At 40.2% G+C, this 567,885-nt stretch overlaps 13 protein-coding genes, 1 long non-coding RNA gene and 1 pseudogene across 16 annotated transcripts; 10 read left to right on the top strand and 5 right to left on the bottom strand.

Moving 5' to 3' along the window:
• Positions 1-10,074: 10,074 nt before the first annotated feature.
• On the top strand, positions 10,075-13,191 carry LOC137259624 (uncharacterized). Its single transcript, XM_067797239.1, has one exon. The coding sequence runs from the start codon at positions 10,075-10,077 to the stop codon at positions 13,189-13,191; it is 3,117 nt and encodes a 1,038-aa protein (XP_067653340.1).
• A 15,469-nt stretch (positions 13,192-28,660) lies between these two features.
• On the top strand, positions 28,661-43,686 carry LOC137260263 (uncharacterized). 2 transcript variants are annotated; one of them, XM_067797958.1, is made up of 5 exons: positions 28,661-28,732; positions 33,867-34,115; positions 34,623-34,662; positions 35,864-35,978; positions 43,644-43,686. In XM_067797958.1, exons 2-4 carry the CDS (start codon positions 33,875-33,877, stop codon positions 35,934-35,936), a joined length of 354 nt encoding a protein of 117 aa, XP_067654059.1. In that variant the 5' UTR covers positions 28,661-28,732; positions 33,867-33,874; the 3' UTR covers positions 35,937-35,978; positions 43,644-43,686. The 2 variants fall into 2 exon arrangements, with proteins under 2 accessions (XP_067654059.1, XP_067654060.1); XM_067797959.1 differs by lacking the exon at positions 43,644-43,686 and having other exon boundaries at positions 28,717-28,732; positions 35,864-36,009.
• An 18,260-nt stretch (positions 43,687-61,946) lies between these two features.
• LOC137259280 (uncharacterized) lies at positions 61,947-63,448 on the top strand. The gene is made up of 4 exons (XM_067796914.1): positions 61,947-62,038; positions 62,077-62,289; positions 62,883-62,904; positions 63,386-63,448. The coding sequence occupies exons 1-4, from the start codon at positions 61,947-61,949 to the stop codon at positions 63,446-63,448; spliced, it is 390 nt and encodes a 129-aa protein (XP_067653015.1).
• A 4,063-nt stretch (positions 63,449-67,511) lies between these two features.
• On the top strand, positions 67,512-72,181 carry LOC137260262 (uncharacterized). Of its 2 annotated transcripts, none has more exons than XM_067797956.1 (5): positions 67,512-67,740; positions 68,764-69,060; positions 69,474-69,524; positions 71,052-71,166; positions 72,139-72,181. In XM_067797956.1, the coding sequence occupies exons 2-4, from the start codon at positions 68,772-68,774 to the stop codon at positions 71,153-71,155; spliced, it is 444 nt and encodes a 147-aa protein (XP_067654057.1). In that variant the 5' UTR covers positions 67,512-67,740; positions 68,764-68,771; the 3' UTR covers positions 71,156-71,166; positions 72,139-72,181. The 2 variants fall into 2 exon arrangements, 1 of the variants encoding a protein (XP_067654057.1); XR_010954744.1 differs by having other exon boundaries at positions 67,663-67,740; positions 71,052-71,207.
• Positions 72,182-90,346: 18,165 nt separating this feature from the next.
• Positions 90,347-98,966, top strand: LOC137260248 (uncharacterized). The gene is made up of 5 exons (XM_067797943.1): positions 90,347-90,399; positions 94,604-94,900; positions 95,419-95,469; positions 98,089-98,191; positions 98,929-98,966. Exons 2-4 carry the CDS (start codon positions 94,612-94,614, stop codon positions 98,178-98,180), a joined length of 432 nt encoding a protein of 143 aa, XP_067654044.1. The 5' UTR covers positions 90,347-90,399; positions 94,604-94,611; the 3' UTR covers positions 98,181-98,191; positions 98,929-98,966.
• Positions 98,967-103,410: 4,444 nt separating this feature from the next.
• LOC137260081 (uncharacterized) lies at positions 103,411-106,470 on the bottom strand. Its single transcript, XM_067797773.1, has 3 exons — positions 106,360-106,470; positions 105,085-105,347; positions 103,411-103,537 (listed from the first exon to the last, which is right to left on the bottom strand). The coding sequence occupies exons 1-3, from the start codon at positions 106,408-106,410 to the stop codon at positions 103,534-103,536; spliced, it is 318 nt and encodes a 105-aa protein (XP_067653874.1). The 5' UTR covers positions 106,411-106,470; the 3' UTR covers positions 103,411-103,533.
• An 8,213-nt stretch (positions 106,471-114,683) lies between these two features.
• LOC137259281 (neuronal acetylcholine receptor subunit alpha-3-like) lies at positions 114,684-124,902 on the bottom strand. Its single transcript, XM_067796915.1, has 6 exons — positions 124,851-124,902; positions 122,360-122,493; positions 120,733-120,777; positions 119,844-119,953; positions 115,544-116,076; positions 114,684-115,102 (listed from the first exon to the last, which is right to left on the bottom strand). Exons 1-6 carry the CDS (start codon positions 124,900-124,902, stop codon positions 114,684-114,686), a joined length of 1,293 nt encoding a protein of 430 aa, XP_067653016.1.
• A 10,137-nt stretch (positions 124,903-135,039) lies between these two features.
• LOC137260175 (uncharacterized) lies at positions 135,040-137,254 on the top strand. Its single transcript, XM_067797868.1, has 3 exons — positions 135,040-135,542; positions 136,222-136,385; positions 136,701-137,254. Exons 1-3 carry the CDS (start codon positions 135,040-135,042, stop codon positions 137,252-137,254), a joined length of 1,221 nt encoding a protein of 406 aa, XP_067653969.1.
• A 6,600-nt stretch (positions 137,255-143,854) lies between these two features.
• Positions 143,855-149,499, top strand: LOC137259623 (scavenger receptor class F member 1-like). The gene is made up of 4 exons (XM_067797238.1): positions 143,855-143,906; positions 144,221-144,703; positions 146,767-146,878; positions 149,379-149,499. The coding sequence occupies exons 1-4, from the start codon at positions 143,855-143,857 to the stop codon at positions 149,497-149,499; spliced, it is 768 nt and encodes a 255-aa protein (XP_067653339.1).
• A 2,070-nt stretch (positions 149,500-151,569) lies between these two features.
• Positions 151,570-173,542, top strand: LOC137259747 (guanosine-3',5'-bis(diphosphate) 3'-pyrophosphohydrolase MESH1-like). Its single transcript, XM_067797347.1, has 5 exons — positions 151,570-151,843; positions 163,529-164,059; positions 166,448-166,500; positions 167,072-167,153; positions 172,664-173,542. Exons 2-5 carry the CDS (start codon positions 163,912-163,914, stop codon positions 172,951-172,953), a joined length of 573 nt encoding a protein of 190 aa, XP_067653448.1. The 5' UTR covers positions 151,570-151,843; positions 163,529-163,911; the 3' UTR covers positions 172,954-173,542.
• A 1,487-nt stretch (positions 173,543-175,029) lies between these two features.
• Positions 175,030-194,531, bottom strand: LOC137259622 (NAD(P)H-hydrate epimerase-like). Its single transcript, XM_067797236.1, has 5 exons — positions 194,518-194,531; positions 178,192-178,300; positions 177,527-177,637; positions 176,423-176,597; positions 175,030-175,265 (listed from the first exon to the last, which is right to left on the bottom strand). Exons 1-5 carry the CDS (start codon positions 194,529-194,531, stop codon positions 175,030-175,032), a joined length of 645 nt encoding a protein of 214 aa, XP_067653337.1.
• A 41,694-nt stretch (positions 194,532-236,225) lies between these two features.
• Positions 236,226-503,028, bottom strand: LOC137259722 (NAD(P)H-hydrate epimerase-like; annotated as a pseudogene).
• LOC137259721 (NAD(P)H-hydrate epimerase-like) lies at positions 299,809-469,961 on the bottom strand. The gene is made up of 6 exons (XM_067797323.1): positions 469,535-469,961; positions 432,844-433,812; positions 309,306-309,414; positions 308,676-308,786; positions 307,454-307,721; positions 299,809-305,637 (listed from the first exon to the last, which is right to left on the bottom strand). The coding sequence occupies exons 2-6, from the start codon at positions 432,957-432,959 to the stop codon at positions 305,402-305,404; spliced, it is 840 nt and encodes a 279-aa protein (XP_067653424.1). The 5' UTR covers positions 432,960-433,812; positions 469,535-469,961; the 3' UTR covers positions 299,809-305,401.
• Positions 314,573-320,888, top strand: LOC137259723 (uncharacterized). The gene is made up of 3 exons (XR_010954708.1): positions 314,573-315,133; positions 316,061-318,846; positions 320,744-320,888. It is a non-coding gene; the product is annotated as an uncharacterized lncRNA (long non-coding RNA).
• A 30,141-nt stretch (positions 503,029-533,169) lies between the features above and the next one.
• Positions 533,170-545,451, top strand: LOC137259621 (integrin alpha-X-like). The gene is made up of 6 exons (XM_067797235.1): positions 533,170-533,184; positions 534,091-534,199; positions 540,971-541,090; positions 542,583-542,768; positions 544,101-544,247; positions 544,859-545,451. The coding sequence occupies exons 1-6, from the start codon at positions 533,170-533,172 to the stop codon at positions 545,449-545,451; spliced, it is 1,170 nt and encodes a 389-aa protein (XP_067653336.1).
• Positions 545,452-567,885: the final 22,434 nt, after the last annotated feature.

Below are 567,885 nucleotides of genomic sequence, written 5' to 3'. Positions count from 1 at the left end.
TCGGCAAATTATGTCCCTGAATTTCAGAGTTACCAAGAACAACAGGAAAAGACAAAAGTTAATTTCAATTCCACTAATGGTGAGGACTATAATGAAGTGTTTTCGTTACATGAGCTACATACTGCTCTTGATCAAGCCCGTGACACTGCAGCGGGTGATGACAATATTCATTACCAACTATTAAAACACTTACCTGAACCATGTCTGGTCACACTTTTAGATATATTTGACAAAATATGGATGTCTGGAATTTTTCCTCCTTCGTGGCGTAATGCCATTGTTGTGCCAATACCAAAACCTGGCCGGGATCACACGGATCCATCAAATTACAGACCGATATCTTTAACCAGCTGCGTCTGTAAAACCATGGAGCGAATGGTAAATAACAGATTAATTTGGTATCTGGAAACCAATAACCTCATTACCAATATTCAATGTGGTTTTCGGAAGAATCGAAGTACTATTGATCATTTAGTGCGTTTAGAATCCTTCGTCAAAAATGCTTTTATCACCAAACAACACGCAGTATCTATATTTTTTGATCTTGAGAAAGCCTACGATACTACGTGGAAGCATGGCATTTTACAGGATTTACATGATTTTGGTTTGAGAGGTCGTTTGCCTCTCTTTGTATCTCAATTTTTAACCGACAGGCAATTTCAAGTCCGCGTAGGTTCAACCCTGTCTGCTCATTATAATCAGGATCAGGGTGTTCCACAAGGCAGTATTTTGTCGGTCACTCTATTTAGTATTAAAATAAATAGTCTTTCAAAGGTTTTAAGTGATTCAATTGACGGATCATTATTTGTGGATGATTTTAATATTTCTTGCCGTGGTAAAAATATGCGAACTATTGAGAGACAGTTACAACTGTGTCTAAACAAAATTCATAAATGGTGTCTGGAAAACGGGTTCAAATTTTCTAAAACTAAAACTAATTGTATCCATTTTTGTAGGAAATACAAACCCCATAAAGACCCCGAATTATCATTAAATGGCACACCCATCAAAGTTGTGAAGGAGGCTAAATTTCTTGGTCTCATCTTTGACTCACATCTGACCTTTCTGCCTCATATTAAGTACCTCAAAGCCAAATGCCTGAAGGCGCTCGATTTGTTAAAAGTTGTTTCTAATTCAAAGTGGGGAGGAGACCAAAGTACCCTCCTTCACTTATATAGATCTCTGGTTCGATCAAAACTTGATTACGGTTCCATTGTGTATGGTGGAGCCTGCAAAAGCAACCTAAAGCTATTAGATTCTGTACATCACCAAGGTCTGAGGCTATGTATTGGATCTTTCAGAACATCTCCCATTGACAGTCTTTACGTTGAGGCCGATGAGCCGTCTTTGAAACTTCGCCGTATCAAATTGTCTTTACAATATATTACAAAGTTATATTCAAATGAATCCAATCCTGCTCACAACTGCGTTTTTAATCCTCTGTATGAGGATTTGTATAATAAACAAACTTCACTTGTTCCTCCTCTTGGGATAAGAATCCAACAATACATTTCTGCTGCTGGGATTGAGATGGAGAATATATCTCATTCCCGTCTTCTTTCTTCTCCTCCCTGGCAATTAGTGAGGCCGCAAGTTGACCTAACACTGACAAAGTTTAAAAAATCAGAAACAAATGAATTACAATATAAACAAGAATATCATCAATTACAAAGTAACTATAACACATACAAATCTTTATTTACAGATGGATCCAAGGATGGTGGCGCTGTGGCTTGTGCCACTGTCATTGGATCCAGAACAATATCTTTCAGATTACCAGGTAACATTTCTATTTACACAGCAGAAGCAAACGCTATATTAACGGCTCTTAAATATATTGAAAAACATCCTACACATAAACAGTATATTATCTATTCCGACTCTCTTTCTTGCCTTCAGGCAATTAAGAACCTGTCATGTAAACATCCACTTTTAATAGAAATAATTGAATTGTATAATAATCTTGCAACTGGCCAATACGACATCGTCTTCTGTTGGTTGCCAAGCCATGTAGGCATTTCTGGCAACGCAATGGCTGATCTTGCTGCCAGGGCAGCACTCAACAAATCTGTGACTCCACTTCTTATTCCATACTCTGATTATAAAGCTACAATTCGATCCTATATTCGTGATCTGATGCAAAAGAAGTGGGACACCCAGGTGGGTATAAATAAATTACATGCAATAAAGCCTTATATTGGTTATACCCACTTGGGTTGTCAGTCCAGATTTGAGGAGGTCATTTTACGGCGATGTCGTATTGGCCATACGAGATATACTCATGAATATCTTTTGAAAGGTGAGGATCCTCCGTTCTGCATCCCTTGTGATGAAAGAATCACAGTCAAGCATATCTTGCTTAACTGTGTTGAGTATTCCATCACAAGGGGGCACCCGTGGCGAGCCACCTCCTCGTGGTGGGTGCTGGGTAACGCCAAGAGCTCGCCGACACCCCCGTTGTGGACCCGGGGGGATATTTGGTCCACCAACCCGTTTGCCGTGGGTTGCGGCCCGTGTCGGTGGAGGAAGGGATCCTGGTGGTTGAGGGCAATAGGTCCCTGCAACTGTGTTCCTGTTGCCTAATACACCACTTTGGCCCTGACTTCACCTAGACGGGAGGTTGAATAGGCCCGGTTCAACCAATCGGCTGGTCATGCCAAGCCCTGAGCATTGTCATTGTTTTTGCTCAAATTTGACTTTTTCAAATCTTTGTAAATGGGCCTTTGTCATATAGCTTGTAGACCAGTAATATCTATTGATATATTGATGCCACATTAACCAAACCGTTATTACCTAGAGTCTAATGCCCAGAAGGCGATGGCTCATGGGTCAATCTGGTGGATTTATTGATCTTGAATTGATACTTCTGCTGGAGTATATCATCCCAGTATCCTTGGTGCTGTCAGTAGGAAACCCACTGGCATATAGCATTGTCTTTATGATACTCCGTGGTGGGTGGGGAGCTGGGATGATGAAGTTCTATGACTTTACCATGATACCCCCAAAACAACTCAAACGTACTTTAGAGGATAGTTCATCTTCTGATGATGACACAGTCTCCAAAGGCAAATCTGACCATTGGTCTCGTTATTTAGTGATTTCTTCTTCAGATGATGGTCCGTTGAAACTGAATCCGTTTGCCCTGTCAAAAGCGATTTATGGCATTGCTGGTGACGTTGTGTCAATGAAAAAGATGCGATCTGGTCTTATATTACTTGAATGCAAATCAGCGTTTCAGTCATCTACACTCTTAGCTGTTAAGCATCTCGTGTCCGTACCTGTTACTGTGTCTCCACACAAAACTCTCAACAGTTCTAAAGGCATTGTCAGAGACCGAGAACGTTGTCTGCTAGACATGTCTGAAGATGAGATAGCGTTTGAACTAAAAGTCCAGGGTGTAACAGGTGTAAAACGTTTTACAAGTCGGCAAAATGGTCAGATTGTAAACTTAAACACGTATCTGCTCAACTTTTCTGTTCCTGTTCCACCGTCATCCATCAAAGCAGGGTACTGCAATATCAATGTTGATAAGTACATACCGAACCCGCTTCGGTGTTACTCATGTCAAAAGTTTGGTCATGGTGCTAAATCTTGTACCAACAGCAAGAAATGTCATCGCTGTGGAGAACTTGCTCATGACACGTTAGATTGTCCAAACAACCCTAAATGCGTTAATTGCTCTGGCGATCATGCTGCCTCATCAAAATCTTGCCCTGTCTGGCAACAACAACATCAGATAGTGAAACTTAAACATGAAAGAAACATTACTTTCGCAGAGGCTAAACGTTTGTTTGCACAAGACAACACTCCAGTTGCAACTGTGTCATACTCTGCAGCTGTTACCCGTCAACGTACTAAGACTGTTAAATCAGTTGAATGCCAGACTGAAATCACTTGGGTGAATACAGAGACGTATTCTACGTGTGAAATGCAAACTGTTGCTTCCACGCAAACAGCATCACAATCCCGTCCACAATCTCGTTCACCATCACCTGTTATCGTGAATGCTAGCAAGACAGTGAACTATTCAAAAAAGTCAGATCGGGTTCCAAAGAGTCAACGGAATCCGGTACAAATATTTAATAGATATCAACTTCTGGAAGATATGGATGTCACTCCTCATCACCGTGTGCGCCAAAAAAGTCATTCGCCACGGTCCAGGAACAGATCGCCTGTGTTACCACCTAATGTAACATGAATAATACACTTATCCAGTGGAACTGCAGAGGCCTTAGGACCAACTTAAATGAAATACAATTATTAGTACAAGATGTTCAACCATCAGTTTTCTGTCTCCAGGAAACATATCTTAAGCAGACTGATAAATTTGACTTACGTCAGTACAGCTCTCACCATTCCTTTTCTCCTCCGGGTGACAAAGCCACTGGAGGCTCCTCTATCTTGGTGAGGCAGGGTATAATACACAGCCCTGTTGATCTCACTACTAACCTTCAAGCTGTTGCAGTTCGGATTTCGTTACACATTGCGTTTACTTTATGCTCTTTGTATATCCCTCCATCTTCAAACCTCCAGAAATCTGACCTTCAAGCTCTGTATGATCAGCTTCCTCATCCCTGCATACTCATGGGTGATTTGAATGGACATAATCCTTTATGGGGGAGTAATGTTATCAATACCAAGGGGAAAATAATAGAAGATTTTATTTCTGACAACAGTCTCTGCATATTTAATGATGGTACACACACATATTTACACCCTGCTACAGGTAGCTACTCTGCCTTGGACGTTACACTCACAGATGCAGATCTTCTGAATGAATTTTCATGGTCAGTTCATGATGATTTATGTGGAAGTGACCATTTCCCAACACTTCTCTCAGTCAATAACCCGTCTGATGTTCCACCCTCATCAAGGTGGAATTTTTCAAAGGCTAACTGGTCTAAATTCACATCATTGTGTACTGAGAAACTCAAACATGAAACGTTCCAAAATATTGCTGACCCCATTCAATTGTTTTCAGAGACACTGCATAATATAGCTACCGAAACAATTCGTAAGTCCTCTGTGCATCCACATATTCGTAAGCCATAGTTTGATGGCGATTGCAAACAGGTTAGGAAAAACAGGAAGAAGGCGGAAAAATATTTTCGCAAACATCCAACTGTACATAATTTGAACAATGTTAAAGTAACCAGAGCTAAAGCTCGACGTACATTCAAGCAAAATAAACGGAAGTCATGGAGAGCCTATGTCTCCAAGATTAACTCCCGCACACCTATATCAAAGGTGTGGAATATGGTACAAAGGATCAAGGGCAAGGGTTCCAAAACAAGCGTTAAACACCTTAAAGACGGAGATCACATTTTGGAAGATGCTTCAGATATTGCAAACAAACTTGGTGAAACATTAGCTACACATTCGTCTTCATCAAACTATCTTCCTGAATTCCAGAGGTACCAGAAGTTAGAAGAAAAGAAAATCATTAATTTCACCTCTGACAATGGTGAAGACTACAACGAAGTATTTTCCTTACATGAACTACAAACTGCTCTAGTGCAAGCTCATGATACAGCAACAGGGGCTGATAATATTCACTATCAGCTCTTGAAGCATTTGCCTGATTCATGTCTTGAGGTACTTTTAGACATATTTGATGAAATTTGGACTTCAGGAACATTCCCTCCCTCTTGGCGGAATGCTATTGTGGTTCCTATACCTAAGCCTGGTAAAGACCATTCAGATGCATCTAATTATCGACCTATATCATTAACTAGCTGCGTTTGCAAGACTATGGAACGAATGGTAAATAATCGTTTAGTGTGGTATTTGGAGACCAATAATCTGATTTCTAACATTCAGTGTGGTTTCCGTAAAAACAGAAGCACTATTGACCATTTGGTTCGATTGGAATCTTTCATTAAGAATTCTATTGTTAATAACCAGCATGCTGTATCTATTTTTTTCGACCTTGAAAAGGCTTATGATACTACATGGAAACATGGTATTTTAAAAGATTTACATGAATTTGGTTTACGAGGTCGTTTGCCTCATTTCATATCACAGTTTTTAACGGGCAGACAGTTTCAAGTCCGAGTGGGGTCTACCCTCTCTGATCATTACCAACAGGACCAGGGTGTTCCACAAGGCAGTATTTTGTCTGTGACTTTATTTAGTATTAAAATAAATAGTCTTTCAAAGGTTTTAACAGATTCAATCAATGGTTCTCTTTTCGTGGATGACTTTAATATTTCTTGTCGTGGCAAAAACATGCGAACCATTGAGAGACAGTTACAAATCTGTCTCAACAAAATTCATAAATGGTGCCTTGAGAACGGGTTTAAATTTTCTCAATCTAAAACAAACTGCATTCACTTCTGCAGAAAATACAAACCTCATAAAGACCCTGACTTATTTTTAAATGGTGCACCCATCAAAGTTGTCAAGGAAGCTAAGTTCCTTGGTCTCATCTTTGACTCACACTTAACCTTTCTGCCACATATTAAATACCTAAAAAACAAATGCCTGAAGGCGCTCGATTTGTTGAAAGTCGTTTCAAATACAAAGTGGGGAGGAGACCTGACATTGTTGAATTGTATAATGAACTTGCCACTGGCCAATATGACATCGTCTTCTGTTGGTTACCCAGCCATGTTGGAATCTCTGGTAACACAATGGCCGATCGTGCTGCCAAGGTAGCACTCAACAAATCTGTGACACCACTTCTCATACCCTATTCTGATTATACGGCTGTCATAAGATCATATATCCGTGATCTAATGCAAAAGAAGTGGGACACCCAAGTAGGTATCAATAAATTACATGGAATAAAGCCCTATATCGGTTATACCCACTTGGGTTGTCAGTCCAGATTTGAAGAGGTTGTTATACGACGATGTCGCATTGACCATACGCGATATACTCACGAACACTTGTTAAAAGGTGAGGATCCTCCGTTTTGTATCCCTTGTGATGAGAGAATCACTGTTAAGCATATCCTGCTTGATTGTGTTGATTTTGCCATCACAAGGGATAAATATTTCAATGAGAAAACTGTAAAGGATCTTTTTTATAACGTTAATCATCATTTAATACTTGAATTTTTAAAGGAAATAGAATTGCTACATAAATTCTGAATATGTTTTGTACATAGATAATATATCTTTTATGCATGGTATTGTAAATTAGCAACTGCGATCGTTAGGTGCTGTGCCCTCGAGGGAGGTTGAAGTAGCGTAAAATTATTGTCCTCCCAAGAGGGTACGTAAGTCCCCAAAACTTTCAAAGTCGATTTTGCTCAACCATACTTTTTAGTCGTAGTGTGTTTGTTGTTTTAATTTCTGGCTAAATCGTCCTATCATCGCCAGTGTCTGAAGCGATGGTGTAAATCCAGCCAGGGTCCATGCAGGTAGCAAAGGTACTGTAAGTCCCCATGGACCCTCGCATGGTGATCTACCTTCAGCTGCTGGTGATGTGTATAGCCCGTGTTTTATCTTGTCTTGTCCAAGTAGTTCTATCAGTTTTACCGTTCCACACTAGTTTTATCCGTAGCTGTGATATTCTAGTTGTTTTACTGTCCTTTGACGACAGTTTTTTTTATAGTATGCACATTTCCCATTTCAATTTCCAATCTGTTCTCGTCACGATATGGCTGAAATATTGCCGATGTGACGTTAAATATTAACTCACTCACTCACTCCATCACAAGGGATCAGTATTTTAATTCACAAACTATGAAGGATCTTTTTAACAATAACAGTGGTCATTTAATTATTGCTTTTTTAAAAGAATTAGATTTGTTAAATGAATTGTAAATATATAAATATTTTAAAATTGGAAGATTAAATTTGTAACTCAAATCGTTAGTGGCTGTACCCTCAAAGGGGGTTGAAGTACCGTAAAACAATTGTCCCCTTGAGAGGGTACATTAGTCCTCAAACATTTGGAGTAAATTTCAGTTTTCCAGCTTTTTAATCGTAGAATAAGTGTGTTTTTACTTTATGGCTAGATTTGTCTCAATTGCTAACATCTGAAGGGATGATGTAAACCCAACTAGGGTCCTTGCAGGAAGCAAATGTACTGTAAGTCCCCATGGTCCTTAGTATGGTGATCTACCTTCAGTTGTTAGCAACCTATAGCTCATTTTTATATTGTACTGTCCTGTATAGATGCATTGTTTTAGGTCTATTCACTAGTTTTAGATTCTACTCTGTGATATTCTAGTTAGTTTTACTGTCCTTCGTTGACAGGGTTTTACAATGTATGTGCTATTAATGTATTTGTAGTGTTATAATTACTTGTTCTCGTCACGATATGGCTGTAATATTGCCGATGTGACGTTAAATCTTAACTCACTCACTCACTCCTCCTACTTTTAGTAGTTTGCCTTCCATGAAACATGATCTTTGGGAGGACATGTGGAGGCAATTGAAAAGAGTCACAATACCAGTGTTCACGGGTGATGTCAGATTGTATGAAGGATGGAAAGCAGCCTTTATGGCATGTGTGGATCGTGCCCCAGCTACGAATGAATATAAATTATTGCAATTAAAGCAGTATCTTGGTGGTTCTGCTGCTCAACTTGTTGCCAAATTAGGTCATTCTGCAACTGCATATGACGTCGCTCTCGAACGACTTGATCGTAAATATGGGGGTACACGCAGGCAAATTGCTCTCAAACTTGAGGAGATTCGAAATTTTAGGCCCTTGCGACCGGAAAATTCTAAAGATTTAGACAAATTTTCAGATATGCTTGATCTCGCTGTTATCAACTTGCGTGAGGCTGATAAAGTTGAGGAACTTGGTGATGGTTGCCTCTATGCATTGTTGTTAGGCAAAATGACTGAAGGTATGATTACCCATTACAAGAGATGGGTGTATGAGCATGAACGGCAAGAATCAGTAGAATGCTTGAGAGATTGGGTATTGAAAGAAGCTGAATTTCTGACAATGGCTTCTGAAGCTAAACATGGTGTTTCAGTTAACAGTGGTTCTGAAAATCGCCGCTCTAAATCCGAAATGTATTTTGGCATGCAGAGTGGAAGTACATCTAAAGGTTGTGCCTTCTGTCATGAACTAGGACATGGTATTTGGAAATGCCACAAATTTATATCACTTGAAGTTGAAAAGAGATGGCAAAGGGCAAAAGAGTTAAGACTCTGTTTTAGATGTCTTTGTTTTGGCCACCAAGGTAAGTCATGTAAAAGGTTCAGTAAATGTGACATTAATGGGTGTAATGCAAATCATCACCAATTACTGCATGTACACAAACCTGATGCAACATTGAAAGTTCAGGTGCCAAATAGAACATCAGTCAATAGAACATCACAAACTACGATGTCCACCTCCAGGAAATCTTTCTATTCTGCTCTTAGAACCATTCCAGTTATACTCAAAAATGGAGAGCGTAGAATTATGGTAAATGCTCTTCTTGATGATGCGAGCACTTGCTCATACATAAATGAAGATGTTGCATTTGAACTTGGTTTAGAGGGCCAGTCTGAAAGGATATCTGTCAATGTTCTAAACAACATGACCAGAACATTTGACACAAAGTTTGTGACAATGGGTTTGGAGAGCACTGATGGATCAGTAGATACAACAATGGAGGCTTTGACCACTACGAAGGTTACAGGTAAAATGTCAGTCATTGATTGGCAGTTATACAGACACAAATGGTCTCATCTAAAAGGAGTGCCATTTCCAAAAGTAAGTCGTCGTCCTATAGTTGATTTACTGATTGGCATGGATTATATAGAGCTCCATTCATCTATCCATGAAATTGTTGGTCTTCCTGGAGAGCCAGTTGCCAGAAAAACGCCTTTGGGTTGGACTTGTGTGGGAAACGTGTCAGGTGTTTGCAATGACATCCAGTGTAGTCAATCTTTCTTTGCTAGCTCAATTTCAGGATACTCCAGTTCAGATGATAACCTGGATAATCTGTTGCAGAAATTTTGGGATTTTGAAAACATTCCTTCCCAAACAGTGTTACCAATGTCTGCTGATGATAGGTGTGCACTTGATAAAGTTCAAGCATCACTGACGTACACAAATTCCAGATATGAAGTCCAAGTACCTTGGAAAGGTGATAAAAGTAGTTTGCCAAACAGTCGTGATATGGCGTTAAATAGACTGAAAAATGTAGAAAAGAAACTCTTAAAGAATGATGCTCTTGGAAAAGGTTATGATGAAGTCATACAACAGTACTTGAAGAAAGGTTACATATCTAAGGTGACAGATGATGAAACCATTGCTGGTACATGGTACCTACCCCATTTCCCAGTTGTCAAACTCGATCGACAAACAACAAAGATTAGGATAGTGTTTGATGCTTCAGCTAAGAGCTGTGGTGTCTCGTTGAATGATCTCGTCTTCCAAGGCCCCAAACTCCAAAATGATGTCTTTGATATATTACTTCGGTTCAGAAAATACCCTGTGACGATCATCTGTGATATTGCAGAGATGTACCTGCAAATTGGTATTGCTCCAGAAGATCGAAGTTGCTTGAGGTTTTTATGGCAATCGTTGGATCAATCAAAAGAACCAGAGGTGTTTGAGTTCAACAGGGTTGTATTTGGTATGAACTGTTCTCCTTTTCTTGCACAATATGTCACCCAAGAACATGCAAGACGTTCAACTGATGAACATCCTTTAGCTTCTGAAACCATTTTGAAATCTACATACATGGATGACACCATTGACTCTGTACAAACTGTACAAGAGGGCATTGAATTATACAAAGATCTAAGGGCAGTTTGGAATTCAGCGGGCATGCATGCCCGCAAATGGCTGTCAAATTCTGCTGAACTGCTGAAATTCATTCCTCCTGATGATAGATCTTCCAAGATTGATGTTAGTCTACAAGACCTCCCTTCGGTTAAGGCTCTTGGTCTAATGTGGAATGCAGAGTTGGATGAATTTCGTTTTTGGAAAGGAGAAAATACACCTTTCAACACTATTACCAAACGTACATTTCTCAGTGAGATTGCCAAGATCTTTGATCCCCTTGGGTTTTTAGCGCCTTTCACCATTAGGGGAAAGATGATCATGCAAAAGATGTGGCTATCTGGAGTAGCCTGGGATGAGAGGTTGAGTCCTGAAATTGAAAGCAGTTGTTTTGAATGGCTATCCGAACTTAAAGTGTTGGAATTGTTGCGCTTCCAGAGATGCATCAATGTTCCCAGTCTGCCCTCTGATGCAAAACTGCATGTTTTTGTTGATGCTTCTGAAGGAGCGTATGGGGCCGTCATATACCTTAGTACTACCCAGAATGATGAAAAATCAGTATCTCTCGTTGCAGCAAAAAGCATGGTTGCACCACTGAAATCGGTGAGCATCCCAAGATTAGAGCTGATGGCAGCAGTGCTAGGTGTGAAACTGGTGGCGGCAGTTCTGAATGCCTTAGGTGCATCGATTCAGTGCACAACATTTTGGTCAGACAGCCAAAATGTCTTGTGGTGGATTCGGAACCAAAGTCGTGTGTTTAAGCCATTTGTGGCGAATCGTGTGGGATACATACATCAGCATTCATGTCCAGGTCAATGGCTGTACATACCATCTGCTATGAATTCTGCAGACATGCTTACAAGAGGAGTTTCTGCACACAAGCTGAAAGAAAAATGCTGGTTGCACGCTCCTGAGTTTTTAACTCATGATGAAAATGAATGGCCACCTCAGCCCGAGGTGTGTTCATCAAAACCAAAGTTAGAGTTGAAACAGACCTCATTGTGGGCCAATGCCATGCAACTTGCCGATTTCAAGTTAGATCCATCTCGGTTTTCTGATTGGTCAAAGTTATGCCGAATCATGGCATGGGTCTATCGGTTCATCAATAACGCCCGGAAACCACATTCACTACAGAAAAAAGGTGAGCTTGAGGTTGAGGAGATGGATGATGTTGTAACACATCTCATTGTTGATACCCAGAGGAAAGGCTTTCCTGATGACTATGCTGCTTTGGCATCGAAAAGGAAGCTTGCAAGCTCTAGTAAAATTGCAGCACTACAGCCTTTCTTAGATGAGGATGGGCTAATGAGATCAGCTGGACGTTTAGCTTATGCTGACCTCCCATATGATGCCAGATGTCCTGTAATACTTCCTCGAAAGTACATGGTAACAAGGCTCTTAGTCAAATGGTTTCATGAGAAGTGTCATCACATGGGCACAAACAGTACATTAGCAGCTCTGTCTTCTAAATACTGGATTCCTTCTGCCCGAGAGGAAATTAGAAGTTGGGAGAGAGAGTGCGCCGTATGTGTCCGTCGCAAAGCCAAACCATCTTCTCAAATCATGGCACCATTACCTGCTGTCCGTGTGAAATATTCGTTGAGGGCCTTTGATCAATCTGCTGTTGATTATGCAGGACCATTTGTGACAGTACAAGGTCGGTCGAAAAAGCGTCAAAAACGCTATCTGTGTCTGTTCAAGTGCATGTCAACACGTGCCGTACACTTGGAAATGGCGTATGGTCTTGATACCAATTCATTCCTAAATGCATTCTTTCGGATGGCATCCAGACGAGGTATGCCAAGTGAAATGGTGTCAGACAATGGCACAAATTTTGTGGCAGCATCCAAAGAACTGAAAGACGTTCTTGGTCAAATAGATCAAGATAAAGTTCAAACTTCGTTGGCAAAATCTGGAGTGGTTTGGAGATTTAATCCTCCTCATGCACCCCATTTTGGAGGAGTGTTTGAGTCACTCATCAAATCAGCTAAACGGGCAATGTTTGCTATTTTGACAAAGAGTGACGTTACAGATGAGGAACTGGTAACAACTTTTGTGGGAGTTGAATCTCTTTTAAATTCCAGACCACTCACTTATCAGTCTGCACACCCTGCTGATGAGATACCCCTGACACCCAATCATTTCTTGATTGGACAAGTTGGAGGTGTTTTTGCACCATCTCTGGATGATGAGTCATTCAATCCCAAGAAGAGATGGAGACGGGTTCAGGAACTCATCCGCCATTTTTGGAAACGGTGGATGAGGGAATGGCTTCCATCTCTTGGAGTCAGAAAGAAATGGGTGTCATCCAGCAAGGATATTGCAGTGAATGATATTGTCCTCGTTGTTTCAGCAGATACTCCACGTGGTTCATGGCCGTTAGGAAAAGTTCTTCAGGTGTTTCCTGGTAAAGATGGTCATGTGAGAGTTGTGGTCCTACAAGTTGGGAAATCCCGATTGACAAGACCTGTAACAAAGATTTGTCCATTGGAATGGACTGTGGATTAGTTCTCAGACTTTGCTTCCCAGGATAGTTACATGTGTAAATAGTCGTCTGTAAATAATCTGCTTTTTGTGTGAAACATTGTTGTTGTTTTTGTTTTGTTTAAATGATAGACAGTTCTATCATGGAAGGGGGTATGTTCTGAAGATTACGTTTTTTGTTCCTTGACATGCAAAATTTGGCTTGAAAACGCAACACAGTAAGTGTTCATAGACAAGAAACACCACATCAAAACACATCATCATGAAAAAAAGCAGGATTCACGTGCTGCTTGCTTGGCTGGGGTGAGCGGACCACGTGGGTTGTTCGGGATTGGTTGGGCTAGCTTGTGTGGCTCAGAGTTAGGTTTTGCCGTTAGTGATTAGATTTGTTATACACTCTGTGGAGTTTAGCAGATATAATTCAAATCTGCATAGCCTGAAATATTCGTTCAGGCCATTAGATTAACAGAAGTCATTTAGCATATAGGAAATTCTCATATTTAGTTTGAAAAGTAAGAGTCATTCACATTTAGTTTGTTGAGTTCAAGTTATATCATTTTTTATCGTCTTAGGTTATAAATGTTATCATCCTGAGTTGTTTTTGGAGAAAAAGTTAGTAGTTCGTTTCAACACAAATACCTTGGCCCACTGTTTAAAAATGCCGCTAAAATTAGACATCCAACCAAATTACACGATTCCTTGCTGCGTAAATGGTGGCTTATTTTTGTTTTGTTTGTTTTTGTTTTTGTTTTGTTTCCATAAAGCGTTAGTAACCACCGAGCTCCGTGTAAATTAGACATCCGAACGAGTTACTCGGTATCTTGCTGTGTAAACGATCTTCTAATTCTTGTTTAAATGGTGGCTCCCTCATGCAAGCCATCGATTCTGGAATTTAGTTCGCGTTCAAAAAGGCGATTCTGCCTGGTTGTTACACGTGTCAAATTCTGTTAACCATTCTATTTGAATTTATTTGAAGTTGATTCTTCCTCCTTTGGACATAAAAAAATATTTAATTTAAATAATTCCTGCTGTATTCAGGTGACGGTCTCGTTGGCCCGGACAAGTTGTTGACAGCGGTAGAGCGTGCAGGTAGGTACCCACTGTCAGATGGTGGACCTACGGCAAACCATTAGCGCCAATGTACGTTTTGGAAGAAACGTTGTTCAAAAAGTTTAAAAAGTCATCCGAAACTGCACGGTATTATGATGGCATTTCATTACATCTGTTAGAATCTTTAATAAAGAGTTTGCTGTTGAAAAGTCAAATTGTTAGCTTTTATAATAATATTCAGAAATTTCAACACACCTTCAATGTTTAATACTCGTCACGATATGGCTGAAACATTGCCGATGTGATGTTAAATATTAACTCACTTACTGAATGTAATTCTGTATTCAAGAAATATGTTTAGAGTGACATGGCCAAAATGTATTGTCGTAGATACTGCATACACAAGATACATAATACTTGTATATATTTTTAATATCTTCTATTTTTTCACGAAATATCTTCTTAAAAATAAACCGTTTTAATATTATCTTGCAGCTAATATTGTCTGATTGATCATTGATTCAGCAGGTATATCTTGTCATAGCGAAGACCACCAGAGTCAGAAAATAATCTTCAAAAACATCGTTCAATAGTTTTTCAAGCTTGACCAAATGATGGTTCCATATTTGGTTGCCGTGGAAACTACTTACTCTGGATTTAGTTGAGAGAATACGGTGATCACATATGCCACATATGTCGTATTCCAATGCACTACTACTACTACTCCTACTCCTACTCCTACTCCTGCTACTGCTGCTGCTGCTGCTGCTGCTGCTGCTGCTGCTGCTACTACTACTACTACTACTACTGCTAATACTACTACTACTGCTAATACTACTACTACTGCTAATACTACTACTACTGCTAATACTACTACTACTGCTGCTACTACTACTGCTGCTGCTACCACCACCACTACTACTACTACTACTACTAATACTGCTACTACTACTACTACTACTGCTACTAATACTACTACTGCTACTAATACTACTACTACTGCTACTACTACTACTACTGCTGCTGCTGCTGCTGCTACTACTACTACTACTGATAAAACTACTGCTACTACTAATACTAATACTACTACTACTGCTATTACTAATACTATCACTACTAACGATAATAATACTAATACTACTGCTACTACTACTACCACTAATACTACTGCTACTACTACTACTACTGCTACTACTACTACTACTACGTCTTTGTTTCAAGCACAAGCGCCTCACAAGAGGAACAGGAACCACTGCCAGTGTGGGAGGATGGTGTTGGAGGAAGCTATTCGCAGCAACTGAGGACATGACGGACAGTGGTAAGTACTGGAGAAGGTTTTGAGTTGTTCTTAGCAATATCCAAACAATGCCACGACTGGTTACATCAGAAGAGGGCTCCACTCATTGAGCCCATGGGGAATTGAACCCGGTTCATTGGCGGAGAGCGAGAGAGAGATCGAGGCAGAGAGAGAGCGAGCCAGTGAGAGAGAGGCAGAGAGAGACAGACATGTACAGAGGATAGTCTGTCTTGCATAGCCAAACCGACAAATACATGTGTGTGAAAGAGAGAGAGAGAGAGAGAGAGAGAGAGAGAGAGAGAGAGAGAGAGAGAGAGAGAGAGAGAGAGAGAGAGAGGGAGGGAGGATGGTAATTTTTGCATAACAATTCACATGAGTTTCACGGGAATGTGTTTTATTTCAGATGCTACCCATCCAGACTGACAAATAAATTTAGCAAGACTGACTCGTTTTCTGTTATATTTACATCAATGGGCAATGCTACATCGTTTCCCACTGTAAAAAATGTGTATACATTTTCTTTTATGTAAGGATTTGGGATTGCACGTGAATGTTGTTTATCACAATGCTCTCGGTATTTACATCTCCAAAGAAAGTCAATCTAGATATATGAAAAACAAAAACAACGAGCTGTGACTAACACCATCTACTCACTCCTCGAGGCCCACAGAGTGGTCCGTTAGGACACATTCATCTGTGCCATTAGGGCACGCTATCCCACGCTATTAGGGCACAATGGATCACACCGTCAGGGCATACTGATCAGCATAAAGGTCCCACACCACCACAGCACAGTGACCTACACCATCCGGGCACAATGGCCTGCACCAACAGGACAGAATGATGCCACAGTACACTATCAGGGCACAACGGTCCCACATAATCAGAGTATAATGATCTGCACCCTCATGGCAGAAAGGTCCTACACCATCAGAACACAATGAGGTACACTACCATTTCAGAATGGTTCCCTAGCATTATGTATCCGCAATACCATGTACTCAGATGTACAGAATAACAGGTCACAAACGTTTCATGAGCGTCTACATGTATTTTATTTCAACCATTTCAGTCAGACTGACAAATAAATTTAGCAAGACTGACTTGTTTTCTGTTATATTTAAAGCAAAAGCTATTGCTAAATGGTTTTCCATTGTGTGTACAATTTTCTTTGATGTAAGGAATTGGAATGTAGTTGTTGTTTTATCTCATCACTCTGCAGCATTCACGGTGTCCAAGTGAGCGAGACCAGGTACATGACAAAACAACGAGCAGTGACTGACACCATCAGATGACTCTGTGAGGTCCACACGCTTTCCCACGCCACCATGACATAATGATCCACCAAATCAGGTCACACTGAACTACGCCACCATGACACAATATTCCATGCCATCAGGGCACAATGATACACACCATCAGGGCACAATATTCCATGCCATCAGGGCACAATGATCCACGCCATCAGGGCACAAAGATCTACGTAATCATTGCTCCAAACCATCACACACATGGTTCCAAGGCACGGAGTAAATTCACCAACCGCCATCATAGCATTATGGCCCACTTCGTCATGGCACAAAGACCCATGCCATCAGGACACAAAGCTCCACAGCCTTGTTACAAAACATTCCCAACACTAGGGCGAATTGTCCCACACCAAAGGGCAAATTGAAACCCACAATAAGGGGACATTGGCCATCAGGATAATTTGAACCTACCGTTAGGAAACATTGACATCGTCAGGGCATTATGACCCATGCTGCTAGGGCACAATGATTCGCTCCTACGGGATACATCCTCGCATATCGATCCATACCAGCAGTGCACAGTTAATGACCCACGGCATCAGGGCACAATGGACCACAGTGACCCACGCCTTCAGGGCACAATGACCTATGCTACCAGGGCACAATGACCCATACGATCAGGGCATAATTACTCGTGTTACCGGGCACAATAATTTATGCCACCAGGGCACAATGACCAACGTCGTTAGTGTACAATGACCCACTTCTTCAGGATACAGTGATCCATGCTATCAAGGGATAATGATCCATTACGGTACAATGCACACCCCCCCCCCCCCCCCCCCGAACAAGGTACAGTGACCAATACCAATGACCTATGTTACCAGGGCACAGTGACCCACGCCATGATAGAATAATGGAATAAGAGGAACCGCAGTCAGGGCGCAATGATGACCCACACCACAAATGTAGAAAGACCCATGCCATCAACCATGCTTTTTACGTCAGGGTACAGTGGCTCATGACCAGGGCACAATGACTCACTCCGTTTGGGCACAACGACCCACACTACCAGAATACAATAATCCACACTATCAAGGCACAATGAACCACACTATCAAGGCACAATGACCCACACTATCAGGGCACACTGACACACAATGCCAGGGCACAAAAAACCCACACTATCAGGGTACATTGTCAGGGCACAAAAAAACCTACACTATCAGGGTACATTGACCCACACTATCAGGGTACATTGACCCACACTATCAGAGTACAATGACCCACAATATCAGGGCACACTGACCCACACTCTTAGGACATAATAACCCAAAATATCAGGGCACAATGTCAGACTACAGACGACCCCTTCATCCATTTGCGATGCACTGTACCAACTGTAGCTCAAGGCGTCTGCAACGCTGACCGCTCGGTCAATAGTGACACACCTAGAACCAAACAAGCAGACTTGGGACTTCAATTGCTTGTGATCAAGGACTGTATTGAAATCCTAAGTCCCGACGACATCACTCCCGTGTTTTAAGGTCCAAACTTCATTCTGCTGCAATTTGAAATCTATACGACCTCATACCTATATTCCAGGGACACATCCGTAAAACACTGTATGCTGGGGGTTAGCTTCCCACTGGACATGTACCTCAATTACGGATTCGTGACATGACTTTGTCTGCAGTTGTTTGTGAGAGAGAGAGGGAGACTTTGCCATCAGTCTTTTTCATCGACCGGGATTGCCCATCACGTTTGACAAACAGGTCCCATTCCTTGTCAGTCACCTGTCGTCATCTGGGGATAATTCTGGATGAACCTCGTACTTCCCGGAGAGAACCCTCACACCTACCAATACTGATCCAGCATGGCCGTTACACCTTCTCACTTTGAGAGGTGGCACCGACCGACGTTCAGACGACTTCAGAGGTTTCTGACAGTGGGTTGGTGTCAAGAGACGGTCATATCCGGATCCCTTGTCTCAGCTGTCTCTACCAGTACCTAGAAAGAAGGCTCCAACCATTGAATCTCCTAAGCGGCATCTCCCTGAAGCCATTCGAGTTTACCCACAATCTTTTCGTGGACATGTCCTTCCAAGGATGGGGCGTTCATTTGGACACAACAACATCAGCTGAGTTGCTTATGTTAAGGACATTTTAGTGAAGAGAGGATCTATCAAGACGCAGCCTCAGCCATTTAATTTGAAGACAGTACTCTTGTTCATCTTATTATGAAGTCGGTGCACCTGATGGCCTGAATAGTGGCTGTTCGATCATGTGATACATTACAGGCCTCTAGGAAATTCTTCATTTCTCCCTGTATGCCTGTAAGGAGTCTTCAAGATGGAAGATCTTTTCCTGTGCCTATTTATGGAATCAGGTCTCAAAGTTGGAAACCATTCCTTCCAACAAGCCAGACGCTGGATAAGAAAAATCGATTGGATCCGATCCTGTGTTTTGATGTCTCATAAGATTCTGGACATCTGTCGATATCTCGGTCCAACCTTTATGAGGTTCGAGCTAACATCTCTATTCAAATCCCCTTCACAATAATAGACCCAACGCTGTCCTCTCGTAAGCAAGACATTTAGCAAGACATTTTAAAACAACAGTGTCACAGCTGGGTGCACTCATTAAAGAAGTAATTAACCCCTCTCCTGAAAATGGACCTGTCTTACTATGAACCCATCCAGAAGAAAGGAAATAGAACAAGGACACAAATATATTTGACCAATCCTTTATAATAATAATTGATAATGATTTGACACATATTCAGTTACAGTTCATAATTCAGTCCATTTATCACACAGCAGCAGACTTTAGCCCATCTTTAGGACTGGAATGGAGAGTCTTGGCACCCTGGGAAAGCTGATCCTTGATTCTGGAGAGCCGGTTATCAATGTCCTTGTGCACTCGTCGCCTTTGCTGGTGGAGCTGCACCTAGGTCTAACTGTGACAGCTTGCTCTTCTCAGATTTCTCTATCTTCGTGATGGTTTCGATAAACCGGTAGTGATTTTGATGGCGATGGCTCAAGGAAGCGTTAGGGCGATTGTGGAAACCCTCCAAGTTGTTATTTGTTCTTTGGTCTGATGTCTGGTGATGGTTCCACAGCGAAAGAGGGAATCTGGCATCAAAATCTACCCAATGTTTGACTATGTAGTCGTTGAAGTCGTCAGCACTAAGGATTCAATCCAAGCATCCTGCACTTGCTGGAGAGGTAGCAGAGGCAAGGCAGCAGCTCTTCTGATCCACTGTTCACCAAAAATGTCATCGCTGTATCTTACTGCAAGTCCTAGCTCCTGTGTTTTCCGACAAACTGCCCGCGTAAACACCCCTTGATGTCTGAACCTGGGAACTCTGTACAGAGGGCTCTGATAGCAGCAACTTCAAAGTCCACCTGGAATGTCTCTGGATTGAATGGCTAGTTCAGCAGTCGTTGAATCTGGAACTTCAGCTGGACAAACATGCGGTGGTACGTTGTAGTCCGGCGATCAGGAAGCAAGGCATAGACAAGAGGGTAGGTAATGTTCCCTTTCCGTGCATGAAGGATGTAAAGCTGATTCCAGAGATTAGGACATACGGAGAAAGTGCCATCCATGTACACAGTGGAAGCTGACTGAAGGACTCTGAGTTGTTTATCAGTGGAAAATACGACCATCTTGTCTTCGCCATCTTCAAATAGCAAAAACCTCTCACCACCGTGGGTCTCTCTCCATTGTGCTGAGATAAGAACGTCAGCTCTTGTTTCTGGGAGTCTTGGAATGGTGTGATTACGATGTCTGTTCATGACAACAGAGCTAAATGACGGGAATGCAGCTGTGGTAGTACATTACATTAGCAATCCCTTGGCCAGGTCAATCTGTACAACCTTTATACTGACAGTACACTTGGTAGAACTGTAACGATACTGTCAATGTATTGCAATTGTTTAGTCTCCAATGGTAGAAACAAAAAACTATTGTATTTTTGTTGTGATTTACGTGGATTTTGGATGAAAAAATCACCTCACCTCTTCATGAAATACTTGGGATATATTTGTCTGTGACTCAGTGTAACTCGTGTGTAACAGAACACCTGCAGCGTTATCAGGCAGTCAGTGGGGCACACCTTGTACAAGGATGCACACCCCAGGTATCATCAGCATTGTCATTCATTCATTCATTCATTCATTCATTCATTCATTCATTCATTCATTCATTCATTCATTCATTCATTCATTCAGTTTTCATTTTTCGTTTTCCTTGCTTCTTCTTTTGTTTTGTGTCAGGCAACAGGATGAGATCCCTCGTCGTTATATCGCAGGAATATTGATAAAAAGTAGCGTAAAAATATATGCACTCTCTCACTATTAGAGGGATGTTCCGCCATATTGTCGACGAACTATCCGTAATCAGTTCATTGAGGTCCCCAACGGGATTCTTAGTAATGGTACTAGCCCCTACAACCGGTGTTTGGCGTTCCAGACTATTTATTAGATCGGGTGGTCAGGCGTTGTCACATGTTATCGCAATCGGCACTCATTATGTTAACCACTGGATTTGTCTGGTCCAGACTCCATTATTTACAGACCGTATAGCTTGATTACTGCTGAATGCGGCATAGAGTAGAACACATTTTCAATCAAAAGGATAATAAATTTTAAAAACTAGACATAATTACAAGTGTAAGCCATACTTGGAAACACATCCAATAATCCTGAATGGCATGTCACATTCTTCTTCAGGACATTTGAACTGACATATTCTCACTGCTTTGTCCTCGGCTGGTTCAATACATAAATGATATTCTGGATCCATCAGGGCAGGGGATCGATGTTCATGATGTTGATCACTGGACAGGTCTCATGCAGCCATATAGCTGGAATATTGCTCAAAGCGACACCAGCACCCTCAGCTCCCATCCCCAACCCACACCTTTCCAGGAGAAAAGCGAGTGGGTATTGTTTTGAAACTATATAACAAAATGGCCGAAGAAACATAGAAGCCAGACATAAACTTCACACGTTGTTTCCATGCGTTCGATGTTCATGCTGTTGATCACTGGACGGTATGGTCCAAACTCGACTGTACAGGTCTCAACCGTAGAGCTGGAATATTGCTGAGTCTAGCGTTAAACATCAACCACCCAACTCACCGACCAGGAAGCGATATGACGAGTTGTGAAGATAAGAATTTCAGTAAAGTAATACCATAAATCTGAAGAGAACGTATCACGACAACACCTGTTGTTTTCTCACCTGCACACACGACAGTGGTACACCTATCACCAATAAATAACATCGAAAGACCGTCGACGGACACAGCATCCAAGAGGACCTCACTATTTTTTTCTTCAAAATGTTTTGGGTTTTTATTTTGTCGTTTAACTCTAGAGCAGATTGAAATTCAAAGTGATTGAGTATCACTGGACGCCGCTTTCAGCAATATTCAAAGATTGTCCCGGCTAATATCACGCCAAGCAGTATCACGGCAGGGAGCACCGGAATTGGGCTTCACACATTGATCCTATGGGGGAAATCGAACCCGTGTATTGGATGTGGCGAGCGAACACTTTAACCACCAGACTACCTAACGTCCCTTTAAAATTACAGGTAATCTTGCCCTGGGTTGAAACTTGTAGATTTTCCCGTGCTGTGCTGACTAAAGACTACGCAAACATTTTTTTCCATATTGTTTTGAGACAAGCCCATCAGCCATCATACTTCCCTCTCTATAAAGCATAATACTGTAAATCAAAGAGCCCATACCAAACTGCTTAAAGGCTATCTGTCTGAATAATTGCTATCAAATATTAAACGATTATTGACCGATCATTAGTTTTATTATTATCATAATCATTTCTAAATTATATTAACATGACAGCTATTTCATTTTGTTTTGCAAACTCAATCAGAGTATGAGTTGGTTTTACGCCGCATTTAGCAATATTCCAGCAGTATCACGGCGGGGGACGCCAGAATAGGGCTTCACACATTGTACCCAGATGGAGTATGAGTTTGGTTTTACGCCGCATGTAGCAATATTCCAGCGGGGGACACAAGAAATGGGCTTCACACATTGTACCCATATGGAGAATCGAAACAGGGTACTCGTCGTGACGAGCGAACGGTTTAACCGTTAGGCTATCCATCGCCCCTCAAACCGATTCAGACACTTAATGTGACAATAGTCAGACACTTATGTGACAATAGTCAGACACTTAATGTGACAACAGTTTGTGTGCGATAAGTATACACATGGATCAGTATGTAGACATGGAGACTGGGGAACTAGCTCATAATTAGGACGTGCAATATGTTGAAAAAAGCGGAGGAATAGTTGAATTCAAACTTCTTTAGTTGGTTTCACAAGGCATGATATATTCAAGTATACACTGAAGAGGTGAGCGGAGCTCCAGCTCAGCCCCAGGGCCTAGATTTTCGAAGCTCTCTTGGCGCTATGAGTCGTTAGTGCCAAACGTCAACATTAACTTACTACTCTTTAAGCGCTAGGAGGGCTTCGAATATCTAGGCCCAGGGCACTACCTACGAGCGGCTTAGTCCTGTTTGTGGTGGTCCCTACACAGACAGTCTGAATACCGGACTCTACTTTTGCAAAATAGACGTGAGCATTTATATGAGAACAATGAACAGGCAACGCCTCAACAATGATCAGATAAAGCTAACAGTGCTTATGGATCAACTTCTTTATTATACAAGGTCACAACGTTTCGAGACAGATTCTAGTCTCTTCTTCAGGTGAGGTGAGGGTAAAACTATAGGGTTGTAGTATACACACACATAACAGTAGACTGATAACAATGGGTAACAAGATATACAGGTTTCTAATAATTGATGTACAGGCTTCGATTGATTGATGTACAGGCTTCAACTTATGTACAGGCTTCAACTGATAGGTGTGCCGGCTTGTGTTCATTAGGTAACAACCAAAACAACGCGATGAAACAACCAATGATCAGATCGATAGATACTTCCTTGTACAGTTTTATGTGATCATCGATACAGCCAAGGGGCATGACCAATAAAGCTCATGAATGTCATATACCTTAAAGGTTACGTGCACCGTAAAAGACAAAAGACAACTTTGCAGATTCTGATACCTTTCGGTGTGCACGTACCGAAACAAATTATAAAAAGTGCCATTTCAACCTATGCAGTTGAAAAAAAAACTCGATGAAAAAAATCCCGCGAAATGGGAGTTAAGACGATTCACTCATTTTCCCCCAGTGCTGAGGGGAAACGTGGTTTCAACAGCTTTGCTGCGCTCTACTCATAACGCATGCGCAGTGAATAGGTTGAGTATGTAGAGTACAGAATAACTACATTTGGGGTTTTAGACATTCGTAACCACTCGTGTCATTCCGGCAAGCTGGCCAAAATGCGCATGGAGATGTAAAGAGTACCATTTTAATGGACAGATAACTCTGAATTTCCAAAACACAGCTCTAAGAATATCTAAGTCCCGTGAGCAAAACAACACTACGGTCATTCCCTTTGCAGATATGTTTCAGTGCTGACAGTTGTTCATCCTTTAGCTCAAAGTTTATGTTTAAATTGTGCTTTGTATAATTTAGCGAAGTTTCTTAGTTCAACGGTTCTGCCATTTTCGTGTTTTGAAATGCGTTTTCCTACGCTCGATTTGTTTGTTTTTTCATGATTCTTGGCAATAATGCATATGGCGTGGAAGAGGGGTACGAGTCTTCTTGTAGGTCACGGAAAGAGACGAGTAGTTACGAATAGGTTTTTAGAAATATTTGGACGATGGCTGTCCTGAATAGATACTATAACATGTACGATTCCGTGACAGTAGTGAGCTGACACGAAATATCAACGTACATGTTGTTGAAAGTGGTGTGTGTGTGTGCGTGTGTGATTCTTTACATTTTGCCCATGTAAAGACGGGTTTCATGTCTCGAAGGGAAACATGGGCCTTGTGACGTATACAAATATATTTGCTTTGCAACATGGGAAACATGCAAATATGTTTTCATACAAAAAAGAAAACCTGCTTAAAAGTATATTTTGAAAAATGCTTCGTATCGTTTCTTTTGGACATTAGTATCTTACTATCATTATTATTATTATTCACATTTACCACTGTATAAAAGTACAAGGGACGAACAAAACACTCTGGCACGCAAATAAATAAATAAATAAATAAATAAATAAATAAATAAATAAATAAATAAATAAATAAATAAATAAATAAATAAATAAATAAATAAATAAATAAATAAATAAATAAATAAATAAATAAAATAAATAAATAAATAAATAAATGTAATTTAATCAAAATGTATTGATTAACGAATAAAAAATATGGTCAATCTACAGTTTATTGGATGATGATGTTCCGGTCGGCACTGGTCCTGCTGCTGGTGGGGTTGATGCTCATCCCGGAGGAAGGCGAAGGACACTGGTTTCCTTATCACCCGACCAGGCCAGTGCGCCGGCGGGTCCAAGCCAGAACAACCCACCACAACATCAACAACTGCCACTGTAACACAGCTATCGATGGTATCATGAAATTGCTGAAAGAAATTCTGAAACACGTACGTTTGGGCAAACTGGGCAAACGTGAAGTTTCTAACCTGCTTGATGTTGACGAGGATGACCCACTTCTGGAGGAGTTCATTCAAAACTGTATGGACAAACGTAAATATGTTGTGGAGACGCAGACAATTCAGCTCGATTCGCCTTTGTAATTTTTATTCCGATGTTGCACATTTTAACGAAACCTAAATGGCAACTGGTAATGTGATTCGTGTGATAGTGTGATATGGGTTTTTTTGTGGGTTTCTGTGGGGTGTTTTGTTTGTTTGTTTGTTTGTTTTTGTTTTGGGATTTTTTTCGGGGGGAGGGGGTGTTTGCTTTGTTTTGTTTCGTTTGTTTGGTTTTGCTTTTTCTTTGTGTATGCCTTTTGTTTAGTTCTGTTTCGATAAAGGATCAGTAACCCTCCCCTTTTCGAGCTATACCTCCTTGTCGATTTTATGTCATACTGTGTCCTCGTATGTTTCAACAAATACCCTAAGCTGGGCATCGGTTCTCGAATTTAGTTTCTTCTGAGTTCATGTTCAAAATGGTTATTCTACCTGGTTGTTGAGCGTGTCAAATTCTGTGCCAACCATTCTACCTGAGTCTCTTTAAATGTTGAATCCTTCCTCTTTGGCCATACAAAATTAAAAAGCAAACATTTCATTTAAATATTTTAAATGGCTCGGAAATAAATAATGGTCTCCCTCATAAAAGCTATCGATTCTGTAATGTAATCTCTTATGAGTTCACGTTCAGAATGGGGATTCTACCTGGTGTTGATTTTAATGTCACAAACGAGAAAATTCTGGGCTAATCACAATAATCCTTCCACAAAAACAAACAAACAAACAAAAACAACAAAAAGAAAACAAACATTTCATTTAAATAATTCCTGCTGTATTCAGGTGACGGTCTCGTTGGCGCGGAGACGTTGTTGACTGCGGTAGAGCGTGCAGGTAGGTACCCATTGTCAGATGGTGGACCTACGGCAAGCCATCAGGGCCATAAAATGTACGTTTTGGAAGAACTGTTATTCAAAATGTTTAAAAAGTCATCCGAAACAGCGCGGTATTATGGTGGCATTTCAGTATTGTATGTTACATGCCTTAATATACACTTTGCGGTTGAAATGTCAAATTATTAGCGTTCATAATAATATTCAGAAATTTCAACACAGCTCCAATGTTTAATGTCTTCTGTACTCAAGAGATATGTTTCGAGTGACATGGCAAAAGTGTGTTGTAGATACTGCATACACAAGAAACTATGGGATCGAATTATTTTTGAATATAGTCTGTCTTCTCACGAAATATCTTCTTGAAAATAAATGAAACCATGTTAACATTATCTTGAGTCAGAAAACTTGACGGAATGAAGGTTCCAATGCCATGAAACTTCATGTTCTATTTTTTAGTTGAGCGAATACGGTGACCGCATATGTCACTGACTACACGACGGAATGATGGTTCCAGTGTCATGTTGAAATTTTCAGCTAATGTGATTCTGATATAACAAATTAGTACAATCAATGGAAACGAAAAGCATGTCCCCTCCAAAACATATAAAATGATGGTGCCATATTTGGTTGCCGTGAAAACTACATGCTCTGGGTTTAGTTGAGCGAATGCTGCTGATGATGATGTTGACTCGGTTGGCACATGTCATCGTATCGCAATGACATAGATCGATGCTCATGCTGTTGGCCATTGGATTGTCACGTCCAGACTCGATCTTTACTACTACTACTACTACTACTACTGCTGCTGCTGCTGCTGCTGCTACTACTACTATCATTACTACTACTACTACTACTACTACTAATGATGATGATAAAACTACTGCTACTACTACTACTAATACTGCTGCTAATGATAATAATACTAATACTAGATATCGGCTGGAAAATAATACAAACAGTTCTTTTCTTATGGATGCTTGTTATTTTTAACTTAAGAGCCTCTCCCTCTGACATATGTATCTATCAACTGATTGATCCATCAGGTGTACTACCACTCTTGATCTCGATGAAACACAAGGTCGTCCGCCGCTGACTTGTCGAGGCGTCTCCCATTCTCGCGACATAACGAGGGAGTAACGTTATTAAGTTATGTAACGTAAGATCATTTTGATTCACAGATTGTCATTATTTCGAGAGTTTTGTTCATACTATCTTCCCCCATTATCGTGTGATGCGTGAAGTATGTGGATTGTACGATTTAATCAGAATGGGTAGAGATGGAGAGAGACAGAGCGAAGGACAGAGAAGACATAGAAAAGCCGCAGGAGATAAAGAAAAGCACACGACAGAGAGAGTTTGGAGAAAGGAGAGAGATATTATGAGATATGATTTTTACGAGGTAACAATGATAGATGTTCGTTTTGAACTCAATTTTGTATGCTTTGACACTCAGAGGAAAATCTGTAACTCCACATGTTCACGGTTGAATTGTGTGTCCATACTCAGATGCAGGGCATAATTGGTTAAATACGTTTCATGGTTTCTAATTCTATTTCAGCCCGTCCACAGCCAGACTGACAAATAAATTTAGCAAGACGGACCCGTTTTCTGTTATATTTGCAGCCAACGTCATTGCTAAATAGTTTTCCATTCCAAATGATGTAAGGATTTCGGATTGCGTGGGAATGTTATTTCTCGCCGCACTCTGCAGTATTCACAGCCCCCAAGGGCGTCTGACTAGGTATATGACTAGCACCATCAGGTCAATGCGTGAGGCCCACACATAGCACACTGACACACTCCGTCAGTTCACAATGACCCATGCCATCAGGGCACAATGTCTCACACCATCAGGGCACAATACCTACACCACCAGGGCACAATACCTACACCACCAGGGCACAATACCTACACCACCAGGGCACAATGGCCCCACACCATCAGTGTCAATGAAGTATTTGAACCTATTCTTTTAAATATACACCGGAAGTCAAGTTTGAGGGAAACATGAACCGTGGTCGTATTGCCTCTTTGGCCCCAATAAAGTATTGTTGGAAATTGAGTTTAGAAATGTTTTTGTCCGCGAAAATGGAAGAGGTCGCACAAACACAACAATGAAATTGAGATAAACGTACAACATGCATGCATTTAGGTATACATTGACGGCTAATGTGGCATTCGTTTTCTTGTACACCTGGATGTGGATTTACAGCAACAATTCATATTGATCATTTATGTTGCCACAGTTCAGCAGGATGTGGTTTGAACAAAATTACCAGATGTGATTCAACCTTGAGAGCTACCTCGCCCTGATGTGGAAATTCACACATTCGGATTTTTTTTATTCTGAAAATGATTTACCGAAACACATGCTGTTCTTTCACCTACGCAACGACAATGTGACACCTAATAGGGTATGAATAAGCAGGGGGACCATTAGTGGCAACAGGGTCGAAGGGAAACCACTGGTAAGTATTGTCATTGGCATTGTTGTCTTAAATTTTGACAAAATGTTTCGACTTTATTTATCCTGCAACACGTTTCATAATTTTAACATTGGCATGCATACATCACTTCGACAAAACACATGATGATGCATGTGTACTAATGTTAAAATTATGAAACGTACGTACGTGTGTATGTATGTATGTATGTATGTATGTATGTATGTATGTATGTATGTATGTATGTATGTATGTGTGTATGTATGTATGCATGTATGTATGTGTGTTTGAGTGTTTGTGTGTTTGTGTGTGTGTGTGTATGTATGCGAGCAAATATTGACACTCTGCGGACAATGATGTGTGAGTACTGATGTTGATATGAAACATGCTGCACTGACAGTACTATGTGCGAGCAAACATGGAAACTCTAAGCTAGTGAGTGAATCAGTCAGTCCGTGTTAGTTAGTCAGTCAATCAGTTAGATGTAGTTAGTCAGTCAATCACCCCGAGTTAGCAAGTCAGTGAGTGAGTGAATGAGTCAGTCTAAGTTAGTCAGTAAGTCCGAATTAGTAAGTCAATCAGTAAGTCCGTGTTAGTAAGTCAGTGAGTCAGCTTAAAGGTCACATGCAACGTAAAATACAACTTTGCAGATTCTGATACCTTTCGGTATGCACTCACCGAAACAAATCATCAAAAATGCCAATTCAACCTATATAGTTGAAAAAAAACGCGATGAAACAAAAGTCCGTGAAATCGGAGTCAGTCCGAGTTTGTGAGTCCGAGTTAGTAAGTAAATCAGTCAGTCCGAGTTAGTAAATCAGTCAGTCAGTCCGAGTTAGTGTATTTTGCTTTCTGAAGTACATTGCGGGAATATTTCCAACATCTACTAATCACCTCTAATAATGACGAATCACTTAAGAATATAATACATTTCGTGCAACTGCATTAATCAAATCAATTAATGCAGCATGTGATATATTATTATTATTATTTTACAGATTAAGATTAAAATGCAGCAGAGAGAGTTTGGGTGAACCCACCAAGAACTTTCCGGAGAATATGGAGGCTCCCCAACACTGCAGCCTTCTGCATTACCCAGATTGTCAGAAGGGCTGTGCTCCTGGTGGAGAACCCGGGCACTCTCCTGATCTGTGCCAAGAGATCAGGAGGTACCAAACCAAGGGCACCGAGAACAATGGGGAGCCTGACGACAGTGCACTTGGGATGCAAGCGAGACATTTCAAAGGCGAGGTCCGCATATTTATCATGCTTTTCCTGAATCTTGCCAATCACATTGCTGTCAAAAGGGACAGAAAATTCAATGATATAAATAATTTCATTGGTTTTATAAAAAAGGACAAGATCAGGTTTGTTGGCTGGAATTCGTCCCAGACTGTATATTGGCCCATTCCAGAGAAGTTTGAAAGCATCATTTTCCAGGACGCCCTGGACATGTTCAGGGTCATACCATGGATGGACCTCGGGGTCAAAGCCACAGGCATGGCGGAGACGATAATAAAAGCAGCGAACCATGCCATCATGTCTTTTAAGTTATGCTGTTTGTGCCAAGGAAGGACATCCACTGACAAGGTGTCTCTGTGAATTCATTGCAAAAATGACATTTCAAATTGATATTTTCTTTAAGAATCACATTCTGGCGATTGCGAGTGGGAAGTGACAGTTCCTGAGCAGCAAAAAAGGAAGCCCTCAGTTTCACATTTGAAACCAGCCGTCTTCATCCAGGCGAAGGAGTCGGTTGGATTGCTGTTCTGTTCCACACACTGCATATAACACGATGCAATGGCTTCTCAGAAAACTTCTCCACACAGGACCGACTCTGGGCAGACGTGGTGAAAGACTTCACCTGGTTTACACCCATCCAGCAGTACATCGCCATCAACAAAATCAACTTCAAATTTCAAATTGTGTCCAACAACCTTGGCACGCTTAAAGTAGCTGTGGAATACCTTGCCTTCATTATGAATCTTGACGTGCATCACCAGAGGATCATCTGACAGATAAACATGTGCAAAAGCACACTATAAAATTCTGTCATGAAGAGCTTCCACATTAATCAAACCCAGTCCTCCTGAATCGATTGGCATATATAAACGATTAAGAGAAGAACGAGGGTGGTGTGCTCTGTTATCAGACATGATCCTTCTGGTCAGGCGGTCAAGACTCTGGATGTCTTGTTTTGTCCAATCAACTACTCCAAAGGAATAGGAGAGGACTGGCACAGCAAAAGTATTGGTGGCTTTGAATTTGTTTCGAACATTTATCTCTGAACTCCAGATTCTCTTTAAACGAGAGTTATACTCGGCCCGAAGTTTATCGTGAATTTGGCCATTCTGGAGCTTGTCTCGAACTTGCATTCCAAGACAGGTGTATGCCTGATCTTCCACAAGATGCTCAATAACTCCTCCCCCTTGTAACTTGACCGATCCATCAATATTTACCTTGCCTCGTTTCAAATGAAGAGTATTACATTTGTCGAGTCCAAATGTCATGCCAATATCATTAGAGAAGGACTCGACAAGGAGAACCTGTTCTTTCAAATTGGTCTCTCCTTTGGCAAGGAGCTCGATGTCATCCATGTAGAGGAGATGAGTAAGAGGTGTTGGGGATCTGTGGTGAGGAGGTCCGGGATGGTACCCTTCCTCCCTGTTGAGTAGAAAACTCAAAGGATTTAGAGACAGACAAAAAAGCAAAGGACTGAAGGAGTCCCCCTGGAACATTCCCCTTCTGATTGGAATAGATTCCGAAGTCTGCACCTGCCCTTGCGAACACATCTCAAGTTGAGTCGACCAGCAACTCATTAAAGACTTGAGTAAATCAGGTAGTCGCTCAAGGAGGTCAATACACTGAAGAGACTTCAGAATCCATTCGTGAGGGACAGTCATATTTTTGTAGTCAATCCAGCACATGGAGAGGTTGCGATGATACGTTTTAGCCTCTTCCAAAATCATTTTCTGTACAAGAAGTTGATCCTTGCACCCCCAACATCCCTTTCTCGCCCCCTTCTGCTCTCTGTAAATTATGTCATTGGAAGAGCAGTAAGATGACACGAGGTTTGCCAAACACCCGGTGAATAATTTGTATTGAGTATTTAGACATGTGATAGTGCGGAACTTTTTCGGATCAGTCAAGTCTCCTTTTTTGGGAAGGAGTATTGTGCGACCTTTGCAGAACCATGGAGGAACATCACCTGTGTCCATAAGAGAATTGAAACAGTGAAATAATGGTGCTTGGACACAGGGAAACAGTTTCCAATACCGGTTTCAAGTGCCATCAGGCCCTGGAGCTGTATTAGATTTGGACTTCTTTATAACAGTCTTCAGGCAACCTGGTGAGATGTAACAGACAAACGACCTGGTTAATTTCTCATGCATTGCATTGTCATAATCACTGACCCATGGTGCCTCCAGGTTACAGTTGCCGGGTACAGACAACTGTTTCCAGAACCTTTCATTGGCAGCCATGGGAGGCCGTTTATCATGCTCACCATCACCACTTGTTTTAAGTTGCCTATAGAATTGCTTTTCAATATTTTTAAAAAGTTTATTTTCTTTGATAAATTTGTTTTTTTTCCCCATTTTTTCTTTCTTTCAGTCCAAACTTTTATTTTCCCTTAAGGGAATCGACAATTAGGAGAAGTACCTTTTCTTTTGTTGTCTTGTACTATTATGTTTTACAGATTGAGATAGAAATGCAGCAGGGAGGGTTTGGGTGATCCTGGCACTTGTACTGTAATTTTAATTTTCTCCAAATTGCCTTTTGTCGTTTAGACATGGGATTCACTAATGATCTTAATTTCAGGCACATCTCTATCCGGGAAATATGTTTTCTTGTTTCTGTTAGTTTTACTTGAAACCGGTTTTTCTTTGGTTTATTGTTCTTAGTATTGGGAGATTGTTCTTTGGAAGCTGTGAAGTTCCTCCAAAGTTCGAGCGGCAGCATAGACACAACAATTTATTTCATGCAATGAACAATCCGCAGGAAGTTTTAAAGAGATAATTTCATTAAGTAAATCAATTTCATTTTTGGGAAAAGACACGTTTAATTGTTTAATTGGCCTCCGTTTCTCTAAAGGTAAATCACAAATTTCCTCATAAATAGAAGTAAACAAAATATAAACAGGATTTTCGGTAAGGTCTACAACTGAAGAAGAGGAACAGTGAGGGTCCAAAATTTCGGGGCCAATTGGCTCTTTCTCGGAAGAGTTTCCACCAGGAAGAGGAAAGAGGTTGACGCGGACGTCCATCAGAAGTTTTGGGTCTGCTGCCACATGGGCATGGCATTGTACCAATGCAGCTTCAGCGACTTGCCGTTAATTCGTAGATTTTCAGGCCATCCTGTCGCTTTCGCACACTCAAGTGGTGTGGATTTTATGGCAAGTCCCATCTCCAGTGTGATTTGTGTCACTACCGGAGGAAGGCTGACTGAAAGATAGAGTTCTTCTTGGCTATCTGTAACCCAGTAAGATACCAGCTTCGGGGGTCAGCCCTAACTGGGTGATGTACGTTTTGTTTAGGGAATAAAATTCCCCTATCTAGGCCCACTACGAAGAGGCGTACATTATTATGTTTATTATTATTATTATAAATATTACTCATCAACTTCTGTTATGTCCTAAAAGCAAAGAAACTATTGGTTGAATGAGGTAGTGAGTCAGTGTGTCAGTTAATGGCAGTCTGTCAGTCAGTCTTAGGAGTCATTCTGTCAGTCAGTAAGTTAGTCAAGGTTAGTGAGTCAGCCTTTGAAGCCAGTTAGTGATATTCTGTCAGTCAGGCAGCCAGGTGTTGTCAGTCAATCAGAGTTTGTGAGTCAAACTATAACTCAGAGTCACCCAGAGTCACCCAGAGTCTGTGAGTCAGTCTATTACACAGAGTCAGTCAAAGTCTGTGAGTCAATGTACGAGTCAGAGTCAGTCATATTTAATCCGCGAGTGATTCAGTGTGAGTCTGTTAATCAGTCAGGGTGAGTCAGTCAGTATGTCAGAGCTACTCAGCCAGAGTTCGTCCTTCCTTCAGTTCTTCAGTCACTCGGGGTTAGTCTGTCAGTTGGAGTCAGATGGAATAAACTGTCAGTCAGACTGAGTGTCAGAATTAGTCCGTCAGTTAGAGTCAATCAGTTCATCCATAATCAATGAATACAGGATATTGCATGGTGATGCTGCGCCCGGCACTGGTGCTGCTACTGGTGGTGCTGATGCTCACCCCGCAGGAAGGCGAAGGACTTCCGAGACGCAGACGTAGCCGACGCAACACCAACAACATCATCAAACTGCTGAGGGATTTGGTGATAATATACAGAAGTGTGGGCAAACGTGAAGTTTCTACTTTGTTTGACGTTGATGAAGATGACCAGCTTCTGGAGGAATTCATGCAAACCTCAATGAACAAACGTAAATATGACGGGCTGAAAACTTGAGCCCATTGTTTAAAATTTTGTTTCCACTCCCTAGGTACATTGTAAATGTACTCCATGATGTCGACAATCATGAGAATCTTGGCTTTATCCGACAAAGAGAAACAGCAGCAGGCTCTAGTAACCGTAAATGGAAAATCCCAGGGTTGATATCTTCAGTTTATTTTGGAAAATATCTATGACCTATTTAAGAGATAAACGTTCTGTGTTTGAAAATTAGACGAATATTAGACCGAACTGGTAGTCTCTAAATTTCACATGAAACCGAATGCGGAGGGATATTTGGTATATAGCCTCGTTTTGAGCCGTCTCCTCACGCTAAAAATAGATATCCAATCCAGTTTCACCATTCTCTCACAACAAGCAATCTAATTGTGTGATTCGAAACAACAGTTCAACTTAGACATTAACATTTGAACCTGAAACTGTGTGAGTCCCTCTTTAACAAAAAAATATATGAGCCCCCTCAATCTGCTGTTTTCAGGTGACGGTCTTGTTGACAGGGATGAGTTGTTGGCAACTGCGTACGTACCGATTAACATACGGTTAACCATCAGGGCCATATCTTTTTGTGTGTAGAAACCAAGGTTGCGACGGGTAACCCGGCTACCCTGGACGGGTGTGTAATAGGTTGCACTCGGGTACCTGTCTTAATACCCGGACCATTTATGATCACGTGACTAAAAGATTAAACAGTGTAATGTATATGTGTTATTCTTTAATGATTAAAAGGTTTTATTGGCTAAGATATAGACATTTTGAACATAATACATGATTAAGAAATTGAAAAACCAAGAAATTAGCCTCCGAGATGAAAAATATATTACTATTTCTTACAAGCTTGATGTCAAGACTTAACATAACGGGTATCCCGGTAGTGTAGGGTAGGATAATAGGTAGTGGATCCAATGCATATATGTACTTTAGCAAGGTAGATGCCAGAAATATATTTTTAGAACAAAAGTGAAATCATTCTCCTCCCCTGTGAATGTGTCATGTCTTCCTGCGAACCTCTGTTCTAATACAGCCCTTCATGGCGCGAGCGTTCAGGATTCGTGATTCATTCCAACAGATTTAGTGCAATCAGCGAGGTTGTTTCAAAAGTGATCATTCGTAATTCTTCGGTAATTTCCGTATATTTCTTCTAGACAGAACTCATTCATGTAATGGCGGATCAACGGCGTCTCCACTGCCCTTGTTGAATACAGACAAGTTGGCCATTAAATTTTTTTTGGTGTCACGTCGGCACTACTACCACTACCACTACAACTGCCACTACCACTAACACTATCACTACCAGAGCTACCACTACCACCACTACCACAACCACTTATACCACTACTACTGCCACTACCACTACTACCACCAATACCACTATTACTACTACCACTACCAAACTACCACTAAAACACCACCACTGCCACTACTATCACCAATACCACTACCACTATCACTACCACTACTACTACACTACCACCATTACTGCTACCACTACAACTGCCAATGCCACTACCAGTACTACTACAATTGCCACTACCACTACCACTACTACTACCACAACCACTGCCACCACCACTACCATTACTACCACTACTACCACCACTACTACTGTAACTGTCACTGCCACTGCCACTGCCACTGCCACTGCCACTGCCACTACTACTACTGCCACTACTACTAATAATGCTACTACTATTACTATAACAACAAGCATTCTATTTCAAGCACAAACGCCGCACAAGAGGAACAGCAACCACTGTCTGTGTGGGCGGATGCTGATGGAGGAAGCTATTCGTAGCCACAACGACAAGAGCAAAAGCAACAGCTGAACACTACAGCGGTAGGCACTGGAGAGATGAGTGTGGAAGAAGGACGGGACGAGAGTGAGGAAAAGATTGGCAGAGGGAGGAGAGAGGGGGAGGGAGAGAGAGAATGAGGGAGAGGGGCGGAGAAAGAGGAAGAGAGGGGAGAAAGGGTGAGAGAAAGAGAGGGAGAGAAAGAATTCAATTCACAGAAAAATTCAAAATTCAATTCATTGTTTTATTGTTTTCAAGGTCATATGACCCATAATGCATCGTTACATGTTTTATACATTAATTGCTAACATGCCTCTCAAAGATATTCTCTTTTTATGCGAAACACATTGTACAGATATTTTCCCAACATAAACGGGTGGTTGCAATCAGTAGAAATCAATAATGATTTTAAATTATCAAATATTTTTGCTATGAGTGGAAAAATATGGAACATCCGAAATTCTTTGTACGAATATGACATTCATCTTCGGTAACTTTACAGTGAGTGAATGAGTTAAAATTTAACGTCACATCGGCAATATTTTAGCCATATCGTGACGGGAACAAAACACTGAAAAGGAATATATGTGTGTTATAAAACCTGTCGACAAAGGACAGTAAAACAACTACAGTATCACAATTTGAATTAAACTAGCATGGAAAGTTAAAACTAATAGCAATATGTAGACAATACAATATAAAAAACAGGCAATAGATCGCCAGCAACAAAAGGTAGATCACCATACTAGGGACCATGGGGACTTACAGTACTTTTGCTACCTGCATGGACCCTAGTTGGATTTACACCATCCCTTCAGCTGTTGGCGAGTGTACAATATGCCAGCCAAAATTAAAACAACAGAAATACTAAGATTAAAAGCCTGGTAGACTTAAATTTACTGTGAATGTTTTTGGACTTACGTATCCTCTCAGGAGGACAATAATTTTACAATACTTCAACCCCCTTTGAGGGTACAGCCACCAACAATTCTAGTTACCAATCCAAACTACCAATTATTAAAACACATCTTTTTACACAAACATATTGCTCAAAATTCAATCAAAAAATCAATTTCCTTTTAAAAAAAACAATAATTAAATGAAAACTAACGCTGGTAAAAAGATCCTGTATTCTTTTAACTGTAAAATACTTATCCCTTGTGATGGAGAATTCAACACAGTCAAGCAGAATATGCTTGACCGTGACTCTCTCATCACAAGAGATACAAAATGGAGGATCATCACCTTTTAACAGGTATGCATGAGTATATCTAGTGTGACCAATACGACATCGTCGTAAAATAACCTCTTCAAATCTGGACTGACAACCCAAGTGGGTATAACCAATGTAAGGTTTTATTTCATGTAATTTATTGATACCCACATGGGTGTCCCACTTCCTCTGCATCATATCACGGATATAAGATCTAATGTTAGCTTTATAATCAGTGTATGGAATAAGAAGTGGTGTCACAGATTTGTTGAGTGCTGCCTTGGCAGCAAGATCGGCCATTGCGTTACCAGAAATGCCTACGTGGCTCGGTAACCAACAAAAGACGATGTCGTATTGGCCAGTAGCAAGATCATTATACAATTCAATAATTTCTATCAAAAGTGGATGTTTACAAGAAAGATTTTTAATAGCCTGAAGGCAAGAAAGAGAGTCTGAATAGATTACATACTGTTTACGTTTAGGGTGTCTGTGAATATATTTAAGAGCTGTTAATATGGCGTTAGCTTCAGCTGTAAAAATAGAACTATTATCTGGTAATCTAGAAGATATTGTTCTGGATCCAATGACAGTGGCACAAGCCACTGCGCCACAGTCCTTGGATCCATCTGTAAATAAGGGTTTATAATTGCTATATTGATGTTTTAATTGATGATATTCTTGTTTATATTGTAAGTCGTTTGTTTCTGATTTTTTAAATGATGTTAATGTTAGGTCAACTTGTGGCCTAACCAATTGCCAAGGAGGAGAAGAAAGAAGACGGGAAGGAGATATACTTTCCAGCTCAATGCCGGCAGAAGAAATAAATGGTTCAATTCTGTGCCCAAGAGGTGGAACAAGAGAAGACTTTTTGTTATACAAATCCTCATAAAGCGGATTGAAGACACAGTTATAGGCAGGGTTAGATTCGTTAGAATATAGTTTAGTAATGTATTGTAAAGACAATTTCATACGACGTTGAGTAAGAGATGGTTCATCGGCCTCAACGTAAAGACTATCAATAGGTGAAGTTCTGAAAGACCCAAGACAAAGTCTTAAGCCTTGATCGTGGACAGAATCAAGAAGTTTAAGGTTGCTTTTGCAGGCTCCACCATATACGATGGAGCCATAATCGAGTTTCGAACGGACCAGTGATCGATATAGGTGTAAGAGGGTAGCTTGATCACCTCCCCACTTTGAGTTGGAAACAACTTTCAACAAGTCAAGAGCCTTCAGGCATTTAGTTTCAAGGGACTTGATATGAGGCAGAAATGTTAACTGGGAGTCAAAGATTAGGCCCAAGAACTTGGCCTCCTTTACAACTTTGATGGGAGTGCCATCTAGTGATAGTTCAGGGTCCTTATGTGGCTTATATTTTCTGCAAAAATGCATACAATTAGTTTTGGATTTAGAAAATTTAAAGCCGTTTTCAAGACACCATTTATTTATTTTGTTTAAACACAACTGCAACTGCCGCTCTATGGTATGCATATTTTTACCACGACAAGAAATATTAAAATCATCCACAAAAAAGGATCCATCAATGGAATCGTTTAAAACTTTAGATAAACTGTTGATCTTTATACTAAAAAGTGTGACTGACAAAATACTGCCTTGTGGAACACCCTGATCCTGATTGTAATGACCAGACAGGGTAGAACCCACTCGAACTTGAAACTGTCTGTCATTTAAAAAGTTGGCTATAAATTGAGGTAAACGAGCTCGCAAGCCGAAGTCATGTAAGTCTCTTAAAATACCATATTTCCAGGTTGTGTCATATACTTTTTCTAGATCGAAAAAGATAGACACTGCATGTTGTTTATTAATTAGTGCGTTTTTAACAAGTGATTCTAAACGCACTAAGTGATCGACAGTACTTCTGTTTTTGCGGAAACCACACTGTATATCAGTTATAAGGTTATTTGTTTCCAAGTACCAAACTAGTCGATTAGTCATCATGCGTTCCATGGCCTTACAAACACAGCTAGTTAATGAAATCGGACAATAATTGGATGGATCCGTATGATCACGTCCAGGTTTAGGTATTGTTACTACTATGGCGTCACGCCATGAAGAAGGAAATTTCCCAGAAGTCCAAATATCATCAAAAATGTATAAGAGCGTCTCTAAAGAGGACTCTGGTAAGTGCTTCAGGAGTTGATAATGTATGTTATCAGCTCCTGTAGCAGTGTCATGAGCTTGATCAAGAGCAGTATGGAGTTCATGAATAGAAAATATTTCATTATAATCTTCCCCATTATCAGAATTGAAATTAATAGTTTTCTTTTCTTGTTGTTTTTGATACTGCTGGAATTTAGGTACATAATTAGAAGAGGAAGAATCTTTAGCGAGGGTTTCACCCATTTTAATAGCAATATCTGATTTATCAGCAAGTAATTGATCTCCATGTTTAAGATGATGGACAGTAGATTTAGTACCCTTACCTTTAATTTTCTGGACCATGTTCCATACCTTGGACATGGGTGTTCGAGAATTTATTTTGGATACATAATTTTGCCAAGATTGTCGTTTGTTCTGTTTAAAAGTACGTCGTGCTTTAGCATTTAAAATTTTAAATTTATTTAAATCATGCACCATAGGATGGCGACGGAAATAATGTTCTGCTTTTTTCCTTGCCTTCCTAGCTTGTTTGCATTCATCGCTGAACCATGGTTTTCGAATATGTGGAACTGCAGAGGATTTTGGTATACACTCATCAGCTATGGAATTCAGTTCCTCAGAAAAACATTTAATAGCATCAGGAACGTCAATAAAACGTTCGGCTTTAAGTTTTTCAGCACACAGTCTTTCATATAAAGTCCAGTTAGCCTTTTCAAAATTCCTCCTTGATGATGGAGGAACATTAGATGGAGTTACAGCTTTTAATATAGTAGGAAAATGGTCACTTCCACAGAGGTCATCGTGGACTGACCATTCAAATTCATTTAGTAGTTCTGAATTTGTCAGTGACAAATCGAGAGCAGAATAGGTCCCTGTACCAGGGTGTAAATATGCGTTGGAACCATCATTATAAATACATAAATCATTGTCAGAACAAAAGTCCTCAAACAACTTACCTTTAGTGTTTGTAGTTACACTACCCCAGAGTGGGTTGTGTCCATTTAGATCTCCCATTATAATACAGGGCTTCGGGAGTTGGTCATATAGAGCTTGAAGATCAGTTTTGGCAAAAGTTGAAGACGGCGAAATATAGAGAGAGCATAGCGTAAACGCTACATGTAAAGTAATTCTCACAGCAACAGCCTGCATACTAGTAATAAGTGGAACAGGGCTTTGAATAACGTTTTTTCTGACTAGAATGGATGATCCTCCAGTGGCCCTATCACCCGGAGGTGAAAAACAATGATATGCATTAAAATGACGAAGGTCAAATGTATCTGTTTGTTTTAAATATGTCTCTTGGAGACATATCGCTCAAGGTGTAAAATCTTGGACTAATAGCTGTAATTCATGTAAATTAGTCCTCAGTCCTCTGCAGTTCCACTGTACAATATTATTGGAATAAACTATCTTTTGGGGGATTTATTGGAGATCTACCCCTTGCCTTTCTAGAGGGCGACAAGCTGTGTGTGCTGTGGGGAATAGTTTCGGACACATCCATGTCCTCCAACGATCCAAATTTGTTAAACAGATGGATTTTGTTTGTTGAACTTTTCGAGGCTCTGCCACTTTGACATTTTTGTGATGAAGATGCATTTCTTGATTTCACCGGGTGTTTTGCAATGCCTTTCACATTTGTTTGAGAATCAGATTTAGATTGTGAGTGGGATTTAGATGCCTTAGATACAGATGCATCCTGAATACGGGATGAATCGGGAAGTACTTCCGCAGTCTGAGTGGATATTTCAGGTGACAGAATCTGAGGGGAATCAGTATTTATCCATGTCCAGTTGGTTTGACAGCTCATAGACATTTTGGTTATTTTGGCTGTATCAGACGGTGATCGAGATACGGAAGCATACGTTTCAGACTTTTGCACTTGTTTTTTGGCTTCAGCAAAACTAATGTCTTGTGTAAATTTTATTTTGTTGATTTCCATTTGCTGTTTCCAAATGGGTCACTCCTTTGAGAAGGATGAGTGATTTCCTTCACAATTAGTACATTTTTTGAAAGTGCTGTTGCAGTCATCCGTCGTGTGAGTTTTTTCGCTACAGTGAGCACATGTAACAGGTGATTTACATGTATTGACATCTTGGCCGTATCTTTGGCATTTAAAGCATCTTAAAGGATTAGGAATGTAAGTATCCACATTGATGTTACAGTAGCCAGCCTTTATTGATTTTGGAGCAATTGGACACGAAAAGCAAAACAGGTACGTGTTTGTCTCAAGGGTTCTATTATTTCAACGAGTTTTGAATCGCTTAACAAAAGTGACTCCTTGATCCTTCATCTCTGACACGATATCAAATTCTGTCATATCAGCAAACAAGTGATCACGGTCTCGCACTATTCCTTTACTGGTCTTCAAGGTTCTGTGTGCTGAGACCAACACAGGAATGTTCACAAACGATTCAATCGCCATCAGGTTCGTGGCTTGCTGTCGCTTACTACATTCAACAAGTAAAGCACCTGAACGGAAGCGTCTGATGTTTTTGACTTCACCCGCAATTCCTTGTATTCCCTTGGATACGGCAAAAGGGTTCAATTTCAATGGTGTTTTATGCAGCGTCTCAATTACGATAAAGCGTGGCCAGTAGTCAAATGCTTTAGTGGATCTGTGTTCAGTATCATCAAGATCAATGTCAAGTGGACGTTTTGGTAGGGGTTTGGTATTCCATGGTTAGTATTTACTGGTTCATCATCCGAGCTCCCCACCCACCACGGAGTATCACAAGGACAATGCTAAAAACAAGCGGATCTCCAGCTTGCAGCACCAAGGATACCCGGATGATATACTTCAGCAGAAAAATTGAAGTTTAATCATTCCACCAGATTGGCCCATGAGCCACCGCCTTCTGGGCACACGACTCTAGGCAAAAACATGAAAGTGTATATTTGAAATTATGAGGGTCCAAAAATTTGCCAACACTTACAAGGATAAAATTTTCAAATGTTTACATTACAAAACGTAACACTCAGGGCTTGGCGTGACCAGCCGATTGGTTGAACCGGGCTCATTCAACCACCCGTCTAGGTGAAGTAAGGGTCGAAGGGGTGTGTTGAGCAAAGGGAACACGGTCACGGGTCCTCAGTGCTCTCAACCCCCAGACTCCCGTCCTCCACCGACACAAGGCCGCAACCCACGGCAAACCGGTTGGTGGACCAAAAATCCCTCCGGGTCCACAACGGGGGTGTTGGCGAGCTCTTGGCGTTACCCAGCACCCACCACGAGGAGATGGCTCGCCACGGGTGCCGGTAACTTTACAAAGAGAACACATATAATCATTATCTTGATAATCGCTTGAGCCTTTTCTAATACACTGTATGCCTAATCGATTAAAACAGCATCTAAACAAGAGAAGCGCTTTTCTATATTTAATATATTTAACATTGTATGTGTACAATTCTGGAGAAAGTGAATGTTTTATTAAGGAATAAAATTGTAATGACGCTTTATCAGATAGCTCAGAATATCAGTCTTCCCAGTCAATCACTCTTTCTTTAAAAGCATTTAAGAACATATCAATATCCCCTACCCTTTTTGTATCCATACATGGCCATACCCGTAAGTAAATAATAGTTTCATTATATTAGTTGCCCAATTAGACCGTTTGTTACAGGATTGTTTCATCATAAGATACGATTGGTGAGGATATCTATATGACGGCATGATGATTAATTTCAACCAATATCCAACCAACCAATTCGTATATAAGGGAGAGAGAGAAAGAGAGGAAGATAGAGTAAGGGGAGAGGGGGAGAGAGAGTGAGGGAGAGAAAGTGAGGGAGGGAGCGTAGGGGAGAGAGAGAGATGGAGGGAGGGAGAGTGAGGGATATATGGAGAGGGAGCGAGAGAGAAGCAGAGAGAAGAAACAGAGGGGAAGAGAGAAAATGAGCTAGAGAGGAGGGAGAGACAGTGAGAGAGGAGAGAGATAGGGAGTGAGAGAGCCAGAAAAAAAGTAAGTGGTGGAGAGAGAAAGGGGGAGGGGGAAGAAAGAGTAAAGGTGGGAGAGGAAGTGAGGAGGAGTGAGAGAGAGAGCATGGGAAGAAGGGAGAGAGTGATGGAGGAAGGGAGAGAGAGAGAAGCAGATAGAAGAGTGAGACCGAGAGAAGCAGAGACAGAGAGACAGAGTGAGGGAGAGTAGGGGGGAAGAGAGAGAGTGATGGGTAAAGGGAGAGTTAGGGATACTTGGGGAGGGAGAAAGAGATAACGGAGATATAGATAGGGAAAGGGAGTATTTATTACAAATTACACATAACTATTCTGTACTAGACTTTGCAAACTTTGCATCCCGTTCATGTAACTCTGCATTTAAGCATTTAAACACATAGTCAAGATACAATGTATAGCATTTCACGGGTATTTCTTTGGTTTCAGATGGTGACCAACCAGACTGACAAATAAATTTAGCAAGCATGAATCGTCTTCTGTCTTATTTAATTACGATTTGGATTGTGTGCATATGCTTTACTGCCGCACTCCGCTATCTTCACACTAGCGAGAAGTAAGTCCAATCAAGAATACCACCAAACCAACAGCAGTGTACAGTACCTTCAGGGCACGCCGTGTGCCTTCACTGACCCATGAACACGGTCATACACTGTCAGGGCACAACGACCCACGCTATCACGACATAATGACCCACGCTATCACGACATAATGACTCATGCAATCACGACACCATGAAACACGATAACACGACACAATGACCCACGCTATCACGACACAATGACCCACGCTATCACGACACAATGACTCAAGCAATCACGACACAATGACCCACGATATCAGGACACACGGTCATACACTATCAGGTGGAACAATGACCCACGCATTCACGACATACTGATCCACGCCATCAGGACAAATAATCAAACACAATCTGGGAACAATACTGACCTACGCAATCACGACACAGTGACATCCTATCAGGACACACGGTCATACACTATCAGGGCACAATGATCCACGCCATCAGCGTACAATCACCAACGCCATCAGTCACAACGTCACACGCCATCAGTGCATGCTATCAGGGCACAATGACCTAGAGCACAGTTACCCCCGCCATCAGGGCAGTATCACCCACGCCCTTAGGACACTATGACCTAGGGCACAATTACCCACGCCCTCAGGGCACAATGTGCGTCATTTTCAGTATTCATTCAAAAATTAATAATTCAAAGACTGCATGGCATTGCTAACTGAAGCAGTTTTCCTGAATGGCTTAATGACTGATTCATGAAATATTAGTGAAACATTTTTCAGGAAGTACAATAACTATTCTCTCACTCTCTCAGAAATAAATGCATAGTTGTATTTTCGCGAATTCAGTTAACTGTAAAGTAAGAAAACATTGTAAATATGTATACTGGACAAAATAAGTTTGGTATTTTTTTTACTGATCTTTTGTCAATCTGTCAGTGAATACATACATCATTATTCATAATTTCAAAACTTACAGATATCCTTAACTATTTTTGCCCAGTATCTAACGTCTGCTAAGTGAGGACAACCGTTCCTAGTTGGGTGTCGTCCTCAGTGTCTGTGGTGACCTCCACGAGCCCCCAAAACTGTCCTGCATTGTCTCGGCATAGAGTCACTAAGTCCTTGAATTCTGTCCCATTCCTCTTGCAATGCGTGTGCGAGATGATTTAACATCTAAGACGTTCCCATAAGCGTCGGTCGAGGTCATCACACAAATGCACGATGGGTTTGAGATCGGGCGATGTAGAAGGCCATGAAAGCGTTGTAATGCTCTGATTCTAAAGACAGTGAATAGTGCCATGTGCTGTGTGAGGTCTGCAATTGTCTTGTTGGAACAGATCCCTCTGGCGGTCAATGATGGAAACCATGCGAATACTTAAGATTTCGTCTCTGTACCGAATAACAGTTAAATTGCTCTGAAGTTACATAAAGATTTAACTCTGCGTGTAGGAAATGGATCCCCACATCGTGACCCTACCCTCTTGACACTCGTCGACGTAGACGTCGCAACACTATTAAAACAGTGTCTTCTGACTTGAAGTCTAGCTTCTCGTGAATAACGATGCGTTTTTGCGCTGTGCATTCGTCCCATGTACACAAACCAGCATTTTAATGGTGAATTTTATCAGTCAAACACTAATTTCGAAACATATTTGCCATTTCACATAGCCAGGTGTGCGAGAAGCACATGTGCCGAAAAGTGATTTTTCATCAACCCATGAAACTTCCGTCTCTCATTATCTCAAGTGGAGGGCTAAGTCAGTTATTAATTATCAGATCATCGACACACCTGAAGATTAAGCCACATTAATTTGATTTTATTTTGCCGACCCTAGAGCAAATCCTTATCAATATGCATGACAGATCAGATATACAGTTTGGATGTGGAACACTGAAAATTCAAATGTTTTGACAAAACTGAACTCAGTCAATTAATCGATATCGACATGATATTGATTATGCTTGTCTCAAACACTCTGGGTTTGTTGTTGGTTGACTCCGCACTTAGCAGTAGTCCAGCTATCTAAATATTGTAAATAATCAAATCTGGACCAGACAAGCCAGTGATCAACAGCCTGGGCTCTAATCTACGCAAGTGATGACATGTATCAACCAGGTGAGCGAGCCTTACAACCTGATCCCGTTAGTCCCCCACGACAAGCATGGGGGTATCTTCCCATTATGACTACTCCCAGTGTGACTACTCCCAAGTTGACTACATATGAATATAAACATACAAACGAACTCCACTACACGTAATAATGTACTGTATCTGTACAGTTGATTACTCCAAGTCTAGTCCATTCTGTTAACGCTGAATCAATATAAACCACGATAAAGCCGCAGAAACTCACAATTACTTTGATTGAAATTAAATTTTGGGACAAGATTTGACAAATCATCCATTGCTGAACCACGCTCGGCTGTAGTGAATCTAAACGCAGACAGACATAATCGACATATATCAAAAACATATACTGAATGTCAGTGTACGCATGCATGTAGGCTCCGGGACGTAATATTTTCAGCAGGACAAGCCCCTGCGGTTATGATTGTTTGTAAGTGTTGGTGGGGGAACAGTCTTTCTCTAATAATTAAAAAACACTCGACTAGAACAGGTTGTGTACTGGACGGGTAGTGAGTGAGTGAGTTTAGTTTTACGCCGCACTCAGCAATATTCCAGCTATATGGTGGCGGTCTGTAAATAATCGAGTCTATAACAAATAAGACAGTGACCAACAACATGAGCATCGATCTGTGCAATTGGGAACTGATGACATGTGGCACCAAGTCAGCGATGCTGACTACCCGATCCCGTTAGTCACCTCTTACGTCAAGCATATTTGCCTTTTATGGCAAGCATGGGTTGTTGGAGGCCTCTTCTACCCCGGTCAAGCTTCACGGGTCTAGGCGGGTAGTCAAACCGGGAGAAGGCATAATGGGAATGAGCTTCCATGGGTTGCTGAAGACCAATTCTAACCCGAATCTTCACGGGTCAACACATTAGACGATAGTACACAACCACCCACTCCACATTTCCAGACGGTGACCACAAGATGTAGTGACCACCACAAAGCACTGACTAGTCCTACATGGTTGATAAAGTCTTGTTTTCAAGTGTAGTGGCCAAGTGGTTTAAGCTCCCGCTCCTCACGTCGACGGCCCGGGTTCGATTCCCCTCGTTTGGATTCCCCGCCGCGAAATCCCGTTTGGTTTCTCGGCCGTGTTATTGCTAGACTATTGCTTTAAGGGATGTAAAACTAAAATTCACTCAGTCATAAAGATGTGAGTGACTCATTTTAAGTGAAGAACAAGCACAATGCTGCTTTCACGAAAGAATTCTCACTGTTCCAGCTCAATCTGTTCCTGAGTGTTGTTTTGCGTCCTTTCGATTGTTGTTCTTGTTGTTGAGTAAACAATTAGTACACATCAAACATCCAAAAACGTGATTCATCTTAATTTCATTTCAATAGCATATCAACCTCTTAGAAACATTAGGCGGCGGGGTACATTAGTCTAATGGTGAAAGCTTCACCTCGTCACGCCGAAGGCCCGGGTTCTATTCCCCACATGGGTACAATGTGTGAACCCGATTTCTGGTGTCCCTTGCCGTGATATTGCTCAAAGGTTGCTAAAAAGCGTAAAATCTTATTCACTCTATGTCCAAATGTCCGACATTTTGAGATGTGATTATTATATTTTACTACCGCTTCTTAAAATATCTAAAAGCGGCACCGTGCGCGTCAGAATTTCTGCTAAAATCGATCGTAGCCACTAGGCGCTATTGACATGCTGACATATTTTCTGCTTTCGGTATCGTAATAAAAAAGTCAAGGACTGCTGATTCAATTTTTATTATGTCTACGACTTTAGCAGTTACGTTTAGAAATATATCATATATCTACTGTCGCAGACGATAGAGATATGAAAATTAATAATGCGCACTGGTGATGTTACAAGTGCATACTTATAATAACTACATGTTCACGCTCGCAAGCATGCAAGGCTCTAACACATTATTACTCCAGTTAATGCCTACTGCCTCTGAGGCGTTGGAAGGTTATAACCACATGACTTATCCCACCAGGTACCCATTTTCTGCTGACTGAACAGAGACTTTTGAACAAACTCTCTTTCATAAATGAGACCACATGTATTTCGTTGTGGAGCAGGACTAAAATAATAAAAAAAACTCTCAGAAGTTAAGTTATCACACACAGACACCCACTCAAGGACTCTCCACGTGCAACAACTTGTTCATAACCTGAGCTCTATCCACAGAACCATACACCGCCACGGGTAGAAGAATGATTTATACGGTAAAGTGCCCTACACAGAGTAGACTCCTTGTTTTGTTTACATGCGTCCTTGTTCCTGTTTTGTTCCTGTTGTTGAAAGACCGATTTTGACTTGCAACTTCAAATTAGAAATTAGTTCCATTTCAGACTTTGTTACTGGTGCTTACAGTTTGAATCGTCACTTCAGGTATCTTGCTTTGTTGGGAAAGAGACGGAAGCAATCTATAAGACATTTTCATGCATACAATAGTCACCCTTATTTCAAAGAGGGAACAAAGTTTGTAACGTAAAATGCTTCACTGGATATATATATTGAAGCGGGTTTATTCATAGCTATGATGACGTAAGAGTATATGTTGGAACGTTTGAACGCATCTATCACGTGACTAGATATGTGCACGTGCGCATCATTCGACAAGACACCGCAGTATATGAAACAGGTTTAGTCGAATAGTGAATTATTTACAGCCCACGGGCCTTCTACACTACATTGAATGTTTTTCGCTTTCAATGTTATTGCTTATTACCTATGATCACAACACTTTCCTAGAGTCATGGCAACAAGCAGTACAGAATCATCTCACGGGTGGTCAAAGCAAGCAGTGGGTACATCAGAAGAACACAGAGACAGTATGTTTCATAATGCTGTAGTCGTTACATCAAGACTACCCGTTGGAATGGAGATTGGAAAATAGACCTTCGTCAGTACGAATGTAGTGCTGATGGCATAGTCTGTCCCACCAAGACAGGTATTTGGTCATCTCTCCAACAGTGGGCGCAGCTGGGGGTTATTGAAAAGACTGTGTCAGACTCGTTAAGTCGAATCCTAAATAAGGAAGATTGCTCTACCTGTCTAGCGTTAGGTAGTAACGTTTTCCTAACCATGAATTCACTCAACAAAGTCGTAGATATATGGCAGTGGTGGCTACCAGACGGCGAACAGGAATTAAAACAAAAGCACAAGGGAATGGCTCTTAAACCTGATGAATGGCGTCAGCTCATGGAAATCTGGGTTATTGAGCATGTCTAGATTGGTTCGTGAATATATGGATGAAAACATGGTTTATCCATGCAACGTCTAATATACACAGTCTAATCCGACTATTGCCTATAGTCCACGTTCTGTTTTGCTTTACAGAACCAAACAATGATTAATTAATCCTAACAGTAAATGTAAATGCTAGAGCAAGTGTAACCAATTACAAGAAGAAGGAAACCGATAGCGTAGCTTCTAAGCGAGAAAGTCATGTTTTAGCTATGATCAAGCAGTGGATTGAACTCGACTTTGTTGTGATGCTGTAATATAAGAGAGGAAACATCAACAATCACTTCACTTTTGGTAGGAAATGAAATGCATGTTGGGTCTGCTCTGTCTTTTCTCAAAATATCCATTGTGCACTTAAGACCTCTCTGTGCATTTCATTAAAACATTGGAAATCAATTTTGGAAAGAGTGTCTCAATTACTTCAAAGAGTTTGGCATCAACATTTCTGTAGAATCGTGTAAGTTACTAGTTTGATGGGCATTCTAGAAGTTGGTGAGTCAAAAAAGAAACATACGGCTTCATGGATTACGTCTTGTTTCAATGTAGATTCTTCCATCATTTTCAAGCTAAGTGTGAATTCAACCAAACAGTGAGAAGCTTATATACATGATATGTTGTGACAAACAGCGGATTGTCACTACAGCAGCGTGTGATAGAGTAAACATGTGGTAGATAATTGGAGGAGGCCAGTCGGGAACAAAGACAACAAAGAGCACGAGTGATGACACCAATGACGAGTGGGACTAACTAGTAATAACAAACAGACACAATGCTTAGATAGTCTTAGATGGTTTGATTAACTCTTCATAGGCTCTTGGTATGTAGTATCCTTGGTCACTGTTGGTAATAGGTTTGTGGTGGCGGATTTCGATGGTCCTGGTTTTTGGTTGACAGAACTCTGAATTCGATGAGTGGGGAATTTGTGTTGATAGTCTGAGATGGCTGATTTGCTGTCTGCAAATGCTGTCTGCAAAACATAGACTATCTAAGCATTGGCAAAATGGCAAAACCCGATGTTGAATGGGTAAAAAGCTATGAAAATAAAAGTTTCAGGCCACAGAAGAAACAAAACTCAGGTGGTTTCAGTACAGACTGTATCATAATTTTCTTTCCTCCAATTCCTCCTATAAAATAATACGAACAGACAATAATCTGTACACTTTCTGTTCTTCATGTGAAGAAACTATAATTCATTTGTTTTGTCTGTTTTTAGATATATAACTTCCATGGATGGTTGTCACAGAAATGTGACCATATATTCAATCTGTAGCTCTGCTGAAGTTATCTCAAATACTGTTACAGATATTTTTGTTTTTGAGCTCTTACTATAATTGGCTGAATTTGTATGTTTGGGGGTAAAACCACACATTGATCGTTTTAAAAAGGTGGGTGAACTGATGAAATCTATTGAGAAAATTAGTTATTAAGAATGTTTGATCGGTCTGTCTGTCTGTCTGCCTCTACGTCTGTCTGCCATTCATTCATTCATTTTAAATTGTTATCCCACAGCATGAAATGCGGGTGGATATAGTCGTCACCTCGTCTGTCTGTCTGTCTGTCCGTAATCATTTGTTTTTTTTAGAGCATAAACTCGAAAACTGTTTAATAGCTGCCACTAGATGCACAAAATTTTACTTTGACTCTCCCATCCTGACTGGGTACCCATTCACAGCTGGCAAGACTTGGACACATAGTCACTTTGTTTCATGTGGCCACCATCTGGTCATATGCCAACAGATTCATGGGTTCATTTAAGTGCACAGGGTTGTACACTGTCATCTTCTGATGACCCGTGTTTCATTGTACTTGTGACAGTCACACATGTTGGCTGAAATGGAAGAGAGAGTGGATGAAATATTCTGTCAAGATGGGGTTGTACATGGTCAAAGGGATGAGGTGAGGTCACTGCACCAGCCAGAAACAGCCAACAGGTTGGAGGGAGGGGCCAAGACATCACTGTGCATTTAAGGCTTTTCTGTGCACTTAAGAACTCCTACACATGACCTTAAATGCAGAGAAAGGTCTTAGGTGCACAATGGATATTTTGAGAAAAGACAGAGCAAATACAAGATGCATTTCATTTCCTACCAGTCCCCGGGGGTGCTTGGTGCTGGGTGAAGCTCTAGTGGGTGGCTGGCAGCACCTCTATGATTGTTCTCCTGACGTGGTAAGAGAACGATTTATGCTGGCTGAAATGGAAGAGAGAGTGAATGCAATATTCAGTCTAGGAGAGTTTGTACATGGTCACAGGAATGAGGTGGGACCTCTGCATCAGCCAGAAATAGCCAAAAGGGTGGAGCGAGGGGCCAAGACATCATTGTGCATTGAAGGTTTTCTGAGCACTTTTAACACAGCTACACTGACCTTAATAAATGCTTGTTCACAACGAAGTCTACCCTGGTGATATAAATATCAAATGGTAAGACTTCTGGCCTTACCGCCCCATAAATTTCATTGTAGTGAAACGATATCACTTGAATATGTATATTTCTTGTTTCATGTTTCATGTTTAAACGTGTTTCTTTAATTGTATCATAACATACTGAAACATGTGCTCATATTAACTCATAAAAATGACACTCTAAGAACTTTTTCCTCAAAGTTAAATTTTAGTGGGGATAAGGGCAGAAGTCTTTCGTGTCAAATATTCTCGTCAAAGTTTGCAGTACCCTGACAGCCATGGAAGGGTATCATTACAATGGCATACATAGCTAACTTGCATTAACCCTATCAGAGTTGATGCTTTTCAGTCTTTCGATTACGTGGAGATCTGGCAATATGTGTGTATATATACACTGTATAATTATTTAGTTGGTTGTTTGTCAAGAGTTGTAACTGTGTTTAATCGGACTGTTAAGTCAGAACTGAGCAAAGACATGTCAATGTTCTGACAGCAATGCTACTGCAGTACGGGGTGGCTGATCTGGAGGTGACTTGAAAAAAATCTCGCTTGAACTCCGTCACCTCCGGAAGCTTTAATAAAGGACATTATACTGAATACACGGCACACATACTTGGATATTGTAGCTGTCGCACTGTATAAGGCGATGTTCTGTTCCTGAGTGTTGTTTTGCGTCCTTTCGATTGTTGTTCTTGTTGTTGAGTAAACAATTAGTACACATCAAACATCCAAAAACGTGATTCATCTTAATTTCATTTCAATAGCATATCAACCTCTTAGAAACATTAGGCGGCGGGGTACATTAGTCTGATGGTGAAAGCTTCACCTCGTCACGCCGAAGGCCCGGGTTCTATTCCCCACATGGGTACAATGTGTGAACCCGATTTCTGGTGTCCCTTGCCGTGATATTGCTCAAAGGTTGCTAAAAAGCGTAAAATCTTATTCACTCTATGTCCAAATGTCCGACATTTTGAGATGTGATTATTATATTTTACTACCGCTTCTTAAAATATCTAAAAGCGGCACCGTGCGCGTCAGAATTTCTGCTAAAATCGATCGTAGCCACTAGGCGCTATTGACATGCTGACATATTTTCTGCTTTCGGTATCGTAATAAAAAAGTCAAGGACTGCTGATTCAATTTTTATTATGTCTACGACTTTAGCAGTTACGTTTAGAAATATATCATATATCTACTGTCGCAGACGATAGAGATATGAAAATTAATAATGCGCACTGGTGATGTTACAAGTGCATACTTATAATAACTACATGTTCACGCTCGCAAGCATGCAAGGCTCTAACACATTATTACTCCAGTTAATGCCTACTGCCTCTGAGGCGTTGGAAGGTTATAACCACATGACTTATCCCACCAGGTACCCATTTTCTGCTGACTGAACAGAGACTTTTGAACAAACTCTTTCATAAATGAGACCACATGTATTTCGTTGTGGAGCAGGACTAAAATAATAAAAAAAACTCTCAGAAGTTAAGTTATCACACACAGACACCCACTCAAGGACTCTCCACGTGCAACAACTTGTTCATAACCTGAGCTCTATCCACAGAACCATACACCGCCACGGGTAGAAGAATGATCTTTACGGTAAAGTGCCCTACACAGAGTAGACTCCTTGTTTTGTTTACATGCGTCCTTGTTCCTGTTTTGTTCCTGTTGTTGAAAGACCGATTTTGACTTGCAACTTCAAATTAGAAATTAGTTCCATTTCAGACTTTGTTACTGGTGCTTACAGTTTGAATCGTCACTTCAGGTATCTTGCTTTGTTGGGAAAGAGACGGAAGCAATCTATAAGACATTTTCATGCATACAATAGTCACCCTTATTTCAAAGAGGGAACAAAGTTTATAACGTAAAATGCTTCACTGGATATATATATTGAAGCGGGTTTATTCATAGCTATGATGACGTAAGAGTATATGTTGGAACGTTTGAACGCATCTATCACGTGACTAGATATGTGCACGTGCGCATCATTCGACAAGACACCGCAGTATATGAAACAGGTTTAGTCGAATAGTGAATTATTTACAGCCCACGGGCCTTCTACACTACATTGAATGTTTTTCGCTTTCAATGTTATTGCTTATTACCTATGATCACAACACTTTCCTAGAGTCATGGCAACAAGCAGTACAGAATCATCTCACGGGTGGTCAAAGCAAGCAGTGCGTACATCAGAAGAACACAGAGACAGTATGTTTCATAATGCTGTAGTCGTTACATCAAGACTACCCGTTGGAATGGAGATTGGAAAATAGACCTTCGTCAGTACGAATGTAGTGCTGATGGCATAGTCTGTCCCACCAAGACAGGTATTTGGTCATCTCTCCAACAGTGGGCGCAGCTGGGGGTTATTGAAAAGACTGTGTCAGACTCGTTAAGTCGAATCCTAAATAAGGAAGATTGCTCTACCTGTCTAGCGTTAGGTAGTAACGTTTTCCTAACCATGAATTCACTCAACAAAGTCGTAGATATATGGCAGTGGTGGCTACCAGACGGCGAACAGGAATTAAAACAAAAGCACAAGGGAATGGCTCTTAAACCTGATGAATGGCGTCAGCTCATGGAAATCTGGGTTATTGAGCATGTCTAGATTGGTTCGTGAATATATGGATGAAAACATGGTTTATCCATGCAACGTCTAATATACACAGTCTAATCCGACTATTGCCTATAGTCCACGTTCTGTTTTGCTTTACAGAACCAAACAATGATTAATTAATCCTAACAGTAAATGTAAATGCTAGAGCAAGTGTAACCAATTACAAGAAGAAGGAAACCGATAGCGTAGCTTCTAAGCGAGAAAGTCATGTTTTAGCTATGATCAAGCAGTGGATTGAACTCGACTTTGTTGTGATGCTGTAATATAAGAGAGGAAACATCAACAATCACTTCACTTTTGGTAGGAAATGAAATGCATGTTGGGTCTGCTCTGTCTTTTCTCAAAATATCCATTGTGCACTTAAGACCTCTCTGTGCATTTCATTAAAACATTGGAAATCAATTTTGGAAAGAGTGTCTCAATTACTTCAAAGAGTTTGGCATCAACATTTCTGTAGAATCGTGTAAGTTACTTGTTTGATGGGCATTCTAGAAGTTGGTGAGTCAAAAAAGAAACATACGGCTTCATGGATTACGTCTTGGTTATTACGTTGAGCGATGTTTCGATGTAGATTCTTCCATCATTTTCAAGCTAAGTGTGAATTCAACCAAACAGTGAGAAGCTTATATACATGATATGTTGTGACAAACAGCGGATTGTCACTACAGCAGCGTGTGATAGAGTAAACATGTGGTAGATAATTGGAGGAGGCCAGTCGGGAACAAAGACAACAAAGAGCACGAGTGATGACACCAATGACGAGTGGGACTAACTAGTAATAACAAACAGACACAATGCTTAGATAGTCTTAGATGGTTTGATTAACTCTTCATAGGCTCTTGGTATGTAGTATCCTTGGTCACTGTTGGTAATAGGTTTGTGGTGGCGGATTTCGATGGTCCTGGTTTTTGGTTGACAGAACTCTGAATTCGATGAGTGGGGAATTTGTGTTGATAGTCTGAGATGGCTGATTTGCTGTCTGCAAATGCTGTCTGCAAAACATAGACTATCTAAGCATTGGCAAAATGGCAAAACCCGATGTTGAATGGGTAAAAAGCTATGAAAATAAAAGTTTCAGGCCACAGAAGAAACAAAACTCAGGTGGTTTCAGTACAGACTGTATCATAATTTTCTTTCCTCCAATTCCTCCTATAAAATAATACGAACAGACAATAATCTGTACACTTTCTGTTCTTCATGTGAAGAAACTATAATTCATTTGTTTTGTCTGTTTTTAGATATATAACTTCCATGGATGGTTGTCACAGAAATGTGACCATATATTCAATCTGTAGCTCTGCTGAAGTTATCTCAAATACTGTTACAGATATTTTTGTTTTTGAGCTCTTACTATAATTGGCTGAATTTGTATGTTTCGGGGTAAAACCACACATTGATCGTTTTAAAAAGGTGGGTGAACTGATGAAATCTATTGAGAAAATTAGTTATTAAGAATGTTTGATCGGTCTGTCTGTCTGTCTGCCTCTACGTCTGTCTGCCATTCATTCTTTCATTTTAAATTGTTATCCCACAGCATGAAATGCGGGTGGATATAGTCGTCACCTCGTCTGTCTGTCTGTCTGTCCGTAATCATTTGTTTTTTTTAGAGCATAAACTCGAAAACTGTGTAATAGCTGCCACTAGATGCACAAAATTTTACTTTGACTCTCCCATCCTGACTGGGTACCCATTCACAGCTGGCTAGACTTGGACACATAGTCACTTTGTTTCATGTGGCCACCATCTGGTCATATGCCAACAGATTCATGGGTTCATTTAAGTGCACAGGGTTGTACACTGTCATCTTCTGATGACCCGTGTTTCATTGTACTTGTGACAGTCACACATGTTGGCTGAAATGGAAGAGAGAGTGGATGAAATATTCTGTCAAGATGGGGTTGTACATGGTCAAAGGGATGAGGTGAGGTCACTGCACCAGCCAGAAACAGCCAACAGGTTGGAGGGAGGGGCCAAGACATCACTGTGCATTTAAGGCTTTTCTGTGCACTTACGAACTCCTACACATGACCTTAAATGCAGAGAAAGGTCTTAGGTGCACAATGGATATTTTGAGAAAAGACAGAGCAAATACAAGATGCATTTCATTTCCTACCAGTCCTCGGGGGTGCTTGGTGCTGGGTGAAGCTCTAGTGGGTGGCTGGCAGCACCTCTATGATTGTTCTCCTGACGTGGTAAGAGAACGATTTATGCTGGCTGAAATGGAAGAGAGAGTGAATGCAATATTCAGTCTAGGAGAGTTTGTACATGGTCACAGGAATGAGGTGGGACCTCTGCATCAGCCAGAAATAGCCAAAAGGGTGGAGCGAGGGGCCAAGACATCATTGTGCATTGAAGGTTTTCTGAGCACTTTTAACACAGCTACACTGACCTTAATAAATGCTTGTTCACAACGAAGTCTACCCTGGTGATATAAATATCAAATGGTAAGACTTCTGGCCTTACCGCCCCATAAATTTCATTGTAGTGAAACGATATCACTTGAATATGTATATTTCTTGTTTCATGTTTCATGTTTAAACGTGTTTCTTTAATTGTATCATAACATACTGAAACATGTGCTCATATTAACTCATAAAAATGACACTCTAAGAACTTTTTCCTCAAAGTTAAATTTTAGTGGGGATAAGGGCAGAAGTCTTTCGTGTCAAATATTCTCGTCAAAGTTTGCAGTACCCTGACAGCCATGGAAGGGTATCATTACAATGGCATACATAGCTAACTTGCATTAACCCTATCAGAGTTGATGCTTTTCAGTCTTTCGATTACGTGGAGATCTGGCAATATGTGTGTATATATACACTGTATAATTATTTAGTTGGTTGTTTGTCAAGAGTTGTAACTGTGTTTAATCGGACTGTTAAGTCAGAACTGAGCAAAGACATGTCAATGTTCTGACAGCAATGCTACTGCAGTACGGGGTGGCTGATCTGGAGGTGACTTGAAAAAAATCTCGCTTGAACTCCGTCACCTCCGGAAGCTTTAATAAAGGACATTATACTGAATACACGGCACACATACTTGGATATTGTAGCTGTCGCACTGTATAAGGCGATGGCAGACGATGACTCGTGTTCGTTCACTTCTTCCTTTAGTTCGGCGGAAGATACTGTGCTGTGAATGTGACGCAGTCACACAAGCGCCGCCTACTGATGAATATTAATACTTTCTGTGCACTTAAGACCATTGTGCACTTAAGGGCACCACATACGTTCCGATAACACTCTACTATACCCTGGATGCATCTAAGGCTCAGCCCGATGATTTTATTACCCTTTTTTGACTCCGCATTCTCACAGATTGAAAATGAGGAAAATGCCGCGGATATTTGTTACTTTATCAACTTCTGTTGATATATTTGATATCAGTATTGCGGTACTACACTGCATTAAAATACAGTGTGCTTTTTTCTTTTTTTGTGTGTGTTTGTTTGTTATTTTTTGGGTTTTTTTGTTGTTCTTGTTTGAAGATATTTTTCATACAGCGGCAACGGAGTGATTAAGGTTTGGTTGTTTTATTACGAGTTGTGTGTTACATTCCTGTTTGACAACAGCACTGGAATCTGTATCGAAACGTCTCGCCACTCAAGCAATTATACAAAGTATTTAAACTTATTTTCACATTTCACGTTGTCGTAGTATAATTGCTGACTGCCAAGTGAATAACCAACTGCAATATCTCTTATTTTTTGGAGGTGGATTGCACAAAGTAATAATTCACTTCGCTTCCCTGAAACCGCTACTGTGAGTTACTAGCAATGTGTAGCCAGGTGTGAAAACCCACAGTGCTCAAGGAAATGACACCTGAAATACTGTCATCATTATTACCATTGCATCATCAAACCCAGTATCGTGCAGACTAGGTGTGATGACGGATGGATTTGATATACCAGCTGGTGAACAGTTGGTAGTGGTGTCAGTTCACTGTCACTTAGCCAGAGTCTAACCAAAAAGGTCTTGTTACAACAACATTGCACTATGGCAAGGTGAGAGATGCGAGCCAAGTAATTAGCATTAGCCGCTGAAGCTACATACAAAAACATACACAAGTGTAGACAACGGTAGCGATGTCAGGTAACCAGCTTTACATCTCCGACTGATTCAGGACAGCCAACTTTACACCACAAAATAGTACAGACAAAATTCACAATAATAAAAAGAATAAAACTGAAGCGATATCACAACACTGGGCCCTTTTCCGAGAAAGAGAGAGAGAGAGAGAGGGGGGTGAAGGTGGGGTGGTTGGTGGTGGTAGGGAGAGTGATGAGGGAGAAGAAGGGAGAGAGAGGGGTACAAATATTTCCAGATGAGAGATGCAAGCCAGGTAATTAGCGTTAGCCACTGAAGTGCTATATTACATTTGTTTGTTAACAGACCATTTTTCAGGATTTTCTTGATGTATCTGCTGTAACAGCTGTAACAGCTGCACCACTGCGTGAAACTGCATACAAAACATGCACACGTGTAGACAGTGAGATGCAGTATCTGCATAATGCTCCATGGTTAACTGGCAGTTCATTTTCACATGTTGTAGTCTCTTCTCTAAATCCCGGTATTTTTTTCTTGTATTTCAGTCATTCAGCCGAATGACTGGAGCTAAATGATCTTCATTTCAGTCTCAGCTTGCAATCTCTGCAGAGTTGCTAACAGTTTCTAAATGTTTGGATGTCTTTATTATCCTGTTTAACTTGTGATGCCATCTTTCAACGTGGTTAGTCCTAGGCCCAACTGTGTCGAAATGGTTCCAGGATGACCGATTGTCTCGGTTTGTTTATCCACTGGTCTGAGACATAACCTGCCAATATGTCAACACCTGGCACCTCTGATGGTCTCTCTTCAAGTGCAAAGAACCAAAAGACTTCAACTCTTTTCATGGGTAGAAGGGGAAGCACTGCAGCACGTCTAAGAAATGAATGAACAACAGGTTTGTCCTTGTACGGAATGGCCAGACCACATATCTCCTAGAAATGCCTCCATATACACTGAGTATAGTGGAAAAACATCCTGCAGTTGTGAAAACACTGACGTCACTGCATTCCATGCTGCCGTCTCGAAATCCACGACCACTGTGGTCGGCGACAAAGGAAATGGAGAACGGGCACTCAGTGTGGAGAACAGGTGTTCATACGTCGTCTGCTGCCTGTCGGATAGAAGGGTGTATGTCAGAGGGAACATCTCTCCATCTACCTGGGCATGTACTGTGGACCCGTGAAGGTCCCGGGGTAGAATAGGCCTTCAGCAACCCATGCTTTCCACAAAAGGCGACTATGCTGGTCGTAAGAGGTGACTAACGGGATCAGGTGGTCAGGCTCGCTGACTTGGTTGGCACATGTCATCGGTTCCCAGTTGCGCAGATCGATGCTCATGTTGCTGATCACTGGATTGTCTGGTCCAGACTCGATTATTTACAGACCGCCGCCATATAGCTGGAATATTGCTGAGTGCGGCGTAAAACTAAACTCACTCACTCACTCACTCACTCATGTACTGTGTAGATCTGCTTGAAGAGTTTAGGGCAGGACTTGAATGTTCCATCGCAGAACCAGGTGTCGGCGTTGCTGAGGTGTTGGAGGTTGGCGCCAATCTGTGGAAAAAGGGACATGTTGTCCTCACTGATGATGAAATTCTCCCCGGTTGTCGTCTCTCTCCAATGGACCTTTGACGTTGACTTCTTCGCGGGTATCTGGTATCATCTTGGATCGCTGTTGGTACACGGTAGCATCACATGCGTCATAGTCAGGAGGTCGTGCAATGCATGTCGTCGGTCCAGTCACGATCTCTGAGGCCTGACACCTCTTTTCTGCTTTTCTTCTTCAGATTGTTGACAAACTCTGACACTTCAACCGACTTTCTATCACTTTGATGGTTATGTGGCTGGCCACGTTTTGTCAGAACGTTGTTCTTTGTATTAAGTGTCGCAAGGCATCCTAAAACGTGGTGTCGACAACTCCAGTAGACAGTGTCATTTCTCCATCTAGCTTTCACACTGAATTTGTAGTTGTTGTGAACAAGATACTGGCCGCCTCTGTTGTTATCTATGAACCTGATCTCTACACATGCATAAGCCATTGTGATGAAATTATTTGACTAAAGTTTGCCATATATACTGGTAATACCTCCTCAGTGGCTGATCAAGTTAAACATCAAGTTAATCTCACCCTTGAGCACTTCCTTGAATCCTCAAAAGAAATCCACATAATACCATATGAATGCATCTCACTTTAATGCAAATGTCATTAGTCTCACTAACTGAGCATTTTGGAGCAGCATTTTGTTCATACAGACTACGGTTCATCTGGAATAAGTGCTATCAATACACTAACCCTAGTCAGCCAAATCTCACTATGGCTATGTGAGAGACCTATTTTCACAGAAAAGCCAAGTGTGAGGACACCCTCCGTATGGAGTTATACGGGACGGTGTATTTACAGGTATTTACAGGTGACAACACTAAATGTTTTACCTGAAAAGGTTGATTCTGGTGCAGCGTGTCATTGCAACCAAACAGGTACAACAAATGACCGTCCCCGTACGGAAAGACCTCGAGTTACCACTGCAGCCGAAGATGGACACATCCGGGTACTGCATTTACATGATCGTACTTCCACGGGTGACCGCAAAGCAGCCAAAAGTTCATTCACTGAAGTCTGTTTGGGGACGAGTTATACATGTTTCAAAATACAACACTTTAGCAACAGACTTCTCGTCTATGCGTTTCCTTTTTGGGATAGTATAGTATACATAAGAACGGTATGATAGGTGATATTCTAATTCCTATGGCGAAAGGAGCACCCGTCTCGATGAGTTTTGTTTTTAGTTCCTGCTATTACATTTTTATACTTATCCATCTTTGACCACCCGTGTTGAATGCGTTTAGGTATGAGGTGTTGTCGGGACAAAAGCTTATGTTTTTAGAAAAAGATTGTCACTGCAGAAGAGTGTCACAAGTCATGCCCCTGGAGGTTGTTTACACCTGAACATCGAAGTCGTGCCGATGATTACGAACATCATGAACGTGCGCCATCAAGAAGTTTATGAGCCATAATTTTTCTTCATATGAAGTGCAGCTGACAAATTTAAATGCACGACTTAACCACTCGTGTCATTCCTGGATGGCGTCTTGTACTCCTCGCGCGGCCATGTTTACGATTGGGTCCCGCCTAAGCGCAAACGGGCATGAAGATGAAAACAGACTACTACAGTTATCAAGGAAGGGTAATTCTGAATTTCCGAACATGGCTCTAAGAACATCTACATCCCGTGAGCAAAACAAAAATACGGTCATTGCCTTTGGAAGTATGTTTCAGTGTTGAAAGTTGTTCATCCTTTAGCTCAAAGTTTATGTTTAAATTGTGCTTTGTATAGTTCACCGAACTGACACGAAATATCAACGCACATGCTGTTGAAAATGGTGTCTGTGTGTGTGTGCGTGTGCGTGTGCGTGTGCGTGTGTGATTGTTTACATTTTGCCCATGTAACGACGGCTTTCATGTCTCGAAGGGAAATATGGGCCTTGTGACGTATACAAAGTATGTTTGCTGTCCATCATGTGCAGCATGCAAATATGTTTTCATACAAAAAAGAAAACCTACTCAAAAGTATATTTTGAAAAATGCTTCGTATCGTTTCGTTTGGACATTAGTATCTTACTGTCAATATTATTATTATTCACTTTTATCAAAGGCACTCTCCTAGGGGACATACAAACACTCCCGCACGCAAGTAAGTAAGTAAGTAAGTAATATTATTTAATTAATATTTATTTATTAATAAATAAAAAGTATGGTCGATATACGGTTTATTGCATGACAATATTGCGGCCGGCACTGGTCCTGCTGCTGGTGGGGTTGATGCTCACCCCGGAGGAATGCGAAGGATACTGGTCTTATCATCACTCGCTCATGCTTGCGGCCTGCGGGTCGAAACCAGAACAAGCCACCACAACATCAACAACTGCCACTGTAACACAGTTATCACTGATATCATCAAATTGCTGAAGGAAATCCCGAAACACGTACGTTTGGGCAAACGTGAAGTTTCTACCCTGCTTGATGTTGACGAGGATGGCCCACTTCTGGAGGAATTCGTGCAAAACTCTATGGACAAACGTAAATATGTTGTGGAGACGCTGACAATTCAGCTCGATTCGTCTTTTTAACCTTTTCTCCATTTTTGCTCCGATTTTAACGAAACCGTAATGGCGACTTGTAATAGGATTCACGGTGTTATATTTGTTTTGTTTGTTTTTGTTTTTGTTTCCATAAAGAGTCAGTAACCATCACCTCTTCGAGCTTCAACTCTTTGTCGATTTTACGGCATACTGTGTCCTCGTATGGTTTAACAAATGTCCTAGGCTGGGCCACAGATTTATAACCTCGTATTGAAAATGCCGCTAAATATAATAATGGACTCCGAGGTCCATCCATGGTACGACCCTGAACATGTCCAGGGCGTCCTGGAAAATGATGCTTTCAAACTTCTCTGGAATGGGCCAGTATACAGCCTGAGACGAATTCCAGCTAGCAAACCTGATCTTGTCCTTCTTGATAAAACCAAGGAAATTATTTATATCATTGAATTTTCTGTCCCTTTTGACAGCAATGTGATTGGCAAGATTCAGGAAAAGCATGATAAATATGCGGACCTCGCCTTTGAAATGTCTCGATTGCATCCCAAGTACACAGTCGTCAGGCTCCCCATTGTTCTCGGTGCCCTTGGTTTGGTACCTCCTGATCTGTTAGCGCAGCTCAAGAGAGTGCTCGGGTTCTCCACCGGGAGCACAGCCCTTCTGACAATGTGGGTAATGCAGAAGGCTGCAGTTTTGGGGAGCCTTCATATTCTCCGGAAAGTTCTTGGTGGGTTCAACTAGGCAGTGTTTCCTGGGAGAAGTCCCATTCGCTGTCTGGGCTGCGTGTAGAGGGGACGAGGGCCCTGAGCTGATGGTGAGCCTTACTGGCCTGACTGTGCCAGGATCACCTGAACCCTCTCTGCTACATTTCAATCTTACTCTGTAAAACATAATAATAATAATAACAATACTGTTACTACTACTACTACTGCTACTACTACTACTACTACAACTAATACCGCTGCTACTACTACTACTAATACTGCTACTACTACTATTACTACTACTAATAATAATAATATTGCTACTACTAATACTAATACTAATAATACTACTGCTATTACTACTACTACTACTACTACTACGTCTTTGTTTCAAGCACAAGCGCCTCACAAGAGGAACAGGAACCACTGCCAGTGTGGGAGGATGGTGTTGGAGGAAGCTACTCGCAGCATCTGAGGATAGCGGACACTGGTAGGTACTGGTGACGGTTTGAGGTGGATTTTACGCTGTTCTTAGCAACATACCAACACACTCAGGGCGGTTGTCCCAGAACTGAGTATCGCTCATTATACTCATGAAGGGAATCGAACCCGGGTATTGGGTGTGGAGAGCAATTGCATTGACCACTTGGCTACCCCGCCGACAGAGGAAGAGAGAGAGAGAGAGAGAGAGTAAGTTAGTGAGAAAGTTGGTGAATGAGAGAGTAAGTGAGTGAAAGACAGAGTGGCAAAGAAAGCGAGAGCGTTAAAGTTAGTGAGTGACAGAGTTATTGAAGAGAGACAGAGTGAGAGAGTGACAGAGACAGAGATAGTGACCGAGAGAGAGTGAGTGAGTGTTAGTGAATAGGAGAGTAACAGATCGAGTGACAGAGAGAGAATGTCAGAGTGACAGATAGAGTGAGTGAGAGTTAGTGAATGAGAGAGTGAATGAGAGTGGGAATGACAGAGACAGAGTGAGTGATTGAGAGAAAGATATTTGAGATATTAGAGATATTAGATCTTGCTTGTAAGTATAACTTAACTTTCATTTTGATTGACAGATTCTCATGATTTCGAGAGTTTTGTTCATACTATCTTTCCCCATTATGTGATGCGTGAAGTATGTGGATTATACGATTTAATCAGAATGGGTAGAGATAGAGAGAGACAGAGCGAAGACAGTGACGAATTGTAGAAAAGAAATAGGAGATACAGAAAAGCACATAGACAGTTTGGAAAAAGAGAGAGAGAGAGATCATGAGATATGATTCTCTACGAGGTAACAATGAGAGATGCTCGATGACACCCGCCCATCTTCAGCATGAACAAGCATTGGATTCAGAGGACCATCTGTTCACGTTTACGGTTGAATTATATGTCCATAATTCTCGTACTCAGATGGTCACATATGTTTCATGGGTTCTAATTCTATTTCAGCCACAGTCAGACTGACAAATAAATTTTGCAAGACTGGTCCGTTTATAGAGGATACTAAACGACCTTCCGTGTAATACCATTTCGCTCGTTTGATACTAAATCTTTAACGAGTTTAATAAAAATGATATTTTACGGAAGCGAGTTTAGTATTCTGTTTATTACTCGCCAACATAAATTGACAGAAACCGCCGTGAAATTCCCTGTGAAGACTCTCAGCTTTCCGCGAGTCAAACAAGGGCTAGTAAAATTGGGACATCTGTATTAGGATTGTGACGTCACAACTTTGAACCAATTTGACGCCATACGTCAAGCAGTATGACACTGCAGTATCTTCAACGGGCGAATAAGAATCTGTTTTATTATATTTTTAAGAGTGAAATACTGTAAATACTGATGAAAATAAAAATGATATTTTCACGGAATAGGATAACATGTTATTTCACTGAGTAGAATATCCCTATTGCTTGAAACAGTACGTGTTAGGCTAGAGGCCGTTCATCCAGTGAGAACAATATGACATCAGACAAAAGTGACATGCTTCAATAAACATGATGAACATACATAGGTAGATAATTGCCTGAATTCCATACGCTACGTTCACTGTTTGTTGCTTCAAAGTTGTTATTTTGATGCTTTTGTCGGACTGATTCCTCGCTTCCTTGCTCTGCAAGTTTGTGTATATTAATATTAATTAATATATTAATACGCGTACTAATTGCATCTCCAGACAAATACTGATGTGTATTTTTTATTAAAGTTATACATTAACTGTTTATGTGACTTTGTTTTTCACAAAATATGACTACAAAAAGGAGAAACATGGCATTAATTATTCTATAATAATTGTTTTGCATAATATCATAATTGTTTTTGTGTGGTCTGACAAAGCTGCGCCACTCGTGAACATATTAGCTTTGTCAGGTCACTCGATGTTATTTGACAACATTAACAAAATATCCTCTATACATTTACAGCCAAGGTCTAGGCTAAATAGTTTTCCATAGTGGAAAATGTGTATACATTTTTTTTTGATGTAAGGATTTGGGATTGCGTGGGAATGTTGTTTATCGCCGCACTCTACATTATTCACAGCGCCCAAGTGAGTCTGACTGGGTATATGACTAACACCATCAGGTCATTGCGTGAGGCCCACACATAGCACACTGACACACTCCATCAGGGCACAATGCCCTATACCACCAGGGCACAATACCTACACCATCAGGGCACAATGACCCACACTACCAGTGCACAATGGCCCCACGCCATCAGCGCTCAATGACCTCCTCCACCCATTCCAAAATGGTCCAACACATCAGTTCACAATGGTCCTACACCACCAGGGCACAATGGTCACCCGCCCTGAAGGCACAATGACCTACACAACCAGGGCACACAATCTCTTGCCGTGAGAACGCCATGTTCATGTCCTGTCTTGCACTACCTGTTAATATTTTAACGTACATTTTTTGTAAATACCATCATTTGATTTAAGTATAGTGAAAGCCAAAAATACACGTAGTGATATTGCAAATGACATTTAAGTGTCAAAGAAGTGCTTGAACCTATTCCTTTAAATATATACTGGAAGTCAAGTTTGAGGGAAACATGAACCGTGGTCGTATTGCCTCTTTTGCCCAAAAATGTATTGTTTGAGATTGAGGTTAGAAATGTTTTTGTGTCAGGAAATGGGAGATGTCGCACAAACACAATATTGAAATTGAGGTATACGTACAACATGCAAGCATTTAGGTATACGTTGCCGGCTAAAGTGGCGTTCGTTTTCTTCTACACCTGGATGTGGATTTACCCCAACAATTCATATAGATCATGTATGTTGCCAGAGTTCAGCAGGATGTATGTTGGTCAAAATCACCTGATGTGGATGTGGCTATATTTTGTATTTCAACTCTGTGATTCAGTGTAACTCGTGTGTAACACCAGCAGCGTTATCAGGCAATCAGTAACGCACACCTTTTACAAGGAAGCACACACTCAACATCATCATCAGCTTTACCAGGTCGTCAACAACGCACTTGGGGTTCTGTGAAATGGATATGCATGTTTTTTTTCTTTATTATTACTTTGTTATACATTTTTAACTTATTAAATGGTTTTAGTTTTTTGGGAGTTTTTTTAATTTGTGTTTGTTTTGGTTTTTTGGCTGTTCTTTTGTTTTTGGAGGAGGGGTCTTTATTTTCGGGGGGTGGGGGTGGGGGTTTGTGCTTGTTTTTAAGTGGGAGCTTGCCTTTTAATAGATCGTTGTTAGATTTATTGTTGCTGTTTTGTTGTTTTTGCTGTTGTGCATATTTTCTTTACCTTATTTACTGGTTTTAGGTTTTGGGCTTTTTTTTTATTTGTGTTTGTTTTGGTTTTTGGCTGTTCTTTTGTTTTTGTAGGAGGAGTCTTTTTTTAACGGGGGTGGGGGGTGGGGTGCTTGCTTTTAAGACGGAGCTTGTTTTTTAATAAATCGTTGTTAGATTTATTGTTGGAGTTTTGTTGTTTTTGCTGTTTTGCATATTTTCTTCAATTTTTGTTTCTATTAGGACCTGCCTGGTCTTCATGACGTTGCTGGAATATTGCTGAAAGCTAAACTCCCTCGCTCACTATCAGACGGTTCGGGTTCTGACTATACTGACCATGACACTGTTACCGTGTCCGGTATCGAATCCGGTCTTCAAGTAACGAGCGAACACTTTAACCACTAGGCTAGCCAACCGTTCACAGTATATAAGGGAGTCGCGCGAAAAGTAAAATATTATATTATTATAAAAATATTGCTTTATTATGGCATGGTTTCAAAGTTACTCTTTCATTTTTTAGAATTATATTTCTATTTTTAATGAGTATTTTTTTGCGATATTATAATTCTTTTACCAAATTGCTACAGATGCATGTATGTCTATCTTCCACTTTCCCGAGACCACCCGAGACTGTGAAGATCTGGGTTAGAACTGATCTTCAGTAACCCGAGCTTGTTGTAAGAAGCGATTAACGGGATTGGGTGGTTAGATTCGCCCACTTGGCTAACACACGTCATTGTATCCCAATTGAGCAGATCGATGCTCATGCTGTTGAATACTGAATTGTCTGGCTCAGACTTGATTATTTACAGACTGCCGCCATATAGCTGGAGTGAGGCGAGTGAGGTGTTAAAGAGCTATCTCCAGCTGATATTCCTGACGTGTGAAAATATTGATTTCCCTTCATACATGCGGGTATTTTTAGTCACATGTTGTTCTTTCACCTACGCAACGACAGTGTGACACCTAATAAGGTATAAATAAGCAGGGCGGGGGCATTAGTGGTAACAGTGTCCAAGGGAAACCACTGGTAAGTATGGCATTGTTGTCTAAAATTTGGTGAGTTAGTGAGTTTATCACTCATTTGGAGTGAATCAGTCAGTCCGAGTAAGTCAGTCAGTCAGTACGTCCGTGCTAGTAAGTCAGTGAGTCAGCTTAAGTTCGTAAGTTAATCAGTCTGTATGAGTAAGTAAATCAGTAAGTCCGTGTTAGTGTGTTTTGCTTTCTCACTTACATACCAGGAATATTTCCAACACATAATTTTACATTTTACTTCTAATAATGATGAATCACTTAAGAATGTAATAAATTTCGTGCAACTGTGTTAATGAAATCTTTATTATGTTAAGCCTTACGTGCATCATGTGATATATTATCTGTTTAAATAATTAACTCATTAACGTTTATTATGTCCTAAAAGCAAATAGACTATTGATTGATTGAGGTAGTGAGGTAGTGAGTCATTGTGTCAGTTAGTGGCAGACTGTCAATCTGTCTTTGGAGTCATTTTTTCAGTCAGTAAGTTAGTCAGAGTTAGTGAGTCAGTCTATGAGTCAGAGTTCATTCAGAGCTTCTGGGTCAGTCTATCCGTCTGAGACAGTCAGTCAATCAGTGTTTGCGAGTCTATGAGTCACAGTCAGTCAGTCAGTCAGAGTTTCTGAGTCAGTCAATCGGGGATTTTGAGTCAGTCTATGAGTCAGAATCAATCAGTCAGTTTGTGAATCAGTCTATCCGACAGAGTCAGTAAATCATTGCTTGTGAGTCAGTCAAAGTTTGTGAGTCAGTCACTCACTCAGAGTCAGTCCGTCATATTTTAATCGAGTGAGTCAATTTGAGTCAATTAATCAGTTAGAGTCAGTCAGTCAGTCAGTATGTCAGTTAGAGCTGGTCGGCCAGAGTTCGTCCTTCCGTCAATCCCTCAGTCACTCAGAGTTAGTGAGTTAGTCTGTCAGCTGGAGTAGGAGTAAACCATCAGTCAGACTGTGTGTCAGATTTAATCCGTCGGTTCGAATCAAACCGTTCATCCATAATCAATGAAATGGTCGATATACAGTTTATTGCATGGTGATGTTGCGTCCGACACTTGTCCTGCTGCTGATGGTGCTGATTCTTATCCCGGATGAAGGCGAAGGATGGCGGAGACGTAGACGTAGACGTCGCTACGTCGTGCGAACGACCCATATCAACACCAACAACTGTCATTGCAACATGATTCAGAAGGACATCATCAAACTTCTGATGGACCTCTTGAAATCCAGACGAGTGGGCAAACGTGAAGTTTCTACTTTGTTTGACGTTGATGAAGATGACCCACTTCTGGAGGAATTCATGCAAAATTCAGTGAACAAACGTAAATATGACGGACTGAAAACTTGAGCCCATTGTTTAAAATGTTGTTTCCACTCTATAGCTACATTGTTAATGTACCACATGATGTCGACATTCATGAGAATCGAGTTTTTTTCCGACAAAGAGAAACAGCAGCAGGCTCTATTAATCTTAATTTCTGCATTCTCGATAACCCCAGGGTTGATATATTCGCTTTATTTTGACAAATAACCATGACCTGTTTAAGAGGTAAACGTGCCGTGTTTGAAAACTAGACGAATGTTAGACCGAACTGGTAGTCTCTAAATTTCACATGGCACCGAATGCACAGTTATTTTGGTATAACCTTGTTTCAAGACGTCTCCAGTGGCCTGACGCTAAAAATAGATATCCAAATTTCACCATTCTCTCACAACAAGCAGTTGCTGTTTTCAGGTGATGGTCTTGTTGACAGGGAGGAGTTGTTGGCAACTGTAGAACGCGCAGGTACGTACCGATCGTCAAATGATTGACCTACGTTTAACCATTTACGGTTAACAATCAGGGCCATAAAATTATTTTTCTGTAGAAACTAGGGCTGCGACTTGTACCACGGATACCCTAGACGGGTGTGTAATGAGTTGGATCCGGGTACCTGTCTTAATACCGGGACCAGTTATGATCACGTGATTAAAAGGTTAAACAATATAATGAATATATGTTATTCTTTAATGATTAAAAGGTTTTATTGGCTAAGATATAGACATTTCTTACAGTCACCTGTTTTGAACATAATACATGATTATGAAATTGAAAAACCAAGAAATTAGCCTCCGAGATGAAAAATATATTACTACTTCTTACAAGCTTGATGTCAAGACTTAACATAACGGGTATCCGGGTAGTGTAGGGTAGGGTAATAGGTAGTGGATTCAATGCATATATGTACTTTAGCAAGGTAGATGCCAGAAATATATTTCTAGAACAAAAGTGAAATCATTCTCTTCCCCTGTGAATGTGTCATGTCTTCCTCCGAACCTCTGTTCTAATATGGCCCTTCATGGCGCGAGCGTTCAGAATTCGTGATTCGTTCCAAGTAGATTTAGTTGTGCGTTCAGCGAGGTTGTTTCAAAAGTGATCATTCGCAAGACTTCTGTAATTTCCGTATGTTTCTTCTAGACAGAACTCATTCATGTAATGGCGGATCAATGGCGTCTCCAGCGCCTGTGTTGAATCCGGACAAGTTGGTCCATTTGTGCCACATCGGCACTACTACCACTAACACTACAACTGCCACTACCACTAACACTATGAGTACCAGTGCGACCACTATCACTAACGCTGCCACTACCACTACCACTACCACCATCACCACCACCTTTACCATTACTACCACTATCACTACCACTACCGTAACTACCACTACCAGTACGACTACCACTACCACTGCCACTACTACCACTACTGCAGCTACCATGAACACCAACACCACTACCACTACTACTACCATTATCCCTACGATTGCCACTACCACTACCACCACCTTTACCATTACTACCGCTACCAATACTACCACCACCACTCACTACCACTAGTACTACCACCACCACTACCAGTAACACTACCACTACTATCACACTACCACTACCACTACTACAATTACCACTACCACAAATATAACTACAACTACCGCTACTACCACTGCAACTGTTATTACCACACTACAATTGCCACTACCATTACCACTACTACCACCAATTTTACCATTACTACCACTACCACCACTACCACTACAGCTACCACTACCACTACCAGTATCACTACCACTACAACTACCACTACCACTACCACTACCAGTATCACTACCACTATCACCAGTATCACTACCACAACTACCGCTACCACTACCACCGCTGCCAGTGCTCCCACTACCACTACCACTACTATTTCTACTACTGTTATTACTGCTACCGCTACGGCTATTACCACAACAAAAGCAAACTATTACTACAACAGCAAACGCTCTATTTCAAGCACAAGCGCCGCACAAGAGGAACAGCAACCACTGTCTGTGTGGGCGGATGCTGATGGAGGAAGCTATTCGCAGCAGCAATGACAACAGCAAAAGCAACAGCTGAACACTACAGCGGTAGGCACTGGAGATGAGTGTGGAAGAAAGACAGGACAAGAGTAAGGAAAAGATTGGCAGAGGGAGAAGAGAGAGGAACAGAGGGGAGAAAGGGAGAGAGAAAGGAAGGGAGAGAAAGAATGAGTAAGCGAGAGAGAGAGAAAAAAGAGAGGGAGAGAGTAAGAGGAGAGGGGAGAGAGTGAGGGGGAGAAAGAGAGGGAGAGAAAGGGAGGGAGAGAGGGGGAAGGAGAGTAGGGGAGACAGAGATTGAGGGATGGAGAGTGGGGGATAGATGGGAGGGAGAGAGAGAAGCAGAGAGGGAGAGAGAGAATGGGCTAGAGAAGAGGGAGAGACAGGATTAGAGGAGGGAGAAAGGGAGAGAGAGAAAAAAGTGAGTGGCGGAGGGAGTAAGGGGGAGGGGGGAAGAGAGGAAATGAGGGAGAGGAAGTGAGGGAGCGTGAGAGAAAAGAGATAGTGATGGAGGAAGGGAGAGAGAGGGAAGCAGAGAGAGGAAGCAGAGAGGGAGAGAAGCAGAGAGAGACAGGGAGACAGGGTGAGAGAGAGTAGGGGAAGAGAGGGGGTGATGGATAAAGGGAGAGTTAGGGATAACTGGAGAGAGAGAGAGAGAGAGAGAGAGAGAGAGAGAGAGAGAGAGAGATAACGGACAGTTAGATTGGGAAAGAGTATTTATCACAAATTACACATAACTTTTCTGCACTAGACTTTGCAAACTTTCCATCACAACTTTCAAACTTCTGCATTTAAGCATTTAAACACGTAGTCAAGATACATTGTATCACGGGTATTTCTTTACAAATAGGACAAATTATCATGGATAACAACTTCTTTATTGCGTGATTGCGACGTTTCGATACAGATTCTTGTACCGTTGTCACGCATTCCTGCTTAACAACGGTACAAGAATCTGTATCGAAACGCAGGCGCAGAGCTTCTAAAATGTCACTCAAACCAAGGGTATTTCTTTGATTTCAGATGGTAACCAATCAGACTGACAAATAAATTTAGCAAGCATCAATCGTCTTCTGTCTTATTTAATTAGGATTTGGATAGTGTAAGATTGTGTGAATGTTGTTTGTTGCCGCACTCCGCTATCTTCACACGAGCGTGAAGTAATTCGAACCAAGAATACCACCAAACCAACGGCAGTGTACAGTGCCTCACTGACCAACGTCATCTGGACACACAGTCATACACTATCAGGGGACAATCACCCACGCCATAAGGACACAATGATCCATGCCATCAGCGTACAATCACCCACGCCATCAGGGCATAATGCCCCGTACTATCAGTGCACAATAATGTAGAGCACAATTATCCCCAGCACTATGAGCTACGGCCCATTGTCCCACGCCATCAGAGCAAAATGTTTCAGTATTCATTCAAATGTTAATCATTCAACGACTGAATCATTTAAAGGTCACATGCAACCAAAATATCAAACACAATCAAAACACAATTATCACTTATTCATGACATATAATATACATTGCCGCTTGTAAAAAAACAAATAAACAAAATTATAAGCGTACAATCGCGATTCAAAAGTGCAGTATTTTGTACTTGGGCTTACTTCCCTCGAAACGAAGCCATCGAGAGACCGAACCCAGTCACAGCTGGTGGATGTGCACTCAAGTGTAACGACGACTTCCGATTGGCTGGTTCATTTGCTGATACGCCGAGGGCTCAAAGTGTGTTCGGTAAGATGATCTGTTTGATGGACATTTTAGAAGTATGGCGAGTCACTTTTTTATTGTACTCGATGCGTTGTTTTAGTACGGATTCATATACCGTTGTCAAGCAAAATCATATACACTAGTAGAAGTTGTTATCCATAAAGAATGTATGTAGAGACGTTGGGTTTAGTAAATACATGTTCTCTGAATTTGCGTTCGATCCCATCAAAAAGCATCTCAGCAGAGATGGTGAATTACTGGAAACTGTCATTCGTCCAAGTACAAAGTAGGACTTGAAACTGACAGGAGTTTGCACCAGTTTCCGTTAGATCCAGTCATCCGAGAAAAATTGATGTACATGTAGTTTCTTTGCAACCCACAGACATAAAAACATGTCGTGTACAAGTATCACACCTGCCTAATTACATCATGTGACAGGGACAGGACTCGAATGCACGAGTCATAAATCAATTTATTTTTTCATCGCGTTTTTTTTTCAACTTTATAGGTTGAAATGGCATTTTTGATGATTTGTTTCGGTAACTGCATGCCGAAAGGTATCAGAATCTGCAAAGTTGTATATGTGACCTTTAAAAACTGATTCATGAAATATTATCCGTGAAATATTACTGCAAAATCATGAAATACAATAGCTATACTCTCTCTAAAAATAAACGCATAGTTGTATTTTCGCGAATTCAGTTAACTGTAAAGTAAGCAAACATAAATCTGGATCATTTCACACCATAAAAGATAAGTTTTCCGTATATTTGTATACTGGACAAAATAAGTTAGGGATATTGGTATTTTTATGAATGATCTTTTATCAGTGTGTCAATGAATAAATAATTCATTATTCATAATTTCAAAACTTACAAATATTCCTAACTATTTTTGCCCAGTATATAAATGTCTGCTAAGTGAGGACAACCGTTCCTAGTTGGATGTCGTCCTCAATGTCTGTGGTGGCCTCCACGAGCCCAAAACTGCCAAGCACTGTCTCGGCATGGAGTCAGTAAGTCTTTGAATTCTGTCCCATTCCTCTTGTAACGCCTGTGCGAGTTGATTTAACATCTAAGACGTCGGTTCCCGTAAGCATCGGGCGAGGTCATCCCACAAATGATCGATGGGATTGAGATAGGGCGATGTGGAAGGTCATGAAAGCGCTGTAATGTTCTCATTCTGAAGACAGTGAATAGTGCCATGTGCTGTGTGAGGTCTGCAATTGTCTTCTTCATCCATGAGATTTCGTCTCTGTACCGAATAACAGTTAAATTGCCCTGAAGTTACATAAATTTTTAATTCTGCGTGTAGGACATGGATCCCCACATCGTGACCCTACACTCTTGACACTCCTATACGTAATCGTCGCAACACTGGGCCAAAACAGTGTATTCTGACTTGAAGACTAGCTTCTCGTGAATAGAGATGCGTTTTTCCGCTGTGCATTTGTCCCATGTACACAAACCAGCATTTTAATGCCGAATTTTAACAGTCAAACACTAATTTCGAAACATATTTCACATTTCATATTGACAGGTGTTCGGGAAGCACAATTGCGGACAAAGTGATTTTTCATTAACCCGTGCTGTGCCGTCTCCATCCTTTACCGTACACCTGGCTCTCTCTCTATCTGTACCCCTTCCTCGTAACAAATAGTGAACTGTGTCAATATTTTAATGATAGTTTCTTGAACAACTTTTTTATTTGGAAGACAAAAATTCTGCAACAACCTCGCAGAGTTGATATGATGTTTTGATTATGATATATTTTTATTTCTTTTTACCTTTGCGTGCATGCATGTATGCGCGTGTGTGTGTGCGTGCGTGTGTGAGGGTGGGTGGGTGGGGCTGGTGGGTATGCGTAAGTCAACCGTGTGATTTTGTACAGAGATAAGTTCAACTTTCCGTTGAGTTTAACAAGCTGAAATCACCCCCTGAGTTTTGGGGGTTTTCCTATTTTCTATCACCATGAATCTTCCGTGTCTCCTTAATTATAAGTGAAGGGCTAATTTGGTTATTATCAGATCTTCAACACACCTGAAGATTAAGTCACATTAACTTGATTTATTTTGCCAACCCTAGAGCAAATTCTTATCAATATGCATGACAGATCAGATGCACAAGGAAGGGAGAACAATTTGGATGTGGAACATTGAAAATTCAAATATTTTGACACAACTGATCTCGGTCAATGAGGGTTTTTAATCGATATCGACATGGTATTGATTATGCTTGTCTCAAACACTCTGGGTTTGTTGTTGGTTGACTCCGCACTCAGCAAACGTCCACCTATATAAATATTGTGTACAATCAAATCTGGATCAGACAAACCAGTGATCAACAGCCTGGACTCTAATCTACGAAAGTGATGACATGTGTCAACCAGGTCAGCGAACCTGACCACCCGATCCCGGTAGTCCCCCACGACAATCATGGGGGTATCTTTCCATTATGACTACTCCCATTATGACTACTCCCATTATGACCACTCCCATTATGACCACTCCCATTATCACTACTCCCAAGTTGACTACACATGAACATAAACATATAAAGGAGCTCCCCTACACGTAATAATGTACTGTACCTGTACTCCTGATTACTCCAAGTCTAGTCTACTCTGTTAACACTGAGTCAATATAAACCACGATAAACCCACAGAAACTGACAATTACTTTTATTATAAGTGTTGGTAGGAACAGTCTACCTGATGGAGGAAGGGAAGCTAATAATTTAAAAAAAAACACTCGACTGGAACAGGTTGTGTATTGAGTGAGTGAGTGAGTTTAGTTTTACGCTGCAGTCAACAATACTCCAGATATATTGTGACAGTCTGTAAATAATCGAGTCTGGACCAGACAATCCAGTGATCAACAGCATGAACTTCGATCTGCGTAATTTGGAACCGATGACATGTGTCAACTGAGTCAGCGACTCTGACCAGCCGGTCCCGTTAGTAACCAGTCACGACAAGCACAGTCGCCTTTTTTGGCAAGCATGGGTTGCTGAAGGCCTATATTCTACCACGGAACTTCACGGGTCTAGGCGGGTAGTCTAACCGGGAGTAGTCATAATGGGAATGAGCTTCCATGGGTTGCTGAAGACCAATTCTAGCCCGGATCTTCACGGGTCAATACATTAGATGATAGTACACAACCACCCACTCCACTTTTCAAGACGGTGACCACAAGATCTACGAGGGGATATCAAAACGTTTTGAGCCTTGCCCTGAAACAGCAAGATTTTGGAATTCATACTGCTTTATTTTTCAACATAGTCCCCTTCCAACTTCACACACTTTTCCCATCTGGTTTGCCAATTGCTGATTCCGAATCTGAAGAACTCCACATCTTGGTCCCCTAAAAACCCTCCACAGCAGCGATATGCTCATCATCCTGGAATTTCTGGTCCCGGGTGTGTTTTTTTTTCAGTCGAGAAAAGAGATGGGGCTAGGTCTGGTGAATAGGGAGGGTGAGGTAAAATTTCGTACCCGCACTTGCGCGCAGTTTCCATTGCAGCTCGACTGGTGTGGACTGGCGCATTGTCCTGGTGAAGAAGAATCCCTCGCCGGATCTTTCCTCACGGCTTCTCTTTAATGGACTGGCATACCTGCTTCAGAAGGTAAGCATAGTACTCTCCATTCATTGTCGTACCATGAGTCAAGTAGTCGATGTGGATAACACCTTTACTGTCCCCAAAAATAGTTGCCATAACCTTCTTTGGGGACCTGGTCGATTTGAACTTCTTTGTCCTTGGAGAGGTGACATGTTTCCATTCCATTGACTCCTGCTTGCTGTCAGGGTCATAATGATGAAGCCAGGTTTCATCACAGGTTACATTTCTATAGTGAAAATCTTCTGGGTTGGCATGGTAACGAGTCAGCATCGCGCCACTGATGTTGACCCGAGAAAGCTTCATGTCATCAGAAAGGATTCTTGGGACCCATCTTGCACACACCTTGGACATGTGGAGATTGTCATTGAGTATGCTGTGAATGGATCCATATGAGAGCCTGGTTGGATCTCCTAACTGGTGCAGGGTGATACGACGATTTCCCATCACTAGTTGATGCACAGTGTCAATGTGTGCTTGGGTGGTACTGGTTGGGGGTCGTCCTGGACTGGGGTCATCATCTAAGCTCTCTCTTCCTCGCTGAAACCCTTTCACTCAACGTTTGACAGTTGCAGCAGGAGGAGAAGACTCCTTGTAAACAGCAGTGAGTCGCTCTTCAACCTGCTTGGCCGTGTTACTCTCCAGCACAAGAAACTTTATTACTGTTCTATATTCAACCTTGTCCATTTTCACATTCACCAGGGGGTATGTCTCTTCTACAAGGCACTTCCATTGAAGAAATGCATCCAGCTTTGTGATCCTACCGGGAATATGTAGCTAGGACACTAATATACCTTAGGTGCCCTGCCCATTACTATTTGTCAAATATAAATATGCAAGGCTCAAAACGTTTTGATATCTCCTCGTGGTGACCACCACAAAGCACTGACTAGTTGTCCTCCACGTTTGGTCAAGTCCTGTTTGCAAGGGTAGTGGCCAAGTGGTTAAAGCGTCCGATCCTCATGCCAAAGGCCCGGGTTTGATTCCCCTCATGGGTACAACGCGCGAAGCCCTGTTTGGTTCCCCGCCGTGCTATTGGTAGACTATTGCCTTAGGGGTGTAAAGATGTGAGTGACTCATTTTAAGTGAAGAACAAGCACAATGTTGCTTTAACTAACTCAAAACAATACTCACTATTCCACCTCAGTCTGTTCCTGAGTGTTGTTTTGTGTCCTTTCGATTGCTGTTCGTGTTGCTGAGTAAACAATTTGTACACACCAAACATCCAAAAACGTGATTCATTTTAATTTCATTTGAATAGCATATCAACCTCTCAAAACCATTAGGGGGCGTCACGCGGAAGTCCGTGTTCTATTCCCCACATGGTTCTGGTGTACCTCGCCGTGATATTGCTGTGATGTTGAAAGTAGAGCAACTTTATTCACTCCATGTCCAACTGTCCGACATTTTGATGTGTAGTTATTATATTTTACTACCGCTTCTTTAAATATCTAAACGCAGCACCGTGCGCGTCGTAATTTCTGCTAAAATCGATTGTAGCCACTAGGCGATATTGACATGATGACATATTTTTCTGCTTTCGGTATCGTAATTGAAAAAGTCAATAACTGCTGATTCAATGTTTAATATGTCTAAAAGATTTTAGCAGTGACGTTTAGACAGTCATATATCTACTGCCGCAGACGATAGAGGTATGAAGGTTAATAATGCATATTAGTGATATTAATAGTGCATATTTATATGAGTACATGTCCACGCCCATAAACGTGCTAAGACACTAACACATTATTACTCCGGATAATGCAAGCTGCCTCTGAAGAGTTGGAAGGTTGTAACCACATGACTTATCCCACCTGGTACCCATTTTCTGCTGACTGAACAGAGAATCTTTTGAACAAACTCTTTCTTTCATAAATGAGACCACATGTATTTCGTTGTGGAGCAGGACTTAAATAATAAAAAAACTCTCTGAAGTCAAGATCTCAAAAACTGACACCAATCCAAGAACCCTCTGTGTAAAGTGTTGTTCCTGGTCCTGTTTTGTTCCTGTTGTTGAAAGACCGATTTTGACTTACAACTTCAAATTAGAAAGTACAATGGCTGTAGATCCATTTCAGACTTCGTTACTGGTGCTTACAGTTTGCATCGTCACTTCAGGTACCTTGCTTTGTTGGGAAAGAGACGGAAGCAATCTATACATATGGAAATTAATTAAGCAACACCAAATTCAAAGACACATAAAAACTTAACAAAGTTTAACGAAGTAATTTTGATGATTGATTATTCAATTTTGATGTATTGACATACAGCATGAGCTTTTCATGGGTTGATATGACGCGCGTGAAGCTTGCACAGCGCACGTGCATTGCTTTAACCTCAACTTTCGAAAAATGCACTTTTTCCCTGGGGTGTTTACAAGCGCAGGTTGTCGATTGCATTCGGTTTTTCATTCATTTCAATGTCATGGCACGTAGGAAATTATCAGAGGCCACTCGTTGGCAAATAATCGGCATGAGGAATGCTGGTATGTCTCTAAGACAAATCGGGACTCAAATCGGACGACATCATTCCATAATTTCAAAACTTTTGAAAAAATACCGGGCCACTAATGAAGTTAAAGACCTGCCTAGACCAGGAAGACCCAGGAAGACCACAGTCCGGGAGGACAGAGCTTTACTGAGACTTGTACGGCGCAGGTCCTTCGACTCGAGCTCTCGGTTGAGACAGGAGTGGCTTCCAGGGAGACCCATCTCGAACAGGACTGTTCGGAATCGTCTGAAAGCTGCAGGATACCGGGCAAGGAGGCCAATCAAGCGACCCAGACTGTCTCCAGCCCATAAGGCAGCCCGACTGGCCTGGTGTAATGACCGTTTGCACTGGAACATTGCCTCTTGGAGGAAGGTCCATTTCTCAGATGAGAGCCGGTTCTTGCTGCACATGGTGGACGGTCGTACTCGGGTCTGGAGGCAGAGGAACACAGCAATGGCTCCACGGAACATCCAGGAGACTGTGGCCTTTGGGGGAGGTTCCGTTATGGTATGGGGGTGCATTTCCATGAACTGCAAGTTGGATATCATTACCATCCGTGGCAACCTTAACGGTGTTCGTTACCAACAGGAGGTTCTTGACAGGGCTGTGGTACCTCATTTTGAGAACCATCCTCTGGCAACGAGACCCATATTTATGGACGACAATGCTAGACCTCACAGGGCGCATGCTGTAAATGATTTTTTGCGGCAAAATGCAATTGACAGAATTCCATGGCCTGCCATGAGCCCTGACCTCAACCCCATTGAACATTTGTGGGACTTTATTGGCCGTCGTGTGAGGCAGAGAGACCCACCAGTCCATAATCTCAACGAATTGACGGCTGCCCTGCATGAGGAGTGGAACAGGATCCCCCAGAATCAGATCCGGAGACTCATCCAAGGAATGAGGAGGCGTCTGGAATCGGTGGTGCGTGCGCAGGGAGGACACACTAGATATTGATGAAAGTCGGTGTGCAGACTCTCAGATGACTGTTCTTTCTTTCCATGTGACATTTGTGTTAATACACCTGACAACAACGTCTGTGGATGAATAGTAAATTGTGTCCATTTTTTCATGAATTTAAGACAGTTTTAAGAATTTGGATTTCGTTGCAATAAAGCAAAGTCTTGATACTTTTTCCCTTTAAGTTGTTTGTCAGAGATCGTCTGTTGAATAAAAAAGTGTCAAACTATATCAACCCGGCATATTTTGATTGTCAGAACACTTCAAAGTTGCTCCAATAGAAAAAATTGGGGTGTTGCTTGATTAATTTCCAGGTGTATATAAGAATTTTCATGCATACAATAGTCACCCTTAATTCGAAGAGGGAATGTTTCACTGGATATATATGTTGAAGCGGGTTTGTTCATAGCTATGATGTCACATGAGTATGTGTTGGAACGTTTGAACGCATCTATCACGTGACTAGATATGTGCGCATCATTCGACTAGACCCGCAGTATATGAAACAGGTTTAGTCGAACAGTGAATCATTTACAGCGCCGAGGCCTTCTATACTGCATTGAATGTTTTTCGCTTTATTCAATGTTATCGCTTATTACCTATAATTGTAATAGCTCTAATCGCCGGGAAATGACGATGAAGACTGTATGGGGTTCAAGCCTTTTTTGTGCGTTCTAGTGATCCAGAATAAGCCGATAGTATTCAATGCCCTGGAACATTTAGGGAATTCTTACATTTCAACATGTCACATTTACGTTCAAGATCAACTCAGAACAGTCATTACAGATTCATGCAGATCATGCAGATTTAGGTTACAATGTACTTCATTTAATTTCTAAACATACAAATGCCCATTTAAAATATTACATGACATATAGCCTCACAATACATACAAAGAATAAAAGAAAAGTAACACAGCCTAGTATCAAGTACCGAAATTGATGCACAAGCATCCACTCACGTATATATGGTACACAGCCTAGCGAGCACATGGCGACGCCCTTCCCTTCCATGACCACATGGCATACACGCTACCGTCTGCAGTACACAAACAGCACAACAGTTCATTCAGTCACAAATCACCCTTGGGACCGGTAATGTGCAGAAAACTATACAATAAAGTAACATTATTTCATTTAAACAGTAACTACGTTTATAAGTACCTAACTACGTAAATACCTGCTCTACCCGTACCAACAAGCACTTTGAACATGTCATGCCAACACAAAAAATGGCTCACCTGTCTATCTCAATGTGTCCCAATGTGACGTGAAGGTCAAGTGTTCAGGTGCAACATGCAGAACCAACTATTGGCCCATCAACCAATCAGAAATGAGCATAGCTGACCACGTGATAAACATGACAACCCATTGAACTATGATCCTTGACTGACAGCCTTAAATATATACAGTGATCTTAAAATAAACGCATTTCTCTTGAAATGCTACCTTTTCCATCAAGATAATTGATGAATTCCTTCGCCACAAATGAACTGAATAATTTAAAAGAATACTGCCACCTAAAACCTTTTTTATGACCCATTTTCTTTATATATTTTTTTATTTGCATTTTATAACATATATTACAACCACAACATAATGACATTCCTAAAAATACAATTTAGACAGTAATAAAACATAAATAAGCTCATGATATATCAAGGGTTCAAAGGGTTCAAAGCCAGATTTCATCACTGCTACATAATCACAGCACTTTCCTAGAGTAATGGCAACGAGCAGTACAGATCATCTTCCTGGTACATCAGAAGAACACAGAGACAGTATGTTTCATAATGCTGTAGTCGTTACATCAAGACTACCCATCGAAGTGGAGATTGGAAAATAGACCTTCGTCAGTACGAATGTAGTGCTGATGGCATAGTCTATCCGACCAAGACAGGTATTTGGTCATCTCTCGAACAATGGGCGCAGATGGGGGTTATTGAAAAGACTTTGTCAGACTCGTTGAGTCGAATCCTATATAAGGAAGATTGCTCTTTCTGTCTAGCGTTAGGTAGTAACGTTTTGTTAACCATGAATTCACCCAACAAAGTCGTATATGTACATAATCGAGTCTGGACCAGACAATCCAGTGACCAACAACATGAGCATCGATCTGCGCAATTCCGTTTGTCCCCTCTTACGACAAGCATAGTCACCTTTTCTTGCAAGCATGGGTTGCTGAATACCTATTCTACCTCGGGTCCTTCAGGAGTGAACATTTTAGCTGATGGCAACAGTAACCATGCGGGAAAACAACTGCTCAAAGGTTGACCCAGGTCGGGTGTCATTCCAATCGCACTCTTAACCAAAGTACCACCCAGCCGCGACTCTAACCCGTCACCCAATCAGAACGTGGTCCAGAGAGCTTGGGCAGCTCAGAAGCGGACTAAGGCTATAAAAGGCAAAGCAGGAGACAAGATTGTCACTTCGGAGAAAGTACGTCGAGAGGGTAACAGCTCCAAACGATCCTTCATCGAGTATAAAGATTCTCCTGCTATCGACCCCAAAGACATCTTCAACCAATAACCATGTCGGTACTGGCAAAGAACGAGTTTACTGAAGCCTTGCCAAATAGCTTACATTTACTCAAACTGTCTCCCTATCAAACCAGCATCCTGCAACATTACTACGAGAATGTAAGATCCCTGTCTGCAATCAGATTCCAGGCAGGTGGAATTTCCCATTCTGAATGGTGGGAAAGACTATATCAACTTGTGCAAAACCCGACTTATTATTTATCATTCCGCCGTATTTTGTTCCACGCCCACAAAAGGCACCAGTGGACTGAATCGCTGGCAAAAATTCAATGAGGTGTCAACAGTGCTGAATTTGTTTTTGCAAAAATCTTAAGGTTCTAGGACCCATAGGAAAGGGCAGGTAGTTCACAATTAATTAACAAATCTCAATTTCAACAGCAATAATCTCCAAAACTATGTGCCCAAAGACTACCAAAGTTCTGGGGCAGCTCCGAAACCTGATTACCTTCACTTTTAACTGCAGCACCCATGGGGCTAAAGCCAACGTTTGACCGCTGCATAGCATTCAAGGAAACTTCAGGCTTTTCCGAAATCCATATCTAGGAATGTTTGACATCTAGAACTTTGCAAATTGGAACATATAGAGCACATACCTTAAATATGAATTACCCTGAGCTATGATGCCAAATCTATATAAGTTATGGATATCTAGCTTTTTGCTTCTGTTGCTGTTTTCAAAACTCAAAAGTACCTTTGAAAAATCGCAGCGCCATGACTATTTCAACTATGCTGTTAGAATCTAGCAACATGCAGTAAGTTGGTGTGCCAAACATTTTTCTGTTCCTTGATGCATGTCAAATTGTAAATTGTTTGACGACCATATTGGATTTCGGTAGATTCTGATGATACAAGTTTAAAATCACCGTAGCTGCTCAGGTTTTGCACAGAAACACGTGAAAATTGACAATATGCATAAGCTGAAGATGCTTGAAGGTCACATACAAACAAAAAAATCAAACATAATTAAAACACAATTATCACTGCTCATGACATATAATATACATTGCTGCTCGTAAAAAGGCAAACAAACAAAATTATAAGCGTACAATCGCGATTCAAAAGTGGAATATTTTGTACTTGAACTTACTTCCCTCGAAACGAAGCCCACGGCAGACCGAACCCAGTCATTACTGGTGGGTGTGCTCTCAAGTGTAACGATGGCTTTCGATTGGCTGGTTCATTTGTTGATACGGTGACGGCTTATTGTGTGTACAGAAAGATGATCTGTTTGATGGGCATTTTAAAAGTATGGCGAGTCACAAGAAAGTAAGATTTTTTATGGATAACAACTTGATGCGTTTGGATTCATATACCGTTGTCAAACAAAATCATGTACACTAGAAGACCTTGTTATCCATAAAGAATGTATATAGAGATGTTGGGTTTTGTAAATACATTTTCTCTGAATTTGCGTTCGATCCAATCAAAATCAGCTCAGTAGAGATGGTGAACTATTTCGTGGCTGGAAAGTCTCATTCGTCCAAGTAAAAAGCAGGACTTCAAACAGACAAGAGTTTGCGCCTGTTTACGTCAGATCCAGTCATCTGAGAAAAATGGATGTATTTTCTTTGCACCCCACGAACATAAAATCATGTCATGTGTACAAGTATCACACCTGCCTAATTACATAATCTGTACACAGGTACACAGGTACACAGCTTCAATCACTGCCACATGCAATTTGAACTTAACACCTATCAGACTATACACCATAAACAAAATAAATTGATTTATGACTCGTGCACTCGAGTCCTCTCTCTGCAAATTATGTAATATAGGCAGGTGTGATACTTGTACACATCACATGTTATTTTTATGGTTCAGCTGTAACAGCTGTAAAACTGCGTGAAGGTGCATACAAAACATTCACAGGTGCATAAGGCGCCATGGTTAACTGGCAGTTCATTTTCACATGCTGTAGTCTCTTCCCTACATCCCGGTACTCCTTGTTCTTGTATTTCAGTCTCCCGGATGGCTGGAGTTGAATGATCTTTGTTTCAGCCTCAGCTTGCAGTCTCTGCAGAGTTGCTGACAGTTTGTAAAGGTTTGGATGTGGAGTCTTTATTATCCTGTTTAACGTGTGATGCCATCCTTCAACGTGGTTAGTTGTCCTGGGCCCAACGGTGCGATCATCTTGGATCGCAGTCGGTACATGGCAGCATCACATGCGTCATAGTGGGGAAGTCGTCTCACCAAATCGGCAGGGTTGTCTGTCCAATCACGATCTCTGAGGCCTGACGCTTCTTTCTGGTAGATAGTGGGGTAACCTCTTCTCTGCTTCTCTTCTTCAGATTGTTGACAAACTCTCTCACTTCAGCCAACATTCTATCACTTTGATGGTTATGTGGCTGGCCAAGTTTTGTCAGAACGTTGTTCTTTGTATTAAGAGTCACAGGGCATCCCAAATCGTGGTGTCGACAACTCCAGTAGACAGTGTCATTCCTTCATCTAGCTTACACAGTGAACTGGTAGTTGTTGGGAACAAGATACTGGCCTCCCCTGTTGTTATCTATGAGCCTGATCTCTACACATGCATAAGCCATTGTGATGAAATTATTTGACCAAAGTTTGCCATATATACTGGTAATACCTCCTCAGTGGCAGATCACGTTAAAGATAGAGTTAATCTCACCAAATGAGTACTTCATCCAAAATATGGATGCATCCCACTTTAATACAAATGCCATTAGTCTCACTAACTGAGCACTTTGTTGATACAGACTATGGCTCATCTGGACTAAGTGCTATCAATACACTAACTCTAGTCAGCCAAATCCCACTCTAGCTATGTGAGAGACCTGTTTTTACAGAATCTAGCTAAGTGTGAGAGACCTGTTTTTACAGAATCTAGCTAAGTGTGAGAGAGCTGTTTTTACAGAATCTAGCTAAGTGAGAGACCTGTTTTTATGTCTTCCGGTTACAAACAAACCAAATCAATTTTTCTCAGATGACTGGATCTGACAGAAGCAGGTGCAAACTTAAATTTTCACCATCTCTACTGAGATGATTTTGGATTGGATCGAATGCAAATTCATACATGTTTTTACGAAACCCAACATCTCAATATACATTCTTTGTGGATTGCATCCAGATCCACGTCTGTAACATTTATAGAAAGTAATAAAAATTACAGGACGCAAAGTACTCCAGTTCAAACATTTTCAGCTAAGTGCAACCCACTACTAAAGGTAATGTCATTGTTTGCATCATTCTTTTAAAACAAATGCATTGTTTGCATCATTTGCATCGTGTGCATCTTTTGCAACTGAATGTACAACCATTGTTTCTTCCTTTGATGTTGTAAAACGAATGAGACAGTTCCCATTACTGACAGTCCTGTGTTCCATGTTATGTACAGCCATTACTAATATTATAGCTCAGTGACAGATGCAAATTGCTGAATTGTAATAAAGTTAGGAAGCCCTCATCACTGTTCGCCGATATATATGAGTTCATAGTCTCATGTTGCCACTGGAAATTGTGTATTGAAATGGCTACTCTCTACGGTAACACCGATACGGGTAATTTAAAAACTGAATAGACAGAATGGTAGTCACATGTTGTTTGTGTGAATGCAGTGCTGTATGCAGAGAAGCTGTTCGCTGATATCGCACCCTGAGGGTCTGTGTTCATGGTGCCTACAATGAGCATCCTGCCTACACCCATATTTCCCAACAAAAATTTACATAAGCTCCGCTCCCGAGTCTGGATACAGAACGGCTCTCACGAAACTTTGTTATAGCCTCGTTTCCCTGAAGACTTCATTCAAGTAATGGCTTGCATATTTTTTCAAGGTTCTGTTTCAAAGCCAGTCCAGTTTCTCACCCTGGGGCATAGCTTCGTGCGGCGACTTGATCAAGACTGTCCCCCTCCATATGGCATCCTCACTTCCGAACGTGTGGGATCGGATGAAAGCAGAGGTGGATGCTCTTAATGCAGCTCTCCAGGGCATTGTTTTCTTTCAAGTGGGAGAGAACGACGTTTCGACCTCAACTGATCCTCAGAACGTGGTCGAGGACCTGCTGGATCTTCTAGACTACCTTAGGTGGAAACGTCCAGGCTCCAGGGCAGTGATAGGGAGTCTGTTTCCTAGGGTAAAACCGAGGAATATGATGGTCTCTGCCTACAAGCGGAAGGTGGAGGCGGCCAACTGGAGCTTGAAGATGTTACAACGCCATCTGGATGGGACCACATCCAGCACATGAGGATGGGACCTGCACTACTAGCGAAGGATGGTGCCCACTTGACTTCAAAAGCCAGTGCCCAGTTCTGGCTTTCAGTCCTAAGTCTATGTGTAGGTATGTTTAAACACTCCTGTGCCTTCCCGTCTCCAAACTTCCTCGAGGTCGGCATAATTCTCCTCAATCGATTTCTCACCATCGTGTGAAAGAGGACGGACTTATGTTTGAGACTGGAATATCGTGCCTCGCCCAGCGGGGGAAGTTGAGTCTCGTTGAGCTTTTCTGGAGTCTCGAGATACTCATATCTCTTGCACTCAGAATGCTTTCAGAATCAGCATAACTCGTTGAGAAACACTGCGTGACGTCAAGAAACTTGAAAGTTTGATTACTTTGAGACAAGTAAGCATTGTTTTTCTTGACGGTGAAAGCTTGAGATTCCTCGTCGTCGAGAGAGTGATGTTTGGGGAGTTTTTCATCATCATCATCGTCATCATCAACAGTCGTCTGCTCCTGGTAGGCAACACTTGCACCCAGTCATGCAGACTTTCTAACACCTCTTTATACATATTTTTTTCTGTTAGCTTCGTTACGGCTTTGCCTATGTCCGCCATGTAGCCAACATGGTTGCAATCAGTCGACGGTGCAGTGTGGTGAAGTAAGCCCTTCAGCATTGGAACACACCCTGACTGAGATCAGGTGGTATTCTTGTGTCTAGTGTTTCCTCCAGACCACAAAAAGGGCAGGGTGAAGTTTCTACAGAAAAGGGCACCCTAGTTTAAAAAGACCACAAACCACAATAAAGACCAAAACAAAATTATCAGATTGAGCCTCATGTATCATTAACCTACAGTCTCCTTTGCGTTTTTCTCCGGAAGTCTTTCACAACAGTCGGTGTCATTGTGGCTGTCAATGTTTAGGCTGATCATAAGATGCCTGTTACAGTTGCGGACTTTCAGTCTGTTCCTGTGCTCCATCACAACTAGCAAGTACCGGACAGAGCGCATTAAAAGGGGGCAGGGCGCCAGACAAAAGGGCAGGGCGCCAGAAGAAAAGGACAGGGCGCCAGAAGAAAAGGGCAGGCCGCAGCGCCCTTCTAAAACGCTCTGGAGGAAACACTACGTGTCCATCACAGTTTCGTAGTTCCGGTTTCATGGGTTTAAAAAAATACTCAAAATCGAATATCACGAACCACGGAAAATATCTGTCTGTAGGTTCGACGACGAAGTCGAACATCACTGGAAAAAAATTCACATTTACAAGCTTGTAAATCTTTTGTAAAGATGAGGTTTACAAGGCATTTACAATTTTGGAAAGATCATGTTTACAAGACATTTACAATTTGTAAAGATCCACAAGGGGAGATAACTGGTGGGTGATGGTAAAACGGTCCGCAAGGCCACAAACTCACACCTAATAAATCCCAAGGGTTAATTACAGTTTGACCCCTCGACATAATTAATGAGGTAATTGGGGCGTGAAATAGGTGTGGGACAGACCACTGTTCAGTGGACAGAGGTCACTCTAGTACAGTGAGATGGAAAGCACACGGAAACCGCAAAGTCGTTTGACCCGTGCAACGACGTTGGTTTTACGTTGCAGTTGTTATGATGTTTGCACGTGGGACACTGGTAGCGTTTACAATAGATGTACATATTGGTAATGAGGGATAGGTGATTTTCGAATTGTTGATGATACAACCCTCCAGATTTATACACGAGTTGAGCTACGCCTGCCACGTCTAGAGTGAAGACGCTCACATTCACACCGAAACAGGTTTCAAAGTGAGGTAAGAGAGTTAGATCGAGACCCGCGTACCCTTCGGGGCGAACTTTATACAAAGTTTGGACATGGTGGTCCCGACAGTACGCGACCCACTGATAGTGAAAAAGAAGTAAGAAAGATCTCGATGCAGAGTCGCCAGACACCGGAAAGCACATACGTGATCATCATAAAAGCGTTTCGTGAACTTGTTATAATCCAATGCAATAATAGCATTGTCGGTTTTCAGATAATCGGGGAGAGTTGTATAACAATATCATTCACTGATGACGAGACCTTATGCTTCAAATAAAACTCGTGACTATACGTTAACACATGTATTAATTATATATTATATTATAATATTATATTAATACATAATTCAGGGCTAGCTAACACCCATCGTAAATGGTTGAATATCGTGTCAGATAGATATAACGCACTCCTACTAACCTGCACTCCTCTCGAGGTAGACGGCTGTGCGTCATCACGGGGTGTCTGTGTAGCGCCTGTGGAGAGAGGACGTGTTCAATCTATTACCTATATGAGCATGTTGTATTCAGGTGAATTAATAAACACGAAGTGCAGAATGTGTTCCAATACAATAACACATGCCTTTCACACTTTTACAGCAGATGGCATTATGAATATTCAACTTACCACGAAAATGAAAATGCACGGCCAAGCCACGTGGAGAGGGGAACACCTCGGGGCATTTCTGTATGTTGAAATAAAGCAGTGTTCTTAAAGGGACTGTTCGAGTTTAGTGTCGATACACCTACTAACACAGCGTGATGTCCATTTCAACATAGAATGAATCACTTGTGTTAACATGAAATGTCATGAAATTACCTTTTAAAAAGCACAGGATGATAAACATCCTACACGAATTCATGTAAATATAATGAATTCAAACTGACATTCACGAAAATAAAACTTACACTATAATGGTATTCCGAAAGTGGTGTTGTGCGCAGGCAGTGCACTTGTGCCGGTTTCGTTTTTGATTGAAGCAAAACCTTTGGAGCATTTTTTCACAAAGTGCTACCCTTCGTGAGCAGACCTGTGGCGGTTCCCACTCCAGTGAGAGGAATATAATTTTCCACACTCAGGACATATGAATGGTTTGAAAGAAGTATGCTGTCTATCAATTCACGCTAGAAATACAACTTTGTTTTTTCCATAAAGTTGGCAATGAGAGATACACACAATTACTTTTACTAAAACATGCCGTTTCGCTCAACCTGAAATATTTGTAAGCTATGTGGTATTCTCATTTAATGTAAACGAAAGTAAGAAACACACTTAAACGTTTGATGAATCCATGTTCAGTGTGGAGATACAACGATGATGTTTTCTTGCTGAAACTGAAATGACACTCTGATATTCGGGGTGGTGTTTATATGGGACGTTTTGTCTTCTCTGACAAATAACTGACAGTAACTGACCATTCCAAGCAACTGTGTTTCCTGCTGACGAAGCTTCACTGACGGCCTGGGATAGGGACCACCGCTGCGGTGCTCGTTCATGCGTGTCTTCATTCAGAATTCTACGTGGACCCGTGAAGGTCCCGGGGTAGAACAGGCCTTTATCAACCCAAGCTTGCCATGAAGGGCGACTGTGCTTGTCGTAAGAGGCGTCTAACGGGATCGGGTGGTTGCTGACTTAGTTGAGGGATCGTCATCGGTTCCCTCTTGCGCAGATCGATGCTCATGTTGTTGATCACTGGATTGTCTGGTCCCGACTCGATTATTTACATACCGCCACCATACAGCTGGAATATTGCTGAGTAAGGCGTTAAGCCACAAACTAACCCAGGGACTATTTCGCACTGATAGTTCTGATGTGTGTTAATATTGATTTCTGTTTATACATTCGCACGTAATTATATTTTGAAAAGGATGTACCAAAACACCTGTTGTTCTTTCACCTTCTCGACGACAATGTGACACCTAATAGAGCATACATAAGGAGGGACCGTTAGTGACAACGGCGTCCAAGGGAAACCACTGGTAAGTACTGCACTGTTTTCCTAAAGTTTGTAAAAATGTTTAGGTTTGTTATATACTGGATGGTTGCAACAAGTTTCATAATTTTACTATGTATTCATCATTGGTGTATACAGTTTCGACAACTCACACTAGATGTGTGAGTGAACGTGACTGTATGGTGAGTGAATGCTTGTGAGTGAGCCAGTTTCAGTTAATCAGTTAACCAGATGGAGTCTGTAAAAGTTAGTGAGTCGAGTCAGAGATAGTGAGTCAATTGGAGTAAATCAAACATAATTAATATGCCATTTTCAGTCTGTAAGTGAATGAGAGCCAATCCGGGTTAGTAAGTCAGTCCCAGTTAGTAAATCTGCGAGTCAATCGGAGTTAGTGATTCAATGAGTCAGTCCAAGTTAGAAGGTGAACGAGTCAGTCCGAGTTAGAAAGTCTGTCGTAAATCAGTCCAGTCCGAGTTAGTAAGTCTGAGTCCGTTAGTAACTTAGTAAGACAGTCGTAAGTCAGTTACTTCGATTTAGTATGTCAGGTAGTCCCAGTTACTAAGTTAATCAGTCAGTCCCAGTTACTAAGTCAATCAGTCAGTCCCAGTTTGTAAGGTAGTCAGTCCAAGTTAGTCAGTCAGTCGGAAGTCAATTAGTTCGTGTAAGTTAGTCAGCCGGCCCCACATAGTAAGTCAGTTAGTCAGTTCTCATTAGTAAGTCAGTCGTAAGTTAAATCAGTTCGAGTTAGTAAGTCACCCCCAGTTAGTAAGTCAATCGGTTTCTACCACGTAGTAATTCAATGAGTCAGTCCGAGTTTGTAAGTCTATCAGTTAATGTCAATCAGTAACTCTCAGTTGAATCGGTCTCAGTCGGTCAGTCAGTCCCATTTGGTAAGTCAGTCAGTCCGGATAAGTAAGTCAATCAGCAGTCCCAGTTAGTAACTCAGTTAGTCCTAGGTAGTAAGTCAATCAGACAGTCCCAGTCAGTCAGTCAGTCAGTCAGTCAGTCAGTCAGTCAGTCAGTCAGTCAGTCAGTCAGTCAGTCAGTCAGTCAGTCAGTCAGTCAGTTAGTTCGAGTTAGTCATTCAGTCAGTCATTCAGTACCACTTTGTAAGTCTGTTAGTCAGCCAGTAAGTCAATCAGTCAGTAAGTTCGAGTTCGTAAGTACGTCAGTCCCACTTAGTAAGTCAGTCAGTTCGAGTTAGTAGATCAATCAGTCAATCCAACTTAATAAGTTGGTCAGTCAGCCCGAGTTAGTACGTCAATCAGTCAGTCGCAGTGAGTACGTCAGTCAGTCAATCAGTCCAAGTTACTAAGTCAGACAGTCAGTCCCAGAGACCAGTGCGCCAGTTCGTTAGCCATTCCGTCAGTCCCAGTTAGTAAGTCACTCAGTCAGTCCCAGTTAGTAAGTCAGTGAGTCTGTCAGTTCGAGATAGTAAGTCAGTCCCAGTTTGTATGCCAGTTGTTACGAGAGGTCCCGGGTTCGAATTTTATCCTGCCGCAGGCTATTACGGACAGTTTTGTCAAAACTTCTCAGATGCTGTATCATCACTTAGAAACCTTTTGGGGAAAAAGTACAATTTCAGAGGGACAGCAATTGTCAGTCTGCATTTGAAAAAGTCAATGTCATACTCATGAATTCTTCAGTATTGCAGGCACCAAATTTTGAGAACGCATTTAGATTGCAAATTGATGCAAGCGAGTTAGGTGCAGGTGCTGTCCAGATTCAAGAGGATAGTTCTGAAATTGAACATCTAGTTTGTTGTTTTTCCAAGACGTTTGACAGGCACCAAAGAAATTATTCTACCATTGAGAAAGAGGCTTTTGGTCTTTTGTTAGCTTTACAGCATTTTGAAGTGAACCTAGGTATCACTACTTCTAACCAATTTAAGTGTTTACTGATCACAATCCCTTTGACTTTTATAAAATGAAGAACAAGAACCAAAGACTTGTGAGGTGGAGTTTGACCTTGCAAGGGTTTAATCTTGTGATGAAGCACATTAAAGGCAAAGACAATGTTTGTGCTGATGCACTTTCCAGGTTGTAAATGCATGATGACGTAATGATGCTGTATATCATTGTAATTCTGCAAGGTGTTTATCATGTTATTCATGTTATCACATGTCATGTTCTTATGTTAGTTATCTTGGTATGCTTGGAGCAGAAGGTTTGTGCGGAACTTTCTTTTCCTTGGGGACTTAGAGCGTTACGAGAGTGTATTTTCTATAAATTGTATTATTAATTAAGTAAAAATTATTATATGGGTCACATTGTTTAGAGGTCTGAGTGGTAGTTATCATGGTCACATGTCGTATCATAAATGTTCAGTGCTATTAGTATTTAAGCGGCAGGCGTTTAAGGTAGCACTTTAGAGTTACCTTCCTTTGGTTTGTTTGACTTGTCGATCGCGAAACATGGTGAAGGTTTCATACTTCGTTGGAACGTTCAGGAATCAGTGACTTTGTATATAAAGGCTGGTTATTGTGTTGACAACGGACACACGTAGGTTAACTTGAGTACATATAACTGCCTGTCTTTGTCAACGTTCGACCTACATAACCACGCATGACCGCCTGCTGTTTTACATTTAGTAAAACTGTTTCTCACTCTCACACCAAGACTTCGGCGAGTTTATCATTATATTTGTGATCCATTACCTTAGATTTGACTTAGTTGTATTGTACATGAAAGCTCTATTGTCAATCTTTTGTATCTTGCCTTTGTTTTTTGCTCTGTACAAAATTATTGAAAATTTAAGACTTCTCAGTGTTATATTTTGCTGGTTCTGAGGGGATTTCTTACATCTGTTGTCCCGGCAGTCAGTCCGAGTTAGTAAGTCAGACAGTCAGTCTCTGTTACTGAGTCAGTGAGTCAGTCCGATTTAGCATGTAACTCAATCAGTCAGTCAATCCAAGTAAGGAAGCCAATACATCAGTCCAACTTAGTATGTGAATCGGTGAGTCCCTGCTAGTAAGTCAGTCTGTCACTTAGTCCGAGTTAGTAAGACAATCAGTCAGTTCCAGTTAGATAGTAATCCCAGTTAGTAAGTCAACAAGTCCCAATTAGTAAGTCAATCAATAAATCCAAGTTGGTAAGTCTATCAGTCAGTCCCAGTTAATGTCAATCAGTCAGTTTCAGTCAGTAAGTCAATCAATCAGTCTCAGTCAGTAAGTCAGTCAGTCCGACTTAGCAAGGCAATCAGTCAGTCATTTCGAGTTAGTAAGTCAGTCAGTCAGTTCCAGTTTGTATGTCAGTCAGTCAGTCCGAGTCTGACAGTCAGTCGAAGTCAGCAAGTCACTTGTAAGTCAGTTCAAGTTAGTAAGTCAGTCGGTCCCACTTAGTAATTCAGGGAGTCACTTCGCGTTAGTAAGTCAGTCCGAGTTAGTGAGTTTATCAGTCACTTTCACTTAGTAAGTCAATCCGTCAGTCCCATTTGGTAAGTCAGTCTGTTTGGGTTTGTAAGTCTATTGGTCAGGCCCAGTTAGTAAGTCAGACCCTGTTCGTACGTCAATCAGTCAGTCCCATTTAGTCAATCAATCAGTCCCATTCAGTACGTCAATCAGAGAGTCCGAATTAGTAAGTCGATGAGTCAGTCCCAGTTAATACGTCACTTAGTTAGTGAGTCACCCAGTTTGTTCCAGTGTGTAAGTCAGTCAAGCAGTCCGAGTTCGAGCTAGTAAGTCAATCGGTCCCAGTAAGTAAGTCCATGAGCCAGTTCACGTTTGTAAGGCAGTCGTTAGTCACTCAGTTCGATTAGTAAGTCAATCTGATTTAGTAAGTCTGTCCGTCTCTGCCACGTAGTAAGGCAATCTCTCAGTTAGTTATTAAGTTTGACAGTTTATCCGTCAGAGCCAGTCAGTCATAGATTGTGAGTCAGTCTATCCGTCAGTCAGTCAGTCAGTCATAGTTTGTGAGTCAGTTTATGAGTCGAGTCAGTCAGTCAGAGTCTGTGAGTCAGCCTAGGAGTCAGAGTCTATCAATGAGAGTTTGTGAATCAATCTGTCCACCAGAGTCAGTCAATCAGAGTTTGTGAGTCAGCCAAGAAGTCAGTCAGCATGCCAGTTAGAGCTAACCAGCCAGAGTTCGTCCTTCCGTCAGTTCATAGTTACTGGGTTAGTCTGTCAGCTGAGGTCAGTCAGAATATACCGTCAGTCAGACTGTGTGTCAGAATTAGTCAGTCAGTTAGAGCCAATCAGTTCATCCGTAATCTATGAAATGGTCGATATACAGGATATTGCATGATGATGTTGCGTCCGACACTGGTCCTGCTACTGGTGGTGCTGATGCTCACCCCGCAAGAAGGCGAAGGATGGCGGAGACGCAGACGTCGCAGACGCATTAGGGTGCAAACGACCCATATCAACACCAACCACTGTCATTGCAGCTTGATTCAGCAGGACATCATCAAATTGCTGAAGGATGCCCTGAATTACAGCCGATTTGGCAAACGTGAAGTTTCTACTTTGTTTGACGTGGATGAAGATGACCCACTTATGGAGGAATTCATGCAAACCTCAGTGGACAAACGTAAATATGACGGACTGAAAACTTGAGCCCATTGTTTAAAATGTTGTTTCCACTCCTTAGCTACATTGATGTCGACAATCATGAGAATCGAGTTTTTTTCCGACAAAGAGAAAACAGCAGCAGGCTCTAATAATCTTAATTTCTGCATTCTCGATAACCCCAGGTATATTTTGACAAACAACCATGACCTGCTTAAGAGATAAACCTACTGTGTTTGAAAATTAGACGAATGTAAGACCGAACTGGTAGTCTCTAAATTTCACATGAAACCGAACGTGGGGGGTGGGGGGTGGGGGGTGGTGGGTGGGGGGATGGGGATATTTGGTATAATCTCGTTTTGAGCCGTCTCCTGGCGCTAAAATAGATATCCAATCTAACTTCACCATTCTTCCACAACAAGCAGTTCAATCATGTGATTTGAAACAACAGTTCAGCTCAGATATTAGCATTTGAACCTGAAACTATGTGAGTGCCCCTTTGACTAAAATATATAAGCCCCAGCAATCTGCTGTTTTCAGGTGATGGTCTTTTTGACAGGGAGGAGTTGCTGGCAACTGTAGAACGCGCAGGTACGTACCGATCGTCAAATGATTGACCTACGGTTAACCATCTACGGTTAACAATCAGGGCCATACAATTATTTTTCTGTAGAAACTGGGGCTGCAACTTGTACCGGGATACCCTAGATGGGTGTGTAATGAGTTGGACAAGGGTACCCGTCTTAATACCCGGACCAGTTATGATCACGTGATTAAACAATGTAATCTATGTATGTTATTCTTCAATGATTAAAAAGTTGTATTGTCTCAGATATAGACAATGTTTACAGTCCCTTGTTTTGAACATGATACAGGGTGAAGACACTGAAAACCCAAGAAATTAGCCTCCGTGCTGAAAAATATATTGCCATTTCTTACAAGCTTGATGTCAAGACTTAAAGGTCACATGCAACGTAAAACACAACTTTGCAGATTCTGGTACCTTTCGGTATGCACTTACCGAAACAAATCATAAAAAATGCCAATTCAACCTATAAAGTTGAAAAAAACACGAAGAAAAAAAAGCCCGCGAAATCGGAGTTCAAACGTTTCACTAAATTCCCCCCAGCGCTGGGGGGAAAACTGGTTTCAACAGTTGTGCTGCGCTGCGTCCATAACGCATGCGCAGTGAATAGGTTAGCGGAGCTTGAAACAGTATGCATGCCCAGAGTCTGAGGTCGTGAGCAGAAGTCTATTCTTGGTTGTGTACACAAACAAGTACATAATCTACTCGTTACGTAAAACAACTTGTTGATTGTGGTAAGCAGCCTCTGTCACAGAGAAAGCTCAGTGTCTGGTTTATTCACACCTATATGTCTGCCTGCCTGCCTGTCTGCTAAAGACAACATGCAATACACAGCTTAAATCATTGACCACATGCAATTTGAACTTAGCACCTATCAGACTATACGACATAAAGAAAATAAGTTGATTTATGACTCGTGCACCCGAGTCCCGTGTCTGCCACATTATGTAATTAGGCACGTGTGATACACATGGCATGTTTTTATGTCTGTGGGTTGCAAACAAACTACATTCACCTTTTTCGGATGACTGGATCTGACGGAAACTTGTGCAAACTCTTGTCAGTTTCAAGTCCTGTTTTGTACTTGGACGAATGACAGATTCCAGTCACGCAGTAGTTTACCATCTCTACATGATTTTTTATTGGATCGAGCGCAAATTCAGAGAACATGTATTTTCTAAACCCAACATCTCTATATACATTCTTTATGGATAACGACTTCTTTTCGTGTATATGATTTTGTTTGACAACAGTGTATGAATCCATACTGAAACGGCGCATCAAGTACACAAAAAGAAGTTGTTATCCATAAAGAATCTTACTTTTTTGTGACTGGCTATACTTCTAAAATGCCCATCAGACAGATCATCTTTCTGTACACACAATGAGCCCTCAGCATATCAGCAAATGAAACAGCCAATCGGAAGCCGTCGTTACACTTGAGTGCATATCCACCCGCTATGACTGGGTTCAGTCTCCCGAGGGCTTCGTTTCGGGGGAAGTAAGCCCAAGTACAAAATATTGCACTTTTGAATCGCGATTGTACGCTTATAATTGTGTTTATTTGTTTTTTCAAAAGCAGCAATGTATATTGTATGTCATGAATAAGTGATAAATGCGTTTTAATTATGTTTGATTTTTTGGTTGCATGTGACCTTTAACATAACGGGTATCAGGGTAGGGTAGGGTAGGGTAGGGTAGGGTAGGGTAGGGTAGGGTAGGGTAGGGTAGGGTAGGGTAGGGTAGGGTAGGGTAGGGTAGGGTAGGGTAGGGTAGGGTAATAGACAGTGGTTCAAATGCATGCATGTACTTTAGCAAGGTAGATGCCAGAAATACATTTTAGAACATGAATGAAACGTTAACCCTTCCCACAGAGGTTATCGGTCCTTCGGACTCTGCCCTAATACAACCCTTTCATTGCGCGAGTGTTCAGGATTTGTGATTGGTTACTACTACTGCTGCTGCTGCTACTACTACCACCACGGCCACCACAACCACTGCTACTGCTACTGCTACTGTCACACTATTACTACTACCACATCACACCCATACTGCTACCACCACCACTACCACTGCCACTACCACCACCACCACCACCACTACTGCTACCACTACCACCACTACCACTACCACTACCACTACCACTACCACTACCACTACTACTACCACTACCACCACCACTACCACTACCACTACCACCACCACCACCACCACCACCGCTACCACTACCACCACCACCACTACCACTACCACCACTACCACTACCACTACCACTACCACTACCACTACCACTACTACTACCACTACCACCACTACTACTACTACCACTACCACTACCACTACCACCACCACCACTACTACTACCACTACCACTACCACTACCACCACCACTACCACTACCACTGCCACTGCCACCACCACCACCACCACCACTACCACTGCCACTACCACCACCACTGCCACCACCACCACCAATACCACCACTACCACCACTACCAGTATCACTACCAGTATCACTACCACTACCACCACTACCACTACCACTATTACTGTTACTACTACTACTGCTGCCACGACTACTACTGCTATTACTCTTACTACAACAACAAACGTTCTATTTCAAGCACAAGCGCCGCACAAGAGGAGCAGCAACCACTGTCTGTGTGGGCGGATGCTGATGGAGGAAGCTATTGACAACAGCAACAACAACAGCTGAACACTACAGCGGTAGGCACTGGAGATGAGTGTGGAAGAAAGACGGGATGGGTAGAGGGAGGAGAAAGCTGGGGAAGAGGGAGGTAGAGGTAGAGAAGAGGGGAGAGAGAAGAGAGGAAAGGGGAAGAAAAGGAGAGAGGAAGAGAGGGAGTGAGAAAGAGTGGGTTGAGGGAGAAAAAGGAGGGGGAAGGGAGAGGTAGAGGAGGGAGAGAGAGGAGATGAAGGGAGGGAGGGGAGAAAAAGAGAGAGAAAGAGAGAGTAAGGGGCAGAGGGGAGAGAGAGAGAGACAGAGAGGGTGAGAGAGGGAGAGAAAGTGAGAGAGAAAGAGAGCGGGGAGAATGGGGGAAGAGAGATTGATGGTTAGTGAGGAGTAAATGGGGAAGAGAGAGAGAGAAGTAGAGAGAAAAGACAGCCAGAGAGAGGAGAGAGAGAATGAGCTAGAGAGACAGAGTGAAGAAGAATAGGGAAAGAGATGGAGTGATGGAGGAAGGAAGAGTGAGGGATAGATGGAGAGGGAGAGAGTGGGTAAAGAGAGACAGAGAGAGACAGAGGGTAAGGGAGAGTGGGGAAAAGAGAGGGTGATGGAGGAAGGGAGAGTGAGGGATAGATGGGTGGAGAGAGAGAGAGAGACAGATAACGGAGAGTTAGATAGGGAAAGGGAGTATTTATCACAAACATCTGCATTTAAGCATTTAAACACGTAGTACACATACAGTGTATAAGTTTCACGGGTATTTCTTTGGTTTCAGATGGTGACCAATCAGACTGACAAATAAATTTAGCAAGCCTGAATTGTCTTCTGTCTTATTTAATTAGGAATTGGATAGTGTAAGATTGAGTGAATGTTGTTTGCTGCCGCACTCCGCTATCTTCACACTTGCGAGAAGTAAGTCCAACCAAGAATACCACCAAACCAACGGCACTGTACAGTGCGTCACTTACCCACGCCATCAGGGCACACGGTCATACACTATCAGGGGAAAATCACCCACGCCATCAGGGCACACGGTCATACACTATCAGGGGACAATCACCCACGCCATCAGGGCAAAATCACCCACACCATCAAGGGACAATCACCCACGCAATCACGACACAGTGGCCCATGTCATCAGGGTACAATCACCCACGCCATCAGGGCATAATGACCCATGCTATCAGGGCACAATGACCTTGAGCACAGTTATCCCCGCCATCAGGACACAATCATCCACGCCTTTAGGACACTGTGACCTAGAGCACAATGACTCACACCATCACGGCACAATTCCCACCCTTCCTTTTGTACGTCATTTTCAGAATTCACCCAAATACTAACAATTCAAAGAGTGCATGATATTGCTCACAGAAGCGGTTTTCCTGAATGACTTAATAACTGATTTGTGAAATATTACTCTTGAAATAATCTTGCAAAATGATTCATGATTCTCTCTCAAAAAGAAACTCACAGTTGTGTTTTCACGAATTCAGTTTGTTAACTGTAAAGTAAAAAAACATATAAATCTGAATCAGTTCACACCACAAAGGATCAAATGTCTGTGAAAAAGAAACTCAAAACCAAAATATCATGCCTGTCATGTCCTGTTGGAAGAGCTGCCGTTGACGGTCAACAAGGTGAAGGACGTGCGGACGGAGAATGTGGTCGGTGTATCGATTGGCAGTCAGATAGCCTTGGACGAGCGTAAGTTCCGATTTCGGGTGTATGAGATTTCCCCTCACACCATAACACTGTCTCTCCACCGAATCTGTCCTCCTGTTTGATGCAGTTAGGAGCAAAACGTTCATGACGTCGTCTGTAGACACGGTCTCTACCATCAAGTCGCCTGAGGAGATAACGGTATTTATCGCTAAACCATATGCGCCTCCAGTTTGTCAGGTACCATGGCAGCACCGTGTTACAACATCTCACTCGTAGATGTCAACGTAGTCGTGTCAATGAGGCGGCAACTTTTGGACGTTTGGCACGTGTTTCTACTTCTCGGAGACGGTTCCGGATTGTCTGATCGGACACTCTTCGGGCTCCAAACTGTTCTTGTGCTGTGTTCCGGGTCGTACGTTGGCAGTCACGTAGGTAGGTTACCGTGATGTACCGATCTTGGGCAGGTGTGGTGATTCTAGGTCTTCCTGATCTTGGACATTTGTCTAGTTTGTTTGACGAAATCGATCCCGCAATCGAGTTATTGTGCTGGAATGAACGTTGCTTCCCAACTTGCAGTCGTCCAGTTCCATGATTTCCATCGGCACCGTCCTGACGTCCCTTTTTCTAGTACAGTACTTGCAAAGATCGTGGATGAAATTGTGAGATTCATTTGGGTCTTTTATAGTCACATGCTATACTCATGCTTTGCATGTGAGAAACAGTCGTTGTGCCCGATATTCGTGCTGCTTGACATCCACGCACATTGTGACATCCCTGATTGATAAAACCGAGCAAAATCATTTTTGGTTCCTTTTTGTCAAGCATGATCTTCTAAAACATTCCAGAAACAATGTGCAACCCTAAAAATGTACATATGTGTACAACATTGTAAGTGTCATTTTTTAATTTGATTTTGCGTTTCTTTTTTAAAAGAGCGTATGTATACTGGACAAAATAAGTTAGGGATATTGGTATATTCATGACTGATCTTTTGTCAGTACGTCAGTTAATACATACATCATTATTCATAATTTCAAAACTTACAGATATCCTTAACTATTTTTGTCCAGTATATAAAAACGTTTTTTGAAGTAAAGACAACCGTTCCTAGTTGGAAGTCGTCGTCAGTGTCTGTGGTGGCCTCCACGAGCCCCCAAAACTGCCATGCACAGGCTCGGCATGCAGTCAGTAAGTCTTTGAATTCTGCCCCATTACTTTTGTCTGTGCGAGTTGATTTAACGTCTAAGACGTCGGTTGACGTTCCCGTAAACGTCGGTCAAGGCCATCCCGCAAATGCTCAATGGGTTTGAGATCGGGCGATATGGAAGGCCATGAAAGCGCTGTAATGTTCTCATTCTGAAGACAGTGAATAGTGCCATGTGTTGTGTGAGGTCTGCAATTGTCTTGTTGGAAGAGATCCCTCTGGCGGTCAATGATGGGAAACATGCGAATACTTAAGATTTCGTCTCTATACCGAAAAACAGTTAAATGGCCCTGAAGCCCTGAATTAAAGATTTAATTCATGTACAACATGGATCCCCACATCGTGACTCAACCCTTTTTACACTCGTCGACGTAGTCGTCGCAACACAGGGCCAAAACAGTGTCTTCAATAAATAGTCAATAAAGATGCGCTGTGCATTCGTCCCATATAACACAAACCAACATTTTAATGGCGAATTTTAACAGTCAAACACTAATTTCGGAACATTTGACATTTCATATAGCCAGGCTAGCTACTAATTAAAACACACTCGACTGGAACGGGTTCTTTATTACACGGGTAGTGAGTGAGTTTAGTTTTACTCCACACTCAACAATACTCTAGCTATATGGTGGCAGTCTATAAATAATCAAGTCTGGACCAAACAATCCAGTGATCAACAGCATGAACTTCGATCTGCGCAAATGGGAACCGATGACATGTCAACTAGGTCAGCCAATCTGACCATCCGGTTCCGTTAGTGACCTCTTACGACAAACATAGTCGCCTTTTATGACAAGCATGGGTTGCTGAAGGCCTATTCTACCCCGGACCTTCACGGGTCTAGGCGGGTAGTCAAACCGGGAGTAGTCATAATGGGAATGAGCTTCCATGGGTTGCTGAAGACCAATTCTAACCCGGATCTTCACGGGTCAACACATTAGACGATAGTACACAACCACAAACTCCACTTTTCCAGACGGTGACCACAAGATGTAGTGACCACCACAAAGCACTGATTAGTTGTCCTCCACGGTCAAGTCTTGTTTTCAAGGGTATATAGTGGCCAAGTGGTTAAAGCGGCCGCTCCTCACGCCGAAGGCCCGGGTTCGATTCCCCTCGTAGTTTCCTCGTCGTGGTCTTGGTAGACTATTGTCAAAAGGAATGTAAAACTAAAATTCACTCAATCATAAAGATGTGAGTAACTCATTGTAAGTGAGGAACAAGCACAATGCTGCTTTAACTAACTCAAAAGAATTCTCACTGTTTCAGCTCAGTGTGTTCCTAAGAGTTATTTTGTGTCCTTTTGATTGTTCTTCTTGTTGATGAGTAACCAATTTGTACACACCAAATACCCAAAAACATGATTCCTTCTAATTCCATATGAATAGCATATCAACCTCTTGGAAACATTAGGCGGCGAAGTATGCAGTCTAATGGTGAAAGCTTCCACTCGTCACGCCGAAGGCCCGGGTTCTATTCCTCACATGGGTACAATGTGTGAAGCCCATTTCTGGTGTACCTCGCTGTGATATTGCTGAAATGTTGCTAAAAGGAGAACAACCTTATTCACTCGATGTCCAAATGTCCGACATTTTGATGTGTGATTATTATATTTTACTACCGCTTCTTTAAATATCTAAACGCCGCACCGTGCGCGTCAGATATTCTGCTAAATTCGATTGTGGCCTCTAGGCGCTATTGACATGCTGAACAAACATATTTTTCTGCTTTCGGTATCGTAATTGAAAAAGTCAAGGATTTATGATTCAATTTTTGATATGTCTAAGATTTTAGGAGTTACGTTTAGAAAGTCATATATCTACTGCCGCAGACGATAGAGGTATGAAGGTTAATAATGCATATTAGTGATATTAATGGTTCATATTTATATGAGTACATGTCCACGCTCATAAACATGCTAAGGTACTAACCCATTATGACTCCGGATAATGCAAACTGCCTCTGAGGCGTTGAAAGGTTACAACCACATGACTTATCCCACCAGGTACCCATGTCGTAAGAGGCAACTAACGGGATCGGGTGGTCGGGCTCGCTGACTTGGTTGACACATGTCATCGGTTCCCAATTGCTCAGATCGATGTTTATGTTGTTGGTCACTGGATTGTCTGGTCCAGACTCGATTATTCACAGACCGCCGCCATACAGCTGGAATATTGATGAGTGCGGCGTAAAACTGAACTCACTCACTCACTGTGGTTGTAATAGTAACGGTAACTCACAGCTTCAGAAATTTATCTTTCAATGGAACCCACTCCTCAACGAAAGTCATCAACTTTGAACATTCAGTGGTTCTAATGTTTAGTATTTAGCAAAATACAATAATATATGAAAAAGGGAACAGGTATATAACACAGAAAAAAGGTGTTACACGAATTTATGATTTATTATTATGTATCTAAAATCCGTCTTTTTCATTACTTCAAATATGACAAATGCTTATATTGAGATCTCGTTCAGGTGTATTTTCTCTCTATGGAATCCATCGCGTCACCTGAAAAAAATCACATCTAATAAAACCACAAATGACATGTTTGCCATGATTAAATATACTCATGGGAAAAATAAAGGAACATACGAATGTACCAGTGTTCCTCTACTCACTTCATCTTTGCACAGTGGGTGAAAATTTGGAAATATATAAATGAACAGTACTTTTCTGCCTTCCCTTATTCGTTTTCGTGAAGGCGTGACACTCTATTGTGATAATTTGGCTGAAAGAGACAAAATGCCCCTGATATAGGACCACAGTTTTCGATGATCCTATATGCTTAAATCTATTGGACACCGTATTATCTGTTTGTTAATTTTCGAAACAAACAAACAAACAAACAAAAGCTTCACAAACTTCATCAACAATCCCCACACATTTTCCACGAACCTTAGACATTGACAACAATATCTTTTGGTGGGCATTTGCTTGAACTATACGAATTCTTGATATATTATAGGACATATAGCGGCCACTGACGGACTTACACAGGCATTTAAACGAGATGTAGTTCTCAAAGTCAAAGTGTCCCATGTGTGTCTTCTCGAGGAACCCTTGACGATCCGTGTTTGAACTGATCTCCAGTAACCTATGCTTGCTGTAAGACACACCCGTGAACATCGGGGATAGTACTGATCTCCAGTAACCTATACTTGCCGTAAGAGGCACCCGTGAAGATCCGGGTGGGAACTGATCAGTAACCCATACTTGCCGTAAGAGGCACCCGTGAAGATCCGGGTTAGTACTGATCTCCAGTAACCCATTCTTGCCGTAAGAACCGATCACCATCATCACTTTCACCTACATCACCTACATATTGCTGTAATGGGCTTCACACATCGTTCCTATGTTGAAGTTGGACCTGAGTCTTTAACCACTTGAATGCCTTCATCACTAACCTACCCTACCAGGCTTCAAATACGTGCACAATTCATAATCGTTCAAAATATATTCATGGGAAAATATTCAACGGTCTTTATCAGGACCAAACCTCAGCTCATTTCTCAGCTTTCATTTACAATTCTTAATATCAGTCATTGTGGCCACCCAATCTCCTGTGTCCTCTTTGGCGCTCTCGCGGAACGTTTCTCTTGCTATGATTACACGATGCCATTTAGAAAGTGGTCAAATGCAACAGGCTCCTTCCACAATGCGGGCTAGGTGGCTGACTTTGTTTGCTGGCGATTAGGTGCCTAACTCTGAGGGCGTGGGTTCGAATCCCGGATGGGACTCAACCAAAAAAGTACTAGAATTTGTACTTTACTAAGAAAGTGAAATCCAAACTATGGCATATGTCATATGTTGGAAAACGTTATTGTAGTAGTAGTAGTAGTAGTAGTAGTAGTAGTAGTAGTAGTAGTAGTAGCCTTGTGGTTAAAGCGGTAGCCCGTCACGTCAAAGGTACGAGTTCTACTCCCACATGGGTTCTATGTGTGAAACCCATTCCTGGTGTTCGCTGCCTTGATATCGCTTCCACATAGTAAAAAGTGGCGTAAAATTCACTCTCACTCACTCAGAGCCTTGATTCAAGGTCAAGGCTGCCTACTTACTTGAGTGGGATCTGCTTGTATTGTTTGACGACTGGGTCGTCTTCGTCAACGTCCAGAATTAAGGACACATCTCTTTGGGTAAGACGAGTCTTCCTCAATAGATCCCTCAACGCCTGGCATTTGTTAGTTGCTGGCTTGGCGATGGTGTTGCTGAGTCGGCGATGTCGTGCCACCAGCTTCAGACGGCCCCTGTTCCACCACGCGTCACCCCCGTCTGGCAACAGCAACAACAGCAGCAGCAGGACCAGGGCGTGCCTCATCATCTTTGAAAACAGCAACAAATCTTTTTTGCTTATTTAATGGTCAACACTACAGCCATATTCCAGACCTGACGACAGCCGGCAAGCAGTCTCGTCTGGACCAGGGGCGGCGGGGTAGCCTTGTGGTTAAAGCGTTCGCTCGTCACACCGAGGACCGGTTCCATTCCCCATATCAATACAATGTTTTAAGTTTGTATGTGGCAGGGTGGAACCATATATACTCAATATTTTAAACATGGTGGCGTAAAGCTATACACATTCAAAATTCATTCCACTGAATGATGTAATGAGCATCAGTCTACACATTATATACGCGATCCAATGAGAAACCTACCGTTTTTAATTATTTGTAGAAACTTTGGAATCCAAGGGTACCTTCCACGATATACTAATGTATGACAACGATACCGTATTTGATACGGACGGTTCGCTTGTTATGCCGAAGATCTGAGTTTGATTCCGTGCTTGTATACAATATGTTAAAGAATGGTGTCGGGATATTAATGGAATATTGCTAAAAGCGGCGTAAAACGCTATTTAACCATTCCACCACACGTCGTACGAGTCATTTTCTTGCAGTCTCGCCTCATCTCAAACCGATCGACAACGTTTGTTGGGTGATGAAACTCAAAAGGACATATGTTGTTGGGTGATGAAACTCAAAAGGACATATGTTGTTGGGTGATGAAACTCAAAAGGACATATGTTGTTGGGTGATGAAACTCAAAAGGACATATGTTGTTGGGTGATGAAACTCAAAAGGACATATGAATGGTGGACAGCCCGCAAACGAGGGATTCATAATACACCCAGCTAGAATTGGTCACAGACAACCCATATTAATAACAGGCAACTTACTGGTCGGATTGTTAGGTGTCGATCACTGGATTGACTGGTCCACTCTCAGTAATTTACATACAACTGCCACATAGCTGGAATATTGCTGAGTGCGGTGTGACACTATACTCACTCCCTCACGTTTCTGTAAAAGAATTAATATACGCTAAATACTTACTTTGATTCTTGTTATCCTGCAAGACTGACTGGTGTGGCTTTCACAGTTCATGTGTAACTCGGTAAATACCCTACAGTCATGGCACAGCGTGGAAATAATTATTGGTTCAGGAGGTGTGATCATGCCTGTTGTTTACGTCAGTTCACTTGGTGCGCGATATGAAGCGTTTATACAACACTTCCTGGAGATGCAACAGCTCGCGTCAAACATGTTACATTATCTTACCCCACACATGAATGTCGCTTTATGATTGGCTAAGCGCTACATGAGTCTATGGCCCCCGAGGGACCAGTAAACAACGTGTTTATCTTACCGAACACCTGAATTTTAATTTTGAACTGTTTGAAGCACTTCTGTTGAATGCATGTGCGCTTGACTCAGATATATATTTGGACGTATGACCTAAATATATAAGATAAAGAAAGGTGTGACACTACCTATGTAAAGTGCCTTGTGTATCACTTATCTGCTGACGTATTTCCATTTAAAGCTTTTAATAGTTTTACCGTCCATTATCGGACGAAGTCAGGACATATGCCCGGAAGTAAACAAATCTCAGGTTACAAACCAGCACCGAGTAACAGACCGAGTCTCTGATTGGATTGCGTTTTTCATTATTCCCACCTCTTTTAACGTGCATCTATAAAATCCAATCAGGGACTCGCGTCACTATTTGGTGTGGGTCTGTAGCATGAGATTTGTTTTCTTCTTGCTGCATATTTACCCACTTATGGAAATCTTTTGACGAAGCTTGTTTGCACTTTTTCTATAACTTCGTGGTATATTACACCCCAGATTTCAGACCCATATGTGAGAATAGGAGATATTTTGGAATCAAATATTTTACAGGCAAGTTTGAAAATCAGTATGTTTGTTGCTTGTTAACAGTGATAAAACTGGTTCCATTGCTTTCCGTCCTGCATTGTTTGCTGCATATTTCCCCACTCCTAGAAATCTTTTGAAGAAGCTTGTTTGCACTTTTTCTATAACTTCGTGGTATTTTACACCCCGGATTTCAGACCCATATGTGACAATAGGAGATAATTTTGAATCAAATATTTTACAGGCAGTTTGAAAAGCAGTATGCTTGTTGCTAGTCAACAATGATAAAACTGGTTCCATTGCTTTCCGTCCTTGCATTGCCAAAGTTTCACATGCTTTTGTCCATATCAGTCTTGAGGAAAACACAATACCCAGGTACTTGTAATAAGTCACAGTTTCAAGATTTATATCATCATAAGTCCATTTGTCATGCTTGGAAAGTATACCTCCATTTCTGAAGACAATGATTTTATATTTGTCTATGTTTACACTTAGTCCCCATTTCGAACAATACTCATATAAAACATCTAATTGCCTTTGCAGACCAACAGTGGAGAAAGAAAATATAACAACGTCATCTGCAAATAACAACAACATTAGGTTAACTCTCTGGTTAACAAATATACCATAATTGCAGGCTTCATACATTTCGTGCACAAGTTCATTGATAAAGAATATAGATAATGCATGACTTAGAATACAACCTTGTTTAACTCCAGCTGATGTACTGAACGATGGTGTCTTATGATTACCGACTTTAACTGAAGAATAACGGAAGAATACATGTTTCTTAAGACATTATAGATTTTACCATGACATCCATTTTTCATAAGGAGATATGACAATTTTCTTCGGTCAACGAGGCCAAAGGCCTTTTTAAAATCTATAAATGCACAATAAAATCTACCTTTGTGCTTACTCAGATATTTAGTACATAAGGCCTGTAAATATTTGGTCTGCATTGGAATACTCTGGGCGAAACCCCGCTTGAGATTCAGCAATTAGACTATTAATATCTAACCAAATTCTTTAACGTTTTTCTAAGATTAATGTAAAAACCTTTCCACAGCAGTTCAAGAGGAATATGCCTCTGTAGCTGTTTGGGCTATTTCTTGGCCCTGATTTAAATAACGGGATTATCTTACCAGTATTCCAGCTATCTGGAAATACGCCACTATCCATGACTTTATTGAACAATAAGAGTAGAAAAGGTAAGAAATATGAAGTACTCAGTTTTAAAAATTCAGGCGGTATACCATCATCACCAGGGGCTTTACCTGGTTTTAAATCCCGAATACTGTTACGTAACGCCTTTTCTGTGATTACACTATTCAGTATGTCATTAGTAAGATCTATTGGGAAATTATCACAGGATTCACAAAGTTCACAAGTGTGGTTATCAACAAAACTATACACTGCATCATCGAACCAGTTACTTTTGGGACCCGTGAAGGTCCCGGGGTAGAATAGGCCTTCAGCAACCCATGCTTGCCATAAAAGGTAACTGTGCTTGTCGTAAGAGGCGACTAACGGGATCGGGTGGTCAGACTCGCTGACTTGGTTGACATATGTCATCGGTTCCCAATTGCTCATGTTGTTGATCATTTGGATTTTCTGGTCCAAACTCGATTATTTACAGACGCCGCCATATAGCTGGAATATTGCTGAGTGCGGCGTAAAACTAAACTCACTCACCCACTCAGTTACTTTTGGGTTTTTTTGTGTGTGTGCATTCAGTAGATCAGAAAAGTAGGAGAACCTTGCGTCTGGTGTGATGCTACTCGTTCCTTTATCTGATAACAATCGATGTTTCACTGTTCTCCAGAAGAGTCTACAATCACTTTGAAAGGCGGCATTTGAGATCTCATTTGCAAGCATTTTATCGTAGTGGGCTTTCCTCAACTTGCAGTAACGTTTAAAGTTTGCTTATCTTGCAAATAATTTGTTACGGGTTTTTTTTGCAATGATACTTTCTAAGTTTAGTGAGATATTTATATTTCTCTGATTTCAGAAAGTTGCACTCATTGTCAAACCATGGTGGTTGGTTACTACTTTTTTCCTTAAAATTGTTTGCATTATAGCCCACATTGGAGCAGAGTAGTTGGAAAATATTTGTTAATCTGGAAACAGCGACATTAACATTAACATCAGTGTCAAGGGATGAAACAAATTCCTCCATACATGTATCTATAATATTATCAGAGACCACCGCCTGAAGGTGTTCATAGCTAGTACCATTCATTCTAAAGCGAGGTACTCGTACCATCAGTATGTCATTATGGACATTTTAACATTGCTGTATAGAGAAAATATTAGTAAAGGTACATACAAGTTGTAGGTGATCTGATTCTGTCCTTGTGAGGACTGACATATCCTCCATATTAGGAAATAAGCAAGTACTGATGACAAAATAGTCTACAATGCTGGTTCCAGTGTTAGAAATAAATGTCCAATTAGCAGGGGTATCACTGGTGATACGTCCATTAACGATATGCATGTTCATTGTTTTACATAGAGTGAGCATCTCAAGGCCATGCTTATTCCCCACTGTGTCACAGGAAAGTCTCGGTTTTACGTAGGGGTCTTCAGTATACAAGTCATTATCTACAGGTATGTAATTAGCATTATCGTCAAAAATGAAATCATCGTCAGCTGCAGTTCTCGCATTAAAGTCTCCACATATAATGAAAGTTGAATTCACACCAAATTCTGTTTTCAGTTGGTGAAGCTTGTTCTCCAGCAAGTTGATCCCACTGTCGTCTAGACCATGGTACTCCGTCGCCCCAGCCGGGTGTACGTATATACATATATTGAAGACAGGATAAGGGAAAAGCAGAAATAATTATGCAATGTAGTGTTAAGTAAAGCTTGTGTATCTTTACACACAGTTTCTGTAAAGCCTATTACGTCAAACAGGTTAACAAAGGATAGACAATCTTGAAAGATTAAAGCTGATCGCAACCCATATACGTTCCAAGGAAAGAGTACAGAAGGAAACAGTTTCATCAGGTTGGACGGGTCATCACAAGTGCGAGTATCACTGGGGCCACAGCCATGCTCCTATGCAGTATCCGGTCGCCCTAGACTGGACGTCAATGACGTCACGCTGTAGGAGTTATCGCCCGTCGGATTGTCGGCCTTGTCCTTACGTTGTGTAGATGAGGGTCTCTCAATCCAGTTACGTCGCTGACCGATCTGCTTTAGATCGTGTTTACGTTCATCAAAAATATGGACACTGCCGTTGATAACAAGCTTGTCATAGCTCAAGAAGGCAGTACAACCCTCACTTCGTGCATGGTCCATGAATGGGAAGAGTAGTGATCCAAGCCATCTCACCCTCTCCGTGAAATCTTGTGTGATGCGAAAATTTGTATCACCATTCAGGAGCGATTTTCCAGCTTTAAGGATGTCACTTTTATCCTTGTAGGAGGCAAACTTTACAATGACAGGGCAATTTGCTGTTTTGGCTTTCAGTCGATGTGCCCGCTCTATCGGTACAGTATCAGCGTTTTCTAGTTTAAGGGTATCGCGAAGGAAGTTTCTCACTTTGGCTTCACTATCCTCCCACGATTCCCCCTTACGGTTAGTGAGTCCATGAAATATCAGATTTGATCTACGTGACTGTGCCTCGATTATTGTCAGTTTTGATTTCTAAATCAAACAGTTTCTGTTTCAAATCATCATTTTCTGCCTTTAGGTCAACTAATTCATTTCCAAAGTCTTTAGAAAATTTATCAAACTTTGAGTCCATAGCTGATATCTCATCCTGAATTGTTTTCAACGTCTTTGCAATGGCAGCCATATTAGTCAGGTCGGACTGAGCCTGTTCACTCCCACCCGGTAAACATTCGCCCGCCATTCAACATTTGTTGACAATCATGTATGTACTCCGTTCTTACTGGAGTCACTATTATAGTACCTACCACCAGTTCTGGGTCCAGGATTGCTTTCAACGTCACCCGACAAGACAACAAGCATACACAAGTACACAAACACTCTTGCACCCATCTTGATACCCGGCGTTAGCGTAATAACGGGGGTCGTTGAGCCACGTTTTTTCAATCTTTAACAAACGTTCCAATGGTGGCCCTCCAAACATCAGTTGAAACTCCTATGGTACTCACTCATATATTTGGCACGTCCTAGCGCCAAATATGTGGCAGTATGTTCCCTATTTCTTGACTTGTACCAGTTTTATCTCGAACACAACACACCCAGCTGTCAACACTGCTGGTCACGTGACTCGTCGGATGGTCAGACTCGCCGACTTGGTTGACCCATGTCTTCGTATCTCACTTGCGATGCTCATGCTATCAATCACAAGAGTGTGTAGTCCAGACTTTATTATTTACAAGCCGTTGCCTTTCACAGATGCAATATTGCTCACTATGACGGTAAACAACAAGCAGTCTTTTAACAAGAACATATTCAACTAGTGTATGAAATTATACCGTGAATAAAAAGTTAAGCGCCACCCAGTACATTTTGCACAAATATAGGCTGGCACATAGGAAATCTTCCAGAAAAAAAACGAGCTATCATAATTTGGTTTAGGACTTTTAGTTTAAGAACAAAGAACATATTATTGAATTTCTCTTTTACTTTCAACAGGATGCATGTGCTTTTGGAAAACGTGGATTTTGTTTTCCTCGAAAAGGTTACCTTCGTTTGAAAAGTGTAAATCGGAAATGACTGTTATATGGTCACATGATTGTCACTTTTAACAAGTGAAACGTAAATTTAATAGTATTGTATAACCACAACATTAATATTTATTTTGATTTTAAAATCAGTGTCATCATATCTGTAACAATATTTCCTGTAATTGTAAATACAAATGATTATGACATCTGTAAAACAGTTACCAGATGAACCTTCTCTAAATATGGATTGGTCTGCCCAACTTCTTCAGCCTAATTATTTTCGTTATATGTGGATATATATCATTGGCAAACTGCAAGCAAGACCATGGACTCCTTTCACGAATCACAAAGGTGATCGCAAGTCACTAAGGTAACCTTAGTGCAGTGTGCCATTGGATCAAGAGCTATATCCTCTAGATTACAGAATGACATTTACAGCAGAGGTCAATTTTGTGTAAAATTGTGAATACTCAGTCAAAACATTTCCAGTTCCAAACTCTCTCTCGATTCACGATTCAAAGTCAATATCGAGTGTAACCTCCGTGTGTGCCAGCCAGCACACTCCTCATACCCCTGTCAACCTCCTGATCCTCTGAAGGGACGGCCAACGCAATTACGCCATTCCACGCGTAAAGTAGCTTCCAACAGGGTTAGGTCCTGTACCCCCCCCTCTCTCTCTCTCTCTTTCTCTCTCTTCTCTCTCTCTCTCTCCCCCCCCCCCCCCCCCCCCCTCTCTCTCTCTCTCTCTCTCTAGCTCTCCCCACCTCCCACCTCCCAAACTCTATCTCTCGTAGTTTCAAGCTTTGAAAAGACATCCGCATTTACGGGGATATCAGAAACGGGATTCACACATTGTACCCATATGCGGAACCGAACCCGCCTCTTCGGCGTGACGAGTGGACGCCTCAACCACAAGGCTATCCCACCACCCTTACTAGAAGAAGGGCGAGGGGAAGACCCGGGTTCGATTCCCCACATGGATAGAATATGCGAAGCCCTTTTTGCCGTTCATCACCGTAGTATTGCTGGAATATATGGCTACGCCTTCACGTTCTCTTCAACCGCTATAATATGGATGAATGACAATCCGGATCTATAAACAAGCTGACGGTGACGGTGTCGTTCTTGATGGTGTGTAACGCAATCAGCTGACACCATCGCTGTACACATGGACGGCTCCGTCACGATGTGCTGTAACCAGTTCCAGGTGTCCCCTGGTGCATTATCTCGGAATCCCTGCTGAATAGCTTGTTTGTTTACTTGTTACCTTGCTGGCTGGTTTGTTTCCTTGTTAGCTTGCTGGTTGGTTTGTTTGCTTGTTACCTTGCTGGCTGGTTTGTTTGCTTGTTAGTTTGCTGGCTGGTTTGTTTGCTTGTTACCTTGATGGCTGGTTTGTTTGCTTGTTAGTTTGCTGGCTGGTTTGTTTGCTTGTTACCTTGATGGCTGGTTTGTTTCTTTGTTAGCTTGTTGGCTGGTTTGTTTGCTTGTTAGCTTGAAGGGGTGGGGGGTGCGCGCGCGTATGTGTATTCGTGTGCTTAACGCCAGGTGACACAATGTCTTATTAAAACGACGTCTGAGGATAGCCTTGTAGTCGAGGCGTTCGCTCGTCCCGTCGAAGTCCCGGGTTTGATTCCACTCATGGGTACAATGTATAAAGCCCATTTCTGGTGTCTCAAATCATGACATTGTTGGAATATTACTAAAAAGTCGCGTAAAACAATGCTCATTCAAATCGCAGAAACACATAACACCATTACATGTTTTAAACATAATTACTTTTAAAAAAGCCAAATTCTTATCTCAATGTGTCTGCAGCACACTCATATAAAAACATATTGCATGGCACACAAAGTGGAGAAAACTGTATTTCAAAATACTTTCTAACATAAGATTCTGATTCAACACTACCAGTCAAGTCATATTAAAATGGTTTGATAGTGTGTAAACGAAAAGCATATAATTAAATCTACTCTAACAGAAAAAAAATATGTATTTATGTATAGATGGAATATTTTCAATATTTCCCTGTACAGAGTTTATCGTGCACAAATGTATTAATATTTATCATATTGTTTGTGCAATAATACATTATAAAACAGTATTATTTAATTTGAACACCAATCAATTACAAGATATAAATATAGCACCGGTGCATTGCATGACATACATACATAATATATACTACCCATCAAAAGTTTAAGTCACTAGTGTAAATATAGCCACTTACTTCATTCAACTGTTCTAAACTAAATCTAAACTGTTCTAAACTCTATCTCTATCTATCTGGTTACTGAACTATTGAGTCTAAACTTTTGAAAGGAAGTATATTTTAAACTGCAAAGTCTCACTGCAAACACTTTTCAACTTAACATGTTCCTGAGCTTTGTTCTGGCAGTGGTCATATGTAGTCTATTCAGCACTGGACGTCGAGAATCGCCGGCAGCAGACTGGAGAGGCCGTGACGATTAAAAACGCCTAGAAGGAGACCGAGTCAGTTGTTAGACCTCATACGATCCCATGTCAAGTGAGGTGTGTTGGACATTCTAATAGTGGGCGCCGGGGATCGCCAGCAGCAGGATGGCGAGGAAGACCGATGGCGATCAGAAAAAAAAACGGAAGGAGAGCGAATTAGTTATCATTTGTGCAGGATCTTGAACGAATCATTTGTCAACTGTCCGCGATAGCTCATTCCAAGTCATGAGTACGATTTTGGTCATTCTACCACAGGGCGCCGAGAATCGCCAGGAGCAGGATGGAGCACAAAACCGATGGCGATCAGAGACAACAAGACGGACAACCAATCAATTATTAGTAGTCACCGATAGCTGTTCCCGAGTCAAGTGTACGATCTTTTTCCTTCTAATATTGAGCGCCGAGGATCGACAGCACACATATAGAGAGAAGGGTTATGGCGATGAGGAAAACCCAGAAGAAGAACGCGTCAATAATCAGGGACAGGTCCTCCCAAGTCATGTCGTTAGGGTCGGGGGACTCCTGAGTGGAGACGGAAGACGGAGACTCCCACCCCACGGGTGTGCTGGTGCCTTTCAAGCGAGTGCTTTCCGGGGGCTGGGATACCACTATGTTATCTTTGGATGGTCTCTTGAGGGATTTTTGTCTGTCCGCCTCCCAGAACACAACTCGTGCCATGCATTTGGCGCAGTTTACGGCCCATGGGGGGATAGGACAGGTAGCAGGGCGGAAGTAGATCACCTGGGAGTACACGGACAAGACTGTGGCGACTGTACTCATCAACAGCACTGCAGATACATACACCTCTGAAACAGACAAAACGTGCGGTTGATTTTCACGGAAAACACGTTTTAATAAATAAAATATTAGGTACACCGTTTAACAAATTAAGAATCGCGAGGCTCGGGGTTAGCTCTGATCTTCAGAAACACATGCTTGTAAGAGCGATCGAATGGTCAGACTTTGTTAACGCATGTATCACAAAAACGTAGCCCGATGCTCATGATATTGACCACTGGATCAGATGTATTATGTGACACGCAGACATAGACCACTCACCCAGTACAGACGTATAAACTGAAGTAGTCCGATACTCAAGATAGTGATCACTGGATCAGATGTGTTATGTGACATGTAGACATAAACCGCTTACCCAGTACAGACGTATAAACTGAAGTAGTCCGATGCTCATGATATTGATCACTGGATCAGATGTGTTATGTGACATGTAGACATAAACCACTCACCCAGTACAGAGGTATAAACTGAAGTAGAAGGCACAGCGTCTGCAAGGATTGTCAGGATAACAGTGTAGGCCAAAAGGACAGTTAAGGTAAACCCCATCTTCTCTCCAGACTGAGGCGACAGTCTGAAAACAAAGGCTACAAGGATACTGTTGATAAGTACGGGTAGTATCAGATTGATGCCGTGATAACTGGGAAGCCGCTTCATTGTCACTTGAAGCTGAATACGTGCGTAGGAATCGCCATCATGAACGAACACTGAGCGGGAGTTTGTGTGGTCAATCATTTTCCACAGCCCATCCTTCTGGTAGAAGTCCGTCACCATCCCATGACCCAGCACAGTCAGGTTGACCTCCGAAAGGGTGTAGCCGAAACTGGTGATTTCTATGGAGCAGGTGTGTGTGTCAAAGGGGAAGTAGGTCGGGTCCATGTCACAGGCAGCCGTGACGATCCGGGGAGGAGTCCAGCGGACTTGTCCATGTTCCGTCACCCTCATGGGCACGGCGTCGTCCTCGATAGGGGACAAGTTGTCCACGCTGGCAGGACAGAGGCAAAAATAGAAAAAGAATTGTTGGCACCCAATACATTCCATGACCATATATTGTTGTGTGTAAACAAAAACAAAAGCAAAAACATTTTACCATGACATTAAGTGAGTGAGTGAGTTTAGTTTTATGCCGCATCCATCATTATTTCAGCTACATGGCGGCGGTCTGTAAATTATCGAGTCTGGAAAAGACACTCCAGTGATCAATAGCATGGGCATCGATCAACGCAATGGGGATTCGATGACGTGTGTTGGCCAAGTCACAGAACCTGACCCCTCGATCCAGATAGACGCCACTTACGACAAGCATTGCTTACTGAAGATCACTTATAGCCAGAATCTTCACGGGTTTATGAACTTAAGGAAAGATAACACGAAATGGATATACAGCTTATTTATTACAGTGAGAGCGACGTTTTGGTGTAGGTTCTGACAAGTTAAAACCTACACTGAAACGTCACTCTCTCTGATATGATGAAGTTATTCATCCATATACAGTCGAACGTTTTGGTTTTATCCGGACATTTTGGTTTTATCCGGACGTTTTGCTTTTATCCGGACGTTTTGCTTTCATACGGACGTTTCGGTTTTACTCGAAACTCGTCCGGATAGCGAGACATCCGGTGACCTGGGTCAAACAAGTAAAAGCGTGAAAATTAAGTCACAGCAAAAAAATTATATACAATCAATAAATGAACAGTTATTAGTAATATCAGTAGTCATTGTAACATATAACTAATAAGTAATACATAATAATACATAGATAATACAGGGAAGCCGGAACGCCGGTCACCATTTATCAGATTGTCTCGGACATAATCGTGTAGCGTGTGGAGCTTCAGGTGGTAAATTAGATGAAAAACGTAAATCGATGACAAAAAGTTTCTATTTTGCCAATTGCGTATCCTTTTTTAATTTTATATGCCCTAAGAACATATGACATCGAGACGAACTTATGCTGTCTGCAGAGAGTAAACTCCGTTGCAGCGCCGACATCTGTATGCCTCTCAAATATTAAATTTGGACACCAGTAAGTACATTGGATATGTAAATTAGATATTTGTGCGACATGTTTTCTGTGACAACGCAATTTGAATCGAAAGCTAAATTACAGTGAAATTACACCAAAAATATAATACAATGAAGCAGAGGAGTTCTACAAACGTTTCAATTAATCTGCAAAACCCATATTTTCAAGGAACCCGATGAAATTCTTTTCTTAGCGAATGCATATGGCGGAAAGGGGTAAACAGGTTACGTAATTTGGTCCACACGGCAACAGAAAACATGGGAAAAAACTTGAAAATTTCGACAAGTTTCCGATGATGGCAGTTTGTAATTGTTTCCGATGATTACAGTTTCTGATTATTTCCGACGAGGGCAGTTAGTGATTGTTCCCGATGATGGCAGTTAGTGATTGTTCCCGATGATGGCAGTTAGTGATTGTTTCCGATGATGGCAGTTAGTGATTGTTTCCGACGAGGGCAGTTAGTGATTGTTTCCGATGATGGCAGTTAGTGATTGGTTCCGATGATGGCAGTTAGTGATTGTTCCCGATGATGGCAGTTAGTGATTGTTTCCGACGATGGCAGTTAGTGATTGTTTCCGATGATGGCAGTTAGTGATTGTTTCCGATGATGGGAGTTAGTGATTGTTCCCGATGATGGCAGTTAGTGATTGTTTCCGATGATGACAGTTAGTGATTGTTCCCGATGATGGCAGTTAGTGATTGTTCCCGATGATGGCAGTTAGTGATTGTTCCCGATGATGGCAGTTAGTGATTGTTTCCGACGAGGGCAGTTAGTGATTCTTTCCGATGATGGCAGTTAGTGATTGTTTCCGATGATGGCAGTTAGTGATTGTTTCCGATGATGGCAGTTAGTGATTGTTTCCGATGATGGCAGTTAGTGATTGTTCCCGATGATGGCAGTTAGTGATTGTTCCCGATGATGGCAGTTAGTGATTGTTCCCGATGATGGCAGTTAGTGATTGTTCCCGACGATGGCAGTTAGTGATTGTTTCCGACGATGGCAGTTAGTGATTGTTTCCGACGATGGCAGTTAGTGATTGTTCCCGATGATGGCAGTTAGTGATTGTTCCCGATGATGGCAGTTAGTGATTGTTTCCGATGATGACAGTTAGTGATTGTTCCCGATGATGGCAGTTAGTGATTGTTTCCGATGATGGCAGTTTATGATTGTTCCCGATGATGGCAGTTAGTGATTGTTCCCGATGATGGCAGTTAGTGATTGTTCCCGATGATGGCAGTTAGTGATTGTTTCCGATGATGGCAGTTAGTGATTGTTTCCGATGATGGCAGTTAGTGATTGTTCCCGATGATGGCAGTTAGTGATTGTTCCCGATGATGGCAGTTAGTGATTGTTCCCGATGATGGCAGTTAGTGATTGTTTCCGATGATGGCAGTTAGTGATTGTTCCCGATGATGGCAGTTAGTGATTGTTTCCGACGAGGGCAGTTAGTGATTGTTCCCGATGATGGCAGTTAGTGATTGTTCCCGATGATGGCAGTTAGTGATTGTTTCCGACGAGGACAGTTAGTGATTCTTTCCGATGATGGCAGTTAGTGATTGTTCCCGATGATGGCAGTTAGTGATTGTTCCCGATGATGGCAGTTAGTGATTCTTTCCGATGATGGCAGTTAGTGATTGTTTCCGATGATGGCAGTTAGTGATTGTTCCCGATGATGGCAGTTAGTGATTGTTTCCGATGATGGCAGTTAGTGATTGTTCCCGATGATGGCAGTTAGTGATTGTTTCCGACGAGGGCAGTTAGTGATTGTTTCCGATGATGGCAGTTAGTGATTGTTTCCGACGAGGGCAGTTAGTGATTGTTCCCGATGATGGCAGTTAGTGATTGTTTCCGACGAGGGCAGTTAGTGATTGTTCCCGATGATGGCAGTTAGTGATTGTTCCCGATGATGGCAGTTAGTGATTGTTTCCGACGAGGACAGTTAGTGATTCTTTCCGATGATGGCAGTTAGTGATTGTTCCCGATGATGGCAGTTAGTGATTGTTCCCGATGATGGCAGTTAGTGATTCTTTCCGATGATGGCAGTTAGTGATTCTTTCCGATGATGGCAGTTAGTGATTGTTTCCGATGATGGCAGTTAGTGATTGTTCCCGATGATGGCAGTTAGTGATTGTTTCCGATGATGGCAGTTAGTGATTGTTTCCGATGATGGCAGTTAGTGAGTGAAGGAATAATTGCCTGCGTTATGCCGACGAGTCTGTGTATAGGATAAAGGCCAGTCAGTTGGGTGACTGATGCAGATCTGTAAATGCAGTAATTGATGCAGAACAGTAAAAATAGTTATTGATGCCGATTACTAAAATATGGTGACTGGTGCAGATCACTGAGCTATTGATTAGAGTAGATCATTTAGTAAAGTGTTATGTTTTTGGATTTCAGTTTATGCAACAATTGGTCCTTTTTAAATGGTGCTGGAAATCGATCGGGGACGTTGGTGATTACAGTTGAATGTTAATGATTATGAAAATCAGTGAATATAATGGTTAAGCACATCAATAAATGCAATGGTTAAGCACATCAATAAATGCAATGGTTAAGCACATCAATAAATGCAATGGTTAAGAACATCAATGAATGTGATAATTAAGCAGATCAGTGAATATGATAATTAAGCAGATCGATGAATAAGATGATTCAGAAGAAAAGTAAAGTGATAACTAAATATCACTGAGCATGTGATTGATGAAGGTCAATGAACGATCATTACGCGTTATCGATGACGAGGACGGGGAACCAGATGTGGTCGTGGTCGGTGTGTATGTCGCTGACGTTCTGGTAGGAGTCTGGCGACCACGCCAGTCTTGGATCATCCCACACCTGCAACAAGACGAGATCAAAGGTCAAACTGTATGTTTCATTCGTAAAAACTCGTCTCTTTCCTTGACCTACAAGAAGACTTGTACCCTTGTCATCATTGCCAAGAATCGTGTCAAACCAATCAAACTACTCGTAGTCAAACAATGAAAAATGAAAATGGCGGAACCGTTGAACTTTGAAACTTCGCTAAACTACGCAAAGCACAATTTAAACATAAACTTAGAGCTAAAGGGTCAACTTTCACCACTGTAATGTATCTACAAAAGGAATGTGACCGTATTCTGTTGTACCCACAGGACGTAGCATATTCCAAGAGCCATGTTTAGAAATTCAGAGTTATCTTTCAAACTTGTTTTACAATACAGGAGTTCATCTGAAAACGGTACCTTTACACAGTAAGGATTTTTTTAAAAAATCTAGTACGGAACAGGTGAGTGAAAAGATACGTACATTTACACTAGTGAGCCTAAACTCTTGATGGGTAGTATAAATAAAGAACACTTCTACTTGCATGTTTTCCTTTAGTCGCTTTTCTGAGTATTTTATTCACGGACGTTTAACTGGGCAATACTAGAAGAAGGATCTCGTGAAGGCAGCGTCTATTTTATTGAGAGTGGCAGGGACTGGTTTCCCTGGCATTTTCGATAAGTGACAAGTAGGGTTATGAGACCTGCAACTCTCAGTGAACTTGGCGTTGCCATGCAAGAGGAGTGGAATAAAATAGACCATGTTGACAGCCACTTTATCTTGTGTTCTGCAGATAAAACTGTGAAACTTACCAAAGTGAACCAACCGGCAAGCGCCATCTGCTGTTCTTGAATATTCTGCGGATTGAAGAGAACATAGGTAATGATACAACACAATGACACTCCCACATCACTCATCCCAAACACACATATACGCTCATCACACACCGTCACATCACACCTCACACACTTCACATCACACCTCACACACTTCACATCACACCTCACACACTTCACATCACACCTCACACACTTCACATCACACCTCACACACTTCACATCACATCCAGCCATCTATACATCACACCTCACACACTTCACATCACATCCAGCCATCTACACATCACACCTCACACACTTCACATCACATCCAGCCATCTACACATCACACCTCACACACTTCACATCACATCCAGCCATCTACACATCACACCTCACACACTTCACATCACATCCAGCCATCTACACATCACACCTCACACACTTCACATCACATCCAGCCATCTACACATCACACTGAACACAGTTCACATCACATCCAGCCATCTACACATCACGCTGAACACACTTCACATCACATCCAGCCATCTACACACAGTCACTGAACACGCTTCACATCACATCCAGCCATCTACACACAGTCACTGAACACACTTCACATCACATCCAGCCATCTACACACAGTCACTGAACACACTTCACATCACATCTCGCCATATACACAGTCACTGAACACACTTCACATCACATCCAGCCATCTACACACAGTCACTGAACACGCTTCACATCACATCCAGCCATCTACACACAGTCACTGAACACACTTCACATCACATCCAGCCATCTACACACAGTCACTGAACACACTTCACATCACATCTCGCCATATACACAGTCACTGAACACACTTCACATGCCCCACATACTCACTAAACACACACATTCACATGCCACACACAATTACTATACACACACACGTACCATAAATAATCACTAAACACACACGCACACGCACACGCACACGCACACGCACACACATACCACACATAATCACTAAACACACACATACACATGCCGCACACATTTACCATACACACACATACCACACACAATCACTAAACACTCACACAGGGAACAGGTCAAAATGACCTAACAAAATATGTCCATACTGACTTCAGTCAAAAGTCACAATAGCCAAAACTTCGAGTCAAAATGGCCACACCTAAAAGTCAAAATGGGCGCACGTTATTGTTTTTTCATATTCATGTACATCTTTTCAGCACAGACACAACCAGTTTTGAGTTAGTGAGTTAGTAATGCAGCTGATTTAATTTTACGCCCCCTTCAGCAATATTCCAGCTGTGTGGCGGCTGTCTGTAGATAATCGACTCCGGACCAGACAATCCTGTGATGAACATCATGAGCTTGGCTCTACACATCTGAGATACGATGACACGTGCCAACCACGGCAGCAAGACTGACCCCCCGATCCTGTTAGTCGCTTTTTGCTACAAGCATGATCGTCTTTCATGGCAAGCATAAGATCTTTTCTAACCCAGATCTTCACGGGCCTCATCGCATCATCGCAGGTCATAGATGAGGATACGGGTGAAGTGCGTGAACGTAAAACAGCGATTGAAAAAAAAACATTTTCACTTACCATTTTTAGTATTGAGAGCAGGTTGTACGCGATCTGGACCTGTGTGATAGGTGACGGACGGACATGAATGCTATAGTTGCTGAGGAGATCCTTCCGCAGCTGGGTCTCGCCTTCGATGCTGAACGAATATGAACCTTACAAATGTAAAGTAATTTTAAGTATTTTCAATCCCGCGTAGCGTCGTATGCATAGTATAGTGAGTGAGTTTACTTTTACGTCGCATTCAGCATTATCCCAGCTTATGACTGAGGGTCTGTAAATAAGTCTGGACCAGACAACCCAATGATCAACAGATCGATCTGCGCAACTGGAAACCAATGACATGTGTCAATTAAGTCAGGGAGCCTGACCACCCGACCCCGTTAGTTCCCTCCTACGACAAACATAGTCGCATATATATATATATATATATATATATATATATATATATATATATATATATATATATATATATATATATATATATATATATATATATATATATATATATATATATATATATATATATATATATATATATATATATATATATATATATATATATATATATATATATATATCTCATTTTCATAAATCAGCCGATAGTGACTGCACTATACCTAAACAAAATTAAAACAGCTATTGTCTATTCATAGACATGTGACAATCACACAGTATCACTGGATACTCTTCAACACATGTCGGAATCTAAGCTTGATGCTGTCCCATTCGATAGTTATCTTGCTGAATGTTGAACAACTATTAGTGCTGTTATCAAAGAAATAAAGCTAGGAATTATCAGTATAAAGTGACGTAAAGAATAAGCTCAGCGAAGTCATTTCTTTGTCAAAAAGGTATAAATTAGGACGACCTTTGTGACGAGAAATAGAAACGCTCAAGCACAAATGTCTTATTCTTTGTGTGTGAGAAATCTAACAGCTAATCTCTCAGTTTGCTAACTGGCAAAATTTGATGACCAGCCCTCGCTTCAATCTTGATATCACGAAGGGTCTAATGGGGTATCCCGAGGCAAGTGTATTCGTAAACCACATCAATAAAACAGTATGCTGGCAGAAAGAAATAAGGTAACACTTATACGCCGCGAGTATTTCATTTTTTATTTCACGTTTCTTTGCAAGATTTGTTACTAATTTGAAATCCCATTTTAGCAGGAGATGCTAGTTTTATTTCTTGACTCTGATATTCTAGTTGGTTTTGCTGCTCTTTTGTTATAATTTATGGTTAAATTAAAACTTGTTCTAGTCACGATATGGTTAAAATATTGCCGATGTGACTGTAAGTTTCAGCTACCTAACTCACTCGCAAGATTTGAATGGCATAAGCATTTCACAACATGCATTTATCTCTCATATATAAGCAATCACTGGTATCCTAGGGATCCATGAATTCAGAACTTCAGTTTGACTCATGATTGATGAACTGATCTACGTAGATGTCTTGCTGATATGTGGATGCTTTCTTGTAGTTGCTGTTGTTGACCACTGTACTCAGCAGGTACAGTTAGTACAGTACAGTTTATCCGCTGTGGCACTGGAAACCAGTTTAGATGTTGGAGAAATGGCGTGGTGTGATCATGTCCTGTCCTTGCTGTGTCTTGGGTACAACTTGAAACTTTCTGATCAGACAAGATGGCAAACGCTGCAGGAGACGTCTTCATCCTCATCATACCAACTTCTAAAATAAGTTTGCGGGAGTGTGTTACAGTAGTCAATGCGTGACAACACACAGGTATGGACCAATGGCATTTGCCCACGTTCTAAACCGCATTGTGTCACCACGTACAGAGAAGATGGCGGTTGTTTTGTTCATATACTTTTGTACCGAGGCAATGTTGCGAAATGAAAACAAGATGTCCCGATGACAGAATTTATGTGAGGCACAAGTGTCATGATTGCATCAAACATGGCACCGAAATTTCGGTTCTGTTGGTTCTGGTTTGTCGAAATGAAAGTCTGTAAAATACAATGTCATTATGTACGCCAATGTCACGGATATTTGGGCATGATAAGAAACCCTGGTTTGTCTCCGTCAAGCTTTAGATAATGGGATGTCATCCCTTCTATTATCACACCAGCGCGTTTAGGCACTGTGAAGGTGACAGAAATGAATAATTTCAAAAACGGTTTGAATGTTACTCTCACCCTTTTTTCTACGCCCCGGCCCCCAAAGCCCCACCCCCGTTCCCTCGTTCCACTGTCATAACAAAAGAAGCATAAATACGATATGTTACAACAATCGGTGGTCAGTTTTTCAAGTCCTATTCCCTTTCTCGAAGTCTGAGTGAGTGAGTTTAGTTTTACGCCGCACTCGGCAATATTCCAGCCATATGACGGCTTTCTCGAAGTATTTGTATGACGTGTTTAGAATTACAGTGGATTCTCTTATTGTATCTGCGATGTAGCAAGATTGTACAATATACATGTACACAATATGTCCACATAACCTTGAAATCAATACCCTGAACCAATCGGATCTGATATCATCTACTTACAAGTATTCAACGCAGACAAGATGATCAGGAGGCTGATCTTCGGCGTAGCCATTGTGTTCTCCTCGCTCTCACGTCCCGGGAGGGGAACGATGTTTTACCGATCAGTTCTCTGACAAATTATTTGCACTTTCCACAAACACGCAGGTATATGGCACTGTTAGTGCAACGCGGTTTTCTCGCAGCCAACCTTCACATCTTACTATGACTGGACGCTTAGTTGTTCGCGCAGCTGTGCGCTCGACTGTGCGCTCTGTAATCTGAGTAGCATTAGTGAAATCGACGAATCGGATTTAAATGTTTTAACCATCAGCAATCAAACACAATCACGAAACAAAACAGGTACAATCCGTGTTAATCCGAAAGGTTGTGTACGTGTTTCCATACGATAATCCGTCTTTGTGTAATGATCGTTACGAAATTTGCCTCAGTGTCGTTAGCATGGACCAGGAATCCTGATTGTATTTTTTCATCATGTAAACAAAGGAATTAAATGTGTCCCAAGAGAAGGAAAAAATGAGAGAAACCTCGATGAACCGTGAAAAAACCATCAGTCAAATCCCATATATCCACTTACGTTTTTTGCCCAGGTCAGATTTGTCTAGAATTGCCAACGGCTATGTAGATCCAGCTTAAGGTTCATGCAGGAAGGAAAGGTACTGTAAGTCCCCACGGTCCCTAGTATGGTGATCTACCTTCCCTTGCTACAGATCTACATACCGTTTTTATAGTTTAATGCTCTAAATAGGATATAACCTTAAAGGCGCTGTAAATATTTTGATGAAGATATTTTTGTAGACATTAGTAGCAAAAGTAACGTTACTCGTGTGAAGGAAAGAAAAGAGAATTATTTAACTTAGCTGAAGAGGCGTCGACGAAAAACTCAATATAGCGTGCTGACAAGAGACTATACATCGGTACACGTCTCTGATTTAGGAGAAACGTGGAGTTAGTCATCGTTTCACCAGACAGTAACAGCAGCAAAAACGCTGCATTCTCGCACAATGACCAAACACAAAATTTTTCTATTTCGAACTATATTTAAACTACGAGAGGTTATATATGTGGTTCATTGTGTGTCAAAGGCTTCGGAAAGCGAATGCAAGAAATGAGTAATGATTCCATCAATGAACCAAGTAAAAGCATACGAACATCTGCTCAAGCATATCAATCCTATGAGAAAATGACTCGTGACACGAAATAAATGACAGCCTCTAGCTGCAACAAATGCTTGTAATCAGAAGCGAATCGCATTGCCCGCCTCACCCCTTGCCTCCCCTTCAACATGGCCCAAATAGATAGATAGATAAATAGATAGATAGATAGATAGATAGATAGATAGGTAGGTAGGTTGGTGGATGGATGGATGGATGAATGGATGGATGGATGGGTGGGTGGGTAGGTAGGTAGATAGACAGAAAACAAGGTAGGTAGAAAGACAAAGGAAATCATATTGTGTGCAGTGGTTCATGGGTGTCATTTAGGGTCGGGTTTGAGCAAATGTATGAAACCATATTTCTCGCCTTGGGCTGTGGATATCAACTTAGTGGGTCGTATGTGAAAAAAAGTCTTGTTGTTTTATCGTTGTAGCTTTCTAGTGGGGAACTGTTGTGTTTTGATAGTGTGGTAGCTTGTGTCCTAATGGTTTGGGTAATTATACCCCGATGACGTGCCCGAATAGACTGGTACCTTGTGTGCTGGTGGCGTGGGATATTGTGCCCTGGTGGCGTGGGTCATTGTGTCCTTGTGGGGTGGGATATTGTGCCCTGGTGTGGTGGGATATTGTGCCCTGGTGGCGTGGGATATTGTGTCCTTGTGGGGTGGGGCATTGTGTCCTTGCGGGGTGGGACATTGTGCCATGATGGTGTGGGTCATTGTGTTCTGATGTGAGATCACTGTGTCTTTGTGGTGTAGGTCATTTTGCTCTGGTGGCGTGGTTCAGTATGCCCTGGTGGTGTGGGTGGTTGTGTTCTGGTGGCGTGGGTCATTGTGCATTGTATCCTGGTCGTGTGACCTTGTGCCCTGATGGCGTGGGTCATTGTGCCTTGGCGGTGTGTGACCGTTTGCCCTGATGGCGTGTGGCCTTTAGCCCTGGTCAGTGTGACCTGATTGTGTTTCAACTTGTGCCCTGGAGGCGTGGGTCACACGAGCCCGGCCGTCATAACCGTAAGACAAAACCTACTCCCGAGGTTGAATATCACGTCACCAATCACGCATCTGTCAGCGTCATACTGGCGTGGCCCATGTCAGTCGACCACGTCGATTCTAAAGGGTTAGATACTTCTGTGGTAGTGTCGACGTGTTCGAATACCATGTACTCTTCGTCGCCGGTATAAATATATTGACTGATACGGCGTCCTGATGCCGTTGACGTCGCCGTTACAGAACGATTTCTGAAAGGAATTGTCCGGATGTGGCGATCATCACCGGGTCTAGTCACACATGGGCTTCACACATTGTACCCATGCTTGGAATCTCGCCTCATCACGACTTGAAGCAGCTAGCGATCTGTTGCGAACATTAGAACATGCCCTATATCTCACGACGGTTCGCTTGCTACAAGTCCTTTACTGCAGATAGTTAATTTTTATTTATCTTATTATTTATTTTTGTATCTTTACAGTGGTATTTGTTATTTCATGGCTTTCAATATCACCGTAACACCTTCAACGCAATGCTGCAATGGTTAGCAGGCAAACTGAAGCGCAAATGGGGTTGCGCAGCATAGACAATATGACCAGACTTCTTCTAGCGAAGGCTGGTCACGTGCTTCCCTCGCTTCAAATATCGCCACCTTTAAACGTACACACCCATTTCCTCACTTGGTTGTGCTCTTAGATCTCCAGCCCCACATTTAATAATTACTCACCTGAAATACATTTTATTAAACATTTTAAGCGCCACTTGTGGTATTGATCGTTCTTCGCCTTCATTATCCCTGCCAGCTTCCGGTTGAACGGAGTGAAGAAACAAGAGTAAGCAGAAATTAATAAGAAATACGATATTGCCTAATTTTATCATGAACCTGTTATACTTTATTTGTCGTATCTGTCGTCGTTATTGTTAGAATTTTCATAACATTTATTCTACATAAAAACACTTGTGGCGCAGTGGGCAAATGAGGCAGGAGAGGTAACTCTGTAAGTATTCCATATGGAATAATACCCTCCGGTTCCCTCACTCCGTTGAAACGGAAGTTGGAAGGGGGAATGGAGGCGAAGACTGGTCTAATATACCACAAGTTGCCGTTAAAATGTTGAATAATATATATTTCATGTGAGTAAATATTCAGCATGGGGTTGGACATCTGAGAGCACAACCCAGTAAAAAATAGGTGTTTACCTTTAAAGGTGGCGATACTTTATTTTGATAAGAAAAATATTTTTCGAACCGAACGTTTGTTTGCTTCGCGCGTATACAAGAAAACTGGTCGCAACCTGTAAGATTGGCAGCCATGAAACTAAAAGTAGCACTGTCAAAGACAATAATAAATCTGAGAGTGGATAAGGCATTTGTCTTCTACCCCAAATACCCGGGTTTGATTCCTAGTGAGATACCCCGGCTTTAACATTTGCGTGGTCCCAGTCCACCCATCCAAATGGATGTACTGACAATGTGAGCCAGTAGCTCTCTATGATGTATGATCCCCAGGGAGTATAGTAATGTTGTCAAATAACAGGGATATTATTGTACGTAGCGCCTTGAGCATGCATGAAGTACAGACATATAAGCCTCTCTTACTTACTGAGGTACGATATATTCTGCATGAAACGTGATCTAAAAGCCTATTTTTGCATCATAACTTTCTATGGCACAGGTCGAAATCAGATTACTGGTCTCCAAATACCACACTAAACGATTATTTACCATTCGTTCCATAGTTTTGCAGGTAATGATATAGTTCGATAATTAAATGCATCTGAATGGTCTTTACCAGGCTTAGGTATAGGAACCACAATAAAATTCCGCCAGGAGGGATTGAATGTTAGTGAAGTCCAAATTTCATCACAAAATTTCTAAAAGCACCCCAAGACATGAATCAGGCAAATGCTTCAGGAGCTGATAGTGAATATTATCAGCCCCTGTTGCTGTATCATGAGCTTGCACTAGAGCAGTTTGTAGTTCATGTAGGGAAAATACTTCGTTGTAGCCTCCACTATTGTCAGAGTTGAAATGAATGTTTTTCATTTACTCTAACTTCTGGTACCTCTGTAATTCGGAAAGACAGTGTGATGAAGATGAATGTTCAGCTAATGTTTCACCATGTTTGTTTGTAATATCTGAAGCATCTTCCAAAATGTGATCTCCGACTCTAAGTGTTTAACGCTTGTTTTGGAACCCTTGCCCCTGATCCCTTGTACCATATTCGACACTTTTGACATAGGTGTGCGACAGTTAATCTTGGAGACACAGGCTCTCTAAGCCTTACGCTTATTTTGATTAAATGTACGTCGAGCTTTAGCTCTGGTTACTTTAACATTATTCAGATTATGTACAGTTGGATGTTTACAAAAAATATTTTTCCGCCTTCTTCCTGTTTTTCCTTACATGTTTGCAATCACCATCAAACCATGGCTTACGAATGTGTGGATTTACAGAGGACTTAGGAATTGTTTCTGTAGCTATAGTATGCAGTGTATCTGAAAACAATTGAATGGGGTCAGCAATATTCTGGAACGTTTCATGTTTGAGTTTCTCTGTACACAATGATGTGAATTTAGACCAGTGAGCCTTTGGTAAATTCCACCTTGATGAGGGTGGAACATCAGACGGATTATTGACTGAGAGAAGTGTTGGGAAATGGTCACTTCCACATAAATCATGATGAACTGACCATGAAAATTCATTCAGAAGATCTGCATCTGTGAGTGTAACGTCCAAGGCAGAATAGCTACCTGTAGCAGGGTGTGAATATGTGTGTGTACCCGCATTAAATACGCAGAGACTGTTGTCAGAAATAAATTCTTCTATTACGTTTCCTATGGTATTGATAACACTACTTTCCCATAAAGGATTATGTCCATTCAAATCCCCCATGAATATACAGGGATGGGGTAGCAGATCATATAGAGCTTGAAGGTCAGATTTCTGGAAGTTTGAAGATGGAGGTATATACAAAGAGCATAAAGTAAATACAATGTGTAACGAAATCCGAACTGCAACACGAAGCTTGAAGGTTAGCAGTGAGATCAACAGGGCTGTGTATTATACACTGCCTCACCAAGATAGAGGAGCTTCCAGTGGCTTTGTCACCCGGAGGAGAAAAGGAATGGTGAGAGCTGTACTGACGTAAGTCAAATTTATCCGTCTGCTTAAGGTATGTTTCCTGGAGACAGAAAAACTGAAGGTTGAAAAGCTTGTGCACCTATTAGTCTGTGAGAGACATTGACATTTATGTGCATGTGTTGTGGAAAACCTTGTCCGGCACGATGTTCCTTACAGTTTAGCAAGCAAAATATTGATTGTGATTAATACTTCACCAGTTCTATACAATATTACAGAATACACAAACCTGGATACACAAAAACGACAAATTATATCATTGGGGTGAGGGTTATACGGGGTTATAGGAGTCCCGTTTTATCCACCGAGCCAAATTGTCGCTGATACGGCCCTACAATCCCACACGCCCTGGTGGGATGGATTCGGGGGAGTGGGTAACGAGATGGCCAAGCCAAGGAAGACACAAGTACTCCATACTCAATCATGACCTTCCTTACGGCTTGAAGATGGATCTTTTCTCACTGTGGACTAAGACGCCGTCGGTGAACGGACAAATGTTTCACTGTGAAAACCAGAAAATAGTTGAATCCGTCCACGATTTTATCACCAAAACACATAGCGTCATTTTTTAAACAGATATCTAATTTAGTTGTCAATAACCTTCTCACAGCTGGTGTGTGTTTCTACAAAGAGCTAGTCAGACACAACAAACTAGAACTCTCTTTTTATGTTTACTTAGAGGATAACTGCATTTTATGTAATAATATGTATACATACATATGTTATTTATATGATATACTCTTCAAGAAAGTAGGGGATCTTCATTTTATTTAATTTACGATTAAAAATATTTAGGAGATTTATCGGAGTCAGTCAGTGTTGATATGATATTATTGAATGTTTTGAGAGTGCATGACCAGTTGCGCTTCCTTACAACCGACTAGTTATTTGGAATTTAGTCGCTTCGGAAAGATGACTGGTGTGTGGCATGTAATTTGCATGTATACGATTATGAAACGACTAGAAACAAACACTAAAAAATGCGTGATGCAAGATGAGTTTCAAAATTAATGTTCTAAGTGATTTCTCGACCTTCTTGAGAAAAACGTCAAAATCAAGAATGGGACCCCATGCACGTGTATGGGACTACTTGCATTGTGCACGTGTATATCATGCGTTGTGTCTAGGGGTGGTAATAGAGGGAAATGGTAGTGCGTTCATAAGATGTCTGTTCTTGAAACGTTTGTTAACGTTTACACTTCCTATCCAAATTGAAAGTTCATTATCCCTTTCTTTTCTCGAAGAGTATATATCAGACCTGTGTATACCTTGTCAATATTTCCAAGCCGAGAGACCTTAAGCTGAGTGAAACTAGATAATCCTAACAGTCTCGACTGCTCAAATACCAGTATTAGTCCATTTCTACGCGCAAGGTGGGTGTATGTGTGCGTGTGTGTGTGTGTGTTGGGGGGGGGGGGGGGTCTGTGTGAGACTTACTTAGGGGGGATGATATAATAGAGTTGCACATACAATGTGAATGACACGCCTCCCCTTTAATTAATGTTCAAAGTAAGTGCTTGCCCCTAAAAACCAATGACACACATCCCCACCCCCTAGAGAAAGTGTACAAAATGGATGACCCCACACCTCACACCCACCAACACTCACCCACAAACCCCACTCCTAAAATCATCATCACCCCACTAGCCATAAATAAGGAATGGTCCATGAACCATGTCCAACTTATAATCTTACAAGTTAACAATGAATCTTGTCACTCAAGATCTGCAGTACCCACGCGTCACGACATGAACTGAGGCATCACCTTACTTTGGACATTTCGACGTTTCAGACGGGAAGGTCAGGACTGGGACCCTGCTGCGTATTGTGTGTCCAGGAGACGCAGCCAGTGTTGATGCAGCTGTGAGTATGGTTAGCCGTTTCAAAATTCGCGTGTGCTGTTTTGGATTTTTTCTGCTTTTTCTTCATTTCCCCATTTTTGTGGGCGATTTTTCTGTATTTATTTTGTTGTTGTGTACGGGCAGGGTGAGATAGGTGTTATCTACAAAATTCCACGCAGTCAACAAATTATTCGTAATGAGATATGGTCATGTGTCAGGAGTCAACCGACTTTGGCCTTGAGTTGGGAATGGATTAAAATTTAAAATTTCACATTTGATGACTGGATTATTACCAACGAGCAATCATTGAAAACATTAGTTAACATTATTTTTCAGATTTTCCTGTTTTGATTTTATTACGACATTGTTCTCCGATGCTTTCCCTTTTATTAAGAAACTTACAAACTGCATTTCTGAATCAAACTGCTAGTCATTTAACATGTTTACTTATAAACTTTTAAAGTTTGAACATGTTCAAAAGTCAAACAAATCATCAGAATTCGTTTCTTACCAGGTTGTCCTTGACTCACGGCGCAATATGTATTTGATTCTTTCAATGTGAAAATACATCCACGAATATGACTTTTCCTCGGCCTGGCAACATCGTAATTTTGGGTTCCTCTTCGTTTCAGCGTCCAAGTGAATCGGTAATGTTTCTTCATTTGAGGGGCAGTAAAGAATCCTATTACTTAAAGCGTACGTCGTAGACCCAGGTTCGATTCCCCACATGGGTACAATGTATGAAACCCATTTGTCGTGCCGTGTCGTGTCGTGTCGTGTCGTGATATTGCTGGAATATTGCTAAATGCGGCGTAAAACTAAACTCGCTAGTCATTCGTCATTTGAACGCGTGCTCCTGTCATCATTTCTTTTTCATTGCCATCACTTCTGCCTGCTCTCTGCCATGTTTGACGACCTCTTCTGAACAAACTATGCGCTAGATAAGCAGGTGAGTGTACGGTTACACGTGAACACGCCATGAGCGGGGGTTATCAAGGTAGGGGGAGGGGTGATTGACATTGTATTCCCCTCAGTCAAATATCCCCGTGTCACGCAGCCGCTTGTCATTATCCTCGATCCAGAACGGTTTTTGGTCAAGGGTCACTTGTTATTGATCTATCTACACAACATATTTATCAAAACACGTCTTTCTTACAGTTTTAACTTGACCTGATATTACTGATAGTGAATCTACGGTTGATTTGGGCCTGTAAGATATCCTTCAAAAAATTTTAACTTACAGGGTGTGTATGATATTCCTATGTACAAAATTGCTGATCCCAACCCTCACCACCACCCCAACGTTGATCAGCAGATCTGACTAAACAGTAACGGTTAAGCACGCACTGGTCATTACTCGTCCTTAAACGCGCTCGAGTCTCGATAATTTTTGGTATTTTAATGTAAGGTTAAACTGATGTAAGAATCTCCAGCAGGCAGCACTGGCACTGTAAAAACCAGTAGTCCTAGTAATCTGCCTTCAGTTGCTGGTGATCTGTAGCCCATATTTTCACACTCTTCAAAAAGAGAAAAAAAGAGGAAGAATTATAGCGTTAGTTTAACAGCAAATGTGTCATGTAATGCCAATGGTAAAAAGGTGGAAATTCACACGTCTGTAGACAAAGCGTTTTGCCAACATAAAAAACAGCTTTTATTGCCGTGTTTCTGTATACTGGAGTGAACAAGATGGCGTCAAAGTAAGTAAGTGCTCGGGTATGTCTCAGCACAACCTGATAAAGTCGACGCAGTCACTCTTGCTGAAGTCTTCCCCACTGTTCCTTCAATGCAATGGTCAAATGTGGAAGTGTCTGAGGCGTGTTTTGACGTTGACGTTGACGTTGACGTCGATCTAGTTCAGCCCATGGGTGTTCTTTCGTGTTTTGATGTAGTCATCGGGAAGGCCATGGCAATACACTGACGTTAAAATTTGAACGGTAGTGACGCGTGCTGTATGTGAAATAGCGTCGTCCATAACTGGAAACGTGAGAATCTAGGCGTTGCTGTACCAATTTGCTGTCAGATTTTTGTACTGGATATCCCATCCCATCCACCACCGAATATGTCGACCTGTCGAATGCGTTTCAGGGCAAAACGTTTATTCCCTCGATTGTGCAGATGGGACTTTCTCAAAACAGGTACGACAACTGACCTTTTTGGACAAATGTCCAGTTCACGCAATCGATTCCTGACAGTTTGGTCGGAAATCCTTCTCAAACCAGGGATGCCTTATGCAATCTCGACGGCTGTTGCAAGATGGTGACGAAAGTCAGCAGCCTGGATGTAGCGATCCTGGGCACAGATTTTCGAAGCTTTGCTAGCGCTAAGATATTCGTAAGTGAAGTACATTGACGTTAACTTACGACCATCTTAGCAGTACGAGAGCTACGAAAATCTTTTCCCTGATGAGCTTGGGTGATAACTCTTGGACAGCCGCCTCTTGGTTGATCTAGTGCAGTATGGGTCTGCAAGAAACGGTTTCAAAGGCGAGATATGGTGCTCTGATGAACGTTGAAATGTCAGACAACTGTAGACTCATCCTCAATATCTCAATGGTATACATTCCGATAAGTCTCCACTAGGCCCTGGACGCATCGACGGCCCGGCCTGATAATTCTATTACCTCCATAGTAACAAATCGCCTATGCGTTTCTTTTTTGGGATAGTATATTATTAATTCAGTTTCTTTCACTTGTGAAGATCTGGATTAGAAATGATCTTCAGTAGTAACCTATGCGTCTCACAAGAGACGACTAACGGGATCGAGTGTTCAGGAACACTGACTTTGACACACGTCATCGTCTCAGAAATACATTTCTGATGCTCATGCTTGTAAGAGGCGACTAACGGGATCGGGTGGTCCGGCTCGCTGGACTTGGTGGACACATGTCATCGGTTCCCAATTGTGCAGATCGATGCTCATGCTGTTGGTCACTGGATTGTCTGATCCAGTCTCGATTCCTTACGGACTGCAGGCATATTGGCAGAATACTGCAGACTAAACTCACTCTCTTGTAATCCCAAACATCACATATGTTTCACTCGGTCGTTTTCTTTCAGAATTCATCAATATGAAGGAAGATTCGGGCATCACGTGTAAACCTAAACTCATCTTACTGTTCTCTGTTGGAGCAGTAACCTTATTTGTGATGTACAGGACTTACCAACCAAGGTCAGGTCAACTGCTGAAGGCAGAGCCGCATTCCGTTTCCAAAGCATGTCCAGATGTTCTAAAATATATGGTGGTTGGCTCGTGGGCAACACGGAATATCACACAGAAAGAGGAAGACGAGATTGAAACATTTTTACTACAAGGTCTTTACGCTGTAAATGGAAGCGATGATTTCGAACTGACAGATAAAAGATGCGGGAACCTGAGCTACTATCAGTGGAAGTCACGTGACAAAATGGCAGACTGGACTCGAGCATTGTGTAACCCAAGGGGAAGTAACCCTTGTTGCTATAACAACAAGTGTCAGATGAAAACGATTCAAGAATGCGTTTGTGAGAACTGCTATGACCTTCGACCTCAGATACATGCAGAATATTCACAATGGACTCCCGACGATTCCAGGTAAATTGCTTCGAAAGATACAAATGAAAAGTAAAATAAGAAATGTCTGTTTCCCTTACAACTGACAACCATTATTCTTTATTACTAAGTCATATTTTGATAACATGACCAAAACAGTATATCGCAATCGGTATTCAGACATTCACCTTCACAATCTAAACCAGTTTCACGTGTATACATCTCATTCTGTAGCTAAATCTATAGGCTTTAACGGGCATATACAATGAATGAGTGAGTTTAGTTTTACGCCGCACTCAACAATATTTGAGCTATATGGCGACTGTCTGTAAGTAGTCGAGTCTGGACCAGACAATCCAGTGATCAACAGGATGACCTTCGATCTACGCAATTAGGAACCGATGACATGTGTCAACCAAGTCCAGTGAGCCGGACTACCCGATCCCGTTAGTCGCCTCTTACGACCAGCACAGTCGCATTCATTGGCAGGCATGGGTTGCTGAAGGCCTATTCTACCCTGGACCTTCACGGGTCTGTTGAATTCGCGACGAGAACTGATGTGTTGACCTCGTTACACCTTTTCTTGTGATAAGACTGTGAAAGTTTTTATATGTTGTGCTCATGACACGTAATAGTTGTATATCACGAACTTCATGCGGTCCAATGTCCCCGAGCTATGGGTCCCTCGGTGAAATAAACATATGGTTTAACATTCTTCTAGATGTCAAGTGGAATCCTTCACCCTCAAAGCTGCCTGTGACTTACTCCGGGGAGGCACATATCATTTCTATGGAGACTCCCTTGTCAGAATGGTGTTCTTAGCTCTTGTCATCATACTTAAGGGAGATAATCAATATGGCGGACTTCGACCAGATGCACCCGAGGGTATGTATCAAGTTCATCGTTAATAGAGATTGTACATAAGGACAAACGAATATCGTTTTTTGTCCACGATCGGGGCGGCGGAGTAGCGCGATGGTTGAAGCGACCCGTGTTCGATTCCGAAGATGGGTACGATATGTGAAGCGCATTTCTGGTGTCCACAGATCGCCAACAACTGATCCCCTGTCGTGATATTGCAGGAATATTGCTAAAAGCGGCGTTACACCAAAGTCCTTCATTCACTCACTTGTTCCCATTTCACAGTGACACAATCGGTGAATTACAATTTAATTTAAAATACACACGTTTTGTTTTCAGATGTTAAGAAGCAGTGTTCTGGAATGTACGTCTTTCCAACACGCAACTGTCGGAAATTTCTCGATTATACCCCGGCACTCTGTAATGGGACTGTAACTCTGCTGTTCCGCCATTATCCACAATGTGACGATGTTCCAAAGATGAGGAGAGACGTCAAGAAGATTCTGGGAAAACCAAAATCTGTAATATTCTTCGGTGCCGGTAATTGGAATGAGTTTGACAGATTGGATATGAAGATATACGCCTTGGCTGTGATATCTTTATTTAAAGACAAGAATCATGCTTGGCCCAAACTGATATGGTCAGGAGTTCATTATTTTGGCCTCTTCCATAGACGAGTTGTTCCAACGTCTGATAATGAACATGCAGACAACTTCAACATGTACATGAAGGACCTCATGGAAGCGTCCAACGTTCCTGTATTTGACACCTTCAGTATGACGAAAGGAGTGAGGAGCGTGGATGGCGTGCACTATGGACCTGGGGTGAACTTTGTTAAAGCTCGGATATTCGTGCACTACGTGCAGGAGCTACAGCGTCACGGAAAGTGGTAAACACACGTGTTAGAATACGGTCAGACTCGCTTAATATGAGGGACTCTCAGTGCATACTTTGAGCCCGGAACCTACATGTGTGAACTGGGTGACTGTATCTGTATCACACAGATTGGATTTTATTGAACTGTACAAACTGGAGCTGCAACGTCAAGGAATGTGTTAAAGATATGCTAGCATTGAGATATAAAAGTCTCTTCAGTATCAGCTTGATTGATTGTGTTACACAGTTGCATTCAGAGAGGAACACAACATTGGTTTTACGTCGTTATTTATGATAAAGGCAAAGACTTATTTCGAACTGACAGGAATCGAGGAGGATCAGCCAGAAAAAATAACACCATAATTTGAACCGCATTTCGGAGAGAATGTCAAAATAAACAATATTTTCGGGCTTTGTAAGGAGGCGACTCCGAAATGATATCTGACAGGTGATATCTGACACCTGATATCTGGCAGGTGATATCTGACGGGTGATATCTGACAGGTGGCCACGTTTTCATGCGGTGTTCTGGTTATGTCAGTGCTCATATGAAGAAAATCCGAGACCTCCTGAGTGTATACGAGGTATATTCGAGGTATATTCGAGGTATATTCGAGTTGTGTTCCAAGTTCAATCGAAATATTCCTATACGTTTGAAAAATATTCCAACTGAATTCCGCCAGCAATCGAGATATACTCATTCAGGTCCGATGCGAGACATTCTGACCGGATTTGATGTGGCATGTCGTTTCTATATTCTCCCTCGAATATGTTCATAAGACTTAGAATACAGTTAGAATGCAGTACGAATAGATAATATACAGTTAGAATGCAGTAAGAGTACTTCGAATACAGTTCCAATGGCCGTTAGATATTTTTGTTCTTCAAATGTACCTCGAAAGTTCGGGTATGTTACAAGAATTGACCCAAATATATAGTTGGTATGCCTTCAGATTGCAATAAGAAGTTTTAGACTTCAGTTACAATTTCCCAAATCTCTAGAAATTGTCATTCCGAAAGCATTCCTACCCCCTTCGTCTCAAGGGTGAAGGGGGTATAGACACATGCGTTCTGAAGACGGTTTGGTTTTTCATTTAAAACTGCTCCCTCAAACACACCCAGTGGACACTGGTCGTATCGCAAGAATACACCGGGAGATGGGTATGAGCGCATGGAAAATAAGAAGTGGTATGGCGGTATATAAGACGGTGGTCAGCGGTACAACGTCCCATTAGTGTTTATCCGGCCTATTTCGTTGGATTCGTTCCCATTATTTGACTTGAAGGTTTAGTTCACAGGGACTCGTATCGCTTAGAAACGGCGTTCGGAAGACATAGACGTATATAGGCCCTACCCTAGTAGCGTTTTCACATTATGTACGGATGACCGGGGATGCCTGTCAGGTGCTAGAAGGTTAACAGATTAATCCCACCGGGTACCCATTCACTGATGGGTGAACAAAGTCAGTTTTGAACAACCTCACTTAACTACGGTGAGACCACATGTGTCACGTGTGCCTCAATGTGGGAACAGTACTGAATTCCTAGAAACAAGCATGGTCACCCACCTATGGCTTAACTTCAGCTGATTGACCTGGGTTCTATGCACAGGACCACACACCACCAATAGAAAATAATGTAACATAAACCAGGAACAATTTGTATACACTCACAGAACGTAATTAAGCTCACCCTCCATGGAATGTTGAATTTGTCGGTGAATGTGAACTTTTAGAATGTAATTTTGCACGTACAATACGAATCAAGGTCAATATCGAGTGTAACCTCTATGTGACAGTGTGACATCCATCACTCTCCTCCTCATACCCCTGTCAGTCTCCTGATCCTCTAAATCGACTTGCTACGCCATTCCACGTGTAAAGTAGTTTCCAGCTGAGTCAGGTTCTGTACGTCTCTCTCTCTCTCTCTCCTCTCTCTCTCTCTCTAAGTGGGTGATGACTCTCTCTAACATTCATCTAAAGGAGTTGAGCGAATTGGTTCAGCAAATGAAGAAGTTGACATCCAAAACTCTTTGCCTCGTGCTCATCACATCTACATGCCAGTCACGGAACTCAGTTATTACTGGAAGAACCGAACTTGTGGACTTGAGGTCTGTATATGGATAACTCGAACAGTGCGGTTATCTAATATTGAAGTCTGTTGATGATAGTATAACAGTTGCAAAAATGTGCATATTCTTACCTAAAATTATTCAGATATTTCTCACCAAAGTCAATGTTATATTTCATACATTTTGTTAAAGTATTCACGTTGTAGCAGGCTTGTCATCGGTAACTTGCGTAACTGACAGCTGTCTATGCTACTGGCATCGCCCCATGCCGCTAAAAGCCTGATGGAGTATACACTCCAGTGTTTGTACTGACCGCTCCGACCACAACTTAATGGTCAAATATTCACGCCTGTACACGCTGTCAAATTAGACAGATGTAGATGTGGAGACTTAACCACGTACATTACTGGTTATTACTCAACTTTTCCGACAACACACGACCAAAGCAATTAGAATCTCGAAAGCTATCTGCCAAAATTGAGTAATATCTCGGTGCCATAACTTTTCAAAAGATAGACAAAGCGTCGTCTCCATTTTAGGGAAACTGGTTATACCGTACAAGCAGAGGGTTCAGCTATATAAGCACCAGGGTCTGAAACTTACATCAGTCTGACCCTGGAACCCTTCTGTTTGTGTCAAGGTAAGCCATAGTTACTTTATGCTTTGCTCTTTTCATATTTTTGCTTAAAATGCGCCTTACTTGAACAATGAACTAGTGCTGTACTTTATCAAAGTCATGTTCTAATCTTGTACCTTGGCCGCGTGGTTATGATTAATGTAATTTGGTATCATTACTACGGTAGTTCTGTATGCCGTCACTTTGTAGTTCTGTATGCCGACACTTTGTAAGATCTGTATGCCGACACTTTGTAAGACTAACATAGTTATAACTTAAACACACAATTCGGCTGTATGACAGATATGGTTTACAAGTTAGGCTTCTATTATTTTTTTAAAACTATCGCAATATGTGTCCTGGAAGTTTTTCGTTAACAATGTATATACGTGCGTTCTGTAATTTAGAATATGTGCAGGTTGCACACTGTGAGAATGTGTTTAAGTCGCCACTCTGGCACTGATTGTAATCTTCATATGTGTAGAATTCGTCTTTTCAAATATAATGGAAAATGTTGAATAACATGAAGCGCTAGTTCTACCCATACTTTCCGGCGTCAATTCACTGTTCAGTTTCATGTACAATTCCTGCCTGACAGACAGAGTTATTAGTTCACTTCAGTTGAGATGTTTTACCATCGCATATTGTCGAAACCAAAAACCAAGTCAGCGCAAGTATATGTTTTATATTGTGACTAGTTGCTTTCGTAGATATTGTAATTTTAGGTAACTAAGTTAACGTTGTGACTGCATATATGTTCAGAAGAAATAATAATTGAACGTTAAGTTATTCTGACTAAATGCGTACAGCATTAGCAAAGCCTAAGTGAATATATATTTTCCATTTGATATACGCTATTGTCCCTCACTATCGTGACTTGTTAATTCGGAAAATCTCCGGTAAATAGCAATCATTTGGAAGCTACGAAATTTAGTCTATGTGTATTGTAGATCAGTTCGTAAAGAACCAGGGTTTTTCAGATTTCCAAACTTACAGATATATTCTTCATAACTTTCTATATTTATCCTGCTAACAGTTTAGTGGTATAATATTTTAGTGAGTTGTTTACTTTGTCAGTTTAAAGCACTTCAGTGGATTTAATCAGGGAGCCTATATAGAGATATAGAGTATCCCTGATTTAATGAATAAAGGCTAACGCTGTAGAATCTGTGCAGCACCGCAACGGTCACGGTTCATTAGCATGCCGCCACACTGGTCTGCACAGCTACTACGCGGATAGATTGTTTACGTGTGACGTAACGTACCGTAGTCAGTCTCAGTGCGCTCTAATTATCAGTCACATAGGCCTTCATTTATATAGCTGTGTGTCAGTCAATATTCTGAACTGGTCCAGAGATATTTATTTGTCAAATATATCACGGCTCATCTATAATTATTATGTTAAATTTACCGTACAGCGGATTATAACAGTACACGTTCAACACTGTACGGGCGTACCGTATTTAAGGTAAAGGACGCCTCTATATTGAAAAAATGGTCGCTGTTCAAGAATGGCACAATGTTTATGAGTAAAATGTACATGATAAATGATTGCAGATTATGTTATGTCAGATATTGTTAGTACAGACATGCAGTTGTTAATTATAACTTTAAATTTGTTTGTATTACACCGTCGTAACGGTAATGAACATTGTATTGAGTTTAACTTAAATTGATAATGATTTATTATATAAAGTAAGGTTTAGATGTTATTCTACTCTTCTCAAGTGCATCGGTGACATTTTATATCATTGTGGTTGAATGATTTTGTATGACATTGAATCCATGTATTGAATAAAGAGTCTGACCCTGGAACCCTTCTGTTTGTGTCAAGGTGTGGAGATCCCCCCGGCTAATTCCCCAATTCTAGGTACGAAGTAGCTTGGTGACAAACCAAGACCCGACTTCAACAGTGTTAAATCACACAGGACACGGAGAGCCAGCATATTCTGTTTGTCTGTTGGTTTGGTTTCATAAGGATAAACCTGGAGTTCATGCGTGATCAGCGACACATCATACGAACGTGATCTTTTTCCGTCTACATTTCTCAGAAACTATTTACTTCCACGAATAGTCTAATGAGGGATCACCTTCCTCGAATTGTATCAAATGCGTACTTCTCGACCCCTGACGAGAGAATTACGGAATTATATATCATGCCCATACACGAGTTACTGTTTCTATTACCCATATTTAGTGTTATTATTTTTAAGACCCGATTTTCTATCTAATAACGCTCAAGTGAAATCTGAGGAAATCCGGTATAAGGGGAATCCCCATATCTCTAGACATGATGCGGCTGCATTTCCAAGAATTCCATCGCATAACTACTATCTTAAATGGGTGTGTTACCCGAGATTAAATTGCGTTTAGAAAATGTGTTTTCCTCAACTAGTGAGTGACTGAGTTTAGTTTTACGCCGCACTCAGCAATACCCCAGCTATATGGCGGCGGTCTGTAAATAATCCAGTCTGGACCCGACAATCCAGTGACCAACAACATGAGCATCGAACTGCGCAACTGAGAACCGATGACATGTGTCAACCTAGTCAACGAGCCTGACCACCCGATCCCGTTAGTCGCCCCTTACGACATGCGTCGCCTTCTATGGCAAGCATGGGTTGCTGAAGGCCTGTTCTACCCCGGGTCCTTCACGGGTTCACGAGAACTATTGGGAGACTCAGTGATGAACATGTGAACATTTATGCCAACTCACAGAAACTGAGCAAAATGTTTCTGACGACATTCCCTGATGTTATGCTATGTGTACACAATGTTTGCACGTCCTGTAAACACGGAATAAAAAACACAGATTAACAATATCTAAACATAACTATACATTAAAGAAGGATGTTGAACTGTCCGAGGCCCTGGAAGACGCCCCGAAGAGAACCTTATTGCTGTAGTAAATTATACGGGTATGTGTGCATGCATTTGTTTTGCTCCACAACAGTTCTGCTTCTAAATATTACTTTTCTTCGTCCATTCTACGATGTTTCGTTAAAGTTCTAATGCTCAGTGATTGTTTTTGATGTGTTCATGTTTGTAGTCGAGAATACAGTAATGTGTGCACATATGGATCTATTCTATTCTGTGTCGTCTGCTCCTATCTTGTTTCTTTGCCGCTCTATTAATTAGATCTAGAGCATCATAAATGACGAAGGAGTTGCACGAATAAACATAATTTATAGCTGTTACCATCTACTGGTGCGATCCTGATCTGCGTGTAATTTGTGTACATTTCAGAAACTGTATCACCTCTCTCCCTTGATTACATTTCAGAAACCATATCACCCCTGTCCTTTGATTACATTTCAGAAACCGTATCGCCTGTCCTTTCATTACATTTCAGAATGCATATCACCTGCCCTTTGATAACATTTCAGATTGCGTATAACCTGTCCTTTGATAACATTTCATAATCCGTATCGCCTGCCCTTTGATTACATTATCAGAAACCGTATCGCCTTTGCGATTTGATTACATTTCACAATCCGTATCGCCTATGTCCTTTGCGTACATTTCAGAATGCGTATTATCTGTTTTTTGACTACATTTCAGAATCCGTATCACCTGCCCTTTGATAACATTTCAGACAAAGCATGGCCTAACGTGTCTTGATCAGACACAGTATGATACCCTCTGTCTTTTGTCTACATTTCAGACACGGTATGACCTTCTATGTCTTTTGGTTACATGTATTTTGCATTTTTCAGACACGGTATCACCTTCTCTGTCTTATGTCTCTATTTCAGAAACTGTGTGACCTTTTCTGTCTTTTGTCTACATTTCAGACACAGTATGACCTTCTACGTCTTTTGGTTACATGTATTTTGCATTTTTCAGACACGGTATCACCTTCTCTGTCTTATGTCTCTATTGCAGAAACTGTGAGACCTTTTCTGTCGTGTCTCTATATTTCAGACACAGTATGACCTTCTCTGCTTCCATGAGTATTGTGTTCATGGTAATTGCAACAAAAGGTGAGCTGAATATTTGTGTTTATCGCAGATCAGTCAATGTCTGATCTTTTTTGTTTGTTATTGATTTATATTATCACCGCCCTGATGACGAAAGGTGAAGTTCATTTATGTCAAATGTGTCAACTTTTAAATGTTTTTCATTTGTTATCACCGATCTGTTAACGAAAGCATGTGTCAAAGTCAATATAGTAGTAAGTTTCTAGTTCTCCCAGTCACTTCAACGAAATAATGAGAATATTATCATTTTACAATTCCGCCACATTTTGTAACTATTGGTGTATGCCGTTAAGTTAAAACAAACCCATCGTTTCCAGCTTCTCCTTGTCAAGATAACCAGCACTGTTCAGACTGTGACTTCACGACGGGACATTGTCTCACTGAGTGTTACACTGGGTACTTTGACCTAAAATGTTTCTCGGAGTGCGACGGTCATTGTATAAATAATCTGTGTAATCAATCTGCTGACGGCAGTGGACGCTGCACCAAGGGTTGTGAGCCAGGATATCATGGCCAGAGATGCAACATACCCTGTGACAGTCCAGGAGATAACTGTACAGTGTGTCCAGGTGGTTGTGATGGAGGATATTGTCAGCTGGGCTCATCCTGTGTGTCTGGATGTGTAGACTTCTACTACGGGACGGGGTGCTACAATACGTGCAGCATTAACTGTCGTAGGAATCCTTTCGCCCTGGAGCATAGGTCTTCAGTGATCATACAGAGTGACTGCAACAGGACAAGTGGTGACTGTATCTTCGGATGTACACATGGCTGGCATGGTCCCCGCTGTTCATCTAAGTGTAAGTCTTCACTGCTAAGTGCACATCTTCACTGCTAAGCGAAAGTCTTCACAGCTAAGTGCAAATCTTCACTGCTAAGTGTAAGTCTTCACTGCTAAGTGCAAATCTTCAATGCTAAGTGTAAATCTTCATTGTTAAGTGCAAATCTTCACTGCTAAGCGCAAGTATTCACTACTAAGCGTAAGTTTTCACTGCAAGCGTAAGTCTTTACTGCTAAGTGTAAGCCTTCACTGCTAAGTGTAAATCTTCACTGCTAAGTGTAAACCTTCACTGCTAAGTGTAAGTCTTCACTTGGCAGCTGTGTGAGGGGTAAATTCATGAATCATTTCAGACGTCAATGTCCGATGATGACCTTTTGCTTTCAAACACGATGTAAACTAAATCCCGTTGAGGCCATGGAATTAGAAATATAACATCAGTGGTATCATAACTTATATAAGTGATATCGTATCTTGTGTAAGAGATATCATCAGTGACATCACAAGTTATTTAAGTGATGTCATCAGTGATATGTACGCATATAAGTGATAATATCAGTGCTATCATGCCTTATCTGAGCTGTTATATAGGTGATATGCATTACATAAGTTATATCATCAGTGATATCATACCTTATTTCGCTGATATTATCAGTTATACCAGCTACGTAAGTGGTATCACCAAAAACTGATTATGTAATTGATATCACACGGTATGGACGCAGTATCATCATATATGTCTCAGGTAAAAAAGAGTATCCTTCCGTGATATCATACCCTACGTAAGTGATATTGTACCTTATATGAGTGATATCATTAATGACATACATTATGGAAGTCATCAATGATATATAATACCTTATGTAAGTATTATCTTCAGTGATATCATGATATTATATCTTGTGTAAATTATACCATATCTTATATGAGTAATGATTATCATCAGTGATCATGCCTGATGAAAGTGATATCAGTGAGTTCATGCGTTATCTAGGTGGCATCACCCGTGATATTATAAAGGTAGGTGATATCACAGTGATATTATAAGTTATCTTAGTGATATCATTCGTGATACCATACGTTATGTGATATCATCAACTTTCCTACTGGTATTATCAGTAAGTGATTATATAACTGATATCGCACGATATATAAGTGACATCATTAGTTCTTTCTCAAGTCATATGTGATGTATCATCAGTGATGTAATATCTTAAGTGATTTCATAACTCATATCATATCATATGTAAGTAATATCATAATTGATATATCTGATGGAGGTGATATCATCTTATGTAAGTGATAATCATCAGTGACCATACCTTATGTAAGTGATATCATCAGGGATATTATGTCTTATCCAAGTGATATCGTCAGTGATATAATGTCATATGTAAGTGATACCATTAGGAGATAAACATCATGTGTTGGCCAATTTCCGGGTGTTATTGAGTATTTGAAGCACGGGAATGCATTTGGAACCGACGGCGTGAGCCGGAGGTTTCAAATGAAATATTCCCGTGCTTCAAATACTCAATAACACCCGGAAATTGGCCAACACATGATGTTTATCGACATTGTAAACACAAAAGTAAACCAAAGGGGTTTTAGTGTCTGCACTCGTTTACATCGAATACGGACACAGCAGTGAAGTGTCATCAGCTGGCCGTTTCAGCTGGTTCCCATGGTAGCGTCAGGAGTTGCTCATTTGTGACGTCATTCTAACTTTACGTCACAATATGATTTGAATGACGTCGCCACTGTTGATGACACAACAAAACAATTGTTTACGTGTCAATACGCAGTGAATAGTCTTTCAGTTTCCGGGAATCTAATACCATTTAATCATGTTTTTCAACCAATCAGATTACAGAACACAGTAACTTTTGGTTTACAATATGTGATATCATATGTTATGTGTAAGTGATATCATCTGTAATATACGGTATGTAGGTTATGATCAGAGGTATGGGTCATATATAGTGATATCATCAGTGATATGTCCAGTCGTATATACTTTGTAATTAAGCATATGTTGACTGTTCCATATTATTTTCGAATGTTTTGCATATTTATATTTGCCAGATGATCGTACCGAAACTACCCTCGCCATGACAGTGGGAGTGCCGACAGCAGCGGCACTTACTATCTTACTGGCTGTTTGCTGCCGGTTCTGCAAATGCAGGTGCTGTCGACGGTAAGATTGGGACTTTAAGTAACCCGGAAATTTATACCGAAAAGCATCTAGCGTAAAACCAACAGATAATCGAAAATAAAATTATGATCAGTGCTCAACATTATGAGCATCGACCTGCACAATTAGGATGTGATGACATGTGTTAATCAGGTCAGTGAGCGTCACCACCCAATCCATTTAGTTGCCTCTTCTGACAAACATGGGTTAGATGGGTAGCGCCGGTCTGTAAATAATCGAGTCCGGACCAGACAATCCAGTGATCAACAGCATGAGCATAGTTCAGCACAAATGGAAACCGATGGCATGTGTCAACCAAGTCAATGAGCATCACCACCCAATCCATTTAGTTGCCTCTCCTGACAAGCATGGACTACTGAAGACAAGTATTCTAAACAGGGTTAGATGGGTGACATAGACAATAATAAACGTGCAATACCATATTCTTGAAACGAGTGAATGGTTTGGTATTTAACGAGCGAAAGCGAGTGTGGTACTAATACCATTCACGAGTTCCATAAATATGGTATTACACGGGCCATACTTTAGTATTTTATTTATTACTCACCCAATATTAGCAAAATAATATCGAGCAAAGCGATTCTTTCTTAGGAATTCAAGGAGTGTTATAGTTCTTAGCTTTTCGCGGGTCAGATAAGATCTAAAACGTTTTAGACAGAGGTATTAGCATTTGACGTCATAACTGTAAATCACTTTGACGTCATACATACGGCGTCACGCGATGTTATTACACAATGTTTAATAACGATGTAACATTATTAAATAGTGATATCTTCAACGAGTGAGTAATAAAAATATATATTGCCCATATAAATGTTGCATAAAATTCACTTTCCCTTTTCACAAAGGCGGATTGTCATCAGTTTTCAATATTCTATCCTTTCTTTTGCTACTTGGATTACTCCCCAGCAGCAAGAGTGATCAAGCGCCCAGATTAGCTCTAAGGGTGGATGTGCGTCATGAAATATGATCACCAGACAGTGGTAGGGGCGGTGGGGTAGCCTAAAGGTAAAAGTGTTCGCCCTTCACGACGAAGATCCGGGTTCTATTCCCCAATATTTGAGGCTCGTTTCTGGTGTCCCCCGTCGTGATATTGCTGGAAAGCGGCGTAAAACAGTACTCTCTCACTCGTACAGTGATATCTTCTAGAGACATGCGCTTGCCCCCTTCTTCCAGAAATGTCCATTTAGGAAATGTTCCGGATTGCACTTGAATCCAAATATTTTACAACGCATTACATAACAGGAATAAGATCACAAGAACTCCATAAAACTGGAAAACCTAAATTCTGGCCTATGATTTTGTATAAAAAATCATAAACAATTTTCCCTAACATCTCAGAGTCAACCAAGCAGAAACTGCCAGGGAAGACAGCATGGACAACCAGGACCCAGAGTGGTCGTTTGAAGCTGACTAATATCACTCAGAAATGGACCAAGAACAGCATAGGAACCAAGGTGGAGGATGTGACATGTATGATGCAGTGTCTAGCTCTCCTGATGACGGAATCGTCTCAGACAGATGTCATATGCATGGAGGTTACAGCTTAATTGAAGAAGGGCTCGTCTCAGACAGACGTGATGTAGGGTACAGTTCACCTGTATATACTGGTCAGACAGTTGTCAGATATATATGTCCAGTTCAGAGCCGACACTAGTGTCTACAGGGTCAGACAGACGTGATGTAGCGTACAGTTCACCTGTACATACTGGTGCGACAGTTGTCATATATATATGTCCAGTTCAGGACAGACACTAGCGACAACATTGTCAGACAGGCGTGGTGGAGCTTGCAGTTCACCTGTACATACTGGTGAGACAGTTGTCAGATATATATGTCCAGTTCATGACAGATACCAGCGACAACAGGGTCAGACAGACGTGGTGGAGCTTGTAGTTCACCTGTACATACTGGTGAGACAGTTGTCAGATATATATGTCCAGTTCAGGACAGATACTAGCGACAACAGGGTCAGACAGACGTGGTGGAGCGTACAGTTCACCTGTACATACTGGTGAGACAGTTGTCAGATAGTTGTGAGTTGAGTTGAGTTTTACGCCGCACTCAGCAATATTCCAGCTATATGACAGCGGTCTGTAAATAATCGAATCTGAACCAGACAATCCAGTGATCAACAACATGAGCATCGATCTGCGCAATTGGGAACCGATGACATGTGCCAACCAAGTCAGCAAGCCTGACCACCTGATCCCGTTAGTCCCCTCTTACGGCAAGCACAGCAGTTGTCAGGTATACATGTCCAGTTCAGGACTGACACTGCTGTCCACTGAGTCTACGTAAATGGTGACATTCAGCTCGACGAGAGGTGCTTTCTTTTACGCAAACAGATCACATTCGATTTTTGTTTCTGTAATTATAAACATTGTTGATTCTTAACTTACATATGTCCCATTTTTTAATTTTCCCAACGACAAATAAAGTGCTTCCTTCAATGTGTAAAGACTGGCATGTATCTTTCTAGCTGGCTGGTAAGCTGTGAGGACTGGAGAGAAGTGGGGCAGAGTAGAGAGGAGCGGAGTGGCTTAGTGAGCGGAGCGGAGCGGCGCGGAGAGGAGAGGAGAGGAGCGGAGCGGAGTGAGTGAGTGAGTGAGTGAGTGGGTGAGTGAGTGAGTGAGCCAGCCAATCCCAGATATACTTGGTGCTCCAATATGCGATTGTGACGTTATCTTGTGACGTTATTGATGACATATTTTGATGGTGAATGGGTGAGTCGGGATGGGAGGGGGGGTTGGGGCTGGGGGAGGAGTAGACACCGACAGGATCCATGCTGGTGAATATTATCAGTCCCCTACAAATTCATATATTTCTCAAGACGGCACCACAGCTGTAGCGCTACGACTGTCGTACCTCCTAACCTGTAACACAGACTTGCCACAGCTGTAACTCTACGACTGTCGTGCCTCCTAACCTGTAACACAGATTTACCACAGCTGTAGCGCTACGACAGTCGTACCGTCTACATTAAACATACATGCGACCCATGCTTGCCTTAAAAGGCGACCATGCTCGTCGTAAGAGGCTACTAACGGGGTCGGGTTCCCAAATGCGCAGACAGATGCTCATGTTGTTGGTCATTGGATTGTCGTGACCCAAATCGATTACTTACAGACCGACGCATATAGCTGGAATATTGCTGAGTGCGGCGTAAAACTAAACTCACTCACTCACCATACACCAAATGAAAACCTACCCAATGAAACAAAAAACAGCTTCAAGGCGCTGTTCCTGAGAGCGACCGTAGCGTTAACTAGATTATCGTAACTCCCTTACGTTAACATAGACTTGCGACTGTCGCAGCAATACGACCTCGTTGAGGAATTTACGGTGACCTGGACATAAGAAGTGGAGGCCATCCCGGAGGGGAAGTCATCAACGGAGAAGGTCTTCTCTGAGCTCGAGGTTGCTCGGTACTTGCCATGTACCATCCCCAGGCAAAGTAAGGTAAAATCACCTATATATAGCTCCTCAACAAATTTGATGTAGACTGGTGATAAGCTGGACTTAAATTATCTGAAATACTCGACAAAATAGATACACGGAATATATTTCTTTTACAGAGTGGTGGGTTTGTTTTGTTTTGCTTTGTTCTTTCATTTAAAAAAAAAAATTTTGTGTTGTTTGTTTTGTTTTGTTTTGGTTTTTTTTGTTTTGTTTTTTATGTCATGTTGTGACAATGTTACAGGTCATTGGCTCCCTCCCTACTATGCAAGCAGTCTTGGTTCTGCTGTTTATTTTGTTGACAGTTACATAGGCAGATTCTTTCATACAAATGATGCATAAAATCGTTGAGTTACAATTAATGTGATTAGGTTGTATGACAAAACATCCACTTGCAAAGTTTGAGAAGGATTGGATCACTGGATGAAGAGTTATTTGCTAAAAACACCGGGTCCACATGCATTTCATGCCAAACTATTAGAACAGCGTTCTTTTTGTGTTGAATTGTTGTTGGGCCATCGTGAGAAATTCGACGACGGCATTGCAGATACGCGGAAAATATATCCAACACAGAAATATATTTTACAGTTATATTTGTTGATGAAGCATTGATAAAGCAGTAGAAGGTTTTCTAAATTTTAGAACTCAGTTACAGAGATGAAATTTCAAAACTTTTAAAATGGTGTAAATATATTTTTTATTGTGCCTAAAAGCAAAAACATAGATTTTAGAAACGCTAAATCGACAATAAATGCTAGTACTGACGATTATGAGATAGAAAGAATAACCGCGAATACAAATATTTGGGTATTCTGCCTTAGACTAAACTCTCTTGGAATGAAATTTATAAGAACGGACAATAACTGTTGCAGTTTTTGTGGAGCTAAAGCATTTTGGAAGCATCATGTTATTTTACAAACAGGGTTCGCCAGTCACTTGTTCCGGGTAGTTATCGATGTATCGATGACAAATTCAGTGAAAGTCTATTTTCAGTTTAGAATTTCTAGTCGATATAGAAGTTCTGGTCAATACCAATACTGAATTGGCGTGTTTATATCTTGATTATTGATGCCATTATATCCTGATCTTTTCATACAAAACAATTTAGTATGACTTAATTGGGATGATAAAAAATGTTCTTACCTTATCTTATCTTATCCGGTCGGTTTGTGTTGACCTTATTTTATCTTATCTTGTGGATTGTTGCGGTTTGTGTAGATTACTGAGGTGATTAAAACTGCCTCGATGGCACGAGTGCGCCCATGTCGTGAAAATTCTGTCAAAGAGCCTAGTCAAGGCTAGGAGGTGTTCAGGATCCCGTCTGTTCGCTGTTGGGGATTTTTCAACCGACGTGAAGATAGACTGGGGCCCGTCTCTTCATATCGCAGATTCATGACGCGCATACAGAGCCCGTAACCAGTTCAACACGTGGATGTCATCAAAGGGAGACCGAGAAGGGGTACGACTGTCTTCTCAAGTAATCTAAAGGTACGCATCTGGGTGAATGTAACTTTAACCAGAGATGCCTGTGTCAGTGTATTTCCATTTGTGTATGTCGAGACTGAAATTCCAGCTGTCACCATTCGCATGATCAGTGCAAAGGGAAATGCTTACCACGCACAACATAGTGATACAGTTTTCGCGCAGCTCCCAGCGATTTTGTTCCTTCACCCGTCGTACAACGCGGAGAGAGGAATCGTTGCAAAGCAGGGATACTCTACAACAGGGATAGGTCACTCGCTTGCTTTCTTTACCATTTGTACTAATTAACGTGTGCCTCGTCATGCTCCAACGCACACAGTGACTTGGCTCGTTCCCAGCGCTACTTCAGTTGTGTTTAACCAGGGAGACTGTATAGAGAATACACGTTGTAGATTATCCCTGGTTTAACTCATTAAGGCCGAGAGCCGCATATATGCGGCAAATTAATTAGCTTCTCACAGCGAGAGCCACATATTGGGGGTAATAAAAAGCACCTCTTATTCAGCGAGAGCCGCATATTGGGGGTTTTACATTTTAAATTCGTACATTACCTATAATTTCAATCAATTTAGCAGTAATGATCAAAGATTAGCCTTTCTTACGAGAGAGGTTACTTTCTGTGTTAATCAGAAGAACTATTAATGTGTTTTGATAACAATTGCTTGCAATGTCGGGGGCTTAAACAGGCAAATGAACACATGTCTGCGAGAAAAGGGATTATGAGATGTTGTTACAGGAGGTACGTGTTTGTTATTCGTCATTGGGAGTGAATACTAAGATACTATGTTTGCTCACTGATGGAATTAACGGTGACAAGGTTAGGAAACCTTCTTCTAAATTAAATCATTCATTCATTCATTGTAATAGTTCATATAATGAATCGTCGACATAAATAGCACTACTGTATTACACTCATGTTCGTGTAGATTTGAAATAAAGCAAGTTACTAATTTAGACCTAATTCATTTGCGACTATTGATTTTTAAAGTTGACAATAATACATAATCGAATATGAAGTGATAAATCTTTCATCTACTCATAATATACATATATAGTACACATAAACCATACAAAGGTAACCGGGGTATTTTGTTCAAGCTGTTTCATGCTTATTTGAAATGTGATTTTTCAATGCAATTTACATAAGCATTGTGTAAGAAACGTTTGTATTTGATCTCTGTAATTATCTTATCCTGTGTAATGATCACGTGTATCAGATCCATCGCGAATAAAAGGAGGAGAATATCTCAGTTACAGAATTGATGCGTGTAATCATTCAATCAGACAACACTAAATATATGAACACCTCTTTCAACCTCAAAATAACAGCTTCTGGTGGAATGCATGTCCAGATAAACTTTTGTCCTGTGACAAGTGTAAAACAAACTTATGCGCTGTTACATCATTGGACAACCTGCTTTGTGGAGTCACGCCCACTGCTAATCTTCTGAACCTCGTTTGCTTTCAAAACAAATATAGGTATGCCCATCTTCTTAAATATTTGGGGAGATTCAACTACAAGTGTATACATCACAATAAATCAGCATCGTATTACTTTTTTGAAATCTATAATACATGTACTTGAATTATGATATTTATTCATAACAATGTACAGAGTATATTGAAATGTTCAGCAAGCCATTATGTTTGATGTACAAGTAGTGTGCGCAAAAAGTATACGCAAATAAATACTATCTCTACTCAATGATTGGATTGGGTTATCCGGGGTAAAAATAATCGGATTGTAGCGCTTTGAGCGCTTAGAAAAAAAAATAAACTCGTCAAAGTGCTTGTTAGTCCTACGTGTACATTTCAGGCATCCTTACGATTATGTATGTTCACGATACACAAAGTTTTTCATGATATCTAGAGTTGATAAAGCCGAAATCTAGCATATCGATTGGTCAACGATCTAACCAATAGTCAATCTGTATCCAAGCTGTCTAGTAACCGAACGTACTCTTCAGAAATTTAGCCCACGCCCCATCACCTGTCATTTCCAACGTGACAGGTATCACATGATACGATTGGTCATAGATAACAAATCAGGGACTATATTGAACAGTTAAGTTACAAAACGTCCTATTCGGGAACTTTGATGACGCCCATCCCATGACCCTTTGTCTTATGTATGTGCAAGGAATAGCATTATACAATATATATGTATGCATGTATGTTCGTATATTTTCTGCGTTAAATCTAGATGAACCAAAGCGACAAACTGAATCTGTTATATGTAAGTCACAGTCTAGCTTATTAGTACTTACCTTAAAATATTCAGTATACACTAGCAATGTATCAGCGAAAACGCTTCTTTCATCGATTATTATGCATGTGCGTAAATTTGTTTTTTCTGCCATTGACATAGAGGTTTTGAACAATTTAATCTCTCTCAATAATATGAGAGGGACATCATTTGGTTTAAGTATGTCTTACATACAATGAAACGGACTGGCAAACGTCGAGACATCAAATGCAGATGTTCAAGCTGTGATGTGTTTTTGTGCGTTGACTGTTTTGAGGCCTACCATAAAGACTTGTTCCAAGGACAATAACGCTTTATGCACTAGTTGTGTTGCACAAATGGTACGGTATACCATTCTTGTCAGTTGTTGGGCACAATGTGTGAAGCCCGCGCGATACTGCTGGAATATAGCTAAAATCGCTGTAAAACTAAATTCACTCATTCTTTTCAATTCTTGCTTTTCAGTGGTTATTCTTTTACATGTCCAAAATACTAAGACATGTGTGTTCACCATCTGAGTACGAATACGCTCATCATAGTGTCAGTCTACTCCCATATGTCTTATGTGTTTCTTTCATACATCATTACAGTAACTGATGTTATGTTTACAATACACAAATTGTTGCATGATAGTTGATACAGCCGTAACACAACATAGCCATTGGTCAACGATAAAGCCAATAATCAGTCTCTACCCTATCACTTGAGTGTCCAAACGTGCTCTTCAGAAATTTAGGCCACGCCCCATCACCTTGCCCTTCCTATGTGACAGGTTCTCACAATACGATTGGTCAAAGTATCAGCCAATATAATGAGTAACTGAGATATAATGCGTTACATTCGGGATATTTTATCCCATCACATGACGGGAAGCTTTGTTTAGCATCAAGTAATGATAAATGTATCATGCAGTATGTATGTGTATGAATGCTGATGTATGTTTGCAGCATTAAGTTAAGATGAATAAAGTGACAAACTATAAATCTGTATATGTTCCATGTTACTTACACACCTATTGATACTTTCCTTGAAATAGTCAGTAAGCACGAGCAATGTATTGGCAAAAAATCTAGACGATTATAATGCAAGCCCCGCCCCCCTCTTTTTAAACTCTATTATAAATAATATATTATAATTCAGTCCATACAATGAGAGAGGCAGGAGGAATTTGTATATTTGTTCACCTCCTACGTACAAAGACCACGTAGGTGTTGATAAAAATACAGCACACACTGGCAAAGGGGTATGAGAGAGACAGGTAATAAATTACATGAAATGCTGTAATATATGTATTCACATCGGCCTCTTTCCCATTTACATCTTTACGACACAATTAAATAATCAGTACTTGTTTGTGAGACTAGACAGTTTCCTGTCATATCCGAGACCTGCCAGGGAAATCAGGCATGATTAGCACCAATTAGCCTCATCGCAGCAATCAGGCGGTCAGCGAGGGGTGCCAGGTGTTGGGCAGTGGAGCGGCTCCAGGGCGTAATGAGTTAACAGAACTTCAGCCAGTTTATTGTATCAGTCGGAATTTCACAATGAATGAATGAATGAATGAATGTATCACAGTAAGAATTAAGAGAAATAATTATGTGAATGAATGAAAGAAATAAAGAAAAAGAATAGAAGAAAGAAGTACATATGTGAATGAATGAAAGAATAAATGATACACCGCAGCCTTCCCTTCCAAAACATGTTAAAGAATGCAAAAGTATCATGAGAACACATGTTAACAACAGCTGTGGTTTTAAAAAATCTACTTTGAGACATTTTTGTGTACATTAATAATTAATTCAGATACCTTATTGCATGTGGGGAGTGGAATTGACATTAACAAAATGTTAACTGACACTGTCACACTGCCATCAAAAATAAGGTGTAAAACTGCCACAAAGCGTTTTAAAACACCTTTCCATTTTTGTCAAATAGTAAGGTCAACAAGAAAGAAAGGAGTTATGGAACTATAACCCTCAAGCATCAATAGCGAATCAGATCAGATCAGCAATATGTCATATTTTTCACACAACTCAAATACACCCTAACATTTTGTTTTAGATTATGAAACTGTCACTATTACTTGCAAACACATTTCACCTGATAGTATATTCCCCTCATAAGAATTAAAGGTGTATGTGAAAGATGTTTTTGAAGTAGTAACTAGAAACACTCAAACAACGGTGTGTAGTATTTCAATGGCGGATCAGAACAGATCGGCGATATATGATATTTTTCACACACCTCAAATACACCTAACATTCTTTCTTAGATTATGAAACTATCACTGTTACTTGCAAACACATTTCACCTGATAGTATATCCCCCTCATGAGAATTACAGGTGTATGTGAAAGATGTTTTTGAAGAAATAACTAGAAACACTCAAACAAAGGCGTGTAGCATTTCAATGGCAGATCGGTGAAATGTCATATTTTTCACACAACTCAGTTACACCATAACAATTTTTTAAGTCATAAAACTGTCACTATTATTTGCAAATACCTTTCAACTAAAGGTATGTTTTCCTTCTAAAAATTAAACGAATGTGTAAAAGAAGTTTTTAAAGGCACAATTTAGTCTATCTTCGCTGTGAATCGAAAATAGAAGCCAGTGACCTATAAAATACCGACTTGAAACTTTGCTACAAATCTGCTGTCCTAATATGGCCACTAATACCAACTATTTAACTTAAACTGAAGTGACAAAATAGTTAACCTATCTTCTACATGTTGGATTTCAGTTGTTACAACACTCAGCGAACTTAATCAGCTGTTGAAAATAAAAGGGGCTGAATCTTAAGGTGTCACCCCGGGAAAGCCACATTTTAAAAATGACATATACCGCGAGAGCCACATTTACGGTTGATTGCATTTCACCTACTCTGGACCTTAATTACCTAATCCGATTACCATTACCTGTAAAAGAGCGTCCCATCTCTTTTTTTTAGAGCGTCTCGGTATGGGTGATTTCAAATGAAAATATCCTGTTGGGAGTAAGTAATGAGTTAGAGATCAAACATTTTCTTAATTGACATTGAGTCATGGGTGATTTCAAATGAAAACATCCTACTGAAAGTAAGTAACGAGTTCGAGATCAAACGTGTTCTTAATTGACATTGAGAATATCAGGGTTAGAAATAAGATATACAGTATGGTTCAAAATTATTGAGAATAGCTAAAGCATTTCATATTATTAAACAAGAACAAATCAGATAAAATTGAATGTATTGTGAAAGTGAACTGACCTTTTCATGTTGTGTAGGTAACAATTTAATATTTTATCAAGTCTCCTTGAGCTTCACGGCACAGTCTAAGACGGGTAGGCATACTTCCTATCAGAGAGGTTAGTGTCTCGTGAGTTATGCTGTCCCAGTATCGGACCACTTCTCTCTTCATGTCTTCAATTTTTGTCAACCCCTTTTGATTCACACATTCCTTCATCATCCCCCAAATGTTCTCAATGGGATTTAAGTCAGGACTATATGCAGGAAATGGTAATGCAGTCACATTTTTCTCCTGAAACCACTGCTTGGCATGTTTTGCGGTGTGTTTAGGATCATTATCTTGCTGCAAAATCCAGTCATTTCCATAAAACACATGTGCACTTGGAAGGAGAAAATTATCTAATATGTTAGTGTAGCGTTGACTTGTCAGATTTCCCTCAAACACACACAGCGGGGTCGTTCCTAATAAAGATATCCCTCCCCATACATGAAACTTTGGGCTGTATTTAGGTCGTCGATACAACGGTGCTGACGCAGACTTTGTCCATATTTTCACATTATTGGGATATACCCATATTGAGCTTTCATCAGTAAAAATCACATTTTCCCAGTCAAAGTTTTCATGTGCCAAACACCACTCAACACACCTGTCTTTATGTTCTTGTTTCATGAGAGGAGAAGGAATTCCAGTCTTTTTCTTCCATCCAAGATCAATCAAATTTCTTCTAACTGTAGATTTTGATACAACTGTTGATCCCCTTTCTATCATTTCATACCTGATGTTGGAGATGCTTGCCCTTTGCTTTTTAGACGCTAAAATTCCCAGCCGGACGCGATCTGAGAAGTCCAATTTTCTGGGTCTCCCTGCTCCTTTCTGGTGCCCAAAATCCTTTCCCTCTTTAAAATTCTTCCCAATCCTATACACAGTAGAAAGAGGAGTTCCTGTTCTCTCTGCCAATGTATTTACATCATCAATTCCTTGATTACACAACTCAAAAATCAACCTTCTTTTATCTTCAGCAGACATTGTTGACAGTGCTGAGGAAAATGACGTCTGCTACAAATTCAGGGGAGGTAACTCTAATTGTACTATACTCAGTAGGCCAAGATGAGTTACCTCCCTTATACCATTACTTAGTTTTAAGTATCAGTGAATCAGTTGAGGTGTTAGGATAGCTCAAAGTAAGAAGAAAAATTCTCAATAATTATGAACCAGACTATATAAGTGACATTGCGCTCACTAAGTGTCACAATCATGGCAAATGCACAAGTTGAGATCAAATTCATCGAGAGTGTTAGAGGTGGTGTACATTTGTACTATGACGGCTTCAAGTTTCGGTGCAGAAGTAGTCGCCAGGGGAAAAGGTACTGGTCTTGCGTTGTGAGGGAATGTACTGCCAGACTCACAACTGAGGGCGAGATACTCTATGCCATAGAGATTTTTGGACTCTCCCACGACCCACTTCCCTTCGAGTTTCAAGTCGATGCCTTCAAAGCAAGACTGATGGAGAGAGCAAGAACAGAGACGACTCCCATACCTACTATTTACGGCGAGGAGATCTCAAGACTGCGTCAGAACCACGACATCATCTCAGATGACATGCTGAAGCAGATCCCATCATTCAAGTCACTGAACACCATTCTGTATCGTCAGAGACACAAGACCTTGCCCCGCCTTCCTGAGAGTCGACCCGAAATCAACCTTGAAGACAAGTGCGCAAAGACGGAAGGGGGCGATCAGTTCCTTCATCGTGTCAACGCTGACATTCTGATCTTCACTACAGACAAGAACATCGAACATCTGTGCACTGCAAGCACTGTATTTTGTGATGGTACGTTCTATACATGTCCTAAATTGTTTGATCAGATATATTGTGTACATGCTGAGGTGTTTTGTCACATGGTTCCACTAGTGTACTGTTTACTGTCCAACAGAAGCGCAGAATGCTACACTCAGATGTTTGAGTATCTGTGTGATCTTGCTGGAAGACAAGGCTTGCAGTTTGCCCCGCATACTGTACAACTGGACTTTGAACGTGCAGCTCACAATGCAGTGAGAGGTGTATTTCCAGCTGCTTCTGTGAGAGGGTGCTTCTTTCACTATACGCAATGCATATGGAGGAGGGTACAGAAAGAAGGCCTGGTTAGTGACTACAAAGAAGATGGGGAAGTCAAGAAGTTGGTGCGACGAGCTGCTGCCTTGCCCCTGGTGCCCTGTGACAAGATAGAAGACGTGTGGCTCGATGCCGTTGCGGAATCTCCTGCCAGTCCTAAGGTCACTGCCTTCATGGACTACGTAACCACAAGCTGGGTTGAAGGCCAGACTTTCATTCCAGAAATCTGGAATCACTTTGAAAATCAAGGGCACCGAACGAATAATCATTTGGAAGGATGGCACAACAAAATCAAGAAACATTTGAAAAAGTCCCATCCGAACATTTTCGAAGTAATCCAGCTCTTCCAACGGGAACAGTCCCTCACAGAGGTCACCATACTCAGACTTTCACATCAGCCCAAAGAACCTTCACGTCGAAGGAGATATCGTGCAATAGATGCACGTAGAGCATCTTTGAAGCAGCAGCTATTAAACCAGAGTCTCAATGAGATAACATATGCAGACCATGTGGGAGACCTTCTGCATCTGCAATGAAGTGATTTCAGTGAAGTGAAGTGACAATTACAGTGGCTATAAGCACACAGCTGATCAAATCATAATTATTTGTTTATTTATTAGTATTTATTTTATTATTTCATTATTATTTCATTATTATTTCAAATGACCCCAAACACTGTAATCTAAATAAAGAAAGAGAATGAGACCATGATATTTGTTGTGTTTACTACGGTAGTTATAAGCACCGTCCGGTTTGTTTTGACAACATACCCCGCGAAAGCCAAATTCTGTAATCACTTGACCGTAACTATTACCGCGAGAGCCACACCAAAATCAGCTACTAATTCTCGAAATGTGGCTTTCCCGGGCTGTAACTGAATCTTAAATACTATGCTGCCTCCATATTGGCTACACTGGTTACTTAACGACCCGAGACATACGTTCAGCGAGTTTTCGAGGAGTTTCTTCTCCCCCTCTATATAGGCTCCCTGTGCAAATGGAACAATTTCGATAAAAGCTTTTTTCTGAGAATTGCTAGTGCCACGTAATCAGGCCTACTTGTTCATATGTGAGTTGCATTTTTTATGGCATATTTTATTCATGATTTTGAATAAAACATTTGTATTAAAGGGACTCTGATGCAGAGCAATTTCCGTGACTGGTTGTTCCTTTTGTTATTGTTTTTCTCCCGTGAGTACCAGGATGATATCCCAGAATTCATGACTGGTTCGTGACTTCTGCTGCGCAGTCCGTATGCGCAATTGAGAGTTTAATTATAGACAGATCAACTAAGGTGAAGTCATTTTTACTTCAAATGTAACATGAAAACAAATGAAAAACTTTCAAGGTTAATCATATGCCAGTAGTAGAAATGGTAAAAAACTATTAGAATGGAAAAATAACGAAGTCAATACACGCCTTTAAATTTTGTCTCATAACCCTGATTAGTTTATTGTCATATTTGTGTGATTTTGAAAATTAATGAAAGAGCACACGGTCTGCTTATACTTATAGTAAATTTCTAACATGACTGTAACTTAAGACAGTATATAGACTGCCAGTGTGGATCCTATTATATAGTCACACACACCCTATGCGCGATCTAGTGTGTGTTTTCTGTCATATCGATTCTTCTGAATGCTGCAACAAATAAATTGTTGTAGCATTCAGCAGAATGCTGATGCAAATAATGAATTTAATGAATTTAAAACAGACTAATGTTGTAGCAACTATGTCAGGCTTCTACCTTGTTCAGGAACATATCCATCAATATCCACATAAAAGAACGATATTCCATTCATCTGCAGCTGGTAGATAATCCTGCTCTGTGTCGTGTGTCTTACAACAGTCTAATTTGCGAAAAAGTGACACATCGTTTCAGGTCTTTCACATTGGTGAAAACCTGATAAACCTGTCATTGGTCACCCAAGATAGCACACCTGGCAACTAATTGTATAATGTCCGCCATTCTAAGAAATTTAGTTAACCAATAATGAGCAATCAATCAATCAACGTAATGGTGGTTAATTCTTTGAAGGGAGGATGTTTTCACACTCGCACTTTACGACAGGGTGTAGTCAGTACAGATTAGTACATCTACACACACTGCCTTTTGACAAATCCGCTGTAGAGGATAAAAGTAATTAATCAGTCAGTGTGTTATCAGTTAATCCTTTGATCGATGTTTGTTTTTGTAACTCATCTGATAGACCTCATGCGCACATATTACATAACTTGTAATACATTTGCCACATCAGATCTTAATTTAAAATGTTGATTATTTACTCCAGACAGGAGAAATGCCTTTGTTGAGTAATCTGAGTGGTGTTACCACTAATTTAATTATTATTATACCTGTTATAAATTCATTAACTGACCATCAAGTGAATGGTGACAGGTGTAGGTTTATACCATCAAATGTGGGTTACAGCAAGGACGATGTAATCTCTGTGTCGCATGCAGCCTGAAAATACTTATGGGCTGAAACTGTTTTGAGGATACAACAGAACTTCGTTGTTACATAAGAAATACTTACAGGCATTTGCTGTGTACTTGGGTAAATAGGTGTAATTAGTTTTTTCTGATTTCTCTACCAATGGCAAAGTCGTTTCAAAGGCATTTAGAAGTTGGTGGAATCAGACTAAATACGCTTTACGGTTCAACTTCTTTATTATACAAGGTCACAACGTTTCGAGACAGTTCCTAGTCTCTTCTTCAGGTGAGGTGAGGGTAAAACTAAAGGGTTGTAGTATATATACACATAACAGTAGACCGATAACAATGGGTAACAAGATATACAGGTCTCTATTAATTAATGTACAGGCTTCGATTGATTGATGTACAGCTTCAACGTATGTACAGGCTTCAGCTGATTGGCGTGCAGGCTCGTATTGATTAGGTTAATGAGTTACAGGTAAAGATGTTATCTGTCTACTGCTATGTGTATATATACAACATCCCTTTAGTTCTTCCCTCACTTCACCTGAAGAAGAGACTAGGAACTGTCTCGAGACGTTGTGACCTTGTATAATAAAGAAGTTGAACGATAAAGCATTTTTAGTTTAATGGCAAAGTCGTTGTTTTCAGTTTACGAGTTCAAATAAATCACCTGTGTGTTTTTATTATCAGCTACCATAGCGACCAAAATTTTTTTGCTATGATAGCTGGGCCAACTCTCAAAACTATCTAAATGTAAAGCTTTGCAATCTTTCAAACTTATATGAAACATATAGACATCATATTTTCACATGACATGATTAAATATCTAGGCAAAGAAACACAGAAATGGGATCAAATTGGATCAGTCACTGTACCATCCAGTCATCAGAATAAAACTACACTCCTGGGATATTTTGTTACGATCAGACAAGGAATACCATGGATATTTTTAAATAATGGCATATGATGGGCATCCGGCCTCCTGACTGTTTAGGGTGAAGAAATTCTGATGTTTACAGGAGCCCAGTCCCTTTGTCCATCACGGTTGAGGGAGCGGGCTCTGAACAATTTGCAACTTGGTTTCATAATTAGACCATTGGTGAGAAACATTTGCTCCACATCAGTGCCCCTTTTAGCTGGTTCAGGGACTGGGTCTCATTGTTATTGAAGAAAAGGATCACTCTCAATGTTTGTATATTATTTCAAGCCACACTCACCAATATTCCAGCTATATGGTGATGGTGTGTAAATAATCAGGTCTGGACCAGACAATCCAGTGATAGCATGGGTGTCGATCTACACAATTGGGGTATGATACACGTGTTGACCGACCAACCAAGTCCACGAGGCTGACTTGATCCCGTTAATTAGTCTACCTTTAATTTAGTTTTTATGTTATATTATTCTGTTAAGAATCAATTATGTGGTCTCTTGTTTTTACATTCTGGTTTTGTGATGTTCTGTTTATTTTTACTATTCTTTGTTGACAGCTTTTCATAATTTAGATGTATTCATTTTGCATTTAAACCTTCTTTTTGTCTTGGTATGGCTGAACTACTGCCAATGTGACTTTAAATTTTAATGCACTTAAATTTACTGGTACAGAAATGACCCCAGAACTCCATTTAAGCTGTGACTAAAATAATGTTTTGTTGTTTTGTTAAAACAGGAAGATCATCTGCAGGTCATTCAGGAATTCAGGAGTCACAGTCTGCCTGAAAATGTGTCTCCTGCCCTGAGCAAGTCGTGGTCACCAGGTGCCAGCTACTCATAGTGTTAAACAACAAGTCCAGGTTCAAGTTACACCCTGTGTTATTTGCCAAGTCCACGTGCCAGTTACTCTCAGTGTTACGTAGCAAGTCCAGGTGCCTGTTACTCTGTGCTACTCTCCAAGTCAAGGTGCCTGTTACTCTCAGTGTTACTTGCCAAGTACAGGTGCCACTTACTCTCAGTCTCACTGTTACTCGCCAAGTCCACGTGCCTGTTACTTTCAGTGTTACTTACAAAGTCTAGGTAGACCATCCCAGTGTTGCTAGACAGTATCCAACGCTGATGTCCACGTCGGCTCAAGCCATGCAGTCTACAGAAACTTGCAACATCACCAGAGAAATCATCAGATGTGCCAACTTCTCAGCCATTAAACACAAAGATCAACGGAGGAAGGACCCCGAGATGACACCCTACATCAATCACCCAATAGGTGAGTACAGTGACCCCAGATACCCAGACCCCGAATATCTCGAAAAAATGGCCTTATGATCAATTCTCATAAAAATACAATTTCATATGTTATAAAAGTGACTGTCAGTAAAGGATATTTGGTTTCCGTTGATGGACAATAAAGTTTACAAACCAAATTAACACAAAATTCACTCACTTAACCGAACCAAACCATGATCTTCCACTTACTGCATGTGACGTGAAGCATGTGTGTCCCATGTGTCTTGACCAGAGAAAAGATCTGTTAATCCGGATTAATGACCGATCAGCAGGATATTGGTGGTGATAAGTAGGTCTATCTGACACTTACTGAATTGTAATGGCAAATCAAAATGATCCTACTGTTTTGGAAGTGGTTTTGAAGCAGAAGTGTATGCTCACTACAGTTTCAAAACCAAAGCCTGGATGACATAAATCACGATGTCTGAATATTCAGATGATTAATGCAAAAACGAGTATGTCCGGATATCTAAGGACTCACCATATACCTACCGGACATACTGGGTTGTCAGTTCAGATTTAAAGAAGCCATTATGCAGTCATGACGTATTGGTCATTCTATCATCTGTTTGCGATAAAAACGTACCAATAAATTTCACTTTATATAAAAAAGTAAATCAAATAAAGTGAAATTAAGAATGCGAATCCTCATAATTCTGCCTGGCCATTTGAAAATTTAAATCTCAGAATTTTATTCAACTTGGATAAGAGTTGGTTAATCCATCATATTTTCAAATCGGTATGATTATTTTGTATGACCAGGAGTTGTGCACATTATATGAAACAAAGAGAACAAGTAGGGTTGGACTAAGGAAAAGCTCACTGTTTCTATAGCTTCCTACCAGTTCTTTATTGTTATTTCTACAAGTTGATTGAAAGCCGATTTTGACCTTCAGCTTAGCATTAAGGCCGCATAAAGGTGTGGTCAAAGCAAGCCCTCTCACTGGTCGACACTTGCTATAGTCTGCCATTTGTGTCAAGATCATTTAGTTGAGGGTCAAAATCGGCTTTCAGGCAGCTTGTAGAAATAGCAATGAAGAACTGGTAGGTACCATGGACGGTGTTTGATAGGCAAAACACCCACGTTTGTTTTGATGAAGTAAATCGATTGCATGTGATGGTAGCGTAGTGATCGGCAAAGCAGATAGGTGGGGTACACCAAAGTGTCTGGCCTTGTCTAGATATATTGTTCTGTGAAGAGTTTCAAGTCGGCAGTCATCTCAAAATGTTCATATTTTCAAAAAACATCTTTAATCCTCGCAATGACACAAAGGCCTGTGACTCAGACCCCCTATTCAATCAACAAGGTGACTGAGCTTATGGCTTGTGTAATGAACTTTGACTGACTGGATAATTCCAGCATCTTGGGACTACAGGGGACTTGTTCTTGTAGGTGGCAGAAATATTGTCACGCGTTGTCCTATCTGGGATCACATGACTATTTAAGGCAATAATATAAGTTGTCACATCATGTTGAGAGAAATACAGAGTTTTATCAGTCCTGATTCAATACAACCTTACTCGGGACTGATAAAACCCTGTATTTTCCTCGACACCATGTGATAGCGCATTTATCTAGCTGAATGTTTTCACTAAATCAAAACAAAACAACACACATCAAATCGACTTGCTGCCATGTTGACTCCGGCTGATCGTTTGACCTCAGTGCACCGCACGTTACTAAAGGCTTGTCGATGCACGCTTTTCTCACTTCGCGTCGTCACCGAGGCGTAGCAGGGTGATATGACTTTCGCAGCGGGAGTATACGACAGTTATACTCCCGCTGGTGGATTGTGATGGATGTACATGGTATTTTATCAGAATCACGTCGACCAATCAAAACTCGACATTCTTACATGAGGCTAGATAATGAATATTGTCAATCAATCTGAGTCATGTCATTTAACCAAGTAAGATATGTATACTACATGCAGCTATTGTAATTGTCGTTGTATTCTGGGGAAAATGACGTTTTGTTCCTCAAACCATTGGAATATGGCATAATATCCAGTTTGGCATTATATCAAGGGGCATTACATCTAGTGTGGTTTGTACTCTAAATACAGAACCTGGTTTACAGAAGGATGTTGGTAGTGGGTCAGTCAGTGAGTGTAGTTTCATGCCAAACTGAGCAATATTCCAGCTATATATCTGTAAATAATTGAGTCTAGACCAAATAATTCAGTGGTCAACAGCATGAGCATCATACTACACAATTGGGATATAATGACGTGTCAACCATGTCAGCGAGCTTGAGCACCCAATTCTGCTAGTCGCCTCTTACGACAATCATGGGTTGCTGGAGAAATTATTACTCAGAACTTCCTTGGTAGGATGCTGCATCTCACGTTTGTTCTGTTTTTGACAGGTGTGGCGTATATATTGACAGAGGCTGGCATCACAGACCTTAGTGTCATCCAGGTGATAATACACACAGATGTGTGACTGGGTGTGGATTGGTTGGTCAGGAAGTTGATGGTGTTTGGTTGAGTTGCTGATGTTTGTGGTTTGGTTGGTCAGTGAGATGATGATGTATTTGAATTGGTTGGTGAATGAATTGATGGTGGATTGGTTGGTCAGTGAGTTGACTATGTTTGTGAATTGGTTGGTGATTGGGTTGATAGCGTTTGTGGATTGGTTGGTGATTGGGTTGATACTGTTTGTGGATTGGTTGGTCAGTGAGTTGATGGTGTTCGGTGTAATGTTAGTGAATGAGTGCAGGGTATTGGTGGATGGTTGAGTGACTTGATCTTGAGATGACAGAATGTTGGATGAGTTTTCAGTGGCTGATCCACTTAACCGAGAGGCATGACGGCTCAGTGATGTGTTGATGTACAGGTGGGAGTGAAGGGAGAGATTAATAAGTCTTGGGATCTTGTCAGGAATGGAGTGATTCTTGTTGGTTGTTGAGTGGATCCAAATCATGAGAAACCAATTTTTTGTCCCACAGGTTCTAGAACATATAATTCATCAGCTTCTCTGTGTGTTTCAGACAGCTCTGCTGCATGATACTGTGGAAGATACCAGCACAACCTTTGATGAAATTGAGGCTGAGTTTGGGAAGGAGGTTCGGGGTGAGTAGATAGATCCACTGTGAAAATAAGCAAATATTTCGCTTACACAGAGTAGAAACAACTTGCTACATGGCATTTTTTAGTGAAAGGGCTTATGTTCATCAAATAGCTGTCATTTTCAAGGGAAAGATCTTCACTTCACCTTCACTCATAAACTTACAAATACTGGTATTTTAGCTACCAAATCGTAGCTTTTGCTGATGACAATAGTGGCATAATTGCAACAGAAGGGATATCAGCTAAGTACATATGTGCCGAAGTATATCATTACTGTTGCATGTGTTTGATAATGGACGTTCATCATTTCCTGAAGCTCAATGGTGATAAAACATCGTCTGCTAATACAAGTAAAGGTAATTTGCACAACTTGATAAACACCAGTGTGCAGAGGTACTAGACACACGATGAACTGATTATATGGTGTATTTTATGCAATCAAAAGAATGCTGCTACTAGGTAATGGACTTTTAATGCTACTGCAGCTGCAGCTGCAGCTACTACTACTACTACTACTACTACTATATATGCTTGTTGTAAGAGGCGAATAACAGGATCATGGACTTTTAGAATAGGCCTTCAGCAACCCATGCTTGCCATAAAGGTGACTATATATATGCTTGTCGTAAGAGGCGAGTAACGTGATTGAGTGGTCAGGCTCGCTGACTTGGTTTTACGCAATCAGGTATTTTTACACTTGCACTCACCATCTGTATTGGAAAACATATTTCTTAAATATTTTTACTTAGGAAATAGGAAAAACAGTGTTCGAAATTTGTTAAAAGCTAAGTATTTTAGATATTTAAATACTTACCTTACCATAGGTCTATAGCATATTACCTCAAGCTTTGCTTAGTAGAACATCTGACAGAGTTGAATTGCTATTCAGTCTTGAATGGCTACCTCAAATTCGGCGACTGTCATGATACGGAAGTATCTGGATCTCCCCACTGCGCTTGCACGCAGACTCCACGAGAACTTCACTTTTTCTTCAAGCGTCGTCTTGTCTGGACATGTTTGAGTTGCTACCTTTTTTTAGCTAATAAAGTTTGATTTACTACGCTTTTGCACTGATTCTTTTTACAGGTTCTTGGTGTTAGGGTAGATAATATGTTTCAATCATTGTGTCGATTATGGCATATAAATTCGCTATCGTACACCTGTCGGCTACGTCATACGAGACACAGGCATGTGTCTCCTATTTTCGATGTTGCCTACGTAACTTTACGCGGATCAGTTTTGTTTGTCAGCGGATTGGTTTCTGTTGATAATTCTTTCGCCATATCTCAGCTTTTGTGTTTCATTTTTTGTCACATGTTGCTGTGTCTAGTGTAATTTTGCTGTCCCTATCAGAGGGGCAGACATTTTGCTTGTCATTTGCAAAGCAGCTGCTGCAGTGAGAGTGGAGCAGTCCATTATGTGGTAAGGGGTGTTTTTCATTTATCCTTATTGTCACGTATATATTTCGTTTTATTACAGTAGTTGTGTATGACACAACACTTGGCATCCTTGAGCAGCGTTGTGCGGTGTGTGCGAATTTGACAGGTGCAGAGTTTATAGTTTTCCTGGTTAAGAAGAAGAAAGACAGATAGGAAGTATGAAGACAGATATTACCGATTGTCTTCTCTGAAGGAAGTTCTCGTCTCAGACGGATCAGTAGTTTACCTCCGAACACCTCGTCTCAACTACTGCGGGACTGAATCTGCTTCCTCGACAAAATTGAAGAGATAGTAAGGATGATCGCCCAAGACTTCAGGGAAGTCATGATGTCAGATCCATTGCCACCTTGAAACGACTGGAGTTTTCCACCCTCAGCCTTATCCATACAATTGTCTCCAGCGGGTGGATTTTTTCAACTCTACTGGAAGAATTGGGGAATTCTCAACGATGAGTACGTCACAAATTCTTCGAGATGACTACAACATACCACTGCAAACTACACCTTCGATCACCAGAGATGACAGTGTTATATTCGGGAAAAAATTCTGACATATCTACCTGGAAGACAATTTGTCTACATCAGCTTCAAGCGGCGGAAGTTTTTTCGCGCGCTTTACTCATCGAGACACGTGATCGCCAAACAGCATGGTGGGGACAAACCTAATGCTAGCAAGGGTATCATCGTTTGAATAGATTTCATGATGATCAGTTGTCTGTTGCACCGGTGACGTCACTTCTACAATCTGATTGGTCCCTGAGAGACAATGCCCTGCAAAGAAAGCCGGTGATGTTACATCCACTATCCGATTGGTCTTTGAGAGACAGCGCCCTGCAAAGAAAGCCGGTGATGTTACATCTACAATCCGATTGGTCTTTGAGAGACAACGCCCTGTACAGAATGTGGTGTTATTGTTCCAGTATCAGGAAGTTGTTGTGACTTTCAACACTGGAAAGATGTCGATTACACTCTAGATTAACAGTTTACAGCGTCATTTGATTCGGCAGGCAGCATGGAGTTCTTCTAACAGCAGACACAACGTTGCCTATCACAAAGATTGCAGCAATGACTGACAGCTCCTGATCGGACAGGCAGCCAGCTATAAATAGACTTCCTGCAAATGTCAACACACTCATAATGAATAGTATTGACGATCTGGAAATGAAGAATGACGAATCTTCATGGCATACAAGTTCTTCATGAGAGAAGTCCGCTCAGTCTACGGTTGGACGTCACTATCAGGCTACTAACTCAGCTTGGATGGAATGTGAATCTAAATTCCTTGGGATTTGATTCATCACTACTTGGAAATACACCGCTGTCCCAGAGAATCGGTTGGTCAAATTTCAAGTTGATGTTAGAGCAAGTTCGACTCTCTCCGCTACCATTACGACAGTGTCGATGTCTACTCGGAATGCTCACGTCTTCTCGGGATATGACCAGACGAAGACGCCTACTATGTCTATGACAGCGATTCCTGAGTCACGGTTTCACGTCCTGACCGGCTTATGATGTTGGACAACTTGAAACCACACCCGCTATGGGGAACTCGTCTGCGCATGAACTTATATGTTACAGTTGGCATTCAACAACCATCTCTATGTAGTCATGTCTTTCCAAGGATGGGGTGCCCATCTAAACAACGACGTTGCAGCAGGAATCTGGAAGAAGGAAAATCAAACTCTTCCCATTAACCAGTTGGAGATGAAAGTGGTGATTCATGCTATCCATCACTGGTCAACAACACTGAGAGACAAGCTACTGATGATCCAACTCAACAGTGGCTTTCTGCTTAAACAAGCAAAGGTCAATGAGATCGCCATCTCTACTACACCTGTTGTTTTAACTTTTCCACATGGTTGACAGTCTGAATCTCTAAATAGAAGCATGTCACATACTAGGAGTCTGCAACATGATGACATACGCCTTATCTCGTCCTCTTCGTCCATCACCAACAGAGTGGATGCTGTATCGAGAGGCGTTTCAACTTATCAGCCAGACATTTGGATCACCGCAAATAGACTTATTTGCAACAAGGTTCCACAAACTGACTACAACCTTTGTAACACCGGTACCAGATCTGTTAGCCTGGGCAACAGACGCTCTCAGCATCCATTGGGAAGGACTAAACACAATATATCATGGGATCGCTGACAGACTCCCAGATTGCCCTTCCCCGTTGTCGGGTGTGGACAGCGCCAGGGCTATCAGAGTTGATCTGGAGTTGATGATTCTGCCACATCCTATGGTGGTCGGCACCATATGCTGCCTGAACGAGGACTTTGCAAGTTGTCGTTCTGGCTTCCAGAGTGGGACCAGTTGCTACGCCATCCCCACAGTTGGACACTGTACCCGGATCCAGCGCAGTTTCATCTATGTGCCTGGATCATCTGCAAAGAACTTTGAGGACCAAGGCTACTCATCTCAAGTGGCGAAGATCATTGTCCGGGCGCACAGAGCTTCCACTCAGTCACTCTATGATGGCAAGTGGGCTACATTTGAGAAGTTCTGTGACGAGAAGTCGCAGGACCCATTGTTAGCATCACCCCAGTTCCTGGCGGAGTTTTTACTTTTTTTACGGTGCTCGAGGAAACTCAAGGGCAGTACCATTAGGACTTACCTGTCAGCATTAAACTCAGTGTTGGTGGTCAGAGGAGATGGTCTTGAAGATCCAGGAACTGGTTGCGATGTTGAAGGCATTTAAGCTGGAGGACCAAAAGGTTAAGTTCCAGCTGTCTGCGTGGGACCTGAAAGTTGTACTACAGCACTTGAGAGGTCACCCCTATGAGCCGCTGGACAGGGGATCGTTTGACAACTTAACGTGGAAGATGATGTTTCTGATGGCGCTAGCTACAGAGGAAATGAAATTCACTCGCTGGATGTGACTAGGGTCCGGTTTGAACAGACCAGACATGGTGCTGTACACTTGGGCCTTCTCTTCTTGGTCTATGGGGGTCTTGTACTTGCGTGAGATAATGTACCGAACCCCTCTGGTGGTTAGTATGTGACTTACTACTCTGATTCTGGTCCCAGTTGACCTTCCTGAGAGATTGTGTTTGTGAATCAGTAGCGGTCCAGCTGCCCGGGGCATATATGGGATGATAGACATTTGACTGTCGTCTTGAGTCCTGCACCACCATCCTGTCTGTTGCATCCATGTGCTGTAGACCTATGGTAAGTAAAAAAATTGTTAAAATCTGAATATTTTAGATATTTAAATACTTACCTTACCATAGGGTGGTTACTCCCTCCCAACACTGGATGCTCCTCCCCACTAGGGACTCTTCAGACCAGGAAGTAAAAGTGAAGTTCTCGTGGAGTCTGCGTGCGTGCATGCGCAGTGGGGAGATCCAGATACTTCCGTATCAGTACAGTCGTCGAATTTGAGGTAGCATTCAAGATTGAATAGCAATTCAACTCTGTCAGATCTCCTACTAAACGAAGCTTGAGGTAATATGCTATAGACCTATGGTAAGGTAAGTATTTAAATATCTAAAATATTTAGATTTTAACAAATTTCGAACACTGTTTTTCCTATTTCCTAAGTAAAAATATTTAAGAAATATGTTTTCCAATACAGATAGTGAGTATGCCAAGATAATGTGTAATTTGCATGTCTCAGAGGTACAGATAAACTGTGTGTGCATAAATTAAGCAAATATTTCTGTAAAAACTGAATTCCTGTTAAGTCTATTGCAAGTACACTTGATGTTATGTATATACTCAATAAATTTTATCTTACATGTGTACACACAAAATACATAAAATAACTGAGGTATATTTTCTTCTTTTGCACATTAACTTGAAATCTTTCTGATTGTTTCTCATATTACATATCACATGTACATATACTAAACTTGTAAGACCTATATTTAAACTATAATATATCTTTACTATTGATGGAAAATGGCAAAATAGCCACGGTGCAATTTACTTTTTACTCAAAGGTAAATTGAGATACCCATTTGTGATGAATACGAGTGAATACATAACTCAATGACTCAAAAATTGATCTATAGCTCTGATATCAACTCATTGGAAATGGACTTATTAAGTCACTAACTTTCTGTTTCAGATCTTGTGGCAGAGCTATCTGATGACAAGACGCTAATGAAAGAAGACCGGAAACGTCTTCAAATTGAACACGCTCCCCATGCTAGCCCCAAGGCCAAGCTAGTGAAGCTGGCAGACAAACTGCACAACTTGCGTGATCTCCAGCGGACAGTACCGCGTGGATGGTCCCAACAGCGGGTACGCAGGTATTTTATTTGGGCAGCTAAAGTTGTAGCAGGACTACGTGGAACAAATAAAATAATGGAAGACGCCCTTGATGAAATTTTCAAAGAGAGAAATGTTTATGTATGATGGCAGTTTTCAGTTTGGCGCTGATGCAGTTGTGTCCCTTAGTTGTATAAGGATTATGTGATCATGGTGGCTGAGAGAAATGTATGAAATTGGTACCAGTTTGATGAAAGAGCAGTTGTCTCCCTTATGTGTATAAAGATCCTATGGTCATAGTGGATAGAAAATGTATGACAGCAGCAGTGAGCTTGACGATTGTGCAGTTGTCTGCCTTAGGTGTATCAGGAGCTTATGGTCACGTTTTGTCTTCACCATGCAGAGCTCAAATTTTATCCAAGACTTGTATTACTTGGGTTTGCCTGCATTACTTTGTGCTGACTTGCTGTGATTTCACAAAATTATTGTTCCAAGTTGCGTTCAGCCATAGGGCATCCTCACATCCACATATGACTAGGTATGTCACTATACATGAGATTCATGAATCGATACATATTGCTATACCCATGTCACGATTCGATGTGTATCATGATGCAAATTTTCACAGCATTATTGCAACAGTTTAGTTACATTGTGAACATTAATGTTTCTTGTTTCATAACTGTCCATGAAAGATCAATGTTTTTGATTCTCAGTGATTAAAAAGTTCTAATTACATGTACTTATATTTGTGCATAAAATATAATAATTCATAACTCTCATAACATCAAAAAAAAAACATGATACAGTTGCAAAGTGTAAACAATGAACTGAGCAGATCAGCGCAAACAGATTCGGGCCATCCGATTGGTGGGAAATAAAATATAGAGTGGCAGTGTCCAATCGGATGGCCCGAGTCTGAGTGGATCTGCTCAGTTCATTGAATGTCAAGGTCACTTATGGCCGACAAGTGAGTAGGTTTGCCAGCGATTTTGGTGAAAATGTTTGCTTACTGTCGAGAAAATGACATGTAGATGTTGCAATAAGTTTTCCGACCCACGGAATGCCGCAGCCGATCGAATCCAGCCCAGCGCTTTCGAGCGCTGTTTCTAAGCGATACAAGTCCCTGTGTTAGAGAGTGTTGCAAAGTTACTAAGAGTCCATAATTTCTCTCACCCTAACAAATATATGACTATTGAAAAAAGTTCATACCAAAAAGTACTGGACTTTCCATTTTTGATGACTACCTCCAGGCAGTGTGCGAAATAGTTTCCAAATTTTGCTTGTCGGGCAAGCTATGCCTGAAGGTTTCTATCCCCGCAATAATTCACTAGACTGACATCTGAATGTAGAAACTAATGATTACAGAAAGGTAAAATAACATCATTTACCAGGCAAAAATCCTGAATGATTTGCAAGTGTATTGTAGACAGTGTTTGCAATACTTTATTTTGCAAGTTGGCCATCAGGGTCTGCAGGCTTTAAAATCTACAGGTTCTGAATGAAATGCAGGTCCATTTTGTCCAAACCAGTAAAATCAAAATAGACTACACTGTGCACAGTTTCACAATGTTTCTACAAGATCAATTAGTGCGGCACAAAGAGATGTTTGTTATACTTGTTTGATTGATGTTGACATTGCTTTGTGCTGGAAAACACAAAGGGAAAGTGTAAGTTATGGTAACATGATGGATCATGGGTAATTCCCGAATGTTAATAAAAAGAGACAAGAAAAAAAACTGGGGAAAGATTCCAGCTGAAAAATGATGGATACTTTACTGAAGGCCACAGGGGCCTCCATATATGAAAAATTGCTGGCCTAATACAAAAGCAACTGTTGCTGGGCCTCCGGGCTGGTGATTATTTCGAAAGTTGATAGTAACTTAACAAGTTGAAGGGGTGAGATTTATTTTGAAAATGACACCATGAAAATCAGTCTGGATAGTGACTGACAGATTTAATGGCCTGACTGGATTTTTAGAAGCCACAGTCTAGTGACTATTTCACTTACTGCCTCCAAGCTGACAAGCAATGATATAACTACAGCTAAAAGCAGTTTAACCCAACTATACCAGTTATTAATATATTCTCAACACGTTCACAACAAATCTGCCCCAAACATTTCTTCTATACATTGTTGGGAAGAGTTTGGATATAAGCCACACATTTATCAAGCTATTTACAAACAGCAGGAGGTTGAATGATGGCAAATGTTGGAGAGAATCACTTGGAACTTTCTGCCATTTCTGTGGCCTGTGTTTTCAGTTCTATTACACACTCAGTGCCTGGGTAGGCAGGAAGATTGAGACTGTAGCGCTGTTCCAGCATCTTGGGGACGAAGCAACCGCCCAGGTAGTGGTACTTCCCCTTGAAGTGACGGGCACACAGTTTGGGAGCAGTCAGTGAGATCACCAGCTCAGGCTGGATGCCATCAGGGTCGCCATTTTCCACATCCCATCCTGAAACGAGTGAGTGAGTGAATGAGTGGATAAGTGATTGAGTGAGTGAGTAGGTGGGTAGGTGAGTGAATGGGTGGGTGAGTGAGTTGGTGAGTGAGTGAGACAGTTAGTGAATGGGTGAGTCAAAGGGTGAGTGTGTGGGTGAATGTGAGTGAGCGAGTGACTGACTTGAGGCGTATCAAAAAATCTTTTACACTGTGCAGAAAAACGCAGAAAAGTCCACATTAATCATGGAAATAGCAACAAAAACATATTACCTAGTTAAAGAAACAGTAGAAACGGCAAAGAAAGACCATGAAACTGCAGCATTTTTACATCAGCGAACTTTGACCTCTACTGCACATGCACATTACAATCTGTGCTTATGTGAAATTTCCAAGCAGCCATGTCTTCCCTCACGTAGAAAATGTATTGAATATGTCGAGATAATTACTGTCAATCATTTCATACAAATGGAGAGTAAACTAAACAAGTGTGCAATTGCCAAATAACACAACAGAAATACTTTGAAAAGGGAATGTTACTTTTGTTTAAATTGGAAATTTCCTCTTTCATATGTGCATGTGAAAAATTAAAGTTGCAGGGTTGTTACTTTTTGCACGCACGCACGCAGGCATTAGATCCTGGAGCATGTAAGAACATCACTTCGAACACCCTACATGAATCCATTAGCACCTGTGTGAGTCTATCAAACACGCCATATTAAAACAATCAAGAAAAAATCTGAAAACTATGTTGAACCTCACTAAATTGTTTAACAATGTACTACTCAAGGCATGTAACACCAGCTTGCAAATAATTAAGTCTAGACCACACAAACATGTGATTGATATTGTGAGGAACATCCAACAGTGTCAGTAGGATGACAAACCTTGTCATAGAGCCTGACATTAGACAGACTCATATGACATCGCATGGCTTCTGGCCACACATCCTGACCCAAATTAACTGAAGGGACATCAGTACTGCAGATTTGGACACCCCATGTGACATGTATATTTCTAACCCAATCAGACACAACACATATATTTCCCAGGAACCACTTCTAACCCGGAAACCAAACACGTTCCATGACAGGACATCTGTGCTGCAGATTTGGATGCCCGATGCAACATGCAAAAAATATCCTGGAACAAAAACCCAAACAGACTCTATACCTGAAGGGACGTCAATGCTGCAGATGTGCACATCGTCTTGTATCGCCTTTAACTTCTCAAAGGTGGAGGCAAACTCAGGCCGAGCTGGTGGCTTGAAGCTGAAGCCAAAGAGAGCGTCCACGATGAGGTTATACGAGTCTTTGATGAGCGGGTAGTAGATGGAGGGCTTGAAACCCTAAAAGTCAGTGCAAGGAGTTAGTGAGTGTTTTATATAGGGTTCCAACGATTCAGTTCGATGCATCGCAGATTGAATGTGACACCTTAGTTTCGACTTTTGATAACCATTATCACTGTTTCAATTCATTATTTAAATGCCTATTTAATTATTTCCACGTAACTAGATCATAATTTTGACTCAAACTTGAACAGTCTTGAGGGCTGAAATACAAAGAAACGTGATAGGTTAATTATTGAACGACAATTGTTATTAGCTGACATCACCAAGCTGATGATGAATTTCACGCTAAAAAAGATGAATCTGAAATTTAATGAAATCTGATGTTGTTACTTGCATGAAGAATTGAATAAAAAATGATCAAATTGAGGGCCCAGTATTGAAAACTGAATCAATTCAAGGTCTGGCTGAATGACTGCAGCCCCAGTAACACAGAGTACAGGTTTTTATGCCACGCTCAGCAGTCCTTACTGCTGCCTGTGGATAATTCTGAATCCCAAATTCAAACCCGTTTTACATGGGTAAGAACAACTAGACTGGGAGTTCTTCTAACACCTTTAATGTAGAGGTGTAATGTAATGTAAGATACAGACAAAAACGCATATTAACAGGAAACTGACTGACATAAATCTGTTATAAGTCAAGATACAACTGCAAAATAGTTTTGCCTTGAAATAACTTAATCTCTTCAAGGGAAGTAACTCTTAAGGCCATAATGATTACTCACTCCATACACAAAGTGAGCAAAGCACCAGTAGTGTATCTCACATATAAACACCTGACAGATTAAAAAACCTGCACAGAATGCCCAAATTGTAAACCAAAACATTTAATTACACAATATAATTCCTGACTGAAGGAATCAGTCTTGTAAATCCAATATCCCCTATATTTTTCATGGTATGTATAAGTGAAAACGTGTGACTCACGAAGAGTTTGAGATGTCTGGCGCAGACGAGGCCGTCCCCGCCGTTGTTGCCTGGTCCACAACACACCAGCACTGCACCATTGTCCTTTGACACGTTGTCAATTGGGAAACACTGGAACGAAATACACACTGGAGTGAGTGAGTGAGTGAGTGAGTGAGTGAGTGTGAGTGAGTGAGTGAGTGGGCTAAGGTGTGTGTAGGGTGTGTGTGGTGAATGAGTGAGTATCTGAATGGGTGGGTGGGTGAGTGAGTCGGTGGGTGTGTGAGTGAGGTTTACGCTTACGCCACCTTCAGCAATATTCCAGCAAACATCACACAGAGTAAATCGGGAACAGCCTTCACACATTGTACTCATGTGTGTGTGTGTGTGTGGGGGGGGGGGGGGGGGGGTGGGAATCAAACCCAGGCCTTTGACATGACGAGCAAGCACATTAACCGCTGGGCTACTCTGGGCTCGAGAAAAGAAATTCAAATAATAATTTTGCACTTTTCAACTCTACCTTTAATTTTGTATACTAAATTAAACACAGTTTGAACACTTGAAATTAACCCTGTTATAAGACAGTTAGTTTGTAAGTAACAATACACAAACAATCATATTCCAGTTTTCTGCGGTCGTGCTTTTTTGTAAATGATTGCAGATGGTGACATTGATGCTGGACTGACCCTGGCGATGGCGACAGCGCAGCTGGATCCAGCTAGCTCCATCAGGTGCTCAAGACTGAAGGAGTAGTCCTCGAACAGCTCCTGGTCAATCTTCTGGGCCTCGTCCTGACTGAAACACACAACAGCAAAATCTCAATTTATTACCTACAAGTGCGAACATATTTGAGTTCATATTTTTCGTACGATGCTCTAGGGCAAAATATCAATTTGTCGTGGTAATGTGACATCAAGAACAATACAATGACGTCAGGGTTCTTCGGTGATGTTGTGTTCTACATGTGGCAATGGCAGGTAGCCAGCCCATGCATGTTTGAAAGTAGATTGGGGTTTATATTCCCCAGTTTAACACTTCAGTAACAAACAGTCATATTCGTTCCCATAACACACTCGACACTCGTGCCTAAATATCGTTATAGCCTTCACTCTCGCTCTAGAAATACAAACATTTAGGCACTTATGTCATAAACACAGTATGACATAGGCACTCATGTCATAAACACAGTATGACATAGGCACTCATGTCATAAACACAGTATGACATAGGCACTCATGTCATAAACATAGTATGACACAGGCACTCATGTAATATCCTCTATATACAGACACCAGAGTTTTACACGATGCACAAATCAGCATCCAGTACTCACAAATGTTGAGAGTGAGTTAAGTTTTACACCACACACTAATGACATTGTCAACCATGTCAGCAAGTCTAGCCACCTGATTTTATTAGTCATTATGACGATGGTTGCTGAAGATCAACTCTAACTCAGATCTTCATGGCTTCAAAACAGTGTTTGCATTATGTTAATTTGCCACTTAGCCATCCAGGGCCTGCTGCCGACCACCTGCAGGCTTTAAAATCTGCAGACCAGACCAACGTTTTTTCAGTAAAATATTTTCATTTCAGAGACTAGCTGTTAGTCTATATATCTTATAAAGCATTCCCCCTCGGCTATGGTTGGGGCAAGTAAGCCCTCAAACATCTAGTAAAGAGAAGTAAGACATCAAGCACTATGCATGTCACACCCTCCAGTGTTTGGTCTTACTTTACCAGCCATAACCTTGGCGTTGTGCTTTGCCCAACACATAGTGCACATAAAGATAAGGTATGAAAGCTGATACCACGATAACGTTGCAGAAGAAGTCGCGTGACACACTACAGCTCAGTGATTACAGACAGTCGGTGATCTAGGGCTGCTATTGTTGGGAGAGGGTTCAGCAGTATAATTAGATAACCTTTGCATGTTCGCTTTGAATGTTATAACATTACTACAAGTGTACAATTTGGATGAATACATTAGCAAAAGGAAATTCAAGAGAAGTACAAGTACCATGTATAATTACCCTTCCTGGTTACAGTCACTGATAAAATGCATGCACAATGCACTGTATTCTAATGATAAACCCATTCAAATAGTGGAGGGCGATTATTCGGCCAGGCAGCAGTCAAGTCAGAATGATGCTTATAAACCAACAGTGACATTACATTTTAACAGATCACATAATATTGACAAATTTGAAATCATAAACTAGTTTTTGCCGTATCATTGAAAATGAATATTGACACATACTTTGGCAGTCTGGGTCCACATCTAAGTTGTGATGGAAATCATTATATGACTTGAATAACTAAGGGATACAAATCAAGAAAAGCTCAAATTTTCCTTGATAAACATTTGTCTTCATCTACGACCTCAGAGTTTCTCGGAACTCAATAAAAACTTGATTGCATTGAAAGGGTTAATGGTCAAATGGATACACATTTCTCACTGAAACTAGGGCATCCATGTTGCATGAGCTGATGCAGTAGACTTCAGGTAACTCAAACTGGTCTAAAATTTCCAACAGGAGGCACACCAGTAAAGACCATTTCTTTCGATAGCCTGTAAAATAAATAAATAAATAAATAAATAAATAAATAAATAAATAAATAAACAAAACGCCAAAATAACAAAAAAACAATCCTAACATGTGACTGGCTGAGTAATCAGCTGATCTGGAAAATTCTAAATGACTTCATGTCACATGACTGGAAACGTGACTTATGACAAGACTGCACATGTGTCTGACACCGAACACAATGGCTGACACCGGATTACCACATATTCTCTGGCCGTCTAACAGTAGCAGAGAAAAGAGTCAGTCAGAAATGTTTCTCTCAGGTTAGCTATTCTTTGGTTTTGGACCTTGCGTTGTGTATTTGTTTTATCCAGTGATAAATTAGCCAACTTCAAGTAGGCTCTATGAATCAGGCCTTATTGCTGGCAAAAACATAACAAATAGACAACTGAAACTCAATAATCTATTTACAACAAAATCCCTAAACCTATCCTTACCCACCAACCTAACCTATTCTACACCACCTAACTTAACCACCTTACCTAACCTATTCTACACCACCTAACTTAACCACCTTACCTAACCTATTCTACACCACCTAACTTAACCACCTTACCTAACCTATTCTACACCACCTAACTTAACCACCTTACCTAACCTATTCTACACCACCTAACCCAACCACCTTACATAATCACCAACCTAACCACCAACCTAACCTATTCTACACCACCTAAATTAACCACCTTACCTAACCTATACCTAACCTAACCACCAACCTAACCACCTAGCCTAACCACCAACCTAACCTATTCTACACCACCTAACTTAACCACCTAACCTAACCACCTAACTTAACCTATACCTAACCAAACCACCAACCTAACCACCTAGCCTAACCACCAACCTAACCTATTCTACACCACCCAACCTAACCACCAACCCAACCTATACCTAACCTAACCACCAACCTAACCACCTAACCTAACCACCTTACCTAACCTATACCTAACCTAACCATTAACCTAACCACCTAACCTAACAACCTTACGTAACCTATACCTAACCTAACCACCTTACCTAACCTATACCTAACCTAACCACCAACCTAACCACCTAACCTAACCACCTTACCTAACCTATACCTAACCTAACCACCAACCTAACCACCTAGCCTAACCACCAACCTAACCATCTAATCTAACCACCAACCTAACCACCTAACCTAACCACCAACCTAACCTATTCTACACCACCGAACTTAACCACCTTACCTAACCTATACCTAACCTAACCACCAACCTAACCACCTAGCCTAACCACCAACTTAACCTATTCTACACCACCTAACTTAACCACCTAACCTAACCACCTAACTTAACCACCTTACCTAACCTACACCTAACCAAACCACCAACCTAACCACCTAGCCTAACCACCAACCTAACCTATTCTACACCACCTAACCAAACCACCAACCTAACCTATACCTAAACTAACCACCAACCTAACCACCTAACCTAACAACCTTACCTAACCTATACCTAACCTAACCACCTTACCTAACCTATACCTAACCTAACCACCAACCTAACCACCTAACCTAACCACCTAACCTAACCTATACCTAACCTAACCACCAACCTAACCTAACCTAACCACCAACCTAACCATCTAATCTAACCACCAACCTAACCACCTAACCTAACCTATACCTAACCACCTAACCTAACCACCTAACCTAACCACCAACCTAACCACCTAACCTAACCTATACCTAACCACCTAACCTAACCACCTAACCTAACCTATACCTAACCACCTAACCTAACCACCAACCTAACCACCTAACCTAACCACCAACCTAACCACCTAACCTTACCACCAACCTAACCACTTAACCTAACCACCAACCTAACCACCTAACCTAACCTATACCTAACCACCAACCTAACCACCTAACCTAACCACCAACCTAACCACCTAACCTTACCACCAACCTAACCACCTAACCTAACCACCAACCTAACCACCTAACCTAACCTATACCTAACCACCTAACCTAACCACCTAAGCTAATCACCAACCTAACCACCAACCTAACCACCAACCTAACCACCTAACCTAACCACCAACCTAACCACCTAACCTAACCACCAACCTAACCACCTAACCTAACCACCAACCTAACCACCTAACCTAACCTATACCTAACCACCTAACCTTACCACCTAACCTAACCTATACCTAACCACCAACCTAACCACCTAGCCTAACCACCAACCTAGCCACCTAACCTAACCTATACCTAACCACCTAACCTAACCTATACCTAACCACCTACCCTAACCACCTAACCTAACCTATACCTAACCACCAACCTAACCACCTAACCTAACCACCAACCTAACCACCAACCTAACCACCTAACCTATACCTAACCACCTATACCTAACCACCAACCTAACCACCTAACCTAACCACCAACCTAACCACCTAACCTAACCTATACCTAACCACCTAACCTAACCACCTAACCTAACCTATACCTAACCACCAACCTAACCACCTAACCTAACCACCAACCTAACCACCAACCTAACCTATACCTAACCACCTAACCTAACCACCTAACCTAACCTATACCTAACCACCAACCTAACCACCTAACCTAACCACCAACCTAACCACCAACCTAACCACCAACCTAACCTATACCTAACAACCTAGACTAACAGCTAGTCTCTGAAATGAACATATTTTACTGAAAAAACGTTCATAGTGAAAAACAATAATATATACTGAAATGGAGCCCTGAGACTTTCTTCATTTTCAGAGACTGAACAAATCTGCAGAGCGATAATTTCTTGGAATTTCTCAACACATGCAAAGATTCTTATCACCCATTACTGACACGCTACTGAAGGTGTATGTGACAGGACTTTTTATTGCCCCCAACATAACCCTACCCAGCCCGACCCCTACTCCCTCTCAGTGTGGTGTGGGCAGCTCAGGGGAAGTATCAAGTGTCGCAACCACATAACTCATGGTTAGCATATCTTGAGACTAATGCTATGGCTGCAAAACTAGATATATCCAAAACTCCGACAAAGATATCAAATATATCTTTTCTGTCAAATCAAAATACTATGTCTGCATTATATACGGCAGTTTGATTGAAATCACATGGAACAGGAGAAAACTGTTTATTGGAAGCAGTAAGACAGAGCCATGTCTTTGATTGAAATGTTTTACAAGTAAGTTAACAGGAAATGTTCAACACACACAGTGTGTAGAAAATATTCACATGACGTCGCTCATATGGACAATACTTTGTGCCGTCTTGTAGAACCCTTTGAAAAGACTGCCATCTATTTGTACCAGTCCTGTTGAACTGAAGTCACAAAACAACTGATCAATGATATGCGATGTTGTACAGATCCTGAAGCAAATATATCCAAGAAAGTCCATGCAAGTCTAGAAAATGTGGCAAGTCTAGATTCCCTTAGCTTCTGAAAGTGAAGAAAGTCTCAGTCTCCATTTTATTATGTTATTCTTATTTCTTTTACTATGACCTTTTCCCGGTAAAATATGTTCATTTCAGATAGTAGTTGTTAGTCTGTCGAAGACATTGTGAGTCGAGGGACCCGCTCAGAAGTTGGTATTCCAGGAAGGAAGATCAGAAACTTGGATAAAACCCGACACACGTTGCCTCCCGGTGAGAAGACAGGGCAGGAGGTCTTAGCATAGTGTGAGGCTATGGGGGAGCAGTGGGGGAGCCTCCCCACGAATTTCTACTAAACACCCGTGACAGCTAGAGATCAACTGATAATTACTAGTCATATACTGGCTATGGATTCAGCAGATTGGTACAGACCCTGAAGCTAAGGAAATCTAGACTTGCCACATTTTCTAGACTTACGTGGGCTTTCTTGGATATATATACATCAGGGTCTGTACTACAGACTACTAACAACCTAACCTAACCTGTACCTAACAACCTAAGCTGACCCCAAATCCCACCAAAACATGGCTCTGATTTCAAAGCCTATGCCCCAAACAAATAAATATATTCATTTCTTGTGGTAAACAAAAAGCCTATCTGCTTGGTCTGGATTACCAAGACTCAAGCAGAAGATGACATATCCCCCAGGCCCCGACATATTTGAAAGGACAAATCATCTGACAGTTACGTTCCATGGAAACACAAAAAAATAGTCAGGCACAGTCATTGGTTGAGATTATTATATCTTTTAATTTTGGTACAAAAATATTGAACGGTTTTTGAGTTATCCCCGGATACAAAATGATTACGGGACTGACAGACTGACGGACAGACTGACGGGGCGTCGACTATATTCCCCCGCAATACATGCCGGGGAGATAATAAATGTCCTCACCTCTGGCGGACCAGTGGACTAAAGACAAGGAGTGCTATGAAGCTACTCCTTTTATAGGGCTAGAGAGAGGACTAGAGACAGGTAGTGCATGGGCTGTACGAGCTTTGAGTTATCCCCGGAAACAAAATGATTACGGGACTGACAGACTGACGGACAGACAGACGGGGTGTCGACTATATTCCCCACCGTATTACATGCTGGGGGGATAATAAACGTCCTCACCTCTGGCGGACCAGTGGACTGAAGTCAAGGAGTGCTATGAAGCTACCCCTTTTATAGGGCTAGAGACAGGCCGTGCATGGGCGGTACATTCCAGGCAGACCACACTAACCTGCCAGGCTGGTTGTGGCTATGCATATCAGCATAGCCGGGAACACACTAATAGCCCACATTAAAGTAACCCAACCCTAAATATCCTAAACTACCACACAAGTAAGAATGAAGTCAATTCCCTATTATAACTTGCAGTGAAAACTGTATGCCTTGGTTGTAGATGATTCCATTAATAGGGAGAGGTAGAAATCCTCAGCAGAGACTGTAAGTAAATACATAAACATAGTATGTCAGAATGACCTTGGACAGGATTGCGAAGACAATCAGTGACTGTCAAACATTAAGTAAACTGTGACCTAATATTTGATACTAGCGATAAATCATTCGTGACTTGCAGTAGCTGTGACTGTGAGTGTATCTGTATCTGTAACCTGTACACTTGAGTGAGTGAGTGAGTTAATATTTAACGTTACATTGGCAGTATTGCAGCCATATCGTGAAGAGAGCATTTTTGAAAAAAGGAATCGATGTATATGATAAAAAACCTGTCGACGAAGGACAGTAAAACAACTAGAATATCACAATAAGAAATAAAACTAGCGTGAAAAGTTAAAACTAATATCCCTATTCAGACAATACAATATAAAAACAGGCTATATAGATCTCCAACAACCGAAGGTAGATCACCATATTAGGGGCCATGGGGACTTACAGTACCTCTGCTACCTGCATGGACGCTAGCTGGTTTTACATCATCCCTTCAGTCGCTGGAGAGTGTATGAAATGCAATATGCTAGCCAAAATTAAAATAACATGAATACTACGATTAAAAACGTGGTAGACTTAAATTTACATCAAATGTTTTTGGACCTATGTACCCTCTCAGAGTATTAATTATTTTACAGTACTTTAAGCCCCTTTGAGGGCACAGCAACTAACAATTCTAGTTACGAATCCAAACTACCAATTATTAAAATACATCTTTTTACAGAAACATATTGCTCAAAATTCAATCAAAAAATCAATTTGAGTTACCTATTTACAATTCATTTAACAAATCTAATTCCGTTAAAAATGCAATGATTAAATGAGCACTAACATTACCAAAAAGATCCTTCATAGTTCTTGATTTAAAAAGGTTATCCCTTGTGATGGAATATTCAGCACAGCCAAGCAAGACATGCTTCACTGTGATTCATCACAAGGGGTACGGAACGGAGGATCTTCACCTTAAAGCAAATATTCATGTGCCAATACCACATCGTCGCATGATAACCTCTTCAAATCTGGACTGACAACCCAAGTAGGTATAACCAATGTGGGGTTTTATTTCATGTAATTTGTTGATACCTACTTGAGTGTCCCATCTCTTCTACATGAGATCACGGATGTAAGACATTAGCTTTGTAATCGGTGTACGGAATAAGAAGTGGCGTCACAGATTTGTTGAGTGCTGCTTCAGCAGCAAGGTCAGCCAGTGTGTTACCAGAAATGCCAACGTGGCTGGGTAACCAACAAAAGACAATGTCATATTGGCAAGTAGCAAGATCATTATACAATTCAATAATTTCTATTAAAAGTGGATGTTTACAAGAAATATTTTTAATCGCCTGAAGGCAAGAAAGTGAGTGAGTGAGTGAGTGAGTGAGTGAGTGAGTGAGTGAGTTAATATTTAACGTCACATCGGCAATATTTCAGCCATATCGTGACGAGAACATTTCTATATTAAAATGAAATATGTATACATTATAAACACCTGTCGTCAAAGGACAGTAAAACAACTAGAATATCACAGTTACAATTAAAACTAGTGTGGGGAGTTAAAACAAATACAACTATTTGGACAATACAATATAAAATACGGGCTGTAGATCGCCAACAACTGAAGGTAGATCACCATACTAGGGACCATGGGGACTTACATTACTTTTGCTACCTGCATGGACCCTAGCTGGATATACACCATCCCCTCAGCCGTTGGTGATTGTAGGAAAATGTAGCCGAAATTTAAAATGACAAAAATACTACGATTAAAAAATTGGTCAGTTTAGATTTCACTTTGAAAGTTTTGGGACTTACGTATCCTCTCAGGGGGACAATAATTTTACGCTACTTTAACCCCTTTTGAGGGTACAGCCACTAACAATGGCAGTTGAAAATTCTTACCACCATGGTTAAAATATCAGCTTTCTATTTACAAAACATATTATTCAAAATTTATGTAATAATTCTATTTCCTTTAAAAATTCAATGATTAAATGATAATTAACATTAAAAAGATCTTTCATTGTTTTGACATTAAAATATTTATCCCTTGTGATGGCAAAATCAATACAGTCAAGCAAGATATGCTTGACCGTGATTCCTTCATCACAAGGGATACAAAACGGAGGATCCTCACCTTGAAGTATATATTCGTGAGTGTATCTAGTATGGCTAATACGACATCGTCGCATAACAACCTCCTCAAATCTGGACTGACAACCCAAGTGGGTGTAACCAATATACGGTTTTATTTCATGTAATTTATTAACACCCACTTGGGTGTCCCACTTCTTCTGCATTAGATCACGGATATGAGATCTAATTGTAGCTTTATAGTCTGAGTATGGAATCAGAAGTGGTGTCACAGATTTGTTGAGTGCTGCCTTAGCAGCAAGATCGGCCATTGTGTTGCCAGAAATGCCAACGTGGCTTGGTAACCAACAAAATACGATGTCGCATTGACCAGTAGCAAGATCATTATATAACTCCATAATTTCTATTAAAAGTGGATGTTTACATGAAAGGTTTTTAATAGCCTGAAGGCAAGAAGTAAAAGGCAAGAAAGAGAGTCTGAATAAATTATATATTGTTTACGTTCAGGGTATCTTTGAATATATTTAAGAGCTGTTAATATGGCGTTTGTTTCTGCAGTAAAAATAGAGCTGTTATCTGGAATTCTAGAAGATATTGTTCTGTATCCATTGATAGTGGCACAAGCTACTGCACCACTGTCCTTGGAACCATCTGTAAATAAGGGTTTCTGATTCCTATATTTAGTTTTAAATTGATTATATTCTTGTTTGTATTGTAATTCATTAGTTTCTGATTTTTTAAATGAAGTTAATGTTAGGCCGACTTGTGGCCTAACCAGTTGCCAAGGAGGAGAAGAAAGAAGACGGGAAGGCGATATACTTTCCAGCTCAATGCTGGCAGAAGAAACAATGGGTTTCATTCTGTGCCCTTGAGGCGGGACAAGAGAAGGATTTTTGTTATACAAATCCTCATAAAGCGGATTGAAAACACGGTTATGGGCAGGGTTAGATTCATTAGAATATAATTTAGTAATGTATTGTAAAGACAGTTTTATACGACGTTGTGTAAGAGATGGTTCATCGGCCTCAACGTAGAGACTGTCAACAGGGGAAGTTCTAAAGGACCCAAGACAAAGTCTTAGACCTTGGTGGTGGACAGAATCAAGAAGTTTAAGGTTGCTTTTGCAGGCTCCACTATCTATGATGGAGCCGTAATTAAGTTTGGAACGGACGAGTGATCGATATAAGTGTAAGAGGGTAGTTTGGTTTCCCCACTTTGAGTTGGAAACAACTTTCAACAAATCGAGTGCCTTCAGGCATTTAGCTTTAATGGATTTAATGTGCGGTAAGAAGGTTAAATGAGAATCGCAAATAAGTCCCAAGAACTTGGCCTCCTTTACAACTTTGATGGCAGTGCCATTTGGAAATAGCTCAGGGTCCTTATGTGGCTTATATTTTCTACAAAAGTGTATACAATTAGTTTCAGACTTAGAAAATTTAAAGCCGTTTTCAAGACACGATTTATTTATTTTGTTTAAACACAACTGCAATTGTCTTTCAATAGTATGCATATTTTTCCCGCGACAAGAAATATTAAAATCATCCACAAAAAGTGATCCATCAATGGAATCGTTTAAAACCTTGGATAAACTGTTTATCTTAATACTAAATAATGTGACAGACAAAATACTGCCTTGTAGAACACCCTGATCCTGATTATAATGGTCAGACAGGATTGAACCCACTTGGACTTGAAACTGTCTTTCTTTTAAAAACTGTGATGTAAAATGAGGTAAACGACCTCTCAACCCAAAATCATGTAAATCCTTTAAAATGCCATGCTTCCAGGTGGTATCATACGCTTTCTCGAGATCAAAGAATATCGACACTGCGTGTCGTTTATTTACTTTAGCATTTTGACAAAGGATTCTAAACGTACCAAATGATCAATGGTATTTCTATTCTTCCGAAAACCCCATTGAATATTGAGGTAATGAGGTTATTGTTTTCCAGATACCAAATTAATCTGTTATTTACCATTCGTTCCATGGTTTTGCAGACACAGCTGGTTAAAGAGATCGGTCTGTAATTGGAAGGATTAGTATGTTCCTTACCAGGTTTGGGTATAGGGATTACAATGGCATTACGCCAAGAAGGAGGAAAGTTTCCAGATGTCCATATTTTGTCAAATATATCTAAAAGTGTGACCAGACATGGTTAAGGCCAATGTTTCAGCAGCTGATAGTGAATATTGTCATCACCCGCAGCTGTGTCATGAGCTTGTTCAAGAGCAGTACATAGCTCATGTAATGAAAACATTTCATTATAGTCTTCACCGTTATCTGATTCAAAATGAATGCTTAAGCGCTTGTCTTCTCCTGTTGTTTCTGATATCTCTGAATCTCAGGGACATAATTTGAAGAATTTTTGGCAAGAGTTTCGCCAATTTTATTTGCAATTTGACATTTGTCAGTAATTAAATTATCACCATCTTTGAGATGGTGTACGTCAGATTTGGAACCTTTGCCTTTAATTCTTTGAACCATGTTCCATACTTTGGACACTGGCGTGTGTGAATTAAGTTTGGAGACATAATTTCTCCACGTTTGACGTTTGTTTTGTTTAAAGGTACGACGCACCTTTGCATTCAGTATTTTGAATTTATCTAGGTTATGGACAGTTGGATGACGGCGAAAATAATGTTCTGCATTTTTCCTCGCTTTTCTGGCTTATCTACAATCTGCTTTGAACCACAGTTTTCGTACGTGTGGAGTCGTAGAGGACTTTGGTATACACTCATCAGCTATTTTATTTAGAATGTCTGCAAAAGTTTGAATTGGATCAGTTATATCACTGAAACATTCAGGTCGCAGTTTTGATTCACACATAGTTTGATATAAAGACCAGTTAGCTTTCGAAAAGTTCCATCTTGTAAACGATGGAGAATCGGATAGAGTAATAGTTGGGAAGTGGTCACTTCCACAAAGGTTATTATGAACAGACCAATCAAATTCATTGAGCAGGTTAGAGTCGGCAAGAGATAAATCCAGAGAAGAATAAGTGCCAGTTGCAGGATGCAGATAGGTGCTTGAATCATTATTAAATATGCACAGGTCATTATTTTAAATGAAATCTTCAATTATTTTGCCTTTAGTATTTGTGTTAGTACTGCCCCAGAGTGGCTTGTGACTGTTTAGGTCACCCATAATAACACATGGTTTTGGGAGTTGGTCATAGAGTGATTGAAGGTCAGTATGTTGAAGTGTTGAAGAAGGCGGAATATACAGAGAACACAGTGTAAATGCTACACCCAGAGTCAGTTGCACTGCAACAGCTTGGAGATTAATGTTTAGTATAACAGGGCTATGAATAACATCTTGCCGCATAAGAATGGTAGAACCTCCAGTGGCCCTATCACCCGGAGGGGAAAGAGAATGATAGACGTTAAACTGGCGTAAGTTAAAATTATCTGTCTGTTTCAGATGTGTTTCATTCAAACAGAATGCGGATGGTGTGAGATCCTGGACCAAAAGCTGTAGTTCATTGAAATTAGTTCTTAGACCTCTACAATTCCACAGTACGATATTAGTTAAACGACCTATCTTTTAGGTGGATGGATAGGATCTACCCCTTGCTTTTTTTTAGGGCGACAAGCTATGTGCCCTGGCATGGATGTTTTCTGACACATCCATGTCCTCCAATGAACTATATTTGTTAAATAATTGAAGATGCTTCTCCGAACCCTTAGAAGCTCTGACACCTTTTTTCACTGTTTCTGCCCTAGTCTTGACTGTATTTTTGACTTGTTTCTGGACGAGTCTTCTGGGTGGACTGAGGCAATAACTGTGCTTCATCCTGAACTTGGATCGGACTGTTTATGCATGGTTCCGAAGTCTGAGTAGACTGTTCTTTAGGTATAAGAAGGTGAGGGGTGTCGGCTGTTACCCAAGTCAAATCTGTTTGACACTCTATGGAAAAGCTAGTGACTGCTGAATTTACCCCTGACAAACTTTCAGACGGTGTCTTAATGACTGATGCATATGAAACATTGGGTACTGTTGATTCAACAATTTGTTTAGCATCAGCGAAGCTAATGTTTTGTGTAAATCTAACTTTTTTTAAAAGTGTTTTCCATACTGTACAGTCTTTGGAAAAGGATGAATGATTACCGGAACAGTTTGTGCACTTTTTAACGTATTTTCACAATCTTCAGTTACGTGTGAAGTCTGGCTACAGTGAGCCCATGTTATTGGCTTTGTGCATGTGTTGACACCAGGACCACATTTTTGGCTTCTGAAACATAGTAAAGGATTTGGAACGTAAACATCAACTGACTGAGTGCAGTAACCAACCTTGACACATTTAAATTAGGAGGATTTGGTGAAGAGAAAGAAAAGAGGTACGTGTTTGTTGGAATGACATCATTATTTTTGCGGGTGGTGAATCGCTTGACATCTGTGACTCCCTGATCCTTCATTCAGAAACGATGTCCAGTTCTGACATTTCGGCCAACAAACGATCTCTGTGTCTAATGATACCTTTGCTGCCGTTCAGTGTTCTGTGTTCAGTAACTGAAACCTGGATTCCAGCAAACGTTTCTGTATTCATCAAGTTAGTGACTTGTTGTTTCCTGCTGCATTCAATCATAAAAGATCCTGAACGCAAGCGTTCTATGTTCTTCACCTCACCTGCAATGCCATATATGCCCTTAGAGATTACAAAAGGGTTTAGTTTCAGTGGTGTCTTGTCTACAGTATTGAGAACCAGGAAACGTGGCCAATAGTCTGTTGGATGACCTCTGTTCATTATCACTGTCGAGCTGACGTTTGTTTTTTTTTGTGGGGGTTTGGTAGTCCATGGTAAGATTATTTTGATTCATCATCCGGGCTCCCCACCCACCTTGGAGTATCACATGGACAATGCTAATTGCAAGTGGGTTTCCTACTTGCAGCACCAAGGACACCTGGATGATATACTCCAGCAGAAAAATTAATAATCAATAATTCTACCAGATTGGCCCATGAGCCCCCGCCTTCTGACACTGGCGTCTAGGCAAATTTTCTCAAATTAAAAAAAAACACATGTGTCATAGCATATGTATATATGTACATTTACATATTGTGTTGAAAGTAATACCAAGCCAAACAATGATCGAGCAATGGAACTTAGTGCTCAGGGCTCGGCAGGACCAGCCGGTTGGTTGAACCGGGCCCATTCAACCACCTGTCTAGGCGAAGTCAGGGCCAAAGTGGTGTATTGAGCAACAGGAACACGGTTACAGGCCCTTATTGCCCTCAACCACCAGGATCCCTTTCTCCGCCGACACAGGGCCGCAACCCACGGCAAACAGGTTGGTGGACCAAATATCCCCCCGGGTCCACGAGGAGGTGGCCGTTCATGGGTACTCCTGTACACTTGAATCATGTGATAAGGGATATTCCATCGGAACGAATCCGTCGGGATGCACCCGTCGAAATGAATCAACAAAGTTAAAATAAACCCCTAAAGGTTACTCATCCACATCTACATACTCAAAGACAAAATATGATAAAAATGCCTTATAATGCGAAAGTTATGATTTAGCTATGACATAGCCCTGGAACCTATTACTCCTCCTGCCATCCTATTGAAGTCAAGAGATATATAATCTCCTCCCTGACTAGATGTGCCAAGAATATCTGCTCCACAACAGCATCCCTTGACATGAAGTTGGACCACCTGAGACATGTCTTCATCACCTACAACAGAGATCCTGCATCTCTTGTCAACCAGACCATAAACAACACCCTCACCCCGACAGCAAACCTCCCACATTACCGTCAAGTTCCCCTACATCGGTCAAACTAGCCATGACATCCAGCAACTCCTGAAGCAGCAAGCCAACACTGATGTCATTTTCCAAAAAGTCATCACCTTACTGGACCTCTAGACAGATCCATCCCTACACATGAGCCAGATCCAGCAGGTGTCGTCTACCAGTTAGAATGTGATTGTGGTGAATCCTACATTGGTGAAACCTCAAGATCACTCACCGCTAGGATTAAGGAACACAAGGACTCTGTAAGGAAGAAAAGAAAGAGAAACTCTAAATCAGCGATAGCTGACCACCTTAACGCCAACCCAAGCCACAACATCAAATGGAACAACAGAAAGGAACCAGTCTCAATCCAAAATCCTAAAACTAAATTTATCTGAAGCTATCCACATCCATAGGAAAAACCTGCTCTAAACAAAAGTAAATGTGAGTGAGTGAGTTTAGTTTTATGCCACTTTTTAGCAATATTCCAACAATATAACGGCGGGGGACACCAGAAAATGAGTTTCACACATAGTACCCAAGTGGGAAATCAAACCTTGGTCTTCGGAGTGACGAACGTAAACGTAAAGGAAATCACATCACCATGTGATTATGCTTAATGAATTAATTTCATCATCAACATACAAAGCTCTACAGCCTGTCAACAGTATCACTACACCCCAGTCTATAGACTTTCAACAGTATCACTACACCAGGCTGTACAGACTGTCAACACCATCACAACACTAGACCCTACGGACTGTCAACAGTAATCACTTCACCTCATTCTACAGACTGTCAACAGTATCACTAAACCTCAATCTACAGACTGACAACAGTATCACTACACCAGGCTCTACAGACTGTCAAATGTATCACTATACCTCAATCTACAGACTGTCAACATCATCACTGCACCTAGGTATATAGACTGTCAACACCATCACTACACCAGGCTCTATAGACTGTCAACACCATCACTACACCAGGCTCTATAGACTGTCAACACCATCACTACACCAGGCTCTACAGACTGTCAAATGTATCACTATACCTCAGTCTACAGACTGTCAACAAGATCACTACACCAGGCTCTACAAACAGTCAACACCATCACTACACCAGGCTGTACAGACTGTCAACACCATCACTACACTAGGTTCTACAGACTGTCAACACCATCACTAAACCAGGCTCTACAGACTGTCAACACTATCACTCAGGTTCTGTAGACTGTCGTCAGGATCATTCAAGAGAACGAGAGCAAGAAAAAAATTGAATCTAAATAAATGTAAAAATGTAAAGTACTAAATCGTTTTCCCAGCATAATCTGCACCAAGAAATCTTATACCCCTCAACTAAGAAGATGACAAAGATGTAATTGCATGATGACTCAATGGAAGTATACTATTAATACTCATTACGTCAAATTGAATGAGCGGCTGGTGTTGAAACTTGTTTCTCTTAGTGACATCTCCACAGCCAACATGTGATATTAAATATGAGTAACAGGACTTGGAATACACAAACTGAGACTATAAAAGGATATTGTGTTACGTATTGATCCCTTCTGGATCACAGCCAGGTTTGTTGTAACTCTCATATGGGTCAGTGATTACTTACTGGCAGGTAACATGTGACTAAAGACGATCTAAAATTTCGACACAACATCATTGTCACATGATTTGCACGAACAGTATAAGAGGTGAACACCCACCTTGCACCAGTCATTTTAAATATCATGAGCAGTACAGCATATTTACTATGTATCTGTCTTACAATAACGGCAAAAAATGTCAGTCATGAGACATTGCATTTGTTCTCTCACTCAGAGTCCACTTAGTACATGGTCTCAAAGAGCATTTAAGTTCAATTTAAGATCAATGTGCCTGAAGAAAATGTTTCGAAATGGCCGATTTTCATACTCACAATGGGTCCCTGGAACATTATTCGAATCTTATGAATTGATATGAAACAAAGACATGCAAATACGCATGTAGATGTTTAAATAATTATATAAACCTACAATGTGCTTCTCACTATATATTAGGTATTCTCTTGTTTTCCGAGAGTAACTGCATTTGAGGTTTTTGTTTTGAAGGGACAGGTTTTACTTTTCGCGAGAAAGATAGGTTTTACTTTTGGCTAGTAAGACCCCTTCCCAGGTTTTACTTTTGGTTAGTAAGTCCACTTCCCAGGATTTCCTTTTCCTAACATTCTATAAACATCAACATTCAAATGATACATGAGTGTTTGAACTCAACTGAAAAATTTCGTTAAGATCAAACTCACTACACAAATGTTTTTCCTGGCGGGATGGGAACCGCTAATATCAGTTCACTCAAAGTCAGACACTCTTCCACACTCTTCTTCCACTTCTCAGTTTGGGTAGACAATGTAAACCCATCGGGGTCGGGGAATCCCTCCCCTCCGGTTTTACATTGTCTACCAAAACTTTGGAGGCGTGTTTTCTCGTATACATAACAATTGGAAACCGATGTCAACCAAGTCAGCGAGCCTGACCACCCGATCCCGTTAGTCGCCTCTTACGACAAGCACAGTTGCCTTTTATGGCAAGCACGGTGTTGATTTGAGGGAGCAGACGCGATGGGTAGCATTATTCCACTGCAAGGACCAGTCTCAGTAAACTTATCCTCAGTACTTTTCGTTACACTCAACTACTGAGTCTAACAAACCCTCATGGGAGGTCGCGTCAGTTAACCTTTGTGATTGACCACAGCTTACCAAATCACGAAAGTGGGCATACCTTTTGAACTTTTTACCTCGAAAAGGTTCGTACCCCGTTGACTCCGAATGCTATTTAGCATACGCTCACTTCTGGGTGATGCACACGGAAGTATGTACAATCATGACAACGGTGAGTGAACAGTCGCTGAAAATGGTGTTTTTGGCAATATTCAAGGATGTCACCTTGCGGAAATATTAGCTAATGGTAACCATGTCAACAGAAACCCCAAAGCCTATATACTGCAGGTCAAATAGTTGTGTTATATGCAGATTTTTGTTTGTGGAAAGATCGGTGCCAGTGACCTGAGTTTTTTAAAGTCCCTCCGATCCCTAAATAGTAGGCGGTGTCTGACTGGTTACATTTTTTAACCGTCTCACGTTTGATTGGACGGTCATTGGTCGCTCAAAGATTACCTGACACGACCTTCTACTAGGTTTTGTTAGACTCAGTGGTGTAACGAAATACACTGAGACAAAGTTTACGTAGACTGCTGCAAGGAGAGGTATTCGTTCGAGGAGTGTTTGAGAGAGAATGATGTGTTGAATAAATTAGAACGTGAACATGTGAAGAGACAGCTCGCTGAAACTAAATATACTAAGCTTGTGTTGAAAACCAACCAACCAGTTGTTTGTAGGGTGTTTTAGCTAAGCAAATGCTTAGCAAATGTTTGGCAATGTTTAGCAAATGCTGAGTAATGCTTAGCAATTAAATATTATAGTATAGGGATGACTGTTTTTGAAGTGCTCATCGTGTGCAACTTAACCTCGCTATGTTTCGCCTGCGTTGGGAATTTTATTATTAGACCTAAAACTTTGTTACATTATAAGATGGAGTGTGATGAACTACTCGAACAACTGTTAGTGGAGAGTCCTTTCCAGACATGAAATTCTTAAGGCAGCCGCAGGCCACCGGCAGGTCAACGACAAGCGAGATGAACTGGTAGCACTGGCAGTGGGTGGTAAAGCCAAACAATGCTTTAGAGGTGACTACACTCCCGATAAAATTTTAAAAATGCCAGCCGAAGAAATCAATAAGCTGCATGCGAGATACGAAGCTAGGCTAGGTGCCGATATGACTAAAACTATTTGTATCACAAATACAGTATTCGTTGGTTTCACAATAATTTTAGACTCGCTGTGCGCATGCGCAGAGTGAGTAAAAATATTGACTGGTCAAGTTCCGGTTTGGTCGCATGCTTACCGATACTGTAAATACACTCAAAACAAATTGATTAAATAATAATTATTTACGAGTGGCAACTGTTCATAGCTGACTAAATATATTGATTTACATATGCTTGTAAGGTATTGATGTCCTATTTTGGTTGCAGCTGCATCAGAAATGTGTGTTTTGATAGTAGTGAGAAGGGGATGTGTGGGAACAACGGTGGTTGTCAGATGTGTTTATACACGGACTTATTGACATAAATCAAGCTATTTATTTCACTATTCCCGGTCTTTTGTACATACCGGTATAAAAATAAGTTGTAATAGACATAAAACTATGTATTTGGTTTGATTTTTCGTTTTCTTTAGAATGTGTTTACACTATCGGCAAACGTACGACCAAAGCGGAACTTGACCAGTTGATATTTTTACACACTCTGCGCATGCGCATAGCGAGTCTGAAATTAATGTGAAACCAACTAATGTTTTTTGCCCTGGTGACGATGGTGATTATCACAGCAAAGCATTGCCAGTTTAATAACAAGAGTCATCAGTAGATGACATATCCCCCCGGCCCCCACATGTTTGAAAGGACAAATCATCTCACAGTTACTCATTGTTTTTTTAGACTAAATTTGAATTGTTTCCACGGAATTCATGAAAATTATAAATGCAATATATCTGTAACCAGCAAAGTCACAATGTCATATATATGCCTAAGATCTGTTGAAAGATATGAAATGGTTTTCGAGTTGTGCTCTGGGAACGAAGCCCACCCCTACACTTTGAGACTAAGTCCGAAACGTTTCCATGGAAACCAAGAAAATAATAAATCACAAAAACCTGTACATAGCACAAGGCACCACTTCAGCTTCTGACTGATATATCTACCAAGTTTTGCAGAAAAATATTGAATGGTTTTTGAGTTCTGCTCCGGAAACGAAGCCCATCCCTCACTTTTCAGACTACGTCCGAAACGTTTCCATGGAAACCGAGAATATAAAAAATCACAAAAACCTGTAAATAGCAAAAGGCACCACTTTAGGTTCAGATTGATATATCTACCAAGTTATGTAGGAAAATATTGAACGGTTTTTGAGTTCTGCTCCGGAAACGAAGCCCACCCTACCATAAGACTAACACCAAAATGTTCCATCGAAAAACAAAAAAAAATATAAATGGCAAAAATCTGTAAATAGCAAAAGGCACAACCATAGGCTCAGATTACTATATCTATCACGTTTGGTCTAAAAATATTGAACGGTTTCTGAGTTATGCTCCATAAACAAAATGATTACGGATGGACAGACGGACGGGGGACGGACTGACGATGGACAGGTGAGGCGTCGACTATATCCCCTCGCATTACATGCCGGGTGGATAAATAAAATAATAGTATACAAGATGGATGCTCCACAAGAAACCCGAACCCCAATATGGTGGAGGAGAAGTACCATAAAGCATTCAGCTTCATGGATGGTGCCGATACTGCCCTTATGACTACCAGCATGGACCTCGGACAACTATCATAGCCACATAGGCAGTACTTGGCTTTGAAATATCAGCTGGAGTGATAAGGTTGGCGGGGCTGATTTGTAGATTTGCAGCCAATAGATTGCACCGTAAAGCGTTGAAACACGACGAGATTGGGGTTCTGGCTGAAGCAAAGCTGAACACGATAAGTGAACATATTTCTACTGAACTCACTGACAGTAAGATCTCGGAAGAGGAGTTTCGTTTGATCCTGTCTGAACTCGACAAGTACCGTAAGATGAAACATGTTATATGGCCCAAGTCCCGTAAAAGCACCTCCATTGGTGAAGAAGATAAAAAAAGTACATAGAACAAGGGATACAACTAGCTCAGCAATCATTCATCACGAAAACCAACGAAATCATACGAGATACGCGTTAAACTGTTTTGCTAAGATCAATATATATTAAATTCCTGTTCCCTGGTCATAGTGATCGGGAAAGAGCATTTTCCTGGTCTCTGTGACTGGGAAAGAGCATTTTCCTGGTCTCTTTGACTGGGAAACAGCATTTTCCTGGTCTCTATGACCAGGTGTTGAATTGCAATTCAAAAGTGGTCAATAATGCATGTTTTGGGTGAAAGAATTCAGGTAATCTTCTGGAATATTCTAAATGATGTCATGAGACCCGAGTAGCTAGAAACACCTGACTCAGACACGGAACACTGTGAAAAATGGCCGACGTAGAGGCTGAGTACTACATACTGTCTCACAGTAACATCGAAATGTCAGTCTGGAGGTATCATTTTCACACTTTCACTCTATGGTTTCATTTTTGTTTCAATAGACGTTTAAGATAATACACCTGAACAATGGAGAACATGCCGCGACTGGCTTGAAGTACACTCATAATGTTGGATACCTGAAGTCTCCAAATCCTCCTTTCAGCTGCAACCGAACTGTTAAGAAATGAAGACATGTAAATGCACATGCAGATGATTAATTATGTGTAACACCTAGACGTGAACAGCTGGATATAAAGAATTTAATGCTTGGTACAGTTTGTTGGTGCCAAAAAGAATATGTTGAGAAATATTAGAAAATATGACTTTTAACGAGTGAAACTGTTAAGCAATGTTATTTCTTGCTTTACAAATCCACCTGTCATTTTTCTCAAGAATAAGAAAAAAAACAATGATTGCTTCCAGAAAATGAGGAGCTATCCCCCAAAAGCAGTGGGGAAAATACCATCAGGTCAAGATTCTGAAAGTAAGTTATTCATTATAGTACCATGTGGTTTGGAGACTGAAAACATGGTGCCTGACTTGACAATTTATAACTTATTCTTACATGAACAGAAAAGCAATTGTCTGCATACAGTTGGCAGGCAGAGAGAATCAGTTCCACCCTCCAGGCTGAGGGATAGACCTAAACTTAGAGCATCTTTTATCCGTGTTTGAATAATTGGTTGGCTGGTTGGTTGGTTGATTGGTTGGTTGGTTGGTTAACGCCGAACTCAGCAATATTCCAGCTATGTGGCGGTGGTTGGTAAATAATAAAGTCTGGAGCAGATCATCCACTGATCAACAACATGGTGGCATGTCTACAGAGTCAGTGAGCCTGACCACACAATCCCCTTAGTCACTTCTAACAACAAGCATGGGTTACTGAAGACCAAATGTAACCCAGACCTTGACAGGTAGCTTTGAATAGTGTGTTCAAGAGATGGGTTGTGTGCCTTTGGCTCTGTGAGGGTCTCGGGAAGTGGACTTCACACATTGTACCCTGTGGAGAATGACTCAACTAACATGCTACCCACTGCCCTGCAAATGATTTTGTAAAAAGAAGCAAAAAGCTACACAACCAAAGCAAGGCACAGTTTTTCTCTATTTAAGATCAGGTCAAAACACCAAAGGTATATGATACTTCTCTATTCTTCTCTAACTGTCATGCATTACCATTTTCAGTATCACCACCTGAAAGAGATGAACTGGTTCAAAATCCTTCCACTGGTATGTGATAGTTTGCTTAGTATTTTACAAGGAAGATTTTCCATATCTTCCCTACATGATGAAATGGATCAAAGCAGCCCCGGAATGTCTTCGTGAAGAAGTTCCATTATATTTCCACAAGATCTTTCGCCGCTGAACAGCTCTTCAGATGCTTAATGAAAACTAGGCGTCATCATAGCCGATGCACAACTGTAATAGAAATATCGTCATCATGAGTATGACGTTACAGTTAGTGACAATAGTGGGAGACATATAAAACAATAACAATTAAGGACGGAGGAAGAACAATTGTTCATAAGGCTGTTTAAACCTAAACTCAATTCAAAAGTATAATTTTATATCCTTCCTAACGTAACTCGTAACGTATCTATTAATGCGCTGGAACCATATTGGATACATGTCCACCTTGTCATACTCAAGATGACAACATATCTATTACAGTTGTGCATCGCCTATGACGACGCTAAGTTTTCTTTAACCACCCGAAGAGCCATTGAACGGCGAAAGATCTTCTGGAAATATGACAGAGTTTTTGCAAGAAGAAATTTCTGGACTGAAATGTTCATATCATTTATACACCTGCTGAAATCACCTATTTACGAGGGGACATCAAACAAAAAGTTTTGAGCGTTGCATATTTATACTTGACAAATAGTAATGGGTAGGGCACCTAAGGTATATTAGTGTCCCAGCTACATATTCCCGGTAGGACCACAGAGCTGGATGCATTTCTTCAATGGAAGTGCCTTGTAGAAGAGATATAAACCCTAGTGAATGTGAAAATGGACAAGGTTGAATATAGAACAGTAATAAAGTTTCTTGTCCTGGAGGGTAACACGGCCAGGCAGGTTGAAGAGCGAGTCACTGCTGTTTATAAGGAGTCTTCCCCTTCTGCTGTAACCATCAAACGTTGGGTGAAAGAGCTTCAGCGAGGAAGAGAGAGCTTAGATGATGACCCCCAGTCCAGGACGACCCTCAACCAGTACCACCCAAGCAAACACTGACATTGTGCATCAACTAGTGATGGGAAATCATCGTATCACCCTGCATGAGTTAGAAGATGCAACCGGGCTCTCATATGGATCCATTCACAGCACACTCCTTGACAATCTCCACATGTCCGTGGTGTGTGCAAGATGGGTCCCATGAATGCTTTCTGATGACATGAGGCTTTCTCGATTCAACATCAGTGGCACTATGCTGACTCGTTACCATGCCAACCCAGAAGATTTTCACTTTAGAATTGTAACCTGTGATGAAACCTGGCTTCATCATTATGACCCTGACAGCAAGCAGGAGTCAGTGGAATGGAAACATGTCACCTCTCCAAGGACAAAATATTTCAAATCGACCAGCTTCCCAAAGAAGCTTGTGGCAACTACTTTTGGGTGCAGTAAAGGTGTTATCCACATCGACTACTTGCCTCATGGTACGACAATGAATGGAGAGTACTATGCTAACCTTTAGAAGCAGGTATGCCAGTCCATTAAAGAGAAGCGGTGAGGAAAGATCCGGCGAGGGATTCTTCTTCACCAGGACAATGCGCCAGTCCACACCAGTCGAGCTGCAATGGACACTGCGCGCGAGTACGGCTACGAAATTTTACCTCATCCTCTCTATTCACCAGAACTAGCCCCTAGCGACTTCCATCTCTTTCCTTGACTGACAAAACACATCCGGGGCCAGAAATGTCAGGATGATGATGAGTTTATAGCAGCTGTGGAGGGTTGTTTAGGGGACCAAGATGTGGAGTTCTTCAGATCAGGAATCAGCAATTGGCAAACCAGATGGGAGAAGTTGGAACGGGACTATGTTGAAAACATAAAGCAGTATGAATTCCAAAATCTTGCTTTTTCAGGGCGAGGCTCAAAACTTTTTGATATCCCCTCGTACACATAAATATATAATCAAGAGTTTTGTTATTCATAACATTTGTCTTGCATTACAGTTGAGTTATTTTTGAGTCTTCTGTTGCTTAATAGATGCTGATGGTGCTGCTGCTGGTGGTGGTGGTGGTGGTGGTGATGGAGGTGGAGATGATGGACATGATGGTGGTGATGGTATTGCTGATGCTGTTGCTGCTGCTGCTGCTGCTGAAGGTTGCATACTAAAGTTTACTAGCTTGAATGTGTGTGGCTTAAACATCGCTTGCAAAATAGAGAATTTCAAGATCTTATAAATCAAAATGACATGATATTTTCCCAAGACACCAACACTGGCACTGATGATGATGCAATGACAATTAATGGTTTTAAGTTACACCTACAACACAGAGTTACAGATACAAGGAAATCAGGGGGTCTGGGTATGGCAGTAAGAGACAAATACTCTGAACTTGTTATTCCTGAAACTGAGGAGGAAAATGATTATGTAGCATGGTATAAAATCTCCAAGTCACTGCTACATTTGGACAATGATATGTATATTGGGAATGTTTACATTCCACCTGAGAGTTCTAAATATGCATCTAAAGACATGTTTGACAGTTTAGAAGACTCAACGTCAAGTTATGTATCAGGGAGCAGGTATGTTATTCTTGTGGGTGACTTTAATGCTAGAACTAGCAACATGAGTGACTACACAAAGCCTGACAAGACTGAAGAGTCACCACATAAGACAGTTTCAAGCCTGCAGACTAACCTGGTATCTTTCCATATTCCTACTGGAAGGGTTTCTCAGGATCAAACAATAAATGCATTTGGATCTAAGTTGATTAAATTAATCCAAAAACTTAAAATGATTATATGTAATGGTAGGATGGGTCAAGATACAGTTGGCAACTTTACATTTCACAATGTATCAGTTTTAGATTATGTTATATCATCACCACTGATACTCCCCCTTATCAAGGAATTCAAAATTCAAGAATTCTCAAACAAATTCTCTGATTTCCACTGCCCTGTACATTTCACTATCCGTAAATTGTCTCCTGTCTTCACAGATACTGCAGAAAGTCAGTCACCTCCACTGAGCAATGACTCCTCCTCCCAAACTGAATGAAAACTATTCAGAGAATGATGTTCCTACTGCAGGGAGAAAATCTGCATTAGAAAATCTAATTTTTTTAGACCAAGTCTGAATTGTTTCCATGGAATTCATGGAAAATATGAACGCCATATATCTGTAATCGGCAAAGTCACAATTTCGAGATCTGTCTCATATATCTGTCAAGATCTGTTGAAAGATATGAAACGTTTTTCGAGTTGTGCTCTGGGAACGAAGCCCACACTTCCATTTTGCGACTCATTCCAGACGTTTCCTTGGAAACTGAGAAAAGAATACATCACAAGAAGCTGTACATAGCAAAAGGCACCACTTTGGGGTCTGCCACACATATCTACCAAGTTACACTGACAGATATTAAGAAGTTTTTGACTTCTGCTCCGGAAACGAAACACACCTCACTTTTGAGACTAAGTCTCAATCGTTTCGATGAAAATTGACAAACTAGAAAATCAAAAAATCTGTAACTAGCAAAAGGCACCACTTTAGGTTCCGATTGATACATCTACCAAGTTTTGCAGAAAAATATTGAACGTTTTTCTGCTCCGGAAACGAAGCCCATCTCTCAAAGTCTGGACTAAGTCCGAAATGTTTCCATGGAAACCGAGAAAATTATAAATCATAAAAACCTGTACATAGCAAAAGGCACCACTTCGGGTTCTGACTGATATATCAGTTATAAGTTATATAAGCTTTGCAGAAAAGTGAGTGAGTGAGTGAGTTTAGTTTTACGCCGCACCCAGCAATATTCCAGCTATATGGCAGCGGTCTGTAAATAATCGAGTCTGGACCAGACGATCCAGTGATCAACAACATGAGCATCGATCTGCAAAACTGGGAACCGATGACATGTGTCAACCAAATCAGCGAGCCTGACCACCCGACCCTGTCAGTGGCCTCTTACGACAAGCATAATCGCCTTTTATGGCACGCATGGGTTGCTGAAGGCCTATTCTACCACGGGAACTTCATGGGTCTTTTGCAGAAAAATACTGAAAGATGTTTTGAGTTATGCTACGGAAACGAACCCACCCCACCATTTGACTAAGACCAAAACGTTCCATGGAAAAAAACAAAACAAAAAATAATAATAATGTCACAAATCTGTAAGCAAAAGGTTGTTATGACTGTATATATCAATTTTGGTCTAAACATTCTGAATGGGTTTTGAGTTATGCTCCGGAAACAAAATGATGACGGATGCACAGAGTAACAGAAGATGCGTCGACTATATCCCCCGCATTACATGTTTGGGGGATAAAAATGGATGCTGTCACCAGTCACAAAGTGTGTTAAATGAATTAAGTGTACAATAAATTTCAAAACTTCAAAGTGTAGAAAATGGATTCAGAAAATGTAAACAAAATGTTCCGGAAGTCACGTGATCCGGAATAAATACTAAGGGTGACCCGGAATAAATACTAAGGGTGACCCGGAATAAATACTAAGGAGGCCGTACCTCCGACATCTGTGAAAATGTGATTAAAGTAAGAATGAAGTTAAATCCCAACAGTGAAAACTGCACGTCTCAGCTGTAGACGATTCCAATAATCCCCAGTGGTAGAAATCCTCAATAAAGACTGTAAGTTGATAATGTATATCGGAATGACCTTGGACGGGATCACAAAGACAAATAGCAACCCTCAAACATTAAATAAACTGTGAACAAATATTTGATACTGGCGTTAAATCATTTGTGACTTGCAATTGATATCTGAAACTGTGAGTGTATCTGCATCTGTAACCCATACACTTAAATCATGTGATAAGGGATATTCCATCGGAACAAATCTGACGGGATGAATCCATCGAAATGAATGCGGATATCAACAAAGTTAAAATAAAACCCTATAAGTTACTCATCCACAACTAGATACTCAAAGAGCAGACCAAGGGTTAATAGTACCTATTTCAATTAAAAGTTACACAATAAAATGCTTTATCATGCAAAAATTACAAGTTAGCTGTGACGCACGCCCTGGAACCGTACCTTGCTTGTCAAAGTCAAAATTGCTGCACCGATGCTAACCTTGAATGCACCGTTTATAGGTGACCTACAGTCATGTGACACACAAACATGACATCAGGGAATTCAAAATGGTGACTGTAAACATGACTGACGTTACTCGTGCCGACATTTACTGTTATACGTAATACTGTAGCTCGGAAGCTGACTGCACAAACTGTATGTCACCTTATTGCAATGCAGCACAAGACTGGTATCTTGGCTAGAATCACTTTGATGGCTGTGGGTTTCATCATATCTTTACTTGAAGCCAAGAATAGACACAAATTATTGTTACCATATCAAATGTAACTTTTGTTCAACATAAAGTTAGGATGCTTTACATCTCAGAGGCAAGGATGGAGATTTTAAGCTGTTTTAAGCGATATCAAGGAAGAGGTCACCAGATATTGGCTTTACACATTGTATCCATGTGGAGAATCGACCCCAGGTCTTCGGCATCATGGGTTACCCTTAACCACTTGGCTACCTACCCCTCCACCACACACCAAAGTAGGGGGGATCTGCAAAGTGACATCTTCTAACATTAAACTGACATTTTGACAGAACTTTTTAAAAGTGATGTTAAATTGACGGCTATCACTTGATCAATGTTGGTACTATAAGTTTAATGAACCAATTTTCTACTTTTTTACAGATTGGAACCCTTCTGTTCGGTAAGTACAGTATTTTCATGTCATAAGCAGACCCATCCCTTCTAAATGGTGCTGTTTTTAGAAATGGTCTTTAAAACACCAATTACATAATCATTTGTTAAACAACTCTTCCTCATCTTCACGTCAATGTCAGAAAATATAGCACGCCATTTAAGATGATTTGTTGCTTCCAAGTTTACATTTATTTGGTTTCTCACCAGTAAGATTTTGCAGCAAATGGACTGTGGTACTTGGTGCTGCTTGAGCTTGCAGCTCCATTTGGTAGCAAGCATTAAAATTAAATTGTACTCATTTTCAAAACAGGCTTCCAATCAACCTACTTGATCCAAGTAAAAATTGTCCTCATTCCTCAAGACATTTTTATTTAGTTGTATTCATTACCAAAATACCTAGGACAGGAGGGAAAAGATCATATTTTAGAATAAACTGCATCATGCAAAACATAGTTTCAGTTTAGGGTTAATGGATTAGCTAGTTCGAGCAGCACCAATCACTATAGTCCGTATATACTGTAAATCAATAAAAAAAGTGTTCTTTATGTTCTCAAACACCAGAAACAGTAACAGATGAATACACCAAGAGGACCGTTATCAACCGCAGCAGTAGACCTCTCGAAAGTGAAGAACACGATGTCCTTTCTAAAAGGCTTAACTTCGTACCAACTGGGACCCAAAACATGTTCATTGCCCAAGTGGAGAAAGGTCTTAAAGAAGTAAAAGCAAGAGGTGATATACAAAGAGGTGATATTGACTACTTGAGACACCAGATTGTGAACATTCTGAAAGGGGGAGATGCCAATAATCCAACAAATGATAACCTTAGCAATGCTGAAAGGGAGATCCTGAAACGGCTAAGAGATGACCCTGACATCACTCTCTTCCCAGCTGACAAAGGCAAAGCAATCGTCATAATGGACACATTCCACTTCCAGACCATCAATGACAACATTCTGAGTGACAACAATACCCTCAACCCTCACACTAGGACTCACGGACAGCAAACCTCCCACATCACCATCAGCCTCCCCTACATCGGTCAAACTAGCGATGACATCCAACAACTCCTTCAGCAGAAAGCCAACATCGATGTCATTTTTCAAGAAGGCATCACCTTAGAGGATCTCTTGCAGGCCATAGACAAACCCCCAACACAGCAGCCTGATCCAAGAGGTGTCGTCTACCAGATAGAATGTGATTGTGGTGAATCCTACATTGGTCAAACCTCAAGATCACTCGCCACTAGGATTAATGAACACAAGGCCTCCGTTGAAAAGGAAAAGAATATATCTGTTCAAACCTCAACATCACGCCCCACTCCGACTGAGGAACACAAGGCCTCTGATGAAAAGGAAAGGAATATACCGGTTCGAACCTCAACATCACCCCCCAATCCGACTGAGGAACACAAAGCCTCTGATGAAAAGGAAAGGAATATACCTGCTCGAAAATCAACATCACCCCCCACTCCGACTGAGGAACACAAGGCCTCTGATGAAAAGGAAAGGAATATACCGGTTCGAACCTCAACATCAACCCCCACTCCGAATGAGGAACACAAGGCCTCTGTTGAAAAGGAAAAGAATATACCTGTTCAAACCTCAACATCATCCCCCACTCCGACTGAGGAACACAAGGCCTCTGTTGAAAAGGAAAGGAATATATCTGCTCAAAAATCAACACCATCCCCCACTCCGACTGAGGAACACAAGGCCTCTGATGAAAAGGAAAGGAATATACCTGTTCGAACCTCAACATCACCCCCCACTCCGACTGAGGAACACAAGGCCTTCGTTGAAAAGGAAAGGAATATATCTGCTCAAAAATCAACATCATCCCCCACTCCGACTGAGAAACACAAGGCCTCTGATGAAAAGGAAAGGAATATACCTGTTCGAACCTCAACATCACCCCCCACTCCGACTGAGGAACACAAGGCCTCTGTTGAAAAGGAAAGGAATATATCTGCTCAAAAATCAACATCATCCCCCACTCCGACTGAGGAACACAAGGCCTCTGATGAAAAGGAAAGGAATATACCTGTTCGAACCTCAACATCACCCCCCACTCCGACTGTAACAAAGGAAAGAACGAAAACCTCTAGTCCAGCCATTGCTGACCACATAAACAAAAATCCAAACCACAACATCAAATGGGGCGACATAAAGGTCCTCGAGAGGAACCAGTCTGATCCCGAAATCCTAAAACAACTGGAAGCTCTCCACATCATGAGGAAAAAACCTGCTCTTAACAGAAAGGCAGGGTGTTCCATCCCCATAGCGTATGAACGTTTAATGAATTAATTCCCTGATATTTTTATAATTGTTATTGTCATGTGTATCAATAGTATCTGTACTATCATTCTTTTCATTATCATTCATAATACACCTATCTGGCTCCTGATACCATAACCTTATATGAACTCTGTAAAATTCATAATGGCTAACCACCTGTATTTGTATGTATTATTAAAAAATAATTGTGGTCAATCAGATCTATTGTCCACATAAAATTGAACAAAGATGAAAATACCCCAACTACAATGAACTCATGAATATCCAGGCTGAGCTATGGATGCTTAGAGAGCGGTGAGGTGGCCTAATGGTTAAAGCGTTCGCTTGTCACGCCAAAGCTGGGTTCGATTCCCGACAGGTGTACAATGTGTGATGCCCATTTCTGGCATTGCCCGCCATGATGTTGCTGGAATATTGCTAAAAGCGACAAAAAATGTTACTCACTGACTCTGGTCCCTTCATCTCTTCAGAGAGTGTTTTGGACAAATTCTTCGCTTGTCGTACTGGCATGAAACTATGATACGTATTTAGATTATTGATATATAATTGATATGAAGATTAGAAAGTGGAAAACATATTGTGTTACCAAGGTTACATCTGCGTCACGCAACTTCATGTCAAAGGTTGCAGCAGTTCTAGGAATCATGGAAAACAAGACAAAGTAATACTTGTGTTCCTGGAATTCATGCACAAAAAAGGGGCGAAGGAAGAGGGAGCAGTGTGCAGCAAGGGGGAAGGGTACTATCCAAAAGAAGCAATGGAAATGTTTGGGACTGTGACATAGTAACCCAGTCTGAAGGTGCGGCAGAGCTCAGGATAGTCAGTCAGCTGCACACCCAATGTTGCTGTTGGATTTACTAAAAACTTTGATAACAATTATTCAATCGCACCCACAGTTTTGGCATGATTGAAGGTCAGTGCAGCTGAAGTCTGATAAAATAACATAGAGGGGGTTGTCCAGCAATTACAAGACGAATCCCGAATCTGAATATTTTTCAGATTCGGGATTCGAATCCCGAATCTGAATATTTTGTTCACATTCGGGATTCGAATCCCGAATCTGAATTTGTTGTTCACATTTGGGATTTAAATCCTGAATTTGAATTTCTGTATGTATGTATGTATGTATGTATGTATGTATGTATGTATGTATGTATGTATGTATGTATGTATGTATGTATGTATGTATGTATGTATGTATGTATGTATGTACGTACGTATGTATGTATGTATCTATGTATGTATGTATCTATGTATGTATGTATCCATGTAGCTCTGTATCTATGTAGCTCTGTATCTATGTATCTATGTATCTATGTACCTATGTATCTATGTATCTGTGTATCATGTATGTATATATCACGTATCATGTATGTGTCTATGCATCTATGTGTTCATCTATTTATGTATCTATGTATCTATGCATGTATATATTTATGTATCTATGTTTGTATCTCTGTATGTATCCATTTATCTATATATCTGTCTATGGATCAATGCATCTATGTATGTATGTATGTGTGTGCGTGCGTGCGTGCGTATGTATGTATTTATGTATCTATGTACGTATGTATCTATGTATGCACCTATGTATCTATGCATGCATGTATGTATCTATATCTCTATGTATGTATCTATGTCTCTATGTATCTATGTATCTGTGTATCATGTATGTATGTATCATGTATCACGTATGTATTCTATGTGTGCATCTATGCATGCATCTATGTATCTCTGTATGTATCTATGCATGTATATATGTATCTATTTATGTATCTATGTATCTATTTATCTATATATCTGTCTATGTATCAATGCAACTATGTATGTATGTGTGTGCATGCGTACGTGCGTGTGTGTGTGTGTACGTATATATGCATGTATGTATGTATCTATCTATCTATGTATCTATGTATGTATCTATGTATGTATCTATGCATCTCTCTGTGTATCCATGTATCTATGTATCTATGTATGTATATGTATATCCATGAATGTTGTATTTTTAGATTCGGGATTAAAATCTTAAAAACACGAACACCCAAACCTACATATTTCCATATTTCAGCCTCAACATTGACTTTTCTTCATATTCGGGTTTCGGTATTCGAATCCCGAATCTGAATATTTTATTCAGATTCGGAGTTATGAACATCAGTGTCAATATACATTATCTCACCCCTTCTAAGGTAATAGGGACCGCTAGTAAACCTGGGTATCGTAAACACATGAACACCCAAACCTACATTTTACCATATTTCAGCCTCAACATTGACTTTTCTTCATATTCGGGTTTCGGTATTTGAATCCCGAATCTGAATATTTTGTTCAGATTCGGAGTTATGAACATCAGTGTCAATATACATTATCTCACCCCTTCTAAGGTAATAGGGACCGCTAGTAAACCTGGGTATCGTAAAAACATGAACACCCAAACCTACATTTTACCATATTTCAGCCTCAACATTGACTTTTCTTCATATTCGGGTTTCGGTATTTGAATCCCGAATCTGAATATTTTGTTCAGATTCGGAGTTATGAACATCAGTGTCAATATACATTACCTCACCCCTTCTAAGGTAATAGGGACCGCTAGTAAACCTGGGTATCGTAAAAACATGAACACCCAAACCTACATTTTTCCATACTTCAGCCTCAATTTTGATTTTTCTTCATATCCGATTTAAGGCATTTGAAACCGAATCTGAATATGTTTTTTTCAATTTTGTATTTGAAGCCGGAAACAGAATGTTTCATTTTTAGGTTCGTCAAACGCATTTGACATTGAGCTTTCGAAATCAGAACTCTTATTATGCATTTATTTTACACATTGTGGAATTCAGGACTTCGGCTGATACATAACTGTAGTGTCCCTCACTATTATCTACCCGTCGCGCCACATTCTTCCCTTGGGAAATAGCCGAGAAGTCCTGAAGCTCTCCCGTGCTTGTATGCATGAGGACTGGTTAAAGACCAATGAAAGTCCAACAAAGTCAACAATATGTAGATAAACATAGCTTTATTGAAGGAAATGGTGTATTAATGACTATCTGCGATCCAAGGGGAAGTAAGCAGCGAGGAAATTTGTTTTGTAATTTAGAAAATTGTATTAAACATTCCTCCTTCCTGATCATGGAGCACTTTCAAAGAAGGAAATATATGTGAAATTATAGACTGCAAACACAATGCAGTAAGATGAAAGGTTAAGTTCAGTGTAGTCACAGCATAATTATACTGGATCCTTGGAGAAAACACGGTCCTGGCGCTATTCATTATATAATTACCTGAGGACATTAGAATGGAAGATATGGAACATGCCAATAACCTTCAAACAATAAAGTGATTCAAACATTTCTTGTGAATGTACACGGTACATGTTAAATATTCATTAGAAACACGGTCTGCAAATACAGTATATCAGGATCAAAGGTGAAGTTCAGTTCAGTCTCGGCATAATTATACTTGATCACTGGAATAACACGGTCCTGATGGTCTAAGGGTCTAAGGGTCTTCTGTCAGTACAAGATGCTCCATCTGACCACCGCCTGGTCTGCATACTGGTACTATTTCTGGGTTGCTGAGACCATCGTAGAGATACCATCCATCACCTCTCGTAAAATAGGCCTTGAAGTGATCTCTCTCTCCCACAGTGTAAGCGAAAATCTTGTACCTGAGAACTGAATTGTTGAAGTCAGTTTTGAAATCACATTGCCAGCACTGAACATCTTCATTTTATGATTCATGTTATGAAGATCAAACATAGGGGCATCTTGCAACTGCTGTTTACTGGGTTTAGAAGTTACACGTTTGGACATCTAGGTCTCCAATCACCCTTTAATCCTGAATATTCAGCAAACTTGAATGCTACTGTCTATATTTCACAGGTATAAAGATATATTACCACGACGGATATACTTAATGCAGTGATCAAAGCTATTATTTCGTCATCTGTGGCACGGTCACATGATCGGGCGAACAACATCTATTTGTATGACAGGTACGTCCATACCGTTTTCCCAAGATGGTCACTGAATCAGGTCGAGAGGATGATGTAAGTCCCTTTGATCGGTGCAAAAAGTTAACACTTGCGATCAGTATTGGTGGGCTGTCATGAGTGAAACGTCGCTTAGAACAGGTGCGCACTCCATTGCACTGTTTTCCTGTTGGACCTGAAAGTAGATGGTTAGGTTGCATTTTATAGAATAAGAATCAACATCTACCTTGTTACAGTTAAGCAGTGGAGATAGCACAAGTTATTGGGAATAAGGTGTACAAATTTACGGTAACATATAATTATTTCTTGCTCAGTTAGTTTGGAACTGATACCTGGGTGATAACATGTTTCATGATTACAGTTGAATGTTCCTTGGTTTGAGAACAGTAACCAACATGCAGTTACCAATGAGAGATAATACATCGTACAGTGCTACTGTAATATGGTTGATTACCTTAATCAAATTAGATCTTGAAGCAGACTTATCAACCTTACCATTTATTAGTATGCAATGCATTTGTAGGAATTACCTAGACGACAGTTTGAAATGATATCTTCTTCCCACTGGTTGAAGCTGTCTTGTAGGGATAAATAGCTCCTGGCTGGACATCTATCCCTACAATGAAAACAACAGTTCTGTAAGAAATATCAGATTATTTTGCTGCTGGTGTGTTAATACAAAAAGTAGTTAAATCATTTGGGTTATTTAATTAAATGAATCTTTTCTGTTTATGTAAGTGTGTGTACTTTAATGTGATAGTGAGTGCGTATGCCTGTGTGTGTCCTTTGCTTATGTTTATCTTCATGTTTTCATGTTTTTGTTTATTTAATATCATACAATTGCTCACCCCAAAAGTATCTTGCTGCTCTTCAAGATACGCTCTTTCCTTGGACATCTCCTTTTTGAGCATTCTGTTGAGACAACTGTTTCCTGTACAATGCCAAAGTGCTGGACGAAGTGTTCACGTTCACTTCCGTACACATTCCAGGTATCTTCTGGTGGTGGGAAACAGTATTGACTGAGCCATAAGGCCCTACCTTCAGACCACTTTCCAGCTGTGAAAAGGCTGTAAATGTCCAGTAGCACTTGGCAAACCTGGATATCTTGTGAGTGTTGATGAAACCAACTTTGAATATCTGGTCCTTTTAGCAGATCAAACGTCAACATTAACAAATTATCTACTGGACATGTATTTGACATAATTATCGTCCTCTCTCCAATTTGTACCTCGTTCTGAAAGGGATCTGTTTTGACCAGAGTTTGTTCCTCGCTTGCTCTTAGGAAATTTCAAAGGAGCCTTGAAATACTTGCTTTTGACTTCTTTCCTCCCCATTTTTCTTCAGCACCAGAAAATGTTTTATCATTTTTCTTCTTTCTTTTTATTTTCGTGGAGAGTTTTGACGATTCTTTTTCACTACTCTTCTTGTAGTCTTGAAACTCTCTGAGTCTACCTTTTAGAACACCTCTCATTTCAATGATAAATTCACTTGGAGATAAGCGGGTTTTCCCCTGCAGCACATCTTTCTTTACGATCTTCATCCAGTTCTATGCAGGAGAATTGGTGTCGTGGTAATGTCTGGGCACAACAACAGGCCACTCCATAATGGAGCTAAAGGCATGTATGTTCCGATAATATAATTCAAAGCATCGGGATTGTAATATAAATTTCTCTCGCCGTTGGCTAGCAAAGACCTTACATCATCAACAACATCTCGGAAGAATACCCCAAAGGCTGTTGTGCTTGGTTTGTCTGCTGATGATTCCTGGACAGGATCTTCTTGTTCGTCTTCCACGTCATCAGTGTTGTCACTGTTTTCACTGACTAACTCAGGTGACGAAATGGCTCTGTCAGCATTTCTGACAGCCTGATGATATTCTGCATGGGAACTAGTATATTCACATTCCAAAAGGATGCACAGAGACCTGAAGAGTTGACGTAGGTCATCAAGTGTACAAGAATCGACCATCCTTGCAATAAGGAACATAATGTACTGTCTAGCATGCTTATTCTTCACCCACCCCTGCAATCGACCACTGATTTTGTGCAGGACATGTGCTGAGCAAATATGAATCTTAGTTTTGTTGCCCCACTCTGCAACTCCGTGAAGGCTGTCCCATGAACGCTGGAGATAGGAACAGATATTTTCCCTATTAAATGCTAGCAATATTACGTGAATAAAAGCCCAGCTAAAGTCAATTTCCATTCTTTGTGGTAGCATTGAAGATGGGCGGCTCAGTTTTACATCCCGACAAAACTTCAAAAAGAAGTTAGTGATATCAATTGCACTGTGACTGTTTGTGATAAGCTCTGCTACTGGGACAGGGGGATCTCCTGGAATGTTCCCTTTTAGGAGCAGTGGGTAGTAGAGTACTTTCTTTGGCTGCGATGGAATGTTGGAAATAATCTTCCCGGTAGCACCAAAATATAAAGTTGCATTTCCACTTGCAATTTCATGCACCAGTATAGAGGTCTGCAAATCTGAGTACAAGGTAACAGCAAAAGGGTCCTTTCACAACACCTGCTGAATCGTACTCCTTTTGGTAGACTTTTTGCAACAACGCAACTTCCATCACAACATCTTTGTGCAAACGTTGCAGCACATTCCACTCTGATGATATTTTTTGCATAACTGCTTTCTTTGCAAAGCCGGAAGTATTGCCAGCCTCTATGGCCTCTTCTTCAGCCTCACCAAGTCGCTCATAGAATACGTTTGATGGTCCTTTGTCTTTGATCAATTTAGCAACATCTGCTCTCTCCCTGCCCATAATTGGCCGACCTTTTCTTACACCTTCTTCATGCTTTAGGGTAAGATATGGCTTTATAGGTTTTACAGAGACTTTTGCACTTTTTTCCTTTTGTGGCTCTTTTCTCATCTTTATTCGATAGGATACACAACCTGAAAACTTGCATTTCACAAAGGCGGTAAAGAAGGGAGTATTTTTCTTTCGTGAGTTTGATTTTTTCAAGTGATTGCTCCCAAATTGCAAAGGGCACGTGGGGTTCTCCTTCCTCATCTTCGTTGCAAAAAGGTCTGTCCACCCCTTGGACAGTCGCCGTTCACCTCTGTGATTTGTTGAAATGTTCAATGTGTCCCATTCATCATAAGACATTCCAAAAGAAAACCTGGAAAAAGTCTTAATTTCACTCTTTTCAGACGATTCCACATGTTCAGATTTTCCAGAAAATAGGACATCCTGATCCTGATTAAGTTCGTTTTCTGTTTCAGGATTATGAACTTTGGTGCTGTCAGGGTTTTGAGAACAATCGGAGGTACCTTGGTTATCTCCTGCTGCAGTTTCCATTGTCCTTTACATGCGTACTGCTTGTGAAATGAAAGTTCTGATCTGAAAAAGAACCATGATATGTGCACTTTTAATGAATGTTGTCACATGTATATGTGTGTATGGTAACATGTCAATACATTTCTGGGAATAATAAACTTTAACCAACCTTATCATTAGTGTAACAACCACAGTTGAAGAAAGTATTTTATGCTGATAAAAGCGGGAAAGGGACATTTGTTCAATAACAAATAGCAAACAATAGATTCCTAACACCGTTAGCAAGAAAACTTCGATGCATTATACCCTTCTATAGCAGAGGGGAATAATGAAATTTCAAGGTCATCAAGAAAATGATGGTTGCATTTTGGATTAAGAAAACTGCACTTAAAAACATATTCACTGCCCTGAAACGTAGCATCAACATATAACCGATGATGGGCATGTGCAGCACGTGGCGGTTCCGATCATCTGGACGGGTGTATATTCATATTCCACACTTCACAGAAAGTTTGGCTTCTCCTCTTTCATCGAGGCTTCCCTCATTCTGCAATCTTTTGTTCATTTTGATTATCTGAAACTTCTTATGATTGTTTATTTGCAGTGCAACTACTCTACAGCGGTCAGTCTGAGGAAACCAATTACTTCAATGTTCTACAGTCTGTGATTAACCGAATGTGTAGCAAGTATCTGCAAACCGGGATTGTTGACAATTAACGTCTTTTGGGTCTTTCCATTTTCAGCGACACAACAGGATACCTTCGCCAGCGATGAACACTGCCCCACCCCCACCAAATTTTCTTCGTGTACATACGAATACGCATTTGTTTGCATTTCTAGCCAGGTGAAATCTTGATTATGAGTGGATGCTTCTTAGCATGGCATAGCATAGATAGCATACATGATAATAGCTTGCATGTCACATGTGCAGCGTATCTCATAAGTACTATGGGTGTGTAGTAGGTGGCATATGTGTGATAACATAGCACACAGTCATCATGAGCTATGGATGTAAAATATCAAAGATCAATATATATAATATGTGGAGCATGTGTGCAGCATACATTCTTGTAACGTGTGGAGTGAGTGAGTGAGTGAGTTAATATTTAACGTCACATCGGCAATATTTCAGCCATATCGTGACGAGAACATTCTTGGAAAATAGAAATTTATGCATATGATAAAAACCTGTCAACGAAGGACAGTAAAACAGCTAAAGTACCACAATAAGAATTAAAACTAGCGTGAAAAGTTAAAACCAATATCACTATTCGGACAGTACAATGTAAAAACAGGCTATAGATCACCAACAACTGAAGTTAGGTCATCATACTAGAGGCCATGGGGACTTAGAGTGCTTCTGCTACCTGCATGGTCCCTAACTGGATTTACACCATCCCCTCAGCCGCTGGTGATTGTATGCAAGATTAGCCACAAATTAAAATGACAGATATACTACGGCTAAAAAGATGGAAGACTAAATTTGACTTCAAATGTTTTGGGACTTACGTATCCTCTCAGGAGGACAATAATTTTACGGTACTTCAACCCCCTTCGAGGATACATCCACTAACAATCTTAGCTGGTAATTCAACTTCCAATCATAAAATACTTATTTATTTACATGTCAGTCAATAAATTCAATTCTTTTAAAAATGCAATAATTAAATGAGAACGTACGTTACTAAAAGGTGCTTCATAGTTCTTGATTTAAAATAATTGTCCCTTGTGATGGAATATTCAACACAGTCAAGCAAGACATGCTTGACCGTGATGATTTCATCACAAGGGATGCAGAACGGAGGATCCTCACCTTTCAAAAGATATTCATGCGTATACCTAGTGTGGCCAATACGACATCGTCGTATAACGACCTCTTCAAATCTGGACCGACAATCCAAGTAGGTGTAACCAACAAATGGTTTTATTGCATGTAATTTATTAATACCTACTTGGGTGTCCCATTTCTTCTGCATCAGATCACGGATGTAAGATTTAATGGTAGCTTTATAATCAGTATAGGGAATATGAAGTGGTGTCACAGATTTGTTTAGCGCTGCCTTAGCAGCAAGGTCAGCCAGTGTATTACCAGAGATTCCAACATGGCTGGGTAACCAACAGAAGACGATATCGTATTGGCCAGTCGTAAGATAGTTGTAAAGTTCAAATATTTCTATTAAAAGTGGATGTTTACATGCTAGGTTTTTAATAGCCTGAAGGCAAGAAAGAGAGTCTGAATAGATTATGTACTGTTTATGTTTAGGATGTCTTTGAATATATTTAAGAGCAGTTAATATGGCGTTTGCTTCTGCAGTAAAAATAGAGCTGTTATCTGGAATTCTAGAAGATATTATTCTCGATCCAATGACAGTGGCACAAGCTACTGCACCACCGTCCTTGGAACCATCTGTAAATAAGGATTTATAATTGCTATATTTAGTTTTTAATTGATTATATTCTTGTTTATATTGTAGTTCATTAGTTTCTGATTTTTTAAATGAAGTTAATGTTAGGTCAACTTGTGGTCTAACCAACCAGGAGAAGAAAGAAGACGGGAGGGAGCTATGTTTTCCAGCTCAATGCCGGCCGAAGAAAGAAAGGGTTTAATTCGGTGTCCTAGAGGTGGAACAAGAGAAGACGTATAAATTTTCATAAAGCGGATTGAACACACAGTTATAGGCAGGGTTAGATTTATTGGAATATAATTTAGTAATGTATTGTAAAGACAATGTTATACGGCGCTCTGTAAGAGATGGTTCATCAGCCTCAACATAGAGACTGGCAACAGGTGAGGTTCTAGAAGATCCAAGACAAAGTCTTAGACCTTGATGATGGACAGAATCTAATAGTTTAAGGTTGCTTTTACAGGCTCCACCATATACAATGGAGCCATAATCAAGTTTAGATCGTACCAATGATCTGTATAAGTGAAGGAGGGTAACGTGATCCCCTCCCCACTTGGAATTTGAAACAACCTTTAACAAATCTAGTGCCTTCAGACATTTAGCTTTAAGGGATTTAATGTGTGGCAAGAAGGTTAGATGAGAATCGAAAATTAAACCCAAGAACTTGGCCTCCTTCACAACTTTAATTGGAGTGCCATTTAAAGATAGTTCCGGATCCTTATGTGGCTTATATTTTCTACAAAAATGTATACAATTAGTTTTGGATTTAGAAAATGTAAAGCCGTTTGCAAGGCACCATGTATTTATTTTATTTAAACAAAGCTGTAGTTGTCGTACAATAGTACGCATATTTTTACCACGACAAGAAATGTTAAAATCATCCACAAAAAGTGATCCATCAATTGAATCATTTAAAACCTTGGATAAACTGTTGATTTTAATACTAAATAAAGTGACGGACAAAATACTGCCTTGAGAGACACCCTGATCCTGATTGTAATGATCAGACAGGGTTGAACCCACTCGTACTTGAAATTGCCTGTCTTTTAAAAACTCTGATATAAAAAGAGGCAAACGGCCTCTCAACCCAAAATCATGTAAATTCTTCAAAATGCCATGCTTCCAGGTTGTATCATAAGCTTTGTAACGTGTGGACTATATGTCTAGCATATATTCTTGTACTATGTGTAGCATACATTTTCTTATAATGTGTGGGTTGTATGTGCAGCATTCATTGTTGTCATGTATGGATTATGTGTGTAGACGACACCTGTATCTTCAATACATATGACTATTTCATATGACCCTTACATAACTCAGTGTATGAAAATGAGAACTTGGAAATATGTCTGAGTACATGTGTGACTGTGTGCATGTTTTTGTGCGTGTAACCCACCGATTGTGTATGGCTTGATGAACGCATTCAGGGTGTGTGTGTGTGTGTGTGTGTGTGTGTGTGTGTGTGTGTGTGTGTGTGTGTGTGTGTGTGTGTATTGAGTACATATTTCTTGAAATTGCTAAATTCAAAATTCGCCCTTATGTCTAGCTTTTGGGTTCTTCCTTCATTAAAGATGCAGTTTGTATTTTTGTTCCTCTTTCTTAAGTCATATCATATGTATGGTTTACTTCTCCGTTCTCGCTTCTTTTCTTTGTTTTCGTTGTTTCATTAAAAATCATTCTATACAGTGTCATTTGAATATACCAACATCAAACAACAACACACGCATTTACGTGTATTACTTACTTCAGTTCAGTTCTCTACCTCTACGAGTACTTATCACCTGCTTCAACACGTTGTCCTACAGTGTTCGAAATAATCTCCGGCCTGGAGGTCCAGCGTCCGATATTACCCCTTTGTATTTTACCTAAATCCACGATCCAACATGAAACGATATTTCAGTTTCACATCTTGGTATTTCAGCACTTTGACGTAGGAATGTCAGCACCAGTCTAACAAATATGACATAGGCTTCGCTTGAAGTTGTAGAAACAGCGTGAAACTGTGTATAATGTAGTCTTTTTTGTTTTTATGGTTTGACTTTTTCCAAATGGACCTGCAGATGCCAATCAGGGCTTGTAGATGATGCTTGATTAAAGTATTGCAAACACTGCTGTCCTACCTCTTAGGATATTTAAGTAACTATGAATAAATAGGACAACTTGGTATGGATAACAACTTCTTTACTGCGTGATTGCAACGTTTCGATACAGATTCTTGTACCGTTGTCAAGCAGGAATCCAGAACATGTACATATATGCTAATTTAAACAAAGGGATAACATAATATACAAAGAAAACACAATGGACAAAGAGAGCAACACGGTACCATGATTGATGAAGCAGAAAGCTGAAGAAGCCGGTTAGTACACAAAGGATAGTGAATGGAAGCCAGACATGTTCAAGTAAAGGAGTACAATGAAGGATGAGATGTTTGGTGACATCACAATCCTATCCAACAACCAAACGGACTTCACCAAACGCAAACTCACCGAAGCCATTCACATCAAACGCCACAAGCCCACCATCAACCGTGACCAAGGATGTTTCATTCCATCTGCTTATGATGCACTCCTCTAACAAGACCAATCTATTTTATAAACATCTCATCCTGCATTGTACTCCTTTATATGTATATGTACTGTAAACTCCCCAGTAAGGAGCTGTTGCATACGTTGGGAGAACACGGTTCCAGACCTTTTTTCTCATAGAGTTTTAATCTCTGGTTTTACGTGTCGGGCACAGTTCTAATGTGTAATTGTGGTTTGTTATTGGAATGTCATGTAATGTAATGGTACTGCTATGTTATGCAAATACAGGTAGTCCAAGTATTTATGCTGTTATGTTGTTTGTATACCTGTGAAAGAGGTGATAAGAGAACACACTATTCAAAGCTTCTCACAAAGATCTGGGTTAGAACTGATCCTCAGCAACCCATGCTTATCGTAAGAGGCAACGGACAGGATTGACTGGTCAGACTTGATGACTTGGTTCACATATGTCATTGCCTCCCAGTTGCATAGATCGATGGTCACGCTGTTGATCACTGGATTGTCTGGTCCAGACTTGATTATTTACAGACCACTGCCATATAGCTGGAATACTGCTGAGAGTGAGAGTGGTGTTAAACAACAAACCAACCAATTATTCAAAGTTATGTTTCCATGGTTAATAAATGCTCTAAGGTTAGGTCTATCCCTCAGCCTGGAAGGTTGTACCAATTCTCTCTCGCCTGCCAAATGTATGCAGAAAACTGGGTTTTTTTTAAGTTAAAACCTGTCAAGTCTGGCAGAAAAATGGTGTTTTTTTAAGTTATAACCTGTCAAGTCTGGCACCATGTTCACTATCTCCACACACAGGGATGTACAGACACAAATACCTGCGTCCTATTCGTACACACATAAAAATTAATACTGGATGCAAAAATACATAACAGCTATTATATATAGTATTAAGAATGCAGAAAGGAGTAAAAATTTTGAACTAGGAACAATAGCTTGCCGGGTTATGGTAACCTGGTAACCATAAGTTGCTGTGTTATGGTATCATAGAAACAATAAGTTGCCGGGTTATGGTATCATAGTAACAATAAGTTACCGGATTATGGTAACCTAGTAACAATAAGTTGCTGTGTTATGGTAACCTGGTAACCACAAGTTTCAGGGTTATGGTAACCTAGTAACAATAAGTTACTGTGTTATGGTATATTAGTAACAATAAGTTGCCGGGTTATGGTATAATAGTAACAATATGTTGCCGGGTTATGGTAGCCTGGTAACCATAAGTTGCTGTGTTATGGTATCATAGAAACAATAAGTTGCTGTGTTATGGTATCATAGAAACAATAAGTTGCCGGGTTATGGTATAATAGTAACAATATGTTGCCGGGTTATGGTAACCTGGTAACCATAAGTTGCTGTGTTATGGTATCATAGAAACAATAAGTTGCCGGGTTATGGTATAATAGTAACAGTAAGTTGTTGGGTTATGGTATCCTAGTAACACTAAGTTGCCGGGTTATGGCATCGTTTGTAATTACAGTAAGAATGTGATAATGCACAATACAATAAAAATAACTAAATTGACAACATTCCATAGTTCGTATTCCACATCGTATTAATAACCAAGTATAAGTGTATGGGAGCCCTAGTTTGCAGTCCAGGGCCCCCTGAATATTAGCAGCATAAGTCCCAGGGACCCTCAAATATAAGACTAAAGGTAAATCCCTGTCCCCACAACAAGGAGCAAGTTGTCTGGAAGTCTCATAACTACATGGCACAATAATGAAGAACTTACCTTTAGTACCTCAAACTGCCTGTCTTTTTTCTCAGCATATGTCATAGAGCATAAACACCAAAGGGCATGTACCCAGTTGAAGACCAGTCACTGTCACTGAATTAAGGTGATTTAAATACACAATCTTTTTCACAAGTTTTTTTAGTGGCTATTGTGCTCACCACGTCAAATACAGTATTCCCCCTTTCCTAGGTTTGTTTCGATGGAACGCACCTCCTCTGACCACTTGACCGATACAGTGGGAAATTCAGTCTTCATTCTAAATAGAAGACATATGTTTTCAAAATATATGGTTGATAGTCTTCATGCATCCGAAATGTAGGCTGTGAGTGAATACTGTAATGATCATAGGGCCTTTTGCTGCTGAAAGTTGTCAAACATCCCTTCTCGTTTATGGGCAAATTCTCGGTGGGAAATTGTGGAGCCTTCAGTTGCGATCTTACTGATACACAAATTCCCTTTCGATATAAATCCAAAATCATTAAAATTAGTAGATCACTGAGTAACTTTGCTTGGAACTCGGGAAAAGACTTTTTCAGTTGTACACCAGAAATCTGTCCACAAAATAAATGAAAAGATTCAATAGGCTAAAAAAAACATAACATGTTCGTAGTTGCTAGATATTCCACTTTCGTTCTACCTCTCAAAAGAAATGTTAGTCAATTCACCTGCCATACATGACTTTATCGGACAATTAGTGGTATGGAGTGATCAAGCCCACAATGTTTGTCCTTCATCAGTAGGCTCGAACCAATGATGAGCTGCTCTCTGATTGGCTGAGTAAGGCCGGAAATTCTGTTCCATTGATGGCTTCTCAGTTCTCAATGGCTCAACAACAACTAGCCGATAAACATAAAGAGGCGTTGCATATTGCAAAAGCCGGAGACACAATCTTGTGATCTTCAGATAGGCCGGCATGGGTAAACCCTGCCTCGTCAATTTCATAAGGAATGAGATGCTTCATGATGGTTTATGAATGGTAGTGATTTGTGTTAACCCCTTGGATACCTGGATACTTCCTCGTCATCCATCACTTTGAAGGGCAATAAAATTCCATATATATCACTCTCAGAAATATACTGCACAGGTTTGAATTCTTCGGGAAATTTTCTGTTTCTCGATACCTATCCATTATTATCCCAGGCAAAGTGAAAGTGCTTCAAATAATCTTTCATAATATGCTTCATCGTAAATGTCGCCATTTTTTCATTCTTTGCATTTGCACTACCCTCATTCTTTGAACAAACGTCTGGCCTCTCTTCAGCAAACATCGACAGTGTCTATAATCTCTGAATGACTCGGAAACACAAGACCGCTCTCATTGGTCAATTTCCAATGAGAGTGATGCAGCCCCAGAACATAGCCAAGATCACTTTCCGGTTGTCAGGTTCGGTGTGAACACCCAAACATTCAGAGAGTAATCTCTCATTTTTCTTCCTCCAAACGAAAACTTTCAAATCCCTTCCGATTTGTATTTGAGTCTCGTCACTGAAAATATTTTGTTTCCAGTTATCTCTTCTACTGCAGTTTAGTGTGGTAAACTCTGAGACGGCATTCTCTGTTCAAGGGATATGGTGATTTTCTTGGAAACAAGATGTCGGGCAAACAATCGTCTCCAAACAGTTCTAGTAGAAACTGTTGGAGGAATCTGAGCAAGGGTAAACTGCATTTTACCGGTCCCCAGAAGTGTACTTGACAGACATGCGCAGAAGCCATATTTACATCGAAGCGAGCACTAACGCTGAGGCCATTTTTTGTGTAATTCCGTGAATAACTATCGCTGTTTTGTGGTCTTGTTTTACCCAAAAATAATTAGAAAGGGGGGTTTTAGGGGGGCAAGTGCCCCCCACCCCCTACATTATTTTTACATACTATTTATCATGTATTTTCCATTCCTATTAAACAAAGAAGGTAAGTTTATCTCATTCATAATATCAAAATGCTTCACTGACCTTACAAGAACAAATCTCCGCTTGCATTAAAAGAAGGTAAGTTTGTCTCATTCATAATATCAAAATGCTTCACTGACCTTACAAGAACAAATCTCCGCTTGCATTAAATTCATCTTGATCATCATTTTCTTTATTTTCAATTTCAATAATTTTGAAGTATTCATGTTTTTTGGGGGGGTCAAACACACGGCGGATAAAAGTAAGAAATATAAGAAAAGGATCATCAGAACAACGTAAATATTTCTTTCTCACGATGTACTCCACAAAATAGCTGTCATACAATCCTTTCGCTGTTCCATACCTGGGCAGGGACGCTTTCGCCGCTCTCCATGTACTCTCAATTTTATTAGTGCACGCGCCATTCTCTGCATTCACAAATCCCTTACTGTGATTCACCGTCACATGCTCATAACCCATTTCATTCAGTCTTGAATACGCCTTTCAACAATCGAAATGAATTACTGATCCCGGTCGCACCCACTTTCTAAGCACACTCAAAAGGGTATCCGCATCACGCTTCTCCACAACTTCCAAAAACATCCTATTACTTTCTTTCTCGATACTCCCAAACACCCACACACCATCCACTCGCCTTCCTCGGTGAAACTTGCGTTTCCCAAACTTACTCTCATCAATCTCCACTTCAATCCCTCGCCCACCTATCATCTCATTCTCCTCTTCTATCACAAACAAACACAATAAGCAATAATTATACCAATCAACCAAAGTGTGATCAGAACCCAAACGCAAATGAACTTTAACAAAATTCTCTCGCACTTGATAAACCCAATAAAATGTCAATTTCATGATTTCACTAACGGACAAATGAGACTTAAAAAACCAAGAATCACGCCTGGCTACAATTTTCTGGTAACATTTCTTATTAGAACAACGCCACACATAACCCTCACTCCGACTCGAATCCTTGCGTTTTCCCATACTCCCACTTTCACACTTCACACACTTCCCACTAAAATCTCCAATCAAACCAAACGCTTCCAACCAATCCATCAACTTTCTCTCATCCCTACACAACTCATACAAATCATCATACACCATTCTCCTAACAGCCATTTCTAAGCAAGTGAAATGAACAAAGTTTAAATCAAGTGACAAGCAAAAATACAACTCACCAACCGTGCGCGTTTAAGTTGTGGCATTCGTAGTAACCCACTACCGTATTTGGAACATTCGACACGTGCGTCCAGATTTGATCAATCAGAGAAAAGGAACGTCATGGGGATTTCCCTTCCATTACTAACGATTGCATTCATGTTCTGGAGCTTCACTAAAATTCTTGTTTAAACCTCTCGTCTTTTAAAGGTGCGAGCATGCACTATAGAATGCATTTGTACTTCCGGGTGCCTGCCAAAGGCAGGTGTCCCTCTGAGAATTTAAACTGTTAGTAATGTCACTCAACTTACTTAACCGATTCCGTTTGAGAAGATGAAATAACTTCCTATCACTACGTACTGACGATTTTCTGGGCCGACAGCTTCTCAGTCTGTTTTCGGTGTTGCGAAAATGTTTCAGAAAAAAATCTGAAATGTTCTAGAGTTAATTCTGACCATTTCTGCAATTTTATAACTTGATTTACCTTGCGTGGACAAGAAACAATTACTTGTTTCTAATCAGGAGTCACCTGACGCCCGTGAGCAGGTATCGTGAAGCAGACGACAATAATTGTAAACAAAGGGGAGTAACTGTTGCTACCGCTGTTAGACTGAATTTGAACCCAATAAAATAATACCAGACTGCATTTTACGATTCAGTGACGCAAAACGATTATTCTTCACCTGACGTCCACGCCATATTCAGCGCAGTCAGTTTTTTAAAATCACTTCTGGCCACTCACTGCATAGTCAGAAAGAGGGGTTCTGGGATCTCGGAGGTCGCCTCTCGCGCGACGAAAACCGAGCACCTTTCAGGCTTTCTCGGCTGGCATGGAGTTTCATCACTATCATTCTTACCGACAATGGCGCCGTCCACAGTGGCAGTGTAAGGCTGGCATTGGCATCAGGGTCGCTGGACCATGAAACATCTATCATGGCATTTATCAGTCAACTGGTTATCAGGTTTTAAACTTCAAGCGCAAATTCAAAACCACACACTACCCCATTTCGAAAAATGCAGAGATTAACAGTCCTCAATTAACCGGGCGAGTCGCAGATAAATTGAAATCCGGACAGGAGGACGCTTCGCAACACATGTATGAACAGGTTTTTAAGCAGCGATTTAATTCAACCTTATATGTAGAAGTAATAATTCCAATTTGTTTGTACATTTTATGAAATGTACAGGCACACATCTGTAAAGGAATTGTTTTTTGCATTGAATCTGTGTCGTGTAACAGAAAAAATATATATGAACATTGATTGGCCAGGCGCGCGTTTGTCAGAAACATTTTATGATTCATTATCATTGCTTTCGATAATATAATCAAATTCTATCAAAACATATTGTGATGGCAGGATATAAATATTATACGAAAACTGTGTAAAAATATATCAACCAGGTCACGTCTTAATTTGGACAATCCTTACATCCATAGTTTAATAGTTCCATAGAAAACAAGCGATCTTTCTGCAACTTTAATTGCACACTTATGAAGAGAAACAATCACATCATCATAAACAGATAGAACTATATCCTGTCTGGATAATCAGGTGCTGTTTAATTGTTTAAAGCTGCTCCAGTTTCTGTTTCAAGTCTTTCAGTGCAAATGGGTATATGCAGGGATACTCTACAACACTATATAGGCTCCCTTGTTTATGTACCTATTAAACAAATTCACAACTTAACTTGAACTTTGGCACAACACATTTACACTGAAATTTACAAGTCAAACCTTTTTGGTGATCTAGACTTCTGCCTGATGTAGTCATGACCACTGGAGGTGTCAGAACCTGCATGCTCACGGTGCTTCCTTGGCCACTGAATGTCAGGAGACTCTTGATTCTGCCGGGGTTGGGTGTTTTGTTAAAATGTTTGATTCAGGACAATAATATCGTCATCGTCCAAATATACTACTAAAAAAAGAAACGCATAGGTGAAATTGTTATCAATTTATACACTTAAGATTCAGTAATACAGGGCAGTCATGAAAAAAACACCTGAATGAACATTAACGGTCCAATGCTGCAAGAAACTGTACGTCACAAATGACAAGCGTTCCAAGGTCAAGGTCGCAGAGCAGTCAGTATCTTATGTGGCCACTATTAGAATCAATGGTTGCTTGGCATCGGCGTCCCATAGATTGGACCAGATTACGGACTAAGTGCCTGGGAATGAGTTGGTACTCTTCCCTCTTGAGACAACAATCAGAGCAAGTAACATCTGTGGCTGAGGGTCACGCTGTCGCACACCATGATCCAATTCGTCCCACAAATGTTCAGTGGGATTAACATCCATTGATCGTGAGGGCCAATCAAGAATCTGAACGTTGTTCTGGGCAAGGAAATCCCTGGTTATTCTTGCTGTATGCGGACGATGCTGAAAAATGATGTTCTGGCGGCTCATGAAAGGGAGGACATGAGGCCTGATGATTTCATCACGGTAACGTGGAGCTGTCAAACTGACGTGGCCAGCCCAAACCATGACACTCTCACCAACAAATCTTCCCACTTCCTATATAAACTTTGCAGCGAAGCGTTCGTTACAACGTCGATATACAGGTGTTCTGCCGTTGGGACGTCGCGGCATGCAACGTGACTCATCACTGAAGCTAACAGTTCTCCACCTTTGCAATGGCCATGGGAGATGTTGTCGACACCACTGGCTGCGCCGTTGGGGATCGGTGACCTGGCTTCAGAGCACCGCGCCTCCATACAGGGAACGACTCTTGACCTCGGAACCAAGCATGTCTGCCGTCCTATGAGTCATGTGTTTGCCGCATTTTGAGTTAAGGGGCCAAAGAAATCAATTTGCTTCTTTAAGCTCCAGATTTCTTCGTTACGAAACTCAAAATATGCTAGGATTGCCGCATGGACGATTGAATTTTCGTCTTGAAGGAAGACAATGGCTCCGTAGATAGCTGACAAATCGACCTGGCTAGCTGAAGAATTAGATCTAGATTTTGATTTAGGCTCCGATTTTACTGATGAAGTAGATGGTTGAAAGGCTGACTTCTTACTTGTTGAAGAATCTGAATTTGAATCTGTAATTTCCCTGTTCTTGGCCTGATTACGTTCTCAATCCATGTTAATCCATTTCTCCGTCGATACATCAGAATGTAGCAAACATCGGGCTTCAATTGTGGATCCCACAAAACATGATACACATAGAGAATGCGGATCTAGGTCAGCGTTGATTTTTTTTACATTGTACGCACTTAATTTGTGACATGGTGAAGAAGTTAATTTGTGGTGGGAAAAACTCAAAAGGGCAGGAAAACTTCCTAATACAACAAGTAAATATAAATACCACAATAAAACTAATCTAGTCACAATGCGATGGTCCTAACGAGATGTCTGCTGACCGTACTTAAATATGTCTGATCAAATAAATCTCTTCCACTCTGACACATCTGTGCGTGACCATACAGAAAAATTATGAGGGTGTTTAGCGATCACAGGTAAGGGAGATAACCTTGTAGTAATTCATAATTAGGCATACCACTAGGTTGGTTATGACTTAGAAGAAAAGAACTGGCAGCCATAACGACATTTACGTTTATGACATAATTATATATTTTCATTTCATTACCATTTAAAAACAGAAAATTTCATAGGACTAAATACAAATACAAGCAATACGCTGTCCTCTTTACAAACCTACAGTTTATAAGGAGTTGTGCAGGTGAGAGACTGACATCTTCACGTGTAGTACTTCAGTAATCAGACAGAGTTAAGTATTTATCTTCCGCTTTACCCTGTAATTTCTGATTGTCTGTGTTGCTGTCTCTCTGCTTCACCTTTGGTGCTCTAGAAGGTCTTGGTCTGGAGGTACCAAGAATGCGTGATGTCTTATGACTTGCAGAATTTTTGTAATTTTGTAACGTGAACTGTGGTCTGTTGTCGGAGCGTAACTTTTGCGGTATTCCATGGCAACTAAAGACTAATTTCAACGTTCTGAACGTATCAAGAGCAGAGACAAGAATGAGATGTTGCTTTTCAAACAAATCACACCCGACTTCACAATATGAGGTTTCCATGGCAAAAAGTTTGACTTTGACTCAAATTGGTGCTAATGGTCTTTTCCGGAACACAACTTAAAGACCGTTTTCTATTCAACAGCAAACTTGGCACATAGATAGATCTGGTAGTGTACTGGGCCCACTTGCACAAAGCAATCTTACGATACAACGATTGTAACGCCCGTTTTCCAAGATAGGTTAAAGATAGTTGTAGCGCTAAGATCGCTTTGTGCAATTGGGCCCTGGACCCTGTTGGTAGTTTTGGAATTCTGAATGAAGTAGTTTGGGCGTTTCCATGGCAACAAGTTTGACTTCGACTCAAATTGGTGGTGGCATTCTTTAAAGCTTGACAACCGCTCTCCATTTCTTTACCACATATAACTTGGCTCATATAATCCGAACTAGTAAACATAGATTGCCTTATTCAGGTCAGATGCGTTGATGCAGATTCATATCTTGAACTCACCCACTATGTAGGGTCTTCAACAGGAGTAATGTAGCCACTGGCTTTCACGTCTTTCAACTTCTCTGTTATTTAATTTTTTTGTGGTTTGAATATGACTGCAGAATTCTTTGGGATGTGGTAAGACTGCCTTTGGCTAGTAGCTTGTCATAGTCAGATTTCACAGGGACGTTGGGGAATTACAAATATTCTTGCCACTTGTCCCTCAGCTTGTCAGGAATTGTTGACGTGCACTCTTAAACTGGCTATACTCTGGACCATGAACACCTCTGGACGACAAGCATGCACTGTGGTATCATTTTTTAAAATAGTTAGGTTACTGTTCTTTCATCTATCCTTACTGACACGTGGAATCCTTGCCCTGCCATGAGTAGCACATGCTTAAAAGAACACAATAAAGGCCTGGCTAGCTATTCTCGAAACGTTCTTAGCCATACGAACTTCTTAAGCCCATTCTTGACACATTGGCTACGATCAAAGTTAAGAATTCTTAGGGCTACGAACGTTTCGAGAATAAGGGCCCTGTGCTAGAACTGATCTTCAGCAACACTTGTCACAAAAGGTGATCACATGGTCATGTTCACAAATATGGTTGATGCTCATGATGTCTTGACAAGTGTCATATTGCTGGAAAACTACTGAGTGAGGCGTTAAACACCATACTAAGAACACTGATTTTTCAACAAAACTGATTTTTGAAGCTGATGGTTGTATTGTAGCATTACCCCCCTTCTTCCATCAGAGTTCACTCGTCTTCAGCAACCCATGCTTGCCACAACAAGCAACTATGCTCATTGCATGAGGCAACCAACAGGATCAGGTGGTCAGGCTCGCTGACTTGATTGACACGCCATCAGTTCCCAGAGGCACAGATCAATGCTCATGATGTTGATCACTGGATTGTGTGATCCAGACTTGATTATTTACAGACGACTTCCATATAGCTGGGATATCACTGAGTGTGGCGTAAAAATAAACTCATTCACTCACTCTAAGGCCTGTACGACTAGGCATGCTGGTTGTCACTTGGAACTGTTATCATATCCTACGCGACAACTTGGCGATCCAGCAACCTGCTGCCTCAGGAGCTCATGTCTTCGTTTGAATCATCTCCTGATAACTGCAACTCCTGATCACTGCTCATGATATCGATCACAGGATCATCTGGTCAAGGCTCCATTATTTTCAGGACACCATTATGAAACAAATTACTCCAAAGCTGCCAAATATATTTATTGAAGGGGGCTTACAAAAGACTGTGACATAGAAATTCAAGGAATCATAGTTTAAGAAAAACCATGCATGTCTTAATTTTGTTTCACAGATCCTATTAACACCTGAATTAATTTTGTGATATTTAAACAATGTCATACTTTATCAAACGTAGGTAATCATGGATCTGTAAATCAAAGTGTCTCTCCTGCTTTTCAGAAGACTCAAGTATCTATTGACAAACACAAAAAACAGAGGGAAACCTGTGAACTAGTATATTGAATTAGCTGTGATGATATCACAAGAACTCTGCAGTTGCAGGAGCTACAAGAATGGAACCAGGGTTTGGCACCGATTTACCAAAAGCCAGCGCTGGAGAAAGAGGATATATGTTACACGCTATGATATATGATTATCACAATCAATATTATTGTCATCATAATATGGAAGTAAACGGTTACTTGAAAATGATACACGCACTGTTGAATTTGTCATGACTGTTTCTCCTGCCATGTTAGAGAGTGTTGCAAAGTTACTAAGAGTCCACAATTTCTCTCACCCTACTGAAACAAATACATGATTATTTCAAAACCGTTCATACCAAAAAGTACTGGACTTTCCATTTCTGAAGATATCACCTGACCAAAGAAACACTAAAGAAAATGGCTGCTGTCAAACTCAATCACAGTGACATCTCAATATTATACGGATTTACATCTCGTTACCCCGGTAACAGACCGCAGTATGCACTCAGATGGCAGTTCCATGTCCAGTCATGTCGTCTGCTGTTGAAAGGCAGCCATTTTGAACTGAGTGTGTCCAGTGTCATGATAAAGAACAGATTCAGAACAAGGATAGCTGGATGATGAACACTGCCACTGACAAATTATTTACTGGTAACATCAACTTTCAGAGATAAATATGCAGAACAACAGCTAAAACCACTGTACAGAAGCAATTCAAAAGGACAGATGTCTGTCTTTCATTACTTGGTTTGCAGACTTTTGTTGATTATTCTGATCATCCAAAAGATATGGAAAAGAAACAAGTGTTTGCCACAACCATGGTAATGTCCCCCGCCTCCAAAGAACAATGAAATATTGAAAACACTGACCTTGAAAATAAGGTCAAGGTCACCAATACTGACTGGTGTCTGCATAATCCCCCAGTGTAGACTGTCACCAAATTTTAAGATGTTGGTTAGAATAGTTTATGGCATATCGCGTTAACAAGAATCTGAAAAGTGGCCAAAGTATCATGGTGACCTAATGAGGTATGTATTGACGCCTCTCAATACATAGTTCCCCGCTCAGGGGGACATTAAGATCCTTAAAATAAAGTGAATGTGCACAGTCTTGTCACTATATGACTGAAATAATGCCAATGCGACATAAAATTTCAACTTGTGTTGAATATTTTGGCATGTCACATAACTACCTGGCACAAGGCTACCCTTAAGATCCATTCATTTACTGATATTTGAGACTGCATCATGTCAAAGTCTGGTGACGACAACACTAAAACAGTCTTTGTCAAATTCTCGAGATGCCAAATCTTTTACATTCCTTATGATTAAGCTTGAAGGTCTGCAAACCAAAAAATGAAAAATGTAATATAAAAAATGCAAATGCTTGGCTGTAACCATGGCAACACAGAGCTGAGAAGTACAAATACAATCAAATGTCAAAATACAACAGTAAACTGTAACAGTACAAAATGAATATAAAAGGTTATTTGAAACATCAACTATAGCACAATGTTGTCAGGAAAATGACTTGATCAGGTTAATATGATATATTATACTTCACTTTTAATTGTATTTTCTTACAATACATAAAATCTTATGATCCTTATCAAAATCTGAGTAACATACAACACTACTAATGTTTCCCTTAATGTGCTTTGCAAGACTTGTTTTAGGGAAAGGTTTTACCTAAATTTAGCAACCTCTTTAATAATTTGTTCCGATGTGAATGTCAGTTGCAATCTTACTGGTGGAAACAAATTTAAATTAGATGAGAAAGGTAAGAACTGTGAACAGCTATTCACTGTTTATGTCAACTTTATCAAAGGGTTTTCAAGGATTTCAAGCTCTCCAACTGGCAAAGACCTTGAAAAAAGATTAGTTTATTCATGGACAAAAATTGTCAGTACAAAAATGTGACATGCAGAATATTAGATTAATCCAGAAAAAATGGTGTATGCCCAATTTGGAACATATGTCACAAGGCAATAAGAAAACTGGATAAATTACACAGTGTACTTAAAGAAATCCCCATATTATGTTCTCACATCCTGTCAACAATCAGATTTGGTTGCCCTGGAAACACCTGCAGTTCATATGGAAGAAAAGTCTAATATGGTGTCTACTTTCTAGACTCCATCCTACAAAATTTGGTCAAAATAATTGCCCTTGATTTGGCTACTTGACATTCTTATCACAATTTCCCCCTTGTCATCTCGCCTTATATGAATGTTGATGATGATGATGGCATTTTAATTGTCTACTATCATCCAGACCCACATCAAATATATTCTTATCAAAAACATTATTCTGAATGCTGTACGTTTTGTAAATATGTATTTTATTCTTAAATAAATCATCAAATCCCCCAAAACTGCTCTCTGAACCTGAATTTCAGTTGGAGGTTAAATCTATCTCTCTCACAAAAGTTGAATAAAGCCATCAAATTACCTGTTTCCATCTTAGGTTATTATTGTGATTTGAAACCTGTCAGTTCTCTCAGTCAGAATCTAGTATTTTCTAAATTCAGGGTGTAATCAGTTGTTACCCCAACAGAATGTAGAGTTCGTTTGCATGATAACAATCCATCCAAGTGTTTTGTTTCAATCAGAGGTGACCAATGTCATTTGAAACCTCTCACTGATAAATCAGAATATAGTATTTCAATAATTCAGTATGTCCACTAGGGATGTCCATCTTGGATGTCCACCCTCGACTTCCACCTAGTATGTCCACCCAGGGTGTCCACCTAGTATGTCCACCCAGGGTGTCCACCTAGTATGTCCACCCAGGGTGTCCACCTAGTATGTCCTCCCAGGGTGTCCACCTAGTATGTCCTCCCAGGGTGTCCACCTAGTATGTCCTCCCAGGGTGTCCACTTAGTAAGTCCACCCATGATGTTCACCCAGTATGTCCACCTAGTATGTCCACCTAGGATGTCCACCCTTATTCTCATTCAGTATGTCCACTTGGAGCGTCCACCCTGGATGTCCACCCTGAATGTCCATATATCTATCCTGGATGTCCACTCAGTATGTCCATCCTGTTTGTCCACTCAGTATATCCACATCACAATTATCAGTTTTATTGTTAGTTCCCTGCAAAATTCTTTCACATACAGTTTTTAGGATTTATGTGGAATTTCAGTTTATAATTTGATATCATTAGTAACAGATTTTTAGTGATATCATTGCTTGTCAGCTAAATGTTGAAGAAAATCCTGAGTTGATTCAAGTTGTAGGTTTTTTAAATGTTTGTGCGTTTAATTGTTTAATTTTGTGCGTTGGTTGTTTTATGTCGCACTTGGCAATATTTTAGCTGTATGAAAACACTTTGTAAATAATCCAGTCTTGACCAAACCATCTAGTCATAGATGTAATGACCTAAGATCTTAGAACATGTGCACAGTGTACTGTGTGAGTCAAGTCACTGAGTTATGACCAGCCAATACACTTTTGCTAAGTTTCTGCAGCAAGTATGGGTTGGCGGCAACAACCAGAATTCCAAGGAATTTCACCTTTAAGTGGATTTTACACAGACAGGTAAAGGGACAAATCAAAATAAGCTGTGGATTGGCACAGGAAAATAAAATATCATTATGACATTTAGTCACATGTTACAGTACGTCTTCCAGTCCTTTACTGTGACTTGATGACTAGTTCTAGACAGTGTGCGAAATAGTTTCCAAATTTTGCTAGTGGGGCTAGCTATACCTGAAGGATTCCAACCCAGCAAAAATTCACTAGCCTGAAATCTGAATGTAGAAACAAATAATTCCAAAATGGTAAAATAACATCATTTATCTCGCAATAATCCTGAATGATTTACAAGTGTATTGTAACCGGTGTTTGCAATACTGTGTTTTGCAAGTTGGCCATCAGGGCCTACAGGCTTTAAAATCTACAGGCGATGAATGAAATCTGCAGGTCCAATGTTTTAAAGTCAAACCAATAAATTCAAAATAGACTACACTGTTCATAGTTTCACACTGTTTCTACAAAATCAATTAGTGAAGCTTACGACGCAAAGAGGTGTTTGTTATAGTTGTTTGACTGATGTTGACATTGCTTTGTGGAAGTGAAAGTGTAAGTTATCGTACCATGAAGGATCATGGGTGATTCCCGACTGTTAATACAGTTGAAAAATAATAATTCACTGAAGGCCACAGGGGCCTCCATATATTAAAAATTGCCGGCCTAATCGAAGAGCAACTGTTGCTGGGCCTTCGGGCTGGTGATTATTTCGAACGTTGACTGTACCTTAACAAGTTGGAGCGGTGAGATATATTTTGAAAATGACACTATGGAAATCACTCGGGCTAGTGACTGATAGATTTACTGGCCTGACTGGATTTTTACTAGACACAGGCTAGTGACTATTTCACTCACTGTCTCCAAGCTGACGAGCAATGATATAACTACAGTGGAAGCTGTCTTACTCGGACCCTAAGTAACTCAGTTTTCTATATAATTTGGACCGAATTGTTGGTCCCGGCAGAAATTACCTAAGTTACCATACTAACTAATTCGGACTTCATGTAACTCGGATTTCGGACTGAAACCTCCGCCCTTGAAGGTAATTTACTATGAAAACATCGCTAATTAACTCGGACTAACGGGACTGCCTGAGGCAGAAGTGCTTTGTAGTTAGCCGATTACCAGGTATGATGGAGTTTAACAAAGAAGTTCAGCAAGCTGACACGACTCACTCAGTGTCATTTTGATGGTATGCAGTTTTGTTATAAAAAGATGATACTCCAGTAATTTCTCATCAGTGACAAAATGCCTGAACCAATGATACATTGTATTTGTTGATTTCTGTGGAGAAGATTGAATCACATGCGCTTCCTTACAAGGGCGTTACCCCGCGAAGTAGCGAGTAACACGAAAACATGGTACGTCACTTATAGCACTCATGCTTACGGACAAGACACGAAATGTAGGTTGCATTTGAAACCACCAGACGACAGAACATTCTAACAATATATTATTTATAAAAGATGAAACATGACGTGATATTTACTGACGGAATCACAGTTTTGATACTCTATCCAAAAATGTCTTTTGCGCTATTACCCCGAAAACATGTTCCACCATGGTAAAAGTACCGTGCATGAGTATCTCCTGTTCAAGGGAGCTAACTCTTGACTCACCAGTCCAATTCGGACACCTCGTAATTCGGACACAAAAGTCGGTCCCAGTCGAGTCCGAATTAGACAGCTTCCACTGTACAGCTAAAAGCAGTTTATCCCAACTATACCAGTTATTAATACATTCTCAATCTGTTCACAACAAATCTGCCCCAAACATTTCATCTATACATTGTTGGGTAAAGTTTGGATATAAGTGACACATTTGTCAAGCTATTAACAAACAGCAGGAGGTTGAATGATGGCAAATGTTGGAGAGGATCACTTGGAACTTTCTGCCGGTTCTGTGGCCTGTGTTTTCAGTTCTATTACACACTCAGTGCCTGGATAGGCAGGAAGATTGAGACTGTAGCGCTGTTCCAGCGTCTTGGGGACGAAGCGGCCGCCCAGGTAGTGGTACTTCCCCTTGAAGTGACGGGCACACAGTTTGGGAGCGGTCAGTGAGATGAGCAACTCAGGCTGGATGCCATCAGGGTCACCATTTTCCACATCCCATCCTGAAATGAGTGAGTGAGTGAATGAGTGAGTGAGTCAATGCCTGGGTGGGTGAGTGGATGGGTGAGTGAGTGAGTGAGTGAGTGAGTAGGTGGGTAGGTGAGTGAATGGGTGGGTGAGTGAGTGAGTGAGTAGGTGGGTGGGTGAGTGAGTAGGTGGATTAGGTGAGTGAATGGGTGGGTGAGTGAGTGAGTGAGTAGGTGGGTGGGTGAGTGAGTAGGTGGATTAGGTGAGTGAATGGGTGGGTGAGTGAGTGAGTGAGTAGGTGGGTAGGTGAGTGAATGGTTGGGTGTGTGAGTGGGTGAGACAGTTGGTAAGTGAGTTAGTGAGTGGGTGAGTGAAAGGGTGGGTAGGTGAATGTAAGTGAGTGAGTGACTTGAGGCCTATCAAAAAATCTTTTCCACTGCGCAGAAAAACACAGAAAAGCCCACATTAAAATAACAACAAAAACATATTACCTTGTTAGTAGAAACGGTAAAGACAGACAGACCATGAAATTGCAACATTTTTACATTGGTGAACTTTGACCTCTACAATCAAATTTTCAAGCAGCCATGTCTTCCCTCATGTAGAAAATGTACAGAATATTTTGAAATAATTACTGTCAATCATTTCATACAAATGGAAAGCAAATTAAACAAGTGTGAAAAGTCTGAAAAGGAAATGTAACTTTTGTTTAAATTGGAAATTTCCTCTTTCATGTGTGCATCTGTAAAGTTGAAGGTGCAGGGTTTTCGTTTTTTGCGCACATACGCACACACATGCTGTCACATATGACATGTATATTTACCAGGAATTAGTTCTACCGACAGGACGTCAGTGTTGCAGATTTGGAGGTCACATGCGACATGTATATTTACCAGGAATTAGTTCTACTGACAGGACGTCAGTGTTGCAGATTTGGAGGTCACATACGACATGTATATTTACCAGGAATTAGTTCTACCGACAGGACGTCAGTGTTGCAGATTTGGAGGTCACATGCGACATGTATATTTACCAGGAATTAGTTCTACCGACAGGACGTCAGTGTTGCAGATTTGGAGGTCACATGCGACATGTATATTTACCAGGAATTAGTTCTACCGACAGGACGTCAGTGTTGCAGATTTGGAGGTCACATACGACATGTATATTTACCAGGAATTAGTTCTACCGACAGGACGTCAGTGTTGCAGATTTGGAGGTCACATACGACATGTATATTTACCAGGAATTAGTTCTACCGACAGGACGTCACTGTTGCAGATTTGGAGGTCACATACGACATGTATATTTACCAGGAATTAGTTCTACTGACAGGACGTCAGTGTTGCAGATTTGGAGGTCACATGCGACATGTATATTTACCAGGAATTAGTTCTACTGACAGGACGTCAGTGCTGCAGATTTGGAGGTCACATACAACATGTATATTTACCAGGAATTAGTTCTACTGACAGGACGTCAGTGTTGCAGATTTGGAGGTCACATGCGACATGTATATTTACCAGGAATTAGTTCTACTGACAGGACGTCAGTGCTGCAGATTTGGAGGTCACATACCACATGTATATTTACCTGGAATTAGTTCTACTGACAGGACGTCAGTGTTGCAGATTTGGAGGTCACATATGACATGTGTATATTTACCAGGAACCAGTTCTTAACAAGAAACCACACAGACTCTACAATCTGAAAGGACATCAGATTTGGATGCCCAATGCAACATGCAAAAAATAACCTGGAACAAGAACCCAACCCAAAACTCAATACCTGAAGGGACGTCAATGCTGCAGATGTGCACATCGTCTTGTATCGTCTTTAACTTCTCCAAGGTGGAGGCAAACTCGGGCCGAGCAGGTGGCTTGAAGCTGAAGCCAAAGAGAGCGTCCACGATGAGGTTTTATGAGTCTTTGATGAGCTGGGGGTCGGAGGGGAAGAAGGAGAGAAAAGGCATGTCCATCCCCTCACACTGGCGGCGCAAGCTCTCAAACAGGGCTTTGTTGTTCTGCTTCGGGTAGTAGATGGAGGGCTTGAAACCCTGAAAGTCAGTGCAAGTAGTCAGTGAGTTTTATATATAGGGTTCCAGCAATTCAGTTTGATGCATTGCTGATGGAATGTGACACCTTAGTTTTGATTTTCGATATCCATTATCACTATTTTGATTCAATATTTGAATGCCTATTTAAATTATTCCACATAGATCAAAATTTTGACTCAAGCTTTAATAGTCTTGAGTGATGAAATACAAAGGAACGTGATTGGTTAATTATAAATGACAATGGTTGATTATAAATGACAATTGTTATTAGCTGACATCACCAAGCTGATGAAGACTTTCACGATAATAATGATGAATCTCAAATTTAAGTGAAATCTGATGTTGTTACTTGCATGAAGAATTGAATCACAAATGATCAAATTGTGGGTCCAGTATCGAAAACTGAATCAATTCAAGGTCTGGCTGAATGACTGCAGCCCTAGTGATATAGAGTACAAGTTTTTATGCCACACTCTACACAACTGCTGCCTGTAGATAATCAATTCTGAATCCTATATTCAAATGGGTTTGAAATGGGTAAGAGCAACTAGGCTGGGAGTTCTTCTAACACCTTTAATGTACAGGTGTAATGTAATGTAAGATACAGAAGTAAAACATTACACAAACAGGAAACATACTGACATAAATCTTTTATAGGTCGATATACAATTGTAAAATAGTTTTGCCTTGAAATAATGTTTATCTGTTCAAGGGAAGTAACTCTTGCAGGCCCTAGTGCTTACTGACTCCATACACAAAGTGAGCAAAGCGCCAGTAGTGTATCTCACATATAAACACCTGACAGATTAAAAAAACCTTCGCTCTGCAAAAATTGTCCAAATTGCAAACCAAACATTTAATTACACAATATAATTCCTGACTGAAGGAATCAGTCTTGTAAATCCAATATCCCCTATTTTTTTCATGGTATGTATACGTGAAAACGTGTGACTCACGAAGAGTTTGAGATGTCTGGCGCAGACGAGGCCGTCCCCGCCGTTGTTGCCTGGTCCACAACACACCAACACTGCACCGTTATCCTTTGACATGTTGTCTATTGGGAAACACTGAAACGAAATACACACTGCAGTGAGTGAGTGGGTGGGTGGGTGAGCGAGTGTGTGTGTGCGTGTGTGTGTGTTATTGGGTATCTGAATGGGTGGGTGTGTGAGTGAGTAGGTGGGTGTGTGAGTGAGGTTTGCGCCACCTTTAGCAATATTCCATCAATTATCACAGCAGTGTAAACCAGGAACAGCCTTCACACATTGTACTCATGTGGGGGGGAATAAAAGCCAGGCTTTTGACATGACGAGCAAGCATATTAACTACTGGGCTAATTAACCCACCACCCAAAGCACACTCTGGGAATGTCCACAACACAACAGCCTTGAGAACACAAATTCAAATAATAATTTTATATCTCTACCTTTCATTTTGCATACTAAATTAAACACAATTTGAACACTTGGACTTAACGCTATTGCAAGACATTTAATTTGGCAGTAACAATACACGAACAATCATATTCCAGTTTTCTGCAGTCGTGCTTTTTTGTAAATGATTGCAGATGGTGATGCTGGACTGACCCTGGCGATGGCGACAGCGCAGCTGTATCCAGCCAGCTCCATCAGTTGCTCAAGACTGAAGGAGTAGTCCTCGAACAGCTCCTGGTCAATCTTCTGGGCCTCATCCTGACTGAAACACACAACAGCAAAATCTCAATATACAGACAGAGTTTTATATGCTGCACAAATGAGCATCCAGTACTCACGAACGACTGAGTGAGTGAGTTTATTTTTACACCACACCACACCACACAAGGCACCTCAGTGATCAACAGCATGAGCATCAATCTGTGCAACTGGAAATCGATGACATGTGTCAACCAAGTCTGACCTGACCCCCCATTCCCGTTAGTCCCCCTTTATGACAAGCATGGGTTACTGAAGATCAATTCTAACCCAAATCTTCACGGGCAACAAATGTTGAGAATGGAGGCACAATAAACAAAGTTAACTGCATCCAGAATTATTCTTTGTGCACACAACACATCTATGACTTTACTAAGTGTTTGGCTGTTTCTTTCAGAGCACTTACATACAGTGTGCGAAATAGCCACTGGTCCATAAAAATCCAGTAGGGGCAATAAATCTCTGTAGTCAGTGGGCCCATTGGCTAATGAATTTTAAGTTTCTAATATATGCACCTGAGTATTAATTAAGCACCACCCATTTTCATGTTACAAGATTGTGTTTAACACAACACACTGGTCACTCATGATGTGGAAACCAAACATATGGTTATAATTTCGTTAATAAAGTGTCAATCCGTCACTACCAACACTGCTGCTACTTTCGGCTTTAATTTATTGACGGTCACATTGGGGCACTAAAACGTTATCAATAATCATGTCCAAAACTATGGTCACACAGACAATGTCTGTGGTCCAACGTACACAAAGTTCTCATAAAACGTTCACTGTTCAATCCTAAGCCAGCAGTAATGGCGACATTAGCATTTGGTGTATCCTCCCCTCGTACGGATAACTGCTGCAACCCTGCAAAAGGGTTCAATTTCAGCACAGTTCACTTATTGATGCATTGAGTAGAAAGCAATGAGAATACTTCATTTCACCTTTATATACCCCTCAGTTGCTTGTACCATGAAAGAACTTTAGCATGAAAAGCATACATTTGAGTCAGCACGTGAATTTCATGCTAACTGCATGTGTATTTAGATATAACTGATAGATATTAGACTTCTCTGTTTTGATCCCTTTTTGTTACATTCAACAATTATTTTAGTGGTGCTTAATTAATGCTCATGTGTGTATATATATGACTATATATATACTATACTTTATGACTATACTTTATATATACTTATATATATCTCAAACTTGTTAGTTAACAATACATTTCCAACTCATGCAAGATATATCACTTAACAAAAATGTTTTGGATATAACAGCTTAATCATGAGTTATTTTCATTATTTGAGCATAAACAAAATATTTCAGACAATCTGATGTTTTCATATTTGTTTATGAAGGTATTTTACCTTTTTGTAATCTTTTCCTCAGTTTACAACCAATAACATGTGTCAGCAAGTAAGCAAGACTATCAACCTGATCCCGCTAGTCACCTTTTGTGACTGAATCTGAAAATCAGTTCTAACCCGGACCTTGACGGGTTCAAGACAAATTCACTTGCCAACATGCTCCCTGTGTGGGCATGCATTCAAGCGTTTAGGGAAACAGTGTTGAAAAGGTATATGCACAAATGCACAATACATGTTGCATGAGGTCATGCAATATGTGAATTAGTCTTCTGGTAAATATTGTTTAGCCAAGGAGGCGTCACATTACGTCACCTGAGCATGCACAGTACATTCTTTCAAATGGCCGGAGTAGACGCAGAGTTAGAGAGCGGTAAGTGTTGTATATTTGTCTAACCATAACAAAGCAAAATAGTTTTTGGGGAGATGGTGTTATTTCACTCAGAATCAAAGCACATCTACATATGATCTCTGTTTTGTTTCAATGTAATAAAATAATACACCTGAACAGAGATGAATGAATGTGCCATGTCATGGGACATTCAACATGGCGGATTCTCAAAGTCTCGCAAACTATATTTCAATTTTAAGAATTGTTCTGAAATGAAGACAAGCAAATACACATGCAGGTGTAATACCCAAATGTGAGCAGCTGGATATAAAGTATTCATTGACTGTTGGTGACAAAAAGAATATTTAACATACCACTTAAGATATACACCGGAACAGAAAATTTGTCATATGGCATGAAGGACTTTCGAAACGACTGCCTTCCATGCAAGGTCTTGAAACTTGATTTCAGTCATAAGTATTTTTATGTCATACAGACATGCAAACACACATGCAGACGATTAAATAATTGTAATCCAGATGTGACCACCTGGATGTAAAGTATTTACAGTTTTGTGGGAAACCATTAGAGGCTTCATGTTTGTTTGCTACTTTCGATCACAAAAAGAATATGCTGACACATATCAGTCGAGCTGTAACGAATATGATTTTACAGAGTGAAACTGTTAAACTGTAAACAGTAATGAATTAAATTTTCAGTAAAATTAAATATCGGGGTTCTACCTTACACACATAGGAATGGCCCCATTATCTTGTCAACGCAGTCTTTCAACACAAAGTACAGTAGTGTTACGTTCTTTGAATATCACAATATTGAGTAACTGATCATGATAATATTAAGCCATGGTTACTGTCATGAAGACTCACAGAAATGTGGTAACCAGCCTGGGTACAATAAAACTTGACAAGAAAGGGCGCTTATTAAATTATTTGTCATTCACTAGAACACATAAAAAACATGCTACACTGATAAAACATGAAGCTTGTTCAGAATGTGGACAATTACAACATCTAGACAGTACTCATGAAATAGAAACTGCTTAAACACTAACTTTTGAAAGAATTTGTATTTTGTCTTTGTGGTTTCTGACATATGCCTCATAACTAACACTTTGATGATTTCGTGTTTCCAGGTAATGAAGATATATCACTTCAACATGGAAATAAACGGCGGAGGTCTCATCAGGTCTCTGAAGGTAAGTTATTTGTTATGGCGGTTATTTTTTATACTTTTTCCCACAAATAAAATATACCGCATACTTGACAAGAAAGGGCGCTTATTAAATTATTTGTCATTCACTAGAACACATAAAAAACATGCTACACTGATAAAACATGAAGCTTGTTCAGAATGTGGACAATTACAACATCTAGACAGTACTCATGAAATAGAAACTGCTTAAACACTAACTTTTGAAAGAATTTGTATTTTGTCTTTGTGGTTTCTGACATATGCCTCATAACTAACACTTTGATGATTTCGTGTTTCCAGGTAATGAAGATATATCACTTCAACATGGAAATAAACGGCAGAGGTCTCATCAGGTCTCTGAAGGTAAGTTATTTGTTATGGCGGTTATTTTTTATACTTTTTCCCACAAATAAAATATACCGCATACTTGACAAGAAAGGGCGCTTATTAAATTATTTGTCATTCACTAGAACACATAAAAAACATGCTACACTGATAAAACATGAAGCTTGTTCAGAATGTGGACAATTACAACATCTAGACAGTACTCATGAAATAGAAACTGCTTAAACACTAACTTTTGAAAGAATTTGTATTTTGTCTTTGTGGTTTCTGACATATGCCTCATAACTAACACTTTGATGATTTCGTGTTTCCAGGTAATGAAGATATATCACTTCAACATGGAAATAAACGGCAGAGGTCTCATCAGGTCTCTGAAGGTAAGTTATTTGTTATGGCGGTTATTTTTTATACTTTTTCCCACAAATAAAATATACCGCATACTTGACAAGAAAGGGCGCTTATTAAATTATTTGTCATTCACTAGAACACATAAAAAACATGCTACACTGATAAAACATGAAGCTTGTTCAGAATGTGGACAATTACAACATCTAGACAGTACTCATGAAATAGAAACTGCTTAAACACTAACTTTTGAAAGAATTTGTATTTTGTCTTTGTGGTTTCTGACATATGCCTCATAACTAACACTTTGATGATTTCGTGTTTCCAGGTAATGAAGATATATCACTTCAACATGGAAATAAACGGCAGAGGTCTCATCAGGTCTCTGAAGGTAAGTTATTTGTTATGGCGGTTATTTTTTATACTTTTTCCCACAAATAAAATATACCGCATACTTGACAAGAAAGGGCGCTTATTAAATTATTTGTCATTCACTAGAACACATAAAAAACATGCTACACTGATAAAACATGAAGCTTGTTCAGAATGTGGACAATTACAACATCTAGACAGTACTCATGAAATAGAAACTGCTTAAACACTAACTTTTGAAAGAATTTGTATTTTGTCTTTGTGGTTTCTGACATATGCCTCATAACTAACACTTTGATGATTTCGTGTTTCCAGGTAATGAAGATATATCACTTCAACATGGAAATAAACGGCAGAGGTCTCATCAGGTCTCTGAAGGTAAGTTATTTGTTATGGCGGTTATTTTTTATACTTTTTCCCACAAATAAAATATACCGCATACTTGACAAGAAAGGGCGCTTATTAAATTATTTGTCATTCACTAGAACACATAAAAAACATGCTACACTGATAAAACATGAAGCTTGTTCAGAATGTGGACAATTACAACATCTAGACAGTACTCATGAAATAGAAACTGCTTAAACACTAACTTTTGAAAGAATTTGTATTTTGTCTTTGTGGTTTCTGACATATGCCTCATAACTAACACTTTGATGATTTCGTGTTTCCAGGTAATGAAGATATATCACTTCAACATGGAAATAAACGGCGGAGGTCTCATCAGGTCTCTGAAGGTAAGTTATTTGTTATGGCGGTTATTTTTTATACTTTTTCCCACAAATAAAATATACCGCATGTGGGGAGATAGTGAACATGGTGCCACAGTTGACAGATTCTGTCTTACTTTTACAGGAACAGAAAAACAGTTTTCTACATATAGTTGGCAGGCCACAGAGAATTGGTACAACTCTCTAAGCTGAGGTCTTGACCTAACCTTAGAGAATCTTTTAACAGTGCAGACATAGCTTTGAAAAGTTGCTTACCTTGGCTGGTTGGTATTTTGTGTAACACTGTTTTAAGCAATATTTCAGCTATATGCTGGTGGTCTATAAATAATCCAGTATAGTGATCAACAACATGAGCATCGATATACACACTTGGGAACTGATGATATATGTCAACCAAGTACGCAAACCTGACCACCCGATCCTGTTAGTCACCTCTTACGCCTTTTATGGCAAGCATGGGTTGCTGAAGGCTTATTCTACCCTGGACCTTCACGGGTTGCATAATACAGTGAAAACCGCCTAAGTATAAAACGCTTAACTAAACATATCGGATAAGTAAACACTATTCTTTGGTTCCGGCAAATTTCTTCATTAATCATCACTACACACATCACATTAATCATCAGTCCTGTTAACTAAGATTGGATAAGTAAACAATACCGCTTAAAGGACAACTAAACTCAACTTTTTGGTACTCTTTTTATCACTGCATATGAAAGACTTTTGGTTAGTCATAAACGAAACACCATTTTTTTTTAAAAAAACAACAACAAACTTGTGGTTAATTAATACCAAGCCCTTAAAAGTTGCTAAAAAGCCGTCTGCTTCTCTCTCGCCCGCAAACGAAACCGCAGACAGATTACGTAACTCTATCGCCAGAGCCCTACAGTGACGTCATAGAAGGAACGATTTCTCCTTAAATGTATAGAAGCTTGTCATTTTGTTGATTTCTCGACGTCACCAAAGACATGCCGAATTGTTGTGTTGTCGTCAGTTGTTCCTTGGGGTCAGGTGATGGTGTCACTATGCACAGATTTCCACCAGACTCCGTAGTTTGTGCTTAAATTGGTTGTTAGTGTGTGCAAAGTGAGCTTTGTGGAAGCCTGTGGTATATACTAAATCGGATGGTTCGCCCCCAACCACGCTTCCAGGATAGAAAATGGAGTTCAAGTTTCCACGAGTTTGTAAAATCAAGACTGCTTACTACACATTGCTGACCAAAAGGATTTTGTATGGATATATCGCTTTCTTTCTCGGAAACGAGGTTGTGGTCGAACTGACAATATTATCGTAAGTAATATTATATTGACCCCATACATTGACCGATTCCAAGAGTGAAATTGTTATGTTATAAGCAATGTCATGTAAAATCCTAATGTCCATCAATAAAATACATATTTTACTACCAGTAGCAAGTAATTTTGATTTTGTAAGTCGGTGAAAACAAACTTAAATAGCATTCATCCTCAGACAGGGCGCTGCCATTTTTGAAAATCGTGAAGTCACGGGCTAAAGTCCCGTAGAATTATTGAGATTATGATTTGTTCTCATCAAGTTAGAAAATCAAAACTTCTTTTTACTGGTAGTTAAATATGCATTTGAATCATGGCCAAAAGGATTTTGAATGACACAACTTTTAACATAAGGACTTCTTCCAAGGAAGCAAGGTGGGGGTCGAAGTGACATTTATATTGCAAGCAATGTTATATTGACCTCCACCTCACTTCCAAGAGTGAAATTGATATTTTATAAGCAATGTCTTGCAAAATCCTATTGTCTATCAATAAAATACACATTTTAATACCAGTAGAAAGTAATTGTCCCTTTGTAAGTCAGCGAAAACAAACTTAAATAGCATTCATCCCAAGACAGGGCGCCGCCATTTTTGAAAATCGTGAAGTCAAATCCATATGAATTAATGAGATTATGTATGGTTTGTTCTCATCAAGTTAGAAAATCAAAACTACATACATATGTATTTGAATCATTACCAAAAGGAGTTTGCATGACACAACCTGTAACATAACCTAAGCGAGGTCGGGGTCGAAGTGAAAATACTGCACGATAAATTTCTTCACTTGCTAAATTTACTTGGTTTGTAATGTTCACTCACCTGTATGTAGACACTTGTCAATATACGTCTTTATACTTAGTCTCATAATCCTAATTACTTTATAATCATACTTGCATGCATTTTGAAACTTAATAAAAAGACGCGATCTGCGAATGTATAACAGGAATGTAATATGTAGACATTTCATAGTTTTCCTATATGTATCACAATTCACACGCACGCACACCCTAGTGTATGTCGTCTGCATCATTACACTTAACGACGAAAACAATGATTCTGTTGAAAGCTACGACAACTTATTAAAAACAAAAATGCAAATATTAAAATTAAAGTTATAGGAGCAATGTCAGGCTATTACCTTCTTCGAGGAATGTATCCATCAATAACCACAAAAACAAGTGATATATAATTCATTTGCAGATTTCCCAAGTGATGTGTCTTTTAACAGTCTAATATACAAAAACGTGATGTATCGTTTCAGGTTTTTCACATTGATGTACAGTTTCATTGGTTACCCAAGATAGCACACCTGGCAACTAATTACATAATGTGCGTCATTCTTTTTAAAAAGTTATTTAGTTAGCCAATAACAAGCAATAAATCAATGTATTGGCGCTTAATCCTTTGAAAGAAGGGTGTTGTTTTACTTAGACACAGACACGACAGAGTGTATTTAGTATAGATGAGTAAATGTACATACATAAACACTACCTTTTGACAAATCCCCCATTTAAATCCCCATAAAACTAATTAATCAATCAGTGTGTTATTGGTTAATCCTTTGATTGATCCAGACAAAAGAAATGCCAAATGGGGGCCTTTGTCGGGTAATCTAAGTGGCGTTACCACTAATTATATCTGTTATAAATTCATTAACTGAGCATCAAGTGAACAATGACAAATAACGTGTAGGTTTATACCACCTAACATGGATTACAACCTAGCGACACCAAGTGATTTTGACAGAATCGTCTATGAAAACAAGGGTTGTAACTCAAAAACTAGGCACAGCATAAGACAAAACTAAATGATAGTAGATTGTGAGAACATATAGCTTTCATTTTTCTGAACAGCTTTCGCGATTTCAGGTTTGTACAAGCCTGTAAACGAAATAGTTTAACCCCTGAAATGTAGATGAATACTGCAAAGATCCTCATTTCTATACCCACTATTACGTCACGGAGACGCGCCGCTCTGATTGGTTGAAATTTCATTTGCAGTTGAGAATTGAGCACTGTTGACAAAAAGGTCGATTTAAGGTAATTAAAGATCGAAATGAGCAGCTTTAATGACAGGGTTTCATTTAAAACGATGTCAGCAACTGATTTTGCATTGATACCCTATTAGGGTATATGTGACCTTTAAGTAAACGTTTTTACATGGTCCCTGGAAGTAAATTACTGACCAAATGAGACCTAAGAATGAAGATTTTTATGGATATCAACTTCTTTATATGAGAACACAACGTTTCGGAGTATTAACTCCGAAACGTTGTGTTCTCATATAAAGAAGTTGATATCCATAAAAATCTTCATTCTTATGTATTTCACTTCTAAATGCCCTTCAAAGACTCAAATGAGACCCGATAACTGAATTAGCCATCACTTCATAATTAGCGATCTTCAGATAAATAAACATCCCACTTACAGCTTGCTCTGGCGTAAGCAGTTTACAATACACTGACAACTGGAGGCCAGCCCTGATGAGTTGTTCAGTGTTATATGTAGCTTGGGAGTATCAGTGAGTAGACCGGTGCACTAAAACATGTTATATTACTTACAAATCTTGTCCGTTTCTCTGTCATTTGCAGATATTGATAAGTTTGGATAACTAAAAAACCTGATAAGTAAACAATTTTGACGAGTCCCTTGAAAGTTTACAGGTTTCCACTGTATGTAATGCTCAGTCATGTTGTTTTGTAAATCAACAGAAAGCAGCTGATGAGGCCTAGAGGGCAGTGTTGGACAGTTGGTTGAATTTGTGCCTCCTTAATCTCACACAAATGAGCTTCCTCAGGGTGGGGGACACTAGAGAGATTTCGTGTGTGATTTTACTTTTACACCGCTTTTTTGGCAATATTCCAGCATTATCAGGTTGGGATACACTAGAAGTGGGCTTCACACATTGTACCCTGTGGAGAATGCCTCAGCTAACATGCTGTCCACTGTCCTGCAAATGATATTGTCCCAAAAAAGTCAAAAGCAAAACAACAAAAAAGGCACAGTTTTTCTCCATTTAAGGTCATATCAAAGCACCAAAGGTGTTTAACAGTCATGCATTACTATTTTCAGAATCACCACCTGGAAGAGATGAAATGGTCCCTAGTCCTTCCAATGGTATGTAATAGTTCACTTAGCCTTTACAACAAAGATTTTCAGTATTTACCCTACATGATGAAAAGGATTAAAGCTGTACAGGAATTTTGTGGGATTCCTCAACATTAATTGTATCCAGAGTATCCTGACTAGACATGAATACCAAGGACTAGTCGAAAAGATACCAGTAGACAAAGTTCAAATATGAAATGGATGCTGCCACCAATCACAAAGTGTGGCAAAATAAATACCAGAGTTCAGAGAATTAGTGAAAATATATCACCAGGACCTAACCAATAGTGAATGTCGAAACTGGCAAAATCCAGAAGGATCACACAACAAGTAGATAAAATTCCAACAAGAGTCATCAGAAGATGACATATCCCCCCGGCGTCCACATATTTGAAAGGACAAATCATCTGACAGTTACTTAATGTCTTTTTAGAAGTGAAACCCATCCGTCCATTGCGACTAAGTCTGAATTCTTTCCATGGAAACCAGGAAAAATGAATATGCCAAAACTTTATAAATTGCAAAAGATGTGACTTTGTAGTCTGCCTCAAATAACTGCCAAGTTTTGCAGAAAAATATTGAACAGTGTTTGATTTCTGCACCGGAAACGAAGACTATCCCTACATTTTGAGACTAAGTCCGAAACGTTTCCATGGAAACCAAGTAAATAATAAATCATAAAAACCTGTAAATACCAAAAGGCACTACTTTGGGGACTGCAACATATATCTACCATGTTTTAATGACAGATATTTAGAAGTTTTTGAGTTCTGCCCTGGAAATGAAACACACCTCTCACTTTTGAGACTAAGTCTGAAACGTTTCAATGGAAACCGAGAAAGCTAATAAATCACAAAAACCTGTTCATAGCAAAAGGCACCACTTTAGGTTCTGATTGATATATCTACCAAGTTTTCAAGAAAAATACTGAACTGGAAAGAAAGCCCATCTCTCCATTTTGAAACAATCATCAAAATGTTCTATGGAAAAACAAAAAAATAAAAATGCCCAGAATCTGTAAATAGCAAAAGGCACAACAACAATTTCAGATTACTATATCTATCAAGTTTGGTCTAAAAATATCAAACGTTTTTTTAGTTATGCTCCAGAAACAAAATGATTACGGACCAGGCGTCGACACTATATCCTCCCCCTCCCCTGGCATGTAATGTATATAATGATTTTATTTATTAACCAAAAAAACTGAAAAAACATGGTCTTGACATGATACAGACAGTCATCTGGACTGGTTACCTTGCTTGTCAACCTGTGTCCTCATGGCTGTAGCAAAGTTGCAATACTGTATGCCAGTCTTGGTTGAGGCCCATGCGCTGTTCAATGAACATACTGTACAATAAACTTCGAAATTTGAAAGTGTGGGAACTTGCAGCAGCCAGACCTGGATTCAGAAAATGTAAACAACATATTCTGGAAGTCACGTGACCCGGAATAAATACTCAGGAGGCCATACAAGTAAGAATGAAGTCGATTGATTCCCTATTATAACTTGCAGTGAGAAATGTAGGTCTCGGCTCTAGGTCTCGGCTGTAGATGATTCCAATAATCCCCAGTGGTAGAAATCCTCAGCAAAGACTGTAAGTTCATAATGTAAACATAATAGTACATCAGAATGACCTTGGACATAATTGCGAAGACAATCAGTGACTGTCAAACACTAAATAAACTGTGAACTACTATTTCATACTGGCGACGAATCATTCGAGACTTGCAATTGGTAGCTGTGACTGTGAGTGTATCTATATCTGTACACTTAAATTATGTAATACATGGATATTTCCTAAGAATGAATTCGTCGAAATGAATGCTGATATCATCAAAGTTAAAATAAACCCCTAAAAGTTACTTAAACACAACTAGATAGGTTAGACGGTAAAAATGCCTTACGATGTGAAAATTGTAATTTAGCTATGACATAGCCCTGGAACCCTACCTTGCTTGTCAAAGTCAAAATAACTCACGATGCTAACCTTGACAGCTCCATTTATAGAAGTCATGTGACACACAAACATGACATCAGGGAATTCACGATGGTGACTGTAAACATGGCTGACGTTACTTATGCCGAAATTTACTGTTATACTTAATACTGTAGCTCGGAAGCTGACAGCACAAACTGTATGTCACCTGAATGCATTGCAGCACAAGACTGGTATCTTGGCTAGAATCACTTTGGTGGCTGTGAGCTTGATCATATCTTTACTTGAAGCCAAGAACAGACACAAATTATTGTTACCATATCAAATGTAACTTTTGTTCAACATAAAGTTTGGATGCTTTACATGTCAGAGGCAAGGATGGAGATTTTAAGCTGTTTTAAGCAATATCAAGGGAGAGGTCACCAGATATTTGCTTTACACATTGTACCCATGTGGAGAATCGACCCCTGGTCTTTGGCATCATGGGTTACCCTTAACCACTTAACCACCCCAAAGTAGTGGGGATCTGCAAAATGACATCTTCTCACATTAAACTGACGTTTTGACAGAACGTTTTAAAAGTGATGTTAAATTAACGGCTATCACTTGATCAATGTTGGTATTATAAGTTTAATGAACCATTTTTCTACTGTTTTACAGTTTGGAACCCTTCCGTTAGGTAAGTACAGTATTTTCATATCATAAGGAGTTCTTCTGAATGGTGCTGTTTTTTTTCATTAAAGCACCAATTACATAATCATTAGTTAAACAACTCTTCCTCTTCTTCCTGTCAGTGTCAGTAAATACAGCAGTGATTATCCTTCATGTCATTTGAGATGATTTGTTGTTCTGAGTTTACTCTAAATCAATAAAAATTGTCCTCATTCTTTATCTTCTCAAACACCAGAAACATAGATGAATACACCAAGAGAACCGTTATCAACTGCAGCAGTATACATCTCAACCCTGAAGAAGAAGCAGTCCTTTCCAAAAAGCTTAATTTCGTACCAACTATGGCCCAAAACATGATCATTGTCCATGTGGAGAAAGGCCTTAATCAAGTAAAGACAACTGGTGATATTGACTACCTGAGACACCAGATTGTGAACATTCTGAAAGGCGGAGATGCCAATGATCCAACAAAAGACAACCTGAGCAATGCTGAAAGGGAGATCCTGAAACAGCTTAAAGATAATCCTGAGGTCACTCTCATCCCAGCTGACAAAGGCAAAGCGATCGTCATAATGGACACATCCCGTTTCCAGACCATCAATGACAACATTCTGAGTGACAACACCACCCTCAACCCTAACACTAGGACTCACGGACAGCAAACCTCCCACATCACCATCAGCCTCCCCTACATCGGTCAAACTAGCGATGACATCCAACAACTCCTTCAGCAGAAAGCCAACATCGATGTCATTTTTCAAGAAGGCATCACCTTAGAGGATCTCTTGCAGGCCATAGACAAACCCCCAACACAGCAGTCTGATCCAATAGGTGTCGTCTACCAGATAGAATGTGATTGTGGTGAATCCTACATTGGTCAAACCTCAAGATCACTCGCCACTAGGATTAATGAACACAAGGCCTCCGTTGAAAAGGACAAGAATATATCTGTTCAAACCTCAACATCACGCCCCACTCCGACTGAGGAACACAAGGCCTCTGATGAAAAGGAAAGGAATATACCTGTTCGAACCTCAACATCACCCCCCACTCTGACTGTAACAAAGGGAACAACGAAAAAGTTTAGTTCAGCCATTGCTCACCACATAAACAAAAATCCAAGCCACAACATCGAATGGGACGACATAAAGGTCCTCGAGAGGAACCAGTCTGATCCCGAAATCCTAACACAACTTGAAGCTCTCCACATCATGAGGAAAAAACCTGCTCTTAACAGAAAGGCAGGGTGTTTCATCCCCATAGCCTATGAACGTTTAATGAATAATTCCCTGATATCTTTATAATTGTTATTGGAGTCTGGGAATACAAATGAATCGTAGGCAAATTTTTAAAATTTCTCCAGAAAATTTAAGTGAATTCTGCATCACATTTTTCAAAATTCTGCAAAAAATTCTGCAGATAAATACTTTCCAAGAATTTCAAATTTTAATTCTTAAACACAAAGCTGTAACTGTTTTTGAGTTTCAAGATACAATCAGCAATTGGTTTTTAATAAAGTGTTTTGAAAGTTTAAAAAAAAATTGTACAAAAGTCTATTTATAGTTTACTTGCCAAATTAAGGCCCATAATTCATACCTGTCAACTCTTACGCATCTTGAATGAGTTTCACGCATTGAAGCCTCATGTCACGCACTTACGCGCAGGTACCAAAAGCTCACGCACTGAGAAATTATTAAAAATATTGCTATGAAAAGCCTTGAAAATGCATTTCAAAATGCCTAAAAGTCATTTTCGGAGAGGGAGGCGCGTCCAGGCCCCCCCCCCCCTCCCCCTCAACCATGCCTTCGCCCTGGACCTGGACTTCGACTATCCAAAAATCTCCAGCATTGGGAGCTCTGAGCTCTGAGGGTTGACAGCTATGATAATGGCCGGTGTTACAGAGAGTTCAGTTTTAGGACCACTATTTTCAATTATCTGTCGTAGGGGTGGGGGTGGCAGTAGTGACTGGTGGCAGTGGAAAGATTATAGTATTAGGCTCCATCCATCTGTGGGTATGAATTAGAATATATTATGAACTTTTGACTAGATTATTATCATATTTAGTATGATAAAATGGTAAGAGACGGTAAGAGCTCAAATTCACATAAATTTCACAATTTCAAAGATAATGCTGGGAATCAAAGGAAGAAATAACATTAACGCTGTTGTCTTACTTGTTAAAGACAATATATTCATAAAATAGTCAAAAATAGTCACATCCCAAATTTTGGGTATGTATACGTAGTAAGTCAAAATAAGCAGTACTATGACATTACGAAATATACTTACTGCTATTTAGTTTTTGGGGAAAATGATATTTTTGTTAAATTCTGGTCATCATTACATAGTATATTGAAAAGTTGATTTATTTAACTTTACTTCACTGACTGTCCATTGTAAAGATCACTGCATTATATACACCTAACATGTTGTGTGTATATACTGTTGTAAATGATCAAATGAACTATAAATCTGTAAACATGAAAAATATGAAAATGAAAAAAAAAACAGGGATTCTTTTTACATTTGGTACATCACAGTATAAAGAAAGTCTATAAAAGAATGTTATCTTTCTGGCACAAGTTTGCATCATGTAACAAGCTTTCTTAGGTCCTGAATACTCTTAAATCAGGCAGAGATAATTGTGGCCTTTTGTTTCAAATAACCCATCACTTTGCTTGATATCATGGCCTGTTTCTTTGGTAACTTCAATATTTAAAGACCAGTTCAGCCAGTCATGAAAAGCAGAGATAAAGGCTCCAAAGACTTTTATTATATTATATTTACATCATTATGTTTAATGAGGAGACTACCTTTGTTTCTCTAAATCTATACACATGCCACTTTCAAAATTTGGATCAAATAATCATAAATTGCCAATTGAAACAGGCCGATTGCGAGCAATACCTGGAGAATAATGTGTTTGTCATCTTTGGACCTCACTGGCACTATTTTCCAAACTCCTGTTTTGCACTTGCTTACACGATAATTGATTGTCACTGTATGTATCTCGTACTTTCTTTAAGACAATTTTTTTTATTATGATGTGTTTCTGTATTGCAATGTGTCTTTTTTTGTAATTATCGTAAACTATTTTGACTTTGTCCACCTTGTACTTACTGTTTTTATGATTTAATAGGTTTACACTGAGTTTTACCGTGTGCATACAAGGCTCGATTTAGGGACTTTCTTACTTGTACTGGTGCAGTGCACTATTACAAAGTGCAACCTAGTTAAGAATCTTAACTTGCACAAGGTGTACATCAATTTTCTCTGAGAGAAAAATTCAACAATAAATCAAACTCAATAAGTATAAAAATGTCAGCTCATTTTTCTTCTAAAATTTGAATAGCTGTGGACCGAAATGTTACACATGTCTAGACTAAGACAGCTGTTGTAAACAGGAGTAGTATAGGTAATGAGAGTTCTGGACCACTTTTCAAAAACCCCCTCTAAAAAGCCTCATTTACTAAATGAGGCTTTGGTGGGACCATTAGCTCTTGCTATTATTGCCCCTACTACAAAACCACGCCATCACGTTTACCGTGACTTGGCAGGCGGTAACACTGTGCCGTACGGTACGATCAATAATTCTTCTCTTACAAACCCCCTACCTGGCCCACCCCTCAAGTAGTATAAGTTAGGTTCGTCGGCTTTCATATCCACTTTATCTATGTTGTAAGTTTTGACTGACCATATAGGATCGGTGGCCCGCTTACGGCTATGTTATGTTTATATCGATGAAACAGTTTAATGTGAACCGCCTACGATCTCTTTGGTGTTCATAATAAAGGCTTGCTGGGCTTTTTGTATTCCCTGTGCTATGTACTTTTTTTTCTCGTCCTCGCTGATAGCAGACTTACGAGACTTGGATCGAATATCTTGTTTCATTCCGTTATATTTTTTGAGTTCAGAGAGGATTGAACTAAACTCCTCTTCTGATATCTTACTGTCAGAGAGTGCCGTGGAAATTCGCTCACTCACTGTGTTCAGCTTTGCTTCAGCCAGAACCCTGATCTCGTCGTGTTTCAATGCCTTACGATTAAGTCTGCGTGATACTAACTTAAGAGCCAACCCTACCAACCCTGTCACCCCAGCCGTTATTTCAATACCTAGCACTATAGGTGCAGCCACGATGGTGGTTAATAATCCAACGCCTGCCGCCCCTAGTCCCATACTGGTTGCCATAAGGGTAGTGTCAGCCCCATCCACGATATTGAAAGCTCTATTGTACTTTTTACATAGAGCTTTCCGCGTGTCACGGTCTTGTTCTAGTTGACGTTTTACATCACATAACTGCCTCAAGCGGAACCCATCTACGGTTTCTAACGTCTTAGCTACTTCCTCTACGACTGGGTACAGACCCATCCTATAATATATATTTTGAAAGATATTTTAATTGGGGTTCAGTTAAAAATCTATCAATGTATTTGAAGCCTATAAGTTCTAGATTATTAGTCAGGGTAATAGGTGAGAGGCTAATAGAATTTCCTGTTGCAATAAAAACCCTACTGAGGCTTGTTAAGTGGTTTATAGGACCCGTGGTATCCTGTTGTATAACAATACGGCAATATTTATCTTGGTGTTCTCTAATCCAGCTTATATACACCTCGGGTAAAATTTGGTGTATTATTGGGTCTCCATCGGATAAACTCGTAAAGAAGACTTCTATGATGAGGGTGAAAGGGGAGGATATTCTATCAAGATTACTGCTAAATGTTAATTTATTGTTTGGATAAGCACTTAACCCCTTTTTGCCGTAACCAGTAGATGGTATGTGTAATAATACCCTCTCCGGGATGAAATCCCCTGCCCAGATACCATTGTTCTTAATCTTAGAGACAACCCCATTATTTAATGTGATATAAGGTGAGGTGAATGTTAAGTTGATCAGCCATTTAGGCTCTTTTAAATCTGGTAATGGCACCCGTCTGTACACGTTGTTTTTGAAGTGCAGGATGTATAATTCATCTTCCTCACCAGGCTGATCGAATCCCTCTGTATCTCCCAGGTCGTTAAGCGTAGTGTTGGGATGATGACTGGTCATTATTATAATATTATTATATAATTTCCAACTGGTTTTCTGTTAATAATTCAGGGATTAAATTCATACTAATAAAGTGTATGTTGTTAGGTAGGAAGATCTTGGTTAGTGATATCTTGTTTTCCACGATCACGTTGACACCCTGCAGACTGGTGTTGGAGCCGACACCCACCCGCACGTAAACGTGGCAAACTTGATCCTTGTGTCGTTTCTCCCACCCTAGTTTGACCCCCTTCACGATCTCGACGTTATCCCCGATGATTCCCCTAGGTAGACTTTGATGGCCAGTGTTGTGTTTGATGGTATACCATCTAGTATTTTGTCCACGCCTTCGAATTCAGACACCAACTGTAATGTCACGTTTTGTATGCCTGTTTTACTCGATAGCATGTGGAGTGGTGAATTACCGATTGGGCTGACGACTACGCTGCGTCTCTGAGTTGGAACGTAAGCCACGAGCAGGAATCCATCGTTCACGACTTTGTTTAGGTAGTGGTCTTTGTTATCAGTGAACACGTAGGGGGAGAAGAGTTTAATATTGAGAAACCAGTAGTTGTTGTAATCGGTTAATAACACCCACTTGTCATCTTCGGTGAAGACGAGCTTATATGGCCGGTTCTTTTTGATGGCAGTTCTCTCAACATCGTCTAAGTCGAACAGTTTACCTCCGAATGATGGGTATATTCTCCAGTTGTCATCACCGGTGTTGACGAGGGCGTACTTAGTGTTGGCTGTTGCCCCTGTGGTATCTATCATATCACTTAGGGTTCCACCGGAGGAGACTTCAACGCGTTTGTAAATGTTGTTTTTCAGTTGCAAGGCGTACGTTTTACCATCTACTCCGGGAGCGTCGAAACCGCGTGTGTCTCCGAGGTCGGAGATCCCGATATTGACGCATTTTTTCACTCCGGGCCCTTGTGCGCTGGTCATGTTACGTGAAGTGTTAAGCTGAGGTATCCTATATTTACAGGATTATGATTTATATCTAACACCGATATTGTCAGCTCAGGTATGTTGCCCTGGGTTAATCTCTTATACTGCCGTGGTGAAAATGACTCGGTTCTACCGTCGTTGAATTTCTCAGTTTTCACCGGCACTGCTCTCAATATAGTGGAAGGGTGACCTCCTTGAATGTTATACGTTGTGCTCACCTGACCTAGATGAATGTACAGCTCTCGGTACGGTACTAGGTCGGGTAACTTCGTACCTGTGACGGTTGTTGTTGGTTTTATCTCGTCAGGAGACATACCGAGTATCCTCGCTAATGGTCGGCCTAGCCTCAAGGAGGTTCTTCCGTTGTTGATTAACACCACTGTGCCGTTTGAGTCGTTCATCTTGAGTTCGGCTCCCAGGGGTTTGAAGACCTCGTCGTTTAGAGAGCACACGCTGTAGTAGCCGTCAGTTATCTGACTGCGAGTTCCACTGACGAACAGCTTATTGTTGCTGATATTAATGTTAGTCCATTGCGGTAGGTAGGTGATATCGCAGAGTGCGACTTCGAGTTGACCTGACGTGTTATCGATCGCGTGCGTCAGCTGAACGGCCTCACCGCTAGTTATTCCTGGAAGTGTTATGTACATATTACATATATATTTATTATATAATAGTTTTAAAATGTATTCCCCTGGTGTGTTGTACCCTAAACTGGATGTAGATTTCTCCACCATGAAGATTGTGGTTGCTCCTGGGTTGTCTTTCAATACCAAGTTTATAGATATGCCTGATAAGTATAAGCTTTCGGTGACTAACGTCAAGGCAGTCCACGCTTGGTTCAACAACCCTATGCAGTTCTGGCAGAATCAATTCAACTTTGCCGTGTGGTGCGCTACAACGGGGTGTGGTGTGACATTAACCGACACTCGGCGTGGACCGCTGAGTCAATCTGTGTTCAAGTTCCACGTGTACTACCAGGTCAGACGTATCCTTAAAGAGATCAGCGCCCCCCTCCCACAGGACAAAGCGTGGGACGCAACAAACAACCCGTACGATAGACGGGCCTACGAACGTATTTGCAATGAATTTGAAATAAACCCGAAGACGGATTGGCGTTTGCCGGGGCAGAACCACGGGTTGGGTATTCCTTACAGTGATGGGTTCGCGGCAAAAGCATTTAATAAATATTTACTAACAAACTTTATGAAACGAAAAATTGGTAGTACGGAAAATTTTTTCCATGTATTAAAGGAGCTTGTTCCTAAACCTGCTAAATATGGACCACAACCAGTGAAAGATGCCAGTGATGATTTAGTGAGACGAGGTATACTTCGGCAGGACTTGGCTTTGTCGAGTAATGAATGGAGGGATGATCGTATGGACTTTAAAGGTGATGTTGCTTTTATAATACAAAAAGTGGAGCAGGATCAGTCAAACGCAGACGGGTGGAAAATGTTCATGCTGGACACGTCGAAAGGATTCACTCGTGCCGGGGTAGTCAGGTTGAACGACTCGATTCGAACGTACGTGTGGGCGCTGTTGGGTGCGCAGTCGATGACGCGTTCCAACATCATCGGTAAGGGAACTGCTTACGACGCTCAGACACAATTCGTTTCCAACGTTGAGGATGCTATCAATTCTCCAGTTGATCTCCCGCGGGCTATCGAACGCTACCAAAACGTGTTAGAATACGCCAGGTCGAAAGTCGACTACGTGTTCGGCGTGGGGTTGTACATGGCTCCGAGTGATATGCAACTGAGAGTAAAAAAAGTGGTGGGTTATAACAACGAAATAGTCATAGCCACGAAGGATCAAAAGTTGGGTATCAACCCTGATATTAACACCACCTATATCCAACACATCCCACCACGTGAAAAGGGTATAGTTGCGTCGCCCCCGGAGCCTAAAGTTCATGTGGAGGTACCACCCACACACTCTCATATTCAGGCTCAGCAGCATATTGATAATAAAACAGCCTTAGTGGTTGGTGGGGTAACTTTGGGACTTATTTGGTTAAAGATTTCTTAGCCGCTACGTACACCAGACCCACCACGGCGACGATGGCTGCCCACAGGTTTTGACTGAGCCACATGGCAGTTTTAGATAGAGCGCTCAACAACCACGAGACGATGCTACCCAGGATGCCGGGAAGGGCTTCGGCGGCTTTACCAGCCAGTTTAGCTAGGCCTTCCCCGAGTTTTTTAATCCAGTCTTTAACACCCCCACCGCCACTTGGAGTTCCCCCACCGCCACTTGGAGTTCCCCCACCGGCACTTGGGGGTGTGGGGGCACCCCCCACCAGTGACACCACCAAGGTTGATATAATGAAACCCAATGCAGTCAGAATGCTGGCGATGGTGACCCCTTGCTCCCGGAACAATATCCGAATCCTGTTGGCTAAAGTTGTATCCTCGTTCAGTATTCTATCGATTGTTTCCCGAATACGACTGATCTGGGATCGAAGCTGTTCACGATTCGAGGAAGCGGATTCCAATCGTGTACGTCTCTCGTCTTCTAAATCACGTATTCGTTCATTGATGCGACGCTTCATATCATCGTTTTCAGTTTCGTTGAGTTTGGTTTTTTCCCTAGCGATGTGCTCGTCGATTTCGTTCAGTTTACCCATGTTGTTCACGAGTTCTCCACGCACGCGTTTCACGGCTTCGTCTAAGCCGTACAGTTCCCTTACCAGAAAATCAAACCCCGGTAACGGTTTGTCCCAGTAGGTGCTCAACAGTTTTTCTATGCTGTCCGAGGCTTCTGTAGCACGCTCTGGCGTCATTTCATCTATAGTGGTGAGGTGGGATCTGGTAGCTTGCAGATCTTCTTTAACGGTCTTAGGTATTGCACCACCGTAATCATTCATGTTTAGATTTTTACGGATAAATTCAACACCATAGCGGCTGGCTAGAGTTGACAAGGCCAGTGGTTTTTTATTGCTCTTGTTAAAGAGGTCAACCCCTGGGTCAGACTTAAGGCGTAGAACACCCTTTGTATCAATAAAAAAATCCTTATGGTATCGACCCTGTGGTTCAACGTAGTTTTTATCTCTTCTTAAACTTTCGAAATAATCATCTACCGTTGTTTCCAAGAGTTCTTGGTTCAATGGTGAACTAGTAAATGAGGTCTCCTGCTCATCATATGCCTGGGCACTAGCGCCCGGCATCTCCGTCATATCTATATCTTCATCCATTAGTATTAAAAATATATTTTATTTATATAACAATGTACGGTAGAAAATTAGATCCTTTCAGAAGATTGAGAGAGCCATTAGGTGCCAGAGCCGTGCGACAGTCGGTGACCATCACCAATAATCCCAGCAAGATAGACCAGAATCAAACTCTGTTGGTTAGATTTCCAAACCTTGGTGAGAATGACCTCATTGTACCAGGCACTGTTCGACTGGCGTTCAATATCACGTTGACCTCCGACAACGACAAACGCGAGCTAGTGCGGAACGTGGGTCGAGCTATCATCAAGAAAACGACCGTCAAGATCAGCGGTAACGAGGTACTGAGCATCGACGACAGCGACGTGTTTCACTGCTACAAGGATCTCTGGAAAAGCGAGAGAGAACGAGTCAATGATGTGTACCAGGGTATCAGCAAATCAACCCGGGCGCGCATAGGATACGTCTTCACGACAGACCAGCAAGACAAGCTATCGGACGGTGAAAAGGCCATCGCTCTAGCATACGGGAATCGATTCTGCGTGCCGCTCGACTTCGAGTTGCTCACGGGACACGCGCCGTTTTACCAGGCCGCGCTGGGTGATAGGCTAGAATACGAGCTCACGTTTAACGACTATAGCAAAGTAGTGCGTACGCCGAACGGTGATGAGGCCAGTTATGCCATAGACAACATCTCTCTTGAGTTCGACATGGTCACTAGCCCGGAGCTGGCCAGGCAGGTTCGAAGCCAGTACTCTGGGAAGATGGCTATCCTGTACGATCGCGTACTGAGGCATAGATCAGTCGTGCGAGATAAGAGCGACACTGTGTGGAATATCAACCTGAACGTGCCGGCGAGATCGATGAAAGGTATCCTGGTCGTCCCCGTGGAGGATTACGAGCCATTCCGGAGGGACAGCGAGAAGTTTTTCAACCCCGAGATTGAAAAGGTGGAAGTTACCATCGAGGGCGTGCCCAACCAGCTGTTCAGTCATGGTATGAGACCACACCAGCAGTGGGATGAGATAAAAAAGCTACCAGTGGGGGATTACATAACAAAGGACCTGGACCTCGGCTCCGTGCAGATCGGTGAATACCTGACCACCAAGTACGCCCTATGGTTGGACATGCGATCCACGGATGATGATAAACTGCACGGTAGCGGGCGCCGTATAGATAACGGTAGCGAAGGGATAACCATCCAGATTACTAAGAAGGCTCAAACCGCTGGTAAGTTGAAATTATATCTGTACGTTATTATGGACGCGCAACTTAATATAGACAATGGGAGATTTGTGCAAGCCATCTACTGATGGGGGGTATCCCCCCAATAAACTACCAACCTCTGGGGGGTGTGGGGGTCTCCCCCTCCCCACTGACCCACACTGCGCTATCATATGCGGGCAGACTGGCTGTGGTAAGACCGTTTTCGTGTTGGATATGTTGGAGGGTTACTACAAGGATGTGTTCGATAACATCGTTATCATGTGCCCTACTCTGGGCATGAATAAAACGTACGCGCGACCTTGGGTGATGACGGACCCGGACGTACACAAAATCGACCCTGGAACACGCCTGCAGGACTGGTTGAAAGCTCTTCACGAGAAATTTAAAGGGGAACCGACGCTGTTTATACTGGACGACTGCAGCGCTAATCGCGAGATAACAAAAAAGAGAGACATGCTATCGTACCTGGCCTTCTCCGGCCGGCATGCAAATCACAGCGTCTGGGTGCTAACGCAGAAGTTCAACTCGGTGTTGAAAGACCTCAGGGAGCAGACGCGATGGGTGGCCTTATTTCACTGCAAGGATAGGGATTCGTTCGAGGAGTGTTTGAGAGAGAACGATGTGATGAGTAAATTAGAACGGGAACGGGTGAAGAAACAGCTCGCTGAAACTAAACACGCTAAGCTCGTTCTAAAAACCGACCAACCAGTAGCATATAGAGTATACTAAAGCTAAGCAAAGCTAAGCAAAGCTAAGCAAAGCTAAGCAAATGCTAAGCATAGCTATGATATTTGAAGTATTTATCGTGTGCAACTTAACATTCATTTCTCTGTGTTTTGCCTGTATCGGGTATTATATAGTTAAAACTAAATCTTACTTGTTATATTATAAGATGGAGTGTGAGGAATTGCTCGAACAATTGTCTGTGGAGGGTTCCCCAACTGGGGATTCCCCCAAGCGAGAGAAACTGGTGGCGTTGGCTGTTGGCGGCAAAGCCAAACATTACTTTGGAGACTACACCCCGGATAAAATTCACAAAATGTCAGCCGAAGAAATCGATAAGCTGTACGCTAAATACGAGTCCCGGCTCGGAGCAGAAATGACAAAAACAATAGGATCGGCTATGACCCAGATATACACCGGTATTGTGTCACATTTCCTTCCCATTCCACCAGAGCGCCGACTTTACCTGTGGGAGGACCTCGAGAAAGACCCTTTTATCGAACACGCCGTGAGCTCTATCAGCTGCGGGCTGTACCACAAATATGGTATGTTGTTGGCTCCAGTGACGGCGGCGATTATCACGGCAAAACATTGCCAATTTGAGAGAAAGAATAATAATAATAGTATAGATGGATGCTGCACAGGAAACCCCAGTGAGTCCCGAGGTGACGGAACCAGTGAGTCCCGAGGTGACGGTGGAGACCACTTCAACAGTAACCAGACAGAAGAATCCTAAGAGAGTAGCTGCCGGTAAAAAACGGTGGTGTAACCAACATAAAGTGACCAACCCAACCCGACTGTTGTTGGCTGTAGGTGTAACTGCTGCCTTGGCTATCTCGTGGTTATATACACGTGAGGGAAACCCTCACCGTGAGGTGGTACCTGAGGTGGTAACCCCCACTGTTGGGGGTGTGGGGGGTACCCCCACCGTCGACCCGCATATCATGTTATAATTTAAAATATTTTATATCATATACATAATGTCTGAGGGGAAAACGTTCGTCAACGACGCATACCACGCCACAGTGGTAGCCAGTTTAGCAGTAGGGTACGCTCGGTTGACTAAAATGGTGCTTAAACAACCAACTATCAAGCTAGATTTCAACCTGCAGGATATGGGTATGCTCATAATGAACCTTGGTATGGCGATGGCCACAAAAGACATCCTAGTAAAACAAGGGATCATACCTGATAATATAATGAAATAAATATAGGGATGGCCACGATAGCTATGATGGTCGGTGGGGCGTTAGTGAATGCCCTGGCATTTTCCGGGAGTAATTTCCTCTTCTCTAAACTACGAGATGGGGCTGAAATACAGGAAGAAAGGAAGCGACACGATCTCGCTATTGAGAACTTACAAAAGGCACAGGCCGATTACGCTAAAAAACGCCTCCAGAGGCTCGATTTCATTAACGAACAACTCCAGCGTGAAAACCATGCCGTTCAAACATTCAACGATGTCGATGAAGCAATGAAAGAATACTATATACGAACTGGTAAACGATTGGAAGCGCTCAATGAACCCACACTCGCTCAGTACTACACACCATCCAAGGGACAAATGAATCGTGAACTGGGCTTCATAGTGTTGGGTATAGCAGCTACTGCGTTGGTTGCAAAGCAATTAAACTAAAATACCTATATAAGTAAACATGAGACCCGCTCCATACCGATGCGAATACATACTTATGGGGAAGACCGAGGCCTGTGGTAGGAAATGCAGGAATCAGGGGTTCTGTTGTTTCCATATGGGAAGTCCTAACTACACGTGTTCTGTGTGTGGTATCGGGGTTAAAGGACACTACTGTTTATGTAAAGCTCACGGAGCGAACGTAGTCAGACATCAACTCATATACGAGAATAAAAAAGGCTACATAAAAGAACGTAGGCGACTGCTTAAGATAGCCACTTAAGAGTTACTGTGAACCAATTAAAGATTATACACACCTACGTATAGCTATGTCTGTGGAAAACATATTCAAATATGAACTGGCTTTATGGGGAAGCTTCAGATTTAAGATAATAGTGGACGTGGTATGGATTAAAGAGGGTGTTAAGTATACTCACCCATTCGAATGGGAGCGGGATATCGCGTCTCAATACCATATAGAACGTTTTTCGAGTATAAGTGAATACAAGGAATACTATACCCAAGGCGAGTACTGGATTGAAACAGCCACACTATATATTTTACCAGGTACGTGGGACGATTTGACAGAATGTCTAGAATTGTACCCGGCCACCAGAAAATATTTTTTAAGAGTTACTGTCGACCAATTAGACATTGATTCTCTTAGGTGTAAACACTATGGCTACTGTGCGCGAGCTCAAGAGGGTCGCAAAACAGAGAGGTGTTATCGGGTATTCTAGAATGCGGAAGCCAGCATTGTTGAGATTACTAGGTTTAGAAGTCCCTCCTACGGTAAAACAATTAAAAGCTCAAGCGAAACAGCTTGGGCACACGGGTTATTCAAACCTGGGGAGAGCCGGGTTAACCGCATTGTTATCACATGCCCCCGTACCCACTGTAAAACAACTGAAAGCCGAGGCACACGATTTGGGTTTAGGTGGGTATTCCCGTATGAGAAAACCACAGCTTGTAGAATTATTACGACAGAATAGAGCTATTGACCTACAGTTCGTGCGCACTAAGCACGCCGTAGGCAACTATTTGGGAAGTTGGCGCATGCACGTTGATAGAAATATAGACATTACAGATATCAAGCCTCTGATAGCTGATAAGGTCAACCAGGAACTAAATAACCTAGGAAGTATCAAGTTTCAGATCACAGTGAAAATGTCGCTCGATAAGGAGGGCACCACAGGGGTCACTGAGTATTTTCAACCTTACTTCCGAGGCAAACAAGAGGTCGTCACACATACAGAGACCATTGACGCATCAATCGATACCAGTTTTCAGCAGATACGAGAATACCTAGAACGCTACACGCACATGGGGTCCGGGTGGGCTGTAGATAAAATCGATAACGTCTATCTAGACATAGCTAAATACGTGCCGTTCAGAGGCGGGTCATACCTAGCCTTACCCCCCTACTATAGGAACAAACATGCCATAGTAAACGTTAAGAATAGAGGAAACGATTGCCTGAGGATATCTATCAGGTCAGCCTTATTTCCAGCTGCCACTCATTCAGATAGGCTTTCTAGCTATCCCCAAGATGATGGGCTTAATTGGGATGGTATAGATGAACCCACCCCCATATCCCAGATCACTAAAGTAGAAAAACAGAATAATCTGGCTATAAATGTCTTTGGACACGAAGGTAATACAATAATAGTACACAGGGTCAGCACGGTGAAGGATTGCCAAGTTATCAATATATTCATGATCCAGCGAGGTGACAAGTTTCACTACACATGGATAAAACATCTCAGCCGGTTGTTGCACGACCAGTCGAAACACAATGGGGAAAAACATTTTTGTGTACGATGTCTACACGGTTTCAGTCGAGCTGATTTATTAGAATCCCACCGGGATGATTGCCAAGGTGTGGGGCAGACGGCCATACGAGTTGACATGCCTAAGGAAGGTGAAAATATCCTAAAATTCAGTAACCACAAGAATCAAATGTCTGTGCCTTATATTATATACGCCGACTTCGAAGCCTTAGTTGTGGGTGGGGATTCCCCCACACCCCCTAGTGGGGGTAGCTTCACCCACAAGACACAAGAGCATATAGCCTGTTCGTTTGGATACATTGTCGTCCGTTGTGACGGGGAAACGAAAGCTCCGGTAGTGTATAGGGGCCCTGACGCGGCTGAAAGGTTTCTAAAGTGTTTGCAGGAGGAAGAAAAAATTATTAGGAATACATTGTATAGAATCGCTCCCATGCGTATGACCCGAGTTGACAAGCTAGCTCACGCTAGTAGCACTAACTGTCACGTGTGTGACTCACCGCTTAACGGTGATTCGGTGAGAGATCACTGTCACATAACTGGTAAGTATAGAGGCGCCGCTCACAACGCGTGCAACCTCAAGCTTAAAATCAATCCTAAGACAATAAACATTCCCGTTGTCTTTCACAACTTGAGAGGATACGACTCTCACTTGATCATGCAGGCCATCGCGAAAATCGATGGTAATATAACGTGCATCCCCAACAACATGGAGAGATACATCTCCTTCAGCTTAAACGGACTTAGGTTCATTGACTCGTTTCAATTCCTCCTGTCGTCACTCGACAGTCTGGTCAAGGCCAACAATACCTTCCCTATCACCGATCGATACACAGACGCCAAGACTAGACCCCTGCTTATGAGGAAGGGTGTGTACCCCTATGAGTACATGGATAGTTGGGCCAAGTTCACCGAGACCAGACTACCTCCTATTGACTGCTTTTATAGCAAGCTGAATGAGGCGTCCGTCTCACGAGATGATTACTCGCACGCGACTAACGTATGGAATAAACTGGGTTGTAAAAACCTGGGTGATTATCACGACCTGTACTTGAGGACAGATGTACTGCTGTTAGCCGACGTGTTTGAAACGTTCAGGCGGACCTGTTTAAAGCAGTATAAACTCGACCCCGCATGGTATTACACCAGCCCAGGTCTGTCGTGGGACGCCTTGCTTAGAAAGACCGGAGTTAATTTGGAATTGCTCACAGATTACGACATGCACCTATTCATTGAGAAAGGCTTGCGAGGTGGGATTTCCATGGCATCCAAACGATACGCTAAAGCAAATAATCAATACGTGAAAGGTTACGATCCTAACAAACCAACCAATCACATTCTATACCTCGACGCAAACAACCTGTACGGCTGGGCCATGAGCCAGTATCTACCTACAGGGGGATTCGAATGGGTACCCCACGTTGATGTTATGAGCATTGCACCAGATTCGAACAAAGGTTATATCCTCGAGGTTGACTTAGAGTATCCCAAGGCATTACACGCATCGCACAACAGCTATCCCCTTGCACCCGAACGTATGAGGGTTAACCCAGACTGGATGTCTGAGTATCAACATAACTTGTCAGGTGGTCGTGTGACAGACGTTGAAAAACTCGTGCCTAACTTAATGAATAAGACCAAGTATATCGTTCACTATCGCAACCTACAGCTGTACCTGTCGTTGGGTATGAGGCTGACCAAAATACACAGGGTGCTCATGTTCGACCAGAGCCCATGGATGGAGCCCTACATCAGAATGAACACAGACCTACGAAAAAAAGCCACCAGTGATTTCGAGAAAAATCTCTACAAGCTCATGAACAACTCGGTGTTTGGTAAGACTATGGAGAACCTGAGGAAACGCGTGACCGTGAAGCTGGTTAGATCTAGTGAGGAAGACAAGCTCAGGAAATTGATAGCCAGTCCGGCATTCAACCGTAGCAAGATATTCACAGACGACCTGGCTGCCCTACACATGAAGAAAAGCCACATAAAATTCAACCGACCTGTTTACGTGGGGATGAGCATCCTCGATTTATCCAAACACCTGATGTACGACTTTTACTACAACGAGCTCAAGAAACAGTACGGCGACAGGTGCGAAGTGCTGTACACTGACACGGATTCCCTGCTGATGGAGATTCGAACTGAGGACGTGTACGAGGACATGAAAAAACACATCGATTTATACGACACCAGCGACTACCCTAAGACCCATGCCATGCACAGTACGGTAAATAAAAAGGTCCTAGGTAAGATGAAGGACGAGTGTGCTGGCACGCCCATAGCTGAGTACATAGGTTTGAGGCCTAAGATGTACTCCATACTGAAAGCCGACAATAGCGAGATCCGGAAGGCTAAGGGGGTTAAGAAGTATGTGGTGAAACAACACATCAAACACGCCAGATTCAAGGAAGCCCTGTTCAAGACCCGTACCTTTAGACATAAAATGAACACACTTAGAAGTGATGGGCACAAGATATACGGACTGACTATAAACAAGACGTCTCTATCGCCTATGGACACGAAACGTTGGATAGCTATTGATGGGATAAACACATACGCGTATGGACATGAAAAAATTTGAGTCTATTTACTACAGCCCGCGTGGGTACTGGAAAGGAGCTAGCGCAGTAGATAAGCTAGCTAAACTAGCGCGAGTACCCCCGGAGGAAGCCAAAGCGTGGCTTGAAAAACAAGCCCTGTGGCAGATCTATTTACCGGCACCACGCTACGTGCCTAGAAGGAGGTTCGGTATTAACATACCTAATAGCATTCACCAGGCAGACCTACTGTTCCTACCCCACGATAAGAGGTACAAGTATGCCTTAACCGTAGTGGACGTAGCCAGTCGTTACAAGGAAGCCGAACCCTTGACCACGAAAGATTCGGCCCAGGTAGCCAGAGGATTTGAACGTATATACAAACGCAGCCCGCTGACGTGGCCAACAGAGCTGCAAGTTGACCCCGGACGGGAGTTCATGGGTGCCGTGTCACAACTGCTAGCCAAACACGATACGAAGGTCAGGCGTGGCACGGCTGGAGCCCATCGCAGCCAAGCTATAGTTGAGAGATTTAATAGGACTTTGGCTGAGCGCTTGTTCGGCCATCAGTATGCTAGGGAGATGACCACCCCTGGAAAACGATCGACCGAATGGGTCACGAGGTTACCCGAGGTGGTGTCGGCAATCAACCATGAAGTCACCCGTCTCACCGGTAAGAAACCGGCAGACGCTATCAAACTAAAATCAATAGTTGCAGAGTCGGCCGCTCCATTGCGTGGGAAGGAGAAACAGATACCAGATAGGGCCCTAGTGAGGTATCTATACCAGCCGGGGGAACACGAGGGCGATAGCCGTAAGCGAGCCACCGATCCTATATGGTCAGTCAAAACTTACAACATAGATAAAGTGGATATGAAAGCCGACGAACCTAACTTGTACTACTTGAGGGGTGGGCCGGGTAGGGGTTTTGTAAGAGAAGAATTATTGATCGTACCGTACGGCACAGTGTTACCGCCTGCCAAGTCACGGTAAACGTGATGGCGTGGCTTTGTAGTAGGGGTAATAATAGCAAGAGCTAATGGTCCCACCAAAGCCTCATTTAGTAAATGAGGCTTTTTAGAGGGGGTTTTTGAAAAGTGGTCCAGAACTCTCATTACCTATACTACTACAGGGATCAACCAAGTCTCCGAGTTGCTATGGTTTCATGTGTACTACATCACAGAAATATGTTTATGTGCCCGAAATCTCTGATGTTTTTTAAACCTTACGTTGCAACTGGAATTTGGCTGGTGCATCAAGATTTTTAACTTAAGCTGCACCTAGTGCAAGTAGGATCTTAAATCGAGCCCTGGCATATAGATTTGGGTTGTATGTTGAATTTTGATCAGCATTGTTGATCACATGACAACAAGCATGGTACCAGTATTGGTAGCATTCTTGATGCACTTAAAGGACTTGCAGAAGAGACGCATTGGTAGGATCTCGAATTTTACAGTTCATATCAATGATTTAGAAATGATGGCAGTTTGGGCTGCTTTAATTTGCTGGAGTGAACAATTGAAAAATGTAAACACTGAAAATCAGACTGTTGAGACATTTTGGAAGAGGGTTTATCAGGGATATTCAGAATCAAATATTCCTCAGTCATGTAAACTGAATATTTCTCTAAATAATGACCTTGCTGTCAGTAGTAATGGCCAACATCACAGCATCATTAGCTGCATATAATCTGACGCCAGTTATACTGACATCAATGCAGAACACAGGGATTGGGAAAGAGAACTTTGACAATGGGCCATTTTCAGGATTATTAGCCATTTTCTGAATTTAGAATGGGTCGCTGCCCTTGTATCAATAGTAAACTTGAAATTTTTAATGGGTCATTTTTCATTCCAATGTGCAAAATGGCCAATGCCCCCGATTTTCCCAATCCCTGATAACAGTGACAAAAAAATTGGTACAAACGGCAACATAAGTTTTCTGCAAAAGATGACAATTTTGTGGTCGGAAGGGCAATAGTATTATGTGACTTTTAAAAAGGCTTTTTAATATCCACATGTCGACTTTTGATGGTGTTTTAACAGTCTGGTATATCAATGATTCTGAAAATAGCAAAGCCGTCTATATACAGAAATATTACACAGCAGTAATTATCAATGACTGAATTACATGTCTCAATGTCATGACAACTGAACAGGACATGATGAACTCGTCATGAATAAACAATGACCACAGTTTCAGAAGGACTATTCAGTGCTCAGTGTCACAGCAGAATATTTAAGAACATGACGAGTTGCTGTTGGGAACATTTCAAACATGACAAGACCTAAGTGTGTTGTTTCTAGAAGGACAGTTGGAGACATTCATGATACAGTCAGTTGTGACACATGCAAAGACAGGACTCATCGAGAATGTGTAACCAGTATTTGGGAAGATTACACTTCACGTGCAACAAAACAAGTGCAGACGGGCACCATGGATGTTGTCGTGGGCCAGTTCAAGATCAGTTTAAATAGTAGTGTCCCCACAGAGACAAGTCTTCATGATGTTGACCTCCTGACGGAGCCAGAGCCATCATGAAATGGCGAAGACAGCAACACAGAAGAGTGAGTTATTTTACTTACTTTTAGATTAATATCTATTTTCAAGGGATATTTTGACAATGGTAATTGATAGATGAATTTATTTCAGGGCCCCGTTTCACAAAGCTCTTGTAGTGTTACAATTTCCTTCATCATTTTTACAGTACAGGAGGTAGGAATGCTAGGGGAGGGGGAAGTTATCAGATCTTAAGTTTACAAGAAATTGGGCCCAAGAACATCCATGCTACTAACAGCACCCCACTGGCCATCCTTGAATAGACGTACATGTTAGTGGAGACTGATTACTAGAAATCGATGTTCATTTGGTAAGTGATGAATTTGGTAAAGCATGAATATAGTACTGTATGATATTGGAAAAAATAACAACTTTGCACGTTTATCTTTACAATTTATGTGGTTGATGTGCGAAAGGTTTGTAATACGGTATTATACCTATTAAAAGTTCAGCTTAACTACGGTTTCAGAGGTAGGGAGAGAGTTATCATGAAAAAAGGACACTACTACGGAGAGATTAGTGCAGAAATGAGCAGTGCAGATTTTTTCATCCAAACCGACTTACTTGAAAGAGGCCAGTTGGCGTAGGGGGAATATAGATACACTGTATCAACTAAGGTAGGACAATCCCATAGGGTAATTAAAACAGGGAAGTACATATATACTAAATATATAACATCCAGTCCTGTGGATATCTTAACATAAACGTCATGAAAGGAAGATCCGTAAGATATCAATCAATACATGTAACATAGTCAACACACATGAAAAAGCACAAAATATCTTAGAGATGACCCTTGTGCCAGTTGGTAGCACATGCATTTCATGCCAGGTGAGTCGATGATCCATCATCATACCTGGATGAGCGACCTAATTGCCATCTATAGTCTGATCTAATGCTTTCAGCAGCTGTCAGTATTTTTTCTAAATTTTGCACAACTTTACAAGTAAATATGCTTCTCAGAATATCATCTCATGCATCCCACTGAATGCCAAGTTAGGTCGAAGCGAGTTATTTCAACATATCCTATTTGCAGTTATGTAAAGTTGACAGTCTAAGTAAACTTGTCCTCAGTACCTTTCGTTACATTCCACTACTGAGTCTAACAAAACCTTATGGGAGGTCGCGTCAGGTAACCTTTGAGATTGGCCAATCAGAACACAGCTTACCAAAGCCCGAAAGTGCACATTCGGACATGCGTTTCGAACCTTTTATCTCAAAAAGGTTCGTACCTGAACGATTCCAAATGCTATTTAGCGTACGATCTCTTCCGGGTGATGCACACGACATACGTTCAACCATGACAACGGTGAGTAAACAGTCGCTGAAAATAGTGTTTTTGGCAATATTCAAGAATGTTATCTTGCGGAAATATTAGGTAAGGGTAACAATGTCAAAAGAAACCCCAAAGCGTATATACTGCAGGTCAGATAACTGTGTTATATGCGGATTTCTGTTTGTGGCGAGATCTGTGTCTGATTGGTTAAATCTTTTTAACCATCTCACATTTGATTGGACGGTCATTGGCCACTCAAAGGTTACCTGACGCGACCTTCTACTAGCTATAGGTTTTGTTAGACTCAGTAGTGGAGTGCAAATTTGAGGCATACAGAGTAACAGCCTAAAAATAGTTGTTTTCTATTTCCGACAGTATCAATTAAGTGAATCCGCTTGGACACAAGTATTACTACCCTGTCGTTACTAATGAGAGGAAAGATCGTGTATTGGCAGCAGACCACACCCTACTGAACATCTTTGAACACGTTAGTGGAGACTTGTTCTCAGAAATTTATGAAAAAGCTCATAGATTTTCTATCTTCATTCAGTAAGTGATAAAAGCATGATTAGTATCAATAGGTAATCTGCTTACACACAAGTACTACAACCCCATCGGCTCTAATGGTTTGTGATTCACGCTAATTAGCATAATCCTGATGCTAAGAAGGTGTTAACTTTTGTGGTCATTCTCACAGAGAACCTGAAGAATGAATTTTCTGTTAATTCTCGCCTGCTTGACTGGTCTAGCCATCTTGACACAGTGAGCGACTGCCAAATTGGGAGGCGCCAATAAATTCAATTTGCCAAGTGACGTGCCGCTCACCAGTTTACCTCACCTACTTATGCTTAACCACTGCACTTAACTAATCCTGGTGACTGTTGTTGATACACCTTCAGCCAAGAGAGTGGATACCGGTTTTGTGAGTGTTAACTACTGTACAAACAGTCAATTGGGCTGTCTTTATTGATCCGAAGTACACACTTGGCTGACGCTAGATAAGAGCGCATGCAAATGATCATAAAGGAACTACCTTCAGCCAGAACCACATTCTAGTGCTGATATTGAGAGCAAGACAGAGAGGAGGGATGCCGGTTTTGAGGGCTTCCACTGTACCGGTGAAGCTACTAAATACATTATATACGTAAACAAATCTTAGTTATTATTTTCAAGACATGTGTTGCCGTTGTAGCCAAAATTATTGTCGCTGCTACAGCCAAATTTGTCACAGTTACTACCAATTCCTCTGTTGCCATTTCACATTCTCTCATGATGCCGTTTCAGCTGGTCCCCATATAATCACACTTAGACTAAGGCTACCATAGCTACTGAAGCATGACACTGTGGATGAGCACACGTCTGTCTAAATGCAATGTGATCTGGATTCAATTGTTAGGCCAGACCAATTCTATTTCTTGTTTTACAGATTATTGTCCTCAGAAAACCTAAAAGTAGGTGTGGAAAAAATATAAACAATCGCCTGTCAAAGCCAAAACCCACATCAGTTTTTCAAAGGCATTGTTAACACTTGCTGATGCGCTTTAAGCTCTGACTTCAAACACAAATATTGTTAGATACTACAGTTTGAAGTCTCTGAAAACACATACCTGAGTTTTATATGTGCCCAACAAACTGCCTTGTCAAAGTCCCTCTATTCTGTATAGATTAACATTAGAATTTTATTTTTCTTGTGGGGAAAATTTGGTTTGGTCTTGTTTTCCTTAGTTTTGATAAAATATGTCCCATGGATCCACAAAGCAAGATATAAAATTGATCTGGCTTTAGGGATAAATTGAGAATGCTTAGTGTTAGTCAAGATTTGACCCTTTAATGTACATATGTGTTATATTAATTCAATATGCAACTGATGATTATTTGTTTGAAACTATATGTATGGTTTAGAAAAGAAACGAATAAAGAAACGAAAAATTTACTGTAAACTCCCCAGTAAGGAGCTGTTGTATACGTTGGGAGAACACAGTTCCAGAGCCTTTTTCTCATAGAGTTTTTATCTCTGGTTTTACGTGTCGGGCACAGTTCTAATGTGTAATTGTGGCTTGTTGTCAGAATGCAATGTAATGTAATGGTACTGCTATGTTATGCAAATACAGCCAGTCCAAGTATTTACGGTGTTGTGTTGTTTGTATACTTGTGAAAGGGGTGTAGGAGAACACACTATTCAAAGCTGCTCATAAAGATCTGGGTTAGAACTGATCCCCAGCAACCCATGCTTATTGTAAGAGGTGACAGACATGATTGGCTTGTCAGACTTGATGACTTGGTTCACACATGTCATTGTCTCCCAGTTGCATAGATCGATGGTCATGCTGTTGATCACTGGATTGTCTGGACCAGACTTGATTATTTGCAGACCACTGCCATATAGCTGGAATATTGCTGAGAACAGTGTTAAACAAAAAACCAACCAATTATTCAACGCTATGTATACACAATACATTAAAAATGACTAAATTACAACATTACACAAGTCACAACATAGTATCAATAACCAAGTATAAGTGTATGGGAGCCCTATTTTGCAGTCCAGGACCCCTTGAAAATTAAGAGCATAAGTCCCAGGGACCCTCAAATATAAGACTAAAGGTAAATCCCTGTCCCTACAACAAGGAGCAGGTTGTTTGGAAGTCTCATAACTACATGGCACTATAATGAAGAACTTACCTTTAGTACCTCAAACTGCCTGTCTTTTTTCACTGCTTTCGGGGGATAGCTCTTCATTCTCTGAAAACCAGAAATGAAGTGTTTGTTATGAAAGCATATGTCAGAGACCATATATACCAAAGGATGGGCATGTACCCAGCTGAAGACCAGTCACTATCACTCTGTCAGACTTTCGCGGAAGACTGCAAGATTTGTGGAGTTACATGTGAGATTTGACTCTCATATGTAGTTATGAGCATAAATTAACCTGCATCCTCCCCCTGTAGTATGAAGTTCTGAGGTTATATGTATATGGATTTAATGCTTTCCCCAATATACAATCAATGATACATATTCAGTTTCCACATCATAGGATTTTTTATGGATTTGATAATATGTTTTCCCAGAAAATTACTTGAAAGGAGATATTAGTACAACAGATTGGTACAATGTTTCACTGTAGGAAAGTTATTAGTATTTCTTATTAACAGACATATTCATAAGAAATTATCCTGGTTATGAAATTTATATTACATACATGTTATATGACGTATATATTATTATGGACAAAGGCGTTTAATGACTCCTGGTGTGCGTTCGTTACTAACTTTTAATCGTTTTTGTGTTTTTTTCTGTTTTTGTTTGTTTTTGGGGGGGGGGGGGGGTTGTTTATAATATATACGGCGTAATCACTTTCAATTGCCAAAGGCATGATATTAAGCTGGTTATGAAACTTTACTTCTGCAAAAACTGTACCAAAAATTGAAAAGAAAAGAAAAGAAAACAAAACGACCCAACAACACAAAACCGCGTAATTTACGTTTAGACATTGAAACACATGGTAAATTATTCCGTTGTTTATCTGTCAGGACATTCAAATGGTGAGTGATTGATAACTACACTGGCAATATTTCAGCCATATGGTGACTAAAACAATTCATTTATTAAACCCGTGGAAGTGATTTGAAGTTGTCAATCAACAATCAAGCTTCATTGTAATCTCAGATTTGTTCTTTTATATGTCAGAAGTGAGGGCCGGTGGGATATGTCATCTTCTAATGAGTGAGTTAATATTTAACGTCACATCGGCAATATTGCAGCCATATCGTGACGAGAACATACGTGATATAAAACCGAAATATATATGCATAGTATGAAGAACCTGTCGACCAAAGGACAGTAAAACCACTAGACTATCACACTTAGTATTTAAAACTAGCGCGTCTTCCAAGCGTCTTCTACTGACTCATAAAAACAGATAAAGTTATATTATAGAAAGGACAGGAATACAACTAGATTATCACTGATAGAGAATTAAATTAAAATAAAGAAAAGAAATTAAGAAAAGGACTGGGGATACGCGCCAACTAAAGGTAGATCACCGGGTATCTCGGTGACTTACAGTAATTTGTCTACCTGCATGGACCTGATTTGGATTTACATGATCTCTTGTACCGCTGGCGATAGTAGTCAAATCTAGCCATATTTGGAAACCACAAAAATCACACGTTTATAAAATCTGGTAAGTTTGCATTTACTTAAGTTCGTGAGGTAGGAACTGTCTCAGGACAATACTTCTACACTTCTTCAACATCCTTTGAGGACAGAGCCGCAAACAATCTCAGTTGCTAATTTAAACTACCAATTACAAAAGAAAAAATATATCTAACAACAACAACCCTCTCTGCAAAGAAAAGCTATGAATCATGGCACAAAAACAGATAAATACGTTATACATAAGAGTGATTGTAACTGAAGTACGAGCGCGCGAAACAGGAGACGAGAGTGAGTTTTGCGTACCACTAATGCAGAACATCTTCCGATGCAGACTATAGAAATTTGGCGCATGCGCATAGTATGTCAACATGTCAGCTCGCTATCGTTGAAACACGAAGTTTACGGGTAACATGCCCATTAATATATAAACGTACGGTCATAAAAACATGACAGTTACGTGTATGTGTAGGGAAATTATCTGGGAGTAGATCGGTATCGACTTTTCAGTCAAAAACCCACGGGAAGTATATTTAAAAAATCTCAAGAAAATACGAGGGGTAATCGGCCGCTAGAATCTGAATAGGATTTATGAAGGTGGTGTTCTCGGCCGCGATGCAGGGTCATGTCTAGACTGTATAGGACCGCATCGCGGCTCTCGGCTACTGACAGCCGTGAGCAGGTATCGTGAAGCAGACGACAATAATGTAAACAAAGGGGAGTAACTGCTGCTACCGCTGTTAGACTAAATTTGAACCCAACAAAATAATACCAGACTACGTTTTACCATTCATGGTCATATACAGTGACGCAAAACGATTATTCTTCACCTGACGTCCACGCGACGAAAACCGAGCACCTTTCAGGCTTTCTCGGCTGGCATGGAGTTTCATCACGGTCATTCTTACCGAATGGGTAAACCCTGCCTCGTCAATTTCATAAGGAATGAGATGCTTCATGATGGTTTATGAATGGTAGTGATTTGTGTTAACCCCCTGGATACCTGGATACTTCCTCGTCATCCATCACTTTGAAGGGCAATAAAATTCCATATATATCACTCTCAGAAATATACTGCACAGGTTTGAATTCTTCGGGAAATTTCCTGGTTCTCGATACCTATCCATTATTATCCCAGGCAAAGTGAAAGTGCTTCAAATAATCTTTCATAATATGCTTCATCGTAAATGTTACCATTTTTTCATTCTTTGCATTTGCACTACCCTCATTCTTTGAACAAACGTCTGGCCTCTCTTCAGCAAACATCGACAGTGTCCATAATCTCTGAATGACTTGGAAACCGCTCTCATTAGTCAATTTCCAATGAGAGTGATGCAGCCACTCTCACTTTCCGGTTGTCAGGTTCGGTGTGAACACCCAAACATTCAGAGAGTAGTCTCTCATTTTTCGGCCTACCTTTAGAATACAGTACCACAAACTTTAGAAACACATCATAATACTATTTTACGTAATTGCAGGTGATTTTGTTCAAAAACAATGCCCTATGACGCTGGCATAGCAAAAAGGTCGTCAAGCTCAGCGAGTGCGTGTAAGCTCTGCTCACTGATGTTTCATCTCTACCAGCCATGTCATTACAGAAACCCAACGATGTTGTGAGTTTCCAGTAGTAGTTCCAGGTGGATGCGCAATTTTTCGCAAGCACCAGTTTTAAATATTTTTTCTTTTTTGACTAATGTGCTCATATTTCTTTGTATTAAGAGGTGCTGATGTGTTATATTTTGTGTATTTATATATTTTGCATTTTTAAATTTAGTAAGAATGACTTACATTGGTCACATTGCGCCATGTTTTATTATTCGCAGTTTTGGTCAATTAAAATAATCTAAACATATTATATATTTTGGCTTCAAACGTAACTATTTAGATCAAAGGAATTATAACTGTAAACTAATATACATACATATCTTTGTCATTCAGTAATTTGCACCATTACCAGGAAATATTTATTTTTCGAAGCGGTAAGAATTCATTACACTGAATAGGTCACCCATTTTCGTGTCGGTTCGGTGAGCGTATTCTATTTATTAGAATTATTCCAAGGGTTAGGGTTAGGGTTAGGGTTAGGGTAAGGGTTAGGGTTAGGGTTAGGGTAAGGGTTAGGGTAAGGGTAAGGGTAAGGGTTAGGGTTAGGGTTAGGGTTAGGGTAAGGGTAAGGGTTAGGGTTAGGGTACCTAATCCAATATAGTAGGTAAATGCCAATTGTTTTCCTTTCCCATGTTTAATACTTTGTTCACAAAGAAAAACGGGAGACCAAAAACGTCAAAAGTTAAATAAACGATGAAATGGTTTATTGTCGAAATTAAGGGCTGATGGAAATTGGCCTCCAGCAACTTTCACCTCTAGATCTACATATTTTCAATAATGATTCGAAGTCTTACTCACCCTCGTGCCGTCACCAAACACGCCCATGTCTCTCACATTCCTTAGCGCGATCCAAATTATCCTTACTGGGTTCCCTACAATGTTTTTCTGTCACGAAAGCACACAATGATTTCCTGCAAGCACGCCATTCATGCATGCACCGTGAAATCAACGTCGGACGCCTGACGTCAACAACCGTTTTCAGTTCGAACCATATCGGCTCATTCAACACAGCATTGTATCTTGTAGATTACGAAATGGGACGATCGTGCCAAATCATATCGGGACCATTCGGCAACCGGTTGATTGAAAGCACGAGGCACCAAGTCTACACTAACCTTCGTAATTGTCCGCAACATATTCGACACTTTCCGTTCATTTCCGCGACGTCACAGGAATGACGAGCTAAATTTGTACATTGTGCTACAATGTGGACGTAGCTCAGTCGGTTAGCTGTCGGGTTAACACTCCGGAGGTCGTTTGTTCTGGTTGCCTGCCTCACTGACATGTGACCTATGGCTGGGAACGTCCTCACGAGACATTGTGCTGCTGAATTCTAAAGGTGCTCCCATTTTTCTTCCTCCAAACGAAAACTTTCTAATCACTTTCGATTTGTATTTGAGTCTCGTCACTGAAAATGATTTGTTTCCAGTTATCTCTTCTACTGCAGTTTAGTGTGGCAAACTCTGAGTCGGCATTCTCTAGTCAAGGGATATGGTGATTTTCTTGGAAGCAAGATGTCGTGCAAACAATCATCTCCAAACAGTTCTAGTAGAAACTGTTGGAGGAATCTGACATTTAAACTGTCAAACTACTTAACCGATTCCGTTTGAGAAGATGAAATAACTTCCTGTCACTATGTACTGACGATTTTCTGGGCTGACAGCTTCTCAGTCTGTTTTCGGTGTTACGAAAACGTTTCAGAAAAAATTCTGAAATGTTCTAGAGTTAATTCTGACCATTTCTGCAATTTTATAACTTGATTTACCTTGCGTGGACAAAGAAACAATTACTTGTTTCTAATCAGGTGTCACCTGACAGCCGTGAGCAGGTATCGTGAAGCAGACGACAATAATGTCAACAAAGGGGAGTAACTGCTGCTACCGCTGTTAGACTGAATTTGAACCCAACAAAATAATACCAGACTGCGTTTTACCATTCATGGTCATATACAGTGACGCAAAACGATTATTCTTCACCTGACGTCCACGCAATATTCAGCGCAGTCAGTTTTTTAAAATCACTTTTGGCCACTCACTGCATAGTCAGAAAGAGGGGTTCTGGGATCTCGGAGGTCGCCTCTCGCGCGACGAAAACCGAGCACCTTTCAGGCTTTCTCGGCTGGCATGGAGTTTCATCACGGTCATTCTTACCGACAATGCCGTCGTCCACATTGGCAGTGTAATGCTGGCATTGGCATCAGGGTCGCTGGACCATGAAACATCTATCATGGCATTTATCAGTCAACTGGTTATCAGGTTTTAAACTTCAAGCGCAAATTCAAAAACACACACTACCCCATTTCGAAAAAAGCGGAGAGTAACAGTCCTCAATTAACCGGGCGAGTCGCAGATAAATTGAAATCCGAACAGGAGGACGCTTCGCAACACATGTATGAACAGGTTTTTAAACAGCGATTTAATTCAACCTTATATGTAGAAGTAATAATTCCAGTCTGTTTGTACATTTTATGAAATGTACAGGCACACATCTGTAAAGGAATTGTTTTTTACATTGAATCTGTGTCGTGCAATAGAAAAAATATATATGAACATTGATCGGCCAGGTGCGCGTTTGTCAGAAACATTTTATGATTCATTATCATTGTTTTCGATAATATAATCAAATTCGATCGAAACATATTGTGATGGCAGGATATAAATATACGAAAATTGTGTAAAAATATGTAAACCAGGTCACGTCTTAATTTGGACAATCCTTACATCCATAGTTTAATAGTTCCATACAAAACAAGCGATCTTTCTGCAAATTTCATTGCACAGTTATGAAGAGAAACAGTCACATAATCATAAACAGATAGAACTATATCCTGTCTGAATAACCAGGTGTGTTTAATTGTTTAAAGTTACTCCAATTTCTGTTTAAAGTCTTTCAGTGCAAATGGGTATATGCAGGGGTACTCTACAACACTATATAGGCTCCCTTGTTTATGTACCTATTAAACAAATTCACAACTTAACGTGAACTTTGGCACAACACATTTACACTGAAATTTACAAGTCAAACTTTTTTGGTGATCTAGACTTCTGCCTGATGTAGTCATGACCACTGGAGGTGTCAGAACCTGCATGCTCACGGTGCTTCCTTGGCCACTGAATGTCAGGAGACTGTTGTTGTTTTGTTAAAATGTTTGATTCAGGACAATAATATCGTCATCGTCCAAATATGCTACTAAAAAAAGAAACGCATAGGTGAAATTGTTATCAATTTATACACTTAAGATTCAGTAATACAGAGCAGTCATGAAAAAGAAACACCTGAATGAACATTAACGGTCCAATGCTGCAAGAAACTGTGCGTCACAAATGACAAGTGTTCCAAGGTCAAGGTCGCAGAGCAGTCAGTATCTTGTGTGGCCACTATTAGAATCAATGGTTGCTTGGCATCGGCGTCAGTGGTGTACAATGTCTCCCTGGGGTCTTTCGATTTTTCTCGGTCACGTGACCCCGCATTGTGACGTCATTCGATTGTTCAAGGATGACGTCATCACTTGGTGTGTGCGGGTGTGCCGTCATTCGATTGTTCTGTGATGACGTCATGAGTTGGTGTGTACGAGGTGTGACGTGGTCGTTAGCAACGGGGGTGTTGCTAAGCAACGGTGGTTTTTGCGCGAGGGAGGGACCTCGTGTGACGCGACGTCATAGGGATGTGTGACGTTATGGGCCTGCCCCTCGGAAACAAAAATCACTCCACCAACTCCTAGAGCACTCCACGAACTCTTAGTGCACTCCACGAACTCCTGGTGCACTCCACGAACGCATGGTTGACTGACACTGGCCGACAAAGACCAACACTGCCAGCACTGGCTCACACTGCTCAGCCTACGATGACGTCATAGGGTGACGTCATAAACCGTCTATATAAAGCCGGCTCCGCGTGGGTCTTGTCAGTTCTCATCATGCCGTCAACGACCACGAACAGCGATGAACTTGAAGCAGAAGACCTTGAAGAGGTTCCTGTGCCCTACCAGTTGGAGCCGGCGTCCAAACTAGTCACTAAAAAGTTCCGTACTGACAGTCATCGCTACAAGCTTAGGTTTAACCCAGCATGGCTGCAACGTCAACAACCTGAAGACTTACCCGTCGTTCTCAGGGAGCAATTTGGTGCCGTCTTGCAAGATCTCAGAAACGAAGTGAATGGTCATGATGGTGATTGAGTGGGACTGACCCTAGAACACCCTGCCTTGGATACACCCATTCGAATCACGTTTCAACGTATGGAGAACCTCCAGGGGGAACACATCATGGCCATCATGATCCTGATCGTATTGACGAGGGACACGGACGTCTCAAAAACATTGTTGGCTTGAACGGTTTCCTGGAAAAGAAACAATGCATTGTCCAAATCAAGAATGAGGACCACCTCTGCTTTGCCCGTGCCTTAGTCGTGGCCATGCATCATGCCCTCAAACCTGATCCTGTGACCAAAGAATGGACCCAGCAATGGAGATACATCCGTGACCATCATAGACCCACTCAGCTGGAAGTCGCCAAGGCCTTATGTCATCAACTCAAGATTCCCGAAGGCCCGTGCACAGGGCATGCGACGTGGGATTTGTTCAGTCAATGTTTGGCACCCTACTATCAACTCAAAATCTACTCTCAGGATGTCATGAATTGGCTCTTGTACAAGAGCGACATGTCTCCACGCCCCTCCAACGAGATCCTTCACCATCACCACTACGATGTCATTACCTCCATGGCCGCTTTTACAGGTTATAGTTACTACTGTGAAACCTGTGACCAAGGATACAGTAACCCACAAGATTATCACTGCACCCGAAAATTTTGCTGTCAGTGGTGTCTACATGCTGGGTACTGAGGTGACGTGGTCAACAAAGGACTCTCCTGACTTCAATGCGGAGGATGGTTTCGGAACCAATACTGTTTTCAACGTCATCAAACAGCCTCTGCCAAGCATCCCAGCACCTGCTCCACCATCCACACTTGTCATCACTGCTATGCCAAAGTCAACGTTCGACACATCCAGGGGATCGCCAATCACAAGTGTGGCACCCATCGCGAGTGCAAGATCTGCAAAGAGCCCTTGAAACCCAACCATCAGTGCTACATGACACCCATTGAACCACCCAAAGAAGGCAAAGAAGAAAGGAATGAAGACAAAGAACGGCAACTCCGCCAGTTTATCTTCTACGATTTTGAATGCACGCAAGATCAAGGCACACACGTTCCCAACTTATGTGTGGTGCATCTGGGATGTGGTAAATGTATCTCCGAGGCTTCAGATCAACTCTGTGCCAGGTGTCCTTGGCGTAAAGAAGGAAAAGGGCCTAGCCGTGTCAAAGTATTTCGAGGACCTACAACCTTGAAGGACATGGGTGACTGGCTGATGCGTTTGGCCGAAAAGAAAAGGGTAAAGAAACGTAAGCGTCAGCAGTCAGGCAAGAATTCAAAACGCCCCAAATCATCTCAAGAACAAGACGACGACGATGATGATGATGATGGTAATGTAGAGCAACAAGAACAAGATGAAGACCCAGAAGCACACGCTGAAGAAAAAGGGGAGGTCGACAGTGCCATTGACGATGACGATGTGTTGGTCATGGCTCACAATTACCGTGGGTATGATGGGCACTTGCTCCAACAGTACTTCCACCGCCATCTTGTGAAAGCACCGCAGGTCATGCTACAAGGGAATCACATCTTGCAGATGACTGTGGGGCGTCTCGTCTTTAAGGAATCCCTCAATTTCCTCACTATGGCTCTCAAAAAGTTTTCGGAAACGTTAGGTCTGACGGAACTCAAGAAAGGATACTTTCCACACTTTTTCAACACCGACCATAACCAAGGCTATGTGGGTCCTTATCCTCCCGTCTCCACTTATGATCCTGACAGCATGTTTCCTACAGAACGTCAAGCTTTCTTGACCTGGCACGATGCACGAGTGGCTGAAGGGGCCGTCTTTGATCTGGACGAAGAACTGTTGGCCTACTGTCAGAGTGATGTGGATATTTTGCGTCGAGGTTGTGCTGCCTTCCACAACATCTTCATTCAGCAAAACCATGTAGACCCTTTCTACGAAGCAGTGACTCTCCCCATGGCTTGCATGCTCACTTTCAGAAGGCTGTTTTTGGAACCACGTACCATTGCCATCATACCTCCTCAAGGTTATCGTCCACAGCGTCATTACTCTACAGTGTCTGCACTGGTTGAACTGGATCATGCATCAACACCCTGGCCTCCACATTCAACATGCTCGTAATGGTGGGGAAGCTGACTTTGATGGTGGTGATGGCAGCCACTACACGGTGGACGGTTACGATGCCAACACACGTACTGTATACCTGGGTTGTTTCTGGCATGGATGTACTCGATGTTACAAGACAGACCGATGTGAACCCCATGCAACCCTGGGCACAACCCCTTGGAAACGATTCCATCATACCATGTACCGGCTCGGTGTGACATCCACCAAGTAGTGACCCAGTGGGAATGTGATTTCTTGAAAGAACAGAAAGACAACGAGGATCTGAGAGCGTTCCTGACCACACTGCAAGGACCTCATGCTTACCTGCCTGATCCATTGGATCCCAGAGAGGCCTTCTATGGAGGACGCACCAACGCCACCAAGCTCTACTATGAAGCGAAGGAAGAGGAAGACATCAAATATGTGGACGTGTGTTCTCTCTACCCCGACATTTGCAAGTATGGCACGTACCCCTTGGGACATCCTGAGATCAAGGATCATCCTCCCGTGTCAGACTTGTTTGACCTACATGGACTCATTCACTGTCGGGTCCTACCATCCCGTGCTTCCTTACCGTGTCCATGGCAAGCTGCTGTTTCCTCTGTGTCGCACTTGTGCCGAAGAAGAGTTTGTTGGTTCCTGTCCCCACGGTGATGAAGACCGAGCATGGGTTGGCACCTACGTCAGCAAAGAGTTGCAGTATGCCGTTCAAGACTGTGGCTACGAGCCTTGTCATTTTGACAGACTTACCACCTACGACCCTGACACGCAAGAGGGAGGATTGTTTGCCAAGTATGTGGACAATTTCTTCCAGATCAAGCAAGAGGCCAGCGGATACCCTGAAGGTTGTACAGACCCCGAGGAATACATCAGGGAGATTCAGCAAAAAGAAGGAGTCACGTTGGATCCTGCTCACATTCGCAAAAACCCTGGACTACGTGCCCTCGCGAAAGCCTGCCTAAACAACCACTGGGGCAAGTTTGGTCAACGTGTCGGGTTCGACAGGACAGAGTACATCAGTTCTCCACAAAGGTACTTTGCCCTCCTTCGGGATGAACGGTGTCAAGTAAAGGATGTCAACATTATCAACGAAGACCTCCTCTGTGTCACGTATGAACCTCGCCCAGAATTTCACGACCCACATCCTGCTCACAAAGTGGTCATTGCAGCCTGCGTCACAGCACAAGCCCGTCTCAAGCTCTACTCCTATCTGAAACCTTTGTATCGCCGCCTCCTGTATTTTGATACGGACAGCATCATCTATATCCACCGTCCCATACAGTACAACCCTCCACTGGGAGATACCTTGGGGGAGCTGACCGATGAGCTGGGAGGGGGCAATAGCATTCAGATCTTTGCATCGGCAGGGCCCAAGAACTACACCTACAAGCTACGGCATCCTCAGCCCAACAGCAGTGTAGTAGCTGTCAGCAAGGTTCGAGGGTTTACTCTCAATCACAGAGCAAGTCAATACGTTCACTTTGACAGCATGAAGAAGCTGGTGTGTCAACGGGATCAAGTCACCATCACAGTCCCCTATCCACGTCGGATCATTCGGACAGGACTCCGCCAGAACAACACCTTGCTGTCCAAGGACACCAGCAAAGTGTACCCCATGGTGTACACCAAACGACGCGTGATTTACGATTCCGAAGGCATGCCCGCGGAAACACTGCTTTATGGCTATAAGGACGAATGACTATTCCTGTGGACTCAAGATGGTGACTGTTGTTGTTGCTGATCATTTCATGGACAAGTAAACTGATGATACTGTATAGATGGTTTGTTTGTTTGTTTATCAAGAGTAATAAAACATCATGTTGTGTATTGATATTCATGTGTCGTGTCATTTGTCTTCAGGGTTAGACCTGGTGGAGTCCATGGTCACCCTGTTATGATGATCTTGTTAGGCACAGACCTGGTGGAGTCCATGGTCACACAACCCCCCCCCCCCCCCCCCCCCCCCCCCAGCACCTCCATTGGTCAAACCCTGTTGTCACGTGTCATGAAGTCATGTGTCATAAAGTCACGTGTCATAAAGCCCTCCTCAACTCAACTCCTCATTCCGACTTAAGACGTCAGAGAGAGAGCACACACACACCTCTTGGATTCAGTCTGTTTCACCCCCAAGCCAAAAAAGCAAAAAAAAGGATGCTGTCCGTTCACCGTGATAGACTCAGGACAAATCGCTTCAGTCTCGTCGTAGCCATCAAAGATATTGAAGCCGTGGTCGACAAATTGGTGGAGTTTAAACTCCCTACCCTCTTCATGAAGGCTGACATCATGGAGGTACCACAAACCTCCTACAATCGGATCAGAGCTTTATTAGATGTCCTGCCCCGGCGAGGACCCCAAACTTACACCCTCTTTTGCAAAGTGTTGAAGGAATGTGACGAGACAGAAGCCATGCGTGTTGGGAGTAGAGACTCCCAGAGAGACTCCCAGAGAGACTCCCAGAGAGACTCCTGCAGAGGCTCCACCCAGTGACAGACGACAACTGACTCTGCAGGATGCTGGGATCATCATAGAAGTCTGACCTTATGGAGTCACGGAGTCACTTCTTAGAACAGGTCAGAGAAGCGGTGCAGAAGCAGTCACAGTGACAGAGACGACCGAGTGACGTCATCCAAGGTAATGACGTCATCGCATGTCTGTGAGACTTGTCATTCATCATCATGTTGTTCACGTTGCTGTTTGTGATCGCCAGAAAGACACTTCTTAGAACAGGTCAGACAAGCGGTGCAAGAGGCGGTGCAGAAGCAACAGGCTCATGACGCCATGCGCGACGTCAATGCGTGACGTCATAGCACGTGCAGCTGCTATTGGCTATAAAAACTCGGGATCCATCGAGACATCTTCAGTCATACCAGTTCAGTCAGCATGCCAGCATCTCCACGTCAGCACAGTAAGTATGGTTTTCACTTACTTAACTCAACAAAGTACGCGACCGCACAGAGCATTTGTAGGCCCGAGGGCATCATGCTTGCACAATGCAACCGTCGAAACATTGATGTTAATATTTTTTTACCATTCCATGTTACAGGTGCTAGAGATTGTCCACTGCTCCCTTCTTCCAACATGGACCACATCATGAGGGCTGAATACATCCAATCCCCTTCAAGGTACTTTGCTCTTCTCCAGGATGAACGTTATCATGTGAAGGACGTACTCATCATCAATGAGGACCTCATCTGTGTCACTTATACCGTTCGTAAGTCGGAATCCTCCAAAGAGACAGAAGTCAAGACACCCAAGGCCGTCCCTCCTAAATGGGTGGTGATACCACCACCACCACCAGCAGCAACAACCCCTGCCACGATGACGAGGAAGACAAAGAAGGAGGAGGTGGTGGTGGTGGTCAGCAAGAAGAAGAAGAAAACACCCACCAAGAAGACCCTGGTTCCTCCTCCTAAGGACACCCCTGCCACGGCTCCTCCAAAACAAAAGAAACAGAAGTTGGAGGAGGAGGAGAAGGTTCCCGTCAAGGCATCCCCTAAGAAGGTGTCCAAGAGTATCTCTCACAAGGGCCCCTCTCCCAAGAGTGTCTCTGTCAAGAGTACCCTTCCCAAAGGTACCCTTCCCAAGGGTACCCCTCGCAACGGTACCCCTCCCAAAGGTACCCCTACCACGAAGAAGACGAAGAAGAAGGAAGCCCCTACCACCACCACCACCACCAAGGCAGCAGACCCACAGAGTGTCAAGACGACCTGGTGGATGCCATGGTCACCCGACTCACGTTACGTCATCCTTTTACCATGTTGATTGCAGGCCCTACAGGGTCGGGTAAAACGTCGTTCGTCAAAACGTTGATGGAACACGTGTTTCAACCAGGGATTCTCGATCTACCCCCTCAGTGGATTGTTTGGGTGTACAGTGAATGGCAATGTCTCAGTGCTCCTCCTGCTTCCTCCTCCTCTGCCAAACCCAGAAGACCTTCCTTAAAAGAGTTGTACCCCGCCACTCCCACCATGGTGACAGCAAACACGTTTGTCCCTGTCTATACGCATCGTGCTTCACCTGCCACCACCTTGTCGCCTCCTCCTTCTTCTTTTGATGTAACCCCTTCGTTCTCCTCGTCGTCATCTCCTGCCATGATTCAACCCTTTCAACCCTTGACGTCTCCGGCCATGATTCAACGACCTCGTGCTCCTAGCTCCCAACCGACACGCTCCAAACCGGCCACACGCAGAAGAGTCAAATCCATCCCCCTTGTGAAACGCTTGCCTTTGGCAGAGGGTGTGGCTACCAAAGGACGTCATCGGTTGTTGCAATGGTTTGCCATCGCCGTGAGAAATATGCGAGCAGGACGTGTTCCTTTGAAAATGCAACACAAGACCTGGCTGTTGAGGCACCAAGATAACCAAGATTACCAATCCACGTTTGCCTGTGGATGAACGTCTGAGTTACCTGATGAAACGCAGTGGCAGTGGGACGTTGGCAGGTGTGTTAACACGCATCTTGTTGAACTTTCAGTCCTACCTCCAGGAGGAACAACAGAAGCGACAACACCCAACTCGTCGCCAAAGGAAACCTCAAAGGAAACCTCAGGGGCGTCGTCACTCCAGGAAGCAGACCAAGAAGGGCAACGAGAAAACAGCCCCAGGGTCAGCCTTGACCCGCATGGTGTTACGAAGGCAGAAGAAGAAGAAGAAGACAGCAGCATTACCCCCATTTCCTCCACCGACGCTACCCTAAATAAATAGAGGTATCCCATCCTTATCCTCGTCAGTTCCATGGTAGCAGCAGTAGCAGCAGGAACATCATGTCTGCCCGTTTGAAACGTCACAAAGAAGCACTCTGTCATGTGTGTAGTCCTACAGCAACACCAGCCATGCGACAGGCTATTTTGAAACATTCTCCGTCTGAACTGATTCAAGCCATCTGCGAATGTGTGGTGAATTTGTATGGAGGTAACATTCCCATGACAGCACAGCAACGACATCGTTTACAAAAGCATGGACCACTCATGCATACGTTGATGAAAAGGAAAGTGTCTGTGACCAAGAAACGCAAACTGTTACAACAGAAAGGCAGGGGATTGGGTCTCTTGTCTGCCTTGGCATCGGTGGTGGGTCCTTTGGTGTCTGGTCTGTTGGGGCGATCATAAATACAGGGATCCTCTAGGATTGAGGTTAGTTGCCTCTGCACCATGATGAAGCATGCACGGAAGATGGTGATGGTCCCCGAAGAGGTATGGCAAAGTCTGCAAGACGAAAAACGACAATGTCATTTGCTCAAGTCCAACCTTTTGGAACAGAAACGGTTACACACGCTTCACGATATGGATACCCTCGTTCGTGATGACACGATTCCCTTCAGGGACAGAGAGCAGCAGTATAACATCTTGTTGCAACAGATGTTGGCGTTTCAAGACAAAGCAGCAGCAGCAGCAGCTGCAGCAGCAACAACAGCACGACAACAGCCACACGCAACCATGGAACAGAACCACCACCACCACCAGGGAGGAAGGAACAACACCCCTCGGGAAAGGAGGGACTCCCCGTAAGTACGGTTTACTTACTGAGTCACACTCTGACCTGTGTAGAGGTCGCCTAGAAGTCTTAGGTCTACAAGTCTTAAGACTAAGAGAACTGTCTTAGACCCCCTAAGCATGGAGAGCGCGAGGCCGGTTACAGACTCACTGACTCATGTTGGATTTTTTTAATCTTCTGTTTCAGAACACTCCTCCTCCTCCTCCTCCAACCGCATTCTGAATGAATTGGTGCAAGCTCCCCTTTCCAATTCAAGTGAATTGTCAAGAGTGGGAAGTGGGCGTCAGTGAACTTCATTTTCCTATGACGTGGTACAACGTGTCGTACCCCTTCAACTGGTTTGTGCTTCACGTGAACTTGGAACGGCTGACCAGGATTTACAGTTCAGATGCAACCGTGACCGAAGAGAACTGGTCCAGAGACTGAACATCCTGCTTCACCGTACCTGTACACGATTGTTGGAAAAGCATACAGCTAATGTGTGCCAGTCGGATGCCAGAGGTCATTCACTGTCACAGTGAACTACCCCAAAGAAGAACTCCGATTTGAAATGCACGGCCAAACACACGTCAACTTTTATGCTCCCACTCCGAAAGACATGTGCAGGGCCATCTCGGGTTCTTCCTGCAAAACAGCCACCCAACCGGACCACAATGACATCAGGTCTGCCTACACCACTCAACTGGTGTTGCCTGCTCCCTTGGTACGCATGATGGGATTCATGCAACTACCCATGGTCGACGAAGCACAGGAAATAGGTCAAATCTCCACTCACTCTGTCCAAGTGAGTGTGTTTGACCATCCTCTTGTGGTAGGTGAACAGGAAGCTGACCATCTGGCTGGCTTTGATACGGTGTACGTCTACTCGGATGTGGTGGAAGATCAAATCGTTGGGGATACCATGGCTCCCTTACTGATGTATGTTCCCGTATCTCGTCGGATGATAGAAGACAGCGTCGTGATGAAAACTCCCCAGCATGTACGCTACATGGGATTGCGTCAGGGAACCACGGATGCCATTCAAATCTATTTAATGGATGACATAGGACGTCCCATGCCATTCCAGAGTGGGAAGACCATCGTGACACTCCATTTCCGTCCCCGTCGTCTGGGCACGTACTGACATGATAGGACATGAGTGTATCCGACACCGGTGCAGCACCGGCTTGGGTGGCCTGCAACAACAACAACAACAAGGACGAGGTTTACCGCGTACCGAGGTCACATTCATCAATGAGGGAGAGGTCTTGGAAACATCTTGGGAAGCTTGGTCCGTTCAGCCCTCTCCATTCTGAAGACAATGGGAAAATCTGCTCTCAAAACCGGTGTGAAGATGCTGCCAGGCTTAGTGCAAGATATTCATTCTGGACGCCGTAGTGTACGAGACAGTTTGAAACATCATGGAAAACAAGCCTTACTGGCCACCTTGCAGTCACAGGCATCGTCGAAACACAAAAGAAAACGAAATCCATCGTCTGGTCCCACAAAGAAGAAGAAGAAACAACAAAAACGCCAAGCTTTGTTTTGAGTCGTCATGGAACTTTGTGTCATTGGACTTTGGCATTGGACTTGGCATTGGACTTGACATAAAAGGACCATGAAAAAGGGTCAGTTCAACACCAGACATGAACCTGTCAAGACCTGTTGGGCAGACCTGTTGGGCAGACCTATCAAGATGATGCGCCGGGGTGCTTGTGAATGTGCCAAGTCACAGTTGGATCTCTTTTCGGTTCCCCCTGTGGTGACGTCAGTTCAAGAGGGTCAGTGGATTCGATACAGTCCTCTGGCACCCCCTTCGGTGGCGGGTCCCCTCCAGTTTAACATTGCTAACCCTGTGAACGCGTACATTAATTTGAATCAGTGTTACCTCCGCATCTGCCTCAAAATCAAGAATACCGATGGCACGGATGCTACTGATGATGGGGATGACCAACTCGTCATGTCCACGGTGAACAACATGATGCATTCCCTCTTTCGAGAAGTGCGTGTGCAAGTGGGACACAACCAGTTGGAAATCACCCCCTCCATGGGAACCTATCCCTACCGAGCCTATTTGGAAATGTTACTGAGTTATGGGAAGGCAGCCAAAGGGACGCATCTCCAGTGCCCAGGATGGTACACCGATGAAGCTGGAAAAATGGATGGCAGGTCATTCTACCCACCCGAGAAGTGGAACTGACAGGTCGTCTCCACTGTGACCTGTTTCTCCAAGACCGGTACCTGGTGGATGGCGACCCCATGAAACTAGAACTGATTCGGAGCCCGAGTGCTGGAGATGTGGAATGTCGATTTGAACTGACCAAAGCCGAGTTTTACGTCCGCCAAGTCAACATCGATCCTGCCATACGGGAACAGCACGTGAAACACATGGCACCAGGAGTCATGGCCAAATATCCTTTGACCCGAGTCCAAGTCACGGCTCACGACATTCCAGGAGGAGGGCACGATTTCCACAAAGATCAACTGGTGGGAGGACAACTGCCCAAACGCGTGGTGTTGGGACTGGCGCACAACGATGCTTTTGCCGGCAGCAAGGAAAAGAACCCCTTCCATTTCAAGCACAACAACGTGACCAGTCTCAAACTGAAACTCAATGGCCAGGAAGTGCATGGCACAGAAATCAAAAGTGACTTTCACAGCAACAGTGGTTTGCTCAAACAGTTGTACATGAACCTGTTTCGCAACACGGGACACCTGTGGCAAGAACATCCCTGCAACATCACCCTTGACGAGTTCAGGAACGGATTCACACTGTGGGTGGTGGATTTGACTGCAGATTTGGGAGCAGACGAAGGTCATAACTACCCACGACACACGGGCAAGTTGGGACTCGAACTTCAGTTTGCAGAACCCTTACCTCGTCCGGTCACCCTCGTCTGCTACGAGGAATACGAAAGCGTACTGGAATTTGATCGGTTCCGCAATGCTCTGATGGTCTAAGGACCATCACCAAGGGACCTTTGCCCGAGATCACTTTGTCATCACCATGCTAAGTGAACGACACGGACCTTATCCTAAAGCCTACATCGTCAACTCGGACCCCAGTCATCTCCTGGGACAACACTGGGTGTGCGTGTATCGTCCAGCACCGGGTGTCTTTGAGTACTTTGACAGTTATGGAGTCCCTACCCACTACTATGGATCAAGGTATTCTATAAGTGATCCCTACCAACTGCATCCAGACGTTCGGCATGTCATGGCCTACAGGGGATGGCTCGCACAGCGGTGGAATGTGAATTCACTTCAACCCTGGTTCAGAAGCTCTTGCGGAATGTATTGCCTGTTTGTCCCGGCTCATCGTGCTCGCGGATGGACTTTTGACAACGTGATGGAACAGTTTGATCCCTTCAACACCCTCGTCAATGAAGAACGTGTGAAACGCTGGTTTCAACTCACACGCCTGCCAGACAACAACAACGACGTCCAGGATCCGCAACATGTTGTTCTTATGGTTCTGATGTTATGATGTTCTCTTCATGTTCGAGTTCATACCATTTGTAAACAAAAGATCAGGGACGCCCCTAATCCTGACTCTTTTGTCACCATGGTTCTTGTTAGCAGGGGAAATAAAACGTTGAAAAAAAACAACACATGTCTTGTTATGATTGTCATGGCATGAAAGCATTCTTTAGAGAAAGTTGGATGGCCCTGAAAAGAGCCGTTTTTTTCGTTGTGGTGATCACAACGACCACAGGGGCGGCATCATGCATTGACACGGGTGAATGGTTATCTTGGTTTTCACGGGGCACTTGATACGTATCTTTCAACACCGTGCGGCAATACACGCATTGAAAAGTCCCGCTGTAGTCATCCGTGCCATTGCAATACACGGGTAGCCCTCCCAGGCATTGGCGACACTGCCAAGCTGGCAAGTGCCTCCATGATGGAAAAGCCGGTGGTGGTGGAGGGATGGGCGCTGGCGATGGTGGGGGTGTCTCCACGGAGATCAGTTTGAGGTCCAGTTTTCTTCTATGGTTGTCCGCTCCCGTCCTCCTCCTCATCTTATATAACAGAACTCAGCCAATCACAGGACAACACCTCACGATCATGACATCACGACCTCACGCGCCATGATGACGTTACGATCTCACACGCAAGCACGATGTCATGGCTGTGACGTCGTCGAGGATATATAAACGTTGCCATGACTAGTAACCCTCACACCCGACTCTGTGTGTGTGACGAAGATATGGATACACGAAAAGTGAAAATGGACCGACCAGCCCCTTACCGAAGAAACTGTGGATGAAAACAGTGTCTCCGGTGCAGCCCGGTCCCACCACCACCACACCCTCGCCACAACTAGAATCCGTCATCAAGATTGAAGACGGTGGTGATGAGGACGGGACGGCGGGAGCTGACACGCCAGCGCGACCACCACCACCAGCCACCGCGAGAACAGGCACTACACCTAACAATTACAATGACGGCATTACAAGAATTAGCAGACCAATGGCGATTCATCATGTGCCCTACCTGTCTGAAAGCCCATCCATCTGACAGTTTTACGTATGACTCTATTGTGGTGGGGGTGTCCCCAAAGGAACGCAATCCCTCCATGATGACATTTGTCCCGGCAAATATGTTTTCTGAGGACTCAAACTCATCTGCCGATGCTGACTGTTAAGCATCCACACCTCACGGCCCTTTTCAGGGCCACCCACATGCTCACTAAAGACTGCTTGAAACACGATGCATCCCATCCCATTGCCGTCGTTCCGCTCTTCCCTCCTCCCCACTCCTCCCCCTTCCCTCTTCCCTTCCCTTCCCTCCCTCCCTCCTCTCCCTCGTTCCGTCCCGTCCCGTGCCGTCCGTCTGCCGCCATCTTGAAACACGCTTCCTCTCGCGAGATCGCGCGCAAAAACCACCGTTGCTTAGCAACACCCCCGTTGCTAACGACCACGTCAGACTTCGTACACACCAACTCATGACGTCATCAAAGAACAATCGAATGACGTCACAACCCGTACACACCAAGTGATGACGTCATCCTTGAACAATCGAATGACGTCACAATGAGGGGTCACGTGACCGAGAACAATCGAAAGACCCCAGGGAGACATTGTACACTAATGGCGTCCCATAGATTGGACCAGATTACGGACGAAGTGCCTGGGAATGAGTTGGTACTCTTCCCTCTTGAGACCACAAACAGAGCAAGTAACATCTGTGGCTGAGGGTCACGCTGTCGCACACCATGATCCAATTCGTCCCACAAATGTTCAGTGGGATTAACATCCGTTGATCGTGAGGGCCAATCAAGAATCTGAACGTTGTTCTGGGCAAAGAAATCCCTGGTTATTCTTGCTGTATGCGACCGAGCGTTTTCATGCTGAAAAATGACGTTCTGGCGGCTCACGAAAGGGAGGACATGAGGCCTGATGATTTCATCACGGTAACGTCGAGCTGTCAAACTGACGTGGCCAGCCCAAACCATGACACTTTCACCAACAAATCTTCCCACTTCCTATATAAACTTTGCAGCGAAGCGTTCGTACAGGTGTTCTTCCGTTGGGACGTTGCAGCATGTAACGTGACTCATCACTGAAGCTAACAGTTCTCCACCTTCGCAATGGCCATGGGAGATGTTGTCGGCACCACTGACTGCGTTGTTGCCGTTGGGGATCGGTGACCTGGCTTCAGGGCACCGCGCCTCCCCACAGAGAATGACTCTTGACCTCAGAACCAAGCATGTCTGCCGTCCTACGAGTCATATGTGTTTGCGCCATTTTGAGTTAAGGAGCCAAAGAAATCAATTTGCTGCTTTAAGCTCGAGACTTCTTCGTTACGTAATTCAAATCCTTGATTTTTTTACATTGCACGCACTTAATTTGTGACATGGTGGAGAAGTTAATTGTTGGTGGAAAAAATCCAAACGGCAGGAAAAATTTCTAATACACCAAGTAATCATAAATATCACAATAAAACTAATCTAATCACAATGCGATGATCCCGTGGCCTAATGAAACGTCTACTAACCGCACTTAAATATGTCTGATGAAATAAATCTCTTCCGCTCTGTGTGTGACCATACAGAAACATGAGGGTGTTTAGCGATCACAGCTAAGGGAGATAACCATGTAGTAATTTATAATTAGGTATACCACTAAGGATGGCTATGACTTAGAAGAAAAGAACTGGCAGCCATAACGACATTTACTACCATTTAAAAACAGAAAATATGATAGGACCAAATACAAAAGCAAGCAATACGTTGTTCTCTTTATAAACCTACAGTTTACAAGGAGTTGGGCAGGTGAGAGACTGACATCTTCACTGTAGTACTTCTGTAATCAGACAGAGTTAAGCATTTATCCTTTGCTTTACCCTGTAATTTCTGATTGTCTGTATTGCTGTCTCTCTGCTTCATCTTTGGTGCTCTAGAAGTGTGGTCTGGAGGTACCAAGAATGCGTGACGTCTTATGACTTGCAGAATTTTTGTAATTTTGTAACGTGAACTGCGGTCTGTTCTCGGAGCGTAACTTTTGCGGTATTCCACGGACACTAAAGACTACTTTCAACGCTCTGAACGTGACCGAGGTGGTTGTAGTTCTAAGTTAATGTCAATGTATCAAGAGCAGAGACTAGAATGAGATATTACTTGTCAAACAAATCACATCCGACTTCCAGTATGAGGTTTCCATGGCGAAAAGTTTGACTTTGACTCAAATTCATGGTAATGTTCCTTTCCGGAACAAAACTTTAAGACCGTTTTCTATTTCTTCAGCAAACTTGGCACATAGATAGATCTGGTTGTGTAGTGGGTCCACTTGCACAAAGAAATCTTAGCGCTACAACGATTTAACGCCCGTTTTCTAACATAGGGTAAAAATAGACCGCTAAGATCACTTTGTGCAAGTGGGCCCTGGACCCTGTTGGTAGTTTTGGAATTCTGAACCAAATTGTTTGGGCGTTTCCATGGCAACAAGTTTGACTTCGACTCAGATTGGTGGTAGTATTCTTTAAAACTTGAAAACCGTTCTCTATTTCTTTATCAAACTTGGCACATATAATCAGAACTAGTAGACATATTCATGAGTATATTTTGCCCTTGCAGGGGATATTTGATGACTTTGTCTTCTCGTTTACATTGAAGTAAGCAAGTATTGGGGTGAACTACATAACTTCTTGATGTTCCACATCAGATTTCAGAAGTGAACGAATCGGTGCATCATCCACTTGGCTGAGATCGGGTATGAATTTGGCTAGATATTTTACGAGTCCTAGCAGGCGTCTAACTCCGTCCTTATTTAAGGGGCTGGCATGTTCACAGAGGTAGATGCTTTGTTAAGGTCAGGCTGAAGTCCTGCAGCGGTGAGGACATGTCCTACATACTGACCCGGGATTGTCTAACAGAGCACTTTCAAAGTTTAGTTTCAGGTGGTGCTTTGTCGCTTGTTCAACAACTTGTCTGAGAATCTGATCATTGTGTGCTGTATCCTTTCCTGCTATAAGGATGTTATCCATGATTGTGGCAGCAAGCATTTGTCCATTCTCTCTGGTAGATTCAAAGAGCCGACTTTATGCCAAACAGAGTCAATGCCAGCGAAAGCATCCGATTGGGGTGTGTGGTCGTATGAGGATTTCTCAGTCAGTTTTTTTTTTTTGCAGGAAACCATTTGAATCGAGTGTTAAGAGGACTACAGTCTTGGGGTGGTGTTCCCTCTGGATTGCCTTATTCAGGTCAGATGCAGATTCATATCTTGTCCCTCTTTGTGGAGACTACCATTGAACTCATCCACTATGTAGGGTCTTCAACAGGAGTAATGTAGACACTGGCTTTCGTGTCTTTTAACTTCTCTGTTATTTAATTTTTCAGAGCAGCATGTTGTCTTCGTGGATCATGTACAGTTCTCATCAGGATCAAACTCCTGGAACGTTTCCAGTGGTTTCCACGAGGTCATGGAAACCATCAAACTGGTGAAATAGTTTAGAGTCAAGTGCGGTAACTCAGTGTAGGAGTCCAAGTATTTCGGCTAAATAACCACTTAAGGTGCTCTAGTTTTGATGTTGACAGTCAAAGTTGTCAGTGATGGTCAAGTTTCCACAGGTCAGAGGTAGGTCAGCTTTTCTGACAGGATGAAGTTTGTGGTTTGAATATGACTGCAGAATTCTTTGGGATGTGGTAAGACTGCCTTTGGCTAGTAGCTTGTCATAGTCAGATTTCACAGGGACGTTGGGGAAATACAAATATTCTTGCCACTTGTCCCTCAGCTTGTCAGAAATTGGTGATATGCACTCTTAAACTGGCTATACTCTGGACCATGAACACATCTGGACGACAAGCATGCACTGTGGTATCATTTTTTTAAATAGCTAGGTTATTGTTCTTTCATCTATCCTTTCTGACACGTGGAATCCTTGCCCTGCCACGAGTAGCACATGCTTAAAAGAACACAATAAAGACCTGGCTAGCTATTCTCAAAACGTTCGTAGCCCTACGAACTTCTTAAGCCCATTCTTGACACATTGGCTACGATCAAAGTTAAGAATTCTTAGTGCTACGAATGTTTCGAGAATAAGGGCCCTGCGCTAGAACTGATCTTCAGCAACACTTGTCACAAAAGGTGATTACATGGTCATGTTCACTGACATGGTTGATGCTCATGATGTCAGTCACTGGAGCGTCTGGACCAGAGAAAGCTACTGAGTGAGGCGTTAAACACCATACTAAGAACACTGATTTTGCAACAAAACTGATTTTTGAAGCTGATGGTTACCTCCCTTCTTCCATCAGAGCTCACTCGTCTTCAGCAACCCATGTTTGCCACAACAGGCCTATGCTCTTTGTATGAGGCAACTAACAGGATCAGGTGGTCAGACTCGCTGACTTGATTGACACGTCATCAGTTCCCAGTGGCACAGACCAATGCTTATGCTGTTGATCACTGGATTGTGTGATCCAGACTTGATTATTTACAGACCACTTCCATATAGCTGGGATATCACTGAGTGTGGCGTAAAAATAAACTCATTCACTCACTGTAAGGCCTGTACGATTAGGCATGCTGCTTGTCACTTGGAACTGTGTTCTCATATCCTGCACAACAACTTGGCGATCCAGCAACCTGCTGCATCAGGAGCTCGTGTCTTCGGTTGAATCATCTCCTGATAACTGGACTCCTGATCGCAGCTCATGATATCGATCACAGGATCATCTGGTCAAGGCTCCATTATTTTCAGGACACCATTATGAAACAAATTACTCCAAAGCTGCCAAATATATTTATTGAAGGGGGCTTACAAAAGACTGTGACATAGAAATTCAAGGAATCATAGTTTAAGAAAAACCATACATGTCTTCATTTTGTTTCACAGATCCTATTAACACCTGAATTAATTTTGTGATATTTAAGCAATGTCATACTTTATCCAACGTAGGTAATCGTGGATCTGTAAATCAAAGTGTCTCTCCTGCTTTTCAGAAGACTCAAGTATCTATTGACAAACACAAAAAACAGAGGGAAACCTGTGAACTAGTATACTGAATTAGCTGTGATGATATCACAAGAACTCTGCAGTTGCAGGAACTACAAGAACGGATCCAGGGTTTGGCACCAGTTTACAAAAAGCCAGTGCTGGAGAAAGAGGATAGATGTTGCATGCTGTGATATACACACAGCAGTTGCAGGAGGTACAAGAATGGAACCAGGGTTTGGCACCGATTTACCAAAAGCCAGCGCTGGAGAAAGAGGATATATGTTACACGCTATGATATATGATTATCACAATCAATATTATTGTCATCATAATAGGGAAGTAAACGGTTACTTGAAAATGATACAAGCACTGTTGAATTTGTCATGACTGTTTCTCCTGCCATGTTGGAGAGTGTTGCAAAGTTACTAAGAGTCCATAATTTCTCTCACCCTACTGAAACAAATACATGATTATTTCAAAACCGTTCATAACAAAAAGTACTGGACTTTCCATTTTTGAAGATATCACCTGACCAAAGAAACACTAAACAAAATGGCTGCTGTTAAACTCACAGTGACATCTCAATATTATACGGATTTACATCTCGTTACCCCGGTCTGTTTTACCCCGGTAACAGACCGCAGCATGTACTCAGATGGCAGTTCCATGTCCAGTCATGTCGTCTGCTGTTGAAAGGCAGCCATTTTGAACTGAGCGTGTCCAGTGTCATGATAAAGAACAGATTCAGAACAAGGATCGCTGGATGATGAACACTGCCACTGACAAATTATTTACTGGTAACATCAACTTTCAGAGATAAATCTGCAGAACAACAGCTAAAACCACTGTACACATGCAATTCAAAAGGACAGATGTCTGTCTTTCATTACTTGGTTTGCAGACTTTTGTTGATTATTCTGATCATCCAAACAAGTGTTTGCCACAAACATTGTAATGTTCCCCGCCTCTAAAGAACAATGAAATATTGAAAACACTGACCTTGAAAATAAGGTCAAGGTCACCAATACTGACTGGTGTCTGCATAATCCCCCAGTGTAGACTGTCACCAAATTTGAAGATATTGGTTAGAATAGTTTATGGGATATCGCGTTAACAAGAATCTGAAAAGTGGCCAAAGTATCATGGTGACCTAATGAGGTATGTATTGACGCCTCTCAATACATAGTCCCCCGTTCAGGGGGACATTAAGATCCTTAAAATAAAGTGAATGTGCACAGTCTTGTCGCTATATGACTGAAATAATGCCAATGCGACATAAAATTTCAACTTGTGTTGAATATTTTGGCATGTCACATAACTACCTGGCACAAGGCTACCCTTAAGATCCATTCATTTACTGATATTTGAGACTGCATCATGTCAAAGTCTGGCGACGACAACACTAAAACAGTCTTTGTCAAATTCTCGAGATGCCAAATCTTTTACATTCCTTATGATTAAGCTTGAAGGTCTGCAAACCAAAAAATGAAAAATGTAATATCAAAAATGCAAATGCTTGGCTGTAACCATGGCAACACAGAGCTGAGAAGTACAAATAAAATCAAATGTCAAAATACAACAGTAAACTGTAACAGTACAAAATGAATATAAAAGGTTATTTGAAACATCAACTATAGCACAATGTTGTCAGGAAAATGACTTGATCAGGTTAATATGATATATTATACTTCACTTTTAATTGTATTTTCTTACAATACATAAAATCTTATGATCTTTATCAAAATCTGAGTAACATACAACACTACTAATGTTTCCCTTAATGTGCTTTGCAAGACTTGTTTTAGGGAAAGGTTTTACCTAAATTTAGCAACCTCTTTAATAATTTGTTCCGATATGAATGTCAGTTGCAATCTTACTGGTGGAAACAAATTTAAATTAGATGAGAAAAGTAAGAAATGTGAATAGCTATTCACTGTTTATGTCAACTTTATCAAAGGGTTTTCAAGGATTTCAAGCTCTCCAACTGGCAAAGACCTTGAAAAAAGATTAGTTTATTCATGGACAAAAATTGTCAGTACAAAAATGTGACATGCAGAATATTAGATTAATCCAGAAAAAATGGTGTATGCCCAATTTGGAACATATGTCACAAGGCAATAAGAAAACTGGATAAATTACACATTGTACTTAAAGAAATCTCGCATATTATGTTCTCACATCCTGTCAACAATCAGATTTGGTTGCCCTGGAAACACCTGCAGTTCATATGGAAGAAAAGTCTAATATGGTGTCTTCTTTCTAGACTCCATCCTAGAAAATTTGGTCAAAATAACTGCCCTTGATTTGGCTACTTGACATTCTTATCACAATTTCCCCCTTGTCATATCGCCTTATATGAATGTTTATGATGATGGCATTTTAATTGTCTACTATCATCCAGACCCACATCAAATATATTCTTATCAAAAACATTATTCTGAATGCCTTCAAAGATAGGTGCTGCACTTTTTTTAAATATGTATTTTATTCTTAAATAAATCATCAAATCCCCCAAAACTGTTCTCCGAACCTGAATTTCAGTTGGAGGTTAAATCTATCTCTCTCACAAAAGTTGAATAAAGCCATCAAATTACCTGTTTCCATATTAGGTTATTATTGTGATTTGAAACCTGTCAGTTCTCTCAGTAAGGATCTAGTATTTTCTAAATTCAGGGTGTAATCAGTTGTTACCCCAACAGAATGTAGAGTTCGTTTGAATGATAACAATAACTCCCAAGTGTTTTGTTTCAATCAGAGGTGACCAATGTCATTTGAAACCTCTCACTGATAAATCAGAATATAGTATTTCAATAATTCAGTATGTCCACTAGGGATGTCCATCTTGGATGTCCATCTTGGATGTCCACCCTCGATTTCCACCTAGTATGTCCTCCCAGGGTGTCCACCTAGTATGCCCATACATGATGTTCACCCAGTATGTCCACCCAGGATGTCCACCCTTATTCTCATTCAGTATGTCCACTTGGAGCGTCCACCCTGGATGTCCACCCTGAATGTCCATATATCTATCCTGGATGTCCACTCAGTATGTCCACATCACAATTATCAGTTTTATTGTTAGTTCCCTGCAAAATTCTTTCACATACAGTTTTTAGGATTTATGTGGAATTTCAGTTTCTAATTTGATATCATTAGTAACAGATTTTTAGTGATATCATTGCTTGTCAGCTAAATGTTGAAGAAAATCCTGAGTTGATTCAAGTTGTAGGTTTTTGAAATGTTTGTGCGTTTAATTGTTTAATTTTGTGCGTTGGTTGTTTTATGTCGCACTTGGCAATATTTTAGCTGTATGAAAACACTTTGTAAATAATCCAGTCTTGACCAAACCATCTAGTCATAGATGTAATGACCTAAGATCTTAGAACATGTGTACATTGTACTGTGTGAGTCAAGTCACTGAGTTATGACCAGCCAATACACTTTTGCTAAGTTTCTGCAACAAGTATGGGTTGGCGGCAACAACCAGAATTCCAAGGGATTTCCCTTTAAGTGGATTTTACACAGACAGATAAAGGGACAAATCAAAATAAGCTGTGGATTGGCACAGGAAAATAAAATATCATTATGACATTTAGTCACATGTTACAGTACGTCTTCCAGTCCTTTACTGTGACTTGATGACTACTTCTAGACAGTGTACGAAATAGTTTCCAAATTTTGCTAGTGGGGCTAGCTATACCTGAAGGATTCCAACCCAGCAAAAATTCACTAGCCTGAAATCTGAATGTAGAAACAAATAATTCCAAAATGGTAAAATAACATCATTTATCTCGCAATAATCCTGAATGATTTACAAGTGTATTGTAACCGGTGTTTGCAATACTGTGTTTTGCAAGTTGGCCATCAGGGCCTACAGGCTTTAAAATCTACAGGCGATGAATGAAATCTGCAGGTCCAATGTTTTAAAGTCAAACCAATAAATTCAAAATAGACTACACTGTTCATAGTTTCACACTGTTTCTACAAAATCAATTAGTGAAGCTTACGACGCAAAGAGATGTTTGTTATAGTTGTTTGACTGATGTTGACATTGCTTTGTGGAAGTGAAAGTGTAAGTTATCGTACCATGAAGGATCATGGGTGATTCCCGACTGTTAATACAGTTGAAAAATAATAATTCACTGAAGGCCACAGGGGCCTCCATATATTAAAAATTGCCGGCCTAATAGAAGAGCAACTGTTGCTGGGCCTTCGGGCTAGTGATTATTTCGAACGTTGACTGTAACTTAACAAGTTGGAGCGATGAGATATATTTTGAAAATGACACTATGGAAATCACTCGGGCTAGTGACTGATAGATTTACTGGCCTGACTGGATTTTTACTAGACACAGGCTAGTGACTATTTCACTCACTGTCTCCAAGCTGACGAGCAATGATATAACTACAGTGGAAGCTGTCTTACTCGGACCCTAAGTAACTCGGTTTTCTATATAATTTGGACCGAATTGTTGGTCCCAGCAGAAATTAACTAAGTTACCATACTAACTAATTCGGACTTCATGTAACTCGGATTTCGGACTGAAACCTCCGCCCTTGAAGGTAATTTACTATGAAAACATCACTAATTAACTCGGACTAACGGGACTGCCTGAGGCAGAAGTGCTTTTTTTACCAGGTATGATGGAGTTTAACAAAGAAGTTCAGCAAGCTGACACGACTCACTCAGTGTCATTTTGATGGTATGCAGTTTTGTTATAAAAAGATGATACTCCAGTAATTTCTCATCAGTGACAAAATGCCTGAACCAATGATACATTGTATTTGTTGATTTCTGTGGAGAAGATTGAATCACATGCGCTTCCTTACAAGGGCGTTACCCCGCGAAGTAGTGAGTAACACGAAAACATGGTACGTCACTTATAGCACTCATGCTTACGGACAAGACACGAAATGTAGGTTGCATTTGAAACCACCGGACGACAGAACATTCTAACAATATATTATTTATAAAAGATGAAACATGACGTGATATTTACTGACGGAATCACAGTTTTGATAGTCTATCCAAAAATGTCTTTTGCGCTATTACCCCGAAAACATGTTCCACCATGGTAAAAGTACCGTGCATGAGTATCTCCTGTTCAAGGGAGCTAACTCTTGACTCACCAGTCCAATTCGGACACCTCGTAATTCAGACACAAAAGTCGGTCCCAGTCGAGTCCGAATTAGACAGCTTCCACTGTACAGCTAAAAGCAGTTTAACCCAACTATACCAGTTATTAATACATTCTCAACCTGTTCACAACAAATCTGCCCCAAACATGTCATCTATACATTGTTGGGTAAAGTTTGGATATAAGTGACACATTTGTCAAGCTATTAACAAACAGCAGGAGGTTGAATGATGGCAAATGTTGGAGAGGATCACTTGGAACTTTCTGCCGGTTCTGTGGCCTGTGTTTTCAGTTCTATTACACACTCAGTGCCTGGGTAGGCAGGAAGATTGAGACTGTAGCGCTGTTCCAGCGTCTTGGGGACGAAGCGGCCGCCCAGGTAGTGGTACTTCCCCTTGAAGTGACGGGCACACAGTTTGGGAGCGGTCAGTGAGATCAGCAACTCAGGCTGGATGCCATCAGGGTCACCATTTTCCACATCCCATCCTGAAATGAGTGAGTGAGTGAATGAGTGAGTGAGTCAATGCCTGGGTGGGTGAGTGGATGGGTGAGTGAGTGAGTAGGTGGGTAGGTGAGTGAATGGGTGGGTGAGTGAGTGAGTGAGTAGGTGGGTGGGTGAGTGAGTAGGTGGATTAGGTGAGTGAATGGGTGGGTGAGTGAGTGAGTGAGTAGGTGGGTAGGTGAGTGAATGGTTGGGTGTGTGAGTGGGTGAGACAGTTGGTAAGTGAGTTAGTGAGTGGGTGAGTGAAAGGGTGGGTAGGTGAATGTAAGTGAGTGAGTGACTTGAGGCCTATCAAAAAATCTTTTCCACTGCGCAGAAAAACACAGAAAAGCCCACATTAAAATAACAACAAAAACATATTACCTTGTTAGTAGAAACGGTAAAGACAGACAGACCATGAAATTGCAACATTTTTACATTGGTGAACTTTGACCTCTACAATCAAATTTTCAAGCAGCCATGTCTTCCCTCATGTAGAAAATGTACAGAATATTTTGAAATAATTACTGTCAATCATTTCATACAAATGGAAAGCAAATTAAACAAGTGTGAAAAGTCTGAAAAGGAAATGTAACTTTTGTTTAAATTGGAAATTTCCTCTTTCATGTGTGCATCTGTAAAGTTGAAGGTGCAGGGTTTTCGTTTTTTGCGCACATACGCACACACATGCTGTCACATATGACATATATATCTACCAGGAATTAGTTCTACCGACAGGATGTCAGTGTTGCAGATTTGGAGGTCACATATGACATGTATATTTACCAGGAATTAGTTCTACTGACAGGACGTCAGTGTTGCAGATTTGGAGGTCACATATGACATGTATATCTACCAGAAATTAGTTCTACTGACAGGACGTCAGTGTTGCAGATTTGGAGGTCACATATGACATGTATATCTACCAGAAATTAGTTCTACTGACAGGACGTCAGTGTTGCAGATTTGGAGGTCACATATGACATGTATATTTACCAGGAATTAGTTCTACTGACAGGACGTCAGTGTTGCAGATTTGGAGGTCACATATGACATGTATATTTACCAGGAATTAGTTCTACTGACAGGACGTCAGTGTTGCAGATTTGGAGGTCACATATGACATGTATATTTACCAGGAATTAGTTCTACTGACAGGACGTCAGTGTTGCAGATTTGGAGGTCACATATGACATGTATATTTACCAGGAATTAGTTCTACTGACAGGACGTCAGTGTTGCAGATTTGGAGGTCACATATGACATGTATATTTACCAGGAATTAGTTCTACCGACAGGACGTCAGTGTTGCAGATTTGGAGGTCACATATGACATGTATATTTACCAGGAATTAGTTCTACCGACAGGACGTCAGTGTTGCAGATTTGGAGGTCACATATGACATGTATATTTACCAGGAATTAGTTCTACTGACAGGACGTCAGTGTTGCAGATTTGGAGGTCACATATGACATGTATATTTACCAGGAATTAGTTCTACTGACAGGACGTCAGTGTTGCAGATTTGGAGGTCACATGCGACATGTATATTTACCAGGAATTAGTTCTACTGACAGGACGTCAGTGCTGCAGATTTGGAGGTCACATACCACATGTATATTTACCTGGAATTAGTTCTACTGACAGGACGTCAGTGTTGCAGATTTGGAGGTCACATATGACATGTGTATATTTACCAGGAACCAGTTCTTAACAAGAAACCACACAGACTCTACAATCTGAAAGGACATCAGATTTGGATGCCCAATGCAACATGCAAAAAATAACCTGGAACAAGAATCCAACCCAAAACTCTATACCTGAAGGGACGTCAATGCTGCAGATGTGCACATCGTCTTGTATCGTCTTTAACTTCTCCAAGGTGGAGGCAAACTCAGGCCGAGCTGGTGGCTTGAAGCTGAAGCCAAAGAGAGCGTCCACGATGAGGTTATATGAGTCTTTAATGAGCTGGGGGTCGGAGGGGAAGAAAGAGAGGAAAGGCATGTCCATCCCCTCACACTGGCGGCGCAAGCTCTCAAACAGGGCTTTGTTGTTCTGCTTCGGGTAGTAGATGGAGGGCTTGAAACCCTGAAAGTCAGTGCAAGGAGTCAGTGAGTTTAATATAGGGTTCCAGCAATTCAGTTTGATGCATTGCTGATGGAATGTGACACCTTAGTTTTGATTTTCGATATCCATTATCACTATTTTGATTCAATATTTGAATGCCTATTTAAATTATTCCACATAGATAAAAATTTTGACTCAAGCTTTAATAGTCTTGAGTGATGAAATACAAAGAAACGTGATTGGTTAATTATAAATGACAATGGTTGATTATAAATGACAATTGTTATTAGCTGACATCACCAAGCTGATGAAGACTTTCACGATAATAATGATGAATCTTAAATTTAAGTGAAATCTGATGTTGTTACTTGCATGAAGAATTGAATCACAAATGATCAAATTGTGGGTCCAGTATCGAAAACTGAATCAATTCAAGGTCTGGCTGAATGACTGCAGCCCTAGTAATATAGAGTACAAGTTTTTATGCCACACTCTACACAACTGCTGCCTGTAGATAATCAATTCTGAATCCTATATTCAAATGGGTTTGAAATGGGTAAGAGCAACTAGGCTGGGAGTTCTTCTAACACCTTTAATGTACAGGTGTAATGTAATGTAAGATACAGAAGTAAAACATTACACAAACAGGAAACATACTGACATAAATCTTTTATAGGTCGATATACAATTGTAAAATAGTTTTGCCTTGAAATAATGTTTATCTGTTCAAGGGAAGTAACTTTTGCAGGCCCTAATGCTTACTGACTCCATACACAAAGTGAGCAAAGCGCCAGTAGTGTATCTCACATATAAACACCTGACAGATTAAAAAAACCTTCGCTCTGCAAAAATTGTCCAAATTGCAAACCAAACATTTAATTACACAATATAATTCCTGACTGAAGGAATCAGTCTTGTAAATCCAATATCCCCTATTTTTTTCATGGTATGTATACGTGAAAACGTGTGACTCACGAAGAGTTTGAGATGTCTGGCGCAGACGAGGCCGTCCCCGCCGTTGTTGCCTGGTCCACAACACACCAGCACTGCACCATTGTCCTTTGACATGTTGTCTATTGGGAAACACTGAAACGAAATACACACTGCAGTGAGTGAGTGGGTGGGTGGGTGAGCGAGTGTGTGTGTGCGTGTGTGTGTGTTATTGGGTATCTGAATGGGTGGGTGTGTGAGTGAGTAGGTGGGTGTGTGAGTGAGGTTTGCGCCACCTTTAGCAATATTCCATCAATTATCACAGCAGTGTAAACCAGGAACGGCCTTCACACATTGTACTCATGTGGGGGGGAATAAAAGCCAGGCTTTTGACATGACGAGCAAGCATATTAACTACTGGGCTAATTAACCCACCACCCAAAGCACACTCTGGGAATGTCCACAACACAACAGCCTTGAGAACACAAATTCAAATAATAATTTTATATCTCTACCTTTCATTTTGCATACTAAATTAAACACAATTTGAACACTTGGACTTAACGCTATTGCAAGACATTTAATTTGGCAGTAACAATACACAAACAATCATATTCCAGTTTTCTGCAGTCGTGCTTTTTTGTAAATGATTGCAGATGGTGATGCTGGACTGACCCTGGCGATGGCGACAGCGCAGCTGTATCCAGCCAGCTCCATCAGTTGCTCAAGACTGAAGGAGTAGTCCTCGAACAGCTCCTGGTCAATCTTCTGGGCCTCGTCCTGACTGAAACACACAACAGCAAAATCTCAATATACAGACAGAGTTTTATACGCTGCACAAATGAGCATCCAGTACTCACGAACGACTGAGTGAGTGAGTTTATTTTTACACCACACCACACCACACAAGGCACCTCAGTGATCAACAGCATGAGCATCAATCTGTGCAACTGGAAATCGATGACATGTGTCAACCAAGTCTGACCTGACCCCCCAGTCCCGTTAGTCCCCCTTTATGACAAGCATGGGTTACTGAAGATCAATTCTAACCCAAATCTTCACGGGCAACAAATGTTGAGAATGGAGGCACAATAAACAAAGTTAACTGCATCCAGAATTATTCTTTGTGCACACAACACATCTATGACTTTACTAAGTGTTTGGCTGTTTCTTTCAGAGCACTTACATACAGTGTGCGAAATAGCCACTGGTCCATAAAAATCCAGTAGGGGCAATAAATCTCTGTAGTCAGTGGGCCCATTGGCTAATGAATTTTAAGTTTCTAATATATGCACCTGAGTATTAATTAAGCACCACCCATTTTCATGCTACAAGATTGTGTTTAACACAACACACTGGTCACTCATGATGTGGAAACCAAACATATGGTTATAATTTCGTTAATAAAGTGTCAATCCGTCACTACCAACACTGCTGCTACTTTCGGCTTTAATTTATTGACGGTCACATTGGGGCACTAAAACGTTATCAATAATCATGTCCAAAACTATGGTCACACAGACAATGTCTGTGGTCCAACGTACACAAAGTTCTCATAAAACATTCACTGTTCAATCCTAAGCCAGCTGTAATGGCGACATTAGCATTTGGTGTATCCTCCCCTCGTACGGATAACTGCTGCAACCCTGCAAAAGGTTTCAATTTCAGCACAGTTCACTTATTGATGCATTGAGTAGAAAGCAATGAGAATACTTCATTTCACCTTTATAAACCCCTCAGTTGCTTGTACCATGAAAGAACTTTAGCATGAAAAGCATACATTTGAGTCAGCACGTGAATTTCATGCTAACTGCATGTGTATTTAGATATAACTGATAGATATTAGACTTCTCTGTTTTGATCCCTATTTGTTACATTCAACAATTATTTTAGTGGTGCTTAATTAATGCTCATGTGTGTATATATATGACTATATATATACTATACTTTATGACTATACTTTATATATACTTATATATATCTCAAACTTGTTAGTTAACAATACATTTCCAACTCATGCAAGATATATCACTTAACAAAAATGTTTTGGATATAACAGCTTAATCATGAGTTATTTTCATTATTTGAGCATAAACAAAATATTTCAGACAATCTGATGTTTTCATATTTGTTTATGAAGGTATTTTACCTTTTTGTAATCTTTTCCTCAGTTTACAACCAATAACATGTGTCAGCAAGTAAGCAAGACTATCAACCTGATCCCGCTAGTCACCTTTTGTGACTGAATCTGAAAATCAGTTCTAACCCGGACCTTGACGGGTTCAAGACAAATTCACTTGCCAACATCCCCTCTGTGGGCATGCATTCAAGCATTTAGGGAAACAGTGTTGAATAGGTATATGCACAAATGCACAATACATGTTGCATGAGGTCATGCAATATGTGAATTAGTCTTCTGGTAAATATTGTTTAGCCAAGGAGGCGTCACATGACATGTCACATGAGCATGCACAGTACATTCTTTCAAATGGCCGGAGTAGACGCAGAGTTAGAGAGCGGTAAGTGTTGTATATTTGTCTAACCATAACAAAGCAAAATAGTTTTTGGGGAGATGGTGTTATTTCACTCAGAATCAAAGCACATCTACATATGATCTCTGTTTTGTTTCAATGTAATAAAATAATACACCTGAACAGAGATGAATGAATGTGCCATGTCATGGGACATTCAACACGGCGGATTCTCAAAGTCTCGCAAACTATATTTCAATTTTAAGAATTGTTCTGAAATGAAGACAAGCAAATACACATGCAGGTGTAATACCCAAATGTGAGCAGCTGGATATAAAGTATTCATTGACTGTTGGTGACAAAAAGAATATTTAACATACCACTTAAGATATACACCGGAACAGAAAATTTGTCATATGGCATGAAGGACTTTCGAAACGACTGCCTTCCATGCAAGGTCTTGAAACTTGATTTCAGTCATAAGTATTTTTATGTCATACAGACATGCAAACACACATGCAGACGATTAAGTAATTGTAACCCAGATATAAGCACCAGGATGTAAAGTATTTGATGGTTGAACAGTTTTGTGGGTCACCATTAGAGGCTTCATGTTGGTTTGCATTTTAGATCACAAAAAGAATATGCTGACACATATCAGTCAAGCTGTAACCAATATGATTTTACAGAGGGTCACTGTTAAACTGTAAACAGTAATGAATGAAATTTTCAGTAAAATTAAATATCGGGGTTCTACCTTACACACAGCCCCATTATCTTGTCAAAGCTGTCTTTCAACACAAAGGACAGTAGTGTTACGTTCTTTGAACATCACAACATTGAGTAACTGGTCATGTCATGATATTAAGCCATGGTTACTGCTATGAAGACTCACAATACTCGCCTGGGTACAATAAAACTTGACAAGAAAGGGCGCTTATTAAATTACTTGTCATTCACTTGAACACATTAAAAAACATGCTACACTGATAAAACACGAAGGTTGTTCAGAATGTGGACAATTGCAACAGAGTGTCAGTCTAGACAGTACTCATGAAATAGAAATTGCTTGGACACTAACTTTTGAAAGAATTTGTGGTTTGTCCTTGTGGTTTCTGACATATGCCTCATAACGAACATTTTGATGATTTTGTGTTTCCAGATCATGAAGATATATCACTTCAATATGAAAATGAACCGCGGAGGTCTCATCAGGTCTCTGAAGGTAAGTTATTTATTATGGCGGTTATTTTTTATACTTTGTTCCCACAAATAATGTATACCGCATGTGGGGAGATAGTGAACATGGTGCCACAGTTGACAGATTCTGTCTTACTTTTACAGGAACAGAAAAACAGTTTTCTACATATAGTTGGCAAGCCACAGAGAATTGGTACAACTCTCTAAGCTGAGTTCTTGACCTAACCGTAGAGAATCTTTTAACAGTGTAGACATAGCTTTGAAAAGTTGCTTACCTTGGCTGGTTGGTATTTTGTGTAACACCATTTTCAGCAATATTTCAGCTATATGGTGGTGGTCTATAAATAATCAAGTTTGGATCAGACAATCCAGTGTTCAACAATATGAGCATCGATATGCACACTTGGGAACTGATGACATATGTCAACAAAGTCAGCAAGCCTGACCACCCGATCCTGTTAGTCACCTCTTACGACAAACATAGTCACCTTTTATGGCAAGCATGGTTTGCTGAAGGTCTATTCTGTTCTGGACCTTCACGGGTCACATAATATGTAATGCTCAGTCATGATATTCTGTAAATCAACTGAAAGCAGCTGATGAGGCCTAGAGGGCAGTGTTGGACAGTTGGTTGAATTTGTGCCTCTTTAATCTCACACAAATCAGCTTGCTCAGGGTGGGGGACACTACAGAGATTTTGTGTGTGATTTTACTTTTACACCGCTTCTTTGGCAATATTCCAGCATTATCTAGCTGAAAGAAATGGGCTTCACACATTGTACCCTGTGGAGAATGACTCAACTAACATATTACCCACTGCCTTGCAAATGATTTTTTTTTCCATTTAAGGTCATATCAAATCACCAAAGGTATGACAATTCTCTTTCCTTAATTAACAGTCATGCCTTACCATTTTCAGTATCACTACCTGAAAGAGATGAACTGGTCCCTAGTCCTTCCACTCGTAAGTAATGATTCGCTTGGCATTTACAAGGAATGAAGTGATGAATTTCTACATTATCCCAGGATGATGAATTTAAGGATCGTACCTGTACAGCATTGGAATTAATGAGTTCCCAGCATTTATTATGTCCATAGTATCCTGACAAGACAAGAATTTCAGATGTAAATTTCTTTAACATAAAATTGTCTGCTAGAGGAACTATGGTAAATGTCAGTGGGTCCTTGGTGCTGACACGGTACCTCTACCACATCCCCAAATTGTTTATCATTATTTCAAATGTCAGATAGAGGGATGTTTGGTTTATGTGACTTTTAGATGTTGTGTCCAAGTAGAGTATGAACCCCAGGTCTTAAGCAAGCAAACACAAGCATCCTTTCACCACAATGTGACCTCAAGGTACCACAACCCTGTGAAAGGCACCACTTCAGACATCCCTTTGACATTAAGTATTAACTGAAAAACACTTTGAAGTGGTGTTAAAATAAATGCAGTCGCATGATTAATGTTAATATCATAAGTCTAATGAACCTATTTTCTACTCGACAGGTTACAGTTGTATTTTTCGGTAAGTACAGTATTTTAATGTCATTAAGACTTATCTTTCAGCAAAAGTCTATAATACATAATTGTTGTCAAACAACTTTTCCTCTTCTTTATGCCAGTCTTGGAAATAATACTAATGATTTGCTACTGACAAATGACTAACTTTGATGGTCCTGAAGAAAATTTGTTGCTTTCAAATGTATACTTATTTGCTATTTCACTGGTAAGATTCTGCAGCAGGGTGTTATTGAGTATTTGAAGAACGGGAATACATTTGCAACCTACGGCTTTAGCAGGAGGTTTCAAATGAAATGTTTCCATGCTTCAAATACTCAATAACACTTGGAAATTGGTCAACACATGATATTTATCGACACTGTAAATAAAAAAGTAAACCAAAGGGTTTTACTGTCTGCACTCGTTTACATCAAGTACAGGTACAGCAGTGAAGTGTCATCAGCTGGCCATTTCAGCTGGTTCCCATGGCAGCATCTGGAGCTGCTCATTTGTGACATCATTCAAACTTTACCTCATTGGATTTGAATGGCGTCTACGTGTCAATATGCAGTGAATAGTCTTGCACTTTCTGGGAATCAAATACCATTTGATCATGTTTTTCAACCAATCAAATTACAGAAAACGGTGACTTGGTTTACAATCTAAGATAGGATCTTTTCCCTCCTGTATAATACAGATAATTATATAAAATTTATCTTTCCTTTATGATCTTAATGTTAAAATATCCTATAAAATAGATATTAGGCTGCATAAAAAATTTAATGTTTCTTTGGCACATTTTCTTCAAAAGTGATGGGGACTTTTTTTTCAATTTTGATTTTTTTTCTCTTTTTTTCATTCAGAAATATAGCTTAGGAAGTTTATAACGTGTTAACGAGTTGCAGATTCAGTCACACTCATTCTTATAGTGAACAAATTGATGATTGGGATGTGGCAAAGTCAAAATTATTTTTTTTAAATGGCAATAAAAAATTGTTAAAAGTGATGCATAGATGCTCCAGAAACATTTCACTTTTTTTTATTTAGCTCTATTTTTCAAATAAGACTGTTTCATCACAATAGTATGTTGGCTGGGTATAAGAAAAAAATATTCAATTATGGATAAAAAACATAATATCTTAAGGTATCAGACAAGATGGTTTTGCTTTCATGTTTTTCAGCCATGATACAAATGTTCCATACGATGTGTTTCAACGACACTTTACACCAAAATACAATGATCTGGAGCAAGGACTGATGGATGCATGCATTTATCCTGTTACACAATATTTAGAGGAAGCTGAAGGAAAAGCAGTAATCTGTATTGAGTAAGTATCATGTTTACTTCATATTTCACTTTCCTGCCGCAAAACGGTGACTATGCTTGTCGTAAGAGGCGACTAGCGGGATCGGGTGGTCAGACTAGCTGACTTGGTTGACACATGTCATCGGTTCCCAATTGCGCAGATCGATGCTCATGTTGTTGATCACTGGATTGTCTGGTCCAGACTCGATTATTTACAGACCGTTGCCATATAGCTGGAATATTGCTAAGTGCGACGTAAAACTAAACTCACTCACTCACTCACTCCTGCCGCAAAACTCAATGGACAGCATAAAAAGTGTTCGGAAAATCATCTGGCTAAGGTTTTTCTAATTTTTGAAAATGTTCTCTCTTGGTGTACACATCCTTCACACATGAGTCTTACAAAAAGTAGAAATTGAGGACGATAGTTTTTTACTTCTTCCACGTCCTTTACTAAGACAAAAAGATAATTGTGTCACAAACACTGAAAGCTCTGTGCAATAACTGTAATAATTGCTTTACTATTTTGGGATTTAAATACCTAACTATGCAGTCTCAGATCCTCGATTGGCATTTAGGAGTTCTTAATATGACAACAAATAGTATGGATTTACAACTTCTTCAATATTTACAATATGACAATGTTTCTGGGTTACTTCATGCCCCTGGTGAGTGGCAGAACATGCCAACAAGTAAACTATGTAGCATGTACCAGAGGCCATTGAGATAGTATTCATCCTGTCATGAATATCCAACCCTTCTCGTCATAAACACCCTGTACATTCCAGCATATCCACTTAATCCTGTTGAAATCTGTATATCAAAACATGTCGCTTAATCCCCTTGATCTCTGTACAGCACAATCTGTGACTATCTCATTGGCTTGCAAGACATTTTCCCAGCCTGAAGATGGATAATGTTTCTATCCTCTATTTTTCTTACTTTTCAGATTCATTAAAAGTGATGAAAAAATGGTTAAAAAAGTTCATGGCAAAATCTTTATCAATATCTACACAGATGCTTGCTACACTGGCATTGGGGGAATCTGGGTTGATAAATTGACAGCTCATATTTTTAGGACTAACATTGACATTAGGTTTGATATTAAGACTTTTAAAACATTGGCAGTTTTCTGTGCTCTACTTTGCTGGAAAGCAAAACTGCAAAATGAGATTGTTTTGATACACAGTGACAATCAGGCTGTTGTCACTGCCGTCAACAATCTAGAAAATATTGAAAATATGAATTTTGGCAGAGGAGACACTAAAACACTGAAACTGATAAATTCTATCATTAATTCCAATAATATATATCTTCGATGTCAATACATTGAAGGCAAAAGCAACTGTAAGGCAGACATTTTGTTTAGACAGGATACTGATGCCGTTAGAAGGTCTTACCCCCAACATTCATATGAAGAAGCTGAAATAACTGATGATATGTTAAAAGAATTTCCATTTGCCATTCACACAGAAATAAAAAATTAAACAAAAATTTTATAATATACCCATAAAAAAGTAAGGGAACCTCAATTATGTTAGGATGAATAAGCGTTAACAAACTTTTCAAAGACTGACATCTTATGATGGCACCACCATTTCTCATTATCACTACCCCTAAACACAACGTATGGGATGCATGGCATGCCATTCTTATAATATACAGTTTTCAAGATGGTTGTTGTATAGGAGAAAACACGGCTCTGAGATTTTGATAGACAATGTAAAACTGGACGGGGTGGGATATCTCAACGCTGATTGTCCAAAACCGAGGAGAAGTATTTTCTTTAACATACATACCATCAATGATGGGTAATTAAAATGTAGATAATCATTAATGAAGCTACATAACAATAACTTCCGTGGCCCAGTGGTCGTGCGGTAAGGCGTTTGCCTAAGAATCTTAGATTTGTGGTTGTAATCACCCATGGAAAAACATTTGCATTGTGAGTTTAATCTTGCACGATATTTTTCAATTGATTTTAAACACTCATGTATCGTTTGAATGTTGATGTTCATATAAGGTTAGGAAAAGTAAAATCTCTGGGATTTTTTGTCGAGACTCAATTATTTACAGACTGCTGCTACATAGCTTGAATATTGCTGTAATGTTGAGTAAATCGAAACTCATCCACGCATCAGGTCATCACATCTGGCCTATGGTCAGTCGAGGCTAAAATTGATGTTCATGAATATGACAGCTGTGTCCAGATGCATTTCACATGTGGCAATATTGGACAAGTCACTGTCAAGTCTCCCACACTCCGTATTGTAAAAGTTGTTCATGTATGATAATGCATTAATTCTCTGTTCTGCTGAAGGCAATTCCTCTGTGACAGTAGCTGTAACCTGACCATAACATTATCTTGAAAACAAAGTAGGCAGCCACTATTATCTGAAACGAAATCCCTGGATTCTCCAGGCTCGAATTTTTTTTTTATAGGTTCCCAAAATCAAATTGATACAGATATAAAAGTACAAGGCTGTGATACACACGTCTTAAAGAAATACAGTTACGTATAAACCTAAAGTGTGCTAATTACCCTTACAACATCTGAGTTGTGAGTTTGATCTTAAAACGATATTTTCCAATTGATTTCCAACATGCATGTATCATTTGAATGTTGACGTTTTTATATAACGTTAGAAAAATCAAAACCTGGGAAGCGGCCTCACCAACGAAAAGTAAAACCTGGGAAGTGGTCTTACTAACGAAAAGTAAAACCTGTCCCTCCAAAACAAAAACCTCCAATGCAGTTATTCTTGGAAAACAAGCGATGACCTAATCCATAGTGACAAGCACACTTTAGGTTTATATAAAACACTCCAGATCATTAAGTTTGACAATCACCTAGCATCTCATAGCTTGTTTCAAGCAATTGGTTTTGCTTTGTGCTTTTTTGTCAGAATATCAACCTTTTACACATCCAATTACTGGATAAACAACTAACTTTATTAGGAAGTGCAAGCGGTGATGTACTTTCAAAACATTCACCATTATCATATCAACATTGGTTGACTCTAAAGAATCTAACATTTGTTTTTTATAATTCATAAATGAGGTTCCCCTACTTTCATAAGGCAAACATTTTGGCATAAATTATCTGAAGTTCTACATCGTAAGGCAAACATTTTGGCATAAATTATCTGAAGTTCTACATCGTAAGGCAAACATTTTGGCATAAATTTTGGCATAAGTTATCTTTAAGTTCTACATCATAAGGCAAACATTTTGGCATAGATTATTTTAAGTTCTACATTGTAAAGCAAACCAGACGATCAGCCCGAGTCAGAGCTAGGTGTTTGAACCATCCAGCAGTGTATATGACTGCATAAGAAGTTGTCATCTGACTGGATTTTCAAACTGTTCGGTCCCTTCCCCCTACAAATTTGCAACATTAGGCATCCCAGACAATTTTTTATCGGCCTACAAACTTTCCCAGGGTTGTAGGGGTGATTAGCGGAACGAAAGCTTTGAGATTCAATCCCCAATAGAAAGTCAAAATGACTACCACATAACCATCACAGCATCAATACACATACTGCTTTCAATAACAAAGACCGGGCAACTGATGTTGCCTCGTGGCCAGGATCAACGTACATAAATTCACCAACAGCGGTCCCCATCTGTTGTTCCACCGGAATGCTGTCCACATTCGATGTCATGTTCTCAGAGAAAGTGGTTACCCCTGTAAGAAGTGGCTAATGAGATGGGATGACAAGCAAACCACAACAGGTAAGTAAACCAGAGACCATATAATAGAGGGACAGCCCTCACCAACAGTTAATCATTAACCATCAGCGCTACGGTCTGGCATGTAACTGACACAACCCTGCTGCAAACCTCCTGCTATTGGTACACATGCACAGCACATGCGCACATATTCTCAAATGAGTTCGCTGGTAACCACGTAAACAATACTGCGTAATATCTGGGGTGAGAGTTAATTCCCTTAGCAAGACTGCGATTGACAGTCAAATTATGTGTATAGGTCCGATAAAGAGATTACAATAATCTTAATCTTTATCTTATCTCATCACAGAACATGTGTAATCGCAAAATGTGTGTCGTTATAAACCTGGAATATCTGTTTTCAATTAACATTCGGCATTGCCATGGATGACTTTATTCATTGGGATTATTCCGACTTGGACCTCAATACTTTACTTGGAGAATTTATAGACTACTTTATGGTCTCTGAGTAAACCTTTATATGAACTGATGATTGTGATTTAGTCAAAGTTACATATTTTGTGATGACAAAGCATAAACTTATTTGAATTTAATTTGGAATTACAAGAATATATTTAAACAAATACCTAAGCTCCACTCACCATTAAGATATAAAGGGAGATAACACCTCCATATTCAAACACTGTACATTGCGCAAAATTGAAGAGTGCAATCCCTGATGCTTAGTATAACTAAGTCACATGACTGGTCACATGATTACTCACAGCAACACAGAGTGATGTCCCTTGAATTTAACTTATTAAAAAAAAGGAAAGCAAAGATAAATTGCACAATTGTATTCATTACACATTACACACTGTAGAGCAAAAATGCTTGTACATTTAGCCTGGATGTCTGAAGCAGTTACAAAAATTTTCGTAAGACAGAAAATTTGTAACATCAGAGACCATATACCGATACATTGGTATATGGTCTCCAGTAACATATTTGTAATCCGGTTGTAGACTTCGTATGTGTATGTATTTTTCTTGAACCACTCAAATAATCTACATGTCTTCCTGAATTTTTAGTTCCTTCTAATTTTCAAAGTTTATTTTCTGAAAACAGCTGCGGTTCTTATGTCTATGAGTCATTAAATGATTGAACTTGTAGTTGTATTTAGGCTTAGAACTTTTCAGCCAACCCTCGTACAATGACAAAACAAACAGTTTTTACTGTGCTGGAGATCTGTGTACAGGTTACTCTATGATATATGGTATTTTCATAACTGAGATCACATGAAAGAACAAGCAGCATGGTTGAAAAGGCTATCGGCCAACTCAAGCACAAACCTCCTGTTCTTATGGGGAAATTAGTTTAAAAGCTGAGAAGGCTTGTAAAGTACAAAAAAAATAATCAACAACAGTTAGGTCTTTAGAGATGTTTAATTACCACAAAAATAATACAAACAAAATGACATGGTAACAAAGATAAATAGCAACAATATCTCTATGAAATTATAATTTTGCATGAACAAATCACTGAAAACATGCAACAATATTATTTCAGTAGAATAACTACATCCTGAATATAAACAGTCAGGAAGTGTTTGAATTTGAATTTATTTATGCCATTGAAAATCTAAATCCTCTGCTGACCTAAACAAAATTCATTTTTATCACTCACACTCTAAATATGTTTTACACAATAGCTTTTTTTTATGTATTTTTGAAAATTATCTTTCTGTTTGGTTAAGCATGCCACAACAGTTTTTCGAACAGAAACTGTTTTATCCTTATGTTAGATAAAGAATGAAAAATGACACTTAATATCCAAATATGTAAATATTTCTGATACATGTATGGCCGTTTAGGCGAAATCACTTGCATGATTTTATGTTTTAGGAATTCCTTTTTCAATGTGAGTATTTCTATTTTCACTGCAATTTCTGTTTCAACAGAGCTTCCATCGAGCGACATCCTAGAGCTTATGGATGGACTTCTGGCTCCCCCTGGCTGTGGCCCTGGGCTGAATTAGTCTGTAATGGAAATTATCAAAATGTACTTGTTCACAAAATGTTCACAAAAATGTCCTTTCGATTTCAACAAGCTTGTTGTTTTGTGTTATTACAGTTGAAGTAACAGTGACAATAACAAGGGCTACACACGACCAGATCTGTGTCGAGTGTACCTTGATGATGCGTTTCGTACAAATTGTACTCATCAGATAAAGATACTGTAGGGACTCAATGACAAGACTGTAGGCTGAAATATCCTTTTTGCCTTTCTTAAGTAGCAGTAGTTCATTATATATGGATGATGGGGTAGCCTTGTGGTCAAACCGTTCAATCGTCACACCAAAGACTTGTGTTGGATCCTCCACATAATATTGATACAGCAACGATTGCAGTAAAAGCATTACAAATATACACATTTATGCACAACTGACCAGACAATCCAATGATCAACAGCATGAGCATCGATCTGCGCAATTGGGAACCGATGACATGTGTCAACCAAGTCAACGAGCCTGACCACCCGATCCCGTTAGTCGCCTCTTACGAGAAGTTGAGTTGCGTTTTATGGCAAGTATGGGTTGCTGAAGGACTATTCTATCCTGACCTTCATAGGTCTCCATGAATTGTAAATTTGTAAATATATGATAGAATAGGACAATGACCGTAACATTAATGACCTCATTAGTATTTAGGGGCGTGGACGGGGAGGTGTCTAAGGTGCCATGCTGGTGATCCAGCAAGTTTGAGGTGTCAGGATAGACCCACCTGTGACCAGTTGTAAAAGCCTTGTAGTAGGCTTTATGCAGACTATCAAAGTCCTGTCACAACCCCTAGTGTGCAGTACATGAACCTGTGCACTGAAAAGAACCTATGAATCTGTTGGTAGATCCAGATGGTGGCCACATGTATACGTGCAAACACCAAGTTTGGGTACAGCTTGGACTAAGTACTGTGACTGTGTCCCAGCCCATCCAGCTGTGAATGGGTACCTCGTAAGAATAGGAAGGCACATTAATGTGTATGTTTCCTTTTGAGCACTTGAGCTGGACTCTGGCGCTATATACAAATATTCGCATGATGATAAATATTACCCTTCATACAAAAAACAAAATACAAAAAAAACAGATTATTACAGATAATTGGTTATCAGTAATAACTTCTTTGTTGTGACAACTGGCAGAAGAGCGATCGTTATCGGTTTTGACTCATACACATAATACAGAATGACCAAAAGAAAAGTACTTGCTAGTTTCTTCAGTCATTCTGCTGAACTCAGACTACCTCTGTTTAGAGTAGCCCTTTATGTTCTTCCACATTTTCTCTACCTCTTCCTTAGATGAGGGAGGCAAGCCAGAAGGGTTCAGGAATGCGGTAATTATCTGCTGAGTACACACGGTAATATCTTATGAAATACTGAAACACTATGCCACGATGATAACATGTCAGAAATCAATTATATGTTTTACAGTTGTGGACATACTAAGAAGCAGAACATTTAGGAGAAAGGATATTTGTTCAGGATTCAGTAGGATTTCCTGTATCTAATTTTCCAAAATATTCTTAAAAGAAATTGTGATGTGATCCCACATATATGAAGATAATACTCTAGATATCACTCTAAACTGGTATACATGTATTTTGTTTCATAAACTGGTATACATGTATTTTGTTTCATTTCTGCAGTAAGTGAATAGTCCATAAAAAAACACAATTGAATTTTTACAAATATTCCTGATACTACATGCTGTAGCCCCACTGTGGGTAAGAAATATGTTTAAAACAAGTAAAAACTGCCTGGCACATCTCTGTATTACTGTCAACAGCTTGACAGTCGGATAATAAAAGTTGAATTACCTGCCAAGCCTCTTGAAACTTTGCTGATGTCATAGCCGGACCAGACTTCCCTTCATCAGCTGGCATTTGTTTTCATGAGTTTGGTCTAAATCAGGACCTCATGTTTGTTCCATTTTGGGTTTCTCTTCTTTACCTCTGCTTCTGACATATTTTTCACTGAGGTACTTCAGTGTGCCATCTGGCATAATATCAGAAAGCGAGTTTAATATAGTATTTCTGAAGAGTTTCGTGGGAAGTTTAACAGACCACAGCTGACACTGGGTGGTCAGGCTGACTGATCCTAGAGTCGCAAGTGCCAATTAAATAGATCTAGTGGTCTGGCTTGGTGAGAATCGATGCTCATGAAGTGGGTCACTGGACTATGTCTTCAAGGCTTCAGGTAGTGGTCCGATTAATTGAAATAGTCATAGATTGGTCACAGTGACTAACGGCTAGGCCAAATTTTTCATAATTGAACACAAACAATTCTGGAACACTGCATTAACAATTTGTGTTCCTAACATACAAGTCATCCTTTCAATATGTGCAATTTGAAAAAAAACAAAAAAACTAAAGAACTACATGTTGTTTATTTATGTTTTTGTGCATATAATGAACCAGTCATCAATCATGAGACATTCACACATTCTCAACACAAGCTGACTGAGTAATGCTGGCAACAGCATAGGTCACACAGAAACCTAGTCACAGTAGCTGACTAAATGGATTCTGTAGTGTGACTTAGTCAGGATTGGTGCTCAGGCCATTAGTCACTGGATTGTGTCTTCCAGACTTTAGTGTATAAAGTCTGATATCACACTGCTGTGAAATTGCTGAGTGAAGAATCAAATGATGTCCACAGCATGATGGTGAAGAGGGGGAAGGGAGACAACTCTGTTCAGCCTCTTGGTTGATGATCGAATGAAGAGTCGTAAAAGAGTCCATTTGTCACCACTCACCCCTTTCTGTAACATCCAAGAAGACTCGTTCGTCCTCCACTTGATGCTTGTTATGTGCAAAAATATGACAAACCATGAATGGTCAGTTTGCGAAATATTTTAAAGGCATTTTTGAGTTTCTGCTTTGTGATTTAATGTAGCTTACTTTTTCAAAAAAATTAAAATTTATTTTCATATTTGATAAAACAGTTCACATTTGTATTTACTAAAACCCTTTTCAGAAATATAAATGGAAATATAAGGTGATGATGTTGTAATAATTACATCAGAATATGTCATTAACAAATATGTTTTTCTCCTTGTTTAATGTGTAACAAGGAGATTTAATTCTTCAAAACAAAGTAGCAAAAGCCAAAACAGCAATACAATCTATGAGCACTTCAGTGATATTAAGTGCTATTGGAACCAAACAAGAATTGAATTATCATTCTTGTTTGAAGCATTTCTGATGCTCCTACGTCAATATGAAATCCTTCACGAGGGTCACGAGTTGGTATTCGGCTTGTCCCAGAAAAACACATGGGTCATGAATGAAAAGAGTCAACTATGTTCAGTCATTACAGTAAAATATCACATATAGACAATGGCTTTCATCATAAACTATGCCATGATGAAAAAGGGTATGACTAACATTGTACTTAAATGTTTACCATGAGTAAGATGCTGACAAATCCAGGAAGATAATCAAGGTGAATCTGGGATTTGAACACATGATCATTACTAAGGATTGTGACACATCAAAGTGAGACAACACTGTACAAAGCCTTTCAGACAACTCTGTATGATACACTGTGCAGCCCAATATGTTGACATTTAATATCCCTTTCAGACAACTCTGTACAATACACTGTACAGCCCTATATCCTGACAACTAATAGCCATTTCAGACAACTCTGTACAATACACTGTACAGCCCTATATCTGATAACTAAAGGCCTTTCAGCTTACTCTCATCATATTGAGTAGCCATGTATTGTTTTGCTCTTAAGTGAATATAAATTTTGTGCAGCTGGAAGATCAAAAATAAAAGTATCCCATATAGAATGCAGATACGCATCATTTACGAAGCACTGGAGAAAACATGCCTTCAAGGTTTTGGAAGACAATGTAGAAGCGGAGGAGAAGGGATTTCCTGACCCCAAAGGTTTTACTTTGTCTACCAAAACCAAGGAGAAGTGTTTTCCCTGGTATATGTACCATCAAGTATAGACAATAGTGGTTGCGGATCACTTCATGACAATAACTGAAGCTCACGTAAAATCAATTTCATGACAGTAACTAAAGACAAATCAACCCCATTTCCTTCGCTGGCTTGGTAGCCGTATGGTAGAGCATCTGCCTTGAAACCTGAGAGTTACAGTTCCAATTTTGCTAGGGAAAACATTTGAACTTTGAGCTTAATCTTAAACGATGGTTTTCAATTGATTTCAAACATGCATATATCATTTTAATGTTGATGTTCATACAGAGTTTGGAAAAAATGCAGTAATTGCATGAAGTAAAACCTGGGAAGAGGTCTTACTAATGAAAAGCAAAACCTACCCATACAAAAAAAACCCCCTTAAATGGAGTTATTCTGGGAAAGCAAGATATGACCTTATATATAGTGAGAAGCAAATTTCAGGTTTATTTAATAAGAACACAACCATTATGCTTGACATTCACAATCACAAATGTTCCTTCTACAATATCTAAAATGAAATATGCTTCTTATCTACTGAGACACCAAGATTGACAAATGTTGTTTTTTTATGACGTACAGAATCACTGAAATGTTTCTTCTATGACACCCAGAAGGACAAATGTTTCTTCTACGACACCAAGACAGACAAACGTTTCTTCTATAACACCCAGATGGACAAAAATTTCTTCTATAACACCCAGAAGGACAAACGTTCTCCTATGACACCCAGAAGGACAAACATTTCTTCTATAACACTCAGAATGACAAACATTTCCCCTGTGACACACAGAAGGACAAACGTTTCTTCTATGACATCCAGAATGACAAAGTTACTTCTTTGACACCTAGAATGACATATTTCTTCTATAATACCAAGAATAACAAACATTGTGTAGCAGGGCGTGGAGTCCTCCCATAGATGACATCCTTACCTTGTCAGCATGCTGACGGGGTTAACCTCTTTGGTCATGTGGACAAGGTGTCCGACTTCGGATCAGAAGGTTCGTCGTTCGAATACCAGCACGGGACTCGGAAATTTTGTGGCCGCTACAAATTTGCTTCTATAACACCCAGAAAGACAAATGTTTTTTCTATGACATCCAGGGCATATGGATCATCCCCAACACCCTGAAGGTCAAACGTAGCTTCTTTGCTTGCCAGAAAGACATGTGTGCCAACCGTGACATTAAAAATGTCACAAAATCACCCTTGACAATAAGAATGACACATGCTCTTCTTCCATGACTGAAGAGACAACGTCACTGTGAAATCAACACCTCGTCTGTAACCAACCTGACGGCCAATCATGGCTCCATGCTCTAATCAAATGGACACATTTCACTGAAACAAACGCGTTTTGATTCCTGGATGACACAGTATGACTTATTCATTATTCACAACAAGTCTCTCCTGGCGTACACAGCCACAAACTTATTTGTTCAGGAGAGGGATCCTGTGACCTTTCATGAAATACATACATGTCTCATTAGTCATCACATGTGGTATCCATCACTCTGTCACCCTTCTTCCCTTGCGACAACACCCAGGGGATTTGAAATCAACACTTGCTCATTTCAAAAGAATTGTGTTTCATCTGGAATAACATTTATCTAATTCAGCGAGGTTCATTCCCACTCGTTCAACACAGGTTCTCCACAGTTTCCACACCAAATCTCCCTTGCATAATTCGCATATATATCATGGTTTCAAATTATGTGGTTTTACAATAAAAAAAATCAATTTGTACATCCACTGACATCGATTTTTAATCCCAAAATTGTAGCAGGGCCTGATATCAACCACAGATGACATCCTTACCTTGTCAGCTTGCAGACAAGGTGAACTTCTTTGGTTATATGGATAAGGCATCCGAGTAGGGAACAAAAATGTGTGGTTTGAATCCCAGCACAGGACTTGGAAATTTTGTGGCCTCTACACTGATGTTGGGCCAGTAAGCTGGGCCCTGATTGAAATGAACTTGATAAGATTAAACCCACGAGAGTAATACATAAAAAATCCAAAATGGGGAACACATGTTACAACAGGCCTTTACTTGTGTCCAAGACTTTTGACACAGTAGGTCCTTAGGCCTAAGAAAAGATGTTGTGGTTCCAGTTATCCAACCAACCCTTGAATTCTGGCGCCGACTGTATCTTGTTTAAAGCTGTATGAATAAAACAAGCTTTCCAATACCATTGTTTTGTCACAGCACTTAGAGACATCGGTTATTCTCACAGTGTTTACATGATCACTGCAAGCTTGACTGAATAAGCAATTACAATTTGAAAAATGTGTTATTAGTTTTTACTTTTAAAAATATGTGAAAAATCAACCCTACCCACCTACCCTAAATTTCAGACAGGTGTTATCGGAACCACAAAATGTTTTTGTGTGGCCTCAGCAGTCAGTGAATGACAATGTTGACACTCAATATGAAATTGTGAGTTGTTCTCAAGTTTTCTGTTTCAAGTTAGCTACAAACTGGTACAGAACAAAACCAACCTAAATAGCAGAATTTCTGTGGTGTTTAAACAAGATTATCTACAAACTTATCGACTCTCTATGAAAGAAGGTCCTTTGCTGTCAAATTTGCATCAATCTGGAACTGAACAAAACCAACCTAAAATAGCAGAATTTCTGTCTTGATTAAACAAATCACCTACAAACACTGACTCCCTGTGAAAGAAGATCCTTTGGACTCATCTTGAAATGACACACAATTTTCTTTGGCTGAAAACAAGTCACAAGCCTCTATTTAAAATCAGGTAACAGAAACATGCAAAAAATGAACAAAAAAATTCCTTTGGATAAACCAAATCTGTAAATTAGTTGTGAGTTCCCTCAAACTTCTGACTTTAATGACTCTCCTGGTGGAGAGTGAATGTTTTTCAGGACCAGTAATGGGATACTGTCAATGTTTTGTGATTAAATTACCTAACTTTAGTTGATTTGTTCCACAAGTCACATGTGAAACCGACGCCAAAATTACAGGATTTTGGCCACAGAGAGAAGCACCAAGGTAATCGAACTTGGTCAATGGGTATTTTCTTGCATAATTTACCCTAGAATTGGAGGCTTGCAGCCATTTTTCAAATTAAATTCTCATTGTTGCTTGCCTTTTATCAACACACCTCAAGGACTGTTTTTTTGAATTTCACAGTAAATGTCTTTTTGTGCTCATGAATCTAATGTTTGACAAATACTACATTATGTTTGACATGTAATTCTCATTCAAATTCAGATAATTTGAATTTATTTGTTTTACAGTTTATTTGGTGAAATACAAGTTAAGAGCGTCATCCTGTATAACAATTTGTTTCAACTCTGTGCAAAAAATGATTCATGTTGGAGCAAAACTCAAAATGATGATGTATGCTTGAACGTAATTTGCTTGTTTTGTGGATTTGTTGTTGAATATCACACTCAGCAATATTTCTGCTATATGACACTGGGGCGCTTTTCACGAAGCAGCCTCTACTCAGGTTAACTTAGCTCCCATTCTTTCGAATTGCGCCCTAGTGACTTATGATCACCTTAGTGCTTTGTGAAAGGAGGCCCTGGTCTGTAAGTGTCTGTACAATCCAGTGATCAACAGCATGAGCAACATCATGTGTCAACCATTTTTGGTAGTCCTATATAAACCTAAAGTGTGCTTCTCACAATATATGAGGTCATTTCTTGTTTTCCCAGAATAACCACATGTGAGGTTTTTGTTTTGGAGGGAAAGGTTTTTCTTTTCACCAGAAAGACTTCTTTCCAGGTTTTACTTTTCACTAGTAAGACCGCTTCTCAGGTTTTACTTTTCTTAATTTTATGTGAACATCAACATTCAAATGATACACGAGTGTTTGAAATCAATGGAAAACTATTGTTCAAGATCTAACTAACAATACAAATGTTTTCGCAAGCGGGATTGGAATTGGAGATCTCGGAACAGTAAGCAGACGCTCTTCCTCACGGCTACTGGACTGACGAAGGAAGTGGGCATGAATTATCTACTTATAGTTACTGTCATTAAATTGATTTTATGCACGCTTCAGTTATTGTTACGTAGCTTCATTAAATGATCATCTACATTGTAATTATCCATCACTGGTGGTATATATGTTAGAGAAAACAATTCTCCTCGCTTTTGGTAGATGATGTAAAACCATCGGGGGCGGGAAATCCCTCCCTCTTCGGTTTTATACTGTCCACCAAAACCTTGGAGTCTTGTTCTCTCCTAGTCAGTGAGTATAGTTTTAAATACTTTCAGCAATATTCCAGCAACGTCATGGTAGAGGACACCAGAAATGGGTTTTACACATTGTACCCATGTAGGGAATGGAACCCAGTCCTTCAATGCAAAGGCACTAGGCTACCCTACTGTCCCATAACAGCAGATAACATGATTTGTAGGCTTACCATGACTAACAAAGATGGGATTCTATCTGCTCTAATCAATCAGAAATAAAAAAGAATCCTGCACACCCTATCCCATGTATCTGAATTAAACATTTAGATTTCTGGCAATTGAAATCCTGAAAAAAAAAAATCAATTTACAAACTTCAGTTTTCAACATTTGAATTCAAATATGCATGAGTTTAAAATGAAATGCCTCCTTCATATTGAAAGATGAAAAAACAAACAAACTGCATCTAAATCATTGTATGATTTCATGCTTAAAATGAGATACAAATTTGAAAAATTCTCTTTGAAATATAAAAATACCATGAAATTAGCTGTGATTGTTGGCAATTTCTTTGGACATAATTTCAGTATTTCATACCGCAGGGACATCGAACTGATGGAAACACAGTTCTGTCAAGAAATCAAATCATTGAGGAAAGCACATCAGATGAAAGGGTCACGATACAAATTTTGAACAATATTGTAAACACTCTGCGCTATAGACAAGTAATACTCCCACACAGTGAGTGGGTGGGTGGGTGAATGAATGGGTGGGTGGGCGAGTGCATAGGTGGGTGAGTAAGCAAGTGAGTGAGTGACTGGGTGAGTGAGAGAGCGGGTGAGTGAATGGGTGAGTGCATAGGTGGGTGGGTGAGTGAGTGAATGGGTGAGTGCATTGGTGGGTGGGTGAGTGAATGGGTGAGTGCATAGGTGGGTGAGTGAGTACATAGGTGGGTGAGTTAGCAAGTGAGTGAGTGGGTGAGTGAATGGGTGAGTGAGTGAGTGGGTGAGTGGGTGGGTGAGTGAGTGGGTGAGTGAATGGGTGAGTGCATTGGTGGGTGGGTGAGTGAGTGAGTGAGTGAGTGCATAGGTGGGTGAGTGAGTACATAGGTGGGTGAGTTAGCAAGTGAGTGAGTGGGTGAGTGGGTGGGTGAGTGAGTGGGTGAGTGAATGGGTGAGTGAGTGAGTGAGTGAGTGAGTGTTCCACAAACTTTTAGGTAGTTATCATGATTATCAAATAGTTGGCTGGTTGGTTTATTTTGTGGTTAGAGCATTTACCCATCATCCCACTGCCAGGTCTAAATCCCCACATGTACAAGCAGCTAGTTGTCCCTGGACTTAGTAAGTTGAATGATAATGGCACAGAAATCCTCAGCGGAATGCATCATATACTATTTCACAGACAGTCTTAGTGTGTTTTCATTGTATTGAGATTGATTTAAATAACAAGTGTGTGAGATGGTTTTATGCTGTTTTAAGAATACTCCAGAAAAATCATGGTGTAGGTCACAAGAAAATGGACTTCACACAATGCACCCATGAGGGCATTTGTACCCGGGTTTTCACCCTTTTGCCTTTTAACCCCCTTACACAAAAGGCTATGTTGAAATAACATTTATATAATAACATTTAAATATCAGAATGATCAGGTCCTGTTTTATTTCATTTTCATTTGCTTGTTTTTTTTCTGTTCGAAGTCTGAAGTGCACTCAGCAATATGGCAATATGTTCCATGATAAAATTGGCCTTAAGTAACATGAGCTTCTTATAGGAGTTAACAAACAGGACCACAGGCTTCCACAACGTTCACTTCACACTCCCAAACAACCCATTTAGCACGAACTGCGGGGTCCAGTGGAAATCTGTGCATGGTGACACCATCATCTGACCTCCTAGGAGCAGCTGAGGGCAGCACAACAATTTGGTATGTCTTTGTTGACGCTGAAAAATCAGCAAAATGACAAGCTTCCTACACATTTTCTATACAACTGACTGAAAATCGTTCCTCAAATGACGTCACTGCAGTGCTCTGGCAACAGAGTTATGTACCCTGTCTTTGGTTTTGTTGGTGGGCTGGAGTGAAGCAGATGGCTTTTTGGTAAGATATAATCACTCGGTAAGAATTAACCACAAACTTTTTAAGAATGAGTTCAGTGTTCACTTAAGACTAACCACAAGTCTTTCATATGTAATGGTTAAAAGAGTACAAAATATATGAGTTTATTCGTTCTCTTACAGGACTGGGTGGTCCGACTGACTGACTGACTGACTAGGTAGATGCATGTCATTGTATATTGAATGTGTACAGCAATGCTCATCATGTCAGTCACTGGATAATCTGGCTCAAACATCAGTTTTACAGAGTGGAGACATCCTCCTCCTCCTCATCATCATCCTTATCATCAACAACCACCTTATCATCACCATCATCATCATCATTCTCCTCCTTATCATCATCATCATCATCAACAACAACCTCCTTATCATCATCATCCTCATCATCCTTATCAACATCATCATCAACAACAACCTCCTTATCATCATCATCCTCATCATCCTTATCAACATCATCATCAACAACAACCTCCTTATCATCATCATCCTCATCATCCTTATCAACATCATAATCAACAACAACCTCCTCCTCATCATCATCCTTATCATCCTTATCAACATCATCATCAACAACAACCTCCTCCTCCTCATCATCATCCTCATCATCCTTATCAACATCATCATCAACAACAACCTCCTTATCATCATCAACCTCATCATCCTTATCATCATCATCATCATCAACAACCACCTTATCATCACCATCATCATCATCATCCTTATCAACATCATCATCAACAACAACCTCCTTATCATCATCATCCTTATCATCCTTATCAACATCATCATCAACAACAACCTCCTTATCATCATCATCCTCATCATCCTTATCAACATCATCATCAACAACAACCTCCTTATCATCATCATCCTCATCATCCTTATCAACATCATAATCAACAACAACCTCCTCCTCATCATCATCCTTATCATCCTTATCAACATCATCATCAACAACAACCTCCTCCTCCTCATCATCATCCTCATCATCCTTATCAACATCATCATCAACAACAACCTCCTTATCATCATCAACCTCATCATCCTTATCATCATCATCATCATCAACAACCACCTTATCATCACCATCATCATCATCATCCTTATCAACATCATCATCAACAACAACCTCCTTATCATCATCATCCTTATCATCCTTATCAACATCATCATCAACAACAACCTCCTTATCATCATCATCCTTATCATCCTTATCAACATCATCATCATCAACAACCACCTTATCATCATCATCCTCATCATCCTTATCAACATCATCATCAACAACAACCACCTTATCATCATCATCCTCATCATCCTTATCAACATCATCATCATCAACAACCACCTTATCATCATCATCCTCATCATCCTTATCAACATCATCATCAACAACAACCTCCTTATCATCATCATCCTCATCATCCTTATCAACATCATCAACAACAACCTCCTTATCATCATCATCCTCATCATCCTTATCAACATCATCATCATCAACAACCACCTTATCATCATCATCCTCATCATCCTTATCAACATCATCATCAACAACAACCTCCTTATCATCATCATCCTCATCATCCTTATCAACATCATCATCAACAACAACCACCTTATCATCATCATCCTCATCATCCTTATCAACATCATCATCAACAACAACCTCCTTATCATCATCATCCTCATCATCCTTATCAACATCATCATCAACAACAACCTCCTTATCATCATCATCCTCATCATCCTTATCAACATCATCATCAACAACAACCTCCTTATCATCATCATCCTCATCATCCTTATCAACATCATCATCAACAACAACCTCCTCCTCCTCATCAACCTCATCATCCTTATCATCATCATCATCAACAACAACCTCCTTATCATCATCAACCTCATCATCCTTATCATCCTCCTCCTCATCATCATCCTTATCATCATCATCCTCATCATCCTTATCATCATCATCCTTATCAACATCATCATCAACAACAACCTCCTTATCATCATCATCCTTATCATCCTTATCAACATCATCATCATCAACAACCTCCTCCTCCTCATCATCAACCTCATCATCCTTATCATCATCATCATCAACAACTACCTTATCACCACCATCATCATCATCATTCTCCTCCTTATCATCATCATCCTCATCATCCTTATCATCATCATCCTCATCATCCTTATCAACATCATCATCATCAACAACCACCTTATCATCATCATCCTCATCATCCTTATCAACATCATCATCAACAACAACCTCCTTATCATCATCATCCTCATCATCCTTATCAACATCATCATCAACAACAACCACCTTATCATCATCATCCTCATCATCCTTATCAACATCATCATCATCAACAACCACCTTATCATCACCATCATCATCATCATCCTTATCAACATCATCATCAACAACAACCTCCTTATCATCATCATCCTTATCATCCTTATCAACATCATCATCATCAACAACCTCCTCCTCCTCATCATCAACCTCATCATCCTTATCATCATCATCATCAACAACTACCTTATCATCACCATCATCATCATCATTCTCCTCCTTATCATCATCATCATCGAATTCTTCCTCGTCAACATCATATTGCTTCTCATTACCATCCTCATCGTTATACATATTCATCAGGTTCGTGAATGCTACACATAGATGGCAGTAGCCATATTGCCCTGCCTGACCATACGGATGACCATGAACAGGAACACTCCCCCAAATGTCATTACAGACCGTTGTTGATCCCCCTAAGCAGGTTTGCCCTGGTGAAATTGACCAACTCCAACCGACCATCCCTTCCACAGATTAAATCAACCAAGTTCTGTCAACACTTCACACTACAGATTCCGTCTTACAGCCAAGACAATTGTCAGTTCCTCACAATCGCATCCACATCCAAAATCCACATCTCAAGGCTGGAAGAATAAATTCTGATTAAAATACCACCAATCAAATCAGTCAAGTGTTCATCGACTTCTTAAATCAAATTGTGAGATTCTTAAACACAACTAAATTGATGAAAAAAAGATGAGGTGTTACCTCATCAGCTGTTTGTATTCTTCATGGGATTGGAAGAATGACGAGCTATGGTCTTATTTCTTCCATCAACATTCAAAAAAAAAAGGAATGAAGGGAAACTTGTGGCTGTTTTGCGTCTCTGTTGGTATCTCTCTTTAGGAAGCCGAGTGGGAGAAGCAGAGTATTTCCTTACCAAACCCAGATCACAGCTTTGACAAGGATGAGAAGACATGAAGATCCTGTTAGACATGAAGATCCTGTTAGACATGAAGATCCTGTTAGACATGAAGATCCTGTTAGATATGAAGATCCTGTTAGACATGAAGATCCTGTTAGATATGATCTTCAGGAACCCATTCTTGATGCAAGAGGCAACTAACGGGATCAGGTGGTATCACTGACGTGGTTGACACATGTCATCAGTTCCAATTGTATAGATCAATGCTCATGCTGTTCATCACTGAATTAACTGGAATATTGCTGAGTGCTGAGAAGGGGATGCGGGTCTTGCAGATATGTATAAGTCAAAGACCAAAAAAGTTTTGCATGTCCCTGTCACTTTAACAATGCCAAGGGCCCAATCATCACAAAGTGGTGTCCCCCTAATCAAGAGTTTCTGGCCTGCAATTGCAAATTGAACTGGTGGGCTACATTATGTAATGTTAATAATTTTGTTGTTTGTTTGTAGTGGTTTTGAAAACATTTCACACAAACCATTAAATTATGTTAAGTGACTGTTTGGTCATGCCTACAAATACAATGCAAAATGTTAAAGATAAAACAGGAGAACTATTCTGCAGACATTATCCTTATTTTAGACGATGACAGGGCTTACTCTGCATTATCCCCTGTCTAAGAAGTTATTCAATTCATAAGATCAGCTGTCACTCATGACTCTGGAGTAAAATCTTTGTCTTCATAAGCGTGTTGACAATGTTTACTCAGAAATAGCTGTTGATAACACAGGGAAAATCATCCTGGTTTCCTGGCCTCTCATTTACACGAGAGGCCGTGGAACCAGGATGAGAGAAAATGCCTGGATGATAATTGCTTTCTCACTTCTGGAATTGGAGGGTGGTATTTTTTAGCAGTGTTTTTTCACCTACAACACAAGCACTTATTGTATATTTTTTGCCAAGCATTTGTTGAGAGAGTAATGGGCTATTACTACACAAAATTTCAAATTTAAAAATTTAGGCGTGGCAGTTAATTAACCACACACTTCAGAAATTTTTATTGCTTCAAAATCGACATTTTCTTCAAAAGTTTCTTCGGTACAAAATTGGCCATGCCAAACCCTGTATTCCTTCTTGATATTGGATAGCTATAAATAACTGACCAATCATTCCTTTCATTACAAAAACACATAGAAATGACCCTAAGTTTTGCAAGATTTTTAAGACAAATTTTCAGGTTGAGATTTAGGGCAAGACTTTCCTCCAGTGTGTGGATATACCCTTCAGATGGTATTATCCAATCAAGATGTTGTATGTTATCACAACAATATGGCTAATACTTGTGAGGGACATTTTTAATCTCCATCATCAGGAAGCAAACACCATTTAACTCCATCTCAAATCATATTTCCAATCTCCTGAAGAAAACATTCACTTTCAGGCTGAGTTCCATCAACTTGTCAAAATCCATTTGGTGAAAAAAAGCCAAGAAAAATCATTCAGTTGACTCTAAACATTTATATCTGTAGAAGATCATGATCTTTTCATTTCTTGGACTGATTTCACGGACAAAAAAGACCTACCCTAAATCATGGTTCCTTGGATTGAAGTAAAATTGAGCTGCTCTTGTCCAGTTGTGTGCTTCATGGCAGGAAGTCCTGGCATCCCACAATGCATTTCTGTCTGCCATGAAGCAGACTGAATGTTGCAAATGTCTACTACCTACATATCAAGTCTTCAGCTAACATTGGCTTAATTGGATTTTATTGTAGGATCATTTCGGAGATATTTACAAAGACATGCTTTCAGAAAAGGTCAAGAGTGACAGAGATTTATTTATATAGCTTGAAAGATGAAAAACTATCATCTCTAGGAAAATGCAATAAGTTGGTTGTTATTTGTTTGTCATTTAGGTTTATTTGCATATGTCAGAGAAATTTTGCTAAATGTTTCAAGAAATGAAATTTCCTGACTTTTCCAGTTTGAATTATGGAACTTTTTCTTACGACCTTGGACTTGGCAAGTGATTTCTGGTTTTGTTTGTTGGCATGGCCAAGTCTGGTCAGACTTACAAAGTTAATCAGAAAAAATGCAGAATTACCTCTTTGTCAAAACGAATGAAACTGAATTCATCTGAAAAAAGTACACATTCTTTTCAGAAATTCAGAAAGTTTCTTAGCTTGTAAAAAGTGAATTGTACTTTTTGGAAGAATCAGAATGTGGAAGAAGACAGTGACTTCAGGGTTGAAAACTTGTTTCTGGGTATATATAAGTTCTAGTGAAAACCACAGCAGCAGTAACTTGTGCTGGTATTGGCAAACAGTCTGTGATATGATACATCACAGCGCTAAAATGTTAGACACAATGATACATTGCCAAAGTATTGTGCACTGAAGCTGTGATAGAATACAAATTCTGATATGAATGTGGCGATGTGATACATATCACGATGCTAAAAATCTATAATTCTAACACAAATGATAAAAGACTTTCAGATCCAACCAAAGCAATTTTAAAGTATTTCGTCAAGGTCAGTGGTCATCCTGAAATGAGATAATTAAGTTTATACGCAGACATTGTGAGTGTTGATAACATGTGAGCACTATGTGCGATGCAGTTCTTGATGCACAGTTTTCTGAGAAATTGTTTACTTATGACCGGAAAATAAGTAAGATATATCTTAATATTCAAAATAATTTTTTCTTGACAGATATAGCAATTCAGCAATATTAAAAGTTAAGCATTGATATTTTGTGACCGATTTGAAGTATCATATTGAGAGATGCATGACGGTGTAAAACGTTTTATCGATTCACTGTATTGGCGCCCATGGTGCCCAATGAATCGTAAAAACACTCATAATAAAAGATCTCAGGCTTCTTCATAACGTGTTACATTTAGGATTACACTTTTCTCAGCAAATCACAGATTCTACAAGTTCTTACGTGGAGTAGCATCTGAGATTCGAACCCACACTCTCTGACATCTAATCACCAACACACAAATGAGATTGTGGTTTTGAATCCTGGTTGGGATTGAACCCCAAAAATTGTAGAAGGTAGTACTTAAAGAAAGAGTACTTAAAATAATAACATATTACATTTTACCACTTTCTCAGTGGCATTATATATTCATAAACAAATTTGGTGTAGAAATACAAGCGGTATTCAGGCCACTAAGTGGATTGTGTGGTCAGATTTGCATATTTGGTTGACACCATGCACAGATCAATGCTCATGCTGTTGATCACAGGATTATGAAAAACACAAGCACAATAATAGTACTGACTGTCACATTGACCTGGAACCAAAACCAAAATCCAGCACATCCTGAAGGAACTAAGGCAGATAACTCACCATCAATGCCAAAATGTAAATGCAGATTTTCTCACAAATTGCAATCAAACTGAACATTAATTGACACAGATGGCCAAACATTCAGTATTTGTACGTACTTGCCCTCTTTGCTCAACACAAACATGTGACTTGTTTTCAATCAATATCTCATGATCATTTCTAATCATATTTCATTTTAAAGTAATTTCAGGATACGACCATCAATCATTTATCAAAATCATCAAATCAATATTTTTTGCAAAAAAATCATTCATACTTCTTTCTTTCAACAAGAATGAAACTAACAATTTGATTTTCTTTAAACAAATAGTGGGTCTGTCCAAAAGTTAATACGAAATATTGATCTGTTAGGAAGAATGTCAAGGACATGATATGAAGTCAAATAGTGTCATTCTGTTCCAAAGCATAACTTTATCTTTAACCATCAACCATAACGAAAATACATGTGGCATTCAATTTCCAAAATGACTTAAATGAAAAAAAAGACAAGTTGTCAATCAGCTGTGAGGAATGAAAAATAGCTTCATCAATAATTTGTTGTGAAAGAAATTGTCTATTTTTATAAATGAGCCTGTTCTTCTGGTGGAGACAATTAATCAATCAGATTACCAGGCATGCGTCAGTGATTTGATGGGTTATCTCAAAATGATGGCTTGTTGAAAATGCAGAGACTGACATTCCTCTTCAATAAGCCATTAAGGTATCGGCATATAAAGATCTTCAGAATTGTAAGGCATTGGTGTGATTATGTAGTGGTTAAAGCACCTGCTCGTCATGCTGGAGACCAGGGTACGATTCCCCACATGGGTACAATGTATGAAGCCCATTTCTGGTGTCCCCCACTGTGATTTTGCTAGAATTTGCAAAAAAACATACTCAAAAACTACTTGAGTAAGTTAGTAGGTTTGGTTTGATATATAATTGAGTGAGTAAGTAATATTCCAGCTGTATGGCGGTCACCTGTAAATAATCGAGTCTGGATCCGAAAATCAGTGATCAGCAGCATGAGCATTGATCTGTGCAACTGGGAACCCATGACACGTGTTAACCAAATCAGCGAGTCTGACCACCCGATCCCATTAGTCGCCTCTTATGACATGCATAGTCGCCTTTTATGGCAAGCCTGGGTTGTGGAAGGGCTATTCTACCCCGGACCTTCATGGGTGACTGACTGAAGCAGAGCAGCTTATCTTGACAGAAATTCATTCAGCTGAAAACACATTTTGGACATTATTATCTTGATATTTTATTTTGCTCACAAGAACTCATTTCACCTAGCACTAAGTGACAAAATCTGACATCTTGTACAACATTCATAAGAATACAAAATGTCATGGTGCAGAAACTAAATACCTGTAGCTGGTGGTTACTGTTTGTTTGCTGTTTAATGCTACACTCAACAATATTCCAACCAAGGTTATCTGTTAATAATCGAGTCTTGACCAAACAAGTGATCAATAGCATTGACCATTGATCTACATTAATGTGACACGATTGAGTGAGTGAGTGAGTGAGTTTTACTAAGTTTTATGCCACATAAAATATAAGGGTAACGCTATTTTTCAGGGCATTATCATTTGCAGAAGCCTGAGGTCTTTCATTAACTGCCTGATGAAGGAGGGCAGTTGAAAAGACCGAGCTCCACACTCAACTATATTCCCACTATGGTAAACTATCGAGTCTGGACCAGAAAATCTACAGCATGATCAGCAATATATGCAATTGTGATACAATAATATGTGTCAACCAAGTCAACGAGCGTGATCATCCGATCCCGTCCTTTGCCTCTTCCAACAAGTGTGGCTTACTGAAGATCAGTTCTTCTAACCCAGATGTTCACGGATATTGGTGAGGAGAATGATGATGATGATGATGATGATGATGATGATGTCTTGATAAAGAGAAGGGTGATGATGAAGAGGAGAAGCCTGGTTCTGAGGGGGTGGGTTTGAATATGGGATGGGAGTACCAGAATCTGTGACTTTACTGAGAAGGTGTAATCCCAAATGTGACAGGTTACTCCTAACCAAAATGGCATTGTGTGCTCATTATATAACATGCTTCCACATCATTGATGGTGCCTTAGTGTATTCAAAACTTTGTGATTTAACATCACTGACCATGATAATTAACTATTCCGGCACTACACCCTAACCGACCACTGGACAATAGGGACACCCTACTATCGATCACACATGACGATCTGTTACGTCTGACCATACACGTAATGTGAAAATTGATCCAGCAATCAAACCCTTCAAGAGTCAGAGAATACAGGTGGATTGTCAACATCAGATTCACCGATACATGAGTTGACAAGTGGCACTTCGGACACACAATTCCACCGATGTAATGGAGCCTGACTAATACTTATTCTATGTAATTGTTGTCACGTTCATAAGCTGATCAAACTAACAGTCGGTCATAAATACACTCAGTTTCATTACAGCTTCATTGATCTTCACGTCCACCGTCTTTAAGTCATGCTCTTCATTCCAGAACTGGGTTTACTAAATAGTTGCATCAACACCATTGTATTTTTATGATGTTATTAAAATCCTATAAAAGTACAATGGTACAAGGCAAAGCTTTTATCACTGGAAATTGTCTAACGTGATTACACTCATGACTGAACAGGAATAAGTGAAATTGGGTGATTAGTAGAATCAGTAGATAATTACACACATCATAAAATACTGAATCTGTCTGAATCTGGTACAAACTTGCCTCTCTTACAGTCCCTGAACCACAGTATTTCCCTACTGCCTAGTCCTCACTGCAATTCTCAAGCCCTAAATGAAGCAAGACTTACTCTTTCTCCAGATCAGAATCTCCCAATCTTGATTCATTTTAAAAGGAACTGATTGTTTCTACCAAAATTATATAGAGTCAAATCACAATGAGTCGAATGCTGGCATCTAGAATATTTACAATGTTAACTCGAAGTACCTGTCGGTCCTGACTGTTCCCTGTAATAGCTCATCATTTGATTTCCGGTTACACAAATTCGTGTCCTATACACATGAGGAACATGTATTCAGAAACTAAGCACTAGAGTATCCACAGCGACTGAAACTGCTGATCCTAACAAGAAGTTACATTGTTTGGTCATGCTATTGATCACTGGATATTGTCTTGTCCAGTTTCGATTATTTACAGTCTGCCTCCATTTCGCAAGAATAACTAGCCTGAGGTTATGTAACTTAGTTTCAAGCTGATAGTCAGCATAGAGTGAATCTTCAATACTATGGGTTTATTTGTTGCTATCAAAATTACATTTATTCAGAGACTAAGCGATAGTCTTGGGTACACACAAGAAGATGGTTTTAGCTTGACAACTTAAACTCGACACCAAAATGTTGCTATATTTAACAAGGTGTTATCCCTACAGTCATGTACGCTTCATTACTGTCTCACCAACTTCTGGAATGCCAGCAATCAATCCAGTTGAGGGATTTGCCACTAGCCAGTCGTGCCGGTGACTGGAGATTTACTGGCCATGGGCAAGCAGGCCATTGGCTATTTTGAGCATTGTTATATAGTTATAATTATCAAGGTCAGTTGAAGTTAAGCAACGCAGAGCTTGGAGAGTCCATGGATGGGTGACCTAGGCATGCTAATGGAGTGAGTGAGTGAGTGAGTGAGTGAGTGAGTTTAGTTTTACGCCACACTCAGCAATATTCCAGCTATATGGTGGCAGTCTGTAAATAATAGACAATCCAGTGATCAACAGCATGAGCATCAATCTGCACATTTGGGAACTGATGACATTGTGCCAACCAAGTCAGCAAGCCTGACCACCAGATCCCATTAGTCGCTGCTTACGACAAGGATAGATGCCATTTATGGCAAACATGGGTTACTGAAGGCTTTCACCCTGGACATTCGCGGACTCATAAACCATTCTCCTTCTTTCTTCGTCTTCTCATTCCTTTTTCCCTTTTTTTCTTCTTTTCCTCTTTTTCCTTCTTCTTTTCATTCTTCTTCCTTTCAGTTTTATCACAGCGTCAAATGAATACATTATAAAGGGATGTATGGGGCGCGAATTCCTGTGTCCTATATGCATAAAAACTGACAACGGATGCCCTTCCACAGAGACTTCCACAGAAAAAATCCAAATACTTTTTTTTTAAACATTTCAGTCAAGAAACAATAACTTGTCACTGTGTGTTCCTTGCTGGGTTAGAGTACCATCTGCAAGTTAATTACTGTGACAATGTGATAATGAAAATACACAATATAATAACTGTGAGTAACTGAATTACATCACTATCCCAACAGAATATCAATAACAATATCAAAGTGTCTGGGACTGGCTGGGACCCTGAAAATCGAGAGTTTGAGTCCCATCAATGTTCAAACACAGGAATCAAGCAAATCCCCGAAAATCCCTATCAAAACTTGAGTGGTATATGTAGTCAATGCACAACTAGTAATATGATCAACAAATATCTCCATCTAGTAATATGATCAACAAATATCTTCATCTAATCATCGAACACTTCAACACTACCTATTCCATGACAAATCAGGTGAAATGGTGGACCAGAATTAACTCAGTTTTTCTTCCAATATTTGTGTGGCTCCCGTAAAAGTGTTACAACTTTAATCAACGAGATACAGTCTATACATATCTAGCAAATACCCAGCTCAGTCAGACATAGGATTTTCAATAATCCAGACGTCTATCACATCAGCCAGAAAGCTGTCGGAAAACTGTCTTAGGATTTGCAAGCTATTACGAGATTGTTGTGAGTCGATGTTTGGTTGAGTAGTTGCTGACAGGTCCAGACAAATCAAAGGGGTACTCAACATTGTGAATGAATTACTTCCGACAATTTTGCTGTAATATTTGTGAAAAATGCCATTTATACATAGCACAAAACGTGCTTGTCACTTTTCAAGCAAATCACTATTCAAACATGCCACCTTTCATGCAAGTCACTGTTCAAGTGAGCAACATTTCTACATAATTGAGAACGCAAGTACTTTGTGGTAAAAAAAACCAAAAACCATTAAGTCACATATGATCCACAGAAATTACCATTGTTTTGCAAATGCAAATCAGTAGAAGGGAGATAACTCTAAAATCTGCTTTTCTTGTTGGCAAAATCTAGCGACAGCTACAAAAAAGATTCAAACAATTCAAAATGAAACATTAAGGTGTTTGGTACCATAGATATGTTGTGCAGTGGTGCCTCAAGCTCATGGGTTGATGTACCCTCGATGTTTATGTTACCATCACCTTTGGGGGTACATCGAGGGTACATCAGCCCATGGTCACCTCGTGACCAGTGAACTACTTACATTCCATACACTTTCTAGATGTAGATCAGAACAATCTGTTGAGAACAGCACCTGCTCCTCCAAGTCTAATTTAAATGTCACAGCATGACATTTTATAAAATTATAAATAAAAATGATAATAATAATAATAAATCTAGGATGCATTTATGCAGCATTTCCACATTAAAATATAGATAGCTGCTGACAGAACTTTGGGTTGTATCCTAAAGACACAAAATATTTGAAAACACTGCATCCAAAAAATATAACTGCTGCTTCAGTAAATATAATGCATATAAATATTGTTTCGTTTACCACAATCGTGCAAAATCTATTGGGTGAAGCAGATTAAAACCACATGCAATAGTATCCCTGACTGGTTATTGTATTAAGTTCAGTCAATGAAAGCATGTATTTCTAAAAATCTTTCAATTGGTAACAGTTCAGTTTCGTTTTTTGTTCACTATCGTGAATGACCATTTCTCAGAAAAAATTACAAGCTTATTAAAACATACAAATTAAGTAAATACATTTAGTTGAAAACTTCAAACAACCAAATAAAGAAGACAAAATTGTGTCCAGGGACATGAATGCCCCAGCTGCTGTAGAAAACGTTCCCACACACTGGGTGTGCTCTGGTGATAAATTTCAACTAAACAAGTTCAATACACATCTGTGCAACTATGAGATGCACACCTTTTGAGTTCCAATGAAACACATGTATAAGCTGAACTGATTCTGTTGAGCAGTTTTTGTGGAGAAGTGGACAGACTTAATCCCCTATTTCACTATCATCAGAGAGAAATTCCACAAAATGTATTTACGTTTGAATGTATCTAAACATACAAAAACAAGATGTGGGATCCACACCTTAGAGTCTCTATAAAAGACATATGTAAGCTAAATGACTTTTGTGCAGAGGCTTTGGAAGAGAAGTGGACAAAGTACACTCCCTGTTGTATGGGACAAACAAGATGAATAGAACCAAATTCAACTAAGTTCAAACATCTGTAGATGTGACAAAATTAAGAAACTGGATGAAAAAGGTATGAGATGCACACCTTCAGAGTCCCAGTGAAACACACGACGTAGAGGCTCATTCAATTCTGTTCAGCAGGTTTTGAGGACAAGTGGAAATTCAACAAAATTTATGCAAATTCAAAAAAGCCATTAAAATTGGAAAAATAAATAAAATAGGAAATCAAAATATGAGATGTACACCTTTAGAGTCCCTGTAAAGCACATGCGTAATCTAAATGAATTCCATTAAGTAGTTTTTGAGGAGAAGTGGGTAACATACATCCCCTCCGTTCCCTATTACACTATCATCATAGAGAAATTCAGCAAAATATACCTCAGTTCAAATGTCTCTAAACAGATAAAATGAAACAATAAAAAACAAAAACAAAATATGAAATGCACACCAAGAAATCCCATGAATAACGTTGTTGAATTCCACAGAGCGTTGTTTATTGAGAAGTGGTTAGGGTACATGTTCAGTTTCATATGGATGGACGAACACTGAAGGTAACCCTATATCCTCCCAGCTATATATGGCAGGGGCATAAATAGGGGCCAAGCTAAAATTAACCTGGTGGAGCACACGAACCTCCTATCAACACTGGGGCACATCCAGGTTTATTGAGGTGAGACATTGGCCCACAAAAAATATTCCTAGGTTTATACCTGAAATTCAAACCTTTGCATTACTCATGTCATGGATGGCAACAGGCAAATCGGTTTTCAGCAGAAACATTAATTGAATGGGGGTTCAGGCGATTCAGAAAATTGATCAGTTTGAAATATAAATTGGCGGAAATTCGCAGATCCGTGGAAAATTGCCTCCCTGTCATGTCTAAATCCAATTCAAAGCCCACTCAAGCCGGCAGATAACTGAAGACAAGTCTCGATGACAACACAACTATATTGTCTAGACTTCGATCTGACCAGGGCAACAGACCATGAAACACATCATGAAACACACCATGAAACTAGTCCAACAAAGTCATGAATACAATGCTCAACTTGAAACACTAACAACACTTAAACTGTAGGACGGAAATCAAAGATCAGACTAGGGACCGAGCTACAAGGATGAGATTATTAATGGCTGCCATTATTAAACAGTGCAATCACTTCAGACAGAAGCTTAAGGCTGTCTGCAAGTAGAAATTCATGTTTACCGATCAGCTCAGTCTGTCGAGTGTCAGTTCCTGGTTTCTCTAAGTGTCAATGTGCTCTATCCATATATTTAATGTCAGTCAGATCCAATGAAGTGATATACAGAAGGTTTAGGGTTAAATAATCACACGATTCAAAATACAACATGTCCAAAACATTTTGCCATTCTTTAGGTTTTTGTACACATTTTCAGTTGATTTATGAGATATTTGTGATAGAATGAGAACAGCTGTTACTAACAAACAGAAACTACTCCGGAAATCGTCATGGCATTGCCTTTTACTGGCTGGTTAACAAGACGGAAGTAGACATTCTGTGTCATTTACTGTCTGTTTAACAAGCCTGACTTTAATGAATTACACTAGTCAACACTAAAATAGCTCTTACAATTTGGCTGACCAACAAATGCGTATTGATTGTGGAACATGAAAGTAATTTAAGAAGACAAAGTCATCAATATTCCAAGCAATGGCAAATTACTCTTCAATGTCAGTGTTCTGGCATGTATGGAGCAATGTAGAAGCAGAATACTAAAACGTTTTTAAGTTCTGATCCAGAAAGGCACAATACCATCAAGATCAGTTGAAGCCAACCTTACTGCCATGGAAACACTAAAATATTTAATATTTAATTCAGAATCCTAAAAGTACCAATAGGCACCAGCAAACCATCTCACCTATCTATGAGGCACGTTTAGCAAAGAAATAGTGAACAGTTTTTAAGGTCTGCTCTGAAAAAGAACACTACCACCACTTGGAGTCACAGTCAAACTTGTTGCCATGGAAAAGCTAAATATGATGAATTCAGAACTCCAAAACTACCCAAAGGCACCTGTACACCACCAGGCCTATCTATGTGTCAAGTTTGGTGAAGAAACATGGAATGGTCTTAAAGATCTGCTCCAGAGAATCCAAATGTGCACAAACTAATGGACGGTGTCAATTTTAATTCCGCTCCCCCAAAATGCTTAGCGGGAATACAAATATATCATGACCTGTTTGAGGGCTTCAAATACTAACATTTAAACTAGACTACCACTTACTGAAACTAGACTACAGTCAGCTAGGGAACAAAATCAACACAATGCTTGTTGAGAACTATGGTAACTATTTCTGTACATGCAAAGGTGGTGAAATCTGCAAAATAATTAACTAACAATACAAATTCTCGAAATATTTATTGGTCATTTGGGCATTAAGTGTCTTAAGATGAACTGTTCCTTCGCACTTTAACCTGTGAAGGTCCTGGGAGGAATAGGCCTTCAGCAACCTATGCTTGCCATAAAAGGCGACTTAATAATAATGCTTGTCATAAGAGGCGACTAACGGGATCGGGTGGTCATGCTCGCTGACTTGGTTGACACATGTCATCAGTTTCCAATTCTGCAGATCGATGCTCATGCTGTTGACCACTGGATTGGTCAGGACTCGATTATTTACAGGCTGCCACCATATAGCTGGACTATTACTGAGTGCAGCGAGAAACTAAACTCACTCACTGCGCACTTTAATAAATCCTTACCGGTAATTGTGGAAAGGAAATAGCATCATGGGCATCATTATGAGCCTTTGATCTCACTCGATAGAAACATCCCTGCCATCTTGAAAGATTAACACCCAGCATGGCTATCATCTATAAATAGACTCATCAGATCACCTACTGGATTAACTGTATTAAGCCCCAGGGCAAAGCAAGGGGGTTATTACAATCATTTACAAAGATTACTAGATAATAACATATTTATTATACAAACACAACACCTCCAATCTATTTCCGCTCCTATGGCAGGGAATAATGTTGTTGACTAGGGTAATTTCTGTTGTTACTGGTCCAGCAGGAGTGATCATTATCCGACGGTTTCCACTGGTCATTTACCTTGACACTCAGTCTTTAAATCCCTTCAGAATTTTGTATTGAAAGAATGTTGCGAGAGGTCGCACAGTAGTGACCATTATACGACTATTTTCCCCCAAACAGAGACTAGTTTAATACTGACACAGTATTCATGGTAGAAAAAAAGCCTTGTGCTCCTAAAACGCACAGCCCTAAGAATCTTGTGTGTGCATGCAGAAAGTGTCAAGGTCTCGCTTTGGCCACCATACAGTCTTGGAAGTTATACATGTATGTCATTTAATTGCATTTAAGTGCATGTTGTGATCATTCACAAGACAAATTAGCTCAAAGAAACTTTATTTCAATTTGTTGTTTCCTTACGTTTTTCTGTTATTTTTTTCTAAAGCACAAAATGCTTTGCGTGCAGAACATAGTTCGAAAAAATCTTGCGAGAAATGTAGATATATTTATGTTAAAGATGCGGGTTTTGGGGTTGACACGAACACTGTGACATACCCCCTTTTATGTGTACACAAAATAATATTAGCTATCAAGGTAATTTTCAGTCTCACAAATTCAATTGATTAAGGAGCAAAAATTAGTTCGGAAACATAAAAAGAAAAAAAGTTGTTATCCATAAAACATGTCATTAACTCTTAAGGTTATTCAGATGATTTTAGATGGCCTTGGACATGAGTCTTAATATGGCAAATACATTATACTGTCAACTCTAGCATGTTTTTTCCTACCCCAAAATACTTAATTAAGCACTCAGGTCATGACAGTCTGTTTATTTCAGATATACAGCCAGACTAGAGACATGTTTGATAGGCTTAACTACCTGAGGCCTGGCTAATTATCTAATTACATGTATGTTGCTGAAGATGGCGATGTCACAGATGATGGTGGCCTTGGTGATAGAGCAAGCCAGGAGGTAACTATTTCCAAAGTGGCAGAGTTTAAATTCTATTTGACCACCATACAAAGACCTCAAGTCATTACCTACAGGAAGCTGCCTACAGGTAAAACTTGTTAGTCCTTTGATGTCACCTGTTGGTGGAGGTGAGTGTGGGTGGTGATGGTTGGCGGGGGATTTGATGTGCGTGTCATGCTGCAATTTCTTGTGTGGAATGTTGAGTTGTTGGGCATGCTGTGAGTGTCGACTTTCAGGTGTTATGGACTTTCAGGTGTTGTGGACTTTCAGGTGTTGTGGACTTTCAGGTGTTGTGGACTTTCAGGTGTTGTGGACTTTCAGGTGTTATGGACTTTCAGGGCTACAAATATAAGTCATGGACTGAAAATAAAACAGAAAAGGATTTTCAACCAATTCTGAAAATGTCCATTGATGCGTTGTCTTAATTAGGGTGGTCTATCCTAATCCAAGATCCAAGATACACAAACGATTTGGTTAGGTCCTTGAGAAGCATTTAGAAGTCGGTATTCTAATTATAAAGAGAATACAATAAAGAAGAAGTTGACATCCATAACATTTTGTCGTATATTAAACTAATGGTTGATATGATGAAAAATGAAATGCAGCAAGGTGAAGTTGGGTGATATGAGATAGGTTGGATTGAGGTGAGGTGAGGTGAGGTGAGGTGAGGTGAGGTGAGGTGAGGTGAGGTGAGGTGAGGTGAGGTGAGAAGCTGGACTGAGCTGAGGTTAGGTGAGATAGGTTAAGGGATTGAGGTGAGGTGAGATAGGTTAATGGACTGAGGTGAGGTGAGGTGAGGTGGGGATGAGAAGAGCTAGGTGAAGTCAACTGAGGTGGGTTGGATCAGGGTGGTCTATTGGAAATCCAAATCCAAACTACACGAACTGATGGTTGATATTATGAAATAATCCCTATAATAATAATAATAATCCCTATAATAATCATAATCCCTGCATGAATTTTCTTTTTTGTCCATCTTTTTATCCACATTGATTATGCTGTGATATAAATGAAACACTGTTAAAAGCTATCACAACGCATTCACACAAAGTGAATCACGTGTATTTGCTCGTCTATATGCATAGTCTCTTCACAAGGAGGTCACTCTTCCTAAGTAACCTCTGTTCTAATACATGGTGCAGTTGCCCTGCATTCATGGTTGATTGCAAACAGATTTAGTTGTGCAGTCAGTGACGTGGTTTCAAAAGTGATCATTTGCAAAGCCTCAGTAATTTCAGTATTCTTCAGGAAAACTAGAACCTATTCCAAGCATGATGCGCCATTTTGTCTAGACAGAGCCCCATCACGTAATGGCGGATCAGTGGCGTCTCCACGCCCCTTGTTGACAATGGACAAGCAATCCATTAAATGTCTTTGAAGTGTCACATCAATAAACATCTTGTCGATTCATTCCTGTACTCTCTTTTGCGTTAGTTTCTCCTTTTAAGATAAACATGAAAAAACAAATCAATCGTTTGCACGTTGATCAACTAATTCCAATTTGCGATTTGGATAGAAAGGAGGGAGATACTTTGTGTTGCGATTTTTGGCAGCTATGGGATTTACAAGAACTGGGAAATATGGCCGTATTAGAACAGAAGTTACATAGGAAGATATGACAGGAGTAACCTCTGTGGCATTAAAATGGTTTATGTGTTGAGTCACTCACATTTCACAAGAATGAAGAAATATCCTTTTTTTTCGACATTAAGTGACTCTCTATTGGCTGTAATTGCCTTATTACCATCAGATCAGAATTCTCATGAGACTTTCCTCAAGTTCATTACATTGTCAGTCAGGCGTCAGGGAAACATTATTTTTTATATCCCTGTCTGTCAAGCCATTGTGGTGAGATGCTACTATCATGACAACTAATCAGACAGATGAACACCTGACTCACAAACATCAAATGGATTCTGTGAATAATTCATAAACAGCAAAGTGCTGAGGATCAAGTTGGAGCTAAACAAATCGACCTCTGTGGGGTGAAGAGACCATTGTCAGCAGACGGACTTATATTAATCTGCTGCCATGCAAGAGATAGCCTCTCTGTAGATTATACGCTGGTATATTTGGACAGTGGTGATAATGCCTAGAGGTACATTACTGAATCATTGATAAAACAGTTAGTAAGTTATGATTCCTGTTCTAGATTCAAACCACGGACATTTAGTTCAACAGTTGGGCACCTTGTCCACATGACCAATGAGATTATCCATTGAGCTGATAAACAAGTGGATCGATTCTCTGTTGTTCAGTATCACACTCAGAAATGAACAGTGATTCATCTAAACCATCCTCCTGAATCAAGGGACATAAATGATTGTACAAGTCCAGTTTCTCCTTGTAGACATTAAAGTCTTAGGATTCGAACTGCAATTATACCTCATAAGGATGGGAAAGTCAAATGAACTTGATAGTGATTGCAAGATTTGTATGATTCTCTAGGAGCCAAGATTGATTATACGAAGGGCTGTTGAAATGGACAACCTATGATCGATAATAAACAAAGTGCTTGTGAGCATCCCAGCTGGAACGCGGCACTATATAAAGAGATTGTGAAATAAAAAATTAAAGTAATATAAAGATTTATAAATAAAATGAATTAAAGTCCACAATCAGACACCTTCTCCAAATGACCAAAGAGGTCAACCTGTCAGCAAGGCGACAAAAATAAAGATGTCATCTGTGGGACATACTACCATTATATCTTCAAAATTGAAAAAAAAACCCAAACCAAACAGCTGTCTCTTCCACAAATGAAAGAAAAGTAAAACTTGGAACAAATGTGCCATCTTTAGAGGAACTGTCAACTGAAAACATCAGTGAGTGAGTTTAGTTTTACGCCACACTCAGCAATATTCCAGCTGAATGGTGGTGATCTGTAAATAATCGATCCTGGCCCATACAATCCAGTGACCAACAGCATGAGCATTGATCTGCAGACCTGGGAATCAGTGGTGAGTGAGTGAGTGAGTGAGTGAGTGAGTGGTATTTACACTGTTCTGGCAACATGAAAATTGATGAATGCTTTAACTACAAACATATTTTCAGTCCTCAATCAAACCAGTACACCAAATTTGAAGCTTGTAATTGCACTAGCCTATGATTATTTCCACTTGAAAACTTACAGGACTGGATCATGCTTCAGATGATATAATATATCTGGAAGCCTCACACTAACTTTTGATGGTAACCTTTACATCTTTATGACAACGGAATGCAGCATCCGTTTTACCAATTAACTTGTATTAAGGATTGATCACATTATTCCAGAATAAAATGGCAGAGGCAAACCATGTCCAGAAACCTGGGTATGAAACCCAGACCTTCATCACAACAAGTGAAATAACATCCGAATCAATAGATATTTTGCAGTGTACACTAAATCTGAAAATCCATCACAAATTCTGAAAAAAGCAAGGAAAATCAGAAACAAGAGCTATCTTTTATATGCCTAAAAAGATATTAAAACACCAACCAAGTATATTGTCACTCCAAGCGTTCATGGAACAGACGTAATGATGAATGCATTTGGAATAAAATTCCTGTTTGTGATAACATTGCTCCTTATTCGACACTTCTGAAATGTCAGCAGTCTGAATGGTCGTGACTTTTTCCCATAAGCTAGAAGGCAATACAAGTCTATAATTAACAATCCCCACCCCAGAGTGCAAGGCAGCACTAGCAAGTGATAACACATCTGATAAAAAAAAATGCTGACAGCGAGAATCAAATCTTCAATGAAATGTTAATTGGTCGTTAGTCTTTCTTGTCTGAAGGGAAAAATGGAGACGTTTCCGGAATACTCCTTTGCTGTCTGTGATGGTGGATGCACAAAGGGGTGAAAAAACTGGTGGTATTAATACGCCAATGGAAGTAGTTCCGTCATGCAAGATGTGATTGTTAGGCCATGCCCAGGGCTGGTGTGGCGTAACCTTGTTTTGTACAGATGTACCCCAGGGAAGTGTTTTAAAATGGGATATTCGTGTCATGTAGACTGTGTGGGTTGATCGGAACTATGTCAGTCATCTTGATACTTGTTTACTGCATCTGTATTATGTGAATACATGGGTTAAAATTTCTAAATAAATCTTCAGTAACCCATGCTTGTTGAAAGCGGAACCCATGAAGATCCTAACTGGCCGCAAACTTTATGACGTTTTTATTAATGAATAAAAACTATTCATGAAACTATAGGACAAACTGAAAAAAGTTCCATCTTTCAATAATGCATATTTTGTGGCTGCAAATAAATTTTTGACAAAATCCCACTTGTCCAGTGTTCAGTCCCAATGGTAAAATATTCTGGTTTTACAACGCGTAATTCAGTAGTTTGCATATTGCAGCATAAACTGATTCTCAAAAAGCCAAATCAATTTTGCTTCTTCTTTTATGGATTTCTGACCTCAGAAAGCCTAAAGGCTGGAGGGAAAATAAAAAAAATAAAAATCACCCATCAAAGCAATATTCCTTTTAAATACTAAAAGTAGTTTTGACAATTCATAAAGTGTATATGGGGCAAAAAACAATATTTTTTTTCCACATTTTTGGCCAGTAACATTAGAATTGATTTTTTGAGCAGGCAAAACTGACTTTTAATTTTTTCTTATATTTGAAAAAATTTGACTGTGGATGCATAAAACAACAAATAAAATTGGCCTGGTGTTGGAAATACAAACACTGTGAAATCCTTTGAAATGTCCACAGCTAAATTTAATCATTTGAAAATCCTTTTATTCACAACAAAGACTACCTCCAGGTAGTTGCAATTCCTTATTTTGACTGTGCCAATGATTGGTTCCTGATTGCGCAGATCGATGCTCATGCTGTTGATCACTGGATTGTCTGGTCCAGACTTGATTATTTACAGACTACCACCATACAGCTGGAATATTGCTGAGTTTGGCGGAAAACTAAACTCACTCACTCACTCACTCACTGTGCCTACAAATGATTACCTTGCCTATGCAAGTGTTTGTGACATCACCAGTATTTCAAAGTGACTCGTAAACAAATCACACAAACAATTAACGCAACAGAGGCTCCTTCTGATTACTGATATATTTGAGGCTGCTTTTTGCATAATGTAAGCATGACGACATCAGAGATGTTCTTTTCAGCACAAAAATATTTCCACAAAACACTTCATTTTTATCAAATTGTCAGCTCATGACATCACAAAACCTAAGAAAAAATTTAAGAAATATGACACAGGCTTTTTCATGCCTTTCATCTTCCAGGAATCTTTTCAAACATCAACAGGGTCCTTTTTTGGTTGAGTTGTATTTTTTTCACTTTCTTCTTTTTAACATACATGATACACAACGATGCTCACAGCAGAAACTTTAAAGGGTTCTTACACCAGTCAAAAGAAATTCTGTGTCTATTTCAGGCTTTGTAAGGTCACCTGATGGACATGCAAAAAAATATGAAAATTATATATATATGTAGGTGATTTCCGCAGGTGTATAAGCAATAAATATAAAAAAGATGAGTTCATAAAAAATATATTTCTTCTTGCAAAACCATCGGCACACATATAAACTATGAAAATATAAAAATATCATAAATTTAAATTTACCATAGATTTAAATGTTATAAATCGCAGATATAAAGCAATTTGTTTATTACAGCATGAACACTTTTGAACTGAAGGGTGGTGGGGTAGCCTAGTGGTTAGAGTGTTTGCTTGTCATGCCAAAGATCTGGGTTCTTCCCCACATGGGGACAATGAGTGAAACCCATTTCTGGTGTTCCCTGCTATGAAATTGTTTGTGTAAAAAAACCAACCACATTCATTAATTGATTAAATTCTTATTTTTCTATATTTTTAAAAATATTTTTCTTTACTGAATGGAAGAGTTCCTGAAGCAAATGACAATAATTAAACTGATTAACTTGTATTAAGGATTGATCACAATTTTTTTTTCTGTTGATTGAGGTAAGAGTAAAAACTGATGTGCCATTGATCCAAGCAGCAGGCAATCAGAATGCAGGAATTACGATGAAAATAACAAACATTTAATTATTCCAAACATCAGGAGTCGATTCTCAATGTGAATATAAAGCATAAGAGTTGTATTGCATTTTCTCTCTAAGAATTTAAAGTAATAATACTAAGTCATAGAGACTGATATATTCACAACATGACCTCATGAAAATTCACTAGCCAGTCTGTGACTGGGAAGATTTCCTGTCCCAACTGGATATTTACTAGCCACAAGCTAGTGGGTCAGTGGCTTTTCCACACAGGGGGACAAGGAAATGGAGCTGATCCAAAGTAGAAAGGGTTAAATGATGTCATCGAGGTCAGATTTCCATTGCATGAATTAAAACCAGACAAAACACATTCCATCACCCATAGAGAACTAGCCAAGCTTGCACAAAATCCTAGCTTCCATTCTCATAAGTATGATAACCACCTCCTTATTCTATTGATTTAACACTTTAACACAATAATTTTTTTCTGAAATAGAAAATCAACCTGTTGCTATGGTTACTTGTAAATACAGGAAATGCTTTCTGAAAGGACATGAGGTCAAGATGGGATGACATTACAAATCCAGATACAACATCCGCAACTCCGTCTTCAACAGCACTGCGTTGACTGTGTGAAAAACGTCTGTGCTCTATGACCGGAGATCCGTGTCATAAACAATTTAGTGTTTGATGGGTTGAGAAGCAAGTAGAGTTAATTCATCGCACTGGGAAAACCTGTCTCTAGTTGATGTGAAATACACACGGGTTCCATGAAGAAAAATAAATGTGTGCGTGATTTTATTTTGTATTGAGAACATAGACGATGAGGGTGGGTTTGAGATTGTGTAAGCTTTGGGAGGTTGTTGCCTTTGGTTCCACTTACACCAGACCAGAACACCAACACCACTGGATATTCAGTTTGAATCTATGATTCAACACATCAGACACTAGATCCTTGCATGAGCAAGGGAGGCAATTCTGCATATGTGATAACACTGTAGTGATGACTGACTGATTATGTGTCAAAACTGAATACTCTACAAATGAGAGCAAGAATCAGAGACACATTTTATATGTCCGTAGTTCAGCTAATTTCATTGACGATTGTACAGTTTTTCTGGGAGAGAATCCCAGAACTAAAATATGTTGATTGATTTAATATGTATAGAAAAGCATGCAAAGAGCACAGACTTCTTAAGTTATTGTCACCACTTCTTGGGCTGTAAGGAATACTTCTCTAAGACAATGAAAAACTTGTGTTTTCTTAATTTTTTCAAACAAATAACAAAACTGTAATAAATTCTGAAAAAAATGCACAAATGTATTGTGACAACATATTTCTTACTTCCTTCTCATTCTGTGCCAATAGTCAGTAGAGTGGACGAAGGTGATCAGAAGACGAAAGATCAACTTACCTGAAAAAAACCAAACAAAAATGAAATGATAGTAAAATTTAATCAAAATGTCCTCAGTAATATTTTAAAATTTATGAGTAAACTGTATTCATGGCTGGGAAGTATTCTGGTTTACATCTGACTGTAAACAATCCGGCCTAGGCCGAGTGAGTGAGTGAGTGAGTGAGTGAATCGGTGGGTGGGTGGGTGAGTGAGTGAGTGTTGTTTTAAGCCGCACTCAGCAATATTCCAGCCAATATTGGAGGCAGTCTGTAAATAATAGAGTCTGGATCAGACAATCCATAGATCAACAGCATGAGCATCGATCTGCGCAATTGGGAACCAATGATGTGTCAACCAAGCCAGTGAGTCTGACCACCCAATCCTGTTATTCGCCTTATGTGGTAAGCATTGGTTGCTGGTGGCCTATTCTATCCCGGCCCTTCCCGGGTCTCAACCAGTGACTATAAACATTGATTGTTGTGCATTTCTTAGAATTTTATAGGTAACAAAGAGACACAATTTATTCACAACTTTTTAAGTGCTGTATCCATGGAAACACCATGATCTGTTGAATCTATATTGATGTCATATTGACACAATGTGTTGACTGTTTTCAAGTTCAATAATATCACTAGAGAAACTTTAGAAAATTTTCAAATGACCACTTATGGAAACAACTTATTATAGTGAAAAATACACATCTCTTCATTAAGTAAGGTCATCAGATTTTCAAACAATCTTCCATAGAAACAAGGTGTTGTTTTTCAATACATTCATTGCACCTAAATCCTAGCTGACATGTTTTAACATCGACTTGCATATACCAGGGGTTAAAAGATTTAAAAGCCACTTGCCACATGATTTAAAGAAAATAACTTGTCCTGACTAATTTTCCACTTGCCCTGATTTTTATGACGTAATCATGATGATGTAATTACGAAAGAATAAATCAACACGGTATTTGATGTTAATGTTTACTGAACTATCTATCGAAAAATGATAAATAGCCAAGAAAGATAACCCTTGCTCATTACCATTTCAAAATTTAATACCTGCATTTTGAGCAGATATTAAACGAAAAATAAATTTATTTGCAGTTTGAAACTTTAATCTGAAATTATTTAATAGCCCATGGACAAGTAAGATACCATTATTTGATTGCCCAAAATGAAAACTGACTTGACCCGGGCATCGGGCGATGGGATTTTCCCCTCAACCCCTCTATACTCTATGTAGTTTACATACAGACATCCTTTGAAGCATCAAGGGATGGTCTTCATTCCTGTAAATGATAGAGTCTGGACCAGACAATCAAATGATCAACAGCATGAGCATCGAGCTATGCAACTGGGATACTATGATATGTGTCAGCCACGCCAGTGTGCTGTAGACCAACACATCCCGTTAGTCACCTCCTCCGTAACAAACCTGGGGGCCCTTATTCTCAAAACATTCGTAGCCCTAAGAATTCTTAACTGTGTTTGCAGTGTATATGATAAGAATGGGCTTAAGAAGTTCGTAGGGCTATGAACATTTCGAGAATAGTTAGCCTGGATTGCTGAAGATGAATTATGTAACCAGAATCTTCCAGGATTCTTTGTGCCCATCTTAATGAAGTCCTGGGTTTGATTCTGAATATGGTACGTGTGAATTTGAATTTTTGGTATTCCCTGGCATAATATCATATTTCTGGAATATTGTCAATAGAAACAGCACAAACCCATTCTCACTCACTCACTCAACCCTCAAACACTCACTCGCTCACTCAACCCTTTAACTCACTGAGTCACTCAACCCCTTCACTCACTCACACAACCCTCACCCACTCACCCACTCAACCCTCATGCACTCATTCACTCAACCCTATCACTCACTCAACCCTTTCATTCACTCAACCCTTTCACTCACTCACTCAACCCTTTCAATCACTACACAAACCCTTTTATTCACTAACTCAACCCTTTCAATCACTCACCCCTATCATGCACTTACTCCTTCACTCACTCTTTCATTCACTGACTCTCTCCCTACCTCACTCACTCACTGTCTTGCACATATTTATGATGACTCATAATTTACATCTCCAGCAGCGATGTTGATCTCATTTACAAAAATCCTGATTTGTGCTAATTCTGTTCTTAGTACCCCAGCTTGTGACGCATACTGGTAAACCTGAGACCATCAAAGGCAGCTTGTCATCAAATATATCCCTTATAAGATTTCCTGTTGTAATTGACTGCACTTGAAATAGACATGCTTCCACTTAGGGTCCTGAAATGGACAACAGTCAGCCTGATATAGACGTCAGCTGTCAATCAAATGACACATGCTGTAATATAGGGTAGCTGTTAGGACCACAAGGTCATGCTTTTCAAAGCTGTTTCGTTATTATGATCCTGCCATTTAATGGTACTAGAGATTTTATTTAGGGCTTAATTTGCTCCTGAAAAAGATGGCTGGAGATAATTTCTTGTCCAGTTTTATAGCAACAAAAACGTTCTTGATCATACACACTGACGTCCGGCCTAAAAGTGTTGATAACATGAAACAAGTCACCAGTATCCAAAATACTCTTCATGAATATGTCTACTTGTTATGATAATGTCAGATATTTTTCAGTGTATATGGTGAAGTTGAAGTAGAGTACTGAATGGAGAAAGGGGCACTACCATCAAATTCAGTAAAAGTGAAACTTGTTGCCATGGAAACAAAAAAAATATACCAAAAGGCACCAGTACACTGCCTGACCTATCCATGTGAGAAGTTTGGTGAAGAAATAGTGAATGGTTTTAAAGTTCTGCTCCGGAAAAAAACACTACCACCAATTTCAGCTGAAGTCAAACCTGTTGCCATGGAAACCCAAAAATATTTTATTAAGATATCCAAAAATCCCAAAAGGCACGGCTCACAATCAGATCTATCTATGTGCCAAGTATGGTGAAGAAGCAGTTAACAGTTTTAAAGTTCTGCTCTGGAAAAGAAAATAGTACACGGATGCACGGACAAAGCCCATTGTAATATCCCCAGCAAAAGGCTTTGCAGGAATACAGGTCTCAGTGTTTGGAGTCAGTCATCACTGCAACAATGTTGCATTTCAAAATTCAGGATTAAAGTGTCTACTTCCAAGATTTGGGTACAGTGTGTGAAGCCATTTCCTTAAGTCCTCAGCTGTAATATTCGCTGGAATAAAGCTGAAAGTTGCAGAAAACCATACTCACTCACTCACTCAGTCACTAGTATACTATGGCTCAATGACTGGTTTCTCCCCTTTTCAATCCAACCATTTCTTTACACCAACCCACCCACCTACCTACCCATGCCATCATCAGACTTGAAATTTTTTGTACTCCTACATCATGTGATATGTGAGTGAGTGAGTTCATTTGTAATTATTGCTGTAATTATTGTAGTAGTAGTGGTAGTGAGTGAGTGAGTGAGTGAGTGAGTGAGTGTAGTTTTATGCCACACTCAGCAATATTCCAGGTATATGATGGTGGCTGTCTGTAAATAATCAAGTCTGGACCAGATAATCGAGTGATCAACAGCATGAACATCAATCTGCGCAATTGGGAACCGATGACATGTGTCAACCAAGACCGCGAGCCTGACCACCCGATCCGAATGTCCATTCTACTCTGGACCTTCACAGGTCACGTGATACGCAAAATTATCAATAAGTATATTATTTGTTACTATTTTCCCCCAAAAAATATTAAAAAATTAAAATACATTCCTTCTAAATTTTTAATGGCCTTTAGAAATGCTACACATTTATGGATATCAACCCTGTAATATATAGCCATGATGTTTTGTAGGTGATGCAGATCAGGTGATGCAGGTCAGGCTATGCTACTCAGGTGATGCCAGAGCAGGTGATGCTAGAGGAGGAAAAGACAGCAGGTGATGACAGAGGAGATGACAGAGCAGGTGATGACAGAGGAGATGACAGAACAGGTGATGATAGAGCAGGTGATGCCAGATGAGGTGATGCAGAGCAGGTGATGACAGAGAAGAATATATTCTGAGACACTGTCTTCCCAATATTACAGACGTTAATATCTATAAACTTTACCCTTCATGAAAAATTTATGTCTGAAATATAAGTTATTTTGCATTAGAAAAACCTTGAGGTACAAGAAGAAATATCTCTTACATAATGAAGGAAAAACGAACTTGAGGATTCAGGAGAAAAGTTTGTTTAGATAAAAAAATAATTTTTTTAAATTATACAAATCAATTTCATAAAAAACTTGTTTACAACAATAAGTGAAAGCACCTTCACATTCAAGGACAGCGCTTTTACTGAGTGTTTACATGATGACAAGTTTAAATCGATATAACAGTCATGTAGGATGCAACTAAATAGATCACAAGACAAGTTCCAGTGACTGTTTGTACTTTTAGGGTTTAATGGCTGCATGATGCAGTATTATCTAATTTAACATACAGTTTTAAGTGTGTGAGAGCTGTCAATGTATCTTTTGGTAATATCAGGATCCTGTTTTGTCAACAGGGGACACAACTCTGACACACATTTTTCCTGGATCAAGTGAGTGAGATGCTTGTTTTAAAAAAAAGAAACATTGTTATTGAATAAGTCAAATAAGTCAATAAGTCACAGTTTTCTGAAAATGTTTGCAACAATAACAGATTCATTTAAATCAATCAACTTTAAATCAATGTAACTAGTCAGAAAAATGGATCACGTGACCAGCCTCTGTGATGGTTTGTAACCTAAAACACAATATCATCCTTCACAATATGAATCACTGGATTGTCTGCTCTTGGCTAGACTACTGTTATATCGAGGGAAAATGCTAACACAGTATGCAAAAGTTATAATTATGCTGGCCCTGCGGTCCATGTCTAGTAAAAAATGAAAGGGTACTGTTGTACAAAGTGATGCTATCATAATTAAGGCCACAGATTAATAATGATAAGCTTGCAGTCGTCTTGGTGACCGGCGATTTTTTAAAGTGATGCTACTAATGTTATTTTGGACTAGAGAGGTACAGGGAGGACCACTAGTTATTGTCCACTCTTGGGGTCTAGGGGGACATTTTGAAAGATTTCTTTCCCTGTACAATATCCTAGAATATGCTGGAATGTGCTTGAAATTTTTGGTGCTTGAATGTGCTGGAATGTAACAGAACATAATGGAATATGCTGAGTACGTAGAATATGCTAGAATATGATTAAATGTGCTGGAATGTAACAGAACATAACGGAATATGCTGAGTACGCAGAATATGCTAGAATATGCGTGAATGTGCTGGAATGTAACAGAACATAACGGAATATGCTGAGTACGCAGAATATGTTAGAATATGCTTGAATGTGCTTGAATGTGCTTGAATGTAACTGAATATAACAGAATATGGTGAGTACGCTGTCAGGCAAGTACAAAGACAATTACAGATCTCAGTCTGTGAATCTCTACAGGAATATTATAACAATGAGAGAAAAGTCAGCTGGGTGCAACAATCACCAGTTTGTCTGAGTAAGGCATGCTATTCTCCCATCCATTCTAATCGTCCCGCTCGGGGAAAAGCTTTGCAGTAGGAATAAATGCATATCTCGGTGTAGTTATGTTGTCAAAGTCCCCATTTCTCAGTTTTATCATCAGGAATTAAGGCGCTTGTTAACATGTTGGATTAAAGGGACGCTTCCATCCAACGCCTGCTGTCCAGTTTCTGCTAGTTCCTACTTCTACAATTAACAGCTGTATGACACAGTATTAAGTACTAGTTTGACACAGTCTTGATGTGCGAGGGACTTCCATCTGAGTTGCAGAGCGGCCAACGTGCCTTTATCTTGGTAGTATCAGGATCCTGTTTTGTCAACAAGGGTCATAAGGGTCTCCCTGAGCGAGTGAGCAAGTGTGTGACAGTTTGAATGTATGAACAGGCTGTGATTGCATAATACACATCACTTGTAGGTCCTTGCTATCAAAGGACAGAGCTCCAGACAACATTTAGCTCATGTAGCTACGGTACCCACTGTATTTTTCGGACTGGGTATTATGAAAGGAAATTTCATTTTTCATTACCCACTGCTTTCATATATGTAGGTATTCCAGTGATTTTGCTCACCTAAGTAGGTCATTGAGTAATGAGTGAGTGAGAGAGTTGAGTTTTACGCAACACTCAGCAATATTCCAGCTATATGGCGGCGGTCTGTAAATAATCGAGTCTAGACCAAACAATCCAGTGACCAACAACATGAGCATTGATCTGCACAGTTGGGAACTGATGACATGTGTCACCCATGTCAGCTAGTCTGAACAGACCACCTGATCCCGTTAGTCGAGTCTTACGACAAGCATAGTCGCCTTTTATGGCAAGCACAGGTTCCTGAAGGTCTATTCTAAGCCAGGACCTTCATGGGTTCCGAGACACAATGACATACGTCAACCAAGACAGCAAGCCTGGCCACCCATTAGTCGCCTCTTACAAGAAGCATGGGTTGCTGAAGACAAATTCCAAACCGAATCATCACAGGTCTCATGAACTGAGGGTTACTGCCAATAATTATTTGGTTGTTTCACATTTCAGATCTTCTTGATGCTGATTTTGTTATCAGTACTTGAGACTTGACATTGTACTGAAAAAACTGATTTCAAGGTGTCCCCAGGAGTGTCCAGGTGATCCCAGGTGTGTCCAGGTGATCCCAGGTGTGTCTAAGTGATCCCAGGTGTGTCTAGGTGATCCCTGGTGTGTCCAGGTGTGTCTAAGTGATCCCAGGAGTGTCCAGGTGATCCCTGGTGTGTCCAGGTGTGTCTAAGTGATCCCAGGTGTGTCTAGGTGATCCCAGGTGTACCCCAGTCTGTTTGTTGTTATCATTGAAAACCTCTTGAGAAAAATTTTCCTGAGACATATCCAAATTTTTAAACAGTTTTAGTTTCACAAAAAAAACCAAATTTTCTCAAGTCAGTCCACTGAGGGCAAGTTTCAAAGTGTTACCACTCCATTGGGAGAAATGTGAAATGTGACACCACGAACAGCATCAACGGCAACATCATACGTCAATACGTTTAACATCATCAGCGACTGTAACCTGCAGCACAGTGTATTCTATTTCCATACTCTAACTCCGATTTTTCCTCCTCACTGATATAAATATCAAAACACAAATAGTTTCATACCACATAAAAGACAATTTGTTTAAAATAACTTTGACATTTTTATTCAGAAACAATGTTAAAGAAACACCATTAAGGAAATGTTCACGCTATTTTTAACATATTGAGCCAAGAATACAATTGCCAGTAATTTTGTTAAGTAAGTAAAGTGAGCTATTTTTCCAGATAGATGAGTACGAATTCATCTCCGGTTAAAACTACTCTGCGTCAGTAATTTCTCTTAACTTAATATAGTAATGGCTCCAGAGGAAATTATTTCAGTACGTTCGCAAAATCAACAGATCCACTTACAATATTTTTTTATATCTGATAAATGTAAGGCTGCATAAAAAAATCTTATGTTTCTGGGGCACATATTTTTCAAAAGTGCCGAGGACAGTACGAATAAAAAATTCTTGATAGAAAAAAAAATGTGACGAGGGAGAAACACATTTTTAGTTTTTGCTTTCAGAAATACTGCTTTGTAAGTTTAGAACATGTTAATGAGATTCAGTCACACTCGGTCTTACAGACACTCATTCTTATATTGCACAAATGGATGATCGTGAGGCGCCCAAGCCAAAATTATTTTATTTTATTTTTTCTGTTACGTGCACAGATAAAAGTGACGCCAAATACCTGAGAGAGATTTCACTTTTTTCAGTGAGGGGAGGTGGTACACCAGAAATAGTCTCCTAAATGAATTAAAATTCAAAATGTTCGGGTCTAAATATCACAGCAAAAATAATCCATGTTTTGAAGTAATGAGAGAAAAAATGTTCTACCCAAGTAGGGAATCAAACCTGGGTGTTTGGCATGATGAATGCTTCAACCACTCGGCCACCCTAATGAGGTTTGGTAAGGCCAATAACCCAGAGTGACAAATATGTAATTTCTTTGACATTTTGACAGCCAAACAGATTTCATGATAAACTCTGTACATGAAGTGAAGCTCTGTTGAACAAAATGAGCAATTTTACATCACTTTCAGCTTTATTCCATCAATATCATGGCCAGGGACAACAGAAATGGGCTTTACACATTGTACCCATGTTAAAAATTCAAACTTGGGTCCTTGGCATGACAGGAGGACACTTTAACCACTAGGCTACCCAACCATCCTCTATTACAGGTGGAACACATGTGTCGCATGAGCTTCGGTGTGGAGCAGGACCAAAGTTCTAGAAACTCATTGGGGTCAAGCTTCCAAACACGGTCACCCATCCAAGGATAATCTCTGTGCCCGACATTGCCTAAATTGACCTGGGCACTCATAATGCAGAGTGAAATTGAACTAAATTGAACTCATTTGTGGCCTGGGCACTCATAATACAGAAGCAGTATAAGTAATGGTTGCACGAGACCAGGTTCAGAGCTGTCATTACTTATACTACTGTGTGGACCACATGTGTCATCACATTTCTAGAAAAACAATTGGGTTGTGAGGCACTATATTAAAAAACATGAGAATCGTATTTTTTACATTTTCCCAGTGTTTTGAGTTGGAGCTATGTAAAAAGTGGAAAAATATCTTGCGGAATCAAACTCATGGATTAGGGTGGAGCGATCACATTACCCATTTGGCTATCCCACTGTTGCCTTAATGGGAAGAGAAAAGTACAGTTGAACAGTTGCCAAGTGCAGTGTTCAGTTTGGAACTACTTTGTGAAAAGGGCTTGTGGGTGTACGTGGAGGCGAATTACATGCATTGCCAATTAATCCAAAGCTTGGTTTATCTTTTGGACTGACATGAAATGCCTTTCAGAAATGCCCTTTGAACAGTACTTTAGTGAAGTGCTTTACTTGATTTGTAACTGGTTTGTGAAAAACCCATGGGGGATTGTTGAGAAGTGAAAGCAATTTATTCAAAGAGTGCTTCCATAATTTGGTTTGTTTGGATGTGAGGTGAACTGGGGATAAGTTCTCTTCCAGTTTCATGCTGCCTTTACCATCATTCCACGGAAGGAAAATGGTCAAGAGATGTACAGGTTGTTCAGCTTGACCTCACCTACTTTACATATGCATGACCTGAGAGGTCAAATGGCGCAAATGGCTGGTCGAGTTAACTTCATTCAATAGGGGAGCAGAGAATGTTATTATTGTTGCGTTCGTTCAAAACATGCATACTTGGATTCTTTACAGGAAAACAAATCTTCTGAAAAAAACAGTCATTTCATGTTTTAATTGAATTGAGTCATAAGATATCAAGTTTGGTTTACTAACTTTTCAACGTAAAGTCAGTTACTTTCAGAATCCGATTCACTTCTGCTCTCTGCTGTCTAAAAGCCCGAATAATAAATATTAAACCATCTACAGCTAATTGTTTAAAGAAAATTAGGACATTGTTGACGATTTCTCAACACTGAGATGTCAAACAGTGACTTGGTCTCAGCTGTAGTTGTTGACAATCACCTGACAAAGGTGCACCCCTTCACATTAATAGACCCAACCAGTTGTGACACTGTCACACAATGCATTAGTGTTCACTTGATGAGGTCAAGCTGGACAACCTGTATACTGAGAGTACACTTAGTAAAGCTGTAGCGATACATCATACTATCAACGGACTGCAATTGTTTAGTCTCCAATAGCAGTTAATCAATGGTAGAAAAAAAAAAAACTATTGATGCATCGATAGTATGTGTGACAACTGATAGGACATAGATAGTTATTTACTTGTGTCAAATATTTGTGCTGTTTTGATTATATATATTTTTTGGGGGGTTTGGGTGCTGATATGAAGAGCAACATTTTTATGGATGACTTTTTTTTCATAACTGCAACAGATACAACGTTTCCGTGCAGATCCTAATGCCGTTCATTTGCTTGATAATTGTGTTAGGATCTCCACTGAAATGTCACATATATTGCAATAAACATGTTGTCTATCCAAAATAAAGTGTTTCTCTTCATCTCCAGAATCAAGAGAATCATCATTACAGCCCCACATCATCCCGATTACTGTCAAACTTCATTCTCTGCTTCCTGGGGAGAATACCATCACTCTCAATCACTATCACACCTACAACCTACTTACAAACCACAGATCTATCACCAAAGAATAGTATAGCATTCAACAAACAAATCTGCATGTCACTCATGACAAAAACATCATTTTCAACCAACGAATATAATTTCCTCCTTAAATCTTTGAGGGGATGTTTTATTTTGCTAAATCCTCTTCAAGCAAAGATCCAAATCAAATCTTCCAACTTTGCCTCTTAATAAATAGAGGATGCATCGCCCATACTAAAGAAATGATGCAGAGAGGGAACACCATCGATTTAATTCTCCTCCTCATCCTATATCACGCTATCCAGCAAACTGGTATTGAACTTCACACAGTTTAAAGGTGCAGTATTGATTTCAAATCAGAGGCGACAAATCTTGATGGTATTTTCAGACTCCAGACCTGAAGGAACAAAAAGACTAATTTCCTAGAAACTAGAAGACAGACATTAAGTTTTTCTTATTGAGGTTCACATGAACACTTGAGGAGTATTTTAACAGCATTTGTGTTTTTCAGTCAGAAATCACTGTGAAAATTCCCAAAGAAGTTCTTGGGTTTAATCAAAATTGAAGAAACATTATTTCGTTATTTGAAGAAATGATTGTGGGTTAAAGAAACAAAATATTTAATGATTTGACACGATAACTGATTCCTGAAACAAACCTGATTTGTATTGAGTTTGTACCTGTTACAGTCCAGTTTAGAACTGGTCTTCAGGAACTATGTTTGTCAAAAGAGTGGACTAACTGGACTGGATAGTCAGTCTTGCTGACTTGGTTGGAAGCGAATACAAGATATGGAGAAAGAGGTACACAAAAATCACAAATGTTTGGCCAGACCAAATTTATGTACTGCTTCAATGATTCATCAGTCAAATATTTTCAAGAGTAAGAAAAAAAAACAAATTCACCATTAAATAAATTAAATCAGAATGTTTTTAGTGGCCCCAAATGTATGTTTTCATTGTTTTTTGTCCCACATCAGTACACTTCATAAATTGCCAAAAGTAGAATACTTTTAGCATTTAAATGAATATTACTTTGACTGGCGATTTTAAAAAAAAAATTCCTGCTCCCTTCAGGTTTTCAGATGACAAAAATTCGTAAAACAAGAAATTAAATTGATCTGGCCTTAGGGAAAATGCAAATCAGGGAAAATTACATCCTCCCTCTGGATCCTCCCCTATAGGCTGACACATGTTATCGCATCCGAATTGCGTAGAATGATACTCATGCTGTTGATCACTGGATTGTACAGTCAAGACTCGATTAGTTAAGACCTGGTGACCGTCATATAGCTGGAATAATGCTGAGTATGGCATTAAACAACAACCAACCTATCAAACTATTAAGTTTACTAGCTGACTTATTCTTCTGATTTATTCCAAGATACATTACAAAAACATCCTGTCATTCTGGACACACATCATTTGATCCCAAGATTTACCCAGCAGTCCTTCAGATTTACCCACCAGTCCTCATGACATCCATGCACAGTCATGATACATACCAAAACATATGCATTCCTCCTGAAACTGTAGTTTATTATGCTTAATAAAACTGTCAGTAATTCCAGCAGAGAATAGCTTTGAGCAACAATCACTGTTGGAATTTCCATGAAAAATATAAAATATGGTAACTGAGATTCTTTGTAGCATCAGAGGTGCCATGATATTCTTTGAACACAGCATGAAGAGGTCTCAAACACAGGGAGGTGAGTGAGTGAGTGACACCTGGGGACACCAGAAAGTGGGCCTCACACATTGTACCCATGTGGAGAATTGAACCCGGGTCTTAGGCGTGACAAGCGAATGCTTTAACCACTAGGCTACCCCACCCCCCCAACAGGAAGGAAGCAAAGAACATATTCTGTACTTGACTACTAGAATTAGGTCCTGAGGAAAAGCCTCAGATATCCTGAGTGGCTTTTTGTCTATCCTCCTTGTTGTTAAACATTCTGTATCTATTAGACAGCCTCAGTAAGCTTTGCTCTGAATCCAGTTGAAATGACGAAATAATTGTTTGTTGTGAAAAGGCAGGACAGTGTGTGTGTGCGTGCATGTGTGTGTGTGTGTGTGTGCGTGTGTGCGTGTGCGTGTGTGTGTGTATGCACAAGTGTGTGTGCATGTCCATGCATATGTGTGCATCAAAACATGATGCTAAAACATGATGATAACAAGATTTATACGTAAGACAGATCAGATATTTCAATTCAAAACCAGCAGATCATGTTTGTTCACAACTCACTAGAGGAGTGTAATGAATAATACTGAGACTAAGTTTACTCAGACTGGCTAAAGACTGCAATGATAGTCAAGGGCCTAGAATGCTGAAGCTCTCTTTAACTATCACACTGATTCCCCAAATGAGAACAATGAGTGAAAGCTATTTCTGGTAAACCCCAGGTGTGATATTGTTAGAATATTGCTTTGTGAAACCATTCTTATTCACTCATACTTTTGAAGACACACCCTGAATAGGTGATGATGGTGGTTGTCAAGGTTACGTTAAACTGTACGGATGATTCAGTGTATCATCTTTCCATGTTTTTTTTACTGATTTACTGATTCAAAATTGAATTCCTTCTAAATTGTTAATTTGTCTGGCATGTCTCAGCATGTCTTCAAATCCTAGCTGAGTAGTTCTCAATATCGTAATTTCAGTTGACATTAATGGCAGAGTGAAATATTCCCTTGCCTTGTTATGCTTGGAGAGCATATTTCCCTCATGAGTTCTCAGCTCCCTGGGGAGAATACCTGCCTATCTGCTTGGGTAAACAAGACCACTGAGAAATAAACATTCAAGCCATTGTCTGTATTACATTGCACACATCACACAGTTCTTTACATTGAAACATGATTAATGTGATATTGTTTTTGAAATACGCTTCATTAGTAATTTAATCACGATGAAACAACATTTGTAAATTAATTATATTCAATAACGGATATTGCTTAAACTCAAAGAAATCTGTTTTTGTGTGTTTGTGCATGTGTGTGTGAGAAAGAGAGAGAGAAGGAGAAAGAGACGAAAGAGAGAAAAAAAGAGTAACATTGGGAAGTGAAAGAAAGAGATAGACAGAGAAAGAAAAAAGAGTAAGATTAGGGAGAGAAAGAGACAGAAAGAGAGAGAAAAAGACACGAGAAAGTGAATAAGTGTGTGTGTCTGTGAGTGTGCGTACTGTCGATTTGGGCAGTTGTGATGCTGCTCTGTTCAACACCACACTCAGCAATATTCCAGCCATGTGGCGTCAGTCTGTAAATAATCAAGTCTAGATCAGACAATCCTGTGATGATCATGCCAAAGCATGATCATGCCTAGTATTGTCTCTTAACATCCAAAGATGTCATGCATCAATGACATCGAACCCCCAACCTTCTGATCTGTTGCATGTGAGACAGTCTACTCTTTCAACCATGAACACAGCCTGGTCTGTTTTCAAAAATAACCTCAGTAATCAAATTATGAAAAAACAGCAGTCACTTGTAAATAAATCTGTAAGCAATCTAAATTGGATTTTAAACCTACAGAAATCAGCTGCCTGTGAAAGTTGGATGTATTGGCCGTAATGTGCTGATCTAATTACAGACATCCATCTTGGAGGAAACAAGATATGAAGACCTCAAAGGACATTAAAGAATGTAGTGGAAAAACTGGAAATCTTGTTATGGTAAGTATTTCAAATGAACAACTTGCGACATTTTATCTAACACTTGCAAACTTTAGACTTCAGACTGACAAGATCAATTATACACATGTTTAAAAGGATTGAAAAGAACCTTTTGCATGGGCAGAGAGTCTGCTATGTTAGACTATTTTTACATGTACTCTTTGAACCAGCTCATTCTACATTAAGATTTGGCGGTCAAAGGTCACTGTAAGGTCATCTTACATGACCTTTTGGTGTGAGTGGGTGTGCGTGGGGTGAATTGATTACTTGTGTGATGAGATGATTAAAGATCATTTAGTGACATACATGTACTTTGGAAAGAAAGACTCCATTCTGAGTTGAATTTCATAACTTAAATCCAAAGTTCATATAATTTTGCAACTTTGACATCTATTCTCGAAGCACCATTTAACGAATGGTGGTCTAAGGCTCCCTGAATTGGGTGAGACATGTCATCATATCCCAAGATCAATGCTCATGCTGTCGATCACTGGATTGTCTGGACATATTTACATATTTACAACGACATGTTCGACTCCACATGAAATTTAGAGACTATCAATTCTGCCAAACATTTACCTAATTTGCAAAAACAGTATGTTTATCTCCTAATTATTAAAAACCAAATGATCAACCAAAACCAGACAATCCAGTGATTGATAATGTGAGCATGTAGTCGCCTTTAAAGACTACAATGGCTGAAGAATCAATGTTGACATCAGGCAGTCAATATCTCATGTCGCATGATGTTTACCATATTTTTAATTATTTGCTGTGTGGTCTGTTGTTCAAACCAACCTTATTTCTTAAGGTCAACCTCATCTCTACAATTACAACCTTAGACCTTTACTAAGGTTAGCCTCCCGTTGCACGAAACAACTTTGACTAAGGTTAACCTTAAGATAAGGTTAATCACTAAGGCTGATCCAACGCAACCTTAAATATTCAGCGTCTCTTAGGTTGGGAAGGGAATATGGTGGCTGCTTTTATTTTATACAACAAAGTTTGAGGAAGCAGAGAATGTACAGAGACAAAACGAGTCAACTGGACACGCTGAATTCACATGGTAACGTACTAAGGGACTCTTCCATTTCTCCTGCGCTGAAGAGTTCAGCCTTAGTTAAGGTTTTCGGCTAAGGCTGGAATCTGAGTTAAGGTGGTATTGTGCAACAGGCATATCTTTTTCTTAAGGTGATCGTAACTCTAACCTTAGTGTTTAAGGTTGAACTTAGCTACGGTTGTTTTGAACGACGGAACACTCAGTTCTGTAATTATACAGCTACATGAAACTGACCTGAAAATGAAATCGGGACCAGAAAATTAGGACCTGTTCCACTTACTGAACTTAGCTCTATGCCAATCGTAACTCCCCAAAATCCCCATCTTACAATGACGTTTGGCATATCATTCCACAAAGTGATCTCACTCAAGTCAATCTTAAAAATAAGATCCAAATTTGAGTCAAAGCTGCTCCTAACATAGGATCGCTAAAATCACTGATGGAGAAACAAAAATGGTGATTTTCGACATAGTATATGAAGAAAAAGAGCGAACATATACTACACTACATTAAACGTGTCAATTTCCTTTATTTTACATCACACATGAATGTCGGTTTCTGATTGGCTAAGCGCTATTCTATCATTTTCAATGTACCCCGCTTAAGGGGATGTATTATTTTCAATGTACACTGCTGGCAATTCCGAACTCTTCTGGTGCTTCATGGTAGTACTTCTTTGTCTCGAATACCATTGAATCACGCATCAAACATGGAAATTACCAATGTTTTGCGATTGAAAATGAAAATCCCGAGGGACCAGTGAACAACTGATAATGAAAATATTATTCAAACAATGAAAAACTTTCCAAGAATGAATCGAATGGGTGTAACTTTAAGCTAAGATGATTGTAAACTTACCATAACTTACTAAGACTGATCTTAGGAGAACAGCACCCTTGTGATTGATGTCATGAACAACATTCTATGACCCTAACATGCAAGTGATCGAGCTTGACAACCCAAGTGACATTGTCGCATCTTCGGACAGCCTCAGGCCATTGATCACTTTAACTTTATTAGCTAAGATGATTGTAAACTTGCCATAACTTAGAACAGCACCCTTGTGATTGATGTCATGAACAACATTCTATGACCCTAACATGCAAGTGATCGAGCTTGACAACCCAAGTGACACTGTCGCATCTTCGGACAGCCTCAGGCCATTGATCACTTTAACTTTATTAGCTAAGATGATTGTAAACTTGCCATAACTTAGAACAGCACCCTTGTGATTGATGTCATGAACAACATTCTATGAACCTAACATGCAAGTGATCGAGCTTGACAACCCAAGTGACATTGTCGCATCTTCGGACAGCCTCAGGCCATTGATCACTTTAACTTTATTAGCTAAGATGATTGTAAACTTGCCATAACTTAGAACAGCACCCTTGTGATTGATGTCATGAACAACATTCTATGACCCTAACATGCAAGTGATCGAGCTTGACAACCCAAGTGACATTGTCGCATCTTCGGACAGCGTCAGACTATTGATCACTGGAGTGTCTGGTCCAGAGATTGATGGAGTATTGCAGAGTCAAACAACACATCTGATCATATCTGATTTGCGTTGAGCGATGCTCATGCTGTTGATCACTGGATTGTCTGGTTGTCAGGGTACAATGTAAACCTGACATTTTCATATATTCCTACGACCTCAAGTTGTTGATCACATGATTAGCTGGTCCAGACTTGATTATTTACGGACCGCCTCCATAGTAGCTGCAATATTGCTCAGAGTGGCACAAAAATACACTCAGTCACTCATTCTAACGATGACAGCTTGTCATTTCATAGTCTGGCAACTCCGAGAAAACACTTGAAAATTAATTGAATATGTCTTAATTCCAAAGAGAGCACTGCTACCATTTCTGGAACATGAAGAACATTCCTGGCAATAAAGAACCTGTGGCAAACATCCATGGATTTTGTCGATTCAATTTAATGACAGTGAAACTCAGACTTCTTGGAGCTTCAAATTAGCAAAAGCTGTGGTTTGGGCTGAACAATGCCAAGGAAGGTAGTTTGGTATCCCTTTTAATTGGCCATGGCAGTTTAATGTCTTCTTTGTGCCAAGACAAGGAGATAGTTGAATCAGTGACAAAACATATTCTCGGAATTTAATGCTATGTTTTTACTTGAAATGGATCCCAACTTTTTCAACTGGCATAACTAAAAGATTCTGTTCAATTACATTTATGAGACAATCAGAAAATATGAGCCAATTTCAGCAAACACTGACTTAATTTTAAGAAAACAACAAAATTGAGCAGGACAAAAAGATTCAGTAAATTCTACAGAGTGAGTATTGTTTTATGCACCTTGTAGAAATCAATGCAACATCATAGCATAGGAACGAAGTGTCCACTAGACTATTCTGCTGCCTGGTAATGTTGAAGATGCATGAAGATCTTGGTTTGAATCGATATTCAGTAACCCATGTCGTAAGAAGTGGTTAAGAGGATCAGTTATCAGACTCACAAGTGTTATCATGTTCCAAAAGTATAAATCGATGCTCAATCACAGGATTGTCTGGTCCAGATTTGAAATTTGATTGACCACTGTAATATAGCTGCTTGAAGATGTTGGACTCACACACTTGTAATGTTGAAGGACATCCCTGATTTGAGTGAGTGAGTGAACTCTCAGTGTAAGACATCCAGTACAAAGCAACACACCAACAAATCACCTGAACACTACCAAACATACTGACGATCCCTAATACAGGGACACAATGTCTGGAGTAAGTGAGCTTAGTTTTACGCCGCACTCAGCAATATTCCAGCTATATGGTGGCGGTCTGTAAATAATCGAGTCTGGACCAGACAATCCAGTGATCAACTACATGAGCATCGATCTACGCAATTGGGAACTGATGACATGTGTCAACCAAGTCAGCGAGCCTGACCACCTGATCCTGTTAGTCGCCTCTTACGACAAGCATAGTCGCCGCTTGTGGTAAGCATGGGTTGCTGACAGTCTAAGTAAACTTAGTCTCAGTGTATTTTGTCACACTCCACCAGTGAGTCTAACAAAACCTAGTAGAAGTCGTGTCTGGTAACCTTTGAGCAACAAACAGCTGTCCAATCAAACGTGAGACGTTAAATAGATTTAACCAATTAGACAACGGCTACTATTTAGGGATTGGAGGGACTTTCAAAATAATCAGGTCACTGACACAGATCTCTCCACAAACAAAAATCAGCATATAACACAGTTATTTGACCTGCAGTATATACGCTTTGGGGTTTCTGTTGGCATGGTTACCATTAGCTAATATTTCCTCAAGATAACATCCAGCGACTTAGTACTCACTGTTGTCATGGTTGTACGTACGCCGTGTGCATCACCCGGAAATGAGCATATGCTAAATAGTTGTTCAAGTACAAACCTTTTCGAGATAAAAAGTTCAAAAGGTATGTGCGAATGAGCACTTTCTTCATTTGGTAAGCTCTGTTCTGATTGGTCAGTCTCAAAGGTTACCTGATGCAACCTCCCATAAGGTTTTGTTAGACTCAGTAGTGGAGTGTAACAAAAAGTACTGAGGATAAGTTTACTTAGACTAGGGCTGCTGAAGACCTATTCTACCCCGGACCTTCACAGGTATTGGGAAGTGAGTGAGTGAGTGAGTGAGTGAGTGAGTGAGTGAGTGAGCGAGCGAGCGAGCGAGTGAGTGCAAGTTCCACTTCCAAATCCAAACACAAAACCAACACAGAACTTACATATAGGAAAACTATTTCATTCTGAAATTACCTCTCCAAGTCAGACAGAGCAACTTGGGACCAATTCTGCTTCTGAATCCCTGCGGGAATCTACGATAATTTGTGACTCACTGCATTACAAAAATAACCAGCTTTGAGCGCGATAGAAATCTCAAGCACAATAAGAATATCCCCTTCTGACATACAATTTTCACCCTATTCCGAACCTGTTTCCCAAAGTATTTTTTTCATGACACAAAAGCTTTCAACAGGGCCACAAAAACCAATGTAGCTTGAAATGCCAGTGAGCGATTGGCAGTGTCCCTCAGCTGCCGAATCCATAGTCATGCACCCATCCTTAATCGAAGCCATTTTTATGAAGACTCATCAAGGACTATGAGGTGGCATGAAAAGCCATAAACCGAAAGCCTGGTGCCATGATTGAACTGGCAGAAGTGAAGGTGATGTTGCTTGTAGCAAAATTTTCCATTTTCTCGCTGGTCACTTGACGAAGGTGTATTTAGAACAATGCAATTACTCGTGCTGTGCAGCTTAACGGAGTATGGCTTGAATTAAATGAAAACCAACTTAGCCGCGGGGTATGTTTGCTGTGGGACCAAGGATGGTCGAAATAGGAGTCTTACAATCTGTTCTTGCTCAACACAAAGCTTCCAGTTAAACGCGCACAGAGTTAGGCACAGAAAAAAACATCAGTTTGTAAGACGCTTGTAAAATGAAGGCAAATCCACCAGGGGGTTTCCGGGAAACCTTTATTTATAAGAGAAAATCTCCCCAGGTTCAGAAGTAATGAGATTATTCAGAATGTGATTTTGCTAATCTTTAGAGATTTTGCATCTTCAAACTACTGAAACAGATTTTAATTTTTTAATTTTTAACTCCAATTATTAAATAACGAATCTTACAGGATTATATAAAATAAGACAAAAAATGACTGTTTACATGTATCATTTTGTTTACATGGTAAAATTTAAGTTCAAAACATTTTAGTGAGTGAGTTTAGTTTTACGCAACACTCCAGCTATATGGTGGCAGTCTGTAAATAATCAAGTCTGGACCAGACAATCCAGTGATCAACAGCGTGAACATTAATCTGCACAACTGGGAACCGATGACATGTGCCAACCAAGTCAGCGAGCCTGACCACCAGAACCCGATAGTCATCTCTTACAACAAGCATAGTCGCCTTTTATGTCAAGGATGGGTTGCTGAATGCCTATTCTACCCTGGACCTTCACGGGTCTTGGCAAGTAGAAGCAAAAGTTCTAAAATTCTACCCCAGGACCTCAGAGGAGACTCTGTGGAACAAATGAATGCTATTTCTGGAAACATTTTATACAAGGAACAATCTAACTGGTCACTGTTGAGATGTCCTGCAATTTTCCTGCAATTCAGAATACATCTTAAAGACAGTCTGCTAGAAAAAACACTTCCGATACATCAAAGCAGGCTGATAATGACATCTGTATTAAAGTTGAGAATTGGTTAAAAGCTAATAATTGATGACTGGTTCATTAAAGCCAACCAATCACCGAAAATAATTGGTAAGCTTCATTTATCAAAATTTGCTGTTGTTTGCTAATGCACAAAATGAAATAAATAAAAAAACAACTTTCTCTGTAGTATGGCTAGTGTGTTAGGAACATGCACAAATTTCCTTGAACCTTTAAGATAAAGTCATGACTTGGAACCAGCTTGTAGAGCTTGTGAAATGTAAATTGAATGTCAGGCCAAACCTACCGTGAGGACAATATTGTTAATGCCAACAAGTGCTCCAAATCTGTTTGTGTTTGATTATGAGGAAACATGATTAACTGTTCGGCCGTTTAGTCGCTACGATCAATCTTTGACTATTTCAATTAATCAGACCGCCACTAATCTCCATTCATTACTCTCAACAAACATTCCCTTTGAGGCATCGCTTGTGGTCACCTGTCTAATAACCGGATTAAATTAACACTGTGATTCTTTGATGTTGTGTTTCAGGTGATGAATGCAAAACAAACATGATGTGCAGGTGATCATGTCAGAAAGACGGAGACAATAGTGTTATTTTCTCACTGTTAGCAGTGTTTAAAGCTCCAAAATTTCCAAGCCAGACAGACGAATTGGTTACTCAAAAAATTTACCAGTCTTGATGCAAGCTTACCTTTCCGATTTTCAACAACATAAAACCAGACAATCAGGCTTTTGAATGCTTTTTTGTTTGTAGGCATCGCAATGCACTGCACAACATTAACTGGCAATGCACAGAGTTTAGGTAAACTGAAAGTAAACATGCTTCGAATGGTTATCGTAACATGAACTGTCCAATCATTGAAACTTTAAAACCATTTTCATATTACCTTAAATACCTCAAACAATGACAAGAAATATGATATTATGAAATATGTACTGTTTGGTGTAAAAATACATACCAGGGGACTGGACAGGCTTCTTATGAATTTTGTTTGTCCAAGATGAAAATATGGGTGGTTGGGCAAGCAGGAATTTTCGGTGCTATTAATAACCAAAATTAACTTCCAAGACAAATGAAGAATTATATTATATTTATGGAAGTTTCAAGGTTTCTGGATATCTGAGGTCTGGAAAATGGATGTCGCCTTCCCCTAATCCCATCTTCAGCAGCCAATGTTCGTAGTAAGAAGTTACTAATGGCATCATGTGGCCAGACTTGGTTGATGCATGTCATTGTATCCCATTTGTGTAGATTGATGCTCTTGCTGTCAATCACTAGATCATCTGGCTCAGACTTGAATATTTACAGACTCGCACCACATATCTGATGAGTGAGTGAGTGTTGTGAGTGTTGTGAGTGACTGCGTGAGTGTTGTGAAAGATTGCGTGAGTATTGTGAGTGAGTCAATCACAGCTAAAGTTGGTACTCAGATGTGCTTATTTATCTTGTGATGACGATGACGATGATGATGACGATGATAACTACTATGATGACATGTTGTGGTGGTGAGGGAGTGAGTGAGTGAGTTTAGTTTAATGACGTACAGAACAGAATTCCAACTATATAGCGATGATCCATTTGTGAGTGCTTTCAGAAATATTCCAGCAATATCACATCGGGGTACGCTATACCAAAAATGATTTTTAGACATTGTAAACCAAACCCAGCTCTCCGCCCACGTCGAACGAACACTTCAACCACGTGACCACCCCACTCCCAACAACCCTCAGCGTGACACCAGCTCTCAACAAGTTCTACCATGGCCCCACACCAGCATCAAACGTACCACAAATATAGTCCTCCTACTGGTGGTTAAAAGGGTTCATCATTTGCCTGGAATGAAATTATTTTGCACAATTTCATGAGGGGAAAACTTCCTCATCACATGCAGCGGACAAAAACAAGCAGGTGCATCGCCTCGAGGTATTGGATGTATTTCGTGCTGATGTCCTGCTCTATCTAACTTAATGAAATTTTTCAGCTTGTTAAATATCCTCTATGGCATTATTTGTGGAGGCGAAGACACCTTTTATAACATTTTGAAAAGATTTTTTAGAGAAATGTTGGAGATTGCCTCAAGGATTTTATGTAAAACTTATTGGCAATAAAGCTTGTGATGAGGAGCCTGTTAAAGCAGCATTCACTAAAACCTTGTACTATTGAAAATGAGGAAAACCAGATACCTGCCTATTATTACACCTGGTGAATACGTCATATATCACTGGAAACTACACCTGGTGAATACATCATACATCACTGGAAACTAAACCTGGTGAATACATTATATATCACTGGAAACCACACACATATAGTGTGATCTCCATTAATGCTACAGTTTTGAAAGAGATAAAAAATTATTGCCAGATCGAAAACACACCCATTCCTGTGAGTTGAAACATTGATCTGCTCTCATACAAAGCCATTCTTGAGTTTTTACATGCTCTATTAACAACCTTTGCACAGATTTTTCACCAACATACATATAAATTTCAGATTTGTCTCTATTTTTCAAAGCATGTCTGTCAAGAATCTTGCTGATTGACATGTGTGCAAATATTGGGAGAGTCAGCACATATCAACATTTTGCTGAATGAATAATAGAAATTTTTTGTCGCTTATTTTTTTTCCCACTCTACATCTTTATACTTTCTGCGATAACTCGGAGTTGATCGAAATGCTGACTGGCTAATGCATGAAATACATGGTTCCAGATTTGTGATAACGTGTTATAACATCACGTCAGTCATGTTATTTTTTAAATCTGTTGTAAAAGTTGTAAAACAATTATAAAAAACATATGCTTTAAATCAAAACTATCATTTATTCTTTGTTTAAAATATTTAGTTTGTAGGTCTTCGAATGACAGTTAGAAGTGATACGCATGAGGAAGTCTTTGATGGACGTTAGCTTTTGTATTATGGATATTATTATTATTATTATTGCAAAATTATTAGTATATTACTATTATGCATACACATACCCTGAAACATCCTGTTCCTCATTAAGAAACATCCATAACAGAATCTCTTGTAAGTCCAGCTATTTAACTGTCTATGAAAACCTTGTCATAAGAGGTGGCTAAAATAATCGGGTGGTCAGGCTTATTGTGACAAAAAGCTTTTGTAATATGTTTATATGGTGATGCGGGTTAGAACTGATCTTCAGCAGCTCATGTTTATGGTAAGAAGTTACTAATGGCATCAGGTGGCCAGACTTGGTTGACGCATGTCATTGTATCCCATTTGTGTAGATTGATGCTCTTCCTGTCGATCACTAGATCATCTGGCTCAGACTTGAATATTTACAAACTGGCATCACATAAATAAGTGAGTGAGTGAGTGAGTGAGTGAGTGAGTGAGTGAGTGAGTGAGTGAGTGAGTGAGTGAGTGAGTGAGTGAGTGAGTGAGTGAGTGTGTGAGTGTGGTTAATCACCACTTTTAGCCACATTCCAGGAATATCATGGCGGGTGACACTAGAAAATGGTTCACACATTGTACCCATGTGAGGAATTGAGCACAGGGTCTTTGGCACGATAAGACAACACTTTAACGACTAGGCTACTCCACTGTCAATATATAACTGATGAAATTGCTGCTAAACAGCAAACTCAAAAAATGTTAAACAGTTCACAACCTTATTCCTTGTGTGGTTAACAAGGAACAACAGTCAACAGAAGTGTACACAAAGCCATTGCAATTCTGACATGATGCAGATTTTCTTGTGATAATCACAGTCAATATCCTGCCCTGCTTTCGATCAAGCTCCGAGCTATGAGCCACTCACGGGGGTTGTGTCAGGTTGATATGAAACATGCATGACTGGTGACAGGTGAATGACAGGTGTACATTGCGACTGTGTCTGCTAGCACTGATAGTTCGAATTAAGATCTAGTTCAATAGGTATTTACTTCATACTTGACAGGTGTCATTTATTGGAGTTGAGAAATGATGACAGTTTGGAATATTCCCTGCCTTTCATGATGAATTTGGGTTTTGTGCTGGTTTTAGCAATATTCCAGCTATATCACAGTGGGGGACACCAGAAATGGGCTTCGCACATGGCTCCCATGTGGGGAATAGAACCAGGCCTTTGGGGTGACGAGCTAACACTTTAACCACTAAACAACTCTACCACCACAGATGTTCACTTGAGTAAAAGTCAGAATGACCTGAATGAAGTGTGATGAAGTACAAAACATTTTTAGAAGAACGAGACTGTTTGACAGTTTACAGATGTGATTACACAATGCCATTAATTTGGGAAAGTGGTCAGTTGTAACATATATTCTATTTGGGTTTACAATTTCTTAGTAAAGTACAGATTCGAGTACTTTTAGGACTGAATCCTATCCAGGATTCAAACCCACACCCTGACAGCCAGGCACCTAATCATCAGTACAAAAAGTCAGCCACAAACCTGCTCAGCCACCGTGAAGTTTGATCCCAAATGTAAAATGTTAGCTTATTTACATTATACGCTGTTCACAAGGTACAAGGAGGGTTTGGGTTGATGTACTCTTGATGTTTGCTTGTTTCCCTGAACCCGAAGGGCGAGCGGAATATAAACAAGCATTGAGGGTACATTGGACCCAGCAATCTGCTGTGCACACATTGTTTCGGTTTAACATACAAGTGGTCCAGTTAACAACAATCCAAAAATGGTACTGATCACCTGACAGAAAACCTGTCTCCCATGTTCTTTTCTGTGGAGAGAGATTGCTGCTACTTGTCTGATCTGACACAATTTTCACCCATTCACACAAACTCGGCCCACTTCTGATCCCTCTCAAATTCAGGAAATGAACTGTCACTTCTGGCTGGACTAAGGCTTCTCTAGCAATCACTGTAGTAAATATCTTCAATGTCATTAACCAATTGTTTCCTCTTGTCTAGAGCCGTGTCTCATTTCAGACGGGATGACCAGTCTGGTCAAAATATAGTGGGCAGCATGGGTAATCCAAGGTTTACTGTCATTTCAACATCATGTGTAGACTAATAAGGGTAGTTTTTTCCACATGGATAGTCATTTCCACATGGGTAGTCATTTCAACAGTGGTCATGTTCTAACCAGTGGTCATCATTTCACCAGTGTCATCATTTCAACATAGGTAGTCATTACAACATTGGTCATTGTTTCAACACTGTCATTGTTTCAACACTGTCAACATTTCAACATTGGTAGTCAAACACTGTTATTAACTGGAACTGGACTAATCGAGCACTGTTATTCACTGCAACTAGTCTAGACCAAAAGTGGCTGTCATTGAAACCAGCTAGACTAGACCAAAATTGGTAGCCACTGAAACTTAGTAAGACTAGACCAAAATTGGTAGTCACTGAAACTTAGTGAGGCTAGACCAAAATTGGTAGTCACTGAAACTTAGTAAGGCTAGACCAAAATTGGTAGTCACTGAAACTTAGTAAGGTTAGACCAAAATTGGTAGTCACTGAAACTTAGTGAGGCTAGACCAAAATTGGTAGTCACTGAAACTTAGTAAGGTTAGACCAAAATTGGTAGTCACTGAAACTTAGTGAGGCTAGACCAAAATTGGTAGTCACTGAAACTTAGTAAGGTTAGACCAAAATTGGTAGTCACTGAAACTTAGTAAGGCTAGACCAAAATTGGTAGTCACTGAAACTTAGTAAGGCTAGACCAAAATTGGTAGTCACTGAAACTTAGTGAGGCTAGACCAAAATTGGTAGTCACTGAAACTTAGTGAGGCTAGACCAAAATTGGTAGTCACTGAAACTTAGTGAGGCTAGACCGAAGTTGGTGGTCACTGAAACTTAGTGAGACTAGACCGAAAATGGTAGTCTTTGCAAATGGACTAGTCCAACACTGCTACTTCTTTCAGCAGGGTTTGTCAAACATTGGTTCGCTTTACATGTGGATGTAAAGGTTTGAATCTGAAGTGTTAGAACTAATCACTTGCAACATGAATATAAACATGATCCTCTTTTGTACTTGTAAACTGATCATAAATGGAAATGAAATACCCATATGTTCATAAATATACCTATTTTCTTCTATCTTAATAAACATTTTATCAAGTTACATGTAACAAACTAAGTTACAGGCGGAGTCCATGTCCAAATCGGGGAAGGGGCAAGCTAGATAGTGTTGTTTTTAGCTGAAAAAGATGTTTGATATTAAAAAAAAATATTTTTCACATTTGTTTGTTATTTGTCCCTCTGTAGGCCACATTAAACACTCATTCTTCATTTTGCTGGGCATTGTAAATTCTAGAGACGATTGTTTCGGAGACAGGTCTTCATCCTCCCAAAGGCCTCACTCTCCCTCATCATTGTTCCCATTGTTCCCTGCTTCATCACCTTCATCCCTGGTGGGCTGAACCAGTCAACACAGGGAAAGAAACTAGTTTAGGGACAACCATTAACATTTTAGTGTTGACAGAAACCACTTTCAGAAAAATTTTTTTGTGAATTACTGTCTCAGAGATGACATTTGTTCCCTTACCAATCTAAAAATATCCAGAATATCTGCCAAGTAGATGTTTATTTTCGAATAATTTTGATGTGTTTAAAAAGAAGACAACTAGTTTCTGTCACTTATCTAACTGACACAACAAAAGGCACAACATTCTTTTATCTCAAATACTAGAAAGATATCACAAAATGTTTTATATTCATCAACATACAAAAAAGTTATGCAGAATATCTGCCAAATGTCACAAGAAGGGATATATTTAATCAGTCAACTCCTCTCTGAGAGATGCCTCCAAATACTCAACAGATATATTCCCAATATAAAAAATTGAATTATGAAGAATAGCTGCCAAATATGTTACAAACTTTTTTTTATATGAAACACCACTCTATCTAGAATAAGCATTATCAAAACACCACAACATATTTCAAAGTCTTAAAAATGTCAGTATCCCTTTAAAATCCCTCATTACTGACACATGGTTTTTTTTAGGTCGTTGATAAACATGCAGAAAATAGCAGATTTCAAAAGAGTTTGTTGAGAGAAAAAGCATCTGTGTTTAACAAAAAGCAATTGCTTCTTCTCATGTTTTTTTAAGCAGATTGTTGAAAGCATTGGGATATTGGCAAGTCAGCAAAAACACTCAAATACTGCTACATTGAGTTATCTCCCTTGGGAGAACTCACCACGATGCTGTGACTTGAGGTAATATTTGTAATGATGATGAAAAAACATAGCGCAGGTATCTTGAGAAATATTTTAAACCCCAGGAGTGCAGTCAAACAGTCACCATAGCTGCTACGTGGCTAAACCATATAAGTCACGCGACGACCAATTCAAATTGCTTGTTTGAACTAGTATTGTTTTTCCTTCAAGACGTTTACTATTTTTGTGAGCATGATTTTATGATGAGTTGAAAGAACGTCATTGACCTGAAAACTAAATGACATGGAAAAAAATGGAAAAGGCTTACATATCAAAAAGACAAGATATATTACCCCGGTTCCACAGAAAATATCCTTTGGTGACTTGCTTTACTGTTGAGAGTGAGGGAGTTTAGTTACACAGAGTTTTCAGTAATATTCCAGCTATATGGCTGCCGCCTGTAAATAATAAAGTCAGGACCAGACAATCCTGTGATCTACGCATTTGGGAACTGATGACATGTGTCAACCAGGTCACCAAATCCCTGTTAGTCCCCTCTTACAACAAGCTGCGGTTACTGAAGATCAATTCTAGCCTGCATCTTCATGGGTGTTTCACTGTGTTGTACAGTGTAGGAGAGTTATAGCACAACAGATGTAGCAGCTGTAGTAGCTGTAGCAGCTGCAGCAGCTGTGGATGTAGTAGCTGTAGTAGTTGTTTCACTGTTGTTGAGTAATGCTACACTCCTCAATATTTTACCTGTATCAGGGTTGTCTGTAACTGTCTGTTTCTTGTAGCTGTTGGCTATCGGTGGTCAGACTCGCTGATTTGGTTGACAGGTCAGTGCATGCCAACTGCATGTGCAGTAATTCATGCTTGTTGTAAGAGGCAGCTAACAGGATTGGGTGGTACTTTAGACTTGCTGACTTGGTTGACACATCATCAGTTCCCACATATTTAGATTGCTGCTCATGGTGTTGATCACTGGATTGTCAGATCCAGACTCAGATTTTTTACAGACCGTTGCCATATAGCTGGATGCGGCACAAAACTAAACTCACTCACTCACTGAAAGTTGTGAGGTAGGCACTGTAGAAATAAAATCACCAAGAAAAACCAAGAACAGAAACTATTTCTGGTTGTTTTTTCGTAAGTATGATCAGCAGAGCTATGGAGACAGTGTATTCACCTGTTTACAGACTGCCATCATATAGCCGGAATATTGCTGAGTAAGGCATGAACAAATAAACAAATAAACAGCAAAAGAAACATCAGGCAAACATATTTCATAATAAATACAATCAACTGACGTGTCAAAATCACATATTCTTGTGACAAATGAAAGAAGTCTCTCAGACCGTGTTGTAGAGCATTTCACATATCTTCAGCTAAAAACTGTGGTATTTACTCATGTTTTAAGGGGATTGTCAGGAGGAGGGTGTTGCGCTGCAAGCTCTTTCCACCAATAAATACGCTGTCAATCGTGAACCTAATTACAAGCCATTTTGCTCTCTGGCTTCATGCGATGTGTAAATAGCATCGTCACCAGGAACAATTATTTTGGAAGCCAAATGAACAGTGAAGACAAACAAAAGTGAATCAAGTTCAGCCATGTTGAAATGATGCATGCCAGGATCATCATTTATGTTGCTGTTGGTGAGTTTAGTTTAACTCTGCTGTCATACATGATGATAACTTGAGACAATGTGATGATTGTGATGACACCACCATCATCAGCACCACCACCACCATCATCATCATCATCATCATCATCATCACCACCACCACCACCACCATCATCATCATCATCATCATCATCATCATCATCATCACCACCACCACCACCACCATCATCATCATCATCATCATCATCATCACCACCACCACCATCATCACCACCACCACCATCATCATCACCACCACCACCATCATCATCATCATCATCATCACCACCACCATCATCATCATCATCATCGTCATCATCATCATCATCATCATCATCACCATCATCACCACCATCATCATCTGGAATATTGCTAAAAGTGGCGTAAAGTCATACCTTATATTGAGCTTTGTCAAAACAATCACCATCACCACCACCATCATCATCATCACCATCATCACCATCATCATCATCACCATCATCATCATCATCATCATCATCATCATCATCATCGACAGGATACAGTAAGGTCTCAACCAAGTCAGTCAGCCTAACCACCTGATCCTGATTTTTGCCTCTTTAAGGACTGGCAGGGATTGCCAAAGGCCAGTTGTAACCTGGATCTTCACAGATCAAGCCACAATATGAAAAATATTTTTTAAATGTAATCTTTGACATCATGAGAATAGATCCATAAACATGGGATACGATGGTATAGCCAAGTCTGACCACCTGGTCCTGTTAGTCACCTAAAAATCCTCAGATGCTGAAGATCAATACTACCCTCGATCATCCAGGGTCCCACGTGTACGAGTTGCATGACCACATCGTTTTTAAAGCACACTTTTCATTTGGAGATAAACCTACCATGCTTCAAACTGTGAGGGAGCCAAACCATAGATTAGCTTAGAGTCATGCAATCCAAGTACGCTTGCACTTAAAACATACGTGAAAGTCCTTTTCTTTTTTATTTGTTTTCACAGGCCATTCATATTGCGCTATATTTCCAAACCATGCTGGGCACGCTCAGAGCACCTAACTGTTATTACCATGATCAATCGATCAGTGTGAATTCAATTTCATTCTCAACTCCCTGGGGAGCACTACAAGCAGTGCGAGTACAATCACACATGAACACAAAAAGTCAGTTTTCAATAGCTGCTTAATAGCGAACTTTGTAAATGACTTGAACTTCAGCAATTGGCAAAACAAGGAAATCAGGCGATTTGTAGCTCACAACATCGAATGACCACGACTCAGTGTATGAAAGCTGATATCGAAGCAAGCACTGCACCCAGTCAAGTGAGAGACACTGACATTCGTTCATGTAAAATAAGCTCAAGTGGGGTGGAATATTTCAAGTTTTCATCACATGTGGCTCAGTTTGTGGTTCAAAATAATAACAAGTGGTTATATTATAAGTTGTATGCTTCTCTCAAGGGTAATACGGTTTGATGTATGCCTATATTTGTAGCAATGTCACGTGAGTCGGTATGTGTACATCAGACTGTATTACCTGAGGGAGAAGTATACAACACTTTTATCTTACCACCATGTTAAATGTACAAATTATCATGCTGTCTTATTTGGAAGATCGCTACCAACTATATGACATACAAACGGAATGGCGTTTGAAAATGGTTAATAATATGTTTAAGTTGAGTGTGCAAGTAGTAGAACTGCAGTATTAGTAGAACTGCAGTATTAGTAGAACTGTGGTATTAGTAGAACTGCAGTATTAGTAGAACTGCAGTATTAGTAGAACTGTGGTATTAGTAGAACTGCAGTATTAGTAGAACTGCAGTATAAGTTGAACTACTGATTTTGTAGAACAACATTAGTAGAGCTGCAGTTTCAATACAATTGCAGTATTAGTAGGACCACGACATTAGTAGAACCGTGGTATTTTGCCTTCCCTTTGGACCGCAGTATCATAATGTAATCGTACAATTTGGTAGTTTGGGTTTTTGGACCATCATCTTATAAACCTTTATATATCTTTTCTAGTTTTCTAATTGTCTAGTATTGAAATTATTTTGTCCAAATCTATGTATCACTGTGCTAGATGGTGCTATTTTCACAGAAGTAAATATCTCATACAGCGAAACAACCCTTGTACTGCAATATGTACAGTACCATGGCAAGGGCGTACTGTTTTAAACGTTTAAATGGAATCGAGTGTTCTTAACTTTCACACATGGAAGTCGAGCCAACTTACACTTGTAACAGGGGGACACATTTTAAAGTATGTGATCTGGACTAGTAGTTGTCCGACTTCCATGCCTGTCTGGTGGCTTGACTTTGTGTCTTGGTGCTCAGATGCCTGACTCTAAGGGTGTGAGTTCGAATCCCATATGGGACTCCATCAGAACTCTAATCTGTACTTAACTGAGAAAGAGTCGTCCCAAATATAACATGTTCCATTTGGCTACTTTGCAAAAGTCATTGATTATTCATAGCTTCTGCCAAGAGAGCAGCGACAATTTACACCTCTCATGGGTACACAAAACGATCTGGAATGCCAGTTGTCTATTTACTCTCAGGAAACACAGTGGCTGAGTGGGTTAAATTGGTGATGTTGCTGACGATGATGTGCCAGGCTCTGAGAGTATGGGTTCAAATCACGGGTGGAACTTAAACCCAAAAGAGCTACAATGTGTACTGAGAAAGTGAATGCTAAATGTAACATATGTTACACAGTCATATGTAATTGTAATGAGTTGTCTGAGAGTTTTCACATAGAACTGTTTTATATCTTGCTGAAATATCCATTGCTGAAACATCAGGCTCTCATAATGAAGATCTGTGGTAGAGAAGGTCTTCAGCAACCCAAGCTTGCCACAAAAAGTGACTATGCTTGTTGTAAGAGATGACCAGCAGAATTGGGTGGTCAGACTCGCTGACTTGGATGACATACAAGTCATTTGTTCTCAGTTGTGTAGATCGATGCTCATGCAATTGATCACTGGACTGTCTAGTCCAGACTTGATTATCTTACAGACCATTTTACTTCTGAGAGGAGCGTAAAAGTAAACTCATTCATACATTTTACATTTTCGTGCCTAGTCAAACATTGTGAAACACACATCCTCTCCTGCCTGATTATTATACCACATCCGTTATTTTTCAGCAACCCTCATGGCCATTTAGCTGGAGTTATTAACAAGACAAAAAGACAAAGACATCAATATCCTTTGTAATGCCAAAATACTCTTCATGAATATATCTACAAGTCATGACAATGTCAAATGTTTTGGTGTGTATATGGCAGGGAAGAAGAATATGGAAAGGTTCTTATGTTCTGCTCCAGGAAGGAGCACTACCACCAAATGCAGTTGAAGCCAAACATGGAATGGAATGGAATGGAAGCACAAAAAACATTTTATTCAGAATTCAAAAACTACCGAAAGATACCAGTACACCACCAGACCTATCTATGTTCCAAGTCTGGAAAAGAAACAATGAACAGCTTTAAGGTTCTCCAAAAAAGAGCAAACCCCCCAAATTAAGTCAAACCTAATTTGTTGCCATGGCAATGTAAAAACTATTTTTATCAGATTTCCAAAACTATGCAAAGAAACCAGTACACCATCAGACTAATCTATGTGCCAGGTTTCATCAAGAAATAGTGAATGGTTTTGATGTTCTCTTCCAGAAAAGACAAATGTGCACTGATGGATGGTGTGCATTTTAATACCCCCAGCAAGATGCGCTGCGGGGGATAACAAAGAGTGAGTGAGTGAGTGAGTGAGTGAGTTTAGTTTCACGCCACACTCAGCAATATTCCAGCTATATGGCGGCGGTCTGTAAATAATCGAGTCTGGACCAGACAAGCCAGTGACCAACAACATGAGCATCGATCTGCGCATTTGGGAACCGATGACATGTGTCAACCAAGTCAGTGAGCCTGACCACTCGATCTTATTAGTAGCCTCTTACAAGCTGAGTCGCCTTTTATGGCAAGCATGGGTTGCTGAAGGCCTATTCCACCGCGGGACCTTCACGGGTCATATTGATGCATACCTTGCTCTCGTTGCATAATAATACATAATTTGAACATAACAAAGATGGACATGATGGATATGGTAATATTTTCCCAAGTTTTGTTACCACAATTACCAGTTACTTGGTTTCAAGTTCACAGTCAACAGACGCTTGTCATAAGATCATAAGTTGTTTGGCGATAATTTCTCACATATAACAAGTTGTTCAGTAATTACTTTCCTTGTAAATGTCAATATGTAGCGAAGTAATGCCTGGATTGGGGATTGGAGGTATTAAGGAACAAGAACTTGTGATCTATCAGACGCCATTAATCCGGGAAATGTTTCCCTAATGACTAATCTCTGTCGGGATGTGGACACAGACTTGAGATGTCACTGTCCCATCTCGGCTTATCATCAGCTGATCCCCAGACAATTGATGGATTAATTCACACGTTACTGGGTATAAACACCTGCCATGCGTGTGATAAACTTTGTAAATTTACCACAATAGCAGCAGCCATAACAACAACAGGTAAAACAACAGGTGTCTGTCAACTCAATGACAGAAAGAATAATGACCCATCATCTAACAGTCAGAGGGGATGAGGAATTAAGCAAAAGAACAATTCCAACAAGAAAAGTAACGATTTCTTGAGCAACATTTATTGGCAACTTTGTATCAAAAGTATTGTCCTGTATGATGACCGGTGTGGTAGCCTAGTGGTTAAAGTGTTCACTCATCATGCCAAAGGCCCTGGTTCAATTTCCCCACATCGGCACTTTGTGTGAAGCCCTGGATTTCTGGTGTCCTCTGCCATAACATTGGTGGAATATTGCTAACAGCATCGTAACACCCAACTCACTCACCCAAGTCTGTGAGTGAAGTCTGCTGGAACATTTTGGAATGTTGTTATAAGTGGCATTAAATAACACAAAATTGTCTTTTCCTGCAAGAATTAACTATAAAGATATAACATTGCATGTTGATGCCATAACTTTTGGTACCTTTCTTTTCTAGTTTCATACTAACGGTGAAGTCTGGTCACATTGATAACATTAGACTCGATCATGAAAGGTCACCTGTCACAAAATACGAAGATGAATAGCCACAAAAATTGTCATCATTCTTCATCAACTCAACTTCTTAATGTCCATCAAAGAAGCCTCAGAATGGTCTTAAAAATGGCTCAAAATCAAAAAAGACTTTTTCCAGCAAGGATAAGTGGACCAATTTCATAGCTTAATCATTAACTTTTATGACACAAGTCTGGTTACAATTGTCTTCGGGGTTCAAATTTGTGTGAAGCGCATTTGCAGCCATCCATGCTGGGATATTCTGGGAATTTTGGTGCAAGTGGCATTAAATCTAGCTGAAATGTCAGACCCCTGTAGAATATAGAAAGGTTATGACTCATCTGCAGCCATTAAGCTTGACAGTTCAATACCTTCTGGAATAAATACCTCCATCAATGATAAACAATATGCATTTAACTCATTAGTTCTGGAACAGAACAGACATGCCTGTCTATAAACCTACCATAACATAATAAGCTCCAAGCATTCTCAGATTTACAACAGCGTGAGGTTGGTTGTACGCCACTTTTAGCAATATTCCAACAAAATCACATCAGGGAAAACCAGAAATGGGCCTCAAACATAGAACCAATGTGGGGCAATAAACCCTGGTGCTTAGCATGATGAGCGAACACCTTAACCATTAGGCTACCCCAGTGCCCTGACAACGGACCATGATTTTGCTGACAATGTCATCATGAAGAGAAATATGCTTGAAAGCATTTATTTTTGTAATCTCATCGAAAATCAAATTCAAATAAATGTATTCATGATTTTTCTGAAAAAGATTTTTGTGGATAGTCAACTTATTGCAATGAGTGTGATGTCTTGGAGTAGGCGCTAGCACCATGTTTAAGTGAGTTTAAGAGAGCTGACTATCCACAGATCTTGGTTTTACCTTTACATTTTCTGTACAATGCCTCTCAAAGAAATCGTTGCTCAGATTCTAAACTATTCTCAGAAAAGAGGCAGTATATCAGTTTGCTCATAATTGGTGAATGGATTTTAAAGTGATTAAAGTGATTTATATTGTTTAGGCCTTGAGGATGTCACTGATCAAGACATTATTCTGTATCTTCTGAAGAGTTAATTTCGAATTTGGTGCAAATCTTAAAAATTCATAACCTTTGCTAAATGCTTGCATTTTTGCAGCTGTACAGATCATCATTGTCATCGTCGTCATCATCATCATCATCATCATCATCATCATCATCAACAACATCATCATCATCATCATCCTTCTTGCCATAATTATCAACATCATCATCATCATCATCATCAACATCATCATCATCATCATCAGCAGCAGCAGCAGCAGCAGCATCAACATCATCATCATCATCACAAGATCTGAGCACCAAATATAACCGTGAATGTCTTCAGCAGAAGTCTTAGTGCCAACAGCATGATGAAGTACACACAAACATTTTAGGCCCTGAACTGCAAGCGCAGAACAGACCCTGATCTGTCAGTAGGAAGCAACATGCAGGAGTCTCACAGAATAATCAGTCTGGTGTTGACACTTCATGGATTGGTTTCAGGCCAAAGGACAATTAGCTGGGGGCTGGGGTTCTACAGATAATCCTTGCCATTTGCAGGGATTCAGGGTGTGACAGGCTTGTTTAACTCGTCCCGGAGCCAGAGAGTGCATCTTGCCCTACTGAATGGTTGGCTGATTTGTTTTTCAATGCAACATTCAGAAATATTCCAGCTATATGGCAGCTGGTTGGATTGCTTGGCAGTGACAGTATAAGACAAAATGTTATGGATGTCAATTTCTTTATTATTTACATAACATTTCCTACAGCAGATCATTGTGTCTACAGTTTGTGTAAATAACAGCAGCAAAACAATGGTGTTGTCTACAAAATCAACTGTGACTGTGGCAAGACCTATGTAGGTGAAGCCTCCAGGCCCATAAATATCAGAATCAAAGAACTCTTATCATCTACTACCAAATCAGACTGAAGATCAGCATCCAGTATCAGACCACATCATCAACTGGCCCATTCACAGCATAATTTGGGAAAATGCAGACATATTAACTGAAACCCTCCAGGACTTCAGCAAAACAAGACTTGCAGATCCAAATCCAGAGATACAAGCACTCAGTCAACAGAGATCAGGGATATCTCATCCCATCTGCATACAATGAACTGATAAAAACAACAGATTAGGACACTCCTATCGCTGCTAATTAATCTCATCAGCCATGAATATTTTGTTTCTGTCTCTAGGACCACTGGCTTCTGCTTACTGTCACTACATTAGTGCTAGCATCCATTGTTGTTGTTGTTGTTGTTGTTGTTCCACTTAATTCATAAATTCATGCTGCTATTACCTAATTTCTGTTGATGTTTTTTTGTCCCTTCTGTGGTGGAGTACTTCACCCTTGCTTGACAATGGTATAGGATCTATACGGCAACACTGTATTACATATAATAAAGACTTGTTACCCACAAAGTATCTTACTTTCTGATTACTCACCAACTTCTAAAATGCCAATTAAGCACATCATAAGATGGATTATGTCTTTGGTCTGTTGCATCAACCTTGTTCACATCAATTCAGAATCATGTCAAACACTGATGATGTCAAAGAAGATGAGGAGACATCGCCGTTCTCTGATATATTTTTTTGCCAACATTGTCTACAGAAGATACATCTTTGAACCATTTTTCTGATAATGACGTACATCAATTCCATTGTTGTCAAAACAGACTTACAACTTTGTAGAGACGACATCATCTGATCTACAGGAACAAAATTTCATTCACTGTTATTTGATACCAATCTGATTAAACTGGGATGTTAGATGGACCCGATGTTGTTCTGTTTTTAGATCAAACAGCACTTCCAAAGAAGTTGTTTCACGTGAATTCAGAGACAAAGCACACCTATCAGATATCAAGCTCTCAATTTGCTTAACATGATTGCTTCATTTCTACTTCTTCTTAGGAACTGGGCTGTCGGGTAGCCTAGTGGTTAAAGTGTTTGCTTGTCAAGCTGAAGGTCTGGGTTTGATTGCTAGAATATTGCAAAAAGCGCAGGGGGTCAAAATTCATATGTTACATATCAGGTGGTTGTGTTTACAACTAGTGTTCATGATATACTACTGACATGGTATACCTAGGTGTACAGGATATACCCACAGGTGCTCTTGATATACCACAGATGTACAGGATATACCCACAGGTGCTCTTGATATACCACAGATGTGCAGGATAAACACACAAGTGCTCTTGATATACCACAGGTGTGCAGGATATACCCACAGGTGCTCTTGATATACCACAGATGTACAGGATATACCCACAGGTGCTCTTGATATACCACAGATGTGCAGGATAAACCCACAAGTGCTCTTGATATACCACAGGTGTGCAGGATAAACACACAGGTGCTCTTGATATACCACAGGTGTGCAGGATAAACCCACAGGTACTCTTGATATACCACAAGTGTGTAGGATAAACCCACAGGTGCTCTTGATATACCACAGGTGTGTAGGATAAACCCACAGGTGCTCTTGATATACCACAGGTGTGCAGGATAAACCCACAGGTACTCTTGATATACCACACATTTTCATGGTATACCAGAAGTGTCCTTGATATACTACAGGTATTCATGACATAACCATGTGTTCTTGATATACCATACTTTGTGACACATGATATATCACAGGCTTTCAAGATATACAACACTCATGACATACAAAAAGCGCTCAGAATATAAAACAAGTGCTCATGATAAACCAATGTTCTTGATATATCATAACACTCATGATATACCACGGGTGTTCAAGATATACAACAGGCACTCAGAATATACCACATGCTCATGATAAACATGTTTTTGATATATCATACACACTCAGGATATACCACAGGATTTCAAGATATACAACAGGCACTCAGAATATAACACACGCTCATGACAAACATGTTCTTGATATAGCATACACACTCAGGATATACCACAAGACTTCAAGGTATACAACAGGCACTGAGAATATACCACACGCTCATGACAAACATGTTCTAATGATATATCATACACAGTCATCACATACCACAGGAGTTCAAGATATACAACAGGCATTCAGAATATACCACACATACTCATGACAAACCATGAGTGCTCCTAATATACCAACGGCCCAAACCATGTATACAACAGAGAATCAGATACCATCCACAACATCATGATATGCCACAGGCATTAATAACATAATGAGCTCTTTTGACGATTCCGAGCAATATGATGATAAACCATAACATATAACACTATATTAAAAGCACCCATGATACTATAAGCATTAACTCCACCAGCCCCCTACCCCGCAAGAACATCAAATGTTCGATCCCATACTGAAGAACACACAACCATCTTCAGAACACGCCAGCACCTACTGACATGAGAGTTGAAGCTCCCGGCAATTAGATGGACGCTCACGGACAACACGAGTATGAAGTCCTCTAACAGCAAATTAATGGCATCTCCTTCCTCGAACACAAGCAGCGTAACGTTTCAGAGTGGACGCTTTCAAACTGTTCCAGATTCCTTGCTTGTTGGAGGTTTCTGTCTTGTCTGAACTGTAACCAGAGACTTGTGAAGGGTTCAGCCATCGTTAAAATACTTGTTAAAGTTCTTCCTGTATGAACTGGAAGTCATTAAGTATTCGTTCCCAGTCATCAAAATCTGAAGCAGCACAAGCAGGAGAATAGCTTAATGAATGGGACAAAGCCCTTTCCATAGTAAAAATATCTAAAAGCTGCATGAAAGATCATGGTTAGCATTGAGCAAGCTCATGCTTGTCATAAGAAGTGACTTATAGAATGGGTGGTCATCTTGCTGAGCTGGCGGACATATTCGATCCCAGCTGCTTATCATGTTGCTTCCTGGATTGCCTAATCCAGATTTGATTGTTTACAGATCGCTGGAATAATGCTCAGTGCCGGGTAACAATATACAGTATGGTTCAAAATTATTGAGAATAGCTAAAGCATTTCATATTATTAAACGAGAACAAATCAGATAAAATTGAATGTATTGTGAAAGTGAACTGACCTTTTCATGTTGTCTAGGTAACAATTTAATATTTTATCAAGTCTCCTTGAGCTTCACGGCACAGTCTAAGACGGGTAGGCATACTTCCTATCAGAGAGGTTAGTGTCTCGTGAGTTATGCTGTCCCAGTATCGGACCACATCTCTCTTCATGTCTTCAATTTTTGTCAACCCCTTTTGATTCACACATTCCTTCATCATCCCCCAAATGTTCTCAATGGGATTTAAGTCAGGACTATATGCAGGAAATGGTAATGCAGTCACATTTTTCTCCTGAAACCACTGCTTGGCATGTTTTGCGGTGTGTTTAGGATCATTATCTTGCTGCAAAATCCAGTCATTTCCATAAAACACATGTGCACTTGGAAGAAGAAAATTATCTAATGTGTTAGTGTAGCGTTGACTTGTCAGATTCCCCTCAAACACACACAGCGGGGTCGTTCCTAATAAGGATGTCCCTCCCCATACATGAAACTTTGGGCTGTATTTAGGTCGTCGATACAACGGTGCTGACGCAGACCTTGTCCATATTTTCACATTATTGGGATATACCCATATTGAGCTTTCATCAGTAAAAATCACATTTTCCCAGTCAAAGTTTTCATGTGCCAAACACCACTCAACACGCCTGTCTTTATGTTCTTGTTTCATGAGAGGAGAAGGAATTCCAGTCTTTTTCTCCCATCCAAGATCAATCAAATTTCTTCTAACTGTAGATTTTGATACAACTGTTGATCCCCTTTCTATCATTCCATACTTGATGTTGGAGATGCTTGCCCTTTGCTTTTTAGACGCTAAAACTCCCAGCCGGACGCGATCTGAGAAGTCCAAATTTCTGGGTCTCCCTGCTCCTTTCTGGTGCCCAAAATCCTTTCCCTCTTTAAAATTCTTCCTAATCCTATACACAGTAGAAAGAGGAGTTCCTGTTCTCTCTGCCAATGTATTTACATCATCAATTCATTGATTACACAACTCAAAAATCAACCTTCTTTTATCTTCAGCAGACATTGTTGACAGTGCTGAGGAAAATGACGTCTGCTACAAATTCAGGGGAGGTAACTCTAATTGTACTATACTCAGTAGGCCAAGATGAGTTACCTCCCTTATACCATTACTTAGTTTTAAGTATCAGTGAATCAGTTGAGGTGTTAGGATAACTCAAAGTAAGAAGAAAAATTCTCAATAATTATGAACCAGACTATACTAACTCACTAACAATAGGATGACAGCTAAGAGACATTTGGTTGATTTACCACTAGAAGTATGTAACAAAGAGGGTGAAGGGAGAAAAAAATTTGAATGATATTTAAATAAAACAAAATGTAGAATTTGATACTCTTTCTGATGATGAAAGTAAATGTGACATTATTGATAAAATAGAAGAAATGAATGGATTGAGGTGTCTATCTACTGAATGGAACAATAAAGCTGAAATGTTAACGTGTAGCGCTAAACAACAAACAATCAACATGATTGAGTCTGGACACGAGAATCAAGACATTGCAAAGATTAGTGGAATAGTTAACACAACAACGACAATGTTAGCTATTGTATGTAAAATCAATGATTAAATGAAGCAGCTTGTTAGGCCGGCTCCTGTTTACACTGTCTCCATAGACCTGATGACCATATGAAATTATTCCCGCTCTTGAATATGATGTTATCTCTACAACTCCTTCCTCACAACTTTCAGTGGTACATGGGTATAGAAAGCTGGTGATCTTCTTCTAGTGGTTAAAACATTATTATTATTATAATTATTATAAGTGTTCTTGTATAGCGCACAAATCAAACTGCAAGGCAATTTCTCTGGGCGCTAGGTATTTTTCCCTCGATCACCGGATGTCAATCTCAACAACACATCGTATTTCAATCTCAACTCCCTGGGAGTATACAACTCTTGCTGCCACTAGGCGCGCCGAGTTTATCGTGGCTCACTCACCTCAGCAAGGTACCCAATTGACAGCTGGGTGGACTGGGACACATAGTCACAGCACTTTGTCCAAGTTTACTGCACGTTGCTATACTCGCAACTAGGTGTATGCAAGTGTTCATGTAGCCACCATCTGGTCATATACCAACGGATTCGTGGGTTCTTTTAAGTGCACAGGGTTGTGTACTGTACACTAGGGGTTGTGACAACACTGAAAGAGTCTGCACACAGAGTTGACTCCAAGGTTTTTACACCCGGTCACATCCCCTCATCACGCCGAATTCAGATCTCCACATGGGTACAATGTATGACACCCATTTCTGGTGTCCGCGCCATATCGAGGAAGGTTGTTACAAAGCAGCATACAATTGTATTCTCTCCCTGACAGAATGAAATAAACTGCATGACCACATTTAATAATTAATAATACACAAAAATTGACACATCCATATGAAACATCCATTATATTTGTTTTGGTCCTGGGCTGGGATTCGAACCACAGACCTTCTGATCCCGAGCTGGACGGCATGTCCACATGACCAAAGAGGTTAACCCTGTCTGCAAGCTGACGAGGTAAGGATGTGATCTGTAGCATGATTCCATGCCCTGCTATACACATGTTGTTATTAGACATGTCTCTCACTGATGTTACAGACACAAATCTGAAGTCACCTGTAGAAAAATTTCAGCTGAATTACACAAAAATGTGTAAGAAATACAAAAGACTGAACCCCTAGGGTATAAAACTGAAATGAATACCCAAAGAAAACAATCAATATCCAATGAGAACACTTGTGAGTAGTTTCAAATGACAAAAAACCTATCTGGGAACATGCCTATGTAATAAACCCATCGAAAGCTGTTTACTGTTACAGAGACGCAAAAGTATCCATTTTTCTTTCAAGTTCTCATGTAAAAAGCTAGCTCCCGGGTCTTATTTCGTGGAGAAAATGTGAAAACATCAACATGGAGGGTGTGCTCATTAGCGCCGACTCTTCAGCGTATTGATCAGCTCTTGAGATGTTGGCAATGTAAGCCATCAGCAAGAGCAGGCTACAACAAATATGTGCCGATCTTGGATCATCGCTCAACGCATGTGAAGTAACAGCTCTTATGAGAAAGAACGGACTGTCGCAAATGATTTGTGGGCTTAATTGATTGCGGGTCGCTTTTTTTTATTAAGTCTCACCAATCTGTTTTCTAAATTAGTTGAGTAAATCTCCAGTGGGCCTTAAGATGCCAGTCAAATTGGATTAGTGTGATAGGTCGTCAGTGTAAATGCACTTCTCGCTTCGTTTGTTGAGTGTCACTCATCTGGTTGAAACAATAACAATGTTTGTAATCTGGTCGCAGAATGTTAGCATCTTTGCCTGAATGTTACAATGTTTGTCTGGATGCTACAACATTTGTCTGAATGTTGTAAAGTTTGCCTGAATGCTACAATGTTTGTCTGAATGTTACAATGTTTGTCTGGATGCTACAACGTTTGTCTGAATGTTACAACATTTGTCTGGATGCTACAACATTTGCCTGGATGCTACAATGTTTGTCTGGATGCTACAACATTTGTCTGAATGTGGCAAAGTTTGTCTGAATGTTACAATGTTTCTCTGAATGTTGCAAAGTTTGTCTGAATGTTGCAAAGTTTGTCTGAATGTGGCAATGTTTGTCTGAATGTTACAATGTTTCTCTGAAAGTTACAATGTTTCTCTGAATGTTGCAAAGTTTGTCTGAATGTTGCAAAGTTTGTCTGAATGTTGCAAAGTTTCTCTGAATGTTACAATGTTTGTCCGAATGTTACAATGTTTGTCCGAATGTTACAATGTTTCTCTGAACGTTACAATTTTTCTCTGAATGTTACAATGTTTGTCTGGATGCTGCAATGTTTGTCTGGAAGCTACAACATTTGTCTGAATGTTGTAAAGTTTGTCTGAATGCTACAATATTTGTCTGGATGCTACAATGTTTGTCTGGATGCTTCAATGTTTATCTGGATGCTACAACGTTAGTCTGAATGTTGCAAAGTTTGAATGTTACAATGTTTGTCTGAATGGTACAATGTTTGTCTGGATGTTACAATGTTTGTCTGAATGCTACAACATTTGTCTGGATGCTATAACATTTGTCTGAATGTTACAATGTTTGTCTTAATGTTGCAAAGTTTGTCTGAATGCTTAGTAACATTTGTCTGAATGTTGCAAAGTTTGTCTGAATGTGGCAATGTTTGTCTGAATGTTACGTTAGTTTGCATGTTACAATATTTGTATGAATGGTAGAATGTTTGGCTGCATGTTGCAGTGTGTTTTTCGAATATTATGTTTGTCTGAATGTTACAATGTTTGAAAACGTAGCTGACATGACTTTCTGGCTTGAGAACAAGACACCATGAAAAAGGTTGAAAAATACCCACAATTATTTGGTCCCATGAACTGTCATATTCTTAACTGGTTGCCAGAATGATGAATGTTAAAGAAGCAGGTGTTTGTTATTTCATCTGCATTGTTTTTCTTGACACAGGGACCTCCAAAATGTTCTTTCAGTCCCTCATATTTCCACACTGGTGGTTAAGGCGATCGCTTATCACATTAGAGACCTGAGTTTGATTCCCCATATGGTGCAATATGTGAAGCCCATATCTAGTGTCCAAGCAAGTTAAACAACTTAGTCTCATGTATTTAGTCCGACATCCTCGTTAATCCGGCAATTTTCTGTGCAACGGACAATGTTGGATTAGCAAGATTTGACTGTATTTGGTTTCACCTTGAAAATGAAACAAATGCAGGTGTGTTTTTGTTTGATTTTCATACATACTATCTGTCAACCTCAAGTTAATTGGTCTTACTATGATCCAGGCTCATGACACTCATCTTGTTTGACTTTTTCATCATGGTATCCCAAAAATGCAAAATCTCCAATAATTGCACCACAAACTTTAGGGAAACAATTTTGTGTGTTTGAAGTAGGCAGATTCAGTCTACTAGAATCAAACGTATATATTAAAGTGTGTATATTTGAAACTACAAATTGTTTGTTAGAGTGCCAACTACTGCTGCTGCTCCTGCTGTTGATGATGATGATGATGATGATGATGATGATGAGGAGGAGGAGGAGGTTGAGAAGGAGGAGGAGGAGGAGGATAAAAACTTAATAACACCATCATATATAACTGAGTATATTGATTAATTTATGAATATTGCTGCTTTTTGGGCTGAATTGGAAATCTGAATAAACGATCACCCGCTTTTAAAGATAAAACACAGCTGACACCTCTTCACACCCATTACAAGAGAAAAGGGAAACTCTGCAACAACGCATTTATCATGATGTCTCCACTTCGTCAGAGAGTACATCACGTCAACAACACAAGTATACCCAGAACATGAACATGTCACTAGACATGCAAAAAGTCCACCACTTAACGTGTGGAAATCAATTTCACCTCACACAAAAAGTCCATATATCTTCTGACAAAGCACTCAACAAACAGACAGCCATTGTAATCTTGTCACCAAGCCGACCTTCCAAGCTGTCAAAAACCTGAGCAATAATAAGTGCAGAAGGATCGACTTTAGTTGACCAAATGGCACTAAGTGTGAGTTATCTCCACTTAGTAAGATGGCCGCCTTCAAGGGATACTAGTCTTTGATGTCCAGGACTTGGATTTAATGAGCTGGGTAAAATACAGTCCTTTTTCAGCCATATAAACATGCAAGTCATAAAAAACCATACCACACAGTTATTTGGAAACAAGTCTTTGAATGTCATTTAGAAGTGAAAATACATAAGAATGAAGAAAAGTTGTGTTCTCTCATAAAGAAGTTGATATCCATAAAAATCTTCATTCTTATATTTGGAAACATTTTCGTAATATTTCGAAAATATATTTCGTAATGAATTTGCATGTTTACCACAAACGTTTTTTTTTCTGAATTATTATTCGCATTCATTAAATATTTTTATATGTTAATTCCTCATCGAAAAAGCATATTTTTCTCTAAAAATAATTTGCCCAGAAATAGTTAATTTTTTCAAATATTTGATAAAAATACTTGTTTGCTGGCATGCAGGGAACTACAGAATGTTCCTCCTGCCTTTGATAACCATCCTAGCAACTAGAAGGGCAATAGGGTAGTTTAGTGGTTAAGGCATTCGCTTGTCACACTGAATACCTGGGTTTGATTCTCAACATGGGTAAACTGTTACGATCATCTTAGCGCTACAATCCCTTTGTGGAACAAGCTGGGTTACAACTGGTCTTCAGCAACCCATGTTTGGCTGAAACATGTCATGGTATCCCAGTTCTGTAGATCAATCCTCATGATGTTGATCACAGGTCTGACCACCATTGTGATGGGAGTCAGATATGGAAACAGGGTCATCCTTTGGCATCAATTTGCTTACAGTTCCCTAAGACATGACGGCTATCATGGGAACATCTAATAGCACTTCCTTAGTGTATAACAAAAGCAACAAGGCCTGAAGTGTATATATTCCTATTTCTGGTAGCTAAATATTCCATAGTTCCAACACTTAAGGAAAACCATAAGCCTATTGTATTATACCCCAAGTTATGAATCCATCAACCTTAAAAAATAAAATTCATAAAAAAACAGGATGACATTTTTACACCCAACCAACAGAAATAACTCCAGGGATTAATCAGGAACTATTACAAGTAAAACAGAATTATTTCTAAGGACAAATTATGATATTTGCTGTATCACCTGCGGATCCAAATCACACTGGAGCATAAATAATGTAACATTACTATGACATCTATTGTTCATGCATGACTTATTATCTAGACTTGACTATTTTGTTAGAATATTGTGGGAAATTGTGTATTTTACACTGATGATTCCGCTGAGTGAGTGAGTGAGTGGTCGAGGGGGTGGGAGACTGAGTGAGTGGATGGGTAGTCATTTGAGTGATTAAATGGTCGAGTGAGTGGCTGCATGGGTGATTGAGTGAGTGGCAGGATAGTCGAGTGAGTGGGTGGATGATCGAGTGAGTGAGTGAGTGAGTGAGTGAGTGAATGAACACTGCAGCAACGTTAATTTCTTAATTTATACAGACATGAATGTCAAGATGACAATAAAATCAATAAGCTGCTTTGGATGTAATTGAAATCACACGTCTTATCATCCGATCGAAACACAATCACTACCAAATGTGAGACAGAACCTTTAAAAACTCAAAACAAAAGTATGACAAATCTGCTTTGGTACATCAATAAATTCTTCAGATCAAAGACATTTGTTCAAAGCGGGTGTTCTTTGCAGATATCACTTCCAGACCAGCATCATCACCATGATGAAGGACAGACACAAACAAACCATGTATCTAAATGCAAATACCTTGAATATATTGTCTTTCAGTAAAATCTCATCTCAGCGTTTCTTCAGCTGGGATCCCAAACCTATCACTATATATGTGACAGACTAAATATATTTTTGCAAGTATTACACATATTACAGAAAGCAGATTTCTCTGGCTACATTGCTGTAATATATCAATAGAAATATTGATAGAGAGTGTTATGTATCTTAAGCATCAAACCGGGTAGCCTTGTGATTGGGTAGCCTTGTGGGTGAAGTGTTGGCTTGTCATGGCAAAGACCTGTGTTCGATTCCCAACGTGGGTACAATATGTGAACTTTACTTTAGGTGACCCTGATATTGCTGGAACATTCCTAAATGAGGCATAAACCTAAAATACATTCACTCAATATCAAACCATGAGAGTACTCCACGAGTGAGTGTTCACAATTGGGGACCTGTGAAGGTCTGGGGTAGAACAGCCCTTCAGCAACCTATGTTTGCCACAAAAGGCGACTATGCTTGTTGTAAGAGGCAAGTAACAGGGTCAGGTGGTCAGACTTGCTGACTTGGTTGACACATGTCATTGGTTCCCAATTGCACAGATTGATGCTAATGCTGTTGATCTCTGGATTGTCTGGTCCAAACTTGATTATTTACAGACTGCCACCACAGAGCTGGAATATTGCCGAGCGAGGTATAAAACTAAACTCACTCTCAGTCACTCACAATTGGGCAAAGTGCTCTCCCTTTTAAGAAATTATTGATCTATTTATACGTTTATGTGTTCCTGAATACATTGACTGAAAAATGGACAAAAACAACTTTCAATGACTTTCAGATGACCTTAAGTTGGTGTATATTACTTTCTTTGACCAACAAATAGAAAACTGGTGACCTTCACATGGTGTATATGACCCATATTGGGTCTTTAGATGACTTTCAGATGACCAACTAATGGCCTTCAGAAGACCAACACTTGACTTACTATGGGCCTTCAAATGACTTTCAGACGACCAACTTATGCCCTTCAGATGTCTTTCAGATGACCCACTCTTGGCCTTCAGTTGTGTTTCAAACAACAGGTGGACACTTAGCTGGCCTTAAGATAATTTTCAGATGATCCACTATTGACCTTCCTATGACTTTCAGATGACCAACCAATGCCCTTCAAATGATTTTCACATGATCCACTACTGGCCTTCAGATGACTTTCAGATGACCAACTTATGCCCTTCAAATGACTTTCACATGATCCACTATTGGTCTTCCAATGACTTTCAGATGACCAACCAATGCCCATCAAATGACTTTCACATGACCCACTACTGGCCTTCAGACGACTTACTCAGACCTTGAGATGACATTACCCATATTTCTCAGATGACATGCTCCAACAAAACGTTTCAGGTCCCCCAATGACTTTCATGATGACTAACCAATGTCCTTCAAATGACTTTCACATGATCCACTATTGGCCTTCAGATGACTTTCAGATGACCAACTTATGTCCTTCAAATGACTTTCACATGACCCACTACTGGCCTTCAGATGACCTATGTATGACTACTGATGACCTTGAGATGACATTACTCATATTTCTCAACAAAACATTTCAGGTCCCCCATCACTGATAAGCCAGGTACAGCTGTGTAGCCTAGTCAGCACTGATTATCGACAAGTATTTCAAACAGGCATCTTTCCCTGGGCAGATGTTTTGTTGGACGGATCGATTGTGTAGGTCCTCATCATGCAGAAGACTTACATGTTGATATATTTATTACAGTCAGCTGCAGTTCCCGAAATGAAGGGATAAAGAGTTTTGTTCACGAGAAGCTTCTGAAACCTGGGATCTTGATGGCAGACTGGGTATAATTTGTGTTTCAACTCTAAACTAAATATGACCAGCAAATACAGTAAGACATTTGGTTTTCTATCAAAACCTAGACTATTCACTGACGATGCACGTAGCACAAAATTTCTGAGTCCCTGGTCATGATGGACCTCCTGATCCAAAGTCAGACGCCATGTCCACATGACCAAAGAGGTTAACCCTGTCAGCAAGTTGACAAGGTAAGGAAGTTATCTATGGGAGGACTTCACGCCTTGCTACACACTCCCCTGTCCCCAGAAGGCCCATCACGGGACGCATGGTTGGGTACTGAGGCTTATTTTGTTCAAATTCGTTATGAAAGTGCTCAGACCCATGTTGGGTGCCACTGTAGCAGCCAGATAATTTCAGAGACCTATGCTGGGATTCAAACCACGGATCTTCTGTTCCAAAGTCAGATGCCTTGTCCACATGACTAAAGAGGTTAACCCCGTGAGCAAGCTGACAAGGTAAGGATGTTATCTTAGGGATGACTCAACACCCTCCTATCAACAGAAGGCCCATCCGGGACGAATAGTTGGGTACTGAGGCTTATTTTGTTCAAATTTGTTATGAAAGTGCTCATCCCCACATTGGGCGCAAATGTAGCAGCCATATAATTTCAGAGTCCCGTGCTGGGATTCGACCCACAGACCCTCTGATCTGAAGTCGGATGCATTGTCCACATGACCAAAGAGGTTAACCCTGTCAGCAACTGACAAGGTAAGGATGTCATATGTGGGATGACTCAACGCCCTGGTACATACATTTGTTACTATTTAAATTCCAAACTTATAAACATGTCAGACAAATACAGAGCCACAACTGCTTTTTTCTTCAGAATACTCACACACTGCATGATCCACAGTGTTACAGGGATTCCAAAGAAACAACATGCACAAAAAAATAAAATCCCAATGTGAGTGAGTGGGCGAGTATGTAAGTGGGTGGGTGGGTGAGTGAGTGACTTTAGTTTTACGCTGCAATCAGAAATATTCCAGCTATATTTTGGATGTCTGCAAATGATGAAGTTTGGAACAGAAAATCCAGTGATCAACAGCATGAGCATTGATCTGTACGATTAGGAACCAATAACATGTGTCAACAGTTAAAACCAGCAAGCCTGACTGTTAATCACCTCTTACGACAGGCATAGTCACCTTTTGTGGCAAGCATGAGTTGCTGAAGGCCTATTCTACCCTGGACTTGACACCTGACAAATTTTCCAATAATCTTGGATTATGTTATGCATTATTACAGCCTGGAAGATAAGACTGTGTTGAATTATGCAAATAGTTTGGTGCCATGTTGAATAACTGCAAGCATCAACAGATGTCATTGTTAAATGGCCAAATAGTTGTAATCTTGTCAAAGCACTCAGAGACTTGGAAATCAATTGAGGAACTTGATCTCCAGGCCGCCAGTCACACATCTTTCATGAGACTCTTTATTCCTAACTAATCACATGTTCGAGATTCTGAAGGAGAGACTGTGTCCTCATCAGCGGGAGTCAATATTGGAGACAGGATCACACAGATGGGGCAGGAGGTGAACATGAGGCTAACATCAGTCAGGGGCTCCTTTCACAAAACAACCCTATCTACAGTCTCTTTGCCCTGAAAACGTACTGATGAATTTCACTTTAAACCAAAAAGTAAATCAAATAAACAAAAGCCAAGATTGTGAATCCTCACAATTTTACCTTGCCAACTGCACATTTTCATAAAAGTTGTTTAACAAACAATTATAGTTTCAAGTTGCTATTTCTGGTATGTACATGGAATGAAACACTGAGAACGAGTAGGCTTGGTCTAAATTAATGTCCAACACATACCCAGTGTGCATTTGTTTCAACTACTACTCCAAAACATTGCTCTAAAGTTAGAGTGAGAGAGAGGGAATGAGAGAGAGGGAAGGGAAGGACAGAGGGTGAGAGCGAGAGTGGGAGAGAAAGATAGAGAGAGTTCCAAGATTGAGTGAAGATTAAGGTTTTCCACTTTTATGGAGCAACATTATTACTTTGATTTGATCATGACATTTTGATTTGACTATGAGTATTCTCCCCAAGAAGCTGAGAATGCACAACTACCAGAGCTCCTACCTATCATCTAAGAGAGTCATTTATGTTTCTTCTCTGCCATTATGACATTAACTCCAGAAAACGATAGTGAAAATCACTCACCTTAAACTTGAAGAACTGATGTAATTCTTCAACTGAACAAACGTGAGTCACTTATTTTTTAATCAGTTATTACACATCAGTCAAGCTGTTAAGAAAATCACTGAAAGATTAAGTGCCAAATCATCCTCATTCATGCAGTCTTGTACATGTTCTTCTACACTGACTTACTGAAACTCAGCCCATGAAGATCCTGGTTAGAATATTGGCCTTCAGCAACCCATGCTTGTTGTAAGAGGCAACTAATGAGATCGGGTGGTCAGGGTCACTGACTTGATTGGCACATGTCATTGGTTTGCAACTGTGCAGATTGATGCTCATGCTGTTGATCACTGGATTGTCTGGTCCAGACTGAATATTAACTGCCACGATATAGCTGGAATATAGCTGAGAGCAGCATAAAGCTAAACTTACTCACTCACCATTGTTTGGTACAGTGGACAGTGGGGTAGCATAGTGGTTAAGCATTTGCTGGTCATGCTGAAGACCCAGGTTTGAAGAAGGCATAAAACCACATGGGTACAATGTGTGATGCCTATTTCTAGAGTGATATTTCTGGAATATTTGCTAAAAGAGGCACTCACTCACTCACTCACTCACTCACTCATTCACTCACTCAAACGTTATTCATCACAGCTGAAACTCATTTTACAACTAACCTGAAATTCATATGTTTTACTGTATTTTCTTTCAGCTCCTATGCTGAACTTTCGGCCAAAACATTTGTAAAGTGATTATCCCAAAGAAAAGGGCCTAAAGGAATGGAATAAAATCTTCCTGATAGTCTGCAAGGAATCCTTATCTTTGTCCAAAGAAAGTCAGTTAACCAAACCATTCTCTTCACCACATTACTCCCCACATTCCCCTCCGCTGCCTATACCAACAAAGGAACCAATCAGAAAGGTCCTAATTTGTTTTCCGCTTGATAAGATAGAATCTGTGAGCATATATTCAAATCAGTGTCCATAAACACATGACCAGGCATTGCAGGAACCAATTTCTCCCTCGAGATCAATAGAAGGAGGAGATGGCACCAACACTGTCGACACTGGCGTTGAGCTTTCTGTGATGATGTAATGTGATGAGCACATAAATTGGACAGCAACTGGAAATACTCACCTGCTTCACCGCATTGAACAATACATGAGGTGTATTACAAAATGTTGGTGTGGTGTGGAAGGACAATACAATGATGCAAAGTTGTGAAAATACTTTGCTATTTTGTGTCTGCCCTGTGAGGATGGTTTTAGCAATATTCACCGCTTGGAACCAGCGTTTGAAAAAATTGTCTGTCTGGAGACCCAGCACCAGTTGTTAGTGTATCAGGCCGGCAGTTTCAAATATTTGCAGACCTTTGTGGCCTTCAATAAATTATCTGTCATTTTTTCAAAATGAAACTTGTCTTTTTTTTCATCAACGATCCATAATGTTACAGGAACTCACTTCGTAATTCAGCGCTTTGCACATAGAAATGTCAATTCAGTCTGTAACAAATAAAAACATCTCTGTGCCACAGCGTTCCCTAATTGATTTTGTAGAAACAGTTTGAAACTGTGTACAGTGTAAACTATTTTGTCTTTATTGGTTTGCCCCTTACAAAATGGGCCTGCAAATTTCATTCAGGGCCTGTAGATGTCAAAGCCTGTACGCGACAGCAGGCCCTGATGGCCACAGGCAAATTAAAGTACTGAACATTGCTTGGAACAATATGTCAGATATATTATGAAACGTCGGTGAGATGTGGAAGAAAGATATAATGATGCAAAGAGGGGGTTTGGTTTTATGCCACTTTTAGCAATGTTCCAGCAATATCATGGCAGGGGACACCAGAAATGGGTGCCACACATTGTACCCATGTGTGGAGTCAAACCCAGATCCTTGGCATGACAAGAGGAGGCTTTAATCACTATGGGGAATCATGAGTTTGATGTGCAAATGCTTTAACCAACCCGAAAAGATGCAAAGATGCAAAGATGCAAAGATGCAGTGGTTGATGAAACCTATGTGCACAAGCAATGTAGCCCTGGACAAATTATTTAGTATTGTTTGCTTGTTTATTGTTGAATGAGCATTCAGATTTTCTACTTGACAACAGTCTGCAAATATTTGAGTCTGAATTACACAGCACACTGAGGAATATCGTGAGCACCGATCTACATAATTGGGATGCTATGTTTTATCATCCAAGTCATCAAGCTTCATCAGCTTAACTAAACTAATAGAGTCTGTAAAACAACCTGACCGTTACAAGCCTCACTCCCCAATGTTGTTGATCACCTGTTACAAGAATCATGGTTGAAGATGACCAATGTTTATAGGCTGACTTCCGTTTCACACAAAATACGTATGCAAACACCATACCTGAAAATTCAAATCCACATCTAAAAAAGATTTTAAATCACTGTGACATTTTTAACCATAAACTGAGTTGTCACTTGGTGTGACTTTCACATTTTGCATGCTAAGAGCCTGATCGTCAGTCACATGCAAAATCTGATAGTATGGAGTGAAAACAAAGAAAATTTGTGTACCGTATTTTACCATAGATAAGTCTAATTTTGAGGACCAAAATTAACAGTCTGTAGAAGAGGGTCGGCTTATCTATGGATTACACTTTTGTCAAACTGTTTTTTTCAAGGGGTAAGAAAACAACACTGTATCGCTTTGCAGGACCAAACAAAGAAGAGAAGGTCAATTTCCCAGTAAAGGTGTAAAATTTAAAATTCAAAATTTAAAATTTAAAATCAAGATCATCTACCTTTTCAGTTCTAATTTGTTTCTGCTAGGTGTTGTCAAATATGCAAGGATTAAGATTATCTTATGTAACTGTCTTATATACAAAGCCGGAAATAAAAATCAGATTTGCAGTACTGACACGTTCCCTTCCCGTTCAAACACATAAATAACAAGATAAATTCTGATGTAGTGATATTTAAAATATAGAATCAGAAACTGTAGTTTTAGGATGAGAAAATCATTCTAGAATTGTTGAATTTTAATTGCATTGGTTTGCTCTATATATGTAAAATTTTTACAATCATGGCATACCAGATGGTATCTTGATACAACAGCGCCACAAATATCTTCAAGTCCACGGCCCACCAACCCAAGCCCTGCCAACCATCTATTTGTAATTAAGAATCCTATATTTCCCACTACTTAAAAGCGAGACAGACACTCCGGCTAGGCATCAATTTTCCACTTTTCCGAATTGAACTTGGCTGGGGCAATAAGCGCTATGGAGATTTATGGCATCAGCTATCAAATTGAGCAGCGATTGATAAGATAAATGGATTTGTTTTGTTAACCAACAATAAAACCTCCTGCTCAAACTTTGCCCAAACATGCTCCCTGTGGGCAGACGAGTCTGTCATCGGGATACGTTTGTCGGTTATTTCTAGCATAGTCGCCCGTATCTTTAAGTGCCACAGTCTGGGCGAGACAAGCATCGTATGCTTGGCACGGTTCTTACTTGACCTCACAGACTGAGTGTTTGTTGAACTCAACATTATTCAAGCTGGGCAATTACAGCCTATAAATATATGAGCTTGGACCAGACAGTGCAGTGATCAGTATTCAGTTAACATGCCAAGAACCGATGATGGACATTCTGACCAATGATCCACACTAAAGGGGTAGGTTAACATGCCAAGAACCGATGATGGACATAATCTGACCAATGATCCACACTAAAGGGGTAGGTTAACATGCCAAGAACCGATGATGGACATTCTGACCAATGATCCACACTAAAGGGTAGGTTAACATGCCAAGAACCGATGATGGACATTCTGACCAATGATCCACACTAAAGGGGTAGCTTAACATGCCAAGAACCGATGATGGACATTCTGACCAATGATCCACACTAAAGGGTAGGTTAACATGCCAAGAACCGATGATGGACATTCTGACCAATGATCCACACTAAAGGGGTAGCTTAACATGCCAAGAACCGATGATGGACATTCTGACCAATGATCCACACTAAAGGGTAGGTTAACATGCCAAGAACCGATGATGGACATTCTGACCAATGATCCACACTAAAGGGGTAGCTTAACATGCCAAGAACCGATGATGGACATTCTGACCAATGATCCACACTAAAGGGTAGGTTAACATGCCAAGAACCGATGATGGACATTCTGACCAATGATCCACACTAAAGGGGTAGCTTAACATGCCAAGAACCGATGATGGACATTCTGACCAATGATCCACACTAAAGGGTAGGTTGACATGCCAAGAACCGATGATGGACATTCTGACCAATGATCCACACTAAAGGGTAGGTTAACATGCCAAGAACCGATGATGGACATTCTGACCAATGATCCACACTAAAGGGTAGGTTAACATGCCAAGAACCGATGATGGACATTTTGACCAATGATCCACACTAAAGGGTAGGTTAACATGCCAAGAACCGATGATGGACATTCTGACCAATGATCCACACTAAAGGGTAGGTTAACATGCTAAGAACCGATGATGGACATTCTGACCAATGATCCACACTAAAGGGGTAGCTTAACATGCCAAGAACCGATGATGGACATTCTGACCAATGATCCACAAAAAAGGGGTAGCTTAACATGCCAAGAACCGATGATGGACATTCTGACCAATGATCCACACTAAAGGGGTAGCTGTTCCTCTCTTTGCACTCCTCCCTCAGAACAAATGTGCACTGTCAAAATGGTGATGATAGTCTCTTAAACAACTTTTTAATTTTTAGGACATAAATTCTGCAAAAAAAATCAAAGATGTTCTGATATTTCAACTATTTATGATCAGCGGACCATGGAGTATTATATGTTTTCAAGTCAGACTGAAATTCATCAGTCCACTTTGCATTATACACAAGATGGATTCTGATTCTGACGTAGCTACACTACTTCTTCCTCATCCGTGTTCTGATATCAAAAGGGGAGATTCAAAAGGGGCAATTCCTACATTGGCACAATGTGTGGAGCCTATTTCTGGTGTCTCCCACCTTGATAAACATATAGTCAGACCCTGAAGCAAATTTATCCAAGAAAGCCTAGACAATGTGGTAAACCTAGATTCCTCTAGCTTCTGAAAATGAAGAAAGTCTCAGGGTTCCATTTCATTATATTATTTCATTATATGTTCATATCAGAGACTAGTTGTTCGTCTAGATGGATTGGTAGACTTATAGTCAGATGGATGGTGGACTTGCAGTCAGATGGATGGATGGGTAGACTTATAGTTGGTTGGATGGATAGACATATGGATGGGTTGACTTATATTCGGTTGGATGGATAGATGGATGGATGGGTAGACTTATAGTTGGACGGATGGACCTATAGTGAGATGGATGAATGGGTAGACTGGTAGTTGGAAGGATGGACCTATAATGAGATGGATGAATGGGTAGACTGGTAGTTGGAAGGATGGACCTATAGTGAGATGGATGAATGGGTAGACTGGTAGTTGGAAGGATGGACCTATAGTGAGATGGATGAATGGTTAGACTGGTAGTTGGACGGATGGATGGACCTATAGTCGCATGGATGAGAGGATGGATGAGTGTAAACAATGAAGACAGGTCGAATACATAGACGATGCTGAATGGGTATCCATGTTAATCAGAGGCATGTTGTCTTAGCTGATACATGTCACTCATTTCACTACTTAAGTGCATGGGGCAGTGGGGCAGTGGGGTAGCCTAGTGGTTAAAGCATGCGCTCATCATGCTGAAGACCTGGGTTCAATTCCCACATGAATACAATGGGTGGAGCCCACTTCTGGTGTCCCCAGCCAGGATATTGCTGGAATATTGTGAAAGGCATCAAAAAACTAAACTCTCTAACTTAAATGAAGATTTGGGTTAAAAGAACCCTGCTTATTGGAAGGCGCGACTAATGGATGGGTTGCTTGGCTCACTGACTTGGCTGACACATCATTGCTTCCAAGTAGATCCATGCTCATTATGTTGATCACTGGATTGTCTGGTCCAGATGATTTGTAGACATACTTGGAATATTGCCAAGAAGAGCATTAAACAACAAACAATCCATTGAATACATTTCAGTTTTCCTTTCATCAATACACCCATCATCAGTCAAACATAATAAACATCAGGAATGTTGTGGCATTTATACCTTTTCCATGGATGACTGATGACAACTTATTGATCATCAGAACAACCGGACATTGCGGAGCAAATAACTAGACAAATTCGTACCTTTCATGCCTCATAATATAAACAGTGCCTAAAGCTGATTAGTGAGGAAATATTTTCTTGAGGGTCTGCAGTCTGCTCAATCAATGAGGATTTACTCTGGGATGATAACTGTATTTTGTCTGACTGACTGCGTTAGCTGTGGAGCACATGGTTCTTGACTGGTGTCACTTGCAGGCAGTCTCGGAACTGGAGGTCCGAAAGTCTCGGAACTGGAGGTCCAAAAGTATCGGAACTAGAGGTCTAAAAGTCTTGGTAGTCTGGACGTCTATCAATACTGCTGTAACAGCTGCTGTGATGGATGGAAGGGGGAGGGAGGGAGGGATGGATGGATGAAGACATGGATGAACAGATAGATGGATGAATGGATGGATGATGCTTGAAGAGGGGGTTTTACGCCATTTGTATCAATATTCCAGCAATATCACAGCAAGGACACCAGAAATGGGCTGCACACATTGTACCAATGTGAGGAATTGAACCCAGGTCATTGACGTGGTGAGCAAGTGTTCTAACCACTTGGCTACCCTGGGTGTTTGAAGGAATTGTGGGTGGATAGATGGACTGATGTGGGATGTGTTGGTGAATGGTCAGGTGGGTGGGTTGATAGTGGTCTGTCAGGTGAATGGTCAGGTGGGTGTGTTGATAGTGGTCTGTCAGGTGAATGGTCAGGTGGGTGGGTTGATAGTGGTCTGTCAGGTGAATGGTCAGGTGGGTGGGTTGATAGTGGTCTGTCAGGTGAATGAACAGTCACATGAATGGAATCAGATGACTGAATGTGGGTTTGGTGGGACGAGGATATGTGGTCAGACAGCTAGATGGATGGGTAGACGTGTAGTCAGATGGGTGGATGAATGGGTAGATGTGTAGTCAGATGGATGGGTGGATGGATGGGTAGATATGTAGTCAGATGGGTGGATGGATGGGTAGATGTGTAGTCAGATGGGTGGGTGGATTGATGGGTAGACATGTAGTCAGATGGGTGGATGAATGGGTAGATGTGTAGTCAGATGGATGGGTGGATGGATGGGTAGACATGTAGTCAGATGGGTGGATGGATGGTTAGATGTGTAGTCAGATGGGTGGGTGGATGGATGGGTAGACATGGGTGGGTGGATTGATGGGTAGACATGTAGTCAGATGGGTGGATGAATGGGTAGATGTGTAGTCAGATGGATGGGTGGATGGATGGGTAGACATGTAGTCAGATGGGTGGATGGATGGGTAGATGTGTAGTCAGATGGGTGGGTGGATGGATGGGTAGACATGGGTGGGTGGATTGATGGGTAGACGTGTAGTTAGATGGGTAGGTGGATTGATGGGTAGACATGTAGTCAGATGGATGGGTGGATGGATGGGTAGACTTATAGTCAGATGGGTGGGTGGATGGATGGGTAGACTTATAGTCAGATGGGTGGATGATTGAATGCATGGGTAGTCATTTCTGTGGTCAGATGGATGAGTCTGAACAATGAAAGCACAGATGTGTGAATGAATGAGTTCCTGTTGTGGATGACTAATGACTGTGTCAGTAAGCTGGTCTCAAACAGCACAATGAAAGCGTGTAATCAGTTTCAATTTAATGGCAAGGTGTGAATTATGCTGTAATCACCTACAGCTGTATTCAGCAACTCCAAGACGGAACAATTCAGTAGTTCTTGGTTGATCAGCAACACAAGAATATCATCAATCCAAATGAAATATTAAAGTTGCACATTTCTTAATGCACCATCATTACACAAAATCTTATTCTTGTCTGGATCATAAAGATTTACCCATTCATGAAATCAAAGTTCTAGAAATACACACCAACAAAACAATGAAATCCAAAGAGACTCGAAACACGGACTTCAAACAGAGACATAATACAGCTACAATTATATACACTTCCAGTGAGAAAATACAATGTATTTATTTAAAAAATAATGTTTTCTGAACACATCTTCACAGACAATCAATCCCTATAACAAAGAGATTTTTTCACAAAGCATGCTTTAATTTCGACTGGAACAAAAAGAGATCGCAAAAAACATGCAAGCTGATCGATTATGGATGGGTTGCTGTGCCATGTCTATCATTTTCAGGATGGAACTATCCAGGCAGAACAATATTGTTCAGCATTTGAAATACAATATGTTGTCAGACGCCATCAGGAACCAGAGACTGTAGATGCAGCAGATCTGATTAAACCCTTCAGGTGTTCATTGAAAAAACACTATTTTCTAAGTGCGATTAAAGAATTAATGTGTATATGTACTGTAGTCCATAACGACCAGGTCAAATTTGAGTGAGTGAGTACGGTTTTACACCGCTTCTTGCAATATTCTGGAAATATCATGGTGTGGGAGACCAGAAATGGACTTCACACATTGGTTCCATGTGAGAATTGAACCTGGGTCTTCGGCGTGACAAAGAAATGTCTTTACTCTACACCCTAATCCACTGCCCTTGAAACAAGAGGTTCAACTAGAGATCCATCAGGAAGGGACATGCAGCTTGTTGAGCTTGACCTGGTCAAGTGAATGCAAACGCATTGCATGACCATGCCACAACTGATTGGAGCTATAATTGTGAAGGGGTGCGCCTTTGTCAACAAGTATGGACAGCCGAAACACAGTCACTATTTGACATCTCAGTGTTAAGAAATTATCAGCAATGCCCTAACTTTCTTTAAATAAGAAGCTACAGATAGTTTAATGTTTCCGATTCGGGCTTTCAGGACAGCGAGCAACAGTAGCAACTGGTGTTTCCTGTGATAACTGAACTGGGTGTAGACAGCAAGAGTGAATCAGATTGTGAAAGTAACTGATGTCTCTACATTGTAAAGTTCAAAAATCAAAATAGATAGCATATAACTGTATAAACAATTAAACTAAAACATGAAATGATTGTTTTTTCAGAACTGATCTTTTCCAGGACAAGTCACTTTAAGAGAGTGACTTGTCCTGACTAATTTTCCACTTGCCCTGTTTTTTATGATATAAGCATGATAATAAATATATCAACATGGTATATGATGGTAATGTTAACTGAACTATCTATCGAAAAGTGATATATAGCCAAGAAAGATAGCCCCGCATTTTGAGCATACATGCTACGAAATCCAAGTTTATTTGAAGTTTGAAACCGTAAGCCAAAATTATCTGCAAGTGAGATACCATTTTTTGATTGCCCTAGATGAAAACTGACTTGTCTCTGGCGTCAGGCGATGGGATTTTTAAACCCTGTAGAGTAGCTGAACATAATCACAGTCAGATCGACATCAGAAACATTCCAGTGCATTGCTGCTGGAAACATTTGCCTGTCAGGCTCAACTGATTTTGTTGTGTGACATCTAAGCATGTGCATGTCTTAAGCTGACAACTATCAGGTAGAGACTAATCTATGATCAAACCAGGGAGAAATGTTGTATCTCCTCCAATGAAAGCAGTGTCAGTTCCATTAGCTGTCATGGTGATGTCTTTCCTGGTTTTCTGGGATTCTGTGATTTAATGTAAGTATGCTTATCCACATGGCCAAATTTGGCTCAGAATTATTCTGCTGCCCCTCATGTAAGCAAAGTCATAGGTGCACGCGTGACTCTGCGAGTGAGTGAGTGAGTGACTGACTGACTGGGTGGGTGGATGGATGGATGGGTGAGCGAGTGAGGGGTTGAGTGAGTTACAGGGGTTAACACGCCCCACACCTACCCCTGGGTGAGTGAGCGAGCGAGTTGGGTGAGTGAGTGAGCTGGGTGAGTGAGCGAGCGAGTTGGGTGAGTGAGTAAGTGAGTGAGTTGGGTGAGCAAGTGAGTGAGTGAGTGACAGAGGTTTTATGGCTCTTCTAGCAAATATTCCAGAAATATCACCCTAGAAATAGGCGTCACATTGTACGTCACGTCATGGAGCCTCACCACCTGATCAAAGTTAAGTTAATTAGTCCCTGAAGCTACTCAGATACACAGAGTATATCTTCTGCAAAAAAGCTGACCATTGTAAAGATGAATGAGCAACAAATTTCCGTAAATGTCAATGGTGTACAGAGATATAGAGAACCGGTGAAACTTCAGGGCAAAATTGAAGAGTTACCGCATCAACACAAGAGAATTTTCAAACTCAACTGAAACAGACAGTATCTGATGCAGAAGGTGAAAAAAAACAGTAAATTTGTACGAAAACAGATTTCATTTGGTGCAAAATGTAGTATAACAGTGAAAATTGCACAAAGAAAGATTCCATTTGATGTAAAGGGAAAAACAGGTAGTGAAAAAATTATGAAAACAGATTTAGCTTGATGCAACTCCCACAGAGCTGTGAATAATTTATGAAAAAAGATTCCATTTGGTGCAAAAGGTGAAATAGAAGTGAAAAATGTATTAAAAAATATTCCATTTGATGTAATTGAAAAACAACTGCACAAACAATTATGAAACAGATTTCACGTGATGTAGAGGGACAAATCACAGTGAAAATTAAATGAATTAATCAGTGGAAATTAGTGACATCACCACGTGTTCTACTTCATCTTAGATACGATGGTCATACACTGAATAATTTATTCAGATCCGTGATAATTTAATTAAAGTTAATTTGCCACTGGTGGTTTCATTTCTATCACTATGCCAAAGTCTTCCTCAAGCTACCTGACGCTGATATACCAGGTGATGAATGAGAATCAAATTAATGACATACAAACATTATAGCAAACCAGAAATAGCCAGCTGAGGTCTATCAGTGACATTCATTTGTAATCAGTTGTCAGGCCACTATCATTAAAAGTTTGTGATGAATTGTGTAGGAATAGTATATCAAAGAAACTAATCATGTTACTGATGAATTTATGGTTTCATGGGGAATATTCATGGACTGTGTTCACATAGTAATAGTTTCCTTGTTTAGCTGTGACCAAACATATAACTGGATTAAAGATGGCTGTGATGGCAGCCATGTTGAAATTGGACACCAAGTTATTACTGTCCATTATTTCCTTCACGCATTAATAACTTCCTCCTTAAACATTTTTAGTTCCTATTAATACAGCATATTAGGCCAGATATTTATTTATCACAACGCATATCTGTCTCATAAAATTTGGTAAAAAGGTTTGAAATAAAATTTTTTTTATAAAAATGCTTTGTACAAAATTTTCTAAATCACCTACAAGTTTTGCTTTGGTCCTTAGGCAACCTTCAAAATTATCACAATCTAAACTCTGAATGCAGCATTTCATTGCCATGTTTATTCTTCAAAAAAATAACCTTGTCATTCTGATTTTCTTAATTTCAAATTTTTAATTTTGGTTTTTGTGGTCATGTGACAAGAAGCCCCTAAATGGAGGAGCCATTTATTATGTGAAATCCACACAAAAAAGTAACACAAGTCTGACTACTTTCCTACTTTCTATCTCTTTAATCCATTGGTATTACTTTTACAGAGGCCTTTACATCATTCTGGGCCAGACTATCTTGAGATTGACGTCTCAAACAAACCACATGTTAGGATGAAACCGATCATCCAATTCCTGACCTGCTAGTTCGGATGAGCAGAGGCTGCAGCCTGTTTCAACACAACCTAGCATCGCCACATTCACAGGTTGAAGCAGTATTTACCGCAGCTGAGCTGCAGAACTTCAAAGTCCCGTCTTTTCTAATTCTCTTCTGTGAATGGCTCGGACAAATTAGAATGAGTTACTAGAGCAGTGTCTTTAATTGGTCCAGGGATAACTGTTGTATAACGGAGATTTAGGAGGCTCCTGGAAGATTATCCAGCCTCATCTCCTCAAACAGACATCAGTCAGACAATCCATCTCACCAGTCGGAGATAAATCACAGAGTTCACACCAAGGTTAGACCTATATAGGAACAGTTTGTCATAGTGGTAAGATGGCACCAAATAACAGGATTATAGGCAACGAGACATATACAGGATTAACAAAGAGCCAACAATTACAGAACTTCAAAGGTCCAATCTATTCTTCCTAAAGCATTTCTTTTTAAGAGACAAAGCTAGGCATTGCTCTGGCTAAATAGTGCTATATATTTATGGCATGACCACAATTTTTTGCTACAATGATTTTGCTGCTCAGATTATTTATTAATACCTCAGGTTTTAATACATAAACTTGATATAACTTGTGACTGAATGGCAATAACAAATGGCAAAATATTAAAAACATATTGTTTAGTATTTATATCAGCCCATCAATGACTTTGTATTTTCTTGAATAAGAAAGGAGCCCAGCTGCTTTCAGACAGGAAAAGTGGAACAATGTGGCATTAGAAATTAAGACACAATTCTTTCTAAGTTTTCCCCCTGGCCACAATAAGACATGGCTTTTTAATTATTCATTTATTTTATCATTCCAGTTTTTCTTTTTGGTCCAATGACAAAGTGTTTTCAGTGCTCAAAATAAGTGCTTGACTGTTGCCCCTGACAAGTCGATCTCCAGTTGGACATGCAGCACATTTGTTTTGGTGCTTGTCTACTGCAGTAAACTTACACATGGATTTTATTTACTGCAGGCAGCTGATGGTGTGGGTTTTTTGACACACAAAATATGGTATTACATTGACCTGGAAGAAGAATACAATTAAGTAAGTAACTAATAATTCCTCGGAGCAATCAGCCTTTAATATTTCCGTGTTTGTAGAAATAGATATGGCTTGATCAGTCATTAATATTCAGTGAGTGAATGAGTGAGTTTAGTTTTGTGCTGCATTTTGGCAATAATCCTGCAATGTTTCTGCAACATCATGGAAAAACCTGCAATGTTTCCATAACATCACGGAAACACCTGCAATGTTTCCACAACATCACAGAAACATCATAAATGGGCTTCACTATGATGATGTACCCGTATCAGGAATCGATCCCGTGTTTGGCATGATGATCAAATGCTTTGACCACAAGGCTACACCACTTTTACGCCACACTCAGCAAAATTCCAGCTATATGGCAGCACACTGTAAATGATTGAGTCTGGACCAGACAATCCAGTGATCAACAGCATAGGCATCTGAAGCTGGATTAGATGCACATTTTGAGTTCCAGGTTGAATGATGTAATCTGGTTTTCTATTAATGCAAACAATGTAACAAATATAGTTTGATACCATCATTTTGTGAAGCACTACAAAGAAAAATCCACATTCAAATTCTTTTTCAGTCATTTACAGCTAAAGTCATATCAAATGATATGGTTTCAAAGCAAAAATAGTTTTTATAGATTTCCAATGTTTTTATAATGCTCTTTCCCTTTGAGAGCTAAAAACACTGTGTTTGTCAGTAAATGTTGCTGTTTAACAAAGCATTCTGCAATATTCGAGGCTACATGGCAGCAGTCTGTAAATAATTGAGTCTGGACCAAACAATCCATCTACGCATTTGGGAAACGATGACATGCGTCAGAGAAGTCAGTGAGTCTGACCACCCAATCCTGCTTGTAGTCTCTTACAACAAGCATGGGTTGGTGAGGACCGATTCTAACTCAACCTTCACAGGTGCCTCTGCGACAAGCAGGGGTTGCTGAAGACCAGTTCTCACTCGATCTTCACTGGTGCCTCTGCAACAAGCATACGTTGCTGAAGAGGTATTCTAACTGGACCTTCATGGGTGCCACTGCGACAAGCATGTGTTGCTGAAGACCAATTCTAACTTCGTAGGTTTCATCGTTGAAGAATCACCAAGCAAATACTTCCTTATTTCTGAAGACAAACACTCGTCCATGCAGTTTTCTTCTTAATGGGGGTGCGGTGGGGTAGCCTAGTGGTTAAAGCGTTCACTCGTCACGCCGAAGACCCGAGTTACATTCCCCACATGGGTACAATGTGTGAAGCCCATTTTCTGGTGTCCCCTGCCGTAATATTGCTGGAATATTGCTAAAAGTGGCGTAAAACTAAACTCACTCACTCACTCACTCTTCTAACTTCATCGGTTTCATCGTTGAAGAATGACCAAGCAAATATTACTTTATTTCTGAAGACAAACACTCGTCCACTCAGTTTTCTTCTTAATGGTCAGTGGTCATTCTTTATCACTGTATTCTCCTTGCAGTAAAGGGATCAATAGACTACACATGCCCTGAGCTGACCAGGAAGACCGGACAGGACATTTCTTCCATCCCACTGTCAGAACTGACCGCCTCAAGCCATGTCCGACACCAATTAATGTCATTAGCACCCAACAACACTCTCTGAAGATTCTCTGAAGATTGATTGAACAGCCAGACTAATCCTTCCTGGCTCTGTGACAATGTATCAGAATATTGGCGCTAATAGTACGGCATCACTGTGGTGCATTTCCTTATTACACGCCATTGCACATAGCTGTCAACACATGTCAGTCATGTTTTTCCAATACCGACCGTCCCTTCTTCAAGGGTAGAGAGTGAATTGTACTGTCACAAAAATTCTGCATGTATTTTTAGGATGTAATTGCTTTGATAACTCAAAAGGTGATGGCAGTAAGGCGAATAATTTAGAACAATATTTTTTCTTTTAAATCAGAGACAGCAGAATGAAATGAAAGTCTGATTTATCTTCTGTGCCTTTATGGTGTTACGCAGGTAATTAGAGATCAAATACATCACTTGCTAACTTCCAGGAATGTTTCGTTAGTTTTCTTCTCGTTCAACGCCGCACTCAGCAATATTGCAGCTGTATGGTATATATATGGGGACAGACAATCCAGTGATCAACATCATGAGCATCTATGGGATACAGTGACACCCAAACCTTGATCAATGCTTAGTCTCTGCATATATACTCATGGGAACAAATAAGGGAACACAAGAAAATACAGGTAACAAAATTACTTGAAGTTAAGCACTCTAGGGCTCGGAGAGTCCTTGACAGGTGACTGTGTTTGGCAGCATGACTCCTGAGAGTTTCTAGGACTTTGGTCCTGCACCACAGCAAAGTCCATGTGACACATGTGGTCTCACTTAGAACATGAGTTTGTCAAAGAAATTGCCTCTGTTCACCCAGCCATGAATGGGTACCCAGTGGAATAAGTCTGATGACAATAACCATCTAGAACCTCACATGCAGCTTGGGTTATCCGGGGTAATATATGCACTTTCAACATCCTTTGTTAGTGCTATGAAGGGAGCTTAGCACATAATAAATACACAAATTATTTTATAATTGTTCGTTGTTTTTTGTTTCCAGTAACTCCATTTATTACCTTCAATACTTTTCATTATCTTTAATAGTCATGATCCATTTTTCGTAAAAGTGAGTGAATGTGTCAGTTTGGTTTAGCTAAGTTTCAGAAATATGGTGGGTGACACCAGAAATGAGTTTCACCCACTGTATCCATGTGGGAATTGAACCCAGGTCTTCTGCATGACAAGAGAACACTTTAACAACTTGCCTATCCGACTGACCTTTTTCATTAAAGTTTCCATCAGTGTGAAATGAACAACTCCCAGTGTAAATCGTGTTTTAAGTAAGAAAAACAAAAAAAACCTGAAACACTTTAATGCTTTATAGTATTAGTGATTGATAATACTTACAGTCGCACATGGCATATGCCTAACACCTACCTTGATTAATAATGTGTGTGTATCAGATTTGTTTCATAGCTATCTCGGAAACAGAAAATAAATGGAGCCTGGTGTCTGTCACTGATCAAATTCCACGTGATGGCGTTCCACAGGGATCTGTCCTGGGCCCTGTGCTATTAGTTATTTATGCTGACAGCACATGATGACATGATAAATTTGACATATTTGTTTGCAGATGGTACCAGCATTAATACACCATATCCAGATATTAATCATATTGAAAACTATCAATATACAGCTACATACACAACAAACCAATAGGGATGGGTATTGCAGAGAATGTTCATATTGCGATATATTGCAATGTGAAAGCATATACTGCGCTATGTATTGCAATATATTGTGCAAATTTTTTAATATAAAAATACTTATAATTGAGCTGATGCTTGATTTATTGAACAAAAACACATCTGAATCAATACGTTTTATTTAATTTAATGAAGACTTATAATACTGACAAAATAAAAACTTAAATGTTGAACAAATGAAACAAGGAAATGAACAATTTGAAAAATGGAAATATCCTAATATTTCCAAATATTACCAAGTTTTCCAAATTTATGTTAAAATATAGTTTTTTGATCAGCATATCGCAATACGTATCATTCTCAAGTTTGAACCGGTATATTAACTGGTAAACGAGTCATATTCCACAGCACTACAAAGCAACCAACATACATGACATACTAGTATGCACATAAGGCACCAAAAATCTTACCTAAAATTTTAAACTGAATTCCTATCATATCTAAAATCATAACAATACAAGTATAAACAACAATCTATTTACCACACTTAATGTTTCTACTATGTTTATATATGAGAATAAAAACTTTAACTTAAGTCAAAACAGACAGTTAAGTTTGTTTCAAGACACTGGGGCCAGGGTCTAGATTTTCGAAGCTCTCTTACTTGTAAGTTAATGTCAATGTATGGCACTTATAATTACTACTATCTTAGCGCTAAGACAGCCTAAAAAATCTAGGCCCTGGGATTGGAATTTGTCTCCAGCATTATAAACCTCCAGTGACATCACGCTATTTTCTAGCCAGGTTCCCCTTTTACCAAGCAAACTTCTACAGGCAGTTCCAAGAAATCCCAGGGATTTTCTACAGAATGTCCCGATCCCAGGAATCTTCTACAGAATGCCCCGGTCCCCGGAATTTTCTACAGAATGCCCCGGTCCCCGGAATTTTCTACAGAATGCCCCGGTCCCAGGAATTTTCTACAGAATGCCCTGGTCCCAGGAATTTTCTACAAAGATTTTCTGAAGTGTAGCCCTTGATTTATTTTACTTCTACAAGTTTTCGAGATTGATATAACTTTGTCTTGCTGTTACTTCATATGATCACAATATCAAATTAACTTAAAAATATAGAGCTGATGCCTGATTTTAAACCTTCAACCGTTGGCTTACTCACAAAAGGCGACTAACGGGATTGGGTGGTCAGGCTCGCTGACTTGGTTGACAGACGTCATCGGTTCCCAATTGCACTGATCGATGCTCATGTTGTTGATCTTTGAATTGTCTGGTTCAGACTTGATTATTTACAGAACGCCGCCATATTGCTGGAATATTGCTGAGTGCGGCGTCAAACTAAACTCACTCACTCACTCACGTTTGCTTACTAGCTTGGTGGTTTTATCCACTGTGCCACGAAGGAATGCTATGAAGAATTGCTGTGAAGAATGTGATTTTCTGTCACAAGATAGGTTGTGCAAGGCAAGGTATCGGCTGCCAGTTGCATCCAAGTTGATTTCAACAGTAAATACCAAATATCAGAAGCATACCTAAAGTATATCTTAAATCGTTTCGCAAGTGCAATCAAAACTGACCCAGATGTTTGGTTTGTAAAAGTAAGCCCTCAGTTGGTGGAAATTGGATAGGGTCGATAGGTCGATAGTCATCTTTAGGGATCCCGTGGACAGACTTGCTGATGGCTTGGTTAACACATGTCATTGTGTCTCAGTTGCGAAGATTTGTGCTCATGATATCACTGAATTGTCTGATTCAGACTTGATTAATTACACACCTGAACAGCTGAAGAGAGGCTGAAGAGAGGCATTAAACAATGAATGAATAAATACATAAGATGACATGTCACTCACACAGAAAGGCTGTTACTTTCACAAGCATCTTAGTGTTACAATGCATATATAAAAAATAAATAAAATATATAAAAAACTATATGTTTGGCATACAATTTTCATATTTTCATCAATTCTCCATACAATACAAAACATAATAAACTTATTGCTCCATCCGATATCACTATCTCCATCAACTTTCACTCCATTACATAAAATTTCTCAATTAACTCTTTATAACAATGTAATGTTGATAACGATGTAAGAGCTTACATCAAACGTTGCTCTATGCAATAAATAAGAAGCTGTCATCCATAAAATTGTATGCTTCATTGTTGAGTCACCAGATTCTAGAAAGCTGATCAAACTATCAACTCTTTATACCATAGAATACAGAAACCTTCATTAAATGTTTTGTACCACAGGACAGAAACATCCACATCAACATGAGTTCAATTTTTTTAAAAGCCACTTGCCACAGAGCACCTGACTTTCCAAGAATAACTTGTCCTGACTAATTTTCCACTTGCCCTGATTTTATGACACAATGTTTGATGATACTGTTTACTGGACAACTAATGGAATAGTGATAAACAGCAAAGAAAGATAACTCCACTTTACTACCTACCACTGCAAAATTTAATACCCACATTTTAGCAGGTTTGAAATGAAATCCAAGTTTATTTGCAGTTTAAAACCATAAGTGTAACTTATGTAGTAGCCCAAAGACAAGTAAAATCCTATTATTTGATTGCCTGAAATGAAAATTGACTTGTCCAAGGCGTTGGGTAATGGGATATTTTATATCAACATTTTTCATCATATCATGTGAACACATTCATCAACTCTTCATAACATACCACATAGAATCCTTCATCAGGAAATATAGAAACCTTCATCATCAAAATAGAAACCTTCATCATCAATATAGAAAACCTTCATCATCAATATAGAAACCTTCATCATCAATATAGAAAACCTTCATCATCAATATAGAAAACCTTCATCATCAATATAGAATCCTTCATCATCAATATAGAATCCTTCATCATCAATATAGAATCCTTCATCATCAATATAGAAAACCTTCATCATCAATATAGAATCCTTCATCATCTTTTCATATCATTCATAAACCTTACTAATCAAGAAACAGATATGAAATTCAGAACAGAACTGCAAACAGTATAACAGAGATGAAATGAAAAGTCTCTGCCTAGACAAAGAACACAATACCTATACTCAACCTAAATCAAATTTCCTCAATTTGTTTGTGAGTGCTAACTAATACCATTCTAGCAGACGGTTCTGAAGAGTGCGAAGGAACTCTGAGACTCATCTGGAATAACAGTGACAATTCAATATAGAGGCTAGGGATTCGGTGAGCAATAACGAATGGTCTCATATGACAATTTGCCATCCGAATACAATACCTTGTGTAAATCTTCAACGTATTTAGTTTCTGTGTCAGGTTTGTACAATAAATTTGTCTGATGTGTAGAAAACTGACAATGGAGATCGAAGACTGACTGTGACCTTTCTCAAGGTCAGATGTATATGGTTTCTTGTTTTAAAAAAGGTCATTGGCAACATGGTTAGATGGGAAATAAGAAACTTAAATGAGAAAAAGACAAAAAAACATGGTTTACTCCTGCAATATGAGCCCCTGATCTACCATGATACAAAATGCTACTGCTGAAGGTTTTACATTGCACACCCTGGTGTTCGTTTCAGTAGGAGGCTTAACACGAAGAATGCATTATGGCATTTTAAGTCGAAGAAAAGCAACTCAGCTTGCGAATCAAAAGTGGTGTCATTTTTAAAAATGACTTTTATAGTGCATTTTATTGTCTGGTAAAATAATCACACTGTCATGACGGAAGGGGGACTGCTGGATAAATCCTGTATGTGGTTGAAACTTTGAGTGAAAATTTGTGACAGGTTGTTGTAGTTGTGAAGCTGTGAAGAGTAAAGACAAAATGTGTGTAACAGAGATGCCAACACCTAAGGAGTTTGACCATAAAATTAGTAGTCAACTAAACAAAAAGATTGCATGACACTATCAAGAGCAAAACTTTAATTTTACATAGCTCCAACAGCAGATTTTCAAATTATCCGTATTAGGTTTTTGTTTACATATCCTAATTGTAATGAATTTTCTTCAGATTTTGTAGAATCTCTAATGCTGTTGTATTGGCATAGTTTGAGAGTAAAATATGTAGCGACTACAATAATACCTTAGAGGTTGGCATTTCTGTTTGTATAAACTGGTGTAGTGGTTGTTGAGAATGACATAATCAGTTGTTTTAGATGGGGAATTTTGGTTTTTCATCTCCAACAATCAACAACCAAGACAGTATTATGGCCAAAAATTTATATGTAAAATTTAATGAATATTCTTTTCTAACTTGTACCTATAAAGCCCATTTCATTAAATTCATAATTAGAAATCACTTGATACAGGTCTACAAATTAATTCAAGATCAAAAGAAAAAATACATTGATCAGAATAAGCTAAATATGTATCTGTCACAAGCCAAATATGTCATGGCAATTACAGAAATGGTTTGGATAGTTGTTGATCTGGTAACCCACACTTGCCAGAGAAAAAACAATTGAATAACAGAAAGTAGCTAACTGTGAGTGAGTTATCAATTCACAACGTACATGTTATGAAGCACAGAAAGAAACATGGCCCAAATGCAGCTAGTTAAGTTTCCATGGTGATTTTTCAATAAACAATCTGATGAAATGAGAGTATGCTGCACTTATTGTCAGTTGGCAATAAAGCATAAGCATAAGGATTAATTTCAGTATAAGCATTTTCAGTCTCATGGGAAATGATGGAATCAGAATTACTTAAGTTTAAGTGTTACTTGAGTTCAGGTTTTGCATGGGTTAAGGTCTGACTTGAGTGAGGTGACAGCTTGTACTGATTCATTTGTTAGTTTGTGAGAATCATGACTTTAACCGTGAGGTCAGACCATGTACTGTTGACCTCGTGGGAAATGACTGACTCAGAGTTACTTAAGTGAGTGAGTGAGTGAGTGAGTTTAGTTTTACGCCGCACTCAGCAATATTACAGCTATATGGTGGCGGTCTGTAAATAATCGAGTCTGGACCAGACAATCCAGTGATCAACAACATGAGCATCGATCTGCGCAATTGGGAACCGATGACACGCGTCAACCAAGTCAGCGAGCCTGACCACCCGATCCCGTTAGTCGCCTCTTACGACAAGCTGAGTCGCCTTTTATGGCAAGCATGGGTTGCTGAAGGCCTATTCTACTTAAGTTTAAGAGTTACTTGAGTTCAGGTTTTGCTTGTGTTGAAGTCTGACTTGAGTGAAGTGACAGCTTGTCATGATTCATTTGTTAGTTCATCCAAGTATGATGTAGATAGGCAGATAAAAAGCTTGATCTAGATTTAGAATTGGTCTGAATGCTTGTTGAAGGAGGTGCCGAAGAGAAGAAAAGAGAAGAGGAGAGGAGAGCAGAGCAGAGCAGAAAAGACGAAGAGGGAGAGGGAAGGGAAGAGGAGAGGAGAAAAGAGAAGAACAGAGCAGTCTGCAGCAGAGAAGAGAAGAGAAGAGCAGAAGAGAAGAGAAGATACTCTCAGTCCAGCCTTTGTCCCAGGGCTATGAAGATCTGTTTTAGTCTGTCTGCAGCAGAAAAGAAGAGAAGAATAGATAGAGCAGTCTGCAGAAGAGAAGAGAAGAGAAAAGATACTCTCAGTCCAGTCTTTCTTCAAGGCCTATGAAGATCTGCCTTAGTCTGTCTGCAGCAGAAAAGAGAAAAGGACAGCAGAAGAGAAGAGAAGAATAGAGCAGTCTGCAGAAGAGAAGAGAAGAGAAGAGAAGAGAAGAGAAGAGAAGAGAAGAGAAGAGAAGAGAAGAGAAGATAAGATGCTCTCAGTCCAGTCTTTCTTCCAGGCCTATGAAGCTCTGTCTTAGAACTTGTCTTCAGCAACACACGCATATCATAAGAGAGATGACTAACGGGATCGAGTAGTCAGACTCTCTGATTTGGTTGACACATGCCATTATATTTAACTGCTTTGATTGACGCTATCTGGGTTGATCACTGGATTGTCTCATCCAGACTTGAATATTTACTACATCAAAGTACAAGTTCATGCCTATTTAGATCCCCAAATTCACTATGACCATTGTATTGACATAAATCATGAAATCGTGACGCTATACAGCATTGCACTCTGAGATCGATTCCTTGACAATGTCGGCTGTGTGCTCGGTCAGGGAGATGCAAAGTTGATGAAATGAGGAGAGAATCTTGTCTACATTCCATTTAAAAAAATGAGACATGCCACGGATGTGTTAGGTAATCTGTTGAAGTACATCACTTGTGGAACAGTTGTTAAAAATGTCATTAATGGATGTCAATAAACAGCTGTCTGTGTGCATGTCACAGCATTTTTTTAATTAACAATGTCCTTATCAGAATATAATGAGTCAAGTTAAAATTCACATATATAATTGCCTGTTTGGAAATATTAGAAAGCCATTTATAGCTTTGTTCAGACAGGACCCGACAGTGCATGGTGCCTTGTTTCAGTGAGTGAGTGAGTGAGTGAGTGAGTGAGTGAGTGAGTGAGTGAGTGAGTGAGTGAGTGAGTGAGTGAGTGAGTGAGTGAGTGAGTGAGTGAGTGAGTGAGTGAGCAGGTGAGCGAGTAAATGAGCAGTTTGTTCCCCATTATTAGCAATATTCCTGTAACATCATGGTGGGGGACACCAGAAATAGGCAATCACACATTATACCCCTTCAACATGACAAGCAAATGCCTTAACCACAAGGCTTAACCACACTGCCCCTGACAAATCTTGAGAAATTTGTATCTTTACTTATTTATATGTTTACTTATTGTTAACAACATTCCATCTGTATGCATATGTCTGGAACAGATAATCCTGTGATTGACACTGAGTATTGATCTTCTCACTTGACATAAATGCATCACCTATACATTTTCATATATTACATAACCAGCATACATCTTACAAATGAAAATATTCTTTGTTTGTTGTCTGATGCCTGATTCATAAAGACTCAAACTATAACTGACACCGGCCTGTAAATGCGCCTCCAGAACATCAAGCCATCAAGTTTTATAAGCAAGATAAATCCAAACTTTCCAAATAAAAGTATTAACAATTCATTTCCTACAAAGAAAGCAAGCAAACCAGCACATCAAGATGAAAGTAAGGTGCATGATCCTTTACACCTAAAACAGAATCAGTCATGCAAAAAAAACCTATAAACATAAACTCATTTCCATCAAAGAAAGCAAGCGAACCACCAGATCATGATGAAAGTAAGGGGTATAACTCTTTACATCTAAACCAAAATCACCAAAATTGGGTGCAAATACGCTTTTTACTGGCCCAAGTCGCCCTGAAACTGTAAACCAACCATAATCACCCATGTCTAATAAAAGCATTTAAAATTCATTTCAATCAAAGAGAGCAAGCAAACCAGCTGATCACAATTCAAGAAAGGGGTATAACTCTAAAAAAAAGTCAATACAAATAATTTTCATTCCAAGACATGTAAGCGAATTCCAGGACAATCCATGACTTGACATGCGCCAGCTTGAAAACCACCCTGACTTTATCATACTTACAAAGTATTCTCACGTGAGCAGTGTTGGTTACACTTAAACTCATCAATGTTTCAGGTTAACTGAAGGTCAGCTACAGTACCTCTACATATTTCATCAGCTGTGTTTGTACCAACGGAGATGATATTAAGCTGCCTGTACTATGGAGGTCCTTTGTGTGTCATTCTCAGTAATAATTCACTGTCACTTCTGGAGTCAAATCTCATCATGAATACATCAGCTGCAGTAGAACTTAAGTCATTTGTTCTGCTTATGTTAAGTTTGGGGAGAAACAAATATACTGTTTTTTTTACACAGTTCAGTCTCAACATTTAGAGACATTCCTGCTATATTCAGCTTTTTGAGAGCGATTCGTAAATACTCAAATCTGGAACAGACAATATGGTCATGTGACTGTCAACCTTCTAGCACCTCACAGGCTGCATTGGGTGTGGTCAAAACTGATCAGCTAACCAGAGAAATAATGTCTTGTGTTGGGTGAGTGAGTGAGTGAGTGAATGAGTGAGTGCGTGAGGGAGTTTAGTTTTACGTCACACTCAGCAATATTCCAGCTATATGGCAGCGGTCTGTAAATAATCGAGTCTGGACCAGACAATCCAGAGATCAACAACATGAGCAGTTGGGAACCGATGACATGCGTCAACCAAGTCAGCGATGACCACCCAATCCCGTTAGTCGCCGCTTACAACAAGCATAGTCGTCTTTTATGGCATGGGTTGCTGAAGGCCTTATCTACCCCGGGACCTTCACGGATCTTGTGTTGAGTGAATTAAGTTCTCTGCCATTTCTAGCAAATACTCCAGTAATATCACGACAGGGAACACCGAAAATGGGCTTCATATATTGTTCCATGGGGGAATCAAACTCAGTTTTCAGTACGACAAGCGAAAGCTTTAACCACTAGTCCCACTAGGCTCACTGCCTCATTTAGCATGGAACTCCACACAATGTCAGTACATATAAAACAATGTCAGTACATATAAAACAATGTCAGTACATATATAATCATCACTATCGTATCATCTACCTTGAAAGTAAATATACTTTCCCACTTTAATTTTTTATTGAAATGGACTTAAAATTCTTTCCACAAAATTTTAGTGATAAATTTGAAAATTAAATAAAATTTAAAATTCAAATTTAAGTAGATTAATTATTTATTTAATTTAGTTTTTTATCTAAATTGAACTAAACTGGGACAAATCATAATGTGATTCAATCCCATCAATACATCTCATGAGACTTCAAGCATCGAGTCAGTACCTTTATGTCAACGTAACTTCATACTGAAACAGTCGGATGATAAATGTTTAACATGATGGGTCTTCAGTATCAATATCACATCCTGACATATGAATATGAGAAATATGACAACCCTATTATCCTGCATGATTCATGATACCAGATGAAACAACGATGAAGTATAATCGATATCACATTCTATCTCCACTTCACTGAAGTCGTTCTAGTCTTTTTCTTGTTTATGACTCTGATCTACAGAGAATGTATGTCTGTCACTTTTTATTGCATAAAGTATCCAATGAGCAAATGTGAGGAAAATATATTTGGAAACAGCCAGTTGTAAGACAAATGGTATGTGATAGACGTAGTGTGAAAGAATGAGTTGTGAGAAAAATGGTATCTGATAGACATACATGTATTTTTAAACAATAAGTTGTAAAACATTGGTTAACCTGGCAGGTATGGTTTTAAGTAATAAGTTGTGAGACAAATGGTATCTGATAGATATAGTTCGAAAGAATAAGCTGTAAGACAAACTGTATCTGACATATTTTGTCTATTTACATGATCCAAGAACAGATGTACAGTTTTCATCTATATAATCATAACCTCATTTTGCAGTGTTTGATTTAATGCATTTGCAGCGGCCACAAAATTTCCAAGTCCTGTGCTGGGATTCGAACGACGGACCTTCTGATCTGAAGTCGGACGCCTTGTCCACATGACCAAAGAGGTTAACCTTAAAGAGGATGTCATCTTTGGGATGACTCCAGGCCCTGCTACACATAGTTACTTGCACTGGTGTAACCCAATATTAGTGCAACCCTGTAAGTCTCCTTGCACCAGCTGCAAAACAATTTTTAGTGGATAAACTTCTAAATGAAACATCAAATTATTTCAAAAGCACATTTCTTTCATTATATATTGCAATAAATACAGTAGAATTAGGTTTTTGTCTTAGGTTGCACCTGGTGCAAGTAGGTTAACGTCTCTGAAATCGAGCCATGTTTTGTCCGTGCAATCATTTGACACCTGAATTAAGTTTTGGGGTGATATTTGTTTTTCATCCAAACTGTGTTCCACAGGAGATATCGCTTATGTGAGATCAGACAATATTCTCCTAAGAGATATTGTTTTGACAGTAGATTTTGTACAATGCCCTGACAATGCTATGACATCATGAAGTTGATGACATCAAAATGCCATGACATAAATGCACTGCAAATCTAATGGCAGTACTATGTTCAGAGATGTACATTTTTCTTTGAGAGCTAATGAAGAATGCTTTTGAATGATAAATAGAATCTCAACCTCATGTCTACTGATATCAGTTATATCAAGACATAAAGACAAGATTTTTTATGGATGACAACTTCTTTATTGTGACGAGTCACGACGTTTGGAAGTATGTTCTTACGTCTTCATCAGGTGAATGAAACAATGGAGTACAGCCAGCTATATATGTACATGTAGAAACAGCAACAGTATGACAAAGGAGGCCAGTAGTTAATTGGTGGATGGACAGGAGTGGAAGCCAGGGGTTGTTAACCGAGGCAAGATTGCTAACATAAACAATAGGAAGATAAACAATAGGAAGATAAACATAAACAATAGGAAGATAAACAATAGGAAGATAAACATAAACAATAGGAAGATAAACATAAACAATAGGAACACAAACAATAGGAAGATAAACATAAACAATAGGAAGATAAACATAAACAATAGGAAGATAAACAATAGGAAGATAAACATAAACAATAGGAAGATAAACATAAACAATAGGAAGCCAGATGGGGTGGGGTATAATGGACAAATGAAAGCCAGGGAGTGTTAATCCAGGTGTGGCTGATGTGGAAACAGGTGAGAGTGGGCCTTATTAACACTTGTTGATAAAGGTAAAAATATCCTTGGCAAGTCTTGGATATTTGTAACTTTATCAACTTGTGTTGATATATTTGATATCAGGAGACACTTGAGTGAGATTCTCTATGTATTCATCAAAATCATACACACAAAGGTTTACATAATTTAGTCCACCAAATCCACATTGTACACCTCCAACCATTTTCAAATACTCTGGTGTGATAGTAGTGTAATCACAAACAACATATATACACAATATAGACCTATTCAATGTGACATTTTGTCCAGCAAGTCAACATTTTAAACCTGAATATGAGTTTTCATGGTGGTGATATTGACTATACACACCTGCATATTACATCACTTGTCCACAAAATGAACTCTTTATACCTCCAACTATCCCCACTGGGGTGATGTTTGTGTATTCACACTTAGTATCGACACAAAGCTGACCTACATAGTACAGCATTTTGTCCTCCATATCAGTACAAATTTGTTAGACTTCCATTAATCCCAACATGGGTGATATTTGTGGATTCACAGACAACATATACACAAAGCTGAAATACATAATACAGCATTTTGTCCATCAAATCCACATTTTACATTTCTATCCTCCTCAACCTGTGTCATATTTGTGTATTCACAACAACATTAAGCTGACTACACAATACAACATTTTGTCCACCAGATCCACATTTTACAGCACCATCCATCCCCTTTATGACGATACTTACGTATCTACCAAAAACATCTACACCATATCAACCTACCTGACGTAGGTCATCTTGGTGTAATCAAAGTCGTCCCTGTGGTCCTCCTTATCTTTGTCTTTGCGGAAACTCCCCTTTCTCCGGAACGAGAACCGAGTGACCGATATCCTCTCCATGTCTTGGCGCTAGATACAGACGAACTCACAGACAACTTCAGGGGGATCACTTCAGTTAAATTCCACTGACAGCCAATCCGTATTGCCTCCCTCGGGTTTAGATTCAAGATCTTCTGGTCCACGGAATCGTTTATTTAAGTCTGAATTTCAGCAATTTGTCTGTATTTTCAGTGTGAGCTACAACTCTTTCAACACAGATAACCTGCTTTCAAATTGTCGGCTTTCAGAATGATAGGAGACAGAATTTGTATGCTGAAGGTAGCTGCAGTGATCTTCAGATTTAAAAAATCTGATTAAGGGTATTTTAAAACCAAATATATTCCTCAACTGTGGAGAATACTTGGCAGCGAAATACTTCAAATAACTTCAAACATATTCTGAGGAAAAATTCCAGCTTTGCATTTGTTTGATTCCCGAAATCAAATACGTAAATTATAGAAGAAACACTATGATGTGCTTCCTGTAATTATTTCAGTCTACAAAAAGTTTTATCAGGAATATTGCCTAATTGATAGTTTGATTCAAAAAACGAAATTTGTCAAAAAAAGTGAAGAAAATGATTTTTCAAGATTTTCCAGTTTGTTATATGGGCCTAAAAAACCTTGTAACACCTGAGGTCTCTAAAAACAGACAAGATGCAGATATTTCTAATGATGCTTATATAAACAAAGAAGTCAAGTTGACACTTAATGATTCTCTCTGCTGATGAGAATAGTCTGGAACTGTGGTGCTAAAAGACAGAGCACCACCAGCACAGATCTCCTTGTTACAAGGAATGGGTGAATTTTGGAGAGGTCCAACTGTTCCGAGAGTCAGGTTTTGTGCTGAGCGGTCATTTTGATATGCTTGTGGTCTGTGGAGAAAGAGCGTGATATCTAGCTATATGGTATGCGGGTGAAGACATTACTGTCGCAGATGGAAATGAAAGATGACGTACATGTGTCGTGAAGCCTTTCTCAATGAGATACCACCGGTCGTGGGCAGTGTGTCACAGAAGCAGAAGGTCGACAGTTCTGTGACGGTGTGACAACCGGTTTGGGGATCATAATATTGACTTGTCTAGTTATCAGATTAACTTACTATTAATAAGGAGGTCTGCTGGTTTTCAGACGGAATAAATTATGTGTCTTTATATGGTCTTACCATTGTTTCTGATATCATGATTTTGGGGAATGTTATTATAATTGTTGTTGTTTTGATTTTGATGTTTATGCAAGTATTGCGATGTGTAAGTGACCAAGAAAAGCTATGATGAGCAATTTTTTTAAGTCAAAGCACCTGCATCAGTAAGGGTACGAGTGGCAGTGCACAAGTGGAGATCTTTCCTTTGAAAATGACAGCTAATTGCATGATGAATGCAAGCGGTTTCATTAAAAAATACCAGGTAGCAAAGTGTTTCTACCTTGTGTATTTTTCAGGTAGCAAAATGGGATTTTGAATAGCAAATTTACTACTTCAAAGTGTTAATTTCAAACCCTGGTAGTAGTAGTAGTTGCAGCAGCAGCAGCAGCAGTAGTAGTAGTAGTAGCAGTAGCAGTAGCAGTAGTAGTAGTAGTAGTAGCAGCAGTAGCAGTAGCAGCAGTAGAAGGAGTATGAAATGTTTTTTTGATTTTCATTGTTCATTTTAAATAAAAATATTATTATTCTTTCAAGTCTCAACATGTGGACCTAACACTGTAGATAATCATAACCAAATATAATTGAGATCATCATCATCATCATCATCATCGTCATCATCATCATCATCATTGTCATCGTCATCATCATCGTCGTCATCATCATCTAATATTCTTGGAAGTGCTCTTCACTTTCATCTTCAGGAATTTTAAGTTATTCCTTGATTATATATCACGTCTTAACTTCTCCACTTCAACTTTAAGCATCCAGTGTTTTGTAGTATTCACTTCCTACTTCATTCAATAGACTGACTTGAAATACATAGTTTAAACACTCCATCTCCTGCACAGATGAGACAAATGAGACTGACCAGTAAACCATCCTACCAATCCATTGAAAATCAATTTTACCCGCTCAGTAAATAAAATTCCCATGTTTATATTGGCCAAAAAAGTAAATTTGCCTGAAAATCTTAATTTGATTTTTGTTTTTTTAGTCCTATATTCACTTTGCAAATTGCCAGAAGTAAAATTCCTTTACTATTTAGAATTATTTTTTTCTTTGACTGGTGTTTTATTTTATTTATTTCTTTCCCTCCTGCCTTTAGGTTTTCTGAGGAAACAAATCCATTAAAGAAGAAATAATAATGGTCTGGCCTTATTTCTGTTTCAAGGATAGCTACTATTTTCACCATGAATATTATGACCACTATCGTCATGTTTATATGTTCATAATCACAGCTGTACAATAACCCTATGATATTTGGTCTCCAATCTTAGTTTAAAATTGAAATGGCAGAGGATTAACTATTCTGGAGTATTTGTCTTTCAGCATGATCCTAAAACTGTAACTGCTCCCAATAAACACACACCGACCACAGTTATCAATCTAACCCACTCAGCCACCATACCTTACAGTTTCCCATGACTGAAATAAGTAAATTTAAAAAAACTGACACTTTCACCTCTCTGCATTCAAGCAATACCAACATTTCAATTCCTGACATTAAAAAAGCTGATATCACAAAATCTCCATCTTTTCAAATTCTTCACTGCCCCTGTTACTGATGATGATGCAAATAAGACGTTATCAGCCTCCTCATCCAACACATCACCAGAAATAAACCTCCTTCGCCAGGAAAGGTCTGTTTGTCTAAGACTCTAAACACAGAATCACAAGCCTTCCCTGCCGTCATGGAAATAAATATTCGTTTTCACAGATTCATGGTTTAAACCTTTTTTTCGGAGTAAAACCAACAGCTTTTAGCCTCAGTGTTTGAGATACTCACAGAGGTTTGAAAGGATATGTACAGCAGATACCCAGTAAGTATACACATCAATATTTGGATTCTGTGTTCAAGTAATGCTGCAAAAAATATGAACATTTAGCAATGAAATGGATATTTTTTTGTCTCATTGCTTACGACCTCCTGCATTATCACCACTGATGGACTTTAGCTCGGTTTCAGTGAGCTGTTTATCATTGTAATAAGTTGCTAGGAAAACTGCATTAGTCTGATGGCTATCCATCTAAAAGCTTGACTCAGCTTTTACTTTCCTGGGTAGAATGCTTTTAACACCAGAATGCAAAATTTGATACTGTCACAAGAAAATATGCTTTCAAAAAGATATTTGGAATAGGTGTAACAAATAAATGTTTCTAAGCTTACAACAATTGAGCTTCTGATGAACGCCGACTTGCAACAGAAACTGTTATCAGTTCCTTTTTTAACATCATCATCGTCGTCGTCATCATCATCATCATCATCATCATCATCATCATCATCATCATCATCGTCTTCGTCTTTGTTGTCATCGTCATTGTCATCATCATTATCATCATCATCGTCATCATCTTTGCATTGGAATCATTACTACAATTATCATTGTTGTCATCGCCACCATCATCATCTTTGTCGTCATCATCATTATCGTCGTCATCATCATTATCAAAACATAAAACAGCCCCAATGACAGGGTGTGAAAAACAACCTAACACACAGACAATCATAGTCTGTCATATGTAGGATGATGATGTATATACACATGTCAAGGAGACAACTGTTAAAAAATTACCTGCTGCGATGATAATTTCTACTAAGAAGCTGTATCGGTACTGTATCGGTAATTATCATATCACATCATAATATGATGCATGCAGTGCACGGAGTTCAAAAACGTTTAGATTAGTTATTTTTACATTCACTATGTACACATTTGTTTTACCAACTCTCATTGCCTTATAGACACTATTTTATACACTGAGTTGTTTGCTCGCTCAGCTTTCACTGATTCAGTTGAGACAAAAATGCCATTTTGTTCACCCTTGGTTCGGTAACGTGACTGCTACAAAGAGGCATACATCTGACAATACTACCCTCAAGAGAAGCATGCAACTTATATTATTGCACACAACTGTTTTGTCACATTGTCAGCAGTTCCTATTAAACAAAGATAGGAATAAGGAATAAATAAGGAATCTTGATTTTTGTTTTATTCTTTCTGGTATGTCTTGTGTTATTTTTATTTTTTATATTTTTTATTTTGGTTGAAAATATAAAACCTCCAATTCAGCTTTTCAGTCACTCGCAGTTTTCAGTTTTCACTCACCACAAACCTTGTAGATGTGTTTTTGATGAGAACAAACCATCCATGCTCAATGTCAGTTTTCAAAAGTTTTCACATCTGCCAAGATTAATGATGGATTCCAAATGCCACATCTTCTGTGAATTCCGAGAAAACACAAGGCTATAACTCAATATTGACATTTCCTGGGGGCTTCAAACTTAATGGCGTAATCATCATTTAATGATACATTCAAAATGTTAAAAATATCAAACAATGGCCAGAGTTTGACACACATGAATATTTGATGTTGGTTTTCATCATTTTATTGACACATTCATTGTTTGATAATCCTCGTCATCTTCATCGTTAGATTCATATCGATTTCTTTGAAAATGCCATCACTGCATGTGCAGAAGTTTCTGAAGAAAAATGTTACCTGTTTTCATAGAAGTTAAAGTGTAAAAGGACGAAGAAAAAGATGGTTAGGATGGAGAGACACTGTGAGAGAAAAGAATAGATAGATGAAAGATAGGTGGCTGGCTGGCTGGAAAGACAAACTGATGAATACAACAGACAGAAAGAAAGGATGGAAGAACTGAGTGAGTGAGTGAGTGAGTGAGTATAGTTTTATGCCACACTCAGCAATATTTCAGCTATATGGTGGCGGTCCCTAAATAATTAAGTCTGGACCACACAATCCAGTGATCAACATCATGAGCATCGACCTGCACACTTGTGAACTGATGACGTATGTCAACCAAGTCAGTAGGCCTGACCACAAGATCCTGCCATCCTCTTACGACAAGCAGAGTCGCCTTTTATGGCAAGCATGGATTGCTGACGTCCTATTCTACTGCGAACAGTTCTATAGAGTATAATGAGATATCCTGCAGGTTAATGTGCATTTGTCTCTCAGAAACATTATACTGTGTCTGGGCAGACCACGCTTTGTTTTATCACCATAATACCAAATGCTGGATGGGACAAATAAAATTACCATATTTTAAGGTATTTGGTTACGATGCAGGGAGAAGAATGGAAAATCGACATTACACTCTCCTATATCACTCAGAATTCTTGGCTACAAATGTTGTTGATCTGCAGCCCAGTTAGAGTGAGTGAGTGAGTGAGTGAGTGAGTGAGTGAGTGTGAGTGTGTGAGAGTGAGTGAGAGTGAATAAGTGAGCAAGGGAGTGAGTAGGTGAATGAGAGTGTTTTTATGCTGCTTTTAGCAATATTCAAGCAATATCACATTGGGGTGCACCAGAAATGGGCTTCACACATTGTACCTATGGAGGGAATCAAACCCAGATCTATGGTGTGTAGGGGGAACAGTTCAACCACTAGACTACTCCATGGATGGATGAGAGTGTGCTAATAGGTGTGTGAACTTTTACGCCAGTTTTACCAATATTCCATCTATATCACAGAGAAAACTGGCCAGTCACTATGTAGTTTTATTAAAAAATAAATATATATTTAGGTCTTAAAAAACTTTGTCAACCCTCTGTAAGATACACATTAATGATACATTGTTGTTAGTGTAGTGTTTGGAGATTTTCCCAGAGAGTCAATATACCCAGAAAGTTTATACATCCATAAACAGATTAGATAGTCAATACACCCAAAAACTCAATAGATCCATAAAGTATGTTCAGATAGTCAATACACCCAAAAACTCAATAGATCCATAAAGTATGTTCAGATAGTCAATACACCCAAAAACTCAATAGATCCATAAAGTATGTTCAGATAGCCATTACAACCAGAAGTCTGAAAGTCAAATAATCAAAAAGTCAACAAATTCAGAAAGTCAATACATCTTAAAAGTGAACACATCCAAAAAGTGAGTGCAACCAGATAGTCAATACATCTGGAGATTCAATACATCTAGTAAGTCAATACATCTTGCAAGTCAATACATCTGGAGAGTCAATACATCTAGAGAATCAATGAATCTGGAGATTCAATACATCTGGAGAGTCAATGCCTCTAGAAATCAATACATCTGGAGAATCAATAAATCTGGAGATTCAATAAATCTGGAGATTCGATAAATCTGGAGATTCAACACATCTGGAAAATCAATACACCTGGAGAATCAATACATCTGGAGATTCAATACATCTGGAGCTTCAATACATCTGGAAAGTCAATACATCCATAAAGTTGATCCTTCTTAGTCAGTACATCTAAAGATTCAATAAATCCAAACAGTCAGTACACCCAGAAAGTCAATACATCAAAAAAGTCTATACATTAAGAAAGTCAATACATCCAGGCCGCCAGCACATCCAAAACACTAACACGTCCAGAACGTCAACACATCTAGAACATCAATATATAAAGAAGTAATTACATCAAGAACATAAACACATAGAGTCATAGATTCAATGAAACCAAATCATCAATATATTACTGAGGAAGACGTCACATCCGAACAGAAACATACATTCTAAAATATTCTTCCTCTTCCTTACAATATTCATTATTCCTTACAATATTCATCATATACTGGACAAAAATAATTAGGGATATACCGTGTATACCCGCGTATAATGCGACCCCCCTCTACTGGACAAATATAGTTAGGGATATACGTCAGTTTTGAAATTATGAATAATGATCTGTCTATTCAATGACACAATGATAAAATATTAATCATAAAAATACCTATATCCGTAACTCATTTTGTCCATTATTATTATGTCAGTTACGCACCAGTTGCCATGACGATAATGACAATGATGTACATTTGATGCATTCTGTGATGAACCATGTCTCCACCAGCACAGCAGGAGCCATTAAGCTTTCATTATACAAGATTCAGCTTGCAGGGACATTTATATAGGATCAGCCACAATGTCAAGAACTTGAATAGATTCTCACAGTTTGGAGTGAGTGAGTGAGTGAGTCAGAGGTTTTTGGCTGAGTAAGTGAATGTTGGATGAAAGAGTCTCTCTTGTGGACAATCTTTGTAAATTTCTGCTAAATTGTTCCTATGGCAAAATTAGCGGGAACAGTCTTTGTGAATTTCTGCTCAGTTGTTCCTATGGCAATATTGGTGGGAAAATTCATTCCTCAAATGCCAATGTGAGATGGCAAGAAAAACGAAAGACAAATGATTTGGAGAAAATTATGTTCCTAAAGCACAGAATTTCCTATAGACTATAGAAACATGAGCGGTAGGTCAACCTGCGCTATCAGAGCATATTACTGAAACTAATATGTACATATTTTTCAGTCAACATGAATAACAAAAGAAAAATATTTCATTATCAGTGATATTTTCCTGCAAAAGGTTGTACAGCATCTGGACATTTCATTCAGCAGTTGAATGCCCTGCCCTTGAAACTCAATCAACCTGTGATGGCTTCATAATGCTGCTAGCAGACTAGTTAGGTTGTTAAAAGTGTGGAAACAAATTTCACATTTTTCTCCCAAAATAACAAATATCAAAGATTCAACTTTGAGTGAGAGAGTTTAATTTCAGATTTTAATTTTTGTTTAAAATTTCTTTATTTTTGCTGCACTTGTACAAAGTTGCATATTATCAGTGTCTGTATGAACAAAAGGTGACAAGATGACCAGATTTTAATAAATTGGTTAAGAAGTCTTTAAATTTTGGTTGCGTTTTGTAAAGTAATTGTAAAGTAATGTGAGTTCCCCACTTTTAGCAACATTCCAGCAATATACCAGCAATATCAAAGCAATATACCAGCAAAATACCAGCAACATCAAGGCAGTGGACACCAGAAATTGACTTTACACGTTGTACACATGTGGGGAATCACCTCTGAAACACCTCAACCACTAGGCTCTCACCTCCTCTCATACAATTTTGCACCAGAAAGTGTTTTCACTCATAAAAACACCCACAAAAACAGATTTCTCCCAAATTAAGGTTGAGACCTCAAACAATATATGATGATTCTGATTCCTTCAATTTCAAATCTTAAAGTATGAAAACAAGATCACATAATTTGGAAAAAAACCCAGAGAAAGTTCATGATGTTCTTTTGTTTTATTGGGAATAAGTATACAAAATATGTTGAAGTGGTTTTAGATCTATACCCCAGACACAAACCCTACACTTTGGAAAAGACCAAGTCCAAATTTGTTGCCATTGAAACAGAAAACTAAAACAAAAACAATGAATGAGTGAGTGAGTGAGTTTAGTTTTACGTCGCACTCAGCAATATTCCTGCTATATGGTGGCGGTCTGTAAATAATCGAATCTGGACCACACAACCCAGTGATCAACAACATGAGCATCGATCTGCGCAATTGGGAACCGATGACATGAATAAACCAAGTCAGCGAGTCTGACCACCCGATCCCGTCAGTCGCCTCTTATGAAAAACAATGAATAATGCTGATGCTTTGGGCTCCAGTTTCTGGACATCAAACACAGAGGGGCACAAATCTGAAATCACTCAACGTTGTTCTTCTGCGTGGTCATGAGAAGTCATGAGAAACTGAAAATACTCATTTCATTTGCTTGTCTGTTTAATGCCACTCTCAATTATTCTAGCATTGCAACGTCAGTCTGTAAATGATCAATCTGGATGAGACAACGCCATGATAAGCATCAACAAGTTGTTACATCAGACAATACAAACAAGCTGTATCATCAATTAAAGCAGTATTATAAGAAAGTCATGTCGTAATATGACTGCAAGTTGGATGGAATCCCCAGAAATTTAATCTGTTTCATGACACAAAGCCTCCCATCAGCACAGATGGACATAAATATTCAACATAAACTACCGGATGATCCCGATAACGATTACACTGATAATGACCATTAAATCATCCAGATAAACCCAGCCGTGACGATGATGCCATGTTTCCAGGCAATCTGAATTATTCAAACCAATTTGATTTGAATCCAGCACATTGTACACGTCCTTAATAAAAGCAATGGTAGCGTCACAAAAAATGTGTACATGTGTAGGAGCTGATATTACCCAAGGGGCATGCTGATATTACCCAAGGGGCATGCTGATATTACCCAAGGAGCGAGCTGATATTACCCAAGGGGCATGCTCATATTACCCAAGGGGCATGCTCATATTACCCAAGGGGCATGCTCATATTACCCAAGGAGCATGCTCATATTACCCAAGGGGCATACAGATCAGAGGAGTTATTGTGTACATCTTGTTAAGAGTCCAAATACAAGTCTGAACAAAACATTGTATATCATGTGCCATTTTTCCTCTAACAAACAACTAATGAAACTACTATTTCAATATTCACAAACTTGGCAACTTTATACAAAGTTATTAGTGGAATACATAAATCTGTAGCCAATATATCATAGAGTAAACAGATCAGGAACAAAAGATCATGGAATAAACACACTTGGAGCCAACAGATCATAGAATAAAGAGACCTGGAGCCATCATGGAATAAAGAGACCTGAAGACAACAGATCATGGAATAAACACACTTGGAGCCAACAGATCATAGAATAAAGAGACCTGGAGCTATCATGGAATAAAGAGACCTGAAGACAACAGATCATGGAATAAACACACTTGGAGCCAACAGATCATAGAATAAAGAGACCTGGAGCTATCATGGAATAAAGAGACCTGAAGACAACAGATCATGGAATAAACACACTTGGAGTCAACAGATCATGGAACATACAGACCTGCAGACAACACATTATGGAATATACAGCCCTGCAGACAACAGATCATGGAATAAAGAGACCTGTAGACAATACATCAAGGAAAAACAGTCCTTGAGCCTGCAGATCATGGAACTAACATGGATTAAACAAACCTGCAGACAATACTTCAGGCAATATGGAATAAAGAAACTGAACAGAACAGTTTGTGGTACCATCTGTGATGGCTCGCATACAGATCCATCAAGTAACAGTTTCTAAAACAGACATCTAACCAGAATTGAAGGAAAGACCAGCTAGCAACAAACTCAAACTCATACCAACAGAGGTGTTTTCATCTGAAACAACTCTGCACCAGATCTAGCAAGACAGAGTTTTTTCCATCTAGAATGAATTAACTGGATCAAGTACTCTGCTACATTATTGATGCCAACTCTCTGAGATTCCACTTGATAAGATATAACGTGAGTTGCAGGATGATTCTGCTGCTGCCGACATGTATGTTGTAGCACAGAGGATGTTCGTCATCCTTCCTCACTCAAACCATCTCAATTCATAAAATTACATTGGATTTTTCCCTTGCTCCTGAAAAACATCATCAAGTTTGTGACACTTTGAGTAAGTTTAGCCTGCTTGACCACCTGGAATGATTCTCAAATTCACCTGCCCGACGGTTGGGTTAAAATTTATACAATGTGTACAAAAGATATTCATGATATTTCAGGAAAATGATTCAATTATCAATTAAGTCATAAGATTAAATGATGAATTCCAACTGGATATGAATTATGTTGTTTGTCAAACCTAAATTATTTTTCGGGCAGGTAATTTTTGGTCAGGGCTGGCAAGTTTTAAACTTAACCAGTGGTCTGGGTGGAGTAATGTGAGCTAAAACTCACTTGCTTTGGCAGAAATAGCCAAACATGTTGGGAATCAAACACAGGTTATATCAAAGTGGCAGCCCAACTCTAGACAGGTTCCAACCAGATTAGGCTGGTGGAGACCGGTTGTAATCCAAACTCAAGAAAAGAAACAACCAGATTAGATTGGTGTATATCAGTGTGGCAGCCCAACTCTAGACTGGTTCCAACCAGATTAGGTTGGTGGAGACCGGTTGTAATCCAAACTCAAGACCGGATACAACCAGATTAGTTTGGTGCAGGCCAGTTGTAATCCAAACTCACAATAGGTTACAGTGAGTGAGTGAGTGACTTTAGTCTTATGACATACTCAGCAATATTTCAGCCATATAGCAGAAATTTGTAAAGAATCAAGTCTGGACCAGACAATCTGGTGAGGAAGAGCAAGAGCATCAATCTGCGTAATTGGGAACCGATGACATTTGGCACTTAACTCAGCAAGCCTGATCACCCAAGCACATTGGTCACCTCTTACAAGCACAGTCGCCTCTTACAAGCACAGTGACCTCTTACATTCACAGTCGCCTCTTACAGGCACAGTCGCCTCTTACAGGCACAGTCGCCTCTTACAAGCACAGTCACCTCTTACAGGCACAGTCACCTCTTACAGGCACAGTTGCCTCTTACAAGCACAGTCGCCTCTTACAAGCACAGTCGCCTCTTACAGGCACAGTCACCTCTTACAGGCACAGTTGCCTCTTACAAGCACAGTCGCCTCTTACAAGCACAGTCGCCTCTTACAGGCACAGTTGCCTCTTGTGTACACATGGAATCAGAACAGGGTCCTGAAGACTGACTCTATGATTCAGCACAGGGCTCTGGTACAAGGTCTGTGAAACAATGCAAGAATTCCCTGCTTCAAGCCAACATACAAAGCCAATGAGGCAGCTGTGGCAGAAACGTGGCGCCTTTGACAATGCTGTCAGCATCTTTACAGCCACATCCAACCCAGATGAAGACGTCAGTCCTACAAAACATGCCTTTGTGACCGATCAAATTAATATCAGTTGCCAATTAGTGCCACAACGGATGAGCATATCAGCGCCATTGGATACATGCATTTATCACAAATGATTTTCACTAATATGCAATTCAGAGCAGTTTATCACAACATGAAATTTGCCAATTATGAAAATTGCATCTGATTAGGGAAATAAAACTCTGAATGAAATGTGGTGGTATTCTGTAAAGCTAGTAGAAGAGATGCTTGGTCGATACACAAGGCTCCAGGAAGTATTTGGAGTAAATGGGTCTTAACCGTGATGATATTCCAGTCATCCATGACACATTGGGTAAAGTTACTTTTTTTCAGTAATCAAAACATGTTTGAACGATAGAGTGAGTGAGTGAGTCCATGTATGAGTGAACCAGTAAGTGTTAGTTTTACAACACACTCAGTAATATTCCAGTTATATAATGACTGTATATTATTTGCACCAGTCAAACCAGTGATCAACAGCAAGAGCATCAATCTACACAATTCGGAATACAATGACATGTATCAATCAAGTCAGCACGCCTGATCACCCAGTACTGTTTGTCACCTCCTTTGACAAGCATGGGTTGCTGAAGATCAATTACAAAAGGCATCCTCTCGGGTCTTCAGAAGCAAGTGATAAACAGTATGGATTGAGGGACAATGTCATGCCATGTTCTTAGCTTGTTTGACTACGGTCTAACACATTGACTGCCACCATTCAAAGTGTCAACGTGTGGCCCAGTTTGCCATACAAGTTATCCCATGGCTACGTAAGTGATATTTTATGGCACAAGAAACAAACAGTTCCTTACAGTTACTAAGAACACCAGGAGCTGTTTGTTTCTTGTGCCTGTTTGCCAACATGTGAAACTTGTTTTAATATTCCACTAATGAAGCTACGAGTTAACTCCGTAAGTGGCAAATTTGACCAGAATTGATTCTACAAGTTTACTCATTAGTGTTTCCTCCAGACCACAAAAAGGGCAGGGTGAAGTTTCTACAGAAAAGGGCACCCTAGTTTGAAAAGGGCACAAACCACAATAAAAACCAAAACAAAATGATCAGATTGAGCCTCATGTATTATTAACCTACAGTCTACTTTGCTTTTTTCTCAGGAAGCTTTTCACAACAGTCGGTGTCATTGTGGCTGTCAGTGTTTAGGCTGATCATAAGATGCTTGTTACAGTTGCTGACTTTCAGTCTGTTCCTGTGCTCCGTCACAACTAGCAAGTACCGGGAGGGCGAAGAAAAAAGGGGCAGGACGCAGTGAAAAGGGGCAGGGCACCAAAAAAAAAGGGCAGGGCACCAGAAGAAAAGGGCAGGGTGCAGCGCCCTTCTAAAACACTCTGGAGGAAACACTGCTCATGACAGAAAGTCAACTAATAAGAAAGTGATTTCCTAGAACGGAGCATTTGACATTTTTCATCCGTATCAATCCGTATGTGTAGCACAGCATGGAGTCATCCCATAGATGACATCCTTACCCGGTCAGCTTCTTAAAGGGTTAACCCCTTTGCCCAAATGGACAATGCATTCAACTTCAGATAAAAAAGTCTATGGTTCAAATCCCAACAGAGCTCCAATGGTATATGGCTATTACTCAAACAACACAAGATTAATTACAAAAGGTCCAATGACAAAAAAGTCTTACATTTTTTCAAGAATAAGAAAAAAATATAAATTTATTTTCCATGCTCCAAAAATAAAGTCCCAATGTTTTCTGTGGTCAAAAATGTAAAATTACTAAAAAAATGCTAATTCATAACTTCCTAAATTGTCAAAATCAAAGTACTTTTAGCATTCAAAAGGAATGTTACTTGATTGTTGATGTTTTAAAAACAAATACCTCCTGCCTTTCAGTTTTCTGAGGAAAAAATCTGTGAAACAAGAGAAAAAACTGGTCTGGCCTAATGAATTTATCCATATTTCAAATATATTCTTGGGGGAATATTTAAAAAAATTACATCAGGGTTTTCTTGACAGAAATATTGATCACTGGACAATTGTGAAAAATCATTGTGAAAAGCATTGTAAAGCAATGTGAAAATCCTTTACCACATTGTGCTTTTGGGGAAAACTTGAATATTTGACAAGATTGTTTTCAAAAAATGGATTGATTGCTAAACAATGTATAGTGAAAAAAATTTACCATATATCGTATTTCCACAGAAATGAACACAAACAAAAACCTGCCCCTCCCTAAATAACAAATGGTCGATCCTTAAATATCTGACACGGTGAGTAATTATAAAATGCTGTATCAGCTTATCTGTAGCTTCGATGACAGACAGGAGACAACTTCTGTGAATGAATCTGATTAACTGGGCGAGAGTTATCTCCCACTGACAAGCTGAGATATGGACTAATCGATCAAAGTGTCAGCAGAAATACAACATGGAAATTTTAACAAACTTATCTCTTATGCAGGGTTTGTTTGGAAGAATGATTGGTTTAATGGGTGTGGGCTGTCTTACATCACTTTCACAGTATTTCTTTTATATCATGATGTCAGCTTGATGCTGGGGGAAAGATTTATGTTCACCATTTATTGTAGCTCTACGCACAGGATGATGAAAGAATAGGCATGCTGTCTGAAATTCTTTGCTCTTCAGATTAAAAATTTGGAAGATTGTTTGAACAAGCCTCATTCAGTGATATTCAAGCTATATGACAGCAGTCTGTATATAAGACAATCTGGATCAGACAACCCAGTGAGTGATACGATGAGCATTGGGGTCTGCAGTTGGGATACAAAGACATATGTCAACCAAGTCAGCAAGAATGACTACTTACCACCTAAACAAGCATGGGTTGTTGAAGACCAATTCTATATTCGATCTTCACAGGTTCAAAGTTGACATCAATAGATTTACTCCCACATGGGTATGGCAGTGAAGAATAAAAAACTCAGAGAAATTACTGAAAAGAAGTACAATGACTGAAAAAGTGTCTAGTCCTTAAAATATAATTAGACCCACTGAATAAAACATGACTAGTTCCTAAATACTGATTCAGGCATATGTAGGATTTAAGCCCATGATCACAGGATTCTGGCATGCCAAAGGGAGGCAATCTTGCAAACTGCCTCTATCCATTGCATGGTGTTATGGATAAGTGACACGGGTGGATCAAGGTGCACACCAACTTTATGTCCTGAAAGTTCATCACAAGACCATTGAAACTGTCCTGAAAGCTGCTGAAAATGAACTGTGCACCATTTCCCCTCCTTTGTCAAAATCCTGTACCCGTCCTGACTGAATTAAGTTTTACACCGTTTTAAGCAATATTCCAGCAACATCACGGTAAGAACACCTGAACTGGACTTCACACATTGTACCCATGTGGAGAATCGAACCTGGTCTTTGGCATGACAAGCAAAGGCTTTAAGCACAAGGCTATCCCACCTGCCAAATCATTTCATGAGGCTGTAAAACAATTACACATAGTTCAGATTAAGGAGATCCAGCAAGCTGAGAGAAACCATCAAGGATTGGAAAATCAGTTGTTTGATCCCCAACCTTGTCACATCTGAAGACATCAAACAAGATGACGCTGATACTGTGTCTTTCAGCCACAGAGGGACAAAACAAGAGCTGCGTGTCTTCCAGTCAGATGTCTCAGTTGGGCATCCCTGTTAAATCATGGGATGGTGTCTCACTGGGCCAACACAAGGAACCCAATATTTCTTGAATTTCAGCAAACGATTACCACGTATTAACTGAGATAAGCCTTATTTTGAAGACCAAACAAGCACCTGTTGAAAGGAATCTGCTAATATACCGATAACACTTTTGTCAAACTTTTTTTCTGTGACCAGGAAGAAAATGACATAGTATCGTTTTGTGTGAATGAACACTGACTTTGTCAGTGACGTCAAATTTACTATAAAACATCAAAAGACAAGATTATTTACCTTTCACAGCTCCAGATAATTTTCCAAGCAATTGGGTATTTACTCCCATGTCTGTTTATGTATGAGTAATTGCAGTTTTTGAGGTGTAACTAGCATTTTGTATACTCCTACTAGTTTAAAGGATTGAGTACTTCTACACAGTGTCTTTTCCTTATTGGGTAATTAACACTTCTAATATGTAAATATAAATACTTCACAATAGATAGTTTTTAGTAATTCTTATATTCCCAAATAGTTGGCAGCTATTTGTGAGCAGGAAACATGGAAGTCATGTGACGACTATAGTCACCTCCAGACAGTGGCTACGGCTATAACAGTATGAATGAATTAACGAATTGTTACGAGAGTGTATTTTCTGTAAATTGGTCACAATGTTGAGTGTTTTAAGTGATAATTATTATGGGTCACATTTCGTATCATATATGTTCAGTACTTTTTTAGTATTTTGACAGCAGGCTTTAAGGAAGTGCCTTCGAATTACCTCCCTTTGACTTTGTGTTTTGATTAACTTTTGACTTCCGGAAGGCTGGCCAAGAAGAGGCTCTTCTAGATAATTCTACGTTGATGGCCATGGTCATATGTGCTCGAACTTTTAGGAAATGTTGACTGTATATATAAAGGCTAGTTGCTGTGTTGTCCACACACACACACACACACACACACACACACATTTACTGGGTACATTTCTGACTGCCTCCATCAACACTTGATCTACATAACCGATGCCTGACAGCTCGCTGTGTTACATTCTGCATTAACTGTTTCTCACTCTCACATCAAGACTTCGGTGAGTTGACATTATGTTTGTGATCCATTACTTTAGAATTGACTCAGTAATATTGCATATGAAACCTCTCTTGTGAATCTGTATATTTTTGCCATTGTTTGCTCTATATACAGTATCACTGAAAATAGCAAACTTGTCAGTGTTATATTTTGCTGGTTCTGAGAGGATTTCTTACAACTTTTTTCATGGCAAATTTTTAACCATAACAGAATGAACCATAACAGACCTTCAGGATCCAGGAGCTGATGCCTTTTGTTGTAATGTCAATAAATACAGCCCACTCATTCAGTGACATGCTTTCAATGAGTCGTGTGATTCTACCTAAAAGGGTCTATATATATGCATGACTGAACATTTGCTAATGATGTTGTAGAGTTCGGGCTCCATGACGAACTATCATATGCAAGCCAATTTAGCTCATTCAGTAACATTCACGGACTGGGAAAGGCAGGGGCAATCGGCCATTTTGCACATTAGAATAAAAAATGGCCCATTAAGATTTGGAAGTTTACTATTGATAGATTAGGGCAGTGGCCCATTCTAAATTCAGAAAATGGCTAATAATTCTGAAAATGGCCCATTGTCACTGCTCGCTTTCCTTTAAAAATATTTGTAAATATTCTATTCTAGTGATACAATTAATGAACTGAATACATGAATAACATGGTTTAAATCACGTGATGAATCATTACAGGACAAACGCACACCAAGAAACCTGGCCTAAACCTGACAACTACAAGCAAGCTCACTGCTCTCTCAGTGCAATGATCTCAAATCCAACATTAAAACCCATTTCACTTCCTCTCATAACTTCATGAGGACTTTCTGTCATACTCAAGGCCAGAGGCTATCATTCAATATTATCCGTTCAAATACCTCTCGTATAATTTCTCTAAACAGAATGCTTCTTTGTGTAAACACTGACGACAAAAGCCTGTGCCCTTGGCACAAACAGACCCAGCATGTTCTTTGGGAATTAAAACCAGGAACATTTCCGTTCCGCTAGAAAGTCAGTTAATATCATATCAGTGACATATATCTGTTGCCATTGGCAACAATTAATGCCAGCCCATGTGGACATTCTTTAATAAGCCTGGTTGGATCAAACGTTGAGAGGGATGGATTAAATGTTTAAAGGTGTTGGTATACTTGGGACATTACTATTCAGCCAGTAAAACGAACGAGTTGCAGGACATTTTCCTTTTAAGCTGATGTTGATCTGAATGACCTCGTGTGAAATCTTTGCACAAAGGACTTGATGCCAGTATCATTGATTGATAGGTTGATTTGTGGTTGATGAGGATGGATGGATGGATGGATGGATGGATGGATGGATGGTTGGTTGGTTGGTTGGTTGGTTGGTTGGTTGGTTGGTTGTGATAAAATTACACTTCATTCTCTATTTCATCGGTTATTGTAGGGAAAACCCCAATCTATATCATTCAACAAATCCTAGTGTACATATCGTTTCAAGTTTCGATACAGTTTCCAATTCCAAGTACTTGAGGGAGTAGGTCCCAACACACGTCAGCTCAGAGAGTCACACCAAATCCCTGTGGCAACCCTTGTAACTCTGTTTCTTGTAAATAAAATTGTAATTAGCTTTTTGTGACTTCAAACTCTTTGCTGAGCTAATTCCCCTGAAGCAGACCAGCACACGTACCAGTTAAAATTGGGGTTTCACCAGGAACCTTTTTGGGAACTGATACCCTTATCATAATAATTTGAAATCTGTACTTGTTTGTAGTTTTGAAGGATAAGGTAAAACCCTGAGCATCAAAAAGTATGAGGGAAGCAGAATGTTGTAATTCAATTCAATCACACCTTTTTCAGGAAAGAATATTACAGTGTCAGAAATACAACAAACATCAAACTAAAATATTACATTAATGTCTTATACTTTACAAAAAAACAACTAGCTGAAACTACATTGTACTGTTTTACTTATTTGTTTCTCAATTTGTAGTTTACTGTTCTGAAGTTCTGTTAGTTACTGACATGACATTCAGGTGAAATGAACATGATACTGATATGAAGCGAAGCAACCGTGTCCATAGCTCTGAACTTGACACGACATTTGGGTGAAATGAACGTGATACTGACATGAGGCAAAGTGACCGTGTCCATATGGCTCTGAACTTGACATGACATTCGAGTGAAATTAACGTGACACTGACATGAAGCGAAGTGAAATGAAGTGAGACTCACATGAACTGACCATGTCCATTGTTCTGAGCTTGACATGACATTTGAGTGATATGAACGTGATACTGACATGAACCTACTGTATCCATTGTTCAGAACTTGACATGACATTTGACTGAAATGAACCTGACACAGACATGAAGTGATCATGTCCATTGTTCACTACTTGACATGACATTTGAGTGAAATAAACGCGATACTGACACAGAGGGACTGTCTATACTGTAGAAATGTTAATCATGATGACAATCAATGCCACCAATTGATTACCTGTCAACACTCAGGGGAGAGTTATTTGTCAAACCTCATTTGATTTAACGGTGAAGGACAGAAGTGTTGAAATCAATGATGGCATTCACAGGTTACATCATTAGAACTGTTGTGGCGGAACAGGTGGTTGTAAATAACCTGACTCTGTAATACTCCGACCATATGTTGTCATCATACTAACAAATGATTTTTGTTTGTTTTTTGCTTGTTGTCACACGACAGCCATTGTCCTGAAATTATTATCCTAACATGTACCTCAGCAATATTCCAGGTATATGAACATGGTCTGTGCATAAACGAGTAAGGACCAGAAGATCCAGTGATGAAGAAGCACACAATCTACACAATTGGGATTACTGATGACATGTGTCGTCCAAGTCAGCAAGTCTGATCACCTGATTCCGTTAATCGCCTTATCTGACAAGCTTGGGTTGCTGAACACTGAAGAGTGATTCTAAGCTGAAACTTCAGCTTATTTTAACATGCACTGAACCTATATTCATCTATAGCAGGGCTTCAGATAATTTTTCTACATCTGAAGTACATACTCCTTTTTTTTCCAATATAGGACTACTGGAGAAACTGTACGTTTAGAGTACTGCATGGAGAAACTGTACGTTTAGATTACTGCATGGAGAAACTGTACGTTTAGATTACTGCATGGAGAAACTGCAACGTTTAGATTACTGCATGGAGAAACTGTACGTTTAGATTACTGCATGGAGAAACTGTACGTTTAGATTACTGCATGGAGAAACTGTACGTTTAGATTGCTGCAAGGAGAAACTGTACGTTTAGATTACTGCATGGAGAAACTGTACGTTTAGATTACTGCATGGAATGTTATGTAGTTCCAGTAATCTCTAGGGTGATCGTGTTTGGAAGACTGACTCCTGAGAGTTTCTGGGACTTGTCTTTCCTCACAACTAAACATACATGGCACATGTGGTCTCACTGTTAGCAAGTGAGTTTGTTCAATATGGATGTTCACCCAGCAGAAAGTGGGTACCCGGTAGGATAAGTCACACGACCCTCTTACATAAGCGTCTCACAGGCAGCAATGAGTTATCCCATGTGATAATGTCCATATGGTCAAGAGTGGGGGTGGGGTGGGTGAGTGAGGCCTTGTCACATCTACCGTCAGTTTGAGTCAAACTCTCCGCAATGAAATTTCATTCTAATTCAAAAGCATATGACCACAGATCACACAAACCATGCCAATGTAAATAGGAAGAACACATCAACTCTGTACAATTTTGTCAGAAATTTTGCAAACAAAATAAACAAAAAACTGTTTACAAACATTAGTTCTTACAGTAGTTCTTTCATGTTTTGTGATATGTGCAATGACAGCTAAGGTAACAGCTGCTATCACGAGTTCATGACTAACCTCAGACCGTCAACGCCGGTGTTGCGTTGACACTAACAGCAATCTGACTTGCTTACCAGCATTACCATATTTGTATTTCAGTTGTTTGCTCACTGTTGCATATATTTGTGACAGGTGGACAAGCAATGAATAAAAGGTGCAAGTTTCATCCAAATAACTGATATACAGTTTTGCTTTGGATGAATTAAACAACATCAGGGAACACAGTAAGGGTGAGCGTGACCTGGCCCTGATTTCTTGAAATGAACTTAAGTTAAGTTTTCACTATTCACATCCAAATGCAGCTGTGGACAACAAGTGCTCAAATAATCAACAGGTGCTCCAAGATTCAATCTATCTCCCAGCACAATTTATCAACCTGTGGACAATATGTGCTCCAACATTCATTCCCACCACAATCTCTCAACCTGTGGACAACAGGTGCTCCAACATTCAACCCCAACACAACACATCAACCTGTGGAAAACAGGTGTTCCAACATTCAACCCCAACACAATCTATCAACCTGTGGACAACAGGTGCTGCAACATTCATTCCCACCACAATCTATCAACCTGTGGAAAACAGGTGCTCCAACATTCAACCCCAACACAACACATCAACCTGTGGACAACAGGTGCTCCAACATTCAACCTCAACACAATCTATCAACCTGTGGAAAACAGGTGCTCCAACATTCATTCCCACCACAATCTATCAACCTGTGGAAAACAGGTGTTCCAAAATTCAACTCCAACACAATCTATCAACCTGTGGAAAACAGATGCTCCAAGATTCAACCCCAACACAACACATCAACCTGTGGACAACAGGTGCTCCAACATTCAACCTCAACACAATCTATCAACCTGTGGAAAACAGGTGCTCCAACATTCAACCCCAAGACAATCTATGAACCCGTGGAAAATAAGTGCTCAAACAATAAACCCCAACACAATGTATCAACCCGTGAACTAACATGCGCACCAAGATTCAACCCCAACACAACCTTTCAACCTGTGTACAACATGTGCTCTAACATTCAACCCCAACACAACCTTTCAACCTGTGTATAACATGTGCTCTAACATTCAACCCCAACACAACCTTTCAACCTGTGTACAACATGTGCTCTAACATTCAACCCCAACACAACCTTTCAACCTGTGTACAACATGTGCTCTAAGATTCAACCCCAACACAACCTTTCAACCTGTGTACAACATGTGCTCTAAGATTCAAGCCCAACACAACCTTTCAACCTGTGTACAACATGTGCTCTAACATTCAACCCCAACACAACCTTTCAACCTGTGTACAACAGGTGCTCTAACATTCAACCCCAACACAACCTTTCAACCTGTGTACAACATGTGCTCTAACATTCAACCCCAACACAACCTTTCAACCTGTGTACAACATGTGCTCTAAGATTCAACACCTGGCTTAGTTAGTTCCGTAACTTCAACACAATCTGTCAACTCAAATCATGGTGCTGACCATCGTACAGCTGTGACACAATCAACATGATTATTACTGAGGGAATGAGGTAACTGTTGCATCTTGTCTGTGTATTGTGCCGGCATTCAGGCAATGGATTCACCCAAGCTGTGTGTGTAAAAGACATAGTCAGGAGTGAGTGAGTGAGTGAGTGAAGCCAGTTATATGTTTCTCCTGCACAGTTTTTTTCAAAAGTGACCAGCAAAGAAAGGACTTATTTTTAATTTTTGATAGAAGAAAAGTGACGAGGGAGGTACACATTTTTATTTAGGGAGGAGCTTGGGGAGTTTACAACATCTTAATGAGTACATTTGGCCACACTCGTTCTTGGAGACAGTCATTCTTATAGTGAGCAAATGGATGACTGGGATGCAACCAAGTCAAATTTTTTTTTTTTAATGGCAATAGACAAATAAAAGTGACGGACCAATGCCAGAGAAACATATAATTGTTTTATTAAGCATTACTGGATCTTCAACATCAAACATGCACCACCCAAACACACTTAGATGCCTATGACCACAGATTGACCACCAAATTGACCACCAAACACCAGATCCATCAGGTCCCAGACAGACCACCAGATCCACCTGGTGACAAATGGCCTACCAGGTCCACCAGGTGACAAATGGACTACCAGATCCACCAGGTGACAGATGAATCACCAAACACCAGATACACTAGGACTACAGATGAACACCTAAATCCACAGGACCACTGATGGACCACCAGATCCACCAGGCGACAGATGGACCACCAGATGAACCACCAGACAGCAGATACACAAGGACCACAGGTGTGCCACTAAATCCACCAGGTGACAGATGGACTACCAGAAACCAGATCCATCCGGTGACAGATGGACTACCAGATCCACCAGGTGACAGATGGGCCACCCAACATCAGATCCACCAGGTGACAGATGGACTACCAGAAACCAGATCCACCAGGTGACAGATGGACTACCAGAAAACAGATCCATCAGGTGACAGATGGACCATCAGATCCCCCACCAAACATCAGATCCACCATGTGATAGATTAACCATCAGATCCACCAGGTCACAGATGGACCATCAAATCCACCCTGTAAAACACCACAGGTTGCAAGTGACAACCCCTCATCCCTAAGGAGCATCATCTAAAGATGTTATCATAACCTACACAACATTGATTAATACTGAACAATATCAGCAGAATCTCACGTACAGGTACGCAAGGATAATTCCATAAATGGTCCATTAAGTGAAGTTGACATCACGTTGTGAGCAACATATTTCTCAACAGCAATAATACTCAGTTCTCATCACTGCCACAAACACCTACTTCGTATTCAGATGTGATCAATATTTCATCATATATTCAGATTAACCTTTATGGAATCGGTTCGTTATTTCTGGATTATGCAATGATGATGCAGGTGGGCTTAAGTAACATGACCAGGAGAAACCCATGAGATTCAACATTGGTCAGGTGGCGGGGTTTAATTGAATTGGAACTTTCCAGATATCTGGGAGATAAACCAGCTGTTTCAAATGTGGAGCTTGCTAACTGTACATGCATTTTATAAGGGATGAACAGAAACTTGTTGTATGAAAGGGGCTATATCATCCGAGAGTATGGTGTTATGGTTGACTGTGAACAAATTTCAGTGACTATGGTGTTATGGTTGACTGTGAACAAATTTCAGTGAGTATGGTGTTATGGTTGACTGTGCACAAATTTCAGTGAGTATGGTGTTATGGTTGACTGTGCACAAATTTCAGTGAGTATGGTGTTATGGTTGACTGTGAACAAATTTCATACATTTGAGAAGGACTGTGATCATTCTTCTAAAGATAGCACATACCTGGCTGATGTACCATTCACACAAATAAAATACAAATTGATTTGGTAAAAGAACACAAAAAAACAGTAACATTAGAAACATCATCAAACTTTCCTGAAAAACTGTTTGTTGTTTAGAGATTTAAGGTTGCACATACAAATAAGTTTTAGATACTGTATTTACAACGTATTGGATCCTGCAACGTTCACAAGTATCACAAGCTACTATAGTTTTTACATGTGAGCTACAAGTGTTCATAGGTGTGAGCTACCATGGTTTTCATATGTGAGCTACAAGTGTTCATATGTGTGAGCTACTATGGTTTCCATATGTGAGCTACAAGTGTTCATATGTGTGAGCTACTATGGTTTTCATACTCGAAGTACCTATAATAGCATATCTGAGATACAACAGTTTTAATATTTGAGAGCTACTACAGCTTTCATATGTGAGCTACAATAGTTTTAATATTTGACAGCTGCTATAGCTTCACATCAACTACTATAGTTTCATATGAGCTACTATAGTTTTAATATCAGAGAGCTATTATAGTTTCCATATCTGAGAGCCACTATAGCTTTCATATATAAGCTACTATAGTTTCCATATCTGAAAGCTACTATGGCTTTCACATGTAAGCTATTATAGTTTTGATAGGTCAGCTACTGTAGTTTTCATATGTGAGTTACTACAGTTTCATACATAAGCTACTTATAACAATATTTTTTATACAAGAGCTACTATATTTTTCATATAGTTTCATACATATGCTACCATTTTTATATGAGGGCTACTATAATTTTCTCACATTAGAGCTAATATAGCTTTAACATGTGGGCGCTACTTCAGTTTTCATACATGATCAGTGAAACACTGTTCGAAACACTTGGGTACAATGACTGCTTGGTGTCCCTACTGATACTGCTCACGGTTGAACAGTCAGTGAGCACTTTAGTTATGAAAGAATCTAGATCTGAAATCTTCACCATCCATCACAGCCCATAATAAAATGCAGTATTAATATTCCTTCAGGTCAGTGAGTGAATAGTTAACTACCTGTGACTGCCACACACGTTCGAGATGAATTCCAAAACATTAACTGCGCACACAAACATCATTAATTATACACAAAGTATATGTCACACATCTCATTATACCGAAGTTTCTTCAAACTTTTTTGACTCTACTGACATTATAATCAATGACTAAACCACACCATTGTCTCTTTTGTATAAATGCTTCATTACCTGGGACATGAATAAGTCATGATATTTTTTAACACATCATTTACTTCGCCTCATGTCAATACACTGTAAATCATGAGATTTTGCAAAAATTATATTTTTGTGAAAACTGCAAATGAGTTTGTAAAAATATCATGATGAAATTTGCTGGTCAAATAAAGAACTAATGAGTCTTATTGACTTTTCATTATCACCAGTTCATATACTCAACATCAGATCTTGATGTTTTGGAATTCATCTCGAACGTTAAACAGCTAATTACTAGCATTACTATGAAGGGATATAAAAAAAATCTAATTATCACGAAGACATATTCAGGGTAGAAACTGTATTTTGATTTCTTGTCCTTAAAACTTCTCAGGATAGTCACCATCAAGAGAGACATATTTCTCCCAACACTTCTTGACCTTATGCAAACCACTTAAACAGACCCCCTAATTTCATTGAAAACCAACACTCCGCCTCTTCAATGATGTCACTGGTATCGTCAAAATGGAGTCCACATCTTGGCTCATCTGTCAGGGACATATGATCGGTTTGAAAATTCCTTTTCCATCTCCCATCAGTATCACAAGATGGGCTATCTCAACATAAACAGATTTCATCTCCTCTTCATTCTGTCCAACCCTTGAAATGCAGAAACTTGATAATAGTGCGTGACCCAGTCTTCTACAAGCACGGGGTTACTTGTGTTTAGGATCACCCCCCCCCCCCCCCCCCCCCAGAAGATTGAATAAAACAGTCCCTCCTGGATTCCGCAATTCTGCAGTTTTTCCGCAGTTGCAGAAAAAATCGCAGAATTTACCTTTCCATGCAGAAAAATGTCTGGTCTGCAGAAAGCACATTTTCGTGCAGAATCTGTGCAGAATTTGCCACTTTTCTGCATTTTTGCTTATTTTAAAGATTGAGTGAAAACTGACTGACAACCAAAACGAAAATTAAAGTTAATGTGAGAAGTAGGATCGGTTACACATAAAATGAACTGACATATTTATTGTGGCAACATTTTCAAAACAATTACAATTAAAGATACTTTATTAATAAAGCAAGTTTAGGCACGTTCCGAATAAAATTACATGAATTTGACACTGCAATTATGTTCTCAAAATTGATCATTTTGTTAAAATGGAAATTATTTCAGATTTCGTTCAAATATGAAATTGTTATTTGCATGAAACCGGAAGTTGTTTGTCTGCATTGAAAGTTACGAATGAGAGAAGAGAATTAACTTTCAGAGAGAGTTTAATTCTGAAACACAGAAAAAGCTGTCAGTGCTTTGTCATCAAACTCACTCAAGATGTGATATGTACTGTCAACTTAACTTTATATCTGTGTTTGAGAATTAAACTATGAAGGTCTGTACAATGTTTTTGTTGTTTTTTTCTAAAAGTTTTAACCGCAGAATGTTTTGCAGAATATTGAAAAATGGGGTGCAGAATTTGCTAAAATTTGCCGCGGAATTCTCAAAAATTTGCCACAGAATCCAGGAGGGACTGAAAAAGTGAAGTAAGTGGGCCATTAACTAGATAAGGTTCACCGATATCACCTTATAATTTTCAACATAATTTCTCAATAAATTCATGGCATAATTAGAATTTTTTATATCCCCTCGTAATATGTACATCACATGTCAAGCAAGAGCAACTCAAACGAAAGTCCGGGAAAGGTTCGGGGTATAATAGGCCTTCAGCAACCCATGCTTACCATAAAAGGCGACTATGATTCTTGTAAGAGGCGACTAACAGGATTAGGTGGTCAGGCTTGCTGACTTGCTTGAACTGTGTCATGGGTTCCCAATTGTGCAGAGTGAGGCTCATGCTGTTGATCACTGGATTGTGTGATCCAGACTCGATAATTTACAAATTCCTGCTTATAGCTTGAATATTGCTGATTGCGGCATAAAACTAAATTCACTCACTCACTCATGCCACATATGAATAAAGCTTCATACTGACAAACTGAACAGAAATTCTTCAGAATTAAAAGTGATAGACAAGAAAAATGCAAAGATGGAACATTTAAAAGATTACCTTTACATATACATTTGTTTGGGGGAAACTAATTTGGGTTCAGGTTAACTGAAGTACACCTCCCTCTTTAGGCAATATTCCACCTGACTCCAAGGAGACGACGTCAAAGCTATCCCATCACAATGGCAGCTGAGAACACTAGTGCCTTTCGTGGGGATCAATGTTGCCATATAGCAAATATGTATCCATCTACACATGCCCTTCCTTCACAGTTACTTTGTTGCTGTGCATGATGCTTCTTCAGGGACCATCTCAAAAGCTGGGAAATTTTAGGTGTGGCTCACAATTTCTGGTTTGTTTTGTTTATTGCTCAATGCTAGACGTGTCATACCTGTTTTGGAATAAAAACAGCTTCTGTGCTGTCACTGAATCACTAACTGATTTTTTTGTCCAGTTGTCCAGCACTAAATGCTCTTAGACATCAATTTCTTTCCCAATATTTCTGTAAACATCATAATATTGAAAAAAATGTTTATCTAATAATTATTCTTCACTTGACTCAAAAGTTGCAAAATTTATCAAAACTGGAATTGCTCAATGTTCTATGTATCAATATACTGCATGTTCTCTCTGTCACTATACGGTTTTAGAGAATGTGAGTGAGTGAGTGAGTGAGTGAGTGAGTGAGTGAGTGAGTGAGTCTTACAATCACTTCAGTTTTCCAGAAATACAACGGCAGACGACACCTGAGCTGGCCTTTACACACTAGACCCGAGACGGTCCCGGGGTAAAATAGGCTTTCAGCAACCCATGCTTGTCAGAAAAGGTGACTATGCTTGTCAAAAGCGGCGACTAAAGGGATCGGGTGGCCAGGCTTGTTGACTTGGTTGACACATGTCATCGGTTCCCAGTTGTGCAGATCGATGCTCTTGTTGTTGGTCACTGGATTGTCTGGTCCAGACTCGATTATTTACAGACCGCCGCCATATGCCTGGAATATTGCTGAGTGCGGCGTAAAACTAAACTCACTCACTTTACACACATGAAACATGAAACATGCAGGACTAGAAGCAGCTCCTTGTTGAACTCCACAAACCATCAGATAGATAGCAACGCCATTTCTGTTTTGTGGATAAATGAAAAAACAACACAATTTTCCAACCTTGGGCTTTGTTGATCCTAAGAAACTATCCATTAAGATGCTTCATTTTGCTTGGTTAATATGAGGTATCAATTTTGCAATTGATACCTCTAAATTAAACACAACAAAAGTGCTTATGGATAAAATGATTGTCAACATATTGATCCTTAAAAAACAGTGGTGATAACCATCACCGATGTATACGGTCAATACCAGCGTATTATTGGTTGCTTTTTAATGCTCTAAGTCTTGACAGGCCTGATGATAAGATCGCAACACTTACGGAAGGCATATCGTTTGCATGCAAATGATAACATTTAGAAAAGAAAAGCCAAAGCCCCATGTTCCAAGAGGTATCGATTCTACACCAAGACCTCAAATTTCTAAACACAGTGGGTTTTTCTCCTAAATGTCCTGCTCCAAATCACTTGTTACATCTCCCTCGTGCATCGCCATCAAACGTTTCATGGTAGTCATGTTACAAAACTAATTCACTCAGGAGAGACGATTCCTGGCTTTCCATAACTTATTGGCCTGGCTCGTGTAGCATCAGTCAGAGAGTGCCATTGGTAATAACCACCATTGTAAATTTGTTGATAACATGTGATTTTTTTAGATTTTTACCAGCAAAATAATATTCCTGATAATGATTAGAGGACAAATTAAAAAGTGAAAATTTACTAACACAAGACACCTACATGATACAAATAACATGAAACATGGTATATATCAACACATAACATTCTTCTATCGAATGTCATTTCTGGAAATTAGAACATACGCTAACAGCTTAATGACTGCGTAAACTGGACAAGGTTGTGTTTAGAGGGATGTGTCCAATGAGATGGTCTCCTGGGAGATGTGGGACCTGTAGAGGTACAGGTTAGAATTGATCTTCAGTAACACATGTTTGTCGTATGAGGCGATTAATGGGATCAGGTGGTCAGACTTGCTGACTTGGACGACACATGCCATCAGTAATCCAAATTATGTAGATTGATGCCCATGCCTCAGAAAACCAGAATCTAAAAGTTTCAAGCACTCTGTGCATCAAACATTACGAGTTCTGCACTCACCTTATCTACACACAAAATTTCACAAAGACATGATTAACAACCTCTTAGAAACTCTATCTTCTCTCATTTTAACATGTTATCATATCATCGTTGTGTAAATCGATGCTATTCACTGGATTGTCTGGTCCAAACTCGATTATTTACAGACTACTGCCAAATAGCTGGAATATTGCTGGAGGTTGTTTAGCTTGACCTGAGCTACTCTACATATGCATGACCCTGGAGGTCAAATGGCACAAAAGGCTGGTCGAGTTAACTTCATTAAATAGGGGAGCTCGCTGCCTAAAAGTCTGATTAGGAAACATTAAACCATCTGTAGGTAATTGTTTAAAGAATGTTAGGACATTGCTGACAATTTCTTGACACTTAGATGTCAAACGCCGACCTTAGTGTGTCGGCTGTTCGGACGTATTGACAATGACCTGACAAAGGCGCACCCTTCCACAATAATACACCAAACCAGTTGTGACATGGTATTGCATTAGTATTCACTTGATTCACTCTCCTAGATGCAGGTGGTCAGTGAAGATACACACCATGGCCATACAATTACTTCCAACTGTGAACCTGTGCAAATCTGGGATAGAACTGGACCTTGGTAACCACACTTGTCAAGAAAAGGGATCAACAGCATTAGGGTGGGCAGTTTTGCTGACTTAACTGACATTGGACCCCATCAGCGTAATCAGCGCTCATGCTGTTGATCATTGGGTCTGGTCCAGACTCAATAATTTACAGATGCCATTTAACTGGAATATTGCTGACTGCAGCATTAAACACCCAACAGACACCCAAATGTGTGAGAAAATCAACTGACATTAGGAAAAAAGCCTGAATAAAACCAACATGAGAATTATGAGAAAATGTGGCAATTCTCAAACTTAATCCCTTATTTGAAAAAGTTAACTTAACTGGAAATGCCCAGGTCAGACTGCCTTCACCAGCAACACCAATATTTCAACACAGGTGAATATTTACAAAGGTCACAGCCATTGATATAATTCACTGCCATTCTTAAGGAGGTTGTAAAGAATGGTTTATAATGCATGAAAATAAATGGCGAGTAAAGCTGTTCATCATACAAAAACACACTGCTGCGACGTTACACTCGCTCCCTTGATGATGCATTCTCCACACGCAGAATACAATAAACAACTTCTGCACGTCTGTATCTGTAAAATACCCTGACTCCTCTTCAATAAAGAAAAGCTTTTCAATTAAACAGTACAATGTCTCCAAAAAGAAATATATAAAGGCAATATTTATGGATGCTTACCTCTTATTTGAGGAACAGGCTTTTCCTTCTGCATGTAAATGCACGAACAGAATGCATTTGCATTAAGAATGCATTCACGTTATTTCCAAATGCATTCACGTTATTTAGGAATGTATTCATCTTACGAATGCATTCACATATTTAAGAATGCATTCATGTTATTGAGAATGCATTCAGATTAAGAAGGCATTCATATTTAAGAATGCATTCACTTTATTTAAGAATGCATTCACACTATCAAAAATGTATTCATATTACTTAATGCATTCACATTAAATGTGAAAACGTTTTGACTGTTTCAATGAGATCCATGTTTATCGACTAATAGTTGATCGTCCTAAAAATTGGACCATTACAAGAAGTAAAAAATTAACTGCCTAAACATAGCCTGACTTCTTGCATAAATGGCCCTTCATTAGCTGAAGCCATTTGACCTTTCTAACAAGAACAATTTTTTTAAAAAAACAGAAACTTTCCCAAAACAATTCAATGACCAATTATCTACATATCACTTTTACTTTTCAATAAGAAAAAATGTACTAAAAGAGCCTGACTTTTCAAAATGACCATTTATCTACTGAAACTGTGGTACGTATAATTTAATGGATAATTCTACGAGAACATGAACTACAAAAAAAACCAGAACCATTTCCTTCAAACTCGAAACAAAGACAAACCAGTAAACTAAGGCACCATCATTAAAGAATGAATGGTTTCAGCAATAAATTGTTACCCGCCACAAGAGCAAAGTTTACGCAACTCTCGCTCCACCAAACAGTAAAACAAGTGTATTCCCGTCTCCCGACTTGTCTCTCATGGGCTCCTTATCACGGAGCATACATCATCATGGAGGACCATGTGCACAGACAGACATGTCTACGTATTCTGTCAACACGGAACGCTCAGAATCAGCCTGCTCTAAATATGTACACACAGAAGATTCTGGGTTTATGTTGGAACATTCAAACTGGCAATTATCAGGTTTGGCACACTCTTCCACGTTTTAAGGCCTTGTATGTAGATTATTTGGTTATGGATCGACTGACATGTACAACAGTAGAAGCTGTCAAAAAACACATCTGTCCAATCTGGCAAGTTGTCAACACCAGTATAAAATGTCAGTTCCGTCTGTGGCATATACATTTATCATCAGCTCTACAGTCCGACACATTGACTAAACTGGATTATTCTTCAGTCCCAGTGAGTGCCGGTTCAGACAGCTTCCACTGTAATCAGACTGTGCTTAAGAATAAGACCCATCTTTAGATTGTGCTTAAGAATAAGACCCATCTTTAGATTGTGCTTAAGACAAATAGCCATCTTCAGATTGTGCTTAAGACAAATAGTTATCTTCAGACTGTGCTTAAGACAAATAGCCATCTTCAGACTGTGCTTAAGACAAATACCCCTCTTTACACGGTGCTTAAAACAAATACTCATCTTCAAAATGTGGTTAAGACAAATACCTATCTTCAGACTGTGCTTAAGAGAAAGACTCATCTTCAGACTGTACTTAAGAGAGACTCAACTTCAGGCTGTGCTTAAGACAGAGACTATTCTTCAGACAGTGTTTAAGACAAAAAAACATCTTTAGACGGTGCTTAAGACAAAGACTCATCTTGAGTTTAATCCACACAAAACATTGATTTGTGAAACAGGTTGGGAGAGTCCAGTTAAGGGTTCACATCACACCACACTTGGACAATATCAGACTTGCGTACTTTACACACTCTCCTTTCAGAATCCCTGCACATTTTGCACTGAACAACATGTAAGAGATGTTCTCTGAGCACCCGTTAACACAGAATACAGCACCACAAGTGATTATTTATAAACATCAGGAATGTGAAAAAAAATCCATTTTGTGGTGCTTCCTGTTATCAGAGACGATGATGTTACTCAAATACTTTTGTGGGTTTATTGCTTTCCTTCAAAAGTTGCAACATTCCTCATCGTTTAAGCAAAGAACATAAAATAAATATTTTGGACATATATAACTTTTCTATCATACTGACACTCTATACTGGTGCCTTAAAGAACAAAGCATTATAGTGTCCAATGTTTTTATTCTTATAATTCCACCACTAACTTAAAGATCAGAAGAAACAAAATCTGTCAACCAAATGTTGACAAAATGTCAGCAGTATTTCAGCTGTGATATGATAGGCTGTAAATAATCAAGTTTGGACCAGGAAATGCAGTGATGGACGACTAAGTTGAGATGGTCTGATGTCGTGAGTTGCCTTGCACTTCAATCATGGGTTGGTGAAGGCCAGTCAGATCAACTAAAGGTATGACATTGTGAAACTCCTCTCAATACAAGTAGGGGTTGCTGAAGACTAGTCCAAAACTACTTACATCAGAAGGTCTGATATCGTGAGTTACCTCTCACTAGAAGCATGGGTTCGAACTACTAAATTGAGAAGGCCTTGTATTGTCTGTTACTTGGCTCCACAAGCATCGGCTGATGAAGACCAGTTTGGAATTACTAAATTGAGAAGGTCTGATATCGTGAGCTGCCTCTAACCACAAACATGGGTTACAGAGGACCAGTTCAGAAATATAAAACTGAGAAAGCCGAACACAGCAGTGAAGTACAAGAAAGAATCTACTGGTGGAATTTCATCAATAATTCGGAAGGATTTTGAAGAGATTTCTTCAACGTGCAAGCAAAGGGATCAATATCTCAGATTAAACTTCCCACACTTGTTTCGTTCAACTCTTGACAAGCAAATTCTTTGCATATAATCAATTACCTTTCATGGAAAATTTGTAACTTTGCTTGTATACGGAATGATTTACCGGAGCAAACCACCCAGAGAGTTAAAAACCACCTGATCTTTCAGACAACTACCTAGTCGTCTGTCATGCAGTAACCAAGAAAAACTACTTCAAGTTAGTGCTGGTGTGTGGCCTGGTACATTGCGTCCAGGTCACAAATCAGTTACACAACATTGGGCATGTTGAGTCCTTGAATAGGTGACTGTGTTTGGCTCCTAATTGTTTCTTGGGCTTCGCCCACATTGATTAACATGTGGTCTCACCTTATGCAAAGAGGCTGTTTGCAGTTAACCCAGTTGAAAGTGGGTACCAGGTAGGATGTCATGTGACTTCTGACCTTGTAGTGCCCACAGACAACTTGGGTTATCCATGAGAATAATATCTATCATGCTGTATCTTTCTGGAGAATATGAAGGCTCCCCAACACTGCAGCCTTCTGCATTATCCAGAGTGTCAACAGCTCTTTGCTCTTGGTGGAGAACCCAGGCACTCTCTTGATGGGTGTTAAGAGACCAGGAGGTACCAAACCAAGGGCACTGAGAACAATGGGGAGCTTGGCAAAACTATACTTGGGATGCAAGCCATTATAATTGTTACCAGAGGTCTGACATAACCAAAAAAGATGATCATTTCTCATTTTATTGTGTGAGTGAGTTTGATTTTACTCCGCACTCCGCAATATTCCAGCTATACAGCGGCAGTCTGTAACTAATCAAGTCTGGACCAGACAATCCAGTGATCAACAGCATGTCAGTCGATTGGGTATTGATGAAATGCATCAAAGTCAGCGAGCCTGACTATCCAATCCCATTAGTCACCTCTTAAGACAAGCATAGTCGTCTGTTGTGGCAAGTATAGGTTGCTGAAGGCCTGTTCTACCCCATATCTTCACAGATATATTTCTCATTTCAAGACAAAGGAAAGTTCATTACATGAAAATTTGAAACAATGAATGCTTGATTGTAACTGCAGAGGTATGGGAAATAGAAAGATCCCCCACAAATTTTGAGCTGCATACATCGTGTCAGATTCAGTAGAGTATTGGATTCAGTCATGAGTTAACTGTTGTTGCCTCATCATTAATATTTCTGTTTGTTATAAAAACTAAACAGCAATATTCAAGCTGTACGACAGTGAGTTGTAAATAATCACGTCCATCCTGACAATCCAGTGACTGACATCATGAGCACTGATCCACAAAATGGCTTACAACATACATCAAGCAAATGGGCCTGACCACCCAATGCCGCTAGTCCACGACCTTATCATTTCATTTCTTAATACATTAATTCATATCTAGACATTATTTCTCAACATTCTCATCCTCAGCATTTTCAGTTAGTTTGAGTGAGTGAGTGAGTGAGCGTGTGACTAAGTGAGTGAGTAAGCAAGCGTGTGACTAAGTGAGTGAGTGAGTGAGTGAGTTTTGTCTAGTTTTACCTCGCTTTTAGCAATATTCTAGCAATATCAGGCTGGGACGCCAGAAATCAGTGTCATCTGGAATTGAACCTGTGTCTTTGGCATAACAAGCAAACACCTTAACCACAAGGCCACCCCCATCGCCATGCTAATTTTAGTACCATATTCTTCATATTCTTCATATTCTTCATATTCTTCATATTCTTCATGTATTTTGCATCCTTTTGGTATTTATGAACCACTGTAAAACAGGTCATAAAATGTGCTAAAGCTTGAAACATTCCACATCATTTAAGTAAACAAGGCAAAATTGTGTCCAGGGACACAGATTCCCCCGCTGCTGTAGGAAGCGTTCCCCCACACTGAGTGTGCTCAGGTGATTAATTTCTACTACACAAGTTCAGTAAGCATCTATGCAACTATGAGATGCACACCACTCAAGTCCCAATGATACAAACGCATGAATAAGCTGAATCAATTCTGCTGAGCAGTTTTTGTGGAGAAGTGGATAGACTTAATCCCCTATTTCACTATCATCAGTGAGAAATTCCACAAAATTTATCTATGTTCAAATGTCTCTAAACATACTAAAAACTATAAAATGCAAAAAACAAAATATGAGATTCACACCTTTAAGTCTCCATAAAAGGCATATGTAAAGCCTCATGAAAGGTCACAGCTTGTGCAGTCATTAAAGCAGAACTAGACTATAAGCAATGTATGCATATTACAGGGGTTCAAAAATATGTTGAAAAGCCACGTGCCACTGGGCAAGTGACTTCAAGAAAGTAACTTGTCCTGACTAATTTTCCACTTGCCCTGATTTTATGGCACCATGCTTGATGATAATGTTTACTGGCTATTTATCTAAGAGTGATAATTTCACTCTCTACTAGCTCTACTTTGTTAATATTGCGAAATGTAACAGCTTCATTATGAGTAGTTATGAAATGTAAAGAAATGAAGTGAAAGATTATTTGCGGTTTCAAAGCATAAGTGGAAATTATCTAGTAAAAGACTATTATCTGATGAATGAAAACTGACTTGTCCCGGGCAGCGGGAGATGTGATTTTTTAACCTCTGATATTATCAGCAAACATAGCTTTTAGCAACATTCCAGCAGTATCAAGCGGGGAACATCAGAAACAGGCTTCATACATAATGTACTCTGGGATCAAACTTTTCGGTGTGATGAGCAGGTCCATTAATGACTAGGCTTTCCCACTGCCCCATCAAATATAGATATGTATAGAAATATATACGCACAAGCTGCGATGAACATGTATACATATGTCAACCATGCTTCAAAAAAAAAAAATGTATATCAAAAAGAGACCAGTTAAAGTCTACAACAATCTGGCAATCTGGATTGCCGTGGGTTGAAATCAGAACTTTTCATGTTCATTTAGGCCTTTGTTTAAACATTATAACATGTTTAACATTTTTAAAAACTTATTTTTGAGACTAAATGTAAGTCTAACTGTTATGACATTTTTTATTTTTTTTGTTTTCTTGTTCTTTTAGGAATGTATGAGTCTATTTTGTTTAAACATTATAACATTTTTTAATAACTTATTTTTGAGACTAAATGTCAGTCTAAGTGTTATTAGATTTTTTATTTTGTTATTTTCTATGTATATAGGTTCACAAATTCAATATAAATAGCATAAGGCTTATTTAACTCAAACTTCAATATATCCAAAGTTCTGATTACCTACTGAAAGTTTAGGTTTGGGGTGTAGATGAACTTTCCCCAGGGAGTTGAGAGTATAATTTGAATTACATTCTTCTGTTGTTTATAACATGTCATATTATCTTGCAGTGAGAAAAGCTTCACTTCACACAATGAAAGACGATCCAACAGAAAAATTATCACAAAAGTAACTGTTAATATTTAGATATTACACTTCAAAACATTTTCAAATTTGAAAAAGTGGTAAAATTGTAATTTACAGAAACTTGATGAAAATCAATATTAAACTCCTGATCAAACATTTCATTCTAAAAGATTATTGATACTCAAACATGAAGAATTTATCTATAATCTCTGTGAAAAGATCAAAGAATTCCTTACATTAGACAACGCTGGAAACTCCACAACTTGCAAACTGATCAATGGGAATATTTCCAATCCAAAATCCACATGTGCAATTAACTCATCAAAACCACTCTCTACGATCCACCGAAGTCCGTAGTGAAACACCAGCACAACGTGATGGCAGCGAGCACCTAAGTTCAATTGAACCGTTTGTTCACAAGCCACTTGTAGCAGCGAAGTCTGATCATAGGGGCACCATCAAACTCACAGCCAATGCTACGACAATGCAAATGAGTCGTATGACCACAGCTAGGGGAAGACGCCACTGAAGCTATATGAGCTGCGAATGAGTGGTTGAGCTGTGGTAACAAGCTATCGCACCGTTCTTTCGCTACACCTCTGGACGGAGCAGAGGAATGAAGCCCTGTATGCTACAAAAGATGCAGTAATTGACGGCAGAGAGACTTGGTCTGTGCACAGCTTGTACTGGATCAATACTCATGCTAGCTCCTGAAGCGGATGGGACGAGGTGCGAAACTACAAGCATGAGAAAGTGTCATACTCTCTTAGTCCAGTGTCAGAATCTACTTCAGTGACACATGTGAGTTTCATGTTGGGGACTAGATCATTCAGTGTGGTCGCTGCTGCCCATCTGAATTGGGATTAAAATTGGAAACTTAAATCAAAAAGTGATTTCCATCTTGAGTTCATCACTGGGGGCTTCCTCAAAGAGCTTTCATAAAACCGCTGTTAGCTGTATATATGTTATATCAATGTGAATAGCGTCCGACAGGAGCAGGTTTCAATTTAGAGGATAAAACAACCTTTATACGTTCTGGTTGAAGGAGAAAAACTGCTCTAGCAGCAATGACTGGTCTCATAAAACCGTGGGGATTTGCCCAAATTTTACTCACAAGCTTACCACTGTCTAAAGTATCTTATAAGATTCATCATCCTTTAAAATTTTCTTTTACTGATTTCCTTCATATGTGTAAAAAAATGAATTACAGCAACTAAATACTTGTAAAACATATCTGACAAGGAAATGTTCACTAGCCAGATACCTTCTAATGAATAAGATTTCAAACCAGGTCTTTGGCCCAGCGGTCCAAGTGCTTGACACCTTTTCAATAGTAGAGTTTGATTCCTGTCATCCGTAATGAATGAGTTGGGTTTTTTACACCTTGATTTTTTATTCCTTACTCAAGTCTTACATAGAAAATGTATACTTAGTGACAAAAGTAAAACCTCAAGATCAGGATAGGGTCTTACTAACAAAAAGTAAAACCTCAACACCACAATAGGGTCTTACTAACAAAAAGTAAAACCTCAAGACCAGAATATATAAGGGTCTTACTAACAAAAAGTAAAACCTCAAGATTGGAATGGAGACTGACTAACGAAATGTAAAACCTCCTTGTCAGTCTGGTATTGTTTTTTAGAAAAACAAGGGAGGAGAGAACAGTCAATATCTGTGAAGGGTACAACATTGGAGCAATACTTGGAGTTTCCTTAAACACCTTTTATGAATATATGTTGACAGTGAAAATGTCAGTTATGAGAACACTGCTCAGTTTCAGACATATTTCAATGTGGCCACTATTCCACTTTAAGTCTGTGTCGAAAGCTTTGGTGTCTACAAGCCCTAACATGGTCAAACACATCATGTTTCAAGATTTAATTTGACTATCACAACTTGAACTTCTAAGGCCCATCAGGATTTAACTGGACTCTGGCATCAGACAAGTGGAGAAAGTTTTGAGTGTAACTTTCACAAGTTAATTAAAAATTGGACATTGGGTTCAATACAATTGGTTTTCTAAGGTACTTTCATCACGACACCTTTAAACATGTGCGTCACTTCAAAGTGCATGTGAAACTTAAAACATGCGAACGATAATCTTGAGACAGGGTAACAGGTGCTCTTCTGGGCATGGTTTCACATGGTTATGTTCAGTGAGATGGTGCTTCAGATGTTGGTTCAAAAGCTGGTTCAGATGTTGATTCAGACGTTTCAGATGTTGGTTCAGACATTGCTTCAGATGTTGGTTCATATATTGGGTCAGAGAGTGATTCAGACGTTGGTTCAGATGTCGCTTCAAATGTAGGTTCATATGGTGGTTCAGACAGTGGTTCAGACAGTGGTTCATATAGTGGTTCAGGTGTTGGTTCATATGGTGGCTCAGACGTTGGTGCAGATGTTGGTTCATATGGTGGTTCAGATAGTGGTTCAGATAGCGGTTCAGACATTTCAGATGTTGGTTCTGATGTTGCTTCAGATGGTGGTTCATATGGTGGTTCATATGGTGGCTCAGACGTCGGTTCAGATGTTGGTTCATATGGTGGTTCAGACAGTGGTTCAGACATTGGTTCAGATGTTGGTTCACATGGTAGTTCAAATGGTGGTTCAGATGCCGTATTTAACAGTGGTTTTCAGTGTTTTATCAAATCACTGCTTTTAAAGGCACAATTTAAAGGCAGGTTCAGTTATCGATTTCAGGCAAGTCATAAGGGAAAATAAGTCTTATTGTATCGTTAGGTAGTTAAAGTGAGTGCTTATGAACCAATATGAATAAAATAGGCCCAAATTTTATTGAAAAAGTGTGACATTGTGCCTTTAACTCTTTCAACACCAGTCAACCAGAAGCTTTTTCTGCCATGTCTCACAGGTCCTTTCGCCCAGCCCTTTCTGTGATCTTAAAGACCTGATGAACCAAGTTTCCTCAAGTTTTGAATATCCCATCTCATTGGGGCTCCTTTTCAATTTAAAGGGAATTGTTTGTTTCTACAAATTTTACATGTATTCAGAAGCTAAGCGTTAGTCTATGACACCAAGATCCCAGAGACTTGACAGATCGAAAAAAGTTTATAATATGTGTGTGAGTGAGTTTAGCTTTACACCACACTCAGCAATATTCCATCTATATGATGGTGGTCTGTGAATTATCAAATCTGGACCAGGCAATCCAGTGATCAACAGCATCAGCATCAATCTGCACAACTGGGAACCGATAACATGTGTCAACCAAGTCAGAAAGTGTGACCACCTGATCCTATTTGTTGCCTCTTACGACAAACATAGTCGCCTTTTGTGGCAGCATGGTTTCCTGAAGACCCCGGGTCAAGTTTATAAAAGAAATTATCATCTTGTAAAACATTCTTGCTTCTACATCAGATACTGTTTAAAATGTGTAATCCTACTGTTAATACACAAGGACGTTTTTGATCACAGTCTCAAATCTGATAATTGCCAAAATGTCGCACTTCTTGTTTCTTTTTTCTTGATAACAGTGTTAGCGACTTTACTGAAGCATCACATCTCTTGCTAACAAAAGGTGTAGGTCTGTAAAATCCAAATTCTCTTCATTTACACGTTTAATCAAATTGTTTTTAACATAAAGTTAACTTTATGGATTTGTAACATCATGGGGGTAAGTAAACCATTGCCCAATGTCACAGTTCAGTGATTTTATCTATTGGGCAAGTGAATTTGTATATCAAGCTGTACTGGGTTCCAGTTGACTTTCCTGTATTAATTATGCTGCTGATTTTAATATAGTGGAAAAATTATCAGGGCAAGTGATTTTACATGTGCCACTGTAGAGGAGTACACTAACAATTTTAGAGTTATCTCTACCCTCAACATCAAGATTAAGGACAGAGGAAGTAAAAATTGGAGTAATTTAATAATAATATAATAATAATAATAATAATAACAATAATATCCTATATCAATAATATAATATCCTCTTACCTGTCTCTTATATATTCATCGAGCTTGAATGAGAGCATGAGTTTAGCATTACGCTGCTTTTAGCAACAGTCAAGCAACATCATGACAGAGGACACCAGAAATGGCATCACACACTGTACCCATGTGAGGAATCAAACCCAAGTGGCAGGCATTATGCTTAACCACTAGGCTACCCAACTACCCTGAAAGACTCTCAACATCAATAGGGGTGGTGGGGTAGCCTAGTGGTTAAAGTGTTCACTCGTCATGCGGAAGACCCAGTTCAATTCCCCACATGGTAACAATGTGTGAAGCCAATTTTCTGGTGTCCTCTGTCTTGATATCGCTGGAATATTGCTAAAAAGCAGCGTAGAACTAAACTCACTCACTCACTCTCAACATCAATAACATGCCTGTAACACTGCCAGGAGTATAACAGCACTTATCATACCTCACACATGAATGCCGCTCTCTGATTGGCTAAACGCTATTCTATAGTTTTCAATGTACCCCACTTACAGGTGACGTATTTTTTTCAATGTACACCGCTAGGAGTTCCGAACTCTTCTGGTACTTCATGGTAGTACTTCTTTGTCTCGAATAACATTGAATCACACATGAAGCACGGAAATTACCAATGTTTGGCGATTGAAAATCGATGGAAATGGAGATAACTCTAAGTCTGTTTACCTTGTGTCGTCTGCAAAATGGCGACTCGCCGCACATTTAACAGAAGTGCTTCAAACAGATTAAAATTAAAATTCAGGTGTTCGGTAAGATAAATACGTTGTTCACTGGTCCCTCTGGGTCCATGGGCTCATGTACCCTCGAGTGAGTGAGTGAGTGAGTTTAGTTTTACGTCACACTTAGCAATATTCCAGCCATATGGCGACGGTCTGTAAATAATCGAGTCTGGACCAGACAATCCAGTGATCAACAACATGAGCATCGATCTGCGCAATTGGGAACCGATGACATGTGTCAACCAAGTCAGCTAGTCTGACCACCCGATCCCGTTAGTCGCCTCTTACGACAAGCATAGTCACCTGTTATGGCAAGCATGGGTTGCTGAAGGCCTATTCTACCCCGGGACCTTCACGGGTCCATGTACCCTCGAGGTTTGTTTATGTTCATAAGCATAACATAAGCACACCTCGAGGGTACATGAGCCCATGGACCCAGAGGGACCAGTGAACAACTTATAATATAACAGGTGATTTCACTGGATAAAAATTAGTTTCTCATGACAGTTTTTCTATTAAAGTGCAGATTCTGGAAATTGGAAAATGATCTTTCAAAGTGCAACTGTAGCACTTCTTAAAGTTGTAACATTGAATCAAATGCTGTTTAACGCTGAGCTCAACCTGGGCCGTTTCTTTGGTGCATTTATCAAATCAGTGTTAAAATGAATGTGTCACTTCAAAGATTTCAATGAATTCATGTGTATACCATGCATAGAGTTCTTCGGTTCTCTGGGAAGTTTTATGGCTGTCTGGCCGTGGTGAATCACTGATCTCAATGTTCAAGGTAGAAGATTTAATGGAAGACAAGCTAAGGAAGACCTCCATCTCTTTTAAGTGTCATGAATCAAATCAGGAAATCTTCGAACACAGAGGATCATATGTGCTTCAGAACTTGCAAATTTCCATGTGAACCAATATCCCTTCAACGTCGGCACTTTGATTCGAGTGGGTAAAAGAGTGCTGTTTAAAGCCGTTGTTCCATTATTACAACTTTGTGATGGCAACTGGTGGAACGCTGAATCTATGACAGACAGACATGTGGTCGATATCATGATGCAAGAGTGAGTGAGTGAATGAGTTTAGTTTTACCCTGCTTTTAGCAGTATTCTAGTAATATTATGGCAGGAAAACCAGAAATGGTTTACACGGTTTACACACTGGACCTATGTGGGGAATCAAACCCAGATCAAATCCACTCGGCTACCCAACTGCCCCTCATCATGGCAGAACCTGTGATCAAATTCTGTGTTGGTTAGCAAGAACTGACTCAATATCATGTTGAGAGGCTGAATGAAGATTTTTGCGAAATCTAAGACAAACGTGGTTGATATCATAAGCATCATCATGAGTGAGTGAGTGAGTGAGTGAGTGAGTGAGTGAGTGAGTGAGTGAGTGAGTGAGTGAGTGAGTGAGTTTTATGTCGCCTTGAGACATATTCCAGCAATATCAGAGTTGGGGACACCAGAAATGGGCTTGACACAATGCAGGAATTGCATACCCACAAATTTGTAGTGTTATTCAATGTATAAACCTGAGTGAGTGAGTGAGTTTAGTTTTATGCCACACACAGCAATATTCCAGCTATATGGCAGCGGTCTGTAAAATAATTGAGTCTTGACCAGACAATCCAGTGACCAACAACATGAGCATCGATCTGCGCAACTGGGAACTGATAACGTGTCCACCAAGTCAGCGAGCCTGACCACCCAATCATGTTACCCGCCTTTTACGACAAGCATAGTCACCTTTTTCGTGATCTTTAAAATATTGCTAAATCTATTCATTACAAAAATTTGAAGGCCCTTATGGTTTCCCTGCCCACCAACCCACCTGCCTGCCCGACCACCCGCCCACTTTGCCTGCCCGAACGCCCACCCACCTGCCTGACCACCTGGGTGCCCGCCTGCCTGAACGCTCGCCCACCTGCCCACCCGCATGCCTGCCTGCCTGCTTGCCTGCCTGAACGCTCGCCCACCTGCCCACCCGCCTGCCTGCCTGCCTGCTTCCCTGCCTGCCTGAACGCCTGCCTGCCTGCCTGAACGCCTGCCTGAAAGCCTGCCTGAACGCCTTAGTTACAATATTGAGCAGAGCAGCATGAGGCCTGAATGGGGTGTCGATTTTATTTCTGAAAACAGTGATAATAGTCTTGAAAAAAATGCGGTTCTTTCTGTGGTTGAACATTATTTTTACATCAATACTCGACTCTCAAGATGGTGCAAGGAGCAGAGAGAGTGAGTGAGATAAGTGTGAGAGTGAGAGTGAGTGTGATAGTGAGTGTGAGAGTGAGTGAGTGAGTGAGTGAGGTACTACTTATGCCACTTTTAGACATTTTCAAGCAATACCACTGTGGGGACACCGGAAAATGGTTGCACACATTGTACCCAAGTGGGGAAATTAACCCTTGTCCTTGTTATAATTAACCACTGACCAGACATGAAATATAAGCACACCCTGCTAAATATCATTTTTCCCATTCGATATCTCTGAATGTCCAATCAGAATCAAGCATTCCAAACTTCATGGTTCATCTTCCTATAGCACATGTCATGTTAAAAACAAAGATACATGACAGACATCACAGTTCTGTAAAAAACATTATTTCATCAGAATATACAAACCTATATTTAGTGATTTATTACTTGCAGTAGTGCAACCAAAATTGACAGTGTAACCTAGTGATCCTTTTCGCAAGTCAACCTTTGTCAGTTCACTCAAAACTTCATACTGAAACTGACAAATGAAAGAGTATTAGGTGTGAAAATTAAGAGATTCATGATTGGAAATGATTGGAACTAAAAGTTCAAGATATTGTGCAACCAGATATTGGTACGTACACCTACTGTTTTCTCTAAGGTTGCACCAGGTGCAAGTAGATTAGAGTTTATTACATCAATCCCTGATGCACACACGTAGATTGTATTAGGCGTGAAAATGAAGAGAATCATGATTAGAAACAAATGTGCAACTAAAAGTTCAAGATATTGTGCAACCAGATATTGGTTCATACACCTACTGTTTTCTCTAAGGTTGCACCAGGTTCAAGTAGGTTAGAGTTTATCACGTCAATCCCTGATGCACACACGTAGATTGTATTAGGCGTGAAAATGAAGAGAATCATGATTAGAAACAAATGTGCAACTAAAAGTTCAAGATATTGTGCAACCAGATATTGGTTCGTACACCTACTGTTTTACCTCAGGTTGCACAAGGTGCAAGTAGATTAGAGTTTATCACGTCAATCCCTGATGCACACACGTAGATTGTATTAGGCGTGAAAATGAAGAGAATCATGATTAGAAATACATGTGCACTGAAAGTTCAAAATACTGTGCATCAGATATTGGTTCATACACCTACTGTTTTACCTCAGGTTGCACCAGGTGCAAGTAGATTAGAGTTTATCACGTCAATCCCTGATGCACACACGTAGATTGTATTAGGCGTGAAAATGAAGAGAATCATGATTAGAAATAAATGTGCACTAAAAGTTCAAAATACTGTGCATCAGATATTGGTTCGTACGCCTACTGTTTTACCTCAGGTTGCACCAGGTGCAAGCAGGATAAAACTCCGCCCCTGATGCACATAATTAGATTTCTCACAAGAGATTTGTTTAAAACTTTCATAAGTTGACATAATTATGTCATGTAAACAGTTTTAATAATATCCTCAGTTTTACAGAAATTGGCCTGATTATAGCATCCTGTGTCAACCTGATTACACAAACCATTTAGAAAGTGGTCAAATGTAACAATATATGAATTTCTACTTTACTAAGGAATTTTAATCTCAAGTATGACAAATGATACAACCAGGTGATAGTGTCATGCAAATGATACAAGCAGCTGTTACCGTTTCCCTTATTATTTCTATGATACGTGGTGTTTATGAATATCATAATTAATTTACAGAATATGTCGCATGGTTGGTCAGAAAACAGAAGCAGCAGTTGTTATGAGAGTTTATTTTCTGTAATTTGTATTGTTATTGATTAAGTGATAGTTGCTAATGGGTCACATTTTGTATCATAGATAATAGTGTTTAGGTAGCAGTTTAGAGTTACCTCCCTTTGGTGTGTTCCACTTCCTGTACATGGAAAATTTGCCGGACAAATTGGACAGAATATCTGTTTATTGTAGTTTAAAGGCCTGACTGCACCCCCATGTACATGGAATGGCTGTTGATAGCCTGGATATTTTGAAAAAATATATAGGGTTACTATAGAAGTCTATGGGAAAACATTTTGTTTGATGTAACCTCAAGGGATCATCCACCCCTTCAAAGTTTGGTATAGAGCGGCAGTGGTTACATCATCATGCCAATGACCCGGGTTCGATTCCCTCGATGGGTACAATGTGTGAAGCCCATTTCTGGTGCCCGTTGCTATGATATTGCTGGAATAGTGCTAAATGCAGCGTAAAAACTCACTCACTCACTCAAGGATCAAGGACAGTGAAAAAGTCAGTTGACTGACAAAAGTTAACTAATCTCGACTGCTTTATAATCTGGACATATAAGACGGTACCAGGCCCATCCATAATAGACAGATTCCATTGTACTTGAATACAGCATATATTATCCTGACCACATAATCCAGTGATTTTAACAACCTATATTTGGGATTACACTTTCTGCATATGGTACACATTTGAATACATATTTCAGTCCCATCCCGGGTTTGATCTCAGAGTGATGCACCATCAGACTAGAATGTGCACTCAACAAGGAAAGTATTACTGCATGCATAACATATGGCAACATTTGGCCACACTGTCTAAATTCACAACACAAATTGTGCTTGAATATGAACTCTACAATGAAAAGTATAATATATGTTGCTTATGATCCAAAACTGTGTTCCACAAGAGATTCCGCTTGTATGAGACCAGACGATATCTCCTCGGTGATATCGCTTTGACACTAGATTTTACAATGCCCTAACAATGCTATGACATCTCTGCATTGGAAACCTAATGGCAGTACTGTATTCAGGCATGTACATTTTTCATTGAAAACTAATGAAGAATGATTTTGGATGATAAACAGGATCTCACCTCCATGTCTACTGATTTTCAATTGTATATCAGCACTCGTTGAAAAAAGTAAAAATATCCTCGGCAAGCCTCGGATGTTTGTGACTTTTTTTGGATGAGATTCTCTAAATATACCACTTACTAAAAAATTACAAGTTGCACACTTCTCTGGGGACAAAATGGTGTCTTTCTAGCAGTGTCCAAGCCGGCACTATTACCCAAGGGAGGAGCTTGCAACATATTTACAGGTATGCGTGAAAAAAAAGGAAAATAGGTTTGGCCTCTTTGGAGTTATGTTAACTGAAACATTATACAACATAAATCATGAACAACACCAGTGCCATCAAATACACGGAAATCCGAATACACAGAATTCCGCAGATTCTCAGAAAATTCTCATCCCTGTATTTATCTTACCATCATGTTAAATGTACAAATTATCATTTTATTTTATGTTAAATATTGCTACCGCCTATCTATATGACATGTAAACAAAGTGGCCTCTGCCTCGTATTTTAATACTATTAATCAGTGAAACGTGTTCTGACACGCCAAAAACTGCAATGAAAATGATTAATTATGTTTAAGTTGAGTGTGGAAAAGAATAAAATAGTGTAAATGAAGCAGTGAAAGTCAGAGAAAAATAAATCTGAACAAAGTGAACTGATCAAACAGTTTTTGAACTCTGGGCACTGCATCTTGTCCTATTAGGACGTTATATGATTCTCAGTGGAGAGTTTGGCATTTACCATGGCAGTGGGTAATAATTTTTGCAGTTGTTACCCTCCTTTTACCCTCCACAGAAACTTGTTAAAGATTCATTGACGAGTAACATTAAAGCATTTCACTTAATGTGTGCTCAGTCCTGTGGATGATGTTATGAGCACTGGTCCATAAAACACAATTCTGATGACACAGTTTGTACAACAAACTGCACTAAGAAAGTGTTATCCCATATATCACATGCTACATCCCACCGTTGTGTATCCAATCCAGTGGTTGATGTTATGAGTATCAGTCTACACAACAAGGTAATGACGACACCCACTGAATCCAATAGGTCAAGTCTACAGCTAACAAACGTGGCTGAGACAGCCAGAATCCCAATAGATCAATTAAATGAATCTTGTGAAGTGCCAGCAAGCCTTTATCTGCCTCTGTAAAGGTCAGCACTCACGTATGTAGGTACTTATCTCTCTCCCAAGACCTAGCTCATGCACTTCAGGTGGCACTAGTAACAGAGAACATGGGCGGCCATTGCAGCACGGATTGCTGGGACTGCCAAGCAAATGGGATTAAAAGACAGAGTCATAGTAGGGAATAAAAATACTCTCAATGTGGGGACAAAGCATTCAAACTTGGGAATTAAATATTCAGTCAGACTGGAAAATTACAAGTATAGTAAAAAGTTCTGTTGCTCAAACAAATACTGTTTAGATATATTTAAACTAAAAACTAAATGAGGAATACACCTTGAGCGAAATGACCCTGGAATCTCCAAAAGAACAGATACAAGAGTATGCTGCCTCTGAACCTCCACAAGAAGAGAAACAATTTAAGAAGAGACGAAAGGGTATGCTGACTCCTAATCTCCAGGAGAGACACGAGGATATGCTGACAATGAATCTTCACAAAGAGAGACACCAGGGTACGCTGATCCTGAATCTCCACAAAGAGAGACACGAGGCTATGCTGACCCTGAATCTCCACAAAGTGTGACACAAAGGTATGCTGACCCCAAGTCTGAATCACCCTGAATCTCCAGAAAGTGAGACACGAGGGTATGCTGACCCCAAATCTCCACAAAGAGAGACACGAGGGTATGCTGACCCTGAATCTCCACAAAGAGAGACACCAGGGTATGCTGACCCCAAATCTCTACAAAGAGAGACATGAGGCTATGCTGACCCTGAATCTCCACAAAGTGTGACACGAAGGTATGCTGACCCCAAGTCTCCACAAAGGTAGACAAGAGGGTATGCTGACCCCAAGTCTCCACAAAGAGAGACACCAGGGTATGCTGACCCCAAGTCTCCACAAAGTGAGACACCAGGGTATGCTGACCCCAAGTCTCCACAAAGTGAGACACAAATGTATGCTGACCCCAAGTCTCCACAAAGGTAGACAAGAGGGTATGCTGACCCCAAGTCTCCACAAAGAGAGACACCAGGGTATGCTGACCCCAAGTCTCCACAAAGAGAGACACCAGGGTATGCTGACCCCAAATCTGACCCCAAGTCTCCACAAAGAGAGACACAAGGGTATGCTGACCCTGAATCTCCACAAAGAGAGACACAAGGGTACGCTGATCCTGAATCTCCACAAAGAGAGACATGAGGGTGCACTTACCCACGAATTGTTACAAGGAGACAAGCAAGGGCATTCTGACTTAGGAATCTCAGCAAGGACAGGTCACTACGTCTATCCTGGCATTCCTTCCCAATAACACTACATGGAATTATTCCAGTTTTGGAATCCCTGAAGGTGTCAGCAGCAGACAGACTCCAGTTAACAGATCACCATTGAGTCTGTCACAAACCATGTCCAGCGTGAAAAAACAAGCCACATCTGTGTCTGATAAGCAGTTAATTGGTCAATTTCCTGGACAGGGAGCCAATTTGTGGGATGCTTAAGTACTTACAGTCTTTAAAACTATCTTTGCAAGTCTCCACAAAGAGAGACACCAGGGTACGCTGACCCCAAGTCCCCACAAAGAGAGACACCAGGGTATGCTGACCCCAAGTCTCTACAAAGAGAGACACCAGGGTATGCTGACCATAAGTCTCCACAAAGAGAGACACCAGGGTATGCTGACCCCAAGTCTCCACAAAGAGAGACACCAGGGTATGCTGACCCCAAATCCCCACAAAGACAGACACCAGGGTATGCTGACCCCAAGTCTCCACAAAGAGAGACACCAGGGTATGCTGACCCCAAATCTCCACAAAGAGAAAAACCAGGGTATGCTGACCCCAAATCCCCACAAAGACAGACACCAGGGTATGCTGACCCCAAGTCTCCACAAAGAGAGACACCAGGGTATGCTGACCCCAAATCCCCACAAAGACAGACACCAGGGTATACTGACCCCAAGTCTCCACAAAGAGAGACACGAGGGTATGCTGACCCCAAGTCTCCACAAAGAGAAAAACCAGGGTATGCTGACCCCAAATCCCCACAAAGACAGACACCAGGGTATGCTGACCCCAAGTCTCCACAAAGAGAGACACCAGGGTATGCTGACCCCAAGTCTCCACAAAGAGAGACACCAGGGTATGCTGACCCCAAATCCCCACAAAGACAGACACCAGGGTATGCTGACCCCAAGTCTCCACAAAGAGAGACACCAGGGTATGCTGACCCCAAATCTCCACAAAGAGAAACACCAGGGTATGCTGACCCCAAATCCCCACAAAGACAGACACCAGGGTATGCTGACCCCAAGTCTCCACAAAGAGAGACACCAGGGTATGCTGACCCCAAATCCCCACAAAGACAAGACACCAGGGTATGCTGACCCCAAGTCTCCACAAAGAGAGACACCATGGTATGCTGACCCCAAGTCTCCACAAAGAGAAAAACCAGGGTATGCTGACCCCAAATCCCCACAAAGACAGACACCAGGGTATGCTGACCCCAAATCTCCACAAAGAGAGACACCAGGGTATGCTGACCCCAAATCTCCACAAAGAGAAAAACCAGGGTATGCTGACCCCAAATCCCCACAAAGACAGACACCAGGGTATGCTGACCCCAAGTCTCCACAAAGAGAGACATGAGGGTATGCTGACCCCAAATCTCCACAAAGAGAAACACGAGGGTATGCTGACCCCAAGTCTCCACAAATAGAGACACAAGGGTATGCTTAAGTATTTACGTTCTTTAAAACCGTCTTCGCTTTTTCTGTCTTTCTGTGTTTCCCACATTTTGCCTTTCCAGAATTTTCATTCTGATATTAGCAATAAAAAGTTTGTTTTTATCAGTTTTCCTGCACTGCTGTGTAAATTTGTGTGCTAATGTAACAAAACACAAACCTTCCGTGAAACAAGCATTGTTACCACGGTAAAAGGATGAACATGTCAACAATTAATGTCATCACACGTTGCACAAGTGCAAAAACACCTTCCTCATGATAACAGTACTGTCACACTTCCAGCTTCACCAAATAACAACCAATATTTGTTACAATCATTATTCTCTCGTCAGACGTTAATCTGTATAAATTGGCCCATAAATACAGCCTTGTGATGTTACTGAGTTTGCAATTTTTTCCAGTTTTAAAGCCTCAGAGTCCCATTTTTTTAGTCTGAGAGAAAGAATCCTACAAGTCCTCAGAGTGACTCAGTTTAGTTTTATGCCACTTTTAGCACTACTTCAGCAATTTCACTGTGAGCAACACTAAAAATGGCCTCCACATATTGTACCAATGTAGGGAATCGAACCTGGGTCTTCAGCATGATGAGTGGAAGCTACCCAAATGTCTGCAATCAAACCCAGACTTTCGGCGCAAACAGTGAATGCCTTAACTACAAGACTACTCCACTGCCCCATCAAACATACTTCACAGGATCCTTCTATTGTGTTCAGTTTAGTGAGTTTAGTTCTATGCATTGTCAGCAATATTGCAGCAATGCCATGACATGAAACACCAGAAATGGGATTCACACATTCCCAGATGATCATGGGTGTCTCTGGGTTGCTGAAGACCAATTTCAACCCAGATCTTCATGGGTGTCTCTTACGACAGGCATCTGAAGACCAATTTCAACCCAGATCCTCATGGTTGTCTCTTATGACAGGCATGGGTTGCTGAAGACCAATGGGTTGCTGAAGACCAATTTCAACCCAGATCCTCATGGTTGTCTCTTATGACAGGCATGGGTTGCTGAAGACCAATGGGTTGCTGAAGACCAATTTCAACGCAGATCCTCATGGTTGTCTCTTATGACAGGCATGGGTTGCTGAAGACCAATGGGTTGCTGAAGACCAATTTCAACGCAGATCCTCATGGTTGTCTCTTATGACAGGCATGGGTTGCTGAAGACCAATGGGTTGCTGCAGACCAATTTCAACCCAGATCCTCATGGGTAACACTCAGCTGGAATCACTACAATAACTATAAAAGAAAACTCTTTCTGACCCCCAAACTATAAAAATTAGACATATGAAATGAGTTCCATGGGAAATATCATTCCAAAACAACTTTCATCAGCATAGTAATCTGTCATACTCATCCTGAAACAAATGTGTTCAAGACAGTCTGTCTAGAATACGTGGCCAGTCTAAATTACTTCATCTCTTGACTATTATATTGTACTGATTTTATCTGTGAACTGAAGTTCAGTCAAATATGTTCATTTCAAGGACTAGGCATCAGTCCATCACCATAGTAACACTATGAGTAAATCTAAGTCAATCCAAGTCAATTGTAATTGGATACTTTAAACACAAAATTCCAAAAATGAAATACAGGAGCAAGATATTTAGTAAAGTTACGACCATGTCTCACGGCAAAAAATTGAACTATTTGATGAAAACAATAAATGAACTGATTTTCAGCAAATCAATCATTACTGCATTATTTTAACATAAAATTCAAAATAATAAATACAGAAAGAAGATATATTTACTGCCGAATAATTATGGAGCAAAATACTTGCTTTTCCCAAAAGTGAATGAATGTCTCACTAAGCATGCATTTATAACAGATACAAATTAAAAATTGACATCATTTATGAAAACAAAAGTAACAGCTTGACACAAAGCAAAACAAGACCTGTGTAATTGTAAATGTCAAACAAACATATTGTCGTACGACTAATTATATAGTCAATAATTACACACAAGCCTGTTCATCGATGTCAGGGCTGAAAACAGCAGCAATTTACATCGGGTAACAGAAGGAGCTATCAATAGTTAATGGTACATGCTGAGGCCATCAGAAACAAGTATCTATAAATGGCCTCACATCACTAGCGGCAGAGACAATGGTGCCAATATCAGTATTTGTCCATGATTGATTCATCTTGACTGATCAAACATATAATGCCAGCCAATGTTAACAGACATTAGTCGAGTCGTGAATGTTAAACATTAAGTATCAAAATACTCTGACAGGAAAGTAGTATATTGAGTTTTAGTTTTTGCAGGACATGTGACATGTTCTCAAGGAATCAAAATAGTTGGTGAGATATTCTCAAGGAATCAAATAGTTGGTGAGATATTCTCATGTAATCAATATAGCTGGTGAGTTTTAAAGGAATTAAAGTAGTAGGTGAGATATTTTCCTTGAGTCAAAGTAGTAGGTGGCAAAGTTTCAAGAAATCAAAACAGTGGGTGAGAAATTCCAAGGAATGAATACAGTAGGTGAGATATATCCAAGGAATCAAAATAGTAGGTGAGATAAGTCCAAGGAATGAATGTAGTAGGTGAGATATGCCCAAGAATGAATATAGTTGGTGAGATATGTCCAAGGAATGCATGTAGTAGGTGAGACATGTCCAAGGAATCAATATAACAGGTGAGATGTGTCCAAGGAATCAATATAACAGGTGAGATATGTCCAAGGAATCAATATAACAGGTGAGATATGTCCAAGGAATCAATATAGTAGGTGAGATATGTCCAAGGAATGAGTATAGTTGATGAGATATTTCAAAGAGTAAAATAGTAGGTGGGATATTCTCAAGGAATCAAAGTAGTAACCAACAGATTCTCAAAGACTGAAAACAGTAGGCGAGATATTTCAATGAATCCAAATAGTTGGTGATAGGAATCAGAATAAAAGAAATGATATTATCAAGGAACAACTACACAATTTATAACAATAGAAAAGCTGAATTTTGAGGACCACAAAAAAGAAATCTGTGGAAAGGGGTCAACTATCATTTCTGCTAGTGCTACGAAAACATAACCATATCGTTTTTGTGTGGTCAATCAAGAGAAAATGACTTTTGTTGACGACATGAACTTTGCAATTAAACATCAGGAGACAAGATTATGGACCTTTCCAGTTCTATCCTGGTCTTTGTAGGCGCATTACTATATGCAGTAATTAGGATTAGTATGTTTATTTGTCTCATAAACAGGGCTGGAAATAGCAATCAGCTGTGCACATGTTTAGTAAGCAAAATAATAGGTTTGGTACTCCGAAGGAATCTAAATCTGAGAATACAACAGCTCCAAGGAATCTACCTCCAAACCCACTCCTCTAAACCCCAGAATGTTGCAGTTTCCATTGATCCATGTATCAAACTGGCATCCACATCTCCTTCCCCAAGAATGTCAGCCAAGAATGTGATTATTCCTGCCAAACGAAGCATATTTGGTCCAAATAGACCCTTTGAGAGCTTCATTTGTCCATGGTGCTTGCCCTGCCATACAGACAAGTAATCCCAGTGCAGAGAAGGTCGTGAGAGGACCTATCGTAATGAACCAAGGAAATGAACACCTGTTTTTAGACATTGTTTGTCCACAGTTAATTCTAGTGGCAATAATTCGGAAAATTGAGGTTCTCTGCTCTTTCTAAGACTTATTTCTGAGATGTATTGACATAAATTTTGTTGGATGTTTGATGGGCAATATGAGACACCATCAAAACATTGTTGTTGATAATCTGATTTCAGCTGGTGAAAAACAGGGGGTGCTGTAGTTCAGATGACATGTTCTCAAAAAACAAAGTCACTTGACAAGGCTGTTGTCACATCTGTAAAATATTCTCTGCCTACTAATGAGTCGCCTCACAGATGACTATGACTCCACAGGCAGTGAGGTAGCCTCAGTTCGTCATGCTGAAGACCCAGGTTTGATTCCCTACATTGGTACAATGTCTGAAACCCAAATCTGATGTCAGCCGCCGTGATATAGCAGGAATATCGCTAAATGCAGTGTAAAATCAAACTCACTTAGTCAGTATGGACCTGCATGTAAAAAATGCTTTAGAATTTCTCCCCCAACAGCGTTTTCATCTATTTCCTCACTTGAAGATTTACAAAATAAAGAAATATTTATAATTTATTTCACAGTTTGGCTAATTTGTTTGAAAATTACCACCAGCTGAAGGATGGTGTAAATCAAGCAAGTGAATTTTAAATTACTCACACATTGAAGTTACTGTAATATTTTTACTAGTGAAATACCACTAGATGTGTGACATCATACAGGTTTACAGTTATGACGTCATAATGCTATTACCTTTGTCTCAACGGTATTAGACCTTGCTCAATCGCACAAAGCTGACAGTCATCACATTTTGTGGTTCTTGTCAATTCATGTCGGAGAGTTATAAACAGAACACTAAACTCATGTCCGTGAAATACCATTTCTAATAGATTTGTGAAAGATTTAGTATCAAACAAGTGAAAACTCACTAACTTGTTTGATAAAAATGTTATTACAATGACGGTCATTTAGTATCCTCTAAGTATCGTCCTGAGTTTTGGTTTAATTGTATCAATTAAAATTATATGAAACATAAATATTTGTTTATTTGACCTGTTGTTTTACACTGCTGTACCTTAGATGCATCTGTTTGTACAAGAAGGTCCATGGCAAACACATACTGAATTAAACATATCCATGACAATTTGTCTTGCCTTATAAAAATTATGTGAAAAAAACAGAAAAACATATTAGATTAATCCCCTTCAAAAGACCAGTAAGATTTGACGTCTGCAGTCAAGCACTGGACATAAACTGTCACAAAAATACTACTTCCCGCACAACATTCAACTGATGCCACTTCAGACGAGCCAGCGTCAGACACTAATGTCGCCCACTTTCAAAGGATTTCCACAAAAAATACAGTGTCTGATCATTTGTCCTCCGCCAAGGCTTTTAATCATAGCGTCTTGTACGTAACGAGAGACCAATCTCATCGTCAGACAAACAGCGAGGCAAGATCATTGCTGTATGTTCATTTGAGGTGCCTGTGTCGTGCTGTAAGTTAGTTTTGGTCACCTAGTGGTTTGGAATACGATATGTAATTGCCAACTGACCACCTCTGAATCTCACAGATTGACAGCGTTTCATTGCACTGGGGGCCAGGTCAGCATTTTTTTATGTATATATCTACCAAGAGTAGTCACAATTGGTCTATGATTGCTGAAAACAAATTTTAACCTGGATTTTCATGGGTAGAAATATATGAAAGAAATGTGACATTTTGGACATCCACTGACAATAGTGAAAGATTACAGCTGCTACATGTTTGACTCACTGTTTTGTTGGAATTTTCAATAATGATGATTTTTCCAGACATTCATGAACAAGATTCAATGTACTGTATTCAGGGGTGGAAACACCTTTAAAAATTGCTAGTGTACTATGGTACAGTGGCATATGTAAAACCACTTACCCTGATAAGTTCTCCATTATACCAGCCGATTTTCTTGTTGATTTCGTAAATAAGCAATGTAATCAATATGGGAAAGTCAGGTAGACCCCGGTTCAGCGTGACATACAAATTTGCTTATCTGACAAAAAAATACACTGGACTGGGACATGAGGCAATGGGTCATTTTAAAACCTGTTTTGGCCTTTTATGGCTGTTGATATATAACCATAAATAACAATAACTTTAACAATAAATTTACATACTGATCTTGTCTGGCTAATGATCTCACAAGTTAGATCTAGAAGTCCTAGGAGTGGTGGGGTAGTCTGGTGGTAAAAGTATCTGTTCATCACACCAAAGGTCTGGGTTCGATACACATGGGTACAATGTCAAGCTGATTCCCGGTGTCCCCATCTGTGATATAGCTAGAATATTGACAAAAAAGGCTCTAAACGATACTCTCTAAACATGCCTACTATTAATGTCCTACAACAGAAGGCCAAAGATCCGTTTGTAGAACATGGACTTGTATTCCTTGACTACAACCACAGTAGGCCAAAGATCTCTTTACAGAAGATGGATTTGTATTCCTTGACTACAACCACAGTAGGCCAAAGATCTCTTTATAGAACATGGACTTGTATTCCTTGTTGGGACAAGATCTCTTCATACACATGAACTTGTATTCCATGACTACAACCACAGTAGGCACAATATCTCTTCATAGAACATGGATTTGTATTCCATGACTACAACCACAGCAGGCCAAAGATCTCTTTATAGAACATGGACTTGTATTCCTTGTTGGGACAAGATCTCTTCATAGAACATGAGCATGTACTAATTGACTACAACCACAGTAGGCACAAGATCTCTTTATAGAACATGGACTTGTATTCCTTGTCAGGACAAGATCTATTTCTAGAACAATTACATGTATTCTTGACCAAAACGACAGTAGGGACAATATAAGTTATCACATCGTGTCGAGGGAAATACAGGGTTTTATCAGTCCCTCGTAAGGTTGTATTCCCCTCGCCAGAGGCAGGCGAGGGGAATACAACCTTACGAGGGACTGATAAAACCCTGTATTTCAGGAGACACAATGTGATGACGCATTTATCTAGCTGAATGTTTTCACTAAATCAAAACAAAACAACACGCATCGAATTGACTTGCTGCCATGTAGACACCAGCTGATCGTTTGACCTCAGTGCACCGCACGTTACTAAAGGCTTGTCGATGCACGCTTTTCTCACCGAGGCGTAGCGGGATGATATGACTTTTGCAGCGGGAGTATAAAAGTTGTATACTCCCGCTGGCGGATCGTGATGGGTGCACATGGTATTTTATCAGAGTCACGTGGACCAGTCAAAACTCGACATTCTTACATAAGGCTAGATGAGATCTCTTCACAGGACATGAACATGTATTCTTTGACTACAACCACAGTAGGCCAAAGATCTCTTTATAGAGCATGGACGTGTATTCCTTGTTGGGACAATATCTCTTCATAGAACATGGACTTGTATTCCTTGACTACAACCACAGTAGGCCAAAGATCTCTTTATAGAACATGAACATGTATTCTTTGACTACAACCACAGTAGGCTCAAGATCTGTTTGTAGAACATGGGCTTGTATTTCTTGACTATAACCACAGTAAGGACATGATCTCTTCATAGAACATGGATGTGTATTCCTTGACTGCAGAACTTATTATAGAACCATGGCAAGCTTGATCAAGAGCTCTTTACAAACCTGGAACAATATTTCTTTGACTACCAAACTAAAGAATGAGCACCTTGACTTCAACCTGTTCCTTAAAGCTATATTATTTGTCTCTATGACTTTTGAGATAGTCCCTGATCAAGTTGGCACCAAGCGCCAGGCTGACATTTAGCTTGATCCCCTCTCATCACTGAATCTACATACAACACCTGTATTAGACAGACCTTCCCTTTCGCCATCACAGAACCACTAGAAATATCTCAATGTGGTAAAAGATACACAATATGTTTTTTTTACCATGATCTTTTCCAGAAATACATTTCAAAAGACTTGGCGTTGATGAGTTTTTCTGAAGCAGATCAATGGTAGATTCAAGATCTTGACTCACAAGAAGACATAAAGGGCATCGGTCAGAAGAACACAATGGCACATCTATTGGCTGCAGGATCTGGCATCACAAAGTTAAAAAAATATAATTTCCGACATATATGGATACACTTGAAAATGTCTTGGTATAGCTCATGAATTGGACAATGTGAACCGTGAGCACCTCTGTGATGAATCGGCCACAGAAACACAATGGCACAACTATTGGCAGAAGAATCCAGCATAAGAAAGTTCAGAAAATATAATTTCTGATATATATGGACAGATTCGAAAAATGTCTTGGAATAGTTCCTGAATTTGACATTGTGAACTGTGAACTCACTCACTCACTCACTCACTCACTCACTCATTCACATTATTATGTACATGCTACCAAACTCATACAAAGTGTTATTCATTAGAAGCAAAATCTTCTTCAACAGTTCATGCTGAAAAACAACTTTTGTAAAATTCCATGTCAATAAAAAATCACAATTCCAAAATACCAATTGCTAAACACTTTGTAAAATCTTTGTAAGGAACCATCAGAATTAATCCATTAGCACTCCAATACCATAAATGCTGACCCTTGAACAGAATGACATCCTACCTATGGCTTCTGTGGCAGACATATTGGAAATATTTGAACAAACTTGAACGCCACCAAATTGCTTCTACTTAATCCAGGTGACTTCCTACTGAAAAATCAATACATCAATATATCTCAATAATAAGTTGACATCACACACAATGCTTTTCTGACTGAGAAGAAACAGTAAGAAAATCGAAGCCATACACATGGTATTTCCAATCAGACCTTATGTGTGCTGTCTTCATAATGGACAAAACATAAGCCTTTGATATAAGTAAAACATCTATTATTCAAAGAACTATTACCAACTTATGACAGAATTTGTAAATATTTGCTGTTCGTCTTCAATGGTATGATCTAACAAAGCTTGACATTTAACTATTGATTTTGTTGCCATGGGGATCTATAAACACAAATTCCGATAAAACACAATTCTGACTGTCGAATTTCTGTGAACAGTTAAACGTTCACAAACCAAGTACAAAGCTTGTGAAAATGTTATCTTTCGTTGGAATTTGAAAATATTATCTTTAAGATATGGAATTACTTTCTTATATTTCATGAAAAGAAAATTGGGGACATTAATATTCTGTTTGTTTCAACATGACAACTCTTCAGCTTTCTGTTGAAAAATTAAAGAAATAGTCTATCACAAGATAGCCATGCAGAGCCTCTGTCAAAACAGTAGTGGTTTTGTCAAGACTATTGTCAAGTCTTTTCAAGAGAAATTAGAAAACAGACTTTATCAAGCGATCACAACCATGGGACAATTTTCAGTACTTCACGTGGATTTGTAAACACCCTGTTCTGTCATTATCTTTCATTTCATGCCATTTGTGACGCAGGAACTAGTTTTCAGCGTAGTTCCTTCCAAGTGTAGTTCCTTCACGTCTGACTTCTCTAATTGCTTCCACAAAGTTTAGTTTTAAGCCACACTTATGCAATATTCCAGCTATATGGAGGCGGTCTGTAAATAATCGAGTCTGGACCAGACAATCCAGAAAACAACAGCATGGGCATCGATCTGTGCAACTGGGAACTGACAACATGTGTCAACCAAGTGAGCGAACCTGACCACCTGATCTCATTAGTCGCCTCTTAAGACAAGTACTGTGGCAAGCCTGAGCTGCTGAAGACCTTTTCTAGCACAGATCTTCATGGGTCTCTGTGCACTGAAAGCTGAAAAGCTGAATAAAGGTTGAATAGACAGCGCTGACAAAGCATTAGATAAATAAGACTGACATCTGTCTGTAAATCCTGTAAGCTATTTGTTGTTGCACTGCATGTGGTCAACAATAAGAGGATGGCACAAGGACTGTTCACCTACAAGTAGGTGTCTGAGCATCCAAGGATGGGATCAACACAGAGGTAGGACTAGTGAATACTGACGTCTATCTGTAAAAGCTTGTTATCAGCTCTGCTTATTGTTACCCTGCCTGATCAACACTCTCGGGATGGCACAAGGACTGTTCACCACCGAGTAGGTGTCTGAGTGAGTGAGTGAGTGAGTGAGTGAGTGAGTGAGTGAGTGAGTGAGTGAGTGAGTGAGTGAGTGAGTGAGTGAGTGAGTGAGTGAGTTTAGTTTTACACCTGACTCAGCAATATTCCAGCTCTATGGAGGCGGTCTGTAAATAATCGAGACTGGACCAGACAATCCTGTGATTAACAACATCAGCATCAATCTGCACAATTGGGAACCGATGACATGTGTCAACCAAGTCAGTGAGCCTGACCACCCGATCCCATTAGTTGCCTCTTACAACAAGCACAGCCCTTTTATAGCAAGCATGGGTTGCTGAAGGCCTATACTAACCCGGAACCTTCACGGGTCAGCTGTCTGAGGTGTCTGAGGGATCAACAGAGGTAAGACTAGTGAATACTGATGTCTGTATGTAAAAGGCATTCATATTAATGAATACTACAATCTATCTGTAAAAGCCTGTTATCAAATCTACTTCTTGTTGCCCTGCCTGGTGGCATTGGGGTATGGCAGGAGATTGGTCAGCTGAGGTCAGCTCACATCAGTTTACAGGGTCTAGGAGTATTAATGACCAGCTTCAGCATGATATAGGTTGTCTAAGCGCTAAGAGCTGACTGATGGTCAGAGGGAGGAATAAGGCAGCCCCACATACATGCGTAATGAAGACTGATGGTCTCTGTCCAAGCCTGTAATCTACTCCGCTTGGACCACCTCCTGTATCATTCAAACACTCACATCACTCGCACTAAATGTGTATGATCCTAGCAGTAAATGCTCAATGTCGGCTGACGCTGAAGCATATTACCAGTAAGACTGGAGCATATTGTGTATGAATACTATGGGAGAACTGGATAACACAGCAGGGAGAGGGAAAAAAAGAGAAAAGCAAGGTGGTTAGGTCAGTGGATGGGCCAATGAGCAGGTTAGGTAAGGTAAGGCATGGGGGGTTGGGTAAGGTGAGGCAAGGTGGGGTTAGCTGACAAAGGGCAAGGTGGGGTTAGGTGAGGTGGCATTAGGTGGGGTGAAGCAAGGTGAGGTTAGCTGACACAAGGGAAGGTGGGGTTAGGTGAGGTGGCGTTAGGTGGGGTGAAGCAAGGTGAGGTTAGCTGACAAAGGGCAAGGTGGGGTTAGATGAGGTGAGGTAAGGTAGAGTGAGGTGAGGCAAGGTAGGGTGAGGGGGTGTGGGGCATGGTAGGGTAAGGTGAGGTGAGGCAAGGTGGGATTATGTGAGGTGAGGCAAGGCAGGGTAAGGTGAGGTGAGGTGAGGCATGGCCAGGCAGTGACGGGTGAGTGAGCTGAACAGACTTGCAGAATGAGTGAATGAGGTGGGGTGAGGCAAGGTAGGACAAGGGGATGAGGTGAGGCAAAGCAAGATGGGGCAGAGCAGGTTGAGGTAAGTTCAGTGTTATAGTCTTGTTGAACCAGAAATCAACAACAATCAAAGTCTACTAACTCCTTGACAAAACACTGACACACTTACAGTCTAGAAATCCTACTTTGTAATCTGAAAATTCCATGAGAGGAAAAACCCTAAAAGTCATCAATAACACCAGAAAAGGGCTTCACAGATAGTGACCATGAGGGCAAATGAACCTATCATTTTAACATAATAAGTGAACACTTTCCCTTCTAAGCCACCCTACAATATGTAGCGACCACAAAGTTTCCGAGTCCCGTGCTGGGATTCGAACGATGGACCTTCCGATCCGAAGTCGGACGCCTTGTCCACATGACCAAAGAGGTTAACCCCGTCAGCAAGCTGACAAGGTAGGGATGTCATCTTTGGGATGACTCCACGCCCTGCTACATACTCCCCCGTCAACAGAAGGCACGTCCCGGGCCGCATAGTTGGGTACTGAGGCTTATTTTGTTCAAATTTGATATGAAGGTGCTCAGCCCCACGTTGGGCGCCAATGTAGCGGCCACAAAATTTCCGAGTCCCATGCTGGGATTCGAATGACGAACCTTCCGATCCGAAGTCGGATGCCTTGTCCACATGACCAAAGAGGTTAACCCCGTCAGCAAGCTGACAAGGTAAGGAGGTCATCTGTGGGATGACTACACGCCCTGCTACAAATATGAGGAAAGAAAATGAAAATGAATGACAGAATGGTATAGTATTGTGTCTTGAGTCTGGAACATAAAGTATAAGTATGAGCCTCTTTCTTGGCATGTCTCAGCTGAAGTTATTTTTCAAATATCTCTGCTTCATTTACTCATATCATACAGACCCCAGAATTAGTCCTCGGAACTGGGGTATAATTAGTCTTCAGATCCGAGTAAAACTTAATCTTCCTCACTTGTCGAAACTAGGGACTAAAGAGCTAGGGTGACTGGACTCATTGACTTGGCTGACAAATCATCGTATTCCTGCTGCTCATGATGTTGATCACTGGATTGTCTGGTCCAGACTTCATTATTTACAGATCACTGCCATTTAGTTGGAATATTTCTGAATGTTGCATTAAACAACACAGAACAAAAAACAAAACAAAAAGCGCAGATCAAATCTGATGAAATCTGAGACAGACTGCTGAATCATGAAATCTGGCTCCGTTTTGTCATGTCCATCAACACGCCGCTGCTGGAACCAGCCATTCACCTTCCACATCCGACCAGCACTGTCCGTAGTAATGCTGGACTTACTGAAGTCCAGTTATCCAATTATGAACCTACGTTTATTACTTCCTAGTCTACTTGTATGTCATGTAATGACTTCACACATGATGCTGTTGCGTGTCCGAACTCATTTAATGGAACAAAATCAGAAGCACTGAAACACTCTTATATTATGGACTGGTGATCATCATGGCCTTGAGAACAGAAACAATAAATGCTGGATCATCATCATCATCATCATCACATCATCATCATCATCATCATCATCATCATCATCATCACCACCACCACCACCACCACCACCACCACCATCATCATCATCATCATCATCATCATCATCATCATCATCATCATCGTGGAATTGAGAACAGAAACAGAACCAAAACAGCCGTATTTTAAGACAGAATGGGTCAACTTGCAAGGCCAGTTACTGTGCGGGTCAGGTATATTCTTAGGAGAATTGATTGAATTAATATTAGCTGCTATCTAAATAGCTGCATATGGAAGTTAGATTATAATTTTAATAAAATATAAATTTACTGATATTTACCTAGATAAGTATTAACATTCATCAATAATAAACAACAAAAACCTGTCAATGTTCCCTGAAAAGAAGAAAACTGCAAGCATTCATCAAAGTTTTAGAACACATGCATAACCGTCTCTCATTTTTGACGTCTGATACCTGAAATACAAAAAGCACAAAAATATTTCTGTGCTCCAAATTTGATGTAATAGAAAATTCACAAAGTCTTCAGAAGTATTAATTACCTGAACAGGTGAATCTGATTTACACTGCATTGCGTTAATAAAACAGTCAGTCAACTAACTGTTGAAATGATAAATCACTCTAGCAGCAGAAACTTTATTGTGAACTGTCTCAAGGAAAATAGCACATCAAGAAACTCATTATGTATAATTACCACTCTTGGATTAAATCAAAACTTCAATTTGTCATTTGATTTAGTGGGCCTGTAAACTGTATTCTGGGGTATTTGTATATTTTGAAATTATGATTATTGATGTATTTATTTACTGACACACCAGCAGCCCATGCTTGTCTCCCATGAAGATCCTAGATAGAACTGGTCTTCAGCAACCCACGCTTGTCTCCCATGAAGATCGTGGATAGCACTGGTCTTCAGCAACCCACGCTTGTCTCCCATGAACATCCTGGATAGACTTGGTCTTCAGCAGCCCATGCTTGTCTCCCATGAAGATCCTGTATAGAACTGGTCTTCAGCAACCCACGCTTGTCTCCCAGGAAGATCCTGGATATCACTGGTCTTCAGCAGCAACCCATGCTTGTCTCCCATGAAGATCCTGGATAGAACTGGTCTTCAGCAACCCATGTTTGTCTCCCATGAAGATCGTGGACAGAACTGGTCTTCAGCAGCCCATGCTTGTCTCCCATGAAGATCCTGGATAGAACTGGTCTTCTGCAACCCATGCTTGTCTCCCCTGAAAATCCTGTATAGCACTGGTCTTCAGCAGCCCATGCTTGTCTCCCATGAAGATCCTAGATAGAACTGGTCTTCAGCAACCCATGCTTGTCTCCTATGACGATCCTGTATAGAACTGGTCTTCAACAACTCATGCTTGTCTCCCATGAAGATCCTGTATAGAACTGGTCTTCAGTAACCCATGCTTGTCTCCCATGAAGATCCTGTATAGAACTGGTCTTCAGCAACCCATGCTTGTCTCCCATGAAGATCCTGGATAGAACTGGTCTTCAGCAACCCATGCTTGTCTCCCATGAAGATCCTGGATAGAACTGGTCTTCAGCAACCCATGCTTGTCTCCCATGAAGATCCTGTATAGAACTGGTCTTCAACAACTCATGCTTGTCTCCACTGAACATCCTAGACAGAACTCAGGTCTTCAACAACCCATGCTTGTCTCCCATGAACATCCTGGATAGAACTGATCTTCAACAGCCCAAGCTTGTCTCCACTGAAGATCCTGGATAGAACTGGTCTTCAGCAACCCATGCTTGTCTCCCATGAAGATCCTGTATAGAACTGGTCTTCAGCAACCCATGCTTGTCTCACATGAAGATCCTGGATAGAACTGGTCTTCAGCAACCCATGCTTGTCTCCCATGAAGATCCTGGATAGAACTGATCTTCAACAGCCCAAGCTTGTCTCCACTGAAGATCCTGGATAGAACTGGTCTTCAACAACTCATTCTTGCCTCTCATGAAGATCTGGACAGAATTGTTTATTGTTAGAAATGAATTACGGGTGTTTCATTGTGGAGCATGACTGCAGAGACTAGAAGGTCATGTGACTTGTCCCACTGGGTACCCATTTTCTGCTGGGTGAATAGCAATTATGAACTTCACCCACTTGATGACAGTGAAATTACATGTGTCACATGTAATTTGTTGTGGGGCAGGACTGACTCTGGTCCTAGAAACTCTCAGGAGTCAAGCTGCCAAATATGGTCACCCACACAAGGGCTCTCCACACCCAACATTGCTCAACTGATTTGTGACCTGAGCTAAACAAACACACCACCACATTTAAATAATACAAAGGAATACCCAGGACAACTGAAGATTGTGGCAAATCAACAGACTCACATCTTCGTCCCAGCATCAGTGACTCCAACAGATGGCGCTACCAGCTGCACATTAACACATTACACAGTAATGCATTTGGATCAGAGTGGTAATAGAATTGTGCCTGTAACTTTGTCAGCTCTAATGTGATAAGCACTGCCTAATCCTTGTAATGCCCACATCAGGAAACTAGATGTAAAACAATCAGTCTATGCCAAAGAGTTAACAAAGACCATTATTCTGTTCCCTTATGTAATCCAGGTTATTCCCCCTAAAGCGCCACCTGGATCACTTCACACTGGATGCAAACTTCAGGAGATGTGGTGATTATATTTATGCATGTAAGTATGTTAGAAATTGCAATTACTAGCTGGGATAAAAATATTCCACTGACAAACAATGTACAACAACAGTCCACAGGCAATGTACAACCACTGCACACCACAGACAGACAATGTACAACCACAACACTCCATAGACAGACAAAGTACAACCACAACCCTCCATAGACAGACAATGTACAACCACAATACTCCATAGACAATGTACAACCACAACCCTCCATAGAAAGACAATGTACAACCACAACACTCCATAGACAGACAATGTACAACCACAACACTCCATAGAGAAACAGATTGAAACCCTCAAGAATTTCCATTAACAATCTAGGTGCTAGGTTTGGTGAAGAAATAGTCAACGATTTTGAAGTTCTGCTCCGTAAGATATGAATGAGCACCGATGCACAGATGGATGGAGGACAGACAGACAAAGTACACTTTAAAACAAAACGTGTTGCCAGGGATAAGTAACCAGGCAAAATAATTGGAAAATAGATTTATTTAACAACATATTGGGGTCAGTTATAATGTCTCGCGCCAAACATAACTTTTGTACTTGACTGAACATACTTATATATATTACTGAGCTTACGATGAACCTCAAGCACTTCAGGACACTTTAAGACTGAGACACTGCCAAGGTTATGCTAATCTTTAACTCACTCCCTCAACTAGTCAACTAGGAAACCAACATGGACGTCAAGGGCATGTGACTGCCCATTGCTATATAATGAATTTTGTGAGCATGGGTATATTTGAAACTTCTTTCAAAAATACATTTTCCTTCTGGAGATACCTGTCACTAAACATGTAAACTTCCTGGTATTTCAGCCTCAGCCTCAGCCTCAGCCTCAGCCTCAGCCTCAGCCTGTGTGTAGAAATGGCAGCAGTCATAAGGAAAGAGTCACTTAAGTCAGCAGACCAAATGACATCAGTTTAACAGAGATTTTACTGGAGCCTCAATCCTTGCTCTCCTCAACAGCAACAGGGTGCACGTCTACATCATATACACCTCCATCACTATTATCAACTTCAGCGTTTCTGTCACCTTCACAGACATCAACTTCATCAACTTCAGCATTTGCATCAGCAATACTGAGTGACAGCAACTTCATCCACACTATCAGTGTTTTCATCACCCAAATAGATTTTTGGGGACTGTTCATAATTTATTCCCCAGGGGCAATGAGGACTTTCAGGGGGGTAATTCATTTTGTCCACTGAATATTGGGGGGGTAGCTGTAGATATTTGGGGGGGGGAAAGAGAGAGAGAGAGAGAGAGAGAGAGAGAGAGAGGGGTCAGCAATGGGGGTGTCATGTGTTTTGGACATAGATTGCATGAGGAAGCTATTTGCTTTGTCCCAAGTATTGAAGGGGGCGCTTTGTACAGAAAAAATATACAAATCCTCATCGCCCCCCCCCCCCCCCCGCCACACACACACAAGGGATAAATTATGAACGGTCCGTTACCAGGAATGGATGAGCTTGAGTACCTGGTACTGAAAACGAGCAAAGACAATAAATGAAAAATGTATCACTACTCACCCTAAAAACTTGAGGTCACCTATTTCAGCCATAGTTGCGGAGGTCCTGTTGAAAATGATGCTTCGAGTTACTGACTTCAGGGTAGACAGTAGAACAGCAGCCGTTCTCATCGGGTAATTCAGAGGGGTATCTGTATCTAAAAGAATTGGTTACCATGGAAACATGAAGCCAAACAGCCAGGAGGAGATACTGTATGATTAATTGCAAACCCTGATTAATCTAACAATGCAAACATAATCAGACACTAGCGTTGGACATCTGAAGCCAAATCCACTATTAATTATCAGAGGACTTGTGGTGAATGATTATCAATTATAACAAAAATATTCGTTCATAATGTAATCACTAATTCTAAGGGCTTTTCCCCTGTTTTTTCTTATCAATGGTTTTCATAACTAATACTGTCATGCAATGAAATGCACACATGCACAGATGCATACATGCACAGTTGTTACAATGAACAATGTTTTACTGCACTCAAGTGTGTTCTACTAAAACAACAAAATTCTGATTAATCTAAAATATGTTTTTTTACAGTTGATAAACATTTTTTCAATTCTTCTTTCAAATGATTTTCGATTATTTTTGATCACTGGAACATCACTATTAGATACAAACATTTATGGCAATCCTGCAATATTAAGCATAACCAGAAAATTACAAGCAGTGAGATTGTTTCCACTGACTGCTGTCATCAATATTCAAGTTCTGGGTCGGTTGGCTGTCAGGATTCAAGTCATGTATGACTGTTGTGGGTTTATATGTGCTTTTACGCATTTAGCATAGCTTATCTGATGAAAATTGGGAATTATATGAAATGTGATGGACACAGTCCTGTTCACAGATTTCGTGTCACAAATCCAGTAAAATAAAGCAACGTTGAGTGTGGGGGAGTCCTTGGCTGGGTGACTGTGTTTAGCAGCCTGAGAGTTTCTAGTTCTTCAGTCACGAACAAAGCATGTGGTCTCACAACGAAGTTTGTGATCTCACAACAAAGCATTTGGTCTCACCTCAGGCATATGAGTTTGTTTAAAATTGCCTCCGTTCATCCAGCAGAAAATGGGTACCTGGTGGGATAAAGTCATGAGACTATAACCCTCTAGAACCTAACAGGCAGCATGGGTTATCTGGGGTAATAATAATCAGACTGTTGGGTCGCTTCAGATTCAACTATTATTATTATTAAATGTCATTTCTATATTTAATGTTATATACTGAATTATTTCATAAATATGTTTACCTTTTCATTAAACAGATCAGCCACAGGGATGTAAATATATATTCATTATAAAAGAAAACTCTAAACAACTAAAGTTAATATGAATGTAATTGTGGGGTGGGGTACCAGGAAAAACATTTAATAAATTTTTTTTTAGAAAGGTTAAAAAAGTGAAAATACTCAATGACTGAACAGACATCTTTAACCCTTGTAAATTTTAGTGGCCTGAATGAATTTTACTTAAATGTATTTGGTGACATACCAAAACATAATAGATTTATATGTTGAGAATAACTACAAATTTGTTGATGTGTTGTAAACCAATATTTCTCTAATAAATCAGAATCCCTCCATCCAGACTATTCAGTCACCTCTTAAAACAATAAATGGCTACTCAGGACCAATATATTTTGCCCAGATCCCTATGGTGGAAATATATACTGCCTATATTTGGTGTAATTCAGAAATGTGCATAGAAATGAATATGACACAAAAAAATATATATTATGTCCTGAAAAAAATTAGAAACAAATTCACTGCACTGAATTCTTGTCATTTAATTAAATTTGCTGTATCAGCATTTCATGGCACTCGTATATCCTGTATGGCACATGTGGTCTCAACAGTTCAAACAGACGAACATATAGGTGTTCATATTTGTCATATAAATATCACTTTGTCATGAACACTGCTGTGATGTTGAGTTCTACCTGCAGCCCATGTTTGAATATGGATTTGAGTTCATTTTTCTCAATTTAGCGACTTCTGTAATAAACAGAATATTATACTTGTGTCTATGATATACTATGATTACGGCAGGAGTGCATAAATATCTGCAAATCCCTTACTCTTGCTCGAGAAGTACCAACATTTTGGCATTGGCGTCGTAAACATAGTATGAGATGGCCACTCATATAATCTCCTCTATATATTACACTGTTCAAACATTGCAAACTGACATAAGGGATCGAACATTCATAACTTATGGTTGGGAGGGTGGAGGGGAGATGCGGAGGAGGGCGGAGATGATTTTTATGGAGAAGCAAGTACAATGCAAACACCCCCACCCCCACCAGTTCCAACCACCACCTAAAAACGAGAACAAAGTATGTGGCACCCCCTCCCCTTAAGCTTTGTTACCACCCCCATTGCATATCATGAAAAAAATTAATGTTACCCCAATCCCACTCCCAAGAATTATAAGCATAATGCATTAGTATCTTCATGTACAAATCCTGACTACCCCCATTCCCCAGTGCATGTGTATGTAGCAGGGTGTGGTGTCATACCAAAGATGACATCCTTACCTTGTCAGCTTGCTGACGGGGTTAACCTCTTTGATCATGTGGACAAGGCTTCCGACTTCGGATCAGAGGGTCCGTCGTTCGAATCCTGGCACGGGACTCGGAAATTTTGTGGCCGCTACATTGGTGCCCAACGTGGGGCTGAGTATGTGTGTATCAAATTTGAACAAAATAAGCCTCAGTACCCAACTATGCGGCCCGGGACGTGCCTTCTGTTGATGGGGGAGCATGTAGCAGTGCATGGAGTCATCCCACAGATGACATCCCTACCTTGTCAGCTTGCTGACGGCCCGGGGTTAACCTCTTTGGTCATGTGGACAAGGCGTCCAACTTCGGATCTGAAGTTCCGTCCTTCGAATCCCAGCACGGACTCGGAAAGTTTGTGGCCGTTACATGTAGTACAATGCTGACCACCTCCCCATCCTTTTCGGAATAATCACACACCCGTACTCCTAGTCATATGTTATGGGCAATCTCCAAAAAGGCCATTAATTGGTTTATTTTCAGTTATGAAATCTGGACCTGTCAATCCATCATTGATTGGGGAAAAAATAATCGTCACGAGAGGATTTCCCATCACCAGCCATTACAATTCTACCCACAGATTATATATAAGGTGTTGCTAGAATATATTTGCTGTTGCCACATCTACAAAGGGTTTCAAAAAATTCCTGTAGCCGGTTTATCTGCATTGAACCATGCACGAAAACTGTATCACGTAGTTACCGATCACGTTCATGTCCCGTTATTTCACCATAACCAAACTGACAGCTTAGATCAAGCCGCTCGCCTACCTCATTGCATGTAATAGTAGAAAATGTCTTATATATTTAATCACAATTTCATTCAAAAACATTCAAACAACCTTTGCAGGGAATGTTCCGAACTCAACAGGTAAATCCCGAACAGCATGGAACTCTGGGTAGCTGGAAAGCGTTTCACCAGTGTTGAGGTAAAGGGAAATAACTCACTCGTGACAGCATTTGCGGCAATGCTCCCAAAGAATTACAAAGTTAATATAAACTCACATAGAGTCTGGTCAAATTGAATTTTGTAAGTGTAACAGGAAGTGATGTCAATTGAGACATGACAGATTTGATTGTTGTCAGGTGAAGGTGTTTTATGTAATTATAAAATCATGCAAATAAATAGTATAAACTGCTAAATTCCAAAAAATGTTTAACAGTTTCTTTGGTGAAGGGTTATTTCATAAACACTGTGGTTATCTGAAATTTGATGTACAAAGATCATATGAGGTTTTGTTGAAGGTTTGGTGGAAAATTCTATGAGGTGCATATATATTATGCCCCTTTGTGGAATATTTACATCACTAAGGAAGTGAGGTGGTTCATTCTGGCCTCAGTTTCATTTTGTGTGTAATGTGACCAGAGATTAGATCTCTGATTGGGTACAAGTTCTTTTTTGGGATATTAATACACTGAGTGTCCAAGCACATGGCACTTTAGTTCATATGAATAATTTAAACTCGTATTCCAGTCAAGGCCTACATCGAGACGTCGGGCACACCTTGGTATAGTGCGAAGTCGTCTAGTTATATGCTGGACTAATGGCACTTAGCATCCAGCCTTGAACAGGACAGAACACCACTGCAACAACATTGTTACTTGCCACAGGTTAGTTTTTTAGGGTTTTTTTTTTAGTCTTTTATTTAAACAGACATTGTCATTAACACTGTTTAAGTAGAATTTAGAATTCAATTTACAAATAATTGGCAAAGTATTTTCAACAAGACAAGTACCTGAAGTATTTGCATTAGCGTATGCCTTGCAGTGGTATGAATTTGGCAAATGTTATTTGCAGGTGCCTTTTCTCAGTGCATTGTGTGAATGTTGTTACCGAGGTTATTGTAATACATGACTATTTTAATTCAATTTATGCAACCTGTATGTATCCCATATGTTATACAACATTTTCAAGAATGATATATTTTGATGTTTATACTAATATTGTCAAATGTTACAGGATGGGTTTTGTTCGAGGAATCCATGTGGATTCATAACCTACAATCTGTCGAGAAATAAACGTCCTCATCCCTACCAGCGTTGGTTGTTATATGAAGAGCTGGTCACATAAGTATTTTTGAAAGCTGGTATATCTACTTGGATTCGTGTGGTACTTGGAGAATGAGGTAAACACCTATTACTAACTGTATATGTGATTAAGGTGATCAAATATTGGTGTCATTTTCATATCGTACTTACCAAAAAAGATTCACAAAACACTGCTACGAAATGCTGAAGCTAAATCATCAGATAACGTTGGACTTGTAACTTGGGCAACTAAGTTAGAATTATTTTATTTACTTATGGTCTGGGCTTAGGGTTTCGGTTTGGGTTAGTCGGGATATTGGCAATGTTAAGTATTTTATGTTTCTTTGTTAACAACGAGTGAGTGAGTTTAGTTTTACGCCGCACTCAGCAATATTCCAGCTATATGGCTGCGGTCTGTAAATGATCGAGTCTGAACCCGACAATCCAGTGATCAACAACATGAGCATCGATCTGCGCAATTGGGAACCGATGACATGTGTTAACCAAGTCAGCGTGTCTGACCACCCCATCCTGTTAGTCGCCTTCTGCGAAAAGCATAGTCGCCTTTTATGGCAAGCATGGGTTGCTAAAGGCCTATTCTACCCCGGACCATCACAGGTTCTTTTTAAACAAGTCATCCTTCTATCCATTCATCCTTCCATCCATTCATCCATCCTCCCTTCATTCCTTCCATCCATCCAAACTATCCTTCCATCCACCCTCTCATCCATCATCCATCCTTTCATTCTTCCACCCATCAATCCTTTCATCCTTCATCGATCCTTCCATCCACCCTCTCATCCATCATCCATCCTTTCATTCTTCCACCCATCCATCCTTTCATCCTTCATCCATCCTTTCATCCTTCAACCACCCTTTCATCCTTTCGTCCTTCATCCATCCTTTCATCCTCCATCCATCCTTTCATCCTCCATCCATCCTTTCATCCTTCATCCTTCATCCATCCTTTCATCCTTTCATCCTTCATCCATCCTTTCATCCTTCACCCATCCTTTCATCCTTTCATCAATTCATTCTTCCATTTCCATTCCATTCATTGTAAATGAAAGGTATTAATGTTGCTGAAGTAGAGTGACGTATCTTGAACGCTTATATTTTTTTTCTTATGTACGAGATAAATATATAAAATATTGTGAAATATTTTTGTCAACCCCTACTATAAATCTTAAACAATTTGCCAATGTTTATGTGATTAAGAATGTCAGTTAATATTTTCATACTTTGTTCAAATTAGGACTGGGAGAGGAACATGATTCGATAAATGTATGTGTACCATGTCATGTGATGTGCCACTATGCATTTGTTTGTGTTTTGGACTGGTAGCCATTTACTGAATAAAACAATCCGTCTTTCTATACCTGCTACCCGTTAGGATCCTGGGTAAAACAGGTCTTCAGCTATTCATGCTTGTCACACGATATGCTTGACCGTGACTCTCTCACAGGAATACAAAAGGAAGATCCTTACCTTTTAACAGGTATTTCATGAGTATGTCTCGTACCTCTTTAAATCTGGACTGACAGCCCAAGAAGGTGTAAACAATATACGGTTTTATTTCATGTAATTTATTTATACCTACTTGGGTGGTCACGTCTTCTGTATCAGATCACAGGTGTAAATTCTAATGCTAGCTTTGTAATCAGTGTATGGAATAAGAAGTGGTGTCACAGATTTGCTGAGTGCTGCCTTCGCAGCAAGATCGGCCATTGGGTTACCAGAAATGCCTACGTGGTTGGGTAACCAACAGAAGACGATGTCGTATTGGCTAGTAGCAAGATCATTATACAATTCAATGATTTCAATTAAAAGTGGATGTTTGCAAGAAATATTTGTTATAGCCTGAAGGCAAGAAGGAGAGTGTGAAAAGATTATATATGCTGTTTATGTTTAGCGTGTCTTTGAATATATACTCATGGAAAACATTAAGGGAAACATTAATTTCAGCGCCGTGTATTATCGTTTTCACTGTAATTCTTTCCATGCCCGTGCACTAAATGCTCCTGAAGTTACATGCACTTAGATTTACACTTGACATGTATGTGCACTGTCATACACAACGGTTAAAACATTGTTAACATGGCGAGACAGTACTTAACTTTGGCACAGAAATGGGAGGCAATTGGCATGGTTAATGGTGGAAGCTCAATACGACAGGTTCCAACAACTTTTCACAAGTCTGTTAGCGTGATATCCAGACTTTGGAATCTCTATAGAGCGACTGGTGATGTCAAAATGAGGCGTAGTCGGGGACGGAAAAAGAAAACCACCCCACGGGATGACCGAACCCTACGCCTTATTGCTCTGCGAGACAGGTTCAAATCCTCCTCCAAAATCAATACGGAATTCAGGTGAAGAACAAACGGCAGAATTTGTTCACGTACAGTGCATAATCGTCTTAAATCGACTGATCTAAAAAGCCGCCGTCCATTGTTGGAATCAACATGACTGACTGCGCGTACAGCAGGTCGAATGTTCGAGTTCCAGCATGACAATGCTCGCCCTGACATCGCTCATGTTTGTCGGGACGGGACAGACTGAGGGCTGCAGGTGTCCGGATGTTGCAATGGCTGGCTAAAAGTCCTGACCTTAACCCCATCGAACATCTTTGGGATGTTCTTGGCCGCAATGTTCGGGACAGACCTCTTCAACCCAACAATTTGGATGAACTTTTCGTGGCTCTGCAGGAAGAATGGCGTAGAATTCCGATTGGTACCATCCGTACACTCATTCGCAGCATGCCACGACGATGCCAAGCAGTTCTCCAGAGACATGGGGACACACCCAATACTGATTTTCATCACTTGACATAAGCCTATTCATCTGTAGGAACTTTTCTCTTACTGTTTCAAAGATTAAAAGTCACAGTTATTTCATGCGTTCCCTTAATGTTTTCCACGAGTATATTTAAAGGTATTTAAATCGAGCTGTTACGCGGTATTAGGAAAGATATTGTTCTGGATCCAGTGACAGTGGCACAAGACACTGCGCCACCGTCCTTGGACCCATCTGTAAATAAGGATTTATAATTGCTATATTTATGTTTGAATTGATTATATTCTCGTGTATACTGTAACTCATTCGTTTCTTATTTTTTAATGTAATTAATGTTAGGTCAACCTGTGGCCTAAGCAACTGTCAAGGAAGAGAAGAAAGAAGTCGGGAAGGAGCTATATTTTCCAGCTCAATGCCAGCAGCAGTAATAAATGTCCTAATTCTGAGCCCAAGAGGTGGAACAAAAGAAGACTTTGTTATACAAATCCTCATAGAGAGGATTGAAGACACAGTTATGTGCAGGGTTAGATTCGTTAGAGAATAGTTTTGTGATATATTGTAAAGACAATTTTATACGGCGTTGTGCAAGAGATGGTTCATCTGCCTCGACGTACAGACTGTCAACAGGTGAGATTCTGAAGGGCCCAAGACAAAGTCTTAGACGTTGGTGGTGAACAGACTCTAATAGTTTTAGGATGCTGTTGCAGGCTCCGCTGTAGATGATGGAACCATAATCAAGTTTAGAACGCACGAGTGATCGATATAGATGAAGAACGGTAGCTTGATCACCTCCCCATTTAGAATTTGAAACCACTTTCAGGCATTTAATTTTTTTAAAGTGATTTAATATGTGGTAAAAACGTTAAGTGTGAATCAAAGATTAGACCCAAGAACTTGGCTTCCTTCGCAACTTTAATTGGCGTGCCATCTAGAGATAGTTCAAGGTCTTTATGTGGTTTGTATTTACGACAAAAATGTATGCAGTTAGTTTTTGATTTAGAAAATTTAAAGCCGTTTTAAAGACATCATTTATTGATCTTGTTTAAACACAACTGCAGTTGCCTTTCAATAGCATGCATATTTTTCCCATGACAAGAAATATTAAAATCATCCACAAATAACGATCCATCAATTTAATCTTATTAAACATTTGATAAACTGTTTTTCTTTATACTAAAAGGTGTGACTGACAAAATACTGCCTTGTGGAACACCCTAATCCTGATTGTAATGATCAGACAGGGTAGAACCCACGCGGACCTGGAATTGTCTGTTATTTAAAAAGTTGGTTGTGAACTGAGGCAAACGACCTCGCAAGCCGAAATCATCTAAATCTCTCAAAATACCATATTTCCAGGTTGTGTCATATGCTTTATCAAGATCAAAAAAGATAGACACAGCGTGTTGTTTATTAATCAGCGCATTTTTCACAAATGATTCCAAACGCACGAGGTGATCGACAGTACTTCTGTTTTTACGGAAACCACATTGTATATCTGTTGTTATTAGTTTTTAGTTTCGATTATTTATAATGCGTTCCATGGTCTTGCAAACACAGCTAGTTAGTGAAATAGGTTGATAATTGGACGGATCCGTATGATCACGTCCAGGTTTAGGTATTGGTATTACTATGGCATCACGCCATGAGGGAGGAAAGTGACTCAATGTCCAAATATCATCAAAAATATTTAGAAGAGTTTCTAGGCAGGATTCTGGTAAATGCTTCAGGAGTTGATAATGTATGTTATCAGCTCCTGTAGCAGTATCATGAGCTTGATCAAGAGCAGTATGGTGCTCATGAATAGAAAAAGTTCATTCTAATCTTCCCCATTATCTGAATTGAAGTTAATAGTTTTTTTTCTTGTTGTTTTTGATATTGCTGGAATTTAGGTACATAGTTAGAAGAGGAAGAGTGTATAACGAGGGGTTCACCCAGTTTATTTGCAATATCTGATTTATCTGTAAGTAATTGATCTCCATGTTTAAGATGATGGACTGTAGATTTTGTACCCTTACATTTAATTTTCTGGACAATCTTCCATACCTTGGACATGGATGTCCGAGAATTTATTTTGGATACATAATTTTGCCAAGATTGTCGTTTGCTCTGTTTAAAAGTACGCCGTGCTTTAGCATTTAAAATCTTAAATTTATTTACATTATGCATCATAGGATGGCGACGGAAATAATGTTCTGCTTTTGTCCTTGCCTTCCTAGCTTGTTTGCATTCATCGCTGAGCCATGGTTTTCGAATATGTGGAAATGCAGAGGAATTTGGCATACACTCATCAGCTATGGAGTTCAATTCATCGGAAAAGCATTTAATAGCATCAGGAACGCCAATAAAACGTTAAGGTTTAAGTTATTCAGCACACAGTGTTTGATGATGGAGGAACATCAGATGGAGTTACAGCTTTTAATACAGTAGGAAAATGGTCACTTACACAGAGGTCATCGTGGATCGACCATTCGAATTCATTGAGCAGTTCTGAATTTGTGAGTGACAAGTCGAGAGCAGAATAGGTCCCTGTGCCAGGGTGTAAATATGTGTTGGAACCATCATTGTTAACACATAAATCATTGTCAGAACAAAAGTCCTCCAACAATTTACCTTCAGTGTTTGTAGTTACACTACCCCAGAGTGGGTTGTGCCCATTTAAATCTCCCATTATAATACAGGGCTTCGGGAGTTGGTCATATAGAGCTTGAAGATCAGTTTTGGCGAACGTCGAAGACAGCAAAATAAAAAGAGAGCACAGAGTACACGCTACATGTAAAGTAATTCTCACTGCAACAGCCTGCATATTAGTAATAAGTGAAACAGGGCTTTGAATAACGTTTTGTCTGACTAGAATGAATGATCCACCAGTGGCCCTATCACCCGGAGGAGAAAAACAATGACATGCATTAAAATGACGAAGGTCAAGTGTATCTGTTTGTCTTATATATGTCTCTTGGAGACATATCGCTGAAGGTGTAAAATCTTGGACTAATAGCTGTAATTCATGTAAACTAGTCCTCAGTCCTCTGCAGTTCCACTGTACAATATTATTGGAATAAACTATCTTTTGGGGGGATTTATTGGGGATCTACCCCGCACTCTTTTGGAGGGCGACAAGCTATGTGCCCTAGAATGGACGTTTTCAGAAACGTCCATGTCTTCAAGAGACCCATATTTATTGAACAATTGAATTTTGTTCTGTGACCCTTTAGGAGCTCTGCCACTTTGATGTTTTGAAGCATCAGGCTTAGGCTTCACCGTTTGTTGACTATCAGCTGTCGATTGAAACTTTGAATGTGACTGAGATGATGATTTGTGATCAGAAGAAGACTTTGACGTACTAGGAAGTGATTCCTAAGTCTGTGATGATATAGCAGGGTGCAAAAGCTGTGGAGAATCGCAATTTACCCAAGTCAAGGTAGTTTGGCAGCCTGTGGTTGATGTTGTTTTCGAGCTGGACCCTGATGATGTTTTTGCTACTGTAGTATAACTTTCTGGAAGATCAGATCTCTTTTTTGGCCTCGGAAAAAGAAATATTTTGTGTAAATTTTATTTTATTGATCTCCATTTGCTCTTTCCAAATTGGACACTGTTTAGAAAATGAAGAATGGTCGCCTGAGCAATTTGTGCATTTTTTATAATAACTGTCACAATCTTCTGTTGTGTGTGTCGTCTCACCACAGTGAGCACACACAATAGACAATGTGCAAGTATTTACACCGTGTCCATATTTCTGGCATTTAAAACACCTTAGCGGGTTGGGGATGTATGTATCAACCTGAATATTACAGTAGCCTGCCTTCACTGATTTGGGAGCATTTGGACATGAAAAAGTAAAAAGCTACGTGTTCGTTTTGATGTTTTCATTGTTTCTCCGAGTTTAAAGGCGCTTGACATAGAGTACGCCTTGATCCTTCATTTCAGATCCTATATCAAGGTCCGACATATCATCAAACAATCGGTCTTGATCTCTAACGATAAATTTGCTTCAGTTCAAGGTTTTGTGTGCAGAGGCTCTGACTGGAATGCCCACGAAAGATTTGATGTTCAGCAAATTAGTTGCTTGCTGCTTTTTTCCGCACTCGACTAGCAGGCCACCTGAACGTAAGCGTCTTATGTTCTTCACATCCCCTGCAATACCTTCAATACCCTTGGATACAGCAAAGGGGTTCAACTTAAACGGTGTCTTGTCAGGAGTCTCAATCACAATGAAACGCGGCCAATACTCAATCGATGTAGACGGTCTATGGTCAGTATCAACAGGATCAATATCAAGTGGACGTTTTGTTTTTTTTGTTGGGCTTTCATAAGCCATGGTTAGTGTAAATGGTTCATCATCCGAGCTCCCCACCCACCACGGAGTATCACAACGACAATGCTAAAGTAAGCGGGCCTCAAGCTTACAGCACCAAGGATACTCGGATGACATACTCCAGCAGAAGAATTGAAACATTAATAATTCCACCAGATTGACCCATGAGCCACCGCCTTCTGGGCATACGACTCTAGGCAAAAGCATGAATTAGTAAAATTGAAATGCAGAAGATCCAAAAATCGGCCAAGACCTAATAATGTACATATTACAATTCTGAAAATTGTGTAGAACATTACATATAGTAATGCTCAGGGCTTGGCGTGACCAACTCATTGGTTGAACCGGGCCCATTCAACCTCCCGTCTAGGTGAAGTCAGGGCCGAAGTGATGTGTTGAGCAATAGGAACACTGGTCCTGCTCCCATTGCCCTCAACCACCATTATCCCTTCCTCCTTCCTTCCGCAACCCACGGCAAACGGCTTGATGGACCAAATATCTCCCCTCCCCTCCCCTCCCGGGTCCACTACGGAAATGTAAGTTACCAGTTAGGACTTACGGGCATGTTAAACTCGTGCGCATTGTCTGCAATTTTGCACATTTCACATCTCTGGTAATATGTTCTGTTCTTTTTTGTGTGTGCTCGTTCGTATATTTTGCAGCGAATTCATTACAAAATTCAGCAAGGTTACTTAAAGTTCTTAATATTATCGAAACAGTCGTATATTGTATTGATGTTTTTTTTTTATTTTGCTTATTTTTTGTTAAAGAATCTGGCACCCGTGGCGAGCCACCTCCTCGTTCTGGGTGCTGGGTAACGCCAAGAGCTTGCCAGCACACCCATTGCGGCCCTGTGTCGGTGGAGGACGGGGATCTGGGGTTGAGGGCACTGGGAGCCTGTAACCGCGTTCCCTTTGCTCAACACACCACTTCGACCCTTACTTCACCTGGACGGCAGGTTGATTCGGCCCGATTCAACCAATCGGCTGGTCACGCCAAGCCCTGAGTGTTAGATTATGTAATGTTAAAACATTAAAAATTATATCCTTTTAAGTCTTGGCGAATTTTCGGACCTGCGTAATTTCAAATATACACTTTAATGTTTTTGTCTAGAGTCGAACGCCCAGAACGCGGATCTGATGGAACTTTTAATTATATGCTGGAGTACGTGATCTGCGTATCCTTGGTGCTGTAAGCTGGAGATCAGCTTGTTTTTAGCATTGCCCTTGTGATGCTCCGTGGTGGGTGGGGAGCTCGGATCATGAACCATATTACACTAACCATGGCTTATGACACGCCTCTGCGTCTGTCCATGGGGAAGGTGGAGGAACTCTCGTCTCCAGTGCTTTAGAACTCTCGGCGTCTGATGTCTTTACGTACCACAACGGTGACAGGGCTGATGCAGACAACATCGTTTTGCTCTTCACTGATGGAATCTTCAAGGATGAAACCAGCCTCGAACAAGATATTGAAACCTTGAAAGAAAGGGTCGAGATATATGTGGTGACAGTCGGTCCGGTTGTGAGCAACACCACAGTGCTTGAAACGGCAACCACGCCAGATCACATTCTGAAACTCAACAGCGACTGTGATCACTTCTGCCCTCAATCCTGATCCTGCATGCGGAGCTGAGCAGGAAACTGAATGAGGGACGTTGATCAGACGATCTTGTCAGAGTAAGACACTGGCTAACGTACTCTGATCAAACAGAGTATGTTCTTGTTAGTGCAAGACACTGGCTAACACACGGATAATACCCACGCTGTTCTTGCAAAAAATCAGGATATAGATGTACAAAACTATATGCACATTGATAAGCCAAAAGCCAGAAACGTTTTGTCGACATCGTAGAAGCACCTAACACTTACGAACCTTGGAGCGAAGCAAATGTGAACACCAAACGAGACACTTGGAGCAAACAGAACGCTCTTAAAGACTGAGGCCGGATTAGACAGTCACTCCATTTCAGTTTAAAGAAATACACTGAAATCTGTAATGTCCTCTTACATATAGACAGGTTATCCATCTAACCATTCACGGCTAGCCCGAGAATTCACAAAACCTGAAAGGGGGCGTGGGTTATGGACGTTTAGCAATAGCTTTTAAATTGCTCCAGTAAAGTTAATAATAATTGACAAGATTCAGGAAAAGCATGATAAATATGCGGACCTCGCCTTTGAAATGTCTCTCTTGCATCCCAAGTTCAGGCTCCCCATTGTTCTCGGTGCCCTTCGTTTGGTACCTCCTTATGCTATGAAAAATGTGAAAAATAGCATAAGTCCCGGACCTTCTGGTCAGACATCCGAATTGTTTCATTTATTTTCGAAGGATGTACATGCACTTTTACAAACTTGAAGCATGCGTATCTAAACTGGGAACTATCAGTCAGCCCAGAACAGGGCCTTATTTACATGTTTACCAAAAACGGAAAAGCCTAAAGAATACTGAAAAACATTATAGACTCATATCCGTACAGATCATGCCATCAGCAACGATTGCAGCATGTACAAGAAATATACTTTCAACCATAATTCGTGGGGATCAAAAAGGATTTATGAAAGGGAGATAAAGGTACCTTTAATTCCAGACACAGCTCAAACACTCTCTTGGCTAAGCAGATCATTTGTTCCATTTCCGATGAAAAGTCTTCATCCAACAGAGCTGGGAGCAATCTACTTAAACACACTAATATCCCAAATATCACAAAGACAATAAGACTCTATTTGATAGAATTACTTTCCTTAAAAGTCTTAAGTTGTTTCTTCAATTCTTCAAACTTCCATGGCTGCGTAGAACACTGTTAAACATTCTAACATATCAAATCGTACAGATCATGCTATTCAAAATATGAGAAGAGTTCTTTTTGAAAAACGTTTGCGAAGCATGGGCAAATGGGCAATCTTTACAAACAATGATGACATTGTTACTGAAATTTCACAACAAATAAGTGATCAAACACTTATTATTCATGAACAGTACTTGAAGGGAAATGTGAAATTCATAAATGATCTATTAAACAAAGGTAGTAATTTCCTTGCCTGTGAGGAGCTTATTTCCTTGGACAATATATCATCCAAATCTGAGTAAAGCAAAGGAGCCATTTATTCCTAATAATATACATATACTTCACAAAGAATGTAGAGGATGCACGATTTTCTACTCTGTATTGTTCATGCTATCAATGCTACTGTCGAACCCATTCGACAGGAGTGCAAGATAATGATATCTCCAAAAATAATTAATTAAAATAATAAATAAATAAAATAATAAATAAATAATTATTCAACGAGTCATATGAATTATGTATGCACTTAATTAATTATGCACAAATTCTCAACTTTATAAATATACCCATGGAAAAATTTAAGGGAACGCATGAAATAGCTGAGACTTTTAATCTTTGAAACAGTAAGAGAAAAGTTCACACAGATGAAAAGGCTTATGTCAAGTAATAAAAATCAGTATTGGGTGTGTCCCCCATGTCTCTGGAGAACTGCTTGGCATCGTCGTGGCATGCTGCGAATGAGTGTACGGATGGTACCAATCGGAATTCTACGCCATTCTTCCCGGAGAGCCACGAAAAGTTCATCCAAATTGTTGGGTTGAAGAGGTCTGTCCCGAACATTGCGGCCAAGAATATCACAAAGATGTTCGATGGGGTTAAGGTCAGGACTTTTAGCCAGCCATTGCAACACCCGGATACCTGTAGCCCTCAGACTGTCCCGACAAATTCGAACAATGTGAGGGCGGGCATTGTCATGCTGGAACTCAAACATTCCACCTGCTGTACACGCAAAGGGGATCGCAGTCGGGTTCAAGATCTCGTCACGATATCGTACACCTGTTATCCTGACATCAAACACGCAGAAGAGCTGTTATGTCTTTAAAGGTAAACCCGCCCCACACCATAACAGAGTCCCCCTCCATAACGATCGTGCTGTTTGATGGTGCAGGCACTGTGACGTTCCCATACGCGTCTCCAAACTCGAATTCGACTGTCATTATGGTCTAGTGTGTACCTGCTCTCTTCACTAAACATGGTGTTTCTCCATTGACGTACGGTTCTTCCTCCATGGTTCCGTGCCCACTGCAGTCTCAAGCGCTTGTGTTGCTCATGTTGATTCCAACCAATGGATGGCGGCTCTTAGACCAGCCGATTTAAGACGATTATGCACTGTACGTGAACACATTCTGACGTTTCTTCTTCGCCTGAATTCCGTATTAGTTTTGGAGAAGGATTTGAACCTGTCTCGCAGAGGAATAAGGCGTAGGGTCCGGTCATCCCGTGGGGTGTTTTTTTCTTTTTCAGTCCCCGACCACGCCTCATTTTGACGTCACCAGTCGCTCTATAGACATTCCAAAGTCTGGATATCACGCTAACAGACTTGTGAAAAGTTGTTGCAACCTGTCGTAATGAGCTTCCACCATTAACCGTGCCAATTGCCTCCCATTTCTGTGCCAAAGTTCAGTATTGTCTCGCCATGTTAACAAAGCTTTTTAACCGTTGTGTTTGACAGTGCACATACATGTCAGGTGTAAATCTAACTGCATGTAACTTCAGGGTGAGTGAGTGAGTGAGTTAATATTTAACGTCACATCGGCAATATTGCAGCCATATCGTGACGAGAACATACGTGACAAAAATAATATAAATGTATATTATGAAGACCCTGTCGACGAAGGACAGTAAAACCACTAGACTATCACGGTTGGTATTAAAACTAGCGTGGAAACTTAAAAAATGATAGTATCAATATTTGGACAGTACAATATAAAAACAGGCCATAGATCGCCAACAGCAGAGGGTAGATCACCATACTAGGGACCATGGGGACTTACAGTACCTCTGCTACCTGCATGATCCCTGGCTGGATTTACATCATCCCCTCAGCTGTTGGCGACTGTATGCAAGATTAGCCACAGACTAAAATTACACATATGCTACGATTAAATAAGTGGAAGATCAAATCTGACTAAAATCGTTTTGGGACTTACGTACCCTCTCAGGAGGACAATAATTTTACGGTACTTCAACCCCCTTCGAGGATACAGTCACTAACAATCTTAGTTGCTAATTTAACTTCCATTCAAAAAATATTAATCTATTTACAAGTCATGTAACAAGTCTAATTCTTTTTAAAACGCAATGATTAAATGAACACTGACATTACTAAAAAGATCCTTCATAGTTCTTGATTTAAAATACTGATCCCTTGTGATGGAATATTCCACACAGTCAAGCCGGATATGCTTGACTGTGATTCTTTCATCACAAGGGATACAAAAAGGATGATCTTCACCTTTAAACAAATATCCATGTGTATATCTTGTGTGGCCAATACGACATCGTCGCAGGATGACCTCTTCAAATCTGGACTGACAACCCAAGTAAGTGTAACCAATGTAGGGTTTTATTTCATGTAGTTTGTTGATACCTACTTGAGTGTCCCACCTCTTCTGCATCAGATCACGGATGTAAGACCTAATGTTAGCTTTATAATCAGTGTAGGGAATATGAAGTGGTGTCACAGATTGTTTGAGTGCTGCCTTAGCAGCAAGGTCAGCCAGTGTATTCCCAGAAATGCCCACGTGGCTGGGTAACTAACAAAAAACGATGTCGTATTGGCCAGTAGCAAGATCATTACACAATTCAATAATTTCTATTAAAAGTGGATGTTTACAAGAAATATTTTTAATAGCCTGAAGGCAAGAAAGAGAGTCTGAATAGATTATATATTGTTTACGTTTAGGGTGTCTTTGAATATATTTAAGAGCCGCTAGTATGGCGTTTACTTCAGCTGTAAAAATAGAACTGTTGTCTGGCAATCTAGAAGATATTGTTCTGGATCCAATGACAGTGGCACAAGCCACTGCGCCACCGTCCTTCGAACCATCTGTAAATAAGGGTTTGTAATTGATATATTTAGTTTTTAATTGGTTATATTCTTGTTCATACAGCAATTCATTAGTTTCTGATTTTTTAAATGAAGTTAATGTTAGGTCGACTTGAGGCCTAACCAACTGCCAAGGAGGAGAAGAAAGAAGACGAGAGGGAGCTATGTTTTTTAGCTCAATGCCGGCCGAAGAAAGAAAGGGTTTAATTCTGTGCCCTAGAGGTGGAACCAGAGAAGACTTCTTGTCATACAAATCCCCATAAAGTGGATTGAACACACAGTTATATGCAGGGTTAGATTCATTAGAGTATAATTTAGTAATGTATTGTAAGGGTAATTTTATACGACGTTGTGTAAGAGATGGTTCATCAGCCTCAACGTAAAGACTGTCAATAGGTGAAGTTCTGAAAGACCCAAGACAAAGTCTTAGACCTTGGTGGTGGACAGAATCTAATAGTTTCAGGTTGCTTTTACAGGCTCCACCATATACGATGGAGCCATAATCGAGTTTTGAACGGATCAGTGATCGACATAGGTGTAGGAGGGTAGCTTGATCCCCTCCCCACTTTGAGTTGGAAACAACTTTCAACAGATCGAGCGCTTTCAAGCATTTGGCTTTGAGGGATTTAATATACGGCAAAAAAGTTAAATGGGAGTCGAAAACTAGGCCTAGAAACTTGGCCTCCTTTACAACTTTAATGGGAGTGCTATTTAAATATAATTCAGGGTCTTTATGCGATTTATATTTCCTACAAAAGTGTAGACAGTTAGTTTTCGACTTTGAGAACTTAAAACCATTTTCAAGACACCATTTATTTATTTTATTTAAACATAACTGCAGTTGCCGTTCAATAGTATGCATATTTTTACCACGACAGGAAATATTAAAATCATCCACAAAAAGTGATCCATCAATTGAATCGTTTAAAACCTTGGATAAACTATTGATCTTAATGCTAAATAAGGTCACGGACAAAATACTGCCCTGGGGAACTCCCTGATCCTGTTTATAATGATCAGACAGGGTTGAACCCACACGGACTTGAAATTGCCTGTCTTTTAAAAATTGTGATATAAAAAGAGGCAAACGGCCTCTCAAACCAAAACCATGTAGATCCTTCAAAATGCCATGCTTCCAGGTGGTATCATAAGCCTTTTCAAGATCAAAGAAAATTGATACAGCATGTTGTTTATTGACTATAGCATTTTTAACAAAGGATTCTGAACGTACCAAATGATCAATGGTACTATGATTTTTCCTGAAACCACACTGAATATTTGTGATAAGGTTATTTGTTTCAAGATACCAAATTAATCTATTATTCACCATACGCTCCATGGTTTTGCAGACACAGCTCGTTAACGATATTGGTCTATAATTCGACGGATCTGTATGATCCTTACCAGGTTTTGGTATTGGAACTACAATGGCATTTCGCCATGAAGAAGGAAATTTGCCAGACGTCCATATTTGGTCAAATATATCCAAAAGTGTCATCAAACATGATTCAGGTAAGTGTTTCAGTAGCTGGTAATGTATATTATCATCACCTGTTGCAGTGTCGTGAGCTTGGTCAAGAGCCGCATGGAGCTCATGTAAAGAAAACACTTCATTGTAATCTTCCCCGTTATTTGAATCGAAATTAAGTTTTGTCTTTTCCTGTTGTTTCTGATATCTCTGAAAGTCAGGGACATAATTCGCCGATGATGAATTTTCGGCAAGAGTTTCGCCAATTTTATTTGCAATTTCAGATGTGTCAGTAATTAAATTATCCCCATCTTTAAGATGGTGAACAGCAGCTTTTGAACCTTTACCTTTAATTCTTTGAACCATGTTCCATACTTTGGACATTGGCGTACGTGAATTAATTTTGGAGACATAGTTTCTCCAGGATTGCCGTTTGTTTTGTTTGAAGGTACGACGTGCTTTCGCGTTGAGTATTTTAAATTTATTTAAGTTGTGGACAGTTGGGTGATGGCGGAAATATTTTTCTGCTTTTTTCCTCGCTTTCCTGGCTTGTCTACAATCTGTATTAAACCATGGTTTCCGTACATGTGGATTCGTAGAGGACTTGGGTATACACCCATCAGCAATTTCATTTAAAACGTCAGAAAAACACTGAATGGGATCAGCTATGTCACTAAAAACTTCGGGCCGTATTTTAGATGTGCATAAAGCAAGAAATAAAGACCAGTCTGCTTAGGAAAAATTCCATCTCGAATATGATGGAGAGTCAGACGGATTAATTTCTGATAAGATAGTTGGAAAATGGTCACTTCCACAGAGGTCATTGTGGACCGACCATTCAAATTCATTAAGTAGCCTAGAATCGGAAAGAGACAAGTCTAAAGAAGAGTAAGTGCCAGTTGCAGGGTGCAGGTAAGTGCTAGAGTCATCATTGTAAATACACAAATCATTACTGGAGATAAAATCTTCCAGTATTTGACCCTTTGAGTTAGTGTTTGAGCCACCCCATATCGGGTTATGGCCATTGAGATCACCCATTATAATACAAGGTTTAGGAAGTTGTTCATAGAGAGCTTGCAGATCTGACAGTTGGAGTGCTGAAGAAGGCGGAATATACAAAGAGCATAGTGTAAAGGTAACATGAAGAGTAAGTCTAACTGCAACGGCTTGGAGGTTAGTTGCGAGTGGTACAGGACTATGTATAACATCCTGTTTAACAAGGATTGAAGATCCCCCAGTGGCTCTGTCACCCGGAGGTGAAAAATAATGATATGCATCAAAATGCCGTAAATCAAAAGTATCTGTCTGCTTCAAATAAGTTTCCTGCAGACAGAAAGCCGATGGTGCAAAATCTTGGACTAAAAGCTGTAACTCATTAAAATTGGACCGTAAGCCTCTACAATTCCACTGTACTAGTTTTTTAGAATGAACTATCTTTTAGGAGGGTTGATTGGGGATCTGCCCCGCACTTTCTTTGAGGGCGATAAACTATGTGCCCTTTGATGGATGCTATCAGAAACATCCATATCCTCTAGTGATCCAAATTTGTTAGATATTTTTATCTTATCTGACCCTTTAGATGCCCGATTTGTTTTTGAAGTGTCTATCCGTGATTTGATTTTGGACTTTCCAGGTTGGTTCTCATTTCTGTCAGGTTCAGAACATGTTTGTGGAAGAGAAGATTGTTCCTGCAAGTGGTTCAGCTGTGAAAGTGATTTTGCTGTCTGAGTGAACTGATCAGGAGACAATCGTGTAGGAGTGTCAGAATTTACCCAAGTCAAGTCTGTTTGGCATGAGTGCGGGGAGGTATTTTTAATTGTAACTGAAGGACTGTCCTTATGGGTTGTTTCGGTGGATGAACTGGCGATAGAGGCATAGGTTTCACTGTGTTCTCTAGACTGAACAAGCTTTTTTGCTTCAGCAAAGCTGACATTCCTGGTATATTTAACCCGATTTATTTCCATCTGTTTTTTCCAAACAGGACAGTCTTTAGAAAAGGATGAGTGACTTCCGTGGCAATTGGTGCATTTTTTATAACTATTGTCACAATCTTCTGTTACATGTGTATTCTCAGCACAGTGAGCACAAGTAACAGACAATGTACAATTATTCACTCCATGTCCATACTTTTGACATTTAAAGCACCGCAGAGGACTAGGGATGTACACATGAACGTTCACATTACAGTAACCTGCCTTGATTGATTTAGGAGGGTTTGGTGCTGAAAACGAGAAGAGATAAGTGTTTGTTGGAACTGTTTCATTATTTTTGCGGGTTGTAAATCTCCTGACAAATAACACTCCTTGGTCTTTCATCTCAAAAGCGATATCAATCTCTGTCATGTCAGCAAAGAGGCGATCTCTGTCTCTTACAATCCCTTTGCTAGTATTCAAAGTTCTATGAGCAGAGATCTTAACGGGAACACCAACAAACATATCTGTTGATAGCAGGTTCATTGCTTGCTGTTTCCTGTTACATTCGACTAACAGGGATCCAGAACGCAACCTCTGAACATTCTTCACTTCTCCTGCTATGCCATAAACTCCTTTTGAAATCGCGAAAGGATTTAGTCTCAAGGGAGTCTTATCCAAAGTCTCAATAATCAGGAAACGTGGCCAGTAATCAAGTAATGTGGAGGGTCGTTGTTCGTCATCAGTGTCATGGGGACGTTTTGTTTTCTTAGAGGGTGTTTCGTAGTCCATGGTAAGTGTATAGTCGTTCATCATCCGAGCTCCCCACCCACCACGGAGTATCACAAGGACAATGCTAAACACAAGCGGATCTCCGACTTGCAGCACCAAGGATACTCAGATGATATACTCCAGCAGAAAAATTAAAAAGGTTCAATAATTCCACCAGATTGGCCCATGAGCCACCGCCTTCTGGACATAGGACTCTAGGCAAGTTACAAAGTTGGATATCGAAATCACAATCAAAATAAAATTATATCATCCTGAAGCTAGAACAAAATTTGTAAATAGTGTCTCAAATTTGTGCAGCCAAATTTACATGTACAGGGCTTAGCATGACCAGCCGATTGGTTGAACCGGGCCCATTCAACCACCCGTCTAGGTGAAGTAAGGGTCGAAGGGGCGTGTTGAGCAAAGGAAACACGGTTACAGGCTCCCAGTGCCCTCAACCCCCAGACTCCCGTCCTCCACCAACACAGGGCCGCAACCCACGGCAAACGGGTTGGTGGACCAAATATCCCCCGGGTCCACAACGGGGGTGTCGGCGAGCTCTTGGCGTTACCCAGCACCCACCACGAGGAGGTGGCTCGCCACGGGTGCCATGTAACTTCAGGAGCATTTAGTGCATGTCCATGGAAAGCATTACAGTGCTCTTCGCGAAAACGATAATACACGGAGTTAATAAACAGAAATTTTGACTTGCCCGAAGAAACATGGGTTCCCTTGATTTTTCCATGAGTATATATAATCTTCAATAGGTTTATATGCCTTAAAATGATATGCCTGCGAATTAAAAATGATCGCCACATTTTTCGGCACGCAGTCGAAAATAACGGCCATTGTTGACTTCAAGCACACCACGTCGAGTGGTATCCAGTCTAATATTTTCTTCATGAGGAAATATTTTTTTATAGTTTAGTCAATATTTTTGTTCTTTGACGAAGAGAAAGCTCATAAGGTTCCAATTTTCTAAAAATTAGTAACTAGTGGAGGTAAAATATGAACGAGTTGGAAAATGACCATTGATATATTTCACATTCCCGTAAGATCCATATTATGCACCAAAGCCTTACCTTTCAATCATCTTCAATTGTTTACTGTTATTTGTGTTCAATAGCAGTTGTCATTTGTAGCTTGTGTTGTATTTTCCCTCCTCAAGTTAGCCCCCTACACGTTGATCTTTAAATTAGCGGTCGATTTTTTTCAAAGAATGTTCTGACACGGGGAGACTTATAAATTGTCAGTGTGTCGTAACAATAACATTATATTGTTCTGTGTATATCGTCACAAGAAGTACAATTTTGATGATTGAAGATGTCATGAATGAAATCCTTTTTTCCTTTCGCAGAAACGAACGAAACCAGAGCTAGTGTGAAAATGTAACGTAAATGAATTTCATACAAAATAATGACTTCTTAGAAAACAACTGTCATCGTCTTTGTGAATCAGTATTTATTTTAAACATTAAAACAGCTAAACATCACATCTGTCACTTCAAAAAGCAAAGCTTTCCGAGTTAAATTCAACCTACTGTACTGCAGATAATGTTTTAGATCAAATTGTTTGACATGTGTGCATATTTGTATGAAATGATAATGTCATGTGACTCAGTCCGTGGCTCCATGCAGCTTTTAGATATTGCACTAGTGCAACCTGAACTGCAAAATGTACCTCATGTTTATGGCCATACTTTTACCTACTTGCACACTGTCTATGTTCATATTTTACTGTTAAAACAGATTTCATCTGGGAAAAAGACTTATGATCTAAACTCTTGGAGCAATGATTACACTGACAGTGATTGAAAGAGAAACTAATTTTTTAATGCGATGAAATTTTATGAAGTAATGTGAAATTATCATACAAGACCCAGAATAATTTTGCTGTAGTGATGTTGTGAATATGAAATATCAAATCTGCAAGTGACAGATGATTAATTGTTGAGCAGGAGGTGCAACCTGTGTTAGTCTGTGGCATCAATGTAATCATGTAAGGTGGCACCAGGGACAAATAGATTCCTTTTTCCTAATACTGAGCTCTGCAGTGAGTGGTTCTTGTTGTCCAGCTTGGAGCTATTTCATTTAGATTTCAATTTGGAATTTTTCATTGCCATATGCATGTGGCAAAGATATATATCACTTGTTTCGAGATCCTAAACGAAAGAGTGCTCACTCCTTGGCATTTTGTTATTTAAGGAAGTCTGTTCTTGACATTTCTTGTTTCATGATGGTTTAGACTATTGAACAGTAAATAATTGGAGTATAATTAATGTAACTGCATAACAAATAGGCCAAGGCCGAAAGTAAAAATCCAAATAAAATTTGTGCAATGATATATACACTACATGCACAGGGCTTGGCGTGACCAGCCGATTGGTCGAACTGGGCCCATTCGACCACCCGTCTAGGCGAAGTCAGAGCCAAAGTGGTGTGTTGGGCAATGGAACGCAGTTAAAAGCCCAACTGCCCTCAACCACCAGGATCCCGTCCTCCACCGACACGGGACGCAACCCACGGCAAACGGGTTGGTGGACCAAATATCCCCCCGGGTCCACTACGGGGGTGGTGGCGTTACCCAGCACCCACCACGAGGAGGTGGCTCGCCACGGGTGCCACACAACTGATGAAATGTAACTGCAAGTTAAAGGTTCACAGGCCACATTTATCGTACCTCCTTTAAGAACGTTCAATCCACGTGGCCTTGCGAGGGAGAATAAATCATTAAGTTTTACCCCGCCCAGAGAGAAAAGCATGCATCCACGACAGCCAGTAATCCTTGAAGCAGTGGTTCGAATTGACCATAGTCAGTACCATGTTAATAAAATACATGACTGGATTTAATTTTGTTTTGATACTCTATCTACGTAAAGTGAGATTTTAACATTCGTTATTGTAAATGCGGTGTAGCATTGTGATGAGGAGTATACGGGGTTTCTTCACTCCATTTTATCCACCGATCCAAATGGTAGTTACCTCTTTTGGTCCACACCCGGACTGTCGAATGTTTTATCGAATACACAACCGGACTACACAACCGAAAAGCAGTGGGGTGTGACAATGCTCAACACGGTTACAATAACAGTGTCGACTGCCTTGGATAACGTGAGCCTGCGAATAGCAGAAGACTCAGCTAGCTCTTCTCTAAACAACGAGTTTAGAACACATACACAAAGACATCATTGAAAGCTGGAACTGTGGAAGTAATTCCTGAATGATAGCCTTCACTCGAACAGTGATCGGGAAGGTTGACATCATCGTTGTAATGTAAATCAAGGGGGTCTGTGAGCAGTGTAAACCGCATATTGAAACAAGGTGGCCACAGTAGAGAATAAAGAAGAACTTGACAGAAGGCTTCAGCAATTCAACCAGTTTCAGAGACAGGAGCTGTATTTCAGTTTCCTTCATGTCTGGAGCGTCGACGGCCATAGTGTTAGCGCCTGATTACCTCCTTACGTAATACCCGAAACATCGAATTTTTTGCCAGTCGGGCAAGTTGTTTGTTTACGGAGAAAGAGGATTATGAGCCTAGGACGACTGGATTTGTCTGTCTAACTAATCCCACACGGCCTTCACCAGTAGAGGGAGTGATTTCTGTTCAGTTATGACATTGCTGTTCTCCATGTCTCCATTTTCTCCACACATCTCCATGATGTTGTGTTTGGGTTTTTTGTGTGTATGTGTTTCTTAAACATTGATTGGGTTTGGTGAACAAGCTTTACAGTTTATATCAATATCGCATGGGTTTGCCCCACCTGTCCGGTTTGTTTGATATACTGACAGATAATCCCGTATAAGGGATTACCGTCTTGTCTCTGATGTACCGACTATAGACTGTATTGGAAAGTCGAATACTCGGATAGGGCGAGCAATATAAAGTTATATCTTTTTAAGGGTTAAAATGTTAAGAAAGTAACAACATTTTAATACTGCGTTTAATTAACAAGTGCTACATACTTTTTGACAGTCAAAACAATGTATATACAAACATTTATAAATCAACATTGTTTTACAAGACCATATGGTTCCTGACTATCCTTGTGAGCTTGCTCCAGGGAATGTTTCTGATAACAATAAATACAATCTTACGAATAACCAAAATTATCAGACTATAAGATGCAAATCTAGTGACCGCCAAATCTTGTTTGCCCGACACAATGTAACTGTGGAATGAACTACCTAAATGCGACAAATGCTTCCTCTGTTGGACAATTTAAGAATCTAATCAAACCATAAGTTAATACCAACATAGTGTTCGATCTAAATTTTGGTACCTGATTCTGTCAAATAATTCAAAGTTACAGGTATATCAGATAATGCTTCTTGCTCCTGGGATGTGCCAAACTCGATGGTGTCGGTCGTGAAGGTGAGCATTTAGTCTCTGTTGCCGTCCGATGTTAGGAGCATGTTGTTACCGGCCGTAGTCTTGGTGAATATCTCTTTGAAAATCATTGTCTTGGCAGAATACGTGTTGTCTTGGTTCTCGCTCTGTTCAGAGAAAATTGGTCTCTGTAGACTCTGTCACTGTTCCTAGACTTAATACAAATTTGGAAACCAAAGTAAAGTTAATATTGACCTCTTAAACAGTTAGGAAAGAAACAAGGAACTTGTGCATTTGTCATAAGTGCAATGACATAAAGCAAACCCATCTCTTACTTACACCCCACCTTCAGGAAAATGCCATTTCACCTTATCAGTAGAACAGTGTTGGTTCCGTGGGTAAGGGCACCCGTGGCGAGCCACCTCCTCGTGGTGGGTGCTGGGTCACGCTAAGAGCTCGCCGACACCCCCGTAGTGGACCCGGGGGGATATTTGGTCCACCAACCCGTTTGCCGTGGGTTGCAGCCCGTGTCGGCGGAGGAAGGGATCCTGGTGGTTGAGGGCAATAGGAGCTTGCAACCGTGTTCCTGTTGCTCAATACACCACTTTGGCCCTGACTTCGCCTAGACGGGTGGTCGAATGGGCCCGGTTCGACCAATCGGCTGGTCATGCCAAGCCCTGTGCATGGAATCTATGTATATTTATCATTGCACAAGTATAATTTGAAATGGATGTAATTTTGGTCTTGGTTATATTTTTATAAACATGTTTGATTTGAATTCTGACGTTCAAAACTTTGCCTAGAGTCTTATGCCCAGAAGGCGATGGCTCATGGGCCAATCTGGTGGATCAATTATTCATAATTCTTCTGCTGGAGTATATCATCCGGGTATCCTTGGTGCTGCAGGCTGGAGGCCCGCTTGCTTTAGCATTGTCCTTGTGATACTCCGTGGTGGGTGGGGAGCTCGGATGATGAAACCTAAATAACTCACCATGGCTTACGAAACCCCCACTAAAAAGAGTAAACGTCCTCTTGAAAATGACCCTGTTGATGACCTCAGAACGTCTAAACACATTGACTACTGGCCACGTTTTATTGTCATTGAGACCAAAGATAATGCACCTTTAAAGTTAAACCCTTTTGCGGTGTCTAAAGGTATTCAAGGCATTGCCGGTGATGTAAAGAACATTAGAAAATTACGTTCTGGTGCACTGTTGATCGAGTGCGCCAAAAGGCAACAGTCAACGAACCTTTTGAACACTGACACTTTCGTTGGCACTCCGGTTACTGTCACGGCCCACAAAACACTGAACACGAGCAAGGGAATCGTACGTGATCGAGATCGCTTACTGGCAGACATGTCTGAACTTGATATCGCTTCCGAAATGAAAGATCAGGGTGTATTATATGTCAAACGTTTCACAGCCCGTAAAAACAACACAACTATTCAAACCAATACCTATCTGTTTTCTTTCTCATCACCTAGTGCTCCAACATCACTTAAAGCTGGATACTGTAATATCAGTGTGGAAAAGTACATTCCGAATCCCCTTCGGTGTTTCAAATGCCAAAAGTTCGGCCACGGTGTCAATACTTGCACATTGTCTGTTGTATGTGCTCACTGCAGTGAAAAGACACACACAACAGAAGATTGTGACAGTAACGTCAAAAAATGCACCAACTGCTCAGGCGACCACTCCTCATTTTCAAAACATTGTCCTGTTTGGAAAGAGCAAATGGAGATAAACAGAATAAAGTTTACTCAAAATATCTCCTTTTCTGAGGCAAAAAAAATGGTAAAGAGGTCTGATCTTCCAGAAAGTTATGCTACAGTGGCAAAAACTTCATTGGAGTCTACCCCTAAAATAACAAAATCATCCACAGGCTGCCAAACTACCTTGACTTGGGTAAATTGTGATTCTCCACAGCATTTGTACCCTGCCATATCATCTCAGACTGAGGAATCACTTCCTAGTACCTCAAAGTCGTCTTCTGATCACAAATCATCATCTCAGTCACACTCAAAGTCTCAATCGACAGCTGATAGTCAACAAACTGTGAAAAGTAAACCGAAGCCAAAGCCTGATGCTTCAAAACCACAAAGTGGCAGAGCTCCTAAAGGGTCACAGAACAAAATTCAACTGTTTAATAAATACGGGTCTCTTGAAGACATGGACATTTCTGAAAACGTCCATTCTAGGGCACATAGCTTGTCGCCCTCCAAAAGAGTGCGGGGTAGATCCCCAATAAATCCCCCCAAAAGATAGTTTATTCTAATAATATTATACAGTGGAACTGCAGAGGATTGAGGACTAATTTACATGAATTACAGCTATTAGTCCAAGATTTTACACCTTCAGCGATATGTCTCCAAGAGACATATTTAAAACAAACAGATACATTTGACCTTCGTCAATTTAATGCATATCATTGTTTTTCACCTCCGGGTGATAGGGCCACTGGCGGATCATCCGTTCTAGTCAGACGGAACGTTGTTCAAAGCCATGTTTCACTTGATACTAATATGCAGGCTGTGGCAGTGAGAGTTACTTTACATGTAGCGTTTACGCTATGCTCTCTTTATATTTCGCCGTCTTCGACGTTTGCCAAAACTGATCTTCAAGCTCTATATGACCAGCTCCCGAAGCCCTGTATTATAATGGGAGATTTAAATGGACACAACCCACTCTGGGGTAGTGTAACTACAAACACTAAAGGTAAGTTATTGGAGGATTTTTGTTCTGACAATGATTTATGTATTTATAATGATGGTTCCAGCACATATTTACATCCTGGTACAGGGACCTATTCTGCTCTCGACTTGTCACTCACAAATTCAGAACTACTAAATGAATTCGAATGGTCAGTCCACGATGACCTCTGTGGAAGTGACCATTTTCCTACTGTATTAAAAGCTGTATCTCCATCCGATGTTCCTCCATCATCAAGGCGAAATTTTAAAAGGGCTAACTGGGCTTTATATGAAACACTGTGTGCTGAAAAACTTCAACCTGGGCTTTTTATTGACGTTCCTGATGCTATTAAATGCTTCTCTGATGAACTGAATTCCATAGCTGATGAGTGTATACCAATGTCCTCTGTAGTTCCACACATAAGAAAACCATGGTTCAACGATGAGTGCAAACAAGCTAGGAAGGCAAGGAAAAAAGCAGAACATTATTTCCGTCGCCATCCTATGGTGCATAATTTAAATAAATTTCAAATTTTAAATGCTAAAGCACGGCGTACTTTTAAACAGAACAAACGCCAATCTTGGCAAAATTATGTATCCAAAATACATTCTCGGACACCCATGTCCAAGGTATGGAACATGGTGCAGAAAATTAAAGGTAAAGGTACTAAATCTACTGTCCATCATCTTAAACATGGAGATCAGTTACTTACGGATAAATCTGATATTGCAAATAAACTGGGTGAAACCCTTGCTAAACACTCTTCCTCTTCCAACTATTTACCTAAATTCCAGCAGTATCAAAAACAAGAAGAAAAGAAAACTATTAATTTCAATTCTGATAATGGGGAAGATTATAATGAAACATTTTCTATTCATGAACTCCATACTGCTCTTGATCAAGCTCACGACACTGCTACAGGAGCTGATAACATACATTATCAACTTCTGAAGCACTTACCAGAATCCTGTTTAGAGACGCTCTTGTATATATTTGATGATATTTGGACTTCCGGGAAATTTCCTTCTTCATGGCGTGATGCAATAGTGGTGCCCATACCTAAACCTGGACGTGATCATACGGATCCGTCCAATTATCGTCCGATTTCATTGACAAGCTGTGTTTGCAAGACCATGGAACGCATGATAAATAATCGACTTGTTTGGTACTTGGAAACTAATAACCTTATCACAGATATACAGTGTGGTTTCCGTAAAAACAGAAGTACAGTCGATCACTTAGTTCGTTTGGAATCATTTGTAAAAAACGCATTAATTAACAAACAGCACGCTGTGTCGATCTTTTTTGATCTAGAAAAAGCATATGACACCACTTGGAAACATGGGATTTTAAAAGATTTACATGACTTCGGATTGCGAGGCCGATTGCCTCAATTTATAGCCAACTTTTTAAATGATAGACAATTTCAAGTCCGTGTGGGTTCTACCCTGTCTGATCATTACAGTCAGGATCAGGGTGTACCACAAGGCAGTATTTTGTCTGTTACACTTTTTTAGCATCAAGATAAACAGTTTATCAAAGGTTTTAAACGATTCAATTGATGGATCACTTTTTGTGGATGATTTTAACATTTCATGTCGAGGTAAAAACATGCATACTATTGAACGGCAAATGCAGTTGTGTCTGAACAAGATAAATAAATGGTGTTTGGAAAACGGCTTTAAATTTTCTAAGTCAAAAACTAACTGTATACATTTCTGCCGTAAATACAAACCACATAAGGACCCTGAACTGTATCTAAACGGCACACCTATTAAAGTTGTTAAAGAGGCCAAGTTTCTGGGTCTTATATTTGACTCCCACTTGACTTTCTTGCCACATATTAAATCCCTTAAAGTTAAATGTTTGAAGGCACTCGACTTGTTAAAAGTTGTTTCCAATTCAAAATGGGGAGGCGATCAAACCACCCTACTTCACTTATACAGATCACTCATTCGCTCCAAACTTGACTATGGTTCCATTGTATATGGTGGAGCCTGTAAAAGCAGTCTCAAAATGTTAGATTCCATCCATCATCAAGGTCTAAGATTATGTCTTGGATCTTTTCGAACTTCTCCCGTTGACAGTCTCTATGTCGAGGCAGATGAGCCATCTCTCACTCAGCGACGTATAAAATTATCTTTACAATATGCTACAAAACTATACTCTAACAAATCTAACCCGGCATATAACTGTGTTTTCAATCCTCTCTACGAGGATTTATACAACAAAAAGTGTTCTCTTGTTCCACCTCTCGGTTTAAGAATTAAACCCTTTCTTTCTTCGGCCGGCATTGAGCTGGAAAACATAGCTCCTTCCCGTCTTCTTTCTTCTCCTCCTTGGCAATTGGTTAGGCCACAAGTTGACCTAACATTAAGTACATTTAAAAAATCAGAAACTAACGAACTACAATACAAACAAGAATATAATCAGTTGAAACATAAATATTGCGGTTATAAATCCTTATTTACAGATGGGTCTAAGGGCGGTGGCGCAGTGGCTTGTGCTACTGTCATTGGATCCAGAACAATATCTTCTAGATTACCAGACAATAGTTCTATTTTTACAGCTGAAGCTAACGCCATATTAACAGCTCTTAAATATATCCAAAGACATCCTAAACATAAACAGTACATAATCTATTCAGACTCTCTTTCTTGCCTTCAGGCTATTAAAAACCTAGCATGTAAACATCCACTTTTAATAGAAATTATTGAACTTTATAATTATCTTGCAACTGGCCAATACGACATCGTCTTCTGTTGGTTACCCAGCCATGTTGGAATCTCTGGTAACACATTGGCTGACCTTGCTGCTAAAGCAGCGCTCAACAAATCTGTATCACCACTTCTTATTCCTTACAGTGATTATAAAGCCACCATTAGATCTTACATTCGTGATCTCATGCAGAAGAAGTGGGACACCCAAGTAGGTATCAATAAATTACATGCAATAAAACCATTTGTTGGTTACACCTACTTGGGATGTCGGTCCAGATTTGAAGAGGTCATTATACGACGATGTCCTATTGGCCACACTAGGTATACGCATGAATATCTTTTGAAAGGTGAGGATCCTCCGTTCTGCGTCCCTTGTGATGAAATAATCACGGTCAAGCATGTCTTGCTTGACTGTGTTGAATATTCCATCACAAGGGACAATTATTTTAAATCAAGAACTATGAAGGACCTTTTTAGTAATGTAAGTTCTCATTTAATTATTGCATTTTTAAAAGAATTGAATTTATTGACTGACATGTAAATAAATAAGTATTTTATTATTGGAAGTTGAATTAGCAACTGAGATTGTTAGTGGCTGTATCCTCGAAGGGGGTTGAAGTACCGTAAAATTATTGTCCTCCTGAGAGGGTACGTAAGTCCCAAAACGATTTAAGTCAGATTCAATCTTTCACTTTTTTAATCGTAGAATATGTGTCATTTTAATTTGTGGCTAATCTAGCATACAGTCGCCAACAGCTGAGGGGATGATGTAAATCCAGCCAGGGACCATGCAGGTAGCAGAGGTACTGTAAGTCCCCATGGTCCCTGGTATGGTGATCTACCCTCTGTTGTTGGCGATCTATGGCCTGTTTTTATATTGTATTGTCCAAATAATGCTACTGTTATATTTTTATAAGTTTCCACACTAGTTTTAATATTAACTGTGATAGTCTTGTGGTTTTACTGTCCTTCGTAGACAGGGTGTTCATAATATGCATATATATTCCTCTTTGTCATGTATGTTCTCGTCACGATATGGCTGCAATATTGCCGATGTGACGTTAAATATTAACTCACTCACTCACTCACTCCGTGGGTAAGTGAAAGTAACTAACTAACAACTGAACTGAGCTCACTGAAACTGGCTATAACGGACCAGCAACCCAAGCGTAACACTTAAATTTGATTACATCGGATTACCTGACCGGACAAGTGGGACGACGCCATACCGCACCCGTACAGTGAATCCGTTCTTTGTTTCCGTTCACGAAAGTCATCACAGAGCACCGTGAGAAAAGGTCCATCTTCAAGCAGTAAGGAAGACAATGATAAAGTATGGAGTACTTTTGTCTTCCTTGGCTTGGTCATCTCCCCCCTTATCCCCTGCCCTCAGCCCACCCCCATCAGGGCGTTTGGGGCCGTGTCAGCGACAATTTGGCTTGGTGGATAAAACGTGACTCCTATAACCCCTTGCACCCCTAATCACAATGCTATAATGTATCGTTTTTGTAGTTCTGTGATGTGGCTTCTGGCAAGTCTAAGGGATGCAACAGGAATTGTTGAACGTTGAACAACTTGTCCTGTAGTGCCCAAAACAGACTGAAGTCTTTTTATAACAGTCAGGGGCAGTGGAGGAGCCACGTGGTTAAAGCGTTTGCACATCACGTTCACGTCCAGGTTTAATTCCCATATGGATAATATGCGTGAGGCATAATCTGGTGAAAAAACATTAAAACAACTGCCAAAAACGGCGAAAAACTATAATCACTCACTATTTGGTACTTACAATATGCCGACATCATGTCGATAGAAAATTTCAAATTTAAACGTATTTAGTCCACGATCCCGTTACTTTGTGTGATAATTAATTCAACGATGGAACTCTAGTGGGTCTACAAGAAATGTACATTTAATAAAGGTCTTTATGAAGTGTGTGTGTTCGATTATTAAAAGCAATAAAGACACGTTTTTCCTATAACTGGCGCTGTGAATCGAAAATTACTTGTGAAAAGTGCCACGGTAGCACTATTGAGAAACTGAATCTTGCTATGTCCTTGGCAAACTGACATTGATATTATTTAAAGCAACTCCTTGTATACCGTTGTATCCATCCGGACAATACAGTCCACAATGGTTATGCTCAAGGTAAGTTGATAATGGTGTTGTGGTCAGTCAGCAGATAAACATGATGTTTCGCCACGTGGGTCACTTGCTGCTGTTCTGGGTTGTCATAGAATTGTGCCTGTGAATGTTCCAACAATATGACGACGACGGAGACCAGAAATGACTTCACACTGTACCATTGCATGCAGTCGAATCTGTGTTTTCGGTGTAACGAGCGAATGTTTTAAGAACTAGGCTCCCCGACAGACCCTACTTGTAAACCTGAAGGACTACGCCAGTGGGTTTCTCACCTTTGAGATGGCATAACAAGACCATGTCAGACAAGGAACGTTTGTTTCTGTCTGCCATTTAGTCACGGTCCTCATTTTTTGAATGGTAGTTTAATATGCAAACTCCAAATTTCTCCAGAATATTTCATTTGAAACGAGAGTGAAACAGGTTGAATTAAATCGCTCTTCGAGACACGTGTTAAACGGGAGCGGTATTGATTTCACGCCACGATCAGCATGTATTGCACGTGCTTAATCGCCAATCTACCTGTAGCAACCAAGTATATTCGTTCAGATTACTTGCCCCGCCTGCTTGTCACAACTGCGTTCAGTGCGCTGGCTCATCTAATACTTGTCAAGCAGTATCTTCGACCGCTTGTTTGTTAAAATATCCCCAGGCACATCTTAACTGCAACAGTTATGTGAATGCTTCATATGTTTCGTATAAATTAAGGCCAGTGTTATCTCCAACTGTCAGTGGATAAAGTTACGTGATACATTCTGCTTGGTATTCATGCAGGGAGTCAAACTCCCGGGTAAGGTGGTATACCTCAAGTCGTCGTTATCTACAGCTTTCATTTTAATCGAATGTTATGGAACATTGATATATGTTTCTATTAGCTTTATGTTTATCATGTGTCAGTTTATCTTTCTTCAGGAAACGATGTTCCGCATCCTGCTTGTTCTGTCCCTGCTTTCCTTTTGTTCCGGCCAGATGGATGGAGAAGCCTACTCACCACATGGACAACACAATCACCATGTGAAAGGTAGCTGACATTTATTGACAATAATCTGACTTTTAGTAAATCATAAGAAATGCCCATTGCATTATTCCGACACTGTCACAAGTCTTTGTTTATTAATCATTATCGAATATTAAAATATCCTTTGTCTTATTCTGACATTTTTCAAAAGTCTGTGTTTTTAACCGGTATTTATTATTGAGGATACCACGAGTTCGGTTAAAGTTGGAAATTGTGGCAAGGAAGGCTAAACACTTGTTCCTTACTTTGAACGTTTTCACCTCACCTCACCTCACCTCACCTCACCTCACCTCACCTCACCTCACCTCACCTCACCTCACCTCACCTCACCTCACCTCACCTCACCTCACCTCACCTCACCTCACCTCACCTCACCTCACCTCACCTCACCTCACCTCACCTCACCTCACCTCACCTCACCTCACCTCACCTCACCTCACCCATTGCATCCAGAGCAATGTCATCTCGATTTCCAAATAAATGTTTTGGCTTATAACGTCTTCAATACGTCATACAATAATCTTGTCCTGCCTATCTTATCCTATGGCCCAGTCGTATGGGGTACAAACAATTCAGTTGTATAGATGCAGTACAAAATAAGGTCTGTAGATTCTTCCTAGGCGTCGGCAGTAAGATCCCAAATTTAGTGGTCCGAGGAGAGATGGCTTGGACGACTCTTTTCTCTAAACAAACAATTGAAATTGTACGTTTTTGGCATATGCTCTGCTGCACTGAACAGTCGAGAATACCGAATGCCATATGTAGATGGTCCAGTACTTTTTCGAAATCCTGGAATAAAATTGTAGTTCCTATTCTTAGCAATTTAGACACCCTGTGGTAGACCTGTATAATACATCTAAAACGGGAGCTTGATATATCTCACAGTGGGTACGATCTTTAAATTGTCAAAATCGGAATAAAGAACTTTGGAACGACCGAGGGAAACTTATCTCGAATAAACTCCGTACGTACTGAAGGTTTAAGAAATTAATAACAGCCGAACCATATGGTACTGAAATTCTACCTAGATCTCACCGTAGTATCCTTAGTAAATTACGCTGTGGCACCCTACCTCTGGAAACAGAGGTTGGTAGATTGACACGCCCCAAAACACTCGTATAATTAGAATCTGTAAATGTTGTGTCCACTTTTTGACTGTCTGTCCTTACGACTTAAGTGATTGATTAAATTGATTAAATTGATAAAATAATATAAAATATAAAATAGATATTAATCCTTATTTTTCTCTCTTGTCGGACCAGGCCGCATTCGTATTAAGTTGATTAAACCTCAAGCTGCATTGGTTACTTAAACGTTTACGGAAACGCATATTGTTGTCCTGTAACTAAATATACACCACTGTGGATACGTTATTCACTATAACCTTGTTTTTATCATTGGGACTTACATACTGTGAGAGATTTTTCATTTCATGCACCACTATACGTTCTGTAGTGTCTTATGTCTCGTAGGCCATATGGATATTATATTTTATCAGTGTTTTAATTATGTATGTATATTTTATATATTTATAACAAGTGACACATAAATATTCTTTTCTCTCTCTGTTTAACCAGGGATAATCTGCAACGGGGACAGGTCACTCGCTTGCTTTCTTTAGCATTTGTGCTAATTAGCGTGTGCCTCATGCTCCAACGCACACAGTGACTTGGTTCGTTCCCAGTGCAACTTCAGCTGTTTTTAACACAACTACAACCAGTTTATTGCATCAGTCGGAATTTTACAATGGATGAATGCTTGATAATAAGAATTAAGAGCGAAAATTATATGTGAACGAAATAAAGAAAAAAAACCCCAAAGAAATAAGTACATATGTGAATAAATGAAAGAATAAATGATAACAGAAAAAAGTCAGAAAAAGGTCTGACCTGTGAAGGTCCGGGATAGAACATCCAGTAACCCATTCTTGCCATAAAAGGCGACTATGCTTGTTGGAAGAGCCGACTACCGGGATCGGGTGATCACTTTTAAATCTAAGTGTAATGTTCTAGATTTATACTGTAAGCTGTCGACAGGTCTTTATCGCACACATACATTCCTTTTCAGTGTTAATTGTTCTCGTCACGATATGGCTGAAATATTGCCGATGTGACGTTAAATATGAACTCACTACACAAGATGTACTTATGTGTTGTTTTCATTAAATGTGACAATATTTCATTATTTAGCCCTTGTGCTGGACAGTATATATATTTCTATCATACGGGATTTCAGATCATCATGTGTGAAGACTATGTTCACTTATATGAATTCGAATTTAATGTTTAGGGGTTTGTTTAGTAAAGAAACTAAATTAATTTATATTGTTGGTATGCATTGTAATTCGATGCTGAAGTGTAACTTGCTAGAGTGAGCAAATACGTTATATTGTTGGTGGTAATACATTCTGACAGGATTGATGCATCGTCAACTAACTGTATGTACATCCCTACATTTAACAGTAGAATATATGTTCCTTTAATGTATGGCTGATGTGAAAAGAAAGTCACCAACACCTGAAGGAATGATGTAAATTCAAACTGCTCAATGCTGGTAGCAGAAGTATTGGAAGTTCCACTTGACACTAGTGTGGTGATCTACTTTCAGCCGATGGCAGTCTTTAGCCGGTTATTATATCATCTTGATCTAAACAGGGTGATGTTATAGTTGAGGCACAGATGAGCTCTGTCATTAAGGTTGCTATCTTGCTCTGACCTAAAAAAAGTACTGTAATTTAGGTACACACTAGTTTAAAATACCTAGCCTCCCTTCCCCTCCCCTGACTCCCCTCACCTCCCCTCACCTCCCCTCACCTCCCCTCCCCTCACCTCACCTCACCTCACCTCACCTCACCTCACCTCACCTCACCTCCATCTTTGTTTTGTGGATTCTCATATATGACGTTATGTTCCAGATCCTTGCACACAAAGTCCAGTCATTCTTAAGGACAGTGCGAGTCGATGGCCATTCTATAAGGGAAATCAGACAATCGACGATTCAACGCTTCAAGTTAGATATTATGATTCCGTATATGGTGGATCACTTCTTGATTACCCTCCAGGAGTTGGACACTGTGGCGGAAAGTATCCCATCTGGCAGAAAGGTATCTTGAGATATCATCTGTAATTTACTTCATCTGTAGGCAAATAAGGCACCCCGTGGTCCCAATTATACTCTCCATTTATGACGCACTGTAAGTCCCCAGTAACCCTAGTATGGTGATCTACTCTCAGTTGTTGGTGATCAATAGTCCATTTTTACATGGCATATTGGTGAGTACGGCGTAAAACTAAACTCACTCTCATAGTAGTACAGTAAATTACAGCTATAGTTAGAGTAGGTAGTAGTTTCAGTTCTCTTCTCGTAGTACGTTTGTTGTATGCATAGGTATAAAAGTGGAGGGGGCGATAACTGACAATGCAGAGGTTGGAAAGGTTTAAATATCTTCTCTACACAGTAGTAGGTATTATCGCATAGATACTTTACGATATACATTACTCTGTATCTTTACAGGTAGCGAAAGAGGTATATCAGTGGTTTGTGTCCAGAACGAGAGTGACACATGTTTCAAGGAGTTTGAAATAAAACATGCTTTCTGTCGTGATGGCTACAGATATGAATTGAGAACAGAAGTAAAGGGGAGTGCTTTCTGTTTCCGTGAGTAGCATGATTTGTTTTAACAATCAAGGTAAGTCATGTTATACAAAATATACAGCAACTTGCTGCTCCCAATAACATCATCATTCCCATCGAACCATGTTTGTTTCTTTCTGTGAATATCACGGTTACACTGGTCTTCATCAACCCATACTTGTCTCTCCATGTGAAGACATAGTAATATTTTGTCTTCAGCAACCCATACTTGTCTCTCCATGTGAAGACATAGTAATATTTTGTCTTCAGCATCCCATACTTGGCTCTCCATGTGAAGACATGGTAAGATTTTGTCTTCAGCAATCCATACTTGTCTCTCCATGTGAAGATTTAGTAATATTTTGTCTTCATCAACCTACACTCGTCTCTCCATGTGAAGACATAGTAATATTTTGTCTTCAGCAACCCACGGATGTGTCTCCGTTTATAACTCCTGGTTAGATTTGGTCTTAAGAGACCCATGCATGTCTCTCCCTTTGAAAATCCTCTCAGAATTGGTCTTCAACAACCTATACTTGTCTCCCCGTGTGGAGATATGTTAGATGTGGACTTCAACAGCCCATACATGTCTCTCCGTGTGGAGATAGGTTAGATATGATTTTCAACAGCCCATACATGTCTCTCTGTGTGGAGATAGGTTAGATATGGTTTTCAACGGCCCATACATGTCTCTCCGTGTGAAGATAGGTTAGATATGGTCTTCAACAGCCCATACATGTCTCTCCGTGTGAAGATGGGTTACACTGGGTTCTTCATGTGTTGTTCAGCTTAGATTTTGTCCTAAGGAACCCATGCTTGTGATTACATGTAACAGGGTCCGCTTATATTCGATCTTGTTTTTCCCAGTGAAGATCTGGATATATTTGGTCTTCATCACCCCTTACGGCATGTTCCCGTGATGAAGTGGGTTTGCTTTGGTTCATAGCAAAACACAATTCTCTTATGAGCTGACTTAGATAACCGTGTGGTCAGGTTCACTGGCATGGTTCATGCGTGTACAAACTCGATCACTTCTTATTTCACGCCTAGTATAATTTAACAGGTATGTTTAAAATAATTAAATTGGCGTCACTTTTGTTTTTGCAGACTTATTTTGGTTCATATTTATTGCATTTACTTGTTTGTTTATTTGTTTTGATGTGCTGTTCTTTGCTTTAGGGGCTTGGGCTTTTTTCTATTTTAATGTTTGATAATGTTGTTTTGTTATTGTTTAGTTTTCATTTGCCTCTGATTAAACCTTTTATTAAACGTGGTTTAACACGTTTGTAGACAAAAGGGAAAGGGGGTATGAAGATAAGCCGTTTGTTGATTTTGAGTTTAGTTTGGGATTTTGTAATTCATGTTTCACATTTCCTTTCATGTTAGATGGATGTGCGGTTGGTTGGTATTGATATTATTTTTAATGGCTTAAATCTGGATCCTGTAGTATGTCCCATTCTGAACATATGCTGTATGTGTCTGATATCACAGTATTACAGGACTTGTATTGCCACATCTCCTCGCACAGATGTAGCCACACTACAGTGGACATATCCAACATATTCGGTACTAAAGATTCAACATCCTTTCAGTCTAGAAATGTATAATACTTTATGGATAACAGAGCACTCCAGCCATCATTGCCAATTATTTCCATCTGCTATGAATACCTTGCTTCCTCCTATTAACATTGTATTATTGCCCATCCCATGTTCTACTCTGGCGTCCTCCTATTAACATTGTATTATTGCCCACCCCATGTTCTGTTCTGGCTTCCTCCAATTAACATTGTATTACTGCCCACCCCATGTTCTGCTATGGCTTCCCCCCACTATCATTGTATTATTGCCCACCCCATGGTCTACTCTGGCTTCCTCCAATTAACATTGTATTATTGCCCACCCCATGTTCTGCTGTGGCTTCCTCCTACTATCATTGTATTATTGCCCACCCCATGGTCTACTCTGGCTTCTTCCTACTATCATTGTATTATTGCCCACCATATGTTCTACTTTGGCTTCCTCAGAGTTTTTATTGTATTATTACCTACTCCATCTGCTATGTATATCGTGTTCCGCCTCCTCAAAATTGGCCTCCTCCCATTGATATTGTAATATTACCTATCCCATCGCTGCTATTGTGAATCTCCTCTTGCATTTCCTTACTTAATCCCTGCTATAAGTATAAAAGCCTGGTCCGTATTGTATGCTTTACTCTTGCTTGACAATGCTATAAGAAGCTACGCTGAAACGTCGCATCGGAGAACTAAACAAGTTGTCATTCATAAAGAGTTATGCTTTTCTATTATCTGTCAACTTCTAAAATGCCATTCAAGCAGACCATCCTTTCAGTCTGTGAGGTAACTGCAGGTATACGTCCTGCAATAGTATTCCGATCGTGTTTAGTAACTTCAATATTTGCTCATGTCTATTTGTGCGATTCTACATGCAAAATGGTCAGTAGTAGCCATATGACATTTCAGAAGTGTTGTATACACTGCGATAAGATGTCATGTGGCGCAGTGTCACCATCTGAACAATAGAATGACTTCCGTGGAGACATTTAGAAAAGCAGAAATTCGGTCACGACTGAAATATAGCTGGAATATTGGTGAGTGGGACATAAAACCTCACTCGCTCGCTCACTCACTCACTCACTCACTCACTCACTCACTCACTTCCAAAATGCCAATAAAACAGACCATTATTTTAGTCTGTGAGGTATCGGCGCTATACGTCTCGCAATGGTGTACCGGTCGTGTTTAGTAACTTCGATATTTCCTCAGGGTATTTGTGCAAATCTACAGGCAAAATGGTCAGTGGTAGCCATATATTTCAGAAGTGTTGTAAATACTCCGATATGACGTCATGCCGTCGCAATATGGCGCAATGTCGTCATCTGAACAATAGAGTGACATCCGTTAAGACATTTAGAGCCGAAATTCGGCATGTTTTTCGGCACCCATCTTTCCTCGCAAATTCCATTTATACAGAATAACATTTCTAAAACGTTTAAAAATCCTGACAAGAACAAATAACAAACATAACTTGTACCTCTAGCTTCCAGCAGGTGCTTCTGAAATCAGTCTTTACATTTATGGTGCATTCAAGAATTATCTGTGTGCCTGTTGTCATTCTTCAGAGCCCAAGTTCTGTACATCGGCTAAAACTCTCTGTAGAAACGGCGGTATCTGTAAAGAGGAACGGGATGGCTTTTCTTGTCAGTGTCCTTACGGCTTCTCTGGACCAACATGTGAAGGGGGTAGGTCTACTTAACCGTCGTCATGTACTTCTTTTTCAAGGTCGACATTTCATATATTTGGTGACCCGTGAAGGTCCCGAGGTAGAATAGGCCTACAGCAACCCATGCTTGCCATAAAAGGTGACTATGCCTGTCGTAAGAAGCGACTAACGGGATCGGGTGGTCAGGCTCGCTGACTTGGTTGACACATGCCATTGGTTCCCAATTGCTCATATCGATGTTCATGCTGTTGATCACTGTATTGTCTGGCCCAGACCTCCGCCATAAAGCTGGAATACTGCTGAGTGCGGCGTAAAACTAAGCTCATTCACTCACTCACTCATAATTTTGGTTGAGTATGAGGCGAAATATGCGTCTACAGCTTGGGTCTCCTCAGAAATGGCTCCGAAATACTGATATTTTAAAAACAATATTTATTTGTTTTTGGTGTAAATATGCATATCGTGACACCTACTGTCTTGTTAATTATCGTGAAATATAGCGTTTCATTCATGTTCTTGGCTTCCGTTTTGTTTTTATAACAAATTTGGCCCACAATGGTCCTCTTGTGTTCTCTTTCATTGCATGAATTGCTTTGTCAACCAACTTGTGATACTGATTACCTGCCCAACCGCCAATTTAATGGTCTTCACGAAATTTGAGCATTTTAATCTGTTTCTTGCAATTTCGAGTTTTTATATCCTCATAGTGGTCACAAGCAACCCATCCTTCAGGTCTACCTTCTGTTGTTGGCGATCCATAGTCTGTTGTTATATTGTATTGTCTAAATAGTGCTATTACTTTTAACTTTCCATGCTAGTTTTAATTGAAACTGTGATATTCTAGCTGTTTTACTGCCCTTCGTTGACAGGTTTTTATAATGTTTATATGCTCTTTTTCATTGTTGAATGTTCTCGTCACGATTTGGCTGAGATATTGCCGATGTGACGTTAAATATTAACTCACTCACTCACTCACCATCCTTCAGGGTTATCTGATTCGATGAATAGGCGACCAAAAGGGTTCCAGGTCAGCTACGGCGCTTTGCGTGTCATTGTATCTTTTGCGAGTCAGTCGTTGCTCGCAATATTGACAACCTATTGTTTGGTTCCACACTCGATTGTTTACACGCCAGCATTGTTTTACTGGAATACTGTGTAGAAAAAAAGATCAGGCATGCAGCAAGTCATTTGGACAGTTTGCAACATTATGTATCGTTATATGCGAAATTCTCATACTTTTATTCTAAATATTCTTCTCGAAAATTCCCGAAAGGTCTTTTTTTCTAACACTGTCCACGTCAAGGGTAATTATTTGCATAACACAACACGATCCGCTGCCAGAATAGCATGTTCGTAAAATTGTGTTTGAGAATATATACGTGTCATGTTTAAGTCGGATAGATGAACGTTGTTTGGTCGCCATGTAGCCAGCTGCCAAACTGCTGGAACACGCAGTGTAAGGCGTACAAACAAACACTAACAATTGTTTTTTTTTAACCTTCTCATTGAAGATCCGTGCAGTATCAGCAGACCTTTACCTCGAATGGATGAACGTCTGCCTTCTAACCACGTGATCGGTCATGCTACCGACATGGGACTCCAGAGCGGGTGGTACAGTGTAGCGAAGGGCATGAAGCTACTAAATCGTCAGCCAAGTATCCCTTCCTGTGGATCCAACAATCCAATATGGAGTAAAGGTTGGTGACAGTATTATGGTTAACTCGTATCTCTATGACATATTTGGGGTGCAGGAGAGTAACGAGTGAGTAGTTGTGTCGACTATCAAGTATAGGGAACAGATCTGGTAACATAAAGATCACATATCATGTGTAGAGAACAGACTTGGTTGCATAAATGTCGACTATCAAGTGTAAGGAACAGGTTTGGTGGCATAAATGTCGACTATCAAGTGTAAGGAACAGGTTTGGTGGCATAAATGTCGACTATCAAGTGTAAGGAACAGGTTTGGTGGCATAAATGTCGACTATCAAGTGTAAGGAACAGGTTTGGTGGCATAAATGTCGACTATCAAGTGTAGGGAACAGGTGTGGTGGCATAAATGTCGACCATCGCGTGTAAAGAACGCGTGTGGTGGCATACATGTCGTCTATCAAGTGCACATGTGCTTGAAGCATGTGCTTGTCGTAAAAGCGACTTAATGAACAAGGAGGTCAGTCCCGCCGATTTGGTTGAAAAACGAGTCACAGTATCCGGCCATCTGGATCAATCACTGGATTGCCTGGTGAAAACTCGGTTACTAAAAATCCATTTGTCTTAAGAACAATGGATCAGGGGCTTCCTTCACGACGCAACCTTTACTAAGGTTAACCTTACGTATCACTCTTTAACACTGCACTAAGGTTACCTCAGTGACTTAAGGTTACCTCACTAATTTGAGAAAGGATGGTCTGTAGCACAGATTGTAACTATGAATGACAAAAGATTATTTTAGAATTTGGTGTTGTGTTGTATTAATCCAGCTAGGGTCCATGCAGGTAGCAAAAGTACTGTAAGCCCCCATAGTATGCTGACCAACCTTCAGTTGTTGGCAATCTATAGCCAGTGTTTTATATTGTATAGTCTTCTTCAATTACAGTGTTTTAGTTTTTCATGCTAGTTTTATGTTTATGTCTGTGATATTCTAGTATTTTTACTGTCCATCATATATTCCATTTCCGTTTTAAATATTCCTGTTTGAAATATTGGCAATGTGACGTGAAATATTAACTCACTCACTCGCAGATATAATGCCGATAATGCCGTTAACTCCACATGTAGCCGGAACGTTGTCAAGTGCGCCATTAAACGCTTAATCCTTTCACACTGTCAATCAGTCTGATCCGATCTTCCGTATTACCAGGCTTTCCTGAGTGCTGAGCATGACAGCCTGCAAACTCTCAAACGCGGAATGCAGAGTTTGGAATCAGATTGTTCGGCATCATACCCAAGCAGCGAGGCCTTTGTTTCTGATATCAGCCTAAAAGTTGGATATTGCATGCTTCACTCAGTCATTCATTTCATCTTTGCAGGAAGATGGGGCAGCATTGAATTGGTGTGTGAAGAGGATGGTGAAAATCCCTGCACTGAGCCGATTCCGGTCATGACAAAGACTTGTGAAAACACGAGGGTTTTTACTCTAAGAGCTTTTTCTTGGTACTCTGCCAACTATTGTTTTGGTAATGATTACTTAGATATCAACAATCTAAACGCTGTCATAAAACCTAATACTGTGTGGTTTTTATGTACGAGGAGCGTGTGCCAGGGTCCGAATACAGACACTGAAACATGCCCATGTAACACTGGTGTAACGAACGACGCATGGTTAATTTAACAATGGTGAACGATCCATGTAACAATGATTTACCATCCATGTAAATCCATGTGTATCATCCATGTTACAATGGTGTATCATCCATGTAACAACGGTGTATCATCCATGTACCAATGGTGTATCATCCATGTACCAATGGTGTATCATCCATGTAACAATGGTGTTCATCCATGTAAGAATGGTGTTTATCCATGTAACAACGGTGAACGATCCATGTAACAATGATGTACCATGCATGTAAATCCATGTAGTTACATCCATGTAACGATGATGTATCCATCTAAGTATGTAAGATCCATGTAACATAGTGTACGATGCAACAGTGTTGTATCATATATGTAACAATGGTATACAATCTATATAACGGGTGTTTCATGCATGTAATAATAGTGTGCGATGCATGGCTTATGCACCATCAGTGATATACTACAGTGATGTACACCTTCCTGCTTGCAGAATGTCGCCCTGGTCCCCTGGATATCTTGATCATAGAGGACGTGTCTTCATCCGTCATTAACAGCGATTACAGGAAGATGAAGGATTTCATCCTCAACATTGTCAGACACCTCAATATCAGTCGAACGGAAACCAGTGTCGCTTTTCTTTCCTTCGCCAACACGGCCAAAGTTGGTTTTCATTTGGATACCTATAACAACACCATGGATGTCGTCGAAACCATAGCATCTGCCCATGGGCAAGGTGGAGGAACTCTCGTCTCCAGCGCTTTAGAACTCTCAGCGTCTGACGTCTTTACGTACCACAACGGTGACAGGGCTGATGCAGACAACATCGTTTTGCTCTTCACTGATGGTATCTTCAAGGACCAATCTAGCCTGAAACAAGACGTTGAAGCCTTGAAAGCAAAGGCCGAGATATATGTGGTGACAGTCGGTCTGGTTGTGAGCAAGACCACAGTGCTTGAAATGGCAACCTCACCACATCACATTCTGAAACTCGGTGGTCATTCAACAGCGACTGTGATCACTTCTGCTCTGAATCCTGATCCTACATGCGGTGCTGAGCAGGAAACTGTGTATGAGGGACGCTGATCCGACTTTAATAAAATATCAAGTTGCATACTGTATCATTTTGTTTTTGTCTTTGATGAGGTGATTACAGTTCATTCCACTACAAGGAAGAACACAGTAGTTTGTGTGACCGACTTCTTTACCACTGCATCAGGATCTTTACAGTATCATGGAGACACCGATTTCTAGGCGCTGACTAGACACATTCTATTCTTGTCGGTGTCACTAACTGAGAATGAACCATGATCAGATTCAGGGTGTTCTCTAACCTTGCATACAGTCACCAGCAGCTGAGGGGACCTTGTAATCCAGCTAGGGACCATGCAGGTAGCAGAAGTAATGTAAGTCCCCATGGCCTCTAGTATGGTGATCTACCTTTAGCTCCTGGTGATCTATAGCCTGTTTTTATATTTATATTGTCCGAATAGTGAAATTAGTTTTAACTTTTCACGCTAGTTATAATTCAGATTGTGATATTCTAGTTGTTTTACTATCCGTCGTTGACAGGTTTTACAATATACTGTAACATTCCTTTTCAATGTTAAATGTTCTCGTCAAGATATGACTGAAATATTGCCGATGTGACGTTAAATATTAACTCACTCACTCGCTCACCCACTCGCTAAAGTTCATATTGAGCTCCTAACCAATGCTACATCGTCCTTACCTTTGTCCACTGATCAGACAATATCAGAAGCAGGTAAGTTTGTTCAAACACATGTTCTTGTCAGTGCACGACACTGGCTAATGCACTGAGACGAAACAGAGGATGTTCTTGTCAAAGTAAATGTATGGCTTGTCAAAGTAAGGCACTGAATCATATAAAATCATAATGTAGATACACAAGACCGTAGGCATATTAATAAACGAAAAACCAGAAACGTTTTGTCGACATCTTAGAAGGAGCTAATCTTTACGAACTTTGGAGGGAAGCAAATTTTATCACCAAAACATATACTGAGCAACACAAGTGCTTGAGACTGCAGTGGGCACGGAACCATGGAGGAAGAACCGTACGTCAATGGATAAACACCATGTTTAGTGAAGAGAGCAGGTACACACTAGACCATAATGGCGGTCGAATTCGAGTTTAGAGACGCGTTGGGGAAAGTCACAGTGCCTGCACCATCAAACAGCATGATCGCTATGGAGAGGGCTCTGTTATGGTGTGGGGTGGGTTTACCTTTAACCACAAAACAGAACTTGTGCGGGTTGATGGCAGGATAACAGGTGTGCGATATCATTACGATATCGTGACGAGATCTTGAACCCGATTGTGAACCCTCTTGTGCGTACAGCAGGTCGAATGTTCGCGTTCCAGCATGACAATGCCCGCCCTCACATCGCCCATGTTTGTTGGGACAGACTGAGGGCTGTAGGTATCCGGGTGTTGCAATGGCCGGCTAAAAGTCCTGACCTTAACCCCACCGAACATCTTTGGGATATTCTTGGGCGCAATGTTCGGGACAGACCTCTTCAACCCAGCAATTTGAATGAACTTTTCGTGTCTCTCCGGGAAGAATGGCGATTGGTACCATCCGTACACCCATTCGCAGTATGCCACTACGATGCCAAGCAGTTCTCCAGATACATGGGGGACACATCTGATATTGATTTTCATCACTTGACATAAGCCTTTTCATCTGTATGAACTTTTCTTTTACTGTTTCAAAGATTAAAAGTCACAGCTATTTCATGCGTTCCCTTAAATTTTTCCATGAGTATATATATAGGCAAACGACAGTATCACTGTAGGTCAAAAACCTATTACTTACAGACATTACTTGAATTGCAGCGTCACTTTTGAAAACAAATGTGCCCTAGAATCATTTAATTATTTTTATGCATCCTAATTAGGTCTGCACCAAATGTCTATATGAGGAATATGATCTGCATGCAATGTCTGTGGAATCGGATCTGTAACAAGTAATGATCTGTAATGGAATGGGCCAGTAAATTGTTTACACAAGGAATCTGTAATATTCGATGCTTTGTTTATGCGTTTTCCGGGTTCAGTTTTCTAATTTGTGTAAACCATTCCCCTGCTGTGACATCTCGGCACCCGTGAACAACCCTCCTCGTGGTGGGTGCTGGGTAACGCGAAGAGCCGTTCACCCCCGTTGTTGATCCGGGGGGATAGTTGGTCCACCAACCGGTTTGCCGTGGGTTGCGGCCCTGTATCGGTGGAGGACGGGAGTTTACGGGTTGAGGGCATGGGGCCAGGACCAGTGTTCCTATTGCTCAACACACCACTTCGGCCTTAACTTCACCTAGACGGGTGGTTGAATGGACCCAGTTCAACCAGTCGGTTGGTCACGCCAAGCCCTGAGCATCACAATACATAATGTGGGGCAGACGTCTGAGAATTGTAATGTATATATTATTAGGTCTTGGCGGATTTTTGGACATTGAGAATTTCAATTTTACAAATTCACGTTTTTGCCAAGAGTCGTGTGCCCAGAAGGCGTTGGCTCATGGGACAATCTGGTGGAATTATTAATCTTTTAATTCTTCTGCTGTAGTATGTCATCCGGGTATTCTTGGTGCTGTAAGTTGGAGGCCCGCTTGCTTTAGCATTATCCTTGTGATACTACGTTGTGGGTGGGGAGCTCGGATGATGAACCATATTATACTAACCATGACTTATGAAATTCCACCCAAAAACACCCCAAACGTCCACTTGAAATTGACCCTGTTGATACTGACCACAGACCGTCTGCATCGATTGAGTATTGGCCGCGTTTCGTTGTGATTGAGACTCCGTACAAGACACCGTTAAACTGAACCCCTTTGTTGTATCCAAAGGTATTCAAGGTATTGCTGGGAATGTGAAAAACATTAGATGCTTACTTTCGGGTGCACTGTTAGCTGAGTGTGGGAAAAAACAACAAACAGCCAACCTGATGAACATCAAATCTTTCGTGGGCATTCCGGTAACAGTTTCTGAACACAAGCAAAGGTATCGTTAGAGATCGGGATCGATTAATTGATGATATGTCGGACCTTGATATAGTATCAGAAATGAAGGATCAAGGTGTGCTCTATGTCAAGCGCTTTTAAACTCGGAAAAAAAATGAAACCATCAAAATCAATACGTACCTGTTTACTTTTTCCTCTCCAAATCAGTGAAGGCAGGCTACAGTAACATTCAAGTTGATACCTACATCCCCAACCCACTCATGAGTCTTAAATGCCGGAAATATGGACACAGTGTAACTACTTGCACATTGTTTGTTGTGTGTGCTCCCTGTGGTGAGAAAACACACACAACAGAAGATTGTAACAGTGATTTTAAAAATGCACCAACTGCTCAGGCGACAATCCCTCATTTTCTAACAGTGTCCTATTTGGAAAGAGCAAATTGAGATAAACAGAATAAAGTTTACTAAATCTCTTTTTCTGAAGCAGAAAAAAAGGTAAAAATATCTGATCTTCCAGTCTAACTTGACTTCTCCACAGCTTTTGTACCCTGCTATTTCATCTCAGACTGAGGAATCACTTCCTAGTAACATCAAAGTTTTCTTCTGATCACAAATCATCATCATCAGCATCATCTCAGTCACACTCAAAGTCTCAATCGACAGCTGGTGGTCAACAAACTGTTAAAAGTAAACCGAAGCCTAAGCCTGATGCTTCAAAACAACAAAGTGGCAGAGCTCCTAAAGTGTCACAAAATAAAATTCAGTTGTTTTATAAATATGGGTCTCTTGAAGACATGGACGTATCTGAAAACGTCCATTCTAGGGCACATAGCTTGCCGCCCTCCAAACGAGTGGGGGTTAGTTTATTCCAATAATATTTTACAGTAGAACTGCAGAGGATTGAGGACTAATTTACATGAATTACAGATATTAGTCCAAGATTTTACACCTTCAGCGATCTGTCTCCAAGAGACATATTTAAAACAAACAGATACATTTGACCTTCGTCATTTTAACGGATATCATTGTTTTTCACCTCCGGGTGATAGGGCCACTGGCGGATCATCCATTCAAGTCAAACAAAATGTTATCCATAGCCCTGTTTCACTTATTACTAATATGCAGGCTGTTGCAGTGAGAATTACTTTACGTTTAGCGTTCACACTATGCTCTCTCTATATCTCTCCGATTCTTCTCTCGACTTGTCACTCCCAAATTCAGAACTACTCAATGAATTTGACTGGTCAGTCCACGATGACCTGTGTGGAAGTGACTATTTTCCTTCTTCACTAGAATCTGTAACTCCATCTGATGTTCCTCCATCATCAAGGCGGAATTTTAAAAAGGCTAACTGGGCTTTATATGAAACACTGTGTGCTGAAAAACTTAAACCTGAACGTTTTATTGACGTTCCTGATGCTAGTAAATGCTTTTCCGATGAATTGAATTCCATAGCTGATGAGTGCATACCAAATTCCTCTGCAGTTTCACATATTCGAAAACCATGGTTCAACGATGAGTGCAAACAAGCTAGGAAGGCAAGGAAAAAAGCAAAACATTATTTCCGTCGCCATCCTATGGCGCATAATTTAAATAAATTTAAAATTTTAAAGGCTAAAGCGCGGCGTACTTTTAAACAGAACAAACGCCAATCTTGGCAAAATTATGTATCCAAAATAAATTCTCGGACACCCATGTCCAAGGTATGGAACATGGTCCAGAAAATTTCCTTCTTCATGGCGTGACGCTATAGTAGTACCAATACCTAAACCTGGACGTGATCATATCATCCAATTATCGTCCGATTTCATTAACTAGCTGTGTTTGGAAGACCATGGAACGCATGATAAATAATCGACTTGTTTGGTATTTGGAAACAAATAACCTCATCACAGATATACAGTGTGGTTTCCGTAAAAACAGAAGTACTGTCGATCATTTGTTAAGAACACACTTATTAATAAACAACATGTTGTGTCTATCATTTTTTATCTCGGAAAAGTATATGACACAGCCTGGAAATATGGCGTTTTAAAAGATTTGTATTACTTCGGATTGCGAGATCGTTTTTGATTTGCCTGAATCTATAGGCAACTTTTTAAATGACAGACAATTCCAGGTCCGTGTGGATTCTACCCTGTCTGATCATTACAATCCGGATCAGGGTGGTCCACAAGGCAGTATTTTGTCTGTCACTGTCTTTAGCATAAAGATCAACAGTTTATCTAAAGTTGTAAACGATCAAATAAATGGATCGTTATTTGTGGATGATTTTAATTCTTCTTTTCGTGGTAAAAATATGCATACTATTGAAATAGATAAATGGTGTCTTGAAAACGGTTTCAAATTTTCTAATTAAAAAACCAATTGTATACATTTCTGTCGTAAATACAAACCCCATAAAGACCCAGAACTATTTCTAAGCGGTACCCCAATCAAAGTGGTCAAGAAGGCCTAGTTTTTGGGACTTATTTTCGATTCACATTTGACCATTTTGCTACACATTAAATCCCTACAATCCAAATGCTTGAAGACACTCGATTTATTAAATGTTGTTTCTAATTCAAAAAGGGGAGGGGATCAGACTACCCTCCTTCACTTATATAGATCACTCGTTCGATCTAAACTCTATTATGGTTCCATCATATATGGTGCAGTCTGTCAAAGCAACCTAAAACTACTTGAGTCTGTCCATCACCAAGGCCCAAAACTTTGTCTTGGTTCTTTTATAACCTCTCCTATCGACAGTCTTTACGTTGAAGCTGATGAACCTTCTCTCAACCAACGCCATAAAAATCTAACTTTACAAAATTAGCTTCTAATAAGTCTAATCCCGCATTTAATTGTGTCTTTAATCCTCTTTATTAACAAAAGGCCTTCCCTTGTTCCGCCTCTTGGGCTCAGAATGTAGCCACTTCTTGCTGCTTGTAGCATTGAGCTGGAAAATATAGCTCCTTCCCGACTTCTTCCTTCTCCTCCTTGGCAGTTGGTTAGGCCACAAGTTGACCTAACATTAAATACATTTAAAAAGGTAGAAACAAATGAATTACAGTATAATCAAGAATGTAATCAACTGAAACATAAATATAGCAATTATAAATCCTTGTTTAAAGATGGGTCCAAGGATGGTGGCACAGTGGCTTGTGCCACTGTCATTGGATCCAGAACAATATCGTCTAGATTACCAGATAACAGTTCTCTTTTTACAGCTGAAGCTAACGCCATATTAACAACTCTTAAATATATTCAAAGACACCCTAAACATAAACAGTATATATTCTATCCAGACTCTCTTTCCTGCCTTCAGGCTGTTAAAAATATTTCTTGTAAACATCCACTTTTAATTGAAATTATTGAATTGTATAATAATCTTGCCACTGGCCAATACGACATCGTCTTTTGTTGGTTACCCAGCCACGTAGGCATTTCTGGTAACACGGTGGCCGATCTTGCACTGAACAAATCTGTGACACCACTCCTTATTCCATACGCCGATTATGAAGCTACCGTTAGATCTTATATCCGTGATCTGATGCAGAAGAAATGGGACACCCAAGGGGGTAACAATAAATTACGTGCAAGAAAACCTTACTTATTTGGGTTGTGTGTCCAGATCTGAGGAGGTCGTCATATTGGCCACACAAGGTATACGGATAAACACCTATTGAAAGGTGTGGATCCTCGAGTCTGTATCCCTTGTGATGAAAGAATCACAGTCCAGCATGTTTTGCTTGACCAAGTTGAATATCCCATCACAAGGGATAACTGTTTTAATTCCCGAATTATGAAGGATCTTTTAAATAATGGTAGTTCGCATTTGATTATTGCATTTTTAAAAGAATTAGAATTATTAACTGAATTGTAAATAGATGATTTTTTTTTATGATTCGAAGTTTGAATTAGTAACTAAGATTGTTCGTGGCTGTATCCTTGATGAGGGTTAAAGTACTGTAAAATTATAGTCTTCCTGACAGGGTACGTAAGTCCCGAAACATTTCTAAGTACATTTAGACTTTCCGCCATTTTAATCGTAGAATGTATGTATTTTTATTTATGGTTAGACATGTCTAAATTGCTAACAGCTGGAGGGATGATGTAAACCATTTTTATACTGTCGTGTCTGAATTTGAAATCCAGTTTTAGAGATAGATGCTAGTTTTACTTCTCACATACTGTGATAGTCTAGTGGTTTTACTGTCATTTGTCGACAGGTTTTTATAATTTACATGTATTTATGGTGAATTTACAACTTGTTTTAATCACGATATGGCTGAAATATTGCCAACGTGACTATAAATTTTAACTCACTCACTCTTTCTTGTCAACATCACGAGTATACAGTGATAAAACACGGGGTGTTCTCGTCAACATCACGAGTATACAGTGATAAAGCACGGGGTGTTCTCGTCAACATCACGAGTATACAGTGATAAAGCACGGGGTGTTCTCGTCAACATCACGAGTATACAGTGATAAAGCACGGGGTGTTCTCGTCAACATCACGAGTATACGCGTGATAAGACACAGGGTGCTCTTGTCAACATCATGCTTAATAATATAGCACAGTTAGAATGCGTTCATACACACGCTTGTAGCATACTCATTATAAAGTGATACCAAAGTTAGTACGATTCATAAAACTAGCGGAAAAACTTTTCTTTAGAAACTCGATTTGAATGACTCCAACGTTAGAGAAGGTTTAAGGTCTTGGGGAAGAGAGGTCCACATGTAGGGGGGTCATAATATTCATAAGATCTTTGGCAAAGCACTTATGTTTGTATTTTGACTCTGTCAGTAGGTTCTAAGACTGTCCTTAAGAGTTAAGGATTCTTAAATTCACTGATAATTCTTAGTTTCGATAAGGACGTTCTTAACTTAAGAAAACACTCACAGCTCCAGATAATTTTTCAAGCAATTGGGTGTTTACTCCCATGTCTGCTGATGCACTTTTCGAGGAGTATCTTTGCATTTTGTATACTCCCACTAGTGAAAAGAATTGAGTACTTTCACATAGAGTTTCTTATCCTTATTGGGTAATTAACTCTTCTAAATATATATTTTAAATATAAATGCATCTCAACAGACTGAAAGTTTGTTAAATTGCCAAACATTTGGCAGCCATTCTACATATTCAACATGGAAGTCACGTGACTGTTACAGTAAATCCGGACAGTGGCTAAGGCCATGATGGTATATGTATACATAGGCATCGCCTACCATTAGCTAATGCTGTTGTAGAGTTTGGGCGCCACGACGAATCATACGGAAGCTAATTTAGTTAACTGAAGTACGCAAGGTATCATACACCTATTGTGTTTTAAGTGATTCTTAAGCGTTTTTGTACTCCCAGATTTGTAATTACCTGAGTAAATGGGATCTTTATTGAAGTGAGCGTAAGGATTCTCCCCATTTTGAAGTTTATCAAGGAACACATCAGGGACTGTTACCTAGAGCCCATTACAGTAGTCGAGTCTATTTAGTATCGGGCATCGAGCTAGAAAATTTGAAGCTTCCACGGTAATCAAGGGACATATATTCCCAACCACTCGGAGTGAGTGAGTGAGTGAGTGAGTGAGTGAGTTACCAGAATGATTGAGTAAGTTACCAGAAGCGAGTGAGTTACCAGAATGAGTGAGTGAGTTACCAGAAGCGAGTGAGTGAGTGAGTGAGTTACCAGAAGCAAGGCTTAGAGGTGTTGTTCTGGAATGATTGGAGGCTGTCGGGGTCAGTATGACTTCAGGATCTTTGACAGTCTTTGCTACTGCACTTCTGTGTCTGAAACATCGAAGGCGTCTATGTCCACCTGTTGGGGCTGCTGTTTGGTCCCAAGAAAAGATCACTTCAGTTTTACCACAAGTCAATTTGAGTCACCCAAGGGGTTATTCAAGGCTAAAAGAATACATTGTTTTTTGTAATTCATGTGAAGAACTTATGGCAAGATGAAGAATGTACAGTAGCTGTAGCCATTGACTTCCATATGTATGTATTATGTAGTCATAGCATTGTGACGCCACGGGCAGAGTTAACAGTTAAACCTTGCTGTCCAGTTCTACGTGATGATGAGGCTAGAACAAGCCCAGAAACGTTGTGGTCCAGAATACAACAAGAAGATGTAACCCAGAAAATATCTCTATATTCATCATATAGCATCTTCTAAAATGCCAATCAAGCATCTCTGTCGCCTATACAGAATAATGAGGTTGTATATCCATAAAAATAGCATCCTTCATCCACCCACCTTGCCAATGAAAGAAGTTTATCGAAGTTATCGACAAGTACACCCTGTGTCTGATCAGTACACATGAGCCAGTGTTTGATCAGTGTACATCAGGTATACCATCCATATCGACAAGTACACCCTGTGTCTGATCAGTACACATGAGCCAGTGTTTGATCAGTGTACATCAGGTATACCATCCATATCGACAAGTACACCCTGTGTCTGATCAGTACACATGAGCCAGTGTTTGATCAGTGTACATCAGGTATACCATCCATATCGACAAGTACACCCTGTGTCTGATCAGTACACATGAGCCAGTGTTTGATCAGTGTACATCAGGTATACCATCCATATCGACAAGTACACCCTGTGTCTGATCAGTACACATGAGCCAGTGTTTGATCAGTGTACATCAGGTATACCATCCATATCGACAAGTACACCCTGTGTCTGATCAGTACACATGAGCTAGTGACTTACACTGAAAGAAATTCAAGTGTTTGATCAGTGTACATCAGGTATACCATCCATATCGACAAGTACACCCTGTGTCTGATCAGTACACATGAGCTAGTGACTTACACTGAAAGAAATTCAAGTGTTTGATCAGTGCGCATCAGGTATACCATCCATGTCGACAAGATCACACTGTGTTGGATCAGTGCACATGGTGTACTCTACCGATGTGGACAAGAACGCACTGTGTCTGACCTCTTGACATGGGTAGAGACGATGCAGCTTTGGCCAGTAGCTCTGTCTGACTGGAGCATATGAACCAGTGTCGTCTTCTCACCGAGAATACTGTGTGCCTGATAGGGCATATGATCTAATCAAGGTACATGAGCTAGTGTCTTTTGTCGACAAGAATACTGTGTGCCTGATAGGGCATATGTTATGATCAAGGTACATGATCAAGAACACTGTGTGCCTGATAAGGATATATGATCTGATCAGGGTAAATCAGCTAGTATCTTCTCTCGACAAGAATGGCATGTATTTGATCAGTGTCTGGAAGTTAGTGTTTCTATGTTGTTGATTACAATGGCTGCAAAACTCATAAGCCAGCAGAGAAATGGAAACAGATGAAAACAATAGAATGCAGTATGCAACTTATTGATTTATTTTAGTCTGGTTCGATCGTCGGATCAACGTCCCTCATTCACAGTTTGCTGCTCAGCGCGGCTTGTAGGATCAGGATTGAGGGCAGAAGTGATCACAGAAAAGCGATATTGTTGTCCATTCGACTTAAGGTGTCTGACAATGTTGAGGATGAAATCCTTCATCTTCCAGGGCGGACATTCTGCAAGCAGGAAGGTGTACATCATGTCTGCGAGAAAGGGGATTATGAGATGTTACAGGAGGTAAACGTTTGTTACTCGTCATTAGAAGTGAATACTAAATACTATTTTTGCACATTGATTGAATTAACGGTGACAAGATTACAAAACCTTCCTCTAAATTAAATCATTCATTCATTCATTTGTACATAAATAGCAATAATGTAATGCATCCATGTTCGAATTGATTTGAAATAAACCAAGTTACTAATTTAGACCTAACTCAATTGCGACTATTGATTTTTCTTAATGTTAAAGTTGATAATAATACAGAATCGAAGTGATAACTCTTGAATCGTACATACATATTCAGAACCCTAGTGACCATACAATGTCCTATTCGGGAACATTGATGACGCCCCATCTCATGACCCTTTGTCTTATATATGTGCAAGGAGTAGCATTATACAATATGTATACATGTATGTTCGTATGGTAACGTATATTTTCTGCATTAAATCTAGATGAACCAAAGTGACAAACTGTGAATCTGTTATATGTAAGTCACCATGTAAGTTAGCTTATTAGTACTTTCCTTTATATATTCAGTATACAACAGCGATGTATCAGCGAATACGCTTCTTTTAGAAGATTATTAAGCATGTGCGTAAATTCTTCTTTACTGCCATTGACATAGATGTTTTGAACAATTTAACCTCAAACAATGGTATGAATGGGACAATTTGTTTAAGTATGTCTTACCTACAAAGAATACAAACATGTGTTAAGAAAATACGTATGTCGACAAGAGAAAGTACAATAGAAGTGCGTGAAACGTTACATATATGACATGTATTCACACCTGCTTTCTTTCAGTATATATCTTTACAACCCAATTAAACAATCAGGAGACAGTTTCCTGTAATCTCCGAAACCTGCCAGGGATATCAGGTGTAAATAGCCCTAATTAGTCTCACCACAGCCAGCCAGGCCGTTGAGGTGTTGAGCAGTGAAGTGGCTCATGGGCTGAGTTAAAATGCCAAATATCTGTAAATAGCAAAAGGCACAACCACAGGTTCAGATTATTATATCTGTCAATTTTGGTGTAACAATATTGTACGGTTTTTTAAATTCTGCTCCCGAAACAAAGTGATTAAAGACGGACGGACGGTCGGGCGGACGGACGGACGGACACAGAGTAGGCATCGACTATATCCCCCTGCATTACATGCCGGGGGAATAAAAAGTCAGCTGGTCATCAGCACCCGACGCTAGGCCACCATAAACGAGGACCATGACCAAATGGCAAACATAAACAAACGTTCCTTGTCTGACATGGTCTTGTTATGCCATCTCAAAGGTGGGAAGCCTACTAACGTAGTCCCGAGGGACCGCTTCTGCCTTAAACTGAAACAGTTCTTTAGGTTTACAAGTAGGGTCTGTTGGGGAGCCTAGTGCTTATAACATTCGCTCGTTACACCGAAAACCCAGATTAGACTGCATACATTGGTACAGTGTGAAGTCATTTCAGGTCCTCCTCATCGTGATATTAACAGGCACACATCTGTGACAACTCAGATCAGCTGCAAGTGACACACGTTGACAAAACATCATGTTTATCTGCTGACTGACCACATCACACTTACCATTGTGGACTGTATTGTCCGGATGGATACAACGGAATATAAGGTCTTGCTTTATAATGTTGGTTTGCCAAGGGCATAGCAAGATTCAGTTTCTCAACAGTGCTACCGTGGCACTTTTCACAAGTAATTTTCGCTTCACAACGCCAGCTATAGGAAAAACGTGTCTTTATTGCTTTTATAATCGAACACACACACTTCATAAATACTTTTATTAAATGTTTATTTCTTGTAGACCCACTAGGGTTCCATCATTGAATTAATTATCACACAAAGTAACGGGATCGTGGACTAGGTAAGTTTAAATTTGGAATTTCTATCGACAGGTTGTCGGCATATTGAGACTACAAAATGGTGAGTGATTATAGTTTTTTAAAACAAATTCACGTCGGGGACACTTTTTTGTGGCATTTTTTTCTTTAGAAAAGTTTTCACGTCGGGGACACCAGACTGTGCCTCATGCATATTATCTATGCCGGAATTACCTGACGTTAAATGTGATGTGCAAACGCTTTAAACGCATGGCTCCTCCATTGCCCCTGATTGTGAAAAAAGACTTAAGTCTGTTTCTTGGCACTACAGGCCAAGTTGTTCCACAATTCCTGTTGCATCCCTTAGACTTGCCAGAAGCCACATCACAGAACGACAAAAACGACAAATTATAGCAGTGTGATGAGGGGTATACGGGGTTATAGGAGTCACGTTTTATCCACCAAGACAAATTGTCACTGACACGATCCCAAACGCCCTGGTGGGGGTGGATTGAGGCCAGGGGATAACGGAGGAGATGACCAAGCCAAGGAGGACACAAGTACTCCATACTCTATCATGGTCTTCCTTACTGCTTGAAGATGGACCTTTTCTCACTGTGGTCTACACTGACTTCGGTGAACGGAAACAAAGACGTTATTCACTATGAAAACCGGAAATAAGGTCGAATTCGTCGACAATTTTTTCATGAAAACACAAAACATGTTTTTTTGCACAGAAAACTAATTAACTTATCAATAAGCTACTCACAATTGTTCTATGTTAGTACAAAGGGCTGGTTAGACACAACAAACTGCAACTCCCTTTTCATGTTTACTTAGATGATAGTTGTATTTGATGTAATTATTTGTATTCATATAATAATTGTTATTTTAATGATAGTTCATATCGATGACGTATGTTGTATGGGTGCGGTATTGCTATAAACTGTACAGCTTGTTCACCAATCCCAATCAATGTTCAATAAACACAAACAAAAAACACAACGTGGAGATGTATGGAGAAAATGGAGACATATGGAGAACACCAGTGTGATAACTGGAAAGAAATCATCCCCTCTACTGGTGAGGGCCGTGTGGGATTCGTTGAACAAACAAATCCAGTCGGCCATGCCCCATAATCCTCTTTCTCTTTAAAAAAACAACTTGCTTGACTGGCAAAAAGAGGTGTCCGTCTTACATAAGGAGGTAATCAGGCGTTAACACTATGGCGGTCGACGCTCCAGACACGAAGAAAAACAAAATACGGCACATGCTTTATTGTGGTCACTTTGAGCAATGTAGCCAGTCTCATCAGTATAGCTCATCATGGAGTGAGTGAGTAAGTTAATATATCTCATCCATATCGTGACGAGAACATTCAACTATGAAAAAGAACATGTATACATTATAAAAACCCGTCAACGAAGGACAGTAAAACAACTAGAATATCACAATTTCAATTAAAACTAGCATGGAAAGTTAAAACTAATAGCACAATTTAGACGATACAATATAAAAACAGACTATAGATCTCCAACAACAGAAGGTAGATCACCACACTAGGAGTTCGAACCATGGGGACTTACAGTACCTTTGCTACCTACATGGACCCTTGTTGGATTTACACCATCCCTTCAGCTGCAGGCGATTGTACGAAAAGTTAGCCGAAATTAAAATCACATGAATACTACGATTAAAATCCTGGTAGACTTAAATTTACTGTGAATGCTTTTGGACTTGCGTCTCAGTAGGACAATAATTTTACAATTCTTCAACCCCCTTTGAGGGTACAGCCACCCACAATTCAAGTTACTAATCCAAACTACCAACCATTAAAATACATCTATTTACACAACATAATATTCAAACTTCCACCAAAAAATCAACTTCTTTTAAAAACCCAATAATTAAATGTGAATTAACGCTGGTAAAAAGATCCTTCATTGTTTTAACTGTAAAATACTTATCCCTTATGATGGGGAATTCGACACAGTCAAGCAGAATATGCTTGACTGTGACTCTCTCATCACAAGGGATACAAAACGGAGGATCCTCACCTTTTCACAGGTGCACATGAGTATATCTAGTATGGCCAATATCGTCGTAAAACAACCTCCTCAAATCTGGACTGACAGCCCAAGTAGGTGTAACCAATATACGGTTTTATTTCATGTAATTTATTTATACCTACTTGGCTGTCCCACTTCTTCTGCATTCAGATCACGGATGTAAGTTCTAATGCTAGCTTTATAATCAGAGTATGGAATAAGAAGTGGCGTCACAGATTTGTTGAGTGCTGCAGTGGCAGCAAGATCAGCCATTGCGTTACCGGAAATGCCTACGTGGCTGGGTAACCAACAGAAGACGATGTCGTATGGGCCAGTGGCAAGATTATTATGCAATTCAATAATTTCAATTAAAAGTGGATGTTTACAAGAAATATTTTAATAGCCTGAAGACAAGAAAGAGAGTCTGAATAGATTATATATTGTTTACTTTTAGGGTGTCTTTGAATATATTTAAGAGCTGTTAATATTGCGTTAGCTTCAGCTGTGAAAATAGAACTGTTATCTGATAATCTAGAAGATATTGTTCTGGATCCAATGACAGTGGCACAAGCCACTGCGCCACAGTCCTCGGACCCATCTGTAAATAAGGATTTATAATTTATGTTTCATTTGATTATATTCTTGTTTATACTGTATTTCATTAGTTTCTGATTTTTTGAAATGTCGTTAATGTTAGGTCAACTTGTGGCCTTACCAATTGCTAAGAAGGAGAAGAAAGGAGACTGAAAGGCGATATACTTTCCAGGTCTATACCGGCAGAAGAAATAAATGGTTTAACTCCGGGCCCTAGAAGTGGAACAAGAGAAGACGTCTTGTTGTGAAGACACAGTAATTTAGTAATGTATGGTAAAGAGAGTTTTATATGACGTTGTGTAAGTGATGGTTCATCGGCCTCAACATAAATACTGTCAATAGGTGAACACCCAATACAAAGTCTTAAACCTTGGTGGTGGACAGAATCAAGATGTGTAAGGTTGCTTTTGCAGGCTCCACCGTATACGATGTTTTGAACGAACCAGTGTAAGAGGGTAGATCGTCTCCCCACTTTGAATTAGAAACAACCTTCAATAAATCTAGTGATCAAATATATCTATATATCAGACGTGGTTCAGGTAAGTGTTTCAGAAGCTGGTAATGGATATTATCACCACCAGATGCAGTGGCATGAGCTTGCTCAAGAGCAGTATGTAGCTCATGTAAAATAATGTTCTGCCTTTTTCCTCGCTTTTCTGGCCTGTCTACAATCTGCTTTGAACCATGGCTTTCGTACATGTGGAGTCGTAGAGGACTTTGGTACACACTTAGCAGCTATTTTCTTTAAAAGGTGAGCACAAGTTTGAATGGGATCAGTTATATCGCTGAAACACTCAGGTCGCAGTTTTGATTCACACATAGTTTGAGATAAAGACCAGTTAGCCTTCGGAAAGTTCCATCTTGTAAACGATGGAGAATCAGATGCTGTAATTTCTGAGAGAATATTTGGGAAGTGGTCACTTCCGTAAAGGTCATTATGAACAGACCAGTCAAATTCATTGAGGAGGTTAGAATCTGCTAGAGACAAATCTAGAGAAGAATAAGTGGCAGTTGCAGAATGCAGATACGTGCTTGAATCCTAATTAAATATGCACAGATCATTATTTGAAATGAAATCTTGAAGTATTTTGTCTTTAGTATCAGTGTTAGTACTGTCCCGTAGTGGGATGTGACCGTTTAGATCACCCATAATAACACATAGTTTGGGGAGTTGGTCATAGAGTGACTGAAGTTCAGTCTGTTGTAGTTTTGAAGAAGGCGGAATATACAGAGAGCATAGACTAAATGCTACTCCTAGAGTCAGTCGTACAGCAACAGCTTGGAGATTAGTTTTAAGTGTAACAGGGCTGTGGATAATATCCCGTCGTATGAGGATAGTAGAACCTCCAGGGTCCCTATCACCTGGAGGGGAAAACTAATGATACGCTTCAAACTTACGTAAATTGAAATTATCTGTCTGTTTCAGATATATCTCTTGAAGATTTAGCCAATGGTGCTAAATCGTGGATTAACAACTTCATTAAAATTACAAGAACTAACACTATGACCACATTTCTGGCATTAAAACACCTCAGAGGAATTGGTATGTAGGTGTCAACAGTCATGTTACAATATCCTGCCTTTATTGATCTGGGAGCATAAGGAGAAGAAAATGAGAACAGAAAAGTGTTCGTCTGAATGGTTTCCTGATTTTTGCGTGTTCTAAAACGCTTGACGTAAATGACTCCTCGATCTTTGATTTCTGTAACAATATCAAGTTCGGACATGTCATCGACCAATCGATCTCGGTTTCTAACGACTCCTTTCTCTCTGTGAGGAGAGACTGGTACTGGAATGCTGACCAACCTTTCAGTAGACATCAAGTTAGTTGCTTGTTGCCTTTTGCTGCACTCGGTGTGTGCAATGTGAACCCGAACGCAAAAGTGTAATGTTTTTTTCACATCACCAGAAGGATTCACCTTCACTCGTATGTTATCTATAGTCTCCATTACGAAAAAACCGTGGCCAGTAGTCAACTGATTTTGGCTGTCTGTGGTCATCATGATCAGGATCAGTGTCGAGAGGACGTTTTGTTTTCTTTAAGGGAGTTTCGTAATCCATGTTTAGTGATTTAAGATTCATCATCCGAGCTCCCCACCCACCACGGAGTATCATGAAGACGATGCTAAACACAAGTGGGACTCCAACTTGTAGCACCAAGGATACTCGGATGATATACTCCAGCAGAAAAACCAAAAGATTAATTCTTGCACCAGATTGGCCCATGAGCCACCACCTACTGGGCATAAGATTCTAGGCAAATTTCAAAAAACAACATAATTCATGTCAAACTATCTTTTATGAACCAAGGACGCCAAGACAAAAAATCAAACAATTCCAAATCAAGATTTGTGCAGTCACATAAAATCTATGCACAGGGCTGGCTTGGCCAGCCGATTAGTTGAACCGGGTCCATTCAACCACCCGTCCAGGTGAAGTCAGGGCCAAAGTGGTGTATTGAACAATACGAACAATGGTCCTGCTCCCATGCCCTCAACCACCAGGATCCCTTCCTCCACCGACAGGGCCGCAACCCATGGCAAACGGGTTGATGGACCAAATATCCTCCTGGGTCCACAACGGCTCTTAGCGTTACCCAACACCCACCAGGAGGAGGTGGCCGTTCACGGGTGACAGGCAAGAAGTAAAAGCAAGCAGGTATACCTCTGAAAATGGTGAGGATTACAATGAAAGGCACGGTCATATGGCAGGCTCATGTCACTGGGTTAGGAGCTGATGATATTCATCTGAAACACCAGCCCAAATCATGTCTGACAACCTACTCCATGCATTATATGACGTTGTCGACCAGAAATTTTCCGCCTACATGAAACAATGCCATTGTCTACCCCATACTAAATCCACGCCGAGATTATACTTAAAGGACGAATAAACTCTTTCAACCATTACGTATGATTTACTAGTGGTTAGTATTTAGCGGAACACCAAACGTATTCCTAACAATCTTGTGGTTAATTCATACCGAGCTATTAAAAGTTGCCAAACAGCCGTCTGCTTGACTCTCGCCCGCCAACGAAACCATAGACATGTTACGTAACTCTGTCACCAGAGCCCTACAGTGGCGTCATAGGAGGAACGATTTTCAGTTAGTTGTATAGAAAATGAGTCGGAAGCTCGTCATTTTGCGGATATCTCGATAAAGACATGCCGAATTGTTGTGTTGCTATCAATTGCTCCTTGGGGTCGGGTGATGGTGTCACTATGCACAGATTTCCACCGGACCCTGTAGTTTGTGCTAAATGGGTTGTTTGTGTGTGCAAAGCGAGCCTTGTGGGAGGCTGTGGTATATACTAAATCCAGGATAGAAAATGCTATTGGGACTTGTTTTCATCGAGATAAAAAATCAAGACTATTTACTACACATTGCTGATTGAAAGGATTTTGCATGAACATAACGATCTTTTTCCTCGGAAGGGAGGTCTAAGTGACATTAATATTGTAAGTAATCTTATATTGAGCCCCAGCTTCGCTTCCAAAACTTAAATTGTTACGTTACAAGTAATGTAATGCAAAATGCTATTGTCCATCGATCAAATATCAGAAGAAAGTAATTTTAATTTTGTAAGTCAATGAAAACAAACATAAATAGCATTTATCCTCAGACAGGTCTCCGCCGTTTTTGAAAATCGTGAAGTCACGGGCTAAAGTCCGATTGAATTAATCAGATTGTGGTTTGTTAGAAAATCAAAACTACTTTCTACTAATAGTTAAATATGTATTTGAATTATCACCAAAAGATTTTGCATGACATAACTTGTAACATAACGACTTCTTCCACGGAAGCGAGGTGGGTGTCGAAGTGAAAATACTGCGCGATAAACTTCTTCACTTGCTAAATTCACTTGGTTTGTAAACGTTCAATATCCACAAAAACGAGTGATATATAATTCATCTGCAGATTTCCCAAGTGATGTGTCTTTTAACAGCCTAATATACAAAAAAGTGATGTATCGTTTCAGGTTTTTCACATCGGTGTATAGTCTCATTGGTTACCCGAGATAGCACACCTGGCGACTAATTGCATAGTCAATCTTTTAAAAAAGTAAATTAGTTAACCAATAATGAGCAATCAATCATTCTACCATGGCTCAAGAAAATACTGAATTCTGATTTGTTGTTCAGTTGTTGCACCGCGCATTAACAAGTCTTATCGTGAGAACTACTTCCAGTTGACCACAATGATGGCGGGTCATAACAACAACAACTCCATGGATTTTGACTCGGACTCGAGAATTTGCCATATAGATCTATGCAGTTTTTGGATTGAACATACGTCTGATTTCACGGAGCTTCACTCCGAATGTAAATACAAGACTGCCACACTACTTCAGCTTGACCACCAACATGACTGATATGAACACAACCTACGTGATGGAAATGCTGATAAAAAACATTTATTCAAACTCAAAAAATACAGTTATATGATATTTCCTCCACAATTATATGGGAATTTCACTATCATATTACCCTCTATTATAAAAACATTCAATTACAATACACATCCCCTAACATAAACAATATCTAACACATCAGAATGCCTTGCCAAAATACACCCCGATCTGTACAAAATTGTACAGCGAAACGTTAGTAAACATTTACCTACCTGGAATATGTCATATTTGCTTCCATTTAGAATGGGAAATTCGCAAGATAACAGTTCTGGCGAAACATACTCATACTCAATCATGTCACAATAATATCTATATGTAAAAAATTGAACAACTGGCCCCAATCAATCCATGATGAAAACAAAGTGTCCGGGAATCCCGAGTCAGTCGCATGAACACACATTTTGACAAAACGGCACTGTCACTCTTTTGCCGCATGCCGGGATGGAGGCAAGTACATGAAAGCACAATCGACACTCGCCGAGTGTAAAAATCAACAGTTTTTGATGAGATACAGACCGTAGGTCTATCACAAAAGGATCTTTTCTTCGATTCTGGGGGGTTCTAATTCGACATCCCGTCAAGTATTTTCCACTTTCACGTCAAATTTCAAACTTTCGCAAAATGTAAACACTGTCTCGTCCGCCATTTCAAACTGTTGCGTAACTCTTCTTCCATGAAAATAAGTAGGTCATTATTGAGTATCATGGCAAACAAAAGAATAGGCTAGTTTCAGTCGTGTAGAGTTGGGATGATAAAAACAAGCTTTTAGACGTTACATTATTGCATTGAATAAACAGTTGTTTGTTTTCTTTAGACAGAATATTGTTTATGTTGAAATGTTTAAAAAATACGAAAGGAACCAACCACTCCCTTCACAGACGAGAGTAACTCGCCTCTCATCCCTTGCCGGATCACGCAGTGTCTTCCGCAGAGCGAGGAAGTTCGATTTTAAATGGCTCATGGTAGAATGGAGATAAACCTACTGTGTTTGAAAATCAGAGACATGCTGTACTGAATTGATGGCGACGAAATATTACATTTGAAACCTCGTGATGGCGACTAAATATTACAATTAAAACCTAACGCTGCGCGTTCGGTTCCAGTTGAAATTTAGTCGCCATCAATTCAGTACAACATGCCCCTGATATTCAAACACAGTAGGTTATCTTCTAAATGTTTTGGCGGTTAATCCTTTGAAAGAAGGGTGTTGGTTTTAAACAGACACAGACACGAAAGACTGTGTTCAGTATAGACTAGTATATGTACATACATAAACACTACCTTTTGACAAATCCGCATAAATTAATTAATCAATCAGCGTGTTATCGGTTAAACCTTTGATCGATCCAGACATAAGAAATGCCAAAATGGGGACTTTTGTCTTGTAGTCTGAGTGGCGTCATCATTGGTTATACCTGTTATAAATTCGTTAACTGAGCATCAAGCGAATGATGACAAATAACATGAAGGTTTATACCACCTAAAACGGATTGCAACCTAGCGTCACCAAATGATTTGACAGAATCGTCTATGAAAACAAGGGTTTGTAACTCGGAAACTAGGCAAAGCAGGAAACAAAACGAAATGATAGTGGAATATGGGTACATATAGCTTTCATTTTCCACAACAGCTGTCACGATTACAGGTTTGTACAAACCTGTAATAGTTCAACCCCTGAAATGTAGATGAATTCTGCATAGATCCTCAGATCTATACCTACTATTACGTCACGGAGACGCGCCGCTCTGACTGATTGAAATTTCGCGGCTGAGAATTGTGCACTGTTGTCAAAAAGGTCGATTTAAGGTAATTGAAGATCGAAATGGGCAGTTTTATAATGATGCCAATAAGTGATTTATGTATTTGCACCCCATAGAGTATATGTGCTCTTTAACTCTGTAATTAAAATTCAACCACACATATATACAGGTAACGTTGATCTCGAAATCAAGTCATGTTACCAACACGTCACAAATGTTAGTCTCGATGCTCTCCTTTGTCAACGTGTATTCGTATAAAAACAATATCTTTGCATTATGAAAACATCAAGTTGGTTTGTACCCAAGCAGAAAACGTTAGCCAAACCACAGCCTGATCCCCATGACAACACGGTTGTGTGAAAACTTACGAATTGTGTCAAAGAGGAGACGTGATCGCATGTATTGATGCCCAGTGTGGTCACACTCGCCGTTGACGTGTCCCCCAGCTCCTGTAAAATTTTAAGACTCCTTGTGCAATTTTTTATTCAACTCATATTTGTGTAACGTTGACCCCTTGACTCTTTCTTAATAAATTGAAACAAAAGCGTGACCAGCATCACAACGATTTTTTAGCCGCAGTATAATTATCATAAATCTGAATTCTATTTTTTGCCAAGTGAAGTCGGTGATAGTTTTCTTTTGTCTGGTAGTTTATAGCTTTCTTAGACATGATACGGCTTAAATACGACCTGACTTTAAGGTTTAGTTCACTCACTCCATCACTCCCTCATTCACCCCACATACACCTACAGGTAACAACCACCACGTCCTGTCTCGAGAACAATGAATGACTCACTTTATTTGTTTTATGAAGCTGATATACAATGTCATTCATTCGAGGCCATCTCGCTTATGTTTCTTGATATTTTAATAAAACTAACTTATCACTATCTGTCAGGTAACAGTCGCCATGTGCAAATGAATACTGAATTACATCCATCATTTATTGAGCCAAATGGAAACTACTTGTAAAGCGGGCTAAAACAAGATGTTTTTAAAAATGGAGGTAAAGTAGTCGCATAATGAAAAATGGTTCTTCCAGAGAAATAGGCTGGTAACAGCGACTTCGTATAAATACTTAAGTGTTCATTTCACCAATCATCGTTCATTGGCATTACACAGGCAGCTATACAAGCAAATAACATTAATCGGTACAACTAAATATATACATATTTTAGGCGACCTGTCATAAATCCTTTCTACTACATATTTCAGGCCAAAATATATAAGAAGTATTAAAACTTTTGAAGTTATACACAGTTCCATTTGTATGCTTGTAAAAACAACCATGTCAGCTTTTATAGCTTACGGAGAATGTGGAAGATA

The sequence above is a fragment of the Haliotis asinina genome, chromosome 13 (assembly GCF_037392515.1).
Source record: "Haliotis asinina isolate JCU_RB_2024 chromosome 13, JCU_Hal_asi_v2, whole genome shotgun sequence".
NCBI classification, from domain to species: Eukaryota; Metazoa; Mollusca; class Gastropoda; order Lepetellida; family Haliotidae; genus Haliotis; species Haliotis asinina.
Note: the sequence above shows the minus strand (reverse complement) of the source record. Positions and strands in the feature narration are given on the sequence as shown.

Bases quoted from the DNA above. Each gene is read 5' to 3' on its own strand.
- LOC137259624 (XM_067797239.1), top strand. From the start codon at position 10,075: ATGGCGTTAAATAGACTGAAAAATGTAGAAAAGAAACTCTTAAAGAAT.
- LOC137260263 (XM_067797958.1), top strand. From the start codon at position 33,875: ATGGTGATGCTGCGCCCGGCACTGGTGCTGCTACTGGTGGTGCTGATG. The intron at 34,116-34,622 runs GTAAATATGACG...TGCTGTTTTCAG, and splicing joins GCAAACCTCAATGAACAAAC to GTGACGGTCTTGTTGACAGG. The intron at 34,663-35,863 runs GTACGTACCGAT...TTCTATTTCAAG, and splicing joins GATGAGTTGTTGGCAACTGC to CACAAACGCCGCACAAGAGG.
- LOC137259280 (XM_067796914.1), top strand. From the start codon at position 61,947: ATGACAATATTGCGGCCGGCACTGGTCCTGCTGCTGGTGGGGTTGATG. The intron at 62,290-62,882 runs GTCTTTTTAACC...CTGATCTGTTAG, and splicing joins CTGACAATTCAGCTCGATTC to CGCAGCTCAAGAGAGTGCTC. The intron at 62,905-63,385 runs GTTCTCCACCGG...GCGCCTCACAAG, and splicing joins CAGCTCAAGAGAGTGCTCGG to AGGAACAGGAACCACTGCCA.
- LOC137260262 (XM_067797956.1), top strand. From the start codon at position 68,772: ATGGTGATGTTGCGTCCGACACTTGTCCTGCTGCTGATGGTGCTGATT. The intron at 69,061-69,473 runs GTAAATATGACG...TGCTGTTTTCAG, and splicing joins GCAAAATTCAGTGAACAAAC to GTGATGGTCTTGTTGACAGG. The intron at 69,525-71,051 runs GTACGTACCGAT...CTCTATTTCAAG, and splicing joins GGCAACTGTAGAACGCGCAG to CACAAGCGCCGCACAAGAGG.
- LOC137260248 (XM_067797943.1), top strand. From the start codon at position 94,612: ATGATGATGTTGCGTCCGACACTGGTCCTGCTACTGGTGGTGCTGATG. The intron at 94,901-95,418 runs GTAAATATGACG...TGCTGTTTTCAG, and splicing joins GCAAACCTCAGTGGACAAAC to GTGATGGTCTTTTTGACAGG. The intron at 95,470-98,088 runs GTACGTACCGAT...TTCTATTTCAAG, and splicing joins GGCAACTGTAGAACGCGCAG to CACAAGCGCCGCACAAGAGG.
- LOC137260081 (XM_067797773.1), bottom strand. From the start codon at position 106,410: ATGAACTGTGAAAGCCACACCAGTCAGTCTTGCAGGATAACAAGAATC. The intron at 105,348-106,359 runs GTAAGTATTTAG...CTGTTTTCAAAG, and splicing joins GCAGGATAACAAGAATCAAA to ATGATGAGGCACGCCCTGGT.
- LOC137259281 (XM_067796915.1), bottom strand. From the start codon at position 124,902: ATGGCTACGCCGAAGATCAGCCTCCTGATCATCTTGTCTGCGTTGAAT. The intron at 116,077-119,843 runs GTAATGATCGTT...CTGTCCTGCCAG, and splicing joins GTCCTCGTCATCGATAACGC to CGTGGACAACTTGTCCCCTA. The intron at 115,103-115,543 runs GTGAGTGGTTTA...TGTCTGTTTCAG, and splicing joins AGTTTATACCTCTGTACTGG to AGGTGTATGTATCTGCAGTG.
- LOC137260175 (XM_067797868.1), top strand. From the start codon at position 135,040: ATGAAGGAAGATTCGGGCATCACGTGTAAACCTAAACTCATCTTACTG. The intron at 135,543-136,221 runs GTAAATTGCTTC...ACATTCTTCTAG, and splicing joins TGGACTCCCGACGATTCCAG to ATGTCAAGTGGAATCCTTCA. The intron at 136,386-136,700 runs GTATGTATCAAG...TTTTGTTTTCAG, and splicing joins TCGACCAGATGCACCCGAGG to ATGTTAAGAAGCAGTGTTCT.
- LOC137259623 (XM_067797238.1), top strand. From the start codon at position 143,855: ATGACCTTCTCTGCTTCCATGAGTATTGTGTTCATGGTAATTGCAACA. The intron at 143,907-144,220 runs GTGAGCTGAATA...CATCGTTTCCAG, and splicing joins CATGGTAATTGCAACAAAAG to CTTCTCCTTGTCAAGATAAC. The intron at 146,879-149,378 runs GTAAGATTGGGA...GTATCTTTCTAG, and splicing joins AAATGCAGGTGCTGTCGACG to CTGGCTGGTAAGCTGTGAGG.
- LOC137259747 (XM_067797347.1), top strand. From the start codon at position 163,912: ATGTCCACGTCGGCTCAAGCCATGCAGTCTACAGAAACTTGCAACATC. The intron at 164,060-166,447 runs GTGAGTACAGTG...TGTTTTTGACAG, and splicing joins CTACATCAATCACCCAATAG to GTGTGGCGTATATATTGACA. The intron at 166,501-167,071 runs GTGATAATACAC...TGTGTGTTTCAG, and splicing joins CAGACCTTAGTGTCATCCAG to ACAGCTCTGCTGCATGATAC.
- LOC137259622 (XM_067797236.1), bottom strand. The intron at 177,638-178,191 runs GTCAGTCCAGCA...ATTTCGTTCCAG, and splicing joins GCGCTGTCGCCATCGCCAGG to TGTTTCCCAATTGACAACGT. The intron at 176,598-177,526 runs GTGAGTCACACG...ACTGACTTTTAG, and splicing joins CCAGACATCTCAAACTCTTC to GGTTTCAAGCCCTCCATCTA.
- LOC137259721 (XM_067797323.1), bottom strand. From the start codon at position 432,959: ATGGAGAGGATATCGGTCACTCGGTTCTCGTTCCGGAGAAAGGGGAGT. The intron at 309,415-432,843 runs GTAGGTTGATAT...TGTGTGTTTCAG, and splicing joins ACCAAGATGACCTACGTCAG to TCAGGACGAGGCCCAGAAGA. The intron at 308,787-309,305 runs GTCAGTCCAGCA...ATTTCGTTTCAG, and splicing joins GCGCTGTCGCCATCGCCAGG to TGTTTCCCAATAGACAACAT.
- LOC137259621 (XM_067797235.1), top strand. The intron at 534,200-540,970 runs GTAGCTGACATT...GTCATTCTTCAG, and splicing joins ACACAATCACCATGTGAAAG to AGCCCAAGTTCTGTACATCG. The intron at 544,248-544,858 runs GTAATGATTACT...TCCTGCTTGCAG, and splicing joins CTCTGCCAACTATTGTTTTG to AATGTCGCCCTGGTCCCCTG.